This window comes from Camellia sinensis, chromosome 15, assembly GCF_055761805.1.
Source record: "Camellia sinensis isolate YWXY chromosome 15, ASM5576180v1, whole genome shotgun sequence".
In the NCBI taxonomy this organism is placed as follows: Eukaryota; Viridiplantae; Streptophyta; class Magnoliopsida; order Ericales; family Theaceae; genus Camellia; species Camellia sinensis.
Genome location: NC_138975.1, coordinates 113,723,756 through 114,300,471, shown reverse-complemented (window position 1 = coordinate 114,300,471; position 576,716 = coordinate 113,723,756). Strand labels below are relative to the sequence as shown.

At 37.0% G+C, this 576,716-nt stretch overlaps 9 protein-coding genes, 9 long non-coding RNA genes and 4 pseudogenes across 40 annotated transcripts; 13 read left to right on the top strand and 9 right to left on the bottom strand.

Moving 5' to 3' along the window:
* Positions 1–47,274: 47,274 nt before the first annotated feature.
* LOC145813775 (uncharacterized) lies at positions 47,275–56,269 on the bottom strand. Its single transcript, XR_014357049.1, has 2 exons — positions 56,135–56,269; positions 47,275–47,986 (listed from the first exon to the last, which is right to left on the bottom strand). It is a non-coding gene; the product is annotated as an uncharacterized LOC145813775 (long non-coding RNA).
* A 25,926-nt stretch (positions 56,270–82,195) lies between these two features.
* Positions 82,196–84,220, top strand: LOC145813214 (F-box protein At1g47056 pseudogene; annotated as a pseudogene).
* Positions 84,221–150,453: 66,233 nt separating this feature from the next.
* On the top strand, positions 150,454–161,138 carry LOC145813213 (putative disease resistance RPP8-like protein 2). Its single transcript, XM_082908495.1, has 2 exons — positions 150,454–150,965; positions 160,427–161,138. Exons 1-2 carry the CDS (start codon positions 150,454–150,456, stop codon positions 161,136–161,138), a joined length of 1,224 nt encoding a protein of 407 aa, XP_082764621.1.
* Positions 161,139–170,006: 8,868 nt separating this feature from the next.
* LOC145813772 (uncharacterized) lies at positions 170,007–402,700 on the bottom strand. Its single transcript, XR_014357040.1, has 3 exons — positions 402,228–402,700; positions 171,586–172,348; positions 170,007–170,368 (listed from the first exon to the last, which is right to left on the bottom strand). It is a non-coding gene; the product is annotated as an uncharacterized LOC145813772 (long non-coding RNA).
* Positions 232,066–238,385, top strand: LOC114289566 (uncharacterized). Its single transcript, XR_014356741.1, has 2 exons — positions 232,066–232,492; positions 237,958–238,385. It is a non-coding gene; the product is annotated as an uncharacterized LOC114289566 (long non-coding RNA).
* Positions 239,201–250,803, bottom strand: LOC114289555 (ribulose-phosphate 3-epimerase, chloroplastic-like). 3 transcript variants are annotated; one of them, XM_082909762.1, is made up of 9 exons: positions 250,583–250,803; positions 243,166–243,317; positions 242,689–242,820; positions 242,484–242,597; positions 242,089–242,190; positions 241,595–241,704; positions 241,457–241,513; positions 240,185–240,473; positions 239,201–239,452 (listed from the first exon to the last, which is right to left on the bottom strand). In XM_082909762.1, the coding sequence occupies exons 2-6, from the start codon at positions 243,178–243,180 to the stop codon at positions 241,687–241,689; spliced, it is 381 nt and encodes a 126-aa protein (XP_082765888.1). In that variant the 5' UTR covers positions 243,181–243,317; positions 250,583–250,803; the 3' UTR covers positions 239,201–239,452; positions 240,185–240,473; positions 241,457–241,513; positions 241,595–241,686. The 3 variants fall into 3 exon arrangements, with proteins under 3 accessions (XP_082765888.1, XP_082765890.1, XP_082765889.1); XM_082909764.1 differs by lacking the exon at positions 242,089–242,190; XM_082909763.1 differs by lacking the exon at positions 239,201–239,452 and having other exon boundaries at positions 240,404–240,473; positions 242,689–242,866.
* LOC145813810 (uncharacterized) lies at positions 245,356–249,877 on the top strand. The gene is made up of 4 exons (XM_082909924.1): positions 245,356–245,408; positions 247,299–248,566; positions 248,771–248,929; positions 249,152–249,877. The coding sequence occupies exons 1-4, from the start codon at positions 245,356–245,358 to the stop codon at positions 249,817–249,819; spliced, it is 2,148 nt and encodes a 715-aa protein (XP_082766050.1). The 3' UTR covers positions 249,820–249,877.
* On the top strand, positions 252,580–255,652 carry LOC145813672 (uncharacterized). Its single transcript, XR_014356891.1, has 2 exons — positions 252,580–252,690; positions 255,483–255,652. It is a non-coding gene; the product is annotated as an uncharacterized LOC145813672 (long non-coding RNA).
* LOC145789047 (uncharacterized) lies at positions 276,866–279,092 on the top strand (annotated as a pseudogene). The gene is made up of 4 exons (XR_014356871.1): positions 276,866–277,344; positions 277,458–277,569; positions 278,467–278,609; positions 278,729–279,092. The product of XR_014356871.1 is annotated as an uncharacterized LOC145789047 (transcript).
* On the top strand, positions 282,717–294,660 carry LOC145813809 (uncharacterized; annotated as a pseudogene).
* On the bottom strand, positions 285,442–289,198 carry LOC145813571 (uncharacterized). 2 transcript variants are annotated; one of them, XR_014356725.1, is made up of 5 exons: positions 288,682–289,198; positions 288,370–288,441; positions 287,685–287,814; positions 286,457–286,594; positions 285,442–286,004 (listed from the first exon to the last, which is right to left on the bottom strand). It is a non-coding gene; the product is annotated as an uncharacterized LOC145813571 (long non-coding RNA). The 2 variants fall into 2 exon arrangements; XR_014356724.1 differs by lacking the exon at positions 287,685–287,814.
* LOC145813572 (uncharacterized) lies at positions 290,354–291,034 on the bottom strand. The gene is made up of 2 exons (XR_014356726.1): positions 290,549–291,034; positions 290,354–290,462 (listed from the first exon to the last, which is right to left on the bottom strand). It is a non-coding gene; the product is annotated as an uncharacterized LOC145813572 (long non-coding RNA).
* Positions 299,074–390,671, top strand: LOC114293468 (putative disease resistance protein At1g50180). Of its 2 annotated transcripts, none has more exons than XM_082909743.1 (4): positions 299,074–300,289; positions 301,465–302,106; positions 388,053–389,835; positions 390,308–390,671. In XM_082909743.1, the coding sequence occupies exons 1-4, from the start codon at positions 299,863–299,865 to the stop codon at positions 390,396–390,398; spliced, it is 2,943 nt and encodes a 980-aa protein (XP_082765869.1). In that variant the 5' UTR covers positions 299,074–299,862; the 3' UTR covers positions 390,399–390,671. The 2 variants fall into 2 exon arrangements, with proteins under 2 accessions (XP_082765869.1, XP_082765870.1); XM_082909744.1 differs by lacking the exons at positions 388,053–389,835; positions 390,308–390,671 and adding exons at positions 312,722–314,474; positions 315,019–315,209.
* On the top strand, positions 302,095–311,489 carry LOC114319732 (cytochrome c-type biogenesis ccda-like chloroplastic protein 2). 8 transcript variants are annotated; one of them, XM_082909759.1, is made up of 15 exons: positions 303,014–303,242; positions 303,442–304,832; positions 304,955–305,055; positions 305,553–305,645; positions 305,963–306,009; positions 306,097–306,220; positions 306,325–306,365; positions 307,834–307,905; positions 308,019–308,124; positions 308,984–309,064; positions 309,716–309,783; positions 309,877–309,948; positions 310,053–310,124; positions 310,357–310,422; positions 311,154–311,489. In XM_082909759.1, the coding sequence occupies exons 5-9, from the start codon at positions 305,992–305,994 to the stop codon at positions 308,061–308,063; spliced, it is 300 nt and encodes a 99-aa protein (XP_082765885.1). In that variant the 5' UTR covers positions 303,014–303,242; positions 303,442–304,832; positions 304,955–305,055; positions 305,553–305,645; positions 305,963–305,991; the 3' UTR covers positions 308,064–308,124; positions 308,984–309,064; positions 309,716–309,783; positions 309,877–309,948; positions 310,053–310,124; positions 310,357–310,422; positions 311,154–311,489. The 8 variants fall into 8 exon arrangements, with proteins under 8 accessions (XP_082765882.1, XP_082765883.1, XP_082765884.1 ...); XM_082909753.1 differs by having other exon boundaries at positions 302,982–304,832; positions 305,553–306,009; XM_082909761.1 differs by lacking the exons at positions 303,014–303,242; positions 303,442–304,832 and having other exon boundaries at positions 304,844–305,055; positions 306,104–306,220.
* On the bottom strand, positions 317,256–320,550 carry LOC114291020 (uncharacterized). The gene is made up of 2 exons (XR_014357045.1): positions 319,793–320,550; positions 317,256–317,663 (listed from the first exon to the last, which is right to left on the bottom strand). It is a non-coding gene; the product is annotated as an uncharacterized LOC114291020 (long non-coding RNA).
* LOC145813771 (uncharacterized) lies at positions 329,955–352,757 on the bottom strand. Its single transcript, XR_014357039.1, has 4 exons — positions 352,537–352,757; positions 332,023–332,133; positions 330,556–330,663; positions 329,955–330,394 (listed from the first exon to the last, which is right to left on the bottom strand). It is a non-coding gene; the product is annotated as an uncharacterized LOC145813771 (long non-coding RNA).
* LOC114317747 (uncharacterized) lies at positions 361,070–376,313 on the top strand. Of its 7 annotated transcripts, none has more exons than XM_082909751.1 (11): positions 361,070–361,311; positions 362,654–362,815; positions 362,934–363,039; positions 369,587–369,683; positions 371,518–371,860; positions 371,967–372,120; positions 373,283–373,371; positions 373,462–373,669; positions 374,133–374,217; positions 374,386–374,566; positions 375,555–375,873. In XM_082909751.1, the coding sequence occupies exons 5-11, from the start codon at positions 371,850–371,852 to the stop codon at positions 375,562–375,564; spliced, it is 738 nt and encodes a 245-aa protein (XP_082765877.1). In that variant the 5' UTR covers positions 361,070–361,311; positions 362,654–362,815; positions 362,934–363,039; positions 369,587–369,683; positions 371,518–371,849; the 3' UTR covers positions 375,565–375,873. The 7 variants fall into 7 exon arrangements, with proteins under 7 accessions (XP_082765877.1, XP_082765878.1, XP_082765876.1 ...); XM_082909752.1 differs by lacking the exon at positions 375,555–375,873 and adding an exon at positions 375,993–376,313 and having other exon boundaries at positions 361,071–361,311; XM_082909750.1 differs by having other exon boundaries at positions 361,074–361,311; positions 371,750–371,860; positions 375,496–375,873.
* A 2,951-nt stretch (positions 402,701–405,651) lies between the features above and the next one.
* Positions 405,652–412,481, bottom strand: LOC145813773 (uncharacterized). Of its 4 annotated transcripts, none has more exons than XR_014357041.1 (6): positions 412,365–412,481; positions 411,878–411,948; positions 411,728–411,773; positions 410,182–410,252; positions 410,032–410,077; positions 405,652–406,585 (listed from the first exon to the last, which is right to left on the bottom strand). It is a non-coding gene; the product is annotated as an uncharacterized LOC145813773 (long non-coding RNA). The 4 variants fall into 4 exon arrangements; XR_014357044.1 differs by having other exon boundaries at positions 405,652–406,016; XR_014357042.1 differs by lacking the exon at positions 412,365–412,481 and adding an exon at positions 412,242–412,356.
* Positions 412,482–498,025: 85,544 nt separating this feature from the next.
* Positions 498,026–499,846, top strand: LOC114293477 (uncharacterized; annotated as a pseudogene). The gene is made up of 4 exons (XR_014356894.1): positions 498,026–498,242; positions 498,356–498,467; positions 499,367–499,509; positions 499,629–499,846. The product of XR_014356894.1 is annotated as an uncharacterized LOC114293477 (transcript).
* Positions 499,847–532,826: 32,980 nt separating this feature from the next.
* On the top strand, positions 532,827–542,465 carry LOC114277857 (putative disease resistance protein At1g58400). Its single transcript, XM_082909745.1, has 4 exons — positions 532,827–533,465; positions 534,648–535,290; positions 540,062–541,811; positions 542,262–542,465. Exons 2-4 carry the CDS (start codon positions 534,870–534,872, stop codon positions 542,281–542,283), a joined length of 2,193 nt encoding a protein of 730 aa, XP_082765871.1. The 5' UTR covers positions 532,827–533,465; positions 534,648–534,869; the 3' UTR covers positions 542,284–542,465.
* Positions 533,042–533,680, top strand: LOC145813212 (putative disease resistance protein At1g50180). The gene is made up of 2 exons (XM_082908494.1): positions 533,042–533,383; positions 533,669–533,680. The coding sequence occupies exons 1-2, from the start codon at positions 533,042–533,044 to the stop codon at positions 533,678–533,680; spliced, it is 354 nt and encodes a 117-aa protein (XP_082764620.1).
* Positions 542,466–546,013: 3,548 nt separating the features above from the next.
* On the bottom strand, positions 546,014–556,654 carry LOC145813211 (uncharacterized). The gene is made up of 6 exons (XM_082908492.1): positions 556,505–556,654; positions 556,343–556,396; positions 551,932–552,074; positions 551,395–551,517; positions 546,144–546,271; positions 546,014–546,026 (listed from the first exon to the last, which is right to left on the bottom strand). The coding sequence occupies exons 2-6, from the start codon at positions 556,362–556,364 to the stop codon at positions 546,014–546,016; spliced, it is 429 nt and encodes a 142-aa protein (XP_082764618.1). The 5' UTR covers positions 556,365–556,396; positions 556,505–556,654.
* Positions 556,655–576,716: the final 20,062 nt, after the last annotated feature.

Here is a 576,716-nt window from a genome sequence, read left to right as displayed (position 1 = left end):
AATCCCAGCTGTAATTCCCCCAATTTTTAATAGTTAGAATGGGAAAGGACTCATACAAAAAAAATTAAATTAATCAGGTATTTAAAATTGTTAGGATTGGTCCACTAATGTGATAAAGGTACATCTCATACAGTTATTAGGTTAGTTTATATATATATATATATATATATTTAGGTTAAGATAGTTGAATTAGAAATCTACTGGGAAACCCAATATGCATAAGATTTGGTTACTTAATTTTATAGAACTAGAATTCTTATGGATAGACTATTATAAATAGTCATGTGGACTATGGGATTTCTTTGAGAGAGATTGAGAGGTTAAGGTGAGGAAAAAAATAAAGATGTAAGGGTGAGAGAAAAAATACCGTAAGGACACCGAGTGAGCAAGGGCTCAACTACCCTTGAGCATGGGGTTCAAGTAGTGGTGTTGGTTTTGAGTTTTTTTGGTCATTTCACATGTATTCTCTATTTTATTCATAGTGAAAAATCTCTCTCCTGTGCATATAGGCAATTTGGGCCGAACCACATAAAGTTGTGTATGATTGTTTTTCTCTTTGGTGTACGTAAGGGTGCTTCTGTTTGCGTTGGTGGGATGTGATATGAATCTCAATGAGTGGTATTGATCCTGGGTACGGTTACTACAGATGGAGGTCTTGCACAAAAGAGAAAGAACTTCTGGTGGTATAGGGAAAAAATAAATAAATCAAAATCTAGTGAAGGCAACACAGTGAAGGCAGTGCACAGTAGAGTGCACAATTAAGGGTTTGGTTGTGTGTTTGTCTTGTCAAAGGACTATGATCTTGTGTGACAAAAATCATAAAATCAACGGTTTAGAATATTTCTATTATATCGATGTATATATAATAGATAAATTCATGGTAAAGGTGGATCACAAGGTTTTCAGGGGTTGCATCGGTTTGGTCATAATTTTGAGATTCTAAATTGGTTTAAAGGAATTGGACAAATTCAAGGTGATCAAAGGTGATTGCATGTGATCTAGGTGATCCAGGAGTAATCTGATTCAATCAACAAGGAGTCCAGCCATTGCGAGGCCAATCATACGGTGTTTTTCTGATTGGACATCATGATTGGCAACTTGTACAAGTTCATGAAGTATGTTGTGACAAGAGGGAAGCTGCCGTCAAACATCAAACAAATAGTACGAGTCATGGGTGAATAGTGTGTGTAACAGTTGTAAAGATATTTGGTGGCCACCAAAAAGTAGACAACAGGTTGTTAGAAGTTCATAAAAGGAATCTTTGAGCATAGAATCTGAGATACTTTCGCGACAAGATAGTGTACACCAAGGGAGGATGCTTTTTCTATGAAGGTTTTGGTTCGCGATAGTGGAGACACCTTAGGGAGGTGCAGCGGATCTCATTGGCTCGAGTATGAGGACAAAGGCAGCCACGAAGGACACGTTTCAACACTTTTGGCATGAGGTGCAAATAACATGGGCACTCACTTCAAGGGGTGCAACGTCTTCTAAGTGAAAGTGGAGTGTGTCACACAAACTAGCGCATCTAAGTTGGATGGTGCATATAACATTTACCCCACATGGGTGGAGGGGGTGATTGTTATCATTGGTCCACCCATGTGATAAGGGTGGGTCCCATACAAAAGTTAGTTTTTACATATATTTGGGTTAGGATAGTAGAATTCAAAATCTACTGGAAAACCTAATATGTGTATAATTTGATTACCTAATTGTATAGAACTAAGATTCTCATGGATAGACTATTATAAATAGTCATGTGGTGTACATAGTTTCTTTGAGAGAGATTGAGAGGGTAAGGTGAGGGGAAAAAAAAATATGTAAGGTGAGAGAATGCTGTGAGGACACCGAGTGAGCAAGGGCTCAACTACCCTTGCACATGAGGTTTGGGTAGTGGTGTAGGTTTTGAATATTTTAGACATCTCACATGTATTTTCTATTTTATTCATAGTGGAAAATCTTTCTCCTATTGATGCAGGCAATTTAGGTCGAACTATATAAATCTGTGTCTGATTATTCTTCTCTTTTGTGTGTGCGTAAGTGTGCTTCCATTTGTGTTTGTGGGATGTGGTATAAATCCCAACAAAAATCACATCATCCATAATTGTTTTCTAAAAATAGATACTATATTATCAAAATTCTATTTATTGTTTATATTTTAAAAAATAAATGTGATCTTAATATGTGATTATAAATATATAATTAACCATGATTTTTTTTCATGGTTGATTTACTCAACAAATCTTACAATATAAATCAACAATATTACATACCCACCCTTGTCAACCCAAAATTTATCCAGAAAAAGAAATTAATGGCTCAAATTCATTTCATATGTGAACCCCACACTTCATCAATTCAATCTTTACCACACAAACACATTCGGAGTAAATTCGGGGACTGTGAAAGTAAATTCCTAGCACTTTTCAATACAAATTATTCAAATAATCGAAATAGTTGCCCCACACAAAGGGCCACAACAGCATTCCCAAGTCTTCAACAACAACTCCATGGTTATCAAACACATATAAACATAAAATTTATATGAATATATATATATATATATATAGATATGATGTGACATATTTAAGTCTTAATTTAGAGAAATTCTAACAAACACACCTTTAAAAGAAGTGCACCATATGCACTCCTAATTATATCATTTTCTTCTTTAGTTATGATTAATTTTATTCTTTTGTTATGATTCATAAGTTCTTTAGTTATGCTGCATGTTGTGTTTAGTTATGACAAAAAAAAAAAATTTAATTATGATTCAGAAAATATGAAGTTATACAATTTTCTTACGAAGTTATATCATTTTCTTCTTTAATTATAAGGTGCATATGGTACACACCATTTGATGGGTGTGTACCATAGTGTTTCCCATTATTAAAATCAAAAGACTTATTGGATGGATCATGCTATATGCAAGTTATGACATTTGTAATTTTGGTTATAAAAAATGTCACAACTAGATTATTTTCAATCATAATTAAAATAAAATAAAAAAAAAGAGTCACAACTAAATACCAGATATGGTATAACGAAAGATATTTTGAATCATATCTAAAATAATATCATAATCAACATTACAATGAGTCATAACTAACACAATGATGAGTTATAACCAAGTCGTAATCAAATTATGACTAACAATACAATAGATAATAATATCACAAAAATTATAAGTGGAGCGTATGATACAAACCTTGAAAGTAGAATTTTCCCTCAGTGGCCTTTATTTCAAAAATACAACTATCATATTATTCTAATTAAGTATTTTGTATAAATTAATTATAAAATAGCACTTTCCATACATTCCACTTAGAAAGAAAGCTACTTCTTTTATGTAACTTATTAATCTAAAAAAACCGAACATAATTGGATGCTAAAAGATTTAGGTATCGTTTGGTTTTGTTTTTAAATTAAGTTTTGGATCAAAAAATCAAAAAACATGTTTGGTTTACTAATTTTAAAAATTCTTTTTTCTCTCTCTTCTCTCCTTTCTCCTCTTTCATTCTCTCACATTCTACACATCAATCAATTAAATTTTCTCTCACACCCATCTATTTAACTACAAAAAAATAAATAAAAACTACAAATCATTCCACATAACTAAACAAATTTTTAATTTTCAAAACTCTTTTCAACAAGTTATCTTTCAAAATGCATCTCAAAACTCAAAACTCTTTTTAAAAACTAAACCAAATGGAGTCTTAGTGTTAATTATAATAACATCTCGTGAATTAGCACTGGATATTAGAGTCCTCTTAAACTATAACATTACACAGTTAAACTTTTTAATTTTAAAAATTTATACAAATACCTCTGTTCAGCTAGGTGAATGAGTCTCTAGAGCTAAAAATCATTAGACACTTCCAGAGTAACCACGTTATCTACATGATCCACCCTTTGCCAATGAGAAACCATAACACACATTAAGTAGTCATCATTTGTCTCCTAACTACCTCACAAAGATGAGTTAGCATGTTCAATTCATAAAAGTTTTTGCTATGTAATTAATTTGAAATATCATATAGACAATGACACATAATACTCTAAGACAAGCCACTAATTATTCATTAAAATTTGAATGACTTAAGTTATATATGACAACTTTGTAATACTAGTGTGGAGAATGGAATCTAAAGGAAGCTTAGGGGTAAATACACTACCCTCTCTATTTATTTTTTTTATACATTTTTTCATAAAAAAATAAAAATCAACTAAAATAGTCAATTCCCAAACAGGGCTACAATTCACTTCTTGCCCCCTTAACATCCTTCTCTCTGCGCCAAATCCATGCATGAATTTGAGAAATCTTTTTTCTTCTTCTTTGTTGATATAGTACCTTTCATTGAAAAGATGCAAGTATCAATGTAAACAGCTTTGGCTTTGAGGCAAAGTCGAGAGAGTGGCTGTTTTGGACCCCAAAAATTGGTTGGCTTAGGGGTTGATTGTATGAATGCGAGTAGCAGTAGTAGGGGTATTTTTATACTTCCGAATCTCTCTCGATGCATCTCATCTTCCCGTACTTTTAATTTCATGATGTTAAATGAATTTTTCTTTGCTGATCAAAAAAAAAAAAAAAAATTTGGTTGAAAAAAAGTTTTTAAAAACCTATCTCTTAAATAGAAACAGAAAAGCTTATTGATGTAGTAAATTATTTAAAACTAATGGATGATTATTTTCCAAATATATAGTTTGTGTATAGCATGTTATTGACTATACCTGCTACAGTTGTTTCTGAGAAAATAAACTTTTTAAAATTGAAATTTATTAAATCGTGCCATTGGTCAACTTGTCACAAGAATGATTCAATGGATTTGATTGTTAAATTGAGTTATGCAAGTTTGATTAGTAATTTTATAACTAATATTTCGAGTTTTATACTTGAGAATACGGAAATTGAAAATTTTTAAATAAAATTTAAATTATCAACCGATTTGATTTTGCAAAAAAAAAAAAAAAAAGTGTTTAAAAATCAGTCCATATTACAAGCTCGCTTTGAAATTATCTATCTATCTATCTATGTATAACAGGCCCATGCTAAAAAACTTGATTTGGCTCTCAAAAAAGTCAGCAAATTTTTCTTTTTTATTGCTTATTCACCCATGCATTCATTAAAATTTTCATTTTTGTTGTTTTACAGTCTCTAGGCAATAATCTATTTTTTGTTGTTTTTAAATTTTGCATTTTGTTGTTTTTGTAGACTCTGGAGTGCTTGACACAAATATGGAGGCATTAGGGAGGGAAATGGTAAAGCTGTGTGCTGGTTTACCGTTAGCAATCATTATGCTTGGTGGACTTTTGGTAGCAAAGCATACATTAAAGGAATGGGAGATGGAATACCAAAATGTTTGTTCGCATAAATGGAGCACCTTCTCTGGAGTATCAAAGGTATTAGTTTTAAGATACCACGATTTGTCTTATCGATTGAAGCTATGTTTTCTATATTTTGTAAACTTTTTGGAGAATTCTGAGATAGATGCAAAAAGACTATATCACTTGTGGATAGGTGAAGGTATAATTGTAGATGGTGAAGGTATAATTGTAGATGGTGAGAGAGTGGGGGATGAAACAATAATGGATGTGGCAAAACGTTACTTGGGTGCACTAGCACAGAGGTGCATGGTTTGAGTGCAAGTACAAAAGCATACTATCGATTATTGCCGCATTCATGACCTTATGCTGGATCTGTGTTTATTAGAGGCAAAAATGAATGATTTTGTTGAGATGATTCATCTCCACCGTGAAGCTAATCTAGCTGATTGCTTTTCAGTCAAATCAACAACTACTCATTTCAATAGGGATGTCAAAAGAGTTGTCCTCCCTGACTTGGGGACAACTAAACTGCTAAGCTCAATATTGTTCAGCAATCCAAGACGTGACAACAAGTCTTTAATAAAGTTCCAATCCCATTTCAAGCACTTCAAATTGCTTAGTAATTTGGATCTTGAAGGATTTAAGTTTCATGAAAAGTCGGTCGAATCAATAGGTAACCTAATTAGATTGAGGTACTTGAGTTTTAGAAGTTATTTCATACTGAAATGGCATTCGTCTATCTGCAAGTTGAAATACTTGCAAACCTTGGATTTACGAGGTTGCGATTTCAACTTAGGTGAAGAAATAATCTTACATTCAATGAAAGGATTGAGGCATTTGTTTATTTCTTCGAACTGGAATTTCAGAAACAAATTCAAATTGGATGAGTTGAGCAACCTCGTGACATTCGAAGGGTTTAACACATGGGGGTGTGACGTCAATGATCTGTTCAAATTAATCAATCTTCAGCAACTAGAGGCAACTTTCTTGGAGACAAACAACAGTCAGGACTTTGTGGCATTCATCGACTACCTAAACATCAGTGCCAACCACCTTTGACAAACATCCTTATCAGTTTATTTTTCCTTCGAAGAAGAAGAGTTGACTATTCTCAAACAACTGTTATAAATTGTCTATATTTGGATTCAAAAATGCGTCCAACCCCCCAGTAAATCCCACCCCCAGCGACCCCCAGTGCCATGTGGCATTGCGGGATTGCAAGGAAAGGAAAAAAAAAAAAAAAAAAAAATGGCCAATGGGGGCGCACCACGTCACTGGGGGTCGACCCCCACTGGGGGTGTGTAGCAGCGTTGATTTGGATTTATTCCTGAGTTACCAGAGTACCAAGATTTCTCTCGCAGCATCATCAAGTTACAGTTGTGCTCATGTAAACTTCAAGAAGACCCTATGCCAACATTGGAGAGGCTACTTTGCCTACAATTCCTCAATTTAGATTTTGATGCCTTTGTAGGGGACAAAATGGTTTGCTCAGCTCATGGATTCCCCCAACTCAAAACCTTACAACTCCATTGTTTGATGCACTTTAATGCTGTGTTTGGTTGGGGGATTTGGAGAGAGATTTGGAAAGGGAAAGGGAAAATGTGTGTGAAACTAGGTGAAATGTAGGTATATTTTATTCACATTTCACCTAACTTTTCCATTTCCCTTTCCAAATCCCTCCTCAAATCCCCCAACCAAACACAGCATAAAGAGTGAAAGGTGGAAATAGGAGCCCTGCCCAATCTCTCTGTTTTAGCCATTCATTATTACCAACGATTGGAAATGGTTTCAGAGGGCCTAAGATTCATTGATACCCTCCAAGAATTTACAATTGAAGAAATGAGCGAAACATTTAACAACAAGCTTCTAGGGATCAATGGTGAAGAAGGAGAAGATTTTTACAAAGTGCGACATGTGTCTTCTGTCAACATTTGGTAAATTTCTTAATTTCATATAATCCTTTCCCAAGAGACGAAAGCACAGTTGGGTCTCTTATCATTTCTTTCACATCCCCCTTATTAATTTTCATCATAAAAATTGTTGATATATCTCTCTATGCTTTTTTGCCTTTATATTGGTTTAGGAGTGGACAAATTACCACAGAATCAAAAAACTGAACCAAACCAAACCAGCCTCTTTAGATTGGACTGGTTTGATTTTTTGAATATGTTGGTTTAGTTTAGAGTTTTCAATTCTTCAATCCAATGGGATTGGGTTGATTTTTGGTTATAAGATTCAATTTATATTGGCATGTGTAAGAGGAACTAATTTGAGCCCACTAAATTAATTAAGCCCAATAGTCCAAGGTTGGTGGGCCTGAATTTATCACAAGTCCAAGATTGGTGGACCCGGATTTATCGCCATCAAATGGGTTGAATCTATAACAACCCTTATCACTGTTTACCGATAAACTACTAATTACTGCTAAATTGAGACTGATTATGATAAGTAATTGAACTAGTTGAAATACTGAACTGACTGACTGAAATCTGAAACTGATTGATTGAATATATCTGTTGAATTGCATTTCTATCTGTTTGACTGTTTAATTATCTGTTCATGTTTTTATGTTTACACTGCAAATTAAAGGCCTTATCGGCGGCCGAATCTGAATTTGATTAATGTTCTGTGTTCGTTAGAATTTATGTGATTTAATGAGGTATTTATTTGAAAAGTGTTTTAGTATGATTAAATTAGATTAAAATAAGCTTAATGTCAAGAGTTGGCCTAATTACCATTTTGCCACACGAATGGCCCCTTACCTAGACTTTGGTTGAGCCTCATAACATTTAAACAAAACATTTCATTAGTCCATTTCTTGTTCTTGCCGACTTGAGAGGGTGAGAGGTAGAGAAAGCTTGAGTTCTTCACAAATTGGCTCAGAGACTTGTAGAGATTGAAGGGATTCTTGTAAATTGAACCTCTAGACTTGTCATTGAGGAACCTAGGTATGAATTTCATCCTCTTTATTGTGTATTTAAGCTCTATTTAGCATGGATCATGATAGTTTATTGAGTTAAGTCAAGAATTGGGTCAATAGTGTTGAATTATAGCTTAATTCATGTATGCATGTGTTTACCCTTGCATTTTGATGTTGATTTCATGGCAATTGGTACATGCATGTTCATAGTGGTGAGATAGTCCATAATTTCATCTTGTTATTGGCTCATTAGAGCATGAAATTGAACCTTTGAATTGAGTTAAACTCATGCATGTTGCACGTTCATCATGTTTATGAAAATTGGTTCGAAATTGGGTTTGAATTAAACACCCTTGGGTTTTGATTTTACAATTGAGCTTTGGAATCATGTTGTTCTATGAGTTTACAAATGTTTTCCAGAAAATTGGCCCTAGAGGATCGAAATTTGTACATTTGAACTTGGTTTTGAGCTTGAAGTTCAAATCTGAAATTTCCAGAATTTGGACTCACGCTCGAGCGGGGTGACTGGCGCTCGAGTGTGAAATTCGTGCTCCCAGCACTTTGCACTGTTTTGAAGTCCGCTCGAGCGGGGTAATTGGCGCTCGAGCGGGACCTTGTGTCTTAAGCTCGAGCGGCTATCGAGCGTGATTTTTGAGCATCCAGCACTTTTGACTGTTTTACAGTATGCTCGAGCGTATTAACTCGCGCTCGAGCGGGGTATTTTGTTTGCCTGGACACGCGAGCGTGGTAACCTGCGCTCGAGCGGATCCCCTATTTTCTGAAAATGCTTTTAAAGTGCATCTTTGCATCCCCATCCCATCCTAGGCATTCTTAGGCCTAGTTTAAAACATCCTAATGAGGGTGTAGATGTAGAGCACGCCGAGGCAAATTAGGGATTAAGTTATTATCTTTCCTAACTGTGTAGCTTAGTGTGTGGTCAATCTGTAAACTGTGTAGGGTTGGCGACTGGGGATGCGCTCTAGCCTGACTGTAACCCAGAACTCTGTGAGTAATAACTGTGTAAAGATATGTTCAAAATGATTATCTTCTGAACAATTGAACTGCACTGCTTTTTGAACTGTTATTGTTAATTGAATGAATGTATATCCTATATTCTGAACTGTATTGTGGCATCCTTAGCAACTACTATCACTGACTGTTACTGTTATAGAGATCTCTGTCGGTTCCCTTGTTGGAACCACTACTGTTTACTGATTGATGGCCATCATTTACTGTTCGGTCTTTTAAGACCTACTATTTACTGTACTGTTATGCTAATGGATGTACCACATATGACTGATTGACTGATATACTAAATTAACGAACTGTTTTCATTACTGTAAGGACATTCATTCTTAACCTCTTTACGCATTGTGTTAGTCACTGGGCTTTAGCTCACTGTTTATATATATATGTAGGTGTACAGGCACCAGACCGTGGCTAGAAGCGTCGGGGTAACTCTAGTTTTGTCAAGCCAACCACTGTGCCTCACTGTGAGGTTCCGAGCCCGTCACGCTTTGGCTTAGCGGTCTTTTAATTTCCCTTGTCTGTCTCTGTATCTGTTTTGTATTAACTGTATAGACCGCACTGTACTATACTGTTTAACAGGGATTAGGTCCCTGTTCTGATCGACTGTATATGTTGTACATACTGTTTTGTACTGTTCATGGATATATGTATGAAAAGTCTTTTTGCATACGGATTGTCACAGCTCGTTGGACATTGTTTATTTACTGTATTGGCTTCTGCCAGCCCCTGTACTCTGTATTACTATTTTACTGTTAAGTAGGTCTTCGGTAATCTCGGATTACTGGCTGGTTACGGTGCTAAACCCATAGGGACGGGTTTGGGTCGTGACAGAGTGGTATCAGAATGATACTTACCACGAGTTATACCGCGCACACGTGTCCAAACGAGCTATAGGATATCCTAGAAAAGCGATTAGGGCATTACATGAGCATGATAAGTGTGTGGCTATGACATGACTGAATATGTGCTAATGTGTTAATATGTATCTGTTTAAACGAATGACTGCTTATGTTGATAACTGTTATAACTGCCTATAGTGAAATGGATAATGCAAGAACTGCAAATGAATCTGAATCCTCATCTTCTGAGGCAAGAATGGCAAGACTGGAACGAATGATGGAACTAATAACTGAAAAACTAGATCAACAACAGAATCAACAGCCCCCACCTCCTCCTCCTCCTCCTCCGGAACAGCCGGAACAGAGTGTTAATGATGGGGACATAATTAGTCTTACCCAAAAGTTCAACAAAATGAAACCGCCATCCTTTTTGGGAGGCCTTGAACCGTTGAAAGCTGAAGCATGGGTTCTTGAGACTGAAAAGTTATTTGAGGGTTTTCCGTGCTCTGAAGCACATAAAGTACTGTTAGCCACCTTTACACTACAAGAAGAGGCCAGAAGGTGGTGGATGCTAGTCCGCGACACCAACACTGTTATGACTTGGGCTCAATTCAAAGGAGTCTTCTTTGAAAAGTACTTCTCTCAGTGTGTCAGGGACAGAAAAGTAACTGAGTTTGAACAGCTGAGACAAGGCACAATGTCCGTTGCTGAATATGAAACAAAGTTCACTGAGCTTGCTAGATATACACCACACATGGTGGACATTGATTACAAGAAGGCCAGAAAGTTCAAAGACGGCCTTAATGTTGCAATTCTAGACAGAATTAATGTTTTGAAGCTACCGAATTATGTAAATGTTCTTGACCGAGCCTTGATGGCTGAATCGAACATCGAGGCACTGAAAACTGAAACACCAGCGTCTGAATGGCGTGGTAAAAGGCAGGCTTTTAAGTTCAAGAAAAGCAAGCATAACCCAGTGAACAAGAAACAGAATACGGGGTCAACAACTAGCCCCAGTCAAGGGAGTGGTTCTATACCGCCCTGTTCCGAGTGTGGCAAGAAACACAAAGGGGTCTGTTACAAAATATCTAGAGCCTGTTACAGGTGTGGCAAGGTGGTCACATGGTTAAAGACTGTCCCTCTGCTCCGCAGGCCAGTAGTGAACCTACACCAAGCGTGGCAGCATCAACTGTTGCACCAAAATCGAACCCCAAAGCTACCGGGAAAGAGCCTATAAGGCAGGGCCGAGTGTTCGCCCTAGTACCGGGAGACGTACAAAATACTGAGACCGTTGTGTCAGGTACCCTCTCTATTTGTACTCAAAATGCATATGTACTGATTGATTCAGGGTCTATACATTCGTATGTATCGTATGCTTTTTCGCGAAAATTGAATAGACCCTTAGAACCCATGAATTATCTGTTAGCTGTATTTTCACCCGTTGGGGGATCTATGACCTGTGCATATAGATATCCTGCTTGCGAAATTATTGTTGGAGATGCACATTTGTTTATTGACTTACTGCCACTGAACATTGATCATTTTGATGTAATATTGGGAATGGACTGGTTAACGAAATACCATGCTACCATAGACTGTGTAACAAAACAAGTAGTTTTCCATCCATCGAGTTTACCCGAATTTGTGTTTAATGGGGTTGGAGTAGTACCTCCTCCATATTTGATTTCATCTGTGAAAGCTAGTAAATTGATTAGAAAGGGGTGTAAAGGATATCTGTGTTCTATCTTGACTGTCTCTACTAATGATAGTGCTAATGTGAACAGTATTCCTATAGTCAGAGAATTCCCAGATGTTTTTCCAGAAAATTTGCCAGGGGATTTGATTGACAGGGAAATTGAATTCACTGTGGATGTGATTCCGGGGACAGCCAGTATCTAAGGCTCCCTACCGAATGGCTCCAACTGAACTGAAAGAATTGAAAGTGCAACTGCAAGAACTGTTAGATAAGAAATTCATCAGGCCTAGTACTTCGCCATGGGGCGCACCTGTTTTATTTGTGAAGAAGAAAGACGGCTCACTGAGACTGTGTATTGACTACCGTGAACTGAATAAGGTAACTGTGAAAAATAAATATCCCTTACCGCGTATTGATGACTTATTTGATCAGTTACAGGGTGCTCAAGTATACTCTGTATTACTGTTTTACTGTTAAGCAGGCCTTCGGTAATCTCGGATTACTGGCCGGTTACGGTGCTAAATCCATAGGGGCGGGTTTGGGTCATGACAGAATCGCTCTAAGCCTCGAAAGGGTTTGGATCCACGAACTTAGAGACTTACTCGGGCCCAGACTCGAAAGGGTATTGAGCAAGCCTAGAGATCCGAGGCACTCGGACTCGAAAGGGTTCGGATCCGCGAACCTAGAGATCTGAAGCACTTGGCTTCGAACGGATTCAGACGCAATTTAGAAGTCGCTCCGTTAATGAGTCCTAGAACACTTGCGGGCTCGGAGCTTTCCGGGATCTACGTACCAGAACCATGGGCGTAATGGAGTTCGAACAAAGGACCCGATCTTGAGGACAGTGAGTGGAGATAAATTCACTCTTCGGTTAAACTAGCCTATACCCGGGTCGAGGTGGCACGATCTAGGGGGTCCTTGAGACTCGGCAATATTTGCGGCAGGGCGTTCTCTTGAACTACCCCTAACTCTTCTGCGGCAGGACGTCCTCTGGGACTACCCCTGACCCTTTGGGATGAATGGGGATCATTGGTTAGGTGTGGCTAAGAAGAAGCGTTCGTCGAGAGGTTGATCTCCTCTTCGGGGTTTTCCTCATCCTCGGAGAGGTCACCTCCTCGGGCAAGGTGGTTAGAGAGAATATTCCCCATGTGCCTTGCACATGGGCTCTATCCTACATCATGAGGTGTCTATAAATAGCACCCACCCATAACTTTACAAGGGGATGGATTTTGGAGAATTAACTCTTGGGAAAGAACTAATTTCCCTTCTCCATTATCAACCTTGAGAGTGAAAGTGGGAGATCCATGAGAGAGCCTTGCCATTATTCTCTCTCTAACTATTTTGCCTTATTCTTCACCTAATCTCTTATATCCATCATCTCCTTTACTTTTATGTTCTTAAGTTGAGACTATTGAAGAATCTAAGCCTCTCATCATCTTCTAGAGAATTCGAAGCTGTTCTTCAAGGATCTTCGAAGATCTTTGAATTTTCCAACGACTTTTTTGAACCCCCTCCTACATTTTGGCGACTCTACTGGGGAGGTGGATTGGTTAATGGTTTTAACGAGATCTAGAACTCATACAACACCGGCAAAAATGGCAGATAATGAGACTCATCAACAAGGCTCTTCCAATGGTGGTGATGAAAGGACTCAAGTTCAAGACCTACCTCTCATCTTTGAAGCCATTCAAGGACTCCAACACACTCAACCGGAGATTCTCACGGCCCTTCAAAATCTTACCCACACCATATTGGTGATGGGTTCGCATTTCGCATCACCGACAACAAGTGGAGGTCAAATCAGCGCCGGTAAGCATCAACAATTTCATGGTAATGTCGGAAATGGTCAAAACCATCAAGATCTACCCCAAATTCTCCCTGAAGTTGTACAAAATGGTGTGCAAAATCAAGTGCTAGGAGAAACAAGTCATGGCCAACCTATGGCCTATGGAGCTCAAAATCACGCACCTGGAGGATCGATCCATGGTCCATCGGTGGTTGGAGGAGTTTTCGGCGCGATGAATGGTGTTCCAGCGGCTGTGGAAGTTCAAAGAAGGCCTACAGAAATTCCTCTACAAAATGGTGCTTCATCCATGCCTAATTTTGTTCCACCAATTGTAAATTCTACTCATGTACCGAGTGGGTCTCCTTTGACTCCAATGCCGAGTTTACAAGCCCAACCCGATATAACCGTGGCATACAATGGACTTTACGGGACCCAATGCAATGTCCCATCACCGAATGGCATGTCCATAGGTGCCGATGGCCAATATCGTCATGTGTCTTCACTGATGATAAATTCTCAACACCCAAATGGCCAAGTTGCTCCAAGCTCAGGCTTCGGGTCTACAAGTCAAGTTCCGGGAATACCACCATCAAAGTTCTCTCCCTCAACAATTTCTCACTCTCGCCGATGTGCAAGCCATGTTCGATCTCGAACGGGGCAAGAGGACTTTACCTTTTTTGCCTGATCCGGATGTCAAGCCACCATACCCTATTGAGATATTGAGTTATCCATACCCAGAGGGGTACACGGTGCCGAAGTTCATCAAATTCGATAGCAAGCAAGAAAATGCTAGAGAACATGTTGTTCGATTCATCGAGACTTTGGAGATCCATGGTTCAAATCATGTCCTCCGACTGAGAGAATTCTCCAAGTCCCTCATCGACCGAGCATATAGTTGGTACGTTAACTTGGTCCCAAACTCTGTTCGAAGTTGGGAGGAGATGGTCAACAAATTCCATGCCAAATTTTGTTAGGTGGTCGAGAAAATGACCACACTTACCCTGTGTAAGGAAAAACAGCAGGAGGGTGAAGACATTCTCGAATATGTGAAAAGGTTCCAAGACAAAGCCGTGGACTGTCATGAGGCTGTACAGGAAAGCTACTTGGCCCAAATCTGTATTGAGGGGTATTGAACGGGTACAAGATGCTTCTTGTTAATCACAAGCTACCCACCTTCTCGGCACTAATTGAAGCATCTCGGAACATCAACATACCTCAATCTCAGGAGATCGAGTTTAAGACTAGTTATAAAACCAGCTTCAAGTCATCCCGAGGACCTTCTGTCATTGCGGCTTCCGCATCTTCTACACGAAAGTCGCAGGGGGAGGAATTCAGAGGTCAGAAAAGGAAAAAATTATGAAGATAACACTCATTTTCCGTGTAGTGTTGAGGAGGTGAAGGCCTTAGTTAAAGAATGGGTGGCAGACGGGGAACTGAAGTTGCCTCATGTCGAAGAGCTTTTGCCGAAGAAGGACCGCGAGGGTCCTAATTATTGTGTTTTTCACCGATCACTAGGACATCCTACAGAAAAGTGCTGGATGCTTAAGAAGATCTTTAGAAAGAAAGTCGAAGCACATGAGATAGAGTTCAGAGAACAGGAGCCCCAAGATATCTTAGAGGACATGGCTATGATGGTGCATGATGGCCACAACCCGAGCAGCCGGTGAAAGCTTTCCAAATGATCTTGTAACTCTAGGGGCAAATTTCAACATTCCGTAGAAGAAATCTATCTATGACATTTACAATTTGTATTTACTGCATTGTCTAAGATTTTCTATCTTTCTTTCTTATGTTATGAAGAAAGTTACTTCTTCCATGTTATGTATCTCCATTAGAAGTTATTTTCTCTATATTGTATAACTTCATTGTGTTATGTTGCTTGAAACAGTTTTCATTTTTTGTTGCCTCTCGAAGAAGAAAGAGGAATAGTAGACTCGGTTACCATCCTGAAGGGACTTTTCTTAACGCAGTAGAAGTGTACTCCCACCCGGACTTCTGAGAGATAGCCTTTATTAGTTGTTGAAATAGTGTATGCTCCTACTTTGACCTCCGAAGAGCAGCTATTGCTTCCATCAATGTAAGCTTTGAGGGTCTTTCTTGCTGAAGTAGAGTGTGTGCTCCCACTCAGACTTCCGAAAAATAGCCCTTATTTCCGTCAATGCAAGCTTCGAGGGTCTTTCTTGTTGAAGTAGAGTATGTGCTCCCACTCAGACTTTCGAAGAACAAACCTCGTTTCCATCAGTGCGAGCTTCAAGGATCTCTCTTGTTGAAGTAGAGTGTGTGCTCCCACTCAGACTTTCAAAGAACAGACCTCGCTTCCATCAGTGCGGGCTTCAAGGATCTTTCTTGCTGAAGTAAAGTGTGTTCTTCCACTCAGACTTTCAAAGAGTGTCAAGGATCTTTCTTGCTGAAGTAGAGTGTGTTCTCCCACTCGGACTTTCGAAGAACAGCCCTCGAGACTCGGTGGCCTATCAGAAGGGATCTTCTTGCCAAAGTAGGGTGTGTGCTACTACTCAAACTCCCGAGGGACATCCTTGCTTCCGTTTGGACTTTCGAGGGACAGCTCTTGCTCTTATTAGTGCGGGTCCGAAGAACAGCTCTTGCATTCATCAATACGAGCTCCGAGGATCTTTCTTTTCAAAGTAGTGTGGACTCCTACTCGAACTCCCGAGGGATAGCCTTTGCTTCCATTAGCTGCCGAAATAGAAGTGTACATCCACTCGAACTTCCGAGGGACAGCCTTGTTTCCACTCGGACTTCTGAGGGAGAGCGTTGTTTCCACTCGGACTTCTGAGGGAGAGCCTTGTTTCTGCTCGAACTTCTGAGGGACAGCCTTGCTTCTACTCGGACTTCTGAGAGACAATCTTTACTTCTATTGGTGCAAGCTTGGTAGACTCGGTTACCTTCCAGAGGGATCTTTCTTGCCGAAGTAGGGTTTGTGCTACTTTCGGACTTTCGAGGGATAGTCTTGCTTCCATTCGAATTTCCGAGGAATAGCCCTTGCTCTCATTAGTACGGGGTTCTAAGGGCACCGAGGTTGTGGAGTTTTTACAAGAATTCATTCGCCTGAAATAGCAAAATCGACGAATGACATAAGCAATATTGAGTTCAGAATATGATTCAAGCATTACCGAAATAGAGGTGACATCAACTGTTTATTTCCCAAGCATCCACAAGATCAACAAGACAATAGTTAATTATTCAACAACAAGACCTATATACAATATAAGGGGCTCATTCCGTTGGGTTTCGCTTGCAACAACATTTATTGTATTTTGCTCTACAAATTTCAAGACAAGCCTAAGAAAATTTTTAGTAGCAGCACCAACAAAACTCAAAGGATTCATATTATCTCTCTCTGTACCAATGAATCTTTGCAACATTAATACCCCATCTATATCAAATTTATCAACACAAGGTCAAGGTCCAAAACATGAATTTCAGGACTACCTTTTATCATGAGTTCAAGATCCAATCGGAGGGGTTCAACAAATAGCAATATCAATGTGGGTATCATCAACAACAACTGTTAAAACCTATCACCTACTTCACCCACTTAAACCTACTCCACTAAACCTAACCCACTACACCACTACCACCTCACCTACTCCACTAAACCTAACCCACTACACCACTACCACCTCCACTTCACCTACTCCTTACCTACTACACACTCACCCTCTTCTATATATAGGAATCATGAATCATTGTAATATATATAACAATATATCAATCAATAATACAATTCTCTATTTCTCTTTATACATTAAATTTCTACATGGTATCAGAGCAAGGTTGACAACCTAGTAATTCCGCTTCACCGGCGGGTGGCAGCCTCACTTTGGCCTCCCGCCGGACCTCAACCTATTCCGTTTATTTTCTACACATACCTTCCCATCATTACCCAAATACTTTCAGACTATGTCTCCATTGTGAGTCTTGAGAGCCTTGACAGCTTTACCCCTTGATACACCTACCTGTGTCATCACCAAATCAATGTCACGTGGCTCCACCCTAGTCTCGTCAATCTCTTTCTCTTTCTCATCCACTTGTGCTCCAGCAGCAGCAGCAGAAATGTCTGACTTTTCAGCAATTCCCGGGCCCTCAATACAAGCTCCTGATTGTTAACAGTACCATCTATTTCAGCAATTATCATCTGAATTGCATTGCTGAGAGCTCCGTAAGCTTCATCAGCATTGCCAGATGGGCTAGCATCAGCAGAAGTTTGATCGGTTTGGCAGCCACTAATCAAAATGCCATTTTCAGGGAGTGCCCGCTTGCTTGCTCCTGCATAAACCTCTTGCTTGCTGGCCACTTCTGTTTCAAGCACAGGTTTTGCATAGCTTTCATCATTTTCATCAAGCTTTTGCTTCAGGAACTCCTGAGCCAGATTTTCAACCGGCCTCCAGTCCCCACTTCTCTTAATTATTTTAATCTGAGTTGTGGGTGGTTTCGTAGTAAACCGTGGGCTGGTTTTGAGGTTTGGTTGAGTGTACCATTCAAGTCTTTGTAGAGCTGGCTACTGCAGGAGGGGTTGTTTGGTACTTGTGCAGTTTTTTTTTTTGGTTCGGCACATGGTAGTAGCATGGAGGGAAACTCAAAAATTGGGTTAAGTTTTGATATGATTGACAGCGTGGTTCAAAGTTTATGCACATGGGCTGGTTTGTTTTATATATATATATATATATGAGTTTCTTATATTTATATATTATGTATGTGTTTTCAAACAAATGGGCCCACAGTTGCTAGTGTCTCCAAGAGGTTATTTATTGTTTTGTTTTAAACTTGAGCCGATTAGCACGTGGGGCAGATCAATATGGTGGCTAGTTTTCTACATTGGTGGACTGAATTTCAGTTTTGTCTGCCATACAATACACACACAGCTGTATGATTCTTTTCTTTTTTCTCCACCCACACAGCCCAACACTCTCTCTCCTCACTTTGCATCCACCGCCCAAACTTTTTTTTTTATAAAATTTATGGTGCACTCCTTGTTCCCCACTTTCGTTATTGTATATATATATTTTTTAATATATTTTTCGTTATTCAAATCTATTTTTATTATTTCTTTCTTTATTTTTCTTTCACATTATTTTTAATCTTTTTCCAATTCCATTCATACCCATATAGCTTTGCACACCAAACTATCTTTTATTCTTCTCACCGATCAACCCCGATCACAATTTTACATCATAAAAAAAAAAAAAAAAACCACCAACACAACAACCACACCCACAGTGGGATTTTTTCTCTACTCTGCTGCAGGTCTTTTCTTCTTGCCTCCGTCCTGGGCGGCCCTTGACGGTGTAGCCTCCGTGCTTCCTAGACCACCAAGCAAGTTGCCTCCTCCCTACTCCTCCACTACAGCATATGGTGGACCTCCAAATCGGAACATCACGGTGGCCTTCCGCTTCAGCTCCTTGTTTTCTGTCTTTAGCACACTTATCTCTGCTCGCGCATCCTTATACATGCGTTGGAGCAGAGCCAGCTGGGAGTTTAACTGTTGCACCTCATTTGTCCTGCTCTGCAGCCGGTGCGACAGGTTTGTGACCGCAGTCATGGTTTCCACACATGACTTCAGAGTATACTGATTGGCCTCAATATCAGTTTGCACCGCCATTTTTCGCTCCACCGACCGCATCGGAAAGTTCAACGGAGCAAAACCAGAGGTGTTAGGTTGCGGTTCAGGGGCCACCGCACCAGTTATTTCTCTTGTGGACTCATTCAGTTCTGGAAAGAGCGTTAGCAGCCCACGGGAAGAGGAGGCCATGTTCTGGTTAGCTGGACGGGAAGAAGAGGCCATGTTATGGTTGCTGAGTGTTTCGGAGACGGGTTGGTTACAGAGTATTACAGAGTTTCTCTCTCAGCAAAGGAAGAATTTTTCAGAGGTTTCTCTCAGTTTTTCTGTCTCAGCTTCTGCCTCAGCCTCAGCCTCCGTCTTGGTTAAATAGCCGAGGCAGCCACGCGTATCGCTCGCCACTTGACGCCAGACGACAAACGGGCGTGCCAGCCAAGGCACTCACGTGCCTCGCCATCATATCTGACACGCCTTTTTATGGCTTGGGCACGCCTTTTGATGGCACGCCTTTTGAAAGATTGGGCACGCCTTTTGAGGGTGCGACTTTTTAAGGGTCCGACAAGACTCTGTAAACTGTCCCGACATTGATTCCGGTTAGCTCCTTCATGGGTCCGACAAGACTCTGTAAACTGTCCCGACATTGATTCCGGTTAGTTTCTACATGGGTCCGACAAGACTCTGTAAACTGTCCCGACATTGATTCCGGTTAGCTCCTTTATGGGTCCGACAAGACTCTGTAAACTGTCCCGACATTGATTCCGGTTAGCTCCTTTATGGGTCTGACAAGACTCTGTAAACTGTCCCGACATTGATTCCGGTTAGCTCCTTCAAGGGTCCGACAAGACTCTGTAAACTGTCCCGACATTGATTCCGGTTAGCTCCTTCATGGGTCCGACAAGACTCTGTAAACTGTCCCGACATTGATTCCGGTTAGTGTCTACAAGGGTCCAGCAAGACTCCGTAAATTGTCACAACAACTGTCACAACATTGTCTGCTACAACGGTCCGACATGACCCCATAAGCTGTCTTCTACATCGGTCTGACACCGCCATCCAGTGTCCTCTACACCGTTATGACACCACCATACAGTGTCCTCTACAACGTTATGACACCCCCATACAGTGTCCTCTACAACGTTATGACACCACCATCCAGTGTCTTCACCAATGGTCTGACACGACCATACAGTGTCACCTATCCTCTTTTATTTTTATGTATTTTCTTGTTTTGTAACTCTCTCCAAACTCAAGTTGGTTAGTTCCTATCCCCCTTGAGTTTGCGGGGGGCTGTTAAAACCTATCACCTACTTCACCCACTTAAACCTACTCTACTAAACCTAACCCACTACACCGCTACCACCTCCACTTCACCTACTCCTTACCTACTACACACTCACCCTCTTCTATTTATAGGAATCATGAATCATTGTAATATATATAACAATATATCAATCAATAATACAATTCTCTATTTCTCTTTATACATTAAATTTCTACAACAACAACACATTTGTTCCTTTCTTTTCAACAGAGCAAAGTGTCATTTTGTCGACATTTAAACCAAGCTTCTCAGTAAAGTTTCAAATTCCGAAATTACAATATTCAAACATTTAATATTGTGATTTTAGCAACGTCAGATTTTGAATCAACAAAAATGCTTCAAGACTTGCTTCTATTTCAAGAAAAAAAATCGACAGCCACAGACCTACAAGCAGCAAAGGAAAATAGAGCTAATCAATAAAGGGTTTGAATCAGCACAAACTAAAATTAGCAATAGAGAGCTGGGCAAAAAAAAAAAAAACAGTAAGCTTTGGTACGGTTTAAGGTCGGCGTGGATGGCCCACGACCAAGTTGAAATCAGTAAAATAATGCAAGCCAGGAAGCGCACGAAGGTGAGAGCCGAATCGTAGTGCAGCAGCGGGTGGAGCAGATCAGCAACGCAGTGTACTGACTGCCGTGAGCGAGTGCGCGCCTCCAAGTTGTCACGCTGTCAACAAGCTGAATGGTGACCACACATTGCGTTGAGTGGAGTGATATGTGTGGCCAGCGTTGGACCGTCGAGGCTAGAAGCAAACCAACAGGGAGAAACCAGCGGTAGGTTGGGTCGGTGACGCCGACGGCACGGGCGCCTGGAGTTGCAGTAGCGGGCTGCGAGCAAGCGGCTGCGAAGCTTCGTTAAAGAAGATGCAATCTGAGTTCTATCAGCTTAGACATAGAGTGTGCCGAAATGGATCCTTGGATTTTGATCTCCTGTAAACAAAAAAAAAAAAGAAGTTTCATCGTGGTCCCCGTTTTCTGGATTTAGAGAAGCGGCGGCAGTGGTCTTCAAATGGAGTGCAAAGCAAAACTGGGTTGGCCTCTGTGGAGAAAAAGTCGAAATGGCTGTGCAAAGATTAGGGATTTTGTCTTTATCCCCAAAAGTAAAATATATATATATATATAAAAGAAAAGGCAAAAGTTTGATTTGGTGACCCAAGGCTATGGCTATATATATATATATATATATAAAATGGGCCTCCGAATATTCTCAAGAATATGTGGTTTTGAAACTTTACAAGTTGTTGAAGGACAGTAAAGTCAAAGTTTGACTATAAAATAAAAAAAAAGTATAGGCCTATATCTTTTTAAGAAAAAAAAATGATGATGATACTGGGTTCTTGATTTGAATTCATTTAAAAAAAAAAAAAGATATTTATTTATTTTATTTTTTTTTAATATTACTTATTAATTTTATCTGTAAATTACAATGAGCCTTCAGTTTTATCCTTAGATTCTATCAAGACTAAATATTTTTGAAGACGTAATGTGAAGCACGGCTGATAAAGTGAAACTATGCATGTCCGAGAAAACTACAATTTCTCATACATGCAAGGGGTAAATGTAAGAGGAACTAATTTGAGCCCACTAAATTAATTAAGCCCAATAGTCCAAGGTTGGTGGGCTTGAATTTATCGCAAGGCCAAGATTGATGGACCCGGATTTATCGCCATCAAATGGGCTGAATCGCTCTAAGCCTCGAAAGAGTTCGGATCCACGAACTTAGAGACTTACTCGGGCCCGGACTCGAAAGGGTATTGAACAAGCCTAGAGATCCGAGGCACTCGGACTCGAAAGGGTTCGGATCCACGAACCTAGAGATCCGAAGCACTTGGCTTCGAACAGATTCAGACGCAATTTAGAAGTTGCTTCATTAATGAGTCCCAGAACACTTGCGGGCTCGGAGCTTTCCGGGATCTACGCACCAGAACCATGGGCGTAATGGAGTTCGAACAAAGGACCCGATCTCGAGGACGGTGAGTGGAGATAAATTCACTCTTCGGTTAAACTAGCCTGTACCCGGGTCGAGGTGGCACGATCTAGGGGGTCCCTGAGACTCGACAATATTTGCGGCAGGACGTTCTCTTGAACTACCCCTAACCCTTCTGCAGCAGGACGTCCTCTAGGACTACCCCTGACCCTTTGGAATGAATGGGGATCATTGATTAGGTGTGGCTAAGAAGAAGGGTTCGCCGAAAGGTTGATCTCCTCTTCATCATGAGGTGTCTATAAATAGCACCCACCCATAGCTTTACAAGGGGATGAATTTTGGAGAATTAACTCTTGGGAAAGAACTAATTTCTCTTCTCCATTATCAACCTTGAGAGTGAAAGTGGGAGATCCATGGGAGAGCCTTGCCATTATTCTCTCTCTAACTACTTTGCCTTCTTTTTCACCCAATCTCTTATATCCATCATCTCCTTTACTTTTATGTTCTTAAGTTGAGACTATTGAAGAATCTAAACCTCTCATCATCTTCTAGAGAATTCAAAGTTGTTCTTCAAGGATCTTCGAAGATCTTCGAATTTTCCAACGACGTTCTTGAACCCTCTCATACAGCATGTTTTTGCCTAATTGGTCCATTCTAATGGACTTGATTGCAACTAATTATTTCTCACTATTTATTTTGATTTTCAGTCGATAGGATATTGCAATGGGAAGTGGAAGAAGAAAATACTAAAAGTTAAGAGTTAGAATTCACGGTACTTAATTTTATTTTATTACTGGATTTGTTTTGTATAGGTTGTATTTAAGCTGAGTTGGAGTTCACTATACTATTCACAACTGCTGGCTTGTATTAAATAATATTTATTTTATGTTTGCGTTATATTTAAATCTTAAAATCTCGTTTGTTTCAATTATTTATTATTACTTGATTTTGTTTTGGATCGGATTGATTTGGTTCAAGTGCATGATTCATTCAAGTTGGTTCTAAATGTAATGTCAACTTAAACCAAACTGACCCAATCACACCCCTTTATATCCATAGAGATTTTTTTAATACAAGGCCTGAGCAATAAAAGTTGGAAATCTTTATAATGGACCAACCCTTGTAATAAGATTTTTTTTATAAGAAACAAACAAGCCTATAAGTTTTACTGTGAAAAAGACAACACGTGCAACCCACACAATCCAATTACTGAAATAGCTAATTTCATTTTTTTTAACTTTAAAATATTATTACTCTCAATTTAAATTTTCTTTTTTTTAAATAATATTTTTTGGACTACGCTTGTCGAATCCATTTAATAAGAGTTCGTATTGAATATGAAATTTTGAAGAAAATGACAAAATTTCACTATGTTATTTATTTTTGAACAATGAAATTTTTATTATCTATGTTAAAATTAAAAGCTAAAAAACCAAAATTAAATGCTAAAAAATGAAAAAAAAAAAAATATATTTCATATTGTTTGTAGATTACAAAGAAATTTAACTGTCTACTGACATCAAGTAGAAAATTTTAAATTAGAGGGATAAAATGTAAAATTAGAATTGGTTGCTAAACATATTGTGATAAAAAGAGGCTTCACGCTTAATGAGAAGCTTTTGTTATGTATAGGGTTTCTCTCTTTTTTATTTTATTTCCTCCTATGCTCATTAATTTGTTTTTTACCACCAATAAATTCAAGTGATGGATTAAAAAATATATATAGATATATTGGATAGCCATGAAGGATAGGACTTGATTTAATAAAAAAAACTAAAATAAGATAAATTCACTTTCTTTCATCTTTATTAACATTCTTCATAAATGTTACTCTTCAACTTTTTACCAACGATAAATCATAGTTTCATAAAGTGCAAATAAATGTCACTACTCAACTTTTTATCCATTGTCATCAAAACAACCTCTAGATAAAAATCTGATATCCACGTTATAATATACATGCGTATATTTATATACAAAGAGTATCACTAAGAATTAAACAGCAATTTTTATATTTTTTGGATTATCAATCAATGCACATGCATTGCATGTGCCATATGACCCTTCTGACAGATAAATCAGCACATAATTGAAATTAGTAAATCAAAATTTCAAATGTAAAAATGATTTGTTATGCATGGGCATTATGGTTAAAGGTCCTTATTTCAAATCATGAAAAGAGCATACTTATATTTTTAAGTTGTGTTTGAATCATAAATTTGAGTAGCAATTTAAAAAAAAATAATAATAAAACTAGGTAAAATATACATAAAATATAGTTACATTTTACTTACTTTCACCCACCTTTATCTTTTAACAAGACTCAATGGAGACACCCATGTCCAACCCTTCCTACTTAGAAACCTTTGGGGGCTAGATATTATCTTGCCAAATCTCAAGGAGGCACATGAAATTAACCTTAAGACTCCACTGATACAACTTAGTGATACAAGCACATGTACGCTTCCTTTTCCAGATAAGAAAGGTAATGCAGCTCTTGAAGGTAACACAATGGTAGGTAAATCAAAAATTATCCCAAAGTTATGATTCAGTCACACATTGAGACTAAAACAAACAAACTATCAATTCAAATAGGTTCCCAAAATTCATGGTATAATTTCTAAATGATCTATGTATATATGTTGGGCAACCATTTGCTAGTTACTTGATACACCTATGACCAAAAATCAGTATAATCACAATGGAGATAAAACTTTGGTCTTTGGTTCAAGAACCCCATGTGCTTAATTTGCTTAATGTCAAACCTTGATTCCTTTGAACATCTATTACTCAGAGTCAAAATTTGATAGTGGCATCTGGTAAGCATCTTTTGGTTCTGTGTTAGTGATGGAAGGAGGATGATCTTGATTTGACACTGCTCTCTTCAAGCATCTCCGATTTGGTCTATCTTCGACATCCTGGAAATTTTCATACGGTGATTGAGCAAAAATATAGAAAGCAGAGGAAAATAAAAATGCATTAAAAAAAAAAAGAGCGCAAAATACTTATGCAAGTCCCACTGCAGTTAATTCTTTTTAAGATCACTGATGTTTATGTTTGTTAGTTGTAATTATGTGTTAAAATATGAATTAATATTGGAGATTGATGTCAGCTGTAAATTGTTTTTGCTAAGTATAAATAAAAAGTTGACAATAGGTTTTGAGTTATTTTTTCTTTCATTTCTTTGAGATTTGTATGTTTGAGAGGTTCTATCTCAGTTGGGTGTGAGTTTCTTCCTCAATGGAAGCGAGTTTCTTACAGGTTTCTTCCTTGGGAGGTGAGAATCGTGTTTCTGAGCAAGAAACATCAACCAAGAAGGAATTTTTTGCTACTAAGAGTGAAAAGCTAGATAACTTAAGCTAAAAATGCCAATTTCACCTTTGATGAGGGCAAACTTCCATCTCTACAATGAAATATTTTGATGCCTTAAAGAGAAAAGTACTTATAGCATATTTAATTTTTAATTTTTTTCACTATTTTAATACAAAATTTAAAATTCAAAATTCATATGCCTCAATGTCTTGAGGCTTTTGCCTCTCCTCACAAGAGATAAAATGCCACGTGTTACACATTTGCCTTTAAAAACTTTGATTAATAGTTGTAAGAGGTGCCAAAATGAGAAATGTCAGCAGTGGCATTAAAAATTATTTGAGTTTCGAGGTTGGGAACTATAGCACACATAACACCACCAGCCTCTAGGTAGTTCAACACAAAGTGAGACAAAATTTCCTTTTCCAAAGGAGCCACTGAATCAATATTGTCCTTGAACAAAATCTTTTTAAAGATTCCATACAAAAAAAAAAATGGTGGGGGAGAAATGTGAAAGAAAATTGTCAGAGAATATCAATTAAGGAACACAATCATACAAGAATGATTCGTGGTGAGGGAAACAATTTCAACTAGCAAGCAATAGATTCCCAACGAAGAAACAATCATACAAGAATGATTCTTGGTGAGGGAAACAATTTCAACTAGAAAGCAATAGATTCCCAACGAAGGAACAATCATACAAGAATGATTCGTGGTGAGGGAGACAGAAAAATCCTTCTTTAGGTTTTTTTTTTCTGTCTTTTTTAATGTTTGGGGTGGGCCGTTCAATGAGAATAACGAGTCACTAGAAATTGCAAAGCTGGAAAATGTGAATTGTTCAATGAGATGATTTAGAGATATGCACAAAGCTATCACTCAGTACAATAATCTGTTAGGGGCAGTAATAAAATGCTAATGAATAGGCAATAACCTGACTGTCAAGCAAAAAAACAAAAATAAAAACAAAAATGGTTGCTTCCCACAAGGTATATGTGGCTGCATTTGAACTAAATAAAGGGAAACTTTGAAGAATATGTTAAGATTTATGCCGCATCCCACCAATGTGAATGGAAGCACACAATGCACACACCAAAGAGAAAAACAATCAAACAGATTTATGTGGTTGGCACCAATTGCCAACATCCACGGGAGAGAGATTTCACTATGAATAAAAATAAATAATACATGTGAGATGGTCAACACACTCAAAACCCACATCACTACCTGAATCCCAAGCTCCAGAGTAGTTGAGCCCTTGTTAACCCCAGTGCCTTCACGGTATCTTTTGTCACCCCTTACATCTCTATTTTATCCTCCTCTTAATCTCACCAAAACCTATAGTCTCCATGACTATTTATAATAGTCTACTCACAAAAAACTTAGTTCCATACAATTAGGTAACCAAAACCCACACATTGAGTTCCCCAATAGATTTCGGACTCTACTATCCTAATCCAAATACATGTTTAAACTAACCTAACAACTATATGGGACCCACATATATCACAGAGGTGGACTAATTCTAACAGAATATTAATAGAAGTTACTAAATTAATCAAGTAAAATGATATGCAGCCAAGACATCACATATATAAAAATAAAGACAATGATAATAATTATATATATACACTAGCGGCCCACACAAGCAACTCGAAAAAAAAAATAACATTATAAGAACAATGACAAAGAAAAATGCACATATATTGTTTGTTGCTCAATGAAATCACATTGGAGATAAAGATAATAATATATGGAAAACAAACAACAACAATGCTCCCAGGAGCGCAATAAGCCATCACTTACTTTTTTGCTCGGTTGAGTTTGATTATTTGATCAACTTGGATGAGTTGATTGGCTCCTTCACAGCCAGATGCTACCAAAAGACGTCAATGCTCCTAAGAGCAAGACTGGGCCAATCCTTGGATCTCCCAAGCGATTGTGGATTCCATTCATGATGCTGCCAATTCTCTGTTTCATTCATGTCCTTTCGGATAGAATGGTTTTGGAACCTATTGACCAAATAGGATCTGCATCTTCAGGAACTAGTGCAGGAGTTTTTGCTCTCTACAATGAGATAAACAGAAAAGGTTTGAGCAGACAACATCTTGTAGAAAAGAGAACTCTAAGCTCCAGAGTGTATAGATCCTTAAAAACCCACAAAGTTCAATGAATATCAATCTAAGAAGCACGAACACTTCTAAGAAGGTAATGTGCCATGTCTGTCACTAACATGACACAACACTCACTGGAAACTTTCCAACACTTAAACACACATGAAACATATTACAAGTTTGAACAAAATAACTTGGAATCCAATGATAAAACAAAAATTAAGTAAATTTATATCTATTCTCCTCTGTCATACTTCAAAAATGAATATTTTACTTAAATATTCATATATATGACATAATAATTATTTAGCCTTATATATGACACGTAAATTGTAACAAATAAAAGTACATGCCCGTATGCTGGCTAGATCAACCAATCTTTTTAGCCAACAACACCTTAGCCTGAAGCAAAATTGACAAAAAAGACAAAGAGGAACAGTTGATTCTTCTCTGAACTATTTAATAAGGAACCAAAAAAATTGATGCCTACCAAAAAAAAGGGAAAAAAAAAAGTAGAAAAAGGAATAGAAAATTTCAGAAAAGAAATGCAGATTAAATATGAAAAGCAATGTTGTCAGAATCGTTATGAAAAATATATGTATTGCAGATTCATATGTTGGTAGATTGAATTGTGAAATATGTTTTGTACTGTATCAATTTCATATTGTATCACAATTCAACATGTATTTTGTGATTAGATATCAATACCTTCTCTTTGACCTTTTGCCCTATTAACAGCATTTTGCAATGTCAATTGCCATTGCCCGCACTCATTGAACAAACCCAAATCCAAATAAACCCGCAAGGAAAAATGATTCCCATACTTCCTTCGCCACAAAAAATTGAACAACTATCATGGATCTAATTCAGATGAAAGAAACAAAGAGCTTACACACAGTCCATTTGGATTTCGGTTGAGACCCAAGATTATGACCATATACCTCATAACAAGTATGTTTAAGCTACTCATCCAAACAAGTCCTAAAGCATGTCATTGATTGCAAACTGGGAACCAAACGAACTAGCGATCAAGAAGTTGGGCCCAATCGAAAAACAAAAACCTTTGTGTTATTTTTTTATTTGCAATGAAATCTCATTAATCCTTCTGTTATATTAAATTTTGAATTTTCTTTCCAATTTCTTATGAGTTGAATATTTGGGTTTCTAATGAATGCATATTTACCTTTTTGTCCAATTTGTAAGTTTTTAAAGATAATTTCTCATGTCATTGGTTATATGCTTTAGTACTTCATTTTTTCAATATATTTATTTATCATATGAAAGTACTTTTTATTTATTCATCTATAGTCATATATGTCAATGTATTTTATTATACATGATATGACATGAGACATGATACACAATGCACAATGCACAAAAGAGATATAACAATACATGACATGTATTCAACAACACTGATGACAAGAAATTTCCTCACTTGATTTTCATCTAAAAACTTATGCTGTAATTTAATAGTCAAAAGCAAAATAGAGGAAACAAATATGCCTAGAGGTCGATTTCCTAATCTTCACATAAAAATTTAAGGAGATGCCAACAAAAGCATGAAATGATACAGAACATTTGTGATCCTAATTGAGATTACAGACAGAAGCATGAAATGCAAATTTTAAAAGTTTGCACAAGATTTTTCAATGGATTTGAAATATGAATAATCAGACCCCAACAGCTTTAAAACTGTGTAGCATGGACTCGGGTAGATATATCGGATCTAAGTATCAAGCCTCTTCCAGAAACCCAGATCTTATGATGGGACTTGGCACAAAATATGTACAAGGGCTGGGTAAAGCTACAGGGAAACATCCTACACAGTCAAATGCCTTATATTTCATATAATACTGAAATGAAAATTGTTATCCCCTTTAAGGATATAATTGAACATAGTGAAATTTAAATAGGATATCGTTGAAAGAAAAAATTTATATAAGTCTTTCCATGTGAGACAAGAAAAAAAATTTCACTATCAAATTTGCGCTTGTCATTCTTCTTCCATCGTAACATAAGTAGGAGGTTATTTGTTCACAGATAACACTTTATTACTGTCATGGGTAACATGACCACAGACGTTTTCTACCCCCTACTACTACAATAAATAAAGAAATTTGATAACTACACTTATCCAAGATATAACAGCCTTCCAGAAAAATTGAAATTCACATAGGACCAAGGTTTTAAATAACAGCGGCGGCTACCATAACAGTAGCGGTAACGCGGATGCGGTTGCGATGTGTAACGGTTGTAGCGTAATGGTGGCGGCAACTGAAACCGTGAATTTTTTTAATTATTTGCACAACTTTAGGAAAACATACCAATATGCATGTTTTTATTTCAGAATCACATTTAGTGAGGCTCAAAATGATTTTTAGCATTCTTCTTTAGTTTTAAAACATGATCCAACATATATACTAATTTTTATATTAGTTTTAAGTTGCTATGGAGAATTATCCTATTGTTGAATTTATTTAATTTTCTTTACTTTACTAATTATAATTATGGATAATTTTTTGATTTGTTAAGAAAAAAATGAATATTAAAAACAATAGTCTCATAAATAGAAGTTCAAAATACAAAATGTACGTCAACATAATAATGTAAAAGTATATAACATGAAATTAAATTAAGTTCATATTCAATTATAATTAAGTAAAAAAGTAATGACATATTGTAGAACTTGAAGATTGGACATTCAAAACATGTATAGATAACATTTTTTCTTAAGTTCTATGTAACAAGAAAATAAAAAGAGAAAATTGCAATATCTACAAAATTTATAAAAATATATATATATATATAGAAGTGTAACGGTTGTAACGGCCGTAACGATGCTGTAGCGGCAATGTAACGGCTACTACGGCCTTTACAAAACGATAGCGGCTGTTATGATCGAAAATTTCCGTCACACCGCCATAGCGGCCGTAACGGCTAGCGGTAACCACCACAACCATTACGTAACGGCGTTATGTAACAATTGCAGCCACTTTTTAAAACCTTGATCATCAACCACCACCACCATCATCTAACCCAATTCCAACCCCATGTTTCACAATCTCCAATCACTACCTACTTTACCACCACACTCGACCTTAAACATCCACAACAGCACAATCATCCATGAATCACCATATAGTTTCCAAATAGCCAAACACGAGAGGTATTTCTCTTCGATTTAGAGAAGCTTTGCAATGACAGACCCAATGCAATGGATCACAATATGCAGAATTTCAGTTCCACTAATCTTCGCCATCAATGCCCAACTTGCTAATGGCCATAATGGTGGGTGCACACACACTTTGCTGGCCAAAAAGACCACAACTACCACAAACATTGCCGATGCCTCCACCACCACCACCAAAATCAAACCCCTATCATCCATCATTTATCAGATACCTAACACAACCCAAAGCCTAGCTTGATAAAAGATATGCTCTGAGAAGGATTATTGACCAAAAATAAGAAAAAGGCTTGGCGATGAAAAAACTTTTCAACAAGGGTATTGTTATAGTAGTTGTAAACTAATCAAAATGCCACTAATGCAAGACAAGGTTTGTTGATGTTACAAATCAACACCATTTCCATCTAAATCTACTCCAGATAAGCAACATGAATTAGCCACCAGGTCCACCAATAAAGCATGGCCATATATTTTATATTCTTTTGCCTATTTCCTCCATTGATTCCAATATAACAATTATTCAGCCATTGATTCAAATATAACAATCATTCAGCTATTGTTGGACAATATGCAGGTTGAATGGGTTTAAGAGCTTACAGATGGGCCTAAAAGTTAGAGATTGCAAAGTTCAGCTCACCAGAGATCTTGAAGTTGATTTGAGATTTAGAATGTGTGCCCATTGCGTGCATTGTTGATTGGTAGTTTAGATCAAAGGTGGAGGGCTTGGCATTCATTATGGCTCATATTATTGTGGATCTATCAGAAAGAGAGATAGAAGACAAAGGGAAAGAGGCTAGAGAAATATGGGTCTTGGACCTGGTGGTGGAAGTGAGTCGTCAAAGACGATTTTGTCCAAGTTTCATTTGAAGGGGTGGGCAATGCAAGAGAGGGTTGTGAGGGTTATGTTGAGAAAAAAAAAGGTTTTGAGTGATAAATTGGCAGAAACAGTAAGGGCTTTAATTTATTAGGATTAAAAAATAAATTGACATCATCTGTTAATAACGTTTCCAACAAAGTGTGACAAGGGTAGTCAATGTAATTTTTTATATGATAGGGTCAATGAGAGTATTATAGCCAAACCTTAGGAGTGGTCAATGTAATTTTAGCCATAAAAAAACTCTTTTACCTTTCCTTTTTAAGTGAAAAGGACATGGTCAAATTGTTACCCATCTTGCCCAAACCAATAACAGTTTAATAGAGAGCGTAAGTGAGACAAAAAGAAGGGTTTAGAAAAGGAAAAAAAATAGTGGAGTCCCCTACCAATGAAAGAGCGAACTTAGTCATGATTATGCAAATAATAAATTCAAAAGAATATTGCATGATATTGGTGTAAGTTTAGAGAAGAGAAAGAGATAGGGAATGAGTGAGACCTCATCCCCTTTTATATTGATAATAATACTTAATTACAGGAGTGCCATTAGGCATAAATTATGGGCCAGCCCATTACATCAATCAAGGGAAAATAAAATCAAATAAGAATAAAATATGGAAAATATTATTTCATATTCTAACATATTCTAACACTCTCCCTCAAGCTAGTGCGAAGATAACTCTCATGCCCAGCTTGTTGAGAATGCCATGAAATAGTTTGCTCCCTATTCCTTTGGTGAGAACATCTGCTAGTTGGTCCTCAGTCTTCACAAATGGAGTACATATGGTGTCGGTAGTGAGCTTTTCCTTGAAGAAGTGCCTATCAATCTCCACATGCTTGGTTCTGTCATGTTGAACTGAATTATGAGCTATATTGATCGCCGCCTTTTTGTCAGAATACAATCTCATGGAATTAGTCTGACGGATCCCCAAGTCTCCCAACAATAGTCTAATCCATAGCAACTCACATACACCCTGATTCACAACCTTAAATTCTGCCTCAACACTAAATCTAGCAACCACATTATGTTTCTTACTTCTCCATGTGACTAGGTTGCCTCCAATAAATGTGCAATATCCAGAAGTTGATCGTCTGTCAGTGACTGATCCAACCCAATCCGCATTAGTAAATGCCTCCACACTGAGATGTCCATGTTTTGAGAAATAGAGACCCTTTCCAAGAGAAGACTTCAAGTACCTCAAGATTCTCATAACCACCTCTAAGTGGGAATGTCTAGGAGCATGCATAAACTGGCTAATCATGCTCACTACAAAGGCAATGTCTGAACGTGAGTGGGATAAGTATATGAGCTTACCCACTAGGCTCTGGTATCTCCCCCTGTCCACTGGATCTCCCCTTTGATCCTCACTTAGTTTCTAGCCTGGTTCTAAAGGTATATCACATGGTCTACTTCCAAGCATTCCAGTTTCCTTTAGCAAGTCAAGTACATACTTCCTCTGGCATATGAAGATGCCATCCTTGGACTGAGCTACTTTGATGCCCAAGAAATACATCAAATTACCCAAGTCTTTGATTTCTGTAACGCCCTCAAAATTAACCCATTATATATCATTGACATGCATTATTTAAAGAAGACATTTTATTAATTCATTCATCAGAGTATTACTAAATAAAGCATTACATGTAACATCGAATAAAATGCCCTACAGGCTTACATCTTTCCAAGCCAACACTTGGATACAAAAATACGAGTTCTAACTCAATACAAGAAAAGCCCTAGGCTTGAGTGTTTACATGTACTAACAAATAAAAGCAAACAACAGAAAAATAGTCTTCAGAATCCAAGTCCTTCCAGGCTAAGTCCTTGGAGGTAGCTTATCCCCTGAACCTGAAAAATGATGTTCCCATAAAGGGTGAGCCACAGCCCAGTAGAAATATACTAAACCACATATAAGTAATGAATAAAGCAGTAGCATTCAACAGATGGTTAACCAGGATAATCAATTACTTCATTTTACAGTCTCATGACACTATTGTCTAAGATACGTTTTACTTTCCAATTTTATCAACATGGCTCAGAACCTGGCCAAACTTACAACGGTGAACTACATATATCGTATTCACATCCTTCCAATATCAACAAACAAATGAGACTCAAGCTCAAATCAAAACACTTCATACTTCCAGATTGATACACATTTTAGTGCTGTATCAATAAAACACTTCTATATAAATAAGCACACATAAAAGTGATGCTAATGGAGTCCATCCCCTATCTCCTCCCAAACAAAATCCGGTTTAGAGGTCCATCCCCTATCTTCCCTTAAACCGTGGAGTACATCCCCTATCTCCTCCCACACACAAAACAATGTATGCAAATGCAATGCTCAATCAATACACATATTTTCTGTATCAATGCAATAGTCAAAATTTATGACTTAACCAATGTGATTAGTTTCAGTTATTCCTAATCCACATGCAATGTTTACAACAATCACGACTATCCTCCACCGATAGCCCAAAACAGTTATTTCTAAACTGAAAATAACTATGTCTACAATTCAATAGACAAATGATTCAAATTATCCAATTATGCCATTTAATCAATGAATTCCCCAATTCCATGAATTTAACCATCTTTTCCCAATTCCATGAATTACTTATACAAATCAATTCAATAATTCAACTAGGGTTTTTCCCAAAATTTACCAAAGTATTCCCAACATATTAAAATACCAAAACTTAGAACATAACCTATAAAATGGAGTAGGAAATCCCTACCTCAGAGAAAACAACCCAAATGGTGAAGACAGAGATGAGTGCCCAAAGACCAAAATGCTCCAAATTACCAAATGACCAGATTAAATGAAAGCTCTCGACTCCCTCTATCTTTTTAATAAAGCAACTAGGGTTGAAACACTCTCTAAACAGATCAAACCTAAGAGAGAAGGTGAGTAGGGAGAGAGAGAGGTCGAACCTAGGGTTCGGAATCAAAAGAATATGAAAAAGACTGATCAAATCCCGCTGCTGTGTATTTAAACTGGACAGGCTCGCTCGAGCGAAGACTTGGTAGCTCGAGCGACCAGACACAGAGAATCCACGCTCGAGCCAAGGAAGCCTTGCTCGAGCCAACAACCCAAAAGCTCGCTCGAGCGAAAGAAAGCTCGATCAAGCGAAGAACTCAAACCCTCAGGTCTGAAACCAGACTCACGCTCGAGCGAAGGAACTATTGCTCGAGCGAAGAACAAACTAACTCGCTCGAGCGAAGAAAATCTCGCTCGAGCGAAGAATGCAAAGCTACAGGTCCAACCCAGAAGCAAACTCTCGCTCGAGCTACCAAACCTCGGCTCGAGCGAAGAACCAAAACAACATCTCGCTCGAGCGACAAACTCCTCGCTCGAGCGAATAACCAAAATCCTGGACAGCAACACTTGGTTTCTAAACCCAACCAACCTGAAACAAACCTGCCCAACACATCCTATAATTCCAAATGAGAAAATAAGGAACAATAACAACAACAATTATACAATGACAGAATCTACGGAACAGTCCGGATACAATAATCAAATGGGAAAAGACCGGGGTCGCTATAACCTCTCCCCCTTCAAAGAATTTCGCCCCCGAAATTAGGCACAAATTTGAAAACAGGTTTTTCTCAATACCCAAAGATAGTATATAACAATAATAAACAACTTGACCCAATACTGGTCACTTCATCTCTTTATCAAGAGGCATCCCACAATATATATAAAACAACATATATTTCAACCTGCACCACTATTATGCATTATTCCTTTCAATGTTAACAATTTCCATATCATATTCAATTGCATGATATATATAACACATCCAACAATGTAATCAACATATACAATGTTACACTAAACTTCTATAATGAAACAAGTTTCAAGATACACCCATTTACCAAAACATACTCAATGTTTTATAACTTAAGACATATGTAAAGCACTTAAGTTCAATAATATAACAAAATCTAATTATAAGATTACAAATCAACAAACATGTCTGGATATTTCTCGCGGACTTCCAATTCACGTTCCCAAGTGGCTTCCTCCACTCCGTGGTGTTTCCACAAAACTTTGACCAAAGGGATAGTTTTGCCTCGCAAAACTTGATCCCGCCTATCCAAGACTCGAATCGGTCTCTCCTCATACGAGACATCCTCATCAACTACTAAATCGGTCCAATCCAACACATGTGATGGATCCGGCTCATACTTCCGAAGCATACTCACATGGAAAACGTCATGTACTCCGGACAACTGCAGCGACAAAGCTAAACGATAAGCAGCCTCGCCAATCCTCTCAAGGATCTCAAATGGACCAATGAACCGAGGGGACAACTTCCCACTCTTCCCAAACCTCATCAAACCCCGTCTAGGTGATATCTTCAGAAAGACATGATCACCCACCTCAAACACCAAAGGTCTCCTCCTACGGTCGGCATAAGATTTCTGACGACTCTGTGCTGTAACAAGCCTCTTACGGATAAGCTCAACTTTCTCCGTCGTTTCCCTTACCAACTCCGGACCCAACAGAGGTGCATCACCCACCTCAGCCCAACAAACAGGAGATCTACACGGTCGGCCATACAAGGCCTCAAATGGTGCCATACCGATACTAGACTGGAAACTGTTGTTGTAGGCAAACTCCACCAACAGCAAGTGCCTCTCCCACGACCCACTAAAGTCTAGAACACAACCCCGAAGCATATCCTCAAGGATCTAAATAGTACGCTCAGACTGTCCGTCAGTCTGAGGATGATAAACCGTGCTAAAGGTCAACTTAGTGCCTAAGGCACTCTGCAAACTCTGCCACAACTTGGCAGTAAAACGAGGATCTCTATCTGAGACGATCGTCACTGGAACCCCGTGCAATCTCACTATGTCCCGAATATACAAGTCGGCAAGATGATCTACCGAATCTCTCACGCGCATAGGAATAAAGTGCGCCGACTTAGTCAACCGGTCTACAACCACCCAAATAGCATCACTACCCCGCTGAGTCCTCGGAAGACCCACAACGAAGTCCATAGTGACGTGTTCCCACTTCCACTCGGCAATAGGCAAGGGTTGCAATAAACCCGCTGGCCTTTGATGTTCAGCCTTCACTTGCTGGCAAGTAAGGCACTTAGATACGAAAACTGCCACATCTCTCTTCATACCCCGCCACCAGAACTGGCGACCCAAATCCCGATACATCTTAGTGCCTCCCGGATGCACCGCAAGGTGTGAATGATGAAAATCTCGGAGTACCTCCTCTCGACAAGACTCTGGCACAAACAGACGGTCTCGGTATCTCACACTCAGGTCGGGATACACCGTCAAACCCTTCTCAACCTTCCCACCGGAAATCTTCACACGGAGAGATTCTACCTCAAGGTCACCTCTCTGAGCCTCTAACACTTGAGTCACAAGTGTAGGCTGTGCAACAACAGAAAACAAGGCCGCAGTCTCAACGGACTCGCCCAGAAGTAAATCAAACTCCCCAAGTGCACCCAACATCTCCCACTCTCGGATGGCTATACTAGCTATGTCACAAACAGGTTTCCTGCTAAGGGCATCGGCCACCACATTGGCCTTTCCCGGATGATAATGCAACTCAAAGTCATAATCCTCTATGAACTCCATCCACCTCCTCTGCCTCAAGTTCAAGTCTTTCTGTGTAAACAAATATTTCAGACTCTTATGATCCGAAAATACCTCAAATCTCTCACCATAAAGATAATGCCTCCAAATCTTCAAGGCAAAAATCACAGCTGCTAACTCTAGATCATGCGTAGGGTAATTCTGCTCGTGAATTTTCAACTGACGTGAGCCATAGGCAACTACTTTCTCTTCTTGCATTAATACACAACCCAGACCCTCTCGTGAGGCGTCACAATAGACTGCATAACCCAACCCTCTCTCTGGAATAATCAATACGGGAGCGGTGGTCAGTCTAACTTTCAACTCCTGGAATGACTTTTCACAAGTCTCACTCCATACAAATTTGACTCCCTTCCGAGTCAACCTAGTCAAAGGCGAAGCTAATCTGGAGAAATCTTTCACAAACCGCCGATAATACCCAGCTAACCCCAGAAAACTGCGGATCTCAAACACACTCTTAGGCTGTGCCCAATCTTGCACTGCCTCAGTCTTAGATGTATCAACAGACACTCCTTCCCCAGAAACTACATGGCCTAAGAACTTGACCTCTTCTAGCCAGAACTCACACTTCCCAAACTTAGCATAAAGCTTATGGGCTCTAAGTAACTCAAGCACCACTCTCAAGTGTTCCTTGTGCTTCTCCTCAGAAGGTGAATAAATAAGGATGTCGTCCACAAAAACGACTACAAACCGATCCAAGAATTCCCGGAAGATCCGGTTCATCAAATCCATAAAGACTGCCGGTGCATTGGTGAGTCCGAATGGCATCACCAGAAACTCATAATGGCCATACCGCGTACGGAATGCCGTCTTCGGAATATCCTCTTCCCTGACCCTCAACTGGTGGTAACCCGATCTCAAGTCTATCTTAGAAAAACAACGGGAACCCTTCAACTGGTCAAACAGGTCATCTATACGGGGCATAGGGTACTTATTCTTGACCGTAGCCCGATTCAACTTCCGGTAATCTATACAAAGTCTCAAAGCACCTCCTTTCTTTTTAACAAAGAGGGCCGGTGCTCCCCACGGTGAAACACTAGGACGTATAAAACCCTTGTCTAATAACTCCTGGAGCTGAATCTTCAACTCAACTAACTCGGCTGGGGCAAAACGATAAGGTGCCATAGAAATCGGTGCTGTGCCTGGCACTAGGTCAATGGAGAACTCAATCTCCCGATGCGGTGGCAAACCAACAAGATCCTCAGGAAAGACGTCCGAGTACTCACAAACCACCCTTGGCAACACAATCTGTGTCTCCTCATCCTCACTAATCGAAAGGTTAGCAAGTAGACTACTAAGCTCACTCCGTCCTCGTGGAACATACCCCGGTGGCAACACATCACCAACCCGGTCCCCCAGAAAATGAAAATACTCTCCGCTCACGGTACAACAAGTGACCCTCTGGCGGTAGCAATCAATAACTGCCCGGTATGACGATAACCAGTCCATACCCAAAATAACATCGAAACCCCTCATAGGCATAACTACAAAGGAAAATGGAATTCTATGATAGTCAACCTCTATATCACAACCCCTTACACCTTGTTTCAAAATCAATTGACCCCCAAGAGGTGACACTACACAAATAGGAGATGCTAGCTGTGCTAACTCCAACTCCAAAACAGATGCAAATGCAGCAGACACAAAGGAATGAGATGCACCCGTATCAATCAAAACATTAGCAACCGAGTTGCAAAACAAGAAGGTACCTCTCACAACTGATGGTGCCGGCACAAGATCCTGCGCGGTAACAGCATACACGCGCCCAGACGACCTCTGATCAACCTGCTCAACCCTAGGAGCATAAGATTGCTGCACTGACTGAGACGATGAAGCCCCCTGATTGGCCCTCGAGGCCTGACCCGACTGAGCTGGCTGCTGACCCTGAATCTGCCTCAAACCAGATGCACCAGGTGTGCCACCTAACTGCGGGCAATACCTCTTCATATGCCCTGGCTGACCACACTGATAACACGAGAGTGGCTGGCCTCTACCCTGACTCTGGCTCTGAGATCGAGCCGAAGATGATGCTGCTCTCTGCACTTCTCCCCTCTGAGGACAAACTGGAGACTTGTGGCCCAGCTGACCACACTTGAAACAGGTAATGTCTCCCTGACTGCCTTTTCCCGAACTGGCACTCGGCACAGGAAAAGTCGATCTAGAAAAGCTACCCTGAGATTGCTGAGGATTAAAACCCTTCTGTCTCCTACCATCACTCTGACCATCCTGACTCCTTTTGGAGCCCTTCTGTCCTTCCTCCTCCTCCTGCATCATGATCTCCATGTGGACTGCAGCATCAACCATACGCCCATAATCCCGAATCATAGTTCCCCCAACTCTCAGCTTGAGGCCACGCCTCAACTTCTTCTCAAACTCAATACAGCGGCGTTCCTCAGACGCCACCAACTCAGGTGCAAACCTGGACAAACTAGTAAATGCAGCCTCAAACTCGGCCACTGAAGAACTCGACTGCTTAAGCTGACAAAACTGGTTTCACAGCTTCTCCCTGACTGCTGGAGATAAGAACTTCTCCTGGAAAGCATTCACAAAAGCCTCCCATGTACCTCCTATATGACCCTTAGTAAATTTCCACCACTGACCCGCATCCCCCTTCAACTGGAAAGATGCCAAGGTCACTTTCAACCCCTCGTCTTCGATGCCAAGCATCTCAAACGTCTTCGTTGTCTGTTCGAGCCACTCATCTGCCTTAAGCGGCTCTTTAGGATCACCCACAAATTCATCCAGGTTAGACCGGAAGAACTCCCTCTTCAGAAAGGAAGGTCCTGCATCCGCCACAACAACCTGAGCTTGATTCTCAGCTCTGAGAATGCCTACTGACTCCCTGAATGCCCCTGCTATCTCTCGGGCTAGAGCGCCCATAGCCTGCTGGCCTACTGGCTCGGCCACATTGGCCTGGCCAAATCCCTCCTGAACCACCGGAACCTCCTCTGGCACTGGCACCTCCTGCCTACCCAGCCTACCACGCCTACCGCGTCCTCGTCCTCGTCCTGACATCGTAATAAAGGAAACAAAGACATTAGCACATTAATAAATGTGCCGAAGCTAAATACTTGCGTCCTAATGCATGGGACAACAATAATTCATTCCACGTAAGCACATAATCACATAAGCACCTACGAATTTCATTTCCAGATAATGATAGTCCCATTGCGTTACTATAGTTCCGGTTGGAAGCAGCAGTGATCAAGTGCCTTTCCAACAAGACTACTAGAAACTCAAGGGTCCAATCAATATCCTAGAAACTACATTCCATACCCACATAATCATATAAACATGTTATCACATAAGCATATAACATTACACTAAGTCTCTATCAAACGAGACGAACCCAATGTGATACTAATCACTTCCCACGTACCCAAAGTATTCAAACCCGGTACGCTCTGATACCAAGTTGTAACGCCCTCAAAATTAACCCATTATATATCATTGACATGCATTATTTAAAGAAGACATTTTATTAATTCATTCATCAGAGTATTACTAAATAAAGCATTACATGTAACATCGAATAAAATGCCCTACAGGCTTACATCTTTCCAAGCCAACACTTGGATACAAAAATACGAGTTCTAACTCAATACAAGAAAAGCCCTAGGCTTGAGTGTTTACATGTACTAACAAATAAAAGCAAACAACAGAAAAATAGTCTTCAGAATCCAAGTCCTTCCAGGCTAAGTCCTTGGAGGTAGCTTATCCCCTGAACCTGAAAAATGATGTTCCCATAAAGGGTGAGCCACAGCCCAGTAGAAATATACTAAACCACATATAAGTAATGAATAAAGCAGTAGCATTCAACAGATGGTTAACCAGGATAATCAATTACTTCATTTTACAGTCTCATGACACTATTGTCTAAGATACGTTTTACTTTCCAATTTTATCAACATGGCTCAGAACCTGGCCAAACTTACAACGGTGAACTATATATATCGTATTCACATCCTTCCAATATCAACAAACAAATGAGACTCAAGCTCAAATCAAAACACTTCATACTTCCAGATTGATACACATTTTAGTGCTGTATCAATAAAACACTTCTATATAAATAAGCACACATAAAAGTGATGCTAATGGAGTCCATCCCCTATCTCCTCCCAAACAAAATCCGGTTTAGAGGTCCATCCCCTATCTTCCCCTAAACCGTGGAGTACATCCCCTATCTCCTCCCACACACAAAACAATGTATGCAAATGCAATGCTCAATCAATACACGTATTTTCTGTATCAATGCAATAGTCAAAATTTATGACTTAACCAATGTGATTAGTTTCAGTTATTCCTAATCCACATGCAATGTCTACAACAATCACGACTATCCTCCACCGATAGCCCAAAACAGTTATTTCTAAACTGAAAATAACTATGTCTACAATTCAATAGACAAATGATTCAAATTATCCAATTATGCCATTTAATCAATGAATTCCCCAATTCCATGAATTTAACCATCTTTTCCCAATTCCATGAATTACTTATACAAATCAATTCAATAATTCAACTAGGGTTTTTCCCAAAATTTACCAAAGTATTCCCAACATATTAAAATACCAAAACTTAGAACATAACCTATAAAATGGAGTAGGAAATCCCTACCTCAAAGAAAACAACCCAAATGGTGAAGACAGAGATGAGTGCCCAAAGACCAAAATGCTCCAAATTACCAAATGACCAGATTAAATGAAAGCTCTCGACTCCCTCTATCTTTTTAATAAAGCAACTAGGGTTGAAACACTCTCTAAACAGATCAAACCTAAGAGAGAAGGTGAGTAGGGAGAGAGAGAGGTTGAACCTAGGGTTTGGAATCAAAAGAATATGAAAAAGACTGATCAAATCCCGCTGCTGTGTATTTAAACTGGACAGGCTCGCTCGAGCGAAGACTTGGTAGCTCGAGCGACCAGACACAGAGAATCCACGCTCGAGCCAAGGAAGCCTTGCTCGAGCCAACAACCCAAAAGCTCGCTCGAGCGAAAGAAAGCTCGATCGAGCGAAGAACTCAAACCCTCAGGTCTGAAACCAGACTCACGCTCGAGCGAAGGAACTATTGCTCGAGCGAAGAACAAACTAACTCGCTCGAGCGAAGAAAATCTCGCTCGAGCGAAGAATGCAAAGCTACAGGTCCAACCCAGAAGCAAACTCTCGCTCGAGCTACCAAACCCCGGCTCGAGCGAAGAACCAAAACAACATCTCGCTCGAGCGACAAACTCCTCGCTCGAGCGAATAACCAAAATCCTGGACAGCAACACTTGGTTTCTAAACCCAACCAACCTGAAACAAACCTGCCCAACACATCCTATAATTCCAAATGAGAAAATAAGGAACAACAACAACAACAATTATACAATGACAGAATCTACGGAACAGTCCGGATACAATAATCAAATGGGAAAAGACCGGGGTCGCTATAATTTCAAACTCCTTGACTAACTATTCCTTCAACCAAGGGATCTCCTCACCATCATCCCTTGTCAGAACAATATCATCAACATAAATAATAAGAGCTATGGTCTTACCGTGTGAGGAATGTTTCACAAATAAGGTGTGATCAGCTTCACTTTGCTTGAACCCATATCTCAGCATAGCTTGAGCAAACCTTTCAAACCAAGCCCTAGGGGACTGCTTTAACCCATAAAGTGACTTCCGGAGCCTGCACACCTTACCTTTGGACTTAGCATTCTCAAACCATGGGGAATATCCATATAGATCTCTTCTTCTAGGACTCCATGAGGGAAGACATTCTTCACATCAAACTGATGAAGTGGCCGATCCAAATTTGCTACAAGAGAAAGTAGTATTCACACAGAGTTCATCTTAGCAATCGGTGCAAACGTATCCTGGTAATCTACCCCATATGTCTGAGTGAAGCCCTTAGCAACCAGTCTTGCTTTGTACAGTTCTATGGAATCGTCTGCTTTGTGTTTTACAATGTACAACCATTTACAACTAACTGGATTTTTACCTCTAGGTAACTCCACTAACTCCCAAGTGCCATTTTTGCGGAGAGCTCTCATCTTCTCCATCATGGCATGTATCCATTCAGAAATAAAGAGAGCATCCTGAAAATTGTTAGGCAGACTCATAGAATAAATCTTGGACAAAAAAGCTTTTTATGAGGGAGATAGATTAGAATAAGAGACATGATTAGTAATAGGATGTTGAGTATATGACCTAATCCCCTTCTTATTAGCAATGGGAACATCATGATCTGAAAACTCAAGAATAGGAGCATTAGGATCAGAATTACCTAGACTCTCAGAAGAGGATGGTGACGCTAGACACTCATCCAGAGAAGAACTTGGCAGCAAAGGAGGGAAAGTAGTCTCTTGAATCCAGGTGACTTTCAGTCTATCCTTGTCCCTGACATAAACTTTGCCTGCTTCCTTTTCCACAACAACCGCTGCCTCATCATCCTCTATCTGTTCAACCACTGGCAGTAGTGAAAGAGGAATCTCTTCACACTAAGGCTTCCCTTAAAAGGATGACTGTGACACTAGGGAGAGTAGAACGTAAGACTGAGAGTCAAAGAAGGTGACATCTATGGAGACAAACCATTTGCAAGTGGGAGGACGATAATACTTATAACCCTTTTAGGTTGCAGAGTAACCCAGAAAAACACACTTAAGAGACCTAAGATCCAATTTCCCATGAGTGGGAGAATGATTTTAGACAAAACAAACACATCCAAAGGTCTTAGGTGAAATGGAGAATCTAGAAGATATAGACCCGAACAAAACCTGAAGAGGGGTTTGTTTGTGAAGGACTTGGGTGGTAAGGCGATTAATCAAATAAGCTACAGTAAGAACAGCTTCCCCCCAATAAGAACGAGGGACATGCATTTCAAAAGACAAATAATGAGCCACATCAAGAAGATGGCGATTTTTGCGTTCAGCAACACCATTTTGTTGAGGGGCATTAGAATATGAAGTCTGGTGAATAATACCATGAGTAACAAAATAACTAGCAAGACCAGAATCAATGTATTCCCTTCCATTATCAGAACGCAGGATTTTCACAACCGCCCCAAACTGGGTGCAAACCATTCTATGAAAATTTTGAAAAATAAAATACACCTCACTCTTGTCTTCCAAAAGATACACCCGAGTGGCCCTAAAACAATCATCTATGAAAATGACAAACCATCTTTGACCCTTTAAAGACACAAAACGTGAGGAACCCCATACATCAGAATGAATCAAAGAAAATAGAACTAAACTTTTATTCAAAGTATGAGCAAATGTAGCTGTGTTATTTTCCAAGTTGACATGACTCATACTAAAAATCAGACACATTATTTTTCTCAAAAACATAAGGAAAAAGATGCTTAAGTAGCAAAAAAGAGGGATGTCCTAAGCAACGGTGCCACAGCCAAAGGTCTTCCTTGGTGGATGGTAACTAAAGGGATGTATGAGCCAACTTGTCTGTTTGATCCAAGATATAAGACCATGTTCCTCTCTATCACTACGAATCCTCTTCCTCGTGAGAAGGTCTTGAAAAAGACGGTGATCAGGAAAAAATGTCACCGCTGCAATTCAAATCACGAGTAATACGACTTAAGGACAACAGATTTAACACTAAAATTGGGAACATGAAGTACAGATGATAAAGGAAGGGAAGAGGTGGCATGGATTAAACCTTTCCCTGACACAAATGAAATAGTGCCATTAGCAATATGCACTTTTTCCTGACCTGAGGAGCGTATATATTCTGAGAACAAATTAGAGGAACCAGACATATGGTCGGACGCATCATAATCAATAATACAAGGCACAGTCTTATGAGATAGCAATGCACTTGTAGAGGAAGCCAAGTTACCTGATTTGGCAAAGGAAGAAGAGAATGCACCTGAGACAGTAGCAAAGGCTAGGTGGTCTAGCAAGTGGCAAACAACAATCTCAAACTCTGAAGCAAATAATCCAGAAACCTCAGCAACCGGTGCGACAACAGGAACTGAAGATGGTGGCTCAACCATGTTAGAAAGATGGGCCCAAGCATTGGTCCCTCAGCCTTAAGACTGGCTTGACCTACCCCCTCGAGTACCAGAACGGTCTCCTCAACCACCATAAGGAGTCCTATGCAGTTTCCAGCAAGTCTCTCGTGTGTGTTGAGGTCTACGGTAGTAGTTACAAAAAGGATTATCCTTCTCAGATGAAGGACGAGAACCACGAGACACATGCTCACCATCTTGTGGAGGTGTAGAAACCAAGGCAGAACGATCAGTGGTGGTAGAAGGTAACATCGTAGAGCGGCGACTCTCCTTATCCTATACATAAGAGAAGGCTTCCTGGAGCGAAGGAAGCACGTCCATACCAAGTACTCTACTTCGAACAAGATCATATTCCATATTCAGGTCTTCCAAGAACTTGAAGACCCGCTCCTACGTCACAAACTTCCAGTAACCAGCGAAATCTGTGGGACAGATAGGCTTATAATCCCGATGATGGTGAACTCTCTTTCACCTATTGCTAAGGAAGGTAAAATACTTGAGGATAGACATCTCACCTTGTACTGACCTCTCAATGGACCGGCACAACTCGAAAGCCTGAGAGAAATTCCCCTTACAAGAGTAAGTAGTAGCCACCCAAATATCCTGTGCAATGTCCATAGATAGATAGCCCTCTCCAATCTCCGGGACCATAGAATGTATCAACCAACCTATGATTAAGGAGTTGGTGATCTCCCACTGATCATAACTACGTAGTGCTGGATGCCGGTATCCTTCCATCAACATACCCCATCTTCCCTTTGCTCTTCAAAAAAATAGTCAAACTTTACGACCACGCTAGATAGTTCTGACCATTGAATAGAGAGGTGGTAATTTTTAGGTTAGGGTTGAGGTTATCAGTCATAGTAGGAGGCATAATGGAACTCTCACTCTTAGGTGGCTGAGAAGTAGTGAACTCACTAAGGGAATCTACCATGGATTCTCCTATGTAACTCTCAAACATAATGCCAATCACAAACTCGAAAGATAATAGTGGAAGGAAAAACACAACTACCACTATGAAAGCATATCAGACTAAGAACTCATATAGATTTTTTTTTTTACTACTATATATATATATATATATATTAAGAAAAAGAGAACAGAGAAGAAGGTGTTATAGCTATATGTACCACAACAAGAGTTCAATCCATTCGTTAGACACCAGTCGACCAACCAGGAGACACCAATCAACCAACCAAGTCGATTGGAAGCAGTCTACAGAGCCTCCAGAAGTGCCGACAGACCTATAAGGACAGGCTAGGGCTGTCGACAGACCTAGAGGAGAGTAGAGGAGGCTTCGACTACCCTGGTAGAGGGCCGACTGACCTTCGGATAAGCTGGGTGGGGTCCAACTGACCCAGACAAGGGTTTGGGTAGCCTGGGCAGTCTAAGGTTTGGGTTTGGGTGGCCTTCGGTGGAAGCGAGGTGGCTGTGAATATGTGATTGGTGGTAGGGTCTTCCTATTGTGGCTCTGATACCATGTAAGTTTAGAGAACATAAAGAGATAGGGAATGAGTGAGACCTCATCCCCTTTTATATTGATAATAATACGTAACAACAAGAGTGCCAGTACGGATAAATTATGGGTTAGCCCATTACATCAATCAAGGGAAAATAAAATCAAACAAGAATAAAATATGGCAAATATTATTTCCTATTCTAACATATTCTAACAATTGGTCCAATGCCAGAAAAGCAAAATGAACATAAATAATTGGTCTATTAGAAAAGACTCCTAATTAAATAATGATTTCTTTTCATGTTGCTTTTTCAATGGATCAATATATGAAATCCCACTCCAGCATTACAATGTAAAGCAAGCCTAGTCAATTGTTCCCGACAAAAGTTCATTCCTTCTACCTTATTCTCCACAAATTAACTTCAAAATGCAAGACAGTTATAATCCATTACGGTCACAAACACTAGAACCATCCAACCTTATTGAACTCTAAATCCACAACCTTTCTTGGCCCTAAAACTGGTACAAAATCAAGTGTGGGCAGCATCATCCACATTTCCCAACCTATCCTACGTCATAATTTAGTCATAAAAAAATGTGTATATGGACCCAGCAAAGAGTGTGTTTGTTACCATTGAATCCTTTGAGTAGTATAGAATGCAAGGCAAACTTATGGTTGCAAACCAATTAGTAACAGCATCAACATAAAGCTCTCCCTTATACCTGCATCAAACAATCAACACGATGTTAAAATTTCCTTTAGAATCCATCAAGTAGCAAATTAGAAGACAAATCCCACAAAATATATAATATATATAGATTGCATTGGGCATAATAGAAATGTGCAAAGCTTATAAAGCTTGTGTGTTGACTTTAAAACTCACAATGCAGCATGGGCGCAGCTTCAAAATTTAAACCTCAAGCGGAAACTCACCTAATTAGACAATTTGCAGTGTTACATCCAGAGGGAAATGCAATGAGTGAAGGCAAGCCTGTAAGCATATCAAACGAAGTTAAAATAGGGGAAGAAGTCAAGTGCTTATAACAATAATAGTTGTTCTCCCTACTCTTGAACAAGCATAATCAAACAATATAAATGGCAAACAAGAAATTATAACATACATTGTTGTCAAATCGGGATCCGAATCATGTATTGTTTTTAAATTTTTTTGAATCACATATTGTATCATATCATGTAGCGTAAGATAGTTTAATACCTTTAGAAATAGGTAGAAAAATAAATATAGTTATAAAAAACAAATATCTTATGAGAATAAAACACTAGATAATGTATAATTCTATCAATTGTAAAAGTAAAGTTCCTTAAATTAAATATATACATGCAAAAATACATATTATCTTCACAAGGCATAGATTAATAATGCAAGATTCTAAAACCACATAATAGATATGTCAAAAAGGTAGATGTAATAACCCACATTCATGTCTTAGTCATGTTCATGTGCATTTACATAACTTTGCCTTCTTAAGTTTGCATTCATGAATCTTGTCTTCTTTTGCTTAAGTGTTGCTTGCATGCTTTGTTCCTTCCTTGCTGTCTCAAGCCTAGGTCATGTCAAGCCTAGGTCATGCCAAGCCTAGGTCATGCTAAGCCTAGGTCATTCCAAGCCTAGGTCATGCCAAGCCTAAGTCATGTCAAGCCTAGGTCATGTTAAGCCTAGGTCATCTCAAGCCTAGGTCACACCTTTGAACCTCTTACACCTTGGACCATCTTGGAACCACTTGGTTGACCTCCACCATCACCTAGGCATATTGGCCGAGATGTTACCATCTAGGCGTCCGAGATCCTTAATCCTTGCACCTAGTGATCTTGTTCTGGGACTAGAATGACCTAGACCGAGGTGTGGCACATCTAGGCCGAGGTGTGGCACAGCTTGGCCAAGTGTTATCCTTCCTAGCCGAGATCATTGAGACCTTACTTGCCGAAGCCTACGTCCTTAGCCGAGATCATTACTTGCCGAAGTACCCTTGCCTTCTAGCTTGTTGAACACACTTTGTCATAGTCTTGTCTTGTCTTTCAGTCACCTTTTTGAGGAGAACGAACCTGGTAGTGCCACGTGTCCGAGCTGAGTGTTAAGTCAGCCGGCAGACCTGGAAATTTATCATTTGTTATATGTCTTTGTTCTTGAGGAGAGAGAAGCTCTAGAAGAAGAAGAAGAAGTCTTTAGAGAGAGAAGAAGATCCCAAGCTTGATCCTTAGAGTTAAGCCATTAGATCCGTGCCTTGAGGTTAGACTCTTGATCTATTCTTGTTGTTCTTATTATTCATCTAGCTGCATTGCATGATCGAGCATGATTTGTAAGCCATGCATTGCTTTGAAGTTTGGTTTTAGAAAGAGAAAGTGTTATTCATGTGTTCTTGAAGAAAAACCATGTTTTGATCCGAAAGTTTGTATCAAGATGCATGTTTTCGTGTTTGTTTTCATATAATCTTCAAGTATGGGTACCAAGGTCCATGTTTTTGAACTCATAGCATGAAACCTCAGATTTTGTAATAACAATTTATGATTTTAACATTCATGTTCTTCATGTTCTTCATGTCCTTCAAAGAGGAAACCCAGATTTCCAGACCCCATTTCCCTAGGTGTGATCACCGAGACCACTCTTGCCTAGATCCCACACATAGGCCAAGCGTCGTATCTCACCTTGGCCTACCTTGCATGATCACTTGTATCTTAGTCTATCTTGCATGCACACCTAGGCTAACCACTGCATCACCTAGGCCGAGATGTTCATCATCTAGGCCGACCATGGTACACCCTTGCCGGCATCTTGTAACACCTTGGCAGAGAGCTGCACACCGAAGCCTAGGTAACCACACCTCGGCCAAGAGGTGTGGGACCTCGGCCAAGACCTCCTGAGTTCACTCAGCTAGGTCATTTTTGCCTAGATCATTTCTGTGCATCCATTCCAAGACCTGGTTGGTACCCAGCATGTTTTCCCTAGATGTTTTCCAGCATGTTTTCCCTAGATGTTTTCCAGCATGTTTTCCCTAGATGTTTACCAGCATGTTTTCCCTAGATGTTTACCAGCATGTGTTTCCCTAGATCATTTGCATTCATGTGAAGCTTGTTTTTAAGAGTGCATTCAATAGGCTTTGCCATGTGTTTGTAGGACTTGGAGCTTTGCCTTGATCCCGACGTCCCAAGAACTATGTGAGTGGTATTTTTAATAAAGTTATGTTATAAAGTTTTGATAAAGCCTTTCTTCGTTTTAGAAAAGTATTTGATCAAGCATGAATGATTATCTCTATTTTGTGTATCAAGTATAAGCTTTGTTTTGATGACATTCTTGGAAAGTCCTCCCATGCTAGGGGACTCTAAGCCCATGTAGCATCATGTTTGAGAGATCTCTGCTATCGACGGTCTATGAACGGATAGCCCCCACCGACGGTCTATGAACGGGTGGATTTGTCTAATCGATTCCGGGTCAATTATTCCCTTGTTTTGTCTGAAATGTCATCACAAGTATTATGTAGATGTTATTAACACCCCAAGCAAGATTTGAAAGACCATGATTGATGAACTTGATTCATCCCATGTTTTGTTACAAGCTGTTATATGGATGGTTTTGATAAAGATCTCGGATATCATTCATTTAAACCTTTATTACTTGTACCATTCACTGAGTATCCAAGCTCACCGTCTCTATATATATATGTAGGTGCCAAGCAAGAAGGCGGCGACGCCTAGATGTGTGTGTTTTGCAAGATGTTTTGGATTCATGTTATGTCGGCAATATTTATGTCGGCAATCTTGAAGATTATGCTTCTTAGTTGTATTTCATGTGTTTTGTAAATGTCGGCTTGAGAAGCCTTTTGATCAAGATGTAATATGTACTTTATTTTATTTGTATTCAAGTTGTAATACTATGGTTAAGATGTATGTCATTTTATTTGATCTATGCACAGCTCTTATGGACCACTTGTATTGTGAATTATTGCTTCCGCACATGTTAGCCCCATATGTAATACTCTGATTGTGTGTGAATTTTGAAAGTTGGCCTTCGATAATCTCGGATTACTGGCCATCACGGCACCATCCTACTAGGGGCGGTTTGGGGTCGTGACAGAATGGTATCAGAGCACAAGTTCCTTATAGTACGTTATTCACACACTCTGAGTCCTAAAGAGCTTAGGATTTCCCTTAGAATGATATTAGGATTGCATCATACTGCTTGCTATTTGACAAGGTGTGCATCATCTCGGCATGATCATTTATTACTTGCATACATGTTTATTTGCTCATCTTGTTTTAAGAATCGCATTTTGCGTACCTTTAGCATCATGAGAAGGGGTAGACCTCCAGTTGGCCGAGATCATTCCTAGGACAGAATAGACAGATTAGAAAGATTGGTCGAAGGATTGGTCCGTGAGTTGAGACAACCTAGGCCACAAGACACAGGTACCACTTCCATTCAGGCCGAGCAGACAGATAATCAACATGCAGTTCCACCTCCACCTCCTCCAGTACCACAAGTGCAGCCGCAGCCAGCTTTGTATGGAGACGACACGTTGACCTTGATCAAAGAATTCAAGAAGATGAAACCGCCGAAGTTCCATGGAGGTATAGAGCCGATGAAGGCGGAAGCATGGGTTCTTGAGATAGAGAAGTTGTTTGAGGTTTTTCCCAGCACCGACGCCCAAAAGGTGTCATTGGCAGCATTCACATTGGAAGACGACGCTCGTAGGTGGTGGATGATGATTCGAGAAAGTAATCCAGACTTGACTTGGGCCAGATTTTTGGAGTTGTTTCATGACAAACACTTTCCCCTCAGTGTCCGAGATCACAAGACTACAGAATTCCAGATGTTGACATAGGGTAGCAAAACAGTGGCTGAATATGATCGTGCTTTCACCGAGTTGGCAAGGTATGCACCTCACATGGTCAACGATGAATATATGAAGGCTAGAAAGTTTGAAAGTGGGCTTTGTGGATCAATTCAAGACCGGGTTAATTTGCTCAACATGCCGACGTATGCTGGAGTGCTAGATAAAGCCATCCTTGCAGAAGCCAACTTGAACAGAAGTTAGAGTTTGGGGGAGAATCAGAAGAAGAGGCAGACCTATGACAATCGCCAAGACCAGCATGATGCCAAGAAGAAGACAAATGTGGACAGTTCCAACAATACGAACCAGGAAGGTGGCACTAGGCCGATATGTACAAGTTGCGGGAGGCGACATTTTGGAGTTTGTCATCGGGCATCTGGAGCATGTTTTGAATGCGGTGAGATAGGTCATCATATTAAGGATTGTCCCAAGGTAAAGGTTGGGGATGGTAGGAAGGGATGAGGATCCGACATTCGGAATTGTTTTGGGGACAAGGTAAGTTAAGTTTGGGGACCAAACTTCTTTAAGGGGTAAAAGATGTAATAACCCACATTCATGTCTTAGTCATGTTCATGTGCATTTACATAACTTTGCCTTGTTAAGTTTGCATTCATGAATCTTGTCTTGTTTTGCTTAAGTGTTGCTTGCATGCTTTGTTCCTTCCTTGCTGTCTCAAGCCTAGGTCATGCCAAGCCTAGGTCATGCCAAGCCTAAGTCATGTTAAGCCTAGGTCATGTTAAGCCTAGGTCATGCCAAGCCTAGGTCATGCCAAGCCTAGGTCATGTTAAGCCTAGGTCATGCCAAGCCTAGGTCATTCCAAGCCTAGGTCATGCCAAGCCTAAGTCATGCCAAGCCTAGGTCATGTTAAGCCTAGGTCATCTCAAGCCTAGGTCACACCTTTGAACCTCTTACACCTTGGACCATCTTGGAACCACTTGGTTGACCTCCACCATCACCTAGGCATATTGGCCGAGATGTTACCATCTAGGCGTCCGAGATCCTTAATCCTTGCACCTAGTGATCTTGTTCTGGGACTAGAATGACCTAGAACGAGGTGTGGCACATCTAGGCCGAGGTGTGGCACAGCTTGGCCAAGTGTTATCCTTCCTAGCCGAGATCATTGAGACCTTACTTGCCGAAGCCTACGTCCTTAGCCGAGATCATTACTTGCCGAAGTACCCTTGCCTTCTAGCTTGTTGAACACACTTTGTCATAGTCTTGTCTTGTCTTTCAGTCACCTTTTTGAGGAGAACGAACCTGGTAGTGCCACGTGTCCGAGCTGAGTGTTAAGTCAGCCGGCAGACCTGGAAATTTATCATTTGTTATATGTCTTTGTTCTTGAGGAGAGAGAAGCTCTAGAAGAAGAAGAAGAAGTCTTTAGAGAGAGAAGAAGATCCCAAGCTTGATCCTTAGAGTTAAGCCATTAGATCCGTGCCTTGAGGTTAGACTCTTGATCTATTCTTGTTGTTCTTATTATTCATCTAGCTGCATTGCATGATCGAGCATGATTTGTAAGCCATGCATTGCTTTGAAGTTTGGTTTTAGAAAGAGAAAGTGTTATTCATGTGTTCTTGAAGAAAAACCATGTTTTGATCCGAAAGTTTGTATCAAGATGCATGTTTTCGTGTTTGTTTTCATATAATCTTCAAGTATGGGTACCAAGGTCCATGTTTTTGAACTCATAGCATGAAACCTCAGATTTTGTAATAACAAGTTATGATTTTAACATTCATGTTCTTCATGTTCTTCATGTCCTTCAAGGAGGAAACCCAGATTTCCAGACCCCATTTCCCTAGGTGTGATCACCGAGACCACTCTTGCCTAGATCCCACACATAGGCCAAGCGTCGTATCTCACCTTGGCCTACCTTGCATGATCACTTGTATCTTAGTCTATCTTGCATGCACACCTAGGCTAACCACTGCATCACCTAGGCCGAGATGTTCATCATCTAGGCCGACCATGGTACACCCTTGCCGGCATCTTGTAACACCTTGGTAGAGAGCTGCACACCGAAGCCTAGGTAACCACACCTCGGCCAAGAGGTGTGGGACCTCGGCCAAGACCTCCTGAGTTCACTCAGCTAGGTCATTTTTGCCTAGATCATTTCTGTGCATCCATTCCAAGACCTGGTTGGTACCCAGCATGTTTTCCCTAGATGTTTTCCAGCATGTTTTCCCTAGATGTTTACCAGCATGTTTTCCCTAGATGTTTTCCAGCATGTTTTCCCTAGATGTTTACCAGCATGTTTTCCCTAGATGTTTACCAGCATGTGTTTCCCTAGATGTTTTCCAGCATGTTTTCCCTAGATGTTTACCAGCATGTGTTTCCCTAGATCATTTGCATTCACGTGAAGCTTGTTTTTAAGAGTGCATTCAATAGGCTTTGCCATGTGTTTGTAGGACTTGGACCTTTGCCTTGATCCCGACATCCCAAGAACTATGTGAGTGGTATTTTTAATAAAGTTATGTTATAAAGTTTTGATAAAGCCTTTCTTCGTTTTAGAAAAGTATTTGATCAAGCATGAATGATTATCTCTATTTTGTGTATCAAGTATAAGCTTTGTTTTGATGACATTCTTGGAAAGTCCTCCCATGCTAGGGGACTCTAAGCCCATGTAGCATCATGTTTGAGAGATCTCTGCTATCGACGGTCTATGAACGGATAGCCCCCACCGACGGTCTATGAACGGGTGGATTTGTCTAATCGATTCCGGGTCGATTATTCCCTTGTTTTGTCCGAAATGTCATCACAAGTATTATGTAGATGTTATTAACACCCCAAGCAAGATTTGAAAGACCATGATTGATGAACTTGATTCATCCCATGTTTTTTTACAAGTTGTGATATGGATGGTTTTGATAAAGATCTCGGATATCATTCATTTAAACCTTTATTACTTGTACCATTCACTGAGTATCCAAGCTCACCGTCTCTATATATATATGTAGGTGCCAAGCAAGAAGGCGGCGACGCCTAGATGTGTGTGTTTTGCAAGATGTTTTGGATTCATGTTATGTCGGCAATATTTATGTCGGCAATCTTGAAGATTATGCTTCTTAGTTGTATTTCATGTGTTTTGTAAATGTCGGCTTGAGAAGCCTTTTGATCAAGATGTAATATGTACTTTATTTTATTTGTATTCAAGTTGTAATACTATGGTTAAGATGTATGTCATTTTATTTGATCTATGCACAGCTCTTATGGACCACTTGTATTGTGAATTATTGCTTCCGCACATGTTAGCCCCATATGTAATACTCTGATTGTGTGTGAATTTTGAAAGTTGGCCTTCGGTAATCTCGGATTACTGGCCATCACGGCACCATCCTACTAGGGGTGGTTTGGGGTCGTGATAGTAGAGAAATAAACTAAAAGGTACTACATCTCAGAAATAGCTTTTTTTTTTTAATAAGTTAATGAAAATTTTCTGCAACGTTAATTTACTTCAAATAATTTGAATATTTTTTTTTTCTAATTTGCTAAAGAAATTTAAGTATTTATGTAACATTCATATCGCATTATGTATCGCGTATCATATATTGCATCACGTATCGTATATGTGTCATAAGATACATTTAACTTAAGGTACGTATTGATGATATTATCGATTTCCTTCTGAAAGGTATCGAATCGTAAGATACATATCGTGAATCGTAAGATACTGACAACACTGATAAGATAATGTATCTGAGAAATTTATTGACTTCATTCAATTGAAAGCATGACTAAATTCTAGAAAATGAGAGAAAGTTCTTACTAGGGAGAAAATCACATGACAATCATTTTAGCCATATATCCAGATTTGCCTTCTACTAGGGATGGGCATCAACTGGGTTGGGATAGGCTTGCACTTTATAGTAAGAATATATGTATTATCCCAAGGCCCGCCCAACCTCATGCCTAATCTAACCATCCCAAATTCAGCCATAAAAATACTTCTACATCCCAAGCCCTCACAATTAACTCAGTATATTTTTGTGCAGCTCATTTATGTCAGGATGTAGTCCTATCTTTTTGCGTTTCATTTGCAGTTTTATGAAAATTTAGTTTGCAGTGCTTAATCATCTTCATATTGCATATAACTTGTGTACATTATATGGAAGATAGCAAATATTTGATCCATAGCTTAGGATATCAATATCTGTTGGGTGAGATTTTGTGCTGTAAAATCCCATAGATTGCTCAATGCACTATTTTGGAGGTGTATAGAGGCAAAGAGTCCTAGTTTTTTTTAGTTTCTTGGTAATTATTCTGAAATTGAAATTAAAAATATTTGATAAAATATTTACCATTGTGAAACGAAGGCTGCCCTGTAAATGTCTTCTCGAAAGGTAAGTAGCAAGCTGAACTTCTCCAAGTTCAACCATTCCAGTATTTGCCATCCCATCCAACAGAGAAGCTGAACAAAGAAACAAATACCACTTCTATCAACAAGGTATCTAGAAACATAAAAAATCATAGAGAAAATGAAATAGAACCAAGTTGATCAGTCCAAACATGAAAAAAAGAAAAGAGAGAGAGAGAGAGAGAGAGAGAGAGAGAGAGAGAGAAGAATAAAGAATGATACAAGAAAACAAACATTTAACCAAGGTAAGCAATTTGTTACTTAGATTCTTATAGCAGAATAACTCCTTTCTCAATGTTCACAAGTACAAAAGACGAAATGCATATGCTTTTGCTTCCAAACTTGCATCAGAAAAAAAAATAGTCAAGAACTGCGTTGGCATTCTTTTAAATCAATGATCATAATTTATTGTTTTTAAACATGTTGATCTCGTTTTATGCTTTCCAATCACAATGCTAACTTCCAATCTATAACATGGAGAAACAGTTAAGTCTAGAGCCATAGGGTTTGGCAATTTCATGACTTATATTGTAGCAAGGATGAAGTGTAATCCAATATCCATAGAGGGTTTTGGAAAGGGAAAACACATACAAGCCTCAAGAACTTGACAATTTCAAAGAGGCATCAAAGAGTCAAGGAAGGATGAACTCAAGTCATCAACAAGAAGGATGCCCAAGTGACAAGAAGACCAAAATGTATTAAATAGAACCACCTAGGGTCAAGACTTTAGAAGACATTTATGCTGGTCTTGGTCAAGATTGGTGACCATTTTGGTAAATAAAGTATGACCTCCCAGCCTTCCAAAAACCATAACTTAGGTTCTAGTTTAATCCTTGAGTAAGACCAATTTCAAATGAAACTAAATTTACGGAGTTTCAATTTGAGCACAATTTTCACCCAAAACATTGTTAAAAATAAGCAAGTTAATAGTCTTTTGAAGTTGGCCCGATGTTGCTGGTGGTAAAAATCCAACAGACTTGAATGATGAACTATTCTGGCCAGCCAAACTGGGTGCCATTTGAAAAAAATAAACTAGACATTATCTAGCCATTGGAACGCACGCATCATACATAAGTTTCTTTCATTTTAAACACAGAACTTGATGATTTGAGACCTAGTATTATGTATATACATTAGAACATATCTTAAGAGATTTGAGAGAGCTTAGAAAGAGTATTCATCATGCACTAACTATCAACAACTGGCCCAAGCTTGAGAATCTTGAAAACCAAACTTTGGACAACTTTTGGGCTTCAATTTAAGGTATAAATTCTTCCTTCTTTTTTTTTTTTTTTTTTTGGCACCGGGGAGAGAGCACACCCCCAAGACCCAAGGCCTTGTCACTAGGCCAACCCCTTGGGATTGTATAAATTTTTCCTGTTAGTGTATTGTTGAGACAAGTTTACCACACATTGATATTTATTTTGCAAATTGCAAAGGTTGGGTATAGCGATCCCGGTTGTCCCTTTACTGTTCTGTTGTATTCTGGACTCGGTTCCGTGGTGTTGGTGGTGGTATACCCTGTTGTCATCCTTTAATTCCACTTGATTGAGTTTTAGGATGTATTGGGCAGAGTTGTTACAGGTTGGTTAGGCTTTGGTTTCAATTCTTTGTTGCCCAGTTTTCTGGAGGTCCGCTCGAGCGGGTCTTCTTGCGCTCGAGCGGAGATGGCACGCTCCCTGTATTTTGGTGCTCTGCAGAACTTCTGCAAGCATGTTTTTCACGCTCGAACAGGTTTCTTTGCGCTCGAGCAGTGGCGCTCGAGCGGGTAGTACTCTTTGGTGTAAGTTCTGGGAGGGGAAAATCTACACTCGAGCGGACTGGTTTACGCGCTCGAGCGGATGTACTTTATTCTTGTGTCTTGGCGCTCGAGCGGGACTTATTGCGCTCGAGCGGACCTAGTTTTTTGTTCTTGACGCTCGAGCGTTGTGTTTTCCGCTCGAGCGGGAATGTCGTATATCAGTTGGCAGCTGGGCGTTTTAAATTCACTTTTTACATTCTCTCTTTCTCTCTCACTTTGTAAAAAGACATTTTGAGAGTTCCTCTCTCTAGAAACTACCTTCTGTCTAGGGTTTGATCTAGTTAGAGTGTTTCCCTTCCCTTCGGCCTTTGTAAGAGTTGGGTTGATCGTCGAGAGTTACACATTGATCCGAAAATATTGAGTTTTGGAGCACGTTGAGTTTCTTCACCTTCTTTCCTTGAACTCCGAATTTGAGGTAGGGATTCCTACTCACTCTTATGGGTTTTAACCTAGATTTTGAGCTTATTGTTTAAATGGTTGATTTTGGGACTTAGGGTTTCAAAATGTGTTAAAAAGGGTTTTGTGATTTTGGGCTCATAGTATGTATTTTGGGTTTCAAAATGATGATATAGTTGTTGGTTGGTGATATTTGAACCTTTGAGTTGATATTGAGAGTTGGGGGTAAAATCCCTAATTTGTTGTTTAAAATTAATTGGTATAATTAATTTGGGAAAATTGTAGCTATATGGAATTGAGTTGGAAATAATGAAATTGGTTCATTATATGGTTAAATAGTGGAGTTAGATTTATTAATCGCTCACTTTTGAAGACATTGATATTTTATCTGTTGGGGCTTTTATTATCTGTTTAGAAATAATTGCTTGGGCTACCGGTGGAGGGTAGTTTTGATTGTTGTAGACAATGCATGATGATTAGGCAAACTAAAACTAATCAATTGGATATGTCATAGAGTATGACGGTTGATAGAATACATTAACGTTATGTATTGATTAATTGTGTATATGACCTCTGTGTGTATACATTGTGTGTGTAGGAGGAGATAGGGGATGTACTCCACTGTTTAGGGGAAGATAGGGGATGGACCTCTAAACCGGATGTTGTTTGGGAGGAGATAGGGGATGGACTCCACTGATACAACTCATATGCTTCTCAGATAATGTGTTGATATAGCTCATATTCTTATCTTTGGAAGTGTTGATACAGCTCATATGCTTATCATTGGAAGTGTTGATATAGCTAATATGCATATCTGTTGAAATGTGGATACAGCTTGTATGCTTATCTGTTGAGATGTTGATACAACTAGTATGTTTATCTATTGTAAAATGGGAAATGTTTAATATGGGTCACTGTCTCATATAAGTGGTTGGCCAGGTTCTGAGCCATTGATGTAGATTGTGAAATTGATAAGAAATGGAAATTGAAATGAAACATGAACATAGTGGTCATGAAATGGAAATGGGTTATGAATTGGTTTATGGAAATTGAACATTTATCAATTGCTGATGTCTTAGTCATTGCTCATACTGTGTTTAGCATATCTCTACTGGGCGTTGCCTCACCCTATATGGGACATTATTTTCAGGTACAGGTAGCATGCCACCTCCAAGGACATAGCTTGGATGATGATGAGAGTTGAAGACTTTTTTTTTGTTTATTTTGTTAGTGTTACATGTATATCAAGCCAAGGGCTTATTTTGTATAGAGTTAGTACTCTTCTTTTGTGTAACCAGGTGTTGACTTGGAAAGCTGTAAGCCCATAGGGCATTTGCTTTTGTTGTTAACATGTAATACCATTGTAAGAACTACTCTGATGAATATAAATGGTTTCTTTTATATCAATACATGTCTAGTGATGGGTTTTAATGTTATTATTTTGAGGGCGTTACATTGGGGGTAAGACTTGGAATGCTTGTTTGACTCTTATAGTTTCTGGTAGTAGGCTACCCATTGTGAGTTGTGCATTGTGAAAAAGGTTGTGGGGGAACCCATTGTGAATTAAGGATTGTGGTTGAGGTTGTAGGTGATCCTAGAAACTTGTTGAATTCTGAATTGAGGAAGAGGCTGACGGTGACCTTGTAAAACCCAATGTGGTGGGTTCTAGGTATAGACTTGAAGTAGTGGGTTTTAGGTGAGCCCTTTGTGTGAAAACCTAGAAAAAATCATAGTGTTGTTCTTCAAGACAAAATATTAGGGAGGTTAGTAGGTTGTAAGTTAGCCTAGGAGAAACCTTCATCAAATCCTAGTGTAGTACTTGAATAGGAGACAATAGGTAGATTAGTGGGTTTTAGATTAGGCTAGGAGAAACATTCTTCAAATCCTAGAGATTGCCTTTATGAGGAGAAATTAGGTGGGTGCTAACATGCCCATTGTAAGTCACCAGTTGTTTGGATGAATCTGTGAGAATATTGTGCATATACGTATATATATGATAGTGTAGTGTGTATATATTGAGATTAGGTGAATATTTTCGTTAAGATTAGGTGAATATTTTCATTGAGATTAGGTGAACATTTTCGTTCCTTTTTAATCTTAGGGTTAGGAGTACTATATAATCAGATGTATCCTTTGTTTTTTGAGTCAATGGAATATACAAAAAACATTCAGAAATCATACATGGTATCAGAGCTTTGTGGTTTCTGATTTTGTGGTGGCAAGGGTTACGCTTGAACTGGTTCAACTTGCTCGTGATTCATTCGTTTGATCGAGTTCTCTCTTTTTCGATTGGTCTAGTACATGATCAAACTCCTTTGGTTTGATCTTTGTTCATGACTTGGGTGATCCATTTGTTTCGTCTACGAGTGCTTCGTCTGGATTCTTCGTCTCGCGAGTGAGTCGTCTCAGTGGACCCATCGAGCTGCTCGACTCATCTAGTCAACTCTTCTTCGCAGTTTGTCCTCGCAGCTCATCATGTCTCCGTCTTGGTTGACTCCTCACTCCTCTGATTCGTGACTGCTTCTCCCTTCTCCCTATGGTCATATTTGACCATCTAAATCAGGTTTTGTTTTGCGTATATTATGGTTGACCCATCAACTTTGTTTTGGGTTTATTACGTTATGGCCTATAAGCTTTCTGTTTATTACCCTGTGACCTTTCCAGTTCTAGTTTTGGATTATTAGAGTTTGACCCATCAGTCTCTTGTTTATTACACTTAGCTCAATTGGTTCTCTGTTTTTGGTTCATGAAGATGTCAAATGATAAGATTCAAGCTCTTTCTTCATTTGTCTTATTGGCTTCTACTCAGCCTCTACTGTCATTGATTCCATCTACCCATCAGCTTCAATCTTCTGTAAAGCCCAAGAAGGGGCCACTGGCATTAGATGAGTGTGCCTTCTACCATCAGAGGGGCCATTGGAAGCCCCACTGTCCCAAGAAGGGACGTATGCCTACCTCGTCTTTTCAGCAATCTCAGAACCACTTCCGAGCTCCTTTCGTCGTTTATATTGTATTTGCTCCGACTCTTGATCCTAACTTGGCTTCCTTGAGTGCTTGAATTAGTCAGCTTTAGCATATCCTGCCTACTACTTGACCATCTCCATCTGCCTCAATTGTTTCCTCTCTTCATTTAGGTTTGCTTGGGTCTTCTTCAGGTGTCTCTCCGCCTGTCTAGATTTTTGACTCTAGTGCCTCTCATCATATGACTCCTCATCTCTCATTACTTCAAAATTGTACTCCCTCTCCCTTTCCTGTTACTATTAATGCTGCTAATGGGTCTGGTATGTCTGTTATATCTGTTGGGTCTGCTTACCATCTGCTATGTCTGTTATTTCTATTCCATCTGTCCTTTATGTTCCTCAGTTATCTGTCAGTTTATTATCTATCAATCAGCTTGATACCTTCGGTTTTAATGTTATCTTTTCTTCATCTATCAGTTCTGTGCAGGATTGGACGTCTAAGCAGCAAATTGGGACTGGCCGTAGAGTTGAAGACCTCTATGTGGTGGAGAGCTTGCATCTGTCTATGACTGCCTTTTCCTCATTTTAGTTAGGTTCTTTGTCTAGTCCTTTCTACTTGTGGCATTCTAGATTAGGGCATTTATCTGCTGATCATTTACGGTCTTTAGCTCAGTCTGGTATATTAGGTAAAGTTTCTCCTAGTGAACTTACTGAATGTCGGGGTGTAAACTTACTAACATGATAGCATTATCTTTTCATAAAAGTGCTTCTATATCTGATACACTATTTTCTTTAATTCATACTAATGTTTAGGGCCCTTCTCCTATTCTCACTAAAGGGGGTTCTGCATACTATGTGTCATTTGTTGATGACTACACCCGTTGCACTTGGGTTTATCTTATGACTCCTAAGTCAGATTTCTACCAGATATACCGTACTTTCCAGTCTATGGTCACTACACAGTTTGGGTCTACTATTAAATTGTTGCGGTTTGACTTGGGCGACGAATACTTTAAAAATGAACTCTGTGAATATTTGGCCAAATTGGGTAGCATTCACCAAACTTCTTGTACTGACACACCTGCCCAAAATGGTCGAGCTGAGCGTAAACACCGTCATCTCCTTGAGATAGCTAGATCTCTCATTCTCTCTGCCTCTGTTCCGGCTCCATTTTGGGGTGAGACAGTTCTTACTGTTGCTTTTCTTCTCAACCGTATGCCTACCCCTCTTCTTTCTGGTCGGTCTCCTTATACGGCTCTATTTTCTCAACTTCCTAATTACTCCCTCCTTCATGTTTCGGTCTACTTGTTTTGTCCTTTTGCCCCGTAAGGATAGGACCAAACTTAGTGTCTGGTCTGTCCTATGTATCTTTTTCGGTTATAATCTCACTTAGAACGGCTATCGTTGTTATGACCCTGTTTCCCATCGCCTTTATGTCTCTTGCCATATTGCCTTTCTCGAACGTCTACCTTATTTTTAGCTTCCTCCACTCACCGCCCCAGTTTTCAAAAAGGATTTGGTTCATATTGATCTGTTTCCTTCTGAGGTCCTGTCTGATGAGTACATCTCCACCGTTCCTCCTGAACTTGTTCCATCTTCTCCTCCTACTTCACCTCTGGCTGCTTCTCCTTCTTTGGTTTCTTCTCCTCCTCTGTTGTTAGTTTATTCTCATAGCAAAGTTCCTCCTCCACCAGTTGTCTCTACCCCTGCTGTTAATCCTTCTGCTTCTGACGACTCTGATCCCACTGCACCCCGATATCCTACTTGAGCGAGTCATCCTCCAAACAGGTTGAGTTAGTCTAATACATGTTTTTCTGCTTCATATCGTACTTTTTTGTCTGCTATTCACTCTTTTTCAAAACCTCAATCTTATAAGGAGGCCTGTTAGGATCCTCATTGAGTTCAAGCTATGGAGGATGAGTTGTCTGCTTTACAGAAAACTAGTACTTGGAAGTTGGTTCCTTTATCTGCTGGAAAGAATCTGGTTGGTTGCAAATGGGTCTACAAAGTCCAGACTCATTTTGATGGTTCTCTTGAGCGCTACAAAGCTCGTCTGGTTGCCAAAGGTTCCTCACAGGAGTATGGTACTGATTATGAAGAGACCTTTTCTCCTGTTGCCAAGATGACTACTATTCATACTTTGATCTCTGTCGCTACTGTTTGTTCTTGGCCTCTTTCTCAGACAAATGTTAAGAATGCTTTTCTTAATGGCCATCTCACTGAGGAGGTTTACATGCGTCCTCTCTCTGGCCGGACAAGTTTGTCACCTTCGGCGTGCTCTGTATGGTTTGAAGCAGTCTCCTCGTTCTAGGTATGATTGCTTTCAGACTGCTAGTACTGAGCTGGGGTTTCATCTTTGTGCCCAAGACTCTATTTTATTTCTTCTCCAAACCTTTGCTGGATTTGTTGCGTTATTGTTGTATGTGGATGATATGATCATCACTGGTTCTGACTTTTTTGCTATATTTAAGGTCAAGCAGCATCTTTTTCGCACCTTTGAAATGAAGGATCTGGGCCCATTGCGGTATTTTCTTGGTATTGAGGGCGCTTCTTCTCCTAAGGGCTACTTTTTATCTCAGCCCAAGTATGCTAATGAGGTTATTCATCGGGCCGGTCTTACTGACACTAAGATTTCTGATACTCTCATTGAGCTTAATGTCAAGCTCAACACTATTGATGGTGTTTTTCTGGATGATCCTACTTTATATCGAGAGCTCATGAGTTGCTTAGTCTATCTAACGGTTACTCATCCTGATCTTGCCTATGTTGTTCATGTGGTTAGCCAGTTTGTCTTTGCTCCTCACTTCACACATTGGGCTGCATTGGTTCGGATTCTTTGCTATCTCTGAGGTACTATATTTCAAGGTTTACTATTGTCCTCTACTTCCTCTCTGGATTTGATGGCCTATACTGATCCTGATTGGGCTGGTGATGTTACTGATCGCAAGTCCACATCTGGTTTCTGTATGTTTCTTGGAGATTCCTTGATCTCTTAGAAAAGAAAGAAAGAAATTGTTGTTGCTTGCTCCACTGCCGAAGTTAAATATCGTGCTATGGCTCATGCTACTGCTGAAGTTGTTTGGCTTCGTTGTCTTCTCTCTGACTTAGGTGTCCCTCAGTCTTCTCCGACCTTCCTCTATTGTGACAACCACAGTGCTATTCAAAATGCACATAACAATGTCTTCCATGAGCGAACCAAGCACATTGAGATTGATTGTCACTTTGTTCGTCAGCATCTACAGTCTTGCTCTATCTCACTTTCTTTCGTCACTTCGGCTCTGCAACTTGTTGACTTCTTTACCAAGACTCACACCATTGCCCGATTTCAATTTCTTCTCGGTAAACTGTCAGTATTTTCTGCTAAAACACCTTGAGTTTGAGCAGGAGTGTGAGAATATTGTGAATATATGTATATATATATATATATATATGGTAGTGTAGTGTAGTGTGTATATATTGAGATTAGGCGAATATTTTCGTTTCCTTTTTAGTCTTAGGGTTAGGAGTACTATATAATCAGATGTATCCTTTGTTTTTTGAGTCAATTGAATATACAGAAAACATTCAGAAATCTTACAAAATCATGGATGCTTCACCCAAGAAGGTTGGAGAAGAGTGGCCAAACCACTATATATTATTTGTTGATATCTTTACAATCTTGCTCTTTATTTTAAATATGTTCTATGTATGAGATGAATGTATGCATTTGAGCCATCATATAAATCTCTATAATTATTTATGTGAATGATCATATATTTCAAAAGATCATGTGTGTGTACAATTGTGATCAATTGAGAATGGAGTTAGCATCCTTCCATTGAACTTGATTTCACATAAGTACTTTTACATTAGACTTAACAATAAAACCTAGCTCTAATTAATCAACTAAAGCAAATTAAAGATATTTGAGATAAATTAATTAGAAAAGTAAGCACAACTTGACCCTTTGATAGATATATTTCTATAATTCAATCAGATATCATAAGCGTAAGTAATAAACTCATGGGGTGTAAGACACATTGAATCACTTTCAAAGTTTAAACATACTGAATAGTTAGAAAAATTGAGATTGGTCATTGAGGACTAGTGAAGAAAAAACAAAAGAACTGTCTTATCACCCCCTTCTAGGCCATTTTCATAAACACAGAATGAGACACTATGACCTGCCAATTCAGGTTGGTTTTCCATAGCAATCAACTTCTGCATGAACCTTAAAAAATTTCAAAATTCCTAATTTCAAAGTGGACCAATTATATAATATGCATTGAGTTGTATCAAGAATTTTACTTGCCTTATTTCATGTTATGTTTGTTGTGCCAAACACCATAACGTGAAATAATCTCCTATCCTCAAGTTATATCCTTCTAGAAAATCATATCATAGTATTAGGATTGAAAGAGAGCAACTCATTTGTTCTTTCCCAATTAAAGGAAAAAGCCGAATGACGCCAAGGGATTCTTTCATATTTTCTCTCTTTTATGTTGTAGAATAGTTAGCACAAATGTGTATGGATGTTGGATTGAACATTGATAATTGATATGATGTCATACAAGAACCATGGACAAATGGTAAAAGGGACATCCACATGAAAGGGCACTACTTTAGTAGCATTCAACTCCTTGGTTTATATGTGAGACACTATTTCAAGTACCACCTCAGGTTTCCCCCCAACCCCCTCTCAAACACAACTCAATTCAACTTATCCAACTCAACAAAGCCTTGTGCCATTTGTGTCGGATGGGTATGTAAGTTCCACTTAACCATTCCACTCTTTCAAGGTATAACTTTGGTTAAATCACCAATCTACATTTTAAGGTTATGATATTATCAAAATCAATGGATCTTTGATTCTGATAATATTTAAGTGTAATTTTATGGATTTTAGGAATTCATTACAAAGAAAAAATTTAACAGCCAACTGAAGTTGGGCAAATGTTCAATGAAAATTTTAAAATATTGTTTTGCATAGCGCTTTCAACCACCAAAATAATGGAAATATAAGGTAAATTCAAGGGAGCAACATTATTATTTTTTTACTTCATCATGCAGCTAAGAATTGGCTTTTTAACAATTTTATGTTTTTCCAAAACTTTATTTAAAAAACTAGGGATCTTTTGCATTTTATTCCCAAACCATAGTTGCACAAAGCCGAAGCGAGGGCTTGGGCGGGGGCAGGAATGTGAGTGGATGAGCAAAGGCCCTATAGAAGAGTTTTTCGTTCGGAGCATAAGCGGGGCAGTAGTGGGGGGCCGGGACGGGGGTGGGAGCAAGGTTCCGAATGATGAGCAAGGCCCCATAGGAGTTTTGTGCTATTAAGTCCCAAACTATGTGAAAGCGCCATTACTAAACATGCTTTTAAATTTCCTCATTTGAAATTAGATTTGGAGAAGTGTGCTAATAATTGAAGTGTAGAGAAAGCATGGTTGCTGGCCACACTTTTTATTAGAAACGTGGTTAGTAATCATGTTTCCACCAGAGTTTGAATATAAATAGGAAACTAAAACGCATGGTTACTAAACATGCTTTCAAGAAAAACATGTTTAGAAACTATATTTTCAAGTAGTTTGAGAAGTAAGTTCGATATACCTCTAATTTTTTTTAACATGTTTAAAAAAACCATAAAATGGTTAAAGAGCCCTAAGAATTTGTTAATGACTTCAAGTAAAATTCAATCTGAGTGGTTAATAATGCACGCAACGCAAGTATGGTTGTATTGGGTTATGCAGCTCTATTACGTGGATCAAGCCCTGTGGCAATATTTGTCTAGCTCTTGAGGAAAATCATGGCCTAACCAGCTATTACACTGAAGTACAGTTTAGTATAGTATATTAACAAACATTTAATGAGCAAAACTCAAAAATTACCATTCATCAATTTGACACAAACATGTTAAACGAGTAAGAGGCTAACACACTCCACCAACGTGACTCTTTCAAGCACAAAGCTTTCCACTTGAAATTTCCTAAATTCAATACATCAATTCTACATTTTGGGTTTTAGCTAAGTAAAAATTATAAGAGTTAAATGTTATTTATGGTATTTGCTTAGGGCATTTTTATCCTCTGGCATTTAAATATATGCAAAGTGCCCTCATGTGATTTTGACCCAGTTTGCACTTTACCTCCCTACTGTTACTAATTTTGTCCAAATTAACAGATTTTGTGTCACACGAGCCTATTTTAAGAGTTGGCATGAAAAACAAAGAGTCAAAAGTCAAATTTTAGTGTAAAAAGACAAAATTTTCATTTCATTCTCTTCTTCCCTGTTTGAAAACCCTAACCCTAACTCACCCACTCTCTCTCACCTATAGCGATCCCAGTTTTCCCTCCATTGGTTATTGTAATCCGGACTTGGTTCCGTAGATGTCAGTTGTTGTATTTGTTTCTTTCCGTCCTTCAATACTTTGTATTTGAGATATAGGATGTTTTGGGCAAGATTGTTACAGGTTGGGTGTGTTTGGGAGCAAATGGTTGCTGCCCAGAATTTTGGTCCTTCGCTCGAGCGAGCCTTTTGTCGCTCGAGCGAGCTCTGTGTTATAGATCCTTCACTCGAGCCAGGGTTCCTTCGCTCAAGCAAGAGTTGATTTTTGTATCTGGTGGCTCGAGCGAGGAGTCCTTCGCTCGAGCTTGCATCTGCGTCTGGTTCTGAACCTGAAGGTTGCAATTCTTTGCTCGAGCGAGCGAGGTTTATGTTTTGGGTGTCTTCGCTCGAGCGAGCATTCTGTCGCTCGAGCGTGCTTCTGGGTTGCAGACCTAAAACTTTGAATTGTTGGCTCGACCGAGACTTTCTTCGCTCGAGCAAGGGTTCTTTGTGTTTGGTCGCTCGAGCGACCAATCCTTCGCTCGAGCGAGCCTGTGTTATATCAGTAGACAGCAGCGGGATTACACTTCACTTTTTCATCTCTTTTTTCACTCAAACCCTAGATCTGACCTCTCTCTCTCTATATATACATCTTCTCTCTATATATTTTTAGTGTGTTTCTACCCTAAGTTCTTTGTAAGAAAGGTAAAGGGTCGCGAGGGCTTTGTTTTAATCAGAACGGAGCACTTTAGTTTTTCTTCATCTACTCCTTTGGGCTTCTAATTTCGAGATAGGGATATCCTACTCCTTCTTATGGGTTTTGACTTAAATATTTGTCATTTTGATTTGTTGGTGTTGTTGGGTAATTTTGGAAAAGTTAGGGTTTGGTTTGTAATTTATAAAAGAGGGGTTTTGTGTTTAATAACTCCACGTGTATTTACAGACTTGGAAATTTGAGTTTGAGAGTCAAATTGGTGAAATTTGGTCTTAGGACCAATATTTGAGAAAAAGGGAAAATGCCCTAATTTTTGAAATAAATTAATTTGTATAATTAATTTGGGGAAAATGTGGAAATATGAACTTGAGTTGATATCCATGAAATTGGATAAATTATGATATTGAAGGGTGTAGTTGGATAATTTAATCACTCACCCATGAAAATGTCGATATTTTATCGGTTGATAAATTTACTATTTGTTTAGAGATAATTGCTTTGGGCTATCGGTGGAGGATAGTCTTGATTGTTGTAGACATTGCATGTTGATTAGGGAGAACTGAAACTAGTCGAACTTGTTATGTCATTGAATATGACAGTTAGATTAATACAGCAAATATGTGTATTGATTGATTATTGTATGTGATGAAGTGCTGAAATACATTATATATGTATATTTGTTTGGGAGGAGATAGGGGATGTACTCCAGTATGTTGGAGGAGATAGGGGATGCACTCCACACACATATGTGTTCATATACTTTAACACATTATTTATGTATTTTTGTTTGGGAGGAGATAGGGGATGTACTCCATATGTGTTCATATACTTTAACACATTATTTATGTATTTTTGTTTGGGAGGAGATAAGGGATGTACTCCATATGTGTTCATATACTTTAACACATTATTTATGTATTTTTGTTTGGGAGGAGATATGGGATGTACTCCATATGTGTTCATATACTTTAACACATTATTTATGCATTTTTGTTTGGGAGGAGATAGGGGATGTACTCCATATGGGTTCATATATTTTAACACATTGTTTGTGTATCTTGGTTTGGGAGGAGATAGGGAATGTACTCCATATGTGGTTATATGCTTAAATACATTGTGTATGTATCCTTGATTGGGGAATGATGAGGGATAGACTCCATAGATAACTAAGCTGGCTAGAATGTCCGGGATGAAAGTCCCGAAACCTTATAAATTGAAGTGCATGAATAGAATTGTTAATTGGAGTATTAATTACATGAGATGTAGTCTCATTTTGAATCATGGATAGCGGATGTATTAATGAGTCGAGCTGTAGTCTCACCTAAATTGTTTGGTTCGATAATGAACCATATTGAGGAATTGAATTGGAGAAATAAGGGAAGTGGATGGTGGCATGGATGTATTTGTTGTCGGGAGATGAGAAGGGTATGAATTGGTCTGCACGTGTTAGTCATTTGTCGAATGATAATGTTTTAGTTATTTCTCATATTGGGTTTAGTTTATCTCTATTGGTCTTTGGCTCACCCTTCTTGGGACACCATTTTCAGGTACAGGAGACGTGCCAAGTTCAAGATCTTTGCTTAGGAAGTTTTCGGAATTGAACCACTTTGCTATTTGTTTTATTGATTACATGTAAATGCAAGCCGAGGGCTTTACTGGTAAAAGAGTTAAAACTCTTCTTATGTGTAACCAAGTAGCAACTTGGAAAGATGTAAGCCCGTAGGGCATTTTATTATTGTTGTAAACATTTGTTACTTATATGAAATACTCTTTTGTAATATTAACTCTGATGTATGTATGGAAAAGTGACCTATCTTTCATTTATATAGAACTGTTAGATGTTGGATTTACGTATTATTTTGAGGGCGTTACATCACAACTATCCCCCACATCTCTCCCACCATCCCCCACCTCTCTACCACGCCCACCACCTCCTCTCCAGCACTACTCGGGTTTCACAAATTTCTTTCACGAATAACTTTCATTTATTTACAACATTCATTGCAAAAATTGTCTCAAAATCACTAATTATGGAAACGTAAGCAAGTTCTGACAAAATGGAGGTGAGCTTGAAGCAAAGAAATATTTTTTTCTTTTTTTTTTCTTTTTTTGTAAATTTTTTTTTAAGGAAAAGAATCGACAAAACAAAACAAAGTGTAGATCACTCCACCTGAATCATCTTTGTTTTCCTTTTTTCTTTTTTCAACCAATCTCTTCAGGTTATTTGGATTTCGAGGTAAACAATATACATATAAACAACACACATGCATATCTACATACAGATCAGTCTATATATACATTAAACATATATATACATAATTTCCTTAGTTTGAATTTCAAACTTAAATTGGAAATTCAAAATCAAAATCAAATGTGTATCATGTGATGCAGTGGGATTGCTGGATCTTAAAACCATGATTTTGGTTAGCGAGAGTGTGGGCCCGTTTGTTTTCAAAATAGAACGGGGGAGATTGATAGCCGCAATGGTTAGCGAAGGGATTAAGTAAAATTATATTTATTTTAATGGTAATTGTTAATGTAGGGATTGTTAAATTATTACCCTATAAAAGAAATAAAAAATATTAAAATAAATAAAATTATGATTTTACTTAATAAAAAATACAAAAATATTTAACATTAATGTTAAAAAAAATGTCCAATATGTAAATAAAAAATAAAAAAACCTAATCTCATGGGACTAATTTCTTAATATTATTTCCACCTCCTTCATCTCAATCCTAACACCAACGTCCATTCCTAATCCCATAGGATTATGAATCCCCTCTCCATCTCTCAAAACAAACACAACATATAGTGGGCCACACCTCTATCTCAATCTCAATCTCACCTCTATCTTCCAAAACAAACGAGGCCTTGGTGCTTTTATTTTCTGTCTCTCTAGTAACCAAAATTTCAGCCCCCGAATAAATTATGGCCTTGTTCGGATAGTTGATTATTTTAGTTGGGTATTTTTTGGTTATTTTAATTTGGTTAAAAAAGTTGTATTTGGAGTATTAGTTGGCCGTTTTTTCTGTAATTGATTTGATGGTTGTGAGAGAACAAATGAAATGATTATGAGTTATATGTGACATTTTACTTTATTAATTATTTTAACATATTTTGTCTTTTAGTGAGCTATTTTACTTCAACCATCTTTCCAAACACCCCTACTATAAATAAGGGTAAATTATAAATACACCTTATGAAATTTGCTTAAAATACGAATTGACCTCTATAATTTGAAAAATTACAAATACCTCTCTGTTAAAAATTTTTATTTAACAGAATTAATTGAAAAAATAAAATTTCTAACTGTTCACGTATATAATAATAAAATCATCTAAATAATTAATTGAAATAAAATTTTAACATTATTAAAAACTGTTAATTAACTTGATGATTTATTAATAAAAGGACCTATTTGTTATGAAATTAGAAACCTTAAGGGGCATAATGTAATTTCTAAAACCACAGGGGTAATTTGTAATTTAAGTAAACCTTAGGGCGTGTGTTTTTAATTTACCTGTAAATAATAATAAGGATGATAATGAAATTATTTAGTGAAAATTTATTGTTTAAATTTATTTATTTTTTTCTATTTGTATCTTATTGCCGCTAGATCATCAGACTACTGCTGGAAAATGGTTGGAAAAGTCGTCATAAAGTTATTAGCGTAGCCGTTGGTGGTGGCAATTTGGACAGACAAATAGATAGATTAGATGGACAAAATAGACAAATCAGTTGGACATATAGGCGATATATGAACAAATATGACGATGACATGTGGAGAAATAAGTTGACAGATAAATAATATTTGGATAAATAAGTGATATTGACGGTAACAGATAGATATATAGATAAGAATAATATGATCTTTCAAATTATTGTTTTTTTGACCCTAAAAAATATAGAATTTGGAGCTATTATTCCAAAAATTTTAAAATTTGACTTGTGACCTGAGTTTTCTCCGATAAATAACAAATATGTCTTCATAGATTTTTCAAAAATATAGATTCTCTCATTATATTCTGGAAATTACAAATGCCTCATTGTGAGAATTTATCATTCAATTCAACTGATCTAACAGAAAAAAATAAAATAAAATTACTCAAAAGAAAATATTTGCAACCCCACAATGATATGGCATGATAAGTGTCAATCTTTTATTTGTCATACACTTAACTCTACATTGAACCCAACTCTATTGCTATATCATTGTGGGTAAATTATTGTGAATCTTTAGAATTTCTCATTATCCAAATATTCTCTTGTAACAAAATGAAAATTATGATACTACTTTTCAATCCACAATTCACCAAATCATTCTCTTCACGCGATTATAATATTCTCCAACTCTTCTGGATGACACACCAAATACTTATAGGCAATAATTGTAATAGTGTTGATTGAGAGTGGGAGGGAGGCCCTGTTTGGTAGGGCTTATTTTCAGCTTATTTCAGCTTTTAGCTTAATTTAAGCTATTTTGGTGTGTTTGGTTCAGCTTAATAATACAGATTATAGCTTTTTTTTAAGCCAAAAATCAACTTTTTCTTTGAATGGGAGAGGAGAAGCTTTTCCAAATAGCTTAAGCACGCAGCTGCCATTTGAAGGGCAAAATGACTTAAATGCCCCTCATAATTTCAAGTTATTATAAGTGTGCCATATATATAAACCAAACACAACTCATTTCTATCTCTCGTACGTCTCCGAGAGGCGATTTCCGGTGAAAGAGAGGTGATTTCCGGCGAACCAAAGCTCTCTCTCTCTTCTTCTCTCTTTCTTGCACGAACCAGTGAACCAGAGCTCTCTCTCTTCTCTATTCTCTCTCCCACGAACCAGAGGCAGTGAAGCCCTAGCTCTCTTAAACCCTAGCTCTCTCTATGTATCTCTCTCCGCGATCTCTGGTGTTGCGAGATAGCCTGACGGTGATGATCACGTGACAAAACCCTAGCTCTCTCTCTCTCTCTCTCTCTCTCTTCAAGATCGACAGCCTGACAAACCCTAGCTCTCTTTCCCTCTTCACAATTGACGGCGTGACAAAACCCCAACTCTCTCTCTTGGCAATTGTGGCTAGGGTTTTGCAAAAGGCTGCCGGCAGTGAGAGGATGAGGGAGAGAAGAAGAAGGGGCTACCGGCGTGACAAAACCCTAGCATCGCCACGTCGCTGCTGTGATTGCCCGAGCTAGGGTTTTTGTAGCGATCCCAGTTTCGATCCTTCTTTCATATTTTGCCACTTTGACTGGGCCAGTCGGGGGTCGAGCTACCCGGTCAGCTCATGGGAGTCCAGGGGGCAGCGCCCCTTGGCGGGTCCAAGGGCAATGCCCTGGCGAAGGTTGAGCTGCCCCGTCAGCTCGCGAGGATCCAGGGGGCAGCGCCCCTTGGCGGGTCCTAGGGCAGAGCCCTGACGGGGTTGAGGGGCAACGCCCCTAAAACAAAAATGCAAAATGCATTCGAAGTTGCTTGTCCGCTCGAGCGGAGAATGTTTGGTTCCAGAAGTTTGTCCTGTTAGCAAAAGTACTGGGTTAGTGTATTTGACGCTCGAGCGGGACATTCCACGTTCGACCAGACCATGTTATATCAGTTCGTGATTCTGATATTTCATATCACTTTTTTAGTCCTCTCTCTCTCTCTAAAACTCTCCAGAATTCCTGATCGGGAGTTTCTCTCTCTAGAAATCATCTTCTCTCTTTGATTTCTCCAAATCCATTGAGATTTAGACCTAAGTTCTTCACCAAAGTTAGTTATCATCTCGAGGGCTTCGTTGTGTGTGGTGAAGATCGAGTTTCGACACCGTTGATTTTGGGGGTTTCATCTCATTTCTTCTTCAAAACTTGAGGTAGGGATTTTCTTAGAGTTATATATATGTTTTTGCAAGATCTAGATGATTTTCGAAATCATCCTTTGATTAGCTTTGAAAAATTGATTGTTGATTTCAAGAAGATGAGTGATTTTGAAAGAGAGTTTAATTTCTTTTCCTTTTAAAATAAAAATTGAAGGTTTTGAACCATATTGATTAAAGAAAGATGATTTTGGGGAGATTCTTCTAAATACCTTGGAGATGAATGGTTTTGGTAAGAAAACCTAGAAATTGGGTCTTTTCTTTGAAAGATGTTGAAAATCCTTGAAAGATGTTGTCATATTTATTTTGTGTACCAAAATAAATGAATGTTTTGAAAATTGTTTATTTATATATAAACGATGAATTTTGTGAAAAAAAAAATGAGAAATGTTGTTTATTTTGGAAATTGTTGTCAAAATGTTGATTTAGTCTTGAATTGACTAAATTGTTGAGATTGCTCGAAATGTGGGAATTACGTTATTCTCTTGAATGAATTGGGTATAAAAGTATATATATATATACATCTTGTGGAATTGTGTTGAAAAGAGGATTGGGAATTTGGATCACAATGGTATATTGTGTGAAACAATTGAATATGGAAGTAATGTTGCATTGCATTATTAAGCATACATTGGCATTTCAATTCATTGGACCATGTTAAGCTTTGGAAATTTGCATTGAGAAAAGAATGTTGGGAAATGGGTTTTCATGAAATGGTTTTGGGGTAAATACGGTGGTAAGTCTTGATAGGTGGTGCAGATGAAATTGTTTTAGTTGGCCTGAGTGTCCTTGGTGAAAGACCCGAAAGTCATGTGGATAGGTGTCGAGCCTTCCGGTTAATACCGGTAAAAATGACAATTGGTAGTACTCATATAGTCTACTTGCAGACACCGATCTAGGGATTACCAGAGTTGTATTTATTGCCCCCTTTAATTAAATTGATAAATTTTGAACAGTTGAAGTTGCATAACATCATTGAGCATGATGGTTTTCAAAAGATGAAGATGTGTTTTATTTTCAAAAAGGCATGGCATGACATGTGTATTCATCTCTTGAGAGCTATATAAAATGTATATACTTTGTTAAGGATTTCCTACTAGGCTTTATGCTCACCCTACCGGATTTTTGTGCAGGAAAAGATGTGGTGAATCCGCCTAATTGAGGGCGTGGAAATGTGTGTGTTGAGAGCACTAAAGTTCTCATTTGCTGTGATCCTATTTGTAAGTCAAGGGCTATGTATGTATGGATTTGAATAACCATTTTGTGTACCGGACTGGTTATAGCGATCCCGATTTTTCCTTATTTGTTTAATTGTATTCTGGACTCGGCTCCATGGATGTTGGTTGTTGTCTTATACTCGTTCCCATTCTTTACTCTTGTATTTGAGTCTTGGGTTATGTTGGGCAGGTTTGAAACAGGTTGGTTGTGTTTGGAAACCAGGAGTTGATGCCCAAATTTTGGCCTTCACGCTCGAGCGGGGCTTTTGACGCTCGAGTGGGCCCTTTGCTTTTGTTCCTCCGCTCAAGCGGGCATTTTGACGCTCGAGCGTGATTATTCAACCCTCAGTATTTTTCCCTACAGGTTGTCGGACGCTCGAGCGTTCACTTTCACGCTCGAGCGTGAGTTTGTGTCTGACGCTCGAGCGGGGCGTTCCACGCCCGAGCGGACTGTGTGATATATCAGTCCGAGAAAAGCCATTTTGGATCACTTTTCGACCTTCTCTCTCTCTCTCTCTAGCTTTTCAAAACCCTCATTTGAGAGCTCCTCTCTCTAGAATACATCTTCTCTCTAAGAAATCATCTAGTGTTAGTGATCTTCTACCCTAGTCCCTTTGTAAAAAGTGTGGAGCTTGGTGCGGGCTACATTTTGATCCGAAAATCCTTGGGTTTGGAGCACTTTCGAGTTTCCTCCTTCTTCTCCTTTGAGCTTCGGAATTTGAGGTAGGGATAACTATTCATATTTATGGTCTTTGACATAAACTTGTAGTCATTTTGATTAAATGTTGAAGTTGAGAAATTTTGGGTGTTAGGGTTTCAAAATGTACAAAGAGGGGTTTTGTTCTTTTAACCCATACTTGTGTATTTTGGGTCTTAAAATGAGGTTATTGATGTTATTGATGATATCTAGACATTTGGGTCAATGTTGAGAAAAGGGGGAGAAAAGCCCTAATTATTTGTTATGAATTAATTGGTATGATTAATTTGTGAAAGTTATGAAAATATGAAATTGAGTTGGAAATAATGAAATTGAGTAATTATGAGATTTAATGGTGGAGTTGGATTAATTAATCACTCACCTTTGAGATTGTAGATAATTTATCTGTTGGATAATTCATTATCTGTTTGGAAATAAATGTTTTGGGCTATCGGTGGAGGATAGCCTTGATTGTTGTAGACACTGCATGATGATTAGGTGAATTAAAACTAATCATATGAGTATGTCATCGAATATGACGGATGAAATAACACATTGAATATGTGCTTTGCTTGATCATTGTATATGATAAGTGTTTAAATACATTGTATAAGTATGTTGTTTGGGAGAAGATAGGGGATGTACTCCACGGTTTGGGAGGAGATAGGGGATGGACTCCTAAACCGAATTTGGGAGGAGATAGGGGATGGACTCCAGTGATAACTAAGTTGGCCGGAGTGTCCAGGGTGAAAGTCCCGAAATCCTAATTGCGTTTGCGTAACGTAGATGAATTGAAGTATTGAAATGATCATAATATGAGTTGTAGTCTCATTTGAAATTAAATTATTGAAGTGTTATTCATATGAGTTGGAGGCTCGTTATAAACTGTCTGGATGAATTGAGAACCATATCTTTGAATTGGTTTGGGTAATGGAGTGGACAGAGATATATATATATATATATATGTTTGTTGTATGAGTTAAACATTTATCAAATGCTAATGTTTTAATTATTGCTCATATTATGTTTAACATTTCTCTACTGGGCGTTGGCTCACCCTATATGGGACATCATTTTCAGGTTCAAGTGTTATGCCACCCCTAAGGACGTAGCTTGGGAGGTCTTGGGAGTTGAAGACTCTTTTGATTATTTTTGTTTTCTTTTTTATATTACATGAAAATTCAAGCCATGGGCTTAATGTGTATTCAAGTTAGTACTAATTTTTTTGCAACTAAGTGTTGGCTTGGAAAGTTGTAAGCTCGTAGGGCATTTACTTTTGTTGTCAACATGTAATATTTTTTGTAAAGAATACTCTGATGAATGGAAATATGTTTTATTCTCTTGTCTTTGTATATCATGAATGTTGGGTTTATATGTATTATTTTGAGGGCGTTACAGCTTAAGCCTTGGAAGATTGTAAACCCTTGGGGGTGCTTATTTGGTTATTTACTTGCTGAATCAATGTAATATTGCATGAGGAACTATTATTATTATTATGTAATGCAAGTATGGGAAATTATATTTAGTTTTCCTTTAAGAGAGTCATGATTGTTGCATTATCATTTGGGCTAGAAATTTGGGGCGTTACAGTTTTCACCTTTTTTTTCTCTTTTCTCGAGGTTTTTAGTATTTTTTTAATAAAAAAATAATAATAATTAAGCATTTTAGCCATTACTAAAATAAATTTTATATTAATTAATACTAATTAATAATTTTAGTATTAATTGATTACAAAAAGCCATTAATTGCCACTAATTAATTTATAATGAAATAATTTTATGCTAATTGATTTATAATGAAAAAATGAAAATAATAATTTATAATGAGAAAAAAAAAGCCATTAATTGACACTAATTAATTTATAATGAATTAATTTTATACTAATTGATTTATAATGAAAAAATGAAAAAAATAATTTATAATGAAAAAATGAAAATAAGCCATCAATTGACACTAATTAATTTATAATGAAATAATTTTATACTAATTGATTTATAATGAAAAAGTGGAAATAATAATTTATACAGAAAAAAATGAAAATAATAATTTATAATGAAAAAATGAAAATAAGCCATTAATTGACACTAATTAATTTATAATGAAAAAATGAAATAATTTTATACTAATTAATTTATAATGAAAAAATGAAAATAATAATTTTTGTAATACTAATTATATTAACTTTTGTTAATGAAATAATTTTTTTTAAATTAAAATTGAAAAAAATGGCAAAATAATCATTTTTATATCATATAAGGGCAAAAAGGACAATTACACAGCAAAAAATTATTTTACAACTTATCAACCAAAACTACTCTGCTGCTTAAATCGATAATCTTACAACTGCACCAAACAGATTAACAACTTATGTTCACAATTATAAGCTATAAGCTATAATCTGTTAAGCTATAATCTATAATCATTTTCTATAACTCTACCAAACGGGGCCAGAATAGTGTTACTAGTTGAGAAAAAATGAGGAATAATGAAAGCAGAGTAGAACCAATAAAAAATAAAATAAAAATTTTAACTTCATAAAAATTAATATAAACATTTAAAATAAAAAATTGTTTCTTATATTATAGATTCTGTTAGTTAAAGGTTGATTGACGAAAAATGTCATTTGTTACATGATTGAAAATCTCAAAAGATTGGATAGAATTTCCCGAGTGTGATGGAATAATCTATATTTTTGATAAACCTCAGAAGGTATATGTTTAATATGCCAAATTTTTATTTTTATTTTTATTTTTTATTATGCAGAAAAGGAGCATTTTCATTTACTTAAATTTATATTAAACTTATATTTAAATATTTCATGGACTCAATTTGTAGCAAATAAAATTTTACTCAATTTTTTGCTTTAAATCAAAGAGACTCAAATGTTTAACTAAAACTTTGCATGACTGTTTTGTGACTCAAATTTATAAATTTGAGTAAAATTTTGAGGAAAAACTAAAGATTGACTAATGTGAGAGTTTTTTATAAACATCAAATGTTATCTGTCTATTTATTAATGAATATAGTATAAAAAAAAAGAATAAAATAATAAAAAAATGTTTAGGACTCTTAAAAAGGTTTTTTAAATTTGATCTACAGTGAAATGACACAATAAATATCAACTTTTGATTTATCACATACCTAACTATATAATGCCCAACTTTCTTGTCACATTATTGTGATTAGATTTATAATATTTCTCTGAAATACATGACTGTGTAATTGAATGGACATGCCTAAATTATATAAACTTGAAAATTTTTATTTGAGTAATGTTATGGTGCTGTATGATAACATTTATAATTTCTTGTTTTTAGTGTATAAAACAATATTAAATATATATATATATATATATATTAATTTTGAGTAAAAACGAAAATAAAAATATAGTTGATACACAGGTTTTTTTTTTTTTAAATATATTTTGAAAACAAATAAAAATAGATCATTATGAGAGGTGGTTGTCGACAATTAAAAATGGTGGCAAGAGGTAGTTTTTGGCCATGGGAGATGGTTGGTGGTAACCAGAGGTGGTTGTTGGCCACAAAAGTAGTTGGCGAAAGTGATTGTCGATGGTCGGAAATGGTGACTGGTTGGTCGCCTAAAGTGGTAGCTAAATGTGGTTTTCAACAAGAGGTGGTGGCCAAATATGATTATTGGTGGTACAGGTAATGGCGGAAAGTGGTTGGTGGTGGAGTTTATCAGTAATGTAGCCTATAGAGATGAGTAATGGTTGGTGGTTGAAAAAAAAAAGGTAAGAGAAAGAGAAAAAAATTTAAAAATAAATATGTAAAAATTAAATAAGTGAAACTATTTTTTTGTGTTTAGTGAATTTTGTAAACTATTTACAATTTTTTTAAAACAAAAACAAAAAAAAGTTTTTTATTATAATTTTTAAAAATTTTATAAAATAAATAAATTTTTTTTAATATAAACGTAACCAACATGTGTAAGTAAGGTTTATAATTTTTTTTTTGTTCATAGTTGTTATCAGATTGTCTGGTTTGGATTTTCAGAATTCATTTTTTAGAAAATTAAAATTTTTTGTTTTCCGTATTTTTTTGTTTTCACTGAATTTTCTAATATTTTACGCAATTTTTTTAATTTTTAGATACACCTAACATAAATACACTTAAAAAGTATAATATTTGTGGAAAAAAAAATTTCTAGAAAATTCACTAAATATCAAAAATGTAAAAAAAAAAAAAATGAGAATTCAATACATTTTTCGTATTCTTGTGTATTTATTGATTTTTTAAAATATTTTTTTACAAATATTTTATATTTTAGATACATCTACGTAAGGTGTATCCAAAAAAAAAAAAAAATTGTGTAAAATTATAAAAATATTCACTAAAAATAAAAAAATATGAAAAACAAAAATTTTAATTTCTAAAAAATTGAAACTAAACACATGTATATTATTATAATACTATTGTCAAAATTTGAATTTTTATTAGTGCTTAAAAAAAATTTATATACAATTTATTATTGGTAGCACACCAGAGCTCCATTTTTTAAACTTTTTGATTAATAGGTTCTAAGTTTAAATCTTTTTGAGTGAAAAGAAAATTGATCTGTCCAAAAGGATATCTATTAGTTTAAAACTTACTTATCTATTTAAATATTACTTATTTGTACACGTGTCATCTTTTTTCCAACTATTTGTCCAAATGTCACTTCTTTGTAGTCCTATCACCTATCTATTAATCTTTTTGTTCACCTCATCTCCAACAATAGCCAACTGCCATATGCCGTCCACTAGTGACTTTTCAACAATTTTTCATTAACCTTTGAAGTGTCACAACTTTTTCAGTCATTTTTCAAACTCATGTCATTTACCACCAATTTTTTTTGGGATTCATTCATTTTATACCCATAAACTAGCGTCAAATTGTTTATTTAATCCTTAAACTATCGATTGTGTCTATTATATCCTTAAAGTATACAAATCAAAATTTATTTAGTCCCTAAACTATCGATTAATTAAATCCATTAAGTCTCTGAAGTATTTAATTCAAACTTATTTAGTCCATAAAATGATTATAAAAATAAAATATAAACCCATAAATATTATAAATTAGTAAATGATTCTATCTAGTTAAAATTTTATTTCAAAAAAACCTTAAATTTTGATTCTGTTTTTCAAAAGAGGGCATTAATCCATATATTGAATTTTTTTTATAAGGATAAAGATAATTATCTATAGTATTTTCTTTTTTATCTTTTACAATGAATACGTGCTTGCCTTTATCTAATATTTTATGCCAGATTTCGTTTATAATTTTTAATTGATTGTTTTTAAATTTTTCTCTAAATTCTCTTTGTCACTTAATTAATGTATTGTTTTGTTCTCTTACTATTTGTAGAGAAGTGTTATTATTTAAATTATCTAATTCTACTTCTTCAATATATTTAATATTCATATAATTTAATATGCAAGACTAAAAAATTAGATTATAATATTAATTTAAACACACAACGAAACAATATACATTTTAAAAACAAAATAAAAATTTAAAAGATTTTTCTATAACAAAATCTTAATTGGGGAGGGTCTTTTATTAATTTATAATACATATGGGTATATATTTTATTTTTGTAATCTTTTTAGGGACTAAATAGATTTGAATTAAATATTTTAGAGATTTAATAAATTAAATCGATAGTTTAAGGATTAAATAGATTTTAATTTATATACTTTAGGGGCTAAATAGATTTAATTGATAATTTAAGGACCAAATAAATAATTTAACAATAATTTAAGAGTAGAAAGTGTACTAAACCTTTTTTTTTTGTTAAACCAAATAAGATACGATGATAATAGTGGATTTTTCACCAATTAACTTCATTAATTATACCCTTATCTTGGTAAAAAAAAAAATCAATACTAATGTATTTCTTACCCATAATTTATAGAGAAAATTAGTCTAAGATCCCTTTTCCCATTTTTAGTAATGAAAGAGATTCACAATATTATTTTGTGATGTCTAAGGTCGCTCAACCTTACACCTATATATCACAGAGAAATTTGACTCTCTCAAATCAAATCTCATTTCTCTTTTCCTCTCATTCCCTTTCTCTTCTCTTGCTTTGACGCCGTCACAAAGCTCGCTCTCTGATGCAACCGGTAATTCGTCAACCTAGATGACAATGCCCTGATTCTCATCTCGCTCTGCTGCGTTAACCTCACGCACCTCAAGCTTCGCGGCTACCGCGAGCGCATCGACCTCGGCATGGCCGTTTTTGCCAAGAACGACAAGGGTTTAAAGAAGTTCTCGTTTGGATCCTGCATGTTCAGAGCCAAAGGCATAAACGCAGTGCTCGATCACTGTTCCTCTTGTTATGTAGGTAGGCAACCCAAGAGGGGAGGTGAATAGGATAATTTAAAATTTTGGTCCAAGAATAAATTAGCAAAGACTAATTGATTAAAAAGATGATAAATGAATGCATAGAAAATGAAAGAAAAGGAAACAAGAGCTTGACACAAGGATTTTATAGTGGTTCGGCTCACCGGCCTACGTCCACTCCTCAAGACACCTTCTTGAGAATTTCTTCACTATGAATAGATGCACCACCAAGCTTCACCTAGCTTATGGATTTTACAAGGACTTACTTCAATCTGTTGAGGACTTCCCAACTAAATGCCTTACCTTACAGGTGTGTCACTCAGAAAATAAGGTGCAAGAATAAGATGTACAACTGTCATCTTTTACAAATATTCTCTCACAAGAGATGGATATGAAAATGTAAGCTCTCAAGTAATTTAAGTCTCACTCAAATATGAAAGTGGAAGTACAAATGGAGTATAATAAAAGCTCTTGAATGCACTAGGCTTGTTGTGTTCAAAGAGTGTATTGAATGAACAGGAAGAGCTTTATCTTAATAGCATTAATGGCTTCATCGTTGGAAAGAGAGAGGTTTTGAAATTTCTAGTTGTTGAAGAAAATTAAGCATGATATATTCCAGCTGTTGTTTGATCAGAGTATGGTGAGTTGCAGACTGTGGACAGGTCTTGGGAAGGGAAGGATCATTTAATGCACATGGTTTTTATTTAATGCTCTTCTTCATAGGTCAACTTCTTGGAGGGGTATGGTTCCAGAAGATCTGTTCAGAGGTCAGAAAAGATAACATATTATGCACAAAACTCTGAAAAAGAGATTGAGAAATGATCTGCAACAGTTTGGATCTGATTTGGTAGGTTGAATTTTTAAACCCAGATATTACAGGTGTCGACCCCTGCAGATTTGGGTGTCGACTATTTGCTTCTCTCTCTTCTCTGTGTTGAGTCTCAAATGTCTCTGATGTCAACCCTTATCTTTCTTGTTGTCGACCCTTGCTACTGAATTGCATTCTGAAATTTGGTGTTGACCCTTGTAGTTCTTGGTGTTGACCCTTGCTGTTGAATTGCATTCTGAAATTTGGTGTCGACCCTTGCTATCTTGGTGTCGATTCTTGCAGCTAGAACACTTGTGCATTTTGAGCCTCATTCTGGTGTCGACCTTTGCCATCTTGGTGTCGACCCTTAGACTTGTTTTAAGTATAGATAGAGTTTTGCAACCAAGTTTTGATGCTCATGTTTTGAAGCCCCAAAAATCATTAAAAATGATACTTTTGAGTCATATGACTTCTAGAATTTATGAAGCACAATTTTTTATATTTTTATTTTGAAAACTTCAAATAACAAAATAAGTTTAAAATATTTGTCATAATCAAAATCAATAGAAATTTAGAATTGCATAACCTTGGGGCTAAACACCTCTCTTGAAGAGCTCTCTGTCAAGCGCCTCCGTGGTATCAACAACAGCGGAGGCATGGCCACTGTCGCTGAGCCTATTGGTCCCGGCATCGTTGTTTCATCTCTGAAAACCATATGTCTCAAGGAGCTCTACAATGGACAATGCTTTGGACCGCTCATCGTAGGAGCGAAGAGTCTGAAAACTTTGAAATTGTTGCGATGTTTAGGTGATTGGGATAGGCTTTTGGAAATGATCGCAAATTAAAATAACTCTTTGGTTGAAATCCATTTGGAGAGGTTTCAGGTGAGTGATGCTGGTCTTTTGGCTATTTCGAATTGTGACTTTGATCATATGACTGAGTTCTAGAAGATATTACTTTCAATTTGTTTCACTATATGGATGGTCTTTGAATTCTGTGATTAGTTGGTTATTATGTGAATTGTTTTGATAGGTATAAATTTTGGAGTAGAATTGTTGGATAAGCTAAGATAGAGGCTTTCTTCACTGAGAAATTTGTGAAGAAAGCCAGAGAAATTCTTTGTGAACAACATCAGAGAAATTTCAATTTTCTTTGAACAAAGCTAGAGAAATTTGTGAATAAAGCCAAAGAAATTTTCAATTTTCTATGAATTTCTCTAATTTGAATTCAGAGAAATTTTAATTTTCTCTGGTTTGAACCTAGAGTAATTCTGTGCATGTAATAAGGAAAATTTCTTTGGTTTAGAGAGAATTTTTCTGGAGTGTCCCGAGAAATTTTCTGAATCAAATTTTCTCTGGATCGATTTAAGAGACCTTAGATATTATGAAAGTATTGGATAGCCTTTATGCAATAAAATCTTAATATCAAGGACCCTAAAAAACATCTCCTAATTTATAAGGTAAAATACCAATAGGTCCTAATAGTTGACTTAATTTCCATGAAGTCCTATTCAAAATAAGTTCTAATAAAATAGTTGTTAAAAATAAATTTTTGTGACGATTTTTTGCATGTCGCTAAAAATTGTTAATTAATAACTTTTTTGTTACGGTTTTTATAACTTGTCGCTAAAACTTATAATTAGTGACATTTTTCTATGAGAAAATTTTCAAACTGTCTCTGAAAGTTTAGTTTTTTTGTGACAATTTTTTCTAAAATTATCGCTAAAACTTATAATTAGTGATATTTTTTATGACAAAATTTTTAAACTGTTACTGAAAATTAATAATTAGTAACATTTTTTAATAATATTTAATAAAAAATATCATTAATTATTATAAGATCTATTCAACAACAAATCAACTTATTAATAGCTATACATAACACCTATAGCGATCTTGGTTGTCCCTTTACTGTTCTGTTGTATTCCGGACTCGGCTCCGTGAAGTGGTAGTGGTATCTATCTCGTTGTCGTCCTTTAATTCCCCTTGATTGAGTTTTAGGATGTTTTGAGGAAGGTTGTTACAGGTTGGTTAGGCCTTGGTTTCAATTCCTTGTTCTTCAGTTTTTGGGCGGTTCGCTCGAGCGGGTCTTCTTGCGCTCAAGCGGGTATTGCACACTTCCAGTATTTTCGTGTTCCTGCAAAACTTCTGCAGATGTGATTTTTACGCTCGAGCGGGTTTGTTGACGCTCGAGCGGTGGCGCTCGAGCGGGTCGGTTGGCGCTCGAGCGGGTAGTACTTCCAGAGTATAAGTTATAGGAGGGAGAAATCTACGCTCGAGCGGACTGGTTTTTGCGCTCGAGCGGATGTGCTTTATTCTTGTGTCTTGGCACTCGAGCGGGACTTGTTGCGCTCAAGCGTGTCCAGATTTTTGTTATTGGTGCTCGAGCGTCGTGTTCTCCGCTCGAGCGGGTCATACGTATATGAGTTATCCGCTGGGTGATTTCAAATCACTTTTTGCTTTTCTTTCTCTCTCCTACTTTTTCTAAAAACCATTTTGAGAGCCTCTCTCTCTAGAAACTCCCTTCTCTCTAGGGTTTGATCTAGTTAGAGTGTCCTCCTTCTCTTCGGCCTTTGTAAAAGTTGTGTTGATCGTCGAGGGCGTCGTTTTGATCCGAGAATCTTGGTCTTTGGAGCACTTTGGTTTTGGTCTCTTCTCCATCCGAGCTCTAACTTCGAGGTAAGGATATCCTACTCCTCTTTATGAGCTTCGTCTTTAAGTTTTAGTATTTTGGCATGTTGGAGTTGGTTTGGTAATTTTGTGAAAGTTTGAGACTTTTGTGCAAATTTACAAAGTTGGGGGTCTTAACTATATAAAGCCTAGATGCATGTTTGGCATGGAAAAAGTGAAATTAATGTTAAAACATTAATGAAAATGGAACCTAAGGGTTGTAATGTTAATTATGGAAAATGCCATAATTACATTGGTTAATTAATTTGTAAAATTAATTGTGAGAAATGAGGAATTGAATTGGAAATGTTGAGATTGGGAATATATGGGATTAAAGGGTGTAGTTGGATCTTATGTCACTCACCTAGTTGGAAATGTTGATTTTATATCCATTTGTTGCACTTAATTTCTATATAGAAATAACTGCTTTGGGCTATCGGTGGAGGATAGTCGTGATTGTTGTAGACAATGCATGATGATTAGGCAAACTAAAACTAATCACTAGAATGAGTCATTGAGTATGATAATTGAAAGAACACGTTAAATTTATGTGTTGTGTGATGATGTGTATAATTATTGTTTATATGCATTGTGTTGTGTTGGAGGAGATAGGGGATGTACTCCGCGGTTTAGGGGAAGATAGGGGATGGACCTCTAAACCGGATGTTGTTGGGAGGAGATAGGGGATGGACTCCGTAGATAGAGCTCATATGCTTATCTGGTGATGTGTTGACAGAGCTCATATGCTTGTCATTGGAAGTGTGATAGTGCTCATATGCATATCTGTCACGACCCTAACCCGCCCCCGTGGGTTAAGGACGTAACCGGCCAGTAATCATGAGATTACCTACGGCCTCAAACTGATCCAAACGTATTTTAACAGAGTTAATGGGGGCCAAACGGAAGCAAAAATTAAAAACTTTGTCCATAGAGCCGTGCTTATATGCACATCAAACAAACCATACTCAGATACGTTAATAACCCACATCAAAAATACAGTTTCACAAAATTCAACACAGACAGGATCATCCAAAACGAGTCAACCTATAACAGACTATGTACAGACATGCACTAGGCCCTTGCCAACAAGACAAAACATAAGTACATAGTAAAAGGGCAAGGATGGTCTCATGCGTGAGGCACAAGGCTGACTCTCCCAAAACTCATGTTGTCCCAATTAGACTTCACTGGGGCTGGGTTTGTGCTTCTCTTGGCTCACCTACAAACACATGAATGAGCGTGAGCGATAGCCCAGTGAATAATATCAGATATGACAGTTACATAACAATATGTAGAACAACATGCTCCAAACGGCCTTGGGCCCAATTCATACTTCTATTTAACAAATATATATAACTATACGAAATGCAAATCAAGTAACTGTAGTTCCAAACATTCTGGCCTTTGGCCCATTCGGGTTTCCATTCATGGCAAAATGGCCTTCGGCCCACTCACTTATGTCGAAACGGCCTTCGGCCCATTCATTTCTGTCAAAATGGCCTTCGGCCCATTCATTTATGTCGAAACGGCCTTCGGCCCATTCATTTCTGTCAAAATGGCCTTCGGCCCATTCATTTCTGTCAAAATGGCCTTCGGCCCATTCATTTATGTCGAAACGGCCTTCGGCCCATTCATTTCTGTCAAAATGGCCTTCGGCCCATTCATTTATGTCGAAACGGCCTTTGGCCCATTCATTTCTATCAAAATGGCCTTCGGCCCATTCATTTATGTCAAAACGGCCTTTGGCCCACTCGATCATGTCAAAACGGCCTTCGGCCTACTCATTCATGTCAAAACGGCCTTTGGCCCACTCACATATGTCAAAACGACCTTTGGTCCATTCATTTACATCAAAATGACCTTCGGTCCATTCATTTATATCAAAACGACCTTTGGTCCATTCATTTATATCAAAACGACCTTCGGTCCCTTCATTTACATCAAAACGACCTTCGGTCCATTCATTTATATCAAAATGACCTTCGGTCCATTCATTTATATCAAAATGACCTTCGGTCCATTCATTTATATCAAAACGACCCATTAGCATTAACAGATCAGAACGGAACAGAATATAACAGAACTTATACACGTGAGGTTACGAATAACCAGTTCCATAAAGGAACCTCCGGGTCCGGGTAACATAACAGAACAGAAGCTGAGCCCCCCATTGCCTCTTGAAGGCTTTTCAGAATTCAAACACATTTTAGAATTTCTGTCTAAACAATAGATACTGGGACCCCATATAAACGAGCGATCTTATCAATGTAAACAGTGGCTAGTCTACAAGCATCATACAAAATTTTATAGGGGGAAATGGGCAACTTCAATAATTTTACCTACAATAGCCCAAATGGGACTTATACCTTGGGTGCTCAAGGTAGCCCCACAACGAAATTCGTAGCCACATATTCCCATTTCCATTCCAAAATGGAGAGATTGAAGTAGTTCCGCCATCATCTGATATTCGGCTTCGACCTGTTGGTCCCAAAAAAATATTTAGACATATTCACCAACTGCCCTCTTCAAGGTAGGTCACCAACATATTTATTTCAATGTCAGCTAACTTTATCACAGAAGTTCGGTCTATTCCGTGCCACAAAAGTTCAATTCATTCTTCAATAATTCCCCAATTCACGATCTGATTCGGTATTTAGTCCAGTGACTCATCACAATTATCCAAGGTCAATTAAAAGTCTTCAGGAATATAAGGTGGATCCAGGTACTGATTGTAAAGTACAATAACATCGAAGCAGGCAATTTCTGACATAATACACGTGTTTTCAATTCATTCAACAGTTTACAGTTCACAATTCAATTCAATATTCAATTCCCTGTTCTATCGAGTCTTTCCACATTATCTGATAGTCATCAAAAGCATAAGGCAATTCATATATAACCCTCCATAATGGCAAAGGTAGTATCAAAGGAGTCAATCGCATGTCAAACACAATTCACACATTTTCAAGGTTCCAATCACAGAATATAATGACACTGGGTAGTTATATACAAAGCGTACTAAATTCACGCACTTTTCGGACAATCAGGGTTTTTCAAAGTTTCTTGGGTGTTAAAACATTCACATAATACCAAAGGATGACATTCCGAACAAAACAAAGGAATAATCGTCTCGGAATCGAAGCACACCCGTTCGCGACCGTCGATGGCCGATTCCAGATCGATTAGTCAAACCCACCCACACGAAACCGTCGGTGGCAAAAGGTATCTCAATCAAAGGTGCTACATAGGCTTAACGTCCCCTAGCACGAAAGGACACTCTAAGAATGTCATCAAAGCAACACAACACCATTCACTATAACCTGATTTCCCCAAAATCTGATAACACTGAAGCAACCACTCTTCCCTTACAAAACATGTTCTGATCAGTCAAAGACAAATTTTCAGTACTGCATATGATCAAATCAATCTGCCATCATCAGTCCTCATAGCATCAAACCAACCAGGATGGGACAATACACAAGCATCGTTCCTTAAGACACCCAATCACGGGATTTGTACAATTCAGTTCATCTATAACACATATGTCCTCAATAGTTGAAGGTTGGTTCTCAATGGTGTTCATAGGTAGATCAATCTATTGATAGCCCACAAAAGGTCTTTCAAATAAGTCAAGCACTCCAAACAGATTCAAGTTTTGGATCCATCAGTTTTCCTGCCAATAATAATCTGGTCATTTATTTATAGACAATTCTTAACTCCCTTTTACAAAATCAACTTAGATAGAGGTTTTTATCAATCAATCCAAGCAAAGGTCTTGTCAGATTAAATCAAACAAAGGTCCCGTCAAATTATATCTAATGAGGGTTCTATCGGGTCAATTCAGACAAAGGTTCTATTGGATCAAGTCAGATAGAAGTTTTCTCAAATAGGGTACATTTGATTTTGTAAAGCTCACTTCGTTTGTTTAGGCACATGGCTGATAGTTTCACAACTGCCCTAAGTTTATCAGTTCTCAAGGTCGTATCAGAATCGTTCATCACAACTGTTCATATCAAAGTGTTTCAGATCACATACAATACAGTATTGTCTACATAAGTTCAGGTATAGTTACATAAGCATGCAAGTGTTCATATCAGGAGGTACGTATCATAATCAGTATAGCAGTTCCCAAATAAGTCTTATATGCAAGAACATGGTGCACAGTAATACATCATACAAAGTTCCTCGGGCACACATAGCATGGGATTATTACGCAAAAGTTCCAAATTAGTCACATCACCCAGTCAACTTTCTACCAATCAAAATATATGGTCTCACAATTATAGAGTTCATCGTTTAGGGCACTCAACTTGGTCACACGATTACAGAATCATAATTCCAGTGGTTTAGTCATTGAAGACGATAACATAATAAATCACCCTGAGCATAGGTGTAGATATATATATGCATGTGCAGAGTCAATCAATATCTCAAAACGTATCTCACAAATTTCCCAAATGGGGCATATACCTCCAATGAATACAGTCTCGATCATGTGGGTCTAACCAATCTAGATACACATGCAGCAAATATGAAATATATGCCGATCCAAATCAAATAATATCCCAAGCGAAGATGTACAAACGTACTAATTCAGAATCAATCAACACATAAGCATTCATTTGTAAACAGTATAGATACCTGGGATAATGGTTACAACATTCTGAGTGCTTTCTGGGATGAGTGTGATTACTCCATCCTGAGTAGCAATTCCTACCATTGGTACGGATTTAGCCAAGGCAGAGGATTCATTCACATTTCGTTCAATCTGGGGACAATTCCTTGCCGTATGGTCCATTTTACCATATCTATAATGAGCCCCAGAAGTCTGATAACAAACTCCTCGGTGTTTCTCACACTGATGGTGGCAAAGGTTCTTGTCGTAGCGGCAACTGACGCTGTTGTCTCAAGATCTCTGCCAATTCTTGTACTACTCTTTCCGGACTATCAAGTCGGGCTGTGGAAGAACCTTCCAACCCGTATGCCCTTAATTTGCCCATACTCTACACAAATTCTTATCAAACTTTACCAAATACTGGGATGCCCAATACGAAATTAAACACAAAATCATATGAGTACATTCGCACATAGGCACATTGTTACATTCTCCTTTCACATATCGTACGCAATTAATCACTTGTGTAACAGATAATTGCATATTTATCAAATATCGCATGCTGAACATTTACTAAGTAATTATATACTCAAATCATGTTCATATTTCAAATAGACACCCGTAGGCAGAATTGAATGCACATAAACAACTTTTCATGTATGTGCATTATAACAAAACAAACTTGTTATACACATTAGTGTAACAATTTATATCTCATATTCATGTGTGGTACTTCTTTTAGCGTGACATATCATGTTGGTCAAGCATATCAACATATCTCATACATAGGCCACGGTATTATTTCCCCCGGGCGAGGGCCTGTGCCACGGTATTATTTCCCCCGGGCTAGGGCTTCATGACCATAAGCCACAGTATTATATCCCCTGGGCGAGGGCCTCCGCTAAGGATACCACAATTATGTTCAAGGAAAATTTTGAACAATCATTAATTCATACAAACATAACATTCCAGGGGACTTAGTCATTTCATATCATCATAACATAATTAAGGCTAAACGTAACTTTATAGAGTTCTTACTCACCATTCGATTGAACTTGCATTATATTTTATACAAAAGATTCACAAGTATGCATATACAAAGGAGTACATATATTTAGATAATTGCAATGCAAGTAGTTCACAAACTTATATCACATAATTACTCAAATCGAAACACTTAAGCATATTCTTGATGCTTTCAAGGTTCATATCAAAATAGTTATGCATATTATCAATGCTTCCAATTTCATGTTAATGCATCCTAGATCTCATCTAGACGCTTATTGCTCTTTTTGGACAAGTGTGTGAGTTATTAACTTGTGCTCTAATACCACTCTGTCACGACCCTAACCCGCCCCCGTGGGTTAAGGACGTAACCGGCCAGTAATCATGAGATTACCTACGGCCTCAAACTGATCCAAACGTATTTTAACAGAGTTAATGGGGGCCAAACGGAAGCAAAAATTAAAAACTTTGTCCATAGAGCCGTGCTTATATGCACATCAAACAAACCATACTCAGATACGTGAATAACCCACATCAAAAATACAGTTTCACAAAATTCAATACAGACAGGATCATCCAAAACGAGTCAACCTATAACAGACTATGTACAGACATGCACTAGGCCCTTGCCAACAAGACAAAACATAAATACATAGTAAAAGGGCAAGGATGGTCTCACGCGTGAGGCACAAGGCTAACTCTCCCAAAACTCATGTTGTCCCTAGTAGACTTCACTGGGGCTGGGTTTGTGCTTCTCTTGGCTCACCTACAAACACATGAATGAGCGTGAGCGATAGCCCAGTGAATAATATCAGATATGACAGTTACATAACAATATGTAGAACAACATGCTCCAAACGGCCTTGGGCCCAATTCATACTTCTATTTAACAAATATATATAACTATACGAAATGCAAATCAAGTAACTGTAGTTCCAAACATTCTAGCCTTTGGCCCATTCGGGTTTCCGTTCATGGCAAAACGGCCTTCGGCCCACTCACTTATGTCGAAACGGCCTTCGGCCCATTCATTTCTGTCAAAATGGCCTTCGGCCCATTCATTTATGTCGAAACGGCCTTTAGCCCATTCATTTCTATCAAAATGGCCTTCGGCCCATTCATTTATGTCAAAACGGCCTTTGGCCCACTCGTTCATGTCAAAACGGCCTTCGGCCTACTCATTCATGTCAAAACGGCCTTCGGCCCACTCACATATGTCAAAACGACCTTTGGTCCATTCATTTACATCAAAACAACCTTCGGTCCATTCATTTATATCAAAACGACCTTTGGTCCATTCATTTACATCAAAACGACCTTCGGTCCCTTCATTTACATCAAAACAACCTTCGGTCCATTCATTTATATCAAAACGACCTTTGGTCCATTCATTTACATCAAAACGACCTTTGGTCCATTCATTTACATCCAAACGACCTTTAGTTCATTCATTTACATCAAAATGACCTTCGGTCCATTCATTCGTTCCGGTCAGACTTTTGTCCACAATCCCAATTAACAACTCATAAAGTTTACAAGGGAATAAACAATTGGACATTGACAAGCTTTCGAATATTGATATTACTCACAGTGATTGGCTTGCGAATTTGCCCTGGAGCTTGACCCTACACATTTCATGAACACAAAAGGGGTCACTAACAGTTCAATCCGTTCTTTAATTCACATATTCCTCTTCAGGCTTTATCTTTATCTCATCAATTCATTCACGATGCTTAACACATGCCTACGAGTGCTTACAAGTGAAAGAGAACGGAAAACAGAACACAAAATGCAAAACAGGATTTCAGAAAATAGGGTCCCCGCTCGAGCGTGGACTTCCCCGCTCGAGCGGACCCTTAGGTCTGCGAAAGTATTGGTTGCCTTCAATTCCAGCTCGAGCGTGAACTCGGCCGCCCGAGCGGATTGCTACATGGCTCCCCGCTCGGGCGTCAACTTCCCCGCTCGAGCGGGAACCATGTCTGCAGAAAATGCTGGGAGCTCGATTTCTCCACTCGAGCGGCACTTTCCCCGCTCGAGCGGAAGTCAAAATTCTGGAAATTCCAGATTGTGTTCTTGAGCTTCAATTCGATTTCCCAGCTACCATTCTTGCATGCAAAGGCTCAAATCTCAAATATACTCATACTAACATGGTACCAATGCAAGAGTATAACATTATGGGGCTCAATTTCTTGATTTGTCTACATGCATGCCCCAATCTCCCATCAAACTTATTAACAACACATAAATTCATGCATTCAAGCCCCCTTTCATATAATTTGTACATGCATGTAGTGAATTAGCCACATTCTCAACTTAGACAACACAAGTGGTGATCAAAACATGAGTCTCCTTTTAACATTTCACATGGGTTATACACATTTGTGCTCCAACATGCAATTTCAAAGTATTTCTTACATGCATGCACAAATTAAGCTTCAATTCAACAAACACAACTCAACTTCATTACAATCTTGTTCTTGATCACCAAGATAGCTTGGACATGCACAAAATTACAATTATAATCTAAGAATCACTCACCTAGGAGCTTGATTCTCACAATCTATGATCAAATCTTGAATTAGACTTCCAATCTCCAAGTTTCAAGACCAAAGTTGCACAATCCCTCTTTCTCCCTCCCTATAGTCGGCTCTCCCTCTCAAATTGAGTCCAAGGATCAACCAAAATAAGCTAAGGGAGATAAATAAGGTGTAGTGCTCAAATATATCAAGTCCCACTAAGTCAATATAATAATATAAAATAATGGGGTACTCAATTTATCATTTTAATCAGTTTAAATTGACCAGAATCAATTTTCAATTAAATTTCACCGTAGGCTCTAAAAATTATGCCAACCACAATGGCGTAACCGATTTCGGGTTCTATTGCCGATAAGGCCCTCAATTTAATTTCCAGAGCAGATTATTCAAACAGATATTCCTACGGTGAACAGGTAGAATTCCAAAGTCGCATATATTCACATAATGGCATACAAAAATCATATCAAAACATATAATCACATACGTAGTAGGGACCAATTAGCATATTACGGAACAGGGGCATCACAATATCTGTGGAATTGATGATATAGCTTGTATGCTTATCTATTGGTTTGTGATATAGCTAGTATGCTTATCTATTATGAAATAGGGAAGTGCTTGATATGAGTTATTGCCTCATATGAGTTGTTCGGCCAGGTTCTGAGCCATGGTTATAAAATGAGAATTGAAAGGAATTGAAAAATGAATTGTAACATGGACTTGTATGTCATGAAACTGTAAAGTGTGATAAGAGAAAGTATCAGTGTTGGCCATCTATCAACTGCTAATCTTTTAGTCATTGTTCATATTTGGTTTAGTGTATTTCTACTGGGCTGTGGCTCACCCTATATGGGAATATCATTTTCAGGTACAGGTAGCATGCCACCTCCAAGGACATAGCTTGGAAGGCTAGAGGCGGACACACTTTTGTTGTTTTATTTCTTTTGATGTATTACATGTATATCAAGCCAAGGGCTTAATGTGTAAATGAGTTAGTACTCTTTTGTTGTAACCAAGTGTTAACTTGGAAAGCTGTAAGCCTTTAGGGCATTTGCTTTTGTCGTTAACATGTAATACTTTTTGTAATGAAACTCTGATGAATAGAAGAAAGTGGAGCTTTTATATATCAATGCATGACTATATTGATGGATTTAATGTTATTATTTTGAGGGCGTGACAACTTGGTATTAGAGCGTACCAGGTTCGAATACTTTGGGTACGTGGGAAGTGATTAGGATCACAATGGGTTTGTCTCGCTTGATAGAGACTTAGATGTAGTGTCATATGCTTTGTGCTTAATTGATAACATGCTTATGTGACTATGTGGGTATGGAATGTAGTTTCTAGGATGTTGACCGGATCCTTGGGTTGCTGGGAGTCTTGTTGGAAAGGCACTTGATCAATGCTGTTTCTAACGGGAACTCTAGTAACGCCTCAGGACTATCATTATCCGGAAATAAAATTCGTAAGTGCTTATGTGTTTATATGCTTACGTGGAGTGAATTACAGTTGTCCATGCATTAGGACGCGAGTGTTATAGCTTCAGCACATTTGTGAATGTGCTAAAAGTCTTGGTTACCTTTATTAGGATGTCAGGACGAGGAAGAGGTGCTAGGCGTGGTAGACCTGCGAGACAGGAGGTACCTTTACCAGACGATATTCCGGCAGTGCAGGAGGGAGTTGGTCAGGCCAACGTGGCCGAACCAGCGGGCCAGCAGGCTATGAGTGCCTTGGCACGAGAGATAGCAGGGGCTTTGGGTATTCTCAGAGCAGGGAATCAGGCAGCTGAGGCAGGGCCTTCTTTCTTGAAGAGGGAGTTCTTCCGGTCTAATCCGGACGAGTTTGTTGGGGATCCGAAGGAACCACTGAAGGCTGACGAGTGGTTAGAACAAATGAGTAAGACATTTGAGATGCTTGGCATCGAGGACGGAGCATTGAAAGTGACCTTGGCATCCTTCCAGCTGAAGGGAGATGCGGGTCAATGGTGGAAATACGAGAAGGCTCGTGTTGGTGGCACATGGGAGGTGTTTGTAAATGCTTTCCAGGAGAGGTTCCTATCTGCAGTTGCTAGGGAGAAGCTGAGGGATCAGTTTAACCGGCTTAATCAGCAGGGTATGTCTGTGGCAGAGTTTGAGGCCACTTTCACTAGTTTGTCCAGGTTTGCACCTGAGTTGGTGGCGTCCGAAGAACGCCGTTGCTATGAGTTTGAGCGGAAGTTGAGGCAAGGCCTCAAGTTGAGGGTTGGTGGGTCTTACATCCGAGATTATAGACACTTAGTGGATGCTGCAGCTCATATGGAGCTCATGATGCAGGAGGAGGATGAGGGGCAGAGAGGCTCCAAGAGGAGCCAAGATGGTCAGGGTGATGGCAGGAGACAGAGGGGTCCAAATCCTCAGCAGTCTCAAGGTGGTTTGGCTAGGTCGACCTTTCCGGTGCCGAGTGCAGGCTCCGGGAGAGGTAGTCAGGGAGGCCTGACTTATTTTGCGTGTGGCCAGCTGGGTCACAAGTCTTCGGTTTGCCCGCAGAAGGGAGGGGGTCAGCGAGCTGCTTCTTCTTCAGCTAGACCACAGGGCTAGAGTCAGGGCAAGGGCCAGCCTTTGTCTTGTTATCAGTGTGGTCAGCCTGGGCACCTGAAGAGGTATTGCCCACAGTTGGGTGCCACATCGGGAGCGTCTGGTTCTAGGCAGACGCAGAGTTATCAGCCAGCTCAGTCTGTGCAGGCCTCGAGGGCCAATCCAGGAGCTTCGTCATCCCAGTCTGTGCAGCAGTCTTTTGCTCCTAGAGGTGAGCAGGTGGATCAGGGGCCTACAGGGCGCGTGTATGCTGTTACCGCGCAGGATTTAGTACCGGCTCCATCAGTAGTGAGAGGTACTTTCCTGTTTTGTAACTCGGTTGCTAGTGTGTTGATTGACACGGGTGCATCTCATTCTTTTGTATCTGCTGCATTTGCATCTGTTTTGGAATTGGAGTTGGCACAGTTAGCATCTCCTATTTGTGTAGTGTCACCTCTTGGGGGTGAGTTGATCTTGAAACAAGGTGTTAGAGGTTGTGATATAGAGGTTGCCGACCATAGGCTTCCTTTTCCGTTTGTTGTCATGTCCATGAAGGGCTTTGATGTTATTTTGGGTATGGACTGGCTATCGTCATACCGGGCTGTTATCGATTGCTACCGCCAGAGGGTCACGTTATGTACCTTGAGCGGGGAGTGGTTCCATTTCTTTGGAGACCGAGTTGGTAGTGTTTTGCCACCGGGGTATGATTCGCGAGGGCGAAGTGAGCTTAGTGGTCTACTTGCTAGCTTTGAGAGTGGTGAGTGTGATGAGACCCAGATTGTGTTGCCGAGGGTGGTTTGTGAGTATTCGGATGTCTTTCCTGAGGACCTTGTTAGTTTGCCACCTCATCGAGAGATAGAGTTCTCTATTGATCTAGTGCCCGGCACAGCGCCGATCTCTATGGCACCTTATCGTTTTGCCCCAGCCGAGTTGAGTGAGTTGAAGATTCAGCTCCAGGTATTGCTAGATAAGGGTTTCGTTCGCCCTAGTGTTTCGCCGTGGGGAGCACCGGCCCTCTTTGCTAAAAAGAAAGATGGTGCCTTGAGATTGTGTATAGACTACTGGAAGTTGAATCGGGCTACGGTGAAGAATAAGTACCCTATGCCCCGTATAGATGATCTGTTTGACCAGATGAAGGGTTCCCGTTGTTTCTCTAAGATAGACTTGAGATCGGGTTACCACCAATTGCGGGTCAGGGAGGAGGATATTCCTAAGATGGCATTCCGTACGCGGTATGGCCATTATGAGTTTCTGGTGATGCCATTCGGGCTTACCAATGCACCGGCAGTCTTTATGGACTTGATGAACCGGATCTTCCGGGAATTCTTGGATCAATTTGTAGTCATTTTCGTGGACAACATTCTTATCTACTCACCTTCTGAGGAGAAGCATGAGGAACACTTGAGAGTGGTGCTTGAGTTGCTTGGAGCCCATAGGCTGTATGCCAAGTTTGGGAAGTGTGAGTTCTGGCTGAGGGAAGTCAAATTCTTAGGCCACGTGGTATCCGGGGAAGGGGTGTCTGTTGATGCATCCAAGGTTGAGGCAGTGCAAGATTGGGCACAGCCTAAGAGTGTGTTTGAGATCCGCAGTTTTCTGGGATTAGCTGGGTATTACCGTCGGTTTGTGAAAGATTTCTCCAGGCTAGCTTCGCCGTAGACTAGATTGACGCGGAAAGGGGTCAAGTTTGTATGGAGTGAGACTTGTGAAAATTCGTTCCAAGAGTTGAAGGTTAGATTGACCACCGCTCCGGTTTTGATTATTCCGGAGAGAGGGTTGGGTTATGAGGTTTATTGTGATGCCTCACGAGAGGGTTTGGGTTGTGTGTTGATGTAAGAGGGGAAAGTGGTAGCTTATGGCTCACGTCAGTTGAAAATTCACGAGAAGAATTACCCTACACACGACCTAGAGTTAGCAGCAGTAATCTTTGCCTTGAAGATTTGGAGGCACTACCTTTATGGTCAGAAGTTCGAGGTGTTCTCGGACCACAAGAGTTTGAAGTATTTGTTTACACAGAGAGACTTGAATTTGAGGCAGAGGAGATGGATGGAGTTCATTGAGGACTATGATTTTGAGTTGCACTATCACCCGGGAAAGGCCAATGTTGTGGCCGATGCCCTTAGTAGGAAATCCATTAGTGATGTAGCTTGTATAGCCATCCGGGAATGGGGGATGTTGGGAGCACTTGGCGAGTTTGATTTGCATCTGAGCGAATCGATTGAAGCTGCAGCCTTGTTTTCTGTTGTTGCACAGCCTACACTTGTGACTAGAGTGTTAGAGGCGCAGAGAGGTGACCTTGAGGTAGAGTCCTTCCGAGAGAAGATCTCCGGTGGAAAAGTTGAGAAGGGTTTGACGGCGTATCCCGACCAGAGTATGAGATATCGAGACCGTTTGTTTGTGCCGGAGTCTTGCCGAGAGGAAGTACTTCGAGAGTTTCATCATTCGCGCCTTGCGGTGCATCCGGGAGGCACTAAGATGTATCGGGATTTGGGTCGCCAGTTTTGGTGGCGGGGCATGAAGAAAGATGTGGCCGTTTTCGTGTCGAAGTGCCTTACTTGCCAGCAAGTGAAGGGCGAGCATCAGAGGCCAGCGGGTTTGTTGCAACCCTTGCCTATTGCCGAGTGGAAGTGGGAGCATGTCACTATAGACTTCGTTGTAGGTCTTCCGAGGACTCAGCGGGGTAGTGATACTATTTGGGTGGTTGTAGACCGGTTGACTAAGTCGGCGCATTTCATTCCTATGCGCGTGAGAGATTCGGTAGATCATCTTGCCGACTTGTATATCCGGGACATAGTGAGATTGCACGGGGTCCTAGTGACGATCGTCTCAGATAGAGATCCTCGTTTTACTGCTAGGTTGTGGCAGAGTTTGCAGAGTGCCTTGGGCACTAAGTTGACCTTTAGTACGGCTTATCATCCTCAGACTGACAGGCAGTCCGAGCGTACTATTCAGATCCTTGAGGATATGCTTCGAGGGTGTGTCCTAGACTTCAGTGGGACGTGGGAGAGGCACTTGCCATTGGTGGAGTTTGCCTACAACAACAGTTTTCAGTCTAGTATCGGTATGGCACCGTTTGAGGCCTTGTATGGCCGACCGTGTAGGTCTCCAATGTGTTGGGCCGAGGTGGGTGATGCACCTTTGTTGGGTCCGGAGTTGGTTAGGGAGACGACGGAGAAAGTTGAGCTTATCCGTAGGAGGCTTGTTACAGCCCAGAGTCGCCAAAAGAGTTATGCCGACCGTAGGAGGAGGTCTTTGGCGTTTGAGGTAGGTGATCATGTTTTCTTGAAAATATCACCTAGGCGAGGTTTGATGAGGTTTGGGAAGAGTGGGAAGTTATCCCCTCGATTTATTGGGCCTTTTGAAATCCTTGAGAGGATTGGGGAGGTTGCTTATCGTTTAGCCTTACCGCCGCAGTTGTCCGGAGTGCATGACGTGTTTCATGTGAGTATGCTTTGAAAGTATGAGCCGGATCCATCCCATGTGTTAGATTGGACCGACTTGGAGGTAGATAAGGATGCCTCGTATGAGGAGAGACCGGTTCAGGTCTTGGATAGGCGGGATCAAGTCCTGCGTGGCAAAACCATCCCTTTGGTAAAGGTTTTGTAGAAACATCACGGAGTGGAGGAAGCCACTTGGGAACGTGAGTTGGAAGTCCGCGAGAAATATCCAGACTTGTTTATTGATGAGTAATCTTGTATTCAGATTTTGTGATATTGCTGAACTTAAGAGCTTTATATATGTCTTAAGTTGTAAAACATTGGTAATGTTTTGGTTTAATGGAAGTATGTTGTAGAACTTACCCTGATATGGGAGTTGATTATGATATTGCATATGTTGGCTATATCGTAGAATTGGAGCTGTATCATGTATATTGATTATGATATGAACTGTGAACCATGTATGTTGAAAATGGTTGGAAATGGGAGAAAATTGTATTTGATAATGAACGTGTAATATATGTTGTGAAATGCCTCTTGAAAAGAGAAGGAATTGACCGGTAATGGGTAGGGTTGTTTCATATTATGTTGTAATATTATTGAGAATGGATAAAACCTGTTTTTGAAAAACTTGTGCTTAATTTCGGGGATGAAATTCTTTAAGGGGGGGAGGTTATAGCGATCCCGGTTGTCCCTTTACTGTTCTGTTGTATTCCGGACTCGGCTCCGTGAAGTGGTAGTAGTATCTATCTTGTTGTCGTCCTTTAATTCCCCTTGATTGAGTTTTAGGATGTTTTGAGGAAGGTTGTTACAGGTTGGTTAGGCCTTGGTTTCAATTCCTTGTTCTTCAGTTTTTGGGCGGTCCGCTCGAGCGGGTATTGCACACTTCTAGTATTTTCGTGTTCCTGCAAAACTTCTGCAGATGTGATTTTTACGCTCGAGCAGGTTTGTTGACGCTCGAGCGGGTCGGTTGGCGCTCGAGCGGGTAGTACTTCCAGAGTATAAGTTCTGGGAGGGGGAAATCTACGCTCGAGCGGACTGGTTTTTGCGCTCGAGCGGATGTGCTTTATTCTTGTGTCTTGGCGCTCGAGCGGGACTTATTGCGCTCGAGCGTGTCCAAATTTTTGTCATTGGCGCTCGAGCGTCGTGTTCTCTGCTCGAGCGGGTCATATGTATATGAGTTATCCGCTGAGTGATTTCAAATCACTTTTTTCTTTTCTTTCTCTCTCCTACTTTTTCTAAAAACCATTTTGAGAGCCTCTCTCTCTAGAAACTCCCTTCTCTCTAGGGTTTGATCTAGTTAGAGTGTTCTCCTTCTCTTCGGCCTTTGTAAAAGTTGTGTTGATCGTTGAGGGCGTCGTTTTGATCCGAGAATCTTGGTCTTTGGAGCACTTTGGTTTTGGTCTCTTCTCCATCCGAGCTCTAACTTCGAGGTAGGGATATCCTACTCCTCTTTATGAGCTTTGTCTTTAAGTTTTAGTATTTTGACATGTTGGAGTTGGTTTGGTAATTTTGTGAAAGTTTGAGACTTTTGTGCAAATTTACAAAGTTGGGGGTCTTAACTATATAAAGCCTAGATGCATGTTTGGCATGGAAAAAGTGAAATTAATGTTAAAACATTAATGAAAATGGAACCTAAGGGTTGTAATGTTAATTATGGAAAATGTCCTAATTACATTGGTTAATTAATTTGTAAAATTAATTGTGAGAAATGAGGAATTGAATTGGAAATGTTGAGATTGGGAATATATGGGATTAAAGGGTGTAGTTGGATCTTATGTCACTCACCTAGTTGGAAATGTTGATTTTATATCCATTTGTTGCACTTAATTTCTGTATAGAAATAACTGCTTTGGGCTATCGGTGGAGGATAGTCGTGATTGTTGTAGACAATGCATGATGATTAGGCAAACTGAAACTAATCGCTGAAATGAGTCATTGACTATGATAATTGAAAGAACACGTTAAATTTATGTGTTGTGTGATGATGTGTATAATTATTGTTTATATGCATTGTGTTGTGTTGGAGGAAATAGGGGATGTACTCCGCGGTTTAGGGGAAGATAGGGGATGGACCTCTAAACCGGATGTTGTTGGGAGGAGATAGGGGATGGACTCCGTAGATAGAGCTCATATGCTTATCTGGTGATGTGTTGACAGAGCTCATATGCTTGTCATTGGAAGTGTGATAGTGCTCATATGCATATCTGTGGAATTGATGATATAGCTTGTATGCTTATCTGTTGGTTTGTGATATAGCTAGTATGCTTATCTATTATGAAATGGGGAAGTGCTTGATATGAGTTATTGCCTCATATGAGTTGTTCGGTCAGGTTCTGAGCCATGGTTATAAAATGAGAATTAAAAGGAATTGGAAAATGAATTGTAACATGGACTTGTATGTCATGAAACTGTAAAGTGTGATAAGAGAAAATATCAGTGTTGGCCATCTATCAACTGCTAATCTTTTAGTCATTGTTCATATTTGGTTTAGTGTATTTCTACTGGGCTGTGGCTCACCCTATATAGGAATATCATTTTCAGGTACAGGTAGCATGCCACCTCCAAGGACATAGCTTGGGAGGCTAGAGGCGGACACACTTTTGTTGTTTTATTTCTTTTGATATATTACATGTATATTCAAGCCAAGGGCTTAATGTGTAAATGAGTTAGTACTCTTTTGTTGTAGCCAAGTGTTAACTTGGAAAGCTGTAAACCTTTAGGGCATTTGCTTTTGTCGTTAACATGTAATACTTTTTGTAATGAAACTCTGATGAATAGAAGAAAGTGGAGCTTTTATATCAATGCATGACTATATTGATGGGTTTAATGTTATTATTTTGAGGGCGTGACAACACCCCTAATTTATAAACCCTAAAAATATATACGTTGGTAAACCATACTATAGTGTGAATGAAGAACGGACTAAGAGAGGAGGGCAGATATTTTACACCAAAAAGACGCTACCTGATTCCCGTAATTAGTTAATTATTAGGTTTAGCGCAACCGAAGGTCGAAGGAAAGGACTGACCGCCAGGCAGACGGAAAATGTACCTACCCAATAAAAAAGGCAGAGTTACGATTATTGAATTAGTAACTGTGATTAAATTCTTCTTCTGGGTTTCGCTTCTCTAAGCCTTGTATGTGTATGTATAATACATGGGTGTGTGCTTGATATGGTTGAACAATTCTGTGTTCGATTTTAATTCTGGGTTCTTTGTTTGGCTATGTTTGAACACAGTCATATGTACCTTCTCTGTGTGATTTGATTTGCATAAAATGCTTCTATGAGAGAACTTGTCATTGTTTGTATATTTTTTTTAATAGGATTACTTGTTGGCCGTGTTTATCCTATGCTAACTTAGTATGGAATTTATAGCGATCCTGGTTCTTCCTTCTTTGATTGTTGTATCCGGACTTAGGTTTCGTGGAGTTGGTTGTTGTATATGTCTTGTTGTCATCCTTTAATTCCATATATTTGAGTTTTAGGATGTATTGGGCGTGTTTCGAATAGGTTGGTTGAGCTTTAGTCCCATTCCTTGTTGCCCAGATTTTTGGTGGTCCGCTCGAGCGGGTCCCTTTGCGCTCGAGCGGAGTTTACACACTTTCAGCATTTTGTGCCTCTGCAAAACTACTGCAGGTGCGTTTTTCACGCTCGAGCGGATTTCCTTATGTTCGAGCAAGTCGCGCTCGAGCAGGTGTTCAATGTTTGTAAAAATACTGGAAGAGGGTAATCTACGCTGGAGCGGGTTTCCCTTTGCGCTCGAGCGGGTGCTTTTTGATTTTGTGTCTTGGCGCTCAAGCGGGTCTTTTTGCGCTCGAGTGAGTCCAGTTTTTGTGTTTGACGCTCGAGCGTCCTATTCTCCGCTCAAGCGGGATAGTCGTATATCAGTTGGCAGCTGGGTGATTTTGAATCACTTTTCACATTTCCTTTCTCTCTCTTACTTTTCTAAACCCTCTTTTGAGAGCTCCTCTCTCTAGGGATTGATCTAGCTTGAGTGAACTACTCCCTTAGTGTCTTTGCAAAGAGTGTAGAGCTTGGCTTGGGCTTCCTATCAATCCGAAAATCTTCGGTTTTGGAGCATTTCGAGATTTATTCATCATCTCCTTTGAGTTTCATCTCTTGAGGTAGGGATAACTACTCATTTTTATGAGCTTTAACTTAAATATTGAGCTTTTTGTATAAATGGTTTGATTTGGGAAGTTAGGGTTTGAGATGTGTTATATTGGAAAGAGGGGTTTTATTCTTTTGATTCAAACATTTGTGTTTTGGGTCTAAAAAGGAGGCTATTGATGTTGTTGGTAATTTTTGGACCTTTGGGTCAATGTTGAGGAAATGGGGAAAACGCCATGTTTGGGTATATGTGGGTCATTAGTGTAATTAATGACATTTATTATGGAAATAATGAAATTGGCTCATTTTGGGGTAGAATGGTGGAGTTGGATTCATTAATCACTCACCTTTGAAATTGTTGTCAAATTACCTGTTGATGCATTTATTATCTGTTTAGAAATAAATTGCCTTGGGCTATCGGTGGAGGATAGTCTTGATTGTTGTAGACAATGCATGATGATTTGACGAATTAAAACTAATCAATAGAATATGTCATTGAATATGATGGTTGGAATAATACATTAAATTTATGTATTGATTGATTATATATATGATAGGTGTTTATATACATTGTGTTGTGTGGGAGGAGATAGGGGATGTGCTCCACAGTTTAGGAGGAGATAGGGGATGGACTCCTAAACCGGATATTATTTGGGAGGAGATAAGGGATGGACCCCATTGATGCAACAAATATGTGTATCTATTGAAGTGTTGATACAGCGAATATGTGTATCTATTGTGAAGTATGGAAGTGTTTAAATATGTTATTGATACAACAAATATGTGTATCTATTGTGAATTATGGAAGTATTGTTGATATGAGTTGTGGTCTCATGGGAATTGTTTGGCCAGGTTCTGAGCCATATCTATGAATTGAGAATCGGCTAAGTAAAGGAAAGAGAAATGAAACATGGACATATTTGTCATGTAATTGAAATGAATTATGAATTGATTTGTGTGAGTTAAACATTTATCAAATGCTAATGTTTTAGTTATTGCTCATATTATGTTTAGCATATCTCTACTGGGCGTTGGCTCACCCTATATGGGACATCATTTTCAGGTTCAGGTATTATGCCGCCTCCGAGATCTTAGCTTGGATGGCTGTGGGAGTTGAAGACTCTTTTGTTTATTTTTGTTGTATTACATGTATATCAAGCCAAGGAATATTTTTTGTAGAGTTGGTACTCTCCTTTTGCAACCAAGTGTTGACTTGAAAAGTTGTAAGCCTATAGGGCATTTACTTTTGTTGTCAACATGTAATACCTTTTGTAATGAATACTCTAATGAATGAAATTATGCTTTATTCTCTTATGTCTAAGCATGTCAAGATTGTATGGTTTATGGGTTTATTTTGAGGGCATTACAGAATTCATGGAGTGAAGTGAACTGTCCAAAGTGACCAAATGTTTGGGATTCGGACATTTATCCATACTGGAATAACTTGTAATTTGGGGGCTAGTTGTGAAGACAGCAAGAAAAACATGTATCTATAAACGCAATGTGATTGTAATTTGACATGTAAGTTTTTTGGACAGATGAATGAGGTTAATTGTTTTACAATTTTGGGTAGTTTGATTAATGAAAAAATTGTTTAGTAGTTATTGAATGTGACAATTATTAGATGTGAAGGCGTTCTTGAATAATTAAAAAAAATGACAATGTTCACACAGAGGTGTTCTTATGAATGTAGAATTCCTCATATTGCTATTATTGTTAGTAATGTTTCTTAATAACTGGGATGCTTTTGTCTAGCATTTACTTATGATTACATTACAGGACTTGAAATTGGGTATTATTTGATTAGTGAAAATTCAGATAATGTATTGGAAATTTTGAAAGTGATTGGACTTCAATGTCATGACAATAAGATTGGGTGACCTACATCCACCTCAACATCCTCATCTCATCTCATCTCATCTCATTTACATTCATTTTACTTACTTCTTGTTTCTTAGTTTCTTAACATTTGTCTCATTATGCATTGCTGACCTTATAACTGTTCTATAAAATTTTCTTTCAATTATGTTAGTATATGTCAATGCTAAAAGCATTCCTCCACTTTAACCAACCTACTTTAGTTTTATGGGCCACATCATCTCCAATCTCTCCATCTTTATTAATAATCAAATCTAGATAGCGGAATTGTTTACTCTTTAACTATCTCTTGATTTTCAATCTTACTTCTCCTCATTATTAGAAATCAAAGATCATAAATTACCTCAAAAGTGTTAATATCTTGGCCAGCTCAACTGCAAAGTTTTTCATTGTTCTATTGTTTGTAGTAAAATGCACTCTTTTTTATTTTTATTTTTTGTTTTTCATAGATTGTTCTTATACTTATTTTTGTTACCTTGCTGGCTCAGGCACTTCCATATTTCCTACCCCATTCTTTCTTGTAGTTTGTTATCCATTTTCCTAAGATTGCACTAGAAACATGGATTTGAGTTTGGATGTGGATTCAATTCTAAGGATTTAAAATCTAAACAGTGAAAATTCTTATATTTTAAATTTTTTCTTTCAATGCTAAGAATTAGTAGATGAATTTGGGAACATACACACACAATATGTACATACATATAGGTATATAATGTTTGAGCTAGGGTTGTGGATTTGTAGAAAATAATACATATATAGAGAGAGGGAGTGAGAGAGAGATTTGTTTGAATTTCCAATCCATGTGGCTTTCAGCAATCCAAACAGCATGCAAGGTGTTGGTCCAGAATTATAAATCCACATGGAATATAAAATCCGAACATTGCCCAATGGTAATATATTTCTTAGGATTGAGATCAAGCAAATGTTACTTTATTTTAAACATATCTGTTTTGTATGTGATAATGGTCCTCTTAATTGGCTTGCTTTTAAGCAATTGTTGTTTTGTGGAGTGTGATTTTACATTCTTCCAGTACTCATTCCCTGTTCATTAAGGTGTTCATATTGTGGTTTTATGTAGAAGGTTAAACAGTCACAGGTAAGGACTCAAAGGCAAAGGAGTCAGGGGGAAAGGGAAAGGGAAAACAGGCAGTGGGAGGAGTGATGATAGTGCTTCAAAAAGTAAAGGAAAAGGTGCGAAGACAGATGGGCTTAGCACCTGCACATATGTCAAAGGTTGTTTCTTCCCCTTAATGTTGTTTTTCAGGAGCTTCTATGTTATTTTAACTGCAATTTATCTAGTATGTTAAGTCTCCTGATTTGACTCTGGGTTTTGGATTTTGCTTCTAGCAAGGCATATCTTATGTGAGAAGCAAGGGAAGATTAATGAAGCATACAAGAAGCTACAAGATTGCTAGAAAAGTAATGGAGATAAGGTTCCACCTGCTGAGTTCGCAAAGGTGATTTCCCTATTTCATTGTCCATTTTCTTCTTTCATTTAAAACTTTTACACTTGTTGGGCAAGGTTGTGTCAGTAGCAATTTCTGGTTTTGACCTTTGAGGGGATCATTGTTTACTCTTTCATATTTTTTGAATAATTAATGATCTTGATGGTGAACCTGATTCAATTGTATTTAGTTGGCTCGTCATTTTCACTTAGCTACTTGGTTTCTAAAATGTGCTAATTAATCATGATCTCTTCAGCTTAATGACAATATGCTCATAAGTTAACTATTGGTCCATCTATTTGGGCGGGAAATTGTTTTCTTCATTTTCTGGCATTTGTTACAATGCAAAAATGAAAATCAATGGAAAATGTTTTATGTGGTAAAAATAAATATAATCTGGCGGAAAATGTTGGCACTTTTAAAAGGTGCAAAACGTTTTCTAGACTGAAGCCTTACCAATGCCACCACACTAGCACTAGCACCACCACACTACCACTGGCACTGCCACCGCAACCATCACTGCCACTGCCACAACCTCCACCACATTACCACCTCCCCCACACCCTGCCACCACCACCCCACCATCACTAGTACAACCTTTTAGTACACTAGTTTCAAGGAAGCTGCCAAACATAGAAAATGTTTTCCGCTGAAACAAATGGAGCATAAGAAAATGGTTCGAGTGTTCTCTATACATTCTTCCAAAGAGAGTTTTTGGCCAAGCTATTGTCTCAGGAACATTTGAAGGAGTCATAACACTGACATCTTTGTGCTCATTTTTTGTCTTTTTCTTCCAACTAGCAGCAGAATATTCAGAGTGTCCACTAGGGAAAAAGGGTGGAGACTTGGGATGGTTTCCGCGAGGCAAGATGGCTGGTCCATTTCAGGATGTTGCCTTTAGTACACCTGTTGGAGCTACCAGTGCACCGTTTAAATCAACGTATGCTATTTTAATTCCTGATTTTTGCTCTGCAAACCTGCTAACCATGTGCTAAGCTCTATCTTATGATGTTCATGTTGCTCAGACCAGCTAACTCTATAGCGATCCCAGGTTTACCCTTGTTATACCGTGATCCGGACATGTGTCCGTGGATGTTGGTAGTTATTTATTATTTTGTTTACATCCTTTTTACTTCGTAATTGAGTTATAGGATGTGTTGGGCAGGTTTGTTACAGGTTGGTTGAGTCTAGAAACCAAAACTAGTTGCCCAGATTTCGGCCTGTACGCTCGAGCGGGGGTTTGGGCGCTCGAGCGGAGATTACACCCATTCAGTATTTTCCTGTGCAGCGTTGTACGCTCGAGCGTGGGATTGGCCGCTCGAGCGGGGTTGTCTGAGTGCCGCTCGAGCGTAGAGTTGGAAGCTCGAGCGGAGGCCTGGTTCTGTATAAGTGCTGGGAGAGTGCATCCGGTGCTCGAGCGGAAGTTTGGACGCTCGAGCGGGAGTCTGTGAGTGACGCTCGAGCGGGGTGTTTTACGCTCGAGCGGGAGACTGGGTTTAAGTCCCGAAATTGTGACTTTTCAAATCACTTTTTACTTTCTCTTCTCTCTCTTACTTTTCCAAAATCACCATTGTTGAGCCTCTCACTCTAGACTCTACCTTCTCTCTAGGTTTTGATCTAGTAGGAGTGATTTGCTCATCTTTGGCCTTTACAAAAAAGTTGTTGATCGTCGAGGGCTACATTTTAATCTGAAAATCTCAGGTTTTGGAGCACGTTGGGTTTTGTCGTCTTCTCCTTTGGGACTCCAAATTTGAGGTAGGGATATCCTACTCCTCTCTATGGATTTTGTCTTTAAATTTTAGTATTTTGAGATGTTGGGTTTGGTTTGGTAATTTTGTGAAAGTTTGGGACTTTTGTGTAATTTTACAAAAGTTGGGGTTTTATTTGTAATAAACCTAAATGCATGTTTGGCATAGAGTAATGGTATAAATGTTGAATCATTGATGAAAATGGAACCTAAGGGTTGAAATGTTAATTATGGGAATTGACCTAATTACATTGTTTAATTAATTGGGATAATTAATTGAGAAGAATGAGGAAATGAAATGTTGATTGAATATCCATTGTGCATTTATTTTCTGTTTAGAAATAACTGCTTTGGGCTATCGGTGGAGGATAGTCGTGATTGTTGTAGACAATGCATGATGATTAGGCAAACTGAAACTAATCAACGAAGTGTGTCATGGAATTTGACGGTTGATAGAATACATTAACTGTATGTATTGTGTGATTGTATATAGAACCAATGTGTTTGTATACGTTATGTGTAGAGGAGGAGATGGGGGATGTACTCCGCGGTTTAGGGGAAGATAGGGGATGTACCTCTGAACCGGATAGTGTTGGGAGAAGATAGGGGATGAACTCCGTAGATACAGCTCATATGCTTGTCTAGAGAAGTGAAGATAGAGCTTATATGCTTATCTTTGTGAAGTGTGGATATAGCTTATTTGCTTATCTGAGAATGTGGATATTGTTGTTATACATATCTGTTGAGAATGTGGGTAGTGCTTATATGCCTATCTGTTGAAAAAGGGAAAATGAAAAGTAATTTGGACTCATAAGTCGTATGACATAAATATGTGATTTATGTGAATGTATCAGTGTTGGCCATCTTTCAATTGCTAATCTTTTAGTCATTGTTCATGGTTGGTTTAGTATATTTCTACTGGGCTGTGGCTCACCCTATATGGGAATATCATTTTCAGGTACAGGAAGCATGCCACCTCCAAGGACATAGCTTGGGAGGCTAGAGGCGGACATACTTTTGTCGTATTACTTTTGATGTATTACATGTAGATTCAAGCCAATGGCTTAATATGTATGAGTTAGTACTCTTTTTGTTGTAACCAAGTGTTAACTTGGAAAGCTGTAAGCCCGTAAGGCATTTGCTTTTGTTGTTAACATGTAATACTTATGTAATGGAGGAATGTGGAACTTTTGAATATCAATGCATGTATTATTTGTTGGGTTTAATGTTATTATTTTGGGGGCGTTACAACTTGGTATCAAAGCGTATCGGGTTCGAATACTTTGGGTACGTGGGAAGTGATTAGTATCACAATGGGTTTGTCTCGCTTGATAGAGACTTAGATGTAGTGCCATATGCTATGTGCTTAATTGATAACATGCTTATGTGACTATGTGGGTATGGGATTTGGTTTCTAGGATGTTGATTGGATCCTTGAGTTTCTGGGAGTCTTGTTGGAAAAGCACTTGATCAATGCTGTTTCTGACCGGAACTCTAGTAACGCCTCGGGACTATCATTATCCGGAAATGAAATTCGTAAGTGCTTATGTGTTTATGTGCTTATGTGGAGTGAATTACAGTTGCCCATGCATTAGGACGTGAGTGTTTAGTTTTGGCACATTTATGAATGTGCTAATGTTTTGTGTTACCTTTATTAGGATGTCAGGACGAGGAAGAGGTGCTAGGCATGGTAGACCTGCAAGGCAGGAAGCACCATTACCGGAGGAGGTTCCGGCAGTACAGGAGGGAGTTGGCCAGGCCAATGTGGCCGAGCCAGTGGGTCTGCAGGCTATGGGTGCCTTGGCTAGAGAGATAGCAGGGGCTTTGGGTATTCTTAGAGCTGGGAATCAGGCAGCTGAGGCAGGGCCTTCTTTCTTGAAGAGGGAGTTTTTCCGGTCAAATCCGGATGAGTTTGTCGGGGATCCGAAGGAGCCACTGAAGGCTGATGAGTGGCTAGAGCAAATGAGTAAGACGTTCGAGATGCTTGGCATCGAGGACGGAGCACTGAAAGTGACCTTGGCATCCTTCCAGCTGAAGGGAGATGCGGGTCAATGGTGGAAGTACGAGAAGGCTCGTGTGGGTGGTACTTGGGAGGCGTTTGTAAATGCTTTTTAGGAGAGGTTTTTGTCTGCAGCAGCTAGGGAGAAGCTGAGGGATCAGTTTAGCCGGCTTAATCAGCAGGGCTTGTTAGTGGCCGAGTTTGAGGCTACCTTTACTAGTCTGTCCAGGTTTGCACCTGAACTGGTGGCGTCTGAGGAACGCCGTTGCTATGAGTTTGAGCGGAAGTTGAGGCGGGGCCTCAAGTTGTGAGTTGGTGGGTCTTATATCCGAGAGTATAGACACCTGGTGGATGCTGCAGCTCATATGGAGCTCATGATGCAGAAGGAGGATGAGCGGCAGAGAGGCTCCAAGAGGAGTCAGGATGGTCAGGGCGATGGCAGGAGGCAGAGGGGTTCTAACCCTCAGCAGTTGCAAGGTGGTGTTGCTAGATCGACCTTCCCAGTGCCGAGTGCAGGCTCCGGGAGAGGTGGTCAGGGGGATTTCACCTGTTACAAGTGTGGCCAGTTGGGTCACAAGGTTTCTGTTTTCCCGCAGAAGGGTGGGGGTCAGAGAGCTGCTTCTTCTTCAGCCAGACCACAGAGTCAGAGTTTGGGCAGGGGGCAGCCCTTGTCTTGTTATCAGTGTGGACAGCCTGGGCACTTGAAGAGGTTTTGCCCGCAGTTGAGTGCCACTTCGGGAGCGTCTGGTTCTAGGCAGACGCAGGGTTTTCAGCCAGCTCAGTCTGTGCAGGCCTCGAGGGCCAATCCGGGAGCTTCGTCATCCCAGTCTGTGCAGCAGTCTTTTGCTCCGAGAGGTGAGCAGGTAGACTAGGGGCCTACGGGGCACGTGTATGCTGTTACCGCGCAGGATTTAGTACCGGCTCCATCAGTAGTGAGAGGTACTTTTCTGTTTTGCAACTCGGTTGCTAGTGTGTTGATAGACACGGGTGCATCTCATTCTTTTGTATCTGCTGCATTTGCATCTGTTTTGGAATTGGAGCTAGCACAGTTAGCATCTCCTATTTGTGTGGTATCGCCTTTAGATGGTGAGTTGATCCTAAAACAGGGTGTTAGAGGATGTGATATAGAGGTCGCCGACTATAGGCTTCCTTTTCCGTTTGTTGTCATGCCCATGAAGGGTTTTGATGTTATTTTGGGTATGGACTGGCTATTGTCATACCGGGCTGTCATCGATTGCTATCGCCAGAGGGTCACGTTATGTACCTTGAGCGGGGAGTGGTTCCATTTCTTGGGAGACCGGGTTGGTAGTGTTTTGCCACCGGGGTATGATTCGCGAGGGCGAAGTGAGCTTAGTGGTCTACTTGCTAGCTTTGAGAGTAGTGAGTGTGATGAGACCCAGATTGTGTTGCCGAGGGTGGTTCGTGAGTATTCGGATGTCTTTCCCGAAGATCTTGTTAGTTTGCCACCTTACCGTGAGATAGAGTTCTCTATTGATTTAGTGCCCGGCACGGCGCCGATTTCTATGGCACCTTACCGTTTTGCTCCAGCAGAGTTGGTTGAGTTGAAAGTTCAGCTCCAGGAATTGCTCGATAAGGGCTTTGTTCGCCCTAGTGTTTCGCCGTGGGGAGCACCGGCCCTTTTTGTTAAAAAGAAAGATGGTGCTTTGAGATTGTGTATTGACTACCGGAAGTTGAATCGGGCTACGGTTAAGAATAAGTACCCTATGCCCCGTATAGATGATTTGTTTGACCAGTTGAAGGGTTCCCGTTGTTTCTCTAAGATAGACTTGAGATTGGGTTACCACCAGTTGAGGGTCAGGGAGGAGGATATTCCGAAGATGGCATTCCGCACGCGGTATGGCCATTATGAGTTTCTGGTGATGCCATTTGGGCTTACCAATGCACCGGCAGTCTTTATGGACTTGATGAACCGGATCTTCCGGGAATTCTTGGATCGGTTTGTAGTCGTTTTTGTGGACGACATTCTTATCTATTCGCCTTCTGAGGGGGAGCACGGGGAACACTTGAGAGTGGTGCTTGAGTTACTTAGAGCCCATAGGCTGTATGCCAAATTTGAGAAGTGTGAGTTCTGGCTAGGAGAAGTCAAATTCCTAGGCCATGTAGTATCCGGGGAAGGGGTGTCTGTTGATACATCCAAGGTTGAGGCAGTGCAAGATTGGGCACAGCCTAAGAGTGTGTTCGAGGTCCGCAGTTTTTTGGGATTGGCTGGGTATTACCGTCGGTTTGTGAAAGATTTCTCCAGGTTAGCGTCACCGTTGACTAGACTGACTCGGAAGGGAGTCAAGTTTGTGTGGAGTGAGACTTGTGAAAAGTCGTTCCAAGAGCTGAAAGTTAGATTGACCACCGCTCCGGTGTTGATTATTCCGGAGAGAGGGTTGGGTTATGCAGTTTATTGTGATGCCTCACAAGAGGGTTTGGGTTGTGTGTTGATGCAAGAAGGGAAAGTGGTAGCTTATGGCTCACGTCAGTTAAAATTACACGGGAAGAATTACCCCACACACGACCTAGAGTTAGCAGCAGTGATCTTTGCCTTGAAAATCTGGAGGCACTACCTTTATGGTGAGAAGTTCGAGGTATTCTCGGACCATAAGAGTTTGAAGTATCTGTTTACACAGAAAGACTTGAATCTGAGGCAGAGGAGATGGATGGAGTTCATCGAGGATTATGATTTTGAGTTGCATTATCATCCGGGAAAGGCCAATGTTGTGGCCGATGCCCTTAGTAGGAAATCCATTAGTGATGTAGCTTGTATAGCCATCCGAGAATGGGAGATGTTGGGTGCACTTGGCGAGTTTGATTTGCTACTGGGCGAATCTGTTGAGGTTGCGGCCTTGTTTTCAGTTGTTGCGCAACCTGCACTTGTGACTAGAGTGTTAGAGGCACAGAGAGGTGACCTAGAGGTAGAATCCCTCCGAGAGAAGATCTCTAGTGGGAAAGTTGAGAAGGGTTTGACGGTGTATCCCGACCTGAGTGTGAGATACCGAGACCGTTTGTTTGTGCCGGAGTCTTGCCGAGAAGAAGTACTCCGAGAGTTTCATCATTCGCGCCTTGCGGTGCATCCGGGAGGTACTAAGATGTATCAGGATTTGGGTCGCCAGTTTTGGTGGCGGGGTATGAAGAGAGATGTGGCCGTTTTCGTATCAAAGTGCCTTACTTGCCAGCAAGTGAAGGCCGAGCATCAGAGGCCAGCGGGTTTGTTGCAACCCTTGCCTATTGCCGAGTGGAAGTGGGAGCATATCACTATGGACTTCGTTGTAGGTCTTCCGAGGACGCAGCGGGGTAGTGATGCTATTTGGGTGGTTGTAGACCGGTTGACTAAGTCGGCGCACTTTATTCCTATGCGCGTGAGAGATTCGGTAGATCATCTTGCCGACTTGTATATTCAGGACGTAGTGAGATTGCACGGGGTCCCAGTGACGATCGTCTCAGATAGACATCCTCGTTTTACTGCTAGGTTGTGACAGAGTTTGCAGAGTGCCTTGGGCACCAAGTTGACCTTTAGTACGGCGTATCATCCTCAGACTGACGGGCAGTCCGAGCGTACTATTCAGATCCTCGAGGATATGCTTCGGGGTTGTGTCCTAGACTTCAGTGGGACGTGGGAGAGGCACTTACCCTTGGTAGAGTTTGCCTACAACAACAGCTTTCAGTCTAGCATCGGTATGGCATCGTTTGAGGCCTTGTATGGCCGACCGTGTAGGTCTCCAGTTTGTTGGGCCGAGGTGGGTGATGCACCTTTGTTGGGCCCGGAGTTGGTTAGGGAGACGACGGAGAAAGTTGAGCTTATCCGTAGGAGGCTTGTTACAGCCCAGAGTCGACAAAAGAGTTATGCCGACCGTAGGAGGAGACCTTTGGCGTTTGAGGTAGGTGATCATGTCTTTCTGAAGATATCACCTAGGCGAGGTCTGATGAGGTTTGGGAAGAGTGGGAAGTTATCCCCTCGGGTTATTGGTCCTTTTGAGATCCTTGAGAGGATTGGCGAGGTTGCTTATCGGTTAGCCTTACCGCCGCAGTTGTCCGGAGTGCATGACGTGTTTCATGTGAGTATGCTTCGGAAGTATGAGCCAGATCCATCACATGTGTTGGATTGGACCGATTTAGAGGTAGATGAGGATGCCTCGTATGAGGAGAGACCGGTTCGGGTCTTGGATAGGCGCGATCAAGTCCTACGTGGCAAGACCATTCCTTTGGTGAAAGTCTTGTGGAAACATCACGGAGTGGAGGAAGCCACTTGGGAACGTGAGTTGGAAGTCCGTGGGAAATATCCGGACTTGTTTGTTGATATTTAATCTTGTATTTAAATTTTGAACTATTGTTGAACTTAAGAGCTTTATTATATGTCTTAAGTTGTGAAACATTGAAAATGTTTTGGTTTATTGGAAGTATGTTTTGGAACTTGCCTCATATGGAAGTTGAATGTAACATTGTATATGTTGAATATATTGTTGAAATTGGAAAGATAGTGCATAATGTTGATGCATGTTGGAAGTACATATGTTGTTTACATATTGTGAAATGTCTCTTGTTAAAGGGATGGGATGACCGGTAATGGGTCGAATTGTCGAATGTTAAAGTGTAACATTGTTTAAAATGAAGAAAAACTTGTTTTTGAAAAACTTGTGTTTAATTTCGGGGACGAAATTCTTTAAGGGGGGGAGGTTATAGCGATCCCGGGTTTACCCTTGTTATACTGTGATCCGGACATGTGTCCGTAGATGTTGGTAGTTATTTATTATTTTGTTTACATCCTTTTTACTTCGTAATTGAGTTATAGGATGTGTTGGGCAGGTTTGTTACAGGTCGGTTGAGTCTAGAAACCAAAACTAGTTGCCCAGATTTCGGCCTGTACACTCGAGCGGGGGTTTGGGCGCTCGAGCGGAGATTACACCCATTCAGTATTTTCCTGTGCAGCGTTGTACGCTCGAGCGTGGGATTGGCCGCTCGAGCGGGGTTGTCTGAGTGCCGCTCGAGCGTAGAGTTGGAAGCTCGAGCGGAGGCCTGGTTCTGTATAAGTGCTGGGAGAGTGCATCCGGTGCTCGAGCGGAAGTTTGGACGCTCGAGCGGGAGTCTGTGAGTGACGCTCGAGCGGGGTGTTTTACGCTCGAGCGGGAGACTGGGTTTAAGTCCCGAAATTGTGACTTTTCAAATCACTTTTTACTTTCTCTTCTCTCTCTTACTTTTCCAAAATCACCATTGTTGAGCCTCTCACTCTAGACTCTACCTTCTCTCTAGGTTTTGATCTAGTAGGAGTGATTTGCTCATCTTTGGCCTTTACAAAAAAGTTGTTGATCGTCGAGGGCTACATTTTAATCTGAAAATCTCAGGTTTTGGAGCACGTTGGATTTTGTCGTCTTCTCCTTTGGGACTCCAAATTTGAGGTAGGGATATCCTACTCCTCTCTATGGATTTTTTCTTTAAATTTTAGTATTTTGAGATGTTGGGTTTGGTTTGGTAATTTTGTGAAAGTTTGGGACTTTTGTGTAATTTTACAAAAGTTGGGGTTTTATTTGTAATAAACCTAAATGCATGTTTGGCATAGAGTAATGGTATAAATGTTGAATCATTGATGAAAATGGAACCTAAGGGTTGAAATGTTAATTATGGGAATTGACCTAATTACATTGTTTAATTAATTGGGATAATTAATTGAGAAGAATGAGGAAATGAAATGTTGATTGAATATCCATTGTGCATTTATTTTCTGTTTAGAAATAACTGCTTTGGGCTATCGGTGGAGGATAGTCGTGATTGTTGTAGACAATGCATGATGATTAGGCAAACTGAAACTAATCAATGAAGTGTGTCATGGAATTTGACGGTTGATAGAATACATTAACTGTATGTATTGTGTGATTGTATATAGAACCAATGTGTTTGTATTCGTTATGTGTAGAGGAGGAGATGGGGGATGTACTCCGCGGTTTAGGGGAAGATAGGGGATGTACCTCTAAACCGGATAGTGTTGGGAGAAGATAGGGGATGAACTCCGTAGATACAGCTCATATGCTTGTCTAGAGAAGTGAAGATAGAGCTTATATGCTTATCTTTGTGAAGTGTGGATATAGCTTATTTGCTTATCTGAGAATGTGGATATTGTTGTTATACATATCTGTTGAGAATGTGGGTAGTGCTTATATGCCTATCTGTTGAAAAATGGAAAATGAAAAGTAATTTGGACTCATAAGTCGTATGACATAAATATGTGATTTATGTGAATGTATCAGTGTTGGCCATCTTTCAATTGCTAATCTTTTAGTCATTGTTCATGGTTGGTTTAGTATATTTCTACTGGGCTGTGGCTCACCCTATATGGGAATATCATTTTCAGGTACAGGAAGCATGCCACCTCCAAGGACATAGCTTGGGAGGCTAGAGGCGGACATACTTTTGTCGTATTACTTTTGATGTATTACATGTAGATTCAAGCCAATGGCTTAATATGTATGAGTTAGTACTCTTTTTGTTGTAACCAAGTGTTAACTTGGAAAGCTGTAAGCCCGTAGGGCATTTGCTTTTGTTGTTAACATGTAATACTTATGTAATGGAGGAATGTGGAACTTTTGAATATCAATGCATGTCTTATTTGTTGGGTTTAATGTTATTATTTTGGGGGCGTTACAAACTCTGTTACACTATTGATGGTACAGGCATGGATTGTCCGAAAGGAGGAAGAATTTATAGAACTTGGCATTCGAAGTTAGGCTCTGTTGGATTATCAACCACGAAATCGAAGTAAGCATTTTGTATTCTTCTATTCGAGACTTTGGCTTGATGTTGGCATGGCATTTAGAACATAATTGACTTGATGATGCTTCACCTTCTTAGATATTGGTTTTGGTCTTCATTGTAGTATACTTTCTGTTAAAAATCACTTGATAATCAAAGGTTGGGCATGCAATCCACTGATCCTTAAAATTCTACAAACATGATAAGGGGAACATAACACCTTATGCACATTCCAGAGTATACAAAATTCTCTCTCTCTCTCTCTCTCTCTCTCTCTCTCTCTCTCACGCACACACACACACACACACATTAGAGCATCCACAATGGGATGGCTAAAAAAGTGTGTTAAGGTGTGTTATATGACAAAAAGTGATAAAAAGTAGGGTCCAAAAATGTGTGTTAAGGTGTGTTAAGAGTTTGTTAATTTTAGAGAGTGAGTGGTGGTGCAATGGATATGTTAAGGAGTGTGTTAAGGTGTGTGGTAAAGTGTGTATATGTATATATATAATAAAAAGAAATAAATAAATAATTTAATTAAATCAAAAATTTTAAGCCCAGAAAAAATGCCCAACAAGTAAAAAAAAAAATTGCCCTTGACCGGTAGACTGGGGGTCAACTTGGGAGTCGACCTACTGCTTTACAAAGTGTTTCATCTTTCTCTTCTCTCTCTTTCTTGGTTGGCTAGAAGGCTGGTCACAGTTAACACACAAGTTAACAGCTGACACTAACATGCAACACTAATGCACCCACTAACACATCCGTTGCAGCACCCAACAGTGTTTTTGACTAGCCAAAAACTAACACCTAACACTAACACACTCAATAACGCATCCATTGTGGATGCTCCTTAATTAATCAAACCGTCTTGTTAGGATTCTTATCCTACGTGTTCTGTTTGGCAAATTCTTTCTTAACAAAAACCACTTCTTTTATTTCTTCTGTTTTCTCTATCATGATTCCCTAAGATTATGTTTGAAAAAGAAAATGTCATCATTTGAAAACACATACCAAAGCATACCTCACACTGATTTTGCTATATCTATTTGGGATCTTGTCATGTGATTGGTCAAATGAACTATCTTTCTTGGTTTATGGGTTTGTGTTTTGTTTTGTTGTGAAGAGGATTGTTGACATTTGCAGACAGTTGAACAAAAGAGGAGGCCGGTTGTCTGGTAAAAGAATGAAGAAAGTCGTGCCTCAGAACATGGAGAAAAGAAGACTGCAAAAGTCAGAAATTGTCACTCAATATCATTCTACTAATCAATTTTAAAAAATGTTTGATTTTAATTTAAAATACAATTTTTAGCTTTTTTTTAAAAATACTTTTTCATATAATTTATTTTGAGTAATTTTTTTCATATTTTAGTTTAAAAATTTAAATTTGTACATGCACCTAAAATTTAAAAAAATATATATTAAATTTAAAAAATATTAAAAAAGATATTTATGAAGAATTTTTTTTTTTTAAAATCACTAAAGGTGAAAAAAAATTAAAAAACATAAAAAAAATTGACATGTTTTTCTATTTCTTGTCTTTAGTGAACATTTATTAAATTTAATCATAAATATTTCGATGTTTGGTTTTCAATTTGTTTTTCTAAAAAATTAAAAATTATAAAATGAAAAAAAAAAATTAGAAAGTCTAAATTAAATATTATGTGATAGTTCAAGGGAGTGATGTGATATGAGGTGATAGTTTAAGCAGATAGAGTGTAATTTATCCCATTGATGTATTTTAGTCATGACAGTCCAAATTAAAAAAAAAAATTAAAAAATTAATAGATGAGGATGGTTAGTTTTTACAATTTTTAATGGGGGAATTACTTTATAGTGGAAAAAAAAAAAAAAAAAAAAAAGAAGAAGAAAGAAAGGTGATTCTATTTATACACCACCAAACTTCTCAATATACACCATTTTCATAATTTTTTTTATTACACTTATATCCCTTTATCAAATTACCATTTTGAACATATTTCTAAACCCTACACATCTTTATTCTCTTTGCAAATTTGGCACCGGCAACGTCATCTACAACCCTTGTTCAAAAAAAAAACGTCATCTACAACCCTCACATCACCTTCCCACCCTCTCTGTTACCTCTACCAACTACCTTCCCTCTCTAGCACTCTCCTTCTTCCACCCCTTTCATTCTCCACACCCCTCCGTGAGCTGTTTTCTAGCGTTGCCACAGCCTGACGAAGAGAGTAGATCGCGATCTCATAATCACGATTAAGAAAGAGGGAGTACGAGAAATTGCAAGTGGGTTAGAGAAAGTGTGAGAGAGATTGTAGGTGGGTGGCGGAGAGAACACCAGAAAATCTATCAAGACTGGTTCAACTTCGTCGATTCAGGTTCTTTTCTCATTTTTCTCAATCTAATTGGTCTTTGACAAATCCGTCTTCTTCTTCTTCTTCATCTCGAATCATTAAATCAATTCTTTGCTCTTCTATTGCAGAGGGAGAATTGATTCTTAACTTTTCATCTCTTTGAGTAGGTGATAGCGAGGAGGGCAGATGACTAGAGATAGAGTGGTGGCCGACGGTTTGGAATAGAGAGTTGAAGAAGATAAGGGTAATTTAGAATTTTTCAAAAATTAATGGTATGCAGTGAGAAAAAATCAAAGTATTAAAAATCTGCATCGTGTGTATCGAGAAAATGGTATGTACAGAGAGGTTGTGCGATGTGTAAATGGAATTATCCAAAAAAAATATACACAAACATGAAGGGGTGAAAGTCTACACTTCACATATTTTCACTTATACCCCACCACAAAACAAACCCTCCATGTTTTAGTAAATTTTTTTCCTTATCCTATTAACAATTAATTCCCCTATTTTTAATTGTGGGGGGCAGGGGGCATAAAGTGATACATGACAATATAGTTGAAGGGAGTAAAGTATAATTAAACTGTCTTCTAATGCAATAGCACGTGAACTATCCCCCATTTCAAAAGATTATTTATTTTCAAAAACCACTGCAATAGTGTGTACCATATGCACCTTATCATAAATTGACATAATTTTACTACAAAATTTAGTAACATTAACCATAAAATACATAACCTCACCACAAATTGATGTAATAAAAAATATCGTAACTAAACCATAAACTTTTATTACATGAACCATAAAATTTTAAACATTTTCTTATGCTTATTTGTGACGGAATTACGCATTTTGTAATTGATATTATAAAATTTTGTAATAAAATTATGCCAATTGTAATAGGATACATATGATACACACCATTAAGTTTTCCAATATTAAATTACGCCAAGATGTTCTAGGAGAGAGGAATGGCACTCCTCCATATCCTTAAAACAAAAATAAAAAATATTGAAAATCAAAATTAGTTGGGTTCCAAACTCATAAGAATAAACTTATCAATAAATCATTTTTCTCATAGGGGAAATTATTTTACAGTAGGACAGGAAAAAAAATTATAAAGATATAAGAAGTGTAAATAATTTTGTGATAGGAATAAGTAAAGAGAAAATGATTTTCCCCCCGAAATTTTCTTCCCCGAATCCCCCCGACTACCCAAAACGACGTCGTTTTAGGAAGTTTCCATTTTTTTTCTTCCCTCCTTTCTGTATGAAACGCAGAGAGGAAGAGAAAGAGGGAGAGGGAGAGAAAGAGAAAGAGAGAATGGAGCGAGGCCGTCGCCGATTGCCGCCGCCGCCGCCTCGGCCTTCGCCGACCGAGCCTCGGCCTCCGCCTCTAGCCCGATTTTGTTTTTTTTTTTTTTTTTGATCTGAAATGGTTGATGATGAAGATGAATGGTTGATGCCCAGCCCGATTTTGTTTTTGTTTTTGGATCTAAAATGGTTGATGATGTTGATGAATGGTTGATGCCCAGCCCGATTTTGTTTTGTTTTTTTTTTTTTGGATCTGAAATGGTTGATGGTTGATGCCCAGCCCGATTTTCTTCTTCTTCTTCTTCCTTCTCTTCTTCCTTCTTTTTTGATTTTCTTCTTCTGAAAAAAAAAATCAAAACGACGAAACGACGTCGTTTTGATTTCGGAGGGATTCGGGGAAAGGCAGATTTGAGCTACATAGCATTACTGTAAATAAAGTGTTGCTAGGATATAAAGTCTGACTTATACACTTTTATATTTGTGTAAAAATTTTTTTTCAGTCCCATAATTCCTCCATTCTCATACAGATGACCGCTAAAGGCAATTTCTTTATTGCCATTGATTCCCCTCGTCATCGCACGTACAAATAACACTTTACAGGTGTGATTGGATAGTAAATTCTGGTAAAAAATTAAATGTAGAACTACACTGACAATGTGTCATCAAAACTTATCTATCGTAAAATTAAAAAATACAATAAATATTGATAATTAATATTATAAATTTTTTATTAATTTATATATATTTTTTATCTGACCTAACTGTCAAGTAATTGATCCAAAATTAAAATTAAGGCCTCGTTTGGAAACATGCTATTTTAGTAATTTTTTGACTTTTTGGCTAAAATATAAGGTAAAAAAAACTAATATGTTTGGGATAACTTTTTGACTTTTTACGAAAAGATGTGCAAAAAGTAGAGAAAAAGTAGAATATTTGACTTTTTGGTATAAGTTGTTAGCTTTTTGATTTTTTTAATAATTTTTTGACTTTTAGGCTAAAACAGCCATTTGCCAAACGAGGCCTAAGGCCCCAATTTGGCAAGGGTAGTTTTTACTAAAAAAGTTAATTAAAATAATCCTTTCTCAAATGAGGGCTAAAAAATATTAAAATAAAATAAAATAAAAAATAATTTTTTTATTATATTTATTTTAAATTTTTATTTAAATTCATAATTTAAATAGGATATACACATATGCAAAAAAGTAATTTTATATAAAAGTAATGAGATTTAACTAGATAGAAAAATAGCAATGATTCATTCGCACAATTTTTTTCTTTCAAATCCTTTCAAACAAGATTTTTACTGGTAATGTAGCAATCTAGAATTTTTCCTTCTGCTCGAGCGGGGGAGTTGACGCTCAAGCGAACTTGTGAGGCTTCCATTATTTTTGCAATTTGTCTGAAATTCTGAGAGTTGTGAATTCCCGCTCGAGCGTAGGAGTGGTCACTCGAGCGGCCGACTTTGTTGGTCTGCGCGCTCGAGCGCGAGATTAGGCGCTCGAGCGGTCTGCCTCGTTGAGTTTGAATTTCTGAGGCTAGTGGGATTGTTTTTGACCTTTTATTATTATGTTTGGAGCCTCCATATTTTATTTTGGATCATTGATTGAAGTGGTAACATGATGGTAAAGTAAGATTGGACCAAAAACTTTAAATCGAACAATCTTCCTACGAACATCCGTCACTCTTTTTCCCTTTTATTATTCCACACTTTGAATTTGGGTATGAGGCTAGAACCATTGGAAAGCTTATTTTTTGGGTTTCGATTTGGACACAAGAATGACCTAAAATGGAGTTCGGATGGAAAAGTTATACTTGTTCGAAGTTTCGGAATCTGTTCTGGAAGCAGGTACGCTCGAGCGGGAAAAGGGACGCTCGAGCGGACTGCGCGAGTTCAGCAGCTTAAAAACGTTATTTTTAGATCATTTCTTACATTTTGTTTTCCCCTATTCTTTCCTCTCATTCTAGGTCAGAAAACCTAGCCCTAAAAACCTTGATTTCCTCCACTTTTATCAACAAATCCACCATGGATCTTGCATCAAGGATGGAAAACAAGAGAAGATCAACATTTTCAACCGATTGAAGCTCGGATTTGTGACGGATTCTCATCAAAACTTCGCTCATTTGCTTGATTCTTGAGGTAGGGGTTCTTGTTCTTCCTCAATACTTCCATAAATAGATAGATTTGTGGTATTTTGATTATATACATACAAAACCTACATTTTTGGGCATCTAGAGTATATTATGAGAATTGGGGGTTTAGGGTTTGAGATGTTGGCAGTTCAATTTGTCACGCCCTCAAAATAAACCCATTATATATATATATATATATCATTAACATGCAATATTTAAAGAAAACAATTCATTAATTCATTCATCAGAGTATTTCTAAATTAAAGCATTACATGTAACATCAAATTAAATGCCCTACGGGCTAACATCTTTCCAAGCCAACACTTGGACACAAAAATATGAGTTCTAACTCAAATACAAGTAAAGCCCTAGGCTTGAATGTTTACATGTACTAACAAATAAAAACAATTAACTAAAGATAGTCTTCAAAATCCAAAAGCCAAATCCTCCCAAGCTAAGTCCTTGGAGGTAGCTTATCACCTGAACCTGAAAATGATGTTCCCATAAATGGTGAGCCACAGCTGTAGACACCCCATTTTTGACCGTCCTCAAGACTTGGACATCACCGTTTGAACACTCGGTGATTATCCATGTTTATGTTCGTTTGGAGTTCCCGGAGGCCTCGGCTCGCGTGCCTTGCCTCAGGATCTCCGAACTCGACCGTTTAGTGTCTGGTTTTGCACCAAACACTTGCATCTTGCCCTTGAGAGGCAGGGTAGGGCTTGTAGACCATCCCTACCCATCACCGGCAGTGGCTAGAGGCCACCGGCTGGTGTTTGCTGCCACCGGCAATGTAGTTTGTCGGCCGGCACTATTTGTTGCCGGTCAGCACTTTTTTGTGCCGGTCGGCACTCTTTTTGGCCAAGATGGCATTTTTTGCCGGCCGATTGCTGTTCATCTACTTTTGCAGATATTTTTAGACAGCTGTATTGCTTTTGCCCCCCTCCATACACGTGTATGGAGGGATCTCCCTCTTATGAAGCTTGTCTTGTAAGCTTTACAAGACAAGAAGTGCCATAAAGGGAGAGGTCTCTCTCTTGGCTGGAGAGGTTGGACATTTTTAGGATATTTTGAGAGCAAAACAGCCATTGTTGAGCTCTTGTTCTAGGGTTTGAGTGAGATACACCTTCTATCTCTCTTTCCCTCTCATTTTGTTCACTAGGTGCTTTGTGTCATACTATTGCACACAAACACCTAGTGTTTCACCTTCCTCTTGAAACTAGGGTCCTAAGGGCTTGTTCTTGAGTTTCTTGACTGGTTTGGAGCCAAAGGAGGCCATTGGAGCATCTTTGTTGAAGAAGGCATCGAGGGTGAGATTCTAGTCTTTTTTTCCCCATTTTTGCATTGATTTTATACCTATCTTAGAGCTATTTTTGTGATTATTGTATAACATAAAAAAGTTCTATTTTTAGGCCCTCTTTATTGTTTATTAAGAGTGTTTTGCTGTTTGAGGGTTGTTGACCACCCTTAGGCCTTGAAAGGCCTCATTTTGAGCCATTTTGTGTTAGCTCCAGGATTTTGGTGAAGATGATGCTTTGAAGTCCCAAGAAGGAGAGGGCCACCCCCTTTCCTTGTTGTCCTTGAAAAGGGCATATTTTGGCCTCTTAAGGAAGCCTAAGCTTGAGTGTGTGTTGAGCATGTTTGGGCTGTTTTTCATGCTTATATGTCCATAATATAACATGATTTTAAGTCGGTTTTGGAACTCCATGCATGTTTAGCATAGTTGCCATGTAATGCCCTTTTATGCCTTAACATGTCTTAGGTTGTGTACCTTTGTTGGAGCATGTTTTTGGCTTGGTCTTGTGAAGATTATGTGCTTATTTTGACATGTTTTAGGTCTGTCCCTAAGTATTTGGGTCGATTTTAGCATGCTTGGTATAGCTCCTTTGTATTTGGGCTTGTTGGCCTTGAGTATGTGCATGTGTAGCATGACATCTTTGCATTGTTTTGGTGATTTGGGGTCACTTTATATGTTATTTCAGTCCCATTTCCATACTTGTTTGATTGCCTTGCATGTCTCTTTAGTGCTTTGAAAGCATGTGTAGTGATGCTCCATGTTTTGGTGTTTATGCATGCCTTTGTTCTTGAATCATTTAGATGCCATCTAAGTGGTCCTTTGGGCCTTATGTTATGTGCTAAAACTCTGTTTTGGTCATTAGGCTCATCCCATGCTTGATCTTGCTAAGTGTAGTTCAACACCCCATTGGTTTCCTTTGAACACTTGGACTATTTGTTGTATGTTTTGGCTTGATTTTGTTGCTTGGTTTGGCACCATCCTAACATGATTTCAATGCTTATGTTGCATGCTAATTAGTCCATGATTCCCCCTTTCAAGTGTGCTTGAGGGTTGTTTAATTTGCGCCTAAGTATAGGCCTTCCATCATGTGTGTGTGTGTGTGTGTTTTGGCTTCTTGTTTTGGTCATTATGGCCACTGTTTTAGGCCTATCTTAGAGTTGCCTAATTCATGTTTAAGCCCATCTTGCCATCCATTTGCATTGCCATATGTATGCTTGCATGATTACATAAGTGCCTTGCCATGTCATGTTGCATTCCTAGCTTGTATGCCTAGGTTGCATTGCATCTTGCATGCATGCCTTGTTCCTTGAATTGGTGATAGGAATAGGGCCTTGTTTGTTTGATTGGTTTGCATTGCATTTGAAACCAAAGTTGCATATTTGGTTCTTTGGGCCATCATGCATGAGAATGCGTGGTTGGTGGTCCGAGAATCGAGGCACATGCCCCTTTGAGTCATTACAATGATAAGGGACATGGTTGGTGCATACATGCCTTGAATTGTGCTGCCATGCTTTGTTTTGCCCTCTGTTGCTGTGAGTTGCAGGTTCTGCAGGCTTTCTTTGCCGACCGGCAGTGTAAGGTGCCGGCCGACAATCTTTCCTCTGCCGATAGACTCCATTTTGTGCCGATGGCCACACACAAGTGCCGGTGGTAATTCCACTCAGCCGGTGGCACTCCCCAGTGTCCAGGGATGCAGCCCTGAGGTTTTGACAGCCTCCAGAGGAGCAGAGGAAAGAAAACAGAGGCAGCCCATGCATGGTGGCGCGCTTCCCGAGGCATTTTCCTGTTTTAATTAATTTATTTAATTCATTAATTTAACTTGTAATATTAATTAGCTTGCGTAGTTAATTAATTTGTAATATTTATTCGGTCCCTCCGAGCGAGGGCAAATCTGTAATAAGTGTGTGTGGATGGTGTGTATGTCTTCCAACCTCACTTCTTTCTTCCCTTTTATTTACCTGCTTACGATGGTAGATCAGGGCACGTTTAATTTAGCATACCTTATGCTACGCATGTGTGCATCCATGCATTTGTATTCCATGCATTAGGCTCGGTACATCACGCTAACTGCATCAATACTTCAATTCCCAAACTGAATACGTGATAATTGTGCATTTTCACATGACATGTTTAGGATAGCCGAGCCTATTCTAGCAACACTTTGTATGCGATGCATTAGGCACTTAACATGGACTTGGATCATACATGTTTGCTAACGAGTTCTTTGTTTTGGCACGGAGTACGATGTAAGTGTTTATGCTTCAGCATCCCGCATGCGTGTGAGTGTTGCCATGACAGTATGCTTAACATGTGGCTAGATGCTTATGTGTTATAAATTGTTTGAATGCCTGTGGGTGAAGGTTGGATTGTTTGAGTTGGAAAAACTCGTTGAAATCCGTATTTTAGCCTACTTGCGAGTAGCAAATTCCAAAGCATTTTCGAACCGAACGGATATGCAATGTTTATTTCCAAATTAGGCAATCTAGTCTATACTTGTTTGCTGTGCGCATAACATAGTAATTCTAGACTAATAATTGGAATAAGAACACATAAAGTTTTCAAAATCAGATATCACAGTTAGTAGAGGCCGGTCTTCGGACCGGGCGAAAGGGGGTGCTCATAGCTGACCTTCCCCGATCGTACCCAAGCTCCCGAGCCGAGACAACTCTGGTGATGACGGACATGTGGCCTTCGGCACCGAGTCAGGGTTTCCTAAATTCCCCCATTTTAAAAATATTTAGGTGGCGACTCTGTATCTGGCAAAGCAGTCCATGTTTGGCACTACTTTTTCAAAAATCTGTTTCTCAAAACGATTTGCCAGATTTGGACTCTTTGGTTCAGATTAAGAACCGTGACACAAATCGAGTCCGAACTGTAGCATGAGGCTCGCGCGGGCGCTGTTACAACAGCCCAGTAGAAAAATACTAATGTCACACCCCACTTTTATTACTCGGAGTCATTACCAAATTCTTTAACTTAATTCAATTTCAGAGATAACATGCGGAAATAAACTCATACATTCAATCCGTAGAAGTGATTAGCAATACTCTCATTCGTATGCAAAGTAAATATTACATGAACTAACTTAATAAATTGCCCTTGGGCTTACATCATTAAAAGTACAAGAAGAAGGGTGTAACCCTTTACAACAATGGCATTCCGCCAACATAACTGAGGCCCCGTGGCCAACAAATAAGAAGATCCAAAACTTGTAGTACACCCTGCTAAACACCTGAAAAAGATTCAACAACGTGGGATGAACATATAGTCCAGTAGGGAACTCAACATGCTCCTTAACAATAACAACATTACAGATAGCTATGATCATGAACACCCATTCTCATACTAGAATAATAATGTGACAGTTTATACAAAATATATATATGAATATATATATGAACTTTTCTTGAAAATAATCATTTAATTCACCGCTATAAGCGATTTCTCCTTCCTTTTTCCTTTCATTAACCCCCGTTCCCAATCTTTTATAACATTAACAAGTACTAAGAAAAATAGATTCATTAAGCCCGTTACTCTTCCATTTGCCACACATACAACAGATGTGCCTTTTCAAAACATATTTGGCATTTCAATGCAATTCCAATTATATCATAATTATCCATGCACACCTCTATAAAAAGAGAACAACTCAACTACATACATAAAATCAATCAATGAGTCAACTCATCCCTCCAACACTGTAACAAATACAATCCACAATGTTTCCAGATACACTGAAACAATAACAAAACAACACTGCACTACTAACTATATGCGTAGTAAGCCAAAGATACACTTCTCACCACAATCTACCAGTTTACCAGGCGCTAGCTGGAAGGGTATGGTACCTTGGATTATCAGCGCGTCAGTTCTCCAGGCGCTAGCTGGAAGGGTATGATACCTCTGATTATAAGCGCTGAACACATAAGTGTGTGGAGTTCATCCCCTATCTTCTCACACACACTGGAGTACAACCCCTCTCTTCTCCCCAACCGGTATACAAATATAATGTAATTCAGCATTTCATTACATATGATGTTCAATCAACAATGGTGTAATACATACACAACAATTCAACACAACCTTATCATCCTCCACCGATGACCAAAATCTCCAGATGCATGCATATTATACATCTATTAACAGACCCAACTAACATGAGATTACAAAACTCAGCAACAACATGAACATGGTAGTTAAAGCTATACCCCACACAAGTGTGTTCAATACTCAAGATACAACATTCCAATTTTATTATACTTGTTTCAAAATACCTTTCCCATTTCACAAAATGAATTCCACTTCCTTTGTTTTCACAAAAATCATTCCCATGGACAATAGCCATACTTCATTTAAATTCACTACATTCTTTTCAAAGCCATTTCAAACTAATTATTCACATTAAGTCATAAACAATAAATTAGGGTCTTTCTTTCCTCTTTCTCAATATTGACCAAAAAGGCCCAATTAACATCAACAAACAACAATAACCACAATTAAGACTCAAAATACCTAAATATTTTCCCAAAGATCAAAACCCCTCAATTAATTTATTAAATCAAATAAAAGAAATTAGGGTTTCCTCTCCTTTCAACAACTACATGCTAATTAACACTCCAATTAGCCCAAACCACAACTAATGATAATAAACCCAAATTCAACAACCAACCCCAGGTTCAGTCCCAATGATTTTCACAAATCCAACATGATACCATTTTTATGCAATACAAAAACTACCACATGTCTATCTATAGACGAAGTATTGAAAAGAAACAAGGAGAATCCCTACCTCAAAAGAGAACTCAAAAAGAGATGATGACCCGAAATCCAAGTGCTCCAAATCCACTATTTTTCAGATTAGAATGAAGCCCAAGCCGCCCTCTATCTTTCTTACAAAGAACTTAAGATGGATTCACACTAGAAGTAGATGAAAACCTAGAAAGAAGATGAGTTTAGAGAGAGAGAAGTCGGACCTAGGGTTTGGAAACTAGAAGAGGATGAAAAGACTGATCAAAACCCGCTGCTGCCTATTTAAACTGGACAGGCTCGCTCGAGCGAAGACTTTGTCGCTCGAGCGACCAGACACAGGAAAGCCTCGCTCGAGCGAAGAAAAGCTCGCTCGAGCCAAAAACTCGATGCTTCAGGTCTGCAACCCAGAAGCTCGCTCGATCGAAGAAACTCTCGCTCGAGCGAACGAACACTGCTCTCAGGTCTATACTAGACGCAAACACTCGCTCGAGTGAAGAAACCCTGGCTCGAGCCACCAGACACAAAACTCCACGCTCGCTCGAGCGACAGACATCTCGCTCGAGCGAAGGACTAAAAACCTGGGCAGCAACCACCTGCTCCCATACACACCCAACCTGGAACGGACAAGTCCAAAACATTCTATAACTCAAATTTAAAGAATTAAAGGACAGAAACAAGTTCAAAACAACAACCGGAATCCACGGAACTAAGTCTGAATACTACAACCAAAGGAGAAAGAACCGGGATCGCTATAACTAAACCAAATATAAGCATTGAATAAAGCTATAGCATTCAATAGATGGTTAACCAAGATAATCAATTATAACTTAATACAACCTCATGACACTAATGTCTATGACATGTTTCAATTCCCATTATTATCAATATGGCTCAGAACCTGGCCAAACTTACAACAGTGAACTATATATCACATTCACATTACTTCCAATATCAACAACACAGATGAGACTCAGGCTCATATCAAAACACTTCATACTTCCCGTTTGATACACATTTTAGTGCTATATCAATAACATGTAAAAACACTTCAATATAATAAGCACACATAATAGTGATGCTAATGGAGTCCATCCCCTATATCCTCCCAAACAAAATCCGGTTTAGAGATCCATCCCCTATCTTCCCCTAAACCGTGGAGTACATCCCCTATCTCCTCCCAAGCAATATGCATATGCAATGCTCAATCAATACATGTATTTTCTGTATTAATTCAATAGTTTAAATTTATGACTTAAACAAATTGATTAGTTTCAATTTTTCCCTAATCCACATGCAATGTCTACAACAAACACGACTATCCTCCACCGATAGCCCAAAACAGTTATTTCTAGACTGGAAATAAATATATCAACAATTCAATAGACGAGTGATTTAAATTATCCAATTACACCATTTAATCAATGAATTCCTCAATTTCATGAATTTAACCAAATTCCCCAATTTCCTTGAATTAATTATACAAATTAATTTATTAATACAACTAGGGTTTTTCCCAAAGTTACCAAAGTACCCCCAACATATCAAAATACCAAAACTTAGAACAAAACTTATAAGATGGAGTAGGAAATCCCTACCTCGAAGAAAATAACCCGAATGGAGAAGACGGAGATGAAGACCCAAATTCCAAAGTGCTCCAAACTACCAAACGTTCAGATTAAATGGAAGCCCTCGACTCACTCTATCTTTTTAATAAAGGAGTTTAGGGTAGAAATACACTCTAAGTAGATCAAACCTAAGAGAGAAGGTGTGTAGGGAGAGGAAGAAGACGGTTCTAGGGTTTTAGAATCAAAAGGGAGATGAAAAATGATCCAGAAAGTCGAGTCCCGGATTTATATAACAATCACCCCGCTCGAGCGTGGAAAACCCCGCTCGAGCGCCACTCACAGACTCCCGCTCGAGCGTCTAAACTCCCACTCGAGCGGAAGATGCACACTCCCAAAAGTTTTTGCAGACAGGTCCCCACTCGAGCGCCCAACTCCCCGCTCGAGTGTTACTCACAACCTCCCGCTCGAGCTGCCAATCCCCCGTTCGAGCGTCCAACACTACACAGGACATACTGGATGGGTGTATTCCCCGCTCGAGCGCCCAAACCCCCGCTCGAGCGGACAAGCCAAAATCTGGGCAACTAGACTTGGTTCGTAAGCTCAACCAACCTGCTCCAAATCTTCCCAACACAACCCAAAACTCAATATAAGGATTAAAGGGTGCAAACAACATACTCTCAAGAACCAGCTCCACAGAACCTAAGTCCGGATATAACAAGTAAAGGAAAGGGAAACCGGGATCGCTATAACCTCCCCCTCTTAAAGAATTTCATCCCCGAAATTAAGCAAAAGGTTTTCCTTAATTTCCAACAATATGACATTACGATATTTAAACAATCTGACCCAATACCGGTCATTCCATCTCTTATCAAGAGGCATCTCGCAATATATATAAAACAACATATATTTCAATTTGTATTATCAATATGCATTTCCTTTCAATTCAACAATATTTTCTACATACACAATATTCCATTAAACTTCCATTTTAAGGCAAGTTTCAAAATACTTCCATCAACCAAAAACATAAACCATGTTTCACAACCTAAGTTATATTCAATACACTTAAGGTTCAATATTACAAATAAACAACATATGCTCAAGCATCTACAAACAGATCCGGATATTTCTCGCGGACTTCCAACTCACGTTCCCATGTGGCTTCCTCCACTCCGTGATGCTTCCACAGAACTTTTACCAAAGGGATGGTTTTGCCTCGCAAAACTTGGTCCCGCTTATCCAAGACCTTAACCGGTCTCTCCTCATACGAGACATCCTCGTCAACTACTAAATCGGTCCAATCCAACACATGTGATGGATCCGGCTCATACTTCTGAAGCATACTCACATGAAACACGTCATGTACTCCGGACAACTGCGGTGGTAAAGCTAAACGATAAGCAACCTCGCCAATCCTCTCAAGGATCTCAAAAGGACCAATGAACCGAGGGGACAACTTCCCGCTCTTCCCAAACCTCATCAATCCCCGCCTTGGTGATATCTTCAGAAAGACATGATCACCCACCTCAAACACCAAAGGTCTCCTCCTACGGTCGGCATAAGATTTCTGACGACTCTGGGCTGCAACAAGCCTCTTACGGATAAGCTCAACTTTCTCCGTCGTTTCCCTTACTAACTCTGGACCCAACAGAGGTGCATCTCCCACCTCGGCCCAACAAACAGGAGATCTACACGGTCGGCCATACAAGGCCTCAAATGGTGCCATACCGATACTAGACTGGAAACTGTTGTTGTAGGCAAACTCCACTAATGGCAAGTGCCTCTCCCACGACCCGCTAAAGTCAAGAACACAACCCCGAAGCATATCCTCAAGGATCTGAATAGTACGCTCGGACTGTCCATCAATCTGAGGATGATAAGCTGTGCTAAAGGTCAACTTAGTGCCCAAGGCACTCTGCAAACTCTGCCACAACCTGGCGGTAAAACGAGGATCTCTATCTGAGACGATCGTCACTGGGACCCCGTGCAATCTCACTATGTCCCGAATATACAAGTCGGCAAGATGATCTACCGAATCTCTCACGCGCATAGGAATGAAGTGCGCCGACTTAGTCAACCGGTCTACAACCACCCAAATGGCGTCACTACCCCGCTGAGTCCTCGGAAGACCTACAACGAAGTCCATAGTGACATGCTCCCACTTCCACTCGGCAATAGGCAAGGGTTGCAACAAACCCGCTGGCCTCTGATGCTCGGCCTTCACTTGCTGGCAAGTAAGGCATTTCGATACGAAAATAGCCACATCTCTCTTCATACCCCGCCACCAAAACTGGCAACCTAAATCCCGATACATCTTAGTGCCTCCCGGATGCACCGCAAGGCGTGAATGGTGAAACTCTCGGAGTACTTCCTCTCGGCAAGACTCCGGCACAAACAAACGGTCTCGGTATCTCACACTCAGGTCGGGATACACCGTCAAACCCTTCTCAACTTTCCCACTGGAGATCTTCTCTCGGAGGGATTCTACCTCAAGGTCACCTCCCTGTGCCTCTAACACTCTAGTCACAAGTGTAGGCTGCGCGACAACGGAAAACAAGGCCGCAGCCTCAACAGATTCGCCCAGTAGCAAATCAAACTCGCCAAGAGCTCCCAACATCTCCCATTCTCGGATGGCAATAAAAGCTACATCACTAATGGATTTCCTACTTAGGGCATCGGCCACAACATTGGCCTTTCCCGGGTGGTAATGCAACTCAAAGTCGTAGTCCTCAATGAACTCCATCCATCTCCTCTGCCTCAAATTCAAGTCTCTCTGTGTAAACAGATACTTCAAACTCTTGTGGTTCGAGAACACCTCGAACTTCTCACCATAAAGATAATGTCTCCAAATCTTCAAGGCAAATATCACAGCTGCTAACTCTAAATCATGCGTAGGGTAATTCTTCTCGTGAATTTTCAATTGACGTGAGCCATAGGCAACCATTTTACCCTCTTGCGTCAACACACAACCCAGACCCTCTCGTGAGGCGTCACAATAGACTGCATAACCCAACCCTCTCTCCGAAATAATCAAGACTGGAGCGGTGGTCAGTCTAACTTTCAACTCCTGGAACGACTTTTCACAAGTCTCACTCCAAACAAATTTGACTCCCTTCTGAGTCAATCTAGTCAAAGGCGAAGCCAACCTGGAGAAATCCTTCACAAACCGGCGATAATACCCAGCTAATCCCAGAAAACTGCGTATCTCAAACACACTCTTAGGCTGTGCCCAATCTTGCACTGCCTCCATCTTGGATGTATCAACAGACACCCCTACCCCAGAAACTACATGGCCTAAGAACTTCACCTCTTCTAGCCAGAACTCACACTTCCCAAACTTAGCATAAAGCTTATGGGCTCTAAGTAACTCAAGCACCACTTTCAAGTGTTCCTTGTGCTCCTCCTCCGAAGGTGAATAGATCAGAATGTCGTCCACGAAGACGACTACAAAACGATCTAGAAATTCCCGAAATATCTGGTTCATCAAATCCATAAATACTGCCGGTGCATTGGTGAGCCCAAATGGCATCACCAAAAACTCATAGTGGCCATACCGCGTACGGAATGTCGTCTTCGGAATATCCTCCTCCCTGACTCTCAACTGATGATAACCTGATCTCAAGTCTATCTTCGAGAAACAACGGGAACCCTTCAACTGATCGAACAGATCATCTATACGAGGCATAGGGTACTTATTCTTAACCATAGCCCGATTCAATTTCCGGTAATCTATACAAAGTCTCAAAGCACCACCTTTCTTTTTAACAAAGAGGGCCGGTGCTCCCATGGCGAAACACTAGGACATATAAAGCCCTTATCTAACAACTCCTGGAGTTGGATCTTCAACTCAACTAACTCAGCTGGGGAAAAACGATAAGGTTCCATAGAAATCGGCGCCGTGCCGGGCACTAAGTCAATAGAGAACTCAATCTCTCTGTGAGGTGGCAAACCAACAAGGTCCTCGGGAAAGACGTCCGAGTACTCACAAACCACACTTGGCAACACAGTCTGGGTCTCATTACACTCACTACTCTCAAAGCTAGCAAGTAGACCACTAAGCTCACTCCGCCCTCGTAGATCATACCACGGTGGCAAAACACTACCAACCCGGTCCCCCAGAAAATGAAAACACTCCCCACTCACGGTACAACAAGTGACCCTCTGGCGGTAGCAATCGATAACTGCCCGGTACGACGATAACCAGTCCATACCCAAAATAACATCAAAGCCCTTCATGGGCATAACTACAAAAGGAAACGGAAGTCTATGATCGGCGACCTCTATATCACAACCCCTGACACCTTGTTTCAAGATCAATTCACCCCCAAGAGGTGACACTACACAAATAGGAGATGCTAATTGTGCTAACTCCAACTCCAAAACAGATGCAAATGCAGCAGAAACAAAGGAATGGGATGCACCCGTATCAATCAAAACACTAGCAATCGAGTTGCAAAACAAGAAGGTACCTCTCACAACTGATGGTGCCGGCACAAGATCCTGCGCGGTAACAGTGTACACGTGCCCAGACGACCTCTGATCGACCTGCTCACCCCTAGGAGCATAAGATTGCTGCACCGACTGGGACGATGAAGCCCCCTGATTGGCCCTCGAGGCCTCACCCAACTGAGCTGGCTGCTGACCCTGAATCTGCCTCAAACCAGATGCACCAGGTGTGCCACCCAACTGCGGGCAATACCTCTTCATATACCCTGGCTGACCACACTGATAACACGAGAGTGGCTGGCCTCTACCCTGACTTTGGCTCTGAGATCGAGCCGAAGATGATGCTGCTCTCTGCACTCCTCCCCTCTGGGGACAAACTGGAAACTTGTGGCCCAGCTGGCCACACTTGAAACAGGTAATGTCTCCCTGACTTCCTTTCCCCGAACTAGCACTCGGCACAGGAAAAGTCGATCTAGAAAAGCTACCCTGAGACTGCTGAGGATTAAAACCCTTCTGTCTCCTACCATCACTCTGACCATCCTGACTCCTCTTGGAGCCCTTCTGTCCTTCCTCCTCCTCCTGCATCATGATTTCCATGTGGGCTGCAGCATCAACCATACGCCCATAATCCCGAATCATAGTTCCCCCAACTCGCAGCTTGAGGCCACGCCTCAACTTCTTCTCAAACTCGATACAATGGCATTCCTCAGACGCCACCAACTCAAGTGCAAACCTGGACAAGCTAGTAAATGCAGCCTCAAACTCGGCCACTGAAGAACTCGACTGCTTAAGCTGGCAGAACTGGTCTCTCAGCTTCTCCCTAACTGCTGGAGATAAGAACCTCTCCTGGAAAGCATTCACAAAAGCCTCCCATGTACCTCCTATACGACCCTTAGTGAACTTCCACCACTGACCCACATCCCCCTTCAGCTGGAAAGATGCCAAGGTCACTTTCAACCCCTCGTCTTCGATGCCAAGCATCTCAAACGTCTTCGTTGTCTGTTCGAGCCATTCATCTGCCTTAAGTGGCTCTTTAGGATCACCCACAAATTCATCCGGGTCAGACCGGAAGAACTCCCTCTTCAGAAAGGAAGGTCCTGCATCCGCAACAACAACCCAAGCTTGATTCTTAGCTCTGAAAATGCCTACTGACTCCCTGAATGCCCCTGCTATTTCTCGGGCTAGAGCGCCCATAGCCTGCTGGCCTACTGGCTCGGCCACATTGGCCTGGCCGATTCCCTCCTGAACTGCTGGAATCTCCTCTGGCACAGGCGCCTCCTGCCTACCCGGCCTACCACGCCTACCGCGTCCTCGACCTCGTCCTGACATCCTAATAAAAGAAACAAAGACATTAGCACATTAATAAATGTGCCGAGGCTAAACACTCGCGTTCTAATGCATTGGACAACAATAATTCATTTCACGTAAGCACATAATCACATAAGCACCTACGAATTTCATTCCTGGATGATAATAGTCCCGAAGCATTACTATAGTTCCGGTTGGAAGCAGCATTGATCAAGTGCCTTTCCAACAAGACTACTAGAAACTCAAGGGTCCAATCAACATCCTAGGAACTACATTCCATACCCACATAGTCACATAAACATGTTATCATGTAAGCATATAACATTACACTAAGTCTCTATCAAACGAGACGAACCCATTGTGATACTAATCACTTCCCACGTACCCAAAGTATTCAAACCCGGTACGCTCTGATACCAAGTTGTCACGCCCTCAAAATAAACCCATTATATATATATATATATATCATTAACATGCAATATTTAAAGAAAACAATTCATTAATTCATTCATCAGAGTATTTCTAAATTAAAGCATTACATGTAACATCAAATTAAATGCCCTACGGGCTAACATCTTTCCAAGCCAACACTTGGACACAAAAATATGAGTTCTAACTCAAATACAAGTAAAGCCCTAGGCTTGAATGTTTACATGTACTAACAAATAAAAACAATTAACTAAAGATAGTCTTCAAAATCCAAAAGCCAAATCCTCCCAAGCTAAGTCCTTGGAGGTAGCTTATCACCTGAACCTGAAAATGATGTTCCCATAAAGGGTGAGCCACAGCCCAGTAGAAAAATACTAAACCAAATATAAGCATTGAATAAAGCTATAGCATTCAATAGATGGTTAACCAAGATAATCAATTATAACTTAATACAACCTCATGACACTAATGTCTATTACATGTTTCAATTCCCATTATTATCAATATGGCTCAGAACCTGGCCAAACTTACAACAGTGAACTATATATCACATTCACATTACTTCCAATATCAACAACACAGATGAGACTCAGGCTCATATCAAAACACTTCATACTTCCCGTTTGATACACATTTTAGTGCTGTATCAATAACATGTAAAAACACTTCAATATAATAAGCACACATAATAGTGATGCTAATGGAGTCCATCCCCTATCTCCTCCCAAACAAAATCCGGTTTAGAGGTCCATCCCCTATCTTCCCCTAAACCGTGGAGTACATCCCCTATCTCCTCCCAAGCAATATGCATATGCAATGCTCAATCAATACATGTATTTTCTGTATTAATTCAATAGTTTAAATTTATGACTTAAACAAATTGATTAGTTTTAATTTTTCCCTAATCCACATGCAATGTCTACAACAAACACGACTATCCTCCACCGATAGCCCAAAACAGTTATTTCTAGACTGGAAATAAATATATCAACAATTCAATAGACGAGTGATTTAAATTATCCAATTACACCATTTAATCAATGAATTCCTCAATTTCATGAATTTAACCAAATTCGCCAATTTCCTTGAATTAATTATACAAATTAATTTATTAATACAACTAGGGTTTTTCCCAAAGTTACCAAAGTACCCCCAACATATCAAAATACCAAAACTTAGAACAAAACTTATAAGATGGAGTAGGAAATCCCTACCTCGAAGAAAATAACCCGAATGGAGAAGACGGAGATGAAGACCCAAATTCCAAAGTGCTCCAAACTACCAAATGTTCAGATTAAATGGAAGCCCTCGACTCACTCTATCTTTTTAATAAAGGAGCTTAGGGTAGAAATACACTCTAAGTAGATCAAACCTAAGTGAGAAGGTGTGTAGGGAGAGGAAGAAGACGGTTCTAGGGTTTTAGAATCAAAAGGGAGATGAAAAATGATCCAGAAAGTCGGGTCTCGGATTTATATAACAATCACCCCGCTCGAGCGTGGAAAACCCCGCTCAAGCGCCACTCACAGACTCCCGCTCGAGCGTCTAAACTCCCGCTCGAGCGGCGGATGCACACTCCCAGAAGTTTTTGCAGACAGGTCCCCGCTCGAGCGCCCAACTCCCCGCTCGAGTGTTACTCACAACCTCCCGCTCGAGCGGCCAATCCCCCGCCCGAGCGTCCAACACTACACAGGACATACTGGATGGGTGTATTCCCCGCTCGAGCGCCCAAACCCCCGCTTGAGCGGACAAGCCAAAATCTGGGCAACTAGACTTGGTTCCTAAGCTCAACCAACCTGCTCCAAATCTTCCCAACACAACCCAAAACTCAATATAAGGATTAAAGGGTGCAAACAACATACTCTCAAGAACCAGCTCCACAGAACCTAAGTCCGGATATAACAAGTAAAGGAAAGGGAAACCGGGATCGCTATACAATTGATGGGTTAAAATGGTGGATTATGAATCCTAGGTGTATAATCAATGGGAAAGTTGAAATAAAAAGTAATGGGTTAAGAAATTTGAATTTTTTCTTGAAATTTCTAGGTTTTCTAGAAACCCTAGGTTGATTCATGATGATAATCAATGATTTGGCCCAAATTGAAAGTAGAATCATGAAATTGGTAGGTTGAATTATATATGTACAAGTTTAATTGGAATTTGGTTATATTTGAAAATTATGTTTAAAATTTGCGAATGAAATTTGTTATGAGCATTGTAAATCATATTTTGGATCACATGTATTGTGCTATTTGAAAAGAGTAAATAATATGATAAGTCTAAGAAATGGTTGTCATTGAATATGACTGTGTGTTTTAATACATTGTATATGTATGATTGTTTGGGAGGAGAAAGGGGATGTACTCCATGTGTGATTGTGTGATTAAATACATTGTATATGTATGTTTGTTTGGGAGGAGAAAGGGGATGGACTCCATTGTTTGGGAGGAGAAAGGGGATGGACTCCACTGTTTGGGAGGAGAAAAGAGATGGACTCCATTATAACTAAGTTGGCCGGAGTGTCCTGGGTAAAAGTCCCGAAATTTATACATGGGTGCCGATCCCGCGGACAAAATTTTCGTAAAATGACAATTTGAAGTATTTATGTATATTTTGTATGATTGGGAAAACCACTGAGGTGTAGTCTCGGTTTGGTTGTTGTGAAATAATGAAATTTACTCATGAATTGAGAAGAATAAATGAATTGAAAATGAACTAAAGGAAAATGGATTAAGGATTGAAATTGGCATTATGTGCGTAATTGGATTAAGGGCTAGTGATGATGAACTCAATGGATTGTGTTAGGTTTTATTCTTGGCAACCCCGTTTGACAAAACTCCTTTCAGTTGTATTTGTTTTCGCACCTTTTATTTCAGTGAGGCTATGAGTTTATTAGATGCGAATCCAACCCGAATCGTGCCTTTCTCAATTTCCATGGATCAAAACCGAGGTTATAACAGGATCTAGTTTTCCAGATTTTCCAATTTTGGTCGTCCCGCTCGAGCGGGGACAGTGACACTCGAGCAGGTATTGCAAGCTCACAGCATCTCTGCTTCTCTTGAAAAAGTACTGGATGGTGTGATTCGACGCTCGAGCGTGGAAACTTCCGCTTGAGCGGGAAGGAGCGTGAAGCCTATATGAATCACACAATTTTGAAGCCTCCGCTCGAGCGGGAAGTCTCACGCTCGAGCGGACCGCGCGAACACAGATTCGTGGATTTCTATAAGGAATTGGTTTTCTTCCAAAACTAGGATTGCTTTGGTTTTTCTATAAGTAGTTGGGTTTCTCCTTATACTTGGGCAAGCCCTCCAGATCTTCTTTTTGGATTCTACGGTTTATATCTGGGGATATTTTGCTAGTTTTCTTTCATGTTTTGATTGAGTATTCAACTCATGGTTTTAGAAGTTTACATCAAAGGATTGTTTGTTTAATTCTACACAAAAGAGAGAGTTGTTCTTTGGTGGATTCTAAAGAATTCAAGCCTGAAGCTTTGGTGGATTCCGGAGTGGCTCATCGTCAAGACAATTCCGAGCTGAAGACGGGGTTGGAAGAGACACATAGAGGTTGGTTCAATTCGGGTGTGGATTCACTAAGTAATTGAAAGTATACCTGTGTAATTGCTTTATATCTTCTTAGTGGATTGTTTTGTGGCTGTTGCCTGTGATTTTTTATCACAATTGGAGGTGTCCAATTGTGGTTTTTCCACGTTAAAATTGTTGTGTCGATTTGTTTTGATTGTTTGATTGAGATTGTTATATTGTTTAAAATTGATACATAATCACAAATCAACATCTAGAGGATTTCTAGATTTTTCAGATTGCTTGTGACAAAAGGGAAGACTATGAGCTTTGTTTTGTAAGTAATTGGGAAATTGAATTAAAAAGGGTTTGTGATTCTTGTGTTATGTTTGAACTCTAATCCTTTGGATTTTGATGTTATGGAGTATGGTAATTAGAAATGGAAATGAAATGTGTAATGTTAGAATGGAAACGAAATGTGGAATATTAAAATGGAAACAAAATGAGAAATAATTTGGAATCGGGTTAATGAATTTAAGATGATGTTCTTCCTTAAGTGTACTTGTTTTCAAAGAAAATTTATGGCTTCTTAATGATGAGAGACTACATTTATGGTAAGGAGTTTTCTTAAAAGGTTCAAGTGAAATTTTAAGAAAAGATACTTTTTAGTATAATATTTTGAGCTTACAAAATGCCATCTTACTATATGATATCACTTTGCATGCATAATCATTTCTATCTATGTGGTTGCTATTGTTGTAGACCTATGAGATTCCTACTGGGCATTAGTGCTCACCCCTCGTTTTATTCTTTTTCAAGAAGAGAATTTCGGATTCATTAGTTGAAGAGTATGGATTTTATGTACCTTATGTGTATAATTTTAGCAAAGATGTTAAAGGAATGAAAAATGTATCATGTGGTTTGTAATTATTTATTTGTAGCTCTGCGGCAGAAGCTTGGCATGTATTATTACATTGTTGTTTTCAAAGAGAGAGAGAACATGCATTATTATGTTTCTATCACCCAAGGGTAATAGATATATAAAAATAAAAAAAAAATTATAAAAATGGACCTAATTTAAAGGCTTTGATAATGTTTTAGATTGATTAAAATGTAGGGGCATGACAGGTAAGAAATCAGACTCTTATTAATAAGGTTGCGTTTGATTGACAACGTTAAGGACAAATTTTTTTAAAAAAAAATTATGTGAAATTAAATAAAATATAAATATATTTTAGTTATATTTTACTTATTTGTTTTTACCTTTCAAAATATCTCAATTATACATTTCATTCGAAAATATTTAGTGACAAAAATTGTGCGGATGATTTATTAATCACAGACAAAGTAGATAAAATGAGAAATGATTCCACACATTTGCTCCACCACACTCACAGGTTGCTCCCCGAAGGAATCAATCTCTCTTGTCTCTCTTAATTAAATCAATCTCTCTCTCTCTCTCTCTCTCTAGTCTTAACCCAACTAGCAACCACCATTTTATCAAGATTCTCAATCAGTTCAGTCCAGTCTCCAACCCCAAAGGCACCTCTTCTCCACCCTTCATCCACTCACCCTTTTGAACACATTTTTTTGTTGTGGGAGACTGGTGTGAGTTCAATTGAATTGACCTCAGATCAGAATGGAAATGCCTGTTGTATCCTTCATTGTAAACAGACTCGGAGTTTTGTTAACAGAAGAAGCTAAATTCTTAGACAGAGTAAGCGGCCAAGTTGAACAAATCCAAGCCGAGTTAAAGCGAATGCAATGCTTCTTACAAGACGCAGATTATGAAATACAATCTGATCATCATGTAGATGCGAGGGTCAACAACTAGGTTGCGGGAATAAAAAAACTTGCTTATGAAATCGAAGACATCCTCGAAACTTATGTCATCAAAGTTTCATCTAAAAGGAACAAAAGGGGTTTCCGAAACACCCTTAAAAGATTTGCATGCATCTTCAACGAATGGCTAGACCTTCACAAGGTCGGAAGTGAGATCGGTGCCATTATAAACAAGATCACTCACCTCATATAGCGATCTCGGTTTTTCCTTCCTTTGTATACTATATTCTGGACTTGGTTCCGTGGACTTGTTTTTTGTATCATTATCACTTCTAGCCTTTACTCTTTGTATTTGAGTCTTGGGTTGTGATGGGCAGGTTTGAAACAGGTTGGTTGCACTTTGAAACCAAAAGGTGATGCCCAGATTTTGGCCTTCACGCTCGAGCGGAATTTTTAACGCTCGAGTGGGCTCTTCGTTGTTGCTTCTCCGCTCGAGCGGGAATTTTGACGCTCGAGCGTGATTTTCCATCTCCCAGTACTTTACTCTGCAGTTCGTCCGCTCGAGCGGTAGTTTTTACGCTCGAGCGTGATCCCTTGATTTTGTTCCTCCGCTCGAGCGGAGAGTTTGACGCTCGAGCGGATACCATCACCTGCAAAACTTCTGGAAGTGTGAAATCGACGCTCGAGCGGCTCTTTTCACGCTCGAGCGTGAGTCTGTGTCTGACGCTCGAGTGGGGTTTTCCGCGCTCGAGCGGAGAATCGACTACATCAGTCCGTGATTTCACTTTTTGGATCACTTTTTGACCTACTTTTTCTTTCTTAACTTTTAAAAACCGCCCCTTGAGAGTTTCTCTCTCTCTCTCTCTCTCTAAACTTGTCTTCTCTCTAAGAATTGATCTACCTAGGGTGAGTATCTGACCTTGGTCCTTTATTAAAAAGTTAGAGTGGGTTGAGGGCTTCGTTTTAATCTGAGAAACTTGGGATTTGGAGCACGTTGGTCTTTGGTCATCATCTCCATTTGAGTTCCTCACTTCAAGATAGGGATTTCCTACTCCATCTTATAAGTTTTGTTCTAAGTTTTGGCATTTTGATATGTTGGGGGTACTTTGGTAACTTTGGGAAAAACCCTAGCTGTATTAATAAATTAATTTGTATAATTAATTTAAGGAAATTGGGGAAATTGGTTAAATTCATGAAATTTAGGAATTCATTGATTAAATGGTGTAATTAGATAATTTAAATCACTCGCCTATTGAATAGTTGATATATTTATTTCCAGGCTAGAAATAACTGTTTTGGGCTATCGGTGGAGGATAGTCGTGTTTGTTGTAGACATTGCATGTGGATTAGGGAAAAATTGAAACTAATCTATTTGTTTAAGACATAAATTTAGACTATTGAACTATTGAATTAATACAGAAAATACATGTATTGATTGAGCATTGCATATGCATATTGCTTGGGAGGAGATAGGGGATGTACTCCACGGTTTAGGGGAAGTTAGGGGATGGACCTCTAAACCGGATTTTGTTTGGGAGGAGATAGGGGATGGACTGCATTAGCATCACTATTATGTGTCCTTATTATATTGAAGTGTTTTTACATGTTATTGATACAGCACTAAAATGTGTATCAAACGGGAAGTATGAAGTGTTTTGATATGAGCCTGAGTCTCATCTGTGTTGTTGATATTGGAAGTAATGTGAATATGATATATAGTTCACTGTTGTAAGTTTGGCCAGGTTCTGAGCCATAGTGATAATAAAGGGAATTGAAACATGTCATAGACATTAGTGTCATGAGATTGTATTAAGTTATAATTGATTATCTTGGTTAACCATCTATTGAATGCTATAGCTTTATTCAATGCTTATATTTGGTTTAGTATTTTTCTACTGGGCTGTGGCTCACCCTTTATGGGAACATCATTTTCAGGTTCAGGTGATAAGCTACCTCTAAGGACTTAGCTTGGGAGGATTTGGCTTTTGGATTTTGAAGACTATCTTTAGTTAATTGTTTTTATTTGTTAGTACATGTAAACATTCAAGTCTAGGGCTTTACTTGTATCTGAGTTAGAACTCATATTTTTGTGTCCAAGTGTTGGCTTGGAAAGATGTTAGCCGTAGGGCATTTAATTTGATGTTACATGTAATGCTTTAATTTAGTAATACTCTGATGAATGAATTAATGAACGGTTTTCTTTAAATACAGCATGTCAATGATATATATATAATGGGTTTATTTTGAGGGCGTTACACCTCAACTCTAGTTTACATACTTACGGCTTGAAAAGTATAGGTGAGCCATTTCAAGTTATGATTTTAAATTTAAGTTTTTATTTATTGATTTATTAATAATTTCAATTATTGTTATAAATTTTTTTATTTAAAGTACATTTTTCTCTCTTTTGATATGCAAAATTATTACTAGTTAAAATTTGAAATTTAAATTGTGTTAATATATTCCATTAATCTTTTATGTGACATAACTAGTTTTAACCAATTTTAGGAAAGAATAATATTTTATATTTTAATTTTTCAGTTAAATTTAGGGAAAATTTAAAAGACGTCTCTATAAGTTTGTGTAAGATTTTAGGATGGAAAATTTACTTATAAATTTTATTTTGAGGAATGGTGATCTATTTAATCCCAAGATTTTTTTTTATAGACCAATTAGTTTCATTGATTTTGGAAATGTAAATTTAATACATCATTTCAAAATTGAATTTACAGTTATACTCTTATTTTTATTATGTTTCCTTATCTTTTTCTTTTTCTTTTTTATTTTCTTCTTTTGTGCTAGAAAGGGGAGGTATACAATTTATGAGAATTAAATTTGGGATAAATTTTTGTATGAAAATCTTTTTTATTTGGAAAACATTTCAAAAGGAGTACAAAAATGACTTCAAATATAGAATTCTTCAAATATTTCAAAAAGATGTGAGATTCTTCAAACATTTCAAAAGGAGTACAAAAATTCCTTAGTAAGCTTTCAACAAATGTATAATTTCAAACTGTAATATTCCAATATAACACTAAAAAAAACAAATTCTAAGTGTATTTTTCTCAAACTAGTGTAACACTCTAATTTAACACATAAAAAAACATCTTAGTGTACCTTTATCAAACATAACACTCTAATATAATACTCTAAAAAAACTTCTTAATGTAACACTCTAATGTAACAAACACACAAAAAAATTTCTTAGTGTAACACTTTAATGTAACACACAAAAAAACTTCTTAATGTATTTTTTCAAAATATAACAGTTCAATATAACACTCTGAAAAAACTTCTTAGTATAACACTTTAATGTAACACACAAAAAAAAAACTCCTTATTGTAACACTTTTATTAAACGTAACACTCCAAAAAAATATGTAGGATTCTTCAAAGTATTTCAAAAGGATGAAAGATTCTTCAAACTGTTCAAAAAGGAGTATAAAAATTTCTTACTAAATTTAGGCAAATGTATAATTTCAAACCGTAAGTGTTACATTTGGAAAAAGTACACTAAAGAGTTTTGAATATTTTTGTGTGTATTACATTGGAGTACGATACGTTTGGAAAAAATACACTAAGGAGTTTTTTTAGTATTATGCTGTTACGTTTAAGAAAAGTACACCAATGAGTTTTTAATATGTTATATTGAAGTGTTATGTTAGAGTTTTACGTTTTTGTTCGTAATGTGAGATTTGTTCCAAAATAAGGGAAAATTCAAAACTTCTATGGTGGGAATTGCCCAAATGTATAATTTTACATTTGAAAAAATTTACTTTTATCTCTGAAAAATTAAACCCAAACATATAACTGAGATTTTTCTATTTTAATGGGATCTTTGGATTTGTAAGGAAAAAGAGAAGACTAAACAGTTCAAAAAATCATATTTTGAGATTTATTGGTGCTTCACCCTTTAAGGATAACAACAATTTGCTTACTAGTTAAAATTCTTGAGATTTGAAATCTTAAAATAATAATGACAACTCTAACATATATAGTCCAAAATGCCCTCATGATCTAAAAAATCCTAATTTTTCTCAGAACGTCGTTTCTCTTTCGTGTGACCTTTTTACATTGTTGAAGTGATATCAAAATTTTAAAATTTAATAACTTTTGATTTATATCTCAAATTTTTTGTAAAATTTATATTTTTAGAAATTTCATTAACATAGTCTGACTTGGTTATCGAAATTTCTCTAACCAAAATTTTATCAGCCTGTCTCATGTCAATAAAATTTCATCAACTTTTTTTTTTTTTTTGTTCTTTAAAATTTTGTATTCATCATGGATCTTATTTTATAGATTTTGATGAAACGATTTCAAAAACACAAATTTTATAAATAAAAAAAGTATAGATCAAAAGTTGCATATTTTTGCCCAAGGAGGTCATGGGTTCAATTCCCCTTAGGTGGATTGAATTAAGAGAGTGCAAGCACTTAGGTGCTTTGCCAAGGGTGGGGAGATTTTCTCTCATAGGTGCTAATCTAATAACTAACAACTAACATTTGCTGATAAAAAAAAAAAAAAAAGTTGCGTAATTTTGAAATTTTTAAATGAGTTTAAAAAGTAATAGGTGATACATGAAGCGGTATAGTGGGAGTATTTTTGTCACTGTATATTTTCGAGGACCTATATTATTATTATAAAAAATTATGTTGTCTTTATTCTTCAAAAAAAATATTACTAGAAATAATAAGCAAAAAATCCTGTAAGTTCATAGAAACATATAAAAATAATATTTCACAATTTTGACCTCCACTTTTTTTTAATATATATTTTATAAAGGATGTTTTGTTTTATGGTGAAAAATGATTCATAAAATAGAATTTTTATATACAAAATTCATACAAATTATGTGGCACTGTTATTTTTGGACCATAAATGAGTGTTTTTTTCCTCTTCAAAATGGTCACAAAAGAAAAAAAAAATCATTTTGTTTGAGTTTTTTGTATGAAAATTCTATTTCTACAACATTATTATTGAATATCAACCGTTAGAAAGACTAAACTAATATTGCTATAGGTGAAGGCATAAGAAGTTTGGCAATTGAGAAGCAACAAGAATTGAGGCAATCGTATCAGCATGTTGTTGAAGAGGATTTTGTTGGGTTTGAGGAAGACTTGAACAAGGTTGTGAAACATTTGGTGCAAGTTGATGACTATACTCCTAGTAGAGTTGTCTCTATTTGCGGCATGGGTGGTTTGGGGAAGACCACTCCAGCTAAAAAAGTATATCATCACAAAGATGTCCAGAGTCACTTTGAAGGTTTGGCATGAGTGTGCATATCTTGACAGTTTAAAAGAAGAGATATTTTGCAAGAAATCTTCATCAATCTTGTTCCAGAGAGGAAGGAAGATGTTGTTACGATGACAAATAAAGAGTTGTTTGAGCAACTTTATAAAGTCCAGCAGAGTAAAAAATGCTTAGTTGTACTGCATGATATTTGGTCAATAGAGGCTTGGAAGAGCTTGGAACCGACCTTTCCAAATGGAAACATAGATAGCAAAATATTGCTAACGACTCGTAATAAAATATTGCCTTCATAGATAGATCCGTACCCTATCGTCCATGAACCCCAGTGTTTAAATGACAAGGAAAGTTGGTTTCTACTTCAAAAAAAAAATCATTACTAAGAAGAGATGGTAAAGGTAATATTAATTAGTCCACATTGCTATATATCTTGATAAAAATTAAATTATTTCAATGTTAGTTTTCATATCATCTGTGTGGTCTATTATCATCCAAAAAGATTAATGACCCATGGGTTGAAATTTGGGAAAGATATGGAAAATACTCTAGCTCTACTGGCCATAGGGTCGTACCAAATGTATTTAGAATATTCATTTACGAAAACTACATAAAATTGAAAACTTAGGGATTACTTTACAGTGAGACAGAAAATAAAATTTTACACAAACATGCTTGCATCTCCATAACTTTTCACTTGCATCTATATAATTTTACACAAATATTAGATACTTCTAGAGTACTATGTTATCTACATGATCTAGTATCGGCCAATGAGAAACCGCAACACACTAAATAGTCATCATTTGTCTCCTAACTACCCTACAAAGATGACTTAACATGTTTCATTCATAAAATTTTTTGCTATGCAATTAATTTGAAACACCATATAGACAAATGACACATAATATTCTAAGACTAATCACTAATTATTCATTAAAATTTGAATGACTTATGTCATGCATGACGACTTTGTAATACTAGCTTAGAGAATAGAATCTGAAAGAAGGTTACGGGTACATACATCACTCTTTCTACGTTTTTGTATGCCTTTTTATAAAAAGTTAAAAATCAACTAAAATAGCAAATTTCCAAAAGGGGCCACAGTCCACTTCTTGCCCTTAACATCACTCTCTCTGCACCAAATGCATGCATGAATTTGAGAAATCCTTTTTCTTCTTCTTTGTTGATATAGAACTTTTGATTGAAAAGATGCAAGTATCAATGTAAACAGTGCTGACTTTGAGGCAAAGTTGAGGAAACGGCTGTTTTGGAATTCAAAAATTGGTTGAAAAAAAGGGTTCTAAAAAACTATCCCTTAAATAGAAACAAAAAAGCTTGTTGATGTAGTAAATTATTTAAAACTAACGGATGATTCACGTATTAGTGTAAACAGTGCTGACTTTGAGGCAAAGTTAAGGAAACGGCTATTTTGGAATTCAAAAATTGGTTGAAAAAAAGGGTTCTAAAAAACTATACCTTAAATGGAAACAAAAAAGCTTGTTGATGTAGTAAATTATTTAAAGCTAATGGATGATTAATTTCTAAATATATAGTTTTCGTATAAAATGTTATATACTATCCCTGTTACAGTTGTTCTTGGGGAAATCAACTTATTAAAACTGAAATTGATTAAATCTTACCTTTGATCAACTTTGTTACAAAAATGATTCGATAGATTAGATTGTTAAATTGAATTATGCAAGTTTGATTAGTAATTTCACAACTAATAATTTGAGTTTTATACTTGAGAATACAAAAGTTCAAAATTTTTAAAATAAAATTTAAATTACCAACCGATTTGATTTTGCAAAAAAAAAAAAAAAAAAAAAAAAAAAAAAAAAAAAAAAAGGCTTTAAAAATCAATTCACATTACAAGCTTGCTTTAGAATTATCTATCTATATATGTATAAAAGGCCCATATTAAAAACTTGATTTGGGTCTCAAAAAAGTCGGCAAATTTCCCTTTTTTATTGCTTATTCACACAAGCATTCATTAGAATTTTTATTTTTGTTGTTTTATAGAATCTAGGCAATAATCTATTTTTTTGCTGTTTTTAAATTTTGCATTTTGTTGTTGTTGTAGACTCCAGAGTGCTTGACACAAACATGGAGGCATGAGGGAGGAAAATGGTATATCTATGTGCTGGTTTACCGTTAGCAATCATTGTGCCTGATGGACTTTTGGCAAGAAAGCATACATTAAGGGAATGGGAGATGGTATACCAAAATGTTCATTCGCATAAATGGAATGACGACCCAACACAGCATGACAATGGAGTATCAAAGGTGTTAGCTTTAAGCTACCATGACTTGCCTTATCAATTGAAGCCATGTTTTCTATATTTTGGTCACTTTTCGGAGGATTATGGGATGCTGAAAGACTATATCACTTATGGATAGCTGACAGTATAATTGTAGATGAGGATAGAGTGGGGGATGAAACAATAATGGATGTGGCAAAACGTTGCTTGGGTGCACTAGCACAGAGGTGCATGGTTGAAGTACATGTAGACATGTATGCTAAAAGGATCAATTATTGCCGCATTCATGACGTTATGCTGGATTTGTGTTTATCAAAGGCAAAAATGAATGATTTTCTCGAGATCATTCATCTCCAACGCGAACCTGATCTAGCTGATTGCTTTCCCACCACATCAACAACCACTACTCCTAAAATACGCAAACTTGCAATTCATTTGAGTAGGGATGTCGAAAGAGTTGTCCTCCCTGACTTGGAGACAACTAAACAACTAAGATCAATATTGTTGTACGATCAAAGAATTCACTTGTGGCCTTTATCTAATGACGAAAAGTCTTCAATAGAGTTGAACTTCCATGTCAAGTACTTCAAATTTATAGCGATCCCGGGTTTACCCTTGTTATACCGTGATCCGGACATGTGTCCATGGATGTTGGTAGTTATTTATTATTTTGTTTACATCCTTTTTACTTCGTAATTGAGTTATAGGATGTGTTGGGCAGGTTTGTTACAGGTTGGTTGAGTCTAGAAACCAAAACAAGTTGCCCAGATTTCGGCCTGTACGCTCGAGCGGGGGTTTTGGCGCTCGAGCGGAGATTACACCCATTCAGTATTTTCCTGTGCAGCGTTGTACGCTCGAGCGTGGGATTGGCCGCTCGAGCGGGGTTGTCTGAGTGTCGCTCGAGCGTAGAGTTGGAAGCTCGAGCGGAGGCCTGGTTCTGTATAAGTGCTGGGAGAGTGCATCCGGCGCTCGAGCGGAAGTTTGGACGCACGAGCGGGAGTCTGTGAGTGACGCTCGAGCGGGAGACTGGGTTTAAGTCCCGAAATTGTGACTTTTCAAATCACTTTTTACTTTCTCTTCTCTCTCTTACTTTTCCAAAATCACCATTGTTGAGCCTCTCACTCTAGACTCTACCTTCTCTCTAGGTTTTGATCTAGTAGGAGTGATTTGCTCACCTTTGGCCTTTACAAAAAAGTTGTTGATCGTCGAGGGCTACATTTTAATCTGAAAATCTCGGGTTTTGGAGCACGTTGGGTTTTGTTGTCTTCTCCTTTGGGACTCCAAATTTGAGGTAGGGATATCCTACTCCTCTCTATGGGTTTTGTCTTTAAATTTTAGTATTTTGAGATGTTGGGTTTGGTTTGGTAATTTTGTGAAAGTTTAGGACTTTTGTGTAATTTTACAAAAGTTGGGGTTTTATTTGTAATAAACCTAAATGCATGTATGGCATAGAGTAATGGTATAAATGTTGAATCATTGATGAAAATGGAACCTAAGGGTTGAAATGTTAATTGTGGGAATTGACCTAATTACATTGTTTAATTAATTGGGATAATTAATTGAGAAGAATGAGGAAATGAAATGTTGATTGAATATCCATTGTGCATTTATTTTCTGTTTAGAAATAACTGCTTTGGGCTATCGGTGGAGGATAGTCGTGATTGTTGTAGACAATGCATGATGATTAGGCAAACTGAAACTAATCAATGAAGTGTGTCATGGAATTTGACGGTTGATAGAATACATTAACTGTATGTATTGTGTGATTGTATATAGAACCAATGTGTTTGTATACGTTATGTGTAGAGGAGGAGATGGGGGATGTACTCCGCGGTTTAGGGGAAGATAGGGGATGTACCTCTAAACCGGATAGTGTTGGGAGAAGATAGGGGATGAACTCTGTAGATACAGCTCATATGCTTGTCTAGAGAAGTGAAGATAGAGCTTATATGCTTATCTTTGTGAAGTGTGGATATAGCTTATATGCTTATCTGTGGATATTGTGGTTATACATATCTGTTGTAGAATGTGGATATAGCTTATTTGCTTATCTGAGAATGTGGATATTGTTGTTATACATATCTGTTGAGAATGTGGGTAGTGCTTATATGCCTATCTGTTGAAAAAGGGAAAATGAAAAGTAATTTGGACTCATAAGTCGTATGACATAAATATGTGATTTATGTGAATGTATCAGTGTTGGCCATCTTTCAATTGCTAATCTTTTAGTCATTGTTCATGGTTGGTTTAGTATATTTCTACTGGGCTGTGGCTCACCCTATATGGGAATATCATTTTCAGGTACAGGAAGCATGCCACCTCCAAGGACATAGCTTGGGAGGCTAGAGGCGGACATACTTTTGTCGTATTACTTTTGATGTATTACATGTAGATTCAAGCCAAGGGCTTAATATGTATGAGTTAGTACTCTTTTTGTTGTAACCAAGTGTTAACTTGGAAAGCTGTAAGCCCGTAGGGCATTTGCTTTTGTTGTTAACATGTAATACTTATGTAATGGAATTCTGATAAATGAAGGAATGTGGAACTTTTGAATATCAATGCATGTCTTATTTGTTGGGTTTAATGTTATTATTTTGGGGGCGTTACAACTTGGTATCAGAGCGTACCGGGTTCGAATACTTTGGGTACGTGGGAAGTGATTAGTATCACAATGGGTTTGTCTCGCTTGATAGAGACTTAGATGTAGTGCCATATGCTATGTGCTTAATTGATAACATGCTTATGTGACTATGTGGGTATGGGATTTGGTTTCTAGGATGTTGATTGGATCCTTGGGTTTCTGGGAGTCTTGTTGGAAAAGCACTTGATCAATGCTGTTTCTGACCGGAACTCTAGTAACGCCTCGGGACTATCATTATCCGGAAATGAAATTCGTAAGTGCTTATGTGTTTATGTGCTTATGTGGAGTGAATTATAGTTGTACATGCATTAGGACGTGAGTGTTTAGTTTCGGCACATTTATGAATGTGCTAATGTTCTCTGTTACCTTTATTAGGATGTCAGGACGAGGAAGAGGTGCTAGGCGTGGTAGACCTGCAAGGCAGGAAGCACCATTACCGGAGGAGGTTCCGGCAGTACAAGAGGGAGTTGGCCAGGCCAATGTGGCCGAGCCAGTGGGTCAGCAGGCTATGGGTGCCTTGGCCAGAGAGATAGCAGGGGCTTTGGGTATTCTTAGAGCTGGGAATCAGGCAGCTGAGGCAGGGCCTTCTTTCTTGAAGAGGGAGTTTTTCCGGTCAAATCCGGATGAGTTTGTTGGGGATCCGAAGGAGCCACTGAAGGCTGATGAGTGGCTAGAGCAAATGAGTAAGACGTTCGAGATGCTTGGCATCGAGGACGGAGCACTGAAAGTGACCTTGGCATCCTTCCAGCTGAAGGGAGATGCGGGTCAATGGTGGAAGTACGAGAAGGCTCGTGTGGGTGGTACTTGGGAGGCGTTTGTAAATGCTTTTCAGGAGAGGTTTTTGTCTGCAGCAGCTAGGGAGAAGCTGAGGGATCAGTTTAGCCGGCTTAATCAGCAGGGCTTGTCAGTGGCCGAGTTTGAGGCTACCTTTACTAGTCTGTCCAGGTTTGCACCTGAACTGGTGGCGTCTGAGGAACGCCGTTGCTATGAGTTTGAGCGGAAGTTGAGGCGGGGCCTCAAGTTGAGAGTTGGTGGGTCTTATATCCGAGAGTATAGACCCCTGGTGGATGCTGTAGCTCATATGGAGCTCATGATGCAGGAGGAGGATGAGGGGCAGAGAGGCTCCAAGAGGAGTCAGGATGGTCAGGGCGATAGCAGGAGGCAGAGGGGTTCTAACCCTCAGCAGTTGCAGGGTGGTGTTGCTAGATCGACCTTCCCAGTGCCGAGTGCAGGCTCTGGGAGAGGTGGTCAGGGGGATTTCACCTGTTACAAGTGTGGCCAGTTGGGTCACAAGGTTTCTGTTTGCCCGCAGAAGGGTGGGGGTCAGAGAGCTGCTTCTTCTTCAGCCAGACCGCAGAGTCAGAGTTTGGGCAGGGGGCAGCCCTTGTCTTGTTATCAGTGTGGACAGCCTGGGCACCTGAAGAGGTTTTGCCCGCAGTTGAGTGCCACTTCGGGAGCGTCTGGTTCTAGGCAGACGCAGGGTTTTCAGCCAGCTCAGTCTGTGCAGGCCTCGAGGGCCAATCCGGGAGCTTCGTCATCCCAGTCTGTGCAGCAGTCTTTTGCTCCGAGAGGTGAGCAGGTAGACCAGGGGCCTACGGGGTGCGTGTATGCTGTTACCGCACAGGATTTAGTACCGGCTCCATCAGTAGTGAGAGGTACTTTTCTGTTTTGCAACTCGGTTGCTAGTGTGTTGATAGACACGGGTGCATCTCATTCTTTTGTATCTGCTGCATTTGCATCTGTTTTGGAATTGGAGTTAGCACAGTTAGCATCTCCTATTTGTGTGGTATCGCCTTTGGGTGGTGAGTTGGTCCTAAAACAGGGTGTTAGAGGATGTGATATAGAGGTCGCCGACTATAGGCTTCATTTTCCGTTTGTTGTCATGCCCATGAAGGGTTTTGATGTTATTTTGGGTATGGACTGGCTATCGTCATACCGGGCTGTCATCGATTGCTACCGGCAGAGGGTCACGTTATGTACCTTGAGCGGGGAGTGGTTCCATTTCTTGGGAGACCGGGTTGGTAGTGTTTTGCCACCGGGGTATGATTCGCGAGGGCAAAGTGAGCTTAGTGGTTTACTTGCTAGCTTTGAGAGTAGTGAGTGTGATGAGACCCAGATTGTGTTGCCGAGGGTGGTTCGTGAGTATTCGGATGTCTTTCCCGAAGATCTTGTTAGTTTGCCACCTTACCGTGAGATAGAGTTCTCTATTGATTTAGTGCCCGGCACGGCGCCGATTTCTATGGCACCTTACCGTTTTGCTCCAGCAGAGTTCGTTGAGTTGAAAGTTCAGCTCCAGGAATTGCTCGATAAGGGCTTTGTTCGCCCTAGTGTTTCGCCGTGGGGAGCACCGGCCCTTTTTGTCAAAAAGAAAGATGGTGCTTTGAGATTGTGTATTGACTACCGGAAGTTGAATCGGGCTACGGTTAAGAATAAGTACCCTATGCCCCGTATAGATGATTTGTTTGACCAGTTGAAGGGTTCCCGTTGTTTCTCTAAGATAGACTTGAGATCGGGTTACCACCAGTTGAGGGTCAGGGAGGAGGATATTCCGAAGACGGCATTCCGCACGCGGTATGGCCATTATGAGTTTCTGGTGATGCCATTTGGGCTTACCAATGCACCGGCAGTCTTTATGGACTTGATGAACCGGATCTTCCGGGAATTCTTGGATCGGTTTGTAGTCGTTTTTGTGGACGACATTCTTATCTATTCGCCTTCTGAGGGGGAGCACGAGGAACACTTGAGAGTGGTGCTTGAGTTACTTAGAGCCCATAGGCTGTATGCCAAATTTGAGAAGTGTGAGTTCTGGCTAGGAGAAGTCAAATTCCTAGGCCATGTAGTATCCGGGGAAGGGGTGTCTGTTGATACATCCAAGGTTGAGGCAGTGCAAGATTGGGCACAGTCTAAGAGTGTGTTCGAGGTCCGCAGTTTTCTGGGATTGGCTGGGTATTACCGTCGGTTTGTGAAAGATTTCTCCAGGTTAGCGTCACCGTTGACTAGACTGACTCGGAAGGGAGTCAAGTTTGTGTGGAGTGAGACTTGTGAAAAGTCGTTCCAAGAGTTAGATTGACCACCGCTCCGGTGTTGATTATTCCGGAGAGAGGGTTGGGTTATGCAGTTTATTGTGATGCCTCACAAGAGGGTTTGGGTTGTGTGTTGATGCAAGAAGGGAAAGTGGTAGCTTATGGCTCACGTCAGTTAAAATTACACGAGAAGAATTACCCCACACACGACCTAGAGTTAGCAGCAGTGATCTTTGCCTTGAAAATCTGGAGGCACTACCTTTATGGTGAGAAGTTCGAGGTATTCTCAGACCATAAGAGTTTGAAGTATCTGTTTACACAGAAAGACTTGAATCTGAGGCAGAGGAGATGGATGGAGTTCATCGAGGATTATGATTTTGAGTTGCATTATCATCCAGGAAAGGCCAATGTTGTGGCCGATGCCCTTAGTAAGAAATCCATTAGTGATGTAGCTTGTATAGCCATCCGAGAATGGGAGATGTTGGGTGCACTTGGCGAGTTTGATTTGCTACTGGGCGAATCTATTGAGGCTGCGGCCTTGTTTTCAGTTGTTGTGCAACCTGCACTTGTGACTAGAGTGTTAGAGGCACAAAGAGGTGACCTAGAGGTAGAATCCCTCCGAGAGAAGATCTCTAGTGGGAAAGTTGAGAAGGGTTTGACGGTGTATCCCGACCTGAGTGTGAGATACCGAGACCGTTTGTTTGTGCCGGAGTCTTGCCGAGAGGAAGTACTCCGAGAGTTTCATCATTCGCGCCTTGCGGTGCATCCGGGAGGTACTAAGATGTATCAGGATTTGGGTCGCCAGTTTTGGTAGCGGGGTATGAAGAGAGATGTGGCTGTTTTCGTATCAAAGTGCCTTATTTGCCAGCAAGTGAAGGCCGAGCATCAGAGGCCAGCGGGTTTGTTGCAACCCTTGCCTATTGCCAAGTAGAAGTGGGAGCATATCACTATGGACTTCGTTGTAGGTCTTCCGAGGACACAGCGGGGTAGTGATGTTATTTGGGTGGTTGTAGACCGGTTGACTAAGTCAGCGCACTTTATTCCTATGCGTGTGAGAGATTCGGTAGATCATCTTGCCGACTTGTATATTCGGGACGTAGTGAGATTGCACGGGGTCCCAGTGACGATCGTCTCAGATAGAGATCCTCATTTTACTGCTAGGTTGTGGCAGAGTTTGCAGAGTGCCTTGGGCACCAAGTTGACCTTTAGTATGGCGTATCATCCTCAGACTAACGGGCAGTCCGAGCGTACTATTCAGATCCTCGAGGATATGCTTCGGGGTTGTGTCCTAGACTTCAGTGGGACGTGGGAGAGGCACTTACCCTTGGTAGAGTTTGCCTACAACAACAGCTTTCAGTCTAGCATCGGTATGGCACCGTTTGAGGCCTTGTATTGCCGACCGTGTAGGTCTCCAGTTTGTTGGGCCGAGGTGGGTGATGCACCTTTGTTGGGCCCGGAGTTGGTTAGGGAGACGACGGAGAAAGTTGAGCTTATCCGTAGGAGGCTTGTTACAGCCCAGAGTCGACAAAAGAGTTATGCCGACCGTAGGAGGAGACCTTTGGCGTTTGAGGTAAGTGATCATGTCTTTCTGAAGATATCAACTAGGCGAGGTCTGATGAGGTTTGGGAAGAGTGGGAAGTTATCCCCTCGGGTTATTGGTCCTTTTGAGATCCTTGAGAGGATTGGCGAGGTTGCTTATCGGTTAGCCTTACCGCCGCAGTTGCCCGGAGTGCATGATGTGTTTCATGTGAGTATGCTTCGGAAGTATGAGCCAGATCCATCACGTGTGTTGGATTGGACCGATTTAGAGGTAGATGAGGATCCCTCGTATGAGGAGAGACCAGTTCGGGTCTTGGATAGGCGGGATCAGGTCCTGCGTGGCAAGACCATTCCTTTGGTGAAAGTCTTGTGGAAACATCACGGAGTGGAGGAAGCCACTTGGGAACGTGAGTTGGAAGTACGTGGGAAATATCCGGACTTGTTTGTTGATATTTAATCTTGTATTTAAATTTTGAACTATTGTTGAACTTAAGAGCTTTATTATATGTCTTAAGTTGTGAAACATTGAAAATGTTTTGGTTTATTGGAAGTATGTTTTGGAACTTGTCTCATATGGAAGTTGAATGTAACATTGTATATGTTGAATATATTGTTGAAATTGGAAAGATAGTGCATAATGTTGATGCATGTTGGAAGTACATATGTTGTTTACATGTTGTGAAATGTCTCTTGTTAAAGGGATGGGATGACCGGTAATGGGTCGAATTGTTGAATGTTAAAGTGTAACATTGTTTAAAATGAAGAAAAACTTGTGTTTAATTTCGGGGACGAAATTCTTTAAGGGGGGGAGGTTATAGCGATCCCGGGTTTACCCTTGTTATACCGTGATCCGGACATGTGTCCGTGGATGTTGGTAGTTATTTATTATTTTGTTTACATCCTTTTTACTTCGTAATTGAGTTATAGGATGTGTTGGGCAGGTTTGTTACAGGTTGGTTGAGTCTAGAAACCAAAACTAGTTGCCCAGATTTCGGCCTGTACGCTCGAGCGGAGATTACACCCATTCAGTATTTTCCTGTGCAGCGTTGTACGCTCGAGCGTGGGATTGGCCGCTCGAGCGGGGTTGTCTGAGTGCCGCTCGAGCGTAGAGTTGGAAGCTCGAGAGGAGGCCTGGTTCTGTATAAGTGCTGGGAGAGTGCATCCGGCGCTTGAGCGGAAGTTTGGACGCTCGAGCGGGAGTCTGTGAGTGATGCTCGAGCGGGGTGTTTTACGCTCGAGCGGGAGACTGGGTTTAAGTCCCGAAATTGTGACTTTTCAAATCACTTTTTACTTTCTCTTCTCTCTCTTACTTTTCCAAAATCACCATTGTCGAGCCTCTCACTCTAGACTCTACCTTCTCTCTAGGTTTTGATCTAGTAGGAGTGATTTGCTCACCTTTGGCCTTTACAAAAAAGTTGTTGATCGTCGAGGGCTACATTTTAATCTGAAAATCTCGGGTTTTGGAGCACGTTGGGTTTTGTCGTCTTCTCCTTTGGGACTCCAAATTTGAGGTAGGGATATCCTACTCCTCTCTATGGGTTTTGTCTTTAAATTTTAGTATTTTGAGATGTTGGGTTTGGTTTGGTAATTTTGTGAAAGTTTAGGACTTTTGTGTAATTTTACAAAAGTTGGGGTTTTATTTGTAATAAACCTAAATGCATGTTTGGCATAGAGTAATGGTATAAATGTTGAATCATTGATGAAAATGGAACCTAAGGGTTGAAATGTTAATTGTGGGAATTGACCTAATTACATTGTTTAATTAATTGGGATAATTAATTGAGAAGAATGAGGAAATGAAATGTTGATTGAATATCCATTGTGCATTTATTTTCTGTTTAGAAATAACTGCTTTGGGCTATCGGTGGAGGATAGTCGTGATTGTTGTAGACAATGCATGATGATTAGGCAAACTGAAACTAATCAATGAAGAGTGTCATGGAATTTGATGGTTGATAGAATACATTAACTGTATGTATTGTGTGATTGTATATAGAACCAATGTATTTGTATACATTATGTGTAGAGGAGGAGATCGGGGATGTACTCCGCGGTTTAGGGGAAGATAGGGGATGTACCTCTAAACCGGATAGTGTTGGGAGAAGATAGGGGATGAACTCCGTAGATACAGCTCATATGCTTGTCTAGAGAAGTGAAGATAGAGCTTATATGCTTATCTTTGTGAAGTGTGGATATAGCTTATATGCTTATCTGTGGATATTGTGGTTATACATATCTGTTGTAGAATGTGGATATAGCTTATTTGCTTATCTGAGAATGTGGATATTGTTGTTATACATATCTGTTGAGAATGTGGGTAGTGCTTATATGCCTATCTGTTGAAAAAGGGAAAATGAAAAGTAATTTGGACTCATAAGTCGTATGACATAAATATGTGATTTATGTGAATGTATCAGTGTTGGCCATCTTTCAATTGCTAATCTTTTAGTCATTGTTCATGGTTGGTTTAGTATATTTCTACTGGGCTGTGGCTCACCCTATATGGGAATATCATTTTCAGGTACAGGAAGCATGCCACCTCCAAGGACATAGCTTGGGAGGCTAGAGGCGGACATACTTTTGTCGTATTACTTTTGATGTATTACATGTAGATTCAAGCCAAGGGCTTAATATGTATGAGTTAGTACTCTTTTTGTTGTAACCAAGTGTTAACTTGGAAAGCTGTAAGCCCATAGGGCATTTGCTTTTGTTGTTAACATGTAATACTTACGTAATGGAATTCTGATAAATGAAGGAATGTGGAACTTTTGAATATCAATGCATGTCTTATTTGTTGGGTTTAATGTTATTATTTTGGGGGCGTTACAAAATTGCTTAGGAATTTGGATCTTGAAGCATTTGAGTTTGATGAAAAGTCAGTCGAATCAATAGGTAACCTAATTAGCTTGAGGTACTTGAGTTTTAGAAGTTGTTTCATACCTAAGTGGCATTCGTCTATCTGCAAGTTGAAATACATGCAAACCTTGGATTTACAACATTGCGAGTTCAACCCAGGTGAAGTAATAGTCTTACATGGAATGGAACAATTGAGGCATTTGTATATTCGTCGCAATGCTAAATTCAAATTTGATGGGTTAAGCAACCTCGAAACATTAGGAGGGTTTGACACAAGATCTTGTGACGTCAATGATCTGTGTAAATTGATCAATCTTCGGCAACTAGAAGATGCAACTTTCTCAGAGGAGCACAATCAAGACTTAGCGGCTTTCATCAACTACCTAAACATCAGTGCCAACCACCTTCAACATACATCCTTATCAGTTAAATTTTACAAAAAACAAGAAGAGTTGACTCTTCTCAAAAAACAACTGTTAGGGTGTCACCATCTTTACAAATTGAGTATTAGTGGAATTATTCCCGAGTTATCAGAGTACTGCCAGGGTTTCTCTCCCAGCCTCATCGAGTTAATTTTGTTTAGATGTGAACTTGAAGAAGACCCTATGCCAACATTGGAGAGGCTACCTAACCTACAATATCTCTATTTAGGTAGTGGTGCCTTTATGGGGGGACAAAATGGTTTGCTCAGCTAATGGTTTCCCCCAACTCAAAACCCTATCTCTCTATCAGTTGATACTCTTAAAAGAGTGGGAGGTGGAAAAAGGAGCGATGCCTAATCTCTCTAATTTAAAAATTGCTTATTGCAAAGGATTAGAAATGGTTCCAGAGGGACTGAGATTCATTGCTACCCTCCAACGATTTACAATTAGAGGAGCGGACGATAAATTCAATAACAAGCTTTGATGGGTCAATGGTGAAGAAGGAGAAGATTTTTACAAAGTGCGACATATGTCTTCCCTCAACATTATTGGGTAAAATTTTCAATTCTAGATAATCCTTTCACAAGAGATGAAACAACTGTTGGGTCTCTTATCATTTCTTTCACATCCCCCTCATTAATTCTCATCATAAAATTTATTGATATATACATATATCTCGGGAGGCTCTATTTACACACCACTTTCCCTCTCAAGGCAAATCACTTCTAAAGACACACCAAAAATAATTTGCAAAAATAAATATTTTTCTCATCACACACCACAAATTTATATATTTACCCTTACTCACACACCCACCCACAACAATATATACACAAAGTTCCATCTTTTCCCCCACACAGCCACACACCCCACACCTACGATATTCATCTCCCCCTCCATTCTCTATTCACACCGTTGAACACCATTGCTGAAAACACTCATCAAGACGTCGTCGGTGGTGTTGCTCAACACAGTTGGACCTTCACATTGGAGATTTATTAGGTGAGTTATTATTTATTTTAGGGTTTTATGCACTTATCTCCATTGGCATGAAGTTTGCATTTGAGTGAATCATTCGACACTGGGTATTCGGACATGAGACTAATTTTCATATTTGAGACTACCTCATTAGTAATAAATTGACTCGTGTAGTCAACAAGACCCCTAGATCCAACATTACTGCATTCTACGGATGCACAGTTCTGAGGAAAAAAAATTATAACTATTCGGCAGTATAGAGTTGAATTAAATGAAAAAGTTCGACCGTAGTAATCCAAACAAATTGCACTTGTTCGATTGTAGTCTGTTGGACAGATGTAAGTTGTTCGATTGTAATCTGTTGAACAGATGTAATTTGTTCGATTGTAGTCTGTTGAACAGATATAAGTTGTTCGATTGTAGCCTGTTAAATAGATGTAATTTGTTCAATTGTAGTTTGTCGAACAATGATATATCATTCGCCTCTGGTTAACTGAACAATGATTTACCACTCATAAATGAAAACAAAGACGAAAACAACAACAACAAAAAAAAAACATTTTCATTGCTCCATTGTTCCGAATGAGAATTGTTAGATGCATCCTTCATTGAATCCAATCAAAATCTTCAATAATACTATATTTTTGATTATTTGTTGAAGGGTTTTTTATTTTGGTTTTAGGGTTTTTGTATTCTTAACAGAGAAGATACGTAAGGAACAAGTTTGAAATTGATGATTTATATTATATTGATTCTTGTCCTTTATGGTAAATACACAAATGGGGAGTATCATAACTTGTCCTTTATAGTTATTTCACTTAAGGTTAAAATTGTAATAAAAAATAAATTAATTAATAGTTTACCTTGAAAGGGAAAGTGGTGTGTAAATAGAATGACCCATATATCTCTCTGCTTTTTTGCCTTTATATTGGTTTAGGGGTGGACAAATTACCATAGAATTAAAAAACTAAACCAAACCGACATCTTTAGATTGGGTTGGTTTTTTTTTTTTTTTGAATACATTAGTTTAGTTTTGAGTCTTCAATTTGTCAATTTGATAGGATTGGATTGATTTTTGATTTACCCTTTATCTAAATAGAACAAACTTGATAACCCAATATATATATATATATGTAAATTATAAGATTCAATTTATATCGGCATGCTTTTGCCTAATTGGTTTATTCTAATGGACTTGATTGCAACTAATCATTTCTCTCTATTTATTTTGATTTTCAGTCAATATGAAGAAAAAGAACGGGAAGTGAAAGAAATTTTCTGTCGATATGAAGAAGAAGAATGGGAAGTGAAAGAAGAAGAAGAAAAATGGTAAGTGGAAGAAGAAAATACTGGAAGTTAGAGTTGGAATTCATGGTACTTAATTTTATTTTATTAGTTATGTTACTAGTTTTGATTTGCGTAGGTTGTATTTAGTCTTCGTTTGGCATTGGCTTTTGTAGCTGGTTTTTTTGTGTTGGGACTTTTTTAGCTTGGTTTTTTTAGCCTCGTTTAGGCTTTTTTTGGATTTTTTGACTTTTGTGAGAGAAAAAGTATAATGATTATGGTTTGGATGTGATATTTTGTCTTGTTGGCTTATGTAGCCAATTTTGTCTTTATGTGCTTTTTTAGCCAAAAATCTAAAACCAAACAAAGCTTTAAGCTTTTTGATAAAAAAAAAAAAAAAAAAAAAAAAGCTTAAGCTTGAGTTAGATTTCACTATACTATTCACAGCTGTTGACTTGTATTAAACAATATTTATTTTATGTTTGCGTTATATTTAAGTATTAAAGACTTATTTATTTTAATTATTTATTATTGATTAATTCATTTTTTGAATTGAATTGATTTGGTTTCTAAATTGGTTCTAAATTTAATGTCAACTCAAACCAAACCGGTCCAATCACACCCTTATATTGGTTCATATCCATTGAGATTTTTTTAATACATGACCAGAGCAATAAAAGTTGAGATTTTTATAATAAACCCCTTATAATAAAATTTTTTTATAAGAACACAAACGAGCCCATAAGTTTTACTGCGAGGAGGACAACACGTGCAGAAAACACAACCCAATTACTGAATAGCTAATTTTATTTTTTAAACTTTTAAATACTAACTATTAACTTAAATTTTTTTTTTTTAAATTATTTTTTGGAATATTCTTGTAGCGATCTCGGGTTTTCCCCTTTATGTATAGTATTCTGGACTTAAGTTCCGCGGTTGAGTATTGTTGCATTTGTTTCATTTCAGTCCTTTAATTCCTTATATTTGAATTTTAGGATGTCTTGGGCAGGTTTGTATCAGGTTGGGAGTGTTTTGAAACCAATGGTTGCTGCCCAGATTTTGGTGTCTTCGCTCGAGCGAGACTTTTGTCACTCGAGCGAGCTTTGTGTTTTAGATCCTTCGCTCGATCCAGGGTTCCTTCGCTCGAGCGAGAGTTGGGTGATGTGTCTGGTGGCTCGAGCAAGAAGTCTTGCGCTCGAGCTTGCGTCTGCGTCGGGTTCTGGACCTGAAGGTTGCAATTATTCGCTCGAGCGAGCTTTCCTTCCCTCAAGCGAGCGAGGTCTATGTTTTGGGTTTCTTCACTCGAGCATGCTTCTGGGTTGCAGACCTGAAGCTTCGATTTGTTGGCTCGAGCAAGGCTTTCTACGCTCGAGCGACCACTCCTTCGCTCGAACGGGCCTCGAATATATCAGTTGGCAGTAGCGGGTTACACTTCACTTTTTCATCATCTTCTTTTATACAAACCCTAGACCAGCTGCTCTTTCTCTCTCTATATACCTTCTCTCTAGGGTTTCATCTAGTTCTAGTGGTCTTCTACCCTAGTCCCTTTGGAAGAAAGGTAGAGCTTCGCGAGGGCTTCGCTTTAATCAGAAAAGTTATGGATTTGGAGCACTTTGAGTTTCACCTCTCTTCTCCTTTGAGCTCTGAAAATTAAGGTAGGGATAACCTACTCTATTCTATGAGTTTTAACATAAATTTTGGTCATTTTGATTAGATGGTGTTGCTTAGTCATTTTGAGAAAGTTAGGGTTTGATTTGAGGTTATAAAAAGGGGGGTTTTCACATGTTAAAACCTATGTGTGTATGAGACATTGAAAAATGAAATTGTTGTTGTTAAATCGATAAAATTGAGCCTTTGGACTAATATCTAGAAAAGGGAAAAAATGCCCTAATTGTGTTGAATAATTAATTTGGGAAAATGTGAAATTGAAGTGAAATTCATGAAATTGGAAAATTGTGGGAGTAAATGGTGTAGTTGGATAATTTAATCACTCACCTATGAAAATGTCGATATTTTATCTATTGATAAATTTATTATCTGTTTAGAGATAACCACTTTGGGCTATCGATGGAGGATAGTCTTGATTGTTGTAGACATTGCATGATGATTAGGGAAAACTGAAACTAATCACATTGAGTATGACGGTTGGAATAATACAACAAATGTGTGTATTGATTGATCATTGTTTATGATAAGTGTTTAAATACATTATATATGTATATTGTTTGGGAGGAGATAGGGGATGTACTCCATGGTTTGAGAGGAGATAGAGGATGGACTCTCAAACCTGTTTGGGAGGAGATAGGGGATGGACTCCACTGATACAGCAAATCTGTGTATCACTTGTAATATGGAAGTGTTGAAGTATGAAAGTGTTTTAATATGAGTTATATTCTCATGTGAATTGTGAAGTATGGAAGTGTTTTAATATGTGTTATAGTCTCATTGAATTGTTTGGCCAGGTTCTGAGCCATAATTATGAATCGAAACTGTATAAGTGAAGGAAACTGAAATGAAAAATGGATGTACTTGATGTTGAATTGAAAAGTGTTGTAAGTTGGTTTATAAGTGTCAACCATATATCAAATGCTATTGTTTTAGTTATTTCTCATACTTTGTTTAGTATATCTCTACTAGGCATTGGCTCACCCTATATGGAACATCATTTTCAGGTTCAAGTGATATGCCACCTCCAAGGACATAGCTTGGGAGGCTTAGAGGCTGAAGATCCCTTTTTATTGTTTACCTTTTTGTGTATTACATGTAAATGCAAGCCGAGGGCTTAATGTGTATGAGTTAGTACTCTCTTTTTTGTAACCAAGTGTTGGCTTGGAAAGTTGTAAGTCCGTAGGGCATTTACTTTTGTTGTCAACATGTAATACTTTTGTGATAAATACTCTGATAAATAGATGTACACTTTATTCTCTTGAATATATTGTCAATTTCTAGTATCATGAATGTATGAATTATGGGTTTATTTTGAGGGCGTTACAATTCTCGTTGAAATCTATTTAGTAGGAGTTCGTATTGAATATGGAATATTGAAGAAAATGTTATTTATTTTCAAATAATGAAATTTTTATTATTTATAAATTATCTTTTATAAATAGAGAAATTTCAAATTAAAAGCTAAAAATCAAGAATTAAATGCTACAAAATGAAAAACCATATCTCATTGTTTGTAAATTAGAAAAAAAAGTTCACTGTCTAGTGGCATCAAATAGAAAATTTTAAACTAGAGGCAAAATTAGCATTAGTTGTTAAAAAGATTGCGATAAAAAGACGCCTCATGCTCACTATCAAGGAGAAACTTTTGTTATGTATGGTGTTCTTTTCTTTTTTGTTTTGTTTCCTCCTATGCTCATAATTATTTGTTTTTTACGAGCAATAAATATAAGTGATGGACTAAAAATATATATATATACTAGCAGTCTGCACATGCAATGTGTGTGCAACTCGAAAAAAAAATATATATATATATATTATAAGAATAATGATAAAAAAAATGCACATGCTTTACTCAAGTGGTGAGAGCATTTATTATTAAATCCATGGTCATGAATTTGAGACTTGTCCTCTTTACTTAATTTTTATAAAACTCCAAACATAGGGGTATTTTGAAAAAAAGAATCAAAATATGTGACAAAAAGTGTCAACACCACTAATAGCCTTCCTTTTTATATATTAGAATAGATAGATGTTGGATAGCCATGAAGAATAGGACTTGATAACAATCTGATATCCACGTTATTATGTACATACATATATGTGTATATAGAGAGTATCATAAAAGAACTGAATGAAATTTTTTTTATATTTTTTTAAATTACCAATCAATGCACATGTAATGCATGTGTCACACAACCCTTCTAACAGATAAATCAACATTCAATTGAACTTGGTAAATCAAATTTCAACGTGTGGCCATTTTGGTTAAGAGGTCCTTGTTCCAAATCATGAAAGGAACATATTTATTTTGTTAAGTTGTGTTTGGATCATGGACTTGGGTTAGTATTTTGAACAGACAGAATGAAAAACTAGATAAAATATAATTACATTTTACTTACTTTCACCCACCTTTTCTCGTTCCTTTTTCAATTTTATGATCCAAACACAACTTTAATATTTTAACAAGACTCAATGGAGAAACCTATGGTCAACCTTCCTACTTAGAAACCTTTGGGGGCTAGATATTATCTTTCCAAATCTCAGGGAGGAATATGAAATTAACCTCAAGACTCTGTTAAGTTTGAACAATATATTAATCTAAACTTGTTGAAAATTTTCTTTAATGGGAATTAACCTTCTAAAATTTTACATATCTCCTTAATCTTCATGAGAAAATTTTCACTAAAAATTTACAATTTAGTGATACAATCACATATGTGCTTCTTTTTCCAGATAAGAAAGGTAAAGCAGCTCCTGGAGGTAACACAATTGTAAGTAAATCGAAAATTATCCCAAAGTTATGATTTAGTCACACATTGAGACTAAAACGGACAAACTATCAATTCAAATAGGTTCCCAAAATTCATGGTATAATTTCTAAACGATCAATGCATATATGTTGGGCAGCCATTTGCTAGTTACTTGTAACACCCTGTGAGCAAATTAGTATAATCACAATGGAGATAAAACTTTGATCTTTACTTCGAGAACCCCATGTGCTTAATTTGCTTAATGTCAAACCTTGATTCCTTTGAACACCATCTATTACTCGGAGTCAGAATTTGATAGTGGCATCCGGTAAGCTTCTTTTGGTTCTATGTCAGTGATGGAAGGAGGACGATCTTGGTTTGACACCGCTCTCTTCTTGTGTCTTTGATTTGGTCTATCTTGATCATCTTTGGAAATTTTCATATGGTGATTAAGAAAACATATAGAAAGCTTAGGAAAATAAAAATGCATAAAATAAATACTTTTTAACGTACAAAATGCTTATGCAAGTCCCACTGCAGTGAATTGGGCAATCATGTATGCATTCCAAAATTAAGATCACTGATGTTTATGTTTATTAGTTGTAATTATGTGTTAAAATAGGAATTAATATCAGGGATTGATGTCAACTGTAAATTGCCTTTACCAAGTATAAATAAGAAGTCGAGAAAAAATTTGAGTAGTTTTTCTTTCATTTCTATGAAATTTATACATTTGAGAGGTTCTATCTCAGTTGGGTGTGAGTTTCTTCCTCAATGGAAGCGAGTTTCTTACAGGTTTCTTCTTTGGGAGTAGAGAATCGCATTTCTGAGTAAGAAACGTCAACCAAGAAGGAAAATTTTTTGCCACTAAGAGTGAAAAACTCAATAACTTAAGCTTAAAAATGCCGATTTTACCTTTGATGAGGGCAAACTTCCGTCTCTACAATGAAAGTTTTTGACGAAAATATTTACATCATATTTAATTTTTAATATTTTTTTACTATTTTAATATAAAATTCAAAATTCTAATGCCTCAACTCAATGCCTTGAGGGTTATGCCTCTTCTCACAAGGGAAAAAATGCCTCACGCTACGCATTTGCCTTTAAAAACTTTCGTAAGTAGTAGTAAGAGGTGCCAAAAGGAGGAATGTTGGCAGTATTTTCCAAAATTATTCAGGTTTTGAGGTTGGGAACTATATAACACATAATATCAATAGCCTCCAGGAAGTTCAACACAAAGTGAAACACAATTTCATTTTCCAAAGGAGCCATTGAATCAATATGTCCTTGAAAAATGGTGGGGGATAACTGTTAAAGAAAATTATTAGAGAATATCAATGAAGGAACACAATCATACAGGAATGATTGGTGGTAAGGGAAACAAGTTCAACTAGCAAGCGATAGATGCCCAACAAAGGAACAATCATACAAGAATGAATTTGTGGTGAGGAAGACAGAAAAATCCTTCTTTAGGGTTTTTGTTTTGTTTTGTTTTTTTTTTTTCTTTTTCTTTTTTAGTGTCTGTGAGTTTGGGGTGGGGTGTTGCTTTTTCAATGAGAATGACAAGTCTAGAAATTGCAAAGCTGGAAAATGTGAATTGTTCAATGAGATGATTCAGAGATATGCTCAAAGCTATCACTTAGTACAATAATCTGTTAGGGGCTGAAATAAAATGACAATCAATAGGCAATAACATGGCTGTCAAGAAAATAAATAAAAAAACAAAAAAAACAAAAACAAAAACAAAAAAGGCTGCTACCTACAAGGTATATGTCACTGCATTTGAACTAAATGAAGGGAAACTTTGAAGAAACTGTTGGGAATGGGATTTATACCACATCCATCAATGTGAATGGAAGCACACAATGCAAACACCAAAGAGAAAAACAATTAGACACAGATTTTTGCAGTTCGGCACCAATTGCCAACATCAATGGAAGAGAGATTCCACTATGAATCAAAAATAGATAATACATGTGAGATGGTCAACACACTCAAAACCCATATCACTACTAGAACCCCATGGTCAAGAGTAGTTGAGCCCTTGATCACTCCAGTGCCTTCACAGTATTTTTTGTCATCCCTTACATCTCTATTTTATCCTCCTCTTAATCTCGCCAAAACATATAGTCTCCTTGACTATTTATAATAGTCTATCCACAAAAAAACTAGTTCCATAAAATTAAGTAACCAAAACCTACGCATTGGGATCCCCAATGGATTTTGGACTCTACTATCCTAACCCAAATACATGTTTAAACTAACCTAACAAATGTATGGGACCCACATATATCACATGGGTGGACTTATCCTAACAGAATATCAATAGAAGTTACTAAATTAATCAAGTAAAATATTATGCAACCAAGACATCACATATATAAAAAATAATTAGAAGGAAAAAAATGATGCTAAAAAGTAGAAAAGGGAAATAAAAGAAAGGACTAATCATGAGTCAAAAGAATATCAATGAAATCTCATTGCATTGGAGATGAAGATAATGGCTGGGGAAAAAAAAAAAACAATAACAATGCTCCTAGGAGCACAATATGCCATGACTTACTTTTTTGCTCAGTTGAGTTTGATTATTTAATTGACTTGGGTGAGTTGATTGGCTCCTTCGCAGCCAGATGCTACCAAAAGACATCAATGCTTCCAAGAGGAAGACTGGGCCAATCCTTGGATATCCCACATGATTGTGAATTCCATTCATGATGCTACCAATTCTCTGTTTCATTCCTGTCCCTTTGGATAGAATGGTTTGGCACCTACTTACCAAATAGGATCTGCATCTTCAGGAACAAGTGCAGGAGTTTTTGTTCTCTACGATGAGATAAACAGAAAAGGTTTGAGCAGACATCTTGTATGAAAGAGATGCAACTCTAAGCTCCAGAGTGTATACTTCCTTAAAAAAACTACAAAGTTCAATGAGTATCAATCTAAGAAGCACGAACACTTCTAAGAATGTAGCGTGCCGTCTTTGACACTCACCGGACACCTAAGTAGCACAGGTGCGGGTACTGGTATGCTGATACGGCAAAATCTTAAAAAAAAAAAAAAAAAAAAAAGAAATACGAGTACGGCTGGAGTACGTCAACAAATTTTTTAATTTTCATAATTTATAGTTTGAGATTCAACCTACAAATCAAAGTTTAATACCAAAACTAAAAGGCGAAATTACAAAACCAAAAGAGAAATCACAATTCAACTATAACAATATCAAAGCAAAGTCTATAAGCTATTTTAATGCCATTAAATACGAGAAATTACAAAACAAAGTTTCATTCCAAAAGCAAACTAAGAAAAATTTGGAAACTTGAAACACCAATTTACACTTTCATCAACCTCATCATTGAATACTATATCTTTCATCTTTGACATATCAAGTAAAAGATTTGCAATTTCAAGTAAATCATAACTCTCTAATAAATTAAATGTATCACCACCAATGTCCCATAGCTTGGTGTACCCCCGATGTACCCATCATGTGCCTACGAACCCAGTAAGTATTTCAAGTACCCTGATACGCATGCAACCCTAACAGTACACGTACCAGTACCCTGTAAGTACTTGGTATGAGTATGGCAATATTTTCGGAGTACCCTTGCTTTATAGCTAGACACTTTCCAACACTTAGACACTAATGAAACATACTACGAGTTTGAATAAATAACTTGGAATATAATGATACAACAAAAATTAAGTAAATTTATACCTGTTCTCCTCCTTTGTACTTCAAAAATGAATATATTTTACTTAAATATTCATATATATGACATGATAATTATTTATCATTATATATGACATAGGGTTGATAAATAAATAAATCATATATTTTGCATAAGTCCTGAACGCGTCGTGTCCTACATTTTTTAAAAATTTACATGTCGGTGCATCAATGTCGTGTCACGTGTTTGTGTTTCTCAGGTATCAATAATGGAGTGAAGGTAATTAAACCCCTCAGCAAAATATACAAATTCATCCATTCAAGCACCAAAAGGAAGCTTAATTCTAAAAAAAGCTTGTCTATGTTAACTTACAAAAAAGGGGAGCTCCCTAGAGTCACCATCTTCGATTATTTGAGAGATCCACTTGATGATCTACCAACCAAATAAAATAGAAACAACTCAACGTGAAAAGGTGCACTAAACCACAAAGAATGTTGCATTTGCATTAACTGCTCAATACAGAGTGAAACATATCTCAATAATTAAAACATGTAGTAAAATCCATCTCACAATAGATCGAAGGCCAAACCTCTAAACTTTCTTCAAAACCATTGTACCTCACAAGAAGTTGTGATGCAGGATCCACATCGTCATTCAGAAATGCCTCCAACATGTTTTTTGGCTTTTTTTCCCTCAATTTTAATACTATCTTCGGTAGCATTCCTTTTGTAACGTACAATAATTAACTATGGTACATCTGTTATATCCCTCCTAGGTCCACATGTTTCATAGTTGTTCTCCTTTTGAGTGTGGAAAAACAATATCGTTGGAGAAGAGAAATTTAGTGACTAATACAGTTGCAAAAGATCATTTGTTAAATGTTCCAGCATAGAATAGTCCATCATGATCATTATTAATTAAAATATTATAATCCATAATTAGTAAGCACACATACTTCTACATAAAAAATAAAAAATAAAAAACCTACAAATGGTTCTAGAAATAGTAGTGGAGAGATAGAAAGATCATTCCTTCAACTGCATAAAGCAGAAGCAAACAACCTCTAATCATATGTACAATGCTGCTGCAATGACATCTTACACAATTACTATTGGAGTTTATGAATAATTTTCACCTTTGCAATATAATACTACATGCCTCACATACAGTACTTGGTGAACTTTGTTTAATTTTTATTATATACCACTTTCTGTTTCTTACACTAAATAGCTTGACCTACGGAATAGCATTATTTGTATAGCCGGAGAGGAATCACATTCTTTGTACATATGGCTTGATCACAGAAATTCATTCTATGTACTTTCTACGCTTCTTTGTATTTCTATAGCGATCCCGGTTTTCCTTTCCTTTGATTATTGCATTCCGAACTTGGTTCCGTGGTCATGTTGTTGTCTTATTCTCATTTACATCCTTTACTCTTTGTATTTGAGTCTTGGGTTGTGTTAGGCAGGTTTGAAACAGGTTTGTTGTGTTTAGAAACCTAGAGTTGATGCCCAGATTTTGGCCTTCACGCTCGAGTGGGGCTTTTGACGCTCGAGCGGGCGCTTCGTTTTTGCTTCTCCGCTCGAGCGGGAGTTTTGATGCTCGAGCATGGTTTTTCATCTCTTAGCATTTTTGCTCTGCAGGTCGTCGTACGCTCGAGCAAGAGTTTTGACGCTCGAGCGGGCCCTTTGATTTTGTTCCTCTGCTCGAGCGAGGAGTCTAACGCTCGAGCGGGGACCATGGTCTGCAAAACTTCTGGAAGTGTGCATCCGGCGCTCGAGCGACGCTTTTGACGCTCGAGCATGAGTCTGTGTCTGACACTCGAGCGGGGAGTTTCACGCTCAAGCAGGGCGACTGTTATTTCAATCTGAAAAGTGGCATTTTGGATCACTTTTTGATTTTCTTTCTCTCTCCTACTTTTTCAAAACCTCCATTGGAGAGTCTCTCTCTCTAAAACACAACTTCTCACTAGGGTTTGATCTAGTTTGAGTGATCTCCTACCTTGGTGTCTTTGTAAAAAGTGTAGAGCTTAGCTTGGGCTACATTTCTATCCGAAAATCTTGGGATTTGGAGCACTTTGAGTTTTCATCATCTTCTCCATTGAGCTCCGAAATTTGAGGTAGGGATAACTACTCATGTATATGATCTTTAACATAAGCATTCGGTCATTTTGATATAATGTTGATATTGGGTAATTTTGGGTGTTAGGGTTTTCAAATGAGAAAGAGGGGTTTTGTTATTTTGGCCCACACTTGTGTATCTTGGGTCATAAAATGAGGGTATTGATATTATTGAAGATATTTTGGGCCTTTGGGTCAATATTGAGAAAGAGAGAGAAAAGCCCTAATTTGATGGTATGAATTAATTTATATAATTAATTTGGGAATGTTATGGAAATATGAAATTGAGTTGAGAATAATGAAATTGGCTCATTATGACGTAGAATGGTGGAGTTGGATTAATTAATCACTCACCTTTGAAAATGTTGATAATTTATCTGTTGGTGCATTTATTATCTGTTTAGAAATAACTGCTTTGGGCTATCGGTGGAGGTTAGTCTTGATTGTTGTAGACACTACATGATGATTAGGTGAATTAAAACTAATCAATTTAAGTATGTCATTGAGTATGACGGTTGGAATAATACAACGAATTTGTGTATTGGTTAGTCATTGTATATGATGAGTATTTGAATACAAGGGTGCTAAATCCCGCAGATGAAATTTTCGTAAAATGGCAATTCGAATATAATTATACATGGGTGCCGAATCCCGCGGATGAAATTTTCGTAAAATGGCAAGTCGAATATATTATACATGGGTACCGAATCCCGCGGATGAAATTTCCATAAAATGGCAATCCGAAAATATCTACACATAGGTGCCGAGTCCCGCGGATGAAATTTCCGTAAAATGACCATAAGAAAATAATCACACATGGGTGTCGAATCCCGCGGACACAATTTCCGTGAAATGGAAATTTGAAGTATTGTTGGCATGAGATATAGTCTTACTTAAGTTGTTTGGCTAGGTTCTGAGCCATGTTTATAAGTGAGTTTTGTTAAGTGAAGAATTATGGAACTGGATTGTACTGTATGTTGGTTCATATAAGTTAAACGTTTATCAAGTGCTAATGTTTTAGTTATTGCTCATATTGTGTTTAGCATATCTCTACTGGGCGTTGGCTCACCCTATATGGGACATCATTTTCAGGTACAGGTGTTATGCCACCTCCAAGGGCATAGCTTGGGAGGCTTGAGGCTGTCAGACTACTTTTTGTTGTTTTGTTGTATTACATGTATATCAAGCCAAGGGCTTATTGGTGTAGAGTTAGTACTCTCCTTTTGTAACCAAGTGTTGACTTGGAAAGTTGTAAGCCCATAGGGCATTTACTTTTGTTGTCAACATGTAATACCTTTTGTAAGAATACTCTGATGATTATAATATAAAATTTCTTCTATTTATCGTGAATGTATGTTATGATGGGTTTATTTTTGAGGGCGTTACAATTTCATTCTTTGAGATGAATCCTGTACATATAGCTCGATCCACAAAATAGAATCAACCAACAAGAGTACAAAATTTTTGTGAAAGATAGCCTCCAAAGTTCTTAAAATGATCAAGAATCATAATGAAAAACTTTCACCTTCTTTGGTTTAGTTTATGAATTGCTTTTGAGATTTTTTGTTTTTCAATTTTTTTTTTTTTGGGGGGGGGGGGAGAGGGGGGTTCTTTGGTGTATTAGATGCGTCTAATCTAGATGCACTTAAAAAAATAAAATATTTGTACAAAAAATTGAAATTGTCTTCAATTAACTTTTTTCAGATTTTTTTATAAATATTTTAAATTTTAAGTGCATCTAAAATAGGCAGATCTAAAAAAAATAAAAAATAAAAAACTAAAATATGAAGAAAAAAATTCACTAAAGACAAAATGAAACAAAACAAAAAAACTCAAAAACAATATTGAGTTCCAAAAGTTGGTTTGAACTCAAACAGGATAGCAAGGAATGATGAATACTTTTAATTGGCCATGCCTCACATGGAGAACATTGTCTAATACACCAAACAATTGATATGCTTTGCACTAGACAGGCCATGTATAGCGATCCCGGGTTTACCCTTGTTGTACAGTGATCCGGACATGTGTCCGTGTATGTTGGTTGTTGTTTATTATTTTGTTTGCATCCTCTTTACTTTGTATATTGAGTTATAGGATGTGTTGGGCAGGTTTGTTTCAGGTTGGTTGTGTTTGGGAGCCTAGTGTTGCTGCCCAGATTTTTGGCCATTCGCTCGAGCGAGGAGTTTGTCGCTCGAGCAAGAGTTGAGTTCGTGTCTGGTGGGTCGAGCCAGAGTGGCTTCGCTCGAGCGAGCGCTTGCACCTGGTTCTGGACCTGAGAGTTGTGTTTCTTGGCTCGAGCGAGCTTTTCTTGGCTCGAGCGGTCTGGTTTGTTCTTCGCTCGAGCGAGAGGTCTGTCGCTCGAGCGTGCGTCTGGTTACAGACCTGAGGGTTTGAGTTGTTGGCTCGAGCGAGCATTCTTTGGCTCGAGCGCACTTTTGAGTTTTTGGCTCGAGCGAGAGTTCCTTGGCTCGAGCGAGATTTTCTGTGTCTGGTCGCTCGAGCGACCAAGGCTTCGCTCGAGCGAGAGTGTTTTATATCAGCGGACAGTAGCGATTTGAACATCACTTTTTCATCTTCTTTTTTTGATCAAACCCTAGATCCGAGACTCTCTCTCTCTACACTTATATTCTCTCTAAGAATTGATCTCCCTAGAGTGTGAATCTAACCTAGGGCCTTTGTTAAAAAGATAGAGGGCGTTGAGAGCTTTGTTTTAATCTGAAAAAGTTTGGATTTGGAACACGTTGATCTTCGAGTCTTCATCTCCTTTTTGGCTCAAACTTCGAGGTAGGGATATCCTACTCCTCTCTATGGATTTTGTCTTTAAATTTTGGTATTTTGAGATGTTGGGGTTGGTTTGGTAATTTCCTGAAAGTTTGGGGCTTTTGTGTAATTTTACAAAAAGTTGGGGTTTTATTCATAATAAACCTAGATGCATGTTTGGCATAGAGAAATGGAATGAATGATGAATTATTGATGAAAACGGGACCTAAGGGTTGAAATGTTAATTATGGGAATTGACCTAATTACATTGTTTAATTAATTGGGATAATTAATTGAGAGGAATGAGGAAATGAAAAGTTGATTGAATATCCATTGTGCATTTATTTTCTGTTTAGAAATAACTGCTTTGGGCTATCGGTGGAGGATAGTCGTGATTGTTGTAGACAATGCATGATGATTAGGCAAACTGAAACTAATCAATGAAGTGTGTCATGGAATTTGACGGTTGATAGAATACATTAACTGTATGTATTGTGTGATTGTATATAGAACCAATGTGTTTGTATACGTTATGTGTAGAGGAGGAGATGGGGGATGTACTCCGCGGTTTAGGGGAAAATAGGGGATGTACCTCTAAACCGGATAGTGTTGGGAGAAGATAGGGGATGAACTCCGTAGATACAGCTCATATGCTTGTCTAGAGAAGTGAAGATAGAGCTTATATGCTTATCTTTGTGAAGTGTGGATATAGCTTATATGCTTATCTGTGGATATTGTGGTTATACATATCTGTTGTAGAATGTGGATATAGCTTATTTGCTTATCTGAGAATGTGGATATTGTTGTTATACATATCTGTTGAGAATGTGGGTAGTGCTTATATGCCTATCTGTTGAAAAAGGGAAAATGAAAAGTAATTTGGACTCATAAGTCGTATGACATAAATATGTGATTTATGTGAATGTATCAGTGTTGGCCATCTTTCAATTGCTAATCTTTTAGTCATTGTTCATGGTTGGTTTAGTATATTTCTACTGGGCTGTGGCTCACCCTATATGGGAATATCATTTTCAGGTACAGGAAGCATGCCACCTCCAAGGACATAGCTTGGGAGGCTAGAGGCGGACATACTTTTGTCGTATTACTTTTGATGTATTACATGTAGATTCAAGCCAAGGGCTTAATATGTATGAGTTAGTACTCTTTTTGTTGTAACCAAGTGTTAACTTGGAAAGCTGTAAGCCCGTAGGGCATTTGCTTTTGTTGTTAACATGTAATACTTATGTAATGGAATTCTAATAAATGAAGGAATGTGGAACTTTTGAATATCAACGCATGTCTTATTTGTTGGGTTTAATGTTATTTTTTGGGGGCGTTACACCATGGCTAAATTTGTATTTACCAAAGCTTTCAAATGTGGATGTGTAAGTTTTTAAAATGACCAAGAATCAACACACAAGCATTTAAAATTTAAAATTTTTATATATAGTGAGAAAAAGTTATTTAAAATTAAATATAAATGTATGTATAAATACTTTTCTCCTCAAGGTGTTGTTGAACATTTCATTACAGAATAGGAAACTTGCCCTCATCGAAGATGAACTTGACATTCTTCGTTTCAGTTATTGAACTTCTTACTTGAGTCTTAACTTTATATTTTTTTCTTGGTTTTTTCCACAGAATATGATTGTTACCAAAGAGGTTCTTATTTTTATGTTTAAATTTAAACTAGGTATTAGATCATAAAAATAAAAAAAAAAAACTAGGTATTATAATAAGCTTAATAACAACCCAAGACAAGCTCCCCATATACGTACTGTTACATAGACTCATGTACGAGTATTGGGTGCAGGTGTGTATCCAAGCGTCAGACCGTCATAAATTTGATCTTGAGATACATATCTAAAATTGGATAATTGGATATGGGTATAGGAACACGTCATATGCACATATATATTGCATATTATATGATACTCTCGGGTGAGATGTTGTAAATTGTGTAGAAATATAGTAGAAATTAAATAGGATACAGGAAACATATGAAATTTCTATATCTAATTTATGTGAGAGGCTAAAAATATTGCTTTACTAACAAATGTCACTTTTTTCTTTATGTATTGTCGCAAATTAAAAGATCTGGGTGTTTAAATTGGGTACGAGTGTCGAACACATATCCTACGCCCTTACCCATGTCATATCTAGTGGCCACGAGTACTATGGGGGAAATAAAAGAGTCCATGTAACACAGCTCGTCATATTTATGTGCAAAACAAGTACAAGGTGCACATGAGTTGCACGCCTCAAACTGTGAGGTGCAAGTCTTTGGAGAGTTTGGCCCAAAAATAAAAAATAAAAAATAAAAACTCAATGCATTTTACCTTAGCCTTGCCTCGAAATGAGCTATACATCTTTTAAATACACAATATATCCATATAAACATGACATATTGTAGGATTTTAGGCTCAAATCATACGTTAGCTTTCTAAGATTAATAACACATATTTTGAAAGATTATTAAAAAGTACTTGATTTTTTTTAAAAAAAAATTTAAAGAAAAGGAAAATAAAAGAGCCATAAAAATGAGAATTACATCTTAAAATTCCAAATCAGTGACAAGCCTCTCTAATCTTCTAAAAAAAACCATATGCAGATGTCAAAAGGTTTATGAATGCAATCGGATTCTTGGACATTTCCAAAAGTTTCAAGTAGAAATTCCCAGCTGCTTACAGCACGAGTGTATAGCGCATAAGGAAGTTGTGACCATGTTTTTTGATACCCTGCATTTGCAAGGCCAAAGGTCACATGTGGTTTTAGCATTTTATGTTTCAGAATTAATCCTGCTATTAGATTGAATGATTTATAATGTAAATAATTTCACATTATTTTATGGCAGTATAAGACTGTCAGAATTTATAATAGAAATAATCACTGACTACCTTTTCCAACTTAGGCCACCATTTGGATTAAGATACTGGCACTTTGGCAAAAATATTCCAATGCCAATAGTGATTCCAACTAAGTTCGACAGAGAATAAAATTTCAGAATAAATTGTGACCAAGTACCATACACATCACATACATGACCCTCAAATTAATTAATCCATTCACTACGACAAATGTGAATTGAACTACAACTAAACTTGGAAAACATTGGCATGCCTGACAAACAAAAGGTGACACCTGTTGGGCTTCCCCATCAAGCCAGGTAAATATCAACCGCTTTTCCTTCAGTGCAATAGCCACTATCGATGACGGCTGATCTTTATCAACTGTGGACAGTGCTTCTTGGATCCTGCGCAGAGTCTTTATCATAGTAATTTACTCCACTTAGTAAACTAGAAGAATATACTAGCATTTGGGCATGCATTCCGTGTCATAACTTCGAATGAACATCAGTATCTTTGCCAGGATTCAACAAATAAAGTTCTTTCACATTCTGTGTTTCCTTTCTAACCGCTTTCTCTACTAATTTTTTTTTCGAGTTACCTTTTCTATTCTTTCTTAGGTAGTTGTCTATATTAACTTATGAAAATTTGTCTTCAAAGTTTAGAAAAATGAGCTGATATCACTAGACAATGATTTCCCAACAAAGTAGCTAAATCATTTCTAGGAAATAACTACCAAGTAGGGATTTAATTTAACATAACAAGCAGGCCAAACAAACTCACTGCATACATTTTGTTGAGTTCTGGTTGATCTTCCTGCTAGAATAACACAGTACCAAATCGTTGTTTCATTTCCAGCACAAGAATAGCCACGGGCATCACAACCCAGCTCCATGGACATCACACTTCTCAATTGTGGAAGCTCCAAAAATAAGGAACGGAGATTCACAAAATCTTAGAATGTATAATCTGGGGTTGTGTTATACATGTATATGTAAATATATCCCAACAGGTATGTATTATAGGCATAGGAATATAGACATAGTTATATCTTCATATAACTTCAAAGCTATGTTACATGCACTCGGAAACGAGTATCAGGTGCCTGCATGTGCTGAACTATCAAGTTCATCAAACCTTTTATGTCCAAGGACACCAGAACACAACTAGATTCATATACTCTCAAGGGGATGCTCCCCATGTTTTACGCAAAAAAAAAAAAAAAAAAAAAAAAAAAAAACTAACTCCTGTACATCAATATATTCAAATTTCTCAGCAAAATTCAAAAAAGGATTCAAATATATATATATATATATATATATGTGTGTGTGTGTGTGTGTGTGTATATATTGTTAGCTTTTTACAAAACTCTCTTTAGAATGAACTATATTTTGTATTGAATTTTATCACTTCTTGATTCATATATCTTGCCCATAGGCTTACATCCTTTTATATGAATAAGATCCATGAACCTAAACAACCTTGTAATTAATTAGGTACATAAATATAATCTAGACAATGTACTTAATAAATATAAAATACATGAATACAAAAATACATGAATACAAAGAATGTATGAACTCAATGTATCCAATGCATGCAATGTATCCAATGTATCTAATGTAAATATGGCATTAATTTTAACACTCCCTCTTAATGTCATATTGTGTGACACCCAACATTTCTCTAAAAAATTCAAATTTGTCCCTTGGTAGAGCTTTGGTGAAGATGTCCGCAACTTGATCTTCAGTCTTGCAATACTTGATTTGAATCTCATCATCTTCCACAGCTTCTCTAATGAAATGATGTTTGATAGCAATGTGTTTGGTACGAGAATGGTAGATGGGATTCTTTGTCATAGCAATAGCAGACTTATTATCACACATAATTGGAGTAGCTTCACCTTGTTTCTCACCAAAATCATCCAAAATTCTTCTTAGCCAAATTGCTTGTGTAGTTGCCAATGATCCTGAAATATATTCGGCTTCAGCAGATGATTGTGCCACAATTTGTTGTTTCTTGGATGACCATGAAATTACACCCGATCCAAGAGAAAATGCATACCCAGAAGTGCTTCTCATATCATCAACAAATCCGGCCCAATCACTATCACAAAATCCAATTAACTTTGCATCAAGAAATTTCTCATAAAAACTCCATAATCAAGTGTACCTTGAATGTATCTCAACACTCTTTTTGCAACCCCAAAATGAATTTGGCTTGGACTGTGCATGAACCGAGATAATAAACTTGTAGCATACATGATGTCCGGTCTTGTAGCAGTTAAGTACAACAAACTTCCAACCAAACTTCTATAACAAGATGCTTCAGCTTCTTTGCTTCCATCTTCCTTTGACAACTTTTCATTCACAATCAAGGGAGTCGCAACTGCTTTGCAATTCTTCATTTTAAATTTCTCAAGAAGTGTTTAAGCATACTTTTTTTGGCAAATAAAAACACCACCATTGTTTTGGTGGATTTCAATGCCTAAAAAATGATTCAATAGCCCCAAATCACTCATTTCATATTTCTTCATCATCTCATTTTTAAAATCTCCAATCAAGTTTTCATCACTACCGGTAAAAACCAAATCATCAACATAAAGTGAAACAATGAGAATACCGGTTGTACCTTGCCTCTTGATGTACAAAGTTGGCTCACTTTTGCTTCTTTGAAAACCCTTTTCATTGAAGTAAGCATTAATTTCACTATACCATGCCCGGGGTGCTTGCTTTAGGCCATATAAAGCCTTCTTCAACTTGTACACTTTATCTTCTTTGCCTTTGACAACAAAGCCTTGAGGTTGATCAACATACACTTCTTCTAATTTCACATTCAAAAATGCTGACTTTACATCAAGTTGGTGCAAGAACCAACCCTTTTGAGCCGCCAAAGCAATGATAGCTCTAATTGTATCAAGTCGAGCCACAGGAGCAAAAGTTTCTTGGTAATCAATTCCAGGTTGTTGTGAATACCCTTTTGCCACAAGTCTTGCTTTGTTCTTTTGAATAGAGCCATCCGGATTGAACTTTGTTTTGAAAATCCACTTCACACCAATTATTTCTTTTTCTTTCGGTTTCTCCACTAACTCCCAAGTCTTGTTCTTCTCAATCACATGAATTTCATCTTCCATTGCTTTCTTCCATGCTTCATCTTTAATTGCCTCTTCAAAATTTTCAGGTTCAACAATGCATAAATTGCATCTTGCATACACATCACTAAGACTCCTAATATTTCTTGGAGTTGAACTTGGAGATGAAGAACTTGAACTTGAACTTGAAGAAGATTGTGAACTAGCAATTGGTGACAATCTTTGTGGAGATTCAAGAGTTGCAACATCTTCAACTTGTAGACTTTCCGATTCTTCATTGAAAGTAATGCTTTGATCTTGGACTTTCTTTTCCTTCCAATCAAAAGATGCCTTCTCATCAAAGAGAACATCTCTACAAATAATCACCTTCTTTTGATCCAAACTGAAGAGTCTATAGCCTTTGGATTTTGAGCTATAACCCACAAAGATGCATTTCTTACTATTTTCATCAAGCTTGTGCCTCACTTCTTTTGGAACATGAGCATAACAAATGGAACCAAACACCTTCAAGTGATTCACTGATGGTTTCCTTCCACTCCAAGCTTCCAATGGAGTTTTGTCCTTAAGAGCTTTTGTAGGACATCTATTCATCAAGTAAACTGCTGTATACACGGCCTCACCCCAAAAAGTTTTGGGTAGCCCCTTCTCATGTAGCATAGACTTGGACATCTCCTCTATGGTTCTATTCTTTCTTTCTGCCACACCATTTTGTTGTGGAGTGTACCCAACAGTCAATTGCCTTTCCATTCCAATATCTTCACAAAATTTCATAAACTCATTTGAGTTGTATTCTCCGCCTCTATCACTTCTCAATACTTTCATCAAACAACCACTTTTTCTTTCAATAAGATTTTGAAATTTCTTGAAGATAGAGAAAACTTCACTCTTTTGTCTCATGAAATACACCCAAGTCATTCTAGTAAAATCATCAACAAAGATAATAAAGTATTTGTTACCTCCATGAGTTGGTGTATCCATAGGTCCGCACACATCGGTATGGACAAGCTCCAATGGTGCTTTAGCTCTCCATGCTTTCTCCTTTGGAAATGACTCCCGGTGATGCTTTCCAAGTGCACAACCTTCACAAATATGTTGCACTTCATGAATGGTTGGCAACCCAAAAACCATATTGTTTTGTTGTAGATGCTTCAAGCTCTGAAAATTCAAGTGCCCAAATCTTCTATGCCAAAGCCATGAATTATCAATCACATCCATCTTCAAAGCCGTATTTTTGCTATACCGAAAAATGAGAGGAAAAATTCTATTCTTCTCCATCTTGATTTGTGCTACAACTTGGCTTTTCCCCCCTTTGTCAAAAATTTTGCAAAAATCGTCTTCAAAGTGAACAAGATATCCACGCTCCATAAGTTGTCCAACACTTAGCAAATTTTCCTCTAAGTCTGGAACTAAGAGAACATCGGAAATGAATCTTGTACCCATCTTGGTTTCTATAGCAATAGTACCTTTTCCTTTTGTTTGGACTAAGGCACCATTCCCCATTTTTACTTAAGGACTGGAGAAAGCATCCATTTTTACAAAAATGCTTTCATCTCCTGTCATGTGATTGCTACATCCGCTATCGAGAAACCATACATCCTTGGTTTGATCCGATGCCTTGTGACAAGCATAGAACATGTGCCCTTCACTTTCTTGCTCCTCAGAAAAATTAACTTGTTGAGTGCTCTTGACTAGGCAATCCTTCTTGACATGCCCAAATTTGTTGCAATTGTAACATTTTGGCTTTCCTCGAAACCAACAATCTTTATCAACATGATTGCTTCGGTTGCAAATTCCACACTTTTGTTGAGTGGACTCTTCATTTTCCTTTCTTTGAAAATTAGACCTTCCTCTTCCTCTTGCATTTCTTACTCTTCCAGTTGCATTTCTTCCTCCTCCTCTTCCTCTTCCTTGGAAATTAGAGGTACTAACATTGAGCTTGGATTGAAAGGCAGCTTCAATTGACTTTTCAAATTGCCTACTCAACCTTTGCTCAAATGCTTTAATTGAACCCATCAATTCTTCAATACTCAAATCAGCAAGATCTTTAGTTTCTTCAATGACAGCAACAATGGGATTGTATTTCTCCGGCAAACTTATCAAAATTTTCTCAACAACTCTTTGATTAGTAATAGTATCCCCATAAATTTTCATTTGGTTTACAAGTTCCATAACCCTAGAAAAATAATCCTTCAACAATTCCATATCCTTCATCTTTAAATTTTCAAAATCTCTTTTCAATGACTGAAGTTTGATGGTTCTTACCTTCAAGTTGCCTCTATACTCTTTCTGAAGAATATCCCATGCCTCCTTCGCTTTTGTTGCATTGATAATTCTTGGAAAGATTGCTTCTGAAACTCCTTGTTGAATAAAAGAGAGAGCCTTTGAATCCTTCTTCCTTTGCTCTTTTAATTGGTTCTTTTGGGGATTTGTCAAAGCTTCTTCATCTTCAGGTTCCTCGAACCCATTCTCAACAAGATCCCAAAGCTCCGTATAGACAAAAATAGTTCTCATTTTCACATGCCAAAAATCAAATTTTTCACCATTAAAGATAGGAGTGGATACATTTTGGTTGATGGGATTCGCCATGGACGTCGGTTTGTTCTTCGGGGCTTGTTTTCCCATATCTGATCTCTACGCCCAGCTTGCTCTTGACCCAACCAAAGCTCTGATACCACTTATGTTAGCTTTTTATAAAACTCTCTTTAGAATGAACTATATTTTGTATTGAATTTTATCACTTCTTGATTCATATATCTTGCCCATAGGCTTACATCCTTTTATATGAATAAGATCCATGAACCTAAACAACCTTGTAATTAATTAGGTACATAAATATAATCTAGACAATGTACTTAATAAATATAAAATACATGAATATAAAAATACATGAATACAAAGAATGTATGAACTCAATGTATCCAATGCATGCAATGTATCCAATGTATCTAATGTAAATATGGCATTAATTTTAACATATATATCTATATGTATGTAAACTAGGAGCATCAAGATATCATCAAAATGCGAAATACCCAATATAGTACCTTGTAAAGGTGAGAGAATTTGGGATGAGAACGGGATTGCCTAAGACCTCCACTAAACCCAATAATCTGGGACTGGACAAGAGTTGACGAACTCCACGAAGCTGTTGCCATTCTCTATCTAAAAATCTTTCTTTCTCTCACAAGAATGGGTGGGTGAGGCGTTAACGGTTAGGTAGTGAGAGGAAGTTTGATGCTTTTGTTTTCCGTCTCTCTAGTCTCTACCTGTAACCAAAATTCCAGCCCGTGAGTAAATAATAATAATAATGAAATTTAGTGACAAATTATTGCTTTAAAAAATATTTTTTCTATGTGTATCCTATTGCCGCTAGATCGTCAGAATGCCTCTGGAAAATGGTCGAAAAAGTCATTGACAAGGCGCCGTAAAGTTGTTGATGCGGCAATCGTTGGTTGTGGTTATTTGGACATATAAATACATTAAATGGACAAATAGACAAACTAATTGAATATATAGGTGGTATATGAACAAATATGACGATGACATGTGGATAAATATGTAGACAGATGGATAATATTTGAATAAATAAGTGATGTTGATAGTAATATATATATAGATAAGTAAGAATAATATGGTCAAATTATTTCAAAAGTTTTAAAATTTGACTTATGACCTGAGTTTCCTTCGATAAATTATAAATATATGTCTCCAAAGATTTGTCAGAAATATAGATTCTCTCCTTATATTTTGAAAATTACAAATGTCTCATTATGAGAATTTATCCTTCAATTCAACTGATCTAACATAAAAAAGTAAAATTACTCAACAGAAAATATTTGTGATCCTTAAAAAAGTCCCTTAATTTTAAGTTACAATGATATGACATGATAAGTGTAAACTTTTGATTTATCACACATGTTAGGATCCTACTTATTGTCAAATTCCGTGAACAAACTTGGGTTTCATTAAGTTGTAATTTTCCTTTGTTTTTGGTCTTCCCGTTCGAGCAGGGATTGTGGCTTTGGGCGGAGTTTCCACCATTGTAGTATTTTGGCTTGTTTGCAAAATATACTGAGCGGTGTGATTTTACGCTCGAGCGTGAACCTTGGTTTGGAACACGCGTTGTAGAATCCCTGCTTGAGCGTCCATTCCTACGCTCGAGCGAACCTCGCAACTTCAGCAGCTATAAAGCTGCAGGTTCTCCAAATCTAGAGTTATGTTTTCTAGATCTTCTTCAAGGGTTTTAGGGTTTTCTTTTGGGGATGTTTTTCTAGTTTTCCTTGATGTTTGATTGAGTGTTGAACTCATGTTCTGATAAGCACACATCAAGGAGTTTGGCTTATCTTCTTTAAGAGTATTCTTCTTCGGTGGAATCCGAAGATTCAAGCACAAAGTAATCAAAGGAGTTTGATGTTGTGTGCAGTCGTTGATTCGACAATGGATGTTGTGGATTCAACATCAGTCTAATCAATTCCAATGTAATCTTTCTTTGTTCAATAGTGGATTGATTTGCTGCATTTCGTCCGTGGTTTTTTTATCACAATTAAAGGTGTTCCAATTGTGGTTTTTCTACGTAAAAATCGTTTGTGCCGATTTATTGTTTTTTGAAACAACAATCTAAATCATGTTCATACGTGTTTGATGATTTAGATTGTTGGTTTTAATTGTTTGGGAACTGGTACAGTTAAATTTTGATCTAATCACGAATCACTTAGGTTTTTCAATTGGTATCAGAGCAGGTCACTCTTTGTTTTTATCAAAACTATAGGAGTGTGATTTTGTGTGATTGGTGATATGGATTCAATTCGCGAAGGTTACTCGACCCATAGACCTCCGTTACTTGATGGTACAAACTATTCTTATTGGAAAGCTCATATGAGAGCATTTTTAAAATCTATCGATGAGAAAGTTTGGCACTGTGTGATCTATGGATGGAGTGAACCTATTGTCACCATTGATGGTGTTGATATTTCCAAACCCCTTGATAAATGGGACACATTCGACTATCAAAACTCAAGTTGAAACAGTAAGGCTCTTAATTCCCTTTTTTCCTCCATCACACCTGAAGAGTTTCATCGTATTTTCACATGTGAGGTAACAAAAAAGGCTTAGGACATTCTTGAAACAATTCACGAGGGTACTACTTCTGCTAAAAGGTCAAAACTTCAATGTCTCACCTCAGCCTTTGAAACTCTTTTTATGCGTGATAATGAGACGTTTGATGATTTTTATGCTAAACTTAGTGACATCGTGAATTCCTGTTTCACACTCGGTGAAAAAATCCCTGAAGCTAAGGTTGTTGGAAAAATTTTGAGGTCTTTAGCCGAGAGGTTCCAATCAAAAGTGACAGCTATTGAGGAGGCTCAGAATGTTGATACCCTCAAGCTTGATCAGTTGGTTGGAAACTTCCAGACTTATGAAGCCCACCAGATTTCTAAGAAAAAATAAAAAGATAGTGTAGCTGTCACTAATGCTCATGAGACTGCAAAAACTCCAGAGACTGAGTTTGATCTAAAGTCTGAGATGACGGCTATGTTTACTAAACAGTTCAAAAAAAATATAAAGAAAAAGAAGCCTAATTTCAAGGACCCTATTTCAAAAGATAAAAGTAATGAAAAACCCAAAACTTTTCCACCAAAACTTGCTCCAAAAACTGAAAAGAAGATTGTGAAGGGGCAAGAGGTCAGGTGTTATGAATGTCAAGGGTTTGGACATATTGCTCTTGAATGTCCATCGAAAAAGAATTGGAAGAAAGTCTATACAGTGACTTGGGATGATGAAAGCGAGTCAGAGGAAGAACCCAAAGCAACCGAATTCGGTGAAGACGGAGATAGTACTTACATGACATTCTGGTCCACTCTCACTTAACCTCCTTCAAAGCTAGTGGAATTTGCTCGTGGTCATAATCTGCACCATGCTCCTACCTTTGATGGGAGCAATTACTTGTTCTGGAATATCAGAATGAGAATGTTTTTGAGAGCAAACGACCCTGAGGGTTGGCAAGCCATTGAAGAGGATGTTGAGAGCATTGACAATCCGAGCAATCAAAGAGTTCTGTCTACCATTCGTGAAGCAATTTCTGATGAAGAACAGCAACAGATTGCCCACTGCACAAAGGCCAAAGATGCATGGGACATTCTGAGTCAATTTCATGAAAGAGGCGAGTCATCTTCACCACCATCTATCTATCTTCATGCTTTAGTTGCTCAACTAGATGACGTCTAAAAGAAAGAGGAGCAAAAAGAAGATGATGCAACCTCGGAAGACAATGATAAGATTGATGGTGATGACCTATAACAAGCTTATGAAAAGCTTCATGATAAATCTCTAAATTTGTCCAAGATCAATGACAAACTCACTCTCAAGCTCAAAGCATGTGAAAACGAGAATGTCAAGCTAAAATGAGAAATTGCAACAGCAAAACAGAATGTCATCAAGATCTCTAATGACAGGCAAGACCTATGTGGGAAACTTCTATCTTGTGAGACTGAAAGGAATAAACTTCTGAAATATATGCCACATATGAAGAGAAGATTGAAAACCTTGAGATGTCAAAAGCTCCATTGGAAGATATGGTTGGTCAAAAAGATGAAAAACTCAGAGATACTAGAGCCACAATTGCCATGTGGAACAAAGGTTCCGAGACATTAGAAGACATCCTCGAGTCTCAACAAATGGGTTGTGACAAAAGTGGTCTAGGCTATGGTGATGCGACAGTTCATAAGGGAAAGGACTCCACATCACATGACCTGAAGACTCAAACAAAGGGAAAGCTGAAGATGCAACAGGGTGATCTCTCTCTTTATCTGCCTAACGGGGGTAAGATCAAAAAAAGGGAGGTAAAACCTATTTTTGTTTGTCATCATTGTGGTAGGTATGGCCACATTCGTCCTTATTGCTTTAAGTTGTTTGGTAAAGTGTCTCAAAAGGGTAGAAATTCTAATACTTTTTGGGTTAAGAGACAACCTTACATGTCTAGGTGGAACACCAAGATTCATGAGAGTGTTCACAACGCTATGACATTTACCAAGACCGCCAGTCCTGATTTTGTTAAGACCAAAAAGATATGGGTGAGAAAGGGTGACTTGACTTGCTTTGTTGTTCACACTGCTCTAAAAGCACGTGACTCACACATGTGGTACCTTGATAGTGGGTGCTCTCATCACATGTCAGGTGACAAATGCTACTTCACCTCCCTTGAAAAATATGAAGTAGGAATTGTTACCTTTCGTGATGGTGGCACTTCTAAAGTCATTGGTAAGGGCTCTATAAGTGTGGCTGGTCTTCCCAAGCTCGAAAATGCATTACTTGTTGATGGTCTTAAAGCAAATCTTCTGAGCATCAGTCAAATGTGTGATTCCCACCATGAAGTATTATTTTCAAAAAATAAATGTGAAATTTTAGATAAAAAGGGAAATACTGTTATGCATGGGGTTCGCGCATCTGATAACTGCTATGGGACTATTACCACTAATGATCTCACTTGCCACTCAACCATCATAAGTAATATTGATCTGTAGCATAAAAGATTAGGTCACATTAATTTCAAAGACCTAACTAAGATAGCCAACAAAGAGCTGTGAGACGAGTACCTAAACTGGGTAAGAATATAAACTATGTGTGTGGATCATGTCAACTTGGAAAGCAAACCCGTGCCCCTCATAAAAAGGTGAACATCTTTATAACCAAACGTCCTCTTGAATTGGTTCACATGGATCTTATGGGATCTACTTGCACTGAAAGCATTGGAGGTAAAAGATACATTTTTTTAACTGTTGATGATTTTACTCGTTTTTCATGGGTAAATTTTTTAAGAGAAAAATCTGATACGTTTGATGCTTTCCAGGCCTTAGTCCTTAAAATTCAAAATAAACAGGGTGTTTCTATTGGGCGTTTCATAAGAATCCGAATTGATCATGGTCATGAGTTTGAAAATAGTTCGTTTTCGGATTTTTGTGATATGCATGGAATTAAGCATGGATTTTCTGCACCGATTACTCCACAACAAAATGGAGTTGTTGAGAGGAAGAACAGAGTTGTTTAAGAGATGGCTAGGGTCATGCCCCTTAGTAAGAAAGTTCCTCCAAAGTTTTGGGCTGAAGCCTTTAATACAGTTATTTATGTCATAAATCGTGTGTATTTAAGGCTCGGCACTTTACAAACTCCATATGAATTATGGAAGGGATTGAAACCTAATGTAAAATACTTCAAAACTTTTGAGAGTAAATGTTACATTTTCAAAGATAGAGAGCCTTTAGGTAAATTTGACTCCCGAAATGATGAAGGTATTTTTCTAGGGTATTCAACCACTAGTACAACTTTTCGTGTCTATAACCTGTGAACTTTAGCTTTAATGGAATCAATCAATGTGGTTATAGATGACACAGGTTCTCTTACTTCAGTGATAAATGAGGAAGAAAATTATGAGTCTCCAATCCTGAATACTAAACCACAAAGTCAAAGAAAAGCTGAGGTCTAAGCACAAGAAGGTGAGACAGCACCAACTTCTCAGGTAAGTCAGAGTCCAAAGAGTGCACAAACAGACACCACTCCTGATGCCTCTGTCACCACAAGTCCAGAGTTCAAACCATCAGCAAGGGTGAAACTGAATCATCCGGCTCAACAGGTGATTGGAAATGTCTCTGATCGAATGAAAACCCAAAGACAAATTCAGGAGGAGATATCTCATATGTGTTATGTTTCATTAATTGAACCTAAGAATATAAAAGAGGCCATAATAGATGATAGTTGGGTCAATGCTATGCATGAAGAATTAGGTCAATTTGAACGTAACAATGTTTGGACTCTTGTTCCCAAACCTAGAGACATGAATGTGATGGGTACCAAGTGGATCTTTAAGAATAAATCTGATGAGAATGGTACTGTAGTTAGAAATAAAGCTAGGTTGGTTGCTCAAGGCTATACTTATGTAGAGGGCGTTGACTATGATGAGACGTTTGCCCCAGTTGCACGTTTTGAATCTATTCGTATTTTACTTAGTGTTGCATGCTTTCTTGGTTTCAAATTGTTTCAAATGGATGTGAAAAGTGCCTTTTTGAATGGGTACTTGAAAGAAGAGGTTTATGTTGAGCAACAAAAAGGGTTTGAGGACCCTAAATGTCCAAACCATGTCTACAAGTTAGACAAGGCTTTGTATGGGTTGAAACAAGCCCCTCGGGCTTAGTATGATAGACTTACTACCTTTCTACTTGATAATGATTTTCAAAGGGGTAGTGTGGACAATACTTTATTTGTGAAACATACTAAGTCTCATATACTTGTTGTTCAGATTTATGTTGATGATATTGTGTTTGGATCCACTGCTGATCATCTTGTTAAATACTTTTCGGATTGCATGACACATGAGTTTGAGATGAGCATGATGAGAGAGTTATCTTATTTCTTAGGTCTTTAAATTAAACAGCCCCCTTCAGGTATGTTTGTTTCTCAAACTAAGTATGCCAAAGTTCAGTCTTGAGTCAACCAAACATGCACGCACTCCCATGAGCACTAGTCTTCACCTTTCCAAAGATTCCTCTGGTACTGATGTTAATCCTACCCTTTATAGGAGTATGATAAGGAGTCTCTTGTACCTCACAGCCAGTCGTCTTGACATTGTATTTAGTGTAGGTGTTTGTGCCCATTACCAAATCTGTCCTAAAGAGTCTCATCTGATTACAATCAAACACATCATTAAGTATGCGAATGGGACATTGGGTTATGGGATTTGGTTCTCCACCGACACTACAGCTGAAATCACTGGTTTTTCTGATGCCGACTGGGCAGGGTGTGTTGATGATTGTAAAAGCACATCTGGGGGATGTTTTTACCTTGGGAATAATTTGGTTGCCTGGCATAGCAAAAAGCAAAATGCCATTTCTCTTTCGACTGTTGAGGCTGAGTACATTGCTGCAGGGAGTTGTTATGCACAAATGTTGTGGATGAAACAAATGCTTCATGATTATGGAATAGACCAGAACACTCTCACTCTTTTCTGTGATAACACAAGTGCCATTTACATTTCTAAAAATCTTGTATAACACTCTCGCACCAAACACATTGACATTCGTTATCATTTTATTCGAGAGTTAGTGGAAGAAGGCCTTGTTGTTCTTGAACATGTACCCACTGAGCATCAAAAAGCTGATATTTTTACAAAACCCCTTGATCTTCTTAAGTTTGAGTTCCTTAGAAAGACCTTGGGTGTAGTGCTCAATTACTAGAGTGTTACTTGTTACTTGAGAGGGTGTGAGTAATTGTTTTTATGTGTACTTAGATGCTACAATCTCATTTTCATTGATTCCGGTCATCCCTACATTTAGACTCATATGAACACCTCTCATGCTGCTTGCAAGATTTCATTCTTCTTTGTTCATAGCTCATTTTGAATGCCCATGCTCATTGACTTCATGATCTCATTCTGTATACATTCTTGAGATAAACTATTGCACGGGTTTCCGCACAAGTGATCAAAGTTCTCTATGGACCACTAACAGTGTATCTTTTACATTATTGAAGGAATTGACCTATACTGGCATACCGTAGGTGATGTTGAGTCTCTTAACCATCTATCATCATTTTTCACTTTCACGGTTCCTCCTTCAGTTCATTGAAGTCTGGGCATTAGAAAAAGGCTACCTCAGAGGCACCAACCAGGCCATCCTTTCTGATTTTCATGCTTCTCTAGTTTGCTCTCCATACTCTTGAGCGTGCAAGCCACCAGTGAGTGCCCACAGAAAAGAAAAGTCACAAAAGAAAAAAAAAAAAGGACTCATTGATTGAGGGGGAGTCTGCCGCGTTTACTCAACAAATACCCCTTGATTCCTAGTGGTTTGACTTTTCTCTATGATGTTTCGTTACTCTTGCCGGAGGTCTAGCCATCCGATCACTACGAGGATTAACTTTAGCTCTGTGGCCTCTCAAGGATTGCACACACACACATTCATTATGTGAGCTCCCATGTTTGTTTTTGAGTTGTGCATTCCCATGTAGCTTATGATCGTTGATTAATTTTTTCTTGATTTGCTCATATTTTGTGCTTCATAATGTCAGCTTTGCAAGTTTGCTGGCTTCATGGTTTGTGGATCATCCCATCTTAGTGTCACATTCTTGCTATTATGCTTACCTCTACTTGTTTCAAGTCATACTTCCCAGTACGAGTTGGTTTTATTTCAGAAAATGTGGTTTTTTGGTCATTGTTGTTTTTTCTTCCCTGCTCGAGTGTAGATTTCCTTCTTCTAGCATTTTTGCAAAGTTATCAAACTTCTGAGCGTGTGTTTTTGGCGCTCGAGCACATGATTCCTTGCTCGAGCATAGCTACGCATGTTGAGGCTCACGCTTAAGCGTTCAAACCCTCGCTCGAGCGGACCGGTTCGCTTTAAAATCTCAACCCTCGACTCTTCAGTCCATTTTTCCCCAAAACCACTTCCTCTCTCCTAGGGCTTCGTCAGTGGTGACTTGCCTTCCTCTGGCAACTTGGATTGCTTTGCGTGTGTGCCTTTCCTTGCTTTTGTGTGCTCTTCTTCCATCTTAGGTTTGTCTCCTTCTTCCTCTTTGGTACTTTGTTTTTTTTTTTTTTTTGGGTATTTTGTTTTTCTCTCGACTGATTGAGCCATTGGGTGTGGTAATTTTATCTCTGTGTTTAGTTGTTGTTCTCCACTTGTTCACACACTTTCACAGTAGGTTGTACCTATTGAGTTTCTCATGGGATTGGTTTGGGCATTTTTGTATGCAATGTGATTCTATTTTGTCACTCTCTTGGTTCTTTGGTTTTATGCTCAAATGGGTTGTGGGATATTGGGCTGTATCGATTGGTTTTCCCACTGATCTCTGTTCTTTTGTGCTATTCATTATGCCTATTTGGATTTTGTTACTAAATGTTACTCATTGGATTTTGTCATTTTTTTATTTATTTACTAATGATTTGGTTACTAATCTTGGCTATCTGATCTTTATCTATTTGACCTCTGCTTCTAATGGTTTATTTGTGTGTTTTGGTTTTGGTTCTTGTCTTGGGTTGGGAGGGTTTGTGGTTGTCTCCTTTGGTTATCCTTGGTTTAGTCATGTCCACCTCTAAACGTAAGAAGTCAACTACCACTCACCTCTCCTATAATATCGATCGGTTTCCTTCGGCAGACAAAGCCAAGTTGTTTAGAGAGTCTTACCCCTCTAGGATAGTTCATTTAGAGCGGAATGTACAGCCAAACACTTTTGAGTCCATCCACATTCGCCCTTTGTTTGATCCTTTGGAAGGAGATTTGGTTCTTTTCTTCTCCGGCCGTCAAAATCTTGATTAGGTGAGGGAATTTTATTGTAATATTGAGGGGATTGACAATGTTGGCCCTTCTTTCAAGACCTGGGTCAGGTCTAAGTCTATCACTATTACACCTGATCTTATTCATGAGCTTTTGGGTATTGGTCAAGTCTTTCCTTGTTTTTATCCTTTCCCCGTTTGACCCACCTGTGATTTCAACGAGGTGGCCACTGCTTTGTGTGGTACGTCTCGTTCGTGGATCCAGGGCACTTTGATCAGAAAAAATGAGCTTCTTCTCCAGTTCCGTTTACTCAACCTCATTGTTTGTGCCAACATCATAGTGACCACTCACAACTCTGAAATAAATCAAGAAGAAGGTTTTGTCCTTTATTGCACTGCTCACCACCGATCTATCGACCTTGCCACCTTGATCATTCAAAAAATGGTCGCTACCTTTGAGCGACCCTACTTATTGTCAAATTCTGTGAACAAACTTGGGTTTCATTGAGTTGTAATTTTCCTTTGCTTTTATTCTTCCCGCTCGAGCGGAGTTTCCACCATTGCAGTATTTTGGCTTGTTTGCAAAATATACTGAGTGGTGTGATTTTAAGCTCGAGTGTGAACCCTGGTTTGGAACACGCATTGTAGAGTCCCCGCTCGAGCATACTCGAGCATCCATTCCTACGCTCAAGTGGACCTTGCGACTTCAATAGCTATAAAGCTACAGGTTGCTCCAAATCTTAGGTTACATTTTCTAGATCTTCTTCAAGGGTTTTAGGGTTTTCGTTTGGGGATGTTTTTCTGGTTTTCCTTGATATTTGATTGAGTATTGAGCTCATGTTCTGATAAGCACACATCAAGGAGTTTGGTTGATCTTCTTTAAGAGTATTCTTCTTCGGTGGAATCCGAAGATTCAAGCACAGAGTAATCAAAGGAGTTTGATGTTGTGTGCAGTTGTTGATTCGACAATGGATGCTATGGATTCAACATCAGTCTAATCAATTCCAAGACGAAGGTTATAACGATCTCGATTTTCCCTCCCATGTTTACTGTATTCTGGACTCGGTTCCGTTGATAGTTGTTGTTGTCTGTACTTCATTTTCGTCATTTAACTCTTTGCATTTGAGTTTAGAATTGTCTTGGGCATGTTTCAAACAGGTTGGTTGAGCTTTTGTCCCAACTCTTGTTGCCCAGATTTTTAGTGATCCGCTCGAGCGGGTCTTCTTGCACTCGAGCGGAGTTTGCATATCTTCAGTAGTTTGTCCATCTACAAAAATACTGCAGATGTGTTTTTTACGCTCGAGCTGATTTCTTTACGCTCGAGCGGGTCGAGCTCGAGCGGGTATCCTTGCGCTCGAGCGGGTGTTCAATGTCTGTAAAAGTACTGGAAGAGTGTAATCTACGCTCGAGCAGGTGCTCCTTTGCGCTCGAGCGGGTGGAGTTTGCAGTTGTGTCTTTGCGCTCGAACGGGTATTCTTGAGCTCGAGGGGGTCCAGTTTTTTGTGTTCGACGCTTGAGCGTCCTATTCTCCACTCGAGCGGGTCATACGTATATCAGTTGGCAGCTGGGTCATTTTAGATCACTTTCTCAACTCTCACACTCTCTCTCTTACTTTTCAAAAACCTATTTTGAGAGCTTCTCTCACTACATTTCACCTTCTCTCTAAGGTTTGATCTAGTTCTAGTGTGTTTCTAGCCTTGTCCCTTTGTAAAAAGTGTAGAGCTTGGCTTGGGCTTTCTAACAATCCGAAAATCTTGGGGTTTGGAGCATTTTTTATTTTCTTCACCTCCTCCTTTGAGCTCCGAATTTGAGGTAGGGATAACTACTCGTTTTTATGGTCTTTGATATAAACTTTTAGTCATTTTGATATGATGTTGAAGTTGGGTAACTATGGATATTAGGGTTTCAATTGTTTAAAGAGGGGTTTTGTTCTTTGGGCCATTACATGTGTATTTTGGGTCTCAAGTGAGGTCATTGTTGATATTCGAGCCATTTGGTCAATGTTGAGAAAGAGGGCAGAAAGCCCTAATTTTTGTTATCAATTAATTTATATAATTCATTTGGGAATGTTATGGAAATATGAAATTGAGTTGGGAATAATGAAATTGGCTCATTATGTAGTAGAATGGTGGAGTTGGACTTAATAATCACTCACCTTCGAGAAGTATTGATAATTTATCTGTTGGTGCATTTATTATCTGTTTAGAAATAACTGCTTTGGGCTATCGGTGGAGGATAGTATTGATTGTTGTAGACACTGCATGATGATTAGGTGAATTAAAACTAATCAATTTGAGTATGTCATTGAGTATTTGAATACATGGGTGCCGAATCCTGCGGATGAAATTTTCGTAAAATGGCAATTCGAAAATAATTATACATGGGTGCCGAATCCCGCAGATGAAATTTCCGTAAAATGGCAATTCGAAATTAGCTATACATGGGTGTCCAGTCCCACGGATGAAATTTCCGTAAAATGGCCACAAGAAAATAATTACACATGGGTGCCGAATCCCGCGGACGCAATTTTCGTAAAATGGTAGTTTGGAGTATTGTTGGCATGAGATGTAGTCTCATCTAAGTTGTTTGGCCAGGTTCTGAGCCGTGTTTATAAGTTGAGAATTGGATAAGTAAAGGATTATGGAACTAGATTGTACTGTATGCTGGTTTATATGAGTTAAACATTTATCAAGTGCTAAGTTTTTAGTTATTGCTCATATTATGTTTAGCATATCTCTACTGGGCGTTGGCTCACCCTATTTGGGACATCATTTTCAGGTGCAGGTGACATGCCACCTCCAAGGACATAGCTTGGGAGGCTTAGTGGCTGAGAGACCTTTTTGATTACTTTTTGTATTACATGTATATCAAGCTAAAGGCTTATTTTGTGTAGAGTTAGTACTCTCCTTTTTATAACCAAGTGTTGACTTGGAAAGTTGTAAGCCCGTAGGGCATTTACTTTTGTTGTCAACATGTAATACATTCTGTAAGAATACTCTGATTTATGAAATGTGATATCTCTTTCTTATATCATGGATGTCTGTTTTTTTTGGGTTTATTTTGAGGGCGTTACAACTTAGTAACAGAGCGTACCGGGTTTGAATACTTTGGGTACGTGGGAAGTGATTAATATCATAATGGGTTTGTCTCGCTTGTTAGAGACTTAGATGTATTGTTATGTGCTTATGTCATAACATGTTTATGTGGCTATATGGGTATGGGATTTAGTTTCTAGGATGTTGATTGGATCCTTGGGTTTCTGTGAGTCTTGTTGGAAAAGCACTTGATCAATGCTGTTTCTAACCGGAACTCTAGTAACGCCTCGGGACTATCATTATCCATAAATGAAATTCGTAAGTGCTTATGTGATTATGTGCTTACGTGGAGTGAATTACAGTTGTCCATTGCATTAGGACGCGAGTGTTATAGCTTCGGCACATTTGTGAATGTGCTAATGTTCTTCGTTACCTTTATTAGGATGTCAGGATGAGGACGTGGTGGTAGGCAAGGTAGGCGTAGGAGGCAGGAGATGCCTATACCGGAGGAGATTCCGGCGCAGCAGGACGGTGTTGGTCAGGCCAATGTGGCCGAGCCAGTAGGGCAGCAGGCCATAGGCGCCTTAGCCCGCGAGCTAGTAGGAGCTTTGAGGGAATCCATGGGCATTCTCAGGGCTGAGAATCAAGTCCCGACCCAGGTTGTTGATGCAGGGCCTTCTTTTCTAAAGAGGGAGTTTTTTCGGTCAAATCCGGATGAGTTTGTCGGTGATTCGAAAGAGCCACTTAAGGCTGATGAGTGGTTGGAACAGATGACTAAGATGTTTGAGATGCTTGGCATCGAAGATGGGGCATTGAAGGTGACCTTGGCGTCTTTCCAGCTTAAGGGGGATGCTGGTCAGTGGTGAAAGTTCATGAGGGGTCGTATTGGTGGCACATGGGAGGCCTTTGTAGATGCTTTCTAGGAGAAGTTCTTATCTCCATGAGGGACTAGTTTTGTCAGCTCAAGCAACTGAGTATGCTAGTGGCCGAGTTTGAGGCCACTTTTACCAGTTTATCCAGGTTTGCTCCTGAGCTTGTAGCGTCTAAGGAATGCCGTTGTCTTGAGTTCGAGAAGAAGTTGAGGCATGGGCTCAAGACCAAAGTTGGGGGATCCATGACCCGGGAGTATGGGCGTCTTGTGGATGCTGCGACCCATATGGAGACTATGATGCAGGAGGAGGAGGAGAGGATGAGGGGCTCCAAGAGGAGTCAGGATGGCCAGGGAGATGGTAGGAGGCAGAGGGATTCTAACCCTCAGCAGTCCCAGAGTGCTTTGGTGAGATCTACCTTTCCAGTACCGAGTTCGGGTTCTGGGAGAGGCAGCCAGGGAGACTTTACCTGTTTCAAGTGTGGTCAGCTGGGCCACAAGTCTCCAGCTTGCCCGCAGAGGAGAGGAGGTCAAGAAGCAGCTTCATCTTCGGCTTGACCTCAGAGCCAAAGTCAGGGCAGAGGCCGGTCGTCCTCCTGTTACTAGTGTGGGCAGGCGAGGCACCTGAAGAGGTTCTGCCCATAGTTAGGTGGTACACCCGGTGCGTCTGGTTCGAGACAGACACAGAGTTCGCAGCCAGCACAGTCTGTTCAGGCCTCGAGGGCCAATCAGGGGGCTTCATCGTCTCAGTCTGTGCAGCAGTCTTTTGCTTCGAGAGTTAAACAGGTTGACCAGAGACCTACTGGGCGCATGTGTGCTGTTACCGCGCAGGATCTTGTACCGGCTCCATCTGTTGTGAGAGGTACCATTTTGTTTTACAACTCGGTTGCTAATGTGTTGATTGATACGGGTGCATCTCATTCCTTTATATCTGCTGCATTTGCATCTGTTTTGGGATTGGAGTTGGCACAGTTAGCATCTCCTATTTGTGTTGTATCGCCTGTTGGGGCGAATTGATTTTGAAACAAGGATGTAGAGGTTATGACATAGAGGTCGTCGACCGCCATCTTCCATTCTCTTTTGTAGTTATGGCTATGTCGGGTTTTGATGTGATTTTGGGTATGGACTGGTTATCGTCATACCGGGTAATTATTGATTGTTACCGCTAGAGGGTCACTGTTTGTACCTTGAGCGGGGATTGTTTCCACTTCTTGGAGGATCAGGTTGGTAGTGTGTTACCACCAGTATATAACCCACAAGGGCGGAGTGAGCTTAGTGGTCTTCTCGCTAGCTTTATGAGTAGTGAGTGTGATGAGACCCAGACTGTATTGCCGAGAGTGGTGTATGAGTACTCGGACGTCTTTCCCGAGAATCTTGTTAGTTTGCCACCCCATCGAGAGATCGAGTTCTTTATTGACTTAAAGCCTGGCACGGCACCGATTTCCATGGCACCTTATCGTTTTGCCCCAGCCGAGTTGAGTGAGTTGAAGATCTAACTCCAGGAGTTGCTAGATAAGGGCTTTATTCGCCCTAGTGTTTCACCGTGGGAAGCACAACCCTCTTTGCTAAAAAGAAAGATGGTGCCTTGAGACTTTGTATCGATTATCGAAAATTGAATCGGGCTACGGTTAAGAATAAATACCCTATGCCCCGTATAAATGATCTGTTTGACCAGTTGAAGGGGTCCCGTTTTTTCTCTAAGGTAGATTTGAGATCAGGTTACCACCAGTTGAGGGTCAGGGAGGAGGATATTCCGAAGACGGCATTCCGTACGCGATATGGCCACTATGAGTTTCTGGTGATGCCATTTGGGCTCACCAATGCACCGGCAGTATTTATGGATTTGATGAACCGGATCTTCTGGGAATTCTTAGATCGCTTTGTGGTCGTTTTCGTGGATGACATCCTGATTTATTCACCTTCTGAGGAGGAGCACGAGGAACACTTGAGAGTGGTGCTTGAGTTGCATAGAGCCCATAAGCTGTATTCCAAATTTGGGAAATGTGAGTCCTGGCTAAGAGAGGTCAAATTCTTAGGCCATGTGGTCTCCGGGGAAGGGGTGTCTGTTGATACATCCAAAATAGAGGCAGTGCAAGATTGGGTACAGCCTAAGAGTGTTTTTGAGATCCGCAGTTTTCTAGGATTAGCTGGGTACTATCGTCGGTTTGTGAAGGATTTCTCCAGGCTAGCTTCGCCGTTGACTAGATTGACGCGGAAATGGATCAAATTTGTGTGGAGTGAGATTTGTGAAAAGTCATTCCAGGAGTTGAAAGTTAGACTTACCACCGCTCCAGTGTTGATTATTCCGGAGAGAGGTTTGGGTTATGCGGTTTATTATGATGCCTCACGAGAGGGTTTGGGTTGTGTGTTGATGCAAGAGGGGAAAGTGATAGCCTATGGCTCACGTCAATTGAAAATACACGAGAGGAACTACCCTACACATGACCTTGAGTTAGCAGCCGTGCTTTTTGCCTTGAAGATTTAGAGGTACTACCTGTATGGTGAGAGATTCGAGGTGTTCTCGGATCATAAGAGTCTGAAGTATTTATTTACTCAGAGAGACTTGAACTTGAGGCAGAGGAGGTGGATGGAGTTTATTGAGGATTACGATTTTGAGTTGCACTATCACCCAGGAAAGGCCAATGTTGTGGCCGATGCCCTTAGCAGGAAATCCATTAGTGATGTAGCTTGTATAGCCATCCGGGAGTGGGAGATGTTGGGTGTACTTGGCGAGTTCGATTTGCTTCTGAGCGAATCCGTTGAGGCTGCGGCCTTGTTTTCTATAGTTGCACAGCCTACACTTGTGAATCGAGTGTTAGAGGCACAGGGAGTTGACCTTGTGGTAGAATCCCTCCGAGAGAAAATCTCCAACGGGAAGGCTGAGAAGGGTTTGACTGTGTATCCCGACCGGAGTCTTGCCGAGAGGAAGTACTCCGAGAGTTTCACCATTCACGCCTTGCGGTGCATCCTGGAGTCACTAAGATGTATCGTGATCTGGGTCGCTAGTTTTGGTGACGGGGTATGAAGAGAGATGTGGCAGTTTTTGTGTCTAAGTGCCTTACTTGTTAGCAAGTGAAGGCCGAACATCAGAGGCCAGCGGGTTTGTTGCAATCCTTGCCTATTACCGAGTGGAAGTGGGAGCATGTCACTATGGACATCGTTGTAGGTCCTCCGACGACTCAGTGGGGTTGTGATGCTATTTGGGTGGTTGTAGACCGGTTGACTAAGTCGGCGCACTTCATTCCTATGCGCGTGAGAGATTCGGTAGATCATCTTGCCGACTTGTATATTTGGGACATAGTGAGGTTACACGGCGTCCCAGTGACGATCGTCTCAGATAGAGATCCGCGTTTCACTGCTAGGTTGTGGCAGAGTTTGCAGAGTGCCTTGGGCACTAGATTGACCTTTAGCACGGCTTATCACCCTCAGACTGATGGGCAGTCCAAGCGTACTATTCAGATCCTTGAGGATATGCTTCGAGGTTGTGTCCTTGACTTTAGTGGGTCGTGGGAGAGGCACTTGCCCTTGGTGGAATTTGCCTATAACAACAGTTTTCAATCCAGTATTGGTATGGCACCGTTTGAGGCCTTGTATAGCCGACCGTGTAGGTCTCCAGTTTGTTGGGCCGAGGTGGGTGATGCACCTTTGTTGGGCCCGGAGTTAGTGAGGGAAACGATGGAGAAAGTTGAGCTTATCCGTAGGAGGCTTGTTACAGCCCAGAGTCGCCAAAAGAGTTATGCCGACCGTAGGAGGAGGCCTTTGGCATTTGAGGCGGGTGATCATGTCTTCTTGAAAATATCACCTAGGCGGGGTTTGATGAGGTTTGGGAAGAGTGGGAAGTTGTCCCCTCAGTTTATAAGCCCTTTTGAGATCCTTGAGAGGATTGGTGAGGTCGCCTATCATTTAGCTTTACCGCCGCAGTTGTCCGGGGTACATGACGTATTTCATGTTAGTATGCTTTGGAAGTACGAGCCGGATCCATCACATGTATTGGATTGGACCGACTTAGAGGTTGATGAGGATGCCTCGTATGAGGAGAGACTGGTGCGGGTCTTGGATAAATGGGAGCAAGTCTTGCGAGGCAAGACAATACCCTTGATAAAGGTTTTGTGGAAACATCACGGAGTGGAAGAAGCCACTTGGGAACGTGAGTTGGAGGTCCGAGAAAAATATCCGGACTTGTTTGTTAGCATTTAATTATGTAATGGGAGTTTTGTTTTGTATTGATAAACTTTAAGAGTGTTGAATATTTCTTAAGTTGTAAAACATGGCATATGTTTTAATTTATGGAAGCATTGTTGAATATGCTTGGGAAATGGAAGTTTATTTTAACATTGCATATGTTAATTCTGTTTTACAAATGCAAATATATTATTGGCATTGGGTATGTAATTGATTGTGGAATATGCGTTGAAATTGGTGAATTTCAAGGAAATGCATGTTGATAATGCATGTTGTAGAATATGTTGCAATTTGCCCCTTGAGAAGGGATGGTATGACCGGTGATGGGTCAGGTTGATATATATTGAATTGTAATATTGTTGATAATTGAGAAAGAAAAACATGTTTTTGAAAATTGTATCTAATTTCGGGGACGAAATTCTTTAAGAGGGGGAGGTTATAGCGATCCCGGTTTTCCCTCTCATGTTTACTGTATTCTGGACTCGGTTCCGTTGATAGTTGTTGTTGTCTGTACTTCATTTTCGTTCTTTAACTCTTTGCATTTGAGTTTAGAATTGTATTGGATGTGTTTCAAACAGGTTGGTTGAGTTTTTGTCCCAACTCTTGTTGCCCAGATTTTTAGTGATCCGCTCAAGCAGGTCTTCTTGCGCTCGAGCGGAGTTTGCATACCTTCAGTAGTTTGTCCATCTGCAAAAATACTGCAGATGTGTTTTTCACGCTCAAGCTGATTTCTTTATGCTCGAGCGGGTCGAGCTCGAGCGGGTATCCTTGCGCTCGAGCGGGTGTTCGATGTCTGTAAAAGTATTGGAAGAGTGTAATCTACGCTCGAGCAGGTGCTCTTTTGCGCTCGAGCGGGTCCAGTTTTTTGTGTTTGACGCTCGAGCGTCCTATCTATCCTCCGCTCGAGCGGGTCATACGTATATCAGTTGGCAGTTGGGTCATTTTAGATCACTTTCTCAACTCTTACTCTCTCTCTTACTTTTCAAAAACCTATTTTGAGAGCTTCTCTCACTACATTTCACCTTCTCTCTAAGGTTTGATCTAGTTCTAGTGTGTTTCTAGCCTTGTCCCTTTGTAAAAAGTGTACAGTTTGGCTTGGGCTTTCTATCAGTCCGAAAATCTTGGGGTTTGGAGCACTTTCGATTTTCTTCACCTCCTCCTTTGAGCTCCGAATTTGAGGTAGGGATAACTACTCATTTTTATGGTCTTTGATATAAACTTTTAGTCATTTTGATATGATGTTGAAGTTGGGTAACTATGGATATTAGGGTTTCAATTGTTTAAAGAGGGGTTTTGTTCTTTGGGCCAGTACATGTGTATTTTGGGTCTCAAGTGAGGTCATTGTTGATATTCGAGCCTTTTGGTCAATGTTGAGAAAAAGGGGAGAAAGCCCTAATTTTTGTCATCAATTAATTTATATAATTAATTTGGGAATGTTATGGAAATATGAAATTGAGTTGGGAATAATGAAATTGGCTCATTATGTAGTAGAATGGTAGAGTTGGACTTAATAATCACTCACCTTCGAGAAGTATTGATAAGTTATCTGTTGGTGCATTTATTATCTGTTTAGAAATAACTGCTTTGGGCTATCGGTGGAGGATAGTCTTGATTGTTGTAGACACTGCATGATGATTAGGTGAATTAAAACTAATCAATTTGAGTATGTCATTGAGTATTTGAATACATGGGTGCCGAATCCCACGGATGAAATTTCCGTAAAATGGCAATTCGAAAATAATTATACATGGGTGCCGAATCCCGCAGATGAAATTTCCGTAAAATGGCAATTTGAAATTATCTATACATGGGTGTCGAGTCCCGCGGATGAAATTTCCGTAAAATGGCCACAAGAAAATAATTACACATGGGTGCCGAATCCGGCGGACGCAATTTTCATAAAATGGTAGTTTGGAGTATTGTTGGCATGAGATGTAGTCTCATCTAAGTTGTTTGGCCAGGTTCTGAGCCGTGTTTATAAGTTGAGAATTGGATAAGTAAAGAATTATGGAACTGGATTATACTGTATGCTGGTTTATATGAGTTAAACATTTATCAAGTGCTAAGTTTTTAGTTATTACTCATATTATGTTTAGCATATCTCTACTGGGCGTTGGCTCACCCTATTTGGGACATCATTTCCAAGTGCAGGCATACCTCCAAGGACGTAGCTTGGGAGGCTTAGTGGCTGAAAGACCTTTTTGATTACTTTTTGTATTACATGTATATCAAGCTAAGGGCTTGTTTTGTGTAGAGTTAGTACTCTCATTTTTGTAACCAAGTGTTGACTTGGAAAGTTGTAAGCCCGTAGGGCATTTACTTTTGTTGTCAACATGTAATACATTCTGTAAGAATACTCTAATTTATGAAATGTGATATCTCTTTCTTGTATCATGGATGTTTGTTTTTTTAGGTTTATTTTGAGGGCGTTACAAAGGTTGCGGTGAAAGATATACAGAAGATTTGAAGACAAATTGGAAGCGTTTGGGTAATTTGTTTGGTATCTTTGTAATCTTTCTTTCTTCAATAGTGGATTGATTTGCGGCGTTTCGCCCGTGGTTTTTTTATCACTATTGGAAGTGTTCCAATTGTGGTTTTTCCACGTAAAAATCGTTTGTATCGATTTATTTCTTTTTGAAACAACAATTTAAATCACGTTCGTATGTGCTTGATGATTTAGATTGTTAGTTTTAATTGTTTAGAAACTGGTACAATTAAATCTTAATCTAATAATGAATCACTTAGGTTTTTCAACACACTTAATTATATTGAACCCAACTCTATTGTTATATCATTATGGGTGAATTATTGTGAATCTTTAGCATTTCTCATTGCCCAAATATCCTCGAGTAACAAAATGAAAATTATTATACTACTTTCATTTCAATCCACAATTCACCAAATCATTCTCCTCATGCCATTATGATAGTCTTTAACTCTTTCCGTTGATGCACCAATTATTTATAGGCAATAATTGCAATAGTGTTAATTGAGAGTGGGAGAGAATAGGGTTCCTAGTTGAGAAAAAATGAGGAATAATGAAGGTAGAGTAGGACAAATAAAAAATAAAATAAATTTTTTAACTTCATAAAAGTTAATATAAGTATTTAAAATAAAAAATTGTTGCTTATATCATAGATACGGTTAGTGAAAGGTTGATTAATGAAAAATGTTATTTGATATATGATTGAAAATCTCAAGAGATTTGATGTAATTTTCCGAATGCAATAATCTATATTTTTGATAAACCTCAAAAGGTATATTTTTAATTTGCCAAATTTTTTTTTTTATTTTTTGTTATGCAGAAATTGAACATTTTCATTTACTTAAATTTATATTAAACTTAAATTTAAATAAATTTAAAAATATATATATATATATATCCTTCACTCATGGACTCAATTTATACCAAATAAAATTTTACTCAAATTTTTGCTTTAAAACAAAGAGACTCAAATGTTTAACTAAAATTTTCAGGACTGTTGTGTGACTCAAATTTATAAATTTGAATAAAATTTTGAGGAAAAGCTAAAGATTGCCTAATGTGAGCTCTTTTATAAACATCAAATGTTATCTCTCTATTTATTAAAGAATATAGTAAAAAAAAATAGAATAAAGTAATAGAAAATGTTTAAGATTCTTAAAAAAGTTTTTTAAATTTGATCCACAATGAAATGACATAATAAGTGCCAATTTTTGATTTGTCACATACCTAATTATATAATGCCCAACTTTCTTGTCTCATCATTGTGGGTGAATTTATGGAAAAATTATTGATTTGTTTTGGGACGTCACATTGCCATGTCTCACATCAATCATAATTTATCATATCTCCTCAAGTTCTCCAATCACCCAATGCAAATTCATGGACTCCACTCCCTTCACCAATTACAACACCATTGGAATACCACATGGCGGTGTCCCAAAACCAACTAATAACTTCCCGAGTTTGTGAGTCTAAATTATAGATATATAATATTTCTCTAAAATAATTACATAATTGTGTAATTGAATGGACATGCTTAAATTATAAACTCCATTGAAAAATTTTATTTGAGTAATGTATGGTGCTGTTTGATAACATTTATAATTTATTGTTTTTAGTTTATAAAAAATATTAAATATATTTATATTAATTTTGATTAAAAATGAAAATAAATATATATTTGGTACACAAGATTTTAAAAAATATATTTTGAAAACAAGTGAAAATAGGTGATTATAGGAGGTAGTTGTTGACAATTAAAAATGGTGGCCAGAGGTAGTTGTTGGCCATAGGAGGTGGTTGGTGGTAATCGAAGGTGGTTGTTGGCTACAGAAGTAGTGGGCGAAAGTGATTGTCGATAGTAAAAAATGATGGCTGATTGGTTGCCTAAAGTGGTAGCTAAAGGTGGTATTCAACAAGAGTTGGTGGCCAAAATGTGGTTAGTGGTGGTGGAAGATAATGGCTGGAAGTGATTGACAGTGAAGTTTATCAATAATGTAGCTCGTAGCAATGAGCAATAGTTGGTTGTTGGGGGGGAAAAAAAGTAGAAGGAAGAGAAAAAAAATTAAAATAAATAAGTGATTTTTTTTTTTTTTGTGTTTAGTAAATTTTGTAAACTATTTATAATTTTTTAAAACCAAAACAAATCAAGTTTTGTTTATAATTTTTAAAAATTCTATAAAAATAAATAAAAAATTATTAATATCAACATTAGAAAATATTTAATTATAATTGTTTTTGTTAATTGATGTGACAGTTGAGAGGGAAACTTATATGAAAAGTGGGCCGAACTGGGTTATAGGCCACAATACGGAGGGCAGAGTAAAAAGGCGTTGAAGATTAGTCCTGTCCCAGAGCCTTGAAGTTAGTCCGGTTCCAGACGGCCCTAAAGTTAATCCGGACCCAGAGAACCTATTGTTATCTCGGTCCGGGAGAGTACTACTGGTAGCTCGGTCGCCAGGATGCCGCACACAGAGTTAGCCCGGTCACGGTATAGCGCAGCTAGCTCTATCGGACCTGGCTAATGGTTAGCACGGTCTAAGCAATACTATGGTCAACGCTGGGAAAATCGTGGTAGGAGCAGTGAATGGAAGAACCGAGGTAGAGTTATCTCGGTCTAGTCTACGGCTTAGCATAGCCATGCTTACCTCAGTCATGTTGGAGTCTGGCCATGGTAAAACCATCTCACTTGGTTTAAGCAGTGAGGGGGTGCTGAAGGATAAGCATTATCTTTCAGGAGTATGAATCCTAGGAGGACTCTACATGGAGGAGTAAGAGTCCTATTAGGATTGTGCCACGCGGAACCTATAAAAGCTCATAACATCACGTATGGAGAGGTAACACAACCTTGATTCTCAAATACACAGAGCTTTTGTCTATTTATTTGTTTTATTGACTTAGGCATCAGAGAGGTATCCGGCACACACCCGCCGGCTAGCTCACGTTTGTGTTTTCAGGGAGTAAAGCGACGACGTACGAAGGAGCGCAGACTTGATCAACAGGATTATACAGGAAGAATATTTCATGCCCGTACAATTGGTGCCGTCTGTGGGAAAATCAGACTAGAACAAAACCTCTTGATCAAGCTTTTCCTCTTTAGAAGCAATGGCGCACAACGAAGATTTGCCGCAGTCCACCATCGACGAACAAACACCAGAGGGGGGTGCAAGGCGCGAAGGCCTACCTTCTATCCCTCCCATGGCGGACTTGGAGCCCCAGCGACAAAATCCCAGGAGGGATACAAGGGGGAGGAGGCGGACTAACAACCCCCGTCACTCTCGTTCACGAAGTCCTAAAAGACAAAGGCGGAGGATTGATCCTCAAGTTCTGGAGGACCGCGTAAAGGAGCAAGATGAATTAATAAGGAAGATGGCGGCGAACATGGAGGCCATGAAGCGACAGATCAAGGGGGAAGGGGTGGCGACAGGAAAGGGGTGCAAAGGCAATGCGCCCCCTCGCCACCCAGAAGATCGCAGTAGGCATACCGCGCCATCACAGGCAGAGAGTAGGAGCCTCAGAACAGGCGACACTCAATCAAGGACTTCCAGAACTCGTTACTCCAGGTCTGAGAGAACGAGATCATTGAGGTCTTACACAGAGGGAAGTACCTATCGGCCCTCACATACGCACCATTCATCATCTAGGCAAACGGAGTTGCCTAGATCGTCCGACTTACGGACTGTACTTGAAGAAAGGGTGCAACAGAAGGAGGATGCTAGGGCACGCGACCCACACAGAGTTTCAGCCCTTCGGCGGTTGGCTCCTCAGACGCATGGAAGCGTCGAGGTTGGAATGCCAATACCACATCTTACCTACGAACCAACAGATAAAGCATTGGCAAGACTACATAGCTCGCCGTTCGTTCCGGCGATTGAGAATGCACCGTTACCCTTAGGCTTCATCCAGCCTAAATTTACCACGTACGAAGGGAAGACAGACCCTTACATGCACCTAAGCCACTTTCGTCAGGTTATGGCAGTATATCGGCGAAACGAGGCTTTGATGTGCATCCTCTCCCGTCAAGCCTTGGCGATCTAGGCTTGACTTGGTTCGAGAAACTTCCAGAAGGCAGCATAGCCTCCTGGGCACAATTGGCGGAGGCATTCGTCACAAGGTTCAGAAAAAAACACCAAAACCCCGGTGGAGATTGACCAGCTACTCTCCATCGACATGGGCGAAAAGGAGACACTAAGATCCTATAATAGTCGCTACTGGGAGACATTCAACCAGATTGGGGACTGCTCCACCAATCTCGCCATTGCCCAATACAAAAGAGGCCTTCCAGTCGGGAACAGACTAAGGGACTCAATCACCATGACACCGCCCCTCACCATGGAGGCCTTGATGGAAAGAGTGCATCAGCACATCAGGGTGGAAGAGGATGGCGCCCGTGCCAAAACAAAATCTGGCACCACCACAGTACCAGAGAAAAAGGCATCGACAAAGGTCAACGCAGTAGACCGTCCGAGCAGAAATGGACGAGGCAAGCGAGACAATGGAGAGGATCAGGATAAAAGATGGTTGAGAGTCCGCACTGCCATAACCATAGTATTCAAGAAACCAATCTATCGGATTCTAAGTGAAATACGCGATGAGCCTTTCGTCAGATAGCCAGCTAAGCTAGGAGAAGCACAGAAGGACTACAACGAAAGATCGCGATGCACCTTCCACAAAGAAAAGGGGCACCGCACTGGAAATTGCACGCCATTGAGACAGCATCTGGAGGAGTTGGTGGCAGCCAGTCACCTGGATAAATACATTAAAGGAGGGATGCAACCAGCTCCCCAGGACCACAATAACCCCAATGGGACGTCAATTGACGCCCCACCTCAAGGTGTAATCAATGTGATACATGGCGTATTCGAACCTGAGCACGTATGCGAGCTCAGGGGCATGATAAAGAAGGCTGAGCACTTAAGAGAGGTGCTAAGTGCCCAACCTACCATCAAAAAGGGGAGAACAAAGGCCACGAATGTCATGACCTTTTCAGACAGAGACTTGGAAAGAATATATTGCCCTCACAACGATACACTAGTCGTCACCCTCCGCATCAAGGACTACGACGTCAAGCGAATTCTGATAGACCAAGGTAGCTCGTGTGAGATAATGTACTACGACACCTTCAAACAACTGAAGTTGGAGGACAAAGACCTGGCACCAGCTGTATCCCCCCTGATTGGATTCAACTCAATACCAGAATGGCCAGTCGATAAAATTATCCTGCCAGTCAGGGCAGGAAGCGTGACAAAATAAGTGGAATTTTGGGTGTTGAAGGTCCCTTCCACTTACAACATAATCTTGGGAAGAACATGGCTCCATGCCATGAAATCAGTAGCATCATCCTACCATCAAGTAATGCGGTTCCCCAACGAAGCCGGAGTAATTGAAGAGGTCTTGGGAGATCAAATTATGTCCAAGCAATGCTTCGTCACGATTAATGGCAGCCGCGCTGCCAAGGGATATGTTCACTCGGTGGAAGAACCTGAGAGCAATGAACTATTCGTAGATGTCGGCAAAGCAGCTGATCAAAAAGCAGTGGAAGACTTGGTAGAAGTAAGAATAGATGAACAGAACCCGGATAAGTTCTTTTTGCTCGGTTCGTCGTTGTCCATCACTGAGAGATTAGAGGTCTTGGAATTCTTAACCTCTAACATCGAAGTGTTTGCCTTCACACCCTACGACATGCCAGGCATTGATCCAAACTTCCAAACTTCATCTGTCACCAACTCAATGTCCACCCATCTGCCAGACCAATCATTCAACGCACCCGCAGATCAGCACTTCACCACGCCGAGATAGTGGCAGAAGAAGTGGGAAATCTGCTAGAGGCAGGAGCTTTCAGAGAAGTGCACTACCCCAGATGGATTTCTAACACAGTAGTGGTGCCAAAAAAGAATAGCAAATGGCGTGTCTGCGTCGACTACAAGACAGTCAACAAAGCATGCTCAAAGGACAGCTTTCCCCTACCACGGATAGATCAACTGGTAGACCTAACGGCGGGACATGACCGACTTAGCTTTCTTGATGCGTACAGAGGCTACCATCAAATCGCCATGCACGAACCAGACCAGGAGGTCACGTCCTTTACAACTCCAAGAGGATTGTATTGCTACAAGGTCATGCCCTTTGGCCTAAAGAACGTAGGAGCAACATTCCAGAGAATGGTCACCAAGATGTTTGAGCTGTTGTTAGGCAGAACAATGGAGGCTTACATCGACGACATGGTGGTCAAGAGCAAGGATAAGAATGACCATCTAAGGGACCTAGGTGAGATGTTCCAGATTCTGAAGAGGCACAAGTTGCGCCTTAATGCATCCAAGTGTGCATTCGGCGTAGGATCAGGCAAATTCCTGGGCTTTCTGTTGACCAACCGGAGTATAGAGGCAGACCCCTCCCAGATCAAAGCTATTTAGGATCTGGAGAGGCCAAACTCAGTAAAAGAAGTACAGCATCTCACCGGCATGGCAGCTGCACTCAACCGATTCATTAGCCAGTCATCAGACAGACTACGACCATTTTTTCGAGCATTAAAAGCCAAGTTCGAGTGGGACAAAGAATGCGACCGCGCTCTGGAAAACTTGAAAGAATACATGTCTTCTCCACCACTGCTTGTCACCCCAATACCTGGAGAAGAACTCTTCATGTACCTGGCAGTCTCTCAGCACGTAATTAGCGCAATGTTGGTCCGTGCGGAAGGAATCCAACATCTGCCCATCTATTATGTCAGCAAGACATTGCTGGGCGCCGAAACAAGGTACTTGCCACTGGAAAAACTAGCATTGGCCTTGATGATGGCCTCAAGGAAGTTATCACACTACTTTCACGCCCACACCATAGTCGTCCTCACAGCTTTCCCATTAAAAACATTGTTTGAGAGGGCGAACTTTTCTGGGCGAATCTTGAAGTGGACAGTAGAGTTGGGACAATTCGACATCAAGTTTCAGCCCAAAACCGCAATAAAGGCTCAAACTTTGGCAGACTTTGTCGCAGAATTCACCCCAGGAAGTCATTACATCTGCCCAGTCGACCTAACCAACACAACCGAACTAGGAATAGAAGTTGACGTAGGAATAGCGCAACCCCCGGTGCAGAATACTCAGTCAGATCCCAAGGCAGACCAAAGTAAAGAAAGCAAGGAAGAAGCGAACCATGCTACACCAAGCCAAGACTCACCGACAAATAAAGACTGGGTTCAATCAGACAGCGAAGGACAAATGGCAAGCATGAACCTTGAAGAAAACACCCGCAACATTCTTGACCCCACGGCATCATCTGATCCCTCAACTTGCTGGAAATTGTTCGTTGGAGAAATGTGGAAGCTCTTTGTGGACGGAGCATCCAACCGGCATGGTGCAGGACTTGGCATAGTCCTCATCTCACCAGACGGCCTGGTTGTGGAGCAAGCAATCAACCTTAGCTTCCCAACATCAAACAACGAAGCGGAGTATGAAGCACTTCTTGCAGGACTCAAATCAGCATTCTACATGAAGGCCACCCAACTAATGGTCTACAGCAACTCACAGCTGGTGGTAAACTAAATTTCTAGCGACTATGAAGCAAAGGATGACAGGATGGCCAAGTACCAAGAATTGGTCAGAACAGAGATCAAGAAATTTGAAGTAGTAAGAATAGAACAGATTGGCAGGGAGGAAAACAGCAGAGCAGACAAACTAGCAGGCTTTGCGTCAATGGCAGATGCATTCATCCCTCATCCACTACTAATTGACTACCTACCAAGACCAAGCATTGAGGACCCCGAAGTAGAAGAGGTGTGTTGCGCCGAACTAGGCCCCTCATGGATGGATCCCATCATACTGTTCTTAAAAGACGGCATCTTACCGGAAGAAAAAAAAGAAGCCAACAAAATTAGAGCAAAGTCGCAGTGATTTTGGCTCTCCCCATCTATGGCATTGTACAAAAAGTCATTCTCAGGACCTTATCTAAAGTGTGTCCACCCCAGCAAAGTAGAAGCATTCTTGTTCGAAATACATGAAGGCGTGTGCGGCAGCCACCAAGGAGGAAGATCGTTGGCTTACAGAGCCATTTCACAAGGATACTGGTGGCCATACATACAAGCAGACTCGGAGAAGTATGTGAAGAAGTGCGAGAAATGTCAAAAGTTTGCACACCAAATACATCAGCCAGCCAGAGAGCTCCTACCATTGACCAACCCATGGCCCTTCGCAATGTGGGCCTTGGACATAGTAGGACCACTTCCAACAGCACCCGGAAATAGGAAGTTCTTTCTCGCAGCAACAGACTACTTCACAAAGTGGGTGGAAGCAGAAGCATTGGCATTAATCAAGGAAAAGGATGTGAAGAAGTTCGTCTAGCAGAATATCATTACTCGGTTCGGCATACCTAAAGCCTTAATATCAGACAACGGCACTCAGTTTGATGGCAGAATCTTTAGAGGCTTTTGTGAAGAATACATGATAGAGTTCTACAATTCTACACCGGCATATCCTCAGGCAAATGGCCAAGCAAAAGCATCAAACAAGGTAGTCTTGGATGGACTGAAGAAAAGGTTAGAAAAGGCAAAAGGCAAGTGGGCTGAGGAACTTCCTCATGTTTTATGGGCTTACCGCACCACACCTCGACGATCAACAGGAGAAACACCATTCTCCTTAGCCTACGGCATGGAAGCAGTAATCCCATTGGAAGTTGGCCTCCCCACAATTAGAAGCGAAAATTTTGATCCAGACTTGAATGGAGAAGCCATAGCATTAGAACTCGACCTCACTGACGAAAGAAGAGAAAAAGCACTGGTTCACATCGCCTCATACCAACAAGAGTTATCCAGGAAATACAACAAGACGGTACATCCAAGACAATTCAAAATCAGAGATTGGGTACTGCGCAAAGTAATGGGAAACACCTTGGTCCCAGGAGATGGCAAATTAGGGCCTAATTGGGAAGGTCCTTACAGAGTGGTCGGATTAGCTGGCAATGGGCATACCACTTAGAAGATAAGGACGGCAAAGCAATTCCCAGGCCATGGAACACTGCCAATCTCAAACTATTTTATTTTTAGCTTTTCTTCAAAATACTTGTAATTTTCTCTTTTTCCCAATAAAACAAGTAGTTTTCTTTTCAGCATAAATGTTTTATTCTGTAAAACGAGATTGTATTAGTGAGTTAAGGACATTAACAGCAAGGTTGGCCGGAAAAACCAACACCCCTCTTAAGCCCAGGATAAGGATCCAGGCTGCTGGACGTTTGGTCGGAACAACCAAACACTTTACTCTAAGTTGGCTGGAAAAACCAATCTAGAGGTTGGCTGGAAAAACCAACACCCCTCCTAAGCCCAAGATAAGGATCCAGGCTGCAGGACGTTTGGTCGGAATAACCAAAAATTTTATTCTAAACTGGCACGAATAACCAATTTAGAAGTTGGCTAGATTAAACCAACTCTTTGTGCTCTTTAGCTGAAGTAAGGATATCTGCTAAAGAGTGGTAGGCTGGACTAAACCAACTCTTAGTACTCCTTAGCCGAAGTAAGGATATCGGCTAAAGAGTGGTTGGCTGGAAAAACCAACACCCCTCCTAAGCCCAGGATAAGGATCCAGGCTGCAGGACGTTTGGTCGGAACAACCAAACACTTTACTCTAGGTTGGCTGGAAAAACCAACACCCCTCCTAAGCCCAAGATAAGGATCTAGGCTGCAGGACGTTTAGTCAGAATAACCAAACATTTTATTCTAAATTGGCAGGAATAACCAATTTAGAGGTTGACTAGATTAAACCAACTCTTAGTACTCTTTAGCCGAAGTAAGGATATCGGCTAAAGAGTGGTTGGCTGGACTAAACCAACTCTTAGTACTCCTTAGCCGAAGAAGGATATCGGCTAAGGAGTGGTTGGCTGGATTAAACCAACTCTTAGTACTCCTTAGCCGAAGTAAGGATATCGGCTAAGGAGTGGTTGGCTGGATTAAACCAACTCTTAATACTCTTTAGCCAAAGTAAGGACATCGACTAAAGAGTGGTTGGCTGGACTAAACCAACTCTTGGTACTCTTTAGCCGAAGTAAGGACATCGACTAAAGAGTGGTTGGCTGGATTAAACCAACTTTTAGTACTCTTCAGCCGAGGTAGGGATCTCGGCTAAAGAATGATTGGCAAGTACACTTATAGATGCAATGATCAAGACCGAGATAAAGTATCTCGGCAAGAGAATGTTGTACCTCATTGTTAACATCCCCGAACGCCCCGGGAGGATGAGTCTCGTTCTGTTCGTTTGTGGGTTCGCTACAGTTCGGACTCTCGAATTGTCACGGTCCTTAATCTGAACCAAAGAGTCCAAATCCGACAAATCGTTTCGAGAAACAGATTTTTGAAAAGAAGTGTCAAACATGAACTGCTTTGCCAGATACAGAGTCGCCGCCTAAATATTTTTTATGGGGGAATTTAGGAAACCCTGACTCGGTGCCAAAGGCCACGTGTCCGTCATCACCAAAGTTGCCTCGGCTCGGGAGCTTAGGTACGATCGGGAAGGTCAGCTATGAGCACCCCCTCTCACCCGATCCGAAAGATCGGCCTCTACTAACCGTGATATCCGTTTTTGAAAACGTTATGTGTTCTTATTCCGGTTATTAGCCTAGAATTACTATGTTATGCGCACAGCAAACCAGTATAGACCAAATCGCCTAAATTGGAACAAAACATTTCATGCTTGTTTTGAAAATGGCTTGCTACTCGTAAGTAGGCTGAAATGCAGGTTTTGCCACCCTCAAGTGGGCTTTAGAAAAGATGGTTTTGCCACTATCTAGTGGGCTTAAAACTCACAGTTTTAATACGTTATTCCAATTTAGGTAATTCGACCTCCACCCACAGGCACCCAAGCAGTTATATGACATAAGCAGCTAGCCTCATGGTAAGTATGCTGTCATGGCAACACTTACACATATGCAAGGATGCCAAAACATAAAAAGCTTACCTAGTACTCCGTGCCAAAACAAGAACATGTTAGTAATCATGCATGATCCAAGTCCATGTTTAAATGCCTAATGCAACGCATACGGAATGTCACTAGAGTAGGCTCGGCTAATCTATAAATGATATGTGAAAATGTACAAGCAGCATAGATTCAAGTTAGATTTGAAATACTTATGCAGTTAGTATGATGCGCCGAGCCTGGTGCATGCAATACTGATGAATGATGCACGCATGCATAGCATAAAGTATGCTAAATTAAGCGTGCCCTAGTACTAACCATCAAAAGCAGGTAAGTAAAAGGGAGAAAGAAGTGGGGGGGTTGGAAGACATGCACACACGCACCCACACTTATTACAAATTCGCCCTCGCTCGGAGGGACCAAAAGAATAATACAATTTAACTAACTCACAAGCTAATTAAATATTACAGACCAAATAAATCAGTTAAGCAATTTAACTAATCTATTTAAGCAATAAACAGTGTCGGGAAGTGGGTCCAATGCAATGCATGCTCGGTCCTGCTCGGAAGTTCATTGCCATGCACAAGATGCCTCTACTTTGGCTGTTCTACTCCTCTGAAGACTACACAAGTCTCAGGGTTGCTACTCTGAATGCTGGGGAACACCACCGGCTGAGGGAAATGATCATCGGCCATGGAGAATGGGTATCAGCTGCCTCTCAATCTATCGGCCATGAATGGATGGCCGGTCGGCACTAAACACTGCCGGTCGGCCAATTATTCCTGCTGAAACCTGTAGTTGACAGCAGCAAAGGACAAGGCATAGCATGGCAATGTATTTCAAACAATGTATACACCAATCACACCCCTTATCATGTGTCTGACTCAAAGGGACATGGTCTTCGATTCTCGGACCACCAATCGCGCATTTCCATGCATGATGGCCCAAAGAATCAAGTGCGCATCTTGATATGGAATGCAATGCACATAATCAAACAAATTGAACTCAACCTCTATCATACTCACTTCAAGAGGTCAAGCATGCATACTCATGCAATGCAATCCTAAGCATGTGAACTAGCTTACAACATGGCAATGCAATGCGAATATGCAAGTATGCAAATGCAATGCACATAATCAAACAAATTGAACTCAACCTCTATCATACTCACTTCAAGAGGTCAAGCATGCATACTCATGCAATGCAATCCTAAGCATGTGAACTAGCTTACAACATGGCAATGCAATGCGAATATGCAAGTATGCAAGCAAACATACAGGGTGAGCACACAATCAAGCAAAAGGGGTGGACTTAAACTAATTTAGGATGGTTCGCAAGCATGCCAAAATCAGTGGCCGATGTGCTCAAACATGAGGACCAACACACACACACACATGCACATGTTAATGGGCCAACATTTAAACATCAAAAGGCAACTCTCAAGGACGCTTGGAAGAGACTAAACATGGACTAAGGGCATGTAATGTAAGCTCTGAAAACCATGCTAATGATGGTGCCAAACCAACTTAACCAAGACAAACATAGCGTTCAATTGGTCCAAGTACTTGAGGCTAGTCAAGGAGACTTAAACCATGGCTAAGCCAACCAAGCCTCACAAGGCCAAGAGGGCTTAAAACAGGTTCAAGGTAGGCCTAGACCATGCAAAGGGAACACCTAGATGGCATCTAAGTGGCTTAAACATGGATGCATGCGAAAGAGGCCAAACATGGAGCATACAACACAAGCTTTTAAGGCATCAAAGAGGCATCAAAGGCATGCATGCAAACATGTTATGAGAACTGAAATAGCATGGTAAGTGGTTCCAAACCACTGAAAATGATGCAAGCAACGCACACTACACACTCACACACTTGAGGCTAACAATCCAAGATGCAAAGGGACTATGCAATGCATGTCTTGGTCAACCAAAACAGCCAAGGATAGACCTTAAGCATGGCAAGACAAACATAAAAGCTTCACAAAGCTAGGCCTAAACATGCTTGAATAAGGGCTCAAAGCATAGGACATGTTAAGGCTAAAACAAGGCATTACAAGGCATGTATGCTAAGCAAGCATGGTGTACCAAAACCAACATACAACAATGCTATATTATGACATAATAAGCATGAAAATCAGTCAAGGCATGGTCAATACACACTCAAACTATATGCTCCCTCAAGAGGCTAAAAATGGCCCTTTTCAAGGACAACAAGGAGAGGGGGTGGCCCTCTCCTTCTTAGGACCTCAAGGCACCATCCTCACCTCTGAAATCCCTCAAGATTTCAGTGGTGAGGAGGCCCAAACACAATGGTCCCGGAGCTCAACCAAAATGGCACCAAAAGGGGCCAAACAAGCCCTAAGAGGGGTCAAACAACCCCAAAACTTAAAACTCCATTAACAAACTATTTAGAGAACTCAAAAACAGAACTTTCATATGTTATATGCTAAGCTCAAAAACAGTTGCAAGATAGGCTAAAAAGCTTTGCAAAAAAGGGGTAAAAAAGGGACAAAAGTCTTACCCTTATAGACCCTCTTCACAAACAATGTTCCAGCAGCTCTTTTGGTTCCAAACCAGTCCAAAAGCTTCAAGGAAAGACCTCTGGTACCTCAGTACCTAAGAAAAGGTGTGATGGTGGGTGTTTATGCACAAAAATGAGACTAAAACACACACTAAACACGAGAGAGAGAGAGAGAGAGATATAGAGATAGAGGATATATGTAAACCCTAACCCTAAAGCTCAAGCTAAAAAAAGTGTTGTCTAAGTTTTCCTCTCTCCTTCTCTCCTCTTGTTCTTATTCTTTTTCTTATTCTGAGGGAGAGCTTGATTGATATAGATATATATCAATCTACAGCTCCTCAGAACACCCACGTCCAGGTATGGGCTGAGGTATGGCCTAGAATGACAGCTGCCAGCTGTCTGCAGAGATATCTGTTGAAAACCACACTTGGCTGGCCGGCCATAAAAGTAGCCGACCGGTAATCAAACTGGCCGGCCGGCCATCACATTTGACCAATGGCAACAAAACACAGCCGGTGGCCTGAAGCCATGGCCGGTGGAATATGGGGACGTCCCAAAAGCCATTCCCTGCCCTCCAAAGCAAAAACACAAGTGTTTGGTGCAAAACCAGACACAAAACGGTCGAGTCGAGAGATCCTGAGGCAAGGCGCGCAGCCGAGGCCTCCGGGAACTCAAGACGAACATAAACAAGGATGATCACCTAGTGTTCAAACGGTGACGTCCAAGTCTTGAGGACAGTCAAAAATGGGGTGTCTACACTCATGCAAGACATCAGTTAGAAAGCAAAGGTATAAGCATAAAGATCAACCAAAATAAGAGTTTGAACAAAAAAAAAGCATTCATTCAAAGTTCACAAGTACAGAAGGATGTTACTTCAGCCGAGTTATAATTGTCCAAAAGCAGAAAAGAAGAGAAAATACAAAGTCAGTTAAACAGATCATCTATTTCGGCGTCTAGATCAACGTCAAGATCAACTCTAAGACCGGTTTCAGCTGGCAGCACAGTCCCGGTTGCGACCACGATTTCAGTAGGCAGCTCGTCAGTCAGGTCTTCCACCACTGGCTCCAGCCGAGCTGGTTGATCAGCAGGGTCATTGACGACCGAGGTATTGTTGGGCACGGTTTCTTCTTCCTCATCTGATTCTTCAAGAAATTGTTGTTGAACGGTCGCAGCATACTCCGCCATTGAGCCCGGTATGAAATATGGTGGAGGATTGTAGACCTCGGTCTCGGTCTCTGGTTGATGACCGAACTGAGTCACGGCCGCCCTCCAACCGCACTTGAAGAAAAGGTCCTTCGCAGCTTCACATTGCTTAATATAAAGGGCTTCACCTTCCTTAAAACCGTGGGTCTCAGCACCCTCCAGCTTCTTCTTCGTCTCCTCAATTTCGGCTTTCTTCTTTCCTTCTAGTTTAGCAAGTTCGTGCAAATATTTGTCTTTGATCACGGCTGCAGCTTTTTGTTTTTCTGCGTCAGCCGAGCTAACAAAACCGGCCAGACGGCCGTTCTCGGATTTTAGCTCGGCTAGCTGCTTCCTAGCTTCTTCTAGCTCGGCAGTTTTTTTAGTTACTTTGGCCACGGTTTACCTTGCTGATTTTCGGAGCTCCAACACATGCTTGTGGGCAATTTGACTCTTTTGCATGGCCTGAAGAAGAATGGAAAGAAACTAATGACAAAACCGAGCAAAAAATTGGAAAAATTAGAAAAACCAAAGGGGCTGCTTACCAGGATCATCGATTTCGTTACAGACCGAATGGCCTTGAGCTCGGTCAAATGGTTGTGATGCTCCATATCAGGGGGCAGACATACACTTTTAGCCAGATTGAAGGCTAGCATATGGTCTTTGTCAGCCACCACTGAGTCAGTATCACGGATAGCGCGAATTTGGAAAGACATTTTTGGAGCCCACTTAGAGGAGCTAGCCCGGTCAGAACGCTCTGGCTGAGGGCTCGGTGGAAGAGTGGTTTCATCTTCATCAACAAGGCGTTGCTCAGTTTGGGTAGTCCGGGCACGCTTGCTAGGGCGAGATGAGGAGGGTTGTTGAGATGGAAGAGCCACCACGGTCTCTTGAATCTGGGTGGTTGGTGGTGTTTCGGCTGGGTGTGTTTTGGTTAGGAGGGCCCTCACTCTATTCCTCTTCTCCATTTCTTCTTCAACAGTAGTACGGACTAGTTTGATTTGTGGCAAGGTCAGGTCCGGTTCAGGAGAGGCCTCTAGCAAAAAATCTGTTACTCTGGCTTTTCGTCGGCTACTATATCTATACGTCAGCTCAAAATTCAGTAGTTTGGCCCAACTTTTTTCAGGGTATCGTAGTGCGGCGCGAAGTGTGTCTAGGTTGGGGTAACTGTATAATGACTTAAGGTGGGCTGAATCTGCATAAAGAAGGCAACTGTTAGTTCGGTTCAGAAATAGGAGACCGAAATAAAGAGAAGCATGCAAAAGAGCCGAGATAATTATACCGGGGGTTCCTTTTTTCCAGTTTATTCGGTCACCAGGGATCTGGGCTTGGTGGTCTTCAAAATTCCCAGATACCGAGAAAAAATCATCGTCATTCAAGTCTTTGTCCGGTGTATCCTTTATTATTTTCTCTCGGCGGCGGTGTATTCTTAGATAATAGACCCAACCATCTTCTTTTGATCCTATGGAGTATTGGTGGAACAGTTTGGCTAAGCCGAGGTTAATGCCAGCCCGGTGGTTTAGCTCGGCTATGCCATTTATTATACGGTATGAGTTGGTGGAAAGCTGGGTAGGGCATATCCTAGTTTGCCTAAGGAATTCACAAAGTAAAGGCTGCACAGGGAATCTTAGTCCGATTTCTATTATGGACAAAAGGGTAAAGGGTACAAAGCCACGGTTTCCCCATGGTGTGATATCTTGTTTGGCTAAGGTGAGATGGACATTGTCCGGAATATTATACTCCCTTCGGAATTTGGCCAAGCCACCAGGTGTATCTACTAAGAACCTATATTTACCCATTCTCTTTTAAGTTATGAATAAATTAAGCTTGTGATAGCTCGGTTGAGCACTCAAATGAGTGCCTGGGCAACCTAAAGTCTACAAAGTGAAAAAACAAAGGTGTTAAGCAGACTGTTGGACCGTGCTAAAAAGAAATAAAGGCAAGATATATCAAGTCTTAGCTAGGCTATGTGAAATGCTACGTGTCTTAGCCCGGTTTGAGCAAGGGTTTCATTATCTCGGTTTGCACAAGGGATTTGGTATCTTGGTTTGTGCAAAGGTTAGTGTTAGCCCGGTTGAACCTCTAGGGGCAGCGCTCTTAGTTCGGTTTTAACTACGAAGGCTGGGTTAGCCCCAAGTTATAGCTCAGCCGTGGTTGAGACTAACAGACGCACTATTACGCAGACTCAGTGCGGTTTGCTAACTCGGTTGAGTTAAAACAAAAGGTGGTTTGACTTGTTGAAACTATTGTTATAACGTGAAGTGTTAGTTCGGTTGAATGGTCTGGCTAGAGTGACATCAACTACAAACGACTTTTTGGTTCGGTTATATTGTGATTTTGGATCAAAATCAGTGTTTCAGTTTATTTGTGAAAAGCCAGAGGTTCTATTACACGAAAGAAAGGTATGTGTTTTGAAAAAACACACAAAATAAATGTATTGTAAAAGCAAATGCGAAAACAACAAAAACAAGGTAGATTTAAGTAAACTTACTAGGTCAAGAGGAAGAAATCAGGGATGGCAGCAACGGCAATGAAGAACACGAAATAAGCAAGTTCAGGGTTGGAGAAGCTCAGGAACGAGAGAGAGAGAAGGGGAAATGAATAGTGTGGTGAGTGATTCAAAAAACAAAGAGTTTTGTTTTGATGCAAGGACCAGAGGCGGGAACTGTTCAAAATTCACGGAGTACGAAGACGGCGTGACAGCTGCATTGGGCTAATCAGAGGGGGCCACGTGTCATAGGAATGAGAAGCGATTCAGTTACTGTGATTGAAGAGACGTTTTGTCCGGACGGCTACGGCCCAGAATGAATTTAGCTCGGCTGGAAAGGCTAAAAGAGTTTTAGCTCGGCTGGAAAAGCTTAAAAGCTTAGCTTAGTAGTAAGATTCAAGTTTTTAGCTCGGCTCGTAGAATAAGGTAATCCCTATCATGCTGCGCAAATTAAGGGGCAATTGAGAGGGAAACTTATATGAAAAGTGGGCCGAGCTGGGTTATGGGCCACAATACGGAGGGCAGAGTAAAAAGGCCTTGAAGATTAGTCCGGTCCCAGAGCCTTGAAGTTAGTCCAGTTCCAGACGGCCCTAAAGTTAATCCGGACCCAGAGAACCTATTGTTATCTCGATCCGGGAGAGTACAACGGGTAGCTCGGTCGCTGTCACGCCCTCAAAATAATACATAAAACCCAACAAGTTAGACATGCCATGATGTACGAGAAATAAATAACTTTCTATTAATCAGAGTAGCTCTTACAGGAATATTACAAGCTACTAACAGACAAATGCCCTACGGGCTTACAGCTTTCCAAGTTAACACCTGGTTACAAAAAAGGAAGAGTATTAACTCAGTACAGTTTAAGCCCTTGGCTTGAAATTTACATATAATACATCAAAGAAAGCAAAACAACGAAGCAGTCTGCCTGCCTCTTGCCTCCCAAACCACGCCCTTGGAAGTGGCATGCTTCCTGTACCTGAAATTGGTGTCCCATATAGGGTGAGCCACAGCCCAATAGAAATACACTAAACCAACTATAAAAAATGACTAAGATAATAGCGTTCAATAGGTGGTCCACACTTATATTCCAATTTATACTGTGTTACAGTTTAACAACAATCATATCCATGTTACATTCACTTTCCGTTTCTTAACCAATTCTTCAATTCATAACTATGACTTTGAGCCTGGTCAAACAACCTATATGAGACAAACACTCATATTAAGCATTTACATTCCGCAATGGATAAGCATACTAGCTATATCAATATATCAACAGATAACCATACAAGCTGTATCAATACATCAACAAATAAGCATATGAGCTGTATCTGCACTTCAATAGTTAAGCATATGAGCTGTATCTACACTTCAATTTCCGGTTTAGAGGTCCAGCCCCTTTCTTCCAATAAACCTTTCGGTTTAGAGGTCCAGCCCCTTTCTTCCAATAAACCGTGGAGTACAGCCCCTTTCTCCTCCCACACAAACAATGTATATAAACAGTTATCATATACAACCAATCAATACATAAAGTTAATGTATTATTCCAATCGCTATATTCAATAGTACACTTAATCGATTAGTTGTAGTTTGCCTAATCATCATGCATTGTATACAACAATCAAAACTATCCTCCACCGATAGCCCCAAGCAGTTGTTTCTAAACAGAGAATAAATGCGCCAAATGGGTAAAATATTTACATTTCAATTTGTTGAGTGATGAGTAACCCAACTGCACCCTTTAACCCCATACATTCCCAATTCCAACATTTTCAATTCCATTTCTCATTTCTCAAATTTATTTCACAAATTGATTTAACAATGAAATTAGGGCATTTCCCACAATTAACAAAACAACCCTAAGGTTTCATTTCTATCAACAATCCAACAACATGCATATAGGTAACAATAAATAAAACTCCAACTTTGCAAAATTACACAAAGACCCAAACTTCCTCAAAATTACCCAACGACTCCAAACACATCAAAATGCCAAAATTCAAAGACAAAGCTCATAAGATGGAGTAGGATATCCCTACCTCGAAATTAGAGCTCAAACGGAGGAGAGGACCAAACTCAAAGTGCTCCAAACTCCAAACTTTTCGGAACAAAACGTAGCCCTCGACGATCAACACACTATTTGTAAAGGCCAAAGGGTAGAAGAACACTCTAACTAGATCAATACTTAGAGAGAAGTTGAGTTTTAGTGAGAGAAGCTCTCAAATGGCCTTTTCGGAAAAGTAAGAGAGAGAAAGGATGTTGAAATGTGATAAAAAAAAAAAAAAAGCACAGCTGCCAACTGATATACGCATGATCCGCTCGAGCAGAGAATAGAACGCTCGAGCGTCAAGCACAAAACTGGACCCGCTCGAGCTCAAGAAGGCCCGCTCGAGTGCCAGGACACAAGAACAAAATACATCCGCTCAAGCGCGAAAACCAGTTCGCTTGAGCGTAGATTACCCCCTCACAGAACCTTCGCAGACAATGAACACCCTGCTCGAGCGCCAACAGACCTGCTCGAGCGTAGGGAAACCCGCTCGATCGTGAAAAACACATCTGCAGAAGTTTTACAGAGGCACAGATACTGGAAGTGTGAAAACTCCGCTCGAGCGCGATATGGTTCGCTCGAGCGTACAACTAAAAATAAAACTCCGCTCGAGCGCAAGGGTACCCGCTTGAGCGTACCACCAAAACTCTGGGCAACAAGGAAAGGGACTAAGGTCCAACCAGCCTGTTCGAAACACGCCCAACACATCCTAAAACTCAGACATACGGAACCTAAAGGATGGCAACAAGACAACAACCACCAATTCCACGGAAACCTACGACCGGAGCACTGTTCATATAGGAGACAAACCCAGGATCGCTATAGTCGCCAAGATGCCGCACACAGAGTTAGCCCGGTCACGGTATAGCGCAGCTAGCTCTATCGGACCTAGCTAATGGTTAGCACGGTCTAAGCAATACTATGGTCAACGCTGGGAAAACCGTGGTAGGAGCAGTGAATGGAAGAACCGAGGTAGAGTTATCTCGGTCTAGTCTGCGGCTTAGCATAGCCATGCTTACCTCGGTCATGTTGGAGTCTGGCCATGGTAAAACCATCTCACTTGGTTTAAGCAGTGAGGGGGGTGCTGAAGGATAAGCATTATCTTTCAGGAGTATGAATCCTAGGAGGACTCTACATGGAGGAGTAAGAATCCTATTAGGATTGTGCCACGCAGAACCTATAAAAGCTCATAACATCACCTATGGAGAGGTAACACAACCTTGATTCCCAAATACACAGAGCTTTTGTCTATTTATTTGTTTTATTGACTTAGGCATCGGAGAGGTATCCGGGACACACCCGCCGGCTAGCTCAAGTTTGTGTTTTCAGGGAGTAAAGCGACGATGTACGGAGGAGCGCAGACTTGATCAACAGGATTATACGGGAAGAATATTTCATGCCCGTACAATACGCTATTGTTAAAATTTGAATTTTTATTAGTGCTTAAAAAATGGATTGTTTAAAAAATTTATATATATTTTATTATTAGAAACACATCAGAGTTTCATTTTTTAAACTTTTAGATCAACATGTTCAAATTTAAATCTTTTTGAGTTAAAAGAAAATTTATATTTCTAAAAGGATATTTATTTGTTTAAAGCACTTACTTATCCAAATATTACTTATTTATACACATCTGTTCAATTATCTGTCCAAATGTCTATTTTTTGTAGTCTTATATCACCTATCTATTCATCTTTGTGTTCACTCATCTCTAAAAATCACCCACTGTCATCTGTCTGCCGGCCACCAGTCACTTTTTGATGATTTTTCAATAGCTTTTCAAGCGTTGACAATTTTTTTGGTAATTTTTCAAACTCATGTTGTTTTATAACCAAATTTAAAAAAACAAACAAACAAACAAATAACCAAAAACAAAAAATAAAAATCAAATAACACATGATAGTGGACTTTTCACCGATTACCTTCATTAATTATATCCTTATCTTGGTAATAAAAAAATAAATCAATACTAATGTACCCATAATTTATAAACCCTAAAATATATACGTTGGTAAACCATACTGCAGTGTGAATGAAGGACATAAGAATAAGAGACGAAGGGCAAATCTACAATTTGAGCTTTGAATGGAGGGAGATGAATCACGTTCTTGGTGGACGACATAGCTCTCGTGTGGCTGTGGTGTTAGTTTTCTTGCCAGAACCGTAAAATCGAATCAAAAGGTAAAGGCCCAACTCACTGATCTCATCACTGATTTTGAATTCTACCCTTTTTCTTCCATTTCCATTTTCCATTGTGTGATTTGATTTGCGTCATATGTTTTTTCTATGAGAAAGCTTGTCATTGTTTGTGTATTTTGTTAAATTGGATTACTTGTTGGCTATGTTTTTCCTATGCTAATTCATGGAATGAAGTTAACTGTCCAAAGTGACCAAATGTTTGGGATTTGGGCATTTCTGGATACTGGAATAACTTGTAATTTGGGGGCTAGATGTATATATACATATATACTAGTGGTAGGTGCAAATGCTATGCGATTATAATTTTAAATTTAAGTTTTTGGACAGATGAATGAAGTAAATTGTTTTGCAATTTTGGGCAGTTTGATGAATGAAAAAAACCATTTAGTAGTTATTGAATGTGGCAATTATTAGATGTGAAGGACATTCTTTTTTCTTTTTTTTTTTTTAATTTTAAAAGTGACAATGTTCACACAGAGATGTGTTTTTATGAAGGTAGAATTCCTCATATTGCTATAATTGCTAGTAATGTTTCTTATGAACTGGGATATTTTCATCTAGCATTTACTTATGATTACAAGATTTGAGACTAGGTGTTATTTGATTGGTGAAAATTCAGATACTATATTGGTAATCTTGGTAGTGATTGGACTTCAATGTCATGACATTAGGTGACTTACCTGAATCTTTTTTCTCTGTTATACTCTATCAAGGGCCATATGCTCTCTTAAATTAAGTAAATTCTTATCCTTATTTACTATGCTATCCCATGTCAACGTAGGTCTTTCCCTCCTCCCTAGCGTTTCCATGAACCATGATCCTATCAAACATCCTCGCTGTTGCCTCCATCGGTCTCGATTATACATGACTAAACCATTATGATTTGTTCCCTCTCAACTTATGTTTAGTTGGTGCTACTTTTACCATTTCACAAACAAATTTATTTTTGATTCTACCCTTCATGGTCTTACCACACATCTACCTCCAACATTCTCATCTTAGTTACATTCATTTTACTTATGTGTTATTTCTTAGTTTCTTAACGTTTGTCTCATGATGCATTGCTGGCCTTACAACTGTTCTATAATTTTTTTTTTCAAATATGTCGGTACACGTCAATCACATAATATGTCAAAAGTATTCCTCCACTCTAACCAACCTACTTTAGTTTATGAGCCACATCATCTCCAATCTCTCCATCCTTATTAATAATTGAATCTAGATAATGAAATTGTTCACTCTTAAGTATCTCTTGGTTTTCAATTTTCATTTTTCCTCATTATTAGAAATCAAAGATAATAAATTATCTCAAAAGCGTTAATTTCTTAGCCAGTTCAACTGTAAAAAATTTCATTGTTCTATTGTTTGTTGTCAAATGCTCTTTTTTTTATTTTTATTTTTGTTTTGCATAGTCTGTTCTTATACTTATTTTTGTTACCTTGCTGGCTCAGCCACTTACATACTTCGTGCCCTATTCTTTCTTTTAGTTTGTTATCTGTTTTCCTAAGATTGCACTGAAACTGTAAGATTTCTTTGTGGGGTAGAAGGACAAAACAAGTAGACCCAAACACACAAAGGAGGAAGTAATTGGGAAGTTGAGAAAACAGAGCCTCATAAGGAGACCGACCAGAGAGAAGGAGGGTAGGCGTACGATTGAGAAGAAAAATAGCAATAAGAACTGCTTCACTCCAAAATGAGAGACAGAGAGAAGGAGAGACCTAACTGTCTTAAGGAAATAATGGTGTTTACGCTCAGTTTGACCATTTTGGGCAGTGTATCAATACAAGAAATTTGGTGAATGATACCCAAATTGGCCAAATATTCACAGAACTGAGTTTTAAAATATTATCCACCCAAGTCAGATTGTAACAATTTAAAACTAGACCCAAACTGTGTAGTGACCATAGATTGAAAAGTACAGTATATGTAGTAGAAGTCAGACTTATGAGTCATAAGGTAAATCTAAGTGTAATGTGTGCAGTCATCAACAAATGAAACAAAGTATGCAGAACCTCCTTTAGTAAGAATAGGAGAAAGACCCCAGACATCAGTATGAACTAAAGAAAACGGTGTATTAGATATAGAAGTACTTTTACGGAAAGGTAAGACTGTCATTTTGACAAGTTTACATCCTTGATACTCGGTAAGTTGAGTAAGAGAAACTTTTAGGGTTGAGCAAGGAATCCGTAAAATCTGTAATCCAATCTGATCCAGTCCAATCCGGTAGGTTTGGATTGGTTTTTTAAATCCGTGGTTTGATTCCGGATTGAAAAATTGTAAATCCGTAGTCCACGGATCGGTTCCCAATTGAATCACACGGTTCCGAATTGGAACCGATCCGGACCGTATACAAATAGCCACCCTTCCACATAGTATCTTCTCTTATTCCATATAAAACCTAAACCCACATAGTATCTTATTTTATTACTTTTGTTTGTTGGTTTTTAGTTTTAATTTGTAATGGTCTAAATACTTATGGTAGAACTAGTTTTCTTATGGTTGTTTAAATTCTAGAACAATATATTGTTATTGTGGAAAGGCATGTTACTATTGTGAAACTAATATGATGCTATGTGGAACTAATAGTAAGGTGGTGATGGCCAGATTGGTGAGGTAAACATCATATCTAGGTTAAGAAGAGGATCGGGGGGACGGGAGAGGAGAGGAAGATTGGAGAGGTGGGGGAACCACTGTCGTCTCCCTCTCTCCTTGCAAAAAATTGTAAAGAGAAAAGCAAGAGGGATTTAGGGTTTAGGGAGAGGCACATAGTACCATATGAATTTAGAATATTCATTTACAAAAACTACATAAAATTGAAAACTTTCAAGGGGGAATTACTTCTCAATGATACAAAAAATAAAATTTTACATAAATATGGAGGGTGCAAGAGAGACTTGCACTTCCAGCTGTAATTCCCCCAACTTTCAATAGTTGGAATGGGGAAGGACTCATACAAAAAAAAAAAAAAAAAAACAATTTAATCAGGTATTCAAAATTGTTAGGATTGGTCCACCCATGTGATAAAGGTGGGTCTCATACAGTTATTAGGTTGGTTTATATATATATTTGGGTTAAGATAGGCGAATGTGAAATCTACAAGGAAACCCAATATGTGTAAGATTTGGTTACCTAATTGTATAGAACTAGAATTCTTATGGGTAGACTATTATAAAGAGTCATGTGGACTATAAGGTTTCTCTGAGAGAGATTGAGAGGTTAAGGTGTGGAAAAAAAATAGAGATGTAAGGGTGAGAGAAAAAATACCGTGAGAACACCGTGTGAGCAAGGGCTCAACTACCCTTGAGCATGGGGTTCGGGTAGTGGTGTTGGTTTTGAGTGTTTTGGTCATTTCACATGCATTCTCTATTTTATTCATAGTGAAAAATCTCTCTCCCGTGGATATAGGCAATTTGGGCCGTACCACATAAATCTATGTATGGTTGTTTTTCTCTTTGGTGTGTGCGTAAGTGTGCTTTCGTTCACGTTGGTGAGATGTGATATAAATCTCAACTAGTGGTGTTAATCCTAGGTGCGGTTACTGTAACGCCCCAAATTTCTAGCCCAAATGATAATACAACAATCATGGCTCTTTCAAGGAAAACCGAATATAAATCTCCAAACTTACATTACATGATACAATAGTTCTTCATGCAACAATACATTAATCCAACAAGAAGTAAATAAACAAATAAATACCCCCAAGGGGTTTACAAGTTTCCAAGGCTTGAGCCTAGTTATACAAAACGGTTATTCAAACCCACACAAATACAACCCTTGGCTTACACACTGAGTCACAACAAATGAGAGCATTGTACTCCCAACACACATACTTCCACGGCCCTAGTTGGGTGGGATCACCATATTTTTTCCTGCACAAAAATCCCATAGGGTGTGCATAAAGCCCAGCAGGAAATTCTTAACAAAGTATATACATTTTATACAAGTCTCAAGAGATGAAATGCACATGCCATGCTATGCCCTTTTTGAAGATAAATCACATTTTCATCTTTTGAAAACCATTATGCTCAAAGATATCATGCAATTTCAATTGTTCAAAACTTAACAATTTATTGCAAGGCGGTAAATACGACTCTAGTAATCCCTACGTCGATGTCTGCAAGTAGATTATACAAGTACTATCAATTTGTCATTTTTATCAACATTAACTGGAAGACTCGATACCTATAATCTGTCATTTTTACCAGTAGTAACTGGAAGGCTCGACACCTATTCAATTTCATCTACACCACCTTTCAAGACTTATCACCGTATTTACCCTAAAACCAATTCATGGAAACTTGTTTCTCAACATTATTTTCTCAATGCAAGTTTTCAGATCAACTTTCAAAGTTTAATGTGAATTGATATGCCAATAACACAAGATGAATATACATACTTTTATTCCAATTCATTATCCAAGGAATAACACAATTCCATTTTCTCAAGTATCCTCAACAATTAGTCATTTCAAGACTATTTCAACGTTTTGAATAATAATTTCCAAAATGAACAATAATTCTCATATTCCCTTAAATTCATCATTTATATAGATATAAATAAGAAATTTTCCAAACATCCATTTATTTTGACACACAAAATAAATATAACAATATCATTCGTGGATTTTCAGTCTCTTTAAAAAAATTCCCAAATTCTAGGTTTTCTCACCAAAACTATACAACTCAAATCTTTTGAAAGAAAACTTTCCAAAATCATTTTTTTTTTCAATTAATGAAAATCAAAACCCATAAGATCATTTTAAAAGAGCAAGAGACAAACCCACTTTCAAAATCGCTTAACTTCTTGAATTAACAATCAATTTTCAAAGCTATTGAAGGATGATTTTGAAAATCATCTAGATCTTGCAAAAATATATATATAACTCTAAGCAAATCCCTACCTCAAGTTTTGAAGAAGAAATGAGATGAAACCCCCAAAATCAACGGTGTCCAAACTCGATCTTCACCGCACACAACAAAGCCTTCGAGGAGCTAACCAACTTTGATGAAGAACTTAGGTCCAAATCCCAAAGGATTTGAAGAAATCAAAGATCTTGTGAGGTTTTTGGTAGGAAATGTAGAGAGAAGGGAGAGGAAATGTTTTTAGAGAGAGATATATACAAAAGTGATTCAACTTCAGCCCAAAGACAGAAGAAAAGGGAAAAAAATTTCGGATCTCACCAACCCACCGCACCTCACTCCCATACCTGCCTTTTTAGCAGTGTACAAGCTGCTCTCCCCTAAAATCCGCACGTGCGGCTTGCTCTCCCCCTCAAGCAGACAAGCAACTTCGAATGCATTTTGCATTTTTGTTTTGGGGGCGCTGCCCCTCAACCCCACCAGGGCGCTGCCCAAGGACCCACCAAGGGGTGCTGCCCCCTGGACCCCCGCCAGGGCGCTGCCCTTGAACCGGCCAAGGGGCGCTACCCCCTGGACCCCCGCGAGCTGACCGGGCAACTCAACCCCTGACATACTTAGCGAAGTGGCAAAACTGGGATCACTGCAATTACTACAGACGGAGGTCTTGCACAAAAGAGAAAGAACTTCTAGTGGTACAGGAAATAAATAAATAAATCAAAATCTAGTGAAGGCAGTGCACAGTAGATTACACAATTAAGGGTTTGGTTTTGTGTGTTTGTCTTGTCAAAGGGCTATGAGCTTGTGTGACAAAAATCATAAAATCAACAGTTTAGAATATTTCTGTTATATCAATTTATATATAATAGATAAATTCACGGTGAAGGTGGATATCAAGGTTTTCAGGGGATGCAGTTTCATCGGTTTGGTCATAATTTTCAGATTCTGAACAGGTTTAAAGGGATTGGACAAATTCAAGGGTGATCAAAGGGGATTGCGTGTGATCTAGATGATCCGGGAGTAATCTGATTCAATAAACAAGGAGTCCAGTAGTCCAGCCATTGCGAGACCAATCAAACAGTGTTTTTTCTGATTGGACATCATGATTGGCAACTTGTACAAGTTCGTGGAGTATGTTGTGACAAGAGGGAAGCTGCTGTCAAACATCAAACAAATAGTACGAGCCATGGGTGAACAGTGTGAGTAATAGTTGTAAAGATATTTGGTGGCCACCAAAAAGAAGACAACAGGTTGTTAGATGTTCATAGAAGGAAGCTTCGGGCATAGAATCTGAGACGGTTTCGCGACAAAATGGTGTACATCAAGGGAGGATGCTTTTTCTATGAAGGTTTTGGTTTGGGATAGTGGAGACACCTTAGGGAGGTGCAGCGGATCTCATCGGCTCGAGTATGAGGACAAGGGAAGCCATTATTTCTTGCTTTTGTGTTCCTCACAAGTATGACGATAAACTTCTCCTTTTCTCTTTCTTTTCTTTTCTTTTTTGATTTTTTCTTTTTCCTTTTTCCTTTAATGAAATTTTATCCAATTCTACTTATTTTGAGTTCTAACCTTTGAAATACCTTGGGATGAGTAGGTGAGTATTGCCGACATAGGCTATGATGACGTATATGATGCCACTGGTGAAGTCCCATGTAGGGGGTTGTCTGAAGAATCATTAAAAAAATTACCATGCCATATTATCTTGGATGAAGTGGCAGCAGCACAAAGCATCTGCTGCACAATATGTTTGCAGGTCCTAATTTGCTTGCAACTGATTTAGTTTATTGTCTGTCATATATGGATTTACAAAATGTATATCATTTTATTTTGTGTGTGGGTGATTTTCCGACCACACTGCCCGCTTAGTAATCAGCTGGAGAGCACTGGTAGAATAGATGGCACCTAACTGACCTGCAACAGAAATATAAGAATCCCGCGGTGGTTTCGACCACCCGGGGCCACTCCGACGATCAAGTCAGTATATCTCTCAAAGATAAATCAAGTACTAAACTCACAAGCTTGAGTATCAAAAGCATACCTTAGACCCATAGGGGTGCCTCTCTTTTATAGCCAATACAATCCTAGTCCCAATAGGAGCCTGGCCCTAATGGACTTAGGATTACTGCTACTCCCAATGGGATTAGGATAAACTCTCTAACAGTCTTATCTTTATCCAAACTGAAGTCTTCTCCCAATCTAGGACTCTTGTCCATATCCAAGTTGAGTTCACTCTTCATTCTAGGACTCTTGTCCCTTATCCACTTATCTCGGATTCCGATATCTTCAGAGATAACCTCGGCCTTGCCAAGATCACCTCGGCGTCACGACCAGGACACGTGGCACCTCGGCTGACACGTCGGCGTCACCTTGCCACGTGTTGGTACTCAGAAAATATATCCCCACAACTGCCCCCTAGGTTCTATTACCTCGGCATTCTGAGGTGATGGAACCTACACTGTTCATTCATCTGTACCCCTCTGTCCGAGATCAAACTTGTCGACCTCAAAGTTCCCTGGACTTTGCTTTCCACTAGTGTCAAGAATCAAGTTTCATGCTTTCCAAGCTGCTTGAAATCGCACCTCCTAGCCGAGGTTCTGGTTCCATTAATTCGTTAACTCCAAGAGCTTTGCAACTGCTTCACTCACACTCTCTGGTGAGTTCCCGATTTCCAGTCATCTATTTGACTCCGGCGATTTTCATATCGGCGTTCATTTCACTTTGTAGGTTCATAAACTTACTTTTTTATTAAGCTCAATCTTTCATAACTCTTCTGATTTACTTTGAATCTATTTATTTGCTCTCTGTTGTCTTCTATTTTCATCTGTCTTCAAGTCTTAAATTGTTTGAATGCCTGGCACTTGTTCTTGTCATATCCGCTTTCTATTGCTAGTATCATGTCCGGTTCATTACTTTCTTGTTTCTTCACATACTTACTTAGTGCCTGTTCACTTGGCTTTATTCTTTGAACTTTGTCATTTTCTTGACTCTGATTTTTCTCTTCTTGTTTTTCTTGTTGTATTTCCAGATTCTTGCCTTCGTTTCTGTGTTTTGCATAGTCTTAGAACCACGTCCCTTCTTGAAATTGTTGCCGAGATAGTGGCAGAGAAGCTCTTCCAGCTGATTGCCAATGCTGAACCACCGTCAACTGCTTGAAGTAGATTAGTCCGACGTTCTTGCCTTAGTCCCTAGTTCTAAGGGTCTTCATCTTTGTACTTTTGTTTTCTTTGCATATGTCACCTTTTTTGCTTCTGAAAAATGTCTGTTGTTGGCCGATGTTAACATCCCTTGCTCCTTGATTATCATTCTTTTTTCCACTGTATTTGATAGCCATGTCGGGTATTTGACTTCTCGAATGGCCCTATTCTCCAGAAGTCTGTCTACTTCTTTTTCAACTGCTTCGACGTGCATCTACGTTGGCCCTCTTGCTCGTTGGATTATAGGTTTGGCCGACCTGTCGACGTTCAATTTGCGGCATGTGACCTCAGGGTCAATGCCAAGCATTTCATAAGGTGTCCAAGCAAATACCTCAATGTTTGATCTCCAAAAAGCTTCCAATTCCCTTTCTTCTTTTTCGGCTAAGCCTAAGCCAAGAAGAAAGAAGCGCTCTTCGTCGCCCTCCTGGACGAGGATTTTCTTCAGTGTCTCTTCACTCTTTTCTGTTGGCTCCTTGCCGACATCATCTAGGACCTCTATGTCCTTGTTTTCAATCTCTGCCTTCTCTGGTTCTCGAATGCTACAGGTGGATTTCATTGCTGCCATGGAGCAATTCTTTGCCTGCAGTTGGTCTCTTCTGACTTCTTCAATCCCCTGTTCTGTGGGGAACCGCAGTAGTTGATGCAGTGTTGAGGGAACTGCCCCTATTGCATGCAACCATGGCATTCTCGAGATGATGTTGTAAGGTGAAGGCGTGTCAATCACGATGAATTCTGCTTTGATTTTCTTCTAACTGCTCTTGCATGATTCTATACTTAAAATATTTTGTATGTCTTTCATACTTTGCCTCCTTTGTGCAATCTTCTCGGGATTACATATCTCGGGTATAATAGCTACAAAACTTTTACTTCGACAAGATACTAACCTGCAAACTTTTCATAATTCTAACAAGTGTGAAACATATACTACTCAATGTTAACTTTGCAAACTTTTTCTCAAGTTTCAACAAGTGTTTAAACGGTGATCTTGGTCTAACCTACTTGTAAATTGCTACAAATTTCAACAAGGATTAACATATACTGTAACAGGGATCAACAAGGATTTAACATAACAAGTGTTAAACAATAATCTATTTGTAAATTGCTACGAATTTCAGTAAGTGTTTAAATATACTTAGCTCTTTCCTCAACCTGTAAATTGCTGCAAATTTCAACAGATGATCATATGTCGGCTTAACGTTATCTTGTAAATTGCTACAAATTTCAACAAGTGTTAAGCATCTTCTTTGGTTGGGCCAACCTGTAGATTGCAATAAGTGTGCAAATTATGACCTCAGCTTTATTTCGACTTGTAAATTGCTATAAATTTCAACAAGTAAAGATAAGGAATCAGCTTAATTCCAACTTGTAAATTGATACAAATTTCAACAAGTGAATTAAGGAATAATCTCGGCTTAACTTCGACTTGTAAATTGCTACAAATTTCAACAAGTGAATTAAGGAATAATCTCGGCTTAACTTCAACTTGTAAATTGCTACAATTTCAACAAGTGAAGATAAGGAATCAGCTTAACTCCAACTTGTAAATTGCTACAAATTTCAACAAGTGAAGATAAGGAATAATCTCAACTTAACTTCAACTTGTAAATTGCTACAAATTTCAACAAGTGAAGATAAGAAACCATCTCAGCTTAACTTCAACTTGTAAATTGCTACAAATTTCAACAAGTGAAGATAAGGAACCATCTCAGCTTAACTTCAACTTGTAAATTGCTACAAATTTCAACAAGTGAAGATAAGGAACCATCTCGGCTTAACTTCAATTAAGCATTATCTTAGTTTAACTTCGGTTAAACATCATCTTCGGCTTAACTTCGATTAAGCATCATCTTCGGCTTTAACTTCGGTTAAACATCGTCTCGGTTTAACTTCGGTTAAACATTATCTGGGCTTAACTTCGGTTAAGTATCATCTCGGCTTAACTTCGGTTAAGCATCATCTCAGCTTAACTTTGGTTAAGCATCGTCTCGGTTTAACCTCGGTTAAACATTATCTGGGCTTAACTTCGGTTAAGCATTATTAACTTTGGTTAAGTATCATCTCAACTTAACTTCGGTTAAGCATCGTCTCGATTTAACTTTGGTTAAACATTATCTCGGCTTAACTTCGGTTAAACATCGTCTCGGTTTAACTTCGATTAAACATCATCTGGGCTTAACTTCGGTTAAACATTATTTCGACTTAACTTCGGTTAAGTATCATCTCGGCTTAACTTCGGTTAAGCATCATATTGGTTTAACCAACTTGTAAATTGCTACAAATTTCAACAAGTGGTAAACGCATTCTTCTTCTCTCTGCCCCCCCAGTGTGAACTTAAAATCCACTTGGGTTCTCATCATACATGTAGCTTCGACCTTGTCGCCGAGGTTTAATTCAAGCTGAGGTTGTCGGCCTTGGTTTCTCTATTGATCTTACTTGGCTCCAACCTGAGTTTGATTTTCGGCCTCGCATCAGCGAGCCGTTTCTCTTTTCTTGTTCCGACGCCTTTGTTCCCGGCATGTCCTCCATGGCCCTAGCATACTTCTCAATTCTGGCCAACTTTAGTCTAATCTTTGTGTGTTTCCTTTTTATCTTCTGGGATCTGAGATCTGCTCATTGTGCTCTTCTCTTCTCGGACTCAGGTGTCGAGATCTTATCTTCTGGAATCTTGGATCTGCTCACTCAGGTTGAGCTCTTCTTTTCTCGGACCTACTCATCTAGGCCGAGATCATGTCTTCTAGGATCTGGGATCCAGGATTTGCTCACTCAGGTTGAGCTCTTCTATACTTGAATGTTATCTCCTTGGGAGCGCTCATGCCCCCTGTCTTTGCATCCCTTCTGGAAGGGTCTTCGTTCCTCCGCAGGTATCTATCTTTCCATACCTGGAGGTCATCTTCGTTGTAGTATCCGCTTCGATCTGTTGTCTTTGATGCGTCACCTTCCTGGCCGGCGTCTTTTACTCCGTGACTCTGGTCACGATTTCTGTGTTGCGATCATCCCCTTCAATGTCGAAATCGATAGGTCTCCCACTCCCAGCAGGAGCATTGTCTCTAATATGATCCTTTTATCCGTCATTGGCCATCTATTCTTCTTTCTTTCCCACAGACAGCGCCAAATTGTGTGGGTGATTTTCCGGCCACACTGCCCGCTTAGTAATCAGCTGGAGAGCACTGGTAGAATAGATGGCACCTGACTGAGCTGCAACAGAAATATAAGAATCCCGCGGTGGTTTCGACCACCCAGGGGCACTCCGACGATCAAGTCAGTATATCTCTCAAAGATAAATCAAGTACTAAACTCACAAGTTTAAGTATCAAAAGCATACCTTAGACCCATGGGGGTGCCTCTCTTTTATAGCCAATACAATCCTAATCCCAATAGGAGCCTGGCCCTAATGGATTTAGGATTACTGCTACTCCCAGTGGGATTAGGATAAACTCTCTAAGAGTCTTATTTTTACCCAAACTGAAGTCTTCTCCCAATCTAGGACTCTTGTCCATATCCAAGTTGAGTTCACTCTTCATTCTAGGACTCTTGTCCCTTATCCACTTATCTCGGATTCCGATATCTTCGGAGATAACCTCGGCCTTGCCAAGATCACCTCGGCATTACGACCAGGACACGTGGCACCTCGGCTGACACGTCGGCGTCACCTTGCCACGTGTTGGTACTCAGAACATATATCCCCACATTTTGAAATTAACAATTTTGTGTAATTGCCTTTTGGCAGGATATTGAAGGTGGGGAGATTGCAAGGAGCTTGCCCCGATGCCAGCACACATTCCAATTGAGTTGTGTGGACAAGTGGCTCATCCGACATGGCTTATGCCCTGTATGCAGACAAGACGTGTAAATTGCGTGTAAGCTATAGTTGTACAGAAAGGGAAGAAAAAAAAAAGGACCGTTGAGATTAAGACCATTTGCCCTTGTATATATAATTTATATGTATTTTGTTGAAGCATTTAGTGTTTCCAAAGCAAATTATCATGGTGGAGATCTATGCCTTGAAAGGCAATCATCAATAAGAACAAATTTATCAACCAACAGGGCATGACAGCTTCTGAGCACCCTCTGTGTGAGGCAATTGGGGAACTTTGTTGTATCATAATGTATTATAAAATAATCTTTTGAAATATATGTTTTCTTGCACAGTACCAATATGTAGCTTATGATTTGAATAATGGGAATGGATGCTGATATTTAGTTTTGGCTTGTTTTAAGTTGTTTTTCCATTATATTTGGAGTCCTGGGTTGGAACTTGTGCATTTCAAGGTATGTTAAATGAACAAAATAAAAATAAAAAATGAAGTTTTAACAGGTTGAGTAGTTCAAAAGAGTGTGAACAGGAATTAATTGATTTTTGGATTGTGAAATATAATGCTTGTTTTATTCTACCTATTTAGTATACTCTCTTTGTTTTCTTCTTATGAGTGAGCTAATTCAAGCAATAACAAAATATTGCTACTTTCTAAAAATATTTTGACTTTGGGATTTGATTATCAAAAGTTAAAAATCAAAAAGAAGCAAAGAATGTAAAATAATTACTTGGAAAAATTAAAAAAAGAGAACTATAGGATTTGGCTTCTATAACAAAATAAATCTTTAGTTTTTAATTTTATTAATTTAAATCATAATATTTTGATTTGTTTTTAATCTAAACTATTTATCTATTTTCATTATGTAAAACTGTCAGAAATATGATACTTTAGATGTTTGGGGATAGGTTTTTTTAGCCCAAAAATTAATAAGTCACTACAAGTTATCACATAACTCTTTATATTTTTCTGCAAGTCAAATTAAAATACTCAATTCCCAAACCTAGCCGAAATGTTCAGAGAAGCGAAATCAAAGTGAAAGGAAGTGAAAAATGTATGACCATGTCCAAATAATACCAAATCTTATAATAAAATAAATAAATAAATAAAGAAAAGAATAAAGTCCAAATAATAAAATTTAAGGAAAAAAAAGAGCAATTTAGTATGCACACTGGAAAATGATTTATTAAACTGGACACTGATGATAATAATATTATTACAGGGCTTAGTGCCGAAGATAAGTCAAAACATTGAATTCCTATACAAGCTATGCTACATAAATCAAGAATCACAACAGCACTCAGAATTCAATGTTTCTTATTGATTTCATCTATGACAGCAGACAAACCGTGTATCTGACAACAGCAGGAAGCCAACAATTTGCCGCTATGTCTGGTTGCACCTCTTTATCTGTGAATACAAAGATAATCATGCTGAGATATTAAAAAAAAAATTAAAAATTAAAAAAGAAAAAAAAGAAAAGAAAAAGCAGCTCAAATGTGCTTCAATTCGTCAGATTGCAGAAAACTATCAACTGCAAAAGTAAAACAATATTTCTAATGAGTCTAATTTTCTACTTTCACTGATTTATCACTGAGCAATTTTCAGGAGTTTCTATTTACACATCATCATTCATCTAAGTACACACCATTCCCTAAATCTACATCACACCAGGGTGATGAGTGGTGACAGGAGAATGTGGGAGGAGAATAGTTTTTTTTTTTTCTTCTAAACAAGTGAAACTAACTTTTTTGTGGTTACAAGAATGTAGTAAATTTTGAAAACTGTTTTCAAGTTTTTATAAACAAAAATTGACAACAAACGAGTTTTTGTTTACAATTTCCAATTTTTTTTGTTTTTTTTGTGAATATAAATTATAAATATACATGTTACCAAACAGGTGCTTAATAATTTTATTTTTCTTGAATCAAGTGGAGGGATTCCATGCTGTAGAATCTATCCATTCATATTAAGGATTTTGCTTTTATTATTATTTTTTTAGAAAGCGACTCTAATTAAATTTTTCCTCGTCATTTTCTTGCAATTGCCTTCAAATTTTGACAATGATTTTCGGTTTCAATTACACACTGAAGGGAAAAATAAATAAATACTGTAATTTGTAGAAAGTGAGAAATACCATACATGAGAATGAAGGGTAAATGAACCGCATATTGAGTTGAATAAGAGCTTTTGGTTTTCAAATTTCATACCGTGACAGCTTCGGGTCTTTTACTGGTTTTTATTCCTTTTATAGCTGTAACAAATTCATTCAGTGCATAAAAAAGTTAAAATACATTTATGTCATAAAGAATTAAATTTATCTTTTGTAGGACTTATCATAGAAGTTGTATGAGTCCATGCCTTCGGCATAATCTTTAGCTCCAAGGACAGCAGAAGCAGCAACCAAAGCATTTGCTCCAGCCTCAATCACCTGCCAAAGTGCCAACGTCATAAGTATTCAAAATGGCTATATAGATCACATCATCAATTTGTCACTTGTACAGATAAATGATGAAAGAGATTTTGGAATTTTTTTTTTACACATTTTCGTAAGAGGATTTGTTCTATTCCAATAAGCCATAATGAGATTTATTTTATTTTATTTTATCGTAGTGTGGTTTAAATTCTTGAGTCTCAGAGCACATCTTTTCTCAATACACACAACTATAAATTCAAATATTTTGCTTTTGCTCAATACACATATTTATCTGAAAAATACCATCCTCAATCTTAGAAATCCTAACCCTAACCTTAAGTACCTCCGGTCAATCAGCACTGCCACCACCGACCTCGTCCCCCGACCACCCTAACCACTCCCCCACCCTTGCTTGCCACTCTCACCCCCTCAACCACCTTTCCCCAAAAACCCTAGCCCCTTCCCACTGTCCACGACCACCCTAGACCCACTTTCCCCCAACTACTCTAGCCTCTCCCCTACTGCCCACAACCACCCCAGCCCCTTCTCCATTATGCTTGCACAGAGCACGCTTGCCCGCACGCGCGTGAGAGGGAGAGAGAGAGAGAGAGAGAGAGAGAGGCTAGATCGTGTGTGCGAGAGAGTGATCTACGAGGAGGGTTTTGTGGGGGTGGCAGTGCTGGTGGTTGGTGGTGTAGTACGAAATTGTATTTTAGGGTTTTGTCTAAAAGGGTAATTTGAGTAAGGGGTAAAATCATAATTAAAAAATGCACTAAGTGCGTCAACTGAGCATTTTTGGTGTGTGGAAATAGAAGCTGCCACATACTATTGGAGCATCAAGGGTTCAAGAACAGCACTGAGGTGGACAGGAAGTTAATACTTACTCGACTTGCTCACAGATATTCTTAGGCAACACAAAAACTCCACCCAGAAGATAACACTACTTAAGGCCACATCTCCGCATTAGAAAAGGGACAATATGATTTTGAATGACGGACCTTATATGCATTTTTTGGACCAACTCCACCATCTACTTTGATCCATGGATTCACCCCCTGCAAAACAAAAAGAAAAAAAAAAATGTTATTGTTTCCTTTCCTGGTAAAGTACTGCACTTGGAAATGAGAATGCAATACCTTCTCTGCACACATTCTTCCTAAATCTGAGATTTTCCTAACTTGGCTCTCAATAAAGCTCTGCCCACCAAATCTGGGGTTCACCGACATAATCAAGACCAGATCAACCACTGTTAACAAGCAAAGAAGATCATTTCGACAATTCCATTCCATGTGACCATATTAACCTAAATGATAACATGAAGACTTTTCTAATACTAATATCTTCTCCATGGAGCTTTTAATAGGAAAATGTATGGCAGTTTGGAAAATATCAAATTTAGTATGCACAAAAGGTAAGTAATCTTGCTAAATTAATTTACTAATATGCTGTCTCTCAGTCTATATAACAATTAAGTTCTTGTCTTGACAACCAAAGTTGCCATGATCACCTTTTCATTTTGTTTTGGTCATGTGTATCTGAAAAGAAAAAAAACTATCAAGTGAAAAGGATACTCAGCAGAGAAAATCCTTCTCAGACAGTAGTCCTTCAAAAACTTCACTACAAGGACTACCTTCGTAAAGAAACAGATATTATCATCAAGGACATATTCTATTGTAGTTAGTGGTGTGGCAGGATTTAGGACAACTCCAGCTTTGGCTCCCAAACTTTTAATCTGAGTTACAGAAAAATAGAGTTGTCAAAAGAGATAACTAGTGCAATGAAATAGAAAAAACAAACTTCAATTAGGATTAAATGTAAAACAAATATATCAACACACGAACAGAAAAGGAGGCTCTCTTAGACGTTCGAAGTACAGATAACTCATCATTTTTTTTTTCTTTTTCCTGTTTTTTATTTTTTTTAACTTTTAGGATTACATTAAGTTAGACCTAAATCTGATGAATGTTAATGAGATAAATCTATACTAAAACAGGATATGCATTCTCAAGTTCAGAGAAGCCATACTTGATTCACTGTACGATGCAAATGGATGGTGGAAGATTGCTCACAATGGACGCTAACTATGTCTGCTCCTGCCTTCACAAAATCAGGCACTCTCTGGTCGGGTTCAACAATCATCTGCAATGCATTTGTTCACATTAGCAATGCCATTCCCAATCAAAGAAGACTTGACAACAAATTACCTAGGACATAAAAATTGAAGAATTACCAAATGTACATCCAATGTTACGGGGCGCAACGCATCAACCACAAGAAGTCCAATTGTTATATTTGGAACAAAACGACCATCCATTACATCAACATGAATCCAGTCACAACCTGCCAGCTCCACTGCTTTTACCTACATATATATGAGAGTCAAATTCCAGCACCCATGGAGAATCAACCTACATCTCAAATTATTAATGCATGAGGAAACATAAATAAAGAAATTAAAAAATGATCCCAAAAACATGATTGAACAAAATCAATGACAAGAAAATTCAGAGAGAAAGGTATCACAAGTAGAATTACTATCGTTAGGCATTGAACTTGCTAAGAAGTTTAACAAATTCCAAATGCCAATAGAAAAAGTAAAATACACACGCACGCACACAAGCTTATGCAGTAGAATACAACATAATCAACATGTTGTGTTAAAAATAAGGATCACAATCCTGGCCTTAAGCCTTGAGTTAGCACTTACAATATAACAGCACATATCAAATATACAAAATAGAAATCTGCTCTCCCAGCTTCGCAAAACTAGCAGAGAGAATAGATGGAGAAACAATTATGTCGCTTTTTGAGAATTTATCCACCCGAGAGCTTGCCTTCACTATAGTTCTATTCTTTCCCCTGGATTCATACAAAGAAAATAAAGCAAAACATATAAGCAATGTAGTGCAAGATCAGGCACAAATCATGAGCAGTAACTAAAACCTACATATAAGAACACTTAGTATTCAAGGAATTTAATTGTTCATAGTGATTAGATGGAATCATCGGCCTAAAGAATTGGAGAGATGTAACAAGAATTTCTTCTCCCTTAGTAGAAAGAATTAGAAACCCATCAATGCATATGAGGTTAGATACAGAGCTAAACATTAAAATGCTATTTATACCTATTACTCTCTCCACCTTTAGATTTTTCAATTATAAGTGGAACTATAAAGCTTAAAACTTTGAAATTGTTGGTGAATAGAGTTTCTTTTTCTTTTTCTTTTTTTAATAATAAAAATAGATATTAAGAGATTTTATTCACATGTTTTTTAAATATATAGAATGTGAAAAAAAAAAATATCTTACTATTTTGATACAACAAAATATAAGAGTATTTGTAACAAAAAAAATGAAGGTGATATTATTTTTACGTATATATACAAATCAAAAAAACAAAAAAAAAATTGGTGACGTCCCTACCATGTAGTGTCTCGATTTTTTGACAATCATGGTGTCAATGTGTCAGTAATCTGTATCCTGTTGTATTGTATCTATGTCTCATATTTGTATTCGTGGTTCTTAGAAGAAAGACCTTAACAAATGAAAGCAACAAGAAGTTTCGAAATGTTAACTAGTCCTATGGTAGGAACCCTCCTTTAAAGTAATATTCGAACATGCAGCATTTAACTTGCAATTCTCTCTCCCTTCCTTGTCTCCCACTCCCATTCCAAAGGATAAAAAAAGGGAGGGAATATAAGAAGCAAATAAAAAATGAAATATCATTCAAATAATACCACTCAGTAAAGCTGTTGGGATTCTTAAAAGCATCCAAGTTCCTTCTGGGAAGAGAATGAAAGTATATGTTAACTCGAAAAAGAAAAGTTAATAAGAAGCAATCAATTATGTGGAGAGTGTACACAGAAACTACATGGAGAATAAGAGTTTTCAACCAAAAGCAAGTACATTTGTGTCACAACGAGTATGGACTTTCCATTGCATGGACACCAAAGATTGTGCAACATATGTTTGAAGATTATATTTATATATCATGGGAAACATTGGAATAAGGGTAAAGCCAAATTTTGGTACCATTTGCACCCAGATAGAGGCACTACTACCAACTATACTGAAGAGGTAGCATAAAAGTCAATAAATTTGTCTGAGAATTGTGGAGATTACATTGATAAATAAGTGTAATTTTATGGGTTTTAGGAATTCATTACAATGGAACTATTGAACAGCCAACTGAAGTTGGGCAAATGTTCATTGAAAATTTTAAAAATATTGTTCTGCATCTCTTTCAACCACAAAAATAGTGGAAATATAAGGTAAATACAGGGGAGCAATATTAAAAAAAATTCCCCCTTTATTTCATCACGCAACTAAGAATTGGCTCTTTAATCATTTTATGTTTTTTTCAAAACCTTATTTACAAAACTAGGGATTTTTCGCACTTTATTCCCAAACCATTTGCACAAAGCTGGGAGGTGGGGGAGCAGGTGGGAATGCGAGTCGGGGAGTGAGGGCCCTATAGAAGAGTTAAAAGTTCGGAGCGAGGACCCTATAGGAGTTTCCTGCTATTAAGTCCCAAATTATATGAAAGCACGGATACTAAATTTCCTCATTTTGAAATTAGATTTGGAGAAGAAGTCTGCTAATAATCGAAGTGCAGAGAAAGTGTGGTTGCTGGCCACACTTTTTCATTAGAAACGTGGTTAGTAATCATGTTTTCACCAGAGTCCGAATATAAATAGGAACCTAAAACACATGGTTACTAAAACATGCTTTCAAGAAAACATGTTTAGCAACTACCTTTTCATGTAGGAAGTAAGCTCAATATACCTCTAAATTTTTAAATATGTTTAAAAAACACATAAAATGGTTAAAGAGCCCTAAGAATTTGTTGATGACTTCAAGTAAAATTCAATTAGAGTGGTTAATAATGCACAGAAGTATGACGGTATTGGGTTATGCAGCTCTTTTACATGGATCAAGCCCTGTTGCAATGTTTGTCTAGATCTCGAAGAAAATCATGGCCTAACCAGCTATTACATTGAAGTACAATTTACTATGGTATATTAACAAACATTTAATGGGCAGAACTCAAAAATACCACTCATCAATTTGAAACAAACATGTTAAACGAGTAAGAGGTTAACACACTCCACGAACTTGACTCTTTCAAGCACAAAGTTTTCCACTTGAAATTTCCTAAATTCAGTACATCAATTCTACTTTTTGGGTTAAATCCTAATTATGGTTTTGGCTTAGGGCATTTTATCGACATTTAAATATATATGCAAAAGTGCCCCCACGTGATTTTGACTCATCTTGCACTTTACCTCCCTACCGTTATTAATTTTGTCCAAATTGACAGAAATTATGTCACATGAGCCTATTTTAAGAGTTGGCATGAAAACCAAACAGTCAAAAGACAAATTTTCCATTTCATTTTCTTCTTCCCCATTTGAAAACCCTAACCCTAACTCATCCACTCTCTCTCACCACCATCCCCGCCACCTCTCCCACCTCTCTGCTACCATCCCGCACCTCTCTACCATGCTACCACCTCCCCTCTAGCACTACCCAGGCTTCACAAATAACTTTCATTTATTTACAACATTCATTGCAAAAATTGTCTCAAAATCACTAATTATAGAAACATACCTAAGCAAGTTCAAACAAAATGGAGGTGAGCCTGAACCAAAGAATTATTTTCTTCTTCTTCTCCTTCTTTTTTTTTTTTTTTTTCCAGGAAAAAAATCAACAAAACAAAACAAAGTGTAGATCGCTGCACCTGAGTCATCTTCATCTTCTTTTTTCTTTTTTCAACTAATCTCTTCAAGCTATTTGAATTTCAAAGTAAACAATATACATATATACAACCCACACACACGCATATATACATACAGATCGCATATATACGTAATTTCTTTGGGTTTGAATTTCAATATTAAAATGGAAATTTCAAATCCAAATCAAATGTGTATCATGTGATGTAGTGGGATTACTGGATCTTAAAACCATGATTCGGGCTGGTTTGTTACAGTGGGTTGAAATTCAAACCCAAAATCAAATGTGTATATCATATGATGCAGTCAGGCCCGGCCTTGAGGGCAGGCCCAAGAGGCTTGCGCCTTGGGCCCCAGATTTGGGCTGAAAATAGGGTCCCAAAATATGATTTTTTGTTTTAGATGTAAAAAAAAAAAAAATCCAAATGTTATAAGCCCAATTGAATATAGGCCCAAAAAAAAAAATCATAATACAGGTCCAATGAACTGTTCATAATAGAGGCCCATAACAAAATCCTTTACATTAATCATTATGAACATGGGCCCAAGATATACCCATCTGAGAAGAATGAATTCGCATGGGTCTTTACATATTTGATTTTGACGAAACACATCTTTGAGAAGAATGAAACACAGCACAGCACCTGATAAGAATGAAATGAAACACATCTCTGCTCTGTCTCCTCCATATTTGACGAAACCGTGAGCCTTCTTGCATTGGATTGCTCTCTCTCTTCTTGCATTGGATTGGACTGATGAAGATGAAACCGTGAGTCTTCAGTCTTCTCCTCTCCTCTATATTTGACAGACGCTGAGCACTAACAATTTTGGGCATCAAAACCGTGAGTCTCTCTCTCTCTCTCTCTATATATATATATATATCACATTTAAATAGAGGAAGTTTTTGCCCTAATTTGTTGCCCTAATTTTTCTCCTAATTTTCCTCTTAATTTCTTGCCCTATATAATTTGTTCTTTAAATTAGAAAATTACCTAATTTATATGCTTTAGTAAAAATCTATAATTTTTGTTGTGCTCTAATTCTGAAAATATATTATTTACAGAGATCAATGATTATGAATTTGTGTGAATTTGTGATTATATAGAGTAGTCATCATGCCTCCTAGGAAGTATATTTCTGGATGTGAAAAAAGTAAAAAGAAGCAAAAATTAGAAAATTTTATTCAATCTCAATCAGGAGCGCTTGATAAATTTTTTGGTAACAAGAAACAAATAGAAAGTTCATATTTGATTGATGAATATTTGGTAATTGAAGAACTTAATCAATATAATGAGAATGATAATGAAGATTTGGGTGTTAAAGAGCCTATTGAATGTTTGAATGAGAATGACAATGAAGATTTGGTGAATGAGAAAGCTACTGAAAGTGAAGATTTTAATATTGAATATGGACCTTTAAATGTTAATGACCCCAGTAATTGGGACAAGATTGATCAGAATTTCAGAGATTTATTAGTTGAAAGAGGTCCTATAAGAAGTAATGTTGTCAATTTTCCTAGAGATGACAAGGATAGACATTTCTCCTCTACACATTACATTCGAAATTTACCAAATGAAGAGAAGCAAGATAGGAAATGGCTAGTATATTCAGATTCTTCAAACAAAGTATTTTGCTTTTGTTGTAAGTTATTTAAGGAAGATGGGAACAAGACTCAGTTGGCTACTAATGGATTTAAAGATTGGAAGAATCTAGGTCACAGGCTTAGAAGTCATGAAGCTAGCAATAAGCACATGACTTGTACGAGAAAATGGATTGAATCGGAAAAAAGATTGCAAAAGAATGAAACAATTGATAAAGGTGTTCAAGAACAAATCAATAGGGAGAGAGAACATTGGAAAAAGGTGTTACTGAGGATAATTGTTGTTGTGAGAACTCTTGCTAAAAATAATTTAGCGTTTCATGGAGACAATGAGAAGATTTATCAAGAAAGAAATGGAAACTTTTTGAGTTTAATTGAAATGATTGCTCAATTTGATTCGGTAATGCAAGACCACCTTCATCGCATTGAAAGGAATGAAATTCATTACCATTATCTTGGTCACAAAATCCAAAATGAATTGATACAGATGTTAACGGGTGAGATCAAAAGTACAATTGTGAAAAGAATCAAAGAAGCGAAATATTTTTCAGTTATTCTTGATTATACTCCAGATGTTAGTCATGAAGAACAAATGTCTCTTGTAATAAGATGTGTGGATGTTTCAACTAATCAAGTAAAGGTGGAAGAGTTCTTTTTAGAATTTTTAAAGGTGGATGACAAATCGGAATTGGGTCTTTTTAATGTACTTAAAGAGGTATTATGCACACTCCAACTTGATATTAGTGATATAAGAGGGCAAGGATATGATAATGGCTCTAACATGAAAGGGAAACACAAAGGTGTACAGAAAAGGCTACTTGAAATAAATCCTAGAGCATTCTACACACCATGTGGTTATCATAGTTTTAACCTTGCACTTTGTGATATGGCTAACTCTTGTCCCAAAGCTATCTCTTTTTTTGGAGTGCTACAACGTATATATTTATTCTTTTCATCTTCTACAAAGCGGTGGAAAGTTTTCAAAGATCATGTGGAAGGTCTCACATTGAAGCCATTGTCACAAACAAGGTGGGAAAGTCACGTTGAAAGTGTTAAAGCAATAAGATATCAAGCTCCACAAATAAGAGATGCTTTAAATCATTTGGCAAATCTTGGTGAACCCCACAATACAAAGAGTGAAGCTGAGTCTTTAGCAACATATGAAATTGAGAACTTTGAATTTTTGCTTGGCATGATTATTTGGCACAATTTATTGTTTGCAGTTAACTCAGTTAGCAAAATATTTCAAAGGGAAGACATGCATATTGATGTTGCTATAATTCAATTAAAAGGACTCATTACCTTTCTTGAAAAGTATAGAGAAACTGGATTTTTGGATGCCATGATTGAGGCAAAAGAAGTTGCTACTCTAATGGAAATTGATCCAGTATTTCGTGAAAAGCGTGTCATTCGCAGAAAGAAGCAATTTGATGAGAATGTTAGTGAAGAGGTGACACAGACTGCTGAAGAATCTTTTAGAGTTAATTACTTTATGTATATAATTGATCAAGCTCTTTCTTCACTTAAGAGTAGGTTTGAACAATTTCAAGTATATGAGGAAAATTTTGGATTTTTGTTTGATTTGAAAAAGTTGAGTTCTACCAACAAGGAATGTTTGAAGACTTATTGTGTTAATCTTGAAGATTTTCTGAAACATGATGAACTTTCTGATATTGATGGGAGAGATCTATTTTCAGAGTTGAATGTCTTGAAAGAAGTTTTACTGGAAGGAATCAAAAGGCTAATTGAAGTATTAAATTATTTGAAAACAATGGATGGTTGTTTCCCAAATGCATGGATTGTGTATAGAATTTTGTTAACTATACCTGTTACAGTGGCCTCTGGAGAAAGAAGTTTTTCAAAGTTGAAGTTAATCAAATCTTATGTTTGGTCAACTATGTCACAAGAAAGATTGAATGGGTTAGCTTTGTTATCTATTGAAAAGGATATGGTGGATAAATTTGATTATGCAAGCTTCATTAGTGATTTTGCAGCTAAAAATGTGAGAAGAGTAATGTTTATGTGATGGTTCAATTGTAAACTGGATATTGCTAAACTATAAAGCAACAAAACCAGATTTTTAGTTTTTTGAGTATTTGTAATGATTGATTATTATCTTAATATATGAAAGTAAATTTTTGTTTATAATTTTAATGATTACATGTGCAAATAATTTTTTATCCATTTATCCATCAACCTTTTTTTTTTCCAATGTAAGAAAGGCCCCATTTCCGAAGGTCGCCTTGGGCCCCCTAAATCTCAGGGCCGGCCCTGGATGCAGTGGGATTGCTGGATCTTAATAAAACCAAGATTTTGGCTGGGAGTTACAATGGGGACTAGGGAGTAAGACAGGGCTAATAGTAGTGAGGGTGTTCAAGTCTTTTTGCAATTCCCAATAAAATAGTTATTTTAGTTCAATTTATGTAGGGGTATAGTGTTCCAATGGGAAACCACAAGGGGTAGAGTGGATTTTGCTCAAAGATAACTTACAATTCATTAATCCCCAAAAATGCAATGTACCATCATTGATAATTACCTAATACTATTACATACTGCAATTAATCAGCTAAATAATCCAAGCAATTCAACGCAAGGTCAGAAGAACCCATTTGGTTTCTCTACTGGGTTTTGAAAATCAAGACATAATCAATATGGTGTTTCAATCTTCAAAACTCCATAGGACTAGTATCCATATGAATACACATATATATGTATATATATAAAAACTAGGAATCAAAATCCAAAGTAGCATCAAGATATCATCAAATGTTAAAAACCCAATATAGTACCTTGTAAAGGTGAGAGAATTGGGATGAGAACGAGATTGCCTAAGACCTCCACCAAACCCACTAATCTGGGACTGGACAAGAGTTGACGAACTCCACGAAGCTGTTGCCATTCTCTCTCTCTCTCTCTTTCTAAAAATCTTTCTTTCTCTCACAAGAATGGGTGGGTCAGGCGTTAACGGCTAGGTAGTGAGAGAAAGTTTGGTGCTTTTGTTTTCCGTCTCTCTAGTCTCTACCTGTAACCAAAATTTCGGCCCCTGAATAAATAATAATAATAATAATAATAATGAAATTATTTAGTGAGAAATTATTGTTTTGAAAATTATTTTTTCTATTTGTATCCTATTGCCGCTAGATCGTCAAACTGCCCATTGAAAAATTGCCGCAAGGTTGTTGACGCGGCAATAGTTGGTGGTGGTAATTTGGACGTATAGATAGATTAGATTGATAAATAGACAAATTAGTTGAATAGATATATCATACATGAATAAATATGGTGATGACACGTGAACAAATACGTAAACAAATACATAATATTTGAATAAATAAGTGATGTTGATAATAACATAGCGACAAATAAGTAAGAATAATATGGTCAAATTATTTCAAAAGTTTTAAAATTTGACTCATGACCTGAGTTTCGTTCGATAAATTACAAATATGTCTCTAGAGATTTGTCAAAAATATAGATTCTGGAAATTACAAATGCCTCATTGTGAGAATTTGTCCTTCAATTCAACTAGCCTAACATAAAAAAATAAGGTCATGTTTGATTCACAAAATTAATAGTGAACTATTAATAATCATATTAAGTAGTGTGGTATTCACTATCCAATTGAATTAATATCCATTGGATTAATAATCACACCCCTACCCCATTACTAATAATCCTACAAATTTGTTGGATTAATTATCCATTGGATTAATAATCCTAAACCAAAATGTTAAAACAAACATAGGATAATTAGGCCCACAGATTAATAATCTCAATCTCATGCTCTAATCCACCCAATCAAACATGTTCTAAAATTACTCAACAGAAAATATTTGTGATCCCTAAAAAAGTCCCTTAATTTAAGCCACAATAATATGATATGATAAGTGTAAACTTTTAATTTGTTACACACTTAACTCTATTGAACCTAACTCTATTGCTACATCATTATGGATAAATTATTGTGAATTTTTAGCATTTCTCATTACCCAAATATCCTCTAGTAGCAAAATGAAAATTATTATTCTACTTTCATTTCAATCCACAATTCACCAAATCATTCTCTTCATGCCATTATGATAGTCTTCAGCAATCTTCGGCGACGCATCAAATATTTATAAACAATAATTTTAATAGTGTTAATTGAGAGTGGGAGAGAATGGTGTTACTAATTAAGAAAAAATTAGGAATAATGAAGGCAGAGTAGGACAAATAAAAAATAAAATAAAATTTTTAACTTCATAAAAGTCAATATAAGTATTTAAAATAAAAAATTGTTGCTTATATCATAGATTCTGTTAGTTAAAGGTTGATTAACGAGCCACCGGGGGTGGTGACCTGTAGAGACCCTAATTTTTGGTAATTACACATGAAACCCTAAGCCTTAGTTTAATAGCATTTTAGCACCTAGTTTCATAAAAGTCTGCAAAATGGCCCAATAAAGAATAATTTTCCTGTATATTATCAAAATTAAACCGAGAACACCACCTTATAATTGGAAATACCCTAAAACTTGGTTTTTATTTATTTGTCTCTTAGTTTATAAATTAATTCATACATTTTATTTTTATTTTTGTTTTGTTGTTCTTTTATTTATTATTTATTTGAATAGAATATTATTTATTTGATTATGTACATAGGTGTCACAAATAATATTTTGGTGGAAAATTGATTGAAAAACAAAATAAAAAAATATCTAGATATTTATGCTTCCGTAGTCATTAAGCTAAGACCAAGCTTATTTCCTATAAATTAGGATCCTTGTCTCAATTCCACACACACATACACACATACCAGCAGCCAAGGAGAAGGTGAGAGAAGGAGAGTGTGATTAGAGGGAAGGAGGGAAGAAGAAGAAGAAAAGAAAAGGAAGAAAATGGTGCCTTCTAGGGTCAAGGTAAGAACACACCCTTCCATGTCTTCTCCAATTCTTTCACCCATCTCATCCTATTGTCTAGATACCCTCTTGTGTTGCATATTAATGGTATATAGGGTTTTTGATGTGTATGAAAGTGTGGGTTTGATTTAGTGACTTTGCCTTACAAATTTGTCAAATTAGGCACTACTGCAATTTCTCTAATTTAAAAGAAATATTAAATTTATTTATTTCTTAATTCTGAATTTAGTGTAAGATATTTGGTGTGTTTAGAGCTTGTGATAATTTTATTAGCCCCTAATTGTGTGTTTTTAGGGCTTGGATACCTTGTTTAAATATCTGGTCCTGAGTCTCTGAAAAACAGTCCACTTCTTGCAATTTTATAAAATTCCAGAAAAATCATCTCAGGTTGGTTCTTCTATACAAATTTAGGATTTTGAGTCCTCTTTTCAATGGAATTTATTTGGGTAAAAATCATTGGGTAGATTGAGAGGAAAGCTAGTTTTCCCAACGGATGACAAATCTAGACAGGTTTTCGAATATAGCTTGTAGATGAATTTCTGGAGGTGCTATGCACATTCTGTGAATTGGCATTGAAACTAGACAGGTTAATTATTATTTTTGTTCAATTTCAGCCCCTAATTTGACCTAGAAGTATTTTTTCCAAAGCATTCTTGTTAGCCCTGCAGAACCGAACTGTGCTGGAAATGGTGTTTTATTGTGTTATTTGTCTCTAAGGGTGTGTTTGGTAACGTTTACATTTTCAGTTTATATTTACAAAAATTTTATAAACTGGTTTTTGTTTATTTTTTGTTTATTTTTAGAAAAACATAAACTACAAACGCGTTTGGTTATTGACAAAATGTTTAAAAAAATTTAAAAATATAAAAAAAAGTGAGAAATGGCAAGTGGTGGCAAGTGGCGGCGAAAGACGGTGGTGGAAAGTGGTGACGGTGGGTGGTGGGTAACTGGTGGTGGCGGGTGGATGGTGGTGGTGGGCGGGTGGGTGACGGTGGCGGATGGTGGGTGGTAGCGAGTGGGTGGTGGGTGGTGGTGGCAGGTGGGTGGCGGATGGCGGGTAGTGGTGGCGGGTAGGTGGCGGGTGGTGGTGGTGGTGGGTGGGTGGGTGGGTGATAGTAGCAGGTAGTGGGTGGTAACGAGTGGGTGGTGGGTGGCGGTGGCAAGTGGGTGGCGGATGATGGGTGGTGGCGGGTGGGTGGCGGGTGGTGATGGTGGTTAGATGGGTGACGGTGGCAGGTGGTGGGTGGTGGTGGTGGTGGTGGTGGTGAGTGATGGTGACAAGTGGGTGGCGGATGGTGGGTGGTGGTAGGTGGTGGCGGATAGATGGCGGGTGGTAGTGGGTGGGTAGGTGACGGTGGCGGGTGGTAGGTGGTAGCGAGTGGGTGGTGGTGGTGGGTGGTAGGTGGTGGTGGTAGGTGGGTGGCGGGTGGGTGGTGGGTGATAGTGGTGGTGGTGGTGGTGGTGGTGGTGGTGGTGGCTGGTGGCTAGTGGTGGTAGGTGGGTGGCGGGTGGCTGGTGGGTGATAGTGGTGGTGGTGGTGGTGGTGGTGGTGGGTGGTGGGTGGTGGTGGTGGGTGAGTGGTAGGTGGCTGGTGGTAATGGGTGGTTGGTGGAAGCAGGTGGTGGATGGTGGTGGCAGATAGGTGGTGAGTGGTGGTGGCAAGTAGGTGGCGGGCGGTGGATGGTAGTGGCGGGTGGATGGCAAGTGGGCGGTGGTAACGAGGGGTGGGTGTCGGTAACGAGTGGGTGGCGGGTGGGTGGTGGTGACGGGTGGCTGGTGGTGGTGGCAGGTGGGTAGTGAGTGGTGGGGGTGGGTGGTGGGTGGTGGTGGCGGAAGACGATGGTGGAAAATGATGGCGGGTAGTGGCTAGTGTTGGGTGGTAAAAAAAAAAAAAAAAACTGAAAACTCAAAATGGAAACACATTTTTTGGCCAAATTTATAAACTGAAACCACTGATTTATAAATCAAAAATTTTACCAAACAAGTTTTTATTTGAATTTTTAAAATTTTTGTAAATATAAACAGAAAACTGAAAACGTAAGTGTTACCAAACGGCACCTAAGTATTTCAAAGCATGCCTAATGTTATTTGCTTGCCTTACCATACTAATGTATGCTTATCATGGGCTATATTTCTTCTCTTATGTTTGTCTCATGCTCTTTTATATTACCGAATTACCGAATGTGACTAACTTGCTTGGCAAAAGATCCAATAAACGGCAAAATGATAAGGGGTTGACAATGGGTGACGTTCACATTAGTGCTGGAATAATTTATGCATATGAATGGCATGAATTATGATGGGATTAAAACCAAATGAGTTAAGTCTTGTGCAAGCGGCCTAAGCGAGCCCCTAGGTTGACACGGATGTATTCGGACTCTATGCGGTGGTTTCGGGGTGTAAGCGAGCCCTTTGGTATGGTATGTGCAGGGTGCAAGCGAGCCCTAGGCACGATTTGGGTGTAAGCGAGCCCACTTGTTTGGTTGTCCCTTTTGAGGTCCATCAATGTCACTGACCGGTAAATAACCAGGAGGTGGGCATAGGTGGTAAGGTCTGCAAAGCAGCAAAAGGGGGAGTTTTGAATAGTCCGGTGTTCAATACTTGTGGTTGGGTAGAAGGATCTCTTTAGGGGATTCTAGATGTCTAGTCTAACTACTAATTCATAGACCCTTGTTGTAATAGTGTATGTTATGTTACCTATTTTGTTCTGTGTATGGTTGATTGGCTGATGGAAGATATGGGGGTGTGTGTGTTTTTACTGGGCATTCCAAACTCATGGCGTGTCATGCCAGGTGATGAAGCAGTTTACAATGGTGAAGGTTATTTCGAAGGCAAACAAGATGAAGTGTTGGAGCTGTGGTTCATTTGAAGACTTAGACTAGTTGTTTTTTTTTTCCTTTTGACTTTTGGTTTGGCAATGTTTTGGTAATCTTGTAATGGAACATAAACGAATTATCTGTGATATTAACTCTGGTTATATATGTATATTAAGATGTTCTGGTTATCTATCTCACTTGTGTTGTATTGTTGTGCGTATTTAACGGCCCGAAAGTTGGGGCGTTACATGACCTAATGGAAAAGATATCCCTTTCCACAGACGTGACCCATGTTCGAATCCTGGAAGGGCGAAAAATGGTTGCTTTACAACTGGCTTTCTTTGGAGACCTTGCTTTGTATTCCGATCAAAATCTAGGCTCGTTTGTGGCGTGTGGTTGAACTCCATTGGTGCTTTGGTGGTAGATCCCTTCCTATGGGTTGAGTCAAATTAGGCTGACAACAAGTTGTCTCGGAACCTGGGCCCATGGATGCTATGATGACACCTCAAAGCATCCTTTTTTCATGTTCAAAAAAAAATTAAAGAAATAAAATAAAGGTTGATTAACGAAAAATGTGATTTGTTATATGATTGAAAATCTCAAGAGTTTGGATGTAATTTCCCGAATGTAATGGAATAATCTATATTTTTAATAAACAAAAGGTATATTTTTAATTTGCCAAATTTTTATTTTATTTTTTATTATGCGGAAAAGGAACATTTTCATTTACTTAAATTTATATTAAACTTAAATTTAAATAATTTTTTTTAAAAAAAAAAAAAAATCCTCCACTCGTGGTCTCAATTTATACCAAATAAAATTTTACTCAAATTTTTGCTTCAAATCAAAAAGACTCAAATGTTTAACAAAAATTTTCAAGACTATTGTGTGACTCAAATTTATAAATTTGAATAAAATTTTGAGGAAAAGCTACAGATTGAAACATCAAATGTTATATCTCTATTTATTAATGAATATAGTAAAAAAAATAGAATAAAGTAATAAAAAAATGTTTAAGACTCTTAAAAAGGTTTTTTGAATTTGATCCACAATAAAATGACATGATGAGTGTCAACTTTTGATTTGTCACATATCTAATTATATAATGCCTAACTTTGTTGTCACATCATTGCGGGTAAGTTTGTGAAAAAATTATTAGTTGGTCTTGGGACGCCACGTTGTCATACCCCATACCAATCATAATTTACCATACCCCCTAGATTCTCCAATCACCCAACATAAATTCGTGGGCTCTACTCCCTCCACCAATCACAACACCATTAAGGTACCACGTGACAGTATCCCAAAACTAACCAATAACTTCTCGAGTTTGTGAGTCTAAATTATAGATATATAATATTTCTTTAAAATAATTACATTACTGTGTAATTGAATAGACATGCTTAAATTATAGACTCCGTTGAAAATTTTTATTTGAGTAATGTATGGTGCTGTGTGATAACATTTATAATTTATCTTTTTTAGTTTATAAAAAACATTAAATATATTTATATTAATTTTGATTAAAACCGAAAATAAAAATATATTTGGTATACAAGATTTTTAAAAATATATTTTGAAAATAGATGATTACAGGAGGAGGTTGTTGACAATTAAAAATGATAGCCAGAGGTAGCTGTTGGCCTTAGGAGATGGTTGGTGGTAACTGAAGGTGGTTGATGGCTACAGAAACAGTGAGTGAAAGTGATTGTCGATAGTGAAAAAATGATGGTTGGTTGGTCGCCTAAAGTGATAGTTAAAGGTGATTTTCAACCAGAGTTGGAGGGCAAATGTGGTTATTGGTGGTAGGAGGTAATAGCTGGAAGTGATTGGCAGTGAAATTTATCAATAATGTAGCTCGTCGAGATGAGTAATAGTTGGTTGTTGAAAAAAAAAACATAGGAGGAAGAGAAAAAAATTTAAAAATAAATAAGTGAAACTTTTTTTTTTTTTTTTTTGTGTGTGTTTGGTAAATTTTATAAACTATTTATAACTTTCTAAAACCAAACCAAAACAAGTTTTGTTTATAATTTTATAAAATTCTATAAAAATAAATAAAAAATTATTGATATAAACGTTACCAAATATTTACTTATAATTGTTTTTGTTAATTTATGTAATAATATGCTATTGTTAAAATTTGAATTTTTATTAGTGCTTAAAAAATAGATTTTTTTTAAAAAAAAATTATATACAATTTATTATTAGAAGCACACCAGAGCTCGATTTTTTAAACTTTTAGATTAACAGGTTCAAATCTAAGGCTCTGTTTGGTGGAGTTTTGGAACATTATTTGAACATGGTGTTTGTTTACGATTTTTAAAAATTAATTCCACACTCACTTTTGAAAACGCAGTCGAAAGCGGAAAAATTTGGACTAACCGATCGTCCCACCGGACGTCCTACTGGTCGTCCGAAACAGTGCAAATATATATATATATATATATATTTGCAATTGACACATGTTAATTTTTATATATTTAATAAAAAATATTTTTCGAATTTTTAAATTTTTTTATGAGCTTTAATAGAATTTTAAGTTGTGTATTTGGTTATGAGTTATAAGTTTTTGTTTCAAATATCATATGTCACATCAAAAATTTCCCACTCAATTTAAAACTCTTTTCAAAACTCATTTACCAAACAAATTTTTCACACTCAAATCATAATTCCAAAACTCACAAACTCAAAATACAACTCTATTCTTAAATCATATTTAGAAAACTCTACCAAACGCAACCTAAATCTTTCTGAATTAAAAAAAATTAATATTTCTAAAAGGATATTTATTTATTTAAAACTTACTTACTTATCCACATATTACTTATTTATACACGTATTACTTGTATATTTAATTATTTGTCCAAATGTTACTTCTTTATATTCTTATATCACCTATCTATTCATCTTTATATCCACTCAACTCCACGTATCACCAACTATCATTTGCCTGCTGGCCATCAGTGATTTTTTGACGAGTTTTCAAACTCATGTTGTTTTATAACCAAATTTAAAAAATAAAAATAAAATCAAATAACATAGGATAATAGTGGACTTTTCACCAATTTATATACTTATCTCGGTAATAAAAAAAGAAATCAATACTAATGTACCCATAATTTATAAGAAAAATGGTTGAGAGGTGCTCTAATAGTACCACTAATGATGTGGTAAGTGGGTCCTGTCCATTAATTATACTCTTTTTTTTATTATTATTATTATTTTTAAGTGGCATGATCATTGTTGAAATTATATACCCTAAAATATATGCGTCGGTAAACCATACTGCAGTGTGAATGAAGGACATAAGAATAAGAGATGAAGGGCAAATCTGCAATTTGAGCTTTGAATAGAGGGAGATTTATCAAGTTCTTGGTGGACGACATAGCTCTCGTGTGGCTATGGTGTTAGTTTTCTTGCCAGAACCGTAAAATCGAATCAAAAGGTAAAGACCCAACTCACTGATCTCATCACTGATTCTGAATTCTACCATTTTTCTTCCATTTCCATTTTCCTTGGTATGATTTGATTTGCATAATATGTTTTTTCTATGAGAAATCTTGTCATTGTTTGTGTATTTTGTTAAATTGGAGTACTTGTTGGCCATGTTTTTCCTATGCTAATTCATGGAATGAAGTGAACTGTCCAAAGTGACCAAATGTTTGGGATTTGGGCATTTCTGGATACTGGAATAACTTGTAATTTGGGGGCTCGATGTATATATGCATATATACTAGTGATTGGTGCAAATGCTATGCGATTGTAATTTTAAATTTAAGTTTTTGGACAGATGAATGAGGTAAATTGATTTGCAATTTGAGGCAGTTTGATGAATGAAAAAAACCATTTAGTAGTTATTGAATGTGGCAATTATTCGATGTGAAGGGCATTCTTCTTTTTTTTTTTTCTTAAAAAAAGCGACAATGTTCACACAGAGATGTGTTTCTATGAAGGTTTCTATGAAGGTAGAATTCCTCATATTGCTATAATTGCTAGTAATGTTTCTTATGAACTGGGATATTTTCTTTCAGCATTTACTTATGATTACAAGATTTGAACTGGGAGTTATTTGATTGGTGAAAATTCAAATATTGTATTGGAAATCTTGGTAGTGATTGGACGTCAATGTCATGACATTAGGTGACCTACCTGAATCTGTTTTCTCTGTTATACTCCATCAAGGGCCATATGCTCACTTAAATTAAGTAAATTCTGATCCTTATTTACTACACTATCCCATGTTAACGTAGGTCTTTCCCTCCTCCCTAGCGTTTCCATTAACTGTGATCCTATCAACCATCCTCGCTGTTGCCTCTATCGGTCTTCATTATACACGACAAAACCATTATAATTTGTTCCCTCTCAACTTATGTTTAGTTGGTGCTACTTTTACCATTTCACAAACAAATTTATTTCTAATTCTACCTTTCATGGTCTTGCCACACATTCACCTCAACATTTTCATCTCAGTTACATTCATTTTACTTATGTGTTATTTCTTAGTTTGTTAACATTTGTCTCATGATGCATTCCTGACCTTATAACTGCTCTATAATTTTTTTTTCCAATTATGTTGGTATACGTCGATCACATAATATGTCAAAAATATTCCTCCACTCTAACCAACCCACTTTAGTTTATGGGCCACATCATCTCCAATCTCTCAATCCTTATTAATAATTGAATCTAGATAATGAAATTGTTCACTCTTAAGTATCTCTTGGTTTTCAATTTTCACTTTTCCTCAATATTAGAAATCAAAGATAATAAATTATCTCAAAAGTGTTAATTTCTTAACCAGCTCAACTGTAAAAATTTCATTGTTCTATTGTTTGTCGTCAAATGTACTTATTTTTATTTTTATTTTTGTTTTGCATAGTTTGTTCTTATACTTATTTTTGTTACCTTGTTGGCTCAGCCACTTTCATATTTCGTGCCCTATTCTTTCTTGTAGTTTATTACCTATCTTCCTAAGATTGCATTAGAAACTGTAAGATTTCTTTATGGGGTGAAAGGACAAAACAAACAGACCTAAACACACAAATGAGGGAGTAATTGGAAAATTAAGAAAACAGAGCCTCGTAAGGAGATCGACTAGAGAGAAGGTGTCACGACCCAAACCCGCCTCTATTGGTTTAGCATCGTAACCGGCCAGTAATCCTTGGACTACCGAAGGCCTCTGAACAGATTAACAAGATTAAGGGGCTAGCGGAAACAAATACATAAATATAGTTGTCCAATGAGCTATGCTGACTTATATGAAACGGAATATTTAAAAACTTTATATACATAATCAAAAGTCATTCATACATTATATTCACACACATTACAGTATTTTAAGTACAGCCAATGACATCAAATCAAGTCTTAAATAAACAGAAAACCACAGAACTTAAACACAGGACGCTTCGGGAACCTCCACGGGAGGCACAATGGTTGGCTGACAATGGAACACAGATCCAGACAAAAGTCTTCAGGCTCGGGCTCCAGAATGCTCACCTGTACATATATATACACACAATAAGCTAAAACCCAATAAATAACATTGAGGTAAAGAGTTTAGTGAACGAAATCCGAATATATTATAAGCAGAAAATAGACCAGAGCATAATCATTCTCATATCAGAACATAATAATGGTACATCCCATAGAACACATCACAGAACGTCTTCCGACTAGAGTAACCGGTTCCGAATACCGATTAAACACATATATCACCACAATGAAGTGGCTAATGAGATCTTGTAATTACTTGTATGTCATGGACCCGCATTTTCATGTCGTCCCCCATGACTTGGGACTATCTATGGATGCCATAATAGATTTCAAACATGGAATATTCGTTCATGAAAACAGATATCATTTCAGAAATCAGAACTTATCATATTTTATTTGGAACATAATTCATATCAACATATCTTTACAGAAATGTTACTCACAGTGGTTCCCGTAAATGGTCAATCAATCCTCGAGTCTGACCTACAATCACAAAATACATAACACAAACATGTCTTATCATTACACATTCAAGTGGCCGACACGGCTTAGCTTACATTACGTTGGTTCTTGTTAATTCTTAGCTTATTACTTAAAACACACCTACTTGCATTCCCTTAACTTAGTACATTCATTCCTTAGTGTGTTTCTAATCCATAACCTCATTACTATGGCTTAATTAAGGCTTAGGAATGCCTAAGATGCAATGAGGATGCCAAAACATGCCTTGGAACTTAGGCAAATTTTCTGAAAATAAGGTCCACGCTCGAGTGTAGCTTTCCTCGCTCGAGCGGACATGCAAAATGTGAATGGTCGCTCGAGCGCACATTCCTTCGCTCGAGCGATCTGTAAACGACATGAAACTTCTGGGAGCTTGCAATTCACGCTCGAGCGGACTTTTGGTGGCTCGAGCGGACTTTTGGTGGCTCGAGCGGAGTGCACGCACTCAGAGTAGTCGCTCGAGCGTGAACTCCCACGCTCGAGCGTAGATGCAAATTCTGAAATTTCCAGATTGCACCTTCAAGCTCAAAACTCGAATTCCAACCTTCAAAACACATCTCTTGGGCCCCAAAACTTGAGATAACATAGTAAACTTTTAAAACATTAAGAATTTAGGATCATTTCATAAAATCATGGCCCAAGAGTTTGTTAAAAACTCACAATTTCAACTTAAAACATGATGAATGTTGATGAACACAACACGCATGAATTTTTCTTGTATCAAACTTCTCAAAACATGATCAAACACCACAAAACAACTTGAAACTTGATGATTTCCCTAAATGAAGATGAATTTCACACATGCAAGAGAGGATTCATGGAAATCATGCCTAATTTGTAAGAAAATGTACATGCATGCATGAATTGCAACTCAAAACTTCCAACTTCTTGACCAACATATGTAAATTACATGCAATGATCCTAACAACTCCATGAATTCATCTCTACAACACATAACTCTTTGAATTAATAGTCAAAAGCTTACCTAGAGTCTTGAATTACTCTTGTTCTAGTACAATCTTGGTGAATTCAACACAAAACCTTCAATCTCTTCCTTCCTCTCTCTAGAATTATGCTCCCTCTCTCTCTAAAATGAATTCTCAGATTTTTCCACTCAAGGGAGATGAAAGAAATGAGCTCAAATGAGCTTATTAGGCTCATATAAGCTTATGGTGCTAAAACACATTAATTAGAATATTAGGCTAACCAAACCTGACTTAATGAATTAGATTGAATCAATTTTTAATAAAATTTTCCATATGGTTCTAAAAATTCCAAATAACATATTGACGTAATCAATTTCGGTTTCAGATGCCGATAAGGCTTTCAATTTACATATTAAAGTGGAATTCCAAACAGATATTTCTATAAGTAACAGATAGAAGGACAAATATCATGCAATTTACATACTAACCCCATAATTCATTTGATCCACTCAATTAGCATCATTAAATACGGATTAGTGGCTAATTACGGATAGGGGTTGTTACAGTCTACCCACCTTAAAAAGTTTGGTCCTTCAAACTCAAGTTATCTTATATCAAAAGGAATGATGTTCATCGAAAATATAACTACAATTCTTTACAAGACAAAAATATAACCATATTCATAAATATGCTCATAACCCAATCTCGACCTTAGCTTCATACCGAAACAGAATCACAAATCAAATACAGAGATTAGGGTTTGTATCAAAACAGAGTCTTATACGCATTCAATTTTAATCAAAAACAGATTCATATACATGTTCATATTCACATTCTTGTCCAGATCAGACACAGATGTCACAATTCTTGCTTAAGCATATGTGGTGCATTCATTAGCACTAACAAATCCGATGACCCATAAAGGGACGCATATAATATGATGCTAAGGATGTCACGAATACATATCATAAATTGGACAATCATTCAGCATACAGCATATAGCATTTCAGAAAACAGAACTTATTTTGTCACACAGAAAATAAATACAGTTGGACATAATTTTATTAAGTTATTACTCTCATTACTCTTTTTTTTTTTTTTTGGGTACATCGGAAAATTTACTCTCATTACTTATATCAAGTACTTATGGGACGTCATAGATTCACACTGTTTCCATTTCCATAAGTAATTTCCCCCGTTAAGTTATAGAGATTTGATTTATTCATTTCCGAATCATTCATCCGGTCCTTGTTCAACTTGGTTTTCAATCCGGTAATCTTATTACAATTAGTCCAGGTCATCCAAAGTATAGCAGAAATACAAGGCAATTTCATACATTAACCATATAGCAGTAAACGAAATTCCGAAGTAATCATTCATATACTATTCATCAGCCTCAGTTTCCACAGATTCAATCGTACTGTGTGTCAATACTAAGCAGTCATACTGATTACATATTCCCCCAGGTAGTCAGAGTTTATAATCAAACCAGTCTGTTGTCACAAATCCCATCAATTTTGAAGTACGGTAACACAAAAGCAATTGCTCTCTAGTCAAACAAGTTCATAGTCATAACGGTAATACCGGATAACTAATCACATGTCATATGTACAGTATTCACATATTCTCCAAGCATAAATTACCAAATTCCATAATCTCATTCACGTGCTTTACCAATCGGTTACAAGCATATAGTAAGAAGCTATTCGTAATCACATAGTCTATTATTGACGGTTCACATTCTTCTTAAGGGTTCAAGATTGATTCTAATTCTCATTCAGTTAGTTTCCTTAGCAACACGGCCCTGTTATTCAATCATAAGCAATTCACAATCCCCCATAATGTAATCAATCAGATAATAGCTCTCAATAAGGGTCTCCTCAGATCAAATCAATGAAAGTTCAACCAGGTCACATTAAGTCAAGGTTCAAGCGTGAGTCATCAAACAGAAGTTCTCTTAGGTAAACAAAGGTCTCATCAAACCATAGTTCTATCACATTAGATCAGGTAAAGGTTCTAGCCTTATTATTTCCAAACGAGGTATATTAATTCTATAGTTCATACTTTATTCGCTTAGGTGCATAGTCAGTAATTCCACAATTAGTCTAAGTTCATCAATTCTCAAAGTCATATCAGAGTCATGTATCATAGTAGTTCATGTCAAAGTGTTCCAGGTCATATACAATGTGTTTCCTCTAAATAATTCTACAGGTAAATGCACAGGCATGCAGTTATTCACATCGAGAGGTAAGCATTACAGTCACTTCCCAAATGAATTTTTCATGTAAGTATAAGGTACACAATAGCAGATTGTTATACAGAAGTTTCAAATCGGTCATACAGTCGCTAAAGTATAGGCTCACTAGTCGAGTCAAACAGTCTTGTCAATTTTCAACAATCGTAGTTCACAATTTAGAGTTTATCGCTCGGGGTCTTTTAATCACACAATCCCAGAGTCATAATTCCAATGGTCAAGTTATCAACAAAAATGACATATCGATCATTCTGAGCAAAGGTACAGTCACAAATATATATATACATGTCCAGAGTCTAATAACCTTCCCGATACAGATTCACGAGGTCTATATACAGATGAACACAAAACAGTTTCCCCAGATACAATAGTTAAGGCAACTAGTCATAAGTCTACTCAGTCTAGATACAAATGTAGCGGACACAAAGAGTGTGTCGAGTTCAATTAATTAACATCCCACGCAAAGGTATAGGCATATGTAAGTCCAAACATGTTCCATATCCAATCAATAATAGTGTGTCTCCATATTTAACAGTTCGAGCGTAGTTCAACAGGTCAGTCACGATAGTTCATATCAACTAGTAAGTCTCTAAGTGTTCATTAACCACAGTTCAATCCCATCAATACTAATAGTATTACAAGCATGGAAACATACAGACATGTACGAGTTATCATTTAGGTATTCGTTCACAATTCATACGCAAAAGTTCGTCCTTCCAAACTGACATAGGTTCTCAATTTCAGAAGTTCTACACACGACGGTTCACGTATATAATTCGGGTTCATGGGTCTAATCATTCAATGATGTCAGTCAATATATAACGGTTCAGTTCAAGTTACGGTCATACAAATTTTCTCAAATTATAGTCAATCATAATGCATTCCCATGTTCGATAGTTCTAGCATAGTTCAAAAGGTCGTACCTAATAGTTCACATTGAATTGTTGCACTACGGTACAAAGATCTAACCCAACAAATTCTCGTTGTTCACAAGTCCCAACAATTCTCATAGCACAGGTGATTCATTGAGTTCATAAGGTTCCGAGCATCTCACATAAAATTAGCAAGCTTTCGAGGCAGTCAATAACTAGGGGTTCATAATCCTAATAATTCAATTGGTTCAATTTACATGTCCACAATCTATATCAAGTTAAGGAGTGTACATTTCCACACAAATTCCCATATAAACAATTGCACATAGTTAAGGTAATACCTGCGTTAGTTGTTTCAGTGTTCCGAGCATTTTCTGGAACTAGGGTGTAAACCCTTCCTTGCCTCTAAGTGTTGTTCAGATGAGTTCGTGAGCAAGATTTAGCCAAGTGCCCTTTCTGACCACATCTAAAACAAGCCCCTGATAAGCGGCGACAAATGCCCCAATGTTGTTTCCCACATTCTCTACAAATAGGTATACCATTGTTCACATTGCTTCCCCGACTTTCTTTGTTCAAAGTTATTACCCTAAATTTTTCATTCACAGAGGTCACTGAATTACTAGTCATTTCGACTTTCTGTTTCTTCTGTTTCATTCTTTCTGATTCAGTTGATGATGTTGATTTTGATATTTTCAAGGCTGCTATGTTTGCCTCAGATATTAAGGCCCTATCAAGAACATCCACGTATTTTGGCAATTTTAAGACGCCAACTCGATCAAACACATCTAAGTCCAGCCCACCTTCAAATTTCCTAGCCTTTTTGTAGTCAGTGTCTATCATGTGGGGTGCATAACGGGCTAACTCAGTAAATTTTGTTTTATATTCAGTCACAGTCATTTTGCCTTGTTTTAGTTGTTCAAATTCGGATACCTTCCTATCCCGGATGCATTGGGGAAAACATTTTTCGAAGAAAATTTCTTTAAATCTATCCCATGTCACACCCTCATTATCATTTCGTACTAACATCCACCATCTCCTAGCCTCCTCTTTGAGCGTGAATGTTGCCAACAAAACTTTCTATGCCTCAGCACATGGAAATACCTCAAATATTTTCTTAGTTTCTAAGACCCAAGCCTCGGCTTTTAACGGTTCAATACCCTCCTGAAATTCCGGTAGTTTTATCTTATTGTATTTCTGTGTCAGTGTTATCACATCATAACTAGCTGGTTCAGGTACATGTATTTGCCCTTGTTGCTGTTGTTTCAGATTTTCGATTAAGGCTTCAATCATTCTTTCTAACCGGCTAATTCTAGCATCAGAAGATTCAGATTCGTCTATATTCCTTGTCCTTTCCATTGGCTACACACAAATAGGGTGCTTATTAATATAAGGAAAGTTTTCACTGTTCTCACATTTCATTTCATATTAGACACGTTTATACTTTCATTTCAACTCAGATACAGTCACATGATCCCTCACTTTCATACGTTTATGTTCACATAGATTCCACATTCGGTATTGAAATTAACATCACATGTTATTCCACTTAACTTCTTTGATCATGCACAAAGGTTTCATTTCAATTCATTTTCAATAAGGATGTGTTCATAATAGTTCACATACACTTAAACATGGTAATGCAATATCCTTATTTCATTTCTAATACATCCTATAGCTCATATGGACACGTGTGTGCGGTACAACTCGTGCTCTGATACCACTCTGTCACGACCCAAACCCGCCCCTATAGGTTTAGCATCGTAACCAGCCAGTAATCCTTGGACTACCGAAGGCCTTTGAACAGATTAACAAGATTGAGGGGCTAGTGGAAGCAAATACATAAATATAGTTGTCCAATGAGCTGTGCTGACTTATGTGAAACGAAATATTTAAAAACTTTATATACATAATCAAAAGTCATTCATACATTAGACCCACACACATTACAGTATTTTAAGTACAGCCAACGACATCAAATCAAGTCTTAAATAAACAGAAAACCACAGAACTTAAACACAGGACGCTTCGGGAACCTCCACGGGAGGCACAATGGTTGACTGACAATGGAACACAAATCCAGACAAAAGCCTTCAAGCTCGGGCTCCAGAATGCTCACCTATACATATATATACACACAATGAGCTAAAGCCCAATGAATAACATTAAGGTAAAGAGTTTAGTGAACGAAATCCGAATATATTATAAGCAGAAAACAGACCAGAGCATAATCATTCTCATATCAGAACATAATAATGGTACATCCCATAGAACACATCACAAAACGTCTTCCGACTAGAGTAACCGGTTCCGGATACCGATTAAACACATATATCACCATAATGAAGTGGCTAACGAGATCTCGTAATTACTTGTATGTCATGGACCCGCATTTTCATGCCGTCCTCCATGACTTGGGACTATCTATGGATGCCATAATAGATTTCAAACATGGAATATTCGTTCACGAAAACAGATATCATTTCAGAAATCAGAACTTATCATATTTCATTTGGAACATAATTCATATCAACATATCTTCACAGAAATGTTACTCACAGTGGTTCCCGTAAATGGTCAATCAATCCTCGAGTCTGACCTACAATCACAAAATACATAACACAAACATGTTTTATCATTACACATTCAAGTGGCCAACACGGCTTAGCTTACATTACATTGGTTCTTGTTAATTCTTAGCTCATTGCTTAAAACACACCTACTTGCATTCCCTTAACTTAGTGCATTCATTCCTTAGTGTGTTTCTAATCCATAACCTCATTACTATGGCTTAATTAAGGCTTAGGAATGCCTACGATGCAATGAGGATGCCAAAACATGCCTTGGAACACTTAGGCAAAATTTCTGAAAATAAGGTCCACGCTCGAGTGTAGCTTTCCTCGCTCGAGCGGACATGCAAAATGTGAATGGTTGCTCGAGCGCACATTCCTTCGCTCGAGCGATCTGTAAACGACATGAAATTTCTGGGAGATTGCAATTCACGCTCGAGCGGACTTTTGGTCGCTCGAGCGGAGTACACGCACTCAGAGTGGTCGCTTGAGCGTGAACTCCCACGCTCGAGCGTAGATGCAAATTCTGGAATTTTCAGATTGCACCTTCAAGCTCAAAATTCGAATTCCAACCTTCAAAACACATCTCTTGGGCCCCAAAACTTGAGATAACATAGTAAACTTTTAAAACATTAAGAATTTAGGATCATTTCATAAAATCATGGCCCAAGAGTTTGTTAAAAACTCACAATTTCAACTTAAAACATGATGAATGTTCATAAACACAACATGCATGAATTTTTCTTGTATCAAACTTCTCAAAACATGATCAAACACCACAAAACAACTTGAAACTTGATGATTTCCCTAAATGAAGATGAATTTCACACATACAAGAGAGGATCCATTGAAATCATGCCCAATTTGTAAGAAAATATACATGCATGCATGAATTGCAACTCAAAACTTCCAACTTCTTGACCAACATATGTAAATTACATGCAATGATCCTAACAACTCCATGAATTCATCTCTACAACACATAACTCTTTGAATTAATAATCAAAAGCTTATCTAGAGTCTTGAATTACTCTTGTTCTAGCACAATCTTAGTGAATTCAACACAAAACCTTCAATCTCTTCCTTTCTCTCTCTAGAATTGTGCTCCCTCTCTCTCTAAAATTAAAAAATCTAGAAATCCCCTAGATGTTGATTTGTGATTATATATCAATTTTGAGCAGTATATAACAATCCCAATCAAACAATCAAGACAAATCAACACAACGATTTTACGTGAAAAAACCACAATTGGACACCTCCAATTGTGATAAAAAAACCACAGACAACAGCCACAAAACAATCCACTAAGAAGATATAAAAGAGTTACACAAGTATACTCTCAATTATCTAGCAAATCCACGCCCGAATTGAACCAACCTCCATGTGTCTTTTCCAACCCCGTCTTCACCTCGGAATTGTCTTGACGATGAGCCACTCCGGAATCCACCAAAGCTTGCAATCCCCGCTCGAGCGTCACTTTCCCCGCTCGAGCGGGACGACCAAAATTGGAAAATCTGAAAAACTAGATCCTATTACAACCTCGGTTTTGATCTTATTCAAAATTGTCAAAGGCACGATTCGGGTTGGATTCGCATCTAATAAACTCATAGCCTCACTGAAATAAAAGTGCGAAAACAAATACAACTGAAAGGAGTTTTGTCAAACGGGATTGCCAAGAATAAAAACCTAACAATCTCCCCATTTGGCAATGCCGTGACAAAACACACCTAACAAATAAAATCCTAAAAACCCCAACCCTTACAGCCAATAAAAACAAACTTCTTTCTCAAGGTCATGATCTGCAAAACAACTATTAGTGCCACAATCTCTAAAACAACTATTAGTCTCACAAGAGTATATGAAAAAGCAATAGACATATGACACGATTATCATGAAAAAGCAATAGACATGTGACACGATTATCTTGAAAACTAAAACTCATGAAAAAATAACTTTCTCCCCCTTTTTGTCACGAATTGACAAAGGACGCTCAATCAACTAAAGCAAGATCATAAACCACACAAGCAATGATATGATGATGTAAATATCAGGAGCATGCAAGAAGGAAATAATAAGCAAACAGCACATAACAACATGCAAAGCATATAGCCAATCTCCCTTACCAAACATATCAAAGTGTTCATGCTAAACAACTCTTGCAATGAAAAACCACACTCCCTTACCAACCCAAATCAAGATGAACCAAACTCCCCCTCACTAAAAGCAACCACAAACACTGAAAACAGTGAACAAGAAGAAAAACGACAAAAAAAAATAATACGGTGGAGCAAGCAAGAAATCTCAGATTAGTACCTTAAAACACACAAGACTATCCAAGAAGCACAATTACTAGTAAACAGAATGTGCATAGTCTGTAGAAAATTCCTCATAAAAGAAAGTGATGCATTATATGAAAAGCATAGATCCCATGAGAAAAGTGTGTGTGTGACTCTTGGAGTTCGACAAACACTAGATTCAATCCTAGTAGTGATCTGAAAGTTGGACCTCCGACAAGAAAATCTAAGCACAACAAAGGAAAGTCAAACCACTAAGAATCAAGGGGTATTTGGTGAGTAAAGGCGGAGGCTCCCCCTACATCAATGAATCTTTTCTTTTTTTTTTCCTTTTGCACATTTTTTCTTTCTTTTACATATTTTTTCTTCTTCTCTTTCTTTTTCTTTTTCTTTTTCTTTTTCTTTTTCTTTTGCACACTCATTGGCGGCTGACACGCTCAAGAGTATGGAAACCGAACCAGAGAAGCATGGATATAATAAGGATGGCCTGGTTAGTGACTCTGAGGAAGCCTTTTCCTCATGGCTGGAATACAAAGAATAGAGTGGGAAAGCCATGGAGATGCAAAAAGATGGAAGATGGTTAAGAGACTCAACATCACCCATGATATGCTAGTATAGGTCAATTCCTCCAGAAAAGCAAAAGATCAATGACAGAAGTCCATAGAGAAAAAATAATCACTAAGGCAGAAGACTCCAAAATTTGCTAATCTAAGAGTGTGTACAGAATGAGACATACTAATCAAAAAACACGCACTCCAAAATGAGTAATGATCACAGAAAGCACACATATATTACATGTAATGGATATTCTCATCAATTCCAATATGCACCAAGGACCACTCAAAAATTTCAAGCTTGCAAAATCATACTAAGAAAATCTTTTTGGATTTTTTTCATTTTTTTTTTCTTAACTAAAGCAAGACAAAAAATGAACATGCACACATTTTTTTTTTTAAACAAAACATGTCAGAAAACGAACAAGCACACATGTAATGCAAAAAAAAAAAAAAACACACAAAAACCCAAAAACTAAAATGACAAAACAAATTAACACAAGTCAAGTTTTCTCACCCAAACTGCTTTAGTACGAACAAAGTTGTGAGCATTGCGGTTTTTGGGTGGTGTCTTGACATTGTGGTTCCCTTCCCTTTCAATGGGAACCTGTCTCAACATGGTTTCCAACATCCTATTTTTAGGTCTAGGCAAATACACTCTCCCATGCAACTTATAACAATATGGGCGAATATGACCATGCATACCACAATGATGACAAATAAAAACAGGGTGTACAGGGTGTACCTTCTTTTCTTTTACCTTACCAACTCTAGGAAGTTTGAGAAGTCCATCCTTATGTTAAATTTTTTGTTCTCCCTTTCCTTGAGTTCTTGTATCCTAAGATGTAGATGCACTCTGTTTTTGCTCTTTGTTATCACCAAAGCCAATGCCACTCTTATCAGAACAAATTTGTTGAGACCCAATGATATTGTCCAAAGTCTTTGATCCTTTGTTCCAAAGACCAATGGTAGCCATAGCACACTTAAGTTCTTCCAAAGTAACTTGAGACATCTCGAGAGTTTCAATCTTTTCTTCGTATGTTGCATAGATTTGCTGTAGCTCATTCCTCTCTGTCTCACAAGTTAGGAGTTTTGCACAAAGAGCTTGTCAATTATTAGAAATCTTAAGGGCATCATTCTTAGCCTCAGAATTCTCTTTTTTTAATTTGACATTCTCACTTTCACATGCTTTGAGTTTCGTAGTGAGTTTGTCATTCAATTTGGATAAGTTAAGACACTCCTTATACAACTTTTCATAAGCTTGCTCAAGCTCTTCATCATCACTCTTCGAGGATTCATCATTAGTGGCATTCTCAACCGACCTCTTCGGATACTCTGTTCGTCCTTCAGTTTCGGAAGCTGCCATAAAGGCAAGGAATTGTTTATGTCCCTCTTCGCCTTGATCTTCGTTGTCACTTTCATTTTCATCAGATTCTGATTCATCATCTCAAGTGATGGCGAGGGCTTTCTTCTTCTTCAAACGAGTGGGGCATTCTGAAGCAAAGTGGCCAAATCCTTGGCATTCATAGCATTGGACTCTTTCAGAGTTCCCTTATATCTTTCCTTTCTCCTTCTTGGCTATAGGATTAATTTTGAGTTTATCTTTGCCTTTAGATTTATGAGTATGAGTAGATTCCAAAAGTTTAGGATTCTTTTTCAAAAAAGATTTTTTAAATTGTTTAACAAAAGCAGGTGTAATCTTGGAATCTATCTCACAATCCTCATTAAAATCCTTTTCAACTCTATGAGCACTACTATAAGCAATAGTATCTTTTTGTTTCTTTTTGAAATTCCTATGTGCTTCATAAGTTTGGAGATTTCTAACCAAGTGATCCAACTTGAAGTTGTCAACATCTTGAGCCTCCTCAATAGCCGTAACTTTTGGTTAGAACCGATCGGGCAAGGATCTCAAAATTTTTCCCACAACTTTGGATTCTGGTATTTTTTTCGCCTAAATTGAAGTTGGAATTTACAATGTCACTCAACTTCGCATAAAATTCATCAAAGGTCTCATTATCTTTCATTGAAAGGTTTTCGAAACTAGACGTGAGCCTTTGAAGTTTTGAGCATTTAACAGAAGGAGTGCCCTCATGAATAGTTTGTAAAATATCCCAAGCCTTTTTTGAGACTTTACAATTGCAAATACGACTAAACTTTTCAGGTGACAGCGCAAAAGAGAGAATTGATACCTTTACTATTCCAACTACTATTTTGGTAATCAATTGTGTCCCACTTTTCAATTGGTTTGGGGAAAGTTACTCCATCAACGGTAATTGTTGGTTCGGTCCACCCATTCATGACAGATTGCCAAACTTTTTCATCTATAGATTTCAAAAATGATCTCATCCGAGCTTTCCAAAAAGAATAATTGGATCCATCAAGTAGGGGTGGTTGAACCATAGAATTTCCCTCACGAATTGAATCCATTATCACAAATCAAACAAGATCTCATTCTCAAAGAATTTTTTTTAAAAAAAATAGAACGACCTGCTCTGATACCAATTGAAAAATCTAGAAATCCCCTAGATGTTGATTTGTGATTATGTATCAATTATGAGCAGTATATAACAATCCCAATCAAACAATCAAGACAAATCGACACAACGATTTTACGTGGAAAAACCATAATTGGACACCTCCAATTGTGATAAAAAAAATCACGGGCAACAGCCACAAAACAATCCACTAAGAAGATATAAAAGAATTACACAGGTATACTCTCAATTACCTAGCAAATCCACGCCCGAATTGAACCAATCTCTATGTGTCTCTTCCAACCCTGTCTTCACCTCGGAATTGTCTTGACGATAAGCCACTCCGGAATCCACCAAAGCTTCAGGCTCGAATTCTTCAGAATCCACCGAAGAACAACTCTCTCTTTTGTGTAGAATAAACAAATAATGCTTTGATGTATACTCTTTAAACCATGAGTTGAATACTCAATCAAGACATCAAAAAAAACTAGCAAAATATCCCCAGATAAAAACCTTAGAACCCAAAAAGAAGATCTAGAGAAGTTATACAAGTTTTGGGAGAAAACCAACTACTTATAGAAAACCAAAGTAATCCTAGTTTTGGAAGAAAACCAAATCCTTATAGAAATCCAAATTTTGAAGCTCGCTCGGTTTGCTCGAGCGTGGGACTTCCCGCTCAAGCGGAGGATTCAAAATTGTGTGATTCATGTAGGCTTCACACTCGAGCGGAAGTTTCCACGCTCGAGCACCGAATCACACCATTCAGTACTTTTTCCAGGCGAAACAGAGATGCTGTGAGCTTGCAATCCCCGCTCGAGCGTCACTTTCCCCGCTCCAGCGGGACGACCAAAATTGGAAAATCTGGAAAACTAGATCCTATTACAACCTCGGTTTTGATCCTATTCAAAATTGTCAAAGGCACAATTCGAATTGGATTCGCATCTAATAAACTCATAGCCTCATTGAAATAAATGTGCAAAAACAAATACAACTAAAAGGAGTTTTGTCAAATGGGATTGCCAAGAATAAAAACCTAACAAAAATGAATTCTCAGATTTTTCCACTCAAGGAAGATGAAAGAAATGAGCTCAAATGAGCTTATTAGGCTCATATAAGCTTATGGTGCTAAAACACATTAATTAGAATATTAGGCTAACCAAACATGACTTAACGAATCAGACTGAATCAATTTTTAATAAAATTTGCCATATGGTTCTAAAAATTCCAAATAACATATTGACGTAATCAATTTCGGTTTCGGATGCCGATAAGGCTTTCAATTTACATATTAAAATGGAATTCCAAACAGATATTTCTATAAGTAACAGATAGAAGGCCAAATATCATGCAATTTACATACTAACCCCATAATTCATTTGATCCACTCAATTAGCATCATTAAATACGGATTAGTGGCTAATTACGGATAGGGGTTATTACAGAAGGAGAGTAGGCATACAGTTGGTATATATGGTGGAAGGTAGACTTATGAGTCATAAGGTAAATCCAAGTATAACAAGTGCAATCATCAACAAATGAAATATAGTATGCGGGACCCCCTTTAGTGAGAATATGAGAAGGACCTCAAATATCAGTATGAACTAAAGAAAATGGTGTATTAAATATAAAAGTACTTTTACCAAAAGGTAAGGTTGTCATTTTGGTAAGTTTACACCCCTGACACTTGGTAAGTTGAGTAGGAAAAACTTTACCCAATATACTTGACTGAGCTAAAGACTGTAAACGGTCAGCAAACAAATGCTCTAATCTGGAATGCTACAAATAAAAAGGACTTGATAGAGAATCTAACTGAAAGAAGAAAAGGCCGTCGAAGAGGTAGTCATAGGTAGATGTAGGCTCTCCACCACATAGAGGTCTCCAACTTTATGGCCAGTCTCAATCTGCTGCTTAGACATCCGATCTTGCATAGAACAGATAGAAGAAGAAAAGATAACATTAAAACTGGAGGCATTAAGCTGACTGATAGATAATAAATTGACAAATAATTGAGGAACATATAAGATAGATGGAATAGAGACATCATACATAGCAGACGGTGACCCAATAGATATAACAAACATACCAGACCCATTAGCAACATTAATAGTGATAGGAAAGGGAGGGGGAGTACAATTTTGAAGTAAGGAGAGATAGGCAATCATATGATGAGAGGAACCAGAGTAAAAAATTTAGATAGACGAAGAGATACCTGAAGAAGACCCAAGCAAATTTGAATAAGTAGAGGAAACAACGGAAGCAGACGAGAATGGATGGGAGGTAGACAGTATATGCTAAAGCTGACCAATCTGAGCACTGAAGGAAGCTAAGTCAAGATCAAGAGCTGAAACAGGAGCAATAGAAGTGGTGGGAGAGCGAAGAGTACTCTGAAGAGGAGCACGGAACTGAGTCTAAGATTGCTGAGAAGACGAGGCAGGCAGACGTCCCTTCTTGGGATAGTGATATTTCCATTGGCTTCTCTGATGGCAGTAAGCACACTCATCTGAAGCCAGTAGCCTATTTTTGGGCCTAGCCATTTTATCATCCGTCATTGTAATGAACTAGCAAGAACAATAGAAAAAATCAAAAGAAATGAGAGCCAATACGCAAATAGGAATATCCACTGGGGTCAAAGAATAATAAGCACTAAATTACCAAGTGAATAACACCTCAGATAAGGAACCAGATGATAATACCTCATATGGGTCAAATATCCAAACCTAGTTCAGAAAGATGATCTTCACGATGTGAAGCTAAGCCAGAGAGACGATAGTGAATCAAAGCGAGAGAATGACCAACCAGACGAAGCCCTCACACACAGTCGTGATCCACGACTTACAATCCATGAAGTAGAGAGGGTTACGGTGCAGCAAAGACCACCTACGAATCAGCGTCGCGAATCAGATGACCAGATGGGTCGATTGAACGAAACAACAGATGGGTTAACTTAGATGACCAAATGGGTCAACTCAAACAGATGACTAAACAAGCCAAACCTAATCTCGAATCAGACCAATAAGAGAACCACAATCGGTGGATTGTGATTCGAACTCAGATGGGTCGTACGAATCTAGAAAGCTAAACCAGAGAAGAATCGACCTTGGCTGCTAGGGTTTTGAACATAGCTTTGATACCATGTAAGATTTTTGAATGACTTCTGTATATTCAATTGTGTTTCTAATACAAGAGTATATCGGTTTAGATAACAAACTAACCCTAAGACTGAAAAGGAAACTAGAATAATTACTCAATCCCTAACATTCCCTAAAATATGCAAAAAAATATGTACTACCATATATACATAAAACCTAATATTTTCACAACGGATTTGAGTTTGGATGTGGATTTAAATCTAAGGATTTAAATCTAAAATGCTAAGAATTAGTAGATGCATTTGGGAACACACACACACACACACACACACACACACACACACACACACACACAAACATACAATATGTACATACATATAGATAACTATATAGTGTTTGAGCTATTTGTAGAAAATCATGGAGGGGGAGAGAGAGCTGGCTCAAGCAAATCCGAACATAGCCCAAAAGTAATATATTTCTTAGGAATGACCTCAAGCAAATCTTACTATATGTTAGACATATCTGTTATGTATGAGATAATGGTTATCTTAATTTACTTGCCTTTAAGCAATTGTTGTTTTGTGGTGTGTAATTTTAAGCTCTTCCAGTGCTCACTCCTTGTTCATTAAGGTCTTCATATTGTGGTTTTGTATAGAAGGTTAAAGAGTCATGTGTAAGGACTCAAAGCCAAAGAAGTCAGGAGGAAAGGGAAAGGGAAAACAGGCAGCGGGAGGAAGTAATGATACTGCTTCAAAAGGTAAAGGAAAAGGAGCGAAGAGAGATGGACTTGGCACCTGCACATATGTCAAAGGTTGTTTCTTCCCTTTAATCTGTTTTTCACGAGCTTCTATGTTTTTTTAACTGCAATTTATCTAGTATGTTGAGTCTCTTGATTTGACTCTGGGTTTTGGATTTTGTTTTTAGCAGGGCATATCTTATGTGAGAAACAAGGGAAGATTAATGAAGCATACAAGAAGCTAGAAAAGATGGCTGGCTTAGTAATGGAGAAAAGGTTCCACCTGCTGAGTTTGCAGAGGTGATTTCCCCGTTACATTATCCATTTTCTCATTATTTTGTAACACATTTAGTTTAAAACTTCTACACTTGTTGGCCAAGGTTTTGTCGGTATCAATTTCTGGTTTTGAACTTGGAGGGGGTCATTTTTGACTCTTTCATATTTTTGTAATGATTTATGATCTTGATTGTGAACCTGATTCAATTGTATTTAGTTGGTTTTTATTTAGATATTTAATAGTTCATCATTTTCACTTAGCTACTTAATTGCTTTCAAGCCTTCTAAAATGTGCTAAATAATCATGATCTCTTCAACTTAATGATTATTATGACAGTTTTGAAGTACTACATTACAAAACCTTAGTCATTGGAAACAAATTGAATGAACACACCATGTTGAAAGTTAACTAATGGTCCATATGTTTAGGTGAGAAAATGTTTTTCTTAGTTTTTGGCATTTGGTACAATGGAAAATGAAAGTCAACAAAAAATGTCCTGTGGTAAAAATAAACCTATTGGGCGGAAAATGGTTGCATTTTTAAAAAGTGCAAAACGTTTTCCAAACTAAAGTCTTACCAATCTCACCACACTACCACCAGCAACACCACCACCACACTACCACCACCACCGCCACAACCTCCTCCACATCATCACCCCTGCTCTTGCCACCACCACCGTCACCCTATTGCCGCCTCCTTACCGCCACTAATACAACCGTTAGTACATTAGTTTTAAGGACGCAAAATGTTTTTTGTTGGAAAATGTTTTTCGCTGAAACAAAAGGAGCGTAAGAAAATGGTTCAGGTGTTCTCTGTACAATCTCCTATAGAGAATTTTTGACCGAGATATTGTCTCAGGAATATTTGAAGGAGTCATAACACTGACATCTCTGCGCTGCTTTTTTGTCCTTTTCTTCCAGCTAGCAGCAGAATATTCAGAGTGTCCATCAGGGAAGAAGGGTGGAGACTTAGGATGGTTTCCGCGTGGTAAGATGGCTGGCCTATTTCAGGATGTTGCCTTTAGCACAACTGTTGGAGCTACCAGTGCACCATTTAAATCAACGTATGCTATTTTAATTCCTGATTTTTGCTCCGCAAACCTGCTAACCACATGCTAAGCTTTATCTTATGCTGTTCATGTTGTTCAGACCGACTAAATTTGTTATGCTATTGATGATACAGGAATGGATGCCACATTATCTTGTCCTAATGGAGGAAGAATTGATAGAACTTGGCATTCAAAGTTGTGCTCTCTCGGATTATTAACCACCAAATCAAAGTAAGTATTGTGTATTTATCTGTATGAGACTTTGGCTTAATTGTGGCATGGTTTTTAGAACATAATTGACTCAATGATCCTTCAACCTTTTAGACGTTGGTTTGATAAGTATGTTTTTTTGGTAGTCCACTTTCTGTTATATAGAGTTTTGACTGCTGGATTTGGTCTTCATTGTAGTCCACTCTCTATTAAAAATCATTTGATAATCAAAGGTTTTGCATGGAATCCACTGATCCTTAGGGCATGTTTGTTTGGACGGACTGGATAAGGGGGGATTGTAATCAATCGGACAGTTAGTCTTGGGATACATTATCCCTAGACTATTTAGTTGGACTGGATTTGTATCTTAAGTTTGTTTAGTCATGTGATTAGATATGTGATTGGACTATTTTTAGTGAATCTAATGCTTGGTTAAACAGACTAGATAAGGATAAATATTCAAAAGACTATTTTACCCTTGTAATTTATAATTTATATTTCTTTTATTTTATATATGATTTTAAATTTGTGATCTATAATTTATAATTTAACAACACTAAAAAATTTTAATTTATAAGGTCATAATTTTTAATTTATTATTTTTAATTAAATTAAATTTATAATTTATATATTTTTATTTAATATATAATTTTAAATTAACAACACTAAAAAAATAATTTTATTTAATATATAAATTTAATTTTTTAACAACACTAACAAAATTTAATTTATAAGCCTATAATTTTTAATTTATATTTTTATTTAATATAGAATTTTAAATTAACAACACTAAAAAAAAGATATTAAATACAAGAGGGTCAAAAATGTAATTTAATAAGCTAATCCTATGATTTCTATCCCACCTCTATGAAATATAACAATCTAACAAATATGGAACTAATAGTCCAGAGAGACTATTACTCCGGAGCAAAAATTGGCTACCAAATAACGGACTCCATGCCCCAATCCTTCAAAACAAACATCACCTTAAGGCTATATTTGATTCACAAAACTAATAGTGAGGTATTAATAATCCTATCAAATTAGTGTGATATTTACTATCCAATTGGATTAATAGGATAAATTATCCATTGGATTAATAATCCCACCCCTACCCCATTATTAATAATCCTACAAATTTGTTGGATTAATTATCCATTAGATTAATAATACTAAATCAAAATGTTAAAACAAACATAGGATAATTGGACCCACAAATTAATAAACTCAATCACATACTCTAATCCATTCAATCAAACATGCCCTAAGTTCATACAAAAATGATGAGTAGGGGAACATAACACCTCATGTACATTTCAGAATATACAGAAAACACACACACTCTCTCTCTTATACACATTATTTAATTACCTGTTTAGATACGCGCATTTATTTGGATCACACCATTTCTTTATTTTCTTGCACATTTTTTTATAAAAAGTCAAAAAGGCTTCGTTTGGAAAGTGAGCTGACTTTTTTGGCTATTTCAACCTGGGGCTAAAAAGCCTGGTTGGGAAGGGTTTTTGACTTTTTTGGTTTTGTTTTTTAATTTTTTTGTGAGAGAAAGAATATAATGATTATGAATTAGATGTGATATTTTGTCTTATTAGACAAAAAAATTTATTTGATTTTTTATGACTATTTTAGTCAAAAAAAAAAAAAAATCTCAAAAACCACTTCCCAAACATGGGCAAAGTATACTTAATCCTAAACAATTCTATAGTTTAGGTGAAGGTGCTCTATGCAGAGTTATGCTTGTCACATGCAGGATTTTGGAGTCATCAAAGTGGTCTCTGACATGTGCCGATCCTTATCACATTATTTGGTTTTCCAAGACGAGGATAAAACTCCTGTTTGATTTATTTTTTCTTTAGCAAATTACGCTTAACCCCTTGATTAGACTCAAAATAAAGGAGACCCCATATAGCCCTGTTTGGCATGTGAATTTTTAGCTTTTTTTCAAGTTAAGGTCTTATTTGTCATAATTTAAAAAAATTAAAAAGTCAAAAAATTACTATCCTATTTAAGTTATATCATCTTATTTAAGTCACATCGTCTCTTTGCCACATCACTTCAAACTCAACTCATACCCAATTCATATTTCATAAAAAATAAAAAAATACACTTATTTAGATCATTCTAAACCATCCCTAAAATTCATAAAAAGTCAAAATAAGTTTAAATAAACAATAGAATAAAATGTCACATTAAATTCATAATCATTTCATTTTTTCTGTTACAAACATTACATGTCCCAATCCTTGGACTCCATTCAGGATGCTACCAATGCTCTATCTCATTACTGTCCCTTTGGATAAACTAGTTCTACATCCTACTGACCAAATAGGATCTGCATCTTCAGGAACTAGTGTAGATTTTTTTGCTCTCTGCAATGAGATACACATAGAAGGTGTGAGCAGACAACATCTTCTATGAAAGAGATGCGACTCTAAGGTCTAGAGTGTATACATCCTTAAAAAAAGCTACAAAATTTAATAAGTATCAATCTAAGAAGAATGGACACTTTTAAAAAGGTAACGTGTCATGCCTAACACCGACATGACACAATACTCACTAGACTCTTTCTAATACTTAGACACATAAAATATATTACAAGTTCGAATAAAGTAACTTGGAATCTAATGATAAAACAAAAATTAAGTAAATTTATACCTATTCTCCTCCTTTATACTTAAAAAATGAATATATTAGACTTAAATATTCATATATATGACATAATAATTATTTATTCATATATATAACATATCATAAATAAATAAATTATATATTTTGCAGGCATCCCTACTACGTCATGTTCTACATTTTTTAAAAAATTTATATGAACTTTTATGTGTTAGTATCCTGTCACATGTCTGTATCCATGCCCTTTAGGTATATGAATAACGACGTGAATGTAATTAAACCCCTCAGCAAAATACACAAATTCAGCCATTCAAGCACCAAAAGGAAGCTTAATTCCAAAACTTACTCACAAGTTCGTCTATGTTAACTATAAAAAAGAGAGCTCCCTAGAGTCATCATCTTCGATTAGCGCAACGGGTATCGTGATAATCCCGTGAACTCTTTAAATTTAAATATTTTTAAATTTAAATTTAAGTGTAAATTATAAATACATTATTGATATTTGCTTAAAATATAAATTACCTCTTATGATTTGAAATATTAAAAATACTCCCTTATTAGAATTTTTTATTTAACAGAGTTAACTGCAAAAATAAAATTTCTAATTGTTCTCTTATATAATAACAAAATTAACTGAATTATTAATTGAAATAAATTTCGATCATCATTAAAAATTCTTAATTAACTTGATAGTTTATTAATAAAAGAGATTACTTGTTATGAAATAAAAAATGGAAAAATTACTCATAAATCCTATTTTAGTAAATGTTACTCTAATTAGTCCTAAGTGTTTTTTTTTTAAACCATTTAATCCTGATGTAGTTGATGTTTGATAATGTTGTTGATGTAGTTGATGTTAGTGGCTTTGATGATGATGTTCTCTCTGCTTCTTGAATAATGCGAAAAGAGAGAGAATGGCTGCAAGTAGGATTAGAGCTCCAATAACAAACCCTAACACTATGCCGATTCTCTTGTGCTTCTTCGAAGGCGGTGGTGGTAGAACGACACCTTGTGACTGAGAGTTCTGGATAAGCGGCTGCAGCGCCGAAACGGCAGCACTGGAGGATGAGGAGGAATTGAAGAACGATGGAGCGAAACTGCATCCTCTGTCGATGATCTCGCCGCAAAGGTTAGGGTACCAAGAGAACGAAGAAATGCTGAATCGTGACAGAGTTGGCATGACCGGTATTGCTCTGTTGAGGTTGTTTATTCGACACGTTGAAGATCGTGAGAATCTCGGCCTAGATTGAACCCTCTTGCTGATGTTTGATGAGATTGAAGATTTTCAATGCTGGTGATGTTCAATGTTGGAGGCTCTCAGTTGATGTCGATGATGTTCAATGTTGTGATCAATGTTGGAGGCTCTCAGTTGATGTCGATGATGTTCAATGTTACGGAATAATGAGCACAGTGCGAAATCAAAATCGAAATCGAATCGATCGTTCCGATTGTAGATCAGCCTATGGGAATATTGTAACACAATGATCTCGGCATTGAAAGTGAGTATTAATAATTAGCTAATACACCAATGTTGGTGATCGTTCCGTAACTGTGTATACGCGATGTAGTTGATGTTGATGTTGATGATGTTCACATTGTTGGTGATGTTGATGATGTTTGATGATGTTGAGATGTTTTTATGATGTTGGTGATGTTTGATGATATAGCTGATGTTTGTTGATGTTGATGATGTTTTGATGATGTTTTGATGATGTTGGTGTAGTTAATGTTGCTGATGTAGTTGATGTTAATGTTGCTGATGTTCGGAAAGGATGGAAATTTAAAAAAGGGCTATAGTGAGCTTTTAACGTTTAAATAGGACTTATTAGTCTACAAAATAAAAAGTAGGACCAAATGGTTTAACAAATTAAAATTTGGGATTTATTGGTGTTTTGCCCATAAAAAATTTAAGAAACGAAATGTAAATTTTAAAATTATAAAAAATATTTTATATTTAAGGGAAAATTATTTACAAGTTCTATTAGGGAGACTTATGCTATATATGGTCCTACTAAAAAACTGGAAAATTCTATTTTCACACACTTAATTATCTCAATCCACATCATTTCTCAATACACACTCTTTATAATTTAATTATTAATTAGTTTTCTCAATCCACACACTAAATATATCAATTATACCATTCACTCGTATCATTGTACACACTCCTTCAATCCTCCTTCCACACATTTGTCTCTCCTTCCACATGCACTGTTACTGCTATGATTTGGAAATTTGTAGACCCACAATACTACAACAATCAAAGTAAAGATTCACAGTGAAGAATTTTGCTCTATTGAAGATCTCCCTTCTCAGAGAACAAAAAAAAAAAAGAAAAAAAAATCGTCAACCGAGTAGACACTATAGAATCGAAATTTGAGATTGAAAGGAAACTTGGTCGCGAGAAATCAGAGAAATACTTTCATCTTTTGAACCGATACTTGAGTCTTAAGATTAGCAAATCGGAGTTTGATAAGCACTGCATTGGTACAATAGGGAGAGATAACATCTGTCTTCAGAATTGGCTTCTCCGAGGTATTATAAAAAAATGCATGTGTTGCTAAGACTCCCCCGCCAAAAGAGAGCAAAACGGGCTGTTCATCGAATGTTAAAGTGCGAAATGGGTATCAAAGAAGTAATCTTCAGTCACTCTGTAGAGATGTGTTTCCTCAGTCTCCACGGAAGGGAAGGACACCAAATCTTCGTGATCGAAAGTTTAATGCCCGTCCCAGTTCTCTCGGGCCTCATGGGAAGATTCACAGCGTTGGATGTGAAGATTCTGTTCCTAAAATTCAGGAACAGCAAAGCGCCACCGAGATGCTTTCTTTAGGTACCAGACCACCTCCTTAAGTAACCTCTATGGAAGAGGGCGAAGAAGTTGAGCAAGCTTCTGGAATCCCAAGCACTTACTGTAGAAGCCCTGTCACAGCTTCTCTTGGTATCATTGGAAAAGGAAATCAGCAACTTCCTTTTATATTGACTCTTGACTAGCGGTGAGCTGCCCAATACCAGTTCTTTAAAGTAGGGGTGCAACTCGGGCGGGTTCGGTCGGGTTGGGGGTCTACCCAAGCCCGACCCGAATTGTATTTGGCAGTGCCCAAGCCCGCCCAAGCCCGACCATGAACCCGAGCATTGCTGCCCAAGCCCGACCCAAGCTTTGTATTTTGAACTCGGGTTAGCCCGAATTGCCCGAATTGTCCGAGTCCAGAAACCTGTAGGTAGATCTAAGGGTAGACATAAAAGATGCTAATCTAATGGTAGAAGACTAACCAAAAAAAAATAAAAAATAAAAATTAAGACTAACTCTTTTACTTAATTTATATCACTACAAGAAATGTCACTTTTGGCTACCAAAATATTGGTCGCCAAAAGTCTAATATTTAGTCGCCGAAACCATTTAGCGACTAAAATATTTTGTCGCCAAACTCGTCGCCTATACCCTGTCGGCGATAGTATTGGCGACTAAACTTTGTTTGGTCGCCGAAAGTGACTACATTTCGCTACTAAATTATGTTTAGTCGGCAAATGTTATGTTTCCGCCACTAAAACTTTAGTCGCCGAATGAGGCCTTTTGGCTACTAAGTTGTTGTGGTCGAGGAAGGTGTCACCTTTAGCTACTAAAAAATTAGTCGCTGAAAGTACACATTTGGCTACGAAACATTATTTAGTCGGCAAAAGGTGCATTCCGTGACTAAAAATTTAGTGGCCAATAGTTTCTTTCTCTCATTCTCAATTATTTTAGCTACTAATTATTTGGTCGCCAAAACTTTTTAGGTTATGTTTTGCTACTAAATTATTAGTCACCAAAACATTTGATTACGTATTTGGCTACCAAAATATTTGGTAGCCAAATGCTTTAACGTGTTTTTTTTTTTTTTTTTAAAAAAAAAATTTTCTAAACAACCTGTATCCATTATGAATACGACCTGTACCCTGTATAAATAATATAATCCATCAACACTAATGTTATCAAGCATTCAACAATGTGCACACATTTTAGCTCCAACCATCCAAAAAATTAATATTGAACGTCCAATTATATATTTATTACAAATTCCATAAGAACCAAGTGTAATCCAACGTCAATAATTTAATTTCATACATAATACAAAAAAAACCAACTACTCCCATTACACATTTTAGTTCCAACCATCCAAAAATAAGTTCTAATAAGTACAAGATGTCGTCCTGACATCACTATAAGCTCCCATTGTTCGAGTCCTTCCATAAAACCCTTCAATATTGTTCTCTTACTTTTATTGAGGACAATATGGAGGGAAGGTTGCTCTTCAGTCCTTCCATAAGTACAAGATGTCGTCCTGGCACCAGAGTCGTCTTGCTCTTTAGTCTTGCGACTCAAACTTCCAGGCAACGATGTTGGATCGGTTGTCTCACCAAAAGAATCATAGGCTGTCCTACGGTCATTCTGCTCCTCCAGTCTAGTTGTGGCTAGTAGCTGGGAAGGTGGTGGTGGTGGTGGTGACCGGCTCTTTCATTTCGACTTTATAGATAGCGTCCTTAATGTGCGGTCAGTGTAGAGCAAGATCCATGGATGGCCTGAAAGGAACATTGATGAGTGAAAAAGATTAGCATATTTACAAACAAATTCAAGATTAAGTCAAGAAAATGGTATGGGAAAAAAAAAAGTGAATGATAAAAATTGATGTTTCTAAACATTCAGGTATTGTTCTAGGGCACTGGCATGCTCAGGAGACAAGCCGAAATTGCGTTGGTGGAATCTAGTGTCACACTATTAAAAACCAATTCCATGCTAAATGTTAAATTTGTTTAAAGAATCATGGTCTAAGAAATGATCACTCCATTTGAGAGTTCAACATGCATCAGACCAAATAACTCCGCCATTAAGATTTTCAAATGCCTTTAAACTGATATACTTCCAAAAATATTTTGAAAAAGTCAGACACGAGGCAACCATTCAACAATAGAAGTTGATTAGGCCAGCAAAACCTGTGGGCCCCAATCATTTTCATAAAAATGTATGCTCACACCTTTTTGGCTCTTTGTACTAACATAGGAAGAATGATATGTACTGGGAGACACAGAAAGGCAATACACATATAGGACCATTATGTACTTCGTCTCATGATCTTGCTATTCTTGCTTCAGTTGGTAAGAAGGAGAAGCACCTGTGAAGAATATCCACCATTATCAATACCAAGCACCAGGCATTACACAGACTGGCCATAATTAAAACATAAAACCCTTAGACCATTTTCAAAGCTTTTTTGTAACAAGTTTCTATTGGTAGCTTAGTATCCACCGAATCATGTCAAATTATATCACTAAATTTCCAATTACAGGCTCCAACAAATGATAAAAAAATTTCCTAATTGGAAGAAACCACTCAAAAATAAATAAATAAATAAATTGCAAAGATCTAATAAGTAAAGAAACAAAAAGATAAAAAGGTCCATATTCATTTCAACTTCTGGTGTTCAAAAATGCAGCAGAAAGAAAAATATTTAACGGCAATAAAAGTAAGACAACAATATGGAGGGAAGGTTGCTTAGATAATGTGGTTTGCACTGGTATCAAACAAATTATTGAGGAAAGTTATTTATGGAAACAATAAAATAAGTAGTTCATGATACAGCAAAAATACTTCACATCCCAATTATTTACTGAAGGATCAAAAGGTTGGTGACAATATGCGTAAAAAAAATGCAAGAAGCCCCTATATGTTCATAATTCGAGGAACTTTCCCAAGCTCTCTTTTCTGACTCCAAAACAGTTATTTTATCATCTGCCAAAATGCCAAATGTAAGCCATACTAAAACTTAAATTGAAAGGCAAACTCATTCACACAGAATAATATGAATGAATTCTAACAGGGTACGCCTGTTAATGTGACTAGACCTAATCTCGGTCATGATGGCCGAAGATGATGGCATAGACAGCTGAATTGCGAAAAATAGTACATGAAGCCAACAAGAAGTAAATAGAATAAAAAGCTTTAATGAGTTGAGTACGCATTTAACAGGTTCAGCTTTATCATATGTTGCCAAGACTAGCATATTACAAGCTCGTAAGACTTTGTTTTAATTTCACCTCAACGCATATATTAATGTCATGAATCATGATGAAATCAGTCCTAATCCAAAATACAAAACCAATAAATTGTGTCACTCCTATGCATGTCTACAAAACTTGCCCAACCAATAAATCATTAAATTGTTTATATATAATAGAATTTAAATTTTCATGACGAATACATACACTTCCCCAACCAATAGAATTCCCAATAAAACTTTGTCTAACTTTGTAATAGTTGGTAATAGTTGGAAGCTTCAAGGCATCAATGGAGTATCGAGTTGCAGTCACAGGAACCACTGCATCAGTGTCTCCACTGAACAAAGAAATTTATCTCAATGAATTATTAAGCATGACCAATTAAACAAAAAATTGGAAACAAAAATGAAGTGTCGAACTTTGTTATTTGTTTTCAACTATAGGAGACTGAACAAATCAGCTGTAGAAGATTTGTTATTTGTTATTTGTTATTTGTTATTTGTTATTTGTTATTTGTTATTTGTTATTTGTTATTTGTTATTTGTTTTGACTGCAAAGATTGATTTGCACTTCTGCAAAAATACTATATGTTAATACTCTGCCTCTTTAAAAACCTCAAGGGTCAGGATGTGGTTGGAGATTGTTTAATTATCAATAGAGAACCAAGTGAAGTAACCTTGTGAAGTACTGATCTCAATTTTAAATGTTGCTTCTACAGTGGCATGATTGGTATTCATAAGAAACAAAAAGCAGAAAATTGGTGTTAAAATATATGATTGGTATTCACTGCATGATCCAGACTAATAGAATCCTAAGAAACAAAAGGTAACTAGATATCATATGGTTGCTGAGTGTGAAGTTCTTGAGTGTGAAGTTGGTGTTAAAATATTACCTGTCAACAAGAATATTTTGCATGATAACATCCAACATGGAATGCGCATATTCAGGATGGTCAAGAAAGTTCCTGCATAAATGACATAAAATTGTGAATTACATTAAACTAAAATCTATTGGGTTAACAATGGTGACATCAGTTCAGATGATGCAGATACAATAGAGCATTTAAGAAGTCAAAGACAATCAATGAAATATAATATAAATATTCCAATGTAAAGATAACAAAAAGAATTAATCAAAGTGACAAAAACAACCAAAAAATATCAAAGAGCAGAAAATTATTTGAAACTACTAGGCCAGCAACTACCTTGAGAAGAATTGTATATCTTTCCCATTTTTATGGATTTGAATGCGGTCACCATCAAATTTTCACTCAACAACTACTTCCTTCCCATGAAGCTAGACAAAAGGGACAAAAGTATAATGGAACAGAATTAATTAATGGAGTTAGGACACACAAACTTGTAACAGATTTAAAACAGCAGAGAAAAAAAATCCTAGGAAAGAACAAAATTCAGCCAACAAGAATATTCAATCTAAAATCCATCTTCTTATCAACCTCGTAGAATATTGTCTCCAGAACATCTTTTATTTTTTAGAAGCATTTTAAATGGAAATTTTTTCTTTAAACATATAAGAGTGTTATTAACATACCTGGTTAGAAAACACATAAAAAAAAACATTTTATAACTCATGATCTGAGTTCTGAATCATATCAGATTACATAAAAGCAATATGCTGATATGACTATTGAAATCATATTGGATCATAGACCCAATTAGAAGAAATAACAATACTTTAATAATAGAGAGTCAAGAGTCTTACTTGCCAAACTTTAATAATAGATGTGAACAACCAACAACTTGAAGAAATCTGGCCTGTCAAGATTGAAAGAAATAGATGAAGGGAGATAGAGACACAGAGACACAGCTCGAGCCTCATATATTCTATTCCTATTTATAATCATTTCGGTAAACCAGACACTGCTTTACCTGCATTTCAGTAAACCAGATAGAGACCAAACACTGCTACCAATGTGTCACATTTTAGTCTTTCCACACTCTTAGCTACTCATGCATATATTCTTATAAGTAATTTATTTACAAAGTTCAAATATATATATATATATATATATATATTAGTGAGGCAAACCTGTGTAAACAGCATTATCATATAAATTAGGGCAAACTGTGAAAACAACATTGTCATAATTTATTCTAGTGTCGCTTCCCTGTATTGAGAAAGAACAAATAAATAAATAACTAAATCTAAATCAAACTGTACATTTTTCCTTCTCCTAAGAGAACAATCAGAACAGACTTAACATGCACATTAAAGAGGAGCAAATTCAAACCATAACTAATGTTAGAAAATTACTAAAGGAGGCCAAAAAGGAGCAAGACTATTCAACATAGGTTTTTTTTTGTATCTTCGCTATTGATTCCCACCATTTATTCATAGCATTCTAATCAACTCTGAGAAATAAATCTCATTCAGGCTATCCCAGTAAAATTTTAAAATACCAGTGACGTGGAGAATAGAATATAAGATAAGGGTATAGTGACAAACTTAGAAGCATAGCATCCAAACCAGTGCTTTGGATGGTCCTAGAAGCATCAAAAAATATATTTTGACAATAACCATGCCAATATCAGATTGAAAACTTAATGCCCAAGAAATATAAATGCATGGATCAGCACATTTAAGACTAAGATGAATATTGAACAGAGCATCCCCATTTCAAGTATTTAATGCACAATTAAAAACAGTAATCCACTCGCAAAAACTGGAAATCATGAAATACCTTGATCCAGCATACATCGAATATGGCATTTTCGTGAGCAACCCATTCGTTAACCCTAGCTTTTTCTGCAAATTAGTGGTACAGATTTCAGTACGCCTTGAAAAAATATATAATAATCCCCTACAAAAAACTACAAATTAAAACCCTTCAACAAATTTCTATGAATTGATCTTGCCTGAATTTTCTTGGAAAGTAGACGAAGAAGAAAACTTCAATCGAGTGTTGAATAAGCTAATATACCCATCCTCGTCGGTCACAACAATAATATGAGAATTCTTACTTGTCTGTAGATTAATTTAGGTTACGAAACTTGAATCTGATTCTGAACATCAAAAATCATAAATGTAAATTGGAATAAATGAAATTTCACCTTGCAAAAAGAGAGAGCCATTGGAGGTCTGTGATTGACGTTGTGTTCGACAACCACAGCTCCGGTTTGAGTGAATTTTGACAAATCATTGTCAGGATAGGGTCTCTTGCGAACTGAAAAAAGCAAAGCTAAACCAAATTAAAGTGTAAATTCGATTGATTTGTGTGTGTTTGTGTATATATGGACAGAGATAGAGAGAAAGGAACCTCTGAATCCATTAACTTCTCTTGATCTGATATCTTGAAAGAATGACAGCGATTTGGAGCTCTCCATTTGCGATGGGGGATAGAGTATAGAGATTATAGAGAGAGAAAGAGAGAAGGGAGAAGATATACTATATATTTTTTAATTAGCGGGGTGTTGCTCGCTTGACATGGCGGGAAAGTTCATTTTGATTTTAGGTGGTTGGCGGTAAGGCTACCCAGCCTTTTTTTTTTTTTTTAATTACGCTTACCTCCTTTGATATTTTCAATAATTATGCCTCCGTTTGGGAACTGAGTTGGCTTTTTGATTTTTTGACTTTTTTGGCTATTTGAGCCTGGGCTCAAAAGCTTGGTTTGGAAAGGGCTTTTTGGCTTTTTTGACTTTTTTTGTGAGAGAATAGGGTAATGATTACGGGTTGTATGTGATGTTTTGTCTGTTATGGTTCAAATAGCTTATTCTGTCTTTTGTAGCTTAAAGAGCCAAAAGAGCCCAAATGAGTTCTTCCCAAACGACATCATCTCCACTTTATTTTCTTAGCAAAACATTAACCCCCTTTGGAAAATGAGAGATTTTGGGTGTTTTGGTTTGTGTTTGCAGAGTAGTTTTTGAGATAAAAAGTACGAAAATTTGTTTGGTTTGCCTTTTTTCAGAACAACTCCACTATGTAACTCGAATGCGTGAGAGCTCGAATTCTTCGAAATCCCAAAACGATGTCGTTTTGGGATTTTTTTATATTTTTTATTTTTTCCTTCTCATTTGTCTGAAGAAAAAGAAGAGTCTGAAACAAAGGAAGAAGAAGAAGAAGAATAAGAAGAAGAAGCAGAAGATCTGAAATCAAACCCACTTCCCTTCAACCACAAAATTGATTCAACCACAAAATTGAACACAAAATCAAAATCAAACCCACCCACCCAAAAATCAAACCCAATCAAACACAAAAATCAAACCCACCCATAGATCTGGATCATCATCAACAACAACAACATCTTCATCAACATCACCATTATCAACACATCATCTTCATCTTCAGAGCCAGAAAAAAAAATTTAAAACATAGTCTGAAATCGCACCCGCCCCTCCATCACTGTCGCACCACCATCGCCCCGTCCCGCCATCACTGTCGCACCACCGTCGCCTCACCCCGCCATCACCATCGCCTCTCTCTCTCCTCTTCTCTCTCTCTCTTTCCCTCTCCCCTGTGTGTTCAGATATAAACGAGGGGAAAAAAATTCTAAAACAACGTCATTTCATCAATTCAGGCCATTCAAGGAAAAAAAATTTCAAGCTATAAAACATTTTTTTTCAGAAATTGTTTTGGAGAGAGAGTTTTAAAAAAAATGATTGATTTGATGTGTATGAGAGAGAGAGTGATTTTGAAAAGTAGGTAACTAAACAAAATTTTGAGATTTTTTTTTGAAAAATTTATTTGATTTTATTACTCTTGAAAATTTGTCCTAATATTTGTCCTAAAATTATAAATTAAAAATATTAAAAATATTAAATTATCTTAAATATTTGTCCTAATATTTTTTTTACTGAAAAATATTATAATATATTTTAAAATTTTATATTATTATATTCTTATATTATATATATATATATATATAATAAGAAAGAAAAGAAAGAAAGGAAATAAAAAAAAAAAAGAAGGAAAAAATTTTAAAATTTTTTTTTGAGCCAGCTCAACCCGTGTTTTTTTAGTCGCCAATTACTTTTATAAATCCCTCAAATTTAAATTAGAAATGTCTCCCTCCAAATTTAAATTAACAATAGTGTTTGATTATTGTTAACCGTGTATAACGTAAAAATAATTTTAAAAAGTTGAAAAAATTAATTATTAAAAAATTAAGAAAAATTTTAAAATTTGAAATAATATCAATAAGTCTTACAAATCAGATTTATTTACTCATAAGTTATGAGTGAATTTTTTTTACACACTTAGCCCTCGTTTTGATAATGAAATTTTTTTAAAACTTTTTAAATATATGTTTTGTGTCTGTGAAATGATTATTTCATTAGTACTAGTAATAATATTGAAAAATTTATTAAAATGATAAATAATTGGGATATTTTGTCTTTTATTTGTGAATTTTGATTTTTTCTTAATTTATTAGTGTTATTGAAATATGATGATGTAAAAAGTATAAATAGTTTAATTGTACTTTTTAAAAATAATAAATTTATTATTAAAAATTAAATTCATCAGACTAACCTGTAACTATGCCTTTAAATTTTTGCAATGTAAAACTATCGACAAACAGACAATAACAAGTTGCCCATTTTAGCATACCTTTCGCGTGAGGGCCCAATTATTAAAAGATGTGTTCAACCATCAAATGAAAGCCGACTACTTCTTCCATCTAAAAATAATAATCTATTTTCAGAATTTAATTTCTTTTTATAATACAATTATTACATTTTAAAAATATTAATTTTTCAAAATTACCTTTTGATAGTATATTTTTTTAGACATATCAATTGTCATAATTGTACTTTTTATATTATTAATGGATTTAAAAAAAGGACAAAATAAGAAATTCATATTATTTTAATAATTAATTTTTTTTAAAAATTAATATTTTGAGATAATAAAAAAAAATAAGATATTAATATTTTTGGATGGTGGGTGTACAACCTCTTAATAAAAATAAAAATAAAAATAATTAATTTTCTTAATTTCATTCGGCTACCAAACAATTTAGTAGCCGAAAGTAGGTATACAGCGACTAAAAGAAATTTTGTCGCCGAAACTTGACATTTGGCGACCAAACGTTTGGTCGGGAAAGATTAAAAATTAATTTTTTTATTTTCATTCGGCTACCAAACAATTTAGTAGCCGAAAGTAGGTATACGGCGACTAAAAAAAATTTTGTCGCCGAAACCTGACATTTGGCGACCAAAAGTTTGGTCGGGAAAGATTAAAAATTAATTTTTTAATTTTCATTCAGCTACCAAATAATTTAGTAGCCGAAAGTAGGTATACGGCGACTAAAAAAAATTTTGTCGCCGAAACCTGACATTTGGCGACCAAAAGTTTGGTCGGGAAAGATTAAAAATTAATTTTTTTATTTTCATTCGGCTACCAAACAATTTAGTAGCCGAAAGTAGGTATACCGCGACTAAAAAAAATTTTGTCGCCGAAACTTGACATTTGGCGACCAAAAGTTTGGTCGGGAAAGATTAAAAATTTATTTTTTTATTTTCATTCGGCTACCAAATAATTTAGTAGCTAAAGGTACCTCTACGGCTACTAAATTTTTATTTAGTCGCCAATTGTCATATGTTTAGCTACCAAAAATTGTTTTAGTCGCCAATTGTAATATCTTTAGCTACTAAATTTTTTTTAGTAGCCAATAATCAACATTCCCCTACTAAAAAAAATTAGTAGCTAAAAAGTTGACTTTTGCCGACTAATATTATTTTTGGTAGCCAATTCCGTGACTTTTGGCGACTAAATTAGTTTTGGTAGCTAAAAGTGGTCGGCAAAAATGCTTTTTCTTGTAGTGTATATATTATATAATTTATTAAATTATGTATATATTATATATTATATATTATATAATTTATATAATATATTAAATTCAATTCGGGTTCGGGTTGCTCGGGTTGGCCATTGGTTCTGCCCAAGCCCGGCCCGAATTGCAATTCGGGCATCAAAAATCTGTCCAAGCCCGTCTAGATTACAAGATATAGTTGCCCAAGCCCTAAAAAAACTCAGGCTGGGCTCGGGTTGCTCGGGTTAAACCCGCCCGAGTTGCACCCCTACTTTAAAGACCCTATTGGAGCAGAAGTTGGAGACAGAGAGCTTGAAAATTTCAACGGATTGCGTTAACCTGTTGAACAATGGTCTGGATGTTCACTTGAAGAGATTGACAAAACCATGTTTGGAATCCTCTCTAGCAATGTGACAATAATGGAAAAATTAAGATTTATTGTTATTTTTTTTTTAAACTTAAAAGGTGTATATTGAGAATTTTTTACTCTTAAAAGATGTGTATTAAGAATTTTTTCATATAATATTATCGATGTTGCTGGATGTCTATTATGGACATTTTTATTTATGATATAATTGTCATTAGATTAATATTTCCTTAAGTGTGTGGTCTGAGCTAACTATATGTGTGGAAATAGAATTTCCCTAAAAAATTTATGTTCCCATAAGTCCTGTGAGAAGTTTGTTGACACATTTACCCTCAATATTAGTTGTTAATATCATAAATAATAATAAAACCATATATAGGAAATTAAATGTTATCATAAATCATATCTATATAAATGTAACGTAACGTGACACCTACATAAATGTAACGTGACACCTGTGATCTATGGTAACATGCAATTTCCTATATAAAAAATTGAAACGTTACATTTATGTAGGTGTCACGTTACGTTACGTTTATGTAAGTGTCACGTCACGTTACGTTACGTTTATGTAGGATCTTGTGGAATACATTCTTATCTAAATAGGACTTTAGACTCTATAAGAAATTACACAGGACTTAGCATAGCATAAGTGTCCGAAAAAGGACTTATAAATAAGTCTCCCATTTTAAATAAATCTCAAAAGATATATATTTTTAAATTTAAATATGAGAGATGAAACCGACGATAATTTTCCAACACGGTAATTGCATTGAAATGGGAAGGAAAGTAAAACTAACGCAAATCTGGTGCACTATATGTTGAACACGTTGGGTTAGAGTATCTCCAACGATTGAACAAATTTTTCATCAAATTTGAGTAAAAAAAAGACATTTGGCTCAATCTTATATCAATCACTCCAACGGTGTACTGTAGCTTTTATCAAAACGCACCGGACGTCCAGGGGGACGACCAGTCGGTCGACCGGAAAGAGCAAAATTTGTACAATTCTGTAGTTGAATTTTCAAGCTTGAGGGTCATCCGAGGGGTCGACCCCGGGGTCGATCGGGTGGTCGACCTCCCAGTGTAAAATCTGTACAAAATTTTGCACAAAATTGGTCATCTGGTGGGTCATCCGATAGTGAAAATACAACGGTAATGAATAGTATTTTGGTGAAAGACCCAGCGCATTCTTAGTTTGGTGAAAAATTTGGTGAATTCTCAATCTGATATCCTTTTGATGAAACTGTTGGAGACAAAAAAAAACTGTCCTTTTTCACCAAATTCAAATTTGATGATGAATTTGTTAAACTATTGGAGATGGTCTTAGATTAGGTGGGGTCGGATCCATATGTTCAACACAACAACGTTTAAAACACTCACTTTTTCCGACGCTGTACTTTCTCTTTTTCTTTTTAATGTCTAATTTGGTAATTTAATATTTTAGATTAAAAGTCAAAAAATTATTAAAAAAATTAAAAAATTAATAATTTATATAAAAAAATTAATTTTTTTATTGTTTACACATTTTTTTTGTAAAAAATTAAAAAATTATTCTAAATATATTATTTTTTTTATCTCATATTTTAACTAAAAAATTTAAAAATTACTAAAATAATATATTAGCAAATAAGTCCACCAATTTTATGACATTATTATAGTGAATAATTTAATTGCTCCTTTAATATGTGTTGCGAAAGATAACCTTAAGGTCTATTTTGACAATATAATTAAAAGTTAATTTTTTGATTTTTTAAAATTATATCACCTTTTCATTTTTTATATGTTTTTTTAAAAAAAATTTAAAAATTAATTTTTAATCTCCTTTTCAAAATAGACCGCTTATCTTTCTCAACACATTGGAGAAGATATTCACCCAAAAAAACACATATTGAAAAGCAATTAAATTAGACTAATGTTAGATATTTCAAAATTTTACTAAAATGCTTACTAAATGTCTTACATGGATGAAAAACCCACATAATGTGAGTTGCATGTAAGACATTTGGTAAAATTCTTAATAGAACTTGTGAAATCTTTAACATTTTTAATTAAATTATTCACTGTAATAATGTCATCAATGAATGGATTTCTTTAAAAATAAAAAAAAAGATTAAGAGCTCTAAATATAAAATTTTGGGAGAGCTCTAATAAACTGTCCCTCACCCATGGTATAATTTTTCTTTATTTATTTATTTATCTTAATACCAAGTGTATGGAACTTTGATTAGAGCGCTAAATTTAAACGATATACAAGTGAGTGGAGTGCATGTGAAATGAAGGTGACCCTGACGAGAATTAAAAAATATACGTCAAAACAAAAAGTGAGTGGAGTGCATGTGAAATGAAGGTGACCCTGACGAGAATTAAAAAGAAAAAGATGAAGTACAGTGTTGGAAAAAGTGAGTAGTTCAACGCGTTCAACGAATCTTTTGGATGTTTACGTTAGTAGCATGGGGGAAGCTGATTACAAATTAATTTTTTTTTTAAATATATATAAAAAAATATGAGAGATAATATGATTTAAAATGGATTAAAAATTAATTTTTAATTTTTTTAATTCTTCCCAAATTGAGCCTTAATTAAGAAAGAATTTTTTTTGGCAAGAGAGTATAACTTTTGTATCTAAATTAGGTTGTGTTTTTTATTCTTTAAGCTTGTTTGGAGAAATTGATTAAAAATTATTTTTTTGATTTTTTTTGAAAAAATATAAAAAAAAATAAAGAGATGATGTGACTCAAAGTAGATTAAAAGTTAAAAATTAACTTTAGCCAAATTTCCAAAATACCATTGAAGATTTATATTATGAGTCTTACTAACAAAGTGTCTCTAGGACGCAAGTAAAAGAAATTTTTTTTAAAGAATACAAGAAATTTTTTATTAAATTTAATATATTTTTATTGAAATTAATATAATTTTTAACATTTTCATATATTTTTAAAATATTTTATACATAATTCTCAATATTAAATAATACATAAAAAAATACTGATTATTATTTGTCTTATATTATAACTCTCTAGTAGTGATGGATATCACATCTACACCTATTGAATCATAAATCATATGAATTAATTTAAAAAATTTGAATCTTGACTAACTATATAATAGCATAGGTTATTTATAATAATCACATGACCTAATAAAATTAGAGTGGTAGAATAAAGTCACCACTACAGTTTGTCTTCATTGTCTTTTGCTGCCTTTTTTGTTTGGGGAAAATTAAAGTTATTATAAATTTATAAAATAAATTTTATAATTTTAATAATTATAAATTAATAGTATTTTTCATTAAATATTATTAAAAAAACGTTATTAATTATTAATTTTCAAAGACGGTTTGAAAATTTTCTCACAAAAATATTACTAATTATAAATTTTAGCGACACATTAAAAAAATCATCACAAAAAAAGTTACTAATTTTCAACTTTCACTGACAGTTTGAAAATTTTGTTATAGAAAAACGTCACTAATGGTAAGTTTTAGCGATAATTCATTAAAATAGTGACAAAAAAGTCACTAATTATCAATTTTTAGCGACATATACAAAAAAAATAGTCACAAAAAAATATTTTTATCAACAATTTTATTATGACTTATTTTCAATAAAATTTAATAAAATTAAATCTAACTATTAAAATTCATTGATAATTTACCCTAAAATTAAAGTAAGAGAATAAAGTCACCACTAAAGTCTCAGTCTTCATTGTCTTTTGCTGCCTTTTTTGTTTGGGAAATTACTCGGTAATTTCATAAAGCTATTATAAATTTATAAAATAAATTTTATAATTTTAATTATTAATATTAATATTTTTTTTTCCTTATTTATACTATTCACTCTGTTTTCATTCCCAGAATTTATTTTTCAGAAAATTTTACTTTTTTATTTTTCATATTTTTTTTTATTTTCATTGAATTTTTTTAATATTTTAAGCAATTTTTTAAACTTTTAAACACGCCTAACATAAATTCACTTAAAAAATATAATATTTGTGAAAAAAATTGTAAAAAATTTACTAAAATATCAAAAATATAAAAATTCAGTATATTTTTCATAATTTTATGTGTTTATTAAGTTTTGAAAGTAAAAAAAAATTCTTAAAATTTTAAAAATATTCACTAAAAATAAAAAAAATTAAATTTTAAAAAAATTAAATTCAAAAAATTAAAACCAAATTATTTTTTACATTGAAAACTTTTCCTTTTATTTTTCGTAAATTGTTGCCACCTCTGTATTAACGCATACAAACATCTCACACGTTTGAATGACAACCATCAGATCGTGTTCTCAACGTGTGAGCCCAGTCTCATTGTCCCGCGTTGGGTTGGGTCCCATCCCACATGTTAATTTGTAAATCACATCGTCCAGCATTGTCGTATGTGGTACGTGATAAAAAATTATATATATTATATACTTTTTATTTAAAAAAATTGACACTCAAATTCTATGATCCAAGTCATTCTAGAGTATTATATATAAATAAAAAAAATTAATTTAATTTAATAATTGTAATTTTTTTTATACTATATAATTTATTTATGAAAAAAATAAATGATTAATAATATTTAAAATTTAATCATCTATTTTATTTTTTGAATAAATTACAAATACACTCTTGACATTGGTTTAAAATATAAATTATCTCATATGGCTTTGAAAATTATATCTCACTCTTTCAAGTTTTTAATCACACAATAAATAGTCATTTTTATGAGTGATAAATTATCAAATTAATTAATAATTTTTAATAATATTATAAATATATTTCAATTGACGATTTAAATAATTTTATTGTTTTATATGAGCGTAATTAGAAATTTTATTTTTTTAATTCATTCTCTTAAATAAAAAAATTCAAAGAAAATAATATTTGTAATTTTTAAAATTGTAAAGACAAATTATATTTTAAATAAACTGAAGAAGTGCATTTATATTTTATCCTTTATTTTTAAAGATAAATAAGATAAAATTAAAAAAAAATGAAAACAGGAATAGATAATGTACTTTCCATAAATCAGCTCCACCGCAAAGTTGTGCAACCCCTACTATTTCTAAGAACTGGGTCTCAATTAATCAATCAATCTCTCTCTCTCTCTCTCTCTCTCTCCAGACTCTACACTCACCCTACATCCCAACCCCTTCTCTTCTCCAACCTTCATCCTAGGTTACCATCTACTCTTTAAACCCAGATTTTGTTGGGTTGGGAGGGAGTGGGTTTGAATTCAATTTAAGTACCACAGTTTGATAATGGAAGTACCTGTTGTGTCCTTCATTATCAAAAGACTTGGAGTTTTGTTAACTGAAGAAGCAAAATTCTTATACATAGTAAGCAACAATGTTCAACAAATCTGTGTCGAGTTGAATCGAATGCAATGCTTCTTACAAGACGCAGATTATGCAATACAATCTGATCTTGTAGATGCGAGGGTCAACAACTGGTTTGCGGAAATCAGAAAACTTGCTTATGAAACCGAAGACATCCTCGAAGGTTATGTCATCGAAGTTTCATCCAAAAGGATCAAAAAGGGTTTCCGAAACACCCTTATAAGATTTACTTGCATCTACAACGATTGGCTAGACGTTTACGGGGGGCTCGGAAATGAGATCTATGACATTAAATACATTATCAGTGCCCGCACCGCTAGTTTGCGTACTTACGGCTTGAAAAGTATAGGTGAGCCAGTTCAAGTGGTGATTTTAAATTTAAGTTTTTATTTATTAATAATTTGAATTATTGTTATATTTTTATTTAAAGTATATTTTTCTCTCTTTTGAGATTCAAAATTATTACCAATTAAAATTTGAAACTTAAATTATGTTAATATATTCCATTACTCTTTCGTGTGACATAATCAATTTTAGGAAAGATTAATATTTTATATTTTAATTTTTCAGTTAAATTTAGGAAAAATTAAAAAGATATCTCCCTACAAATTTGTGTAAGAATTTAAGAATAACAACAATTTACTTGCAAGTTAAAATCTTAAAGTAATAATGACAACTTTAACATATATAGTCCAAAATGTCCTCATGATCTTAAAAATCCTTACGTCGTTGCACTCTCTTATGACCATTTATGTTGTTGGAGTGATTTCCAAATTTTAAAATTTAATATATATCTTTTTATTTTGTAAAATTTATACTTTTAGAAATTTCATTGACTTAGTCTGATTGATTGGTTATCGAGATTTCACTGGCTAACTAAAATTTTACTGACCTGTCTTAGGTCAATAAAATTTCATCAACTTTTTTTTTATTTTAAAATTTTGTATTCATCATGGATATTGTTTTACAGATCTTGATGAAATGAACAAAAAATACAAATTTTATGAATAAAAAAAATTTAGATCAAAAGTTATATAATTTTGAAATTTTTAAATGAGTTAAAAAAAGTAATAGGTGATACATGAAGCGGTATAGTCATAGTGGGAGAATTTTTGTCACCGTATATTTTGAAGGACCTATATTATTATTATAAAAAATTGTGTTGCCTTTATATTCAAAAACAATATTACTAGAAATCATAAGCAAAAAATCCTGTAAATTTATAGAAACATATAAATTAATATTTCACAATTTTAACCTCCACTTTTTTTAATATATATTTTATAAAGGATGTTTTGTTATATGGTGAAAAATGATTCATAAAATAGAATTTTTATATACAAAATTCATACAAATTATGTGACACTGTTATTTTTGGACCATAAAATGAGTTTTTTTCCACTTTAAAATGATCACAAAAGAAAAAAAAATCATTTTATGTGAGTTTTTTGTATGAAAATTCTATTTCTACAACATTATTATTGAATATCAACCCTTAGAAAAACTAAACTAATATTGCTATAGGTGAAGAAGTCATAAGACGTTTGGCATTTGAGAGGCAACAAGAATTGAGGCAACAAGAATTGAGGCAATCGTATCAACATGTTGTTGAAGAGGACTTTGTTGGGTTTGAGGAAGACTTGAACAAGGTTGTGAAACATTTGCAGAGAGTTGATGACTGTACTCCTGGTCGAGTTGTCTCTATTTTTGGCATGGGTGGTTGGGGGAAGACCACTCTAGCTAAAAAAGTATATCATCACAAAGATGTCCGGAGTCACTTTGAAGGTTTGGCGTGGGTATGCATATCTCAGCAGTATGAAAGAAGAGATATTCTAGAAGAAATCTTCATCAATCTTGTTCCAGAGAGGAAGAAAGATGTTGTTAGGATGACATATAATGAGTTGTTTGAGCAGCTTTATAAAGTCCAGCAAAGTAAAAAATGCTTAGTTGTACTGGATGATATTTGGTCAATAGAGGCTTGGAAGAGCTTGGAACCGGCCTTCCCAAATGGAAACACAGGTAGTAAAATATTGCTGACGACTCGTCATAAAATATTGGCTTCACTGATAGATCCATACTCTATCATCCATGAACTCCGGTGTTTAAATGACGAGGAAAGTTGGGATCTACTTCAAAAAAAATCATTACTAAGAAGAGATGGTAGAGGTAATATTAATCAATCCACATTGCTATATATTTTGATACAAATTAAATTATTTCAATGTTAGTTTTCATATCATCTGTGTGATCTATTATCATCTAAAAAGATTAATGACCCATGGGTTGAAATTTGGGAAAGGTATGGAAAATACTTTAGCTCTACTGGCCATGGGGTCATGCCAAATGTATTTAGAATATTCATTTAAGAAAACTACATAAAATTGAAAACCTAGGGATTACTTTACAGTGAGACAGAAAAAAAAAATTTTACACAAACATGCTTGCATCTCCATAATTTTACACAAATATTAGATACTTCCATAGTACTATATTATCTACATGATCTAGTATCGGCCAATGAGAAACCGCAACACACTAAATAGTCATCGTTTGTCTCCTACCTACCCCACAAAGATGACTTAACATGTTTCATTCATAAAAGATTTTGCTATGCAATTAATTTGAAGCACCATATATCACTAATTATATATTAAAATTTGAACGACTTATGTCATGTATGACAACTTTGTACTACTAGCTCGAAGAATGGAATCTGAAAGAAGGTACATACATCACTTTTTCTACTTTTTTGTATGCCTTTTTATAATAAGTTAAAATCAACTAAAATAGCAAATTTCCAAAAGGGGCCACAGTTCACTTCTTGCCCCTTAACATCACTCTCTCTGCACCAAAGGCATGCATGAATTTGAGAAATCCTATTTCTTCTTCTTTGTTGATATAGAACTTTTGATTGAAAAGATGCAAGTATCAATGTAAACAGTGCTGACATTGCGGCAAAGTTGAGGATATGACTGTTTTCACTACAAGAAAAATTTAATGTCACGGCGCTTAGAAAAAGACGTTTTTTGAAAAACGTCTTCATTTCTCGTTTTCCAAGACGCGTGCCTTCGCTGATGCTTAACCTTGCCAATTAATTAATGAGTTAAAAAAAGGAAAAAGAAACAAACCTCTGATACTCAAACCTAATAGAATACAACTTTTATTTCCAACATCAGAGTCACACAGATTCATTACCCTCTCCCCTCTCTTTCTCCTTCTCCAACATTATTCTCTGTCTAAAATGGCATGAATGAAGCTCTCTTTGTAGATATTGATGAAGCAACTGATGATGAAGATTTCAAGTAAGTCTATTGTAGATCAAAACCTTAAATCTCTCAATCGTTTTTCATTATTTTTTTATTTTGAAATCTTGTTTTGTGCACTCGATTTGACTAATTTTTTTCGAGATTATTCGATCTCTCTTCGATATTGTTCGATCTCCCTTGATTTGACCAATTTTCTTCAAGATTGTTCGATCTCCCTTGATTTTCATTTATCTAGGGTTTCATTCTACACGGCGCTGAAAAAATGCAGTGGATCTTTTTGAAAGGGCTTTTCAATCTCGCGGTGTGCACTCGAGATTCAGAGATTTTCATGACTGCACAGTAACAATCTAGATCTGTTTTGATTTACATTCTATTAGTTTGATTTCATTCGATTGACTGAAACGGTTGCTTAGGATTTCGATTTCCATTGTTGATCTAGGTGCTCTTCTCTTTTATTGGTCTGACTCAAGCTTGTTTTGGATGATTTTGATTTCGATCTATGTTTTTGTTTTTCTTAGGTATCGGATCTATAGCTCTTTTATTTGTTTTAGTTCTCTCAGGTAGTCAGCTTCAATGGTTTTGATCTGTAACTGTATTTTATTCAAATAGTTTTATTGTTTGTTCTACAAATAGGTAGCTTAGAAGATTTATATATTTTCTCTCACTCTCTGTGTTTCCTCTTTTTAAGGTTTTTATTTGCTAAAAGATGATTGAGCCTTTTGGGATGAAATATGTTTTAAAGTTGATATTAAATAAATTAAGTTATCATTTTCACCAAATAAGGGTGAAATGGAGGGGTTTTGGCCAAATTTCCCTTATAATTATATGTTTGTGTATGTGTAAACAAAATAAAAGCAAAGAAGAACCTGTGTACAAATCTGAATGCTCATTTTTTAGCCTAGCCTGAAAAGGCCTCTACTCTAACAAATTGAAATAACTAAATATCATAATCTATATCCATGCTACTAACAAAAGATTCAATAAGAGAAAAGATATACTTTATGCTTAGACCTTTTTCATATATTTGTGAAAAATTTAATCCCTCAATCTAATTATATAAATGTTCTAATTTTAAACATTTATTGATCTAATTTTGAACTTTAACATTTTCTCACAATTAAACTTCCATTTTAAAATATATTAATACCAACATTAGTATTATTAATATGAAACATGTGCAACACTTCATCATTTACAGACTTTGAAAGTGTCAAGATGGAATTGATCAAAAATACTTTTTGTTGTGTTTGGATCATGGATTGTGGAAGGGATTTGTGAAGGGAAAGGAAAAGTGAAGGGTTTCTTTTCGCAAATTTCTATCTGAATTCATGATTCAAACATAGCCTATAATAATCTATTAAGTGTAATACAATGGAGTATTGAATATGATTTTTAAAATATAACTAATACAAGATTCCAATATTTAACTCTTTAATTATTCTAATGGAGAAGATGTGGAGGGGAAGACCTAAGTTGACAAGGGATGCGGTAGTTAAAAAAGATATTAATTTATTTAATTTAATCGAGCATATAGCCCTTGGTAGATATTGCAGATAATTGAGTTACAGCTTCCTTCATTTTTCAACAACTTTGATCCTCGTGCTGCTGTTGCTAATTTCCCTTCAGGTAATGTACTTTCTAATTTTACCATCAGATTCTCAAGAATTCATCACTGTTGTTTAGCTGGCTCTCGGATGTGCTTACAGCTTGAAAGTGCAAATAACATTTTTTAAAATTGGACATGTCAGGTGTGCAAGCATATTTGGCTGGGCTTACATTTGCATTAGCCGTTTCACCTTGCAGCACTCCTGTGCTGGGAACCCTGCTTGGATATGTAGCTGCATCCAAGGTACTTTTAAATGTTTATTGATTTCAATTTCCATCTGAATTATTACCTTTTCAGACTGCTTGATACTGATCGTTCTGGGCCTATAATGATGGCTTAGCACTCTTATCTCTATGTCTCATGTTTGGATGCATCATATATGCTATACATTGCATTTGAGCTTCTAAACCTATTATTTAATTACATAACAAGCAGGTCAACTTAGTATGACTGCATTTATTTCACAGTTGAGGGAGCAAAATTGGCACAATATTGGTGGGGCCAATATTTATAATTTTATAGGAAACCCAGTTTGCAAGAAGTCTACCCAAGTGAAATTTTGAGACTCAGGAGGGGCCATGGCCCCCCTTCATCCAAACATAGGCCCACCCCTAGATCCATCTTTTGAGTTGATAGTTTGCATAATGCTTACTGGTTGATTATTTAATTCGATCCTCAGTTCCAATATTGAGACAAAAAATGCAGTCATAAATAAATAACTAATGTGAAACTCCTAACAGGATCCAGTAATAGGTGGCAGCTTACTGTTGACATACACAACTGGCTATGTTGCTCCTCTACTTCTAGCTGCTTCTTTTGCAGGAGCATTGCAGGTATACTCTTTTTTCACTATGTAAAATCTTGTATGTGAACTCTTGATGTGCATAATTTACTGCTGCTTTTCCCCTCCTTTCCGAGGTATATATAGATAGTGCATTGTGGGCCAGGGCCAAAATTATGATTGTTCCAATGGCTTAGTGTACTTAGCCAATGATTTGGCAGGGCCTACTAGGGAGACAATGGGACTATGCCCGTGTCATCACTGATAAACTATTTGCCACTCTGTTTCGTTCTTACTCCTACACTTTTTGTTTGTCTAATTTTTATTGTTTGTTTGTATCTTGGGCAATTTCTAACACATTGTCTGTAGAGCCTGCTTTCATTCTGCAAATTCTTAGCATGGATCAACCCAATGAGGTATTTTCTCCCCATTTTTTGGCATTAGGATAAGTTGTGCTTGAGGTTCCTTTTTTGCATCTACTCTTCAATGTTCATCTTCATTAGTGGTTAGATGTTGACAATTATGTTCCTTCGAGTGTGGTTGTCGCTCATACACATGACGTTAGAAAAAAGAAGCTTTCAGAAATGATCGGGGGTTCTAGAGCTGGTTCAGTTGGTTCAATCTCAGGTTTGAATTATTTTATTGTTTTAAATTTGTTACAATTTTTCTCCTGAAAAAATGATACATTCTTTGAGGTTTTCTCTATGCTGATAATAATCATGATATGCCAGGTACAGTTCAAACTTCTAGTGGAAGCATTTCTTCTGCAGCGGTGAGTTTATTCTTGCCTTTCAAATTAATGGCCATGCTTTGTATACTTTTTACCTATGAACTAATAGAAATTTTAGGGCTTCATGAAGTAATCTTGACACTAGAATTTTGGTGGATGGAACTTCTAATGAAAATTCCATTTTTGGCTTACTCAAAAGGGTTCTGCTTTTTCAATTACTTACCTCCTTCATCTCTTCTCCAAAAGATAAGGATCCATGGAATTTTCATTAGAGAAAAGAAGATACAATGGATGGATGAGATTAAAAAAAAAAGAAGTGAAAAAGGGGTGCTTCAAGACAATAAGAAGCTTGTTACCCAACCCATGGAATAAAATAGTGATGTATATTACCCATAGTAAAGACCAAGTTTTAGAATGCAAGAACGAGTGTGTGCTCAAATGCCAAATGATTTGAGATCAATATACCAAGTATTAAAGCAAGATAATAGGATAATTATGAGAGAGTATGCACAAGTTTATCAAATTCAAGGTACTAATTTTGTGTTAGGGATGTCAAGCATATATCACAATGAAACACAACCACCCAAAGCATCCAAAGACGTCATCAAAACCGAAGCATAGGACTAACAAATCTATATGACCAAATGCAAAACAAAGCCCACACTCTTTTCAGATCCAATTGAAATTTTATGGAGGTTAAAAATGACCTGTCATAGGTTAAAAACTCGAGTTCTCATGTATATGCTTGACATGATAATAACAATTGCGATCTGGATTGTAGGCTTGTAGAATCTTATGACCCTAAATGGTCAAAAAGATCCAAATTGTTGTAAAATTGGTATATTATAGCTGGATTGTAAGTAGGATCTTGTAGGATTGCAGTTAGGATCTTTGGGTTGGTGATTTTTCACCTCATCTTTATTATGCATCATCCTTGTTGGTATTTTTACCTTTTTTCATTGTTATAAAAGTATAATCTTATGATTCTTGATCCGATATGATTCAATCTACTAGACTCTCTCACCATTCTCATATCCTGATTTATTAACCATGATGCCAGAGTTGCCTTGAACTGAACTATTATCCATGGTCAAGGTAGATTCCTTCGGTTTTCATAGTAAAATTTCTCTTTTTTGGGAAAAGAAATATAATGTGCTATTAGTGCTATATATGAGAGAAGACAAAATCAAAGCTTAATGCAAATTTTATGTCTCATGGTGTTGCAAGCCTTAGGCTCAATATTCAGTTGCTAGACCCTTAAAGTTTGTGCTTCGTGGCATTTCCTTGATCTATGCCTTGGTTTTTTATTCATCTCATGGATTATAAATCTTCATCATGTAGTATCATCAATTCTATTTTCATGATGGTAAAATGAAGCATGGCATAGTAATCAATTTAATATTTGAATAAATGCATGTGAAATTTAAATCTTATGAATTTAGGCCTCCAAGGAGTCATTTCGACATGTTTATCTAGCTTCAATATGATGTACACGTTAATCTTTTTGCAGGTTTCTGAAGGATCATTTGTCAAAAAATCGGCAGTAAGCATGCTTAGTGGGAAGAAACCTGTTCAGGCTGTTGTGAGTATTTTCTTATAATTTTTTTCTTAGCATGTCATGTTTTATGCATATTGTGTTAGATAACATTTTTTTGCATCTTTGTGTTCTATTATTGGGTTTATATGTTTTCTCAGCCTGCTAGTTTAGAAATGAGGGGCTGTAAAATCAGGTGTCAATAAGAAAGGAGATGCTGTTGGACAGTTAAAAACATCCAAACCAGCTGAACCTGAAGACGTTGAGGTAAATCATTGATAATTTTATTTTATCTATTTGATGTGCAGCTTGTACTATCTCTTGTGATGATGACTGTGTACGACGTTTTAATTGCGCCACTTTTTAACAAGCTCACTCCAGTGAGTTTCAAATATTTTTTTAGCCCATTTTACTTGAAGAAATCAATTCAAGTTCATGTTTAGTTTAATGGTAATTTATTGTGGAACTTGCCTTGATATATGGTTTTTATTGTATCCTTCATTGTTGCCTACTGTTTGCTTACAGTATTACTAGTTTTCTGAAAGATCTTAGGGCCTCATCTTAAAAGTTGCGTGGCAATTTTCTTATAGGAGCACCCTAAAACATTTATTTATCTGCATAGCCAATTCATGCTGGTTAATGGGTTGTGTGCAAACTTGCTTGGTGGACTGGGTAGTGATAGACACAACATTTTCATTTTGATAGAAATTTGGGTGATGTTCAAGAATCTATATCAAAATAATCATTAGAATGGTTTGCAATGGCGAAGCAACATTCTATGGTTCCGCATGAGTGGTTGCATTGCACTAGGATCTGGTGTGTTTGGCATGTCTTTCTTTATTTTTTGTTTGGCTTGTCTTTGGCATGTTTGTAGACACTTCAATGTAAATTCTAGGAGTGTAGTTAATGCTGCTGCTGTGTTGTTGTTATGATTAGTTTTATATGTGAGAGAATCTGTTTTTACAGAGCTTATAGTTTCCTGTTGTTGGAGGAGAGGGAACATTTCTAGTTAGTATATATGCTGGAAAAATAACATTTCCTTTCTAATTAATTATGCTCAGATGAAATTAGTTGTAAACATGCTGGACCTTCCTTCTTTAACCATACTGGATTGATAAATTTGCAGGAATGGTGATTGACACTTTGTTATTCCTTTTCATGCATGTGGGGGACTCCAAAACTTGTGCAGAAAATGCCTACCATACAGGTAAATCTATGGACTTGGTTTTAACTTGGATGATTTTCATGATTTTCCCCCCTCCTAATAATGATAAAGGACCATGTAACAGCTGTGGAAGGATGGCAAGAAACAGGCAGATGCCACTACAAGGATTTTCATGATTTTCCCCCCTCCTAATAATTCTGTGTTTCTCATGGCATATCTGCCTAGCCTTGCTCTTTCCCCTGGCATCAACCACAGCCACATCCCCCTCCGGCACCATCTCCTTCTCTGCCTACCCCAACCCTCACCACCAAACACTATCACCTCTTTCCACTTCATTGTCTATTCCCAACAGCCGAACACCACCACCAACCACTGTTCCAACGCTACCACCACAAAAACAACCCACCACCAAACCCTCTATCAACACCACCACAATCTAATCACCACCAACATTAAACTCAGTAGCTAGTATTACGGATGAATTAACCAAAACTCTTCTAGTGATGATTAGAGTCGATTACTTGATATTTTAATAACTCAGTAGTTTTCATTTTTTTACACTACTCATTCTTCTCAATCAAACTCGAAGAACAACTGACAAGCGAGTATTAAAGCAACTCAGACCTTTGATTATGGCGCTAATTCTGTCTTGTATAATTTTTTTCTTCCCTTCTTTGGAATGGGTCTCCCCAGAATTTTGAAAAACAATCAGTTAATTGGGTCTCCTCAACCTTGTCCCAAATTCCAAATTTAAAACTCTTGTAAGTCCTCTTTCTCCATTCTCTTCTCATTTAATTTCTATCTAATTTTAGAATGATGACTGAGATGCATATGCTTCAATATATGTATTCTAGAGACCTTGCACAGAATACACTGAGTGGGGAAATACCTAGGCTTATATACTGGAATGAAGTTTTGCAATATCTGTGAGTACACTTCTCCTTCCATTTTCTCAGTTATCTTTTCCATATTGGCATTTTTATGACTTATTTACTTAAAAAATTGCTCTGAATTTTATTTTGCATGCTAGATCTTTGCAAGGTAATCAACTCTCAGGACAAATCCCATCGGTGATTGGCTTGATGCGGGCACTTGCTGTGTTGTAAGTGCTTTAATTTTGTTGTTTCCTCAATCTGGTATTTTTCACAAAATTGAATTTATTTGAGGGGACCTTTATGGAGTTTTATTTGTGAGAAGGTATGCTTCCATCACAGTGAATTCATTTTCCTGGAATAAAGTCAACTTTGGGGGCTTAGAGAAAGAACAGCTTGTTGATTGAATATTCTGCTGAAAATCTTAGCATACTAAAACAAGTCTTCTTTCTGCTTTTTCAGTCAAGACAAGCAACTATCAGTGTAGATGCAATGCTGGAGATCTTGCAGCACTCAGCTGAGGAAAAGGTAAGGTCATTTATGCTAGTTCATTATTTCAACCTTTTGGGTGTAAATGCATTTTGCGTAGGCGTTGAACAATGAAGCCGAATTGCCATTTTGGTCACTTTTGTGATGTGTTAGATTTGTGTGAATGGCAGCAGCAGTATCTATTGTGGGATTGAATTTATGTTTAGCTGGCAATACTATTTTATACCTGCAAAATTGCCTGAAGTAAGCATGTAGTTTGACCTTTTTTTTGGATGCCGCATTCAAGTAATCTTCTACTCACTTTTGAACATAATAGGTTTTGATTCAGGTTGCCTCCTTAACTCATTGAACTGAAAATTAACACAAGTAATAAGTTCTAGATATATATATATATATATTAAAGTCTTTGAATGTCTATTTTTCTTCTTTTCAGATAAATTAGTTAAATGGCTGGTTTGGCATGCCTACCTAAAATCTGTTCAGTGTTAAGGCTAGGCACTGGCTGTATTGATCCGACGAGAATTTGATAGGGCTCAAATTCAAAAGCAAACTATAACTTTGCTAGAATTTGAGCTTCAGTATTTTTATACTTTAAACTGTTGGACCAATTGATGTCATAACAAATCATCCAGAGGTATAGCTATTTGACCACATCATAGCTGCAGTGTGAATTTTTCAAGGCAGCATAGGAACTCAAAACATGTGAATTTGGATACTATTTTATCACCATCAGTACTTACTAAGTCTTGGGATTTTTTTTTTGTCAACAGGAAAAGAAGTTGGAAGAAGAGGATGAAGCCTTCAACTTGCTTCCCAGTGCTGTAAAGAGTACATGATTGGTCTTGCAACTATGTTGTATAGCATACAGTTGATTCCCCCCCCCCTTCTTTTTATGCTCGACATTCATCCATGCAATTTAAATATCTTGATTTTTTTTGTGCCGAGCTGTAAAGGGTACATGATTGATCTTTTTTTTTTGTGTTGATTTGTTTTGTAATAACTTTCAACTTATCACTAGGCACTAGTTTAACTTTATTTCATATTGAAATTGAAATATTTTTGTATATTGAGAAGCATAAATTGATCTAGTATTATGTTTACCTAAATTTAGTTAATATATTGAATATTTTTCATCTTTATTACAGGTAATTTGTTTTCGTTAAATTTCATAGAATTAGCACAATTTTTTAAAAAAAAAAATTGAAGCTATGACGGCGTTTTCAAAACGTCACTATAGATGATGTCAATGGTAACATTTTTAAAATAAAAAAGATCTACTACGACGTTTTCAAAACGTCGCTAAATATTGCATGACGTCATTGTACTGTTATGCAGCATATTTAGCGGCGTTTTTTAAAACGCCGCCTATACTAAATATAGCGACGTTTTGAAAGCGTCATAAAGTTATAGCGACGGCCGCATCTTCGACGTTTGGTATTAAACGTCACGAAAATAATTAGCGGCGTTTTTGATAGCTATAGCGGCGTTTTTTAAACGCCACTAAAAACCTAATTTCCAGCAGTGTTTGGAATTCAAAAATTGGTTGAAAAAAAGGGTTCTAAAACACTATCCCTTAAATAGAAACAAAAAAGCTTGTTGATGTAGTAAATTATTTAAAAACTCATGGATGATGCAAGTATCAGTGTAAACAATGCTGACTTTGAGGCAAAGTTAAGGAAACGGCTGTTTTGGAATTCAAAAATTGGTTGAAAAAAAGGGTTCTAAAAAACTATCCCTTAAATAGAAACAAAAAAGCTTGCTGATGTGGTAAATTATTCAAAACTAATGAATGATTAATTTCTAAATATATAGTTTGTGTATAAAATGTTATAGACTATCCTTGTTACAGTTGTTTATGGGGAAATCAACTTATTAAAATTGAAATTGATTAAATCTTACCTTTGGTCAACTTTGTCACAAAAATGATTTGATGGATTTGATTGTTAAATTGAATTATGCAAGTTTGATTAGTAATTTCACAACTAATAATTTGAGTTTTATACTTGAGAATACAAAAGTTCAAAATTTTTAAAATAAAATTTAAATTACCAATCGATTTGATTTTGCAAAAAAAACAAAAAACAAAAAAAAAAGAAAGAAAAAAAGTTTAAAAATCAATCCATATTACAAGCTCGCTTTAGAATTATCTATCTAAATATGTATAAAAGGCCCCTGTTAAAAACTTGATTTGGGTCTTGAAAAAGTCGGCAAATTTCCCTTTTTTATTGCTTATTCATACAAGCATTCATTAGAGTTTTTATTTTTGTTGTTTTATAGACTCTAGGCAATAATCTATTTTTTTGTTGTTTTTAAATTTTGCATTTTGTTTTTTTTGTAGACTCGAGAGTGCTTGACACATACAGGGAGGCATTAGGGAGGAAAATGGTAAAGCTATGTGCTGGTGTACCGTTAGCAATCATTGTGCTTGGTGGACTTTTGGCAAGAAAGCATACATTAGGGGAATGGGAGATTGTATACCAAAAAGTTCGTTTGCATGAATGGAACGGCAAGCTAATACAACGTGACAATGTAGTATCAAAGGTGTTAGCTTTAAGCTACCATGACTTGCCTCATCAATTGAAGCCATGTTTTCTATATTTTGGTCACTTTTTAGAGGATTGCGAGATAGATGCTGAAAGACTATATCACTTATGGATAGCTGACGGTATAATTGTAGATGATGATAGAGTGGGGGATGAAGCAATAATTGATGTGGCAAAACGTTACTTGGGTGCATTAGCACAGAGGTGCATGGTTCAAGTACAAGTACAAAAGTATACTCAAAGGATCAATTATTGCCGCATTCATGACCTTATGCTGGATCTGTGTTTATCAAAGGCAAAAATGAATGATTTTCTCAAGATCATTCATCTCCAATGCGAAACTGATCTAGCTGATTGCTTTTCCACCACATCAACAACTACTGCTCCTAAAATACGCAAACTTGCAATTCATTTGAATAGGGATGTCAAAAGAGTTGTCCTCCCTGAATTGAAGACAACTAAACATCTAAGATCAATATTGTTCTGCAATCTAAGACGTGTCAACAAGTCTTCAATAGAGTTGAACTCTCATTTCAAGTACTTCAAATTGCTTAGGAATTTGGATCTTGAAGGATTGAAGTTGAATGAAAAGTCAGTCAAATCAATAGGTAACATAATTAGTTTGAGGTACTTGAGTTTTAGAAGTTGTTTCGTACCGAAATGGCATTCGTCTATCTGCAAGTTGAAATACCTGCAAACCTTGGATTTACGAGGTTGCGATTTCAACTTAGGTGAAGAAATAGTCTTACATTCAATGCAAGGATTGAGGCATTTGTTTATTTCTTCGAACTGGAATTTCAGAAACAAATTCAAATTGGATGAATTGAGCAACCTCGAGACATTCGAAGGGTTCAACACATGGGGGTGTGACGTCAATGATCTGTTCAAATTAATCAGTCTTCAGCAACTAAAGGCAACTTTCTCGGAGACAGACAACAGTCAGGACTTTGTGGCATTCATCGACTACCTAAACATCAGTGCCAACCACCTCCGACAAACATCCTTATCAGTTTATTTTTCCTTCGAAGAAGATGAGTCGACTATTCTCAAACAACTGTTAGGGTGTCGCCATCTTTACAAATTGTCTATATTTGGATTTATTCCCGAGTTACCAAAGTACCAAGATTTCTCTCGCAGCATCATCAACTTACAGTTGTGCTCATGTAAACTTCAAGAAGACCCTATGCCAACATTGGAGAGGCTACTTTTCCTGCAATTCCTCAATTTAGATTTTGATGCCTTTGTAGGGGACAAAATGGTTTGCTCAGCTAATGGTTTCCCCCAACTCAAAACCCTACAACTCCAATGTTTGATGCACTTTAAAGAGTGTGAGGTGGAAAGAGGAGCCCTGCCCAAGCTCTCTGTTTTAGCCATTCATTATTGCCAACGACTGGAAATGGTTCCAGAGGGCCTAAGATTCATTGATACCCTCCAAGAATTTACAATTGAAGAAATGAGCGAAACATTTAACAACAGGCTTCTAGTGATCGATGGTGAAGAAGGAGAAGATTTTGACAAAGTGCGACATGTGCCTTTCGTCAACATTCGGTAAATTTCTTAATTTCGTATAGTCCTTTCCCAAGAGACGAAAGCACAGTCGGGTCTCTTATCATTTCTTTCACATCCCCCTCATTAATTTTCATCATAAAATTTGTTGGTATATCTCTCTACGCTTTTTTGCCTTTATATTGGTTTAAGGGTGGACAAATTTCCACAGAATCAAAAAACTGAACCAAACCAAGCCAGCCTCTTTAGATTGGACTGGTTTGATTTTTTGAATACGTTTATGGTGTTTGGTTGAGGGATTTGGGAAGGGATTTAGAAAGGGAAAGGGAAAAGGTGTGTGAAACTAGGTGAAATGTAGGTATATTTTATTCACATTTCACCTAACTTTTCCCTTTCTCTTTCCAAATCCCTCCTCAAATCCCCCAACCAAACACAGCGTTAGAGTTTTCAATTCTTCAATCCAATGGGATTGGGTTGATTTTTGGTTATAAGATTCAATTTATATTGGCATGTTTTTGCCTAATTGGTCCATTCTAATGGACTTGATTGCAACTAATCATTTCTCACTATTTATTTTGATTTTCAGTCGATAGGATATTGACCAATGGGAAGTGGAAGAAGAAAATACTAGAAGTTAGAGTTGGAATTCATGGTACTTAATTTTATTTTATTATTGGATTTGATTTGTATAGGTTGTATTTAAGCTTGAGTTGGAGTTCATTATATTATTCACAACAGTTGGCTTGTATTAAACAATATTTATTTTATGTTTGCATTTTATTTAAGAAAAAAGACTGAGACCCCCTCGGGACTGTGACCCCCACGACCCCCTCTTCTTTTCATTGGTCAAAAATATTTTTTTTTTTTTTTTTTTTTTTTACTCCCCCACTCACCAACCCCCACGTGTGTGTGGGGGTGGTGGGGGTGAGAAACTGAGGGGGCCAGTATCAGTCCTGTTTATTTAAATATTAAAGACTTATTTATTTTAATTATTTATCATTGATTGATTATTTTTTTGGATTGGATTGATTTGGTTCAAGTGCATGATTCATTTAAGTTGGCTCTAAATTTAATGTCAACTTAAACTAAACTGACCCAATCACACCCCTATATTGGTTCATATCCATAGAGATTTTTTTAATACAAGGTCTGAGCAATAAAAGTTGGAATTTTTTTTATAATAGACCCCTTGTAATAAGATTTTTTTATAAGAAACAAACAAAACCATAAGTTATAGAGTAAACTATCAATAGGTCCTAATAGTTGGACTTAATTCCAATCAAGTCCTATTGAAAATAAGTTTTGGTAAAATTGTCGTTAAAAATAATTTTTTTGTGAGAAGGACAACACATGCAACGCACACAACCCAATTATTGAAACAACTAATTTCATTTTTTTAACTTTAAAATATTGTAACTCTTAATTTAAATTTTCTTTGTTTTTTAAATAATATTTTTTGGACTACGCTTGTCGAATCCATTCAATAAGAGTTCGTATTGAATATGAAATTTTGAAGAAAATGACAAAATTTCACTATGCTATTTATTTTTGAACAATGAAATTTTTATTATCTATGATAAAATTAAAAGTTAAAAATTCAAAATTAAATGCTACAAAATGAAAAAACATATTTCATATTGTTTGTAGATTACAAAGAAATTTCACCATCTACTAACATGAAGTAGAAATTTTTAAAATAGAGGGATAAAATGTAAAATTAACATTGGTTGCTAAAAAGATTGCGATAAAAAGAAATTTCATGCTCAACGAGAAATTTTTGTTATGTATGGAGTTTTTCTTTTTTATTTTATTTCCTCCTATGCTCATTAATTTGTTTTTTATGAGCAATAAATTCAAGTGATGGATTAAAATATATATATATATATCTAGATATATTGGATAGTCATGAAGGATAGAACTTGATTTGATAAAGAAACTAAATAAGATAAATTCACTTTCTTTCATTTTTATCATCAGTCTTCATAAATGTCACTCTTCAACTTTTTACCAAAGATAAATCATAGTTCCACAAAGTGCAAATAAACATCACTCCTCAACTTTTTATCCATTGTCATCAACACAGCCTCTAGATAAAAATCTAATATCCACGTTATTATATACATACATATATCTTATCTAATATCCACGTTATTATATATATACATATACATATATTTATATACAGAGAGTATCATGAAGAACTAAACAGCAATTTTTATATTTTTTGGATTATCAATCAATGCACATGCAATGCATGTGTCATATGACCCTTCTGACAGATAAATCAACACATAATTGAAATTGGTAAATCAAAATTTAAAATGTAAAAACAATTTGTTACACGTGGGCATTATGGTTAAAGAGGTCCTTATTTCAAATCATGAAAAGAACATACTTATATTTTTAAGTTGCGTTTGAATCATAGATTTGAGTAGCGATTAAAATAAAAAATAATAATAATAATTGGATAACATATGTACAAAATAAAGTTACATTTCATTTACTTTCACCCACATTTATCTTTTAACAAGACTCAATGGAGACACCCATGTCCAACCCTTCCTACTTAGAAACCTTTGGGGGCTAGATATTATCTTGCCAAATCTCAGGGAGGCACATGAAATTAACCTTAAGACTCCATTAAATTTGAACAATATATTATTCTAAACATGTTGAAAATTTTCTTTTATGGGAATTAACCTTCTAAAATTTCACATATCTCCTCAATCAACTTCATGAGAATTTTTCACTAAAATTTTACAACTTAGTGATACAAGCACATATGTGCTTCCTTTTCCAGATAAGAAAGGTAATGCAGCTCTCGAAGGTAACAAGTTAATCAAAAATTATCCCAAAGTTATGATTCAGTCACACATTGAGACTAAAACAAACTATCAATTCAAACAGGTTCCCAAAATTCGTGGTATAATTTCTAAATGATCTATGTATATATGTTGGGCGGCCATTTGCTAGTTACTGGATACACCTATGACCAAAAATCAGTATAATCACTATGGAGATAAAACTTTGATCTTTACTTCGAGAACCCCATGTGCTTAATTTGCTTAATGTCAAACCTTGATTCCTTTGAACATCATATTACTCGTAGTCAAAATCTGACAGTGGCATCTGGTAAGCAGCTTTTGGCTCTCTGTCAGTGATGGAAGGAGGACGATCTTGATTTGACACCGCTCTCTTCTTGCATCTCTGATTTGGTCTATCTTCGTCATCCTGGAAATTTTCATACGGTGATTGAGCAAAGATATAGAAAGCAGAGGAAAATAAAAACGCATTAAAAAAAAAGAGTACAAAATACTTATGCAAGTCCCACCATAGTGAATTCATTTTAAGATCACTGATGTTTATGTTTGTTAGTTGTAATTATGTGTTAAAATATGAATTAATATTGGAGATTGATGTCAGCTGTAAATTATTTTTGATAAGTATAAATAAAAAGTAGACAATAAGTTTGAGTTGTTTTTTTTTTTTATTTCTTTGAGATTTGTATGTTTGAGAGGTTTTATCTCAGTTGGGTGTGAGTTTCTTCCTCAATGGAAGCGAGTTTCTTACAGGTTTCTTCCTTGGGAGCTGAGAATCGTGTTTCTAAGCAAGAAACGTCAGCCAAGAAGGCATTTTTGGCTACTAAGAGTGAAAAGCTCGATAACTTAAGCTAAAAATGCCAATTTCACCTTTGATGAGGGCAAGCTTCCATCTCTACAACGAAATATTTTGATGCCTTATAGAGAAAAGTACTTATAGCATATTTAATTTTTAATTTTTTTCACTATTTTAATACCAAATTTAAAATTCAAAATTCATATGCCTCAATGTCTTGAGGCGTATGCCTCCCCTCACAAGAGGTAAAATGCCTCGCATTACACATTTGCCTTTAAAAACTTTGATTATTAGTTGTAAGAGGTGCCAAAACGAGAAATGTCGGCAGTGGCTCCAAAAATTATTCGAGTTTCGAGGTTGGGAACTATAGAACACATAACACCACCAGCCTCTAGGTAGTTCAACACAAAGTGAGACACAATTTCCCTTTCCAAAGGAGCCACTGAATCAATATTGTCCTTGAACAAAATCTTTTTAAAGATTCCATACCAAAAAAAAAATGATGGGGGATAAATGTGAAAGAAAATTGTCAGAGAATATCAATTAAGGAACACAATCATACAAGAATGATTGGTGGTGAGGGAAACAATTTCAACTAGCAAGCAATAGATTCCCAATGAACGAACAATCATACAAGAATGATTCGTGGTGAGGGAGACAGAAAAATCCTTCTCTAGGTTTTTTTTTTCCGTCTTTTTTAATGTTTGGGGTGGGCCGTTCAATGAGAATGACAAGTCTCTAGAAATTGCAAAGCTGGAAAATGTGAACTGTTCAATGAGATGATTCAGAGATGCACAAAGCTATCACTCAGTACAATAATCTGTTAGGGGCAGTAATAAAATGCTAATGAATAGGCAATAACCTGACCGTCAAGAAAAAAAACAAAATAAAAACAAAAAGGGTTGCTTCCCACGAGGTATATGTGATTGCATTTGAACTAAATAAAGGGAAACTTCGAAGAATATGTTGAGATTTATACCACATCCCACCAATGTGAATGGAAGCACACAATGCACACACCAAAGAGAAAAACAATCGAACAGATTTATGTGGTTGGTACCAATTGCCAACATCCACGGGAGAGAGATTTCACTATGAATAAAAATAAATAATACATGTGAGATGGTCAACACACTCAAAACCCACATCACTACCTGAATCCCATGCTCCAGAGTACTTGAGCCCTTGTTAACCCCAGTGCCTTCACGGTATTTTTTGTCACCCCTCACATCTCTATTTTATCCCCCTCTTAATCTCACCAAAACCTATAGTTTCCAAAACTATTTATAATCGTCTACTCACAAAAAACTTAGTTCCATACAATTAGGTAACCAAAACCTACGCATTGAGTTCCCCAATAGATTCCGGACTCTACTATCCTAATCCAAATACATGTTTAAACTAACCTAACGACTGTATGGAATCCACATATATTACATAGGTGGACTAATTCTAGCAGAATATTAATAGAAGTTACTAAATTAATCAAGTAAAATGATATGCAGCCAAGACATCACATATATAAAAATAAAGACAACGATAATAATTATATATATATACACTAGCGGCCCGCACAAGAAACTCGAAAAAAAAAAAAAAAAAAAAAAACATTATAAGAATAATAACAAAGAAAAATGCACATATATTGTTTGTTGCTCAATGAAATCACATTGGAGATAAAGATAATAATAGATGGAAAACAAACAATAACAATGCTCCCAGGAGCGCAATATGCCATCACTTACTTTTTTGCTCGGTTGAGTTCGATTATTTCATCGACTTGGATGAGTTGATTGGCTCCTTCACAGCCAGATGCTACCAAAAGACATCAATGCTCCTAAGAGCAAGACTGGGCCAATCCTTGGATCTCCCAGGCGATTGTGGATTCCATCCATGATGCTGCCAATTCTCTGTTTCATTCCTGTCCTTTCGCATAGAATGGTTTTGGAACCTACTGACCAAATAGGATCTGCATCTTCAGGAACTAGTGCAGGAGTTTTTGCTCTCTGCAATGAGATAAACAGAAAAGGTTTGAGCAGACATCTTGTATGAAAGAGAACTCTAAGCTCCAGAGTACACATCCTTAAAAACCCACAAAGTTCAATGAGTATCAATCTAAGAAGCACGGACACTTCTAAGAAGGTAACGTGCCGTGTCTGACACTAACATGACACAACACTCACTGGACACTTTCTAGCACTTAAACACACATGAAACATATTACGAGTTTGAATAAAATAACTTGGAATCCAATGATAAAACAAAAATTAAGTAAATTTACACCTATTCTCCTCCGTCATACTTCAAAACTAAATATTTTACTTAAATATTCATGTATATGACATAATAATTATTTAGCCTTATATATGACATGTAAATTGTAATAAATAAAAGTGCAGTCCAGTATGCTGGTTAGACCAACCAATCTTTCTAGTCAACACCTTAGCCTGATGCAAAATTGACAAAAAAGAAAAAAAGGAATAGTTGATTCTTCTCTGAACTATTTAATAAGGGGAACAAAAAAAAATAGATGCCTACCAGAAAAAAGGAACAAAAAAGTAGAAAAAGGAAAAGAAAATTTCAGAAAAGAAATGCAGATTAAATATGAACAGCAGTGTTGTCAGAATCGTTATGAAAATATATGTATTGCAAATTCATATGTTGGTAGATTGAATTGTGAAATATGTTTTGTATTGTATCACAATTTAACATGTATCTTGTGATTAGATATCAATACCTTCTCGTTGACCTTTTGCCCTATTAACAGCATTTTGCAATGTCAATTGCCATTGCCCGCACTCCTTGAACAAACCCAAGCCCAAATCCAAATAAACCCGCAAGCAAAAATGATTCCCATACTTCCTTCGCTACAAAAAATTGAACAACTATCATGGATCTAATTCAGATGAAAGAAACAAAGAGCTTACACACAATCCATTTGGATTTGGGTTGAGACCCAAGATTATGACCATATACCTCATAACAAGTATGTTTAAGCTACTCATCCAAACAAGTCCTAAAGAAGTCATTGATTGCAAACTGGCAACCAAATGAACTAGCGATCAAGAAGTTGGGCCCCATTGAAAAACAAAAACCTTTTGTGTTATTTTAATATTTGCAATGAAATTTCATTAATCCTTCTGTTATATTAAATTTTGAATTTTCTTTCCAATTTCTTATGAATTGAATATTTGGGTTTCTAATGAATGCATATTTATCTTTTCGTCCAATTTGTAAGTTTTTAAATATAATTTTTCATGTTATTGGTTATATGCTTTAGTACTTCATTTTTTCAATATATTTATCTATCATATGAAAGTACTTTTTATTTATTCATCTATAGTCATATATGTCAACGTATTTTATTATACATAATATGACCTGAGACATGAGACATGATACACAACGCCCAAAAGTGATATAACAATACGTGACATGTATTCAACAACACTGATGACAAGAAATTTCCCCACTTGATTTTCATCTAAAAACTTAAGCTGTAATTTAATAGTCAAAAGCAAAATAGAGGAAACAAATATGCTTGGAGGTCAATTTCATAATCTTCACATAAAAATTTAAGCAGATGCCAACAAAAGCATGAAATGATACAGAACATTTGTGATCCTAATTGAGATTACAAACAGAAGCATGAAATGCAAATTTTAAAAGTTTGCACAAGATTTTTCAAAGGATTTGAAATATGAATAATCAGACCCTAACAGCTTTAAAACTGTGCAGCATGGACTCGGGTAGATATATCGGATCTAACTGTCAAGCCTCTTCCAGAAACCCAGATCTTGTGATGGGACTTGGCTCAAAATACGAACAAGGGCTGGCAAAGCTACAGGGAAACATCCTGCACAGTCAAATGCCTTGCATTTCATATAATACTGAAATGAAAATTGTAATCCCATTTAAGAATATAATTGAACATAGTGAAATTTAAATAGGACGTCGTTGAAAGAAAATATTTCTATAAGTCTTTCCATGTGAGGCAAGAAAAAAATTTCACTATCAAATTTGAGCTTTGTTATTCTTCTTCCATTGTAACAAACGTAGGATGTTATTTGCTCACAGATAACACTTTATTATTGTGATGGGTAACATGACCACAGATGTTTTCTACCCCCTACCACTGCAATAAATAAATAAATTTGATAACTACACTTATCCAAGATATAACAGCCTTCCAGAAAAATTGAAATTCACATAGGACCAAGGTTTTAAATAGCAGTGGCGGTTACCATAACGGTAGCGGTAGCGGTAACGCAGATGCGGTTGCAATGTGTAACGGTTATAGCGTAACGGTGGCTGCAACCGAAACCGTGAATTGTTTAATTATTCACACAACTTTAGGAAAAAATACCGATACGCATGTTTTTATTTCAGAATCACATTTAGTGAGACTCAAAATGATTTTTAGTATTTTTGTTTAATTTTAAAACATGATCCAATGTATATACTAATTTTTATATTAGTTTTAAGTTGCTATGGAGAATTATCCTAGTGTTAAATTTATTTAATTTTCTTTGCTTTACTAATTATAATTATCGATAATTTTCCAATTTGTTAAGAAAAAAAATGAATATTAAAAAAAATAGTCTCATAAATAGAAGTTCAAAATACAAAATATCAACATAATAATGTAAAAGTATATACCATGAAATTTAAATTTTGTTCAATAAATTTAATATAAGAGAAATAGATTAAGTTCATATTCAAATATAATTAAGTAAAAAAGTAATGAAATCTTGTAGAACTTGAAGATTGGGCATTCAAAAGATGTATAGATACCATTTTTTCTTAAGTTCTATGTAACTAGAAAATAAAAAGAGAAAATAGCAATATATACAAAATTTATAAAAAATATATATATATAAAAGTGTAACGGTTGTAACGGTGCTGTAGCGGCAATGTAATGGTTGCTACGGCCCTTACGTAACGGTAGCGGCTGTTACAGTCGTGAATTTTTGTCACACCGTTATAGTGGCCGTAACGGTTAGCGGTAACCCACCGCTAACCATTACGTAACGGCGTTATATAACAGTTGCGGCCGCTTTTTAAAACCTTAATCATCAACCAGCACCACCATTATCTAACCCAATTCCAACCCCATGTTTCACAAACTCCAATCACTACCTACTTTACCACCGCACTCAACCTTAAACATCCACAACAACACAATCATCCATGAATCACCATAAAGTTTCCAAATACCCAAACACGAGAGGCATTTCTCTTCGATTTAGAGAAGCTTTGCAATGACAGACCCAATGCAATGGATCACAATATGCAGAATTTCAGTTCCACTAATCTTCGCCATCAATGCCCAACTTGCTAATGGCCATAATGGTGGGTGCACACACACTTCACTGGCCAAAAAGACCATAACTACCACAAACATTGGCGATGCCTCCGCCACCACCAAAATCAAACCTCTATCATCCATCATTTATTAGATACCATACACAACCCAAAGCCTAGCTTGATAAAAGATATGCTCTGAGAAGGATTATTGACCAAAAATAAGAAAAAGGCTTGGCAAAGAAAAAAACTTTTCAACAAGGGTATTGTTATAGTAGTTGTAAACCGATCAAAATGCCACTAATACAAGAGAAGGTTTGTCGATGTTACAAATCAACACCATTTCCATCTAAATCTACTCCAGATAAGCAACATGAATCAGCCACCAGGTCCACCAATAAAGCATGGCCTTTAAAAAACCACTGCGCCCATGACCCATATATTTTATATTCATCTGCTTGTTTCTTCCATTGATTCAAATATAACAATCATTCAGCTATTGTTGGACAATATGCAGGTTGAATGGGTTTAAGAGCTTACAGATGGGCCTAAAAGTTAGAGATTGCAAAGTTCAGCTCGCCAAAGATGTTGAAGTTGATTCGGGAGTTAGAATGTGTGCCCCTTGCGTGCTTTGTTGATTGGTAGTTTAGATCAAAGGTGGAGGGCTTGGCATTCATTATGGCTCATATTATTGTGGATCTATCAAAAAGAGAGAGAGAGGACGGAGGGAAAGAGGCTAGAGAAATATGGGTCATGGACCTGGTGGTGGAACTGAGTCGTCAAAGACAATTTTGTCCAGGTTTCATTTGAAGGGGTGGGCAATGAAAGAGAGGGTTGTGATGGCTATGTTGAGAAAAAAAGGTTTTGAGTGATAAATTGGCAGAAATAGTAAGGGCATTAATTTATTAGGATTAAGAAATAAATTGATATCATCTATTAATAATGTTTCCAACAAAGTCTGACAAGGGTGGTCAATGTAATTTTTTATATGATAGGGTCAATGAGAGTATTATAGCCAAACCTTAGGAGTGGTCAATGTAAATTTAGCCATAAGAAAAACTCTTTTACCTTTTCTTTTTAAGTGAAAAGGACATGGTCAAATTGTTACCCATCTTGCTCAAACCTATAACAGTTTAATAGTGAGAGTAAGTGAGACAAAAAGAAGGGTTTAGAAAAGGAAAAAAAGGTGGAGTCCGCTACCAATGAAAGAGCAAACTTAGTCATGATTATGCAAATAATAAATTCAAGAGAATATCGCATGATATTGGTGTAAGTTTAGAGACAAGATAGGGAATGAGTGAGACCTCACCCCCTTTTATATTGATAATAATACGTAATTACAGGAGTGCCATTAGACATAAATTATGGGCCAACCCATTACATCAATCAAGAGAAAATAAAATCAAATAAGAATAAAATATGGCAAATATTATTTCATATTCTAACATATTATAACACTCCCCCTCAAGTTGGTGCGAAGATATTTCTCAAACCCAACTTGTTGAGAATGTCATGAAATGGTTTGCTCCCTATTCCTTTGGTGAGAACATCTACTAGTTGATCCCTAGTCTTCACAAATAGAGTAGATATGGTGCCACTAGTGAGTTTTTTCTTGATGAAGTGCCTATCAATCTCCACATGCTTGGTTCTGTCATGTTGAATTGAATTATGAGCTATGTTGATCGCCGCCTTGTTGTCACAGTACAATCTCATGGAATCAGTCTGATGGATCCCCAACTCTCCTAACTATAGTCTAATCCATAACAACTCACGTACATCCTGAGTCATAACCCTAAATTCTACCTCAGCACTAGATCTAGCAACCACATTTTGTTTTTTACTTCGCCATGTGACTAGATTGCCTCCAACAAATGTGCAATATCTAGAAGTTAATCGTCTGTCAGTGACTGATCCAGCCCAATCTACATCAGTAAATGCCTCCACACTATGTTTTGAGAAATAGAGACCTTTTCCAGGAAAAGACTTCAAGTACCTCAAGATTCTCATAACCGCCTCTAAGTGGAAATGTCTAGGAGCATGCATAAGCTGGCTAATCATGCTCACTACAAAGGCAATGTCTAGACATGAGTGGGATAAGTATATGAGCTTACCCACTAGCCTCTGGTATCTCCCCTTGTCCACTGGATCTCCTCCTTAACCGTCACTTTGTTTCTGGCCCGATTCTAGAGGTGTATCACATGGTCTACCTCCAAGCATTCCAGTTTCCTTTAGCAAGTCAAGTGCATACTTCCTCTGGCATATGAAGATGCCATCCTTGGACCGAGTTACTTCAATGCCCAAAAAATACTTCAAATCACCCAAGTCTTTGATTTCAAACTCCTTGACTAAGTATTCCTTCAACCGAGGGATCTCCTCACCATCATCCCTTATCAGAACAATATCATCAACATAAACAATAAGAGCTGTGGTCTTATCATGTGAGGAGTGTTTCACAAATAAGAAGGGATCAGCTTGACATTGCTTGAACCCATATCTCAGCATAGCTTGAGCAAACCTTTCAAACCAAGCCCTGGGGAACTGCTTAAACCCATAAAGTGACTTCCGGAACCTGCACACTTTACCTTTGGACTTAGCATCCTCAAACCATGGGGAAAATCCATATAGACCTCTTCTTTTAAGTCTCCATGAAAGAAGGCATTCTTCACATCAAACTGATGAAGTGGCCAATCCAAATTTGCTACAAGAGAAAGTAGTATTCTCACAGAGTTCATCTTAGCAATCGGTGCAAACAACTATGGAACCAGTCTGCTTTGTACCGTTCTATGGAACTGTCTGCTTCGTGTTTTATAGTGTACACCCACTTACAACCAACTGGATTTTTGCCTCTAGATAACTCCACTAACTCCCAAGTGTCATTCTTGCTGAGAGCTCTCATTTTCTCCATCATGGCATGTTTCCATTCAGAAATAAAGAGAGCATCCTGAAAATTGTTAGGCAGACTCGTAGAAGAAATCTTAGACAGAAAAACTTTATATGAGGGAGACAGATTAGAGTAAGAGACATGATTAGTAATAGAATGCTTAGTACATGACCTAACCCCCTTCCTATTAGCAATGGGAACATCAAGATCTGAAAACTCAGGAATAGGAGCATTAGGATTAGAATTACCTAGACTCTCAGAAGAGGGGGGTGAATTTGGGCACTAATCTGGAGAAGAAGTTGGCAGTAGAGGAGGGAAAGTAGTTTCTTGCATCCAGGTGACTTTTTGTCTATCCTTGTCCTTGACATAAACTTTGCCTGCTTCCTTTTCCACAACAACTGCTGGCTCATTATTTTCTATCTGTTCAACCACTAACGGTAGTGAAACAGGAATCTGTTCACACCAAGGCTCCCCCTGAAGAGATGACTGTGACACTGGGGAGAGTAGAAAGTAAGACTAAGACTCAAAGAATGTGACATTCATGGAGACAAACCATTTGCGAGTGGGAGGATGGTAACACTTATAACCCTTTTAGGTAGTAGAGTAACCCAGAAAAACACACTTAAGAGACCTAGGATCTAATTTGCCATGAGTGGGATAATGATTATGGACAAAACAAACACATCCAAAGGTCTAAGGTGAAATGGAGAACCCAAAAGATGTGGACCGGAACAAAACCTGAAGAGGGGTTTATTTGTGAAGGACTTGGGTGGGAAGGCAATTAATCAAATAAGCTACAGTGAGAACAGCTTTCCCCCCCATTAAGAACAAGGGACACGCATTTCAAAAGACAGACAATGAGCCACATTAAGAAGATGGTGATTTTTGTCTTTGGCAACACCATTTTGTTAAGGGGTATTAGAACATAAAGTCTGGTGAATAATACCATGAGTAGCAAAATAACTAGCAAGACCATAATCAATATATTCCCTCCTATTATCAGAATGCAGGATTTTCACAACAGCCCCAAACTGGGTGCAAACCATTCTATGAAAATTTTGAAAAACAGAGTACACCTCACTCTTGTCTTTCATAAGATACACCTAAGTGGCCCTAGAATAATCATCTATGAAAGTGACAAACCATCTTTGACCCTTTAAAGACACAAAACGTGAGGGACCCCATACATCAGAATGAATCAAAGAAAATAGAACTAAGGAAAACGATGCTCTGTGTTGTTTTCCAAGTTAACATGACTCACATTAAAAATCAGACACATTATTTTTCTCAAAAACATAAGGAAAACGATGCTTAAGCAGCAAAAAAGAGGGATGTCCCAAGCAACCGTGCCACAGCCAAAGGTCTTCCTTGGTGGATGATAACTGAAGGGATGTATGAACCAACTTGTCTGTTTGATCCAAGATATAAGACCATGTTCCTCTCTACCACTACCAATCCTCTTCCTCATAAGGTCTTGAAAAAGACAGTGATAAGTAAAAAATGTCACGCTACAATTCAAATCACAAGTAATACGACTTAAGGATAACAGATTAACACTAAAATTCGGAACATGAAGTACATATGATAAAGGATGGGAAGAGGTGACATGGATTAAACCTTTTCCTGACACAAATGAAATAGTGCCATTAGCAATACGCACTTTTTCTTGACCTAAGGAGGGTGCTGAGAATAAATTAGAGAAACCAGACATAGGGTCGGATGCACCAGAATCAATAATCCAAGGCACAGTCTCATGAGATAGCAATGCACTTGTAGAGGAAGCCAAGTTACCTGAATTGTCAAAGGAAGAAGAGGATGCACTCGAGACAGTAGCAGAGGCTCGATGGTCTAGCAAGTGGCGAAGAGCAATCTCAAACTCTGAAGCAGATAATCTAGAAACCTCAGCAGCCAGTGCAACAACAGGAACTGAAGATGGTGGCTCAACTGTGTCAGAAAGATGGGCCCGAGCATTGGCCCCTCGGCCTCGAGACTGGCTCGACCTATCCGCTTGAGTACCAGGACAGTCTCCTCAACCACCCGAAAGAGTCCTATGCAGTTTCCAGCAAGTCTCTCGTGTTTGTCGAGGCCTACGACAGTAGTCACAGAAAAGATTATTCGTCTCAGATGAAGGATGAGAACCACAAGACACATGCTCACCATCTCTTGGAGGTGCAGAAACCAAGGAAGAACGATTAGTGGTGGTAGAAGGCAGCATCGCAGAACGACGACTCTCCTCATTCTGCACATAAGAGAAGGATTTTTAGAGCGAAGGAAGCACGTCCATACCAAGTACTCTGCTTCGAATTGGGTCATATTCCACATTCAAGCCTTCCAAGACTTGAAGACTTGCTCCTGCGTCACAAACTTCCAATAACCAGCAGAATCCGTGGGACAGACAGGCTTATAATCCTAAAGATGGTGAAGTCTCTTCCACCCATTGCTAAGGAAGGCAAAATACTGGAGGACAATCATCTCACCCTGTACTGACCTCTCAATGGACTGGCGTAACTCGAAAGCCTGGGAGAAATTCCCCTTCCCAGAGTAAGTAGTAGCCACTGCCTCCCAAATATCCTATTCAATGTCCATAGATAGATAGTCCTCTCCAATCTCCGGGACCATAGAATGTATCAACCAACCCATGATTAAGAAGTTAGTGATCTCCCACTGATCATAACTAGGGTCCGTAGTGCTGGGTGCCTATATCATTCCATTAACATACCCCATCTTCTCTCTACTCTTCAAAAAAATAGTCTAAACTCTACGACCATGCTAGATAGTTCTGACTATTGAATAGAGAGGTGGTGATTTTTAGGCCAGGGTTGAGGTTATCAGTCATAGTAGGAGATATAATGAAACTCTCATTCTTAGGTGGCTGAGAAATAGTGGACTCACTAAGGGAATCTGCCATAGATACTCTCCTATGTAACTCTCATACACAATGCCAATCACAAACCCAGAAGATAATAGTGGAAGGAAAGACACAACTACCACTATGAAAGCATAACAAACTAAGAACTCATAGATTTTTTTTTTTTTTTTTTTTTACTGCATATATATATATATATATATATTAAGAGAAAGAAAATAGAGAAGAAGGTGTTATAGATGTATGTACCACAACAAGAGTTCAGTCCATTTGTTAAACACCAGTCAACCAACCAGGAGACACCAGTCGACCAACCAAGTCGACTGGAAGCAGTCTATAGAGCCTCTAGGGTTGCCGACAGACCTATAAGGACAGGCTAGGGCTGCCGACAGACCTAGAGGAGAGCAGAGGAGGCTTCGACTGCCCTGGTAGAGGGCCGACTGACCTTCGGCTAAGTTGGGTGGGGTCCGACTGACCCAGACAAGGGTTTGGGTGGCCTAGGCAGTCTAGGGTTTGGGTTTGGGTTTGGGTGGCCTTCGATGGAAGCAAGGTGGCTATGATTGGTGGCAGGGTCCTCCTATTGTGGCTCTAATACCATGTAAGCTTAGAGAAGAGAAAGAGATAAGGAATAAGTGAGACCTCATCCCCTTTTATATTGATAATAATACGTAATTACAGGAGTGCCATTAAGCATAAATTATGAATCAGCCCATTACATCAATCAAGGGAAAATAAAATCAAATAAGAATAAAATATGACAAATATTATTTCCTATTCTAACATATACAAACAATTGGTCTAATGCTAGAAAAGCAAAATGAACACAAATAATTGGTCTATTAAAAAAGACTCCTAATTAAATAATGATTTCTTTTCATGTTGCTTTTTCAATGCATCAATCTATGAAATTCCACTCCAACATTACAATGTAAAGCAAGCCTAGTCAATTGTTCCCAACAAAAGTTCATTCCTTCTACCTTATTCTCCACAAATTAACTTCAAAATGCAAGATAGTTATAATCCATTACGGTCACAAACACTAGAACCATCCAACCTTATTGAACTCTAAATCCACGACCTTTCTTGGCCCTAAAACTAGTAAAATATCAAGTGTGGACAGCATCATCCACGTTTCCCAAACTATCCTATGTCACAATTTAGTCATAAAAAATGTGTATATGGACCCAAGAAAGTGTATTTGTTACCATTGAATCCTTTGAGTAGCATAGGATGCGAGACAAACTTATGGTTGCAAACCAATTAGTAACAGCATCAACATAAAGCTCTCCCTCATACCTGCATCAAGCAATCAACACGCTGTTAAAATTTCCTTTAGAATCCATCACGTAGCAAATTAGAAGACAAATCCCATAAAATATATAATATATATAGATTGCATTGGGCATAATAGAAATCTGCAAAGCTTATAAAGCTTGTGTGTTGACTTTAAAACTCACAATGCACAATGAGCGCAGCTTCAAAATTTAAACCTCAAGCGGAAACTCTCCTAATTAGACAATTTGCAGTGTTACATCCAGAGGGAAATGCAATGAGTGAAGGCAAGCCTGTAAGCATATCAAATGAAGTTAAAATAGGGGAAGAAGTCAAGTGCTTATAACAATAATAGTTGTTCTCCCTACTCTTTAACAAGCATAATCAAACAATATAAATGGCAAACAAGAAATCATAACATACATTGTTGTCAAATCGGGATACGAATCATGTATCGTTTTTTAATTTTTCTGAATCACGTATTGTATTGTATCATGTAGCGTTAGATACTTTAATACCTTTAGAAATAGGTAGAAAAACAAATTTAATTATAAAAAAAACAAATATCTTATGAGAATAAAACACTAAATAATGTATAATTCTGTCAATTGTAAAAGCAAAGTTCCTTAAATTAAATATATACATGCAGCAACACATATTATCTTCACAAGGCATAAATTAATAATGCAAGAATCTTAAACCATACAATAGATATGTCAAAAAGGTCGATAAATAAACTAAAAAGTACTACATCTCAAAAATAGCTTTTTTCTTAATAAGTTAATGAAAATTTTCGACAATATTAATTTACTTAAAATAATTTGAATATTTTTTTTTTCTTTTCTAATTTGCTAAAGAAATTTAAGTATTTATGTAACATTCATATCGCATTATGTATCGCGTATCGTATATTGCATCACGTATCGTAATGTTTCATAAGATACATTTAATTTAAGATACGTATTGATGATAGTATCGATTTCCTTCTGAAAGGTATCGAATCATAAGATACATATTGTGAATCATAAGATACTGACAACACTGATAACATAATGTATCTGAGAAATTTACTAACTTCATTCAATTGAAAGCATGACTAGATTCCAGAAAGTGAGAGAAAGTTCTTACTAGGAAGAAAATCACGTGACAATCATTTCAGCCATATATCCAGATTTGCCTTCTACTAGGGATGGGCATCAATTGTGTTGGGATAGGCTTGCACTTTGTAGTAAGAATATATGTATTATCCCAAGGCCCGCCCAACCTCGAGCCTAATCTAACCATCCCAAATTCGGCCATAAAAATACTTCGACATCCCAAGCCCGCACGATTAGCTCGGTATATTTTTGTGCAGCTCATTTAAGTCAGCATGTAGTCCTATCTTTTTGCGGTTTCATTTGCAGTTTTTTGAAAATTTAGTTTGCAGTGCTTAATCATCTTCATATTGCATATAACGTGTGTACATTATATGGAAGAGAGCAAATATTTGATCCATAGCTTAGGAGATCAATATCTGTTGGGTGAGATTTTGTGCTGTAAAATCCCATAGATTGCTCAATGCACTATTTTGGAGGCAAAGAGTCCAAGTTTTTTTTTAGTTTCTTGGTAATTATTCTAAAATTGAAATTAAAAATATTTGATAAAATATTTACCATTTTGAAACGAAGGCTGCCCTGTAAATGTCTTCTCAAAAAGGTAAGTAGCAAGCTGCCCTTCTCCAAGTTCAACCATTCCAGTATTTGCCATCCCATCCAACTGAGAAGCTGAACAAAGAAACAAACACCACTTCTATCAACAAGGTATCTAGAAACATAAAAAAAATCATAGAGAAAATGAAATAGGACCAAGTTGATCGGTCCAAACATGAGAGAGAGAGAGAGAGAGAGAGAGAGAGAGAGAGAGAGAAGAATAAAGAATGATACAAGAAAACAAACATTTAACCAAGGTAAGCAATTTGTTACTTAGATTCTTATAGCAGAATAACCAAGGTAAGTAATTTGTTACTTAGATTCTTATAGCAGAACAACTCCTTCCTCAATGTTCACAAGTACAAAAGACGAAATGCATATGCTTTTGCTTCCAAACTTGCATCAAAAAAAAAAATAGTCAAGAACTGTGTTGGCATTCTTGTAAATCAATGATCATAATTTATTTTTTGTAAACACGTTGATCTCGTTTATGCTTTGCAATCACAACGCTAACTTTCAATCTATAACATGGGGAAACAGTTAAGTCTAGAACCATAGGGTTTGGCAATTTCATGACTTATATTGTAGCAAGGATGAAGCATAATCCAATATCCATAGAGGGGTTTGGAAAGGGAAAACACATACAAGCCTCAAGAACTTGACAATTTCAAAGAGGCATCAAAGAGTCAAGGAAGGATGAACTCAAGTCATCAACAAGAAGGATGTCCAAGTGACAAGAAGACCAAAATGTATTAAATAGAACCACCTAGGGTCAAGACTTTAGAAGACATTTATGCTGGTCTTGGTCAAGATTGGTGACCATTTTGGTAAATGAAGTATAACCTCCTAGCCTTCCAAAAACCATAACTTAGGTTCTAGTTTAAAATCCTTGAGTAAGACCAATTTCAAATGAAACTAAATTTATAGAGTTTCAATTTGAGCACAATTTTCCCAAAACATTGTTAAAAATGAGCGAGTTAATAGTTTGAAAAAAATAAACTAGTCATTATCTAGCCATTGGAACGCACGCATTATACGTAAGTTTCTTTCATTTTAAACACAGAACTTGATGATTTGAGACCTAATAATATGTATATACATTAGTGTTAGCCTTATTTATTTTGATGATTTATTTAATTATATTTTAATTTATTTGGAAAAGAAAAATAGAATCAAAATTTATTTTGATGATTTATTTGAAAGAGAAAAATAGAATCAACATTTATTTTGATGATTTTATGTTTTAATAAAATCAAAATTTGTTTTGTCCCATTATTTCTCACCTAAACTTTTATCCTAAATGTTTTTAGAATGTATTTAATATTTGATTAAGGCCTCATTTGGCAAGTGTCCCTTTTAGCCAAAAAGTCAAAAAGTTACTAAAAAAACCAAAAAGCCAACAATTCATACCAAAAAGTCAAAGATTCCCTTTCTCTCTACTTTTTGCACATCTTTTCATAAAAAGCCAAAAAGTCATCACAAACATACTAATTTTTTTTATATCATATTTTAGCCAAAAAGCCAAAAAATTACTAAAAAAGCCTGTTTCCAAACGAGGCCTAAACTAGGAGTTCAAACAGCTCAAAACAGAGGTTCAAGCAGCTCAACACAACAGTAATTCAAAAGGTTCAAAAGATTCAAGTGGAAGATATTCAAATTAGTAATGAAGGAAGTACAACGGCTATAAACGACTATAAAGGTTCAAAAGGTCAAAAGGTTTAAAAGGTTCAAGTGGAAGATATTCAAATTTGTAATGATGGAGTGGAAGATATTCAAATTGGTAACGATGGAAGTACAACGGCTATAAATTCAAATTACTATAACGGCTATAAAATTCAAATGAATATAACGGCTATAAACGGCTATAATTTTCATTATATATACCAAAGCCTCTAATGTAAACAAGTTACAAAAAAACTTGAAAATATTCTTTGATCTATAATCACTCACATCTATTCTCAGAAATTATACACTGAGCCTTATAGTATTAAGCTCATCTTTCCTGTGTGAGATTTACAGAAAAATCAAACCTTCATTTTTTATATCTATCTTTGAGAGATATTTATCGTAAGCTTTCTTTGAAAGCAAACATACCATTTCATCTTGTAAAAGTGTTGCAAACACTGTGTTCTTGAAATCTTGAGAGTGATTGAGAATTACCTAAGATTTGCAAGGGTTTGGGCTTGTGAAGTGTTAGAATTTCCCATCTTTACCTTCACCTACTCCACTACACACTCCACTTCACCTACCTCCACTTCACCACACACTCCACTTCACCTAACCCACTATCACCTCCACTACACCTACTACCACATTTTCTTCTATATATAGATTGTATAGGAATTGTAATTAATCAATCTTGTAATACATCAATCAATAATACATTAATTTTAACATGGTATCAGAGCAGGTTTAGAACCTAGTATTTTCGCTTCACCGGCGGGCGGCAACCTCACCTTGGCCGTCCGCCGGACCTCAATCTAATCCGCTAGAATTTTCTACACATACCTTGAAATTTTATTCGAGTCCACCACCACTGCCCCTCCTCTCACTGTTGTCCTCCCATACGCCACCGTCTCGGTCGTCTTCATCTACCACCACTGTTCGCTGCAGTCCCTTCACACTGCTGCACACACTGCTGCACACACACTGCTGCAGAAATCAACACACACACTGCTGCAGAAATCAACGGCTGGACACACACTGCTGCGGTCCCTTCACTCTGATCAACGGCTGGACCCACACACTGCCGGCACCATCGCAGCCACCTTCGGCGGCTTCGCTTCCGACTACTCCGCCCGCTTCTTCGGCATGAGAGGCCGCCTATGGACACCCTCTGGATCCTCCAAACACTCGGCGGACTCTTATAGCGATCCCGGGTTTACCCTTGTTGTACAGTGATCCGGACATGTGTCCGTGGATGTTGGTAGTTGTTTATTTCCTAGTTTGCATCCTTTCTTACTTTGTATTTGAGTTATAGGATGTGTTGAGCGGGTTTGTTACATGTTGGTTGAGTTTAGAAACCAAAACTAGTTGCCCAGATTTTTGGCCTGTACGCTCGAGCGGAGGTGTTGGCGCTCGAGCGTAGATTACATCCATCCAGTATCTTGTTGTGCAGTGTTGTGAGCTCGAGCGTAGGGTTGGGAGCTCGAGCGGAGGCCTGGTTCTGCAAAAGTGCTGGGCGAGTGCATTCTGCGCTCGAGCGGGAGGTTGGCCGCTCGAGCGGAAGTCTGTGAGTGTACGCTCGAGCGGGGTGTTTTACGCTCGAGCGGAGACCTGGGTTAAAGTCCCGAAATTGTGACTTTTCAAATCACTTTTTGCTTTCTCTTCTCTCTCTTACTTTTCCAAAATCACCATTGTTGAGCCTCTCACTCTAGACTCTACCTTCTCTCTAGGTTTTGATCTAGTAGGAGTGATTTACTCACCTTTGGCCTTTACAAAAAAGTTGTTGATCGTCGAGGGCTTCATTTTAATCTGAAAATTTCGAGGTTTGGAGCATTTTGGTTTTGATCTTCATCTCCTTTGGGACTCCGAATTTGAGGTAGGGATAACCTACTCCTCTCTATGGGTTTTGTCTTTAAATTTTGGTATTTTGAGATGTTGGGCTTGGTTGGGTAATTTTGTGAAAGTTTGGGGCTTTTGTGTAATTTTACAAAGGTTGGGGTTTCATTCATAATAAACCTAGATGCATGTTTGGCATAGAAAAATAGAATGATTGTTGAATCATTGATGAAAATGGGACCTAAGGGTTGAAATGGTAATTATGGAAAATGGCCTAATTACATTGTTTAATTAATTGGGATAATTAGTTGGTGAGAAATGAGGAGATGAAATGTTGATTGAATATCCATTTGCGCATTTAATTTCTGTTTTAGAAATAACTGCTTGGGGCTATCGGTGGAGGATAGTCGTGATTGTTGTAGACAATGTATGTTGATTAGGCAAACTGAAACTAATCAATGGAATGTGTTATGGAACTTGACAGTTGCTTGAATACATTAATTGTTTGTATTGTGTGATTGTATATAGAACCAATGTGTTTATATGCGTTGTGTGTAGAGGAGGAGATAGGGGATGTACTCCGCGGTTTAGGGGAAGATAGGGGATGGACCTCTAAACCGGATAGGTATTTGGAGGAGATAGGGGATGTACTCCGTAGACAGAGCTCATATGCTTGTCTAGAGAAGTGAAGATAGAGCTCATATGCTTATCTTTGTGAAGTGAAGTGTGGATACAGCTTGTATGCTTATCTGTGGATATTGTTGATATACATATCTGTTGTAGAGTGTGGATACAGCTTGTATGCTTATCTGTGGATATTGTTGATATACATATCTGTTGAGAATGTGGATATAGCTTTTATGCTTATCTGAATGTGAGATATAGTTTTTATACATATCTGTGGAAATGATGATAGAGCTAACATGCTTATCTGTTGAAAAAGGGAAAATGAAAAGTAATTGGGACTTGTAAGTCGTTGGCATAAATATGTAATTTATGTGATTGTATCAGTGTTGACCAACTATCAATTGCTAATGTTTTAGTCATTGTCCATGGTTGGTTTAGTGTATTTCTACTGGGCTGTGGCTCACCCTATATGGGAATATCATTTTCAGGTACAGGAAGCATGCCACCTCCAAGGACATAGCTGGGAGGCTAGTGGCGGGCATAGTTTTGTCGTTTTACTTTTGATGTATTACATGTAATTTCAAGCCAAGGGCTTAATGTGTAAACGAGTTAGAACTCTTTGTTGTAACCAAGTGTTAACTTGGAAAGCTGTAAGCCTGTAGGGCATTTTGTTATGAGGTTAACATGTAATACTTATGTAATGGAACTCTAATGAATGAAAGAATGTGGTTAGTTTATATGTAAATGTATGTCTTATCTGATGGGTTTATTGTCATTATTTTGAGGGCGTTACAACTTGGTATCAGAGCGTACCGGGTTCGAATACTTTGGGTACGTGGGAAGTGATTAGGATCACAATGGGTTTGTCTCGCTTGATAGAGACTTAGATGTAGTATCATATGCTATGTGCTCAATTGATAACATGCTTATGTGACTATGTGGGTATGGGATTTAATTTCTAGGATATTGATTGGATCCTTGAGTTTCTGGGAGTCTTGTTGGAAAAGCACTTGATCAATGCTGTTTCTAACCGGAACTCTAGTAACGTCTCGGGACTATCATTATCCGGAAATGAAGTTCGTAAGTGCTTATGTGTTTATGTGCTTATGTGGAGTGAATTACAGTTGTCCATGTATTAGGACGTGAGTGTATAGTTTCGGCACATTTATGAATGTGCTAATGTTCTGTGTTGCCTTTATTAGGATGTCAGGACGAGGAAGAGGTGCTAGGCGTGGTAGACCTGCGAGGCAGGAAGTACCGTTACCGGGTGAGATTCCGGCAGTGCAGGAGGGAGTTGGGCAGGCCAATGTGGCCGAGCCAGTAGGTCAGCAGGCTATGGGTGCCTTGGCCAGAGAGTTAGCAGGAGCTTTGGGTATTCTTAGAGCTGGGAATCAGGCAGCTGAGACAGGGCCCTCCTTCTTGAAGAGGGAGTTCTTTCGGTGTAATCCGGACGAGTTTATCGGGGATCCTAAAGAGCCGCTTAAGGCAGATGAATGGCTCGAACAGACAACGAAGACGTTTGAGATGCTTGGCATCGAGGACGGAGCACTGAAAGTGACCTTGGCATCCTTTCAACTGAAGGGAGATGCGGGTCAATGGTGGAAGTACGAGAAAGCTCGTGTTGGTAGTACTTGGGAGGCGTTTATGAATGCTTTTCAGGAGAGGTTTTTATCAGCAGCAGCTAGGGAGAAGCTGAGGGATCAGTTTAGCCGGCTTAATCAACAGGGCTTGTCAGTGGCCGAGTTTGAGGCTACTTTTACCAGTCTGTCTAGGTTTGCACCAGAACTGGTGGCGTCTGAGGAACGCCGTTGCTATGAGTTTGAGCGGAAGTTGAGGCGGGGCCTCAAGTTGAGAATTGGTGGGTCTTATATTCGAGAATATAGACACTTAGTGGAAGCTGCAGCTCATATGGAGCTTATGATGCAGGAGGAGGATGAGGGTCAGAGAGGCTCCAAGAGGAGCCAGGATAGTCAGAGTGATGGCAGGAGACAGAAGGGTTATAACCCTCAGCAGTCTCAGGGTGCAGTCTCTAGATCGACCTTTCCAGTGCCTAGTGTAGGCTCGGGGAGAGGCAGTCAGGGAGAATTCACTTGTTACAAGTGTGGCCAGCTGGGTCACAAGGTTTCTGTTTGCCCGCAGAAGGGTGGGGGTCAGAAAGCTGCTTCTTCTTCAGCTAGACCGCCGAGTCAGAGTTTGGGCAGGGGGCAGCTCTTGATTTGTTATCAGTGTGGACAACCTGGGCACATGAAGAGGTTTTGCCCACAGTTGAGTGCCACTTCGGGAGCGTCTGGTTCTAGGCAGACGCAGGGTTTTCAGCCAGCTCAGTCTGTGCAGGCCTCGAGGGCCAATCCGGGAGCTTCGTCATCCCAGTCTGTGCAGCAGTCTTTTGCTCCGAGAGGTGAGCAGGTAGACCAGGGGCCTACGGGGCGCGTGTATGCTGTTACCGCGCAGGATTTAGTACCGGCTCCATCAGTAGTGAGAGGTACTTTTCTGTTTTGCAACTCAGTTGCTAATGTGTTGATAGACACGGGTGCATCTCATTCTTTTGTATCTGCTGCATTTGCATCTGTTTTGGAATTGGAGTTAGCACAGTTAGCATCTCCTATTTGTGTGGTATCACCTTTGGGTGGTGAGTTGATTCTGAAACAGGGTGTTAGAGGATGTGATATAGAGGTCGCCGACTATAGGCTTCCTTTTCCGTTTGTTGTCATGCCCATGAAGGGTTTTGATGTTATTTTGGGTATGGACTGGTTATCGTCATACCGGGCTGTTATTGATTGCTACCGCCAGAGGGTTACATTGTGTACCTTGAGCGGGGAGTGGTTCCATTTCTTGGGAGACCGGGTTGGTAGTGTTTTGCCACCGGGGTATGATTCGCGAGGGCGAAGTGAGCTTAGTAGTCTACTTGCTAGCTTTGAGAGTGGTGAGAGTGGTGAGACCCAGCATGTATTGCCGAGGGTGGTTTGTGAGTATTCGGATGTCTTTCCCGAAGATCTTGTTAGTTTGCCACCTCACCGAGAGATAGAGTTCTCTATTGATTTAGTGCCTGGTACGGCGCCGATTTCTATGGCACCTTACCGTTTTGCTCCAGCAGAGTTGGTTGAGTTGAAAGTTCAGCTCCAGGAATTGCTAGATAAGGGCTTTGTTCGCCCTAGTGTTTCACCGTGGGGAGCACCGGCCCTCTTTGTTAAAAAGAAAGATGGTGCCTTGAGATTGTGTATTGACTACCGAAAGTTGAATCGGGCTACGGTTAAGAATAAGTATCCTATGCCCCGTATAGATGATTTGTTTGACCAGTTGAAGGGTTCCCGTTGTTTCTCTAAGATAGACTTGAGATCGGGTTACCATCAGTTGAGGGTCAGGGAGGAAGATGTTCCTAAGACGGCATTCCGTACGCGGTATGGCCATTACGAGTTTCTGGTGATGCCATTTGGGCTTACCAATGCACCGGCAGTCTTTATGGACTTGATGAACAGGATTTTCCGGGAGTTCTTAGACCGCTTTGTGGTTGTTTTTGTGGACGATATCCTTATCTATTCGTCATCTAAGGAGGAGCACGAGGAACACTTGAGAGTGGTGCTTGAGTTACTTAGAGCCCATAGGCTGTATGCCAAATTTGGGAAGTGTGAGTTCTGGCTGGGGGAAGTCAAGTTCTTAGGCCATGTGGTATCCGGGGAAGGGGTGTCTGTTGATACATCCAAGGTTGAGGCAGTGCAAGATTGGGCACAGCCTAAGAGTGTATTTGAGATCCGCAGTTTTCTGGGATTAGCTGGGTATTATCGTCGGTTTGTGAAAGATTTCTCCAGGTTAGCGTCACCGTTGACTAGACTGACTCGGAAAGGAGTCAAGTTTGTGTGGAGTGAGACTTGTGAAAAGTCGTTCCAAGAGTTGAAAGTTAGATTGACCACCGCTCCGGTGTTGATTATTCCGGAGAGAGGGTTGGGTTATGCGGTTTATTGTGATGCCTCACGAGAGGGTTTGGGTTGTGTGTTGATGCAAGAGGGGAAAGTGGTAGCTTATGGCTCACGTCAGTTGAAAATACACGAGAAGAATTACCCCACACACGACCTAGAATTAGCAGCTGTGATCTTTGCCTTGAAAATCTGGAGGCACTACCTTTATGGTGAGAGGTTCGAGGTATTCTCGGATCATAAGAGTTTGAAGTATCTGTTTACACAGAGAGACTTGAATTTGAGGCAGAGGAGATGGATGGAGTTCATCGAGGATTATGATTTTGAGTTGCATTATCATCCGGGAAAGGCCAATGTTGTGGCCGATGCCCTTAGTAGGAAAGCCATTAGTGATGTAGCTTGTATAGCCATCCGGGAATGGGTGATGTTGGGAGCGCTTGGCGAGTTTGATTTGCTACTGGGCGAATCTGTTGAGGCTGCGGCCTTGTTTTCTGTTGTTGCGCAGCCTACACTTGTGATTAGAGTGTTAGAGGCACAGAGAGGTGACCTTGAGGTAGAATCCCTCCGAGAGAAGATCTCCAGTGGGAAAGTTGAGAAGGGTTTGACGGTGTATCCCGACCTGAGTGTGAGATACCGAGACCGTTTGTTTGTACCGGAGGCTTGCCGTGAGGAAGTACTCCGAGAGTTTCACCATTCGCGCCTTGCGGTGCATCCGGGAGGTACTAAGATGTATCAGGATTTGGGTCGCCAGTTTTGGTGGCGGAGTATGAAAAGAGATGTGGCTGTTTTCGTATCGAAATGCCTTACTTGCCAGCAAGTGAAGGCCGAGCATCAGAGGCCAGCGGGTTTGTTGCAACCCTTGCCTATTGCCGAGTGGAAGTGGGAGCATGTCACTATGGACTTCGTTGTAGGTCTTCCGAGGACTCAGCGGGGTAGTGATGCTATTTGGGTGGTTGTAGACCGGTTGACTAAGTCGGCGCACTTTATTCCTATGCGCGTGAGAGATTCGGTAGATCATCTTGCCGATTTGTATATTCGGGACGTAGTGAGATTGCACGGGGTCCCAGTGACGATTGTCTCAGATAGAGATCCTCGTTTTACTGCTAGGTTGTGGCAGAGTTTGCAGAGTGCCTTGGGCACTAAGTTGACCTTTAGTACGGCTTATCATCCTCAGACTGACGGGCAGTCCGAGCGTACTATTCAGATCCTCGAGGATATGCTTCGGGGTTGTGTCCTGGACTTCGGTGGGACGTGGGAGAGGCACTTGCCATTGGTAGAGTTTGCCTACAACAACAGTTTTCAGTCTAGCATCGGTATGGCACCGTTTGAGGCCTTGTATGGCCGACCGTGTAGGTCTCCAGTTTGTTGGGCCGAGGTGGGTGATGCACCTTTGTTGGGTCCGGAGTTGGTTAGGGAGACGACGGAGAAAGTTGAGCTTATCCGTAGGAGGCTTGTTACAGCCCAGAGTCGACAAAAGAGTTATGCCAACCGTAGGAGGAGGCCTTTGGCGTTTGAGGTAGGTGATCATGTCTTTTTGAAGATATCACCTAGGCGAGGCCTGATGAGGTTTGGGAAGAGTGGGAAGTTGTCCCCTCGGTTTATTGGTCCTTTTGAGGTCCTTGAGAGGATAGGTGAGGTTGCTTATCGGTTAGCCTTACCGCCGCAGTTGTCCGGGGTGCATGACGTGTTTCATGTGAGTATGCTTCGGAAGTATGAGCCAGATCCATCACATGTGTTGGATTGGACTGATTTAGAGGTGGATGAGGATGCCTCGTATGAGGAGAGACCGGTACGGGTCTTGGATAGGCGGGATCAGGTCCTGCGTGGCAAGACCATTCCTTTGGTGAAAGTCTTGTGGAAACATCACGGAGTGGAGGAAGCCACTTGGGAACGTGAGTTGGAAGTCCGTGAGAAATATCCGGACTTGTTTGTTGATGTGTGATCTTGTATTTAAATTTTACATTATGTTGAACTTAAGAGCTTTTATATATGTCTTAAGTTGTAAAACATTGAGAATGTTTTGATTATTGGAAGCATGTTTTGGAACTTGCCTCATATGGAAGTTGAATGTGACACTATATGTGTTGAACATATTGTTGAAATTGGAAGGATAGTGCATAATGTTGATGCATGTTGAAAGTACATATGTTGTTTACATATTGTGATTTGTCTCTTGTTTAAGGGATGGGATGACCGGTAATGGGTCGAATTGTTGAATGTTAAAATATAACATTGTTTAAAATGGAGGAAAGCTTGTTTTGCAACTTGTGCTTAATTTCGGGGGCGAAATTCTTTAAGGGGGGGAGGTTATAGCGATCCCGGGTTTACCCTTGTTGTACAGTGATCCGGACATGTGTCCGTGGATGTTGGTAGTTGTTTATTTCCTAGTTTGCATCCTTTCTTACTTTGTATTTGAGTTATAGGATGTGTTGAGCGGGTTTGTTACATGTTGGTTGAGTTTAGAAACCAAAACTAGTTGCCCAGATTTTTGGCCTGTACGCTCGAGCGGAGGTGTTGGCGCTCGAGCGTAGATTACATCCATCCAGTATCTTGTTGTGCAGTGTTGTGAGCTCGAGCGTAGGGTTGGGAGCTCGAGCGGAGGCCTGGTTCTGCAAAAGTGCTGGGCGAGTGCATTCTGCGCTCGAGCGGGAGGTTGGCCGCTCGAGCGGAAGTCTGTGAGTGTACGCTCGAGCGGGGTGTTTTACGCTCGAGCGGAGACCTGGGTTAAAGTCCCGAAATTGTGACTTTTCAAATCACTTTTTGCTTTCTCTTCTCTCTCTTACTTTTCCAAAATCACCATTGTTGAGCCTCTCACTCTAGACTCTACCTTCTCTCTAGGTTTTGATCTAGTAGGAGTGATTTACTCACCTTTGGCCTTTACAAAAAAGTTGTTGATCGTCGAGGGCTTCATTTTAATCTGAAAATTTCGAGGTTTGGAGCATTTTGGTTTTGATCTTCATCTCCTTTGGGACTCCGAATTTGAGGTAGGGATAACCTACTCCTCTCTATGGGTTTTGTCTTTAAATTTTGGTATTTTGAGATGTTGGGCTTGGTTGGGTAATTTTGTGAAAGTTTGGGGCTTTTGTGTAATTTTACAAAGGTTGGGGTTTCATTCATAATAAACCTAGATGCATGTTTGGCATAGAAAAATAGAATGATTGTTGAATCATTGATGAAAATGGGACCTAAGGGTTGAAATGGTAATTATGGAAAATGGCCTAATTACATTGTTTAATTAATTGGGATAATTAGTTGGTGAGAAATGAGGAGATGAAATGTTGATTGAATATCCATTTGCGCATTTAATTTCTGTTTTAGAAATAACTGCTTGGGGCTATCGGTGGAGGATAGTCGTGATTGTTGTAGACAATGTATGTTGATTAGGCAAACTGAAACTAATCAATGGAATGTGTTATGGAACTTGACAGTTGCTTGAATACATTAATTGTTTGTATTGTGTGATTGTATATAGAACCAATGTGTTTATATGCGTTGTGTGTAGAGGAGGAGATAGGGGATGTACTCCGCGGTTTAGGGGAAGATAGGGGATGGACCTCTAAACCGGATAGGTATTTGGAGGAGATAGGGGATGTACTCCGTAGACAGAGCTCATATGCTTGTCTAGAGAAGTGAAGATAGAGCTCATATGCTTATCTTTGTGAAGTGAAGTGTGGATACAGCTTGTATGCTTATCTGTGGATATTGTTGATATACATATCTGTTGTAGAGTGTGGATACAACTTGTATGCTTATCTGTGGATATTGTTGATATACATATCTGTTGAGAATGTGGATATAGCTTTTATGCTTATCTGAATGTGAGATATAGTTTTTATACATATCTGTGGAAATGATGATAGAGCTAACATGCTTATCTGTTGAAAAAGGGAAAATGAAAAGTAATTGGGACTTGTAAGTCGTTGGCATAAATATGTAATTTATGTGATTGTATCAGTGTTGACCAACTATCAATTGCTAATGTTTTAGTCATTGTCCATGGTTGGTTTAGTGTATTTCTACTGGGCTGTGGCTCACCCTATATGGGAATATCATTTTCAGGTACAGGAAGCATGCCACCTCCAAGGACATAGCTGGGAGGCTAGTGGCGGGCATAGTTTTGTCGTTTTACTTTTGATGTATTACATGTAATTTCAAGCCAAGGGCTTAATGTGTAAACGAGTTAGAACTCTTTGTTGTAACCAAGTGTTAACTTGGAAAGCTGTAAGCCTGTAGGGCATTTTGTTATGAGGTTAACATGTAATACTTATGTAATGGAACTCTAATGAATGAAAGAATGTGGTTAGTTTATATGTAAATGTATGTCTTATCTGATGGGTTTATTGTCATTATTTTGAGGGCGTTACAACTCTTGTGATATTTGTAATCCTCCCTGGTTTGTTCTGAGGATTCAATATCTCAATGAGCTTAACCAGCTCATTAGGGTCCATTTTGTCCCTCACCTTAATTCCATGGGGCTTAGCAATTCCTCTCAAGAACTCAACATGGGCACCATCAAGTTGCCGAGTTCGTTCCCCAGCCCAGAGGAAATGAGCAGAACAATCATAGTACAAGCCGGACGTTGCATCCATCCTGGTAAGTGCCTGCTCATAAGGCACGAGCAGGCACGAGCAAGCACTCATGCGCTGTCCAACACTCAGTGGTTGTCATGATCGGATGATCACTTTCAGTCCAGCAGCAGACATGAATCCAAGGGTCTCATCAACTCGGTTCGCTAGTTCCCGATACCTATCTCCCTGCTCACTGTGCTCTGTGAAATCCATATTCCCCCACCTGCATGTGTGCTGCTAACCCCCCACCACCCACCTTTCTTTTTATTATTTTATTTCATCTTTCCATTCACACACCCCATGTGAACCATTCACACACGGTTTCACCCCATGTGCCCCATGTGCACCATTCATCTTCTTGATTTATTTTATTTATTTCTTTATTTATTTATTTTTTTTTTCATTAAAAAAATAAATAAATAAATAAAAAAAATAATACTAATACTAATAAACAAAAAAAAAAAACACACCTTTGCAGGTTTTCAAAAAACGTGGGCCCAACGCTCCACTTTCTTTATTTTCTTTTATTTTATTTATTTATTTATTTATTTCTTTATTTTTTTTTATTACAAACCCAAAACAAAAAAAAAAAACAAAACAACTCTCCTTTTTCTCTCACTCTCCCTTTTTTTTTTTTTTTAAAAAATATTTTCCAACCCACCGCCCCACATGGGCATGTCTCTCTCCACCTTTCTTTATTTTATATATATATATATATATATTTTATTATATTACTCCACCAGCGTTGTTCTCATTTTTTTTTATTCTCTCAGTGCTTAGTCCACCAACTCACTTCCCTCTTTTCTTTATTTCTTTTAAACACTTTTCCACGAACAGTGAGCCAGCTTTTTCACATAATTTTTCATTCCATTTTTTTTATTAAAACATAAAAAAAAAAAAAAAAAAAAAAGCAAAACAAATTACAGATTTGCACAACACTTTGTTTTATTTATATTAGGGATCAACCCCGATCCCCATTTTACACCGAAAAAAAAAAACAAAAAAACAAAAAAACAACCCAAAAATAAAAAAAAAATAAAAAAAAAAATAAAATACAAACACACACACCCACACCCACAGTGGGATTTTTCTTCTCTACTCTGCTGCAGGTCTCTTCTTCTTGCCTCCGTCCTGGACGGCCCTTGCCGTTGTTGCCTCCGTGTTTCCCACTCCACTGGGCATGATCACTACTCCCTGCTCCTCCCCTGCAGCATATGGCGGACCTCCAAATCGGAACATCACGGTGGCCTTCCGCTTCAGCTCCTTGTTTTCCGCCTTCAGCACACTTATCTCTGCTCGCGCATCCTTATACATGCGCTGGAGCAGAGCCAGTTGGCCGTTCAAATGCTGCACCTCATTTGTCCTACTCTGCAGCCGGTTCGACAAATTTGTAACCGCAGTCATGGTTTCCACACATGACTTCAGTGTATATTGATTGGCTTCAATATCTGTTTGCCCTGCCATTTTTTGCTCCACAGCCCGCATCGGAAAGTTCAACGGAGCAAAACCAGCGGTGTTTGGTTGAGGTTCACTGGCCACCGCACCAGTTATCTCTCTTGTTGACTCGTTCAGGTCGGGAAAGAGAGTGAGCAGACTCCGGGAAGAAGAGGCCATTTTTCTGGGCAACAGAGTGTTACAGATTTTCTCTCTCCGAAGAGGCAGAGTTTTTCAGCGAAGGGTTGGTTTCAGAGGTTTCAGAATGGTATGCCTCAGCCTCAGCCTTCGTCTTGGTTAAATAGCCGAGGCAGCCACGCGTATCGCGCGCCACTTGCCGCCAGACGACAAACGGGCGCGCAAGCCAAGGCGCCCACGTGCCTCGCCATCATGTCCGGCACACCTTTTGATGAATTGGGCACGCCTTTTGATGGCACGCCTTTTGAAAGATTGGGCACACCTTTTGAGGGTGCGACTTTTTAGGGGTCCGACAAGACTCTGTAAACTGTCCCGACATTTGATTCCGGTTAGCTCCTTTATGGGTCCGACAAGACTCTGTAAACTGTCTCGACATAGATTCCGGTTAGTTTCTACAAGGGTCCGACAAGACTCTGTAAACTGTCCCGACATAGATTCCGGTTAGTGTCTACAAGGGTCCGACAAGACTCTGTAAATTGTCCCGACATAGATTCCGGTTAGTTTCTACAAGGGTCCGACAAGACTCTGTAAACTGTCCCGACATTGATTCCGGTTAGCTCCTTTTAAGGGTCCGACAAGACTCTGTAAACTGTCCCGACATTGATTCCGGTTAGCTTCTACAAGGGTCCAGCAAGACTCCGTAAACTGTCACCACAACTGTCACAATAGTGTCTGCTACAACGGTCCGACATGACCCCGTAAACTGTCTTCTACAACGGTCCGACATGACCCCATAAACTGTCCTCTACATGGTTATGACACCCCCATACCGTGTCTCCTATCCTTTTTTTATGTATTTTCTTGTTTTGTTCCTCTCTTCAAACTCAAGTTGGTTAGTTTCTATCCTCCTTGAGTTTGCGGGGGGCTGTTAGAATTTCCCATCTTTACCTTCACCTACTCCACTACACACTCCACTTCACCTACCTCCACTTCACCACACACTCCACTTCACCTAACCCACTATCACCTCCACTACACCTACTACCACATTTTCTTCTATATATAGATTGTATAGGAATTGTAATTAATCAATCTTGTAATACATCAATCAATAATACATTAATTTTAACATGAAGTCTATGTAAAATCTGTGGAGAATTGCTCCATTTGTAAAGAGGTTGCTAGCATCCCTGTGAAGCTAGAAGATAGTGGAAAATCTCAAGTGAAGCTTGAGGATTGGATGTAGGCTTGGTTGAAGCCGAACCACTATAAATCTGTTTGTTTCCTCTTCCCTAATTTCTTTACTTTTCTACTACTGCTATAGTTATCTAATATTCATGTGTTAATCATTTGATTTACCCTGTATGTTAGTTATACTTCATTGTTATTTTGCTTGATCATTTACTGCTAAATTCATCATTGTGCTTGTTAATAACTTGTTGTACTAGTAGTTAATTTTATTGGGGTATTATTAATTTTAATTTGTAGAAACCTAATTCACCCCCCTCTTAGGTTGCTTTTGGGTAACAATTAGAACATATCTTAAGAGATTTGGGAGAAATTAGAAAGAGTATTCTTCATACACTAACTATCAACAACTGGCCCAAGCTTGAGAATCTTGAAAACCAAACTTTGGACAACTTTTGGGCTTCAATTTAAGGTATAAATTCTTCCCTTTTCTTTTTTTTTTTTTGGCACCGGGGTGTCCGGATCAAAACCCGACTAATCCCCAGGGATACACAAGCCCTCGGTAAGGAGTTTTTCACATATGCACCACAGTTAATTCAAGGGTTTTCATGGCCCCAAGGAATTGTTAGCACCTAAGAGGTTTTGATTCCTGAACCTTGGAGAGAGCACACTCCCAAGACCCAAGGCCTTGTCACTACGCCAACCTCTTGGGATTGTATAAATTCTTCCTATTAGTGTATTGTTGAGACAAGTTTACCACACATTGATATTTATTTTGTAAATTGCAAAGGTTGGGGGTAAGACTTGGAAAGCTTGTTTGACTCTCATAGTTTGTGGTAGTACACTACCCATTGTGGGTTGTGCATTGTGAAAAAGGTTGTGGGGGAGCCCATTGTGAGTTAAGGATTGTGGTTGAGGTTGTAGGTGATCCTAGAAACTTGTTGAATTCTGAATTGAGGAAGAGGCTGAGGGTGACCCTGTAAAACCCAATGTGGTGGGTTCTAGGTATAGACTTGAAGTAGTGTGTTTTAGGTGAGCCCTTTGTGTGAAAACCTAGAAAAAATCGTAGTGTTGTTCTTCAGGACAAAATATTAGGGAGATTAGTAGGTTGTAGGTTAGCCTAGGAGAAACCTTCATCAAATGCTAGTGTAGAACTTGAATAGTAGACAATAGGTAGATTAGTGGGTTTTAGGTTAGGCTAGGACTAACATTCTTCAAATCCTAGAGATTGCCTGTGTGAGGAGAAATTAGGTGGGTGCTGACATGCCCATTGTAAGTCATCAGTTGTTTGGATGAATCATGGATGCTTCACCCAAGGTTGGAGAAGAAACCACTATATATTATTTGTTCATATCTTTACAATCTTGCTCTTTATTTTAAATATGTCATATGTATGAGATGAATGTATGCATTTGAGCCATCATATAAATCTCTATAATTGTTTATGTGAATGATCATATATTTCGAAAGATCATGTGTATGTTCAATTGTGATCAATTGACAATTGAGTCAGCGTCCTTCCATTGAACTTGATTTCACATAAGTACTTTTACATTAGACTTAACAATAAAAGCTAGCTCTAATTAATCAACTAAGCAAATTAAAGATAATTGAGATAAATTAATTAGAAAAGTAAGCACAACTTGAACCTTTGATAGATATATTTGCATAATTCAATTAGATATCATAAGAGTAAGTCATAAACTCATGGGGTGTAAGACACATTGAATCACTTTCTAAGTTTAATCATACCTAATAGTTAGAAAAATTGAGATTGGTATTGAGGACTAGTGAAGAAAAAACAAAAGAACTGTCCTATCACCCCCTTCTAGGCCATTTTCATAAACACAGAATGAGACACTATGACCTGCCAATTCAGGTTTGTTTTCCATAGCAATCAACTTCTGCATGAACCTTAAAAAATTTCAAAGTGGACCAATTATATAATATGCATTGAGTTGTATTAAAAATTTTACTTGCCTTATTTCATGTTATGTTTTTTGTGCTAAACACCATAACATGAAATAATCTCCCATCCTCAAGTTATATCCGTCTAGAAAATCAAATCATAGTATTAGGATTGAAAGAGAGCGACTTGTTTATTCTTTCCCAATTAAAGGAAAAAGCCAAATGATGCCAAGGAATTCTTTCATATCTTCTCTCTTTTATGTTGTAGAATAGTTAGCAAAAATGTGTATGGATGTTGGATTGAACATTGATAATTGATATGATGTCATACAAGAACCATGGACAAATGGTAAAAAGGACATCCATATAAAAGGGCACTACTTTAGTAGCATTCAACTCCTTGGTTGATATGTGAGACACTATTTCAAGTACCACCTCAGGTTTTCCCCCACCCCCCTCTCAAACACAACTCAATTCAACTTATCCAACTCAACAAAGCCTTGTGCCATTTGTGTCGGATGGGTATGTAAGTTCTACTTAACCATTCCACTCTTTCAAGGTATAACTTTGGTTAAACCACCAATCTACATTTTAAGGTTATGATATTATCAAAATCCATGGATATTTGATTCTGATAATATTTAAGTGTAATTTTATGGATTTTAGGAATTCATTACAAAGAAACTATTTAACAACCAACTGAAGTTGGGCAAATGTTCAATGAAAATTTTAAATTATTGTTTTGCATAGCGCTTTCAACCACCAAAATAATGGAAATATAAGGTAAATTCAAGGGAGCAACATTATTATTTTTTTACTTCATCATGCAGCTAAGAATTGGCTTTTTAACCATTTTATGTTTTTCTAAAACTTTATTTAAAAAACTAGGGATCTTTTGCATTTTATTCCCAAACCATAGTTGCACCAAGCCGAAGCGAGGGCTTGGGCGGGGGCAGGAATGTGAGCGGGGGAGCAAAGGCCCTATAGAAGAGTTTTTAGTTGGGAGCAGAAGCGGGGCAGGAGTGGGGGCCAAGATGGGGGTGGAAGCAAGGTTCCGAGTGATGAGCAAGGCCCCCATAGGAGTTTTCTGCTATTAAGTCCCAAACTACGTGAAAGCACCATTACTAAACACGCTTTTAAATTTCCTCATTTTGAAATTAGATTTGGAGAAGCGTGCTAATAATTGAAGTGTAGAGAAAGCGTGGTTGCTGGCCACACTTTTTATTAGAAACGTGGTTAGTAATCATGTTTCCACTAGAGTTTGAATATAAATAGGAAACCAAAACGCATGGTTACTAAACATGCTTTCAAGAAAACAACGTTTAGAAACTACATTTTCAAGTAGTTTGGGAAGTAAGCTCAATATACCTCTAATTTTTTTTAATATGGTTAAAAAAACGTAAAATGGTTAAAGAGCCCTAAGAATTTGTTGATGACTTCAAGTAAATTTCAATCTGAGTGGTTAATAATGCACGCAACGCAAGTATGATGGTATTGGGTTATGCAGCTCTATTACGTGGATCAAGCCCTGTGGCAATGTTTGTCTAGCTCTTGAGGAAAATCATGGCCCAACCCGCTATTACACTGAAGTACAGTTTAGTATAGTATATTAAGAAACATTTAATGAGCAAAACTCAAAAAATACCATTCATCAATTTGACACAAACATGTTAAACAAGTAAGAGGCTAACACACTCCACCAACTTGACTCTTTCAAGCACAAAGCTTTCCACTTGAAATTTCCTAAATTCAGTGCATCAATTCTACTTTTTGGGTTTTAGCTAAGTAAAAATTATAAGAGTTAAATGTTATTTACGGTATTGGCTTGGGGCATTTTTATCCTCTGACATTTAAATATATGCAAAGTGCCCTCACGTGATTTTGACCCATTTTGCACTTTACCTCCCTACTGTTACTAATTTTGTCCAAATTGACAGATTTTGTGTCACACGAGCCTATTTTAAGAGTTGGCATGAAAAACAAAGAGTCAAAAGTCAAATTTTAGTGTAAAAAGACAAATTTTCCATTTCATTATCTTCGTCCCCGTTTGAAAACCCTAACCCTAACTCACCCACTCTCTCTCACCACTATCCCCCCCCCCTCTCTACCACGCCCACCACCTCCTCTCCAGCACTACTCGGGTTTCACAAATTTCTTTCACAAATAACTTTCATTTATTTACAACATTCATTGCAAAAATTGTCTCAAAATCACTAATTATAGAAACGTAAGCAAATTTTGACAAAATGGAGGTGAGCTTGAAGCAAAGAAATATTTTGTTCTTATTTCCTTCCTTTTTCTTTTTAATTTTTTTTTAAGGAAAATAATCAACAAAACAAAACAAAGTGTAGATCGCTACACCTGAATCATCTTCATTTTCCTTTTTTCTTTTTTCAACTAATCTCTTCAGGTTACTTAGATTTCGAGTAAACAATATACATATAAACAACACACATGCATATCTACATACAGATCACTCTATATATACATTACACACATATATATATAATTTCTTTGGGTTTGAATTTCAAATTTAAATTGGAAATTCAAAATCAAAATCGAATGTGTATCATGTGACATAATGGGATTATTGGACCTTAAAACCATGATTTAGGCTGGTTGTTACAGTGGATTGAAATTCAAACCCAAAATCAAATGTGTATCATGTGATGCAGTGGGATTGCTGGATCTTAAAACCATGATTTTGGCTGGGTGTTACAATGGGGACTAGGGAGTAAGGCAATGTTATAGTATTGAGGGTGTTCAATTCTTTTTGCAATTTCCGAAAACATATTACAATTCATTAAGAACAAACCCATTAATCCCCAATTTATTTTAGTTCAATTTATGTACAGGTAAAGTGCTTTAAGGTAAAACCACAACGGGGTAGAGCGGAATTTACTCAATGATAGATTACAATTCATTAAGAACAAACCCATTAATCCCCAAAAATGCAGAGTACCTTCATTGATTATTAATCAGCTGAATAATCCAATCAATTCAATGCAAGGTCAAAAGAACCCATTTGGTTTCTCTACTGGGCTTTTGAAAATCAGAACATAATCAATATGGTGTTTCAATCTTCAAAACTCCATAGGACTAGTATCCATAAGAATATATATATATATATAAAAAAAAAACTAGGAATCAAAATCCAAGGAGCATCAAGATATCATCAAAATGTGAAAAACCCAATATAGTACCTTGTAAAGGTGAGAGAATTGGGATGAGAACGAGATTGTCTAAGACCTCCACCAAACCCGCTAATCTGGGACTGCACAAGAGTTGACGAACTCCACGAAGCTGTTGCCACTTTCCCTAAAAACCTCTCTCTCAAAATAATGGGCGGGTGAGGCGTTAACGGCTAAGGTAGTAGTGAGAGAGTTTTTTTTTTTTTTTTGGGAACTATGTAGTGAGAGAGTTACTAGCCTACAGAATAATTATAAATGTTTATATTTTTTTTAATATATAAATTATGTTTTTTAAGATTTTTTATAAAAATAATTTAACAATCTTATCACTAATCATAATGTATGAAAGAAGTTGAAAATGGTAGCTATACACAGATTGTATCTATAATTATTTATATGAGGGGATTTTAAATGCTGATCAAGAGATTTTGACCAAATCAATAAATGCAGGCATGTGAAAAGACATTTGCATTGAAAAGGTTAATAAATGTTGATCAGGAGATTTTGACCAAATCAATAAATGCTAAGTTTTTTTTTTTAATAAAATTTTAGAAAATTCAGATTGAAATATTGAAACTCTCACAGGCCTTGGGGGTTAAAAACTTTCTTTTGCTTAATATATAGTACTAGCCTATCACCCGTGCTATGCACGAGATAATTATAAATATTTATATTTATTTTAGATTTTTTTTGATATATAAATTATATTTTTAAAGATTTTTTATAAAAATAATTTAACAATCTTATCACTAACCATAGTGTATGGAAGAAGTTGAAAAGGATACTGCAGTAACTATACACGGATTGTGTGTATAATTATTTGTATGAGGGATTTTAAATGCTGATTAGGGGATTTTGACCACGTCAATAACTGTAGGCATGTGGAAAGACATGTGGATTGAAAAAAGTTAATAAATGTTGATAAGGAAATTTTAACCAAATTAATAAATGCTGAGTTTTTTTTTTAAATAAAAAATTTAGAAAATTCAGATTGGGATATTGAAGCTCTCACAGGCATTGAGGGTTAAAAATCCTATTTTGCTTAATATTACTAGTATATCACCCGTGCTATGCACGGATTATGTTTACAATTATCTATATATGTGAATGGCGATTTTAAATATCTTTTTTTTTTTAAATGCCTTATTTTTTTCCTTTTTTATATTATATTAAAGTTTAATATTTTGATAATAATCATGTGTTAGACTTTTCAAGAAGCTAAATGTCTTTTTTTTATTATATTATATTAAAGTTTAATATTTTGATAATAATCATATGTGTTTACAATTATCTATATATGTGAATGGCGATTTTAAATATCTTTTTTTTTTTTAAATGCCTTCTTTTTTTCCTTTTTTATATTATATTAAAGTTTAATATTTTGATAATAATCATATGTGTTGGACTTTTTAAGAAATTTTTTTTATGCTTGTTCTTAATGCATTAAAGTGTTATTATGATGGATAATAATCATATATGTTGAGACTTTTCAAGAAATTCATATGTGTTGGATTTCAAAGAATTTTTTTTATGCTTGTTCTTAATGCATTAAAGTGTCATTGTGAGGGTAAGACTTGAGGGTTGAGAGAAGTTAATAAATGCTAAGTTTTTTTTTTTTAAATAAAAAAATAAGAAAATTTAAATTGGGAGATTGGACCTCTCACAAGGCTTGGAGGTTAAAAACCCCCTTTTACTTAATATATAGTATAGAGTATAGATAGTATAGATGCTAGGATCCAAATATTTTATCAAATCTTTTATAGGGTGTGAGACTCATACAAATCATATGTGTGTAGGTCTCACACTTATGAGTGAAAAGTTTGATAGAATATTTAATAATTCATTTGGAGTCTATAACATTTTCCTTTGTTTTTCGTCTCTTAGTCTCTACCTGGTACCAAAATTTCAGCCCCCCAATAAATAATCGCCAAGTTTGGATAGTTGATTATTTTAGTTGGGTATTTAATGTTTTGGTTATTTTAATTTGGTTAAAAAAGCTATATTTGAAATATTGGTTAGTTTTTTTTTTTTAATAATTGATTTGATGTTTGTGAAAAAAAAAGTAAAATAATTATACGTTGTATATGATATTTTGTTTTATCAGTTATTTTAACTTATTTTGTCTTTTAGTAAGCTATTTTAGCTCAATCCTCTTTCCAAACTCCCCTAATATAAATAATAATAATAATAATGATAATGAAATTATTTATTGAAAATTTATTGTTTTAAAAAATATTTTTTTTCTATTTGTATCTTATTGCCGCTAGATCATCGCTGGAAAATGGTTAGAAAAGTCACCATAAAGTTGCTGACGCAACCGTTGATGGTAGCGATTTGGACAGATAGATAGATTAGATGGACAAAATAGACAAATCAGTTGGACAAATAGGTGATATATAAACAAATATGATGATGACACGCGGACAAATAGATTGATAGATAAATAATATTTGGATAAATAAGTGATGTTGACAGTAACAGATAGACAGATAGATAATAATAATAATATTATCTTTCAATTTTATTTTATTTGCTTGACCCCAAAAAATATAGAATTTGGAGCTATTATTCCAAAAATTTAAAAATTTGACTTATGGCCTAAGTTCCCTCTGATAGATTCTCTCCTTATGCCTAAAAAGTTCCTTAATTTAAGTCACAATGATATGGCCTGATAAGTGTCAATTTTTTATTTGTCACACACTTAATTGCATTGAACCCAACACTATTGCTATATCATTGTGGGTGAATTATTGTGAATCTTTAACATTTCTCATTATCCAAATATCCACTAGTAACAAAATGAAAATTATGATACTACTTTCATTTCAATCCATAATTCACCAAATCATTATGTTCATGTGATTATAATATTCTCCAACTCTTCTCGGGACACACCAAATACTTATAGGCAATAATTGTAATAGTGTTGATGGGGAGTGGGAGAGAATAGTGTTACAAGTTGAGAAAAAATTGAGGAATAATGAAGGCAAAGGAGACCAATAAAAAATAAAATAAAATTTTTAACTTCATAAAAGTTAATATAAACATTTAAAATAAAAAATTGTTCCTTATATTATAGATTTTGTTAGTTAAAGGCTGATTAATGAAAAATGCCATTTGTGACATGATTGAAAATCTTAAGAGATTAGATATAATTTCCCTAGTATGATGGAATAATCTATATTTTTGATAAACCTCAAAAGGTATATTTTTAATTTGCCAAATTTTTATTTTTATTTTTTATTATGCAGAAAAGGAGCATTTTCATTTACTTAAATTTATATTAAACTTAAATTTAAATCTTTAATGGACTCAATTTATAGCAAATAAAATTTTACTTGAATTTTTGCTTTAAATCAAAGAGACTCAAATGTTTAACTAAAATTTTCATGACTGTTTTGTGACTCAAATTTATAAATTTGAATAAAATTTTGAGGAAAAGCTAAAGATTGCCTAATGTGAGTTTTTTTTATAAACATCAAATGTTATCTGTCTATTTATTAATGAACAGAGTAAAAAAAAAAAAAAAAAAAAACGAATAAAATAGTACAAAATGTTTAGGACTCTTAAAAAAGTTTTTTAAATTTGATCTATAAATATCAACTTTTGATTTGTCACATACCTAACTATATAATGCCCAACTTTCTTGTCACATAATTGTGGTTTGATTTATATTATTTCTCTAAAATAATTACATGACTATGTAATTGAATGGGCATGCCTAGATTATAGACTCGGTTGAAAATTTTTATTTGAGTAATGTTATGGTTCTGTATGATAACATTTTATAATTTCTTTTTTTTTTAGTTTATAAAAAAATATTAAACATGTTTATATTAATTTTAAGAAAAAATTAAAATAAAAATATATTTGATACACAAGTTTTTTTTTAAAATATATTTTTAAAACAAGTAAAAATAGATCATTATGACAGGTGGTTGTTGACAATTAAAAATGGTGGCAAGAGATAGTCTTCGGCCATAGGAGGTGGTTGGTGGTAACCGATGGTTGTTAGCCACAAAAGTAGTAGGTGAAAATGATTATCGATGGTCAAAAATGGTGAGTACTGGGTTGTCTAAAATGGTAGCTAAAGGTGGTTTTCAACAAGAGGTGGTGGCTAACTATGATTACTGGTGGTGGAAGTAATGGTTGGAAGTGGTTGACAGTGGAGTTTCTTAGTAATGTAGCCCATAGAGATGAGCAATGGTTGGTGGTTGAAAAAAAAGTAAGAGAAAGAGAAAAAAACTTTAAAAATAAATAAATAAAAATTAAATAAGTGAAATTATTTTTTGTGTTTAGTGAATTTTGTAAACTATTTACACTTTTTTAAAACTAAAACAAAAACAAGTTTTGTTTATAATTTTTTTAAATTTTATAAAAATAAATTGAAAATTGTTAATATAAACGTTACCAACATATGTATAGGAGTGTAAAAATGGCCTACGACTCCGACCCGTTTAGGCCCTGTTTGGGTCCAAGACCGAGCCTAGCCTGAGACCCTGGGCCAAGGCCTGGGCTATCATTTTGAAACCTGGCCCAACCCGCGTCCAGACCCAATGTCTTTTTTAGTAAAAAATAATAAATTTTTAATAGAAAAAATTTAAAAAAACAAAAAAAAATTGTTCAAGCCTGAGCCTAGGCCCAGGCCCACCGGCATGGTTTGAGGCCTTGACCCACCGGTCCGTCCAAGCCGGGCCAAATTTACACCCCTACATATGTAAGTAAGGTTTATAATTTTTTGTTTTTGTTTTTGTTGACATTTGTTATCAGCTTGTTTGGTTTGGATTTTCAGGATTCACTTTTCAAAAATTAAAATTTTTTGTTTTCCGTATTTTTTTGTTTTCATTTGATTTTTTTAATATTCTAAGTAATTTTTAAAATTTTTAGATACACCTAACATAAATACGCTTAAAAAATATAATATTTGTGAAAAAAGTCTCTAGAAAATTCACTAAATATAAAAAATACAAATAAAAAAAAAACGAGAATTCAGTACATTTTTCGTATTCTTGTGTATTTGTAGATTTTTTAAAATATTATTTTTACAAATATTTTACTTTTTAGATACATCTAAGTAAGATGCATCTAAAAAAGTAAAAAATTACTTAAAATTTTAAAAGTATTCACTAAAAACAAAAAAATACAAAAAATAAAAAACTTAATTTCCAGAAAATTAAAACTAAACACACTGTATATTATTATAATACGCTATTGTTAAAATTTGAATTTTTATTAGTGTTTAAATTTTTTTTTATATACAATTTATTATTGGAAGCACACCAAAGCTCCATTTTTTAAACTTTTAAATCAATAGGTTCAAGTTTAAGTCTTTTTGATTTAAAAGAACATTGATTTGTCCAAATGGATATTTATTTGTTTAAAACTTACTTATCCATTTAAATATTACTTATTTGTACACGTGTCACCTGTTTATCCAACTATCTGTCTAAATGTTAATTCTTTGTTGTCCTATCACCTATCTAAATGTTAATTCTTTGTAGTCCTATCACCTATCTATTTATCTTTTTGTTCACCTCATCTCCACCAAGCGCCAACTGCCATATGCCGGCCACTAGTGACTTTTCGAAAATTTTCAATCAATTTTTTAATAACGTTTCAAGTGTCACAACTTTTATTAGTCATTTTTCAAACTCATGTCGTTTACCACCAATTTTTTTTAGGGTTCATTCACTTTATACTCCTAAACTATTGTCAAATTGTTTATTTAATCTTTGAACCATCGATTGTATCTATCATGTCCTTAAAGTATACAAATCAAAATTTATTTAGTTTCTAAACTATCGATTAAATCTATTAAGTCCCTAAAGTATTTAATTCAAACTTATTTAGTCCCTAAAACGATTATAAAAATAAAATATAAACCCATAAATATTATAAATTAAAGGATTCTATCTAGTTAAAATTTTATGTCAAAAAAATCTTAAATTTTGATTTTGTTTTTCAAAAGTGGGCATCAATCCATATATTGAAATTTTTTTATAAGGACAAGGATAATTACGTATAGTATTTTCTTACTTATTTCCTACAATGGATACGTGTTTGCTTTTATCTAATATTATATGCTAGATTTCGTTTATAATTTTTAATTGTTTGTTTTTAAATTTTTTGCTATTTTTTTTTTATTACTGAATTAATGTATTATTTTGTTCTATTACTATTTGTAGGGAAGTGTTATTATTTAAATTATCTAATTCTACTTCTTCAATATATTTAATATTCATATAACTTAATTAGCAAGGCTAAAAAATTAGACTTTGATATTAATTTAAACACACAATGAAACAATAAACATTTTAAAAACAAAATAAAAATTTTAAAGATTTTTCTATAACAAAATCTTAACTGGAGAGGGTCTTTTATTAATTTATAATAAGTGTGGGTATATACATTTTATTTTTGTAATCTTTTTAGGGACAAAAGAGATTTGAATTTAATATTTTAGGGATTTAATAGATTAATTGATAGTTTAAGGACTAAATAGACTTTAATTTATATATTTTAAGGGCTAATAATTGATAGTTTAAGGACTAAATAGACTTTAATTTATATATTTTAAGGGCTAAATAGATTCAATTGATAATTCAAAGATTAAATAAATAATTTAAGAGTAGAAAGTGCACTAAACTCTTTTTTTTTTTTTTTTTAAAAAAAAACATACTATGATAATAGTGGATTTTTCACAAATTAACTTCATTAATTATATCCTTATGTTGGTAAAAAAAGAATAAAAAAATCAATAACCTATCTATACGTATATATTAAGGAAGAGCTTTAATATCCCAATCTAAATTTTTTGATTTTTTGATTTAAAAAAAAAATCTCAGCATTTATTGATTTGGTCAAAATCTCATGATCAACATTTATTAATTTTTTTCAATCCACATGTCTTTCCACATGCCTTTATTTATTAATTTGGCCAAAATCTCCTGATGAACATTTAAAATCCCTTCATACAAATAATTATAGATACAATCCATGCATAGTTACTGTAATACATTTTTCAACTTCTATAGTTAGTGATAAGATTGTTAAATTATTTTTATAAAAAATCTTTAAAAACATAATTTATATATTAAGAAAAATCCAAAACAAATATAAATATATATAATTATTCCGTGCATGGCACAAGTGATAGGCTAATATATATTATCTATACTATATATTAAGCAAAATGGGGTTTTTAACCCCAAGCCTTGTGAGAGCTCCAATCTCTCAATCTAAATTTTTTGATTTTTTGATTTAAGAAAAAAAAAAAACCTTAACATTTATTAACTTCTCTCAAACCCCAAGTCTTACCCTCATAATAACACTTTAATGCGGACAAGTATAAAAAAAAAATTCTTTGAAATCCAACACATATGAATTTTTTGAAACGTCTCAACACATATAATTATTATGCCTCATAATAACACTTTAATGTATTAAGAACAAGCATAAAAATTTTTTTTTGAAAAGTCCAACACATATGATTATTATCAAAATATTAAACTTTAATATAATATAATAAAAAAAAAGACATTTAATTTTTTGAAAAATCCAACACATATGATTATTATCAAAATATTAAACTTTAATATAATATAAAAAAGAAAAAAAAAGAAGGTATTTAAAAAAAAAAGACATTTAAAAATCGCAATTCACATATATAAATAATTGTAAATATATTAAGGAAAAGGGGGTTTCTAAACCCCAAGCCTTATGGGAGCTCCAATATCTCAATCTTAATTTTCTAAATTTTTTATTTAAAAAAAAATCCAGCATTTATTGATTTGGTCAAAATCTCCTGATCAGCATTTATTAACTTTTTCCAATCCACATGCCTGCATTTATTGATTTTGTCAAAATCCCTGATTAGCATTTAAAATCTCCTAATACAAATAATTATAGATACAGTCTGTACATAGTTACTGCAGTAGCCTTTTTAATTTCTCTTGTACACTATGGTTAGTGATAAGATTGTTAAATTATTTTTATAAAAAATCTTAAAAAACATAATTTATATATTAATTTTTTTTTAAAAAAATATAAATATCTATAATTATCCCGTGCATAGCACGGGTGATAGGCTAGTAATTTATAAGGGAAACAATCAATAAATCTTAATTTTCATAAAATCCTATTAAGAATAAGTTCTTGTAAAATCATTGTTAAAAATAATTTTTTGTGACAATTTTTTACATATGTCGCTAAAAATTAACAATTAATGACTTTTTTATTACGATTTTTATAATTTGTTGTTGAAATTTACAATTAGTGACTTTTTTATATGAATTTTTCAAACTTGTCGTGGAAGTTTATGTTTTTTTGTGACAATTTTTTTTAAACTGTTGCTAAAATTCATAATTTGTGATATTTATAACAAAATTTCTAAACTATTTCTGAAAATTAACCATTAATAATAATTTTTTAATAATATTTAATAATAAATTAATAATAGACCAACTCATGAATCCCCTAATTTATAAACCCTAAAATGTATACGTTGGTAAACCATAATGCAGTATCAATGAAGGACAGAATAAGAGACGAGGGCAAATATTTTACACCAAAAAGACGCTACGTGGCATTATTATATCATCCGTCAGCCCTGATTCGCGTAACCTGTTAATCATCAGGTTTAGCCCAACCGAAGGCCGAAGGAAGGGACCGACCACCAGGCAGACGGAGAATGTACCTACGCAATACAAAAGGCAGAGTTACGATTATTGAATTAGTAACCGTGATTAAATTCTTCTTCTGGGTTTCGCTTCTCTAAGCCTTGTATGTGTATGTATAATGTATACACACATGGGTGTGTGCTTTATATGGTTGAACAATTCTCTGTTCGATTTTAATTCTGGGTTCTTTGTTTGGCTATGTTTGAACACAGTGATATGTACCTTCTCTGTGTGATTTGATTTGCATAAAATGCTTCTATGAGAGAACTTGTCATTGTTTGTATATTTTGTTAAATTGGATTACTTGTTGGCCATGTTTATCCTTAGTATAGAATTCATGGAGTGAAGTGAACAGTCCAAAGTGACCAAATGTTTGGGATTCGGACATTTCCCCATACAGGAATAACTTGTAATTTGGGGGCTAGTTGTGAAGACAGCAGGAAAAACATGTATCTATAAACGCAATGTGATTGTAATTTGACATGTAAGTTTTTTGGACAGATGAATGAGGTAAATTGTTTTGCAATTTTGGGCAGTTTGAAGAATGAAAAAACCGTTTAGTAGTTATTGAATGTGACAATTATTAGATGTGAAGGCATTCTTGAATCTAGATAACGGAATTGTTTACTCTTTAAGTATCTCTTGATTTTTAATCTTCACTTCTCCTCATTATCAGAAATCAAAGATCATAAAGTACCTCAAAAGTGTTAATTTCTTGGCCAGCTCAACTGCAAAGCTTTCATTGTTCTGTTGTTTGTAGTAAAAAGCACTCATTTTTATTTTTATTTTTTGTTTTTCATAGATTGTTCTTATACTTATTTTTGTTACCTTGCTGGTTCAAGCACTTCCATATTTCCTACCCTATTCTTTCTTGTAGTTTGTTATCCATTTTCCAAAGATTGCACTAGAAACATGGATTTGAGTTTGGATGTGGATTCAATTCTAAGGATTTAAAATCTAAACAGTGAAAATTCTTAGATTTCAAATTCTTTCTTTCAATGCTAAGAATTAGTAGATGAATTTGGGAACATACACACACAATATGTACATACATATAGGTATATAATGTTTGAGCTAGGGTTGTGGATTTGTAGAAAATCATACATATATAGAGAGAGGGAGGGAGGGAGGGAGGGAGGGAGAGAGAGATATGTTTGAATTTCCAATCCATGTGGCTTTTAGCAATGCAAACAGCATGCAAGGTTTTGGCCCAGAATTATAAATCCACATAACTGGAATATAAAATCCGAACATTGCCCAAAGGTAATATATTTCTTAGGATTGAGCTCAAGCAAATCTTACTTTATTTTAAACATATCTGTTTTGTATGTGATAATGGTCCTCTTAATTGGCTTGCTTTTAAGCAATTATTGTTTTCTGGAGTGTGATTTTACGCTCTTCCAGTACTCATTCCCTGTTCATTAAGGTCTTCATATTGTGGTTTTATGTAGAAGGTTAAACAGTCACGGGTAAGGACTCAAAGGCAAAGGAGTCAGGAGGAAAGGGAAAGGGAAAGGGAAAACAGGCAGTGGGAGGAAGTGATGATAGTGCTTCAAAAAGTAAAGGAAAAGGTGCGAAGACAGATGAGCTTGGCACCTGCATATATGTCAAAGGTTGTTTCTTCCCCTTAATGCTGTTTTTCAGGAGCTACTATGTTGTTTTAACTGCAATTTATCCAGTATGTTGAGTCTCCTGATTTGACTCTGGGTTTTGGATTTTGTTTCTAGCAAGGCATATCTTATGTGAGAAGCAAGGGAAGATTAATGAAGCATACAAGAAGCTACAATATTGCTGGAAAAGTAACGGAGATAAGGTTCCACCTGCTGAGTTCGTAAAGGTGATTTCCCTATTACATTGTCCATTTTCTTCTTTTATTTAGTACTTTTACACTTGTTGGTCAAGGTTGTGTCAGTAGCAATTTCTGGTTTTGACCTTTGAGGGGATCATTATTTACTCTTTCATATTTTTGGAATAATTTATGATCTTGATGGTGAACCTGATTCAGTTGTATTTAGCTGGTTTTTGTTTAGGTATTCAAGGGGTACGTCATTTTCACTTAGCTACTTGCTTTCTAAAATGTGCTAATTAATCATGATCTCTTCAACTTAATGATTTTTATAACAGTGTTTGAAGTACTACATTACAAAACCTTGGTCATTGGAGACAAATTGCGCCTGATTATGTGCATGAACACAATATGCTCATAAGTTAAGTATTGGTCCATTTGTTTGGGCGGGAAATTGTTTTCTTCATTTTCTGGCATTTGTTACAATGCAAAAATGAAAATCAACCGAAAATGTTTTATGTGGTAAAAATAAATCTAATTGGGCGGAAAATGTTGGCACTTTTAAAAGGTGCAAAACATTTTCTAGACTGAAGTCTTACCAATGTCACCGCACTAGCACTACCAGCACTACACTACCACCGCCACCGCCACCGCCACCATCACTGCCACAACCTCCATCACACCCCCACCTCCCCCACACCCTGCCACCACCACCCCACCATCACTAGTACAACCTTTTAGGACACTAGTTTCAGGGAAGCTACCAAACGTAGAAAATGTTTTCCGCTGAAACAAATGGAGCATAAGAAAATGGTTCGAGTGTTCTCTGTACATTCTTCCAAAGAGAGTTTTTGGCCAAGATATTGTCTCGGGAACATTTGAAGGGGTAATAACTCTAGATCTGTGCTCCTTTTCTGTCTTTTTCTGCCAGCTAGCAGCAGAATATTCAGAGTGTCCATCAGGGAAGAAGGGTGGAGACTTGGGATGGTTTCCGCGAGGCAAGATGGCTGGTCCATTTCAGGATGTTGCCTTTGGTACACCTGTTGGAGCTACCAGTGCACCATTTAAATCAACATATGCTATTTTAATTCCTGATTTTTGCTCTGCAAACTTGCTAACCATGTGTTAAGCTCTATCTTATGCTGTTCATGTTGCTCAGACCAGCTTGAAGCTTGGGTAACCAGCTTAGGGTATGATGAGATATCACCCCTTATTTATAAATGAAGATTTAGGGTTTACAAAGAAGATAATTACAAGATAATCCCTGAGTGCGTAAAAAATGATTACAAAGCTTAGAGACTTTCGGCTAATATAATATGCTAAGTGTCTTTCGGTGATTATAATATGTCAACACTCCCCCTCAAGCTGGTGCGAAGATATCTTTCATGCCCAGCTTGCCTAATATGTCATGAAACGGTTTATTCCCAATTCCCTTGGTGAGAATGTCAGCAAGTTGTTCACCAGACTGAACAAAAGGAGTACAAATGGTACCACTAGTGAGTTTCTCCTTAATGAAGTGGCGATCAATCTCAACATGTTTTGTCCTGTCATGTTGAACGGGATTGTGAGCAATGTTGATGGCGGCCTTATTATCACAGTATAACCGCATGGAATCCGTCTGAGCAATACCTAGATCACTCAACAATAATTTGATCCATAAAAGTTCACACACACCTTGTGCCATAGCTCTAAACTCAGCTTCTGCACTTGACCTGGCAACCACATTCTGTTTCTTACTCCTCCAAGTAACTAGGTTGCCGCCGACAAATGTGCAATACCCTGAAGTTGATCTCCTATCAGTTACTGACCCAGCCCAGTCAGCATCTGTATAGGCTTCTACACGAAGATGATCGTACTTTGAAAAAAACAAACCCTTACCAGGGGCAGACTTCAAATACCTCAAGATTCTCATGACAGCCTCAAAGTGAATCTGATGAGGAGCATGCATAAACTGACTAACTACACTGACAGCAACAGCAATATCAGGACGGGAGTGAGATAGGTAAATGAGCTTACCAACTAAACGTTGATAGCTCCCCCTATCCACAACTTCTCCTCCTTCATCATCCCCCAATTTCTGATTGGGTTCCAGTGGGGTGGCACATGCCTTGCAGCCAAGCATCCCAGTTTCCTTCAACAGGTCAAGCACATATTTTCTCTGTGAGATAAATATCCCATCCTTAGAGCGAGCAACTTCAATTCCCAAAAAATACTTCAAGCTTCCCAAGTCTTTGATTTCAAACTCTTTGGCTAAATATTTCTTCAACAGAGGTATTTCCCCACTATCATTGCCTGTAAGAACTATGTCATCTACATAAACAATAAGTGCTGTAGTCTTACCGCATGAGGAATGTTTCACAAATAATGTGTGATCTGCCTGACTCTGTTTGAAGCCATATTTAAACATAGCCTGAGTGAATCTCTCAAACCAAGTCCTTGGAGACTGTTTGAGACCATATAATGACTTCCGAAGTTTGCATACTTTCCCTTCTGTTTGATGATTCTCAAAACCCGGAGGAATGTCCATATATACTTCTTCTTCGAGGTCACCATGGAGAAAAGCATTCTTGACATCAAACTGATAAAGCGGCCAATCTAGATTAGCTGCGAGAGAAAGAAGTACTCTGACTGAATTCATTTTAGCCACGGGTGCGAAGGTCTCCTGATAATCAATGCCATATGTCTGAGTGAACCCTTTTGCCACAAGTCTTGCCTTGTAACGCTCAATAGACCCATCTGCTTTGTGTTTCACAGTATATACCCATTTACAGCCCACAGGTCGTTTGCCCGTAGGTAACTCAGTCAATTCCCAAGTGCCATTCTTCCTAAGTGCTTTCATTTCCTCAATCATGGCTAGTTTCCACTCAGAGATAGCAAGAGCATCCTGAAAATGGTTAGGAATGCTAACAGAGGAAATATTGGACACAAATGCTCTATATGAGGATGACAAATGAGAGTATGATACAAACTGTGAGATAGGATGTTGAGTACAAGATCTCACACCCTTTCTTTTGGCAATAGGAACATCAAGATCAATGGACTCACGAGATTCAAAATTACCTAGACTCTCATCAGAAGCAGGAGATGGCAGTGGAGTAGCAGAAACGGTCCCGTGTATCCAGTTAACTTGTTTTCTGTCGATGTCCCGGATATAAACATGTCCATCCTTATTCTTGGTGACAGTGGGTGCTATAGTTCCAGTAGAAGAGGGTGGTGCAAGAACAACTGGTTCTATCATAGGAGGCACAGGACTCACTTCTACCATAGGAGGCTCAGGACTCACTTCTACCATAGGAGGCACAGGACTCACTTCATACCAAGGCTCCCCCGGAAGGGAGGACGGGGACACCGGAGAGGACAAGAAATAGGACTGGGACTCAAAGAAAGTGACATCCATGGACACAAACCACTTACGAGAAGAAGGGTGGTAACATTTATATCCCTTTTGAGTAGGAGAATAACCAAGGAAAACACACTTGAGGGAGCGAGGGTCCAACTTACCACGAGAGGGAGAGTGATTATGGACAAAACAGACACAACCAAATATTTTGGGAGGAATAGAAAATAAGGACTGAGAACCAAGGAGGACGTGAAGCGGAGCCTGTTTGTCCAAAACCTGGGTAGGAAGACGATTAATAAGATAGGCAGCGGTGAGAACGACGTCGCCCCAATAGGGTCGAGGCATGTTCATAAAAAAACACATGCACCGAGCCATGTCAAGAAGATGCCGATTCTTGCGTTCGGCCACCCCATTTTGTTGAGGGGTATTGGTACAAGAAGTCTGATGGATAATGCCATGAGTAGAGAAATATTGTCCTAACCCAGAATCTATGTATTCCCCGCCATTATCAGAACGAAATATTTTGATAGTGGCCCCAAACTGAGTACAAATCATCTTATGAAAAGTGCGAAACACAGAGAAAACTTCACTCTTATCTTTCATGAGATACACCCAAGTAGCACGAGAAAAATCATCAATAAATGTAACAAACCAGCGATGACCTTTCACAGACAGAACACGAGAGGGACCCCAAACATCAGAGTGTATTAATGAAAAAGGAACTAAGCTTTTATTCAGACTGGGAGCAAAAGAAGCTCTATGTTGTTTTCCAAGTTGACAAGACTCACAAAGAAAGTCAGATACATGATGATTTGCGAAACTAGAAGGAAATAAATGCTTAAGTAAATGAAAGGAGGGATGCCCAAGACGCCGATGCCACAGCCAGACATCAGCGGGTGTAGGAGAAGACGGGGTGGAAGAATAAGCAAGTTTGTCCGGTTGATCTAGGAAGTAGAGACCATTTTCTACACTACCACTGCCAATCGTCCTCCCCGTGACAAGGTCCTGAAAAAGACAATGATCAGGAAAAAACGTCACACAACAATTCAAATCCTGGGTAAGACGACTTAAGGATAACAGATTAACAGAAAACTTGGGAACATGGAGAACAGAAGATAAATGCATGGTAGGAGTGACTTGGACTAAACCTTTTCCAGAAATAGAAGAAACAGTGCCATCGGCAATCCTAACTTTGTCCTGACCTGAAGAAGGCTTATAGGCAGAGAAAAGATCAGAGGAGCCAGACATATGATCTGAGGCACCAGAATCAATAATCCAAGGCAAAGATGTATGACACAGGAAAGCACAAGGAGAAGGTACTAAGTTACCTGAGCGGGCAAAGGACGAGGAAGCGGGACTGAGAGCAGTAGAAGATCTGCGGTCCAACAATTGGCGCAAAGCATCCTCCAGCTCAGTATCAGAAGAGTGGGTAGCAGAAGTGGAATTAGAATCAAGGGTATCAACGGCACTAGACTGATGAGCCCGGGAATAGGAACCACGTCCTCGAGAGTGGCCTGACCGACCGCCTCGAGAACCCGATCGATCACTTCGACCCCCAGATGGAGTCCCATGAAGCTTCCAACATGTCTCACGAGTATGCCGCGGCTTTTTGCAATAATCACAGAATACAGACTCCTTAGCAGTAGACGGAGGAGGCAGGCTGAGGCTATCTCGAGGAGTGGACAGTAATGCGGAACGGTCAGTAGAGACAGGGGACATCATAGCAGACCGACGACTCTCCTCATTTTGGACATAGGCAAATGCCTCTTGTAGTGAAGGAAGAGTGTCCATACTCAGAACTCGACCCCTAACTGGATCATACTCCATATTTAGGCCAGCCAAAAATTTAAAGACCCGTTCCCGTGCGATGAACTTCTTGTACCCGATAGAATCAGTAGGGCAAACGGGCTTATAGTCTTCCAGGTGGTCAAGGCGTTTCCAGCCGTTGGTGAGGAAAGTGAAGTACTGAAGAACAGTCTGCTCCCCCTGAAGTGTGCTCTCAATAGAGCGACGCAACTCAAAGGCCTGTGAAAAATTTCCTTTGTGGGAATAGGTAACAGCCACAGCCTCCCAAATGTCCTGGGCAGTCTCCATAGACAAGTAGCCCTCACCAAGTTCTGGAACCATCGAATGGATAAGCCAACTCATAATCAAAGAGTTGTTAATCTCCCATTGGTCATAACCTGAGTCAGTGGTACTAGGTGCCTGTATCCTGCCATCAACATACCCCATCTTCCCTCTGCTCTTTAAAAACAAAGTCAAACTTTGAGACCATGCTAGGTAGTTCTGACCATTAAATAGAGAGGTGGTGATTTTCAGACTAGGGTTGGGGTTCTCAGTCATGGTAGTAGGTAGAATGAGACTCTCACTTTTTGGTGTTTGAGATGAAGGGGACACACTAGTGGAATCTGTCATGGATACAATACTACCAAACCCGCAACAAATTAGTGGAAATCACAAACCCGGAAGGTGGTAGTGAGATAACAAGCACAATGATCACTATAAAGACATACAAAATACACAATTAAGAAACCATACAAAATACAAAATTAAGAAACCATTTTTTTGTTTTTTTTTTGTTTTTTTTTTGTTTTTTTTTTTGTTTTTTGTTTTTATATGTTGAGTTATTTATCTATATACATGTATTTATATATAAATATATATCAGGTTATAGTTATATATATATATCAGGATATATATATATATATATATATTATATGCACCTTGGTTTGAGATCAGAGGACGACGAGGACGAGGGCTGAGACGAGCGACGAACTGCGGGAGAAGATCGACGAGCAACGAACTGCGATGAAGATCGACGAACTGCGATTGATGAAGACGAGCGACAAACTGCGGAAGAAGAGCGACGGGCTGAGACGAAGACGAAGCAGATGATGATGAGGGCTGAAGAAGCGGAATGATGATGATGGCAGAGACGAAGAAGAAGCAGAATGATGATGATGGCAGAAGATCGATTCAGCAGATGATCCAACTAGGTATGCTTTGAACCCTAGCCCTGGAGGTGATGCTCTGATACCATGAAGCTTGGGTAACCAGCTTAGGGTATGATGAGATATCACCCCTTATTTATAAATGAAGATTTAGGGTTTACAAAGAAGACAATTACAAGATAATCCCTGAGTGCGTAAAAAATGATTACAAAGCTTAGAGACTTTCGGCTAATATAATATGCTAAGTGTCTTTCGGTGATTATAATATGTCAACACAACTAACTTTGTTATGCTATTGATGGTACAGGCATGGATACCGCATTATCTTGTCCGAAGGGAGGAAGAATTGATAGAACTTGGCATTTGAAGTTAGGCTCTGTTGGATTATCAACCATGAAATCAAAGTAAGCATTTTGTATTCTTCTGTCCGAGACTTTGGCTTGATGTTGGCATGGCATTTAGTACATAATTGACTTGATGATGCTTCACCTTCTTAGATATTGGTATGATAAGTCGTTTTTCTTCATCATTATCTATGATGCATGGACACGGACACGGACACGGGGATACGCAAATTTTCAAAAAATAGGGGACACGACACGCTGGGGACACGTTCAATATATATAATTTTATTTATTTATTATATGTAAAATTTAAAAATATAAATATTATTTATTTATTTTAATATCAAATATTATTCACAAATTAAAAATTTCTTATAAATAAAAATAATTTATTTAAACAAATAATAATATCTAAAAAATAGAAAAAAGGAAAAGAAAAAAAAAAGAAAAAAAAAGATTTTTGTTCAAATATATATCTAAGTATATAATATACATACTATTATTATTAGTATATAAATATATATATGTATATATATTATTAGTATATAATGTATATAGCAATCGATGGTCAAACGAGGGCGCCGAAACACCATAGCGATAGTGAGAGAGAGAGAGAGAGAGAGAGCAGATAGCGATCGATAGTCAAAGGAGAGGGCCGAAACACCATAGCGAGAGAGAGAGAGAGAGAGAGAGAGAGAGAGAGAGAGAGAGAGCAGATAGCGATCGATGGTCAAAGGAGAGGGCCGAAACACCATAGCGAGAGAGAGAGAGCAGAGAGGGAGACGACACAGACGACGCAGACGAAACGAAGAAAGAAGAAGAAAAATGAAGAAAAACAGAAGAAAAGAAAAAGATTGAAGCAGAGATTTGAATAATCGAAGAACATATCTAATCTAGGGCTCCATTTCAACAGGTTCTTCACCCTCTCTCTCTCTCTCTCTCTCTTTGTTTGCAACAAGTTAGGGTTTCTCTCCCTCTCTGTCCATAACGTCTCCAACAGTGTCCAAACGAGTGTTCGGCTGCAAAAATTCAAAAAAAAAAAAGGGACACGTTGGGTAGAGTGTCGGACATGTGTCCACCGCGTGTCCGACGCGTGTCCGTGTCCGACACCCAAACGTTGCCTTAGGAGACGTGTCCATGCTACATAGATCATTATTATCAAATGTTATAGAGTTCTGACTGTTGGTTTTGGTCTTCCACTACAAGAAAAACAGAGTATAGTGACGTTTTTTTTATGGCATTTTTCAAAAATGTTGTGAAATCTGCCCCAATTTTTCAAATTCCAAAAAAGTAAACTAAACCATCTTGTTTTGTGTGCCGGTTATAAGAAAACAGTGAGTTAATACTGTGCCGTTAAAATAAGATTATTAAATTATTTGTTATTTCTTTTAATTGTAGTTGTACTTGTAGGGAGTTCAAATAAATTAAAAACAAAAAATTTTCTACTCCGCGACTTTAGGAAGAGAGAGAAATCGAGTCTGGGATCTTTGAGGCATCAGACCTTTGATCTCCATCAGTTCTTCGGTTGTTTGATCTAAAAAGTCTTGTTCTACTCTTGTTTTGAGCGTATATCTTCCAGATTGTTCGAATCCCTATGATCTAAATCAATCTAGGGCTCAAGGTTAGTGTTTTCAGGAGCATATATCTTACAGATTGTTCGAATCCATATGATCTAAATCGGTCTAGGGCTCAAGGTTAGGGTTTTCTAATATGGATTTGCTACATTGACACTAGATCTATAAAATTCCATGGCTAAAACTAACGATTTGGAATTGTTTCTCTCGATTTAGTTGATTTCCAGCTTTTTTTTTTGCTTTTTTTTTGTGTTTCTCTTTTCGTTTTTGCTCCTTTACTCTTTCTAGTCCTTGTATGGAAAACTCTTCTCTTTCATTAGATTGAGCAGCAGCAATGGCGAATCAATTTATCTAGGGTTTCGAGTGCGGTGTTAGTGTCTCTGATCATGTACGGGAAAAGCAATTGGCATTGGATGTGGATCGTTGGAAACAGTGACTAGGAGCTCAACGATGAAGAGATATAGATCATAGTTATTCTTGTGGTTGATTTTCACTGAACTTCGTTCTGATTTCTAACAAGTAATCTTTGCTCAAAATCATGATTCCCTTCAGCTTCGTTTTGCGGGTGATCTTCTAATGGAGTTGGGTGCTGGGGTAGAGTTGGCAACTACAGTTGTGCCACACCTTTTTCTGCCTTTAGCTTGTGCTACCAATGTGGCCAAGGTTCAACCCTTCTCTGTCTCTCATTTTCTTCCCATTCTATAAATTTCGGCTAATCTATGTGATGAATTAGCTTTTTTGCTTTACTTTCATATTGTTTCACTTGCAGAATGTTGGTGCTGTCACATCAACCTCGACTCGCACTCCAATATACAAAGCCTTTGCCAAAGGTGAAAACATTGGGGATGTTACTGCAAAGGGAGAATGTGTTGGCAATGTTGCCAATTGCGAAGGGAGAATGTGTAGGCAATGTTGCCGATCTGGTATGCTTCTCCAACTTCCATTACAATTTCCAGAAGCTTGTTTTTGCACCGGGCCAATTGAGAACATATTTTGATGGCTGCTATAGTGACTGTTGCCACATAGTTAAATTGATCTTTATATTTTGTACTTTGTTTCCAGTCCTAATATTATTTGGAGAACAGAGAGGCATTACTGAAGGAGATGGGTTTCATTACTCTGTATAGTTAATCGAGTGCATCAAAAATATAGTCAATCCCATTAATTTCCCCTTGGCATTTTAGTAGACCTTTTTTTAGTGACACAAGCAAATCAGAGTAAGGCATTACACTGTATTTTATATATATATATATAACTAAGTGGAACATATGATATACGTAGAGACATCATGTTAGGAGAAGCACTTGCACTCGACTCGACTGCAATAGACAAAAGCCGTTTTTTTGCTATCCAACAAAAATGGCAATTAGATATTGGTCAATACTAGTAGTCTTGGAAGTTGACCTTCTTATTATTATGATTTAGCTGATACTATAAATTGACCTTTTTGCAACTTCTCATTTTGAAAGATTGAAACTAAAAAAAAAAATTGTTTGGTAGTTTTTCCTATAATTTGATGGATGCTACAGATTCAAACTTCTCATTTTTTGTTTTTGTTGTACTCAGTTACAGTTTATCTTGCATTTAGGCACATAGTTTTGTGACTCATGATTATTTGGAGTAAAGTCTGCAAGTTGCTTTATAAGGACATGTGCTAAGACTGATTGTGGCTTTATGCTTCTTGATTGTCATTATGAATCTCTTAATTTTCTATTGTCAATAGTGTGCAGTTTATAACCTTTAAAACGGCTTCATTTGGAATTGTAAATGAAGGGAAACAAATTGGAGTCTATCTAGTCTTATTTTAAATTAAAAATATAAAAAGGTATTCAAATTGATGAGTCAGTATGATCAACGGCGTCTTTTATAATCTGGAATTACATGCTTAATTTTCAACTTCTTGCTTGGGTTTTGTAATACAAGTGCTTGATGTCTACTATGCGTTTCCCAGTCAAACTTCTGGGACTAGTTAATTTGAGCTTTTTGGAATTGTTCCCTTAGAAGATGAATTTAAGATCCTACATATTGTTATAAATTAATTTCTCTCTCTCACATGTGTGTGCATGCCGTGGTGTGGCAATGAAGGGAGACATCCTGGAAGATCCAGCAAAGGAGCCAAACAAGGATATGTACATGATGACTATTGAGCCAGAAGATGCACCCAACCAACCTGAGTAAGTTTGCTTGTTTGATGTGCATTTCAATTCCTTTATTGATTTATGCATTTGCTTCTTTGCTCCCCCCCCCCCCCCCATCCCATGTAGATATGTACAAATTGGGATGGTTTTAGGGCTTCCTGTTTCAGTCAATGGAAAGGAATTCTCCCCTGCATCTCTGCTTTCTGAGCTGAATGAAATTGGTGGGCATATTATTTTTTTTCTTTTCAAAAATTTGACTATGATGAGTTTTATTGATTGCATGGTGGATCCAAGAACATGCATAAATGTCACCCCATGTATTGTACAATTGGAGGTAAGTTCTTTCTCCTTTTGAAAATTTGTATAAAATTTCTCTCTCTCTCTCTCTCTCTCTTACACACACACACACACACACACACACACACAAATTTTGTTATATGCCATTCAGATTTTTAATTGGCCAAGTATTGTGTAGAACATCTTCAAGGAATCCTTGAGAGAATTGAATTTGTGGAGGGTGTTCTAAATAGAAACCTCAAGTGATGAAACTGGATGAGAGAGAGAGAGAGAGAGAGATGACTTCAAAATTCCTAAACCATTATATTGTGCTTTTCGATATTTTGATGTCATGCTGATAAGTGTATATACTCTGTTCATTTGAGATATAAAATTAGTAGCACAAATTGATTACTTTTTTTATTTATTTTATCTAAATAGATAGTTAGCGATTGTTTACATGTTCTATCCTGTACTTCAAGCTTTATATTCATATTGTAGGTGTTGCTTTTGCTTCCCAGAAAACCATTTCAAAAGTAAGTCCTGGGTCATCAAATGCATCTGGTTCTAGCTCATCAAAAGAGCAGCATAATCAACAATATCCAGGTTTTTCCTTTTATATACACATTTTACAAAATTTTGTTACTTTATTATATTCACTGAACTCAAAATTTATCTATTGCCAATCCTCATATATATCCCCCTCCTGGGCGGACCTGGTTTCTTGTGTCAGCAATGCCTTTAGCCTTTAAACTGATGCTTGTTTTTTTGCAGTGCCAGAGGTCAAACGCAGAAAGCAACATCGGAGAAAGCATTTTGAGATCCAAGAACCATGTCTGATGAGAGGTGTCTATTTTAAGAATATGAAATGGCAGGCAGCCATAAAAGTTGACAAGAAACAAATTCACTTGGGCACTGTTGGATCTCAAGAAGCTGCTGCTCGTTTGTATGACAGGTATTAAAATGGTTTAGCTGTAGATACACATAGAAGTTCTTAATTGTGAACTTTGTTCATAATACTATGTTTTGTTGCCATTTCCATTTGAATTATTATTTGTGAACTTTAATCATAATACTATGTTCTGCAAGATCAGGTACTATATATATATATATTTTTTTTCCTTTTCAAAATAGGATTTTAGTATTCTACACATTCTTTGTTACTTTGAATGCATTCCTAATAGACCGCAAATAAATAGTACCAATCTCTTATAGTTCAGTGGGTTTTAAGTTTTCCAATCAGTCATAGGTTTGATGTTTACTCCATGATTGTTACACTACGAAGCCACGGAGATCCAGATTCAATGAAAACATATAAAATTGTACAATTTAGCTCTTTGGAATGTTTGGATGACTCTAATTCTTGTACCCCTTATTCATATATATATATATATGTAAACATATAAATTTTTCAAGTACACTTTACGGCAAATAAATTTTTGACTAGAATTTCCTTGTTTTTATTATCAATTGACTTGAAGCTTCTTTGTTGACTCATTTATTTGGTATATTTTAATCTTTATTAGCAATGTCAAACATTATTTAGTTTTGTTATTTTAATTAAAAACCTTCTTAATCCTTTTCCTTTTTCCTTATATTTTTTTCCCTTCAGCTCATTTGATACATGCTTATGGTTCTTTGAGTAACACAATTTTCTACAGAATTCCAATCTTATAACATATTTCTAGATATTCTGTTACTAGTTCTCATTATATACTAGTTCCAAGCTTGGTTGTGGGGAATAACTTGCCAAAATATATTTAGTTTATGCTTTTCTTTCCTCTTTCAATCATCCAAAAATATTCTTTGCATACCTTCTGTTAAAAATAAAAATAAAAATTGTTTTCTCACAAATAGTTTATGGATTCTTTCTAATTCTTGCAGTAGAGAATTGTATTTGCGTGCTGCTGGGATTTTTGCTGATGTGAATTCTCTGTTTTAAGATATGGATAGGGGAGAACTACAGTACGCTCTGGACATTGGATGTTTGCTGGACACACCATTAGATGCATCCCAATTAGGAAGTCTTCTATGCCTTAAATTAGCTTGATCAAGTGATTTCTGAGTATGGAAGAAATCATCAATTGTGGAAGAATCATCAAAACTCGTGTGAATAATAGTTTTAACATATAAAAGAACAACTAGAAGTAGATTTTAATTATCTTTTATTTGTTTGGCCTCAATTCTGGATCAGAACCCATGCATATTTTTCATAAAGTGCTTAATAAGGAAAGGGTTATGAAGTTCTAGATTTCATGTAAACTGCTTCCTGAAACTTCAACCAAGCATCCTTAAGTTAATAATTATGCAGTTTATGACCACAGAAAGAGTCGGGAAGTTGCTCTTATTGTCAGAACTTGATGCAAGTTTTGTTTGGATAGGTGAGGGAAGCGATTGGTGTTACCCTTTCGGTGTTGTGCTCAAACATTCAGCTTCATACAGCCTTCAGTGATCATCATTCCGATGGTGGTGACGATTTCAAAATTGAAGAGAGAAGTTGGGATCAGTTTTTAACAGAACGTGCATCTGAACTTGTCACAAATATTCGGAATGTTAGCCAGTCTGACAAAATGGAGATCTCAACAGATAAAGTCCTGACAATGGGATAGTAAATGGCGATTCTTAAGATGATGTGAAGTGGATGGAAACGGTACATTTTTAAAGAATTCTGTTTAATCAAGGCTTTCTTATCTTCAACTGAATTCTGATGATCTTCGCCTGTTCCTTAATGTGTGCAGCTGTACCATTTCATTATCTCATCTTTGAAACCTTGCAGTCCAAGCCTAAAATGTTTAAAAATCGATTTTTGGACTGTGTGATACAATATATATATTTTTTTTTAAAAAAACAGGAAAAAATCTGTCACGGCATTTTTAAAGCGTCGCTAAATACTAGATGACGTCATTTTATCTTTATTTATCACATTTAGAGGCGCTTTTTAAAACTCCGCTTATTCTAGTCTAACGATATTTTTAAAGCGTCATAACGTTATAGCGGAGGCTGCATCTTCGGCGTTTGGTACTAAACGCGATAAATAGAATTAGCAGCGTTTTTTATACCTATATTGGCATTTTTTAAAAGCCGCTAAATGTAAAATTTTCAGCAGTGTTCATTGTAGTATACTTTCTGTTAAAAATCACTTGATAATCAAAGGTTGGGCATGCAATCCATTGATCCTTAAAATTCTACAAACATGATAAGGGGAACATAACACCTTATGCACATCCCAGAGCATACAGAATTCTCTCTCTCTCTCTCTCTCTCACACACACACACACACACGCACCCACATTAATTAATCAAACCGTCTTGTTAGGATTCTTATCCTACGTGTTTTGTTTTGCAAATTCCTTTCTTGACAAAACCACTTCTTTTTTATTTCTTTTGTTTTCTCTATCATGATTCCCTGAGATTATGTGTGAAAAAGAAAATGTCATCGTTTGAAAACACATACCAAAGCATACCTCATACTGATTTTGCTATATCTATTTGGGATCTCGTGGTGTGATTGGTCAAATGAACTATCTTTCTTGGTTTGCGTTTTGTTTTGTTGTGAAGAGGATGGTTGACATTTGCAGACAGTTGAACAAAAGAGGAGGCTGGTTGTCTGGTAAAAGAATGAAGAAAGTCGTGGCTAGAACATGGAGAAAAGAAGACTGCAAAAGTCAGAAATTATCACTCAATATTATTCTACTAATCAATTTAAAAAAATGTTTGATTTTAATTTAAAATACAATTTTTAGCCTTTTTTTGAAAATAATTTTTCACATAATTTGTTTTGAGTAATTTTTTTTTCGTATTTTAGTTTAAAAATTTAAATTTTTTGATGCACCTAAAATTTTAAAAAATATTTAAAAAATGTGGGGATTTTTTTTTTTTTTTAATGACTAAAGATGAAAAACTAAAAAAACATAAAAAAATTGATATGTTTTTATATTTCTTGTCTTTAGCGAACATTTATTAAATTTAATCATAAATATTTCGATGTTTGGTTTTCAATTTGTCTTTCTAAAAAATTAAAAATGAAAAATGAAAAATAAAATAAAATAGAAAGTCTAAATTAAATATTATGTGATAGTTCAAGAGAGTGAAATGATATGAGGTGATAGTTTAAGCGGATAGAATGTAATTTATCCAATTGATGTATATTTAGTCATGACAGTCCAAATAAAAATAAAAAAATAAAAATAAAAGAAGAAGAAGAAAAGATGAGGACGGTTAGTTTTTACAATTTTTAATGGGGGAATTACTTTATAGTGAAATAGAAGGAAAAAAAAGAAAGGTGATTCTATTTATACACCACCAAACCTCTCAATCTGATTGACAAATCCTTCTTCTTCTTCTTCATCTCGAATCATTAAATGAATTCTTTGCTCTTCTATCGCAGAGGGAGAATTGATTCTCTACTTTTCATCTCTTTGAGTAGGTGACAGCAAGGAGGGTAGGCAACTGGAGATAAGAGTGGCGGCCGACGATTTGGGATAGAGAGGTGAAGAAGATATGGGTAATTTAGGATTTTTCAAAATTAATGGTGTGTAGTGAGAAAAAATCAAAGTATTAAAAATATGTGTGGTGTGTATTGAGAAAATGGTGTGTACAGAGAGGTTGTGCGGTGTGTAAATGGAATTATCCAAAAAAAAATATACACAAACATGAAGGGGTGCAAGTCTGCATCACACATATTTTCACTTATACCCCACCACAAAACAATTTGCACTCTCCATGTTTTAGTAAATTTTTTTCCTTATCCCACTGACAATTAATTCCCCTATTTTTAATTGTGGGAGGCGGGGGCACAAAGTGATACATAACAATATAGTTGAATGGTGTAAAGTATAATTTAATTGTCTTTCAACGTAATAGCACGTCAACTATTCCCCATTTTGAAAGATTATTTACTTCCAAACATCACTTCAAAAGTGTGTACCATATGCACCTTATCATAAATTTAATTGACATAATTTTACTACAAAATTTAGTAATATTAACCATAAAATACATAACCTCACCACAAATTGGCATAATAAAAATATCGTAATTAAGCCATAAACCCATAAACTTTTATTACATGAACCATAAAATTTTAAACATTTTCTTATGCTCATTTGTGATGAGATTATCCATTTTGTAATTGATATTATGAAATTTTGTAATAAAATTATACTAATTGTAATAGGGTATATATGTACACACCATTAGGTTTTCCAATATTAAATTAGGCCAAGATGTTCCAGGAGAGGGGAATGGCTGTCCTCCAGAGCAATGGTAGAGGGCCACAAAAACAGTGGCTCAAATGGCTCAAAACTGCCAAAACGACGTCGTTTTGGGATCAAAACCTGCTAAAACGACGTCGTTTTGGCAGTTTTGAGCCATTTGAGCCACTGTTTTTATGGCCCTCAAACATTTTTCCTGTCCTCCATATCCTTAAAATAAAATAAAAATATATTGAAAATCAAAGTTGGGTTCCAAACTCACAAGAATAAACTAATCAATAAATCATTTTTCTCATAGGGGGAATTATTTTACAGTAGGACAGAAAAAAATTATAAAGATATAAAAAGTGTAAATAATTTGGTGATAAGAATAACTAATAAGTCTGACTTATACGCTTTTATATTTATGTAAATTTTTTTTTTTTCGGTCCCATAATTCCTCCATTCTCATACAGATGACCGCTAAAGGCAATCTGTTTATTGCCATTGATTCCCCTCGTCATCACACGTACAAATAACACTTTACAGCTGTGATTGGATAGTAAATTCAGGTAAAAATTAAATGAAGAACTACACTCACAATGTGTCATTAAAACTTATTTATCATAAAATGAATAAGAAAATATTATAAATGTTAATAATTAATATTATAATTTTTTTATTAAGTTATATATATATTTTTTATTAAGGCTCCAATTTGGGGGGTGTAGTTTTTACTTAAAAAGTAAATTAAAATAATTCATTCTCGAGTGAGGGCTAAAAAAATAAAAATAAAATAAAATATAAATTTATTTTTTATTATATTTATTTTAAATTTTTATTTAAATTCATAATTTAAATAGGATATACACATTTCATAACACATCAGATTATAAAATAGAATTATTCATATGCAAAAAAGTAATTTTATATGAAAGTAATAATTAAATCAATCTCTCTCGTCTCCCTTAATTAAATCAATCTCTCTCTCTCTCTCTCTTTCTAGTCTTAACCAAACTGACAATCACCATTTTATCAAGATCCTCAACCAGTTCAGTCCAATCTCCAACCCCAAAGGCACCTCTTCTCCACCCTTCATCCACCCACCCTTTTGAACACATTTTTTTGTTGAGGCAGACTGGTGTGAGTTCAATTGAATTGACCTCAGATCGGAATGGAAATACCTGTTGTATCCTTCATTGTAAACAGACTCGGAGTTTTGTTAATTGAAGAAGCTAAATTCTTACACGGAGTAAGCGGTCAAGTTGAACAAATCCGAGCCGAGTTAAAGCGAATGCAATGCTTCTTACAAGACGCAGATTATGAAATACAATCTGATCACCATGTAGATGCGAGGGTCAACAACTGGGTTGCGGAAATCAGAAAACTTGCTTATGAAACCGAAGACACCCTCGAAACTTATGTCATCCAAGTTTCATCCAAAAGGAACAAAAAGGGTTTCCGAAACACCCTTAAAAGATTTGCTTGCATCTTCAACGAATGGCTAGACCTTAACAAGGTCGGAAGTGAGATCGGTGACATTAAAAACAAGATCACTCACCTCACCGCTAGTTTACATACTTACGGCTTGAAAAGTATAGGTGAGCCATTTCAAGTGATGACTTTAAATTTAAGTTTTTATTTATTGATTTATTAGTAATTTCAATTATTGTTATATATTTTTTATTTAAGTATATTTTTCTCTCTTTTGATATGCAAAATATTACTAATTAAAATTTGAAATTTAAATTGTGTTAATATATTCCATTAATCTTTCGTGTGACATAAGCAGTTTTAACCAATTTTAGGAAAGAATAATATTTTATATTTTAATTTTTCAGCTAAATTTGGGGGAAATTAAAAAGACAACTCTGTAAGTTTGTGTAAGATTTTAGGATGGAAAATTTACTTATAAATTTTATTTTGAGAAATGGTGATCTATTTAGTCCCAAGATTTTTTTATAGACCAATTAGTTTCATTGATTTTAGAAAGGTAGATTTAATATATTATTTGAAAATTGAATTTATAGTTATACCTTATTTCTATTATGTTTCCTTCTTTTTTTTTTTTTTTTTCCTTTTTGTGCTAGAAGGGTAAGGTACACAATTTATGAGAATTAAATTTGGGATAAATTTTTGTATGAGAATCTTTTTTATTTGGAAAACATTTCAAAAGGAGTACAAAAATGACTTCAAATATAGAATTCTTCAAATATTTCAAAAAGATGTGAGATTCTTCAAACATTTTAAAAAGAGTACAAAAATTTCTCAGTAAGCTTTCAACAAATGTATAATTTCAAACTGTAATATTCCAATATAATACTCAAAAAAAAAATTTCTTACTGTATTTTTCTCAAACATTCCAATATAACACTTCAAAAAAGCTGTCACACCCCAAATCCGGGCATGACTGGCCGTGGCCCACAGGGACTCAGCCCAAGGCACACGTAAGCCTAAACATGAATCCAAAATCACGAAAAATAAATGTGATGATAGCCTAGAAATCAAAACCCACCAGTGACAAGTCACAAGTATAAATGGCAAAACCAACCATAACCAACTTCCAAAAATATATACTAAATGGAACACAAATTGCCCATAAAATAAAATAATTCTAAATAAAATCCCACCACAATGTATGCACAAAACCGACATAACAAGCTGAAACAAAATAATGAATGTCCTAGAGGTCCATGCAATTAAGTCCTCGCTACGCCATGAGTCCATTCTAAGTCCTTCTAACACCTAGAAGTGATAAACAACTAAGTCAGCTGATAGCTCAGTGAGTAGCAACATGGATAGTAAATACAGTTTTGAAAACAGGGTTCAATTCCAAAATAAGATTTATACCACAGAAACTAGATTGGCATACAGTTTGGTAAAGACAATCTATTTCAAAACAAAAGGCTTCACAGTTCAACAGTTAAAATACTCATATCTCTCAAAAACATGATAAATGACATTTTCCACTTAAAACAGATTGCAACATGAACACCAATAATTTTTTGGATACCAAGAAATAACATGTAATATGCCACACAGTTCTCAAGGCTATAAGCCTCGTCGGATCCAATATCGAACCAAGAGTCATCATTGGGGTGGCAACCCGGGCCTTTTCTCTAAGACGATCCAATTAAAGGTCACCTAGCCTAACCTAGGTCTTTTCCTTACAATCGTTGAGCACTGGAGTCATCACGGCCCAACCCGGATCTGTTCCCTAGTGGCTAGAGTCACCACACACAGTGGAATAATTTTCCTGGACTAAATACACAGATGGTCCCAATAATCAATACACATCAGTTTCACAAAACATGGTAGTTCACCATTATAAACATGAGACCAAAACAAATAGTTTACAGTATGCCAAGTTCACACATGTTTCAAAAATAATTTGATTCCATTGATAATATAATAATTTATCAAAACAGTTTAGTCCTGAAACAACAATTTAATTTTCCAACAGTTTAGGGTAGGGGAACATTTATAAAAGTATGTAGCATGAAACTACTCACCTGAAAATGAAATAATATAATCCTCGAATAGAGTAAGAAAGTCTAACTAGTGCCCTGAACTAAGTATGAAGATTACACATCACTACTAATTTAAAAATACTAAAGAGAATAATAAACTAAGTACCCCACACTAAAGCGCACTAACACAGCTCAATCCCACTCACCGTTACTCTTAAATAATACCTAAGTTCATGTTCTTCAAGGTCTAAAATTACCCAAGACATGGGTTCTGATCGAAACTTAACTAAAAGTAACTTTAACATAAGACAAAATTTTAAACAAGCTTTCCCAATCTAATCGCTAACTTTGAAAATTAAAAAACCCACTCCACACTGTTCGAAAAATTCCAAAACCCTCCAGATATCAACTAATGTATCCTAAGTTTCAAACCGAATTGGTTTCACTTGATTTGCTTATCCAAATAATTATTTACAATTAATTATATCGAAACAAGTTGTTTTCTGTAGCACTTTAAATAAATTGACGGTTCTCTAAGTATACATGAGAAATCAATGCAAGGCCAAAAATTTAAGGAACTAGACTCATAACCAGTTTTAATGATGTTGATTTGACAATTTTCGGATTTATACCCAAAGAGAACAACACTTCCGAACTTACTGTTTTAAACCAGTTTTCTGGACAGATTTGAACGCATCAGTGAATATAGATTTCGACTCTCAAAAATTATGAGAAAATTCAGATATACAATTCAATATGTAGTTAATCTACTGTAAAAATTTCAGTTCAAAATTCATCCGTTTGATATGATTACTTGATTTTTATAATTTGTGGCTCTGTGCAGAATTTCATACTCATAGATTGTACCCTCAACTTTATGTACCCATTTAATTCCTCAAACCACATAAAAGAAACATGATATTTACAAACATTGGTGGCCAAGTACTCCTACCTAACCCACGTTTCACTCACAAGATCCACCATTACAAGCAAAAACACCCATTGAATATAACCCATGCCATATACTTGTTCTTCATACATCCACCATACCCATTACACTATTTCACGCCAACTATTAATCTGATAGATATTCAAGCCACCTAATCAGTTAAGCTTTCATTCCTTCTTCTTCCAATGAATGCACAAAAACATATATACAAAATAACTGTATTCATAGAATATTGGTTTCTACCTTAAAGATGGAGTTATTCAAGCACCAAACTAGTTCTTCAATTTTCACCAAAAGCTACTCCTATCTCTTCTTCACGGATGCTAGTTGAATAATATGAGAGTTTAGGGTTACCCACACACTTTAAATAATCTGACTCCCTTATCCTTTTGCTTTTCTTTATTTATTTATTGTATTCACAGAATATTGGTTTCTACCTTAGAGATGGAGTTATTCAAGCACCAAACTAGTTCTTCAATTTTCACCAAAAGCTACTCCTATCTCTTCTTCACGGCTGCTAGTTGAATAATATGAGAGTTTAGGGTTACCCACACACTTTAAATAATCTGACTCCCTTATCCTTTTACTTTTATTTATTTATTTATTTTATTATTATTAAAATCTTACCTCTAAATTAGAGATTTTCACCATAAATTTATTTTAGGTATAAAAATTAATTAAAAAACCTTCCAAATATTTAATTTACACTTTAGGATTCACCACCAAAATATTTGAGATTGTAATATTATTATTATTTAATTATTTACTTAATTTTTATATTCGGGTTCTCACAAAAGCTCCTTAGTGTAGCACTCTAATTTAACACATAAAAAAACTCCTTAGTGTACCCTTCTCAAACATAACACTCTAATATAATACTCTAAAAAAATTTCTTAATGTAACACTCTAATGTAACAAACACACAAAAAAATTTCTTAGTGTAACACTTTAATGTAACACACAAAAAAACTTCTTAGTGTATTTTTCTCAAACGTAACATTTCAATATAACACTCTGAAAAAACTCCTTAGTATAACACTTTAATGTAACATACAAAAAAAAAAAAAAAACTCCTTAGTGTAACATTTTTATCAAACGTAACACTCCAAAAAAAATATGTAAGATTCTTCAAACCATTTCAAAAGGATAAAAGATTCTTCAAACTGTTCAAAAATGAGTACAAAAATTTCTTAGTAAATTTAGACAAATGTATAATTTTAAACTACGAGTGTTACGTTTGGAAAAAGTATATTAATGAGTTTTGAATATTTTTGTATGTGTTATGTTGGAGTACGTTACGTTAGAGTGTCACGTTTGGAAAAAATACACTAAATAGTTTTTTTAGTATTATGTTGTTAGGTTTAAGAAAAGTACACCAATGAGTTTTTTAATATGTTATATTTGAGTATTACGTTAGAGTTTTACGTTTTTGTTCGTAATGTGGGATTTGTTCCAAAATGAGGAAAAATTCAAAACTTCTATAGTGCGGATTGCCCAAATGTATAATTTTACATTTGAAAAAATTTACTTTTATCTCTGAAAAATTAAACCCAAACATATAATTGAGATTTTTCTATTTTAGTGGGATCTTTGGATTCATAAGGAAAAAGAGAAGACTAAGCAGTTCAAAAGATCACATTTTGAGATTTATTGGTGTTTCACCCTTTAAGTATAACAACAATTTGCTTACTAGTTAAAATTCTTGAGATTTGAAATCTTAAAATAATAATGACAACTCTAACATATATAGTCCAAAATGCCCTCATGATCTCAAAAATCCTAATTTTTATCAGAATGTCGTTTCTCTTTCGTGTGACCTTTTTACATTGTTGAAGTGATTTCAAAATTTTAAAATTTAATAACTTTTGATTTATATCTCAATTTTTTTGTAAAATTATATTTTTAGAAATTTCATTAACATAGTCTGACTTGGTTATCGAAATTTCACTAACCAAAATTTTACCAGCCTGTCTCATGTCAATAAAATTTCATCAACTTTTTTTTTTTTTTAATTTTGTATTAATCATGGATCATATTTTACAGATATTGATGAAACGATTTCAAAAACACAAATTTTATAAATAAAAAAAATATAGATCAAAAGTTGCATAATTTTGAAATTTTTAAATGAGTTAAAAAAGTAATAGGTGATATATGAAGCGGTATAGTGGGAGTATTTTTGTCACCGTATGTTTTGGAGAACCTATATTATTATTATAAAAAATTATGTTGTTTTTATTCTTCAAAAAAAATATTACTAGAAATAATAAGCAAAAAATCCTGTAAGTTTATAGAAACATATAAAAATATATTTCACAATTTTGACCTCCACTTTTTTTAATATATATTTTATGAAGGATGTTTTGTTATATGGTGAAAAATGATTCATAAAATAGAATTTTTATATACAAAATTCATACAAATTATATGACACTATTATTTTTGGACCATAAAATGAGTGTTTTATTCCTCTTTAAAATGGTCACAAAAGAAAAAAAAAATCATTTTATGTGAGTTTTTTGTATGAAAATTCTATTTCTACAACATTATTATTGAATATCGACCATTAGAAAGACTAAACTAATATTGCTATAGGTGAAGGCATAAGAAGTTTGGCAGATGAGAAACAACAAGAGTTGAGGCAATCATATCAGCATATTGTTGAAGAGGATTTTGTTGGGTTTGAGGAAGACTTGAACAAGGTTGTGAAACATTTGGTGCAAGTTGATGACTATACTCCTAGTCGAGTTATCTCTATTTGTGGCATGGGTGGTTTGGGGAAGACCACTCTAGCTAAAAAAGTATATCATCACAAAGATGTCCAGAGTCACTTTGAAGGTTTGGCATGGGTGTGCATATCTCAACAGTATAAAAGAAGAGATATTCTTCAAGAAATCTTCATCAATCTTGTTCCAGAGAGGAAGGAAGATGTTGTTAGGATGACAAATAATGAGTTGTTTGAGCAACTTTATAAAGTCCAGCAGAGTAAAAAATGCTTAGTTGTACTGGATGATATTTGGTCAATAGAGGCATGGAAGAGCTTGGAACCGGCCTTTCCAAATGGAAACACAGGTAGCAAAATATTGCTAACGACTCGTAATAAAATATTGCCTTCACAGATAGATCCATACCCTATCGTCCATGAACCCCAGTGTTTAAATGACAAGGAAAGTTGGTATCTACTTCAAAAAAAATCATTACTAAGAAGAGATGGTAAAGGTAATAGTAATCAGTCCACCTTGCTATATATTTTGATACAAATTAAATTATTTCAATGTTAGTTTTCATATCATCTGTGTGGTCTATTATCATCCAAAAAGATTAATGACCCACGGATTGAAATTTGGGAAAGATATGGAAAATACTCTAGCTCTACTGACCATAGGGTCGAACCAAATGTATTTAGAATATTCATTTACGAAAACTGCATAAAATTGAAAACTTAGGGATTACTTTACAGTGAGACAAAAAATAAAATTTTACACAAACATGCTTGCATCTCCATAATTTTACACAAACATTAGATACTTCCAGAGTACTATATTGTCTACATGATCTAGTATCGGCCAATGAGAAACCGCAACACACTAAATAGTCATCATTTGTCTCCTAACTACCCCACAAAGATGACTTAACATGTTTCATTCATAAAATTTTTTGCTATGCAATTAATTTGGAACACCATATAGACAATGACACATAATACTCTAAGACTAGTCACTAATTATTCATTAAAATTTGAATGACTTATGTCATGCACAACGACTTTGTAATACTAGCTCAGAGAATGGAATCTGAAAGAAGGTTACGGGTACATACATCACTCTTTCTACTTTTTTGTATGCCTTTTTATAAAAAGTTAAAAATCAACTAAAATAGAAAATTTCCAAAAGGGGCCACAATTCACTTCTTGCCCTTAACATCACTCTCTCTGCACCAAATGCATGCATGAATTTGAGAAATCCTTTTTCTTCTTCTTTGTTGATATAGAACTTTTGATTGAAAAGATGCATGTATCAATGTAAACAGTGCTGACTTTGAAGCAAAGTTGAGGAAACGGTTGTTTTGGAATTCAAAAATTGGTTGAAAAAAAGGGTTCTAAAAAACTATCCCTTAAAAAGAAACAAAAAAGGCTTGTTGATGTAGTAAATTATTTAAAACTAATGGATGATGCAAGTATCAGTGCAAACAGTGCTAACTTTGAGGCAAAGTTAAGGAAACGGCTGTTTTGGAATTCAAAAATTGGTTGAAAAAAAGGGTTCTAAAAAACTATCCCTTAAATAGAAACAAAAAAGCTTGTTGATGTAGTAAATTATTTAAAACTAATGGATGATTAATTTCTAAATATATAGTTTGTGTATAAAATGTTATATACTATCCCTGTTACAGTTGTTTATGGGGAAATCAACTTATTAAAACTAAAATTGATTAAATCTTACCTTTGGTCAACTTTGTCACAAAAATGATTCGATGGATGTGATTGTTAAATTGAATTATGCAAGTTTGATTAGTAATTTCATAACTAATAATTTGAGTTTTATACTTGAGAATACGAAAGTTCAAAATTTTTAAAATAAAATTTAAATTACTAACCGATTTGATTTTGCAAAAAAAAAAAAAAAAAAAAGCTTTAAAAATCAATTAACATTACAAGCTTGCTTTAGAATTATCTATCTATATATGTATAAAAGCCCATATTAAAAACTTGATTTGGTTCTCGAAAAATCGGCAAATATTCATTAGAATTTTTATTTTTGTTGTTTTATAGAATCTAGGCAATAATCTATTTTTTTTGTTGTTTTTAAATTTTGCATTTTGTTGTTGTTGTAGACTCCAGAGTGCTTGACACAAACATGGAGGCATTAGGGAGGAAAATGGTAAAGCTATGTGCTGGTTTACCATTAGCAATCATTGTGCTTGGTGGACTTTTGGCAAGAAAGCATACATTAAGGGAATGGGAGATGGTATACCAAAATGTTCATTCGCATAAATGGAATGACGACCCAACAAAGCATGACAATGGAGTATCAAAGGTGTTAGCTTTAAGCTACCATGACTTGCCTTATCAATTGAAGCCATGTTTTCTATATTTTGGTCACTTTCCGGAGGATTATGGGATAAATGCTGAAAGACTATATCACTTATGGATAGCTGACGGTATAATTGTAGATGATGATAGAGTAGGGGATGAAACAATAATGGATGTGGCAAAACGTTACTTGGGTGCACTAGCACAGCGGTGCATGGTTGAAGTACATGTAGACATGTATACTCAAAGGATCAATTATTGCCGCATTCATGACCTTATGTTGGATTTGTGCTTATCAAAGGCAAAAATGAATGATTTTCTCGAGATCATTCATCTCCAACGCGAAACTGATCTAGCTGATTGCTTTTCCACCACATCAACAACCATTACTCCTAAAATACGCAGACTTGCAATTCATTTGAGTAGGGATGTCGAAAGAGTTGTCTTTCCTGACTTGGAGACAACTAAACAGCTAAGATCAATATTGTTGTACGATCCAAGAATTCACTTGTGGCCTTTATCTAGTGACGAAAAGTCTTCAATAGAGTTGAACTCCCATGTCAAGTACTTCAAATTGCTTAGGAATTTGGATCTTGAAGGATTTAAGTTTGATGAAAAGTCAGTCGAATCAATAGGTAACCTAATTAGCTTGAGGTACTTGAGTTTTAGAAGCTGTTTCATACCTAAGTGGCATTCGTCTATCTGCAAGTTGAAATACTTGCAAACCTTGGATTTACAACATTGCGAGTTCAACCCAGGTGAAGTAATAGTCTTACATGGAATGGAACAATTGAGGCATATGTATATTCCTTGTTCTTGGGGTCCCAATGCTAAATTCAAATTTGATGGGTTAAGCAACCTTGAAACATTAGGAGGGTTTGACACAAGATCTTGTGACGTCAATGATCTGTGTAAATTGATCAATCTTTGGCAACTAGAAGATGCAACTTTCTCAGAGGAGGACAATCAGGACTTAGCGGCTTTCATCAACTACCTAAACATCAGTGCCAACCACCTTCAACATTCATCCTTATCAGTTGAATTTTGCAAAAAAGAAGAAGAGTTGACTTTTCTCAAAAAACAACTGTTAGGGTGCCACCATCTTTACAAATTGAGTATTAGTGGAATTATTCCCGAGTTACCAGAGTACTACCAGGGTTTCTCTCCCAGCCTCATCGAGTTAATTTTGTTTAGATGTGAACTTGAAGAAGACCCTATGCCAACATTGGAGAGGCTACCTAACCTACAATATCTCTATTTAGGTAGTGGTGCCTTTACGAGGGACAAAATGGTTTGCTCAGCTAATGGTTTCCCCCAACTCAAAACCCTATCTCTCTATCAATTGATGCTCTTAAAAGAGTGGGAGGTGGAAAAAGGAGCGATGCCCAATCTCTCAAATTTAAAAATTGCTTATTGCGAAGGACTTGAAATGGTTCCAGAGGGATTGAGATTCATTGCTACCCTCCAACGATTTACAATTAGAGGAGCGGACGATAAATTCAATAACAAGCTTCGAAGGGTCAATGGTAAAGAAGGAGAAGATTTTTACAAAGTACGACATGTGTCTTCCCTCAACATTATTGGGTAAATTTCTTAATTCTGGATAATCCTTTCTTTCACAAGAGATGAAACAACTGTTGGGTCTCTTATCATTTCTTTCACATCCCCCTCATTAATTCTTATCACAAAATTTGTTGATATATACATATATTTCTCTGCATTTTTGCCTTTATATTGGTTTAGGGGTGGACAAATTACCATAGAATAAAAAAATTAAACCAAATTGACATCTTTAGATTGGGTTTTTTTTTTTTTTTTTTTTTTTTTGAATACATTGGTTTAGTTTTGGGTCTTCAATTTGTCAATTTGATAGGATTGGATTGATTTTTGAATTACCTTTTATCTAAATCGAACAAACTTTGATAACCATATATATATATATATGTATATATGTATATTATAAGATTCAATTTATATCGGCATGTTTTTGCCTAATGGGTTTATTCTAATGGATTTGATTGCAACTAATCATTTCTCTATTTATTTTGATTTTCAGTCAATATGAAGAAAGAGAACGGGAAAGGAAAAAAATTTCCTGCCTATATGAAGAAGAAGAATGGGAAGTGAAAGAAGAAGAAGAATGGTAAGTGAAGAAGAAAACATTGGAAGTTAGAGTTGGAATTCATGGTACTTAATTTATTTCATTAGTTGTGGTACTAGATTTGATTTGCATATTAGTCTTCGTTTGGCATTGGCTTTTGTAGCTGGCTTTTTTGTGTTGGAACTTTTTTAGTCTCGTTTGGTTTGGCTTTTTTGATTTTTGTGAGAGAAAAAGTGTAATAATTATGGTTTAGATGTGACATTTTGTCTTATTGGCTTATGTAATCAATTTTGTCTTTTTGTACTTTTTTAACCAAAAATCTAAAACCAAACGAAGCTTTAAGCTTGAGTTAGATTTCACTATACTATTTACGACTGTTGACTTGTATTAAACAATATTTATTTTATGTTTGCGTTATATTTAAGTATTAAAGACTTGTTTATTTTAATTATTTATTATTAATTAATTCATTTTTTTGAATTGAATTGATTTGGTTCAAGTGCATGATTCATTTAAATTGGTTCCAAATTTAATGTCAACAAAAACTAAACCGACCCAATCACTCCCCTATATTGGTTCATATCCATTGGGATTTTGTCAATACATGGCCAGAGCAATAAAAGTTGAGATTTTTTATAATAAACAGTATAATAAGATTTTTTTATAAGAAAACAAACGAGCCCATAAGTTTTATTGTGAGGAGGACAACACGTGCAGAAAATACAACCAAATTACTGAATAGCTAATTTTATTTTTTTAACTTTTAAATACTAACTTTTAATTTTAATTTTTATTTTTTAAAAGTATTTTTTGGAATATTCTCGTTGAAATCTATTTAGTAAGAGTTCGTATTGAATATGCAATATTGAAGAAAATATTGTTTATTTTCAAATAATGAAATTTTTATTATTTATAAATTATCTTTTATAAATAGAGAAATTTCAAATTAAAAGCTAAAAATCCATAATTAGATGCTACAAAATGAAAAACCATATTTCATTGTTTGTAAATTAGAAAAAAAGTTCACTGTCTAGTGCCATCAAATAGAAAATTTTAAACTAGAGGCAAAATTAGCATTGGTTGTTAAAAAGATTAGGATAAAAAGACGCCTCATGCTCACTATCAAGGAGTGTTGGGACATAATTTTTGAATGACAACACGTGGCCGAGAAGTCACCGAAGTGCCAGCCGAGGTGCCACGTGTCCTGGTCATGACGCCGAGGTAATCTCGGCTAGGCCAAGGTTATCTGCGAGAATACCAGAATCCAAGATAAGTGGATAAGGGACAAGAGTCCTAGAATGGGAGAAGACTTCAATTTGGGTAAAGATGAGACTCTTAAAGAGTTTATTCTAATCCTACTGGGAGTCCAAGATTAGTAGTAATCCTAAGTCCATTAGAGCTAGGCTTCTATTGGGACTAGGATTGTGTTGGCTATAAAAGGAAGGCACCCCCATGGGTCTAAGGTATACTTTTGAGATTCTGTCTTGTGAGTTAGGCACTTTTGCTATCTTTGAGAGATATTGAGTACTGACTTGATCATCGGAGTGCCCTCGGGTGGATGAGCCACTGCCAGAGACTCTTCTTTCTGTTGCAGGTCGTTCGGGCTTAATCTATTCTGCCGGTGCTCTCTAGCTGGGTACCTGTTTGGCAGTGTGGTCGGAAAACAGCACACACAATTTGGCGCTGTCTGTAAGAACGAAAGGAGAATAGATGGCCAACAAGAGAAGGTTGGGGACGACACCCCTACTGAGAGTGGGAAACATATTGACCTTGACGTCGAAGAAGACAACTGCAATGAAGAGACTCGTGATAAGAATCACGAAGGAAAGAACGTCGGCTGAGAGGGAGACGCCCCAAAGAAGGCCGACCGATGCGAGTATTACAACGAGGGAGACCTCCAGGTATAGAAGGATAGATGCCTGCGGAGGAACGACGAGATAAAGAGAATGGCGGACAAATTGACGGACCTGCAAACGGTCGTCAATTTCTTGATGCAGAACAACGTCGTGCAGCTACTGTTCTCGCTACAAGATATGCCGATTCTAGCGGCCAAGAAAGACGCCCAGAAAAGGGGGCAGAAAATGGTTCCTGCAGTCCCTCAACATGGCGAGACCAAGGGACATTCTCACCGCCTTGACGGGAGGTCGGCCATGGAGAATCCCAGAAGACACGATCGCGGCCTAGATGATGAGGTCCAAGAAAAGAAGAGCTCAGTCTAAAGTGAGCAGATCCCAGATTCTAGAAGGCAAGATCTCGGCCCAGATGATTAAGTCCGAGAAGAGAAAAACACAGCCTAAGTTAAAGACTTTTTATATAAGGTCCACAAAGGAATAGGTGGAAGCCATGCAGAGGGCTGGAGAATGATGCTTGGGAGTTGGAATTTTCAAGCCCAGATCAATTTAACACTTGTTGAAATTTAAGAAAAATTTACAAGTTGAGGTTAAACCGAGGACGTGTTTAACACTTGTTGAAATTGAAATTTACAAGTTGAAGTTAAACTGAGAACGTGTTTAACACTTGTTGAAATGGAAATTTACAAGTTGAAGTTAAACCGAGGACGTGTTTAACACTTGTTGAAATGGAAATTTACAAGTTGAAGTTAAGCCGAGAACAAGACTGGTTTAACACTTGTTGAAATTTTGAGAAAATTTACAAGTTGAAGTTAAAACCGAGGTCATGTTATAAGAAGACTGGTTTAACACTTATTGAAATTTTGAGAAAATTTACAAGTTGAAGTTAAGCCGAGGACAAGACTGGTTTAACACTTGTTGAAATTTTGAGAAAATTTACAAATTGAAGTTAAAGCCGAGGTCATGTTATAAGAAGACTGGTTTAACACTTGTTGAAATTTTGAGAAAATTTACAAGTTGAAGTTAAAGTCAAGGTCATGTTGAGTCAAGATTGGTTTAAACACTTGTTGAAATTTTGAGAAAATTTACAAGTTGAGATTTAGCCAAGGTTACGAGTGAAAGAAGTATCTATGCACGTGCCGAGATTACCATGTTGCCAAGACTTGGAAGATAATAGAAGACAGAAGTCTTAAGAAGTAAAAGAAAAGTGGCGAGTTTTGAGCAAACACTTGCGAAAACATTTGTTACAATGTTTTCAAGTGTTAAGCCAAGGCCGAGATAAACAAGACTAGAAGTTGTGTCCAAGGTATTTTACCCCGAAGTGATTACATAGTGAAGGTGTACCTTGAAGACATGCAAATTATTCTAAGTATAGAATCATGCAAACACATTGAAAGAAGAAATTTGAGGGTGCATTCAGATAAGGAAAGAAGGCACTTCTTCCTGACATTGAAGAGTAATTGTTCAGATTACAAAAGTGACACGTCGGTCAAATTAAAGCTTACACTGTTTCAAAAGTAAGAAAAGAGTACTAAGTACAAAGGAAAAAAAAGATCATAAACGAAACTACTCGGCGTTGGCAACGGACTATGTCTCACCCCCAGAAGACAACTGGGGAGACTTCTCGGCAACCTTCTCAGCCTCGAGCTCGATGTCGGTCTCTTGTAGAGTTTGGTCGATGCTCTTCTTGGCGATAGACGCGTCAAATGTGGTCTTCTCAGGGATAGCATCTTTGAGACCTCATCCTCTTCATCCTGAGTCAAGTCGGAGACTTGCTCATTCAGAGTTAAAGACTTGGCCCCAGCAGCTTCTTTATTTCTTCTCGACCTCAGTCTGATCCTCGGACTCAGCTTCGTCTTCGAACTGGCTTGGAGATGGAGGGAATGACAGGATGAGGTTGCTAGCATTCTTGAGAGGAGAATCCTTAGGGACAGGAGCAGACGGATATGTTCAAACATGGCAAACAAGTAGAGACAACAAGGTATGAAACTAAAAAGGGGAAAAAAATGAATAACTCACCGAAGAAAATGAAGTCGGTGTTCAGTATGCCGGAGTCAGATAATGGCAGCAATCGGAAAGGATCAGCAAAAGCTTCACCGGAGGAGAAGAATGGAAGTGGTTGCAGAGCTTGAGAGCTTGAAACATGGCAGATTTGGGAGAATAAAAAGAAAGAGAGTCTAAGGACACAGATAGAAATGAAATGGTTTCGTTGGAATTAGAAATCCTGACGTGCCCGTGCTGACGTCAGACGGCGAGGGGCAGAACTGATGCGACACAATGGGGGCGTGATTGGTATGTTCCAAATTTGATGATGATCTCTGATGATAGTGTGATCTCTGTTGAGATGTTGAACCTGGATGAGAAAGAACATGATGATTCTTGATTCTTAATTCTTGATGAGTGGACATATGAGTCCTAAATTCTTGGCGCCGACAAGCCATGAACTCGGCCGGAGAAGTACATGTATAAGTTCCATCACCTCAGGATGCCGAAGTAATAGAACCTAAGGGGCAGTTGTGGGGACATAATTTTTGAATGACAACACGTGGCCGAGATGTCACCGAAGTGCCAAGAGTCCTAGAATGGGAGAAGACTTTAGTTTGGGTAAATATGAGACTCTTAGAGAGTTTATCCTAATCCTACTGGGAGTCCAAGATTAGTAGTAATCCTAAGTTCATTAGAGCTAGGCTTCTATTGTAACTAGGATTGTGTTGGCTATAAAAGGGTGGCACCCCCATGGGTCTAAGATATGCTTTTGAGATTCTGTCTAGTGAGTTAGGCACTTTTGCTATCTTTGAGAGATATGTATTGACTTGATCGTCGGAGTGCCCCTGGGTGGACGAGCCACTGTCAGAGACTCTTCTTTCTGTTGCAGGTCGTTCGGGCTTAATCTATTCTACCGGTGCTCTCCAGCTGGGTACCTGTTTGGCAGTGTAGTCGGAAAACAGCACACACAAGGAGAAACTTTTGTTATGTATGGTGTTTCTTTTCTTTTTTGTTTTGTTTTGTTTCCTCCTGTGCTCATAATTATATGTTTTTTACAAGCAATAAATATAAGTGATGGCTAAAAAATATACATATACTAGCAGTCTGCACATGCAATGTGTGTGCAACTCGGAAAAAAAAAATATTATAAGAATAATGATAAAAAAATGCACATGCGTCACTCAAGTGATAAGAGCATTTATTATTAAATCCATGGTCATGAATTTGAGACTTGTCCTCCTCTTTGCTTAATTTTCACAAAAACTCCAAATATAGGGGTATTTTGGAGAAAAAAAAAATCAAAATATGAGTAAAATAGTGTCGACACCGCTACTAGCCTTCCTTTTATATATTAGAATAGATAGACATTGGATAGCCATGAAGAATAGGACTTGATTTCGATATTCATGTTATTATGTACGTACATATATGTGTATATAGAGAGTATCATAAAAGAACTGAACAAATTTTTTTATATATTTTTTTAAATTGCCAATCAGTGCATATGCAATGCATGTGTCATATGACCCTTCTAACAGATAAATCAACATTCAATTGCACTTGGTAAATCAAAATTACAAATGTAAAAACAATTTGTTATGTGTGGCCATTTTGGTTATGAGATCCTTGTTTCAAATCATGAAAGCAACATATTTATTTTGTTAAGCTATGTTTGGATCATGAACTTGAGTTGGTATTTAGAAAAGACAAAATGAAATACTAGATAAAATATACATAAAATATAACTATATTTTACTTACTTTCACCCACATTTTCTCTTTCCTTTTTCACTTCTATGATTCAAACACAACTTTAATATTTTAACAAGACTCAATGGAGACACCTATGGCATGCCCTTCCTACTTAGAAACCTTTGGGGGCTAGATATCATCTTTCCAAATCTCAGGGAGAAATATGAAATTAACCTCAAGACTCCGTTAAGTTTGAACAATATATTAATCTAAACTAGTTGAAAATTTTCCTTAATGGGAATTAACCTTCTAAAATTTTACATAGCTCCTCAATCTTCATGAGAAAATTTTCACTAAAATTTTACACCTTAGTGATACAATCACATATGTGCTTCTTTTTCCAAATAAGAAAGGTAAAGCAGCTCCTGAAGGTAACACAATTGTGAGTAAATCGAAAATTATCCCAAAAGTTATGATTCAGTCACACATTGAGACTAAAACGGACAAACTATCAATTCAAATAGGTTCCCAAAATTCATGGTATAATTTTTAAATGATCAATGTATATATGTTGGGCAGCCATTTGCTAATTACTTGTAACACCTTGTGAGCAAATCAGTATAATCACAATGGAGATAAAACTTTGATCTTTACTTCGAGAACCGCATGTGCTTAATTTACCTAATGTCAAACCTCGATTCGTTTGAACACCATCTATTACTCGGAGTTAGAATCTGATAGTGGCATTTGGTAAGCTTCTTTTGGTTCTGTGTTAGTGATGGAAGCAGGACGATCTTGGTTTGACACCGCTCTCTTCTTGTGTCTCTTATTTGGTCTATCTGCATCATCGTGGAAATTTTCATATGGTGATTGAGCAAACATACAAAAAGCAGAGGAAAATAAAAATGTATAAAACAAATACTATTTAACATACAAAATGCTTATGCAAGTCCCACTGTAGTGAATTGGCCAGTTATGTATGCATACCAAAATTAAGATCACTGATGTTTATGTTTATTAGTTGTAACTATGTGTTAAAATAGGAATTAATATCGGAGATTGATGTCAACTGTAAATCGCCTTTACTAAGTATAAATAAAAAGTCGAGAATAAATTTGAGTAGTTTTTCTTTCATTTCTATGAGATATGTACGTTTGAGAGGTTCTCACTCAGTTGGGTGTGAGTTTCTTCCTCAATGGAAGCGAGTTTCTTATAGGTTTTTTCCTAGGAGCAGAGAATTGCATTTCTGAGTAAGAAACGTCAACCAAGAAGGAATTTTTTGCTACTAAGAGTGAAAAACTCAATAACTTAAGCTAAAAATGCCGATTTTACCTTTGATGAGGGCAAGCTTCCGTCTCTACAATGAAAGTTTTTGACGAAAAGTATTTACATAATATTTAATTTTTAATATTTTTTTACTATTTTAATATAAAATTCAAAATTCTAATGCCTCAACTCAATGCCTTGAGGGTTACGTCTCTCCTCACAAGGGAAAAAATGCCTCACGCTACGCATTTGCCTTTAAAAACTTTGGTAATTAGTAGTAAGAGGTGCCAAAAGGAGAAATGTTGGCAGTAGTTGTTGGAATTTATGGTTTTATAGGCTTAGTTTGAGCCAACTTTGAGCCCAAATTTGAGTGGGGCCCACACGTCTTTTGGGGTGGGTCCAAAGAGGTGACGTGTTCCTTGCCGCATGGCAAGTCACACGGTAAAGACGGTTCGTGAAAACCATTTATGAGTGAATGGAAAATTGACGTTGTTTTTGAGTTCGTCGAATGGACAATTAAAGAGTCAACAATGGGTTTCCTTGAAATGTTAGTCCCATATTGAAACTTTAAGTGAGCTTATGTGGGTATATAAGCTCTAGGTGGACAAACTTGAATTGGGCCCCAAGGGGGGCATCCCAAGTTTGTAAAAGGGAGAAGTTATGGACAAAATGGGCTTTGGCCCAAACCACCACACACGCGCATGTGCCGTGCCACGGCGAGGGTATGGGTCTGGTTGGTCCTTATATTAATTTTTTGGACAAAAATTCTTGCAAGAAAATTATTTTTTCTAAATAAAATTAATTCAAATTTTGCGCCAAATTTGAATGCAATTTTCGGTCCACAACAGTGCCTCCTCCGGTTCAGCAGGTTCAAAGAGTCCGGTCCAATTTCCAGCAGTCCAGCAGACAAATTTAAACAATTCGCACTTGTTCTGGTTTTTATCAGACCTGCTCGGTTCAAACTGTATCTGTTCAGGTTGATTGCACTTGTTCAATTCAAAATCATATCTGTCCGAATAGGCACCACTTGCCTATAAATATTGGATCATTCCAGCAGTGTTCTTCATCTAGAAAAATCTGTTCCCTTCCCCTTTTTGGTCTCTCTTTGCATTATTCTTCATACTAGTTTTAGAGAAATTTTTGGGAGTATAAAACGCAAGTTCTAGTTTACTAAAACAGATTGTTTTTAGTGCTAATACAATCTGTGTTAGATCATTGTATTCTGGGAGATAGATGTCATTTTTCCATAAACACCTGAGTAGGGCAAATTTGTTTTAAGGATAGAGTGTTACACACTCGACTTAATCAATTTTTGTACTTATACATTTCGGTATATAAATTCTGCAAGTAATTTATTTTTGTTTGTTTAATTTGTTTTAAGTTATTTTGTTTTACACAGAAGATTCTTCCAACAGTAGTTTCCAAAATTTTTTAGGGTTTGAGGTTGGGAACTATATAACACATAACATCAGCAGCCTCCAGGTAGTTCAACACAAAGTGAAACACAATTTCATTTTCCAAAGGAGCCATTGAATCAGTATGTCCTTGAAAAATGGTAGGGGATAATTGCTAAAGAAAATTATTAGAGAATATCAATGAAGGAACACAATCATACAGGAATGATTGGTGGTGAGGTAAACAAGTTCAACTAGCAAGCAATAGATTCCCAACAAAGGAACAATTATACAAGAATGAATTTGTGGTGAGGGAGACAGAAAAATCCTTCTTTAGTTTTTTTTTTTTTTTTTGTCTTTTTTAGTGTCCGTGAGTTTGGGGTGGGGTGTTGCTTTTTCAATGAGAATGACAAGTCTAGAAATTGCAAAGCTGGAAAATGTGAATTGTTCAATGAGAATGACAAGTCCTCAAAGCTATCACTTAGTACAATAATCTGTTAGGGGCAGAAATAAAATGACATTGAATAGGCAATAGCATGGCTGTCAAGAAAATAAATTAAAAAAAAAAAAAACAAAACAAAAACAAAAACAAAAAAGGCTGCTACCCACAAGGTATATGTGACTGCCTTTGAACTTAATGAAGGGAAACTATGAAGAATACGTTGCGAATGGGATTTATACCACATCCACCAATGTGAATGGAAGCACACAATGCAAACACCAAAGAGAAAAACAATTAGACACAGATTTTTGTGGTTCAGCACCAATTGCCAACATCCATGGAAGAGAGATTCCACTATGAATAAAAAATAGATAATACATGTGAGACGGTCAACACACTCAAAACCCATATCACTACTAGAACCCCATGGTCAAGAGTAGTTGAGCCCTTGATCACTCCAGTGCCTTCACGGTATTTTTTGTCACCCCTTACATCTCTATTTTTTTTTTTTTTTTGGGTGAATACATCTCTATTTTATCATCCTCTTAATCTTGCTAAAACATATACTCTCCATAACTATTTATAATAGTCTATCCACAAAAAAACTAGTTCCATAAAATTAAGTAACCAAAACCTACACATTGGGTCCCCCAATAGATTCCAGACTCTACTATCCTAACCCAAATACATGTTTAAACTAACCTAACAAATGTATGGGACCTACATTTATAACATGGGTGGACTTATCCTAACAGAATATTAATAGAAGTTACTAAATTAATCAAGTAAAATATTATGTAGCCAAGACATTACATATATAAAAAATAATTAGAAGGAAAATAATGATGCTGAAAAGTAGAAAAGGGAAATAAAAGAAAGGACTAATCATGAGCCAGAAGAATATCAATGAAACCACATTGGAATGGAAATGAAGATAATGGCTGGGGAAAAAAAAAAAAAAAAAAAAAACAATAACAATGCTCCCAGGAGCACAATATGCTATGACTTATTTTTGGCTCAGTTGAGTTTGATTATTTGATTGACTTGGGTGAGTTGATTGGCTCCTTCGTAGCCAGATGCTACCAAAAGACATCAATGCTTCCAAGGGGAAGACTGGACCAATCCTTGCCAATCCTTAGATCTCCCAGGTGATTGTGGATTCCATTCATGGTGCTACCAATTCTCTGTTTCATTCCTGTCCCTTTGGGTAGAATGGTTTGGACCTACTTACCAAATAGGATCTGCATCTTCAGGAACAACTGCAGGAGCTTTTGTTCTCTATGATGAGATAAACAAAAAAGGTTTGAGCAGACATCTTGTATGAAAGAGATGCAACTCTAAGCTCCAGAGTGTATACTTCCTTAAAAAAACTACAAAGTTTAATGAGTATCAATCTAAGAAGCACAGACACTACTAAGAACGTAATGTGCCGTGTCCGACACTCACAGAACACCTAAGTAGCACAGGTGCGGGTACTGGTATGCTGATACGGCAAAACCTCAAAAAAAAAAAAAAAAAAGATACGGGTACAACTGGAGTACGTCAACAAATTTTTTATTTTTCATAATTTATAGTTTGAGATTCAACCTACTAATCAAAGTTTAATACCAAAACTAAAAGGCGAAATTACATAACCAAAAGAGAAATCACAATTCAACAATACCAATATCAAAGAAAAGTCCATAAGCTATTTTAATGCCATTAAATATGAGAAATTACAAAACAAAGTTTCATTCCAAAAGCAAACTAAGAAAAATTTGGAAACTTAAAACATCAATTTACACTTTCATCAACTTCATCATTGAATACTATATCTTTCATCTTTAACACGTCAAGTAAAAGATTTGCAATTTCAAGTAAATCATAACTCTCTAATAAATTAAATGTATCACCACCAATGTCCCATAGCTTGGTGTACCCCCGATGTACCCATTATGTACCTACGAACCCGGTAAGTATTTCAAGTACCCGATATACATGCAACCCTAACGGTACGCGTACTAGTACCCTGTAAGTACCTGGTATGAGTAAGGCAATATTTTTTGAGTACCCTTGCTTTATAGCCGGAATTTTCCAACACTTAGACACTCATGAAACATATTATGAGTTTGAGTAAATAACTTGGAATATAATGATACAACAAAAGTTAAGTAAATTTATACCTATTCTCCTCCTTTATACTTCAAAAATGAATATATTTTACTTAAATATTCATATATATGACATAATAATTATTTATCATTATATATGACATATGTTTGATAAATAAATAAATTATATATTTTGTAGAAGTCCTGAACGTGTCGTGTCCTATATTTTTTGAAAATTTACATGTCGGTGCATAAATGTCGTGTCACGGTTCATGCTTCTTAGGTATCAATAATGGAGTGAAGGTAATTAAACCCCTCAGTAAAATATACAAATTCATCTATTCAAGCACCAAAAGGAAGCTTAATCCTTAAAAAAGTTTGTCTATGTTAACTTACAAAAAAGGGGAGCTCCCTAGAGTCACCATCTTCAATTATTTGAGAGATCTACTAGATGATCTACCAACCAAATAAAAAAGAAACAACTCAACGTGAAAAGGTGCACTAAACCACAAAGAATGTTGCATTTGTGTTAACTGCTCAATACAAAGTGAAATATATCTCAATAATTAAAACATGTAGTAAACTCCATCTCACAACAGATCAAAGGCCAAACCTCTGAACTTTCTTCAGAACCATTATACCTCACAACAAGTTGTGATGCAGGATCCACATCGTCATTCAGAAATGCCTCCAACATGTTTTTTGGCTTTTTTTCCCTCAATTTTAATACTATCTTCGGTAGCATTCCTTTTGTAACGTACAATAATTAACTGTGGTACATCTGTTATATCCCTCCTAGGCCCACATGTTTCATAGTTGTTCTCCGTTTGAGTGTGGAAAAACAATATCGCTGGAGAAGAGAAATTAAGTGACTAATACAGTTGCAATAGATCATTTGTTAAATGTTCCGGCATAGAATAGTCCATCATGATCATTATTAATTAAAAATTATAATCCATAATTAGTAAGCACACATACTTCTACATAAAAAATAAAAAATAAAAAACCTACAAGTGGTTCTAGAAATAACAGTGGAGAGATAGAAAGATCATTCCTTCAACTAAATAAAGCAGAAGCAAACAACCTCAAATCATATGTACAATGCTGCTGCAATGACATCTTACACAATAATTATTGGAGTTAATGAATAATTCACTTTGCAATATAATACTACATGCCTCACATATGCTACCTGGTGAACTTAGTTTAATTTTCATTATATAACACCTTCTGTGAGAGGAATCACATTCTGTTTCCTACACTAAATAGCTTGACCTACAGAATAGCATTATTTGTATAGTTGGAGAGAAATCACATTCTTTGTACATATGGCTTGATCACAGAAATTCATTCTATGTACTTTGTACACTTCTTTGTATTTCAGTCTTTGAGATGAATCACATTTTCCTGTACATATAGCTCGATCCACGGAACAGAGTCAACCAACAAAAGTACAAAATTTTTTGTGAGAGATAACCTCCAAAGTTTTTAAAATGACCAAGAATCATAATGAAAAGCTTTTGCCTTCTTTGGTTTAGTTTATGAATTGCTTTTGAGTTTTTTTGTTTTTCAATTTTTTTTTGGGGGGAGGTGTGTTCTTTGGTGAATTTTTTTCATATTTTAGTCCTTTTTTTTAAAACTTTTTAGATGCGTCTAATCTAGATGCACTTAAAAATAAAATATTTGTAAAAAAATCTGAAATTGTCTTTAATCAACTTTTTTTAGATTTTTTTATAAATATTTTAAATTTTAAGTGCATCTATATTTGGTAGATCTAAAAAAATTAAAAAAGTTTAAAACTAAATATATGAAGAAAAAAATTTGCTAAAGACAAAAAATAAAACAAAACAAAAAACTCAAAAACAATATTGAGTTTCGAAAGTTGGTTTGAACTCAAATAGGATAACAATGAATGATGAATACTTTTAATTGGCCATGCCTCACATGGAGAACATAATCTAATACACCAAACAATTGAGGTGTACATGCTTTGCACTAGACAGGCCATGGCGAAATATGTATTTACCAAAGCTTGTAAATGTGAATGCGTAAGTTTTTAAAATGACCAAGAATCAACACACAAGCACTTCAAATTTCAAATTTTTATCTTTAGTGAGAAGAAGTTATTTAAAATTAAATATGAATGTATAAATACTTTTCTGTTCAAGGTGTTGTTGAGCATTTCATTACAGAATAGGAAACTTGCCGTCATCGAAGATGAACTTGACATTCTTAGTTTCAATTATTGAACTTCTTACTTGAGTCTTAACCTCATATTTTTTTCTTGGTTTTTTCCCCGGAATATGATTGTTACAAAAGAGGTTCTTATTTTTTATGTATAAATTTAAACTAGGTATTAGATCATCAAAAAAAAAAAACTAGGTATTATAATAAGCTTAATAACAACCCAAGACAAGCTCCCCATATACGTACTGTTACATAGACTCAGGTATAAGTATCGGGTGCGGGCGTGTATCCAAGTGTCAGACCTTCATAAATTTAAATCTTGGGATACATATCCAAAATTGGATATGGGTACGGAAACACGTCATATGTACATATATATTGCATATTGTATGATACTCTCGGATGAGACGTTGTAAATTGTGTAAAAATATAGTAGAAATTAAATAGGATATAGGAAATATATGAAATTTCTATATCTAATTCATGTGAAAGGCTAAAAATATTGCCTTACTAACAAATGTCAGTTTTTTCTTCATGTATTGTCACAAATTAAAGGATCTAAGTGTTTAAATTGGGTACGAGTGTCGGACAAATATCCCACACCCTTACCCATGCCATATCCAGTAGCCATGTAACACAACTCCTCATATTTATGTGCAAAACGAGTACAAGGTGCACATGAGTTGCACGCCGCAAACTGTGATGTGCAAGTCTTTTGAGAGTTTCACCCAAAAATTAAAAAAAAATAAACCTCAATGCATTTTACCTTAGCCTCGCCTTGAAATGAGCCTCAATACATCTTTTAAATACACAATATATCTATATAAACATGAAATATTGTAGGATTTGTGGCTCAAATCATACATTGACTTTCTAAGATTAATAATGCATATTTTGAAAGATTATTAAAAAGTAATTGAATTTTTTTTAAAAAAAAAATTTAAAGGAAAAGAAAAAGAAGAGCCATAAAAATGAGAATTACATCTTAAAATTCCAAATCAGTGACAGGCCTCTCTAATCTTCCCAAAAAACCATATTCATATGTCAAAAGGTTTATGATAGCAATCGGATTCTTGGACATTTCCAAAAGTTTTAAGTAGAAATTCTCAGTTGCTTACAACACGAGAGTATAGCGCATAAGGAAGTTGTGACCATGTTTTTTGATACCTTGTGTTAGGTTTTATTCTTGGCAATCCCGTTTGACAAAACTTCTTTTAGTTGTAATTTTATTCGATCTTTTATTTCAGTGAGACTATGAGTGTTTAGATGCGAATTCAACCCGAATTGTGCCTTGCAGGGGAGTTAGTGTTGTGAATTCTTTCAGGTTTGCCACTTTGCTGACTATGTCGAGGATCAAGCTGCCCGATTAGCTTGCGGGGGTCGAGAAGGCAGCGCCCAGGCGAGGTCGAGGGGCAGCGCCCCCGAAGCAAAAGGCAAAATTGTAATTGAAGTTGCTTGACCGATCGAGCGGAGAATCCTTAGTTCCAGAAGTTTGAGCTGTCTGCAAAAGTACTGGAAGTTGTGTTTTTGCGCTCGAGTGGCACTTCTTGCCCTCGAACGTAGATCCGTGTTCTGAAACACGCATTTTAGTCAGTCTGCTCGAGCGGTCATTCCTACGCTCGAGCAGAGATCGCGGTTCTGTTTTCTATAAATCTACAGTTTGCTCCAATTTTAAGTTACGGCTTTCAGATCTTCTTCTTGGATATTAGGGTTTATATCTGGAGCTTCTTTGCTAGTTTCTTTGATGTTTGTTTGAGTATTAACTGGTGGATTGAGAAGTATACATCAAAGGATTGTTTGTTTTATTCAATACAAAAGAGAGAGTTGTTCTTCGGTGGATTCCGTGAAATTCGGGATTGAAGCTTTGGTGGATTCCGGAGTGGCTCATCATCGTGATTCGACATCGGTGTTGTGGATTCAACGTTGGGCAAGACAATTCCGAGGTGAAGACGGGGCTGGAAGAGGCACACAAGGGTCGGTTCGATTCGGGCGTGGATTCGCTACGTAATTAAGAGTACACTTGTGTAATTCCTTTATGTCTTCTTAGTGAATTGTTTTGTAGTTCTTGCCCATGATTTTTTTATCACAATTGGAGGCACTCCAATTGTGGTTTTTCCACGTAATATCGTTGTGTCGATGTGTCTTTGATTGTTTGATTGGGATTGATATTTACTGGTTAAAATTGATACATAATCACAAATCAATATCTAAAGGATTTCTAGATTTTTCACCCTGCATTTGCATGGCTAAAGGTCACATGTGGTTTTAGCATTTTATGTTTTAGAATTAATCCTGCTATTAGATTGAATGATTTATAATGTGAATAATTTCACATTATTTTATGGCAGTATAACACTGTCAAAATTTGTAACAGCAATAATCACTGGCCATCTTTTCCAAGTTAGGCCACCATTTGGATTAAGATACTGGCACTTTGGCAAAAATCGTCCAATGCCAATAGTGATCCCAACTAAGTTCGACAGAGAAAAAAATTTCAGAAAAAATTGCTACCAAGTACCATACACATCACATACATGACCCTCAAATTAATTAATCCATTCACTACGACAAATGTGAATTGAACTTCAACTAATCTTTGAAAACATTGACATGCTTGACAAACAAAAGGTGACACTTGTTGGGGTTCCCCATCAAGCCAGGTAAATATCAACTGCTTTTCCTTCAGTGCAACAGCCGCTAGCGATGATGGCTGATCTTTATCAACTGTGGACGGTGCTTCTTGGATCCTGTGCATAGTCTTTATCATAGTAATTTACTCCATTTAGTAAACTAGAAGAATATACTAGCATTTGGGCATGCATACATGAATCTTTCTGTCATATTCAATGTCAAATTTTGAATGAGTACACTTTCTATGTCACAACTTCGAATGAACATCAGGATCTTTGCCAGGATTCAACAAATAAAGTTCTTTCACATTCTGCGTTTTCTTTCTAACCGCTTTCTCTACTATTTTTTTTTTTTTTTTTTTTTTTAAGTTACCTTTTCTATTCTTTCTTAGGTAGTTGTCTATATTAATTTATGAAAATTTGTCTTCAAAGTTTAGAAACATGAGCTGATATCACTAGACAATGATTTCCCAACAAAGTAGCTAAATCATTTCTAGGAAATAACTACCAAGTAGGGATTTAATTTAACATAACAAGCAGGCCAAACAAACTACTGCATGCATTTTGTTGAGTTCTGGGCTTGATCTTCCCGCTAGAATAACACAGTACCAAATTGCTGTTTCATTTCCAGCATGAGAATAGCCACAGGCATCACAACCCAGCTCCATGGACGTCACACTTCTCAATTGTGGAAGCTCTAAAAATAAGGAACAAAGATTCACAAAATCTTAGAATGTATAATCCGGGTTGTGTTATACATGTATATGTAAATATATCCCAACGGGTATGTATTATAGGCATAGGAATATAGACATAGTTATATCTTCATATAACTTCAAAGCTATGTTACATGCACTTGGAAACGGGTATCAGGTGCCTGCATGTGCTGAACTATCAAGTTCAAACCTTTTATGTCCAAGGACACCAGAACACAGCTAGATTCATATACTCTCAAGGGGATGCCGCCCATGTTTTACGCTATAAAAACCAAAAAAATAAAAAACAACTCCTATATAACAAAATTCAAAAAAGGATTCAATGAAGGCTCAACACCCTCGACCTCGAGATTCAATTGTAAAAGATGGTTAGAATTTTAATCTTTAAAACAAAAATGAAAGTTTTAAGACTCTTTTCTTTTCTTGTTTTTGATAATAAGCAAACTTTATTGAAAAAACATCAAGACGATGCAAAGAATATAAAACTAAAAGCAAGCAAAAAACATATACAAGAGTAAAGCAAAAACAACTACGGAATCAAGTCCTCTACGAAGTCAACAAAAGTTAGCACATCCGGGTCTGCTGATAACGATATCCAGCCATGCAACACAGTGAACAAACACTGTTCCAACCATGTCACCAAACGCGTCTCCCCCAAAAAAACTCACCTATTACGCTCCAACCAAACCAGCCACATCAAACAATGGCCAGCAAGCTTCCATGGCTTCCGAAATCTTTTCCCAACCCTTCCCCCAGCCTAACTCTGTAACACTGCCATCACTGACCATCGTTGAACTCGAGGAAAACCGAAAATAGCAACAATAAACATCCAAAGACGTGAAGCAACTGAACAACAAGTAAGTGATCCACCGTCCCCGCATACCCACTGCACATGCAACACCAGTTCACTAAAATATGACCACGACGAATCAGATTATCAAAACTTCTTCTATTAAGCTCCCTTCAGATGTTCCAGGATAAAATGGGAGGTCCTAACCGCCAATCACCTCTTTTTTCTCTTTTCAACTCTGGCTACCCTCCAAGAAAGCAAAAGGTCCCAAACATTTGAAAGGAAGACTCCAACCACGTCAAACAAGACTAAAAATAAGGCCCAAATGTCCCAAAAGATGTGATCCCTCTCCTTCCTCACATAATCACTAACAACAACCCATCTATCAATTGCTATCTGTCAAGAGCTAGACAGGCCAGCTCTAACTCCTCTCCACAGCAAAGATGTCACCAAAACACAAACTTCACATGATGGTGAAAAACATACCCAACCTTCCTAACAACCTTTCAAAGGCCCACACCAATGCACGAAAACCTCCAAAGACATCCAATCACCCCGCCTACGAATTAGGATCATCTCCTTACTCTCTCTTCTTGCTTGCCAACTTGTAATGGTGGAGATGCATCTTAAAATGATCCAATGGTCTAGATCTGGCTTGTTTAATATTTTTATTTTTTAAAATAGCCAGATCTGGACCATTGAATTATATGCATCTCTATTATTGCAAGTAGGGAGATAAGGAGAGAGAGTATGGAGAGAATCTGGACTCCCCGCCTACACCCATATTTTGCCAACATAAACCTTCTCCAAAATTTGTCTCTCTCACACACAAAACTACATAACCACTATTCCAAAAAAGCTTGCTTGAAGATTTTAAGACGTCAAATCCCCAACCACCCACTCAAATAAGGGAGCAAACCATATCAAATCAACCAAGTGGTTCAATATATACCCCCCAACCCACCCCAAAGAAAGTCCCTTCACAAACTAAGCATTGTGTCCCAATTGAGTAGAGTCGGCTACCTGAATTCTTTTGTTCTATTCCGCTCTGTCAAAGGCTATATGACCAATTAAATTTAATAAATTCAATTATTTTTTACTACAACATCACATGTCAGTTTAAATCTTTCCCTCCTAACATTTTCATTTATGGTGATCATATCACTTTTACTTACTGTTTCATCTACAAATCTTTGTTGCACATAACAACCATCTTAATCAGCGTAGGGCTATCACCTTTTTAAAAATAGAAAATAAATAAATAAATATATATATATATATATATCAAACTTAACCTAAAATTAATTCATCCAAAAAACCAACAAGGAATTCCCTAAAACAATCGCCAAACTCCAATTAACTAAAGGAATCACTAAAACAATCACCCATTTTTTAATTCATGCACTCCAACCTCAAAAATTTTGTAACACCACTACATTCAAATATAACACAATATGCACAACGTTAAGGTTCAAACATTCACAAGTTGGGATCAAAAACCCTGATATTTGCACTAAGGTTAATAAACATTTCTACATTTTTTACTTGTCCTCCCTCCCTCCCTGGGAACATGTTTTAAGTCAACCCGAAAATGTTGATATTTTTGCTAACAAATTTGTGACTTTCTCATTGTTTTAACTAGTATATTCATTTTCAAACTTTCTTATGGTATATCATAGCATTATTATTATTATTATTATTATTATTATTATTATTATTTAAGGTAGCTAACATATTCTGACTAAAGCCAAGAATTTACATATATGTAAAAGGATTTAAGCAACACAAAACTAACTCCTTGGCAACCATATGTCAGAATACGGATTGGAAATTTTGATGAGACTATCCTGTGTTATGCTCTTTCCTTTTTTATTGTGTATCCTCCATGTTTTTATAGTTTAATATATTAAAAAGGTTGTACTTATGCCTTGGTTCATGGGAACAAAGAATGCTTTGTCTAATCTCTCGTCCATGATAAACATAATCTCAACATAGAACAACTTACGAGCATTTAGTAGATCACAAAAGTAAACTAAATCAGCTAAAGGATATCTATAAGAATATTTGTATAATAGCACAGCCCATTGGAACCAATAAACACAACCTAGTCAGTTTCCCATTAACTCTCAAATGCAAACACAAGATGATCCCTCACAAGAAGCAACTTTGCAAGATGCATTGCTGAGTCATTTATTCTACTATGTGGGAAGAACGGTGGGCACTCTGCAGGCTTATGCTCCCGTAAAATCTAAAGAAAAAGGGTTGCTTTATAAGGGGGGCCACATTTGACAAAAGATTCTACCACAAATTTACACAATACGGAAAAAAGGTTGCAACACAACATCTTATCAAATGAAAACAAAATCATAACCTGACAAGTTCTGTACAATTCGATTCATGTGAAGGAAATTATCAAGGAAGATTTCTACATAGGAAAACATGTACCGAGGAAAAACTTCATAGTCATAAACATTTGTACGTGTCAATCACATGAGGTTTACTTGCACATTAGAATCACTGTAACAAGCCATTTACACAATGGTTGCACTCACTCAAGTAATATGACCGGGCAAATTTTGTTATAGTGTCAAGGCCCTAGATTATAAAACTTGATAAAGTAAAAACAAACAGCATTACCTTGATGTTTATTCTGTTCCATTATAGCTACAAACCATGAATCGTCCTGCAGATAATGTGCACTGCTTAGCTTGTTATGTACATACACATTATTTATGTTACAAAGAGTAGCAAGAAAGACTATGAAACAAAATAAAAAGAGAGACATACCATGGTACACAACATGTTTGATTCCATGTTCTTTCAAAAATACAATTGCAGGTGCAGATTCCACTCCAAACCTGTTGTTGATAATAAGAACTCTGTCAAGGTCATACATCATTTTGGGAAAAAAGGAACAAAAAGGTAGAAAAAGGAAAAGAAAAATTCAGAAAAGAAATGCAGATTAAACATGAAAAGCACTTGTCAAGGTCAAGACCTTCTCTTTAACCTTTAGCCCTATTTATTAACGGCATTTTCGCAATGTCAATTGCCATTGCCCGTACTCGTGGAACATCCAAAACCATACTATCAAAAAAACCCATACCAAGGAGATCCAAATCCAAATAAACCCTCAAAGCAAAAATGACTTCCATACTCCCTATGCTACAAAAATTTGAACAACTATCATGGATCTAATTTAGGTGAAAGAAACGAAGAGCTTTTTACACACACAAAACTCCATAACCACTTTCCCAAAAGAGCTTGATTGAAGATTTTAAGATGCCAAATCCCCAACCACCCACTCAAATAAGGGAGCGAGTCGTATCAAATCAACCAAGTGGTTAAATATATCCCCCAACCCACCCCAAAGAAAGTCCCTTCACAACTTTTTCAACCACTTAGCTACTAAGACTGGAATGGTAACCACCAAACCAAACCAAACCAAGCATTGTGTCCCAATTGAGTGAAGTCGGCTACACGAATTCTTTTGTTCTATAGATGACAAATTAAATTTAATAAATTCCAATCATTTTTTACTACAACATCACATATCAGTTTAGATCTTCCGCTCTTAACGTTTTCATTTATGGTAATAATATCACTTTTACTTACTGTTGCATCTACAAGTCTTTGTTGCACATAACAACCATCTTTATTAGCGTAAGACTACCACCTTTTTAAAAATAGAAAATATATATATATATATATATATATATATATTTATCAAACTCAACCTAAAATTATTTCATCCAAAAAACCAACAAGGAATTCCCTAAAACAATCGCCAAACTCCAATTAATTAAAAGAATCACTAAAACAGTCACCCACTTTTTAATTCATGCACTCCAACCTCAAAAATTTTATAACACCGCTATTTTCAAATACAACACAATATGCACAACGTTAAGGTTCAAACATTCACAAGTGGGGATCAAAAACCCTGATAATTGCACTGAGGTTCATAAAAATTTCTACCTTTTATACTTGTGCTCCCTCCCTTCCTGGGAACGTGTTTTAAGCCAACCCAAAAATGTCAATATTTTTGCTAACAAATCTGACTTTCTCATTGTTTTAACAAGTATATTCATTTTCAACTTTTTTATGGTATATTGTAGCATAATTATTATTTTTTTATTTAAGGAAGCTAACATATTCTGACTAAAGCCAAGAATTTACATATATGTGAAGGGATTTAAGGAACACAAAACTGACTCCTTGGCAACCCTATGTCACAATGGTTGCACTCACTCACGTAATATGACCGGGCAAATTTTGTTATAGTGTCAAGGCCCTAGATTATAGAACTTGATAAAGTAAAAACAAACAGCATTACCTTGATGTTTATTCTGTTCCATTATAGCTACAAACCATGAATTGTCCTGTAGATAATGTGCACTGCTTGGCTTGTTATGTACATACACATTATTTATGTCACAAAGAGTAGCAAGAAAGACTATGAAACAAAGTAAAAAGAGAGACATACCATGGTACACAACATGTTGGATTCCATGTTCTTTCAAAAAAACAATTGCAGGTGCAGATTCCACTCCAAACCTGTTGTCGATAATAAGGACACCGTCAAGGTCACACACCATTTTGGGGAAAAAGAAACAAAAAAGTAGAAAAAGGAAAAGAAAATTTCAGAAAAGAAATGAAGATTAAAAATGAAAAGCAGTGTTGTCAGAATCTTAATGAAAAATATAGGTATTGAGGATTCATATGATTCGTTCAAACAAAAAGGATTCATATGATGGTGGATTGAATCGTGAGATACGTTTTGTATTGTATCGATTTCATATTGTATCACAATTTGACATGTATTTCATGATTAGATATCATATCAATACCTTCTCTTTCATTTCACCTTTAGCCCTATTTATTAACGGCATTTTCGCAATGTCAATTGCCATTGCCCGCACTCGTTGAACATCCAAAATCATATTATCAAAAAAAAAAAAAAAAAACCATACCAAGGAAGGAGACCCAAATCCAAGTAAACCCTCAAAGCAAAAATGACTCCCATACAATACTCCCTCTGCTACAAAAATTTCAACAACTATCACGGATCTAATTTAGGTGAAAGAAACACACAGACCATTTGGATTTGGATTGGGGTTGGGGTTGGGGTTGAGACCCAAGATTTGAGCCGAAAGGCTTGTTTGGACTATGACCATATACCTCAGAACACACGAGTATGTTTATGCTACTCATCCAAACACGTCCTAACGTGTGTCTGATTGCAAGCTGGGAACCAAACGAACCTTTTGTTTTTGGGTACCAAACGAACTAGCCTCAAGAAATTGGCCCAATTGAAAAGCAAAATCCTTTTGTGTTATTTTCGGAACGAGTTACACCAACATTCTCTGTAATTTGAGGTTTATGTTATTTTGATTTTTAATTTTTTAATTATCATATATTTAACTCTAAATTTAGAATTTTATTTAAAATAAAGACAATCAAATATATTTTTTTTGTAAATGGCTTATTTTAAGAGCAAAATCATCGTACAACTTATTTCTATTAGTTAACTTATATGTTGTTTAAAATGTAATGATATTTTTTTAATGAATAATGCTGCAATTTTTTTGATTATAAAGTTCTGTTTGTTTTGATTTTTAGAATCTATTTTCAAAAAAAAAAAATTAAGAAATTAAAAATTAATTTGGTAAAAAAAATTTAAAACACATCATTTTTATATAATTTTATCTTTTGGGAGGATAAAAATGATTTTTTTAAATAATTTTTTTTAATATTTATTTTCGTTAAATTAGTTTGAATTTTTTTAAAAGTCAAACATGGTGACAACTTTAATCTTATTATTAAACCAATTTATTAAATCAAAAAATTCAAAATTACAAATATTTCATATATTAAACATATCGATTACACATTAAAAACCCTATAACCATCCATTACATGATAACCATAAAAAAAATCTGTTAACAATAAAAATAGCCATTTATTACATTATAACCATCAAAAAAATTAACAAAATAGCCACCTATTACATAATCATCATCTAAATATATACTAAAAATTAATTTGATAAAAAAATAAAAATATAAAAGATTTATTATTTTTATATAATTTTATTTTTGGTAGGCATAAATAATTTTTAAAAATTTGAAAATAATTTTTTGACATTTATTTTTATCAAATTAGTTTATATTTTATCAAATAAAAATATTTGAAAGCTCTAAAATAAGAGTTCTAAAGGAGCTCTAGATGGTAAGCCCCACCCATTGATGTGATGTTTTGGCTTCTTTTTTTTTTTGGCCATATCATTAAAACTCAATTAGAGCTCCAAAATTAGGAGGATGTATCATTGCTCTTTATCAAATTAACGACTTTACTCTTAAAATGGAGTAACAGTATTTCAATTGTCTTTATTTAGAACGATATTCAAAATTTAAGGTCAAATATATCACAATTAAAAGGTCAGGAACCAAAGTGACACAAATCTTAAGCTACAAGGACCATTAACATAATTCACCTTCATTTTTATATTCACATTGAAATCTCGTTAATGCTTCTGTTATATTAAGTTTTGAATTTTCTTTTCAATTTCTTATGAGTTGGATATTTGGATTTCTAATGGATGCCTATATATCTTTTTGTCCAATTTGTAAGTTTCTAAAGATAATTTTTCATGCCATTGGTTATTATTGTAATACGCGTACTATATGTAGTTTTAAATAAATAATAAATAATTACTTTTACAATTAAAATTAAACAGTAAAAAAAATTAATTAAATTTTATAACTATTTTTATCACAATTTTCGCTTTTGATTTTTTCCCCCATCCTAGCATTAATGCTATATTTTAAGTTTTAAATAACAATAACATGAATTATAACGTAATTAGTAAAATTATGGTAAATAATAAAATTGCACTTTTTTTATTATTTTTTACTAATTAGGTTTTTTTAGTTTGCCATATAATAATAATAATAATTATTATTTTTGTGAAACTCAATCTAGCGAACTTTGTTTAAATCAAAAAAATAAATAAATAACAAAATGAAAATGACAAACAATGAACTACCCGTGACTCTTATCCTCTTGTCTTTCCTAAAATCAATATTTACATATCCAGTATAATTTTTAGATTTTTTTCACACTCGCTAGTTTTGGTAGTTCGCATTGGGTCATTTTCTTATTTTCTTCTCTCACCAATCTTACGACTTTTACGACCCCAATCATCTAACATTTTTCCTGCTAAATATCTTAACATCTTTTTGTCAGTTGTCCTTGCTTTATCACCAAATTTTTTGCTAAACCCCCTAAAACCACTTATTATATTTGTATATAAAATATTGATTTTGGATAACAAAAAAGATTGGTAGCTCGAGATCTTTGGCTCGAATATGGCTCGACTTTTATACCCACCCATATATCTTTGTACACCCCCGTTTGTTATTCATCTCAGTTTTTCGTTTCATTTCAAATTAAAGAAAAACAAAAAAGATAAACAGAGTAGAGAGAGAGAGAGAGGAGACCGAAGACCCATATCGCCGATTTCTATGTGTGTCGACGAGGTTGGTGTTGCCGCCGACGAGGCTCGTACTAGTTCTATGTGTGCGGGTGCTTCCGCTGCTGCTCTGTGTGTGTCTGTGTGTGTGGGTTTGATTTGTGTTTGTGTGTGTGGGGGTTTGATTTTCCAGATGTGTGTGTGGGGGGGTGTTTGATTTGTGTGTTTCTTCTTCTTCTGTATGATGTGTTGGTTGTTGATGATGATGATGATGATGATGATGATGTCGGGTTGATGATCTCCAGATGTGTGTGTGTGTGTTTGTTGATGATCCTCTTCTTTCTTCTTCTTCTTTCTTTCTTCTTCTTCTGAGTTACGGACAACGATGAAGAAAAGGGGCCAAAAAAAAAATAAATAAATAAATAATCCCAAAACGATGTCGTTTTGGGATTTCGGACCGCTCGAGCCACAGAAAATTCGAGCTACAAAACAAAGCTGTTTGGATAATTTACATTTTTTATGTATTTTTAAATTAAGTAGTGTTAGAATTATCATATTTTGATATTATATGATGTGACATCTTATATGGAACTAACTGCATCATATTTCTATTTTTGTAAAATCTAATCAATCAAAATTAATTTAAATCAAAAATTACATTGAATAATGAAATATAAAAGATAAAAAAAATAATAATAAATAAATAAAAGTGCACCAATAACTCTAATATTCGAAGCGGCCCTTGGTTAAACCAATTGATCTTCTCACTCTCTTTCGTATGAGTTGACCATATCGACTAACCATATTAAATCTTGTTTTAAGAGGCTGAATCAATTTAACATTTGATTGATCTTAAAGCCATTATCTGAATTTGACCATGACACTATAGATTATTTTTAATTTACATTTAATATATTTTTAAATGTTCCCAATATTAAAAACTATTCTAATACACAAATATATTAAATAAATAAAATAAACTAAATTTCTATATAAAACAATTTAATTGAGAAAGTCCATAGGCCTACATTTTTTTTACCTTGTGGTGTATCGAAAATGTATCAAACCATTCTAATGGTCAAAAAATAAACCTCAATATTTATAGTTTTTGATAATTTGAGCCAAAATGACTACATGACTTATAATAAGCATAATCTATAATTTAAATAAAAAAAAAATGTTTGTATACTATGTGAATATAGATTTGTTTTTTATTTGTTAATAAATTTATAAATCTTTGATAGTTACTAGTAAATAATTTAAAAAATTAACATGATTTATTCTCAATTTGTATGGTATAACCTTATTGATAAAAATATTTTTATTTCAAAATTTACACATAATCAAATAGTTCTTCTAATAAAATTATGTCATATGTTATAAAATTTAAAATTTACATATTTTTTTATTCAAATAGTTGAATCTGAAGTGTAGGAGTGTGGAAAAAAAAATCATAACATTATTAAAATTTATTTTAAAATTTTCAAATTAGATTCGGCTTAATTATTTGAACGTTAACCAATAGTGTTTTTTAAAATTATATTTTAATTAAAAAAATTTAAAAATTAGTTAGGAATTCCATAAGGCTCATCTAAATATTTTAAAATTTTGAATTAGATATGATTTAGATTATGCAATATATGGATAAATTTAAATTAAAAAATTTTGAAATGCGTTAATAGTATATAGAAATAATAGACAGTTTTGAATTAAATATGAATAAAATTTAATGCTAAACTTATCTTTTAATTTGTTTTTTTAATTTCATATGATTTAGATGTGATTACAATTTTATTTTGGAATTTCATATAAATATTTTCAAATTTTAAATTATATGGGATGGATGAATTAATAGTTTTATTATATGTGTATTTCTTAATTAAAATCATAAAATTGACAATTTTATATTAGTTTTGGAGCTCTCTTAATTTTTTCTTTTCCTTCTAAGAAGCATAAATCATGGGATAATTACAATTTTTGTGATTATTGGTTTAATGGGCTAACTAATAATGTTTTTAAAAATCATATAAAAAATTAGTTAAGAGTTTTGGCCTTTTCCCCACTTCGAAGTAGGCAAGGCCATGGGCGTAGCCCAAGCTCCTTCCCTCACTCAGAAATGGCCCGAGTTAGAAACTCAGCCTTTGTCTTTTCCTTACTTCAAAGTGGGCAAGACCATCAACCAAGCCCTAGCACCCATTCCCACTCCGAAGCGAGTGCGTCAATGACTTAAACTCCAAGACTCCTACTCACTCTGAAGTGAGTTAAAATGAGCTAATCTCTAATGGATCAACCAATGCCATCTGAGTGAAGGGCGCATGGTGCCCACGAGCAAAGAAACCGCTCAACAGAGTCTCCGCTTCCTTTAATGAGAAGTGACATTGCTAAACGGTTGAGTGCCAGGTGGCAGATAGAGAAACATGATGAGCAAATCAAGCATTCCCTATAAAAGGTAACCTCACCCCCACCCCTTTACAAGGGATCTGAATTCATTTTACACTCTCTCTTTACACTCGTCTTCCCTACCTTTCTCTTTAGCCTGACTTTACTATTGAAGGGGTTTTCAACCAAATCCCCAGTCAAATGGCCTCACCGTTCATTACTTATGCAGGTTTTCACCTCTCAGAGCACAACAGTTCGTCCACAAGGCCCATTCACTCTCTACATTGCGAAATTGAGTCCGCACAACACATAACACTTTATTATTGTCATGGGTAACATGATCACAGACGTTTTCTACCCCCTACCACTGCGATAAATAAAAAATTTGATAACTGCACTTATCCAAGATATGACAGCCTTCCAGACAAGTTGAAATTCACATAGGACAAAAGCACAACTTCTGTGATGACCCTGAAATGCAAATCATGATTACAATTAATTAATTATGAATTTTAATTGTGAAATGATCCATGTGATTAATTTGTACGTATCTGTCTGGTTCAGAAATTATCTGTTAAGATTCCTGTCTAGAACTTAAAATTGATGGCCTAAATGACGTCAGAAACTGAAATTGGCCACATGAATAAGCTAATTGGAATTTTTAGAGCCATTTGGTGAGTTTAATTAAAAATTGATTCAGTATGATTAATTAAGTTGTGTTTAATTAGTCCAATATTCTAATTGTTGTAATAAACCACTCTAACTATATATATAGAGCCTTAAGCTCATTCTTGAGCTCATTCTCTTCATTCCTTAGTGTAAAAATCTGAGAGAGACATTTTAGAGAGAGAGTGAACTCACTTTTAGAGAGAGAAAGTGTGTAATTGAAGAAGAACCTCAAAGATTTGCTTGAATTCATCAAGATTGTGCAAGAATCTAGCTAATTGAAGACTCTAGGTGAGAATCTAACCCATAATTCTTGAAGATTATATGATTTAGAGTTTAAATCATGAATTATATGAGATCATTTGCATATATTTAGTTAAAGAATGCCAAGTAGATGAAGAAGTCTTGCATGCATGAATGATTTTGTCATGATTCTTTGGTTTTGATCATGAATATGTTGTCTAAGTTGAGTTTTGAAACTAATTTATACATGCATTCAAGAATTGAGTTGTTTTGAAGTTAATCTCCATGATTTGAAAGTTAAGAAAAAGAATTTGGAAAAGATTTCTACATGCGAGCATTTTTTTTTTTTTTTTGGGTTGAATACATGCATGCATAAATATGAAGAGTTTTGCTATGTTCAGGTTGGTTTTGAGCATCTAAATTGTTATTGTAAGTTATTTGGCACATGCATGTTTGAACCATCATGTTTTACCATTTAAATTCATGTTTTGAAAAGGAATTTCTTACATGCAAGAGTTTTTTAGCTCAATTTTGAAAAATTCAAGAGGTTTTGAGCAAATGATTTGTGAATGATCTGGTATTTGAGTTTTGAAACCCAAAAAATTCGCAGATGGCTCGAGTGACCAAGTGGTGGCTCAAGCTAACATTGCAAGCTTCCAGTACTTTGCAATCTACAAAAGTTGGCTCTATCGACCAAAAGTTGGCTCTAGCGAACGATGGCTCTAGCGACTAAAAGTTGTCTCGAGTGAATGACGGCTGTAGCGATGAAAAGATGTCTCTAGCCATAAGCTCATTTTCAGCATGTTTTCAAAAAATGTTTGAAGTTCATATCTTCGTTCCCATTTCTTTTCGAGCATTCTTAGGCATGAAATATGAGTCATTAAAGATTAATAAGCTAAGAAACAACATAAGTATTTTCATTGGAAAATATATAAGACGAATCCGAGTATGTGATTCATGTGTACAAGTAATGTGAAATGGATTGAATAAGAAATCAATGTAAGGAAAGCTAAGCCATGAATGGCCATATGAATGAGTAATAATGAGACGTGTTTTGTGCCATGTACATTTGTGTTTGTAGGTCAAGACTCGAAGACCGACCAATTGTTTTTGGAAGCCCACTGTGAGTAACGTTATTGTAAAAATATGTTCATATGATTATGTTTGAAATGTTATACGACAAATTATGATTTCTGAAATGTGATTTTGTTAACGTGAACGAATGTCCTATTTTGAATCTATTATGGCATCCAAAGAAACTCCCAAGTCATGGAGGACGGCATGTTAATGCGGGTGCATGACATATATGTGATTATGAGATCTCGTTAGCCACTTAATGGAGTGGTGATATGTTAGATAATCGGTGTCCGGTACCGATTATTCTAGTCGGAAGACGTTTTGTTTTGTTCTTTTGGATGTACCATTATTATGTTCATATATGAAATTGATTCTGTTATGATCTGTTTAATGAATATAATATGTTCGGAGTTCGTTCACTAATCTCTTTACCTTAATGTTATTCACTGAGTTTTAGTTCACTGTTCATATATATATATATATATACACATATGTAGGTGAACGAGTGCAAGATCAAGTCTAATGATGCGTACCCGGATCTGTGTTTTGTCAGCCAACTTATGTGCCTCCTGCGGAGGTTCCCGAAGTGTAAAGTTATCAAGTTTTGTGAACAAGATACAAGTTTATTTTCTTTGTTGTTTAGACAAGTTTTTGCATACTTTGTAAAAAGGGCTAAGTCCCATTTTGTTTTTTTTTTTGTATATAAAGATGACGTAAGACTAATGTGATGATGACGTATGTTTAAATTTGCTGTATATTTATATTTTGCTTCCGCTAGCCTCTAATATTTTGAATCTGATTAAGAGGTCTTTGATAATTTTAAGATTATTGGCCAGTCATGGTGCTAAACCTATGGGGGCGGGTTTGGGTCGTAACAACTTTAGATCAAAGTAAAAGTTAACATAAAGTAGATTGTTGTGATTGCAAAATGTAGCTCGGCTTTTTCACGCCCCATTTTTGGAAAGTTTGAAAGAAAGCCCTACAGTTCGGACTCTCGTGGTTCTGAATCTAATCTCACAAGTGAAATGTGAAATTGATAAACACCAAAGAGTCCAAATCCTGTAAATCGTTTGGAAAATTGATTTTGAATCAAATTGCCAAAAATGGACTGCTTTGCCAGATACAGAGTCGCCACCTAAATATTTTATTTTGGAGAAATCTAGGAAACCCATGACTTGTGCCAAAGGCCACGTGTCCGTCATCACCAAAGTTGCCTTGGCTCGAGAACTTAGGTACGAAAGGAGAAGGTCATGAATTGAGCATCCCCGCTCGCCCAATCAAAGATCGGCCTCTACTAATCATGATATGATTTTTAGCAACATTATATGCTCTTGTTCTGGTTTATTAGACTAGCATTTACTATGTGATGCACACACACATAAGGTATAGACTAGTTTGCTCAAATTGGAACAATTCAATTTCATGTTTGTTTTTTAAAAAAGGGTTTGATTTTGCCACTTCAAGTGAGCTTAAAGTTTGCGAATTTTCTTGTAACGCCCTCAAAATAATACCCATAAACCCAACATTCATGACATGCATAGACATAAGAGAATAAAACATATTTCCATTTATCAGAGTATTAAGTACAAAAGTATTACATGTTGACATCAAAAGTAAATGCCCTACGGGCTTAGAACTTTCCAAGTCAACACTTGGTTACAAAAAGAGAGTATTAACTCAAAACACATTAAGCCCTCGGCTTGAATTTACATGTAATACAAAAAGATATCAACAAAAGGGTCTTTCAGCCTCTAAGCCTCCCAAGCTACGTCCTTGGAGGTGGCATATCACCTGCACCTGAAAATGATGTCCCATAAAGGGTGAGCCAAAGCCCAATAGAGATATACTAAACCAAATATGAGAAATAACTAAAATATTAGCATTCGATAAATGGTTAACACTTATAAACCAATTTACAACACTTTCTAGTTCCATGACAAATATGTTTGTGTTTCATTCTACTTTCTCTTACTTAACCACTTCAAATTCATAACACATGGCCCATTACCTAGCCAAACAATCAAATGAGACTACAACTCATATTAAAACAATTCCATTATCCACAATTCAAATGAGACTACAACTCATATTAAAACATTTCAATACTTCAATTATCTACGTTATGCAAACGTAATTAGGATTTCGAGACTTTCACCCTGGACACTCTGGCCAACTTAGTTATTAATGGAGTCTATCCCCTATCTCCTCCCACACCGGTTTGAGAGTACATCCCCTATCTCCTCCCAAACCATGGAGTACATCTCCTGTCTCCTCCCAAACAAGATACATATGCAATGTATTTAAATAGTTCATCATATACAATGATCAATCCAGGCGCATATTCAATGTGATAATTTAATCGTCATATTCAATGACTTAACCATTTGATTAGTTTCAGTTTTCCCTAATCAACATACAGTGTCTACAACAATCAAGACTATCCTCCACCGATAGCCCAAAGTAGTTATCTCTAAACAGATAATAAATTCATCTAACAGATAAATTATCAACATTTTCATAGGCGAGTGATTAATCCATCCAACTACACCATTCAATCTCATAATTTCCCAACTTCATGACTTTCAACTCAATTTCATATTTTTTCAAATTAATTATTCAAATTAATTATTCAACATAATTAGGGCATTTTCCCTCTTTGTCAAGTATCAATCTTAAGGTTCAATTTTATCAATTTAACAACAATAATTCCATTTTCCAAGGTTTCACATACACATGGAGTTTAACAATTGAAAATGCCCTTTTTATATCTTTAAAACAAACCCTAACTTTCCCAAAATTCCCAAATAACACCATCTATCCAAAATACCCAATATTTATGTCAAAACTCATATAGAGGAGTAGGTTATCCCTACCTCAAATGGAGAGACCCAATGGAGAAGAAGGTGAAAACCCAAGATGCTCCAAACACCAACTTTTTCGGATAGAAGTGAAGCCCACACCAAGCTCTACCTTTCTTACAAAGAGGCTAGGGTAGAAGACCCCTAGAACTAGATGGATTTGTAGAGAGAAGATATGTAGAGAGAGAGAGAGAGAGAGAGAGCAGCCGATCTAGGGTTTGAGTAAAAGAGATGAAGAAAAAGTGAAGAAGAAGCTGCTGTTGCGAATTGATATATTCGAACCTCGCTCGAGCGAAGGAGTGGTCGTTCGAGCGACCAGACACAAAGAAACCTCGCTCGAGCGAACAACACGAAGCTTTAGGTCTGCAACCCAGAAGCACACTCGAGCGCAAGAATGCTCGCTTGAGCCAAGAAACCCAAAACATACAGCTCGCTCGCTCGAGCGAAGGAAAGCTCGCTCAAGCCAAGAAATACAACCTTCAGGTCCAAGCTAGACGCAGACGCAAGCTTGAACGCAAGAGCGCTCGCTCGAGCCAAGAGACACACCACTCAAAGCTCGCTCGAGTGAAGGAACCCTGGCTCGAGCGAAGGAACTAAAACACAGAGCTCGCTCGAGCGAAGACACCAAAAACTGGGCAGCAACCATTTGTTTCAAAACACACCCAACCTGTTACAAACCTGCCCAACACATCCCAAAACTCAAATACAAAGAATTAAAGGACAGAAATGAAACAATAGACATCCACGAAACCGAGCCCGGAATACAATAACCAATGGAGGAAAAATCGGGATCGCTATATTTCCACTTAAGAAAATGGGCTTAAACGTACATTTATTGAATCGTTCCAATTCAAGGAACAAGCCTTCATCCACAGGCATTCAAACAGTTTAGCAAGTAAGCACTTAGCCTCATGGCAAGCATGCTAGACATGGCAATCACTCACACTCATGTAAGTATGCTAAAGCATTAAAAACTCACCTAGTACTCCAAGCTAAGATAAAACAAAAGAGTTAGAAAAAATATGCATGATTCCTAACTATACAAGATGTCTAATGCAATGCATGTAATATGCAATTAATAGACTCGGCTATTAATATGACATGTGATTCAATTCAAGACATGCGGTTAAACACGTATTCAAAGAAGTATTGAAATGACAATGCCGTTAGAATAATGCGCCGAGCCTCGGTGCATGCAATATAAATGAATGGATGCAAGCATAAGGTATGCTAATTGAAACATGTCCCTAATCTAACCATAAAAAAACAGTTAAATAAAATGGAGAAAGACGTGGGGTTGGAAGACATACACATTATTACATTACGCTCTCACAAAGGAGAGTCCAAATGAATAAACCAACTAGCTAACTAAGCTAAACTAATCAAGCTAATTATCACAAATCGAATAAATAGCTAAACTATTTAACTAATTATTATTGCAACACTTGAATTAACTAGCTAACTAACTAATTAAATAACAACAAAACAATTGCAACTAATAATTAAACTAAGTAACTAGACTAAGCTAATTAGCTACTCCGCCTCGGGAAATGAAACATATGCATGCGTATGCTCGGTTTCCACCCGAAAAGACCTCCGTTTTGCTCTTAAATGTCTCTGTTTGCACAATTAAACACTTCCAGAACAATTTTGCTTCACCTTACTAACATTCTACTGAGATTTGGATTAGTGGCTAGCCGACCACTGGTGAAAATGCTGGCCACCTGCCGGCCATCAATGGTGCCCTACCCGCCACTGATGCACTGGTTTATCTTGCTGTAACAGAGGACAAACAGAGTATATAAAAGGTATTTTCATAGATTGTTCGCACAATTCACCCATCCTTTTCATGAACAAATCCAAGGAAAGGTGAACTTAAGCCATAAACCATCAACTTAAATAATTTCACTGCATGACGGGTTGTGACTCAAGATATGCAAGATCAATAAATGTAAAATGAGACACACAAGAACCATCACCCTATCATGCATGATCAAAGGTAATGGAGACCTAAGAAACTTGACACATTTCATCACTTTGAGTATGAAATGTCCTAATTTTCCTTGTGTTCAATTAACGTCCGATTGAACACACAACACACAAGTTATTATCTTGCTCACTTTTAATCCCAAGTTGTTAGTTACTCATTTAAACTTACCAACCATTTTTTAATCCAATTAAGTCCAAAATGTGAGTTAAAGTCCTCTAATGGAAAGAGGGCTCAATACACAAGTTGCTTTAGGTGTGAAAGAAGTCTCATACCGTTGGTAATGAACCTCCTAAGGGATTAAACCATTAAGTATGAAACCTCAATTCCACACTTAGGCACACAAATGACTTGAAACCACTTTCAAAGCAAAATGAAAAGACAAGAAATGAGGAAGGTTGCAGAGATGATTAGTGCTAAATTTAAGTATGAAAAGCTCTAAAAACATGCAATCAATTCAAACAAATGATGTCTAGAGGCCTAAAACACCAAACTTGTGAGGACTATTACACTATAAGCATGCAAAACAAGAATCAAATGCAACAACCAACCCAAAACAGAGTTAAAACAGCCTAAATCAGAGGCTAAAACATGCTGGAATTAAGCTATAATAACATAGAAAAATAAGCTAACCCATGGCACTAACTAGGCTAGCAAACAAGACACAAGGAGATGAGGCTAACTCCTCCAACTTTGGACCTCAAAATATGATTTTCACCATTGAAAAAGCTCTGAAATTCAGTGGTTAAAAGCTTGAAAAAAGATAGTTTGAAAGTGGGAAACACAAGTGGGAAAGCCTTACAAACAAGGTACAAAGAATGGTGAATCACATCCTACCTTAAAATGGCTTCAAACCACAAATTTCAGCCCACTTTAATAGAGTTTTTTATAGCCCAAAAAAACTCAAAAACAGCGGGAAAAAGATAAGAAAACAAGTATGCAAAGTAAGCTAACAAAGCAAATATTATACCTCTTGAAGAAAAGAGTGATTCTAGGCAACAATTCAAGCCAAAACCAACTTTAAGAGCTCCAAGAAGACCCCAAGGAACCTCAGCTCAAAGGTGATCAAGTTTGGTTAAAGAAGTATAGGCAAGAGTGCAGTGTAAGTAGGTAAAAGTGTAGAGAATTTGTAGAGAGAGAGGAAAATTTTGAGTCTAAAATTTTCTAACCCCCAAACATAAGAGAGGGGGTCCCTATATATAGAAAACATGAAATCTATACAAGGAGATCCAGCCCTCCACGTGTGGACAGATGTAAGCATATGTGCAAACAGCTGGCACAGTTGGCATAAAATATTTGCAGAAAACACTAGTGGTCGACCGGCCATCAGTGATTGTCGGTAAGGCAAATTAATGGCCGGCAGACAATAAATGATGGCCAGCAGCCTCCAGGGGCAGCCGGCAGGCCACCAGAGATTGCAGGCTAGAAAGACCAAGGCGTGGTCCAAAAATGAGACAAAAAGGAAGCAGGGTGTGAAAGGCTCAAAGTTGTGGCGTTCCGCTGAGGACTTCAAGCACTTAGTGAGCAAATAGACCCATCATCGGATGTGCCTACAAGGACATCCAAGTCTTAAGGGCCGTAATAAATGGGGTGTCTACACAAAAGAATCTGATTTTGCTGCAAAAAAAATCCCTATTTATATCAATGCTTCAAGCCAAGATAAGAAAGAATAATGATAGCTGCTTCTGTTCACTAAAGAAATGAATAATTTAAAATAGTTCTGATACTATTCTAAAATTTATTGCGGGTTAAATGACAAGATTATTTACAAATCTAGGAAATTATTCTGAAGAAGGCTTATAAGAACATTTAAAAAGTTAATTTAGGGCAGCTTGACGCACAAACGGAGCTGGATGCTCCCCTATTTCTAAGAACAAAATGACTTTAACATGTTATCCATCATTAAAAAATCAATCAAGGATATTAAAGTTGGACAATCTTCGCTGTATTCGAAAAATGGATTAAAGAGAGAAGAGAGACTGCTTGATTATAAAAATCAAAACAGTATGTAAAAATAAATAAATAAAAACAGATTCTTATTTTGTTACAAAAACAAAATCTGAATCTGAAAAGGAAAAATAATAAAACAGAAAAGTAATCAAAGCACTTACCTTATTATTTTTCTTAAACAAAATTTGATTAAGTCCAGTGTTTAACACTGTGTCCTTAAGATAGATTCGTCATCTCTACAGTGTTTTCAGATTGTGGACGTCTATCTCCCAAGATAAAATGATCAACAACGAATAGTAGCAGCACTACAAACTATTCGCACAACGAATACACTTTATGTTTACACTCTTTCTCACAGGAAAATAATGCAGCAAAATGCAGAGAGTAATAGCAGAGGCAAGAACGAAATTTCTGAATCCAAAATCCAAATGAGGGACTACCTATTTATAGATGGAATAATGGCTATTCGGTTTGAATCCAACAAGTAACTGATCTGTTTGAACATGTATCATACCTGTTCGGCATTATTTGAACAGATAAGGAATTGTTTGGGTTTAAATTTTGAACAGATACTGAATTTGTTTGGTTTAATTTCAAACAGATTGAATCTATGTGGACATATATGGAACCTGTACAGAAATTTTGGAGAGGTGCAAGCCAAATTTGAATTTTTCTCCAATCGAAATTTGAAAACAAAACTGGACAGATTTTATTTTTCCAAAAAATAAAAATAAATTCAAATGTTTTTGGCCCAAAAGATAAGTATTGGGCCAGACAAGCCCCACCCAACCTCACACCATGCCCCCGCACCCAAGCCCAAGCCCAGCCCAGTCTGCCCGGACGGACTGCCGCGGCAACGCCGCGTGCGTATGTGTTTGTTTTGGGCCCCATGGGTCTAGTCCACTTTATCCATATCCTATCCCTTCCACAAAACTTGGGTACCCCTTGGGACCTTCCCCAAGTTACAAACTCAAGCCTTATAAACTCACAAAAGTTTGCCCACCAAACCAATGTGGGACAAGCCTTAACTCAAACGTTTAAGGAAATTTTACCAAATACACCATTTTCATAGAGCCCATTTTGGCATCAATTTCTATTCACCCGATAATGGTTTTGAGCTACTAAATATACTATGTGAATCACAACGCGACATAGAACACATTGCCACTTAGACCTATCAACTTTGGTGTATGGGTCCCACCTAAAAATTAAACCAAAGTTGGGAAAAAATTTATTTTTTCCCAAACTAATTTTCAAACAATTTCTAACAATCCCTCACATGAATGGAATTTGATGACAATAGAAATGCAACAATATGCAGAATTTGTTAAAAGAGTATAAATTGAAAATATCTTGCATCATGATAGGTAGCTTTCGGCCTTGAACCTTCCCTAGTGATAACCTATCGGACTTACTAGCTAACCAATGGACGTGATGCCTTGAATTGTTTAGCCGTTTGCGTAGGCCAAGACAATAGATTTCACACAAAATATCTAGTGACATATCGTGGTTCTCACGGTTGTGTTCATTTTGGTATTGAATGCTCCTGGTTGTTCATGAATGCTTCTAGAGAATTTAATCTCTTTATTCTCATAGAACCGGCCCCAGTTCAACACTCGCATAGGTGATTCTTATTGTGAGTATCTCTTATACTCGTCTTGATTTTTATGTCTAAATCAAGATATAAGTAATCATTAAAAGCGAAGCTTATCCTTAAACCCCTACATATAACTCATGTTGCAGATATCGCTCTCACTAACATTTTCTGTAATTTGAGATTTATGTTATTTTAATTTTTAATTTTTTAATTATCATATATTTAACTCTAAATTTAGAATTTTGTTCAAAATAAAGAGAATCAAATATATTTTCTTTGTAAATGGTCTATTTTAAGAGCAAAATCGTCATACAACTTATTTTGTATTAGTTAACTTATATGTTGTTTAAAATGTAATGACATTTTTTTAATGAATAATGCTGAAATTTTTTTGATTATAAAGTTATGTTTATTTGGATTTTTAGAATCTATTTTCAGGAAAAAAATAATTAAGAAATTAAAAATTAAATTGGTAAAAAAAATTTAGAACACATCATTTTTATATAATTCTATCTTTTGGGAAGGTAGAAATGATTTTTTAAAATAAATTTTTTTGATATTTATTTTCGTTAAATTAGTTTGAATTTTTTTAAAAATCAAACGTGGCGACAACTCTAATATTATTATTAAACCAATTTATTAAATCAAAAAATTCAAAATTAAAAATATTTCATATATTAAACATATCAATTACACATTAAAACCTTATAACCATCCATTACATGATAACCATAAAAAGAAATCTGTTAACAATAAATACAGCCATCTATTACATTATAACCATCAAAAAATATTAACAAAAATAACCACCCATTACATAATCATCATCTAAATACATATTAAAAATTAATTTGATAAAAAAATAAAAATAATAAAAATATAAAAGATTTATTATTTTTATATAATTTTATTTTTGGTAGGCATTAATAATTTTTAAAAATTTGAAAATAATTTTTTGACATTTATTTTTATCAAATTAGTTTATACTTTATCAAATAAAAATGTTTGAGAGCTCTAAAATAAGAGTTCTAAAGGAGCTCTAGAGAGTGGGCTCCACCCATTGATGTGATGTTTTGGTTTTTTTTTTATTTTTGCCACATCATTAAAATTCAATTAGAGCTCCAAAATTAGGAGGATGTATCATTGCTCTATATCAAATTGACGACTTTACCCTTAAAATGGAGTAACAATGTCTTTAATTGTCTTTATTTAGAACGAGATTCAAAATTTAAGGTCAAATATATTACAATTAAAAGTTTAGGAACCAAAGTGACACAAATCCTAAGTTACAGGGACCGTTAACATAATTCACTCTCATTTTTATATTCGCAATGAAATCTCGTTAATTTTTGAATTTTCTTTCCAATTTCTTATGAGTTGGATATTTGGGTTTCTAATGGATGCCTATTTATCTTTTTGTTCAATTTGTAAGTTTTTAAAGATAATTTTTCATGTTATTGGTTATTATCGTAATACTCGTACTATGTATAGTTTTAAATAAATAATTAATAATTACTTTTACAATTAAAATTAAACAGTAAAAAAATAAAAATTAATTAAATTTTATAACTATTTTTATCACAATTTCACTTTTGATTTTTTCCCCCCTCCTAGCATTAATGCTATATTTAAAGTTTTAAATAGCAATAACATGAATTATAATGTAATTAGTAAAAATTATGATAAATAATAAAATTGAACTTTTTTTTTATTATTTTTTACTAATTAGGTTTTTTTAGTTTTCCATATTTTAATAATAATAATTATTATTTTTGTGAAACTCAATCTAGCAAAATTTGTTTAAATCAAAAAAATGAATAACAAAATGAAAATGACAAACAATGAACTACCAGTGACTCTTATCTTCTTGTCTTTTCTGAAATCAATATTTACATATCAAGTATAATTTTTAGATTTTTTCACACTCGCTAGTTTTGGCGGCTCGCATTAGGTCATTTTCTTATTTTCTTCTCTCACCCATCTTGCGACTTTCACGACTTCAATCATCTAATATTTTTCCTGCTAAATATCTTTACATCTTTTTGTCAGTTATCCTTGCCTTATCACCACCATTTTGCTAAACCCCCTAAAACCACTTATTATATTTGTATGTAAAATATAGAATTTGGATAATTTACATTTTTTATATATTTTTAAATTAATTAATGTTAGAATTATCATATTTTGATATTATATGATGTGACATCTTATATGGGACTAACTACATCATATTTCTATTTTGTAAAATCTAATCAATCAAAATTAATTTAAATCAAAAATTACATTGAATAATAAAATATAAAAGATAAAAAAAAAAATAATAATAAATAAATAAAAGCGCAACAAAAACTCTAATACTCGAAGCGGCCCTTAGTAAAACCTGTTGATCTTCTCATTCTCTTTCGTATGAGTTCACCATATCGACTAACCACATTAAATCTTGTTTTAAGAGGCTGAACCAATTTAACATTTGATTGATCTTAAAGCCATTATCTGAATTTGACCATGACACTATAGATTATTTTTAATTTGTATTTAATATATTTTTAATGTTCCCAATATTAAAAACTATTCTAATACACTACTATATTAAATAAATAAAATAAACTAAATTTCTATATAAAACAATTTAATTGAGATAGCCCGTAGGCCTACAATTTTTTACCCTGTGGTTTATCAAAAATATATCAGACGATTCTAATGGTCAAAACATAAACCGCAATATTTATAGTTTTTGATAATTTGAGCCAAAATGACTACATGACTTATAATAAGCATAATCTATGCTTTAAATAAAAAAAATATTTGTATACTATGTGAATATAGATTTGTTTTTCATTTGTTAATAAATTTATAAATCTTTGATAGTTACTAATAAATAATTTAAAAAATTAACATGATTTATTCTCAATTTGTATGGTATAACCTTATTGATAAAAATATTTTTATTTCAAAATTTACACATAATCAAATAGTTCTTCTAATAAAATTATGTCATATATTATAAAATTTAAAATTTACATATTTTTTTATTCAAATAATTGAATCTGAAGTGTAGCAGTTTGGGAAAAAAAAAATCATAACATTACTAAGGCCAAGTTTGGCATGATTGAAAAAAGACAAAAAGTCAAAAAGTTACTATCCTATTTAAGTCACATCATCTTATTTAAGTCACATCACCTCTTTAACACATCACTTCAAACCCAACCCAAACCCAACCTATATTTCATAAAAAGTCAAAAAGTACACTTATTTAGTCTTCCCAAACTAGGCCTAAAATTTATTTAAAAATTTTCGAATTAGATTTGGCTTAAATATTTGAATGTTAACCAATAGTGTTTTTTAAAATTATATTTTAATTAAAAAAATTTAAAAATTAGTTAGGAATTCCACAAGGCTCATCTAAACATTTTAAAATTTTGAATTAGATATGATTTAGATTATGCAATATATGGATAAATTTAAATTAACAAATTTTGAAATGCATTAATAGTATATAGAAATAATAGACAGTTTTGAATTAAATATGAATAAAATTTCATGCTAAACTTATCTTTTAATTTTTTTTTTTAATTTCATATGATTTAGATGTGATTACAATTTTATTTTGGAATTTCATATAAATATTTTCAAATTTTAAATTATATGGGATGGATGAATTAATAGTTTTATTATATGTGTATTTCTTAATTGAAATCATAAAATTGACAATTTTATATTAGTTTTGGAGCTCTCTTAATTTTTTCTTTTCCTTCTAAGAAGCATAAATCATGGGATAATTAAAATTTTTGTGATTATTGGTTTAATGGGCTAACCAATAATGTTTTTAAAAATCATATAAAAAATTAGTTAAGAGTTTTGGCCTTTTCCACACTCCGAAGTGGGCAAGGCCATGAGCGTAGCCCAAGCTCCTTCCCTCACTCTGAAGTGGGCCGAGCTAGAGACTCAGCCTTGGTCCTTTCCTTACTTCGAAGTGGGCAAGACCATGGGCCAAGCCCTAGCACTCATTCCCACTCCGAAGCGGGTACGTTAATGACTTAAACTCCAAAATTCCTACTCACTCTAAAGTGAGTTAAAATGAGTTAATCTGTAATGGATCAACCAATGCCATGTGAGTGAAGGACGCATGGTGCCCATGAGTAAAGGAACTGCTCAATAGAGTCTTCGCTTTCCTTCAATGAGAAGTGACATTCCTATACGACTAAGTGCCAGGTTGCACAGAGAGAAACATGATAAGGAAATCAAGCATTCAATATAAAAGGTAACCTCACCCCATCCTTTTATAAGGGATCCGAATTCATTTTGCACTTTCTCTTTACACTCGTCTTCCCTACCTTTCTCTGTGGCCTGACTTTACTATTGGAGGGGCTTTCAATCAAATCCCCAGTCGAATAGCCTCAATATTCATTACTTATGCAAGCGTTCACCTCTCGGAGCACGACGGTTCGTCCACGAGGCCCATTCATTCTCTACATTGCGAAATTGAGTCTGCACAACACATAACACTTTATTAATGTCATGGGTAACATGATCACAGATGTTTTCTACCCCCTACCCCCTACTACTGCGATAAATAAAAAAATTTGATAACTGCACTTATCCAAGATATGATAGCCTTCCAGACAAATTGAAATTCACATAGGACAAAAGCACAACTTCTGTGATGACCCCGAAATGCAAATCATGATTACAATTAATTAATTATGAATTTTAATTGTGAAATGAGCCATGTGATTAATTTGTACGTTTCTGTCTGATTCAGAAATTATCTGTTGAGATTCCTGTCTAGAACTTAAAATTGATGGCCTAAATGATGTTAGAAATTGAAATTGGCCACATGAATAAGCTAATTGGAATTTTTAGAGCCATTTGGCGAGTTTAATTAAAAAATGATTCAATATGATTAATTAAGTTGAGTTTAATTAAAAAATGATTCAATATGATTAATTAAGTTGTGTTTAATTAGTCCAATATTCTAATTATTGTAATAAACCACTCTAACTATATATATAGAGCCTTAAGCTCATTCTCTTCATTCCTTAGTGTAAAAATCTGAGAGAGACATTTTAGAGAGAGAGTGAACTCACTTTTAGAGAGAGGAAGTGTGTAATTGAAAAAGAACCTCAAAGATTTGCTTGAATTCATCAAGATTGTGCAAGAATCTAGCTAATTGAAGACTCTAGGTGAGAATCTAACTCATAATTCTTGAAGATTATATGATTTAGAGTTTAAATCATGAATTATATGAGATCATTTGCATGTATTTAGTTAAAGAATGCCAAGTAGATGAAGAAGTCTTGCATGCATGAATGATTTTGTCATGATTCTTTGGTTTTGATCATGAATATGTTGTCTAAGTTGAGTTTTGAAACTAATTTATACATGCATTCAAGAATTGAGTTGTTTTGAAGTTAATCTCCATGATTTGAAAGTTAAGAAAAAGAATTTGGAAAAGATTTCTACATGCAAGCATTTTTTTTTTTTTTTGGTGAATACATGTATGCATAAATATGAAGAGTTTTGCTACGTTCAGTTTGGTTTTGAGCATCTAAATTGTTATTGTAAGTTATTTGGCACGTGCATGTTTGAACCATCATATTTTACCATTTAAATTCATGTTTTGAAAAGGAATTTCGTACATGCAAGAGTTTTTAAGCTCAATTTTGGAAAATTCAAGAGGTTTTGAGCAAATGATTTGTGAATGATCTTGTATTTGAGTTTTCTAAAACGTTTTTATGATTATCAAAGTGTTTCCATGAGTTTGGAATGGCCATGCATGCTTTTGAAATGTTAAAATGCATTTTCAGAACTCAAATTTGATGTTTTGAAACCCAAAAAATTCATAGATGGCTCGAGCGACCAAGTGGTGGATCGAGCTAATATTGTGAGCTTCCATTACTTTACAGTCTGCAAAAGTTGCCTCTATCAACCAAAAGTTGGCTCTAGCGAACGATGGCTCCAGCAACGAAAAGATGGCTCTAGCCATAAGCTCATTTTCAGTATGTTTTCAAAAAATGTTTGAAGTTCATATCTTCGTTCCCATTTCTTTCCGGGCATTCTTAGGCCTGAATTATGAGTTATTAGAGATTAATAAGCTAAGAAACATCATAAGTAATTGCATTGGAAAATATATAAGACGAATCTGAGTATGTGATTCATGTGTACAGGTTATGTGAAATGGATTGAATAAGAAATCAATGTAAGGAAAGCTAAGCTATGAATGGCCATATGAATGAGTAATAATGAGATGTGTTTTGTGCCATGTGCATTTGTGTTTATAGGTCAAGACTTGAGGACCGACCAATTGTTTTTGGAAGCCCACTGTGAGTAACGTTATTGTAAAGATATGTTCATATGATTATGTTGAAATGTTATACGACAAATTATGATTTCTGAAATGTGATTTTGTTAACGTGAATGAATGTCCTATTTTGAATCTATTATGGCATCCAAAGAAAGTCCCAAGTCATGGAGGATGACATGTTAATGTAGATCCATAACATATATGTGATTACGAGATCTCGTTAGCCACTTAATAGAGTGGTGATATGTTAGATAATCAGTGTCCGGTACCGATTACTTTAGTCGGAAGACGTTATGCTATGTTCTTTTGGATGTACCATTATTATGTTCATATATGAGATTGATTCTGTTATGATCTGTTTAATGAATATAATATGTTCAGAATTCGTTCACTAACCTCTTTACCTTAATGTTCTTCACTGGGTTTTAACTCACTGTTTATATATATATATATATATGTAGGTGAGCGAGTGCAAGATCAAGTCTAATGACGCCTACCCGGATCTGTGTTTTGTCAACCAACTTATGTGCCTCCCGTGGAGGTTCCCGAAGTGTAAAGTGATCAAGTTTTGTAAACAAGACACAAGTTTATTTTCTTTGTTTGTTAGACAAGTTTTTGCATACTTTGTAAATAGGACTAAGTCCCGTTTTGGTTTATCTGTATATGAAGATGACGTAAGACTGATGTGATGATAACGTATATAATATTTGTATATAAAGTTTAAATTTGCTCTATCCCATATAAGTTTGCACAGCTCATGGACGTTGTATATTTATATTTTGCTTCCGCTAGCCCCTAATATTTTGAATCTGATTAAGAGGTCTTCGATAATCTTAAGATTACTGGCTGGTTATGATGCTAAACCTATGGGGGCGGGCTTGGGTCGTGACAATTTCAGATCAAAGTAGAAGTTAACATAAAGTAGATTGTTATGGTTGCAAAAGAATTTGATTTTGCTGTAAAAAAAAATCCTTATTTATCATCAATCCTTTAAGCCAAGATAAGAAGGAATAATGATAGCTTTTGTTCATTGAAGAAAGGAATAATTTAAAATAATTCTGATACTATTCTAAAATTTATTGCTGGTTAAATGACAAGATTATTCACAAATCTAGGAAATTATTCTAAAGGAGGCTTGTAAGAACATTTAAAAAGTTAATTTAGGGCAGCGTGACGTACAAATTGTTCTCATTTTGTTTCTGAGAACAAAATGACTTTAACCTGTTATCCATCATTAAAAAATCAATCAAGGATGTTAATGCTAGACAATCTTCATTGTATTCAAAGAATGGATTAAAAAGAGAAGGGAGACTGTTTTATTATAAAAATCAAAATAGTATATAAAAGTAAATAGATAAAAACAGGTTCTTATTTTGTTACAAAAACAAAATCAGAATCTGAAAAGGAAAAATTATAAAACAGAAAAGTAATCAAAGCACTTACTTTATTATTTTTCTCGAACAAAATTTGATTAAGTCCAGTGTTTAATACTGTGTCCTTAAGACAGATTCATCCTCTCTACGGTACTTTCAGATTGTGGATGTCTATCTCCTAGGATAAAATGATCAACAACGAATAATAGTAGCACTACAAACTATTCGCACAACGAACACACTTTGTGTTTATACTCTTTCTCACAAGAAAATAATGCAGCAAAATGCAGAGAGTAATAGCAGAGGCAAGAACGAAATTTTTGAATCCAAAATCCAAATGAGGGACTACCTATTTATAGATGGAATAGTGGCTATTCGGTTTGAATCCAACAAGTAACAGATTTGTTTGAATAGGTATCATACCTGTTCGGCACTATTTGAACAGATACGGAACTATTTGGGTTTGAATTTTGAACAGCTATTGAATCTGTTTGGTGTAATTTTAAACAGATTGAATCTATGCGGACAGATATGGAACCTGTACAAAAATTTTGAAGAGGTGCAAGCCAAATTTGAATTTTTCTCCAATGGAAATTTGAAAACAAAACTGGACATATTTTATTTTTCCAAAAAATAAAAATAAATTCAAATATTTTTGGCCCAAAAAGATAAGTATTGGACCGGACAAGCCCAACCCAACCTCACACCATGCACCCGCGCCCAAGCCCAAGCCCAGGCCCAGCCTAGTTCGCCCGGACGGACCGTGGTGGCGGCGCGCGCGTGTGTGTTTGTTTTGAGTCAAATGGGTCTAGCCCACTTTGTTCATAACCTCTTCCTTCCACAAAACTTGGGTACCGCTCGGGACCGTCCCCAAGTTGCAAACCCAAGCCTTATAGACCCAGTAAAGTTTGCCCACCAAACTAATGTGGGACAAGCCTTAACTCAAACCTTTATGGAAATTTTACCAAATACACCATTTTCATAGAGCCCATTTTGGCATCAATTTCCCATTCACCCGATAATAGTTTTGAGCTATCAAATATACTACGTGAATCACAACGCGGCATAGAACGCGTTGCCACTTAGACCTACTAATTTTGGTGTATGGGTCCCACCTAAGAATTAGACAAAAGTTGGGAAAAAATTTGTTTTTTCCCAAACTAATTTTCAAACCATTTCTAACAATCCCCCACATGAATGGAATTTGATGTCAACGAAAATGCAACAATATGCAGAATTTGTCGAAAGAGTGTAAATCGAAAATATCTTGCATTACGATTGGTAGCTTTCAGCCTTTAACCTTCTCTACTGATAACCTATTGGACTTATTAGCCAACCAATAGACACGATGCCTTGAATTGTTTACCCGTTTGTGTAAGCCAAGACAATAGATTTCAGACAAAATATCTTGTGACATATCGTGGTTATCACGGTTGTGTTCATTTTGGCATTGAACGCTCCTGGTTGTTTATGAGTACTTCTAGAGAATTTAGCCTCCTTATTCTCATAGAACTGACCCCAGTTCAACATTCGTATAGGTGATTCTTATTCTGAGTATCTCTTATACTTTTCTTGATTTTTATGCCTAAATCAAGATATAAGTAATCATTAAAGGCAAATCTTATCCTTAAACCCCTACATACAACTCATGTTGCAGATATCACTCTCACCATATGAATGAGTTGGAAATTTCAATCCCTTGGTGATTTCTGGCGAGCCATACATAACTTAGTTGTCCCTTTGAACTTAGTTCTTGGGATCTCCAGTCATCTAAGTAGGGTTACCATTATAATAACTCTTATGTAATAGGCTTTAATCCCATTCCCCTCGATGAACTATACACTTGCTCTTTTGCCAAACTTTTTGTTAACGGATCCGCAATATTCGCTTTAGATTTTATATAATCTATTGAGATTATTCCATTTGAGAGCAATTGCCTTACGGTGTTATGTCGACGACGAATATGTCGTGACTTACCATTATACATATGACTCTGTGCCCTGTCTATTGCATATTGACTGTCATAATGAATGCAAATAGCTGGCACAGGTTTTAGCCACATTGGAATGTCTTTTAAGAAATGACGAAGCCATTTTGCTTCTTTTCCTGCTTTGTCCAAAGCAATGAACTCAGATTCCATTGTGGATCGTGCGATGCATGTTTATTTCATGTATTTTCAAGAAAAAATAGCGCCTCCCAGAGTAAAGACATATCCACTAGTGGATTTTGAATCTTTAGTATCCGATATCCAATTGCCATCACAATAACCTTCCAGTACTACAGGATATCGAGTAAATTTCAAACCATGATCACAAGTAAATCTTAGATATCTAAGAACCTGAATGATCGCTTTCCAATGGTCTTCTCTAGGGTTACTAGTGTACCTACTCAATTTGCTGACAGCATAAGCTATATTAAGACGCGTGTAATTCATTAGGTACATTAGGCTTCCAATGATTTGGGAGTATTTTAACTGAGACACCAGATCACCTTTATTTTTCGATAAATAAAGACTGATATCTATAGGTGTTCTTGCTACATTCACATCATTCTTGATGTATTTATCAAGAATTTTCTCAATATAATGAGATTATGATAATGCATATCCATCAGATGTTTTAGTAATTTTCATTCCTAATATTACATCTACGACTCCTATATCTTTCATATCAAATCTTTTGTTTAGCATTTGCTTAGTTGATTTGATCATGTTTTGACTACTTCCAATGATAAGCATGTCATCCACGTAAAGACAAATGATGACATAACCTTTGTCAGTGTTTTTAACATAGATTCACTTGTTACATTCGTTTATCTTGAAACCATTAGTTTGCATGGCATGATCAAATTTCTCATGCCATTGCTTAGGAGCTTATTTTAATCCATGAAGAGATTTTACAAGCCAACAAACTTTCTTCTTTTGCCTTGGCACTACAACCCCTTCAGGTTGCTCCATATAGATCTCTTCATTTAGATCATCATTTAAGAAAGCTGTCTTAACATCCATTTGATGTATCTCTAACTTATGCAACGCTGCTATAGCAATAAGCATACGGATGGATGTGTAGACACCCCATTTTTGACAGCCCTTAAGACTTGGGCACTATTGATGGTTTACTTGGTGGTAAAAGGTGTGCAGGGCAAAAGTTCGATTTCTTCAGCAATGAGAGAGAGTCAAATCCTAACCTCACACCCCATTTTGGACCAAAAATATTTTTGAATGGTTTTTAGACTTCAAAACCCTCTCTTTCAAAACATTTTTGAAAATAGGTTTCTACGATGTTCCGACGCTCGCATTTTGTTAAATGTTGCGTTTTTCGGTAAACCGAGCAAGGACAAAGTGGAAATGAATGAAGGAAAGATGAACACTTTTGAAAAATCTTTCAAAACACCTTTTTTAGGGGTTTGGAGTTGAAGAAAAGAGGAAAGGAGAGAAGAAACCCAATTGGGGAAGGAGTTGGGCATGAACCGTTATGAGAGAGACGAGAAGTCCTCGCCAAATCAGGCCTATCCTTTTGAATACTTGGATTTCAGCTATGAGGCCACCACCGTTGGAAATCTTACTTTCGGGGCTTCAATTTTCATTCAAGAATCTCCTCGAGTCGAGTCCGGATGGGAGAGATATGGTTGTTGGAAGTTGGGCATCAATCCGGTTGGACCGAAACTGAGCAGTCTTCACTAAAAGAGGGATATCTCTTAGCACACATGGATTTTTGAGGTGAGGCTGACAAATTTGGAAAGAAGACTTTCGGGGCTACAGTTCAGGCTTAAGAATGACCTGAAAAGGCATCCAGATGAAGGATTTACGCTTTCTTCAAAATAGGGACTAGGACTGATTTTTGTTACCGGCCTCTATGGGAGTGTGCCGGCCATGATTGGCCAATGCCGGCCAAAAGTGACCCTTGCCGGCCATCAATGAGCCACTGCCTGCCATCACTGATGGCCGGCAGCACCCCTCTCTCAGCAGGTTTTACGGCAAATCTTTTGAGCCAGCTGGAATCCTTTAATTTCCCCTCCATACACGTGTATGGAGGGATGAAGCTCTTGCCAAGCTTGTTCAAGAAGCTTTGAATTGATTTTCTTCTATATAAGCAAGAGGCCACCCTCTATATCAAGGTTGAGCCATTTTTGAAGAGAAAAATCTCTCTCTATATATTGTTGGAGTTTTGTGCTTTGAAGTTGGATTTCCTTGCACTTTTACACTATAACCCTTAGAGATACACCACCACCATTGGAAAAAGCTTCTTGGGAGGTCTTCTTGAGGTCTGAAAGTGAGTTTCTACCCCCTGAAGTTGCTGGTTTCGAAGAGGGTCTTCAAGGGTAAGTATTTTCCCCATTTTTACACCTTGCTTTAGCCCTCTTTGCATATTGATTTAGGCTTTGCTTATAACTGAAAAAAGTCTTGTATTTAAGTCCTTTTTAAGTTTGTTTAAGGTTATTTTGCTGTTAGGGGTGTGTAGCCCTCTTGCATGCTTTGTTTGGCTTGGTTTTAAGCCATGCCTTAAGGCCTCCGAGCTAGCCTTGGTTTGGCCTTCCTACCACTGAAATCCAGCAGATTTTCAGTGGTAAAGGTGTGGTTTTGAGGTCCTTAATCAGAGGGGGTGGCCCCCTCTCTTTTGGTCCCTCTTTGCTTGCATTTTTGGCCTTCCAAAGGACCATCCTTCTATGTATTTTTGAGGCTTGGTTCAGGCCTATTTTTGTGACTTTTAGGACCTGCCTTGGCCCTGTCCATGGCTGGTTTGCTCATATTTTGCATGCATATAGCATGTGTAGTGTAACTCCATTCATAGCTCATCAAAGTAGCATGTGTGCTTAGCTTGTGTTGAGTCCATTTCAGTGGGTTTTTGGTGATGTTTTACCATGCCATGAATCTGTTTTGGGTTGGTTTTGTCACTCCATGCTTACATAATACACTTGTAGTGTAAATCCCTTAAGCTAGCTTCATATGCTTCATGCATTGCCATGTCATGTTAGCTTGTTTGGTTTATATTTCAGCATGTATTTGGTCATCATTTGGCATGTCATGACCCTATCCATAGTTGGTTTGATCATCCTTTGCATCCTCCATATAGGTGTAGAACAAATCTTGTTTACTAGCCTTTTGTGCATGATGTTTTGACTCATCATCCTAGCATATTTTGGCTTTTCTCTAACATGATTTTATGCTTATTTTGGGCTGCTCTAGGACTATTTGGGCTGCCATGGCCATATCACTCGTGCTTTGTATAGCTATAGTGTAAATGCTTAGGCTAGTCTTGGGTTTTGAGGCCCCTACCATGCCATACATGTGATGTTTGCATGCTTTGCCCTCATTCCATATGCTATTTTAGTCTATGAAATGTTTTCATACACTTGCATTTGACATGCCTTGAATGCTTTATAAAGCTTGTGATTTATGCCTCAAGAATGAGCTTTTGTGCATGCCATTAAGCCTAAGCCTTTGGCTCATCATTTCAGTGCATTTTGGGTCTTATTATACCATGATGTAACTCTGTTTTATGTCGTCCAAGTCATGCCATGTTTGGTTTCAATAGGTGTAGTGCATTGCCTCTTTAAAGCCTTTCATGCTCCCTATTTTTTGGCTTTGTGTTCTAGCCTATGTTGGCTAGCTTTGAGCTTAGTTTTGGTCTTGTTTAAACCTGCCCTAGGACTGTTTTAGGTCCCCTCGGCCTCTTGGGGTTCGCCTTGTATGGCCATGATTTAAGTCCCTTTGCTCCCTTTGAGCTTTGAGCATCATAACATGCTATGCTTGCATTGTTGAGTTAATTTGGCATCAATTTGCATGAGATTTCAGAGCTTACCTCATTACCATATACCCATGTTTGTTGCTCCTTAAGTGTGCTTAAGAGTTGTCCTCTTTGTGCCTTAATATTTGAGCCACTTGGCATATATGTTTGCCTTGCCATTTCATGCTTTTCATGCCATCAATTCATCACTTTTGGCCATTGATTTGGGCTTAGTTGAGAGCTGCCCACATTAGTTTAAGCCTATCCCTTTACATGTTGTCGCATGCCTGTCTTGCATATTGTTGTATGCTTGCTCCATCTTTGCATGTTGTCGCATGCTAGCCTCATTACATGTTGTTGCATGTTCATGTTGCATTTGGTCATGTTGTCCAAGGTTGTTACCTCACATCATGCATATGTGCTTGTTGCATGTCATTAGCCTTGTCAGGTTGTTCATATTGCATGTTTGCCATGCTTACGTGTTGCATTGTTTGGATTAAGTGTTAATCCGAACACAGAAAACGAGGGACGTTTCATACTCCGAGTGATGGAACGTGTCTCAATTCTCGGTCGCTGAAGCTCTTGATGATTCATGATAGAGTTCTAAGCTTTACTTGTTGTATTTGTGCATTCATTTTCATATTGATTTGCACAAGTTGGATCTTTGGCCATCATGCATCGGGATGCGCGATTGATGGTCGTGGATCCGACTATGCCTCTCCCTTGATGTTTTGAGGTGATTTGGAGTGGCATAGTGCGTACATGTCCTTGGGAGACCCTCAATTTTCTATATTTTGTGCTTTGTTGCAGTTTGGTGTCACAGCACACCAGTGGCCAGCAGCCTGCCACTGATGGCCGGCAGTATGTCACCATTGGCCGGCAATGGACCATCTTTGGCCGGCATCTCTCCTTTCCTGGCCGGCAGGCCACTGGTGAATCCCCCAGCAGTGTTTTGGTAAGTTCCAACAACAAACACTGGAAGACACCCTGCAAACAGAGCCTCTAAAGAGCAACCGGAAGGCGTTTCGAGGCAAAGAACCAAAGCGAGCATGCATACCTTCCTCTTCTTCAAACAGAGCTGGAGCAATTCTCTTTTACTGCTTACTAGTTAGTTAGCATTTGTTATTTGTAATAATTAATTCGTTAATTAATTAAGTTGTGTAATAATTAGTTGTAGCTAGTTATTAATTCGGTTTTGTAATAATTAATTAGCTTGTGAGTTAGTTAATTAGGTGATTTGTATTATTTATTCGGACCCTCCTAGTGAGGGCACAATTGTAATAAGTGTTGTGTGTGTGATGTATGTCTTCCAACCCCATGTCTTTCTCCTTTTTATTTACCAGCTTATGATGGTTAGATTAAGGCATGTTTCAATTAGCATACTTATGCTTGCATGTTTGCATCATTCATCTGTCTTGCATGCACCGGGCTCGGTGTATCATACTAACTGTATTTGTATTTCAATTCCAAGTTGAATACGTGTTAGTTGTAGCATCTCATATGCCATTCTTAGAATAGCCGAGCCTATTGTAGTTGCATACCTGTATGTGTTGCATTAGGCATTTCAGCAGAGCTAGGATCATGCATTGATTACTAACTAGTTTCTGTTTTGGCTTGGAGTACTCGGTAAGTACTTATACTTTAGCATCCTTGCATGCGTGTGAGTGATTGCCATGATAGCATACTTACCATGAGGCTATGTACTTATGCGATATAACTGCCTGAATGCCTGTGGGTGAAGGTTGGATTATCTGAATTGGAACAATTCATTGATTACGAGTTTTAAGCCCACAAACCATCTTTTCTAAGCCCACCTGAGGGTGGCAAATCCACATTTTAGCCTACTTGCGAGTAGCAAACCGCTTTAAAAAACAAACATGAAATGTTTTGTTCCAACTCAGACGATCCAGTCTATACTTGTATGCTACGCGCATCACGTAGTAAATCTAGGCTAATAACTAGAATAAGAGCACATAATGTTTTCAAAACTCGATATCATGGTTAGTAGAGGCTGATCTTTGATCGGGCGAGCGGGGGTGCTCATAGCTGACCTTCCCCAATCGTACCCAAGTTCCCGAGCCGAGACAACTTTGGTGATGACGGACATGTGGCCTTAGGCACGAGTCAGGGTTTCCTAAATTTCCCCCAAAATAAAATATTTAGGTGGCGACTCTATATCTGGCAAAGCAGTCCATGTTTGGGACTTCTTTAAAAAAAAAATCTGTTTTCAAAAACGATTTGCCAGATTTGGACTCTTTGACGATTCATCGGTCTTGCATTGTACTCTGCGAGATTAGATACAAGACCATGACTTTGAGTCCTGATCTGTAGTGAGCCTCAAAACGAACAAAACGGGATTCCCTTCCGGGACGTTCGGGGACATCCACAGATGTTATTCTTGTTACAGGGGAATATGTGTCAAAATAGTTCAGACCTTCTTTTTGTTTGTAAACTTTTACTGCAAGTCTTGCTTTATACTTATCTATTGAACTATCTGCTTTCATTTTTCTCTTAAATATCCATTTATATCCAAGAGGTTTAGAACTGGGTGGACGATCCACCAATCCCAAGTATGATTTTGCATTATGGATTCAGTTTCATTATAAATAGCCTCTTTCCACGAAGGTGCTTCAGGATCTGTCATTGCTTCCTTAAAGCTTTGAGGTTCATTTTCTAACAGGTATGTCAAAAAATCTGGACCAAAGGATTTTGATGTTCTTGCTCTCTTACTTCGTCTTGGTTCATCATCAGTTAAATCCTATTAGTCGAGACCATTACTAGTCTCTTGCATTTGATTGTCATTAGTCTCTTGACTTTGTGTACAATCATAAGTTTTTTTTTTTTTTTTCTGTAAACTTAATTCCTGCCCTTTCTTGTAAGGAAAAATATGTTCAAAAAACATAGCATTTCTTGACTCTATAATAGTGTTCACATGTATATCAAGTATTTCTGATTTATAAGTCAGAAATTGATATGCACTATTATTCTGAGCATAACCAATAAACACACAATCCACTATTTTTGGTCCTATCTTAGTCTTTTTCGGAACATGAACTTCTACTTTTGCCAAACTCCTCCACACTTTTAAGTATTTGTAGGAAGGTGGTCGACCTTTCCACAATTTATAAGGAGTGCTGTTAGTTTTCTTGTGAGGTATTCTGTTAAGAACATAATTAGCAAACAATATTGTTTCCCCCCACAAGTTCTGCAGTAAGTCTGAACTTAGTAACATGGCATTCATCATTTCTTTAAGAGTTCTATTCTTCCTTTCAGCAATTTCATTTTGCTGTAGAGAATAAGGTGTTGTAGTTTGGTGAATAATGCCATGTTGTGCACAAAATTCATTTAAAGGTGCATCATATTCACCACCCTTATCACTTCTAACCATTTTAATGATTTTACCAAGTTGATTTTCAACTTCAGTTTTGTAGAGTTTAAACATTGCCAAGGTTTCTTCTTTACTTCTAAGTAAATATACATAATAATCTCTTGTGCAATCATTGATAAATGTTATGAAATACTTTTTGCCTCCTCCAGTTTGAACAAATTTAAGATCACATACATTAGTATAAATTAATTCTAGAGGTTCGGTTTTTCTTTCAACAAATTTAAATGGAGCCTTAGTTAGTTTCGCTTCTACACAAATCTCACACTTGAGATTAGGATCAATTTCAAACTTTGGTATATAATCCAAACCAATTAGTCTATGCAGAGCATCAAAATTTACATGTCCTAATCTACCATGCCATAAATTTGACTCAAGAATATAAGCAAAAGATGCGTTATTCTTATTAATAGCAAGTTTTGGTACAACAGTCATTACATTCAACTTGAAGAGACCATCACTCATGTATCCCTTACCAACATACATACCACTCTTTGTTAATACAAATTTATCAGACTCAAATACAAGTCTAAAACCATTTTTACTTAACAAAGAACCAGAAACTAAATTCTTCTGGATGTCTGGTACATGCAGCACGTTGTTGAGGTAAGTTCCTTCCCCGATGTTATCTTCAAAATCACCTTTCTTGGTCCAGCCACAGTAGAAGTAGAATAATTTTTCATAAAAAGTTGTTCACCATTTGCAGCCTCATTATATGTAGTGAACATTTTCTTATCTGAGCAAATGTGACAAGTTGCTCCTGTGTCAACCCACCATTCCTTGGGATTTACAACCAAATTAGCCTCAGATATCATAGTAGAGAGATTGATGTCATTTATCCTATCAGAGATGTAATCTAGTTCTGTTACATTGGCATGATTGGTAGTATTCTTGCTTGTACTTCTGCGATCTTTTTTAGGGCGTCGACAATCAGAGGCATGATGTCCAGTCTTGCCACAATAATAGTATTTACCTTTAAACTTTTTATTGCCACTGTTGTTGTCTTGGTTAGGACCATCTCCAGCAAACTTCCTTTTTTTGTTATGTGGTTTGGACACTTGTTCAACCATATTAGCCTTGGACTCAATGAGATTTTTGCCATTCCTCTTTTAGCCTTATGGTTATTTTTCTCAATTCTCAGTCTTACAATCAATTCCTCCATGGTCATGTCTTTGCGTTTATGTTTTAAATAATTTTTGAAATCTTCCCAAGCCGGTGGTAATTTTTCCACTAATGCAGCGACTTGGAAAGACTCGCTAAGAGACATACCCTCAGCATGAATATCATGCAAAATTAATTGAAAACTTTGAACTTGAGAAATTACCGTTTGGGAGTCTACCATAACAAAGTCCAGAAATTTACTGACAACAAATTTCTTTGTGTCAGCATCCTTTGTCTTGTATTTTTTCTCCAAAGAATCCAATAATTCTTTTGCTATTTTCAAAGGGTTGTAAACATTATACAGCATGTTGTCTAGGCTATTGAAGATGTAGTTTCTACATAGAAAATTAGAATGTTTCCAGGCGTCTACAGAGACAACAACTTGCTGATCACTTTCATCCTCTTTAAGTACTGAAGCCTCTTCACAGAGAAACTGGGCAAGATTCAAAGTTTTAAGATAGAACAACATTTTCTGCCGCCATCTCTTAAACTCAGTGCCATTAAACTTTTCTAGTTTTTCTCCATGATTTATTGGAACTTGAACATGGTTCTAGATAGGGACCGAAGTCATTGTAACATTTGGAGTACCACTTTCAATTGTAGTAGCCATAATATCTGATTGCAAAAATCAGAAAAAACCAAAACACAAATTAATTTTTTAGTTACTAAAATCAAAAAAAAAAAAAAAATACTACACAATAATTTTTTGTAATACTACTACACAAATTAATATTTTGAAATTGCTAATAACAAATAGTATATTACTACTATTTGTCAAAAAAAATAAACAGTATATTACTACTATTTATCAAACAATATATGACTACTATTTGTATTTTTCAACCAGAATATCACTTTGTGAAAGCACAGAAAATAAATACAATGAAGACACCAAAAAATGATCTGTCTTAAGATTGTTGGACAATCTTCACTGTATTTGAAGATGGATTAAAGAGATAAGAGAGACTGTTTGATTATAAAAATCAAAATAGTATATAAAAATAAATAAATAAAAACATATTCTTATTTGAAAAAAAAATAATAAAATAGAAAAGTAATCAAAGCACTTACTTTATTATTTTTCTTGAACAAAATTTGATCAAGTCCAGTGTTTAACACTGTATCCTTAAGACAGATTCGTCCTCTCCACAATGCTTTCAGATTGTGGACGTCCATCTCCTAAGATAAAATGATCAACAACGAATAGCAGCAACACTACAAACTATTCGCACAACGAACACACTTTGTGTTTACACTCTTTCTCACAGGAAAATAATGCAGCAAAATGCAGAGAGTAATAGTAGAGGCAATAACGAAATTTCTGAATCCAAAATCCAAATGAGGGACTTCCTATTTATAGATGGAATAGTGGTTGTTTGGTTTGAATCCAACAGGTAGCAAATCTGTTTGAACAGGTACCAGATCTGTTTGAACAAGTACCATACCTATTCGGCACTGTTTGAATCGATAAGGAACTGTTCGGGTTTGAGTTTTGAACAGATACTGAATCTGTTTGGTTTAATTTCAAAACAGATTGAATCTATACGGATAGATATGGAACCTGTACATAAATTTTGAAGAGGTGCAAGCCAAATTTGAATTTTTCTCCAATTGAAATTTGAAAACAAAATTAGATAGATTTTATTTTTTCAAAAAATAAAAATAAATTCAAATGTTTTTGGCCTCAAAAAAAAAGTATTGGGTTAACCTCACCACGCACTCACGCCCAAGCCCAGCCTGACCGGATGAACAACAACAGCGGTACGCTTGTGTTTATTTTGGGTCCAATGAGTCTAGCTCACTTTGCCCATAACCTCACCCTTCCACAAAACTTGGGTGCCCCTTGGGGCCCTCCCTAAGTTGCAAACTCAAGCCTTCTAAACCCACAAAAGTTTGCCCACTAAACCAAGGTGGGACAAGCCTTAACTTAAACCTTTAAGGAAATTTTACCAAACACACAATTTTCATGGAGCCTATTTTGGCATCAATTTCCCATTCACCCAAAATGGTTTTGAGCAACCAAATATACTAAGTGAATCACAATGCGACATAGAACGCGTTACCACTTAGACCCGCCAACTTTGACGTATGGGTCGCACTTAAAAATTAGACCAAAGTTGGGAAAAAATTTGTTTTTTCCCAAACCAATTTTCAAACCATTTCTAATAGTTAATAGATATAAAAATAAATAAATAAATAAAACATGAATCTACCCATGGTATTGAAGCCAAACAGTGCAAGAATGAATGTGGCAGTGTCATTAAAGAAGGAAAACATGCTTTACATATCATCATGTTGTAAAGTATCAATTTGGATGTTTGTTTTTAGTGAACTTTTTTATTTTTATTTTTAGTTTTTCAGTCCTTTTTTTTTCTTTCTGAAAACTTAATTTAAAAAATAAATATATAAATAAAATTCCAAAGGTGTTTGGGATTGACATTGACGTTTTAAGCTTTTTTTTTGTTGACTTTTTTTTTTAAATAAATTTTTTAATAAAAAATAATGATGATTTTTGTAATTGGATGTTAAACCAGGCCTAATAATTTTTCCACCGACTTTCAAAGCTTTGAAAGGGGGAAATTTTATTTCCACACACCTATTTATCTTTGTAGACATCATTTCTCAATATACACATTTAATAATTTGATTATTAGTTATTTTTCTCATTCCACATACCAAATGTCCAATTATACCCTTAACTCATCCTGTACACAAACTACCTCAACCTTCTTTCTACACACTTCTTCAAAATTGTAGACCAACTGTTGACCCCTATTTCGGTTCCACGCAGTGAAGACCTAGCACCTCAACCCTCCATTGAAGACCCTTCATTGGATTGTTGAAGGTGAGTATTTCTTATTTTCGATTTTGTAAGTAAGCATTTTCTTTGATAATAGTAGTATCAGCAGTTGTGAATCGTCGGTGTCAAAGAGATCGGTGGTTTACAGAACTCTGTTTGGGGAGAGTCAAGGTGGTTTGCAGTGGAAAAGTTTCATTGACACCATAAAGATGAAATCGATGAGACGGTTTACTACTATTCCATTGTTGTCTGGGTACAATATTTCGAAGAAAAATTTGATAAAGAAATTGGGGGGGAATCAAAGTACTGATGATGAAATTGATTACGGTGATATGGTAGTACCCAAACCATCGTGAAAGAACTTTAGTTGGACCGAGCTCATTGCTACAACTAATAATTTCAGCTTCAAAACATATTTTATTTTGTTTCTTTCTCTATTTTTATCATTTTGGTTTTAGAGTACTCTGTTTTTAATGTTTCAAGGGAGAGAACATTTGAGTTCTTGGGCACCCCTGTTTTGACAGAACATTAAATGGATTGAACAAAAATCCAAATCAAGATATGTTTAATTGTGAGAGAGAGAGATGTTTTGTTGAAGATGAATACATGAGGGTCCTCTAGTACCTATAAATTGATTGTTACTTGCCTAGAATAAATTTGATGTTACATTTGCATTTCTTTTACTATTTGTTCTTGGTACATAATTTTGTAGATGATATTACTTTAGTTTAGACAGGGTTTTAATGCAATTGAGCTGATGATTGATTAATGTCGTCATCAAATTGTGGAAGCTCTAAAAATAAGGAACGGAAAATAAACCAATATATTACAGTTAGTTTCACAAAATCTTAGAATGTATAATCGGGTTTGTGTTATGCATGTATATGTAAATATATCCCCACAAGTATGTATTATAGGCATAGGAATATGGACATAGTCATATCTTCATATAACTTCAAAGCTATATTACATGCACTCAGAAACGGGTATCAGGTGCCTGCATGCGCTGAACTATCAAGTTCATCAAACCTTTTATGTCCAAGGACACCAGAACACAACTAGATTCATATAATATCAAGGGGATGCCACCCATGTTTTACACTATAAGAACCAAAACAATAAAAAAAAAAAAACAACTCTTATACATCAATATATTCAAAATTCTCAACAAAATTCAAAAAAGGATTCAATAAAGGCTCAACACCCCTCAAGATCCAATTGTAAAAGATGGTTAGAATTCTACTCTTTAAAACAAAAATGGAAATCTTAAGACTCTTAACACCATCAAAACTTCTATTAAGCTCCCTCCAGATGCTCCAAAATAAAATGGGAGGTCCTAGCTGCTAATCACCTCTTTTTTCACTTTTCAACTCTGGCTACCCTCCAATAAAGCAAAAGGTCCCAAACATTTGAAGGGAAAACCCAACCCACGTCAAACAAGACTAAAAATAAGGCCTAAATGTCCCAAAAGATGTGATCACTCTCCGTACTCACATATCACTAACAACAACCCCTCTATCAATTGCTATCTGCCTCGAGCTAGACAGGCCAGCTCCAACTTCTCACCACAGCAAAGATATCACCAAAACTAAATTGTCAAACACAAACCTCAGATGATGGTGAAAAACATGCCCAACCTTCCTAATACCCCGTAAAAGGCCCATACCGATGCACAAAAACCTCCAAAGACATCCAATAACCCCACCTACACCCATATTTTGCCAACACAAACCTTCTCCAAAATCTGTCTCGCTCACACAGAGAACTCCAAAACCACTTTCCCAAAAGAACTTGATTGAAGATTTTAAGACGCCAAATCCCCAACCACCCACTCAAATAAGGGAGCGAACTGTATCAAATCAACCAAGTGGTTAAATATATCCCCCAACCCACCCTAAAGAAAGTCCCTTCACAACTTTTTCAACCACTTAGCTACTAAGACTGGAATGGTAACCACCAAACCAAACCAAACTAAGCATTGTGTCCTAATTGAGTGGAGTCGGCTACATGAATTCTTATGTTCTATTCCGCTCTGTCAAAGGCTATATGAAAAATTAAATTTAATAAATTCAAATCATTTTTTACTACAACATCACATGTTAGTTTGGATCTTCCCCTCCTAACGTTTTCATTTATGGTGATCATATCACTTTTATTTACTATTGCATCTACAAGTCTTTGTTGCACATAACAACCATCTTTATCAGTGTAAGGCTACCACCTTTTTAAAAATAGAAAAAAAAAATATATATATATATATATATATATCAAACTCAACCTAAAATTAGTTCATCCAAAAGACCAACAAGGAATTCCCTAAAACAATCGCCAAACTTCAATTAATTAAAGGAATCACTAAAACAATCATCCACTTTTTAATTCATGCACTCCAACCTCAAAAAATTTATAACACCACTACTTTCAAATACAACACAATATGCATAACGTTAAGATCCAAACATTCACAAGTGGGGATCAAAAGCCCTGATATTTGCATTGAGGTTCATAAATATTTTTACCTTTTTTACTTGTGCTCCCTCCCTTCATGGGAACATGTTTTAGGCCAACCCAAAAATGTCGAGATTTTTGCTAACAAATCTGTGACTTTCTCATTGTTTTAACAACTAGTATATTCATTTTCAAACTTTTTTATGGTGGTACATTGTAGCATTATTATTGAAAAATCTAAAAATTTCTGAGATATTGATTTGTGTTTATGTTTCAATTTTAAATAACGAATGACAATCCCAATCAAACAATCAAAGGCAAATCAACACAACGATTTAATGTGAAAAAACCACAATTAGAGTGCCTCCAATTGTGATAAAAAACCATGAGCCAAAGCCACAAAACAATCCACTAAGAAGACAAAAATGAATTACACAAGTGTACCCTCAATTACTTAGCGAATACACGCCCGAATTGAACCGACCCCTATGTGCCTCTTCTACCACTGTCTTCACCTCAGAATTGTCTTGCCTGACGTTGAATCCACAACGTTGATGTTAAATCCACGACGATGAGCCACTCGAAAATCCACCCAAGCTGCAAGCCCAAGTTCCACGGAATCCATCAAAGAACAACTCTCTCTTTTGTGAATAAACGAAAACAAACAAACCTTTGATGATGTTGATATGAAGTTCATGGATCCATTGATCACTCTTAAATCATCAAGGAAATACTCAGAAAATACCCTCCAATATAAAACACTTTGTATCTTGTTCCTCTCTGAAAATCTGGACGGCTCCAACCCTAGAAATAGTGAACAATGCACTTTATAGAAAATAGGATCACGCAGACTGCTTGAGCGCACTTTTCGCTGCTCAAGCAGTGTGACTAAAGGCGGTGCGAAACATATAAGTTGACTACTCGATCCCCGTACTTAGTTAGCGAAGTGGCAAACATGAAAGGATTAAGATCTCAAACTCATTTGCATAGACATAATTTGGGTTGGATTCGCATCTAAACACTCAAAGCCTCACTGAAACAAAAAAGCAAATAAAATTACAACTGAAAGAAGTTTTGTCAAACATGATTGCCAATTACAAAAACCTGACAATTATTATTTTTTTATTTAAGGAAGCTAACATATTTCTTGTGACACCCCGAACGTTTAGTCAAGTCCACATAAATATTTTTATTTATATATAATTATGGTTGCACGTGATGATAGATTATTAAATGAATAAATGTATAAATCTAAAATGGCGTTGGGTTATTAATTAGGGATTATTATTTAAGGCTAAATTAACACAAATATAAAATTTATAATACAAATTAAAGTTAAAAAAAAGGGGAATAAATAATAATATTATAATAATAATAATAATAATGAGTGTGGTAGTAAAATAAATATTTAATTTTCTATTGATATATGATAGAGTGTAATTTAATTAAGAATTAATTTAATTATATAGTAATATTAAGAATCTGGGCTAAAATGTAAATATCTTATATATATATATATATTTAATGGATAAGTGACAATCTAAGTTTTAATGAAGGAGATCGGAGTGGATTATGAAATTGGATTAGATCGCCACGCGTCGGCCTCGGGGCATTTCTACTTCGCTATAAATTGGGAAGAGCTGAACAGAAGCATAAGAGTGATTGGAAATCAGTGAGGAAAGAAAGGAAAAAGAAAAGAAAGAAAAGGAAAGAAAAGAGAGAGGGAGAGGTACGTAAATAAGTTGGGTTAGTGGAGTAAGGCTAAGGGTCACTATTAAGGTGAGTTATATTATACCTTGAGTTACCAAAATGTATTTTATTTATGTTTTGACTTACCAAAATCTATTTTATACAAGTTATATTTTATTAGTATATTAATAAAAGTTATGTTTTATAAAGATTTCAGTTACGTGGTTTTATTTCTGAACCCTATTTGCTTAAAAGGAAACCCATGGATATGTTTGTTTTTATTTTAAAGAATAATTGGCTATAACCTTATGTGAAAATATGTTTTGTGAATACCACCATGGGCGTCCCATGCCTTGGGGGACTTAAATAACCATTGGCTTAGTGATTGACCACTTTGTGGCCCAGTGTTTGTCATGGATCCATTGACCAGTATAGTGCTAGTCACTTAGTGATGTACCGTGGTTATAGTGATTATTTCAGTTTCTGGCACTTAATTAAATTGTGTATTCAACTCAACTCAATTTATAATGTTTTGGTTTAAATAAATATCCATAGCCATTTTGTGCCCTCATAGTATAATATTTCTCACTCTGCTATGTGCTTATAACTGTTATCCCTTTCAGGTGACGAGGTTTAGCGGGATCAAGATGGAAAATGAATCGCTATGTTTTTTTTTTTTTTTTATTTATTTTTTTTTTAGATTTCTGTCTTCTACTATTAAACTCTTGTAATACAGTGAAGCTCCAATGACTATGTTTTATTACCTTTTAAGTAAACAGTTGGTACCCAGTTATTTATTTTAATTTATTTAATTTATCCGCTTGCGCTGTAACTACAGAATTATCCGAATCACTTTATTTTATTTTATTTATCTTGTTACGACATTAAACCTTTGGGTACCGAGTTTGGGTCGTGACATTTCTGACTAAAGCCAAGAATTTACATACATGTAAAGGGATTTAAGCAACACAAAACTGACTCCTTGGGAACCCTATGTCAGAATGGGGATTGGAAATTTTGATGAGACTATCCGGTGTTTTGCTCTTTCCTTTTATTTATTGTTTATCCTCTGTGTTTTTAATTTGTTGATGACTTCAAGTAAAATTCAATTAGAGTGGTTAATAATGCACATAAGTATGATGATATTGGGTTATGCAACTCTTTTATGTGGATCAAGCCCCGTGGCAATGTTTGTCTAGATCTTGAGGAAAATCATGGCCCAACCAGCTATTACATTGAAGTACAGTTTACTATAGTAGATTAACAAACATTTAATGAACAAAAGCTGATTCTCTGTTATTTATCCACACACACACACAAAAAAAAAAAAAAGCATTTAATGAACAAAACTCAAAAATACCAATCATCAATTTGAAACAAACATGTTAAATGAGTAAGAGGTTAACAGACTCCACGAACTTGGCTCTTTCAAGCACAAAGCTTTCCACTTGAAATTTCCTAAATTCAGCACATTAATTCTACATTTTGGGTTTTGCTAAGTAAAAATGATAAGGGTTAAATCCTAATTATGATTTTGGCTGAGGGCATTTTATCGACATTTAAATATATATATATATATATATATATGCAAAAGTGCCCTCACGTGATTTTGACTCATCTTGCACTTTACCTTCCTATCATTACTATTTTTGTCCAAATTGACAGAAATCATGTCACACCACCCTATTTTAAGAGTTGGCATGAAAAACAAATAGTCAAAAGAAAAATTTTAGTGTAAAAAGACGAATTTTCCATTTCATTTTCTTCTTCCCCATTTGAAAACCCTAACCCTAACCCGAACTCACCCACTCTCTCTCACCACCATCCCCACCACCTCTCCCACCTCTTTGCCATCATCCCCCACCTCTCTACCATGCCGCCATCTCCCCTCCAGCACTACTCGGGTTTCGCAAATAACTTTCATTTATTTACAACATTCATTGCAAAAATTGTCTCAAAATCACTAATTATAGAAACATACCTAAGCAAGTTCAAACAAAATGGAGGTGAGCCTGAACCAAAGAAGTATTTTCTTCTTCTTTTTTTATTTTTTAAGGAAAAAAAATCAACAAAACAAAACAAAGTGTAGATCGCTACACCTGAGTCGTCTTCATCTTCTTCTTTTTTCTTTTTTTTTCAACTAATCTCTTCAAGCTAGTTATAGCGATCTCGGTTTCCCTTTTCTTTACTTGTTATATCCGGACTTAGGTTCCGTGGAGCTGGTTGTTGAGAGTATGTTGTTTGCACCCTTTAATCCTTATATTGAGTCTTGGGTTGTGTTGGGAAGATTTGGAGCAGGTTGGTTGAGCTTAGGAACCAAGTCTAGTTGCCCAGATTTTGGCTTGTCCGCTCGAGCGGGGAATACGCCCATCCAGTATGTCCTGTATAGTGTTGGACGCTCGAGCGGGGATTGGCCGCTCGAGCGGGAGGTTGTGAGTGACGCTCGAGCAGGGAGTTGGGCGCTCGAGCGGGGGTCCTGTCTGCAAAAACTTCTGGGAGTGTGCATCCGCCGCTCGAGCTGGAGTTTGGCCGCTCGAGCGGGAGTCTGTGAGTGGCGCTTGAGCGGGGGTTTCCACGCTCGAGCGGGGCGACTGTTATAAAAATCTGAAACCCGACTTTCTGGATCATTTTTCATCTCCCTTTTGATTCTAAAACCCTAGAACCGTCTTCTCCCTTTCCCTAGACACCTTCTCTCTTAGGTTTGATCTACTTAGAGTGTATTTCTACCCTAAGTCCTTTGTTAAAAAGATAGAGTGGGTCGAGGGCTTCCGTTTAATCTGAACAATCTTAGGTTTGGAGCACTTTGGTTTTTCGTCATCTTCTCCATTCGAGTTCTTCGCTTTGAGGTAGGGATTTCCTACTCCATATTATAGGTTTTGTTCTAAGTTTTGGTATTTTGATATGTTGGGGGTTGTTTGGTAATTTTGGGAAAAACCCCAGTTGTTGTAATAAATTAATTTATATAATTAATTTAGGGAAAATTGGGGAATTTAGTTGAATTCATGGAATTAATGAATTTATTGATTAAATGGTGTAGTTGGTTAGTTTAATCACACCTATGAAAATGCTGGAATTAAGTTAGTTGATACATTTATTTCCTATTTAGAAATAACTGTGTTGGGCTATCGGTGGAGGATAGTCGTGATTGTTGTAGACATTGCATGTGGATTAGGGAAAACTGAAACTAATCACATTGGTTAAGTCATTGATTTAGACTGTTGAATTAATACAGAAAATACATGTATTGATTGTGTGTTGTATATGACAAGTGTTTAATACATTGTATATGCATTTTTGTTTGGGAGGAGATAGGGGATGGACCTCTAAACCGGATTTTGTTTGGGAGGAGATAGGGGATGGACTCCATTAGCACCACTATTATGTGTGCTTATTGATATTGAAGTGTTTTTACATGTTATTGATACAGCACCAAAATGTGTATCAAACGGGAAGTATGAAGTGTTTTGATATGAGCCTGAGTCTCATTTGTTTTGTTGATATTGGAAGTAATGTGAATATGATATATAGTTCACTGTTGTAAGTGTGGTCAGGTTCTGAGCCATATTGATAATAATGGAAAGTGAAACGTGTCATAGACATTTGTGTCATGTGACTGTATAAAGATACAATTGATTATCTTGGTTAACCATCTATTGAATGCTATTGCTTTATTTAATGCTTATATTTGGTTTAGTATATTTCTACTGGGCTGTGGCTCACCCTATATGGGAACATCATTTTCAGGTTCAGGTGATAAGCTACCTCCAAGGGCTTAGCTTGGAAGGATTTGATTTTTGGATTCTGAAGACTTGCCTTTAGTTATTTGTTTTTATTTGAGATTACATGTAAACATTCAAGCCAAGGGCTTAACTTGTAAATGAGTTAGTACTCATTCTTTTGTGTCCAAGTGTTAGCTTGGAAAGATGTAAGCCCTTAGGGCATTTATTTTGATGTTACATGTGATGTCTTTCAATAAAAGTACTCTGATGAATAACTCAAATGATTCGTTTTCTTTTATTAATGCATGTTAATGTTATGTATATTATGGGTTTAATTTGAGGGCGTTGCAACTTGGTATCAGAGCGTACCGGGTTTGAATACTTTGGGTACGTGGGAAGTGATTAGTATCACAATGGGTTCGTCTCATTTGATAGTGACTTAGTGAAATGTTATATGCTTATATGATAACATGTTTATGTGATTATGTGGGTATGGAACGTAGTTTCTAGGATGTTAATTGGACCCTTGAGTTTCTAGTAGTCTTGTTGGAAAGGCACTTGATCAATGCTGCTTCCAACTGGAACTATAGTAACGCTTCGGGACTATTATCATCCAGGAATGAAAGTCGTAGGTGTTTATGTGATTATGTGCTTACGTGGAATGAATTATTGATGTCCAATGCATTAGGACACGAGTGTTTAGTTTCGGCACATTTATTAATGTGCTAACGTCTTTGTTTCCTTTATTAGGATGTCAGAACGAAGACGAGGACGCGGTAGGCGTGGTAGGCCGGGTAGGCAGGAGGTGCCTGTGCCAGAGGAGATTCCGGCAGTACAGGAGGGAGTTGGCCAGGCCAATGTAGCCAAGCCAGTAGGCCAGCAGGCTATGGGCGCTTTAGCCCGAGAGATAGCAGGAGCATTCAAGGAGTCTGTAGGCATTCTCAGAGCTGAGAATCAAGCTCAGGTAGTTGCTGCGGATGCAGGACCTTCTTTTCTGAAGAGGGAGTTCTTCCGGTCTAACCCGGGCAAATTTGTGGGTGATCCCAAAGAGCCACTTAAGGCAGATGAATGGCTCGAACAGACAACGAAGACGTTTGAGATGCTTGGCATCGAAGACGAGGGGTTGAAAGTGACCTTGGCATCGTTCCAGCTGAAGGGGGATGCGGGTCAGTGGTGGAAGTTCGCAAAGGGTCGTATAGGAGGTACGTGGGAGGCTTTTGTAAATGCTTTCCAGGAGAGGTTTTTATCTCCAGCTGTCAGGGAAAAGCTGAGAGACCAGTTCTGTCAACTTAAGTAGTCGAGTTCTTCAGTGGCCGAGTTTGAGGCTGCATTTACTAGTTTATCCAGGTTTGCACCTGAGTTGGTGGCGTCTGAGGAATGTCGTTGTATTGAGTTTGAGAAAAAGTTGAGGCGTGGCCTCAAGCTGAGAGTTGGAGGAACTATGATTCGGGATTATGGGCGTATGGTTGATGCTGCAGCCCATATGGAGATCATGATGCAGGAGGAGGAGGAAGGGCAGAAAGGCTCCAAAAGGAGTCAGGATGGCCAGAGTGATGGCAGGAGACAGAGAGGTTTCACTCCTCAACAGTCTCAGAGTAGCTTTTCTAGATCAACTTTTCCAGTGCCGAGTGTAGGTTCGGGGAAAGGCAGTCAGGGAGACATTACCTGTTTCAAGTGTGGTCAGTTGGGCCACAAGTCTTCGGTTTGCCCGCAGAGGGGAGGAGTACAGAGAGCAGCGTCTTCTTCGGCTCGATCCCAAAGCCAGAGTCAGGGTAGAGGCCAGCCACTCTCGTGTTATCAGTGTGGTCAGCCAGGGCACATGAAGAGGTATTGCCCGCAGTTGAGTGGCACATCTGGTGCATCTAGTTTGAGGCAAACTCTGAGTCATCAGCCAGCTCAGTCAGTTCAGGCCTCAAGGGCCAATCAGGGGGCTTCATCGTCCCAGTTGGTGCAGCAGTCTTATGCTCCTAGGGGTGAGCAGGTTGATCAGAGGTCGTCTGGGCGCGTGTATGCTGTTACCGCGCAGGATCTTGTACCGGCTCCATCTGTTGTGAGAGGTACTTTCTTGTTTTGCAACTCGGTTGCTAATGTTTTGATTGATACGGGCGCATCTCATTCCTTTGTGTCTGCTACATTTGCATCTGTTTTGGAGTTGGAGTTAGCACAGTTAGCATCTCCTATTTGTGTAGTGTCACCTCTTGGGGGTGAATTGATCTTGAAACAAGGTGTTAGAGGTTGTGATATAGAGGTTGCCGAGCATAGACTTCCGTTTTCTTTTGTAGTTATGCCCATGAAGGGCTTTGATGTTATTTTGGGTATGGACTGGTTATCGTCATACCGGGCAGTTATCGATTGCTACCGCTAGAGGGTCACACTATGTACCTTGAGCGGGGAGTGTTTTCATTTTCTGGGGGACCGGATTGGTAGTGTTTTGTCATCAAGTTATGATTCGTGAGGGCGGGGTGAGCTTAGTGGTCTACTTGCCAGCTTTGAGAGTGGTGAGTGTGATGAGACCCAGATAGTGTTGCCAAGGGTGGTTTGTGAGTACTCGGACGTCTTTCCCAAGGATCTTGTTAGTTTGTCACCGCATCGAGAGATTGAGTTCTCTATTGACCTAGTGCCCGGCACGGCACCAATTTCTATGGAACCTTACCGTTTTGCCCCAGCCGAGTTAGTTGAGTTGAAGATTCAGCTCCAAGAGTTGCTAGATAAGGGCTATATCCGTCCTAGTGTTTCGCCGTGGGGAGCACCAGCCCTCTTTGTTAAAAAGAAAGGTAGTGCTTTGAGACTTTGTATCGATTACCGAAAATTGAATCGGGCTACGGTTAAGAATAAGTACCCTATGCCTCGTATAGATGATCTGTTCGATCAGTTGAAGGGTTCCCGTTGTTTCTCAAAGATAGACTTGAGATCGGGTTATCATCAGTTGAGAGTCAGGGAGGAGGATATTCCGAAGACGGCATTCCGTACGCGGTATGGCCACTATGAATTTCTGGTGATGCCATTTGGGCTCACCAATGCACCGGCAGTGTTTATGGATTTGATGAACCAGATATTCCGGAAATTTCTAGATCGTGTTGTAGTCGTCTTCGTAGACGACGTTCTGATCTATTCACCTTCGGAGGAGGAGCACAAGGAACACTTGAGAGTGGTTCTTGAGTTACTTAGAGCCCATAAGCTTTATGCTAAGTTTGGGAAGTGTGAGTTCTGGCTAGAAGAGGTGAAGTTCTTAGGCGATGTAGTTTCTGGGAAAGGGGTATCTGTTGATACATCCAAGACGGAGGCAGTGCAAGATTGGGCACAGCCTAAGAGTGTGTTTGAGATATGCAGTTTTCTGGGATTAGCTGGGTATTATCGCCGGTTTGTGAAGGATTTCTCCAGGTTAGCTTCGCCTTTGACTAGATTGACTCGGAAGGGAGTCAAATTTGTTTGGAGTGAGACTTGTGAAAAGTCGTTCCAGGAGTTGAAAGTTAGACTGACCACCGCTCCAGTCTTGATTATTCCGGAGAGAGGGTTGGGCTATGCAGTCTATTGTGACGCCTCACGAGAGGGTCTGGGCTGTGTGTTGATGCAAGAGGGGAAAGTGGTTGCCTATGGTTCACGTCAGTTGAAAATTCACGAGAAGAATTACCCTACGCATGATTTAGAGTTAGCAGCTGTGATATTTGCCTTAAAGATTTGGAGGCATTATCTTTACGGTGAGAGGTTCGAGGTATTCTTGGATCATAAGAGTCTGAAATATCTGTTCACACAGAAAGACTTGAATTTGAGGCAGAGGAGGTGGATGGAGTTCATTGAGGATTATGACTTCGAATTGCATTATCATCCGGGGAAGGCCAATGTAGTAGCCGATGCCCTTAGCAGGAAATCTGTTGGTGACATAGCTAGTATAGCCATCCGAGAGTGGAAGATGTTAGGTGCACTTGGGGAGTTTGATTTGCTTCTGAGCGAATCCGTTGAGGCTGCGGCCTTGTTTTCTGTTGTTGCGCAGCCTACACTTGTGACTCGAGTGTTAGAGGCTCAGAGAGGTGACCTTGAGGTAGAATCTCTCCGAGAGAAGATTTCCAGTGGGAAGGCTGATAAGGATTTGACGGTGTATTCCGACCTGAGTGTGAGATACCGAGACCGTCTGTTTGTGCCGGAGTCTTGCCGAGAGGAGGTACTCTGAGAGTTTCATCATTCGCGCCTTGCAGTGCATCCAGGAGGCACTAAGATGTATCGGGATTTGGGTCACCAGTTTTGGTGGCGGGGTATGAAGAGAGATGTGGCAACTTTCGTGTCTAAGTGCCTTACTTGTCAGCAAGTGAAGGCCGAACATCAGAGGCCAGCGGGTTTGTTGCAACCCTTGCCTATTGCCGAGTGGAAGTGGGAGCATGTCACTATGGACTTTGTTGTAGGTCTTCCGAGGACTCAGCGAGGTAGTGACGCTATTTGGGTGGTTGTAGACCGGTTGACTAAGTCGGCGCACTTCATTTCTATGCATGTGAGAGATTCAGTAGATCATCTTGCTGACTTGTATATTCGGGACATAGTGAGGTTGCACGGAATTCCGGTGACGATCGTCTCCGATAGAGACCCTCGTTTTACTGCCAGATTGTGGCAGAGCTTGCAGAGTGCCTTAGGCACTAAGTTGACCTTTAGCACAGCTTATCATCCTCAGACTGATGGGCAGTCCGAGCGTACTATTCAGATCCTTGAGGATATGCTTCGGGGTTGTGTTCTTCACTTTAGCGGGTCGTGGGAGAGGCACTTGCCATTAGTGGAGTTTGCCTACAACAATAGTTTCCAGTCTACTATCGGTATGGCACCGTTTGAGGCCGTGTACGGCCGACCGTGTAGGCCTCCAGTTTGTTGGGCCGAGGTGGGTGATGCACCTTTGTTGGGTCCAGAGTTGGTGAGGGAAACGACGGAGAAAGTTGTGCTTATCCGTAGGAGGCTTGTTACAGCCCAGAGTCGTCAGAAATCTTATGCCGACCGTAGGAGGAGACCTTTGGTGTTTGAGGTGGGTGATCATATCTTTCTGAAGATATCACCAAGGCGGGGATTGATGAGGTTTGGGAAGAGCGGGAAGTTGTCCCCTCGGTTCATTGGTCCTTTTCAGATCCTTGAGAGGATTGGCGAGGCTGCTTATCGTTTTGCTTTACCACCGCAGTTGTCCGGAGTACATGACGTGTTTCATGTGAGTATGCTTCGGAAGTATGAGCCGGATCCATCACATGTGTTGGATTGGACCGATTTAGTAGTTGACGAGAATGTCTCGTATGAGGAGAGACCGGTTAGGGTCTTGGATAAGCGGGACCAAGTTTTGCGAGGCAAAACCATCCCTTTGGTAAAAGTTCTGTGGAAGCATCACGGAGTGGAGGAAGCCACTTGGGAACATGAGTTGGAAGTCCGCGAGAAATATCCGGATCTGTTTGTAGATGCTTGAGCATATGTTGTTTATTCGTAATATTGAACCTTAAGTGTATTGAATATAACTTAGGTTGTGAAACATGGTTTATGTTTTTGGTTGATGGAAGTATTTTGAAACTTGCCTTATAATGGAAGTTTAATGGAATATTGTGTATGTAGAAAATATTGTTGAATTGAAAGGAAATGCATATTGATAATACAAATTGAAATATATGTTGTTTTATATATTGCGAGATGCCTCTTGATAAGAGATGGAATGACCGGTATTGGGTCAGATTGTTTAAATATCGTAATGTCATATTGTTAGAAATTAAGGAAAACCTGTTTTTTTTTGAAAACTTATGCTTAATTTCGGGGACGAAATTCTTTAAGGGGGGGAGGTTATAGCGATCTCGGTTTCCCTTTTCTTTACTTGTTATATCCGGACTTAGGTTCCGTGGAGCTGGTTGTTGAGAGTATGTTGTTTGCACCCTTTAATCCTTATATTGAGTCTTGGGTTGTGTTGGGAAGATTTGGAGCAGGTTGGTTGAGCTTAGGAACCAAGTCTAGTTGCCCAGATTTTGGCTTGTCCGCTCGAGCGGGGGTTTGGGCGCTCGAGCGGGGAATACGCCCATCCAGTATGTCCTGTATAGTGTTGGCTGCTCGAGCGAGGGATTGGCCGCTCGAGCGGGAGGTTGTGAGTGACGCTCGAGCAGGGAGTTGGGCGCTCAAGCGGGGGTCCTGTCTGCAAAAACTTCTGGGAGTGTGCATCCGCCGCTCGAGCGGGAGTCTGTGAGTGGCGCTCGAGCGGGGGTTTCCACGCTCGAGCGGGGCGACTGTTATAAAAATCCAAGACCCGACTTTCTGGATCATTTTTCATCTCCCTTTTGATTCTAAAACCCTAGAACTGTCTTCTCCCTCTCCCTACACACCTTCTCTCTTAGGTTTGATCTACTTAGAGTGTATTTCTACCCTAAGTCCTTTGTTAAAAAGATAGAGTGGGTCGAGGGCTTCCGTTTAATCTGAACAATCTTGGGTTTGGAGCACTTTGGTTTTTCGTCATCTTCTCCATTTGAGTTCTTCGCTTCGAGGTAGGGATTTCCTACTCCATATTATAGGTTTTGTTCTAAGTTTTGGTATTTTGATATGTTGGGAGTTGTTTGGTAATTTTGGGAAAAACCCTAGTTGTTGTAATAAATTAATTTATATAATTAATTTAGGAAAAATTGGGGAATTTAGTTGAATTCATGGAATTAATGAATTTATTGATTAAATGGTGTAGTTGGTTAGTTTAATCACACCTATGAAAATGCTGGAATTAAGTTAGTTGATACATTTATTTCCTGTTTAGAAATAACTGTGTTGGGCTATCGGTGGAGGATAGTCGTGATTGTTGTAGACATTGCATGTGGATTAGGAAAAACTGAAACTAATCACATTGGTTAAGTCATTGATTTAGACTGTTGAATTAATACAGAAAATACATGTATTGATTGTGTGTTGTATATGACAAGTGTTTAATACATTGTATATGCATTTTTGTTTGGGAGGAGATAGGGGATGTACTTCACGGTTTAGGGGAAGATAGGGGATGGACCTCTAAACCGGATTTTGTTTGGGAGGAGATAGGGGATGGACTCCATTAGCACCACTATTATGTGTGCTTATTGATATTGAAGTGTTTTTACATGTTATTGATACAGCACCAAAATGTGTATCAAACGGGAAGTATGAAGTGTTTTGATATGAGCCTGAGTCTCATTTGTTTTGTTGATATTGGAAGTAATGTGAATATGATATATAGGTCACTGTTGTAAGTGTGGTCAGGTTCTGAGCCATATTGATAATAATGGAAAGTGAAACGTGTCATAGACATTTGTGTCATGTGACTGTATAAAGATACAATTGATTATCTTGGTTAACCATCTATTGAATGCTATTGCTTTATTTAATGCTTATATTTGGTTTAGTATATTTCTACTGGGCTGTGGCTCACCCTATATGGGAACATCATTTTCAGGTTCAGGTGATAAGCTACCTCCAAGGGCTTAGCTTGGAAGGATTTGATTTTTGGATTCTGAAGACTTGCCTTTAGTTATTTGTTTTTATTTGAGATTACATGTAAACATTCAAGCCAAGGGCTTAACTTGTAAATGAGTTAGTACTCATTCTTTTGTGTCCAAGTGTTAGCTTGGAAAGATGTAAGCCCTTAGGGCATTTATTTTGATGTTACATGTGATGTCTTTCAATAAAAGTACTCTGATGAATAACTCAAGTGATTCGTTTTCTTTTATTAATGCATGTTAATGTTATGTATATTATGGGTTTAATTTGAGGGCGTTACACTATTTGAATTTCGAAGTAAACAATATACATATATACAACCCACACACACATATATACATATAGATCACATATATACATAATTTCTTTGGGTTTGAATTTCAAAATTAAAATGGAAATTTCAAATCAAAATCAAACGTGTATATCATGTGATGTATTGGGATTACTCAATGTTAAAACCATGACTCAGGCTGGTTGTTATAGTGGGTTGCAATTTGTTGGACCATTTTAATATCTTTTATTTATTTATATATATATATATATATATATTTTGTTCATGAATCTTCTTTTATCTTGTTTATGAATCTCATCTTGTTCATGAATGGAGATTCATTGTTTTGGTGACCTTTTGTCTTGTTCATGAATGGAGATTAATTGGAGTTCATGAACTTGGTGGTGAGTTAATTGTTTGGAGACTCTCCATTTTCTCTAGGTTCATGGTCATTATTATTTTCTGGTGTATTTTGTAAAGTCCTAGTGGCCTATACATAGTTCCTTACATCTACTCTTTTCTACACCAATACGCCAACTATTGTTTATACAAAAGAGATTACTAGGAAAGAATGGTGTTTTTCATGGTGAAGCTTTGGGTTTACCATCTTATGTAGAGTTGGCTTGAACCATACGACAAGTGGTCAGGTTGTTGTATCCTAGAGGGGACAAGTCATAGTTTTGTGACTGTTGCATCGGTATTTGGGTTCTTCCTACCGCAGTGGGCTTGATCTCCTTAAAGAAAACGAGATTTTCGTGCCTCAGCCTAATCAATTTGTATCTCATTTTCTTTGCATTATTTGTCAATAAAATATAATTTTTTCTGGTATTTTCACCAACAATTTTAAGGAGATCAACCATGGAACAAGTACCAGAAAAAACCAATGATGGAATTGGAGATCTCAACAAACCTTTCAAGTTCAAGGGAGTTCATTTTAAGAGGTGGAAAGGAAAAGTTTTTTTTTTACCTCAGCCTTTTGAAAGTTGCATATGTTCTTACCGAGAAGAACCCAAACAAAATCCCAACCGAGGAGATGAATGATGAAGACTACGAGGCACATGACGCAAAAGTGGCTTCCTACAATACAGATGAGTATAAATGTCATTTTTATCTCTTAAATTTCTTTGCTGATTAATTTTATGATTATTACTATGACATCACTTACACTTTGTCTTCTATTAATTTTTGGCATGCTCACTTGTGTCCTATTAACAGTAAATATGTGAGAATCATGAGCAGTTTAGGATTAATTCCTAAAGTGACAAAAAATTTGAGAAATGTGAAGTTTGCAGTAAAGCAAAAATTACCAAGAGGCCTCATAAAAGTGTTGAAAAATATACCGAATTGCTAGAATTATTTCATACTGATTTGTGTGAGTTTGAAGGAATTTTACCTGGGGTGGTAACCGATATTTTATCACTTTTATTGATGGTTTTTCAAAATACACAAACGTATATTTGTTAAAAAATAAAAGTGATGCTTTTGCGAAATTTAAAGAATTCCTTCTTGAAGTGGAAAATCAATTTGGTAAAAAGATTAAGAGAATTAGAAGTGATAGAGGCCGGGAGTATAAATCTCTTGTATTCAACTCTTTTGTTCAGTCATTGAGAATTATTCATGAGACTACTCCACCATATTCACCTTCATCTAATGGTGTAGTTGAAAGAAAAAATAAAACGTTAATGGACTTGACGAATGCTATGCTTATTGATTCAGGTGCTCCCTCAAATCTTTGGGGCGAGACTATTTTGACAGCTTGCCATGTAATAAATAGAGTGCCACACAAAAAGACTAAAATTGTACCTTATGAGTTGTGGCGGGGGCATAAACCAAATCTAAGTTATTTGAGGGTTTGGGGTTGTTTAGCTTTTGTGAGACTTGCAGATCTTAAACAACCTAAATTGGGTGAACGAGCTACCACTTGTGCTTTTCTTGGGTATGCGTTGCATAGTACAGCTTATAGATTTTTTGATATGGAAAATAATATTATTTTTGAATCAGGTGATACTATTTTTCATGAAAATAAATTTCCTTTCAAATCTAGAAATAGTGGGGGTCAAATAGTTTCTGAAAATATTTTATATATGCCTAGCTCTTCTACTCCATCTCAAGTTTTTCAAGAACAAGAAAATTCTCGAATCTAACCAAGGAGGAGTAAACGAGCTAGAGTTGAAAAAGATTTTGGCCCTGACTGTTATCTTTGCAATGTGGAAAAAATTCCTCTTACGGTGCAAAGAGCTTTATCATCACCTGATGCTATTTTCTAGAGAGAGGCTGTAAATGATGAGATAGATGCACTACTTTCAAATAAAACATGGAAGCTAGTGGATTTACCTCCAGGTTGTAAAACTATTGGGTGAAAATGGGTCCTTTGTAAAAAACTTAAATCGGATGGAACTATAGATAAATATAAAGCGAAGCTTGTCGCTAAAGGTTTTAAGCAACAAGTTGATCTTGATTTCTTTGATACTTTTTTCTCTGGTTACTAGAGTTACATCCATTAGACTATTCATAGCAGTGGCTGCAATTCATGATTTAAAAATTCATCAAATGGATGTGAAAATAACATTTTTAAATGGAGATCTAGATGAGGAGATTTACATGGACCAACCCGAAGGCTTTGTGGAGCTTGGCCAAGAAAGCAATGTATGTAAGCTAACTAAATCCCTTTATGGTTTAAAATAAGCTCTTAAATAGTGGCATGAGAAATTTGATTTCTGCATGCTTGAGAATGGCTATAAGACTAATGAAAGTGATAAGTGCATATATTATAAAACGTGTGAGAATGGATATGTGATTATTAGCCTATATGTGGATGATCTACTTATCTTTGGCTCTAATTTGCATATTATGAGACTAAAAATATGCTTAATAGCCACTTTGATATGAAAGATTTTTGTGAAGCCAATTTTATTTTGGGAATTAAAATTACCAAGACTAATGATGGCATTTTTCTTGATCAATTTCATTATGTTGAGAAAATTTAAAAAAATATAACTTTCTAGACTGTAAACATGTTGCTACTCCTTTTGATGCAAGCATACATTTATCTGTTGTAACAAATGAAAAAGAGGTGATTAACCAAAAGGAATATGCTAGCATGATTGGTAGTTTGAGATATACTACTCACTGTACTAGACCTGACATTGCATATACTGTTGGAGTACTTAGCAGGTTTCCTAGCAAGCCAAGTCGAGATCATTGGCTAGCCATGGGAAGAATTATGAGATATTTATCTGGTAGCAAAAATTATGGTTCGTTTTATAACAAGTATCCTGCAGTACTTGAGGGATATAGTGATGTCGATTGAAACACTTTGTCAGGTGATTCTCTCTCTACCTCGCGTTTTATTTTTACCTTGGGTAATGGTGCTGTATGTTAGAAGTCTATAAAACAGACTATAATTGCTAATTCTACTATGGAAGCTGAACTTATAGTGTTAGCTTCAGCATGTGAGGAAGCGAATTGGATGAGAGATTTGTTACATGAAATCCCTTTTTGGGAAAAACTAATTCCTCCTGTGTTAATTCGTTGTGATAGCACTGCTGCTATAGGTAGAGTGAATAATCATTTTTATAATGATAAATTTAGACCTATTCGAAGGAAACACAGTAATGTGAGATCCTATTTGAGTAATGGCATTATAACTGTGAATTATGTAAAATCTTATGATAATCTTGCGGATCCGTTAACCAAGGCCTTGGCGAGAGATAGGGTCTGGGATACATCGAGGGGGATGGGTTTGAAGCCTATAAAATCATAAACCATGTATGAGGATACCCAACCTGAAGACCAGAGATCCTGTAACTAGGTTCAATGGGAAGAACGAATCATATGGTGGTTGTAAAAAATGCACTCCTTAATATTTTGTTGTCCATCCCTATAATGTAAGTGCATTTGTCCTGTAATGTTGGAGGGTTGAGTTTTTATGCTCTTAATGAAATTCTATAGCTTTTGTTGAGTGAGGTGTGTCAATTACAGGAATATCCTTAACAGATTTCACCTATGTGAGCATGAAAGTGGGGCCGCTTTCTACGAGAACAAGGCTTATTCTCAAATATGCTCATAAAAACTAGGATAAGCACAAGGCCGTAATGTGCTGGCTATTAAAGCTCATGTCAACACCTATAATATTATGTGTGAGCAGTAATACTTTATTTCCCCTAAGCAGTCATAGTTCAAGTCTAAGACCACTACTAATTCTGGAGTAAAGGTTGTTGTTTCACTTATGAAAGTTCAATGCAGAGCACACCTTCATGATGCATACTAGTCTATCTTTGTTTGGTAATCTCTCTTGTCCTTGTTGATATTAAAATGAGTGGGGGATTGTTGGACCATTTTAATATCTTTTATTTATATATATATATATATATATATATTTTGTTCATGAATCTTCTTTTATCTTGTTCATGAATCTCATCTTGTTCATGAATAGAGATTCATTGTTTTGGTGACCTTTTGTCTTGTTCATAAATGGAGATTAATTGGAGTTCATGAACTTGGTGGTGAGTTAATTTTTTGGAGACTCCCCATTTTCTCTAGGTTCATGGTCATTATTATTTTTTGGTGTATTTTGTAAAGTCCTAGTGGCCTATAAATAGTTCCTCACATCTACTCTTTTCTACACCAACACACCAACTATTGTTAATACAAGAGAGATTACTAGCAAAAAAAGGTGTTTTTCTTGGTGGAGCTTTGGATTTACCATCTTGTGCAGAGTTGGCTTGAACCATACGACAAGTGGTCGGGCTGTTGTATCCTAGAGGGGACAAGTCATAGTTTTGTGATTGCTACATTGGTATTTGGGTTCTTCCTACTGCAGTGGGATTGATCTCCTTAAAGAAAACGAGATATCCATGCATCAGCCTGATCTATTTGTATCTCATTTTCTTTGCATTATTTATCAATAAAATATAATTTTTTCTGGTATTGTCACCAGCACAATTCAAACCCAAGATCAAATATGTATATCATATGATGCAGTGGGATTGCTGGATCTTAATAAAACCATGATTTTGGCTGGGAGTTACCATGGGGACTATGGAGTAAGACAGTATTATAGTAGTGAGAGAGAGAGTTATAGTCTTTTTGCAATTTCCAACAAAATAGTTATTTTAGTTCAATTTATGTAGGGGTGAAGTGTTCCAAGGTGAAACCATAAGAGATAGAGTGGATTTTGCTCAATGATAAATTACAATTCATCAATCCCCAAAAATGCAGTGTACCATCATTGATTATTACCTAATACACTATTACATACTGCAATTAATCAGCTGAATAATCCAAGCAATTCAACGCAAGGTCAAAAGAACCCATTTGGTTTCTCTACTAGGTTTTGAAAATAAAGACATAATCAATATGGTTTTTCAATCTTCAAAACTCCATAGGACTAGTATCCATATGAATACACGTATATATGCATATATATAAAAAGTAGGAATCAAAATCCAAAGTAGCATCAAGATATCATCAAAATGTGAAAAACCCAATATAGTACCTTGTAAAGGTGAGAGAATTAAGATGAGAACGAGATTGCCTAAGACCTCCACCAAACCCACTAATCTGGGACGGGACAAGAGTTGATGAACTCCACTGAGTTGTTGCCATTCTCACAAGAATTGGTGCGTGAGGCGTTAACGGTTATGTAGTGAGAGAAAGTTTGGTGCTTTTGTTTTCCGTCTCTCTAGTCTCTACCTGTGACCAAAATTTCAACCCCTGAATAAATAATAATGATACTAATGAAATTATTTAGTGATAAATTATTGTTTTGAAAAATATTTTTTTCTATTTGTATCCTATTGCTGCTAGATCGTCAGACTGCCGTTGGAAAATGGTCAAAAAAAGTCACAGAAAAGTCGCCGTAAAGTTGATGACGGGCAACTGTTGGTGGTGGTAATTTGGACATATAATTTGGACATATAGATAGATTAAATGGACAAATAGACAAATCAGTTGAATATATGAATGACATATAAACAAATATGACGATGACACGTGAACAAATATATAGACAGATAGATTATATTTAAATAAATAAGTGATGTTGACAATAACATATAGATAGATAGATAAGAACAATATGGTCAAATTATTCCAAAAGTTCTAAAATTTGACTTATGACCTCAGTTTCCATAAATTACAAAAATGTCTCCAGAGATTTGTCAAAAATACAAATTCTCTCTTTATATTCTGGAAATTACAAATGTCTTATTGTGAGAATTTATCCTTCAATTCAACTAACCTAACATAAAAAAAAAAAAAAATACTCAACAGAAAATATTTGCGATCCCTAAAAAAGTCCCTTAATTTATGTCACAATGATATGGCATGATAAGTGTAAATTTTTTATTTGCCACACACTTAACTATATTGAACCTAACTCTATTGCTACATTATTGTGGATAAATTGTTGTGAATATTTAGCATTTCTCATTACCCAAATATCCTCTAGTAGCAAAAAGAAAATTATTATACTACTTTCTTTTCAATCCACAATTCACCAAATCATTCTCTTCATGCCATTATGATAGTCTTCAACTCTCTCCGGCGACACATCAAATATTTATAGACAATAATTGTAATAATGTTAATTGAGAGTGGGAGAGAATAGTGTTACTAATTGAGAAAAAATGAGGAATAATGAAGGTAGAGTAGGACAAATATAAAATAAAATAAAATTTTTAACTTCATAAAAGTTAATATAAGTATTTAAAATAAAAAATTGTTGCTTATATCATAGATTTTGTTAGTTAAAGGTTGATTAACGAGCCACTGGGGGTGGTGGCCTTGTGGAGAATGCATCCCTCTCCACAGGCGTGATCCAGGTTCGAATCCTGGAGGAGCGAAAAATGATTGCTTTGCAGGTGGCTTTTTTCAGAGACCTCTCACTGTATTCCGATCAAAACCTGGGCTCGTCAGTAGAGTATGGTTGAGCTCCATTGGTGTTTGGGTTCCTTCCTGTAACGCCCTCAAAAAATAACATTAAGCCCATCAATCTAGACATGCACTGATATAAAAGATAACCACCATTCTATTCATCAGAGTAATTCGTTACAAAAAGTATTACATGTTAACAACAAAAGCAAATGCCCTACGGGCTTACAGCTTTCCAAGTTCACACTTGGTTACAAAAAGGAGAGTACTAACTCAAATACACATTAAGCCCTTGGCTTGAATTTACATGTAATACATCCGAAAGATAACAAAATGACAAAAGTCTGCCTGTCTCTAGCCTCCCAAGCTATGTCTTTGGAGGTGGCATGCTACCTGTACCTGAAAATGATGTCCCATAAAAGGGTGAGCCACAGCCCAGTAGAAAAACACTAAACCAACTATGAACATTGACTAAAATAATAGCAATTAAAAGATGGTCATCACTGATACACCCACTTATATCACATCCTAGTTTCATGACATTAAGCCCATGTTACACCTCATTTCCATTTCTTTTTCAACTTTGAGTTTGAAAGCACGGCTCAGAACCTGGCCAAATAACTTGATGAGATTTAAGCTCATCTTTAAAACACTTTCTAAAATCATGATGGATACACATTGTGGTGCTGTATCAATAACGTATAAAATCACTTCCACATATCTCAAACAATACACATAGTAGTGCTGTATTAATAAAACAAAACACTTCCATACGTTTCAAAAAATACACATTGTAGTGCTGTATTAATGAAACAAAACACTTCTCTTTCATAGCCTGATACACATTGTAGTGCTGTATCACTGTCACACAAAATCCGGTTTAGAGGTTCGGCCTCTTTCTCCCAATAAACTGTGGAGTACAGCCCCTTTCTCCTCCCACACAAAACAATGTATATAAGCAATTATCATATACAAATTCAATCAATCAATACATAATTTGATGCATTATACCGACCCCTATATCTAATAGCACACTCAATTGATTGGTTTTAGTTTACCTAATCATCATGCATTGTCTACAACAATCAAGACTATCCTCCACCGATAGCCCAAAGCAGTTATTTCTAAACAGAAATTAAATGCATCAAATGGATATATAATCAACATTTCAACTAGGTGAGCAATAATTAAATTCGACTACACCCTTTAACTCCATACATCTTCAATTTCACTTTCTCAATTCAATTCTTCATTACTCCAAATTAATTATACCAATTAATTTAACTATGTAATTAGGACATTTCCCATAATTAACATAACAACCCTAAGGTTCCATTTCCTTCAATAGATCATTATTAATCTCATTTCTTTTTATGCCACACATGCATATAGGTTTATATAAACAAAACCCCAACTTTTATAAAATTACACAAAAGCCCCCTAAACTTCCGCAAAATTACCAAACTAACCCCAACATATCAAAATGCTAAAATTTAAAGACAAAGCTCATAAAGAGGAGTAAGGTATCCCTACCTCGAAACTAGAGCCAAAACGGAGATGAAGACCCAAAACCAAAGTGCTCCAAATCACCAAAATTTCAGATTAAAACGAAGCCCTCAACCCACTCTACCTTTCTTACAAAGGACTTAGGATAGATTCACACTAGAATGAGATGAAAACCTAGAGAGAAGGTTTGTAGAGAGAAAGAGAGGACAGATCTAGGGTTTTAAAATTTGAGAGAATGAAAATGTTAAGTGTAAACCCGCTGCTGTCAACTGATATATAACAGGCTCGCTCGAGCGAAGACTTGGTCGCTCGAGCGACCAGACACAAGAAACCCTCGCTCGAGCGAAGAAAGTCTCACTCGAGCCTAAAACTCAAAGCTTCAGGTTTGCAACCCAGAAGCACGCTCGAGCGACAGAATGCTCGCTCGAGCGAGGAACTCGAAAACATACACCTCGCTTGCTCGAGCGAAGGAAAGCTCGCTCGAGAGTAGAAACACAGCTCTCAGGTCCAGAACCAGACGCAAACGCTCGCTCGACCGAAGCCACTCTGGCTCGATCCACCAGACACAAAAACTCAACTCTCGCTCAAGCGAAGAAAACCCTGGCTTGAGCGAAGAACCAAAACAAGAAGCTCGCTCGAGCGAGAAACTTCTCGCTCGAGCGAAGGACCAAAATTCTGGGCAGCAACTATTTGCTCCCAAACACATCCAAACAAACCTGCCCAACACATCCTATAACTCAAATGTGAAGTATGAAAGGACGTAAACAAGATTTATACAACTACTAACATCCACGGAACCAAGTCCGGATCACTGTACAACAAGGGGTAAAACCCGGGATCGCTATAACCTCCCCCCCTTAAAGAATTTTGTCCCTGAAATTAAGCACAAGTTTTCGAAAACAGTTCTTTTGTCAACTTAAACAATGTTACATCTCAACATTCAATAACTCAACCCATTACCGGTCATTCCATCTCTTATCAAGAGGCATTTCACAATATGCAAAACAACATATATTTCAACCTGCATTAACATGATGCATTTTCCTTCCAATTCCAACAATTTCATATCATAACTAATGTTCATGATACATTTCCATTTCTACAATATATTCAACATATACAATATTACACTAAACTTCCATTTCGAGGCAAGTTTCAAAATTCTTCCATTAAACCAAAACATTTTCAATGTTTTACAACTTAAGACATATATAATGCTCTTAAAGTTCGATAATATTACAAAATCTCATTACATGATCACATATCAACAAACATGTCCGGATATTTCTCACGGACTTCCAACTCACGTTCCCAAGTGGCTTCCTCCACCCCGTGATGTTTCCACAAAACTTTTACCAAGGGAATAGTCTTGCCTCGCAAGATTTGACCCCATCTATCCAAGACTCGAACCGGTCTCTCCTCATATGAGGCATCCTCATCTACCTCCAATTCAGTCCAATCCAATACATGCGATGGATCTGGCTCATACTTCCGAAGCATACTCACATGAAACACGTCATGCACTCCGAACAACTGCGGCGGCAAAGCTAAACGATAGGCAACCTCGCCAATCCTCTCAAGGATCTCAAAAGGGCCAATAAACCGAGGGGACAACTTCCCTCTCTTCCCAAACCTCATCAATCCCCGCCTAGGTGATATCTTTAGAAAGACATGATCACCTACCTCAAACACCAAAGGTCTCCTCCTACGGTCGACATAAGATTTATGACGACTCTGGGCTGTAACGACTCTGGGCTGTAACAAGCCTCCTACGGATAAGCTCAACTTTCTCCATCGTTTCCCTCACCAACTCCGGGCCCAACAAAGGTGCGTCACCCACCTCGGCCCAACAGACTGGAGACCTACACGATCAGCCGTACAAGGCCTCAAACGGTGCCATACCGATACTAGACTGGAAACTGTTGTTGTAGGCAAATTCCACCAATGGCAAGTGCCTCTCCCACGTCCCACTAAAGTCAAGGACACAACCCCTAAGCATATCCTCAAGGATCTGAATAGTACGCTCGGACTGCCCGTCAGTCTGAGGGTGATAAGCCGTACTAAAGGTCAACTTAGTGCCCAAGGCACTCTGCAAACTCTGCCACAACCTAGCAGTAAAACGAGGATCTCTATCTGAGACGATCCTCACTGGGACCCCGTGCAACCTCACTATGTCCCGAATATACAAGTCGGCAAGATGATCTACCGAATCTCTTACGTGCATAGGAATGAAGTGCGCCAACTTAGTCAACCGGTCTACAACCACCCAAATGGCATCACTACCCCGCTGAGTCCTCGGAAAACCTACAACGAAGTCCATAGTGACATGCTCCCACTTCCACTCAGCAATAGGCAAGGGTTGCAACAAACCCGCTGGCCTCTGAGGTTTGGCCTTCACTTGCTTACAAGTAAGGCACTTAGACACGAAAACTGCCACATCTCTCTTCATGCCTCTCCACCAAAACTGGCGACCCAAATCCTGATACATCTTAGTGCCTCCCGGATGCACCGCAAGGCGTGAATCGTGAAACTCTCGGAGTACCTCCTTTCGGCAAGCCTCCGGCACAAACAAACGGTCCTAGTATCTCACACTCTGGTCGGGATACACCGTCAAACCCTTCTCAACCTTCCCACTGGAGATCTTCTCTCGGAGGGATTCCACCTCAAGGTCATCCCTCTGTGCCTCTAACACTCGTGTCACAAGTGTAGGCTGCGCAACCACGGAAAACAAGGCCGCAGTCTCAACAAATTCGCCCAGAAGCAAATCAAACTCACCAAGAGCACCCAACATCTCCCACTCCCGGATGGCTATACAAGCTACATCACCTATGGATTTCCTGCTAAGGGCATCGGCCACCACATTGGCCTTCCCGGGATGATAATGCAACTTGAAGTCGTAATCCTCAATAAACTCCATCCACCTCCTCTGCCTCAAGTTCAAGTCTTTCTGTGTAAACAGATATTTCAGACTCTTGTGATCCGAGAACACCTCGAATCTCTCACCATAAAGGTAGTGCCTCTAGATTTTCAAGGCAAAGATCACTGCTGCTAACTCTAGGTCATGCGTAGGGTAATTCTTCTCGTGTATTTTTAACTGACGTGAGCCATAGGCAACCACTTTCCCCTCTTGCATCAACACACAACCCAAACCCTCTCGTGAGGCGTCACAATAGACTGCATAACCTAACCCTCTCTTAAGAATAATCAAAACTGGGGCGGTGGTCAATCTAACCTTCAACTCCTAGAATGACTTTTCACAAGTCTCACTCCATACAAATTTGACTCCCTTCCGAGTCAATCTAGTCAACGGCGAAGCTAACCTGGAGAAATCCTTCACAAACCGGCGGTAATACCCGGCTAATCCCAGAAAACTGCGGATCTCAAACACACTCTTAGGCTGTGCCCAATCTTGCACTGCCTCAGTCTTGGATGATTCAACAGACACCCCTTTCTCGGAAACCACATGGCCTAGGAACTTGACTTCTCCTAGCCAGAACTCACACTTCCCAAACTTGGCATACAGCCTATGGGCTCTAAGCAACTCTAGCACCACTCTCAAGTGTGCCTCGTGCTCCTCCTTAGAAGGTGAATAAACCAGAATGTCGTCCACAAAGACAACCACAAAATGATCCAGAAATTCCCGGAAGATCCGGTTCATCAAATCCATAAAGACTGCCGGTGCATTGGTGAGTCCAAATAGCATCACCAGAAACTCATAGTGGCCATACCGCGTACGGAATGCCGTTTTCGGAACATCCTCGTCCCTGACCCTCAACTGGTGGTAACCCGATCTCAAGTCTATCTTAGAGAAACAACGGGAACCCTTCAACTGGTCAAACAAATCATCTATACGGGGCATAGGGTACTTATTCTTGACCGTAGCCCGATTCAACTTCCGGTAATCTATACAAAGTCTCAAGGCACCATCTCTCTTTTTAGCAAAGAGGGCCGGTGCTCCCCACGGCGAAACACTAGGGCGAATAAAGCCCTTATCCAGCAACTCCTGGAGCTGAATCTTCAACTCAACCAACTCGGCTGGGGCAAAACGATAAGGTGCCATAGAAATTGGCACCGTGCCGGGCACTAAATCAATGGAGAACTCTATCTCCTGGTGAGGTGGCAAACTAACGAGATCCTCGGGAAAGACATCCGAATACTCACACACCACCTTCGGCAATATAATCTGGGTCTCATCACACTCACCACTCATAAAGCTAGCGAGAAGACCACTAAGCTCACTCCACCCTCGTGGATCATACACCGGTGGCAATACACTACCAACCCGGTCCCCCAAGAAATGGAAACACTCCCCGCTCAAGGTACATGCGGTGACCCTCTGGCGGTAGCAATCGATAACTGCCCGGTATGACGATAACCAATCCATACCCAAAATAACATCAAAGCCCTTCATGGGCATAACCACAAATAGAAACGGAAGCCTACGGTGGCGACCTCTATATCACAACCTCTAACACCTTGCTTCAAGATCAACTCACCCCCAACAGGTGATACTACACATATAGGAGATGCTAATTGTGCAAACTCCAATTCTAAAACAGATGCAAATGCAGCAGATACAAAAGAATGAGACGCACCCGTATCAATCAACACACTAGCAACCGAGTTGCAGAACAGAAAAGTACCTCTCACTACTGATGGAGCCGGTACTAGGTCCTGCGCGGTAACAGCATACACGCGCCCTGTAGGCCCCTGATCCACCTGCTCACCTCTCGGAACATACGACTGCTGCACAGACTGGGATGACGAAGCTCCCGGATTGGCCCTCGAGGCCTGCACAGACTGAGCTGGCTGAAAACCCTACGTCTGCCTAGAACCAGACACGCCCGAAGTGGCACTCAACTATGGGCAAAACCTCTTCAGGTACCCAGGCTGACCACACTGATAACAAGACAAGGGTTGGCCCCTGCCCTGACTCTGGCTCTGCGGTCTAGCTGAAGATGAAGTAGCTCTCTGACCTCCTCCCCTCTGGGGGCAAACCGAAGCCTTGTAGCCCAGCTGACCACACTTGTAACAGGTGAAATCCCCCTGATTGCCTCTCCCCGAGCCCGCACTCGGCACCGGAAAGGTCGATCTAGCCACACCACCCTGAGACTGCTGAGGGTTAGCACCCCTCTGTCTTCTGCCATCTCCCTGACCATCCTGGCTCCTCTTGGAGCCTCTCTGTTCCTCCTCTTCCTGTATCATGATCTCCATATGGGCTGCAACATCAACCAAGCGCCCATAGTCTCGGATCATCGAACCTCCAACCCTCATCTTGAGGCCGCGCCTCAATCTCTTATCGAACTCAATACAACGGTGTTCCTCGGACGCCACAAGTTCAGGTGCGAACCTGGACAAGCTAGTAAAAGCAGCCTCATACTCGGCTACTGAAAAACTCAACTGCAAAAGCTGACAGAACTGGTCTCTCAGCTTCTCCCTAACTGCTGGAGATAAGTACTTCTCCTGAAAAGCCTCCACAAAAGCCTCTCACGTGCCAGTAATACGGCCCCTCATGTATTTCCATCACTGACCTGCACCCCCTTTTAGCTGGAAGGATGCCAAGGTCACCTTCAACATTCCATCCTCGATGCCAAGCATCTCGAACGTCTTACTCATTTGCTCTAGCCACTCGTCAGCCTTCAGTGGCTCTTTCGGATCCCCAATAAACTCGTCCGGGTTAGACCGGAAGAACTCCCTCTTCAAGAAGGAAGGCCCTGCATCAACAACCTGGGCCTGCACTGGAGCCTGAACTGGATTCTCAGCTCTAAGAATACCCATAGACTCCCTCAAAGCATCGGCTATCCCTCGGGCCAAAGTGCCCATAGCCTCCAGACCTGCTGGCTCGGCCACATTGGCCTGGCCAACCCCTTCCTGCTGCACCGGAATATCATCCGATAAAGGCATCTCCTGCCTACCACGCCTACCACGTCTACCACCTCTTCCTCGTCCTGACATCCTAATAAGGGTAACGAAGAACATTAGCACATTCATAAGTGTGCCGAAACTAAACACTCGCGTCCTAATGCATGGACAACTGTAATTCATTCCACGTAAGCACATAATCACATAAGCACCTACGAATTTCATTTCCGGATAATGATAGTCCCGAGGCGTTACTAGAGTTCCGGTTAGAAACAGCATTGATCAAGTGCTTTTCCAACAAGACTCAATGAAACCCAAGGATCCAATCAACATCCTAGAAACTAAATCCCATACCCAAGTAGTCACATAAACATGTTACCAAATAAACACATAATGTCACACATAAGTCTCTAACAAGCGAGACAAACCCATTGTGGTACTAACCACTTCTGTAATAACCCTCACCACTGCTTACCGATAAACATTGATTACCGTTAAACTGAACTGATTATGACTGATAATTGAACTGATTAAAGTACTGAACTGACTGACTGAAAACTGGAACTGAATTGACTGAGTGTGTATGTTAATCTGTATTCTATCTGTTTGATTGTTTATTTTATCTGTTCATGTTTTATGTTTAAACTGCTAATTGAAGGCCTTATCGGCGGCCGAACCGGGAATTGATTGATGTTTTATGATCCTCATAATTAATGTGATTTTATGGTGTATTTATCTGAAAACTGATTAGGTATGATTAAATTAGATTAAATATTGGGTTAATTGCTTAAGTTGGCCTTATTTACCAAACTAGCCTTAGTGGCCACCACTTGGACCATCTTTGAGCCTCATTACACTCACACATACACATTTCATCAGCTCACTCCTAAGACCCTTAGCCGACTAGAGAGAGAGAGACTTGAGGAGTCGATTTCGTCTCAATATTGCTTAGAATTTGAAGGAGATTGAAGTGTAGATTGCTAAATTTGAGCTCCCAAATCTTGAATACAAGACTAAGGTAGGAAACTCATCTTCTTATTGATGTCATTGAGCTAGTTCTTGCATGATTCATGCTTCATTGTAGAACTAAGACATGTTTTGGTTCATTGTTATTGAATTGAAGCTCAATCCTTGCATGCATGGTTGTATTGTAGATGTTGAGTTGTTTTCATGGCAAAATGTTACATGCATGTTCACAATTATGTTTAAGTCCATGATTTCATCATGTTTTGGAAATAATTGGCTCCTTAGAGCATCAAATTGAAGCTTTGAATTGATTTGAATTCATGCATATTTGCATGTTTTCCATGTTCATGAAATTGGTTTGAAATTGGATTTGAATTAAACACCCTTGGGCTTTGATTTCTCAAAATTGAGCTTTGAACCATGTTATGCTATGTGTTTACAAATGTTTTCTGGAAATTCAACCCAAGAGGTCGAGTTTTGAGTTGTTAACAACTTGGTTTTTGGCTTGGCGGTGCAATCTGGGTTTTCCAGATTCTGCACTTCCGCTCGAGCGGGGGTTAGTGACGCTCGAGCGGGGAATCCGAGCATCCTGTATCTCTGCACTGTTTTACAGTCCGCTCGAGCGGAGGACTGGGCGCTCGAGCGGAGTCATGTGTCTCAAGCTCGAGCGGGCGTCGAGCGTCCGTCGAGCGGAGATTTCACCCATCTAGTACTTTTACAGTACGCTCGAGCGGGATATTTGACGCTCGAGCGGGTACCTTTGTCTGCATGTCCGCTCGAGCGGAGTGACCTACGCTTGAGCGTGACCCCTGTTTTCTGAAAAATCTGAAATGCTTTTAAAAGTACATCTTTGCATCCTCATCCCATTCTAGGCATTCTTAGGCCTAATTTAAGACATCTTGTTGAGGATATAGATGTAGAGCACACTGAGGCATTAGGGATTAAATTATTATTGTACGGGGAGCAAATATTCCGGCGTGCCCGTATTCCTTTCTTCCCAGCTCCGTCGATATCCGATCACCTGCGAGCAAATAACGGTGAGCTACCCGGCGGTGTGTGGCCGGAAACACCCTCCGACGGTCAAATTAGCACACACCTTAGGATGGATAGAGAGAGGGGAGAGAGTGTTTGAGTGTAAGGATTTTCTTACAGAGATGTTCGTGTGTCCGCGTATGGGGGGCGCAGACATGCTTATATACCCTCTGCGCCCCATATCCACTCCCAGTCATCTCCTGACACGTGGCTCCGCTATCCCATCTGTCAGCATAAACCTTGCTGAACATTACCTAATCCAACTGCCCGCCCATTCTCCTGGGAGCTCGGTAGCCGGGCAATTCCACCTCGGCCATCGTCTGCCATGCTGCGCTTCATGCCCAAGTACTCCAACAGCTAAGCTTAGATGAGGACCGGACTCGGCGGCATCTCGGTAAAGCCGAGCTCGGGTCTACTTACGCTTGTCTGCGGTCGACCTACCTGCCGAGCAAACAGGTACCTCGGTCCAACCTTGCCTTTCCTGGTGCTGGACTTTTCACCTGACCGGCTTCGTAATCACGGATCCTTGCAGCTCGGTCAATCAACGCGCTGCCTTAACCGAGCAGCTTCCTTCAAGGCCGGGCCACACAACTTGGCCCAACACCTGTTCGGCCCAAATCTGTTTGGCACAACTCTGCCCGGCCCAAATCTGTCCGGCACAACTCTGTCTGGCCCAAATCTGTCCGGCACAACTCTGTCCGGCCCAAATTTGTCCGGCACAACTCTGTCCGGCCCAAATCTGTCTGGCACAAAGTCCATATCATTAATCTCCCTCTCAATTATCTTTCCCAACTGTGTAGCTTAGTGTGTTCAATCTGTTAACTGTGTAGGGTTGGCTTTCTGAGGAGACACGCTCTAGCATACTGTAGCCCAAACTCTGTGAGTAACATCTGTGTAAAAATATGTTCAAAATGATTATCTTCTGAACAATTGAACTGTACTGCTTTCTGAACTGATTACTGTTAACTGATTGAATGTATGTCCTATATTCTGAACTGTATTGTGGCATCCTTAGCACCTACTGTTTACTGTTACTGTTACAGAGATCTCTGTCGGTTCCTTTGTTGGAACCAGTACTGTTACTGATTGATGGCCATCACTTACTGTTCGGTCTTTTAAGACCTACTGTTTACTGTACTGTTATGCTAATGGGTGTACCACATATGACTGTACTGACTGAACAACTGAAATACTGTTTAAATGAACTGTTTTCATGCTGTAAGGACATTCATTCTTAACCTCTTTACGCATTATGTTATTCACTGGGCTTTAGCTCACTGCTCATATATATATGTAGGTGTACAGGCCCCAGACCGCGGCTAGGAGCATCAGGGTTACTCCAGTTTTGTCAAGCCAACTACCGTGCCTCACTGCGAGGTTCCGAGCCTATCGTGCTAAGGCTTAGGGGTGTTTTAGGACTCCCCCTTCTGTACTGTCTTACTACTGAATGTTTACTGTACTGTTACATAGGGATTGAGTCCCTATTCTGAATGATTGTATATATTGTGCATACCTTTCCACTGAATGTAAATATGTTTGGAAAGTCTTTTTGCATACAGACTGTCACAGCTCATTGGGCATTGTTTAATTACTGTATTGGCTTCCGCCAGGCCCTGTACTCTGTTTTACTGTACTACTGTTAAGCAGGCCTTCGGTAATCTCGGATTACTGGCCGGTTACGGTGCTAAACCCATAGGGCCGGGTTTGGGTCGTGACAGAGTGGTATCAGAGCGATACTTACCACGAGTTATACCGCACACACGTGTCCAAATGAGCTATAGGGTGTCCTAGAAAAGTAATTAGGGCATCTCATGAGCATGATAAGTGTGTGGTTATGTTATGACATGTTATGACTGAATATATGCTGACGTGTTAAACTGTTAAAAAAAAAAATGACTGCTTATGTTTAAAACTATTATAACTGCTTATAGTGAAATGGATAACGCAAACACTGCAAATGAAACTGAACCCTCATCCTCTGAGGCCAGAATGGCCAGACTGGAACAAATGATGGAACTGATAATGGCGAGACTGGATCAACAACTGAACCAACAGCCCCCACCACCTCCTCCTCCGGCTGTATCGAAACAAAATGTGAATGTGAATGCACAAAATATGAATGCTAATGATGGGGACATAATTGCACTGACCCATAAGTTCAGCAAAATGAAACCGCCGTCCTTTCAAGGAGGCCTAGAACCGTTAAAAGCTGAAGCATGGGTTCTGGAGGCTGAAAAATTGTTTGAAGTTTTCCCGTGCTCTGAAGCACACAAGGTACTGTTAGCCACCTTTACATTGCAAGAAGAAGCTAGAAGGTGGTGGATGCTCATCCGTGATGAAAATACCATTCTAACTTGGGCTCAATTCAAGGGAGCCTTCTTTGAAAAGTACTTCCCTCAGTGTGCTAGGGACAGAAAAGTAACTGAGTTTGAACAGCTGAGACAAGGGGCAATGTCTGTGGCTGAATATGAGACGAAATTCACCGAGCTTGCTAGATATGCACCGCATATGGTGGATACTGAGTATAAGAAGGCCAGAAAATTTGAAGGCGGCTTTAATGTTGCAATTCTTGACCGAATAAATGTTCTGAAACTACCAAATTATGTAAATGTTCTGGACAGAGCCTTGATGGCTGAATCAAACATTGAAGCACTGAAAACTGAAACGCCATTGCCTGAATGGCGGGGTAAAAGGCAGAGTTTTAAGTTTAAGAAAGGCAAGCATAGTCCATTGAACAAGAAACAGAATACGGGGTCAACGACTACGTCTAGTCAAGGAAACCGTTCAATACCGCCCTGTTCTGAGTGTGGTAAAAATCACAAGGGAGTTTGTTACAAGATATCAGGAGCCTGTTATAGGTGTGGCAAAGTGGGCCACATGGTTAAAGACTGTCCCTCTGCTCCACAAGCTAGTAGTAAAGCTACACCAAGCGTAGCGGCATCAACTGTTACACCAAAACCGAACCCCAAAGCTACCGGGAAAGAGCCTATGAGGCAGGGCCGAGTGTTCGCCCTAGTACCGGGAGACGTCCAGAATACCGAGACCGTTGTGTTAGGTATTCTCTCTATTTGTACTCAGAATGCTTATGTACTGATTGATTCGGGGTCTACACATTCTTATGTGTCGCATGCTTTTTCGCGTAAATTGAATAGACCCTTAGAACCTATGAATTATCTGTTAGCTGTATCATCACCCATTGGGGAATCTATGACCTGTGCATACATGTACCCTACTTGTGAAATCATTGTTGGAGATGCATATCTGTTTATCGATTTACTGCCATTGAACATTGATCATTTTGATGTAATATTGGAGATGGACTGGTTAACGAAATATCATGCCACCATAGACTGTGTAACGAAACAAGTAGTTTTCCATCCACCTGGTCTACCTGAATTTGTTTTTAATGGGGTTGGAGTAGTACCTCCCCCGTATCTGATTTCATCCGTGAAAGTTGTAAAATTGATTAGAAAAGGATGTAAAGGGTATCTGTGTTCTGTACTGACTGTGTCTACTGCCGATAATGCTAATATGAACTGTATTCCTATAGTTAGAGAATTCCCAGATGTTTTCCCAGATAATCTTCCAGGAGATTTGACTGACAGGGAGATTGAATTTACTGTTGATGTGATTCCCGGAACCCAGCCAGTTTCTAAAGCTCCTTACCGAATGGCTCCAACTGAACTGAAAGAACTAAAGGTGCAACTGCAAGAACTGTTAGACAAAAAGTTCATCAGACCTAGCACCTCACCGTGGGGCACACCTGTTTTGTTTGTAAAGAAGAAAGACGGCTCACTGAGACTGTGCATTGACTATCGTGAACTGAATAAGGTAACTGTAAAGAATAAATACCCATTACCGCGTATTGATGACCTGTTTGATCAGTTACAGGGTGCTATAGTATTTTCGAAGATTGATCTCAGATCCGGATACCATCAGTTGAAAGTTAAATCAGATGACATTGATAAAACTGCTTTTAGAACGAGGTATGGACATTACGAATTTTTAGTTATGCCTTTTGGAGTCACGAACGCACCAGCTGCATTTATGGACCTCATGAACAGAATCTTTAAACCGTACCTTGATGACTTTATTGTTGTATTCATTGATGACATACTGATTTACTCCAAAAGTATAGAGAAACATGAACATCATCTGAGACTTGCCCTACAAACCCTAAGAGAACAGAAACTGTATGCTAAACTGTCTAAATGTGAATTTTGGCTTGACCATGTTATGTTTTTGGGGCATGTTGTTAGCAAAGATGGAATTTCTGTTGATCCGCAGAAAATCAAAGCTGTAGTGAACTGGCCTAGACCAACCAACGTGACTGAAGTCCGAAGCTTTTTGGGTTTGGCTGGATATTACAGAAGATTCGTCAAAGATTTCTCCAAAATTGTCTTACCATTGACTCAACGGACTCAGAAGGGGATATCGTTTGACTGGACTGACCAAAGGGAATCTGCTTTCCAGGAGTTGAAAACTCGATTAGTGACTGCGCCTGTTCTGACCTTACCTTCAAGTATAGATGGTTATACTGTATTTAGTGATGCTTCTCATAAGGGTTTGGGATGTGTTTTAATGCAGAATGGGAAAGTAATTGCCTATGCTTCCCGACAACTGAGACCGCACGAAAAGAACTACCCGACCCATGATCTGGAACTTGCTGCAGTAGTATTTGCACTAAAAATCTGGCGTCACTACCTTTATGGGGTGACATGTGAAGTATACACCGACCACAAGAGTTTGAAATATTTCTTCACACAGAAAGAACTGAACATGAGACAGCGGAGATGGCTAGAACTGATAAAGGACTATGACCTACAGATCTTGTACCACCCGGGAAAAGCCAACACCGTTGCCGATGCATTGAGCCGGAAATCGATTGGAAACTTGGCATGTTTGCTTACCGGACAGAAAGAGTTGCTTTGTGACCTTGAAAAATCTGAAATTGAAATTGTTTTACGAGAATAAGGTGGAACCTTAGCTGCTATTTCTGCTCAACCGGCATTGATTGAAGAGATTAAAGAGAAACAGCAACTGGATGACTTCTTGAAAAAGATCATCGAAGAAAGAGAATCTAAACCAAGACCGGGATTCAAATTTGAGAATAATGTACTGAAATTTCAAGAAAGACTGTGTGTACCAAATGATACTGAACTGAAAAGAAGAGTTCTGCAAGAGGGCCACAACTCAAGATTTTCTATCCATCCAGGGAATACGAAAATGTACCAAGACCTGAAATTGAATTTCTGGTGGCCGGGAATGAAGAAAGAAATTGCTGATTTTGTGTCGAAATGTCTTCATTGCCAACAAGTTAAAGCCGAACATCAACGACCCGCAGGCTTATTGCAGCCCCTACCGATACTGGAGTGGAAATGAGAGCATATCACCATAGATTTTATAGTGGGATTGCCTCGCTCCAGTAAAGGTATGGACTCGATTTGGGTTATTGTTGATAGACTGACTAAATCTGCTCACTTCTTACCTGTTAAGACAATTTATAATGCGGACAAATTGGCTATACTCTATATTGATGAAATTGTTAGAATGCATGGAGTGCCCGTGTCCATTGTTTCTGACAGGGATTCGAAGTTTACATCGAGATTTTGGCAAAGCCTACAGACTGCACTGGGTACTGAACTGAGACTGAGTAATGCTTATCATCCTCAGACAGATGGCCAGTCAGAAAGGACCATCCAGACTTTGGAGGATTTACTGAGAATGTGTGTCCTTGATTTTCAGGGAAACTGGGAAAGCCATTTGCCCCTAGCTGAATTTGCTTACAACAACAGCTATCACTCGAGTATTGGCATGGCGCCTTTCGAGGCATTGTATGGCAGAAAATGTAGATCTCCAATTTGCTGGGCAGAAGTTGGAGATGGGCCTTTGCTTAGGCCCGAGATCGTATATGAAACAACCGAGAAAGTGAAACTGATACAACAGAGATTGAAAACTGCACAGAGCAGACAGAAAAGCTATGCTGATGTCAGAAAACGAGACAGAGAGTATGAAGTGGGTGATCACGTATTTGTGAAAGTGACACCGATGAAATGCCAGACTCGTTTTGGAGTCAAAGGTAAGTTAGCACCGAGATACGTCGGACCATATGAGATAATTGAGAAAATCAATCCGGTGGCGTATCAAGTTGCACTTCCTCCTGAAATGGAGCATATGCATAACGTCTTCCACATTTCTATGTTGAGAGACTACCTCCGGGATCCTTTCCATATAATAGAGCCTACTCGTGTAGTGCTAAGTGATGACTACACTTATGAGGAATGGCCTATACAGATTGTAAACAAACGAATCAAGAAACTGAGAAACAAAGAAATCCCGCTGGTAAAAGTTGACTGGCAGAACCATGGTGGCGTATATGCCACTTGGGAAAGGGAAGATGACATGGCTAGAAGATATCCAGAACTATTTCCACTGAATCCTGTTTTCTTCCGGAACGAAGGTAACTCGAGTTTAGAGGACTAAACTCTTTATAAGGAGGGGAGACTGTAATAACCCTCACCACTACTTACCGATAAACATTGATTACCGTTAAACTGAACTGATTATGACTGATAATTGAACTGATTAAAGTACTGAACTGACTAACTGAAAACTGGAACTGAATTGACTGAGTGTGTATGTTAATCTGTATTCTATCTATTTGATTGTTTATTTTATCTGTTCATGTTTTATGTGTAAACTGCTAATTGAAGGCCTTATCGGCGGCCGAACCAGGAATTGATTGATGTTTTATGATCCTCATAATTAATGTGATTTTATGGTGTATTTATCTGAAAACTGATTAGGTATGATTAAATTAGATTAAATATTGGGTTAATTGCTTAAGTTGGCCTTATTTACCAAACTAGCTTTAGTGGCCACAACTTGGACCATCTTTGAGCCTCATTACACTCACACATACACATTTCATCAGCTCACTCCTTAGACCCTTAGCCAACTAGAGAGAGAGAGACTTGAGGAGTCGATTTCGTCTCAATATTGCTTAGAATTTGAAGGAGATTGAAGTGTAGATTGCTAAATTTGAGCTCCCAAATCTTGAATACAAGACTAAGGTAGGAAACTCATCTTCTTATTGATGTCATTGAGCTAGTTCTTGCATGATTCATGCTTCATTGTAGAACTAAGACATGTTTTGGTTCATTGTTGTTGAATTGAAGCTCAATCCTTGCATGCATGGTTGTATTGTAGATGTTGAGTTGTTTTCATGGCAAAATGTTACATGCATGTTCACAATTATGTTTAAGTCCATGATTTCATCATGTTTTGGAAACAATTGGCTCCTTAGAGCATCAAATTGAAGCTTTGAATTGATTTGAATTCATGCATATTTGCATGTTCTCCATGTTCATGAAATTGGTTTGAAATTGGATTTGAATTAAACACCCTTGGGCTTTGATTTCTCAAAATTGAGCTTTGAACCATGTTATGCTATGTGTTTACAAATGTTTTCTGGAAATTCAGCCCAAGAGGTCGAGTTTTGAGTTGTTAACAACTTGGTTTTTGGCTTGGCGGTGCAATCTGGGTTTTCCAGATTCTGCACTTCCGCTCGAGCGGGGGTTAGTGACGCTTGAGCGGGGAATCTGAGCATCCTGTATCTCTGCACTGTTTTACAGTCCGCTCGAGCGGAGGACTGGGCGCTCGAGCGGAGTCATGTGTCTCAAGCTCGAGCGGGCGTCGAGCGTCCGTCGAGCGGAGATTTCACCCATCCAGTACTTTTACAGTACGCTCGAGCGGGATATTTGACGCTCGAGCGGGTACCTTTGTCTGCATGTCCGCTCGAGCGGAGTGACCTACGCTCGAGCGTGACCCACGCTCGAGCGTGACCCCTGTTTTCTGAAAAATCTGAAATGCTTTTAAAAGTACATCTTTGCATCCTCATCCCATTCTAGGCATTCTTAGGCCTAGTTTAAGACGTCTTGTTTAGGATATAGATGTAGAACACACCGAGGCATTAGGGATTAAATTATTATCTTTCCTAACTGTGTAGCTTAGTGTGTTCAATCTGTTAACTATGTAGGGTTGGCTTTCTGAGGAGACACGCTCTAGCATACTGTAGCCCGAACTCTGTGAGTAACATCTGTGTAAAGATATGTTCAAAATGATTATCTTCTGAACAATTGAACTGTACTGCTTTCTGAACTGATTACTGTTAACTGATTGAATGTATGTCCTATATTCTGAACTGTATTGTGGCATCCTTAGCACCTACTGTTTACTGTTACTGTTACAGAGATCTCTGTCGGTTCCTTTGTTGGAACCACTACTGTTACTGATTGATGGCCATCACTTACTGTTCGGTCTTTTAAGACCTACTGTTTACTGTACTGTTATGCTAATGGGTGTACCACATATGACTGTACTGACTGAACAACTGAAATACTGTTTAAATGAACTGTTTTCATGCTGTAAGGACATTCATTCTTAACCTCTTTACGCATTGTATTATTCACTGGGCTTTAGCTCACTGCTCATATATATATGTAGGTGTACAGGCCCCAGACCGCGGCTAGGAGCATCAGGGTTACTCCAGTTTTGTCAAGCCAACTACCGTGCCTCACTGCGAGGTTCCGAGCCTATCGTGCTAAGGCTTAGGGGTGTTTTAGGACTCCCCCTTCTGTACTGTCTTACTGTTTTGTAATAACCGAATGGATTGTATAGACTGAATGTTTACTGTACTGTTACATAGGGATTGAGTCCCTATTCTGAATGATTGTATATATTGTGCATACCTTTCCACTGAATGTAAATATGCTTGGAAAGTCTTTTTGCATACAGACTGTCACAACTCATTGGGCATTGTTTAATTACTGTATTGGCTTCCGCCAGGCCCTGTACTCTGTTTTACTGTACTACTGTTAAGCAGGCCTTCGGTAATCTCGGATTACTGGCCGGTTACGGTGCTAAACCCATAGGGCCGGGTTTGGGTCGTGACAACTTCTCACGTACCCAAAGTATTCGAACCCGGTATACTCTGATACCAAGTTGTAACGCCCTCAAAAAATAACATTAAGCTCATCAATCTAGACATGCATTGATATAAAAGATAACCGCCATTCTATTCATCAGAGTAATTTGTTACAAAAAGTATTACATGTTAACAACAAAAGCAAATGCCCTACGGGCTTACAGCTTTCCAAGTTAACACTTGGTTACAAAAAAGAGAGTACTAACTCAAATACACATTAACCCTTGGCTTGAATTTACATGTAATACATCCGGAAGATAACAAAATGACAAAAGTCTGCCTGCCTCTAGCCTCCCAAGCTATGTCTTTGGAGGTGGCATGCTACCTGTACCTAAAAATGATGTCCCATAAAAGGGTGAGCCACAGCCCAGTAGAAAAACACTAAACCAACTATGAACATTGACTAAAATAATAGCAATTAAAAGATGGTTATCACTGATACACCCACTTATATCACATCCTAGTTTCATGACATTATGCCCATGTTACACCTCATTTCCATTTCTTTTTCAACTTTGAGTTTGAAAGCACGGCTCAAAACCTGGCCAAATAACTTGATGAGATTTAAGCTCATCTTTAAAACACTTTCTAAAATCATGATGGATACACATTGTGGTGCTGTATCAATAACGTATAAAATCACTTCCACATATCTCAAACAATACACATAGTAGTGTTGTATTAATGAAACAAAACACTTCCATACGTTTCAAAAAATACACATTGTAGTGTTGTATTAATGAAACAAAACACTTCTATTTCGCAGCCTGATACACATTGTAGTGCTGTATCACTGCCACACAAAATCCGGTTTAGAGGTTCAGCCCCTTTCTCCCAATAAACTGTGGAGTACAGCCTCTTTCTCCTCCCACACAAAACAATGTATATAAGCAATTATCATATACAAATTCAATCAATCAATACATAATTTGATGCATTATACCGACCGCTATATCTAATAGCACACTCAATTGATTGGTTTTAGTTTACCTAATCATCATGCATTGTCTACAACAATCAAGACTATCCTCCACCGATAGCCCAAAGCAGTTATTTCTAAACAGAAATTAAATGCATCAAATGGATATATAATCAACATTTCAACTAGGTGAGCAATAATTAAACTCGACTACATCCTTTAACTCCATACATCTTCAATTTCACTTTCTCAATTCAATTCTTCATTACTCCAAATTAATTATACCAATTAATTTAACTATTTAATTAGGACATTTCCCATAATTAACATAACAACCCTAAGGTTCCATTTCCTTCAATAGATCATTATTAATCTCATTTCTTTCTATGCCACACATGCATATAGGTTTATATAAACAAAACCCTAACTTTTGTAAAATTACACAAAAGTCCCCCCAAACTTCCGCAAAATTACCAAATCAACCCCAACATATCAAAATGCTAAAATTTAAAGACAAAGCTCATAAAGAGGAGTAGGGTATCCCTACCTCGAAACTAGAGCCAAAGCGGAGATGAAGACCCAAAGCCAAAGTGCTCCAAATCGCCAAAATTTCAGATTTAAACGAAGCCCTTAACCCACTCTACCTTTCTTACAAAGGACTTAGGATAGATTCACACTAGAATGAGATGAAAACCTAGAGAGAAGGTTTGTAGAGAGAGAGAGAGAGAGAGAGAGGACAGATCTAGGGTTTTAAAATTTGAGAGAATGAAAATGTTAAGTGTAAACCCGCTGCTGTCAACTGATATATAACAGGCTCGCTCGAGCGAAGACTTGGTCGCTCGAGCGACCAGACACAAGAAACCCTCGCTCGAGCGAAGAAAGTCTTGCTCGAGCCAAAAACTCGAAGCTTCAGGTCTGCAACCCAGAAGCACGCTCGAGCGACAGAATGCTCGCTCGAGCAAGGAACTCGAAAACATACACCTCACTCGCTCGAGCGAAGGAAAGCTCGCTCGAGCATAGAAACACAGCTCTCAGGTCCAGAACCAGACGCAAATGCTCGCTCGATCGAAGCCACTCTGGCTCGATCCACCAGACACAAAAACTCAACTCTCGCTCGAGTGAAGAAAACCCTGGCTCGAGCGAAGAACCAAAACAAGAAGCTCGCTCGAGCGAGAAACTTCTCGCTCTAGCGAAGGACCAAAATTCTGGGCAGCAACCATTTGCTCCCAAACACATCCAACCTGAAACAAACCTGCCCAACACATCCTATAACTCAAATGCGAAGTATGAAAGGACGTAAACGAGATTTATACAACTACTAACATCCACGAAACCAAGTCCGGATCACTGTACAACAAGGGGTAAAACCCGGGATCGCTATACTTCCTATGGGTTGAGCCAAATCAGGTGGGCAACCGGTTATCCCGGGGCCTGGGTCCATGGATGCCGTGATGACACTTCAGAATATCATTTTTTCATGTTCAAAAAAATAAATAAATAAATAAATAAAATAAAGGTTGATTAACGAAAAATGTCATTTGTTATATGATTGAAAATCTCAGGAGATTGAATGTAATTTCCCGAATGTGATGGAATAATCTATATTTTTAATAAACAAAAGGTATATTTTTAATTTGGAAAATTTTTATTTTATTGTTTATTATGCAGAAAAGGAACATTTTCATTTACTTAAATTTATATTAAACTTAGATTTAAATTTTTATTTTTATTTTTTTTTTTATAAATATCCTTCACTCATGGACTCAATTTATACCAAATAAAATTTTACTCAAATTTTTCCTTTAAATCAAAGAGACTCAAATGTTTAACTAAAATTTTCAAGACTGTTGTGTGACTCAAATTTATAAATTTGAATAAAATTTTGAGGAAAAGCTAAAGATTGCCTGATGTGAGCTTTTTTATAAACATCAAATGTTGTCTCTCTATTTATTAATGAATATGGTAATAAAAAAATAGAATAAAGTAATAAAAAAATGTTTAAGACTCTTAAAAAGGTTTTTTAAATTTGATTCACAATGAAATGACATGATAAGTGCCAACTTTTGATTTGTCACATACCCAATTATATAATGCCTAACTTTCTTGTTACATAATTATGGGTGAGTTTGTGGAAAATTATTAGTTAGTCTTGGGACACCACGTTGCCATTCCCCACACCAATCATAATTTACCATATCTCCCAGGTTCTTCAATTACCTAACACAAATTCGTGGATTCCACTTCCTCCACCAATCACAACACCATTAGGGCAACCACGTGACGATGTCCCAAAACCAACCAATAACTTCTCGAGTTTGTAATATTTCTCTAAAATAATTACATGACTTTGTAATTCAATGGACATGCTTAAATTATAGACTCCATTGAAAATTTTTATTTGAGTAATGTATGGTGCTGTTTGATAATATTTATAATTTATTTTTTTTAGTTTATAAAAATATTAAATATAATTGTATTAATTTTGATTGAAAACAAAAATAAAAATATATTTGGTATACAAGATTTTTAATAATATATTTTGAAAACATGTGAAAATAGGTGATTACAGAAGGAGGTTGTTGACAATTAAAAATCATAGCTAGAGGTAGTTGTTGGCCATAAGAGGTGGTTGGTGGTAACCGGAGGTAGTTGTTGGCTACAGAAATAGTGGGTGAAAGTGATTGTCGATAGTAAAAAAATGATGGCTGGTTGGTCGCCTAAAGTGATAACTAAAGGTGATTTTCAACCAGAGTTGGTGGCCAAATGTGATTATTAGGAGATAATGGCTGGAAGTGATTAATAGTGAAGTTTATTAATAATGTAGCCCGTAGAGATGAATAATAGTTGGTTGTTGGAAAAAAAAAAAAAAAAGTAGCAGGAAAAGAAGAAAAAAAAATTAAAATAAATAAGTGAAACTATTTTTTTTTTTGTGTGTTTCGTAAATTTTGTGAACTATTTATAACTTTTTAAAACCAAAACAAAACAAGTTTTGTTTATAATTTTTAAAAATTCTACAAAAATAAATAAAAAATTATTGATATAAACTTACCAAATATTTACTTATAATTGTTTTTGTTAATTGATGTGACAGTTGTTATATTATTATAATATGCTATTGTTAAAATTTGAATTTTAATTAGTGCTTAAACAATGGCATTTTTAAAAACTTAATATACAATTTATTATTAGAAGCATACGAGAGCTCCATTTTTTAAACTTTTAGATTAATGGGTTCAAATTTAAATCTTTTTGAATTAAAAGAACATTAATATTTTTAAAGGGATATTTATTTGTTTAAAACTTACTTACTTATCTAAATATTACTTATTTATATACGTATCACTTGTCTGTTTAATTATCTGTCCAAATGTCATTTCTTTATAATCTTATATTACTTATCTATTCGCCTTTGTGTTCAGTCATTTCCATGAATCGCTAACTATCAGGTGGTCACCAGTGATTTTTCGACAATTTTTCAAACTCATGTTGTTTTATAACCAAATTTAAAAAAATAAAAAATCAAATAACAAATAAAAATCAAATCAAATAACATATGACAATAGTGGAGTTTTCACCAATATATATACTTATCTTGGTAATAAAAAAAGAAATCAATACTAATGTCCCCATAATTTATAAACCCTAAAATATATCCATTGGTAAACCATACTGCAGTGTGAATGAAGGACATAAGAATAAGAGATGAAGGGCAAATCTAGAATTTGAGCTTTGAATAGAGGGAGATTAATCAAGTTCTTGGTGGACGACATAGCTCTCATGTCGCTGTGGTTTTAGTATTCTTGCCAGAACCGTAAAATCGAATCAAAATGTAAAGACCCAGTTCACTGATCTCATCATTGGTTCTGAATTCTACCCTTTTTCTTCCATTTCCATTTCCTTGGTGTGATTTGATTTGCATCATATGTTTTTTCTATGAGAAAACTTGTCATTGTTTGTGTATTTTGTTAAATTGGATTACTTGTTGGCTATGTTTTTTCCATGCTAATTCATGGAATGAAGTGAACTGTCCAAAGTGACCAAATGTTTGGGATTTGAGCCTTTCTGGATACCGGAATAACTTGTAATTTGGGGGCTAGATGTATATATACATATATACTAGTGGTAGGTGCAAATGCTATGCAATTATAATTTTAAATTTAAGTTTTTGGACAGATGAATGAGGTAAAATCATTTGCAATTTTAGGCAGTTTGATGAATGAAAAAAACCATTTAGTAGTTATTGAATGTGGCAATTATTAGATGTGAAGGGCATTCTTTTTTTATTTTTTCAGAAAGTGACAATGTTCACACAGAGATGTGTTTCTATGAAGGTAGAATTCCTCATATTGCTATAATTGCTAGTAATGTTTCTTATGACCTGGGATATTTTCATCTAGCGTTACTTATGATTACAAGTTTTGAGACTAGGTGTTATTTGATTGGTGAAAATGCAGATACTGTATTGGAAATTTTGGTAGTGATTGGACTTCAATGTCATGACATTAGGTGACCTACCTGAATCTTTTTTTCTGTTATACTCTATCAAGGGCCATATGCTCGCTTAAATTAAGTAAATTCTTATCCTTATTTACTACATTAGCCCATGTCAAAGTAGGTCTTTCCCTCCTCCCTAGCGTTTCCATTAACTGTGATCCTATCAAACATCCTTGCTGTTGCCTCTATCGGTCTTCATTATACACGACAAAACCATTATAATTTGTTCCCTCTCAACTTATGTTCAGTTGGTGCTACTTTTACTGTTTCACAAACAAACTTATTTCTGATTCTACCTTTCATGGTCTTACCATATATTCACCTCAACATTTTCATCTCAGTTACATTCATTTTCCTTATGTGTTATTTCTTAGTTTGTTAACATTTGTCTCATGATGCACTGCTGACCTTATAACTGCTCTATAATTTTTTTTCCAATTATGTTGGTATACGTCGATCACTTAATATGTCAGAAGTATTCCTCCACTCTAACCAACCCACTTTAGTTTGTGGGCCACATCATCTCCAATCTCTCAATCCTTATTAATAATTGAATCTAGATAATGAAATTGTTTACTCTTAAGTATCTCTTGGTTTTCAATTTTCACTTTTCCTCATTATTAGAAATCAAAGATAATAAATTATCTCAAAAGTGTTAATTTCTTAGCCAGCTCAACTGTAAAAAATTTCATTATTCTATTGTTTGTTGTCAAATGTTCTCATTTTTATTTTTATTTTTGTTTTGCATAGTTTGTTCTTATATTTATTTTTGTTACCTTGCTGGCTCAGTCACTTACATATTTCGTGCCCTATTCTTTCTTGTAGTTTGTTATCTATTTTCCTAAGATTGCACTAGAAACTATAAGATTTCTTTACGGGGTGAAAGGACAAAACAAGCAGACCTAAACACACGAATGAGGGAGTAATTGGAAAATTGAGAAAACAGAGCCTCGTAAGGAGATCGACCAGAGAGAAGGAGAGTAGGCATACAGTTGAGAAGAAAAACAGCAATAAGAACTGCTTCACACCAAGATGAGAGGTAGAGAGAAGAAGAAACCTAGCTGTTTCAAGGAGATGACGGTATTTACGCTCAGCTTGACCATTTTGGACAGGTGTATCAGTACAAGAAGTTTGGTGAATAGTACCCAAATTTGCCAAATATTCACGGAAGCTAGTTTTAAAATATTCTCCACCCAAGTCAGACTGTAACAATTTAATAGTAGACCCAAACTGTAGTGACCATAAACTGAAAATTACGGTATATCTGGTAGAAGGCAAATTTATAAGTCATAAGGTAAATCCAAGTGTAACAGGTACAGTCATCAACAAATGAAATATAGTATGTAGGACCCCCTTTAGTGGAATAGGAAAAGGACCCCAGACATCAGTATGAACTAAAGAAAATGGTGTATCAAATATAGAAGTACTTTTACGAAAAGGTAAGGTTATCATTTTGGTAAGTTGAGTAGAAGAAACTTTACCCAATATACTTGACTGAGTTAAAGACCATAAGCGGTCAGCAAACAAATGCTCTAATCTGGAATGTTACAAATAGAAAGGACTTGATAGATAATCTAACTGAAAGAAGAAAAGACAGTTGAAGAGGTAGTCATAGGCAGATGCAGGCTCTTCACCACATAGAGGTCTCCAACTTTGTGGCCAGTCCCAATCTGCTGCTTGGACATCCGATCCTGCATAGAACAGATGGAAAAAGAAAAAATAACATTAAAACTAGAGGCATTAAGCTGACTGATAGATAATAAATTGACAGATAACTGAGGAACATGTAAGACAGATAGAATAGAGACATCATACATAGCAGATAGTGACCCAACAGATATAACAAATATACCAGACCCATTAGCAACATTAACAGTGATAAGAAAGAGAGGAGGAGTACAATTTTGAAGTAAGGAGAGATGGACAGTCATATGATGAGAGGAACCAGAGTAAAAAATCTAGATAGATGAAGAGATACTTGAAGAAGACCCAAGCAAATTTGAATAAGTAGAGGAAACAACGGAGGCAGACAAGAATGGTTGGGAGGTAGACAGTATATGCTGAAGTTGACCAATCTGAGCACTCAAGGAAGCCAAGTCAGAATCAAGAGCCGAAACAGGAGCAATATAAGTGGTGGGAGGCCGAAGCGTACTCTGAAGAGGAGCACTGAACTAAGTCTGAGTTGCTGGGAAGACGAGGCAGGCAGACGTCCCCTATTGGGATAGTGATATTTCCAATGGCTTCTCTGATGGCAGTAAGCACAATCATCTGAAGCCAGTAGCCTATTTTTGGGCCTAGCCATTTTATTATCCGTCATTGTAATGAACTAGCAAGAACAATAGAAAAGATCCAAAGAAAGGAGAGCCAATACGCAAATAGGGATATCCACTGGGGTCAAAGAATAATAAGCACTAAATTACTAAGTGAATAACACCTCAGATAAGGAACCGGATGATAATACCTCATATGGGTCAAATATCCAAACCCAGTTCAGAAAGACAATCTTCGCGATGTGAAGCTGAGCCAGAGAGACGATAGTGAATCAAAACGAGAGAGTGACCAACCAGACGAAGCCCTCACACACAGTCGTGATCCACGACTTACAATCCATGAACCAGAGAGGGCTACGTTGCAGCAAAGACCACCTACACGAATCAGATGACTAGGTGGGTCGATTTAACGAAACAGATGAGTCGACTTAAACAGATGGGTTGACTTAGATGACCAAATGGGTCAACTCAAACAAATGACCAAACAAGCCAAACCCAATCTCGAATCAGACCAACAAGAGAACCACAATCGATGGATTGCGATTCAAACTCATATGGGTCGCACGAATCTAGAAAGCTAAACCAAAGAAGAATCGACATTGGCTGCTAGGGTTTTGAACATAGCTTTAATACCATGTAAGATTTCTGAATGACTTCTGTATATTCAATTGTGTTTCTAATACAAGAGTACCACGATTTATATAACAAACTAACCCTAAGACTGAAAAGGAAACTAGAATAACTACTCAATCCCTAAAAATCCCTAAAATATACAAAAAAATATGTACTACCATATATACATAAAACCTAATATTTTCACAATGGATTTGAGTGTGGATGTGGATTCAAATCTAAGGATTTAAATCTAAAATGCTAAGAATTAGTAGATGCATTTGGGAACATACACAGATACACACACACACACACACACACACAACAACATACATATAGATAACTATATAGTGTTTGAGCTATTTGTAGAAAATCATGGAGGGGGAGAGAGAGTTGGCTCAAGCAAATTCGAACATAGCCCAAAAGTAATATATTTCTTAGGAATGAGCTCTAGCAAGTCTTACTATATGTTAAACATATCTGTTATGTATGAGATAATGGTTATCTTAATTTACTTGCCTTTAGGCAATTGTTGTTTTATGGTGTGTGATTTTAAGCTCTTCCAGTGCTTACTCCTTGTTCATTAAGGTCTTCATATTGTGGTTTTGTATAGAAGGTTAAAGAGTCATGTGTAAGGACTCAAAGCCAAAGGAGTCAGGAGGAAAGGGAAAGGGAAAACAGGCAGCGGGAGAAAGTGATGATACTGTTTCAAAAGGTAAAGGAAAAGGAGCAAACACAGATGGGCTTGGCACCTGCACATATGTCAAAGGTTGTTTCTTTCCCTTAATCTGTTTTTCAGGAGCTTCTATCTTTTTTTAACTGCAATTTATCTAGTATGTTGAGTCTCCTAATTTGACTCTCGGTTTTGGATTTTGTTTTTAGCAAGGCATATCTTATGTGAGAAGCAAGGGAAGATTAATGCAGCATACAAGAAGCGAGAAAAGATGGATGGCTTAGTAATGGAGACGAGGTTCCACCTGCTGAGTTTGCAGAGGTGATTTCCCCATTACATTATCCATTTTCTCATTATTTTTTAACACATTTAGTTTAAAACTTTTACACTTGGTGGTCAAGGTTTTGTCGGTATCAATTTCTGGTTTTGAACTTGGAGGGGGTCATTTTTTACTCTTTCATATTTTTGTAATGATTTATGATCTTGATGGTGAACCTGATTCAATTGTATTTAGTTGGTTTTTATTTAGGTATTTAATGGGTTCATCATTTTCACTTAGCTACTTAATTGCTTTCAAGCCTTCTAAAATGTGCTAAATAATCATGATCGCTTCAACTTAATGATTATTATAACAGTTTTGAAGTACTACATTACAAAACCTTGGTCATTGGAAACAAATTACATGAACACACCATGTTGAAAGTTAACTAATGGTCCATATGTTTGGGTGAGAAAATGTTTTTCTTATTTTTTGGCATTTGGTACAATGGAAAATGAAAGTCAACAAAAAATGTCCTATGGTAAAAATAAACCTATTTGGGCGGAAAATGGTTGCACTTTTAAAAAGTGCAAAACGTTTTCCAAACTAAAGTCTTACCAATCCCACCACACTACCACCAGCAACACCACCACCACACTACCACCACCACTACCACAACCTCCTCCACATCACCACCCCTGCTCTTGCCACCATCGCCGTCACCCTGTTGCCACCTCCTTACCACCACTAATACAACTGTTAGTACATTAGTTTTAAGGACGCAAAATGTTTTTCGTTGGAAAATGTTTTTCGCTGAAACAAAAGGAGCGTAAGAAAATGGCTCAGGTGTTCTCTGTACAATCTCCTATAGAGAATTTTTGACCGAGATATTGTCTCAGGAATATTTGAAAGAGCCATAACACTGACATCTTTGCCCTGCTTTTCTGTCTTTTTCTTCCAGCTAGCAGCAGAATATTCAGAGTGTCCATCAGGGAAGAAGGGTCGAGACTTGGGATGGTTTCCGCGTGGTAAGATGGCTGGCCTATTTCAGGATGTTGCTTTTAGCACAACTGTTGGAGCTACCAGTGCACCATTTAAATCAACGTATGCTAATTTAATTCCTGATTTTTGCTCCGCAAACCTGCTAACCATATGTTAAGTTTTATCTTATGATGTTCATGTTGCTCAGACCGGCTAAATTTGTTATGCTATTGATGATACAGGAATGGATACCACATTATCTTGTCCTAATGGAGAAAGAATTGATAGAACTTGGCATTCAAAGTTGTGCTCTCTCGGATTATTAACCACCAAATCAAAGTAAGCATTGTGTATTTATCTATGTGAGACTTTGGCTTGATTGTGGCATGGTTTTTAGAACATAATTGACTCAATGATGCTTCAACCTTTTAGACGTTGGTTTGATAAGTAGTTTTTTTTTTTTTTTTTTTTTTTAAAATTTTTTGGTAGTCCACTTTCTGTTATATAGAGTTCTGACGGCTGGATTTGGTCTTCATTGTAGTCCACTCTGTTAAAAATCATTTGATAATCAAAGGTTTTGCATGGAATCCACTGATCCTTTGGGTATGTTTGTTTGGACGGACTGGATAAGGGGGATTGTAATCAATCGGACTATTAGTCCTGAGATACATTGCCCCTGACTATTTGGTTGGACTGGATTTGTATCTTATGTTTGTTTAGTCATGGGATTAAATATCTGAATTAGACTATTTTTGTGAATCCAATCTTTGGTTAGACGGACTAGATAAGGATAAATGTTCAAAAGACTATTTTACCCTTGTAATTTATAATTTATATATTTTTATTTAATATTTAATTTTAAATTTGTAATCTATAATTTATAATTTAACAACACTAAAAAATTTTAATTTATTATTTTTAATTAAATGAAATTTATAATTTATATTTTTTCTTTAATATAAAATTTTAAATTAACAACACTAAATCAAACAGGAGTTTTATCCTCGTCTTGGAAAACCAAATAATGTGATAAGGATTGGCACATGTCAGATATCATTTTGATGACTCCAAAATCCTGCATATGACAAGCATAACTCTGCATAGAGTACCTTCACCAAAACTACAGAATTGTTTTGGATTAAGTATATTTTTTTGACTTTTTATAAAAAGATGTGTAAAAAAATAAAAAAATAGTATGATCCAAATAAATGCACTTATTTAAGCAGGTGATTAAATAATGTGTATGAGAGAGAGAGAGAGAGAGTGTGTGTGTGTGTGTGTTTTCTGTATATTCTGAAATGTGCATGAGGTGTTATGTTCCCCTACTCATCATTTTTGTATGAACTTAGGACATGTTTGATTAAATGGATTAGAGTATGGGATTGAGATTATTAATCCGTGAGCTCAATTATCCTATGTTTGTTTTAACATTTTGGTTTGAGATTATTAATCCAATGGATAATTAATCTAACAAATTTGTAGGATTATTAGTAATTGGGTAGGGGTGAAATTATTAATCCAATGGATAATTAATCCAACAAATTTGTAGGATTATTAGTAATTGGGTAGGGGTGGGATTATTAATCCAATTGATAATTTATCCTATTAATCTAATTGGGTAGTAAATACTACACTAATTTGATAGGATTATTAATACCTCACTATTAGTCTTGTGAATCAAATATGGCCTTAAAGTGATAGTTGTTTTGAAGGATTAGGGCATGAAATTGGATTATTAGCCCGGATGGACTAATAGTTCGTTGTTTGGTAGCCAATTTTTGCTCCAGACTAATAGTCCCTGATGAGGTATCGATTCCCGGGTGGATGGGTCGGACCGGCCCAGGTTCTCCAGGCTCCGGCTCAAAAAGGAGACTCCGTCAGATGACCTGCAAGCAAGTTCAGGGGGAGAACGGGGTAGTCCCCCAGTGAACCCTCCGGTGCAAGAATTAGAAGAGCAGAGTATGAAAAAACTGTATATCCAGAGATCAAGAGAGAGAGAGCAACTTAACCTTCTTTTTTTCCTCTTATCCTTGCTTATATCCTTTTGTCATCATTTTTCCTGTCTCTTGTGACGTGCTTTTTCCGCCGAAAGCCTGTGCCATAGCTCATCTTGTTTAGGGTGATGGAGGCTCTGTTCCGGCGGGAAGTGCTGTTGTAATAAATGCTGTGATGGGTTGCATTAATGGTGATGTGTTGTGATAATAACTCTGCAGATCTTTGTCTGCTGATGTGGCCCGTGTCCCACCTGCCGTGTGCCTAAATGCCGTTGGCCCTTCATGTCTAGGTGGCCTCCAGCTGTTCTGGGCCTTGTCAACCGGGTTGTGCCATTGGCCCCAAGCAATGGGTTCGGGGTGGTTTACCGTGGGCCGTGTGCCTTGTGGGCCTATCCATGTCAGTAGTCCCCCATTTCCGAGTGCAGCTTTAGACCAACGAAGGGAATAGTAAGAAGGGAGAGAAGTGTGAAACGAGTGGAGAGGCCGACTGGAAGGTGTGCCGACTGCGAGGAGAGCCGAGCGGGAGGGGTCGACCGTGAGGTGGGCCGACCACGAGGGTGGCCGAGCGGGAGGGGTCGACCGTGAGGCGGGGCGACCACGAGGGTGACCGAGCGGGAGAGGTCGGCCGTGGGACGTGCCGATCATGAGGGTGACCGAGCGGGAGAGGTCGGCCGTGAGACGTGCCGATCATGAGGGTAGCCGAGCGGGAGGGGTCGGCCGTGAGGTGGGCCGACCACGAGGGTGGCCGAGCGGGAGAGGTCGGCCGTGGGACGTGCCGATCATGAGGGTGACCGAGCGGGAGAGGTCGGCCGTGAGACGTGCCGATCATGAGGGTAGCCGAGCGGGAGGGGTCGGCCGTGAGGTGGGCCGACCACGAGGGTGGCCGAGCGGCAGGGGTCGACCGTGAGGTGTGCCGACCAAGGCGGCGTGGGGTTCTAAATGTGCTGATGTGAAAATGGAAAAGACAGGGTAAGGGGAGGGGACAGTGCATCGTGGCCACACACGTGGCAGTGTCGTGGGGGAAGATGAAGCGTTGGGGCAGGAAATGAAGCGATAGGTCACGGGGGGTTTTGAAAAGGCGGTTTTGGCGGTTGATTTGAAAGGTTTTGAAACGGGTAAAAATTAATGTGGATCCGTGGAATACGGGCAAAACCGTAGGTTTTAGGTATAATGCGTTTTACCTACCGTGGGACAAGAACTCAAAATATCCAACTCTTTCACGGCGTGCGACATATCTGTGTAGCATTCTCTCAACTTTCTTGTGGTTGCGTCAGGAGTGTTTTGTGAGCAAGCCCTAGAAATGGCACAAGAAGGAGTAGTTAACGTGAGGGTAGACCCGTTGGGGGACGATGATGGGGAGGAGTTAGCAGCGCAGTACAGGGCAGAGGCATCGGACTTGATATTGGCCCCAAAGCCATTAAACCAGGTGGAGTCGGGGCAGTGGCACACTAAGGCGGACAGATCCACGCTCACGGTGGCGGATTTGGAGGCGATTAGGGAGCGATACCAGATTCCGGCAGAGGTAGATTTACGGTTGCCGACGCCAGAGGAAAGGCCGTCTATGGTGAAGCCAGGGGAGTTTTCCCTGTACGAGGAGGCGCTGAAAGGGGGGCTGAGGCTGCCATTGCCTCAAGTGGTGGTTGATGTGCTAAATCGCCTGGAGGTAGCGCCGGGGCAGTTGATGCCCAATGCGTGGAAGATTCTGATGGCTTGTGCGAGTGCGTGGCCTAAGGCGAATGGAGGAGAGGCCATGACGATCGACGAGTTCTTCTCATGTTACAAAGCGTCGGGGCAGCAAGAAACGTGGGTCACCCTACAGGCGGTGATGGGCAGGGGGTTGGTGGCGGGGCTGCCTACGTCGATCAAGGGGTGGCGGCCACGGTGGTTTTTCGTGTCAGTTAATGGGGGGATGGGGGTGCGCACCATCTGGAAGGTGCCAAATCGGTCGATGGAGTCTAGGCTGGGGGTGGTGGCGGAAGAGAGGGTGAAGAAAGTGAGGGAGTGGAGAGAGAGAGAGAAAGCCAGATGGGACGATCTTGTCCAGCCGTCTGCACTGTTTGAGGCGGGGCTGGGACCGCAGCCGAAAGGTGGAGACCTCGACCGGGGGGAGTTGGAAGAGAGGAGAAGAGCACAGGAGATGGAGGATCGAGCCATTATGGCCAAGGCTGCGAAGTTGATAGAGGCGCAGAGGGACCGACCGGCTGAACCGCTCTCGCGGGAGAGGATCCGACCGCGCCCTAGGCCTTTGGGGGAAAAAGACTTGGGCAGCTTTGAGCCGCTTCCGCCGCCTGTAGACCCTGTAAAGGAAAAGGCCAGAGGGGTTGTGACGGTCATGAAGAAAAAGAAGGAGAAGAAGAAGAGGGGGGCCCCAGAGGAGGCTGCAGAGGAGTCTGGGGCCAAGAGGGCGAAGGTGGCCCCAACGGATGCAGAGGTCCCTGCGGCAAAGGACGCCCCAGAGGAAGTGGAGATCATCCCAACGGTGGAGGTTGTGGAGGTGGGTCCACCAGTACAAGCGGAGGCTGGGGTGGGGGAGGCGGCGCCGAGCGGGAGGGAACAGGTTCAGAGGAGGCCCGACCCCCAGGAAGGGGGGGTTCGTGTGGCCACGGCTATGTATCATGCGCGCGCGGTAGCTGGGAGGATGGAGGGAGAAGAAGGCCCAGCCAGGGCGGGAGCCGACCGCCTGGTGAAGATTGTGGACGAAGGAGCTCTACGCGCGGCATCTGGGTATAGTGAGGCCGACCTGCTGAGGGGGTTATGCTCCGCCCAAATGGAGGTGACTACCTTAGCGGGGGCTCTTCTCAGGAAAGCTGGGGCCGCCAAGTTGAAGGCTGAGGAGGTCAGGGCCCAGCTGGCCAAGTTGAGGAAGGACAGTGCCGACTGGGAGACTGCCTATGCCGACCTGCCAGCAGTCAAGTTGGAACTGGAGGACACACGCCGTAAGGTTGTGTCGCTGGAGTTCCAACTGGCTGGTGAGCAGAAAAAATTGGAAGAGTCCGAGAAGGCCTGCGCGGTGGCGGTCGAGAGGCACGAGGAGGCTATGACCAGCAATGAAGAGCTGGTCAGGCAGAAGGATGAAGCGGACTCCAGAGTTGGAGACCTGCTGAAGGAGCTGGGGGAGGAGCGCACCAGAGCAGAGGAGGACAAGGGGAGGCTTCTGAGGGAATGGGAGATGGAGAAGGTGAGGATGGCGGCGGAGCTAGAGGGTCTGAGGAAGGGGATGGAAGAGGAGAGGGCGACGGCAGCTGCTGGAAGGGTGGCTCTGCAAAGGGAGCTGGACGAGGAGAGGGCGAAGGCGGCGTCTGAAAAGGCGGCCTACCCTGATCTATGCGTCGCAGCAGTGGAGCAGTATAAAGGGTCCTCCGAATTTCAAATGGAGGTGGATGCTGCCGTCGCCAGGAGTCTGGCTGGTCAAGAGCCTGGGGGGGTGGGCCCGTCAAGGAAGACTGCTGGAGGTAGGACAGAATCAGAGGTGATTGAAAGCTTCCAGCAGTCCGACTTCTATAAGCATGAAATGGCCGAGTACTGGGACAGCGGTTGGAAAATGTTCAAGCGTAGAGCTGAGGAGCTGTTTCCAGACTTGGACCTGAGTAGTGTGACAATAGGCGAAGATGATGTGGCCCAGACCCCCCTGGACGAAGGCGTTGAAGAAGAGGATCTAGCATCCAGCGAGGAAGAGTAGCCAAGGAGAAGAAGAGCTGGGCGTGTTCTGTGGGGTTTGGTTAAGTGTATACATTGTAATTTTTGTGCATTGTTTTTTTTTTTTTTTTTTTTTTTTTACATTGTAATTCTATGAGTGAATGAATAAATACGTGAAGAGTTTGGTTAAGATGAATTTGTGTACGAATGTTATTTTGTGTCTGTTGGCAGCTGACTGTTTGTGCAGCAAAAGTGAATAAAAACCTTGTGCAGTAAAAATGAGTAAGAAATTTTGTGCAGTAAAAGTCCACAAATGAGGGTAAAAGGTAAGTTACAAGTAGTAGCTAGACAGTTAAGTGTAAATTTGAAAGTGAATGTGAAAAATGTAAGTGTTATGAGGAGGTTTCAAAACGGACGAGTGAGAGTGTAAACATGAAGGTAAGAGTAAGTAAGTGTTATGGGGAAGTTTAAAAATGTGACAAGTGTGAAAAAATGTAGCCTTGTTTGGTTTTGGAGTGGTCGGTCGAGTGTTCAGTCTAGCTGGGGCTTTGAAGTGCTCGGTCTGGCCGAGGCTTTGAAGTGCTCGGACTGGTCGAGGCTTTGACGTGCTCGGTCTGGCCGAGGCTTTGAGTGCTCGGTCTGGCCGAGGCTTTGAGTGCTCGGTCTGGCCGAGGCTTTGACGTGCTCGGTCTGGCCGAGGCTTTGAGTGCTCGGTCTGGGCGAGGCTTTGAGTGCTCGGTCTGGCCGAGGCTTTGAAGTGCTCGGTCTGGCCGAGGCTTTGAGTGCTCGGACTGGTCGAGGCTTTGACGTGCTCGGTCTGGCCGAGGCTTTGAGTGCTCGGTCTGGCCGAGGCTTTGAGTGCTCGGTCTGGCCGAGGCTTTGACGTGCTCGGTCTGGCCGAGGCTTTGAGTGCTCGGTCTGGGCGAGGCTTTGAGTGCTCGGTCTGGCCGAGGCTTTGAAGTGCTCGGTCTGGCCGAGGCTTTGAGTGCTCGGTCTGGCCGAGGCTTTGAAGTGCTCGGTCTGGCCGAGGCTTTGAGTGCTCGGTCTGGCCGAGGCTTTGAGTGCTCGGTCTGGCCGAGGCTTTGACGTGCTCGGTCTGGCCGAGGCTTTGAGTGCTCGGACTGGCCGAGGCTTTGAGTGCTCGGTCTGGGCGAGGCTTTGAGTGCTCGGTCTGGCCGAGGCTTTGAAGTGCTGAGGCTGGCCGAGGTTGTGAAGTTTTGAGTTGCTGTCGGTGGCAATGTTATGGGATCGTCATACAAACATTTGAATTATGACAGTGTAGATCTGCAATCGGAATTTGCGTTATATATAAAAAAAAGGGGAATACAACAATATTGGTAATACAAAAATATGAACTTATTGATAGTAACGCTTCAGATGTTCTGCATTCCAGGGATGGGGCAGGTCTCGGCCTTCCATGTCTTGGAGTCGGTAAGTGCCTGGTCGTGGTCGGGCTTTGACGATGTAGGGGCCCTCCCATTTGGCTGCCAGTTTGCCCTTGGCTGGATTCTTTGTGGCGAGAGTCACTTCTCGTAAGACAAGATCCCCCACAGAGAATTCTCGAGGTCGGACTCGGCGGTTGTAGTGTGTTCTCATTTTCTGCTGGTAAGAAGCCAATCTGACAGCAGCGGTTTCTCTGAGCTCTTCGATTAGATCGAGGTGTGTTCGATGGAGCTCTTCGGCTGAGGCCAGATCCGGGTGTAAAACCCTAGGAGTGGGGAGGCCGACCTCTACCGGGATAACCGCCTCAGCGCCATATGTTAAGCGAAAAGGGGTTTCGCCGGTGGGGGTGCGAGCAGTGGTTCGGTAAGCCCAGAGTACATTGGGCAGTTCCTCGGCCCAAAGGCCTTTAGCAGCTTCGAGCTTGGTTTTGATGATTTTGAGAAGGGAACGGTTGGTGACTTCAACTTGGCCGTTTGCCTGGGGGTGACCGGGGGAGGAGAAGCACGGTTGGATCTGGAGATCTGCACAAAATTTTCTGTACTTCGCGTTATCGAATTGTTTGCCATTGTCAGAGATGATGGCTTGAGGGATGCCAAATCGGCAAATGATCGATTGCCAGATAAACCTGGTTGTGTTCCGCTCGGTGATTGTGGCAAGGGGTTCAGCTTCGACCCACTTGGTGAAGTAATCGATGGCAACGATTGCGAATTTGGTCTGACCTCGACCGGTGGGAAGGGGACCGACCAGGTCAATCCCCCATTTGGCAAACGGATAAGGACTGCAGAGTGTGATTAACTCTGTAGGAGGAGCATGAGGGATGTTGGCGAAGCGTTGGCATTTGTCGCATTTGAGCACGAAATCAGTCGTATCCTGACTGAGTGTTGGCCAAAAATACCCAGTACGGAGTACCTTCTGGGCAAGGGACCTGCCTCCTGAGTGATTGCCACAAATCCCCTCATGGATTTCCTGCATTACGTAAGTTGCTTGCGCTGGATTGAGGCAGCGTAGGTATGGCCGGGAGAAACCGCGTTTGTACAATATGTCGTCGATAATGACGTAATTGGACGCTCGGGATCGGACTTTGGAAGCCTGCTGCTGGTCCTCTGGGAGTGCTCCTGTGGTCAGGAATAGGAGGATGTCGGATGCCCATGGGATAGGTTCATTATGAATGTGTTGTATAGCTTGTAGACTCGGTGAAACGGCCGGGTGGTGTAGGTATTCTATGCGGACGTCATGGCTGAGAGTAGGATGGTCAGCTGAAGCCAACTGAGCCATTTCGTCTGCTTTGGAGTTGTCTGCCCGAGGAATATGTCTGATGTGGAAGGTATTGAAGAGGCGAGCAAGAGGGAGTGCCAGGTCTCTGTAGGCTCGCATCGTATCGTCCTTGGCGTCAAAGTCCCCCGTCATTTGACCGACGACGAGTTGGGAGTCGCTGAAGACTCGGAGGTGGCTGACCCCTATGTCCTTGGCGAGGCGGAGTCCTGCTATTAATGCCTCATATTCGGCTTCATTGTTGCTTGCTTCAAACAGGAAACGGAGGGCACATTTGAAGTGACCGCCTTCAGGAGAGGTGAGGATGATGCCGGCACCGCTTCCTTCTCTTCGGGACGACCCATCAACATTGAGAGTCCAGGAATGAGGATCTTCTGGCTCTGTTAGAGTTGGTAAGGGCGGGGGTGTGGTGGTCGGGGTCGGTTTAGTGAATTCCATGATGAAATCAGCTATAGCTTGCCCTTTGATTGCTGTCCGAGGGCGGTAAGAGATGTCAAACTGGCTGAGTTCTACTGACCACTGCATCAATCTGCCTGAGAGTTCCGGTTGCTGCATGACCTTCTTCAGGGGCTGGTCGGTGAGGACCACTATGGAGTGGGCTTGGAAGTATGGGCGGAGTCGTCTAGAGGCAATGACCAAGGCCAGGGATAGTTTTTCCAGCAAGGGGTAGTTCTGCTCCGCGCCCCTGAGAGCTCGGCTAATGTAATAGACCGGTCGTTGGACTGAGCCATCTTCTCGGAGGAGAGCCGCACTGACTGCGGTTTCTGATACTGCTAGGTAGAGAAAGAGAGGCTCACCCGTGATTGCTTGAGAGAGAAGGGGGGGGTTAGCCATGCATTGCTTTAACTGTTGGAAGGCCTCTTCGGACTCAGTTGTCCATTCAAAGGTCTGCCGAAGGACTTTGAAGAAGGGCAAGCACTTATCTGTTGCGCGGGATATGAAGCGGTTAAGGGCCGCCACTCGGCCGGTGAGCCTCTGAACTTCTTTGACCGTCCGAGGTGACTGCATCTCGACCAAGGCTTTGATCTTCTCAGGGTTAGCTTCGATGCCGCGTTGGCTGACCATAAAGCCCAAAAATTTGCCAGATCCTACGCCGAACGCGCACTTCTCTGGGTTGAGCTTCATCTGGTACTTACGCAGGGTGGTGAAGGTTTCTCGTAAATCAGTGAGGTGGTCGGAGGAGTATTTGCTTTTGACTAGCATGTCGTCGACGTAGACTTCCATATTCCGGCCTATTTGGTGATGGAAAATGGTGTTAACCAGCCGCTGATAAGTGGCCCCAGCATTCTTCAATCCGAACGGCATTACCCGGTAATGGTAAGTACCGCGGTCGGTAATAAATGATGTGTCCTCCTGGTCGGATGTGTGCATTAGGATTTGGTTGTACCCAGAGAAGGCATCCATGAAGCTGAGCATTTGATGACCGGCGGTGGCGTCGACCAAGAGATCTATGCGAGGGAGGGGGTAACTGTCTTTAGGACATGCTCGGTTCAAGTCCGAGTAGTCGACACAGAGCCGCCATTTGCCATTGTGTTTTCGGACGAGGACCACATTGGACAACCACCTAGGATAGTCCACATTTCTGATGAATTGGGCCTCGAGGAGTTTGTTAACTTCGGCGGCTATAAGGGTGTTGCGCTCCGGATGGAAGATGCGCTGCTTCTGGCGGTGGGGTCGAAAATGGGGTTCGATGCTAAGGCGATGGGTTATGAAGGAGGGGTCGATGCCTGGCATGTCAGAATGAGTCCAGGCGAATACATCTCTGTGCTCGGTTAAGAGGGCAGTAAGGTCGGCCTTGGCTTGAGCGGGTAATTGGCTGCCGATCTTGGCGGTTCTGATTGGATTGGTGGGATCAATGTTGACTTCAACAAGTTCCTCTACAGGTTCACCTTTGACCAGCTCGTCCTCGTCTCGGACGTCAAGCCCTTCGATGATCATGGCCTCTTTTAGCTTGACTTCTTTGAGTGAGGCGACATAACACTCCCTGGCTGTGGTTTGTTCGCCTTTGACGGTTCCGACGCCGAGGTCGGTGGAAAATTTCATGGCCAGATGGTATGTGGAAGTGATGGCTTGGAAGGTATTTAGGGCTGTGCGGCCAAGGATGATGTTGTAAGCGGAGGGGCAGTCGACCACGAGGAAGGTGAGCAGCTTAGTGGTCTGCCGCGGGTGCTCACCGATGGTGATAGGCAGATCGATGGAGCCGATGGAGGTCACTCGATCTCCGGTGAAGCCGACCAGAGGGGTTTGGAGAGGGGACAGGCTCTCTTCCCCAACCTTGAGTTGGCGGAAGCAATTGAGGAAGATGATGTCCGAAGAGCTGCCGTTGTCTATGAGGACTCGTCTGACTTTGTAGTTGGAGAGGATGGCGGAAATGACAAGGGGGTCATCGTGTGGGTAACGGACTCCGGCACAGTCGGTATCAGTGAAGGTGATGGGTTCGATCCATTGTTTTGACTGTTTGGGAGGTCGGTCCACCGTCATTACTGCTTTGTCTGAGCCTTGTCTGATTTTTCTGAGTTCTGCCTTCCGGGCGGAGCGGGATGGCCCCCCGCAAGCAAGGCCTCCTGAAATGACTCTAATTTCGCCGACTGGTGGGGGGGGATTGCCCGGAGGTCGAGGCTGTGGTGGGGGGCGATCGTGGCCTTCGTTTGGTGGGGCTGGATTGCGGGGCGGTGTGCGTCGGCGATTGTTCCTGGGATGGTCAGTTCTTTGTCGCTGTGGGGGACGGGGGTCTGTGAATCGGCTGAGACGGCCCTGGCGGATGAAGGTCTCGATCTGGTCTTAGAGGTTAATGCACTCGTCGGTGGTATGGCCATGGTCTTGGTGAAAACGGCAGTATTTGGACTGATCTTTCCGGGTGGAAGGGTTTCGGGACGGTAGGGGCCATTTGAGGGGGTAGTCCCGCTGGATCTGGTTTAGGACGTGATCCATAGGGGAGTTGAGAGGGGTGTACCGCTCGAACCGACCGGGCGGTCGGGTCGGAATCGATCGGTCAGTTCGGGGGGGGTGGTCATTATACTGGGCGGTTCTGGGCTCGGAGTCTTTCCTCTTCTCTCTGGGAGTCGGATTTTTAGGGGTCGGCTCTTGTCGAGCGGCCAGGGAATCTTCAGCATTCATGTATTTCTGAGCTTTGGACAGTAGGGTTGCCATGGTGGTTGGGGGGTTTTTGGAGAGGGAGAAGAGGAAGTCAGACGGCCGCAGGCCGGCCATAAAGGCGGTGAGGATGACCTTGTCGTCATTTTCCGCTACTTGAAGGGCTTCGGTATTGAAACGGGTGACAAAGCTGCGGAGCGACTCCCCCTCAGTCTGACGAATGTTAAGGAGCTGGGTGGCCGGGCGCCTCTGACGCTGGGCTCCAATAAAATGGCTCAGGAAGGAGTCACTGAGGTGTTGAAAGGCGGAGACGGATTCCGCCGGTAGCTGGCTAAACCACAGCCGAGCTGATCCCTTTAGTGTCACTGGAAAAGCTCGGCACATGATCTCATCAGGAAAGGCATGGAGGACCATGAGGGTGCGGTAGGTTTCCAGATGGTCGACTGGGTCCGTCGTGCCATCGAAGGAGTCAATGGTAGGCATCTTGAATTTGGCAGGCAGTGGTTTGTCGCGGATGGAGGCAACAAAGGGTGAGTTGGCGGTGGCCGAGGGCTTGTGCTGGATGTTCTGCATGACCCCTTGTAGTTGGAGTTTCATAGCTCGGATTTCAGCGTCCCAGAGGGGGGTGGTGTCGCCATGGTCGGCCAATGGAGGCTGGACGCTGCTAGCTTCCCCCTCAGGGGTCAGTACTGCAACCGGCGGGCGTGGAGGTGGTATGTTTTCATGTTGGGGAGGAAGGGGTGCTGCGAACCTTCTGGGTTAGGTGGAGGGGGCTGTGGAGCGAGATGGCCTGGGGCTGTTCCTTGGTTGGGTGGAACGTTTGGAGGTGGAACGGGGGGGTTTCTTTGGAGTAACGCATTGATCAGGGCCTGGTTTTGCTCGGCCATGCGGTTAATGCTGTTGGTGAGCTCGATGATGTATTGTGGTGGATTGATTGGGTGGGAGGGGTCTGTTTGGTGGCCGGAGGCGTTGTGGTGAGAAGCCATGGACCTAGTCGTGACCATACACCTAGATGGGCAAAAAGGAGAGGTGATAGTGAGAAGGGAGGGCTCCGGCGGTAGTGAACACAACTACCGCACGAATAAACCAGTATGTTCCCACAGACGGCGCCAACTGATGAGGTATCGATTCCCGGGTGGATGGGTCGGACCGGCCCAGGTTCTCCAGGCTCCGGCTCAAAAAGGAGACTCCGTCAGATGACCTGCAAGCAAGTTCAGGGGGGGAACGGGGTAATCCCCCAGTGAACCCTCCGGTGCAAGAATTAGAAGAGCAGAGTATGAAAAAACTGTATATCCAGAGATCAAGAGAGAGAGAGCAACTTAACCTTCTTTTTTTCCTCTTATCCTTGCTTATATCCTTTTGTCATCATTTTTCCTGTCTCTTGTGACGTGCTTTTTCCGCCGAAAGCCTGTGCCATAGCTCATCTTGTTTAGGGTGATGGAGGCTCTGTTCCGGCGGGAAGTGCTGTTGTAATAAATGCTGTGATGGGTTGCATTAATGGTGATGTGTTGTGATAATAACTCTGCAGATCTTTGTCTGCTGATGTGGCCCGTGTCCCACCTGCCGTGTGCCTAAATGCCGTTGGCCCTTCATGTCTAGGTGGCCTCCAGCTGTTCTGGGCCTTGTCAACCGGGTTGTGCCATTGGCCCCAAGCAATGGGTTCGGGGTGGTTTACCGTGGGCCGTGTGCCTTGTGGGCCTATCCATGTCAGTCCCTTTGGACTATTAGTCCCACATTTGATGGATTGTTGTATCCCATAGGGATGGGATAGAAATCATAGGATTAGCTTATGAAATTACATTTTTGACCCTCTTATATTTAATATCTTTTTTTTAGTGTTGTTAATTTAAAATTCTGCATTAAATAAAAAATATAAATTATAAATTTAATTTAATTAAAAATAATAAATTAAAAATTATGGCCTTATAAATTAAATTTTGTTAGTGCTGTTAAAAAATTAAATTTATATATTAAATAAAATTATTTTTTTTTAAGCTAAGGTTTTATTTGTCATAATTTAAAAAAATTAAAAAGTCACTATCCTATTTAAGTTACATCATCTCTCTACCACATCATTTCAAACTCAATCCATACTCAACCCATATTTCATAAAAAGTCAAAAATGACACTTATTTAGATCATTTCAAACTACCCTTAAAATTCACAAAAAGTCAAAATAAGTTAAAATAAACAATAGAACAAAATGTTACATCAAATCTATAATCATTTCATTTTTTTTCTTACAAACATCACATGTAATTAAAAAAAATCTAACTCTCTTTCTAAATACAAAAATTTTAACCTACTACAATAACCAACTTTTCAAATGAGAGTATAGTTTCATTTGTGATGATAAACCTCCTTGTGATGATCACCGTAGTAGCTCTCTTAACCAATAAGATGCTCTAAATAAGCTGAGAGATCAAAAAAAATGAAAGTTGACATTTATGGTCATAGTAAAAAAGTTAATTTTTGACATTGATTTTCCATTAAAAAACATTGAGGATATAAAACAGATGCAAAATATGGAATAATCTACATGCATGTACACAGAGAGAGACAGTGAGAGAGGATAATATAATTAAAACGTTGAGGATATAATGTACATACATGTACATACATGGTGCTTAGCCTTGTTGGAGTATCAAGACATATTTATAATATAATTATTTTTTAAGGCTATTTAAGACTTCCCACGTATTTTTTTTTTTTTTTTTAAATTCAATATACAAGGATAGATTCTAAATATCCCATTTATTTATTTACTTATTTTTACGCCTACTATATGCATTGTAAATATTATACATTGTGAAGAAATATTTGTATGTATAGGTGTATAGAGAAATCTAATATATTTATTTAAAAGCTCTCTCATTTTGAAAACTAAAATTACCTTGGAAAGGATCAGTTAGAAATTAGAAATCTACCAAATGTTGATGGAAGGCATATGTCGTACTTTGTAAAAGTCTTCTCCTTTTTCTCTGTTGACCCCTTGAAGCTCGTTATAAAATGTTTTACTCAAATTGAGTTCAGTTTGCAATTTGGGTGTGAATTCGTTAGGTAATTGAGAGTTTTTATGTATATTTTCTTTATTTTTTTAGTGGATTGATTTGTGACTATTAACCTGTAGTTTTTTTTAATTACAATTGAAGGTGCTCCAATTGTGTTTTTTTTTCACGTTATATCGTTGTATTGATTTGTCATTACTTGTTAGTAGATATAATTCAATTTTCGTTTAATTGGATTACATCTATGATTGTTTGATTAGAAATTATTATTCATCATTAAAATTGAATCTTAATTGCAAATTACAATCTCGGAGGATTTTAAGATTTTCACTATCAAAAGACATCAATGCACCCAGGAGCAAGACTTTCAATCCTTGGATCTCCCAGGCGATTTTGGATTCAATTTATGATGCTGCCAATTCTCTGTTTCATTTCTATCCCTTTGGATAAACTGGTTCTACATCCTACTGACCAAATAGGATATGCATCTTCAGGAACTAGTGCAGGATTTTTTTGCTCTCTGCAATGAGATAAACATAAAAGGTGTGAGCAGACAACATCTTCTATGAAAGAGATGCAACTCTAAGGTAGTATACATCCTTAAAAAAAGCTACAAAGTTTAATGAGTATCAATCTAAGAAGAATGGACACTTTTAAAAAGGTAACGTGTCGTGTCTAATACCGACATGACACGATACTCACTAGACTCTTTCTAATATTTAAACACATAAAATATATTACAAGTTTGAATAAAATAACTTGGAATCCAATGATAAAACAAAAATTAAGTAAATTTATACCTATTCTCCTCCTTTATACTTAAAAAATGAATATATTAGACTTAAATATTCATATATATGACATAATAATTATTTATTCATATATATAACATATCATAAATAAATAAATTATATATTTTGCAGGCGTCCCTACTGTGTCATGTTCTACATTTTAAAAAAAATCTACATGTCGATGTGTCAGTGTCCTATCACATGTCCGTATCCATGCCTTTTAGGTATATGAATAACGGCGTGAAGGTAATTAAACCCCTCAGCAAAATACACAAATTCATCAATTCAAGCACCAAAAGGAAACTTAATTCTAAAACTTACTCACAAGTTCGTCTATGGCTTCGTTTGGGAAGTGGGTTGGCTTTTTGGCTTATTTGGCTATTTTAGTCTGGGCTAAAAAACTTGGTTTGAGAAGGGCTTTTTGGTTTTTTGAATTTTTTGACTTTGTTTGTGAGAGAATAGTATAATGATTATGGGTTAGATATGATGTTTTGTTTGTTGTAGCTAAAATAGCCTATTTTGTCTTTTGTGGTTAAAATAGCCAAAAAATCCATAAACCATCTTCCCAAACGAAGCCAACTATAAAAAAGGGAGCTCCCTAGAGTCATCATCTTCGACTATCGCAATGGGTATCGTGATAATCCCGTGAATTCTTTAAATTTAAATATTTTTAAATTTAAATTTAAGTGTAAATTATAAATACATCATTGATATTTGTTTAAAATATGAATTACTCCTTATGATTTGAAAAATTAAAAATACTCCCTTATTAGCATTTTTTATTTAACAGAATTAACTGAAAAAATAAAATTTTTAATTGTTCTCTTATATAATAATAAAAATTAACTGAATTATTAATTGAAATAAATTTTGACCATCATTAAAAATTATTAATTAACTTGATAGTTTATTAACAAAAGAAATTATTTGTTATGAAATAAAAAAATTTAAAAACGAAATGTGACTTTTAAAATTATAAAAAAAAAAATTTATATTTTAAATAAATCTCAAAAGATTCATTTATAATTTTTTTTAAATTTGAATATGAGAAACGAAACCGGCAATAATTTTCCAACGCTGTACTTGCATTGAAATGGGAAGGAAAGTAAAACTAACGCAAATCCGGTGCACCATATGTTCAACGCGTTGGGTTTGGTTGGGTGGGGTCGGATCCATATGTTTAACGCAATAACGCGTGAACCACTTACTTTTTCCGACCCTGTACTTTCTCTTTTTCTTTTTAACGTCTCATTTGGTAATTTAAAAGCTAAAAAAAATTAAGAAGTGAATAATCTATATCAAAAAATTAATTATTTTTTTATATTTTTTTATACATTTTTTTTATAAAAAATTAAAAAGTCATTACAAACATATTAATTTTTTTATCTCATATTTTAATTAAAAAATTAAAAAATTACTAAAATAACATATTCGCAAACAAGGTCGGAGTCTACTAACTTTATGACATTATTATAGTAAATAATTTAATCGCTCCTTTAAAATGTGTTGCGAAGGATAATCTTAAGGTCTATTTTGACAACATAATTAAAATTTAATTGTTTGATTGTTTAATTTTTGTAAATTATATCACCTTTCTATTTTTTATATATGTTTTAAAAAAAATTAAAAAATTAATTTTTAATCTCCTTTCCAAAACAAACCGCTTCTCTTTCTCAACACATATTAAAGAAGCAATTAAATTATTCACTGTAATAATGTCATAAAGTGAGTGGACTCCTTTAAAAACAAAGAAAAAAATTGAGAGCTCTAAATATGGAGTTTTAGGGAAAATTTAATGAGCTGTCTCCCATATATGATATAATAAAAATGTTAAAGATTTTAAAAATTTTATCAAATATCTCACATGGATATGAGACTCACATGACATTCGCATTGTGTAGGTCTTACACTCATGTGAGATATTTGATAAAAATTTTAATAAAATTTTTAGAATTTTTAACATTACTCATGATGTAATGTTTGTGTTATTTTTTTATTCTTTATTACCGAGCGTATAAAATTCTGTTTAAAATTTTAAATTTAAGGAATGTATCATTTCCGTAAAAATAAAGGGTATGTTTGGTTTGTGTTTGAGAGATGTGTTTTAGAGATAAAAAGTACGAAAAGTTGTTTGGTTTGGTTTTTTTCAAAAGATGTTTTGGAAAATTATTTTGAGAGAGAGTTTTGGAAAAAGTGATTGATTTGATGTGTGTGAGAGAGAGATTTGTTTGGAAAACTTGTTTGGTTTACAAGTTTTGAGAAATTTTTTTAAAAAAATTTGTTTAGTTTGATTGCTTTTAAAAACTTATTTGTAGAAAAAATTTCTCAAAATTTTTTCAGAAATACAAACCAAAGGAACCCAAAAAGTGAGTAGAGAGTGCATGTGAAATGAAGGGGGACCCGCTGCAAGACAAATAATTAGAAAGACGAGAAATAGTACAGTGTTGAAAAAAACGTGAGTAGAGTGCATGTGAAATGAAGGGACCCGATGCAAGACAATTAATTAGAAAGACAAAAGAAAAAGTACAGTGTTGAAAAAAGTGAGTGATTTACGCGTTATTGCGTTGAACATATGGACCTAACCCCAGCCAACCTAACCCAACACGTTCAACATATTTTTCGGATGTTTACGTTAGTAGCATTTGAGAAGGTAATTAAAAGTTAATTTTTTAAGTTTTTAATTTTTTTTAAAAATATATATAAAAAAATATAAGAAATAATATGATTTAAAATTGATTAAAAATTGATTTTTGACCTTTTTAACTCTTCCCAAATTGAGCCTTAATTAAGAAAGATTTTTTTTTTTTTGGCAGGAGAGTATAACTTCTGTATTTAAATTAGGTTGCGCTTTTTCTTCTTTAAGCTTGTTTTGAGAAATTGATTAAACATTAATTTTTTGATTTTTTTTAAAATTATAAAAATAGAGAGAGATAATGTGATCTAAAATAAATTAAAAGTCAAAAATTAACTTTAGCCAAATTTCCAAAATATCATTGAAGATTTATATTATAAGTCTTACTAACAAGTGTCTCTAAGACGAAAGTAAAAGACAAAAATTTTAAAGAACATAATAATTTTTTTATTAAATTCAATATATTTTTATTGAAATCAATATAATTTTTAACATTTTCATATATTTTAAAAATAGTTTATACATAATTCTCAATATTGAATAATACATAAAAAAAAGCCACTGGTTAGTATTTGTCTTATATTATAACTCTTTAGTAGTATCACATCTACATCTATTGAATCATAAATCATATGAATTAATTTAAAAAATTTGAATCTTGACTAATTAATATAATAGTATAGGTTATTTATAATAATCACTTGACCTAATAAAATTAAAGTGATAGAATAAAAGTCACCACTAAAGTTTGTCTTCCTTGTCTTTTGCTGCCTTTTTTGTTTAGGGAAAATTACTCGCTAATTTCATAAAGTTATTATAAATTTATAAAATTAATTTTATAATTTTAATTATTATAAATTAATAGTATTTTTCATCAAATATTATTAAAAAATATTATTAATTATTAATTTTCAAGGACAGTTTGAAAAAAATTTCACAAAAATATTACTAATTATAAATTTTAGTGACATATTAAAAAAATCATCACAAAAAAAGTTGCTAATTTAGAACTTTCACTGATAGTTTGAAAAATTTGTTACTGAAAAACGTCACTAATATTAAGTTTTAGCGATAATTCATTAAAATCGTGACAAAAAAAATTCACTAATTATCAATTTTTAGCGACATATAAAAAAAATAGTCACCAAAAAATATTTTTAACAACGATTTTATTATAACTTATTTTCAACAAAATTTAATAAAATTAAATCTAACTATTAAAATCTATTGATAATTTACCCTAAAATTAAGTAACAGAATAAAGTCACCGCTAAAGTCAGTCTTCCTTGTCTTTTGCGAGCAAGGATCCCCACCTTGAGTCTCCTACTTGACTCCTTACTTGATGGGCCATTGGGTCCATTTTTTGGCTCAATTTCGATAATTCGAATCGTTCACATTTTAAAATTTTTCATATACATTATACCTGTAAAAAATCAAATTGATCGAATATCGGAAAAACTAAAAACCATTTATTAAAAAAATTTAATAAATAATTTTATTGTTTGATAAAACTTTTAGTTCATGTGGTTTTTGATATCCGATCGACTTGATTTTTTACAGGTATGATATACATGACAAATTTTAAAATGTGAACGGTTTGGATCATTGAAATTTGGCCCAAAAATGGACCCAATGACCTATCAAGTAAAAAATCAAGTAGAAAAGTGAAGGAGGGGATCCTTGCTCGTCTTTTGCTGCCTTTTTTGTTTGGGAAATTACTCGGTAATTTCATAAAGCTATTATAAATTTATAAAATAAGTTTTATAATTTTAATTATTAATATTTATATATTTTTTTACTTATTTATACTATTCACCCTGTTTGGTTTTCATTTCTAGAATTTACTTTTTAGAAAATTTTACTTTTTTATTTTCTATATTTTTAAATTTTCATTGATTTTTTTTAATATTTTAAGCAATTTTTAAAATTTTTAAATACACCTAACATAAATACACTTAAAAAGTATAATATTTGTAAAAAAAATCTTTAAAATTCACTAAAATATCAAAAATACAAAAATTCAGTATATTTTTCATAATTTTATGTGATTATTAAGTTTTGAAAATAAAAAAAAAAATCTTAATTTTTTTTAAAATATTCACAAAAATAAAAAATAAAAAAAATTCAAAAAATTAATTCAGAAAATTAAAACCAAATTATTTTTTACATTGAAAACTTTTCCTTTTATTTTTCGTAAATTGTTGCCACCTCTATATGAACGCATACAAACATTTCACACATTTGAATGACACCCATCAGATCGTGTTCTCAACGTGTGAGCCCAGTCCCATTGTCCCGTGTTGGGTTGGGGCCCATCACACATGTTAATTTGTAAATCACATCGTCCTGCGTTTTCGTATGTGATACGTAATAAAAAATTATATAGATTATACACTTTTTATTTAAAAAAATTGACACTCAAATTCTATGATCCAAATCATTCTAGAGTATATTATGTATAAATAAAAAAAAATTAATTAATTTAATAATTGTAATTTTTTATACTATATAATTTATTTATGAAAAAAATAAATGATTAATATATATTTAAAATTTAATCATCTATTTTTTTTTTTTGGATAAATTACAAATACACTCTTAACATTGGTTTAAAATATAAATTATCTCATATGGCTTTGAAAATTATATCTCACTCTTTCAAGTTTCTAAGCACACAATAAATAATCATTTTTATGAGTGATAAATTATCAAATCAATTAATAATTTTTAATAATGTTATAAATATATTTCAGTTGACGATTTAAATAATTTTATTGTTATATATAATCGTAATTAGAAATTTTATTTTTTTTATTCATTCTCTTAACTAAAATTACCTTGGAAAGGATTAGTTAGAAATTAAAAATCTACCAAATGTTGATGGAAGGCATATGTTGCACTTTGTAAAAGTTTTCTCCTTTTTGACCCCTTGAAGCTTGTTATAAAATGTTTTACTCAAAATGAGTTCGGTTTACAATTTGAGTGTGAATTTGTTAGGTAATTAAGAGTTTTTGAGTATATTTTCTTTAGTAGATTGGTTTGTGACTTTTAACCTGTAATTTTTTTAATCACAATTGGAAGTGCTCCAATTATGATTTTTTTCACGTTATATCGTTGTGTTAATATGTCATTACTTGTTAGTAGATATAATTCAATTTTCGTTTAATTGGATTACATCTATGATTGTTTGATTAGAAATTATTATTCATCATTAAAATAGAATCTTAATTACAAATTACAATCTCGGAGGATTTTAAGATTTTCACTACCAAAAGACATCAATGCTCCCAGGAGCAGGAGTTCCAATCCTTGGATCTCCCAGGCGATTTTGGATTCCATTCATGATGCTACCAATGCTCTGTTTCATTACTATCCCTTTGGATAAACTAATTCTACATCCTACTGACCAAATAGGATTTGCATCTTCAGGAACTAGTGCAAGATTTTTTTGCTTTCTACAATGAGATAAACATAAAAGGTATTGTTGGAGAAAATACCAGAAACTAAACTTTATTATTGATAAATGATGCAAAGAAAATGAGATACAAATAGATCAGGCTGAGGCACGGATATCTCGTTTTCTTTAAGGAGATCAAGCCCACTGCGGTAGGAAGAATCCAAATACCGATGCAGCAGTCACAACACTATGACTTGTCCCATCCAGGATACAACAGCCCGACCACTTGTCGTATGGTTCAGGCCAACTCTGCACAAGATGGTGAACCCAAAGCTCCACCAATAAAACACCCTTCTTTGCTAGTAATCTCTCTTGTATAGAAAAATAGTTGATCTCTATAGATAGAAAATAGTAGACTATATATAGGCTATAAGGACCTTACAGTTACACCAAAAATAATGACCATTAAACAAGAAAATGGTTACACCAAAATAATGACCATTAACCAAGTTCATGAATTCTATTTAACCTCCATTTATGACCAAGAGGTTACCAAAGTAATAAAACCCCATTTATGAAAAAGATAAACCAATAAATAAATATAAAATGTTAAAATGGTCCAACAATCCCCCACTCATTTTAATATTAACAAGGATAAAAGAGATTACCAAACAAAGATAGACTAGTATGCATCATGAAGGTGTGCTCTGCATTGAACCTTCATTAGTGAAACAACAACCTCTACTCCAGAGTCAGTAGTGGTCTCAGACTTGAACTATGACTGCTTAGGGGAAATAAAGTATTACTGCTCACACATAATAATCCAGGTGTTGACATGAGCTTTAATAGCCAGCACATTACGGCCTTGTGCTAATCCCAGTTTTTATGAGCATATTTGAGAATAAGCCTTGTTCTTATAGAAAGCGGCCCCACTTTCATGCACACATAGGTGAAATCTGTCAAAGATGTTCCTGTAATTTACACACCCCACTCAACAAGAGCTACAGAATTTCATTAAGAGTATAAAAACTCAACCCTCCAACATTACAGGACAAATGCACTTACATCATAGGGATGGATAACAAAATATTAAAGAGTGCATTTTTACAACCACCATATGATTCGTTCTTCCCATTGAACCTAGTTACAGGATCTCTGGTCCCTAGGTTGGGTATCCTCATACATGGTTTTTGATTTTATAGGCTTCAAACCCATCCCCCTCTATGTATTCCAGACCCTATCTTTCGCCAAGGCCTTGGTTAATGGATCCGCAAGATTATCACAAGATCTTACATAATTCACAGTTATGATACCATTACTCAAAAAGGATCTCACATTACTGTGTTTCCTTCTAATAGGTCTGGATTTACCATTATAAAAATGATTGTTCGCTCTACCAATAGCAGCAGTGCTATCACAACGAATTAACACAGGAGGAATTGGTTTTTCCCAAAAAGAAATTTCATGTAACAAATCTCTCAACCAATTCGCTTCCTCACATGCTGAAGCTAACGCTATAAGCTCAGCTTCCATTGTAGAATTAGCAATTATCGTCTGTTTTTTAGACTTCCAACATATAGCACCACCACCCAAGGTAAAAATAAAACCCGAGGTAAAGAGAGAATCACCTGACAAAGTGTTCCAATCGGCATCACTATATCCCTCAAGTACCGCAGGATACTTGTTATAAAACAAACCATAATTTTTTGTTCCAAATAAATATCTCATAATTCTTCCCATGGCTAGCCAATGATCTCAACTTGGTTTGCTAGTAAACCTGCTAAGTACTCCAACAGCATATGCAATGTCAGGTCTAGTACAGTCAGTAGCATATCTCAAACTACCAATCATGCTTGCATATTCCTTTTGATTAATCACTTCTTTTTCATTTGTTACAACAGATAAGTGTATGCTTGCATCAAAAGGAGTAGCAACATGTTTACAGTCTAGAAAATTATATTTCTTTAACATTTTCTCAACATAATGCGACTGATCAAGAAAAATGCCATCCTCAGTCTTGGTAACTTTAATTCCCAAAATAAAATTAGCTTCACCAAGATCTTTCATATCAAAGTGGTTATTAAGCATATTTTTAGTCTCATTTATAATATGCAAATTAGAGCCAAAGATAAGTAGATTATCCACATATAGGCTAATAATCACATGTGCATTCTCACAAGTTTTATAATATATGCACTTATCACATTCATTAGTCTTATAGCCATTCTCAAGCATGCAGGAATCAAATTTCTCATGCCACTGTTTAGGAGCTTGTTTTAAACCATAAAGAGATTTAGTTAGCTTACACACTTTGCTTTCTTGGCCAGGCTCCACAAAGCCTTCAGGTTGGTCCATGTAAATCTCCTCATCTAGATCTCCATTTAAAAATGCTGTTTTTACATCCATTTGATGAATTTTTAAATCATGAATTGCAGCCACTGCAATCAACAGTCTAATGGATGTTACTCTAGTAACCGGAGAAAAAGTATCAAAGAAATCAAGATCAACTTGTTGCTTAAAACCTTTAGCGACAAGCCTCGCTTTGTATTTATCTATAGTTCCATCCGGTTTAAGTTTTTTACGAAGGACCCATTTACACCCAATAGTTTTACAACCTGGAGGTAAATCCACTAACTTCCATGTTTTATTTGAAAGTAGTGATTCTATCTCATCATTTACAGTCTCTCTCCAAAAAATAGCATCAGGTGATGATAAAGCTTCTTGTACCGTATGAGAAATTTCTTCCACATTGTAAAGATAATAGTCAGAGCCAAAATCTTTTTCAATTCTAACTTGTTTACTTCTTCTTGGTTGGATTTGAAAATTTTCTTTTTCTTGAAAAACTTGAGAAGGAGTAGAAGAGTTAGGCATAGATAAAATATTTTCAGATATTATTTGACCCCCACTATTTCTAGATTTGAAAGGAAATTTGTTTTCATGAAAAATAGCATCACCTGATTCAAAAATAATATTATTTTCCATATCAAAAAATCTATAAGCTGTACTATGCAACGCATATCCAAGAAAAGCACAAGTGGTAGCTCGTTCACCCAATTTAGGTCGTTTAGGATCTGCAAGCCTCACAAAAGTTAAACAACCCCAAACCCTCAAATAACCTAAATTTGGTTTATACCCTCGCCACAACTCATAAGGGACAATTTTAGTCTTTTTGCGTGGCACTCTATTTATCACATGGCAAGTTGTCAAAATAGCCTCACCCCAAAAATTTGAGGGAGCACCTGAATCAATAAGCATAGCATTCGTCAAGTCAATTAACGTTCTATTTTTTCTTTCAGCTATGCCATTTGATGAAGGTGAATATGGTGGAGTAGTCTCATGAATAATTCCCAATGACTGAACAAAAGAGTTGAATCCTAGAGATTCATACTCCCGGCCTCTATCACTTCTAATTCTTTTAATCTTTTTACCGAATTGATTTTCCACTTCAAGAAGGAATTCTTTAAATTTCTCAAAAGCATCACTTTTATTTTTTAATAAATATACGTTTGTATATTTTGAAAAATCATCAATAAAAGTGATAAAATATCGGTTACCACCCCGAGTTAAAATTCCTTCAAACTCACACAAATCAGTATGAAATAATTCTAGCAATTCGGTATTTTTTTCAACACTTTTATGAGGCCTCTTGGTAATTTTTGCTTTACTGCAAACTTCACATTTCTCAAAATTTTTTGTCACTTTAGGAATTAATTCTAAACTACTCATGATTCCCACATATTTACTATTTATATGACACAAGCGAGCATGCCATAAATTAATAGAAAACAACATGTAAGCGGTGTCATAGTAATAATCATAAAATTAATCAGCAAGGAAATTTAAGAGATAAAAGCGACATTTATACTCATCTGTATTATAAAAAGCCACTTTTGCTTCATGTGCCTCATAGTCTTCATCATTATCTCCTCGGTTGGGATTTTGTTTGGATTCTTCTCGGTAAGAACATATGCAACTTTCAAAAGGCTAAGGTAAAAAAAAACTTTTCCTTTCCACCTCTTAAAATGAACTCCTTTGAACTTGAAAGGTTTGTTGAGATCTCCAATTCCATCATTGATTTTTTCTGGTACTTGTTCCATGATTGATCTCCTTAAAATTGTTGGAGAAAATACCAGAAACTAAAACTTTATTATTGATAAATGATGCAAAGAAAATGAGATACAAATAGATCAAGCTGAGGCACGGATATCTCGTTTTCTTTAAGGAGATCAAGCCCACTGCGGTAGGAAGAATCCAAATACCGATGCAGCAGTCACAACACTATGACTTGTCCCATCCAGGATACAACAGCCCGACCACTTGTTGTATGGTTCAGGCCAACTCTGCACAAGATGGTGAACCCAAAGCTCCACCAATAAAACACCCTTCTTTGATAGTAATCTCTCTTGTATAGAAAAATAGTTGATCTCTATAGATAGAAAATAGTAGACTATATATAGGCTATAAGGACCTTACAGTTACACCAAAAATAATGACCATTAAACAAGAAAATGGTTACACCAAAATAATGACCATTAACCAAGTTCATGAATTCTATTTAACCTCCATTTATGACCAAGAGGTTACCAAAGTAATAAAACCCCATTTATGAAAAAGATAAACCAATAAATAAATATAAAATATTAAAATGGTCCAACAGGTATGAGCAGACAACATCTTCTATGAAAGAGATGCAACTCTAAGGTTTATAATGTACACATTCTTAAAAAAAGCTACAAAGTTTAATGAGTATCAATCTAAGAAGGATGGACACTTTTAAAAAGGTAACGTGTCGTGTCTAACACCACCATGACACGATACTCACTAGACTCTTTCTAATACTTAGACACATAAAATATATTACAAGTTCGAATAAAATAAGTTGGAATCCAATGATAAAACAAAAATTAAGTAAATTTATACCTATTCTCCTCCTTTATACTTAAAAAATGAATATATTAGACTTAAAAATTTATATATATGACATAACAATTATTTATTCATATATATAACATATCATAAATAAATAAATTATATATTTTGCACGCGTCCCTACTGTGTCTGTTCTACATTTTTTTTAAAATTTACATGTCGATGTGTCAATGTCCTGTTACATGTCTATATCCATGTGTTTTAGGTATATGAATAACGACGTGAAGGTAATTAAACCCCTCAACAAAATACACAAATTCATCAATTTAAGCACCAAAAGGAAGCTTAATTCTAAAACTTACTCACAAGTTCGTCTATGTTAACTATAAAAAGGAGCTTCCTAGAGTCATCATCTTCGATTATTGCAACGGGTATTGTGATAATCCCGCGAACTCTTTAAATTTAAATATTTTTAAATGTAAATTTAAGTGTAAATTATAAATATATTATTGATATTTGCTTAAAATATAAATTATCTCTTATGATTTGAAATATCAAAAATATTCCCTTATTAAAAATTTTTATTTAACAGAATTAATTGAACAAATAAAATTTCTAATTGTTCTCTTATACAATAATAAAATTAACTGAATTATTAATTGAAATAAATTTCGATCATCATTAAAAATTACTAATTAACTTGATAGTTTATTAATAAAAGAGATTATTTGTTATGAAATAAAAAATTTAAGAAACAAAATATAATTTTTAAAATTATAAAAAATATTTTATATTTTAAATAAATTTCAAAAGATGCATATATAATTTTTTTTTTTAAAATTTAAACATGAGAAACGAAACTGGCGATAATTTTCCAACACTGTACTTGCCTTGAAATGGGAAGGAAAGTATAACGCAACTGTGCACCAGGGGAAATGCTACAAACCCCAGGGGGGTCACAACCCCAGTAACGTGTCGCACTGGGGTTGGCTAAAAAAAAAAAAAAAAACAGTTTTTTTGTCCAATAGGAGCTGACCCCAGCACCCCCAGCTGGGGGTCTAAGCAAAAGTGGGTTGGTTTTTTAATTTTTTGGTATTTTGACTATTTTAGTTTGGGCTAAAAAGCTTGGTTTGGGAAGAGTTTTTTGGTTTTTTGAATTTTTTTGTGAGAGAAGAGTATAATGATTATGGATTGGATGTCATGTTTTGTTTTTTGTGACTAAAATAGCTTATTTTATTTTTTGTGACTAAAATAATCAAAAAAAACCTGAAAAAACTCTTCCCAAACGGACCCTAAGGCATTTTTCATGTGTACCATACGTTGAACGCGTTGGGTTGGTTAGGTGGGGTCTGACCCGTACGTTCAACGCAATAACGTGTGAACCACTCACTTTTTCTGACGCTGTACTTTCTCTTCTTCTTTTTAACGTCTGATTTGATAATTTAATTGTATTTTAGTTTAAAAGGTAAAAAATAATTAAAAAAATAATAATTTATATCAAAAAAATATTTTTTTCTATTTTTTACACATTTTTTTCTTGAAAAATCAAAAAATTATTCTAAATATATTAATTTTTTTATCTCATATTTTAACTAAAAAATTATTAAAATAATATATTCGCAAATAAGTCCACTAATTTTATGACATTATTGTAGTGAATAATTTAATTGCTCCTTTAATATGTGTTGCGACAGATAATCTTAAGGTCTATTTTGGCAATATAATTAAAAGTTAATTTTTTGATTTTTTAATTTTTTAAAATTATATCACCTTTTTATTTTTTACATATATATTTTTTAAAAAAATATAAAAAATTAGAAAATTAATTTTTAATCTCCTTTTCAAAATAAACCGCTTATCTTTCTCAACACATATTGAAGAAGCAATTAAATTAGACTAATGTTAGATATTTCAAAAATTTTATTAAAAGTTTTACCAAATATCTTACATGGATGTGGAACCCACATAATGTAAGTCGCATGTGAGACATTTAGTAAAATTTTTAATAGAATTTTTAAAATCTTTAGCATTTTTAATTAAATTATTCACTGTAATAATGTCATACAATGAGTGGACTTCTTTAAAAATAAGGAGAAAGATTGAGAGCTCTAAATATAAATATAAAGTTTAGGAGAGCTCTAATAAGTTGTCCCTCACCCATGATATAATTTTTCTTTATTTTATTTTATTTTTAATACCAAATGTATAGAACTTTGTTTAGAACGCTAAATTTAAACGATATACCATTTCCGTCAAAACAAAAAATGGGTGGAGTGCATGTGAAATGAAGGTGACCCTGACGAGAATTAAAAAGAAAAAGAAAAAGTACAGTGTGCCTGTTTGGCAAAAATTATTTACAGCTTATTTCAGCTTTCAGCTTAATTTAAGTTATTTTGATGTGTTTCGTTTACCTTATAGCTTATAGCTTATAGCTTTGTGGAAGTCAGAAATCAACTTATTCTTTGAGTGGGGCAGGAGATGCTTTAAGAATAAGCTGGAAATCAGCTTAAGCTGAAAGTTATAAGCTATAAACTGTTTAAGCATAAGTTATAAGCACTTTCCCACAGCTCTACCAAACAGGGCTAGTGTTGAAAAAAGTGAGTGGTTCACGCGTTATCGCGTTAAACGTATGGACCTGACTCCAACCAACCACCTAACCCAACGCGTTCAACATATCTTTTGGATGTTTACGTTAGAAGGTCGGAGAAGATACTTAAAAATTAATTTTTTTTAAAAAAATATATAAAATATATAAGAGATGATATGTTTTAAAATAGATTAAAAATTATTTTTTAACTTTTTTAACTCTTTCCAAATTGAAAGAAATTTTTTTGGCAGGAGAGTATAACTTTTGTACTTAAATTAGGTTGTGTTTTTTCTTCTTTAAGTTTATTTTGAGAAATTGATTAAATTTTTTTTTTGATTTTTTTGATTTTTTCTGAAAAAATATATAAAAAAATAAAGAGATGGTGTGACTCAAAATAGATTAAAAGTTAAAAATTAACTTTAGCCAAATTCCCAAAATATCATTGAAGATTTATATTATGAGTCTTACTAACAAAGTGTCTCCAGGATGCAAGTAAAAGACAAATTTTTTTTAAAGAACACAAGAAATTTTTTATTAAATTCAATATATTTTTATTGAAATTAATATAATTTTTAACATTTTCATATATTTTAAAAATATTTTATACATAATTCTCAATATTAAATAATACATAAAAAAAACACCGATCAGTATTTGTCTTATATTATAACTCTTTAGTAGGGATGGATATCACATCTACAGCTATTAAATCATAAATCATATGAATTAATTTAAAAAATTTGAATCTGGACTAATTATATAATAGTATAGGTTATTTATAATAATCACATGACCTAATAAAATTAGAGTGATAGAATAAAGTCACCACTAAAGTTTGTCTTCATTGTCTTTTGCTGCCTTTTTTGTTTTGGGGAAAATTACTCGGTAATTTCATAAAGTTATTATAAATTCATAAAATATATTTTATAATTTTAATTATTATAAATTAATAGTATTTTTTATCAAATATTATTAAAAAGCGTTATTAATTATTAATTTTCAAAGATAGATTGAAATTTTTTTCATAAAAATATTACTAATTATAAATTTTAGCGACATATTAAACAAATCATCACAAAAAAGTTGCTAATTTTCAACTTTTACTGACAGTTTAAAAATTTTGTTATAGAAAAACGTTACTAATAGTAAGTTTTAGCGATAATTCATTAAAATCGTGACAAAAAAAAATACTAATTATTAATTTTTAGAGACATATGTAAAAAAAAGTCATAAAAAATTATTTTTAATTGCAAATTTATTATAACTTATTTTTAATAAAATTTAATAAAATTAAATCTAACTATTAAAATTTAGGGTGATGCACCAATAAATCCCAAATTAATAGCTTATGCACTGTTTAGTCCTAAAAGTTTTCTTATAGACTGAAAGGTCCCATTACAATGTTAATTACATCAGATACAATGTTAATAACATCAGAGTCATGTTACAAACATTGGATTTCAAACATCTAGGGTGTGTTTGGTAACGTTTACGTTTTCAGTTTATATTTACAAAAATTTTATAAACTGGTTTTTGTTTATTTTTTGTTTATTTTTTGAAAAACATAAACTACAAACGCGTTTGGTAATTGACAAAATGTTTAAAAAAAATTTAAAATATAAAAAAAAAGTGAGAAATGGCAAGTGGTGGCAAGTGGCGGCGGAAGACGGTGGTGAAAAGTGGTGACAATGGGTGGTGGGTAGCTGGTGGTGGTGGGTGGTGGCGGTGGGTGACGGTGGTGGTGGTGGTGGTGGGCGGGTGGGTGGATGGGTGATGGTGGCGGGTGGTAGCGGTGGTGGTGGTGGTGGCGGGTAGTGGGTAGTGGTGGCAGGTGGGTGGTGGTGGTGGTGGTGAGTGGATGGGTGACGGTGGCGAGTGGGTGGTGGTGACAGGTGGGTGGTGGTAGGTGGTGGCGGGTGGTGATGATGGGTGGGTGGGTGAGTGACGGTCGCGGGTGGTGGATGGTAGTGGCAGGTGGGTGGCGGATGGCGGGTGGTAGTGGGTGGTGATGGTGGATGGGTGGGTGACGGTGGTGGTGGTGGTGGTGGCGGCGGGTGGTGGATGATGGGGGGTGGTGGCAAGTGGGTGGCGGATGGCGGGTGGTGGTGGGTGGTGGCGGGTAAGTGGCGGATGGTGGTGGTGGTGGTGGTGGTGGGTGGGTGGGTAGGTGACGGTGGCAGGTGGTAGGTGGTAACGAGTGGGTAGTGATGGTGGTGGTGGCGGGTGGTGGTGGCAGGTGGATGGGTAGTGGGTGATGGTGGTGGTGGTGGTGGTAGTGGGTGGTGGGTGGTGGTGGCGGGTGAGTGGCAGGTGACTGGTGGTGGTGGGTGGCTGGTGGTGGTGGTGGTGGTAGGTGCGTGGTGAGTGGTGGTGGCAAGTAGGTGGTGGTGACGGGCGGTGGATGGTAATGCCAAGTGGTGGGTGGTGGCGGGTGGATGGCAGGTGGGTGGTGGTGGTGGTGGTGGTGGTGGGGGTGAGTAGTGGGTGGTGGTGGCGGAAGACGGTGGTGGAAAATGGTAGCGGGTGGTGGCTAGTGTTGGGTGGTAAAAAAAAAAAAAACTGAAAACTCAAAATGGAAACACATTTTTTGTGTTTTCATTTTTTGGCCAAATTTATAAACTGAGACCACTGATTTATAAATCAAAAATTTTACCAAACAAGTTTTTATTTGAGTTTTTAAAATTTTTGTAAATATAAACAGAAAACTGAAAACGTAAGTGTTACCAAACGGCACCCTAATGTTCATCAAATTTCAATAATGTTTGAAAATATAGGATGAAAAACATCTAATGTTCATCAGATTTCAATAAATTTTGAAATTATAGAATGAAACATCAGATCATTTACATCATTCACATCATGCTGATGTAAAAATGGGACTAAATGGAGCATAAGAAAACTTTTAAGACTAAATAGTTCAACGTTTCAAAAACTAAGACTTATGGATAAATTTTCCTGAAATTTATTGATAATTTACCCTAAAATTAAAGTAACAGAATAAAGTCACCACTAAAGTCAGTCTTCATTGTCCTTTGCTGCCTTTTTTGTTTGGGAAATTACTCGGTAATTTCATAAAGCTATTATAAATTTATAAAATAAATTTTATAATTTTAATTACTAATATTTATATATATTTTTACTTACTAATATTTATATATATTTTTACTTATTTATACTATTCACCCTGTTTGATTTCCATTCCCAGAATTTACTTTTCAAAAAATTTTATTTTTTTATTTTTCATACTTTTTTTTATTTTCATTGAATTTTTCAATATTTTTAGCAATTTTTAAAATTTTTAAACATACCTAATATAAATACACTTAAAAAGTATGATATTTGTGAAAAAAATATCTTTAAAAAATTCACTAAATTATCAAAAAAAATTCAGGATATATTTTTTTATATTTTTATGTGTTTATTAAGTTTTGAAAAAAAAATTCTTAAAATTTTTAAAATATTCAATAAAAAAAAAAATAAAAAAAAAAAATTCAAAAATTTAAGACCAAATTATTTTTTACATTGAAAACTTTTCCTTTTATTTTTCATAAATTGTTGCCACCTCTGTATTAACGCATACAAACATCATCACGTGTTTGAATGACACCCATCAGATCATGCTCTCAACGTGTGAGCCCAGTCTCATTGTCCCGCGTTGGGTTGGGTCCCATCCCACATGTTAATTTGTTAATCCAAAAACAACAATGATAGAGACCACTAATTTTGGAACTCTAAAAAGACTACTAATGACATGATACTCAACAAAATAAAAAAAAAATACAACACCAAGGCCAAAACATCAAATCATTTCTGGTGGGACCCACTGCCATATCATTAGTGATAGCACTAATTAGTGCTCTCACTCATTTTCCATCCAAAAATGCTTTAGAGCTCTAATATAAGAGCTCTAATAGCTCTAATGGGAAGGTGGGTCCCATTCTGATGTGATGTTTGTGCCTTGTTTTGTTTTTGTTTTTATTTTTTTTTGCTTTGACACATCATTAGAGCTCAAATTAAAGCTCTATATTTAGAGCTCTCTATCATTCCCCTTTGTTAATCACATCGCCCTACGTTTTCGTATGTGGTACGTAACAAAAAATTATTTATATCGTATACTTTTTATTTTAAAAAATTAACACTCAAATTCTATGATCCAAATCATTCTAGAGTATTACAGTATGTATAAATAAAAAATTAAATTAATTTAATAATTGTAATTTTTTTATACTATATAATTTATTTATGAAAAAAATAAATGATTAATATATATTTAAAATTTAATCATCTATTTTATTTTTTGGATAAATTACATATACACTCTAGACATTGGTTTAAAATATAAATTATCTCATATGGTTTTGAAAATTATATCTCATTCTTTCCAGTTTCTAATCACACAATAAATAATCATTTTTATGAGTGATAAATTATCAAATCAATTAATAATTTTTAATAATATTATAAATATATTTCAATTGACGATTTAAATAATTTTATTGTTATATATGAGCGTAATTAGAAATTTTATTTTTTTATTCATTCTCTTAAACAAAAAATTGAAAAAAAATAGTATTTATAATTTTTAAAAATGTAAAGACAAATTATATTTTAAGTAAACTGAAGAAGTACATTTATATTTTACCCTTTATTTTTAAAGATAAACAAGATAAAATTTTAAAAAATGAAAACTGGAATAGATAATGTACTGTCCATAAATCAGCTCCACCACAAAGTTGTGCAACCCCCACTATTTCTAAGAACTGTGTCTCAATTAATCAATCTCTCTCTCTCTCCAGTCTCTACACTCACCCCACATCCCAACCCCTTCTCTTCTCCAACCTTCATCCTAGGTTACCATCTACTCTTTAAACCCAGATTTTTTTGGGTTGGGAGGGAGTGGGTTTGAATTCAATTGAAGTAGCACAGTTTGATAATGGAAGTACCTGTTGTGTCCTTCATTGTCAAAAGACTTGGAGTTTTGTTAACTGAAGAAGCAAAATTCTTATACGGAGTAAGCGACCAAGTTGAACAAATCCGAGTCGAGTTGAATCGAATGCAACGCTTCTTACAAGAGGCAGATTATGCAATACAAACTGATCTTGTAGATGCAAGGGTCAACAATTGGGTTGCGGAAATCAGAAAACTTGCTTATGAAACCGAAGACATCCTCGAAACTTTTGTCATCGAAGTTTCATCCAAAAGGAACGAAAAGGGTTTCCGAAACACCCTTAAAAGATTCGCAAGCATCTTCAATGAAGGGCAAGACATTCACAAGGTGGGATGTGAGATCGGTGCCATTCAAAACAAGATCACTAAGCTCACCACTAGTTTATGTACTTACGGCTTAAAAAGTATAGGTGAGCCAGTTCAAGTGTTGATTTTAAATTTAAATTTTTATATTGTTATATTTTTATTTAAAGTATATTTTTTCCTCTTTTGAGATGCAAAATTATTACTAATTAAAATTTGAAATTTAAATTATGTTAATATATTCCATTGCTCTTTCGTGTGACATAATCAATTTTAGGAAAGAATAATATTTTATATTTTAATTTTTCAGGGAAATTTATGAGAAATTAAAAAGACATCTCTATATAAATTTGTGTAAGAATTTAAGGATAACAACAATTTGTTTGGTAGTTAAAATTCTTGAGATTTAAAAATTTTAAATAATAATGACAACTTTAACATGTATAGTACAAAACGCCCTCATGATCTTAAAAATTCATTTTTCTCATAACATCGTTTCTTTCTCGTGTGACCTTTTACATTGTCGAAGTGATTTCAAAATTTCAAAATTTAATAACTTTTAATTTATATCTCAATTTTTTGTAAAATTTATATTTTTAAAATTTTTATTGACTTAGCCTGATTTGGTCATCGAAATTTTAACTAAAATTTTATCGACTTGTCTCAGGTCAATAAAATTTAATTTACTTTTTTTTTTTTCAAAATTTTATATTCATTATGGATCTTTTAACAGATCTTGATGAAACAATTCAAAAAATACAAATTTTATAAATAGAAAAAAGATCTAGATCAAAAGTTATATAATTTTGAAACTTCTATGATTGAGTTAAAAAAGTAATAGGTGATACTTGAAAGGTATAGTGGAGTATTTTTGTCACAGTATATTTTGGAGGACCTATATTACTATAAAAAATTGTGTTGTCCTTGTTCTTCTAAAAAAATATTACTAGAAATCATAGACAAAAAATCTCGTAAATTTATAGAAACATATAAAAATAATATTTCACAATTTTAACCTCCACTTTTTTTAATATGTATTTTATAAAGGATGTATTATTATATGGTGAAAAATGATTCAAAAAATAGAAATTTTATATACAAAATTCATACAAATTATGTGACACTGTTATTTTTGGACCACAAAATGAGTATTGTTTTCCTCTTTAAAATGAAAGAATCACAAAAGAAAAAAAAAACATTTTATGTGAGTTTTTTATATGAAAATTATATTTGTACAACATTATTATTGAATATCGACCGTTAGAAAGACTAAACTAATATTGTTGTAGGTGAAGGCATAAGAAGTTTGGCAGCTGAGAAGCAACAAGAATTGAGGCAATCATATCAGCATGTTGGTGAAGAGGACTTTGTTGGGTTTGAGGAAGACTTGAACAAGGTTGTGAAACATTTGGTGCAAGTTGATGACTATACTCCTAGTCGAGTTGTCTCTATTTGCGGCATGGGTGGTTTGGGGAAGACCACTCTAGCTAAAAAAGTATATCATCACAAAGATGTCCAGAATCATTTTAATTGTAGGGCATCATTTTAATTGTAGGGCATGGGTATGCATATCTCGGCAATACCAAACAAGAGATATTCTACAAGGAATCTTCATCAAACTTGTTTCAGAGAGGAAGGAAGAGGTTGTTAGGATGAGAAATGAAGAGTTGTTTGAGCAACTTTATGAAGTCCAGCAAAGGAAAAAATGCTTAGTTGTACTGGATGATATTTGGTCAACAGAGGCTTGGGAGAGCTTGAAACCGGCCTTCCCAAATGGAAACACGGGCAGCAAAATATTGCTAACAACTCGTAACAAAGCACTGCCTTCAGAAATAGATCCATACCATATCTTCCATGAACTCCCGTGTTTAAATGACGAGGAAAGTTGGGATCTACTTCAAAAGAAATCATTACTAAAAAGAGATGGTAGAGGTAATATTAATCAATCCACATTGCTATATATTTTGATACAAATTAAATTATTTCAATGTTAGTTTTCATATCATTTGTGTGATCTATTATCATCTAAAAAGATTAATGACTCATGGACAGAGATTTGGGAAAGATGGACAATACTTTAGCTCTACAGGCCATAGGTCGTACCAAATGTATTTAGAATATTCATTTTACGAAAACTACATAAAATTGAAAACATTCAAGGAATTACTTTCTAGTGAGACAGAAAATAAAATTTTACACAAACATGTTTGCACCTTCGTACTTTTTCACTTGCATCTCATCACATAATCACTTGCACCCCCATATTTTTATAATTTTTTTTTTCTCTATCCCATTGTGTTGTAATTCCCCCAAGTTTCAATAGTTAGAATAGGGAAGGACTTATACAAAAAAAAAATCAAATTAATCAGGCATTCAAAATCACATGATCCATAGTTGTTTTCTAAAAGTAGATAGTATATTATCAAAATCATATATTTAAAAAAATAAATAAATATGATCTTATTATTATGTGGTTACAAATATATGATTAATTATGATTTTTTTCATAGTTCACTTATTCGATACATCTTATAATATAAATGATTTAAATAATCGAAATAGACCCAAATTGCCCCACACAAAGGGTTACAACAACATTCCCAAGACGACAACAACTCAATGATTATCAAACATATAGATATATAAAATTTATACAAATATATATAAGATAAATTATCAATAGGTCCTAATAGTTGGACTTAATTTCCATTAAGTTCAATTAAAAATAAGTTCTAGTTAAATTGTCGCTAAAAATATTTTTTTGTAACAATTTTTTTCATGTTGCTAAAAATTGACAATTATTGATTTTATTTATTTATTTTATTTTTTTCATGGTTTTTATAAATTATTGCTAAAACTTACAATTAGTGACTTTTTCTGTGACGAATTGTTCAAACTGTCGCTGAAAGTTAAAAATTAGTGACTTTTTTTGTAACATTTTTTAAAACTGTCGCTAAAACTTATAACTAGTGATATTTTTTGTGACAATTTTCAAACCGTCACTGAAAATTAACACCTATTAAGACTTACACGTAAGTTCTCCATATATATATATATATATACAGATATATGATGTCACATATTTAAGTCTTCTTATTTTAAATCAAAAGACCTATTGGATGGGTCATGCTATGCAAGTTATGACATTTATAATTTTGATTATCAAAAAGGTCTTAACTAGATTATTTTCAATTATAATTAAAAAATGAGCCATAACTAAACACTATAGAAGGTATAAATAAAGACATTTTAAATCATATCTAAAATAATGTCATAATCAACATCACAATAAATAATAAATTACACAACAATAAATTATAACCAAATCATAACTAACTAAATATCACAAAAATTACAGACGTCGAAGGTAGAATTTCCCTCCATTTGGGGTGGCCTTTATTTCAAAAATACAATACCATATTATTCTGATTAAAAATTTTGTAAATTAATGATAAAATAGCATTTCCATCCCCCCAAAAAATGTGGTCCAAGCATTTCACTTAGAAAGAAAAGCTACTTCTTTTATGTAATTTATTAATGGACAAATTACCTACGCCTCCCTTGAGGTTTAACAAAATTATAGATTCCCGCTAAGGTTTCAAAAATTACATCACGTCCCATCGCAATTAACGCTGTTAATAGATATCATAAATTGAGTAAAATGCCTATTTGACAAATTAGGGCAAATTACCTACACCACCTTAAGGTTTAGCTTAATTGTAGATTCTTCCATGAGGTTTAGCTAAATTACAGATTCCCCCCTGAGGTTTAGCTAAATTATCATTTTTAAATAAGTTATGAAATACAAAATTAAAATGGAAAAATGCTTATTACACTACAAAAAATTAAAGTTTTAGAGACCAAAATTTAGGGACAATTATTTTTAGGGGACCCAATATTTTTGTTGCGAAAAGTGTCATTATATTTTTAGCAATGAAAATTGAACATTAGTGATTAATTATTATATTTTTGGTATCAAATTTTTTTTTCTAAAAAAATAAACCATTTTGAGGCCAAATTATTTTGTTTCTAAAATTCTATTTATTATTAACATTTTCAAAATTTTATTGCTAAAAGCCTTATTTTTGACTTTTCAGGGTGACCTTTTAGCGACTATCCTCACGACGATAGAAATTAGTCCCTAAATGTCTTTTGCAATAAAATTTTCACTTTTAGAGATCAAAAAAATTGATCACTAAAACTCTTATGTGTTGTAGTTTCAGATGGTGAAAATATCATAAAATTAACAAATAATGAAATAAGTTAAAAACACAAGAAATGGCTTGTCAAAAAAGTTCTTAGAATATGTTTGGTTTGATTTTTAGAAAAAAAAATTATTTATTTTTTTAAATTACAAATTAATTAAGAAATAAAAAAATAAAAAATTATTATTATTTTTACATAATTTTATCTTTTGAGTGGTTAGAAATAATTTTTACAAATTAAATATATTTTTTCATATTTATTTTTATTAAATTAGTTTTTATTTTATTTTTTTAAATTCTGAATTTTTTTTCTAAACAATAAATCAAATATGGTTTCAAAAACTTAATTTTCATTTCCATCTAACGTAGTTCTTTTGTAAATTTTGTTGATTTATTAAAGGGATTTCAGCACCGGCAATATCATCCATCAATTTATATTTTGGTGATGTCAGCTAATCATTCTTAACGTTTAGTTAACGGTAGGGGTTAAATTATTATGCGAATATAAACCTCAAGGGGCAAGATGTATTTCTGAAACCTCAAGGAAATCTGTAATTTAACTAAACTCAAGGGAGGTGTAGAGCACCGGCAATATCATCCATCAATTTATATTTTGGTGATGTCAGCTAATCATTCTTAACGTTTAGTTAACGGTAGGGGTTAAATTATTATGCGAATATAAACTTCAAGGGGCAAGATGTATTTCTGAAACCTCAAGGAAATCTGTAATTTAACTAAACTCAAGGGAGGTGTAGGTAATTTGCCCTTTATTAATCTAAAAGAACTGGACATGATTGGATGCTAAAAAATTTAGTGTTAATTATAATATCTCATGAACTAGTATTGAATATTAATATCCTCTTAAACTAAAAAATTGAACAATTAAACCTTCTAATTTTAAAATATCATACAAATATCTCTGTTTAGAATTATTAGGTACTTTCAAAATACCATGTTATTTACATGATCTACTCTCCGCCAATGAGAAACCGCAATAAAAACTAAATAGTCTTCATTTGTTTGTTAACTGCCCCCACAAAGATGAGTTAATATGTTCCATTGGTAAAAGTTATTGCTATGCAATTAATATGAATCACCATATATTGATAAGAATAATACTATGTGTACCAATTAGTATACTAACAGATGATGTGGCATAATTTTAAAGATTTTGGGTACTTGTAATTTTATTAATTAGTAGAGTCAGTAATAATAACATAACACTAATTAGTACACTAGTTAGTATACTAATGGGTGTATGTAGCACCACCATATTGATAATGACACATAATACTCAAAGACTAGTCACTAATTATTGATTCATGTATGATAACTTTGCGGTATAAGCTTGAAGAATGGAATCTAAAAGGAAGGTTTGGGGTACATACATCAGTCTTTTTATTTTTTTTATTCGTCTTTTTATAATAAATTAAAAATTAATTAAAATAACAAATTTTCAAACGGGGCCACAGTTCACTTCTTGGCTCCTTAACATCACTCTCTTTGCACCAAATGCACGCATGAGTTTGAGCTTTTTCTTCTTCTTTGTTGTCATAAAACTCCTAAAAACTTTTGATTGAAAAGATGCAAGTATCAATGTAAACAGTGCTGAATTTGAGGCAAAGTTGAGGACGTGGCTGTTTTGGACGCCAACGATTGGTTGAAAAAAAAAACTATCCCTTGAATAGAAACAAAAAAGCTGGTTTATGTAGTAAATTATTTAAAATTAACAGATAATTATTTTCCAAATATATGGTTTGTATATAGAATGTTATTGACTATCCCTGTTACAGTTGTTTCTAAAGAAATAAATTTTTAAAATTGAAATTGATTAAATCTTACCTTTGGTCAACTTTGTCACAAGAATAATTTAATGGATTTGATTGTTAAATTGAATTATGCAAGTTTGATTAGTAATTTTACAACTACTAATTTGAGTTTTATACTCGAGAATACAAAAGTTCAAAAATTTTAAATAAAATTTAAACTACCAACCAATTTGATTTTGCAGAAGAAATAAATTTTTGAAAATTGAAATTGATTAAATCTTACCTTTGGTCAACTTTGTCACAAGAATAATTCAATGTATTTGATTTTTAAATTGAATTATGCAAGTTTGATTAGTAATTTTACAATTACTAATTTGAGTTTTATACTCGAGAATACGAAAGCTCAAAAATTTTAAATAAAACTTAAATTACCAACCGATTTGATTTTGCAAAAATAAATAAATAAATAAATAAATAAAATAAAATCAATCCATATTACAAGTTCGCTTTAGAATTATATATCTATATATGTATAAAAGGCCCACGTTAAAAAAAATTGATTTGGGTGTCGAAAAAGTTGGTAGATTTTCATTTTTTATTGCTTATTCATGCATGCATGCATTAGAATTTTTTTTTTTTGTTTTTTTTTTTTTTTTTTGTTTTATAGACTCTAGGCAATATTCTATTTTTTTTGTTGTTTTTAAATTTTGCATTTTGTTGTTTTTGTAGACTCCAGAGTGCTTGACACAAATATGGAGGCATTAGGGAGGAAAATGGTAAAGTTGTGTGCTGGTTTACCGTTAGCAATCATTGTGCTTGGTGGACTTTTGAAAAACAAGCATACATTAAGTGAATGGAAGATGGTATACCAAAATGTTCGTTCGCATAAATGGAACAACCACGAAATACAACATGACAATAGAATATCAAATGTGTTAGCTTTAAGCTACCATGACTTGCCTTATCAATTGAAGCCATGTTTTATGTCTTTTGGTCAATTTCCGGAGGATTATAAGATAGATGCTGAAAGACTATATCACTCGTGGATAGGTGACGGTATAATTGTAGATAATGATAGAATGGGAGATGAAACAATAATGGATGTGGCAAAACATTACTTGGGTGTGCTTGCACAGAGGTGCATGGTTCAAGTAGAAGTAGAGGAGTATACTGAAAGGATCAATTATTGCCGCATTCATGACCTTATGTTGGAGCTGTGTTTATCAAAGGCAGAAATGAATGATTTTCTTGGGACCATTCATCTCCAACGCGAAACTGATCTAACTAATCGCTTTTCCACCACAACATCAACAACTACTGCTCCTAAAATACGCAAACTTGCAATTCATTTGAAGTGGGATGTCGAAAGAATTGTCCTCCCTGAATTGGAGACAACTAAACATCTAAGATCCATATTCTGCAATTCAAGGAGTGTAGTGTTCGATTCAAGGCGTGTCTACAGGATGCCTTCAACAGAGTTGAACTCCCATTTGAAGTACTTCAAATTGCTTAGGAATTTGGATCTTGAAGGATTGAAGTTTGATGAAAAGTCAGTCAAATCAATAGGCAACCTAATTAGCTTGAGGTACTTGAGGTTTGGAGGTTGTTTGATTCTGAAATGGCATTCGTCTATCTGCAAGTTGAAACACTTGCAAACCTTGGATTTACAATATTGCGAGTTCAACTCAGGTGAAGTAATAGTCATACATGGAATGGAACAATTGAGGCATTTGTATGTTCCGTTGAATTTCAGTGGTAAATTCAAATTCGATGGGTTAAGCGACCTCGAAACATTAGGAGGGTTTAACACAGGGTCTTGTGACGTCAATGATCTGCGTAAATTGATCAAACTTCGGCAACTAGAAGATGCAACTTTCAGGAAGATCGACAATCAGGACTTAGCGGCTTTCATCAACTACCTAAGCAGCGGTGCCAAACACCTCCGACAAACATCCTTATCAGTTGACTTTTGCGGAAAAAGAGAAGAAGAGTTGATTCTTCTCAAACAACTGTTGGGGTGTGACCATCTTTACAGATTGAGTATTCCTGGAATTATTCCAGAGTTACCAGAGTACTGCCAGAGTTTCTCTCCCAACCTCATCGAGTTAACGTTGAAGGAATGTCAACTTAGAGAAGACCCTATGCCAACATTGGAGAGGCTACCTAACCTACAATATCTCAAATTAGACTTCAATGCCTTTGTGGAGGAGAAAATGGTTTGCTCCGCTAATGGTTTCCCCAAACTCAAAACCCTAGATCTCTTTTTTTTGTTTTTCCCAATAGAGTGGGAGGTGGAAAAAGGAGCCATGCCCAATCTCTCTGCTTTAGAAATTCGTTCTTGCCTAAGACTAGAAATGGTTCCAAAGGGACTGAAATTCATTGCAACCCTCCAACGATTTACAGTAAACAGTATGAGCGAAAATTTCAATAACAAGGTTCGAAAAGAGTTTTACGGAATGTCTTCCCTCAACATTATTGGGTAAATTTCTTAATTCTGGATAATTCTTTCTTTCACAAGAGACGAAATTATCATTTCTTTCACATACCCCTCATTAATTCTCATCATAAAATTTGTTGATATATATATATATATATATATGTCTCTCTGCTTTTTTGCCTCTATATTGGTTTAGGGGTGGACAAATTATCATAGAATAAAAAAAACTAAACCAGACCGAAATTATTGGGTTGGTTTGGTTTTTTTTTTGAATACATTGGTTTAGTTTTGAGTCTTCAATTCTATAATTCAATAGGATTGGATTAATTTTTGGTTTAGGTTCTATCTATATCGAACAAACGTGATAACCAAATCTATATATTTATTTATATTATAAGATTCAATCTATATCAGCATGTTTTTGTCTAATTGGTCTATTCTAATGGATTTGATTGCAACTAATCATTTCTCACTATTTATTTTGATTTTCAGTGGATTTGAAGAAGAAGAATAGAAGAAGAAAATACTGGACGGTAGAGTTGGAATTTGCGGTACTTAATTTTATTTTATTAGTTGTGTTACTTGATTTGATTTATTTGGGTTGTATTTTAACTTGAGTTGGACTTCACTGTACTATACTATTCACAACTGTTGGCTTGTATTAAACAATATTTATTTTATGCTTGTGTTAAATTTAAATATTAAAAGGGGATTTGGTGATAGCCCCCCACTATCTAATTTGTCTTTCAAAAGGATAAGAATTATATAAGTACTTTCAAAACTCTCTAATATTTTAAAACTTGTTTCTTTTACTAGATTACCCTTATATCTATCAGCTCTCCTATTAAGCCATCTTCACTGTGTATTTCAGAGTAAAATTTTACTCTGTATAAAAATAAAATTTTACTCTGAATAAGAGTAAAATGTTACACTCTGAAACTAAAAATAAAATTTTACTCTGAAAAACTAGTAAAATGTTAGACTCTACACAAAAGTAAAATTTTACTCTATATAAAAGTAAAATTTTACTTTGAAAAACGAGCAAAGTGTAAGACTCTGAAGCTAAAAGTAAATTTTTACTGCGTATAAAAGTAAAATTTTACTCTGGAAAACTAGTAAATGTTAGACTCTACACAAAAGTAAAATTTTACTCTGTATAAAAAGTAAAATTTTACTCTGAAAAACGAGCAAACTGTGAGACTCTGAAGCTAAAAGTAAATTTTTACTGCGTAGAAAAGTAAATTTTACTCTGAAAAACTAGTAAATGTTAGACTCTACACAAAAGTAAAATTTTACTTTGTATAAAAGTAAAATTTTACTCTGAAAAACGAGTAAACTGTGAGACTCTGAAGCTAAAAGTAAAATGTTACTCTGCACAAAAGTAAAAAAGCGAAGGCAGTGTTGGTGGCGGCTGAAGTGTTTGGCAATGACCACCTCTTGACAGTAAAATTTTACTGTCATTTTAACACTAGAGTAAAATTTTACTCTAATTCTCTCAAACAAAAAACAGAGCAATGGAACAAGAGTAAAATTTTACTCTCATTATCTGAAACAAAAAACAGAGCAATAGAACTAGAGTAAAATTTTACTCTGGTTCTGTCAAATGAAATTAGATAAAAAAACAACAAAAATAAATCAAAAAAAAAAAAACAAACAAACAAACAAAAACAAAACAAATTAATCAACAAATCAACATATCTAATTGAGAAGAAAAACTTCTAAAACTCGATCAACAATCACAAATCTCAATGAAAAGAATACATGTGTTCAACAACACTCATACACACAAATATATATATATATACATATATTCAAAACTCAAATATGTGTTTAAAAAAAATATGTATAACCAAACAACTCCACCAAATATGCCTCAATTTAGAGACGATCTGTTTCTCCTCGTAGACGATCTCCTTCGATTCCGGCACCAGAGGACAATTTTTCGGCCCGTAATTGATTTTGTTCCCGATGTTCTTGATGAGTTCATCGTAGAGATCGGTTTTGGCATTGTTGATTGTCGGAGTTTCGCCTGATAACTGACCGGACTTGGCTAGGAGAGTGATGACGATGACGTTGCTATCATCGCCGAAGAAAAAGAAGTTACCAAAATTGTCGAGAAACAGAGCTTCAGATCTGGAAGGGAAAGAGGGAGGAGAGAGACAGAGAATGTGGGAAGAGAGTGGGTGGAAAAGGTGGAAAAATTTAGTTGAGAATATAATAGTCTAATAAAATATTTAAATAATAATTTTTGTCCTTTATGCAAGACTTTATAATTATGAGAGGGTTTAGAAAGTATAATTTTTTTCTTAATCCTTTTAACAATGAAAGGAAGGTAAAAGGGGTTTATAGCCAAATTTCCCAATATTAAAGACTTGTTTATTTTAATTATTTATTATTGATTGATTCATTTTTTTGCATTTGATTGATTTGGTTCAAGTGCATGATTCATTTAAATATGTTTTACATTTAATATCAACTCAAACCAAACTGACCCAATCACACCTCTCTATTGGTTCATATTCATAAAAATAAAAAAAAATTAAAAGGAATTTAAAAAAATTAATATGAGACTTGAGTAATAAAAGCTGAGATTTTTTATAATAGATCCCTTCTAATAAGACTTTTTTATAAGAAAACAAAGAGTCCATAAGTTTTATTGTGAGGAGGACAACACGTGCAACAAACACAACCCAATTACTGAATAACTAATTTTATTTTTTAAACTTTTAAATACTAACTTTTAATTTTAATTTCAATTTTTGAAAGTAATTTTTGGAATACTCTCATCAAAATCCATTCAATAAGAGTTTGTATTGAATATGCAATATTGAAGAAAATGTTATTTATATTCGATCAATGAAATAGTTATTATCTATAAATAGAGAAATTTCATATTAAAAGCTAAAAATTCCAAAATTAACTGCCACAAAATGAAAAACCATATTTCATTGTTTGTAGATTAGAAAGAAATTTCATTGTCTATTAACATCAAATAGAAAATTTTAAACTGGAGGGATAAAATGCAAAATTAGCATTGGTTGCTAAAAAGATTGCAATAAAAAAGGAGCATCACGCTCACTATCAAGTACAAACTTTTGTTATGTATGGTGTTTTTTTCTTTTTTGTTTTATTTCCTCATATGCTCATTAATTTGTTTTTCATGAGCAATAAATATAAGTGATGGACTAAAAATATATATATATTCTAGCAGAAGTAGCAGTCCACACGATGCGTGTACAACTCAAATATATATATATATATATTATAAAAATAATAATAAAAAAAATGCACATGCATTGCTCAAGTGATAAGAACATTTATTATCATGAGTTTGAAACTTGTGCTCCTCTTTGTATAATTTTTACAAAAAATACAAATATACAAGCATTTTGAAGAAACTCAAAATATAAGACAAAAATGTCAACACCCATGTGTATATAGAGAGAGTATCATTAAAGAAATGAACGGAATTTTATATATATTTTTTAATTACCAATCCGTGCACATGCAATGCATATGCCATATGACCCTTCTAACAAATAAATCAACACTCAATTGAACGTAATGAATCAAAATTTCAAATGTAAAAACAATTTGTTATGTGTGGACATTTTAGTTAAGAAGTCCTTGTTTCAAATCATGAAAGGAGGATATTTATTTTTTTAAACTATGTTTGAATCATAGACTTAAGTAGGTATTTAGAAAAAGACAATCTAAAAAACTCGGCAAACACATCTTTTTCTCTTTTCCTTTTCAATTCTATGATCCAAACACAACTTTAATATTTTAACAAGACTCAACGTAAACACTCATGTCCAACCCTTCCTACTTAGAAACTTTTGGGGCCTACATATCATCTTGCCAAATCTCAGGGAAGAATATGAAATTAACCTCAAAACTCCGTTAAGTTTTGAACAATATATTAATCTAAACTTGTTGAAAATTTTCTTTTATGGTAATCAACCTTCTAAAATATACATATCTCCTCAATCTGCATGAGAATTTTTCACTAAAATTTTACAACTTAGTGATACAATCACATATGTGCTTCCTTTCCAAATAAGAAAGGCAAAGCAGCTCCTGAAGGTAACACAATTGCAAGTAAATCAAAAATTATCCCAAAGTTATGATTCAGTCACACATTGAGACTAAAACAGATGAACTATCAATTCAAACAGGTTCCCAAAATTCATGGTATAATTTCTAAATTGTCAATGTATACATGTTGGGCAGCCATTTGCTAGTTACTTGTTACACCTGTGAGCAAATCAGTATAATCACAATGGAGATAAAACTTTGATCTTTACTTTGAGAACCCCATGTGCTTAATTTGCTTAATGTCAAACCTTGATTAATTTGAACACCATCTATTACTTGGAGTCAGAATCTGATAGTGGCATCTGGTAAGCATCTTTTGGTTCTGTCTCAGTGATGGAAGGAGGACGATCTTGGTTTGACACTGCACTCTTCTTGCGTCTCTGATTTGGTCTATCTTCATCATCCTGTGAAAATTTTCATATGGTGATTGAGCAAACATATAGAAAGCAGAGGGAAAAAAAAATTGCATAGAACAAATACTGTTTAACGTACAAAATGCTTTTCCAAGTGCCACTGCAGTGAATTGGGCAGTTATGTATGCATAGCAAAATTAAGATCACTGATGTTTATGTTTGTTAGTAGTAATTATGTGTTAAAATACGAATTAATATTGGAGATTGATGTCAACTGTAAATTGTATTTACTAACTACAAATAAAAAGTTGAGAATAAATTTGAGTTGTTTTTCTTTTGCTTCTAGAGATTTGTATATTTGAGAGGTTCTATTTCAATTGAGTGTGAGGTTCTTCCCCAATAGGTGTGGGTTTCTTCCTCAATGGAAGTGAGTTTCTTACAGGTTTCTTCCTTGGGAGTGAATAATTCGCATTTCTGAGTAAGCAACGTCAACCAAGAAGGAATTTTTTGCTACTAAGAGTAAAAGCTCAAGCTCGATTACTTAAGCTAAAAATGCTGATTTACCTTTGATGAGGGCAAGCTTCCATCTCTACAATGAAATTTTTTGACGCTTTTACATCAAATTTAATTTTTAATATTTTTTTACTATTTTAATATAAAATTCAAAATTCTAATGCATCAACGCCTTGAGGCTTACGCCTCCTCACGAGGGAAAATATGTCGCACGCTACACATTTGCTTTTAAAAACTTTGGAACAATCATACAAGAATGATTCGTGGTGAGGGTTGGGGTGTTGCTTTTTCAATGAGAACGACAAGTCTACAACTTGCAAAGCTGGAAAATGTGAATTGTTCAATGAGATGATTCAGAGATATGCTCAAAGCTATCACTCAGTACAATAATCTGTTAGGGGCAGAAATAAATTGACAATGAATACGCAATAACATGGCCGTCAAGAAAATAAAATAAAATAAAATAACAAAAAAAACAAAAAAGGCTGCTACCCCACATGGTATATGTGACTGAATTTGAATTAAATGAAGGGAAACTTCGAAGAATATGTTGGGAATGGGATTTATATCACATCCCACCAATGTGAACAGAAGCACACAATGCACGCACCAAAGAGAAAAACAATTAGACACAAATTTTTGTTGTTCGGCACCAATTGCCAACATCCATGGGAGAGAGATTCAACTATGAATAACAAATAAAAAATAAATAATACATGTGAGATGGTCAACACCCTCGAAACCCATATCACTACTAGAACCCCATGCTCAAGAGTAGTTGAGCCATTGATCACTCTAGTGCCTTCACGGTATTTTTTGTCACCCCTTACATCACTAGTTTATCCTACTCTTAATCTCACCAAAACAGTCTCCACGACTATTTATAATAGTCTATCCACAAAAAACCTAGTTCCATAAAATTAGGTAACCGAAACCTACACATTGGGTTTCCCAATAGATTCCGGACACTACTATCCTAACCCAAATATATGCTTAAACTAACCTAACAAATGTACGGGACCCACTTATATCACATGGATGGACTAATCCTAACAGAATATTAATAGAAGTTACTAAATTAATCAAGTAAAATATTATGCAGCCAAGACTCTGCACATATAAAAATTAATTAGAAGGAAAATAATGATGCTAAAAAGTACAAAAGGGAAATAAAAGAAAGGACTAATCATGAGTCAGAAGAATATCAATGAAATCACATTGGATTGGAGATGAACATAATAGCTGGAGAAAAAAAACAATAACAATGCTCCCAGGAGCACAATATGCCATGACTTACTTTTTTGCTTCGTTGAGTTTGATTATTTGATTGACTTGGATGAGTTGATTGGCTCCTTCGCAACCAGATGCTACCAAAAGACATCAATGCTCCCAAGTGCAAGACTAGGCCAATCCTTGGATCTCCCAGGCGATTGTGGATTCCATTCATGATGCTACCAATTCTCTGTTTCATTCCTGTCCCTTTGGATAGAATGGTTTTGGCACCTACTAACCAAATAGGATCTGCATCTTCGGGAACAAGTGCAGGAGTTTTTGCTCTCGGCGATGAGACAAACAGAAGGTTTGAGCAGGCAACATCTTGTATGAAAGAGATGCAACTCTAAGCTCCAAAGTGTATACATCTTTAAAAAACCACAAAGTTCAGAGCATCAATCTAAGAAGCACAGACGCTTCTAAGAACGTAACATGCCGTGTCCGACACTCATCAGATACCTATGTAGCACGGGTGCGGTTATGGATTCTTGTACGGGTACGTTGATACGGCCAAAACCTTAAAAAAATAGAATATGGAGTACGACTGTGGTACATCAACAAGTTTTTTATTTTTCATAGTTTATTGTTTGAGATTCAACATACCAATCAAAGTTCAATACCAAAACCAAAAGGAAAATTACAAAACCAAAAGAGAAATCAGAGTTCAACAATACCAATATCAAAGCAAAGTGCATATGCTATTTTAATGCCATTAAATAGGAGAAATTACAAAACAAAGTTTCATTCCAAAAGCAAACTACGAAAAACTTAGAAACTTTAAACATCAATTTTCACTTCCATCAACTTTATCATTGAATACTACATCTTTCATCTTACAACAAACAATCTCTAATCATATATACAATGCTGCTGCAATGACATCTTACACAATTACTATTGGAGTTTTTGAATAATTTTCACCTTTGCAATATAATACTACATGCCTCATATACGCAACTTGGTGAACTTAGTTCAATTTTTATTATACAACAACTTCTGTGAGAGGAATCACATACTGTTTCCTACACTAAATAACTTGACCTACAGAATAGCATTATTTGTATAGCTGGAGAGGAATCACATTCTTTGTACATATGGCTTGATCACAGAAATTCATTCTATGTACATCCTACACTCCTTTGTATTTCATTCTTTGAGATGAATCACATTTCCCTGTACATATAGCTAGATCCACAAAATAGAATCAATCAACAAGAGTTAGATGCGCCTAATCTAGATGGACTAAAAATATAAAATATTCGTAAAAAGATCTGAAATTGTCTTTAACTTTTTTCATATCTTTTTCAAATATTTTAGATTTTAAGTGCATCTAATTAGGCGGATCTAAAAAAAAAATAAAAAAATAAAAACTAAAATATGAAGAAAAAAATAACTAAAGACAAAAAACAAAATAATTTTGAGTTCCAAAAGTTGGTTTTGAACTGAAATAGGATAACAATGAATAATGAATACTTTTAATTGGCCATGTCTCACACGGAGAACATAATCTAATACACAAAACAATTGAGGTGTACATGCTTTGCCCTAGACAGGCCATGCCTAAATATGTATATGCCAAAGCTTTGAAATGTGAATGCGTAAGTCTCAAGGCATCAACAGATAAGCATTTCAAATTTTTATATTTAGTGAGAAAAACTTATTTAAAATTAAATAAAAAAATAACGCCCAATTAATACACATTAATTTTAATTTTATTTAAAATTAAATATAAATGTATAAATACTTTTCTCAAGGCGTTGAACATTTCATTACAGAATAGAAAACTTGCCCTTATCAAAGATGAACTTGACATTCTTAGTTTCAGTTATTGAACTTCTTACTTGAGTTTTGGCTTTATATTTTTTCTTGGTTTTTTCCATGAAATATGATGGTTACAAACGAGGTTCTTTTTTTTTATTTTTTATGTTTAAATTTAAACTAGGTATTAGACCATCGAAAAAAAAAAAAAAAAAAAAAGACTAGGTATTATAATTAGTTTAACACCAACCCAAGTCATGCTCTCCATATACGTACTGTTACATGGAACTCAGGTATGAGTATCAGGTGCGGGTGAGTATCCAAGCGTCAGACCTTTATAAATTTAAATCTTGTGACATGTATCCAAAATTGGCTATGAGTACTGGGACACGTCATATGCACATATATATTATATTCTATATAATATTCTCAGACGAGATGTTGTAAATTGTGTAAAAATATACTAGAAATTAAATAAGATATAGAAAAATTTGAAATTTCTATATCTAATTCATGTGAGGCTAAAAATATTAATTTACTAACAAATGTGAGTTTCTTCTTTTTCATGTATTGTCACAAATTAAAGGAGTTGAGTGCCTAAATTAGGTAAGAGTGTCAGACACATATCTTACACCCTTACCCATGTCATATCCGGTGGACACGGGCACTGTGGGGGAAATAGAAGAGTCCATGTAACACAGCTCCTCATATTTATATGCAAAAGGAGTACAAAGTGCACATGAATTGCACGCCTCAAACTGTAATGTGCAAGTCTTCGGAGAGTTTCACCGAAAAATAAAAAAAACTCAATGCATTTTACCTTAGCCTCGCCTTGAAGCGAGTCTCAATACATCTTTTAAATACACAATATATTTGTACAAACATGACATTGTAGGATTTGTGGCTCAAATCGCACATTAACTTTCTAAGATTAATAACACATATTTTGAAAGATTATTAGTAAGTACTTGGAAAAAAAATAATAATAAATTAAAGAAAGGAAAAGAACAGCCATAAAAATGAGAATTACATCCTAAAATTTCAATCCGTGACAGGCCTCTATAATCTTCTCAAAAAACCATATTCAGATGTCAAAAGGTTTATGAATGCAATCAGATTCTTGGACATTTCCAAAAGTTTCAGGTAGAAATTCTCAGCTGCTTACAGCATGAGAGTATAGCGCATAAGGAAGTTATGACGTTATGTTTTTTGATACCCTGCATTTTCAAGGCCAAAGGTCACATGTGGTTTTAGCATTTAATGTTTCAGAATTTATCCTGCTATTAGATTGAATGATTTGTAATGTAGATAATTTCACATCATTTTATGGCAGTATAACACTGTCAGAATTTATAACAGCAATAATCACTGACCACCTTTTCCAACTTAGGCCACCATTTGGATTAAGATACTGGCACTTTGGCAAAAATCTTCCAATACCAGTAGTGATCCCAACTAAGTTCAACAAAGAAATTAAAATTTCAGAATAAATTGCTACCTACCAAATACCATACAGCAGCACATACATGACCCTCAAATTAATTAATCCATTCACTACTACAAATGTGAATTGAACTAGAACTAAACTTGGAAAACATTGACATGCTAGACAAACAAAAGGTGACACCTACATGCTGGGCTTCCCTATCCAGCCAGGTAAATGTCAGCCGCCTTTCCTTCAGTGCAACAGCCGCTAGCAACGACGGCTGATCTTTATCAACTGTGGACAGTGCTTCTTGGATCCTGCGCAGAGTCTTTATCATAGTAATGTACTCCATTTAGTAAACTACAAGAACATAATAGCATTTGGGCATGCATACATGAATCTCTCTGTTATATTCAATGTCAAATTTTGAAGGAGTATACTTTCTGTGTCATAACTTCGAATGAACATCAGGATCTTTGCCAAGATTCAACAAACAAAGTTCTTTCACATTCTGTGTTTTCTTTCTTTTCTAACCGCCTTCTCTACTATTTTCCTTAAGTTACCTTTTCTATTCTTTCTTAGGTACTTGTCTATATTAATTTATGAAAATGTCTGCAAGTTCAGAAAAATCAGCCGGCATCACTAGACAATGATTTCCCAACAAAGTAGCTAAATCATTTCTAGGAAATAACTACGAAGTACGGATTTAATTTAGCATAACAAGCGGGGCAAACAAACTAACTGCACGCATTTTGTTGAGTTCTGGGCTTGATCTTCCTGCTAGAATAACACAGTACCAAATCGCCATTTCATTTCCAGCACGAGAATAGCCACGGGCATCACAACCCAGCTCCATGGACGTCACACTTCTCAATTGTGGAAGCTCTAAAAATAAGGAACGGAGAATAAACCAATGTATTACAGTTAGTTTCACAAAATCTTAGAATGTATAATCAGGTTTGTGTTATACATGTATATGTAAAGTTATCCCAATAGGTATGTATTATAGGCATAGGAATATAGACATAGCTAAATCTTCATATAACTTCAAAGCTATGTTGCGTGCGCTCGGAAACGGGGTATCAGGTGCCTGCATGTGCAGAACTATCAAGTTCATCAAACCTTTTATGTCCATGGACACCAGAACACAACTAGATTCATATACTGTTAAGAGGATGCCACCCACGTTTTAAGCTATAAGAGCCAAAACAATAAAAAACAACTCCTAAACATCAATATATTTAGATTTCTCAACAAAATTCAAAAAAGGATTCAATGAAATCTCAAGACTCTTAACACCATCAAAACTTCTTCTATTAAGCTCCCTCCAGATGCTCCAAAATAAAATGGGAGGTCCTAACTGCCAATCACCTCTTTTTTCTCTTTTCAACTCTAGCTACCCACCAAGAAAGCAAAAGGTCCCAAACATTTGAAGGGAACACCCAAATCATATCCAACAAGACTAAAAATAAGGCCCAAATGTCCCAAAAGATGTGATCCCTCTCCCTCCTCACATATCACTAACAACCCCTCTATCAATTGTTATCTGTGTCGAGCTAGACAGGCCAGCTCCACAGCAAAGATGTCACCAAAACTGAATTCTCAAACACAAACCTTACATGATGGTGAAAACATACCCAACATTCCTAATACCCTGTAAAAGGCCCACACCGATGCACAAAAACCTCCAAAGACATCCAATCACCCCACCTACACCCATATTTTGCCAACACAAACCTTCTCCAAAATCTGTCCCACTCACACACAAAACTCCATAACCACTTTCCCAAAAGAGCTTGATTAAAGATTTCAAGATGCCAAATCCCCAACCACCCACTCAAATAAGGGAGCGAACCGTATCAAATCAACCAAGTGGTTAAATATATCCCCCCAACTTTCCCCAAAGAAAGTCCCTTCACAACTTTTTCAACCACTTCGCCACTAAGACTGGAATGGTAACCACCAAACCAAACCAAGCATTGTGTCCCAATTGAGTAGAGTCGGCTACATGAATTCTTTTGTTCTATTCCGCTCTGTCAAAGGCTATATGAAAAATTAAATTTAATAAATTCAAATCATTTTTTACTGCAACATCACATGTCAGTTTAGATCTTTCCCTCCTAATGTTTTCATTTATGATCATCATATCACTTTTTAATCAAGTTAAGTGCATCAAAAATGAGGATTCTAAGGTATTGGTGAAGGATGAAGAGATTAAGGAAAGATGAAAGAATTGTTTTGAGAAACTATTAAATGAGGAACATGAAGGTACGACAATAGGAAAAGAAATAGCCAGTAATACAATAAACCAAGACTATAGGTTCTATCGCAGGATTAGGAACTTTGAAGTGGAGATTGCACTTAAGAAGATGAAGTCAAATAAGGCTAATGATATCCCTATTGAAGCTTGGAAAGAGGGTTGTTTGGTTGACTAGGTTGTTTAGCAAAATTTTATTGACTAGGAATATGCCAGATGAGTGAAGGAAGAGTATTTTAGTGCCAATTTATAAGAATAAAGGAGATGTCCAGAATTGCAACAACTATGGAGGAATCAAGCTAATGTGTCATATAATGAAAATATGGGAGAAAGTGATGGAATGCCGATTGCGAGATATAATAGATGTCAGAGAATCAATTTGGGTTAATGCCTGGCTGGTCAACCATGGAAGCAATCTATCTTTTGAGGAGAGTAATAGAAAAGTATAGAGAAAAGAAAAGAGACATTCATATGGTGTTTATTGACCTTGAGAAAGCATATGATAGCGTGCCCCGGGATATAATATGGTGGGTGTTAGAGAATAAAGGGGTGACAAAAGGTTACATTGATGTGATTAGAGACATGTATGAAGGAGTGGTGACCATTATTAGATCGCCTGCTGGAGAGACAAATGAATTTCCTATCACTGTAGGGTTACATCAAGGATCTATCGTAAGTCCTTGTCTTTTTGCTTTAGTTATGGATGAGTTGACAAGAAATATTCAGGATGACATGCCATAGTGTCTGCTTTTTGCAGACGATATCGTGCTAATGGATGAGACTAGAGAAGGAGTTAACACAAAGTTGGAGATTTGGAGGAAAGCTCTTGAATCTAAAGGTTTTCGGATAAGCAGAACTAAGACAGAGTACATGGAGTGTAAATTTAGTAACAGTAACAATGAAAGCAGAGGAGAAGTGAGGATTGAGAACCAAGAACTGCCTAAGAGTGAACATTTTCGTTATTTAGGGTCGATTATCACAATAACGGGGGAGATTGAAGCGAATGTGGCCCATAGGATTAAAGCGGGATGGTGTAAGTGGAGGAGATATGGAACTTACCTTTTAGTCTAGAACTTACCTTTTAGTCTAGCGGGTATTCATTCTATAGGGGACGGGATAAGCCTAGATTAACGTTGGCTAGTGTTATAAACAGAGATATGGATCTACTTAATTTGACTAATAAAATGGCCTTTCATAGGGCCGCGTGGAGAAGAAGGATTCATGTAACTGACCCCATTTGATAGGACTTAAGGTTTGGTTTGGTTTGGTTTGGTTTGGTTTGGTTTGGTTATATCACTTTTACTTACTGTTGCATCTACAAGTCTTTGTTGCACATAACAACCATCTTTATCAGCGTAAGGCTACCACCTTTGTAAAAATAGAATATATATATATATATATATCAAACTCAACCAAAAATTAATTCATCCAAAAAACCAACAAGGAATTCCCTAAAACAATCGCCAAACTCCAATTAATTAGAAGAATCACTAAAATAATCACCCACTTTTTAATTCATGCGCTCCAACCTCAAAAATTTTATAAAACCACTGCTTTCAAATACAACACAATATGCACAACAATAAGGTTCAAACATTCACAAGTGAGGATCAAAAACCCTGATATTTGCACTTAGGTTCATAAACATTTCTACCTTTTTTACTTGTGCTCCCTCCCTCCCTGGGAACATGTTTTAAGCCAACCCAAAAATGTTGATATTTCTGCTAACAAATCTGTGACTTCCTCATTGTTTTAACAATTAGTATATTCATTTTCAAACTTTTTTATGGTATATTGTAGCATTATTATTTTTTTTTTTATTTAAGGAGGCTAACATATTCTGACTAAAGCCAAGAGTTTACATATATGTAAAGGGATTTAAGCAACACAAAACTGACTCCTTGGCAACCCTATGTCAGAATGCAGATTGGAAATTTTGATGAGACTATCTTGTGTTTTGCTCTTTCCTTTTTTTATCGTTTATCCTCCGTGTTTTTATAGTTTAGTATATTAAAAAGGTTGTATTTATGCCTTGGTTCATGGGAACAAAGAATGCTTTGTCTAATCACTCGTCCATGATAACCATAATCTCAACATAGAACAACTTACGAGCATTTAGTAGATCACAAAAGTAAACTAAATCAGCTAAAGGATATCTAAAATAATATTTGTATAATAGCACAGCCCATTGGAACCAATAAACACAACCTAGTCAGTTTCCCAGTAACTCTCAAATGCAGACACAAGACGATCCCTCACAAGCAACTTTGCAGGATGCATTGCTGAGTCATTTATTCTACTATGTGGGAAAAATGGTGGACACTTTGCAGGCTTATACTCTCATAAAATCTAAAGAAAAAGGGTTACTTTATAAGGATGGCCACATTTGACAAAAGATTCTGAAAAAGGTTGCAACACAACATCTTATCAAACGAGAACAAAATCATAACCTAACAAGTTCTGTACAATTCAATTCATGTGAACGAAATTATCAACGAAGATTTCTACATAGGAAAACATGTACCGAGGAAAAACTTCATAGTCAGATTAGTTGATCCAATGTTTCAAGAAGAAAGAAATGATTGGTACAGTTCCCAGAAAAAAATATAAAAATATAATCTAGATTTTTTTTTTCCCTTTTGCTGAAGAAAATAACTACATAAAGGACTCTAGTCAATGGATAAAAAGACTGATGACAGCAACAACCTCCAAATAATCATGAAGCTAACAGTTTGCACTTGTCAATCACATGAGGTTTACTTGCACATTAGAATCACTGTAACAAGCCATTTACACAATGGTTGCACCCACTCAAGTAATATGACCGGGCAAATTTTGTTATTGTGTCAAGGCCCTAGATTATAAAACTTGATAAAGTACAAACAAACAGCATTACCTTGATGTTTATTCTGTTCCATTATATCTACAAACCATGAATTGTTGGCAGGTCCTGCAGATAATGTGCACTGCTTAGCTTGTTATGTACACATTATTTATGTTACAAAGAGTACCAAGGACTATGAAACGAAATAAAAAAAATAAAAAAAGAGGGACATACCATGGTACACAACAGGTTTAACACCATGTTCTTTCAAAAATACAATTGCAGGTGCAGATTCCACTCCAAACCTGTTGTTGATAATGTGAACACTATCAAGATCATACACTATTTTGGAAAAAAATTATGAAGCACCACATTTTTTAAGGTGGTGTTTCACGATCAAGTTACCAAAGACTGGAAGAGGAAAGGGAACCTATATCAGTCTCCCAAAAAAAGTACAGTCCAGTATGCTGGTTAGAGTAACCAATCTTTCTAACCAATAGGCCCGTTAGCCTGATGCATAATTGACGAAAAAGACGAAAAAAGAACAGTCGATTCTTCTCTGAACTATTTAATAAGGAACAAAAAAATAGATGCCTTCCAGAAAAAAGGAACAAAAAACTAGAAAAAGAAAAAGAAAAAGAAAATTTCAGAAAAGACATGAAGATTAAATATGAAAAGCAGTGTTGTCAGAATCGTTATGAAAAATATATGTATTGCGGATTCATATGTTGGTAGATTGAATCATGAGATACATTTTGCATTGTATCAATTTCATATTGTATCACAATTTAACATGTATTTCTTGATTAGCTATCAATACCTTCTCTTTCACCTTTAGCCCTATTAACAGCATTTCACAATGTCAATTGCCATTGCCTGCACTCCTTGAACAATCCAAAACCATATTATCAAAAAAGCCCATACCAAGGAGACCCAAATCCAAATAAACCCTCAAGCAAAAATGACTCCCATACTCCCTTTCCTTAAAAAAATTGAACAACTTTCATTAATCTAATTCAAGTGAAAGAAACAAAGAGCTTACACGCACAGACCATTTGGAATTGGGTTGAGGCCCAAGATTTGGGCCAAAAGGCTTGTTTGGACTATGACCATATACCTCATAACAAGTATGTTTAAGCTATACACATCCAAGTCCTAAAGAAAGTCTTTGACTACAAACTGGGAACCAAACGAGCTAGCGACCATGAAGTTGGGTTCAATTGAAAAACAAAATCTTCTTTTTTGTTTTTGCAATTGACCTATATTAATTTTTATATATTCGAAAAAAATATTTTTTGAATTTTTAAAATTTTTTTATGCGCTTTAATAGAATTTTGAGTTGTATGTTTGGTTATGAATTGTAGGTTTTTGTATCAAATATCATGTCACATCAAAAATTCCCCATTCAATTCAAAACTCTTTCACCGAACAAATTTTCCACACTCAAATCATAATTCCAAAACTCACAAACTCAAAATACAACTCCTACTCTCAAATCATATTTAGAAAGCTCTACCAAACGCAACCTAAGTTTTTTGTTTGTTATTTCACAAAATTGCAATCAAATCATTTCACTTAAGATTCATTTAAATACAACTCGTGCCTAACGGCTTTGTTTACTTTGAAAGTAAAATCTTTTATTGGGTTTTGTACCCCATGTCTTTTTCAATGAACTAAGTTTCCTATAATGAGCAGCACAAGATATGGAAAAGAGATTCATTTTATACAAATATAGGTTCCACATCTTTATCATGGACATATTAAGTATAACAAAGGAAAGAAGGCAAGCAGAGAACATATCAAAAAAGAAAAAATATAGTTAAAAAAGAGGGCAAGCAGACAGATATAACACAAGTAAACAACATCATCAACAATAAATATATGCAACAATTAATATCAGAAATGCATACCAATTTTCTTCCAGTTATTAGAAAATTGTGCAGAGCGGTCACTCCCAAATGAAAATACCTGAACCAAGTTTTGATGAACAACAATAAACACCTATAAAAGATCTCTTTCCAGTACACTAATATTAGAATAACCACGACAACAACAGGAATGACAAAGACAAGATCAAGAGTTCATAATATTTACGGCAGCATTCTATGATTATTTTGTATAGCTGGTATTTCACACATTTTCATCATTTGACTACAAACTCAATTGGTGCTTATTAATAAAAAAATTCCACCATATGAATGATGTATCTATGTTTTTATATCAGTATGAAGAGTCTTTCCATCCCCACCGACATTAACATTGAAACCCTAGATTAAAGAAAAAGGTTTAAATTTCTAGGATTTTCTTTTTCACTGTTATTTCTTTTTCAGATTTTGGTTTTTTGGGATAATTCAAGTTAAGATATTTGTTACATATTACATGAAATATCAATTGTACAAAATGAGCAAAAACAACACAACCAGTCTTTTGTTACATAGATTCTAAGCTTCAGGTACAAGTGTCGAGTGCAAGTATGTATCTAAGCATCAATTCATCTAATTCCCAAGTCCTAGGGCAAGCATGGTTACATATAGATTTCTTAATACTATTTCTAATTTCACAAGCTAAAATGGTATTTTTCAAGTGATATTGAGTGTTATACTTCACTTGCTTTGAATAAAATATGTAACAGAATTGATGTAGTAACGGAGTTTTATGTATAATTAAAGTTGAATAACTTTACATGCTTGTTAGGTGAATGTCCAACTAAAAATGTTAATTATTTAGAGAGTCTATGTAACGTTGGTCCACTAAGTACTTGCTCGTTTGATAATAGCCAAGATATATCAAGTCACTGTACCTATTAAGAATACCTGAATTAGCAATGCCTTTGAATTTTCAGGTGATGACCTCAAAATCATGATCTCCTGGATCTGATTTAACAGGAAGAGAAAACAAAAGAAAAAGATGATGACATCATATTAGAGTTGTATTTCCCACAACAAGAAACATATAGTACATGTTTCCAAATAAAAATCTTTGGTACAAAAGCAAATAGTCTAGAATGGAACAACTCAACTAACCAAAGGAAGCAGACTCCAGCAATGGAAGGTCAATTTCAGAAAAAATTGTCCCAGCATGTCACTCCTTGATACTATCAAGAACATGCTATAGTCAACAATCAATGTCATGCATCAAAAGATTATTAGTAAAGTCCATTGAGCAAAGAAAAATAGTAAAGGTTCAAACTAAGCACCATAGGCTTCATATTGATAGGATGATAATTAAAAACTCAGAATGTGCTCATCAATACCGAATATGTCGTAATTCCTCTTCCATAAAGGATTTGTCAGCAGCTCAAAAGCATATCGAATCTGGAAATCAGACAACCTAACTTAAATAATTACAATACTGGAAGTACTCAAGTTAAGTAGGATTTGATTTTGGTGCCAACAAAACCATATAATTTCTAGACAAACCAAACCAAACTAAACCAATCAAGTGGTGTTGGCAACATGAATTCTTTTTTGTCATTCTACTTTATCAAGGGCTATATGCTCAATTAAATTAAATTAAATAAATACAGATCATTTTTTACTATAACATCCCATATCAATTTAGGTCTAGGGCTCTCCCTAACATTTCTATTTATGCTAATCATATCACTATTTGTTACTATTGCATCTACACCCTTCATTGTACATGATCAAACCATCTTAGCATATTCTCTTTCAACTCATCTTAAATTGGTGTTACTCCGGTCATTTCACAAATATATCCAGTTTCTAATTGTGTATTTCCTAGTCTTACCACACGTTCTTCTAAATATCTCTATCTCAACTACACTCATTTTATAAATGAGATTAAATTCCTTACAGCTTAGCCGTGATGGATGGACTTTATGGGTTGCCATTCAATAGTTGCCATGTCAGACCCATATTAGTTTTTTACTTATTTTCAATTTCTCCTCTGGTTTTTTTCTTCTCTCTCCCAGATTTCTCACTCAGTTCTTTCAAAACATCTTATTGATAATATGATCTACATACACACATATAAATCTGACTGATAATCTACAATGTTCAGACTATATTATGTATCTGATGCAACTAATGGAGGGGGCATATAATCTTAAGAATACTTTGAGCAAGAATATATAGAAGTCATGATATCATGGAGATCAAAATTACAAAGGATTGCAAAAAAATAAAAATTGAAAAACAAAATTTTTGCAGTTGATGATGATGCAAATCCCCATCTTTCCATGAGTTTGTAATTACAGAATCTTGTAGATCTTATCATAAATTCTATCTTCCATAAAATATCATAAATTCCATCTTCCATGAGATAATTATAATAATTTCAAGACAAAACCCAAAACCATCAGTTTTTCTAGATCAGAACTCAAGAGCCCCGTTTCTAGCTTGAACATGCGTGCCTCTTTTCATTCCTCTAGTCACCAGATCTGACTTCCATACAGCCTTAATCGACAGCTTCTTCATCAGCACCTCACTACCAATGATTAGGAGTTTCGTCCTTCGTTTTGATTGCTTGGTTTGTTCCATTGTATAGAGAGGGAATGAAGAAAAAGCATCAAGAGAAAGAACGAGAGAGAACAGAAAACCAGAGTGGTGGACGTCTGTTCAATGGCCGACGTCTATGTTACAGGGAATCGGGTAAGTGTGTCGGGTGTGGGTATATATCTAGAGGTCAGACTCAGCAAACCATAAATTTAAGAGTATGTAAACTCGGCAAAAAAATGTTATATATTTATATTTTTAATCAAGTATGTAAGATAAAACAGTGCTATATATAACTTATAGTGTCAAAAGACATTTATAGCAATTATACAACAGTATGTACATACAACAATAGTGTGATATATAATTATATAAGAAGTATCCGTTAAAAAGTATCCGACACATATCCCATACCCTTGTCCAAGTGTCAAGTGTCCAACACGAGTATTTGATTTATTTTGAAAAGTCAATGTAACATAGGCCGACGTAGCTTCTGTTGAGTGGCCGCCCGTAAACTAGGTGGTTTACGGCTAAGCCATGTAGAATTCATTTTGTTTATAAATATGTTGTTTTAGTTGCCCAACGTTCTATCTTGTAAATCATCACTAACATCATAGTTCTATGAAATTTTCCTTTCAATTTTGTTAATATTCATCGATCACATAATATGTCAGTAGTGTAACGCCCTCAAAAAAATACCATTAAACCCATCAATAAAAACATACATTGATATATATAAAAGTTCCACATCCTTCTATTCATCAGTGTTTCATTACAAAAAGTATTACATGTTAACGACAAAAGCAAATGCCTTAAAGGCTTACAGCTTTCCAAGCTAACACTTGATTACAACAAAAGAGTACTAACTCATTTACACATTAAGCCCTTGGCTTGAATATACATGTAATACATCAAAAGGGAAAAGACAACAAAAGTCTGCTCGCCTCTAGCCTCCCAAGCTACGTCCGTGGAGGTGGCATGCTACCTGTACCTGAAAATGATGTTCCCATATAGGGTGAGCCACAGCCCAGCAGAGATATACTAAACCAATTATGAGCAATGACTAAAAGATTAGCAATTGATAGATGGCCAACACCGATACATCCGCATATATCACGTCACAATTTCATAACATACGAGTCTATGTCACTTTCCATTTTCCATCCTTATTTCATAGATAAGCATATTAGCTATATCAACACATCAACAGATAAACATCTTACGCATCAACAGATAAGCATAAAAGCTGTATCCACACTTCACTAGACAAGCATATGAGCTGTATCTACATTTCACTAGACAAGCATATGAGCTGTATCTATACTTCTCAAAGATAAGCCTATGAGCTGTATCTTTACTTCTCTAGACAAGCATATGAGCTGTGCCTACGGAGTTCATCCCCCATCTCCTCCCAATCCTATCCGGTTTAGAGGTACATCCCCCATCTTCCCCTAAACCGCGGAGTACATCCCCCATCTCCTCCTCTACACACAATGCATATAAACACAAGGGTTCTATATACAATCAATCAACACATAAAATTAATGTATTCAATTCACCGTCATGCTCTATGACACATTCAATCGATTAGTTCTAGTTTGCCTAATCATCATGCATTGTCTACAACAATCACGACTATCCTCCACCGATAGCCCAAGCAGTTATTTCTAAACAGAAAATAAATGCACAAATGGATATTAAATCAACATTTTAATTCGGTGAGCGATAAGTGACTCTACTACACCCTTTTTCCCTTCCCTTTCCAATTTCCAACAATTAATTTTACAAATTAATCAATCAATGTAATTAGGGCATTTTCCATAATTAACATTTCAACCCTACACGGTTTCACTTTCATCAATGTTTCAACATTTACTTCATTCATTCATGTCAAACATGCATTTAGGTTTTATATAGCTAAAATCCCAACTTTTGTAAATTTACACAAAGGCCCCAAACTTTCACGAAGTTACCAAACCAACCCCAACATCTCAAAATATTAAAATTAAAAGACAAAACTCATAGAGAGGAGTAAGATATCCCTACCTCAAAGTTCGAGCTCCAATGGAGATGAAGACCAAACCAATATGCTTCAAATTTCGAAATTTTCAGATTAAAATGTAGCCCTCGACGATCAACACAACTTTCGTAAAGACCAAAAGTGAGCAAACAACTCCTACTAGATCAAATCTAAGAGAGAAGGGCCGGTTTTAGAGTGAGAAGCTCTGAAAATAGCTTTTTGGAAAAGTAAGAGAGAGAAAAGATCTTGAAAAAGTGATCCAAAAGTCAGATCTCGGATTTATATAAAAGTCTCCCCGCTCGAGCGTCCAAACCCCCGCTCGAGCGTCACTCACAGACTCCCGCTCGAGCGTCAACAATCCCGCTCGAGCGGCGGATACACACTCCCAGAACTTTTACAGAACCAGGTCTCCGCTCGAGCGTCACACACAACATCCCGCTCGAGCGCACAACACTGCAGAGGAAATACTGGAAGATGGAAAACTACGCTCGAGCGTCGAAAACCCCGCTCGAGCGGACAGACAACAACGAAGGGCCCGCTCGAGCGTCAAAATCCCCGCTCGAGCGTGAAGGCCAAAATCTGGGCAACTACTCTTGGTTCCCAAGTTCAACCAACCTGCTTCAACTCGCCCAACACAACCCAAGACTCGAATGCAAGGAGTAAAGGATGTAAACAACACATATACAACAACCAACTCCACGGAACCTAAGTCCGGGTACAACAGTTAAAGAAAAGGGGAAACCGGGATCGCTATAACCTCCCCCCTTAAAGAATTTCGTCCCCGAAATTAAACACAGTTTCAGAAATAGGTTTTCTCTATGTCCAACAATATTATGACATAATATTAAGCATTCCGACCCATTACCGGTCAATTCCATCTCTTTTCAAGAGGCATTGCACAACCCATATTACAAGTGCATTATCAACATGCAATTTTCTCCCATTTCCAACCATTTTCAACATACATGGTTCACAGTTCATATCATTATCAATATACATGATACAACTCCAATTCTACAATATAGCCAACATATGCAATATCACAATCAACTTCCCATATCAAGGTAAGTTCTACAACATACTTCCATTAAACCAAAACGCTACCAATGTTTTACAACTTAAGACATATATAAAGCTCTTAAGTCCAACAATATTACAAAAAATTTCATTACATGGTCACACATCAGCAAACAAGTCCGAATATTTCTCGCGGACTTTCAACTCACGTTCCCAAGTGGCTTCCTCCACTCCGTGATGTTTCCACAAAACCTTTACCAAAGGGATGGTCTTGCCACGCAGGACTTGATCCCGCCTATCCAAGACCCGAACTGGTCTCTCCTCATACGAGGCATCCTCATTTACCTCTAAGTCGGTCCAATCTAATACATGCGATGGATCCGGCTCATACTTCCGAAGCATACTCACATGAAACACGCCATGAACTCCGGACAACTGCGGCGGCAAAGCCAAACGATAAGCAACCTCGCCAATCCTCTCAAGGATCTCAAAAGGCCCAATAAATCGAGGGGATAACTTCCCACTCTTCCCAAACCTCATCAAACCTCGCCTAGGTGATATTTTCAAGAAAACATGATCACCTACCATAAACGCCAAAGGCCTCCTCCTACGGTCGGCATAACTCTTTTGGCGACCCTGGGCTGTAACAAGCCTCCTACGGATAAGCTGAACTTTCTCCATCGTCTCCCTAACCAACTCCGGACCCAACAAAGGTGCATCACCCACCTCGGCCCAACACACTGGAGACCTACACGGTGGGCCATACAAGGCCTCAAACGGTGTCATACCGATACTAGACTGAAAACTGTTGTTGTAGGCAAACTCCACCAATGGCAAGTGCCTCTCCCACGTCCCACTGAAGTCTAGGACACACCCTCGAAGCATATCCTCAAGGATCTGTATAGTACGCTCGGACTGTCCGTCAGTCTGACGATGATAAGCTGTACTAAAGGTCAACTTAGTGCCCAAGGCACTCTGCAAACTCTGCCATAACCTAGCAGTAAAACGAGGATCTCTATCTGAGACGATCGTCACTGGGACCCCGTGCAATCTCACTATGTCCCGAATATACAAGTCGGCAAGATGATCTACCGAATCTCTCACGCGCATAGGAATGAAATGCGCCGACTTAGTCAACCGGTCTACAACCACCCAAATAGCATCACTACCCCGCTGAGTCCTCGGAAGACCTACAACGAAGTCCATAGTGACATGCTCCCACTTCCACTCGGCAATAGGCAAGGGTTGCAACAAACCCGCTGGCCTCTGATGCTCGGCCTTCACTTGCTGACAAGTAAGGCACTTCGACACGAAAACAGCCACATCTCTCTTCATACCCCGCCACCAAAACTGGCGACCCAAATCCCGATACATCTTAGTGCCTCCCGGATGCACCGCAAGGCGTGAATGATGGAACTCTCGGAGTACTTCCTCTCGGCAAGACTCCGTCACAAACAAACGGTCTCGGTATCTCACACTCAGGTCGGGATACACCGTCAAACCCTTCTCAGCCTTCCCACTGGAGATCTTCTCTCGGAGGGACTCTACCTCAAGGTCACCTCTCTGCGCCTCTAACACTCTAGTCACAAGTGTAGGCTGCGCAACAACAGAAAACAAGGCCGCAGCCTCAACAGATTCGCCCAGTAGCAAATCAAACTCACCAAGTGCACCCATCATCTCCCATTCCCGGATGGCAATACCAGCTACATCACTAATGGATTTCCTACTAAGGGCATCGACAACAACATTGGCCTTTCCCGGGTAATAGTGTAACTCAAAGTCGTAGTCCTCAATGAACTCCATCCATCTCCTCTGCCTCAAATTCAAGTCTCTCTGTGTAAACAGATACTTCAGACTCCTGTGGTCCGAGAACACCTCGAACTTTTCACCGTAAAGATAGTGCCTCCAAATCTTCAAGGCAAAAATCACTGCTGCTAACTCTAGGTCGTGTGTAGGGTAATTCTTCTCGTGAATTTTCAATTGACGTGAGCCATAAGCTACCACTTTCCCCTCTTGCATCAACACACAACCCAAACCCTCTCGTGAGGCATCACAATAAACCGCATAACCCAACCCTCTCTCCGAAATAATCAAAACCGGAGCGGTGGTCAATCTAACCTTCAACTCTTGGAACGACTTTTCACAAGTCTCACTCCATACAAACTTGACCCCTTTCCGCGTCAATCTAGTCAACGGCGAAGCTAGCCTGGAGAAATCTTTCACAAACCGACGGTAATACCCAGCTAATCCCAGAAAACTGTGGATCTCAAACACACTCTTAGGCTGTGCCCAATCTTGCACTGCCTCTACCTTGGATGTATCAACAGACACTCCTTCCCCGGATACCACGTGGCCTAAGAATTTCACCTCTCCTAACCAGAACTCACACTTCCCAAACTTGGCATACAGCCTATGGGCTCTAAGTAACTCAAGCACCACTCTCAAGTGTGCCTCGTGCTCCTCCTCAGAAGGCGAATAGATAAGGATGTCGTCCACGAAAACGACTACAAAACGATCTAAGAATTCCCGGAAGATCTGGTTCATCAAGTCCATAAAGACTGCCGGTGCATTGGTAAGCCCAAATGGCATCACCAGAAACTCATAGTGGCCATACCGCGTACGGAATGCCGTCTTCAGAATATCTTCCTCCCTGACCCTCAACTGGTGGTAACCCGATCTCAAGTCTATCTTAGAGAAACAACGGGAACCCTTCAACTGGTCAAACAAATCATCTATACGGGGCATAGGGTATTTATTCTTGACCGTAGCCCGATTCAACTTCCGGTAGTCTATACACAATCTCAAGGCACCATCTTTCTTTTTAGCAAAGAGGCCGGTGCTCCCCACGGCGAAACACTAGGGCGAACAAAACCCTTGTCTAGCAATTCCTGGAGCTGAACTTTCAACTCAACCAACTCTGCTGGAGCAAAATGGTAAGGTGCCATAGAAATCGGCGCCGTGCCGGGCACTAGATCAATGGAGAACTCTATCTCTCGGTGAGGTGGCAAACTAACAAGGTCCTCGAGAAAAACATCCGAATACTCACAAACCACCCTCGGTAACACAATCTGGGTCTCATCACACTCACCACTCCTAAAGCTGGCAAGTAGACCACTAAGCTCACTCCGCCCTCGCGAATCATACCCCGGTGGCAAAACACTACCAACCCGGTTTCCCAAGAAATGGAACCACTCCCCGCTCAAGGTGCATAACGTGACCCTCTGGCGGTAGCAATCGATAACAGCCTGGTATGACGATAGCCAGTCCATACCCAAAATAACATCAAAACCCTTCATGGGCATGACTACAAATGGAAAAGGAAGCCTATGGTCGGCGACCTCTATATCACAACCTCTAACACCCTGTTTCAAGATCAACTCACCACCAATAGGCGATACTACACAAATAGGAGATGCTAACTGTGCCAACTCCAATTCCAAAACAGATGCAAATGCAGCAGATACAAAAGAATGAGATGCTCCCGTGTCAATCAACACACTAGCAACCGAGTTGCAAAACAGAAAAGTACCTCTCACTACTGATGGAGCCGGTACTAGATCTTGCGCGGTAACAGCATACACGCGCCCTGTAGGCCCCTGATCCACCTGCTCACCTCTAGGAGCAAAGGACTGCTGCACTGACTGGGATGACGAAGCTCCCGGATTGGCCCTCGAGGCCTGTACGGACTGAGCTGGCTGATAACTCTGCGTCTGCCTAGAACCAGACGCCCCTGAAGTAGCACTCAACTGTGGGCAAAACCTCTTCAGGTGCCCAGGCTGACCACACTGATAACAAGACAAGGACTGGCCCCTGCCCTGACTCTGGCCCTGAGGTCTAGCTGAAGAAGAAGCAGCTCGCTGAACCCTCCTTTCTGCGGGCAAACCGAAACCTTGTGACCCAGTTGGCCACACTTGTAACAGGTGAAATCCCCCTGACTACCTCTCCCGGAGCCTGCACTCGGCACTGGAAAGGTCGTCCTAGCCAGACCACCCTGAGACTGCTGAGGGTTAGAACCCCTCTGTCTCCTGCCATCACCCTGACCGTCTTGGCTCCTCTTGGAGCCTCTCTGCCCCTCATCCTCCTCCTGTATCAAGAGCTCCATATGAGCTGCAGCATCCACCAACCGTCTATACTCTCGGATAAAAGATCCGCCAACCCTCATCTTGAGGCCTCGCCTCAGCTTCCGCTCAAACTCAAAGCAACGGCGTTCCTCGGACGCCACTAGTTCAGGTGCAAACCTGGACAGACTAGTAAAAGTAGCCTCAAACTCGGCCACTGACAAGCCCTGCTGTTTAAGTTGGCAAAACTGCTCCCTCAGCTTCTCCCATGCAGCTGAAGATAAAAACTTCTCCTGGAAAGCATTCACAAATGCCTCTCATGCACCACCAACACTTCCCTTCTCGTACTTCCACCATTGACCCGCATCTCCCTTCAGTTGGAAGGATGCCAAGGTCACCTTAAGAGCCCCGTCCTCGATGCCAAGCATCTCGAACGTCTTCTCCATTTGTTCCAGCCACTCGTCAGCCTTAAGTGGCTCTTTCGGATCCCCAACAAACTCGTCCGGGTTAGACCGGAAGAACTCCCTCTTCAAGAAAGAAGGTCCAGCCTCAGTAACTTGATTTTCAGCTCTGAGAATCCCCAAAGCTCCCACTATCTCTCGGGCCAAGGTGCCCATAGCCTGCTGACCCGCTGGCTCGGCCACATTGGCCTGACCAACTCCCTCCTGCATTGCCGGAATATCATCCGGTAAAGGTACTTCCTGCCTTGCAGGCCTACCACGCCGAGCACCTCTTCCTCGTCCTGACATCCTAATAAAGGTAACCAAAACTATTAGCACATTTACAAATGTGCCGAAGCTATAACACTCGCGTCCTAATGCATGGACAACTGTAATTCACACCACGTAAGCACATAATCACATAAGCACTTACGAATTTCATTTCCGGATAATGATAGTCCCAAGGCGTTACTACAGTTTCGGTTAGAAACAGCATTGATCAAGTGCCTTTCCAACAAGACTAACAGAAACCCAAGGATTCAATCAACATCCTAGAAACTAAATCCCATACCCATATAAACACATAAGCATGTTATCAATTTAAACACATAGCATACGACATTACATCCAAGTCTCTATCAAGCGAGACAAACCCATTGTGATACTAATCACTTCCCACGCACCCAAAGTATTCGAACCCGGTATGCTCTGATACCAAGTTGTAACGCCCTCAAAAAAATACCATTAAACCCATCAATAAAAACATACATTGATATATATAAAAGTTCCACATCCTTCTATTCATCAGTGTTTCATTACAAAAAATATTACATGTTAACGACAAAAGCAAATGCCCTAAAGGCTTACGGCTTTCCAAGCTAACACTTGGTTACAACAAAAGAGTACTAACTCATTTACACATTAAGCCCTTGGCTTGAATATACATGTAATACATCAAAAGGGAAAAGACAACAAAAGTCTGCCCGCCTCTAGCCTCCCAAGCTACGTCCTCGGAGGTGGCATGCTACCTGTACCTGAAAATGATGTTCCCATATAGGGTGAGTCACAGCCCAGCAGAGATATACTAAACCAATTATGAGCAATGACTAAAGGATTAGCAATTGATAGATGGCCAACATCGATACATCCGCATATATCACATCACAATTTCATAACATACGAGTCTATGTCACTTTCCATTTTCCATCCTTGTTTCATAGATAAGCATATTAGCTATATCAACACATCAACAGATAAACATCTTACGCATCAACAGATAAGCATAAAAGCTGTATCCACACTTCACTAGACAAGCATATGAGCTGTATCTACACTTCACTAGACAAGCATATGAGCTGTATCTATACTTCTCAAAGATAAGCCTATGAGCTGTATCTTTACTTCTCTAGACAAGCATATGAGCTGTGCCTACGGAGTTTATCCCCCATCTCCTCCCAATCCTATCCGGTTTAGAGGTACATCCCCCATCTTCCCCTAAACCGCGGAGTACATCCCCCATCTCCTCCTCTACACACAATGCATTTAAACACAAGGGTTCTATATACAATCAATCAACACATAAAATTAATGTATTCAATTCACCGTCATGCTCTATGACACATTCAATCGATTAGTTTTAGTTTGCCTAATCATCATGCATTGTCTACAACAATCACGACTATCCTCCACCGATAGCCCAAGCAGTTATTTCTAAACAGAAAATAAATGCACAAATGGATATTAAATCAACATTTTAATTCGGTGAGCGATAAATGACTCTACTACACCCCTTTTCCCTTCCCTTTCCAATTTCCAACAATTAATTTTACAAATTAATCAATCAATGTAATTAGGGCATTTTCCATAATTAACATTTCAACCCTACACGGTTTCACTTTCATCAATGTTTCAACATTTACTTCATTCATTCATGTCAAACATGCATTTAGGTTTTATATAGCTAAAACCCCAACTTCTGTAAATTTACACAAAGGCCCCAAACTTTCACGAAGTTACCAAACCAACCCCAACATCTCAAAATACTAAAATTTAAAGACAAAACTCATAGAGAGGAGTAGGATATCCCTACCTCAAAGTTCGAGCTCCAATGGAGATGAAGACCAAAACCAATATGCTTCAAATTTCGAAATTTTCAGATTAAAATGTAGCCCTCGACGATCAACACAACTTTCGTAAAGACCAAAAGTGAGCAAACAACTCCTACTAGATCAAATCTAAGAGAGAAGGGTCAGTTCTAGAGTGAGAAGCTCTAAAAATGGCTTTTTGGAAAAGTAAGAGAGAAAAGATCTTGAAAAAGTGATCCAAAAGTCGGATCTCGGATTTATATAAAAGTCTCCCCGCTCGAGCGTCCAAACCCTTGCTCGAGCGTCACTCACAGACTCCCGCTCGAGCGTCAACAATCCCGCTCGAGCAGCGGATACACACTCCCAGAACTTTTACAGAACCAGGTCTCCGCTCGAGCGTCAACCCTCCCCGCTCGAGCGTCACACAAAACATCCCGCTCGAGCGCACAACACTGCAGAGGAGATACTGGAAGATGGAAAACTACGCTCGAGCGTCGAAAACCCCGCTCGAGCGGACAGACAACAACGAAAGGCCCGCTCGAGCGTCAAAATCCCCGCTCGAGCGTGAAGGCCAAAATCTGGGCAACTACTCTTGGTTCCCAAGTTCAACCAACCTGCTTCAACTCGCCCAACACAACCCAAGACTCGAATGCAAGGAGTAAAGGATGTAAACAAGACATATACAACAACCAACTCCACGGAACCTAAGTCCGGGTACAACAGTTAAAGAAAAGGGGAAACCGGGATCGCTATAAGTAGCACTTCTATACTTGAGCCAACCTACTTTTATTTTATGGATCACATTATCTCTAACCTCTCTATCCTAATTAATAATCAAACCTAGGTTAAAAATATGTCCACTCTTTGTAATTTGCTAATTTTTAATTTTCACTTCTTCATTATTTCTTCTACTATCGATACTAAAGTTACATTCCAAATATTCATTTTTAGCTCTACTAATTTAAACCCTTTTCACTTGAGTGTTTCTTTCCAAGGTCCTATTCTAGTGTTAATTTCTCCCTTAATTTCATCCACTAGAACAAATATCATCTACAAACAACATACATCATGGGACATCACACTAAATGTATACAAGACATAATGCTAACTAAAAACATATAGTTAATTCATCCATAACAAAGGCAAATAGATAAGGGCTCAAAGTTGACCCTTGATGTAATCCTATAGTAATTGGAAATTCACTAATTTCTCCTGCATGTAATTATAGTCACAACGTCATCATAGAAGTCCATTATCGAATCAATAAACCCCTTGCTTGGTCACACCCTTTTTCTCTAACACCCACCATATCACATCATTAGGCACCCTATCGTAAGCTTTTCTAAATATATAAATATCATATGAACAAAGATGACTTCCACATTAAGTAACTCTTTTGAACTGGGCATGGTATCATATCTGTGTTTTGTGACAGAAAGAAGACATGATAATTAAGACTTCATAAAAAGCATTAGATTTATGGATCAAACACCATTATAATAAAAATAAATAAATAAATAAATAAAACCTTATATTTCAGAAAACAAAATTTTCAAATATTTTGTAGAAGCAACCAAAAAAAAAAAATGTAGAATTTGGTCAAATTTTCAAAATGGCTCAAAAACAAGCCACAGATTGTATAAGTAAGAGAACTTTTATAATTTGATTGATTAAGCATTGGGATATCTTATAAACATAAGGAAATTTATCAAAGCAGATCCTTTCCCCTTGAATAATTTCGTTGTCGTAATAGATTCCAATATTAACAAAGGGGAAATTTATTCTTAATTTCAAGAAGCAATATCAAGTGCAATGCAAAGAATCTGTACAAATTATCACATGGCTCAACTCAATAAAATATTGTGCTTCCATGGATCTTATTTCACGAATATTTCATCTGGGACTGGCTCCAAAGTTAAATCAAAATAAACTAACATGTTTTTTCCAGTCCTTTTAGGTCCTTTCTTTGTATTCCCTTCATTAGGCAACACCTTCAAGACATTGCTCTGTCTAGTTGGCACAATAATTGGCCTTTGTTTCACATGATCAGCCAATCTATGTCTGTCATCCTGTACCAATTGATCCTACCTCTACCTTCCAGTTCTATACTTCTGCTGTATTACTACTCATCCATCTTGGAAAATTTACTCCAATAATGTCATCGTGAAAAAATTTTGTTTCTCAACTTCCAATAAATAATGTGGCCAAATTGGAGAAGCATAACAGGAGAACATATATACAATACAACGATATTTCACATATGACATAAAAATATATAACAATATTACAAGATGTTCAAAACCCACCCCCCATGCGAGACATACACACATATATATACATAAACATACACCTGAACTGATTTCGTAAATCCCCTTGAGAGCAAATGGTGACTTACAAACCTTGATAAACTCAGTTATAGAAGGAACTTCTGTGCCCGAATTCCTGAATCAATGCATTTGTTAGTTCAATATAAAAATATTTGGTATAACACCAATTAGAGAAGAAAAAAAAATACCATATATACAGTTAGCTACATATCTTATTAATGTCTTCTAGAAAAGATCAGCATCAACTAAGTAAGAAAAGTTACTGCGGTTAATTCACAGCAATGCATAATCGTGTCGACTAATATAAGGACAAAAGGTGATATAAACACAATCATATTGCAGCAGAAAAATAAATAAATAAAAAACAAGCAAACAAAGTAGAACCTTGAGTATATGACAATTATTAAGCAAATTAGTCTGTTTTCTATACTGGTAGTGAATCAGTGATCATAAACATCCATTATTAAACTAATGCTTCAACTTCTAAAGTGCACAACTTTAACCATCGTCAAACTTCAGAACCTGCAAAAACGAAATTGATGTTTACAAGATTTAACTTCTAAATATTTCCACAAGTCAATTCTCCTTCTGAATAAGAGAAATATAACCAGCTCAAAGCTTAAATATAGTTATTCACCCAAAAAAAAAAAGAAGCTTAAATATAGTGGTCATTATTGTTAAGAGCTGAGAAATAAGACTGGTCACAAAAGTAGTTGAAAGGAAGTGGAAATGATGTAGCTCTTATTCACGAAGACAAGAATGCTATGCTCAATTTTAGCAAGTTGAGTAACTGTAGGGCTGAGGAAAGTATGTTAAGCAGAACTTTATAATTCAGTAGTTGAATTTAGGGGACCAAAATAGTGTTTTTTACTTTAAAGCTATAAATCAGAGAAGAGCTAGCCATAGAAATGTGGGAATAACAAAGGAGGGCGGTTCAGTCATACCCAAATGAAGTAAAGACATTGTCTCATTTTTTGATAAACTTTTAGGGCCAACTACTGCTGACCATGGGGCTGGTGATGACATAAAAAACTACATCAAGAAGCAACTTACTGAATGTCAGAAATGTGAGTTACTCAGGTATGTTGCTCCTGCAGAGATGAAGCACTATGTTCTCACTGAAAGTTGAAAAAGCTCCAACAGCTGATAGGTACAATGCAATGTTCTTTGAAAAAGCTTGATCCATTATAGGTGATGATGTGATTGCTTGGATATCTTTTTTCTTCAGTTCTGGTGCTCGTTGAGAGAAGTTCAATCTATAGTGATTAATTGGATCGGCAAGCTGCCTAAGCCTTCAAATCTAAGTGATAGACCTATCTCGTATTGTAATATCATTTATAAGTGCACTGCTAAAATTGTAACAGATAGACTTAAAATGGTTCTGCCTCCAATTCTGTCACATTGTCAAACTGCCCATTATGAAGGATGGAGAGGATTGCTGATAATGTGCTACTTCCTCAGGAAATATCATCGCAGTGCTAATGGCAGGAAATGTGCTTTGAACGTGGACATAAGAAAAGCCTATGGTTCAGTAAGTAGGCATTCCAAGCTCCAGACAGTTGATGGGATGGGGTTTCCTGAAAAGTTTATCAGTTGGGTCAAGGCATGTATTACTTCTCATGCTTTTTAATTAATGGCAATGATAATGAACTGAAGGAATATTTCCCAAGTGCCAAAGGCCTTAAACAAGGGCACCCATGCAACCCTAAATGTTTGTTTAGGCTATAGAAATTCTGACAGGTATCCTGAGAAAGAAGATAACAGTGAGTGACTTCAAGTACTCAAGGTATGCAAAGGAAAGGATTACTCATTTGACTTCCACTTATAACTAACCTCATGCTCTTTTGCAAGGCTGATGTGAGTTTTATTACTCTATTTAAAGAGGCTTTGACTGTTTTTCAGAGTTTGTCTAGTTTAACTCCGAATCCTGCTAAGAGTGATGAGTCTTCTAATATGGCGTTTGTAGCTTAATTTCTTCCAAGTCCATGGCAGAGTATTGCAGACGTCTTGTTGAATTATAGGCAGAGTTAAGTCCTGGACGATGTATAATCTTGTGCTGGCAGATTTCAATTGATCAAATTCATCTAATTCTCATGTCAAGGACACCTAGACACGGCTATATTTCATATATGTTATTTTCTTAATATTTTAAGCATAAAATGACATTGAAAAACTAAAATATAGTATTTATATAGAAAATAGAAATCTTATGCAGATTACTATAGTAAACTCGACAACTTATACATAGTTTTTGGGTGCATCTCCAACTACGCATATCGGACATATCCCGTACCCTTACGCAAGTGTTAACTGTCCAACACATATACTTCATAAATTTAGAAGAGCCCATATAATATTGATCAAGGCAATGTTATTCTGTATTCAAATATCCTAGTCCTCTATGTTACATGGACTCTTCAAAATAAATCAAATACCCGTGTCAGACAAGGGTATGGAATATGTGTTGAATGCTTTTCAACGGATACTTCTTATATAATTGTATATAATAACACTATTATTATATGTACATATTGTTGTATAATTGCTATAAATGTCTCTTTGACACTGCAAGTTACATATAGCACAATTTTATCTTACATACTTGATTAAAAATATAAAAATATAACATTTTTTTGCCGAGTCCACGTACCCTAAAATTATGGTTTGATCAGTCCGACCTCTAAATACATACCCACACCCGACACCCGTACCCAAGTCCATGTAACATAGAGTCCAGTATGTTTATTCTCCAAAAGAAAGTTCTCACTTCCTTAGAAAAAGTTTTGCGAGCCTTTCTATGGAAAGAAGTGTATCAAACCTCTACCATAGCCAAGATAGCCGAAGATTCTATATGTTTGCCAAAGGAGGACCATGGTTCGGGTTTTAAGAAACATGAAGAACTAAATAAAGCTCAGTTAGTAAGCATTTATGGAATTTTTTTTTTAATACTTACGTTGGATCTTTCATTTGGGCAAATTGGTACAAATCACAACTTTAAAAATTCTCGACTCACTTGGGCTTGGAGAAAAGAAGTATTTTTTTATTGGCAGCAAAGAAAATTATATTAGAGAACATAGAGAGGGGCACAACCCTTCTGTAACCAAATAAAAAAGAAAAGAGGGTAAAAAACATGAAAAAATTCAAAAGATAGACCCAATACCCCTTACAACACACAAACACACACCTAAAAAAATAATGGGCATGTTTGGTTTGGATTTGTAGAGTGATTTTGGGAAAAAAATTCTAAAAAATTTGTTTGGTTTGTAAATTTTCCAAAACAATTTCCAAAATCACTCTCTCTCTCTCTTACCTATCAATCAATCAATCAATCATTTTTTTCTTTCTTCTCTTCTTCTCAATCACTTTTTCTCTCACACACATCTACTCAATTATAACAAAATATCAAATCATTCCAAACTCCTAAACTCCAAGACTACTTTCAAAATACACAACCAAACAAACCAAAAAAATTTCTAAACTCTCTCCCCAAAACAATTTTTAAAAATTACTCTTCCAAAACCAAACCAAACAAGGCCAATAATTCTAGGTACCCACCCTTACCTTTCCCAAATTTACCCCGGATGGGATTGTGGGTTGTGATTGAATTTGTGTGATGGAGGGTCCATATGTAGAATAAATCTCAACCACAAGATGATAATTCTGAGTAATTTCTGGGTAGTTAAGTTTGGGTTTGTAGTGTTATTGGGAAAAAAAAATCCACTTCAATTGCTAAGAAGATATCACTATGGTTAAACAAATGGTTGCCTCCTTTTTTTTCTTTTCTTTTCTTCCAATTGCCTGAAAAAATTCACTCCAATTATATATGATTCAAGTATGCGCAAAGTGGTTCATGTTTCCTCTATTATTTCAGGCAATTGCTGGAAAGGCCAAGAGTAGATTCTATCAAATTTACAGATTAAAGAGAGATTCTCTCTTATTTCTTCCCTTGCAGTAAAGACCCCAAACAAGATTGTATGGATATTTAGTGTTCAAGCTGTTTGGAGGATTTTCACATATTAAGGTTCTGGGGTAGATTAGAATAA

Excerpts from the sequence above, each read along its gene's own strand:
- LOC145813213 (XM_082908495.1), top strand. The coding sequence starts at position 150,454 with ATGTTTTCTATATTTTGGTCACTTTTCGGAGGATTATGGGATGCTGAA. Across the intron at positions 150,966-160,426 it reads GAGTTGAACTTCCATGTCAA|GAATTTGGATCTTGAAGCAT; the intron begins GTACTTCAAATT and ends AAAATTGCTTAG.
- LOC114289555 (XM_082909762.1), bottom strand. Across the intron at positions 242,598-242,688 it reads TAACATTGGATGTACATTTG|ATGATTGTTGAACCCGACCA; the intron begins GTAATTCTTCAA and ends AATGCATTGCAG. Across the intron at positions 242,191-242,483 it reads TGCATCGTACAGTGAATCAA|ATTAAAAGTTTGGGAGCCAA; the intron begins GTATGGCTTCTC and ends TCTGTAACTCAG.
- LOC114277857 (XM_082909745.1), top strand. The coding sequence starts at position 534,870 with ATGTCCAGAATCATTTTAATTGTAGGGCATCATTTTAATTGTAGGGCA. Across the intron at positions 535,291-540,061 it reads ACTAAAAAGAGATGGTAGAG|ACTCCAGAGTGCTTGACACA; the intron begins GTAATATTAATC and ends TTGTTTTTGTAG. Across the intron at positions 541,812-542,261 it reads TCTTCCCTCAACATTATTGG|TGGATTTGAAGAAGAAGAAT; the intron begins GTAAATTTCTTA and ends TTTGATTTTCAG.
- LOC145813212 (XM_082908494.1), top strand. The coding sequence starts at position 533,042 with ATGGAAGTACCTGTTGTGTCCTTCATTGTCAAAAGACTTGGAGTTTTG.
- LOC145813211 (XM_082908492.1), bottom strand. The coding sequence starts at position 556,364 with ATGGAACAGAATAAACATCAAG. Across the intron at positions 551,518-551,931 it reads AACTCAACAAAATGCGTGCA|ACTCTGCGCAGGATCCAAGA; the intron begins GTTAGTTTGTTT and ends ACTATGATAAAG. Across the intron at positions 546,272-551,394 it reads TGGATAGGGAAGCCCAGCAT|GATGATGAAGATAGACCAAA; the intron begins GTAGGTGTCACC and ends AAATTTTCACAG.
- LOC114319732 (XM_082909755.1), top strand. The coding sequence starts at position 305,803 with ATGATTTGGCAGGGCCTACTAGGGAGACAATGGGACTATGCCCGTGTC. Across the intron at positions 306,366-307,833 it reads GAAGCATTTCTTCTGCAGCG|GTTTCTGAAGGATCATTTGT; the intron begins GTGAGTTTATTC and ends ATCTTTTTGCAG. Across the intron at positions 307,906-308,018 it reads AGAAACCTGTTCAGGCTGTT|CCTGCTAGTTTAGAAATGAG; the intron begins GTGAGTATTTTC and ends ATGTTTTCTCAG.
- LOC114293468 (XM_082909743.1), top strand. The coding sequence starts at position 299,863 with ATGGAAGTACCTGTTGTGTCCTTCATTATCAAAAGACTTGGAGTTTTG. Across the intron at positions 300,290-301,464 it reads TTACGGCTTGAAAAGTATAG|GTGAAGAAGTCATAAGACGT; the intron begins GTGAGCCAGTTC and ends ATATTGCTATAG. Across the intron at positions 302,107-388,052 it reads ACTAAGAAGAGATGGTAGAG|ACTCCAGAGTGCTTGACACA; the intron begins GTAATATTAATC and ends TTGTTGTTGTAG.
- LOC145813810 (XM_082909924.1), top strand. The coding sequence starts at position 245,356 with ATGACGGTATTGGGTTATGCAGCTCTTTTACATGGATCAAGCCCTGTT. Across the intron at positions 245,409-247,298 it reads GGATCAAGCCCTGTTGCAAT|AGTAGTCATCATGCCTCCTA; the intron begins GTTTGTCTAGAT and ends GTGATTATATAG. Across the intron at positions 248,930-249,151 it reads TGAACCCCACAATACAAAGA|AAGTTGCTACTCTAATGGAA; the intron begins GTGAAGCTGAGT and ends TTGAGGCAAAAG.
- LOC114317747 (XM_082909750.1), top strand. Across the intron at positions 373,372-373,461 it reads GATGCACCCAACCAACCTGA|ATATGTACAAATTGGGATGG; the intron begins GTAAGTTTGCTT and ends CATCCCATGTAG. Across the intron at positions 374,218-374,385 it reads GCATAATCAACAATATCCAG|TGCCAGAGGTCAAACGCAGA; the intron begins GTTTTTCCTTTT and ends GTTTTTTTGCAG.